Source organism: Anolis carolinensis, chromosome 2 (assembly GCF_035594765.1).
Source record: "Anolis carolinensis isolate JA03-04 chromosome 2, rAnoCar3.1.pri, whole genome shotgun sequence".
Lineage (NCBI taxonomy): Eukaryota > Metazoa > Chordata > Lepidosauria > Squamata > Dactyloidae > Anolis > Anolis carolinensis.
The window spans coordinates 51,173,806-51,750,521 of NC_085842.1; the positions used below are offsets into that span (position 1 = coordinate 51,173,806).

Consider the following 576,716-nt stretch of genomic DNA (forward strand, 5'->3'; position numbering starts at 1 on the left):
TTTAGGGAATTATTCTTGCTTAATCTGATTTTGTTGGGAGGGGATTGTTTTGCTTTACATGACTTTTGCAGCTTTTTAAAAAATGATGATTATATTTATTTATATTGTACTTTCTCCTAAAAGAAATTCATATTTTTGTTGCATGAATACTTGGGTACTTTCATGGTTTTAATGTACCATATATACTCAAGTATAAGCCTACTCTAATATAAGCCGAGACATCTAATTTTACCCTAAAAAACTGTGAAAACTTATTGACTCGAGTATAAACCGAGGGTGGAAAATGCAGCAGCTACTGGTAAATTTCAAAATGAAAATAGATACCAATAAAATTATATTAATTGAGGCACCAGCAAATTAAATATTTTTGAATATTTACCGTATTTCAAAGAAAAACAGTAAACTAGCTCTGTAAGTGGAAAAGTAGGGTAAAAAAAATATGGTATTAACAATAACATAATAATAATAATAATAATAATAATAATAATAATAATAATAATAATAACTTCAATTGTATCCCGCCTTATCTATCTCCCCATGGGGACTCAGGCTGTCTTCCAACATAGTAACAGAAAACATTCAATGCCTATATAAACAATGCAAAGCTAGATATAGATTTATAATTATATATACTAATTTCACATATGCATTTTCCTGTGAAATGTTTGCAAATCCTTTCTCTCTATATGTGCATTTCTCTCCTGCATCTATCTAGAAATCTCTATATGTGTGTGTGTGCATTTCCCCTGTAGTATTTCCAAGTCCTATATATCTATAGTCATATATATCTATTAGGCTTGATCGATCCATGAAAAATTTGATTCTAAACTCGTTTCAAAACTAGAGGGGGCATTTTTTCGTTTTTGTTGCTAATAATGAATTTGGCCCCCAAATTTTTTCGAAATTAACGAAAATTCGTTATTTTCGAAATTAATTCGTTAATGGCGGACGCGCATGCGCGGTGGCCCAAAAACAGCCTAAAGGGGGGGGACTTAGGGGGCTCTCCCGCCCTCATTTTTTGAGTGATCTTCTTCAAACTTGGTACAGTGGTAGAACACATTTAACACTGATAGCTCACCAAAATGTGGAATGTTTCCCTTATCCTCTGATTTTTGGCAAATTTTCATAGCTTTTATAATAAACCATTTTTTAATAATTGCAGAAATCTGTTCCTGGTTTGAAAGTCTTATTTCCTGTTAAATTGGGTTGTCTTTACTGTGAAAGTCATTGCTCTACTTCAGAAACTTTGTTTTTGTGGCTGAAACTTTGTTAAATTGGTGTAGTCCCTGCATATGTGTGTGTGTAAAGGTATCCCTTGACGTTAAGTTCAGTCATGTCTGACTCTGGGGGTTGTGCTCACCTCCATTTCTAAGCCCAAGAGCCAGTGTTGTCCATAGACACCTCCAAGGTCATGTGGCCGGCATGACTACATGGAGTGCCATTACCTTCCCGCCACAGCGGTACCTATTCATCTACTCACATTGGCATGTTTTCAAGCTGCTAGGTTGGCAGAAGCTGGAGCTAACAGCGGGTGCTCACTCTGCTCCCGGGATTTGAACCTGGGACTTTTCGGTCTGCAAGTTCAGCAGCTCAATGCTTTAACACACTTCGCCATTGGGGCTCATACACATACAATGTGGAGAATATGTGGAAAGGCCACAGACTTGCGGGCCAAGAACCTCCACAAAGGGTGACGGCGCATTCCACAAGAGCCGTAGCGGCATCCCAAGCCTTTCTCAAAGGTGTCCCCCTTGAGGATATTTGTAGTCCGGCGACGTGGTCATCATCATTCACCTTCGCCTCACACTACAAACTTGTCATCATGACGCGGCGTTTGGGAGAGCGGTTCTCTTCTCGTGCGTGGCATGACCCGCCACCTCCGGTGAGTAGCTTGCTAATCCCCCATATGTGCGATTTCCACAGAAGCACCATGAAGGAGAAAATGCGGTTGCTTAGTACGCTAGATAAAGGAGTAAAAATAATATACACAATAGATATATGAAACTCCCTTCCCAGTTGGGTCAAGCAAAAGCAAACTGCTGCAAACTGCAGCCTCTTCTAGAATATGTGTCCTTCTTCCTGGTTAACCTTTAATCGTTTTAATCAAGTTCAGGTGAATCTTGGCGACTTTTCGAATGTGAAACATGGTATGGAATGAACTTTTGCCTTGGCTGCCTTCCAGATCAGGCTTATAACCAGCCTATTATGGGCCACAAATTAAAGAAAATTCAATCCCATTTAAGCACAACATGAACAGTTTTGATGCAAAAACCATAAACTCTGTTTATTAAACTCTACGATCCAAACTTTAGAACAACTTGCAAACAATTGAAGGTTAGACCACAGTAATAATAACCAATTCTATTCCTTTCCAAAATATACACATAAAATAGTATCTTTCTTTCCAATAGCATATAAACTTTTCCTTTGTTTACAAAACAAAATTCTAGACAGTAGCCATTTAGAAGATATTTCTATATTTTCCCTGCAAAGGATAGGGCTGCATCCCTCTGGAGACACACATGATAACCCGGACATGATATAAGGCACTTATATACGTTAAATAAACATGATGTCATTGCATATATAAAAGAAGCATGATATTAGGCAATTATAGTTGCAAATAATATAATTAAATATGTAAAAATTATACATCCATACATAAAAGAAACATGTAAAGTAACTGCATATATAAAACACAATATAAAATATGATATAAGGCAATTACAGATGTAAAAGGAACGTGATATTACATATGTAAAAAACATGATTATATGTATAAAAAAGCATGATACAAGGTGTCAGGATCTAGGCTGCTGGGCACCAATAACCATACACTGAGGCCAGATTCTATCTAATATCTTTATTAAAGGAATATATAAAGTCAATAAAAACAAGTGTAGAATAAAGTTCAGAAGCAGACCTTTCAAATGAGGCCAAATATAGTTCAGTAGATTATTGTCCAATATGAAATATTAGAGTCCAAAGATTATAATCCAATAACCGCAACACACGCTTTGCCAAGCAAAGCATTGGGAAAACAGCAAAAGTCTTGAATCCAATGAAGCTTGACACAAGGCTGAAAGTAACTTGGAACGTGGCTGGAGCTGTGGCTAAAGGCAAAGCAACTTGAAGCATGGAACAAGATCCGTGGTAAATCCGTGAGACGAGGACAAGGCTTGGAACTAGATTCAGGAGGCAAGGAACAGGATTCGAAGTCCACACACACGACCTCTCTCCAGGAGCTGATGAATTGACTCCGCAAGGAATCCTTCGCGCAATTTCCCTATATTGGGTCTCGTTTCCCCAAACAACAATCACTTTCCCTAGAGAACAGGGAGCGAAGGAAACCAGCTTGCAGGTGCAAGACTCCCCGTATTTTCTCAGGGGAAATACTTCTAATCAGTGGCATATTTGGCAGCAAGGCGAGCACTCCTTCTAAATTTCTCTCTCGATCCTCTATCAGTCGTGTAGGCCTGTTTTCACCCATAAGGGGGAGAGTTCCCACCAAGGTCAGGTTTAATTGGTTCTTGGACTAGAACTTCAGGCAGCTGGCAAGGCTCTGACTCCGACCGGAAATCTGGGGAAAACTCCATATTTTCCTCCTCATCTGCCACAATACTGTCAGGAATAGGACTGCAGGGCCCATGAGTCATCACACTAGGCAACTGACACATCTAAAAGAAACACAATATATTAACCTAGGTACAACAAATGTGAAAGAAGGCAACAATATACATAAAAAAAACATTTCTGGACTCACAAATGTAGTCTAAGAGAATTGGACTTCCATTCTCCAAACCTGAAACAAAGTGGGAGGAAATCTAAAGAGTGTTAATGATGCTCAAAATCAAATGTTGTTCTTTTCCAAAGTCAAACTAAAACAAATAATAAATGCTTCGGTCTTCTCCTGATCTTCTTATCTCCTCACCTTGCGTCCAGCCGAGTTGCGTCCGCACTTGCGATACAGCGACCTCTTCCCTTGGCTCAGTGGGCAGTATTTTAAAGTATGGGCCTTTTCGCCCGTGGCACCGCAGAGCGGACAGGTGTATTTGCGCAAGATGGGGCACTCCACGGTGCCGTCCATCCCCTTCAGCCGGTGGGACGAATAGACCTGCTTGGATTCCCCGTTGTGTTTGCAGAAATTGCAAATCTCCTTGTTTTGGGAAGCCTGGCCATTGGCACTACCTTTGGAGCTCTTGCTGCTGGAACCGCTTCCATTAACCCATTGTGATGCTGTTTCAAAGTTGTCCTTGTTGAGGACTAGCTGCATGTCGTAGTCCATTGTGTCCCAACTCTGAGATGGAAACGGGACCTTCTTGCGTTCCGCGATGATTTCCGTAACCACTTTCGCAAGGCTCAGATAGTCCTTCCATCTGTCAAACTCCCTGAACATGGAAGGGGCATAATGTGGCACGTGCATGGCTGATCCGGAGAGCATGGTGCCAATTCTACCCTGGTGTGGACACACACTGAATGCCACATATTGGAGGCGGAGTCTTTGTTTTATATATAAGGGGAGGGGTTCAAAACCTTTCACATTGGACCCTCCCATCAATTTTTACCCTCCTTTGCCCTAGATTTAACCCACACATGTCTAGACATCACAGGTTTTCAAGGAAGAGTAGGGTTTTTCCTATTTTTTCACTTCGGAGGTAATGCCAGAGTTTGTCCCTTGAGGCAGTGGTTCTCGACTTGTGGGTCCCCAGATGTTTTGGCCTTCAACTCCCAGAAATCCTAACAGCTGGTAAACTGGCTGGGATTTCTGGGACTTGTAGGTCAAAACACCTGGAGATCCACAGGTTGAGAACCACTGCCTTAAGGGAACGTTAGCAGTTGTGGTTCTGTTTGTCCATCCAAGAATGAGTTGCATTTCTGCCTTGGATGAAATAGCAACATTGCACATCCAACGTTTGCCAAAGTCCTGAAGGACGGATCCAGTAATGATGAAGCCTGCAAGAGTGTTATATTGCTTTTGCATGGCAGAATAGCATTGGACTGGATGGTCTCTTCTAGCTTTATGATTCTATGATGTTTGGCGCCATGATTCTATGATTCTATCATTTTAGGATTCTAGGACTTTTGGGATGATTCTGTGACTTGGTTCTTTGAGTCTATGACTTTAGGGACCATGTTTCTATTACTCCATGACTTCTGTGACCATATTTCTATGACTTTTGAGACCATTCATGGGCCATCTGGCTAGTATTCCGGGACGGTAAATGATATATCGGTTACAGCATCAGATATTTCTGGATACAGTAGAGTCTCACTTATCCAACATAAACGGGCCAGCAGAACGTTGGATAAGCAAATATGTTGGATGATAAGGAGACATTAAGGAAAAGCCTATTGAACAGCAAATTAGGTTATTTTACAAATTAAGCACCAAAACATCATGTTTAACAGCAAATTTGACAGAAAAGGTAGTTCAATACGCAGTAATATTACGTAGTAATTACTGTATTTACAAATTAACCCCCAAATATCATGATGTATTGAAAACATTGACTACAAAAATGCGTTGGATAATCCACAACATTGGATAAGCGAGTGTTGGATAAGTGAGACTCTACTGTATATTGTTTTTGCATGGCAGAATGGCATTGGACTGGATGGTCTCTTCTAGCTTTATGATTCTATGATGTTTGGTGCCATGTTTCTATGATTCTATCATTTTGTTGTCGAGCAATTTAGAACAGTATTGGATACCTGTAACTGTTTCTTTGAGTGGTGTTCTGTGGAAACACAACCCGCCCATCCTCCCCGCTGATTTCATGAAAAGAAAAGAAAAGAAAAGAAAAGAAAGAAAAAGCCACATCCGGCAAGGCCCACACACTGAAATACTAGGCCGGCCACCGTTGGCCGGCACGCTTCCCTGACAGGAAGAAAGAGGGGCCACCGCCCCAAAGAAGGCTTCTGTGCAAGATTGCACAAAGGGGTAAAGAACGACAGCCGCGAGAGAAGAGAGAGGCGGTGCATCGTGGGAAACACGTCGACCACGTAGGCCGACAAGGCCCACACGTTGAAATACTAGGCCGGCCACCGTTGGCCGGCACGCTTCCCTGTGAGGAAGAAAGAGGGGCCGCCGCCCCAAAGGAGGCTTCTGTGCAAAATCGCATAAAGGGGTAAAGAACGACAGCCGTGAAAGAAGAGGAAAGGGAAGCGGTGCATAGTGGGAAACATGTCCACCACGTAGGCCAAAAAGGCCCACACTTTAAAATACTCCCACCGTTGGCCGTCACGCTTCCCTGTGAGGAAGAAAGAGGGGCTGCCGCCCCAAAGGAGGCTTCTGTGCAAAATCGCATAAAGGGGTAAAGAACGACAGCCGTGAAAGAAGAGAGAGGCGGTGCATAGTGGGAAACATGTCCACCACGTAGGCCGAGAGGCAGCAAAGACCAAAGAAAAGACAGAAGAAGCCACGGCCAAAAAGGCCCACACCCTGAAATACTAGGCCGGCCACCGTTGGCCGGCACGCTTCCCAGACAGGAAGAAAGAGGGGCCGCCGCCCCAAAGGAGGCTTCGGTGCAAACTCGCATAAAGGGCTAAAGAACGACAGCCGAGAGAGAAGAGAGAGGCGGTGCATCGGGGGAAACTCGGCCACGTAGGCCGAGAGGCAGCAAAGACCAAAGAAAAGACAGAAGAAGCCACGGCCAAAAAGGCCCACACCCTGAAATACTAGGCCGGCCACCGTTGGCCGGCATGCTTCCCAGACAGGAAGAAAGAGGGGCCGCCGCCCCAAAGGAGGCTTCGGTGCAAACTCGCATAAAGGGCTAAAGAACGACAGCTGAGAGAGAAGAGAGAGGCGGTGCATCGGGGGAAACTCGGCCACGTAGGCCGAGAGGCAGCAAAGACCAAAGAAAAGACAGAAGAAGCCACGGCCAAAAAGGCCCACACCCTGAAATACTAGGCCGGCCACAGTGGGCCGGCACGCTTCCCAGAGACAGAGAGAGAAGAAAAAAACCAGGAAATGTGCGCCCAAGCCCCTCAGACCCGGGGGGCCGGCCACCGTTGGCCGGCCCCACGCCCACACCGCTGAACCCACAGGGGGAAGGGCATGCTTTCTTAACGCCTGCTTTCAAAATGTGGGCCCAAGCCCCTCAGACCCGGGGGGCCGGCCACCGTTGGCCGGCCCCACGCCGACACACCACAACCCACGGGGAAGGGCATGCTTTCTTAACGTCTGCTTTCAAAATGTGGGCCCAAGCCCCTCAGACCCGGGGGGCCGGCCACCGTTGGCCGGCACCACGCCCACACCGCTGAACCCACAGGGGGAAGGGCATGCTTTCTTTACGTCTGCTTTCAAAATGTGGGCCCAAGCCCCTCAGACCCGGGGGGCCGGCCACCGTTGGCCGGCCCCACGCCCACACACCACAACCCACGGGGAAGGGCATGCTTTCTTAACGTCTGCTTTCAAAATGTGGGCCCAAGCCCCTCAGACCCGGGGGGCCGGCCACCGTTGGCCGGCACCACGCCCACACCGCTGAACCCACAGGGGGAAGGGCATGCTTTCTTTACGTCTGCTTTTGAAATGTGGGACCACTCCCCTTAGACCAGGGCGGCCGGCCACTGTTGGCCGGCCCCACGCCCACCCTCCACAACCCATGACACAAAGATACACTCCATAACAGCAAACCATCAAGCCTCTGGAAAAATCTAGCCATTTCTGTAGTCAATGATTCCATTACATTGTGATATTTTGCAGCCAAATTCATAAAGTACGCAATAGCAACATATCATTTCAGCATATAGAACGACTTCTTATGTCTCCTTGGTTGTATAACATGAATTTATGGTGATTTATTAGGAAAATCATAACCTCATATGATGTGTTATATGCTTTTCTTCCACAAGTCCAATCCAAGAAATTTACTTATTTCAGCTCAGGTAGGCCCGTTCAGCTTTGATCAGTGAGACTCTTCTGTGTTCATGTTGGGTCAATAAGACATAAGATAAAACTGAAGTCACAGTCAGCATACAGCATAACCAGCTTAAAAAACAGTGGTGTAAAAACACGGCTCTAGTCCGAGGACTGAAGAGGAGGTAGTTTGACAGTTAAAAAACTATACAGTGCGAAATACTATTGGCCTGGCAACCAATTCTTAAATAGGCTACAAACGACCACACAGACCTCTAAGGCTTTTTGGAAGAGGAAGGTTTTAAGGCTCTGATGTTAGGTTCATGTTTCCATGGAGTTGCACTTCAGGGAAGACTAGTGTGTTTTACAGGGGTTATTAAAGTTCTCCTGCAGATGAGCTGGATAGAGGGAAATGACTTCTGTTGGTATACAGTTAAAGTAAACTTGAGGAAGTACAATTATGAAAGATATTGTGTGTAATGGAGTAGAAATGAATTCAAAGTAGAAACAAAGCACAAATGTTGATTCCAAAGGAAACATGAAGACATAATTAAGTAATTGTTTTTAATAGCAAAAGAGTTTCAGAGTAGATTGATTCTCTACTTCTTACTCTGCGTAAGATTATCATCACATGCTGTCGACTACACCCGCACAAGGCAATGGTACAGTAAAAGAAGACAATTCGGAGAAGTGGTAAAGGCCAAGGTGTCCCACTTCTTTCAGTGATTCCGCGTGCGCGGCCAGAGGGCAAGGGGAACCAAAGGCGGCCGTTCTGCGGCCACAACGTTGAGTACACTGCCTTTCAAGGTGAATGGGACACTGTCCCACAGTCTGTGATCACTCCACCCTCGTTATTACCAACAGACCAGCAAGAAACAGTTCCCACGAGACGGAACTTGCACCCACACATTGAAAGCAGCCGCAAAGGCACACGCCCTGAAGGGCAAACGGCACCGTGCGCGTGCGCGGCCAGAGGGCAAGGGGAACCAAAGGCGGCCGTTCCGCAGCAACAGCGTCAATCACAGCCTTTCAGGGTGATGGGAGACTGTCCCACTGTCTTTGATCGTTCCACCCTCTTCTATCGTTTTACCAAAAGGCCAGCAAAAGGCAGTTCCCACTCGGCGTAACCTGCGCCCACACATTGAAAGCAGCCGCAAAGGCACACACCCAGAAGGGGGAGCGGCATATACCTCTGTAAAGTTAGAGTCTGGCGTCACGTAGTCCGCGAGGCAGCAAAAAAAAAAGAAAAGTAAGAAAAAAAAACAAAGGGCAGCAAAGACCCCACCCTGAGCCGGCCACAGTTGGCCAGCATGCATCCCTGAGAGTTCGGCCCGGCCCTGCCACAAAGTTTTTTTTTTTGCGACTTAAGCCTCTACCCACACCAACACCCCACCACCCAAGGGGAAGGGCGTGTACCTCTTCTATCGTTTTACCAACAAGCCAGCAAAAGGCAGTTCCCACTCGGCGTAACCTGCGCCCACACATTGAAAGCAGCCGCAAAGGCACACGCCCAGAAGGGGGAGCGGCATATACCTCTGTAAAGTTAGAGTCTGGCGTCACGTAGTCCGCGAGGCAGCAAAAAGAAAAGAAAAGTAAGAAGAAAAAACAAAGGGCAGCAAAGACCCCACCCTGAGCCGGCCACAGTTGGCCGGCATGCATCCCTGAGAGTTCGGCCCGGCCCTCCCACAAAGTTTTTTGTTTTTGCGACTTAAGCCTCTACCCACACCAACACCCCACCACCCAAGGGGAAGGGCGTGTACCTCTTCTATCGTTTTACCAACAAGCCAGCAAAAGGCAGTTCCCACTTGGCGTAACCTGCGCCCACACATTGAAAGCAGCCGCAAAGGCACACGCCCAGAAGGGGGAGCGGCATATACCTCTGTAAAGTTAGAGTCTGGCGTCACGTAGTCCGCGAGGCAGCAAAAAGAAAAGAAAAGTAAGAAGAAAAAACAAAGGGCAGCAAAGACCCCACCCTGAGCCGGCCACAGTTGGCCGGCATGCATCCCTGAGAGTTCGGCCCGGCCCTCCCACAAAGTTTTTTGTTTTTGCGACTTAAGCCTCTACCCACACCAACACCCCACCACCCAAGGGGAAGGGCGTGTACCTCTTCTATCGTTTTACCAACAAGCCAGCAAAAGGCAATTCCCACTCGGCGTAACCTGCGCCCACACATTGAAAGCAGCCGCAAGGCACACGTCCTGAAGGGGGAACGGCACCCTCTGCGTGCCAGGTCAAAGGGGGAGGGGACCCAAAAGCGGCCGTTTAACGACCACAGCGTAGACCACGGCATATAAAGGAGAAGGGACACTAGACAACCATTTGGAGAAATGCTGGCAAAGGCGGAGGTGTCCCACTGTCTTTGATGATTCCCCCCTCCGAGTTATAAAGGCACCCTCCGCGTAAGCGTGCAGAGGGCTAGGGGACCCAAAGGCGGCCGTCCCATGGCCACTGCGGCGACCACACCCGCTCAAGCCGATGGGACAGTGAAAGATGAAAATTTAGAGAATTTATGGCCAAGGTCGAGGTGTAGTAATCCCAGCGGATAAAGACATCCTCAAAGGTTCAGATGGACAGATACCTCTGTAAAGTGAGAGTCTGGCGTATTCCTACACCTAAAATGATTATCTGAAGTATCCACATCAAATATAACAGTGCTCTTTCTGTACAGGAACTGCGAGGATCTGGAGAAGACCTAACAGTCATGGCTCATGATGGAAATATTTTTTGCCCCCCCCCCCAAAAAAAAGGGAATTGAATGAAATCCAAACAGAACACAAAGAGGAAGCATTTCCTACCTTGGCTTTTATGGACTAATTTTCCACAGAATATCCTTCTACCTCTACAGAGTCAGTATTACAGGAGAGAAAACGTTTTGTAACTTCCGAATACAGAGATGGGCCAAAAGTATATTAAGTTCAACAGGGACAAATGAAAGATACTTCTCTCCGCGATGGCTGTTCGGCAGTGGAACTGTCTCCCCCGGACTGTGTTGGAGGCCCCTTCTTTTGAAGCTTTTAAGCATAGGCTCGATGGCCATCTGTCGAGGATGCTTTGAATGAAACTTCCTGCGTCTGTCTTGGGGGAGAACTCGATGGCCCATGAGTTCTATTCCAACTCTACTTTTCTATGATTCCATGATTCACTGATTCGGGAAACGGCCCCTTGAGATGGATGAACCCAAAAACGACAGTGGGCAACGTTGAGTGATGAAAAAGAGGAGAAAGGAAGGGAAAAGAGAGAGGAAAGCATTGTAGGATAGAGGAGAGAGTTGTTGGACAGAGTCCAAAGGGGCCACCCCCCCGCCCGGCCGCCCAAAAAATTGGCCAAACTTACTCTGAAGCAGAGTTGCTTAAAGGAGGAGAACTGTTGCTCTAGGAGCAGTCGGTCTCAAAATCCAAATCTGGGAAATTCAACACAGGAAGGTTGGCCTTCAGGAAAACAAGTTTCTCAACTTTTTGAGGGTCCAGCAAGCTGCGGTGGGGCGTGACTACATCTCCCGCTAGGCTGAAGACCCTTTCGCTCTGGACGCTGGTGGGAGGACAGCTGAGGAACTGGCGGGCTACGTGCGACAGATTCGGCCACATGTGTTCACGTGAAGCCCAATAGGACAATGGATCACAAGAAATTATCTCAGGAGGCTCCTCAAAGTATCTGTTGACCGAGCATTCGGCCGAGTCTACCTTTTGAGCAGAAGCCAGCAAAGAGGATTCTTCAGAGCAGGCAAGTATGGCCACCGTCTCTGCAAAGAAAACGTTTCCTGTTCGCGGCTGGAGATCCGTATCCCTACAGCAACCCCCTACCGGCTCCCCGGGACTTTCAGTCTCGCCACTAGCGCTAGTGCTGGGGGTGACAGGCATTTCTGGAAGACGGGCCGCTGTGCCCGTTTCCTCCACCCTGGCAGCAAAGACCTCCCTCACAAGGTCAACAAGTTGGGCCTTCCACACGGTAAAGTCTTTTGGGCAGACGTTGTACTTTAGCCGTGGATCACACAAGGCCGCCAGCATATGGACCTTGCTGGAAAGAAGTGGCTCTAGGCGTTTCCGTACAGCAAAGGACAACCTCCTCACCACCTCCTGGACCGGCGGTGTCAGCGGTCCAGCCAGGGAGTCCAGTGTTCGACCGGCCCCAAGCCTTTCTAGGTGCCTCCTTAGCCTCAAGACCATGGGCACTGCCTGGCTCAGAAGGGCTTTTGATTCCGAAAGGGTCTCAGTGGCATGTTTGAATGGCTTTAGTACGTCTACTAGCTGGGAGATGGTGTCCCACTCTTGCTTAGTTGGAACAAGCTTGCTAACAGGCGCAACCAAAGTGAGGGAGATGCCATGTACCGCCTTCTGCTGCTCGACCATGCGTTCGAGCATTTTTAAGGTTGAATTCCACCGAGTCGAGACGTCCTGGAGCAGCTTGTGCTGCGGGAGGCCTTCAAGGCTCTGCCTTTCTCTCAGCTGCCGGGCTGCCTTGATGCTCCGGTGGAAGTAGCCCGCGATCTTTCTACAGCGCTCGATCAGCAGGGAGATGTTTGTGTTGCTGGCCGACTGCTCTTCCTGGCTCTTTAAACCTTCCTTGACGGTATTGTGAAGCAAGTGGGCCATGCAGGACACATTCTGAAACCCGGCACTTTCAACCGCTTTGATCATATTTTTACCAGCGTCCGTCACCATAAAGCCCCTCCTCATTTCTTCCGGCCTACACTGCATCCATTCCCCCATCATGTTTTCCAGATAGTTGCAGATGGTCTCTGCCTTGTGATCACGATCAACTACCTCCAATGCGAGGAGTGCCCAACGATGGGATGTATCCATAGTGCCTTCCTTCTCCCACCAATGTGCCGTGAGAGAGAGGTAGGAGTGGCCTCCTCCCAAGCTTGACCAAATATCAGAGGTAAAATGGATGTGTCCTCCCATGGCGGTACGCAACATCTGGATAATGCGTTCCTTACAGCCCTCGTACAAGCCGGGGATTACTTTTCTGGAAAAGGTGTGACGGGAGGGGATTTTGTAGCGGGGGCACAGTCGTTTCATAAGGCGTACGAAGCCTTCTTGTTCTACCAGGCGGAAGGGATGGTGATCTAGGGCAATCATCTCTCCCACAGTTTGGGTTATCTGCTGGGGTGTGAGTAATGTTTCCCCCGTTTTCTTTCTGGGTAATGGAATGGCCCAATCCTCCAAGGTGGACTGTGTCCGCCTTCCACCATCTTCACCAGGAGAACTTTGCGTGCTAAGGCTGCCACTGGAAGGGCTTGCAGTTCCCCCTCCTAGCGAAATGGAGGGATGGTGTCGCTTCATGTGAGAGCTCAACCCCGAGGTCGCAAGATGTCTCGTGTCTCTGCCTCTGCTGATATTTGCCCCACAGTGTCTACAAACTGCCAAAGTAGCACTCTGAGAGTGGACATGGAAATGGTCCCAAATAAATGACCTTGGCCTCCCCACAGCCACTGTGGCGACGCCCTCAGAGATGGGAGTCGTGGGCACCCTTTCAGCAGCATGAGAAAGTCTACGTTTTGATGGTAGTACCTCCTCTACCTCCTCCTCACTGTCAGTAGCGGGTGGAGGGGTGGGGTTATCTATATCCTCATCCACCACCTGTAGTTCCATGACGGCAACACCTGTATGTTCCATTGATCGTCCAGTTGTCTCAGCTCCATACGACAACCGGCTCCGGGTGGATGCCTGTGAACTTTCTGCATTCGAACAGCCAGCTTCTTCATCAAGTCCACCCACTCCCATAGTTCGGCGTTCCAGACGGATGGGACCCACCTTAACTTTTTTGGCCCCCCACAGTGTCCTGGCTGTGGCTTGACCACTAGCAGGACTTGCTCCCCCAGACCCGCGTACAGCTGAGCGCTTCATGACAAGGGGAGTGTTTCCAGGTAACAGAAGGGATGATGGTAAGGTGTTGTGTTACTGGTGGGAAATATTTGTTGAATCTTGATTGGCAACGTGTTGTATTCTGGCCAATTAACTGTCGCAAAAGCGCAGTCTATAACATTTAGTTAGTTTTATTGGTTTTCAAGGGGATACCTGTACTTTCCAGTTCTACAGGGAAGTATGGGATATGCAACTCTTTCCCAAACTTGGCTTAGGATTATCAGAAAGCGTCCCTGGCTGAGACACAAGCAGCCCCGCTTGTGTTTGAGACTGGGGAAGGGACAAAGGCACCCCCTTCTTTCCCCAAAAGGAGTTGTATTTTGTACAGGGAAGTATGGGATATGCAACTCTTTCCCAAACTTGGTTTAGGATTATTATCAGAAAGCGTCCCTGGCTGAGACACAAGCAGCCCCGCTTGTGTTTGAGACTGGGGAAGGGACAAAGGCACCCCCCTTCTTTCCCCAAAAGGAGTTGTATTTTGTACAGGGAAGTATGGGATATGCAACTCTTTCCCAAACTTGGCTTAGGATTATTATCAGAAAGCGTCCCTGGCTGAGACACAAGCAGCCCCGCTTGTGTTTGAGACTGGGGAAGGGACAAAGGCACCCCCTTCTTTCCCCAAAAGGAGTTGTATTTTGTACAGGGAAGTATGGGATATGCAACTCTTTCCCAAACTTGGCTTAGGATTATCAGAAAGCGTCCCTGGCTGAGACACAAGCAGCCCCGCTTGTGTTTGAGACTGGGGAAGGGACAAAGGCACCCCCTTCTTTCCCCAAAAGGAGTTGTATTTTGTACAGGGAAGTATGGGATATGCAACTCTTTCCCAAACTTGGCTTAGGATTTTCAGAAAGCGTCCCTGGCTGAGACACAAGCAGCCCCGCTTGTGTTTGAGACTGGGGAAGGGACAAAGGCACCCCCTTCTTTCCCCAAAAGGAGTTGTATTTTGTACAGGGAAGTATGGGATATGCAACTCTTTCCCAAACTTGGCTTAGGATTATCAGAAAGCGTCCCTGGCTGAGACACAAGCAGCCCCGAAAAAAAGGCGCCATAACGGAAAACGGCCAATCGCGGTTCGAAACCGCGATATCCAGGCGTGTGGACAACCAAGGTTCAATATTGCTTCAAAACAAACGAAAATAACGAATCAATAACGGTAAACGGGGAAAACGAATTATTTGAGCAAGCCTAATATCTATCTAGACATTTCTCTCTATATAGATAATTATATCTGTATAGGATTTGCAACGACTTGTAAACATGTGAGGAAAAAATTTATACATAAAAATAATGTATACACATAGATACAGATATACAAGTACATGGACATATCTAGATATCTATATGTATATAGAATTTGCAAAGACTTGCAAACACATGAGGGGAAATTCATATATAAAATTAATATATATATAGAGATACAAATATTTAGGTACATAAGGATTGCAAAGGCTTGCAGGGGAAAATGCTTATATATCTGTAGCAGAGATTCACAAATATTTCAGGGGAAAATGCTTTTATAAGATTAACAGGTAAATATATATTCTTCTTCCTGACTTGCAAGGGTATCTTTCCCTTTCAAAACATTCCCTTGATTAAGAGCGAGGGAGGCTTTGGAAAAGTAAACACTGATAAGGAAGGGTAAGATGAGAGATAAATATGTCATCTATTGCAAGCAATGGCCTCCAGGCTCCCGCTGCCGGCTTGACCTTGACCCGATTATAAGTTGGGGGAGGCTTTTTCAGCTCATAAAAAGGGCTGAAAAACTTGGGTTATCTTCGAGTATATACGTAACTGTTTATTTTATTGTATGTTTATTTATGGCATCAAATTGCTGCCTATTTTGTAAGTCCACTCTGAGTTGAGAAGAGCGGTATATAAATGAAGTAAATAATAAATACATAAATGTATGCTCCCATAAACTACGTGATAAAGATAATTTAAGTAAATATTGATTGTATTATTTGAGACATTTTATAGCATTTTATAGCATTTTATTTATTTTTTAAAAAAGAAATCTCAAAGTAGTTTATAATATAGTTGCGCATCCCTGACCCAAAATGCTTAGGACCAGAAATATTTTGAATCTGAGGGTTTTCAGATTTTTGAATACCTGTATTTACATAGCTATACATAACAAAATATCTGGATGATGGGACCCAAATATAAACACAACATCATTATTATATTTATATGATATGAAATCCAGCATATCTATCTTGTTTTCTGTGTCATAAAATAATAATAATAATAATAATAATAATAATAATAATAATAATAATAATAACATTTTTTCTTAACTGCCTCTTCTTGTGGCTCAAGGTGGATTACAGCATAATTAAAACAAAAACGTTGTAAAAATTCTATAAATGTAAGTATTAAAATGTATTTATTTAAAAGATACATATTTAACATATTTCTATAAAGTAATATTAAAATACTTAGAAGAGATTAAACACATGGCACGAGTTTAAATTTCATGCTTAAAACTGGCTTATACACATAGCTTGAAGGTAATTTCACATAATAATAATAATAATAATAATAATAATAATAATAAGCATGTCTATCTTGTTTGCTGTGTCATAAAATAATAATAATAATAATAATAATAATAATAATAATAATAATAATAATAAGCATGTCTATCTTGTTTGCTGTGTCATAAAATAATAATAATAATAATAATAATAATAATAATAATAATAATAATAATAATAATAATAATATAATTTTATTTTTATACCCCGCCCCATCTCCCTGAGGGGACTTGGGATGGCTTACATGGGGCCAAGCCCAGGCAGCAAACATTATAAAACTCAACAGTAAAAACAAATCATAAACAGATAAAATCACATATACCAATACACAATAAACATACTTTGATAAAATCCTGGGATGGCTCCTAAAAGGGGAAGTGGGCCAGAAAAGTGCGAATAGTTTTGTACGATGCAATTAGGAGAGAGGTAGGTACCAGGGACTATTATCCCATTAAAGTGCTGGAGAAGGCATGCACCTAAAGACTATGTATGGCTAAGGAGTAAAAAATACTATAAAAGTAGAATAAACAACAGGGCGATCCCAAACTAAGGATATCAGTCGCCAAAAACCTGTTGGAAGAGCCAAGTTTTCAGGCTCTTCCGAAAAATAAGGAGGGTAGGGGCCTGCCTAATCTCCCTGGGGAGAGAGTTCCAGAGCTGGGGGGCCACTATGGAAAAGGCCCTCTCCCTCGTCCCCACCAACCACGATAATATTTGTCTACCTGATCTCAAAAAGGAAATCATTGTGTCTAGGTACCACAATGGAAAAGAGACTCCCCCTCAATGGATTGTCACCTTGACGTGGTGAGGGGCTTATGTGTTCCAATGAACCTGTGGGCAAAACCACTGGAGTCATGCACTCCCAGGAGTGGCCACAGGGGAAGATCCAGACCAAGAACAATCCGAAGACCCTAAGACCTCAACGACGGAGCAGGCGGAGGATAACATGGTACATGTTACAATTGCTGTGAAGGCGGAAGAAGGTTGCAACAGACTGAGAAGCCACTGTCGTTGTGTAATCACACCACTGCTGGGACCTCACTCTGTGTGTTGACTGGCCGTACACCGACCTCCACACATTAAAAAAAAAATCACGCACAGGCGTCTTCCTAGGAATGGAGGATCATCATCCTCGAACTACGAGGGATCGCCTAAGAAGAAGGAAAAGAGACTCTTTTATGCACAACCATGAGCAGAACCTCAATCTGCCATGGTGTGGTGGGGCCTCCTTCAAAGATAACCCAGTTCTTTAAGAAGTATGTTTAAGAACTCAGACCCTGCACTTATAACCCAGAAGTAGCTCTTACAAAGCTGCTCAATAGCTAATTGGAAGCATGGGCAATTATAAACTTTTTAAACAAAGAAATAAAGAGCTCTGTCATGCCTCATTGGCAAAACTGCACACAGAAGCCCAGGTGCTTTCTAGGCATGAAAAGCTGTAGGAAAAAAAGCAAAAGACAAGAAATTTGACAATGGAGTTGACAGTGGATGAGCTGGTTCTGTACAAGGAGAGAAAATGTGGTATAAAGGAGAGGTAGGGATACTTCAAATGACTGTTGTTTACATGCAAGGGTTGCCAAAAGCAAAAAGGAACAATACAGGGTTCTAAATATGCAAAGGGAGTGTTATAATTGTAGCAAATGGAGAGAAAGAAAGAAATTTCAGTTTGTTTGGCACATAGTCTCACTTTCAATTGTTTTTGTTGTTAGTGTGCACAGGAGGACTGAAGTTTGTGGACTACTGAAGGATGACATGCTCAGAAACTAAGTTGTATTTAGTGTCAGTGGTAAAAGACCAAAAAAGAAGGTACTCACTCAGTCAAATTGTACTGAGCAGTTTCCACAGCTCTCACCATTTGACTTCATTTTCAGCCACTTTAGCAAGAGAGTCTCAGGGAATTGGCCATAAAGCAATAGTAACACACACTGCAGATTGAGCTAATGTTTTCATAAAACGAGTAGAAGATCAGGGCCTAGTCTATATATGCTATAATTTCTTATAACAGCCGTGGCTCGGGAAGGAATGGTAATGATTCTCCACCTGAGCATCATGAGTTATGCAAGGCTGGTTTGTCCATAGAGTGATGATTTCCCCCCTGCAATTCCACCTGCTCATTGCACTTGCTACTTCTTGTGAAGTATATTGAGCTTTAAAACTTTAAAATCAATGTGGAAAAGCACAGTTGCAAAGCAAATAAATTCTCTTCCAGCACTTTGCCTCCTCCCCACCTCACTTCTAGCTTCAGCAACTTTGATTCTTAGTAACCTTGAAGATTAAAACCTACAAAAAAATTGTGCTAATGATATTCTCCTTTCTCCCAGCTGGTGTTGGCAACTATTTTACTACTCGGCAGGAAACACTAAAGACTAAATGCAAGTACGAGTTCCTTGGTGAGAATACAATGTCCCACATTCCAATCTAACCATTCAAACTGCAAGACATGTAATAAAAACATTTCTGTTCTGAATGAATAATTGAACTGTTTCTGTGGCGAGACCTCAAAAGATCCATGTGGTTGAATATTTTTAAGGCACTTATGAAAGCTATCCCAACTGGAGACCACCCCCAAACAGAGGTTGCATGGTTCTTCCTCACAGTTGCTTTAATTGCTTGTTTCACATCTTTACTTAGTACTAATTTTGGCTGTATATTTGGTGACGGAATAGTGGCAAGAAGCTGGTTGCCTTTATTAAAAGGGATTGATTCCTGTGTGGATTGCTTTTTCACATAGTGACTGAAAAGACACTAGTCAACTCAGTTTGCCTCTACATTGTTTGCAGCTTGTTGCTTGTTTTCTTGCTGATCCTATTATATTAATGGTGCTTAATTTCTTACCATTCAATCTCCAATTAGAGCAACCATGAAGTACTCCTGAACAAATAATTTGAAACATATACTGCAATCTCTCTTTGGAATGTTACTACACCAAGAAGGATATTTTGGGTATTGGTTAGTATTTTTGAAACTAAATATGTGCAATATAGTGTATGTTCACATATCAAATATTATTTTGGCTGATACCTTTACCATATTAAACTCAAAGCTACTGATCAGGAGCCATCAAATGCAGCTATTTTTGAGGCTGACACATTTGTAATAAACCCTGTACCCACAGTGCCAGGAATTGAGAACCTCCAACCTTAATATCAGCAGTAAAATGACATAATTCAGACAAGTATTCTAATACAGTAGAATCTCAGTTATCCAATTTAAATGGGCAGACCCCAACTCGGGTTACCCGGATTAATCGGATAACCCAGATTCTAGGCCCAGGCACCTAGTGGAGGGAGGAAACTAATCCCTCCATCAGGCACTTGGACCCAGGGAAGTGGGAGGCATGCCGCTGCTTAGTGACATGCCTCGCGCTTCCCTAAAGGCCCTAGCGCCGGGCAAAGGGAGAAGTTTTCTCCCTTCGGCCAGTGCTTGGACCCAGGGAGGGAAGCGCGAGGCATGCTGCTAAGCAGCGGCATGCCTCACGCTTCCCTCCCTGGGTCCAAGCACCTGACAGAGGGAGAAAACTTCTCCCTCCGTCAGGCGCTTGGACCCAGGGAAGCGCGAGGCATGCCGCTGCTTACCATCATGCCTCACACTTTTCTAAAGGCCCAAGTACTGAGTGGAGGGAGAAAACTCCCTTCGCTCAGCACTTAGGCCCAGGGAAGCAGGCCACGATCGCTGCTGCAGCAGCAGCGATCGCAGGCTGCTTCCTCCTGCCTCTACCTCTCCTCTCATGAGAAGGAGCTCCTTCTCGTGAGAGGGAGAGGGAAGTGCCCCACCTCTTCCTCCTCTCGCACGAAGGAGCTCCTTCTCGCGAGAGGAGGAGAGGCCGGAGGAAGCGGCCCACAGCAGCGCTCTTGGCTTCCTTCCAAGGGGTGAGGGCTCCTTTGATAGGGGAAGAGGGGGCCTAGCGGTCCCTCGGATAATCCAGAGCCTCGGTTCACCGGGGCTCAGATTACCAAGATTTTACTGTACATGCAGAATCCAGATGTATGCCTAAATGTATACCTAATGTTTGGCTTACTCAAGGCACGATCCTAACATGTAAACCAGATGTATCAAAAGCAAGGCCTATGGGCCAAATCTGTCACATTACATTATTTTATGTGGCCCATGAGGCTTTCAATGCCAGAGCAACATAGTTACATTTATACAGTCTTGCAATTACAAATGGCCCTTTGAAAGCAACCATAAGGCTGACGTGGCCCTTAATGAAAATGGGTTTGATGCCCCTGATAAGCCATGCATCTCAGGGACAAAAGGCAACATATGTCAGGGTTTCAGAAGGATGGAGTAGAACCAAAATACAGAATATTATTTATTGCAAAAGATAATATTCAGTAATTCAGACTGAGAAATTAAAAAGGCCCACTAATATGGATGAACTACATATTACTAAAAACCACAACATTTATGTCAGCAGAACAGGTCCACTAATTAGTTTATACTACAAAAAATCCCCCCCTCAAATATTAAGATTTAAGACTTGAGTCTTGCTTTGTAAGCATTTGACGCTTAATTAGAAATTTGCATTTGTTGAATACATCAGCAAGTGGGTAATGGACCACTTCCTATCAACTGATGTGCTGGGAAATAGGCATTAAGGAAGAATTCACGTTTCACCACTAATATAAGATAGTGAATTGTCATAATCTTTCTCAGGATTAAATAGGCCATAATATAGCATTTACATTCAGAGATCCATCTTTTTATCCAAGATCTCTCTCCAAATCTCTTATTAGCAAGTTCTCAGGTTGCAAAATTAGAGAAGAACTTCTGCCTCTAGCTTTAAGGAAATTGCTGCACGTCAGAGTGGAGTGTAGTGGCATAAATGGACTGTATGGCCTAATTTAATGTGAAGCACTTTCATAGGGTGTTGCACTGTCAATGAAATGTGTCACAAGCAAGGAAAGCTGTAGTATAGCACAAAATTGAGAAGAGAATCAGCAATGGGGACATGGCCCATCAATTCTCATGAAATTCTTCAGATTGGTGCAATAAATGTGGTCTTTTAAAGTTATCTCTCTTGGTATAATCGCATGTGAACATTCATTAAAGTTGTTGCTGGGTCCATGTGGCATTTGTTAAACTTGGCAATGGCACTGTAAAGTGAAAGGGGTCAAGATAAAAAGGGCACTTGGACATTAAATGAGACTCTCTTACATAGAGCCAGCATGGTGTAATGGTTTGTGTATTTCCTAGGACACTGGGAGTGTGCCTACCTTATAGAATTAATGCAGTTTGTCAACACTTCAACTGCCATAGCTCAATACTCAATCATGGAATTGGTAGTTTGGTGAGGCATCAGCAGTCTTTGTCAAAGAAGGCTAAAACCCTTTTACAACTTCCATAATTCCATAACATTGAACCATGGGAGTTTGAGTGGTGCCAAAATGCATTAATTCTACAATATAGAGGCACCCTAGGACCAGAGTACAAATATCTGTCCACCCAAGGAGTGAGCATACCTTCCTCTACTCTAGTTGGATGTAACTAAGAGGATTCAAGACATAACTTGTGAATGCCATCTCAGTGGAGTAGTCACATCATTCATAATAAGAAAGTACAAACTCCAAAGAAATGAAGAATTTGGTATTTCAGAAGTATTTCAAATTATTAGATTTTTCTCCTCTACAAAATTATGAATGTAACACATGGGGAAATGGTGTGAAATTAAAGATGACTATTTGATTATTCATTCGTTTGGAAAGGTAGGGGTCCAAAAGCAAATCCTCAATTTTCCAATTCCTAAAAGCAAATAAAATAGCAAATTTGATTTCTTTTTTCTTAAACAAAAAGGTAGGCCAGTGGCCTACAAAATACATTCTCTTCTTGTCCACTCTATTATTGCTTCAGTCCAGATAAAAGTGCATGAGAAAACTATCCTGGGCAGAGCATTTGGCATTACTTCAAATACACATGACAATCCTTCTTTGGCATTCAATGAGACAAAGCCACTGTCATTAAAAAGGTAAGTAAAAACTGTAGTTATATTGGAAATGGGTTGAAGTCATTCCTTTTTAAGTTATAAGTGTAATACAATTTAGGTGTTTATCAGTTCCTGGGGGGAAAGGAAATTGACAAAAAAAGATGATGTTCTGAAGAATGATTAAAGGGGATTTCCTGATATTATATTAGACATAAAATATTGATCCCCACAGCCTTGCTGTTCTCTTGCTCCGTCACTTCTTTGTGGCCACCTCCAGAAGCCCAAGATCTGTAAGGGATGTTACTTTGTGATAGTAAAAATGCTAATTATCTGGAATTATCCGTCACTTCTTTGTGGCCACCTCCAGAAGCCCAAGATCTGTAAGGGATGTTACTTTGTGATAGTAAAAATGCTAATTATCTGGAATTGTGGCATACCATCATACATCAGAAATATATCTACCATGAACCATGTCAAGTCACAAAGCTTGTTGGCTTGATCATTGTGTTATTGTAATGCCTGTGGTTATCTGATAATGTAATAGCAATCCATCACTAAAATAAGATAGCATTCCACCTTCCATTTTTCCTATGACAGTCAAATAAAAAGACTTTCCAAAAACAATGTAACAATTGTTATCTCTTCTAAAAAAAATTCACTTAGGTAAAGGATCTGAATGATGTACCTTTTCACTATTGTTGCTGCCTAGTAGCACTGTGGAAAGATATTGCCATTTTCCCTTGAAAACCTTATGGTGAAACAATCCAAACAATCCACTGCCACATCAGAAGTCATTCAGTAAGCTACTAAGATAAGATAAGATACTATCTCAGCAGATGGGCTGATTTACCCATTGTATGCTGCTTCCTCTCCACTTTCAGCACGGAGTCCATTAGACAATGCACAGGGACTTCTGGTCTGGCTCTATACTGAAAGAGGAGATGAAGCAGCGAATGCTGTTGTTGCAGCAAAATAGGAGCCTTCCTGTGATGCCCTGCCAGCAATTGGGGGGGGGGGGCTGGGTGGCGAGGCTTCCCCTACATGGGATGGGGGTAATGGTAAGGTGGGGGATGAGGGGTGTGAAGTGACAGGTTCTCCACCCACCCCACCGGGAGCCCATAGATTCACCACACATTGTGGTCTTTGTGATGAGGTCCTTTACTTTTCTCAAACCAAAAGCTGTTCAGCTGTTGAAATGCTTGGAGGTGAAAGGAAAGTCTGAAGTTACAAAACATATATTATAGAATAATAGACCATGAGAACCATAAATCAAATGAAGTCAGACAAACAAGAGATTGAAAATATAAACATAACAATACATTGAATGAGCAAGCTAAAGTGGACAGGAATGGGACATTTTCAGTTAGATAATTTCAGTGTTTTATGCATGAAAGGAAACTCTATGGAGAAAAAGGGTAGCATTAGTTGTGAGGAGAGATGTAGTAAAAGCAATCAATGATATCATGCAAAGTACTGCTTGGTTTCACATGTCCCGGTTTGTCTGCGAAATATTGGAATGTATGTACTTGAGCACATGTATCTACTATGTCTATCCTCAGTAACCTCCCCTCACTTCTAGTTTTGCATGTGCCAATATTGCACAAGTACAATACAATTGCTTTTGTGCTTAGCCAGAAAGTTGTGGTGCCTACCAACTGAGAAAAGGAGGAGATGGTGCCTAGTTTTTAAAACCATTTCACATATATGTCTCTTTTAGTCTCGTTTTGAGATTTTTCTCTCTGTAGATAAGCACTGAAATTCTGTAAAACTTTAGACAGCAGTTTAATACTCTAAAGCAGAGTTCATTTGTGCAGTAGAATTAGGTCTGGGCATGACTGAAATACATATTAAGGTTTGTAAGAGCAGTGTTCTCTTGTTTTCAAGCTCTCATATAGAGTATTCTAGCTAAGCAGAAGGAGATGCTTGAAAGTGTTACATCCTCCTTTGGTAGGATTTATAGGTCCACAATATTATTTTGATGCAAAATGTAATAGCATTTCTGCATTAGAGCATGATTTCAGAGCAAGCAATAATACACCTTTTACATTTCATGCAGATGTAAAATATATTAACATTGAGCTTTGGGGACTGGAATAAGCATCTAAATGTTTACATCACAAGTACTCAAGACATATTTCTGACAGCTGTTGCAATGATCTTGTCATATCATTGAATGAGGTTTACAAGGAAGTACAACTAATTTTTAGTACAATGGTTATAAACTTACAAATTTGTTCACATGACCAGGGCCTCTAATGGAAGCTGAAAATGTCTTGCAAAAAATTAGCACTTTGAGAAAACCCAGGCATTCTACAATGGGGAAACAATGGTTACGTCCTTTAAAACATCTTGGTGACTATATTTGAACTTGCTCGTTAAGTTGATGGGGTGGGAAACTAATACTAATTTGACAATGCTGTAGGCAAAAAGCATTACAGTTAATTAGCCCAGTTTTTATGTCATATCATTTCATTGTTGCTGTTGTGTTTCTTTAAATCAACTCTGACTTCTGGAGACCAAGGAGTTGTCTATACAGGAGGAGAAACAAACCATATGAATAATATTTCCAGTGTTGTGGGAATGTATTACATATGAACAGTTTCAGAGTGAACATGCTCCTTGTTAATATGATTTTTTTAATTTAAAAAAAATCACTTTTTACTCCACAGTTTTAGGAAAAATTGGACTTTTTACATGTGTGTCAGGATTAGGATGGAATCAGAAGGGTACTTGGGCTATTTGGATAGCAGTATCTATTAGGTAGTTACATAGTCAAGCAAGATTGGTGTTACCTTTTTGTATTGAATTGAGTAATGTATTAAGTCTTCCTTGTCCATCTGATCTTCTTTTCACCTGACTGAATGGCTGAGTAGCTGATCGGGGCAGGGAGAGGGCAGAGTGTCCACCACCTTTTTTACCCCCAACTATTTCCCTTCTATCAGTCACTCACTTATGTGGGAAGTGGATCAGGTAGGAGAAGGAAGAGGAAACATGAAAAACCCCATTTCCACAGTCCTTCATTCAAAGTAGATGCAGGGCAAGATTAATCAAGCAGCAGGGTTATGCATTTGTAGTAGACAGGTTTCTAGCAGTGGGAGTGAAAACATTAATAAGTTTGTAGGCTGCTCAACCATAGCTCATCCCCAAACCTGGTTCAAGAATTTGGACAAAGCTCAAGGTTTTGTGTCCTGAGCAAGCCCCTGACTCTTGTGGATCCTTTTTATTTCTTTTATTCCCTGTGTATATCCACGAGTAGCCTAATTCATACCAATCAGTAGTCTAATGTTTAAAATTTGTGAGATAAATTTAAAACAATTTAAATTAATTGTTTTTTAAAAGATAAAATAACTTTTGAGATGCAGATCTTTTAGTATGCATGTTGAACACCGGTTGTCAATGTTTCTTGGTCTTGGAGCTGCAAGAAAGACACACAGACGCACTTTATCATTAATAAAGACTGACAGGTCATTTTGATTGATTTTCTATTGAAACCAAGCTAAACTATTTAGCAATTATTTAATAAGAAACTAGTATTTCTATCTGCACTTTTGTATTTTGTTTTTTTTTTTAAGGCAATGAGTCACAGACTACACTGGGTGACAATCAATTAGAGCTTACACATAATACACATATCAGATCTTTTTCTATTGATGCTAAGAACTTTGTAATGCCCTTTCCAGTTCATCTAATTAATTTTCTTGTCACCCAAAATGATTCTGCTGGACCTTCAACAGCATGACAGAGCGTTACACCAAAACATATTGAATAGAGAAAATTATGATGCTTATTCATTAAACTAACGCTTCTCCTTCAGCAGTTTTCTAAAAGATATTACGTTCAAAATTCTCTATTGAGTTGCATGGCCCATTCAAAGTTGTAAGAAATACTTTATAAAACCAGGACAGAAGGACACTCCCAGCAATTCAAAATCCACGCATTATCATTGTTAAACATAAGTGGGTGGATCATTTAGAATTATTCCTTCTATTTGATATTTGCCATCCCTCCTGAAAGAATATCCACAAGCAGGTCATGCTTTATAATTTAATGAATTATTCTTTGTGAAGAATATTTGATCCATATCTACTTCGTGAAGAATTAGTGAGCATTAAAAAATGTCAACTACATGGTCATAGAAACCCAAATAGCTTAGCAACTTTATCTAGACAGCAGACAGAAATGTTGATTGCGTAAAGAGGATTCAATGTAGATAGGAATTCTGTGAAAGATAATTATTTGCATTATTTTATCCTGATCTGTTTATACTGGACATTTGACAGGACAGGCTTAAGTTTACTTGAATAAGCCTTATCATCAAAAGGTTAATAGAAAGATTTTTTTAAAAGAAATTTGAATCCTTTCCCCTTCTAATAGGCATTTTAATCTACAATCTTAAACATACTAGCAGGTGATGAGAATAAATGAGAAAATATAAGAGGATATAAGTATTCCTTGTGAGACAGAAATAAAAAGAAGTGTAGAACAAACATCCTCCTATTTATTTTCCATAGTGATAACTATATTTTAATGATTGATTGATTGGCTTATTTATTTGCACCACATTGGTTTGTCTGCTGGGAGAAGAGTGAGGTATCACTTAATCATAGAATCATAGAATAATAGAGTTGGAAGAGACCACATGGGCCATCTAATTGAACCCCCTTCCATGCAGGAAAAGCACAATTAAAACATCCTTGACAGATGGCCATCCAGCCTCTGTTTAAATACTCCCCAGCACTGAATGTTTACTATTGTGTTTTATTTTGTTGTGAGCCGCCCTGAGTCTCTTCAGGGAGATAGGGTGGTCGATAAATAAAGCATTATTATTATTATTATTATTATTATTATTATTATTATTATTATTATTATTCCAAGGAAGGAGCTTCCGCTACACTCTGAGGCAGAGAGTTCCACTGCTGAAAAACCTTTACAGCCAGGAAGTTTTTTCCTAATGTTCAGGTGGAATCTCCTTTCCAGTAAGTTGAACCCATTGCTCCGAGTCCTAGTTTCCAGGACAGCAGAAAACAAGTCTGTTCTCTCTTCCTTATGACATCCTTTCACAAATTTATACATGACTATCATGTCTTCTCTGAACCTTCTATTCTGCAGGCTAAATATACCCAGTTCTTTAAGATGCTCCTCATAAGGCATGGACTCCAGACCTTTGATCACTTTAGTTGCTCTCATCTGGAGACCTTCCAGTTTGTTAATTTCGCTTTTGAAGTGTGGTGCCCAGAACTCTACACAGTATTCCAGGTGAGGTCTAATCAAAGCAAAATAGAGAGGCACAATGGCTTCCCTTGATCTGCACACTATACTCCTTTTGAGGCAGCCCAAAATCCCATTGGCTTTTTTAGCTGCTGTATCACACTGTTGGCTCATGTTCAACTTGTTGTCCATGAAGTCTCCAACATCTTTTTCACATGTACTGTTGTCAAACCAGGCATCACCCATCCTGTATCTTTGCATTTTATTTTTTCTGCCTAAGTGTAGTATCTTACATTTGTCCTTGTTGAAATTTATTTTGTTAGTTTTGGCCCAGCTCTCTAATCTGTTAAGGTCATTTTGAATCCTGATCCTGTCCTCTGTAGTATTAGCTATCCCTCTTAATTTGGTGTCATATGCTAACTTTATAAACACAACCTCTAAACCTGCATCCAAGCCATTAATAAAGATATTGAACAGTACTGGGCCTAGGACCAAACCCTGCCCCAGTCAGCAACCTGGCTACAACAGTTTTGAACCTCTGAAATTTTCAAACAGTTTCCAAAGGCAGCCCCACATAGAATTACTATCTTATTCAAATAAGATTTGCACAAGGCATGTGTCCCCATAGTCAGATCTTACAACTCAAAGAATGAGTGCAGCTAGCACACCAGATCTTGCTTTCCAGCCCATTTTTTCTTGACCCAAAAGTTGGATATCATCAGTGAGTTGGCAACACCAACTTTGAATGCTAGATAATGTCTCCCAGGAGTTTCATGGGGGACAAGACTGAACCCTGAGAGATTCCATAGATCAATGGCCATGGGGCTGAACAGGAGTCCTCATGTAACACCCCCTTAATTTGTCTGTCTAAGAAAGACAAACCACTGCACAAGAGTCTACCCAAGTCCCATCCCAGAAGAATATCATGGTTTATGATATCAAAAGCTGTTGAAAGGTCCATCAGAACCAACAAAGACACACACATACCCTCTCCAGTTCACTGCATAGATTATTCACCCAAGACAACCAAAGCTGTCTATATAAAAATATTTTCATACAGCAATGTAAATATGTTTATCATGAAATATTTGATTCTTTGTTCTTTTTTCTTCATTTTTAAAAAATTGATGTTCATCAGACACCAACATAGATTCTAACTTTCAATATATGGGCACCATAAAATTCATGTAAACCAAATTTTACTCTCAAGAATTCTATGGAAGTTCTTGCTGAAAACACTATAGTAGCATTATTAGCCTTTGTCTTAATATTCTTGTTCAAAGGAGTTGTGTACCTAAATGTTAGGCATACGTTCAGCCTAACGATGCATAGATCTGTGATTATAGCAATTCTGAAAAGCAACTGGCATTTTTCTCCCCCCCCCCCACCACCGTGAAGCTAAGACTTTAATAAAAAAGATGCATAAACCTGAAAAACAAATAAATCTATACAGAGAAATAAAACGGGCATACATAAAGATTTTCAAATCAGCAACACTTCTGTGCTATATTGATCCTATTTTAGGGAAATTAGAGATGTTTACAAGAATGTGTTTACATCAGTTCAAGAAAAAGTAAGGTGGCACAGTGTGTTCAGTGCAGCTTCTCTTTATAAATTATTAGTTAAGCAGAACTATGCTACAGTGCTCACTCACGCCATTCTGAGGACTCACTATTTCACAGCAAAATGCTTCCCCTTAACTGCTATCTAATGATTGATAGTGCCATTACCTTCCCGCTGGAGCGGTACCTATTGATCTACTCACATTTGCATGTTTTCGAACTGCTAGGTTAGTAGAAGCTGGGGCTAATAGCGGGAGCTCACCCCACTCCCTGGATTTGAATCAGCGACCTTTTGGTCAACAAAATCTGCTGTGCCACCAGGGGCTCCAAAAACACAGAAAAGGGGTGGTAAATATCCATGCCACAAAGCCTCTGAGGATGCCTGCCATAGATGTGGGCGAAACGTCAGGAGAGAATACTTCTGGAACATGGCCACACAGCCCGAAAGACATACAACAACCCGGATGGTCAATACATGGTCAATGGCTAATGTCAGCCATCTGGCCATCTTTGTGGTCCGCCTGACTCAGAAAAGAGAGGCCAGGACTGTGTGGCTTCATTTGATGAAAAAGGTTATTTTAGGGCAAGTAAAACTGCTTGTGTGCTTAATTGCTATTGCTTTTTTTGCGGTTGGTAATATGCCACCAAATTATGATGATCAGTGGGAGCAGAAAGATGCCCATGGTAGAATCAAGACGAGAGGGTGAGGAAATGGCAGTGTTGTCCACTCAAGCAAATTGCATATGCTTGGTTTAGAATATTATGAGATACATTAAATATTGAACCTTATAGTAGCCTTGACTGGGGTTGTAACAGGGTCTAAATGGATTCAAACTGACTAAGACTGAAAATGAGCTACTTTAAGATTACTATCATGTTTGTTTTTCAAGCCTGAGGGAGCTAACACATCAGTAATTATTACTGGACCTATCTTTATAAATAGACTGGTGATGATAAACAGTTGAATCCATAAACATGCAGCCCGAACGCAGTAAGCAGCAGACAAAATAAAATGATGAATATCGAGGATGAAAGCCGAAGGGCTTGGAATATTAATACATCATTGGTGTTGAGCTTCATTGTAGGTGGTGCCATCAACAGGCTCTATTTACCTGTAAATAATGGGATACAAAGCTGATCTGACAACTCTTTATGTAAATAGAATATGGGGGGTGGATTGCTATTATTTCTCTAGTTCATAATGTGAGAGACGTTGCCTTAAGCCTTTTTTTCTCAAGATAATTGTTTGTTTTTTTCACTCCCTTCAAGGCAGAACTATTAACAAGATCTTTATTGTTTTTGTGTTGTGGCTTGAAGGGAAATAATTTGACATGTAAGATGTACACACTTAAGTGGGTAAAGCTCTGTTTTTCTTATGTTTGGAGGGCTATAAAAAGAAAACATCAATATAGGCTTTATAGAATTGCATTTCTTCTCCTTGAATTCCTTTGCATAGGCATCTGTGACTATCAAATGGATAACAATAGCCTTGAATTCGAGACATTCACGCCTCTCTGGAAGAATAAGGTAAAACAAAAAAGAGATTGAGTAACACTAATATACACTATTTAACAATGCATGAAGAGTGATACCAAGGCTTATAAAATTGAAGGAGTGAATAGCAGCAGAGCTCCAAAGCCCCATCAAATCTATTCAGTTCTAGCTCAGTACATTCATCATATAAAGATTCAGTCAATAACACAAGATCAGGAGTAAAACTGAAACAAAAAGGACCACTTGACTTGAAATTATTATATCAGTATATTATTGTTGTGAGCCTTGAAGGCAAACCTATCATGGGGTTTTCTGGGAATGCATAATTTGCCTAAGATCACCTAGTGAGCTTTTTTTCATGGCTGAGTAGGTAATTGAACCCTTGTCTACAAAGTCATAATCCAGTGTTTAAGCCACTACACCAAGATATTTTTGGCAAGTTGGATATGATACAACCATAAGGCAAAATATTATGTCTGATCTTGGAAGGCATCAGCATTAGTTAATGTTTGTGTGATCGAGGTGACCACCCTGATCAAGACTTTATGTTCTATATTCCATATATTTATAGTAGAAGGTGATTGAGACTTTTTACTGGAGTTTATTGTGGTTTACTAAAACTCTCTGCACAAAAGGTGTTTGACCTTTTAGCCTGAGGCAAGAGATAACAACTTCATGAATTGTAAAATCATGCTGCTAAAACTCCACTTTTATGAATTTCCATGCTGGGTTCTCCAGATGTTATGAACTTCGTTCTTATCAAATATTTTTAATTGTTTATATCATTCATGATTCCCCTTTATGAAATGTAACTCACTTTTATGAATTCTCCCTTATTTCCATGAAATCTATCTATCTGCCTATATGTATTTGTACTCTTTGGAATCCCCGGAAAATATGTATTTTTCCCAGCCTGGGTTATATTCCAACTTTATTTTATTTTTCATTTTATTTCATATAATTGTCAAATCATGAAATCAAATAGGAAATATTTTGAACTCAACATGAAGCCCAGAACCTATCCCATTTCCTATGACCCAGGCTTCCTTTCCCAAAAACAAAAGGATAATCTGCCACCGCTAAATCCAATCAAATTCAAATTGCATGGACAATATAGGGCTTGAGTCACCGAATTCGGAGTTGTTGACCTAAAGGAGATTCGCCCCAAGGCAAACATTGTCATAGCTCACCCAAAGAAATATCCAGGACACCTCAGGAAGGCGCCCTGCAGAGCCTGTCAATATGGCTCATCACCACCCATCTTTGCTTCCATCTCTGACACCCCAAGGCATATCTAAAATCTGTATACGTGACAGAAACCCGGACATCCTTGATTGCTGCCATTAATAAAATAGCACCCTTTAGAAATCAGTCTAGCAGGACTTAATCCTCTGGTTCCTGTACCCGTCACCTCATTGTTTCGCTAACTCCCGCCTTCTCTCTCCTGATTGGCCCGAGTGGAGACGTAAGGCAGCTTCCTATTGGGCCAACGGAGCGAGGCGGGAAACGAAAGCCCGCCTCGTTCAACCTTCTAGCCTATCAATGATCAGATGGGCGGGGAAGCAGGGCAGGAAATTCAAAGGGCTGTCAGACTGAAATTTTGTATAAATATGGCTTTATTTTGATTGTATGGGACTTCTAGTAAGTCGAATGATCGCTACTAGAGTCCTCTTCAGCTGAATTGCTCAATAAAGACTCCTTGGCGGATTTTCCTTCAACTTTGGCGGACCTTCTTCATTTCGGCTTCAGGTTGTATTGCGGCTCGTATTTTCCTTTTGGCTCCGCCAAGGTCCGTTCTCTCAGGACCGGATCGGGTCTCTCCTTAAGGGCCCCGATCCCCTAAAACGCGGTCGACAACAAGGCCACCACATGCTCAAAAACCTTGCTCAAAAGGAGGAGGTTGAACACTGGTTGATAGTTGTCAATTATGGAGGGGTTCAGGGATGGCTTTTTATATATGGATCTCACAACTGCCTCCTTTAGGCAAGTTGGAATTTTGTCTTTTTCCAAGGAGGAATTGACTGCCACCTTAACCCACTCTGCCAGTCCCCCTCTGACCTGTTTGATCATTCAGGAAGGGCAATGATCCAGCATACATGTGGTAGCTCTCACCTCTCCAAAGATCTTGTTCACATCCTCAGGCTACACAAATTCAAAACTGAACAAGCAGAAGCCAGTTATATTCATTGGGGCTGTATCAATAATAGCATTCAAGTCAGAACAGATCTGAATGATTTCATCTGCAAAGTGCCATGCAAATTCTTTACAGTGGGCTGCTAAATGGTCAGTGATTTCTCCTTAAGGACCAGTATCCAATAGCCCTCTGACCAATCGAAACAGCTCAGCTAGACAGCTCTTTGCAGATGCAATGGTAGCAATAAATGATTTCTCTGCTGCCTCTATTACTGCAAAGAAGGTTTTCAAATATGTTCTGGCCTGTGCTCAGTCAGATTCGTTTCAAGTTTTCCACCAACATCACTCTAGTCTCCATCTCACTTGCTTCATCACCACTAATTCTTTGGAAAACCAAGGGGCTGGTTTGGCTCTACTCCATGAGAGGGGACATTCAGGAGCAATTGTGTCCACCACCCTTGATTAAGAAAATCCTATACTAGCCATAGGATTGCCGCAACATGTCAGGGAACTTGAAGGCATGCAAAGAGAGAGGGAGAGAGAGAGAGAGAGAGAGAGAGAGAGAGAGAGAGAGCAGTATGGTGCAGTAAATTTTATCTATGTTATCAAAACTTTGTTCAAATCCCTGTTTTGCCATAACACACCAAGGCAAACCTCAACAATAAAGAATAAATATTTCCAAAATGAACATTATTGGCAAAAATAGACATGATATATCAAAGACAGATGCGTCTAGTTAGTGTTCACTTGAGAACAGTAGCAGCTGGTATCTTCCATGCTACTCAGACTGCTCAATACTATTGCCCAGGCATGGGCAAATTCCAGCCCTTGGGATGCTTTGGACTTCAACTCTGACAATTTCAAACAGCGGGTAAGCTCGCTGGGATTTCTGGTAATTGACGTCCAAAATACCTGGTGGGCTGAAGTTTACCTAAGCCTGCTATTGCCAAAAGGAAATCATCACTTAAGATAGCTGTCTTTACAATTTGGGCTGAAACTTAGAGCGGGATCATTGTCCAAATGTCATAGAAACAACCAGCTGCTACTAGTAGAGAATCATTGCCCTCCAGGACAGATTGGAAAAGGACCAGGAAGAAAGAACATAGTTCCTAGTTTTCAAAAACAGCCAAAGGGCCAGCGTAGTATAGTCAGAGTTTGGAACTAGTGCTTGAGATATACTAAACACAGTTCTTTCCAAGACATGAAGTCTCTAGGTGACCTTGGGGCAGTCAGCAACAGGGGTTTTGTGAGGATAAAAGAGGGATAAAGCGGGGAAAGGCATGTAATTTCTTTGAACTCACTGGAGGAAGAAATGATATAAATATAACTAATAAATAAATGATCCCCACAATGAAGTGTGAAATTATTTGGATTTGTATTCTGCTATTCACTGGTGGACATTCATTTTTGAGATAGTAAAGAGGTCCTATTTTGTTACCTTGTTTATATTAAGCCAGTCCAGATTTGTTCTTATTTATAGGCTTCAACTGACCTATGTTCAAGAATTGGGGGGGGGGGGGGGGGAGAGAGAGAGATGAATAATTTTTTTCTAATCAAATAATGAATACTTTAATCTAGCATTGCATTTTAGATTGAACATTCTTTAAACAAAACCTGTTCAACCAGCTTTTAGCCAGGCTTCCAGTATGCATGTATTACACTGAATAATCCCTTTATGTGGGGATTTTTTTTGTGGCACCTCTAGGCTATGCTGTGGGATCTATGATCAAATCAGATACCAGATCAATTTTTATAAAAGAAATTTAGAATGTACTCAGGTGTCCTGGGCAGATCAAAGGAAATGTAAAACTTACCTGACTGTTTAACAACATCTCATCAGTTCAAAACATCTGCAAAAGAATGGCAAAGATGTGGATGCATCAGATGTTAATATTGTTTCAACACATCACAAGAGTACCTTGATGAATGCAGGTATGTCCCTGTGTGTCTAGCACCTGGAATCTGTTTATGATATCAAAATTCTTCATATTACAGAATTCATATACACTAATAGTATAAGACTGTGGGTGTGCTGAAATGCCCTTGTATCTTATTTGCTATGTATCGGATGACAATATGGATTTAGCAAAAGAAAGAACTCTTGAGTGCATGCATTGTACACAACCAAACAGATGGCACACTTCACTGAGTCTGGAGACACATCCGTCTAGCCTAATAAGAGTGATGTTTTTTATTCTGCCAGCATTAATAAATAATGCCTTGCTTAGTATTAGATGGAATCAGAGGTGGCCTTAGATTTGCAATGCCAGAGGCTAAAGAGAAGGAGAGCTCTATTCAAGCACTCTGGATTGCCTCAGGCATAGTATTTGTGTGCTATGATTTCTTATTAGTCTTGGTATTTCTTCATTCTCTTCTCCATTGAGGTTCTAATTCTCATTTCCAAGTTTGCCTCAAATGGTGTTCCAGGGGTAGCTTTCTCAAACTAAGGCATAATCCCAACATCCACTATTTGTTGGATTACTTTGCGACATTAAGAGTTTTTCATGTTCATCCAAGTTTCAAAATGTTGGAAAATTGCAAATGCTAATACAGATGTCATTAAGCTAGTAGTTTTTAGCTGCCAAATCACAGGATGGCAGTGTGGTGAATCTAAATTCCAAATTTGGTTGTCTATTGTAATAGATAGTGAACATAATCAAATGAGGATTCCATGTCACAAGTATTGGCAGCCAATACTATCCAGGGAACCCACATAGGGAGTTAGAATAAAAATACTGCAGATGGTTTAGTCCAACTCCCAGATATCCACTCCACACAAGATAACCATGGGTAAAGTCTTTCTTATTACTCCTCCTGTAAATCTCCAAATCAGTGTTTTGGATATGTCTCAAATCCTGAAGCAAAAAAAAATCATGTAAATGATATTTTCCTAATATGCAACCTGTGCAACTTACTGTAAAACAGTTTTAAAATTAACCATTTTATGAAAAATCAGGGGAAACCTTGAAAGAAGAAAAATTGCTTTAATTGAATTTTTTTAGGACAACAGGGACTTTCATGGATAGCACTGTAAATGTATGCATGGTTATAGAAGTGATATAAAAACTATGCAACTCAGTTAATAAGTAGATTGCAAACAGGCTTCATCTTGGAACCCTTCTTTTCCAAAGAAAGGAGCAAGAAAAGGAAGTTTCATGAAACCCATCATAACACAGAGGCAGCCATACTTTTTAGTACAGTCACAATGTTCCCATTCTTCTTTATCTTTTTCTTTTCCTGGTCTACCTCTCTCTCTAACTTTCATTAAAGGCTTTCACTGGTTATTGGGGGGTCATTGAAGTTAAGAATTTTACCCTCACCACCAGACTTATTTATTTATTTATCTATTTATTTATTTTGCTTACACCATACTTAAGGGAAGTTTGAGTTAATTGGTATGAGTTGTCTAATCTAATCTAATCTAATGATCTAGATAGTGTGAGATAAATACTTTGTTCAGAACTCATTGGTAAACACCTGGAGGTGTTTCTCATGGTGAAGAATCATCTGCTGACCTACCTATTGTGGCATGGGACTTATGGGAGGTCAGAGCAAAGGGACTTTGGGACCATTTTGAAGTGAAAATTCTATTTTAAGTCTCGGGAATTGGGAATGGGGGTGCCTAATAATAGTGATACCGGCCACATGCAGCCATGTCTGTTCTAACTCTCAAGCAGATTTTTCAAATTAGTTAAGAAGTGCCCCTTGTCTGTTCTTTCAAGTAGTAGAATCATAGAATCATAGAATCATAGAATAGTAGAGTTGGAAGAGACCTCAAGGGCCATCTAGTCCAACCCCCCGCTAAGAAGCAGGAAATTGCATTCAAAGCACCCCCGACAGATGGCCATCCAGCCTCTGCTTAAAAGCCTCCAAAGAAGGAGCCTCCACCACGGCCCGGGGGAGAGAGTTCCACTGCCGAACAGCCCTCACAGTGAGGAAGTTCTTCCTGATGTTCAGGTGGAATCTCCTTTCCTGTAGTTTGAAGCCATTGTTCCGTGTCCTAGTCTGCAGGGCAGCAGAAAATAAGCTTGCTCCCTCCTCCCTATGACTTCCCCTCACATATTTGTACATGGCTATCATGTCTCCTCTCAGCCTTCTCTTCTGCAGGCTAAACATGCCCAGCTCTTTAAGCCTCTCCTCATAGGGCTTGTTCTCCAGACCCTTAATCATTTTAGTTGCCCTCCTCTGGACGCTTTCCAGCTTGTCAGCATCTCCCTTCATCTGCGGTGCCCAAAACTGGACACAGTATTCCAGGTGTGGTCTGACCAAGGCAGAATAGAGGGGGAGCATGACTTCCCTGGATCTAGACGTTATTCCCCTATTGATGCAGGCCAAAATCCCATTGGCTTTTTTAGCTGCCGCATCACATTGTAGGCTCATGTTTAACTTGTTGTCCACGAGGACTCCAAGATCTTTTTCGCACACACTGCTGTCAAGCCAGGCGTCCCCCATTCTGTATCTTTGATTTCCATTTTTTCTGCCGAAGTGAAGTATCTTGCATTTGTCCCTGTTGAACTTCATTTTGTTAGTTTCGGCCCATCTCTCTAGTCTGTCAAGATCGTTTTGAATTCTGCTCCTGTCTTCTGGAGTGTTAGCTATCCCTCCGAGTTTGGTGTCATCTGCAAACTTGATGATCGTGCCTTCTAACCCTTCGTCTAAGTCGTTAATAAAGATGTTGAACAGAACCGGGCCCAGGACGGAGCCCTGCGGCACTCCACTTGTCACTTCTTTCCATGATGAAGACGACGCATTGGTGAGCACCCTTTGGGTTCGTTCGCTTAGCCAATTACAGATCCACCTAACCGTAGTTTTGTCTAGCCCACATTTTACTAGTTTGTTTGCCAGAAGGTCGTGGGGGACTTTGTCGAAGGCCTTACTGAAATCTAGATATGCTACATCCACGGCATTCCCTGTATCGACCCAACTCGTAACTCTATCGAAAAAAGAGATCAGATTAGTCTGGCATGACTTGTTTTTGGTAAATCCGTGTTGACTATTAGCAATGGGGATGGGGAATGTCATATTTTTCATTACAGTGGTAGTTGTTCACTGTCTATATATGCACACACACACACACACACACAAATTAGAAATATTTTTGGTTCCAGTCAACCAGTCAATGACCAGAACACTAATTCTGTCAGGCTATCCCAATGGTCCTCAACCTGGGGGTCCCCAGATGTTTTTGGCCTCCAACTCCCAGAAATCCCAGCTAGTTTACCAGCTGTTAGGATTTCTGGGAGTTGGAGGCCAAAAACATCTGGGGAGCCCAGATTGAGAACTGCTGAGCTATCCCAACATGTCTTCGGTTAGCACCACCAAGGTTTAGTAGTTTGTGAGTTCCTCAAGAGGATGCTTCTTGGTTGTGTTGTAGTTACTTCCATGTGTATAGTACCAAAATGTGTTGCCTGCCATTTGTTTATCCTTGTGTTCTTCTCTATCTCAGTGTACACTTTTAATTAGAAGCAGCTGAGTTCTTTTGCTGTTTGCTAACACCTTAATTTGAGAAGCACAGTTTTCATTACCTCTGCAAATATCTGCTTTGCTTTGCAGTCAGGCTCATTACATGCAATAACCTTGTTTAGCCCTGTCTATTAGAGTTGCACCATTAATAACATGGCCTCCAATCCATCCACTTGTTAACTGCTGAAACCTAGCTAATTTAACTTTATTACACAGATGTATAGCATAACGATCTACTATTTTCTACCGGACATTTTTCTGCTTCTAAAGAAGTAACCTTTCCCACAGGCATGAATGTGTGGCTAAAAGCATTGTTGACATTTTAGAATAATACCTTATATTGTCACATCTCAACCTCACAGCAGCACTGACATATTCTTCACAGCCCAGTCCCTTCCATTTACAGCCATGCTAAGCATCTCCATCAATTTCTGTCCAAAACCTTTTTAAAAAGCATGGCCTGATACCTTGGACTTCTCAGTGTAAATTACAAAATGCAAATATTTTGGACTTGAACTTGAATGATTTTTGAGTTCTGTCTGTAGATTCAATTCCAGTATTTTTATTATTGAGATGATTGTACTGTTTTTCCTTCACCTCCCATCTACACTGCCATATGGTGCTGTTTGAAACTACATTATATGGCAATGTAGATGAGACCCTAGGGTTTTCTCAAAGGCTATCTAGTTGGATTGACATGTATCTTGCCTTGATATGATTATACAGTCTTTTAAGGGTGAAATGAAATATACATGTTTGGGTATGGGATACTCAGCTTATACATGTTGCTTGGGGCAAGGAATACTCGGCTACATATCCTCTATTTGAAATAGAAGTAGTTTTTGGATTTTAGAATAATTGCAAATACTAATGAAACATCTTGGACCTGGGACCCAAGCCTAAATATGAAATGAATTTATGTTACATATAGACCCTAGATACATAGTCAGCAGGTAATTCAGAATTTTTAAATATACTTGTGCTTGGAGTAAAGTTTTTATACCTTGAACCATAAGAAAAAGTGACACTATCTTAGCTATATGGATAATTTTGGAATATTTGAGATTTTAGTATTCCAGACAAAGGATATTCAAATTGTAGTACATTTTTAAAGGTAAGTAAGCATGAAAGAGGGCTACAAGAAATATAAAGGAAGAGTTCAACCAAGGTACTCCCAGATACCCTAGCCAATGGTAAGGAGTTGTACTAGTTGAAGATCAACCTCATCTTGAGAGCTACACAATCCCCTGCCCTGTTTTATTCCTCTGCAAAACATGGGCCTTCCCCAAACATTTTTCTCAACTTCTGGAATTATTCCTTCAAAAAATCCTGCAAATCTCTTGGGTAGACAGGCGGACAAATATCAGGATTCTGGAAGAAGCAAAGGTCATTAGCACTGAAGCCATCATTCTCTGCCATCAACTTCACTGGTCTGGCCATATTTTCTGACCGCCCAAAGCAGTTACTTTATTCTCAGCTCAAGAACAGAAAATGGAATGTCGGTAGACACCAAAAGAGATTTAAAGATGGGCTTAAGACTAAATTTTAAAAAGTGGCATAACCACCAACAGCCTTGGCACTTGAGCTTTCTAACTGGAGGTCAGCTGTTATCAACAGTGCTGTGGAATTTGAAGAGTCATGAATAGAGGGTAAAATAGAGAAATGTGTCAAGAGGAGGGCATGTCAAGCAAACCCTTTTTGAGGCTGCCTTCCACTTGGAAATCTATTGTGAAAGACCGTATGGACACAGAATAGGTCTCCAAGTCACTTAAGGACCCACAACCAAGATTCTACCCTTGGAAGACAATCATATGAGTGATAGCATATGATGATAATTTAATCCTCTCCTCCTGCTGTGATCTCAATATACATAACATCCTTTTGATAGTTAGAAAACAATTAATAGAACAACCACATTCAATCTGAGTAGCAATTTCATCCAAAGTCGTAGAGAAACTGTGGTGGAAATGTGTCAAAGCCAATGATTATTGGAAACTGATACAAAATTTGATACAAGAGATTTTCAAAGTCAGAATACAGCTATATCCAACATTTTTTCGACTGGGATTCCCAAATAAATAAATGAGGGCATGAACATTTTAGGCTCAAAAAGGGGGGAAAAAGAAAGAACTGTTCTCAAAAGGAAAAAAAACTGGTATAAATTATCTAGTTTGCTAAAGGAGAAGTCAACTGACAGGGTTTTTTTTTAAAGAAAAGAATGGGAACCATTTCTAGCATTCACAAACAAAAAAGAAAATGTGAAAATGGTTGTGTGTTTTAAAGATTGAGTAAATATTGGGAGATCAACATAGAACAGTGAAAATGTTCAAGATAAGAAGTTAGTGAGATTATAATATTTTCATCACACATATTTAAGATGAGAGATGAGTAGTCCTTTTTAATTATTTTTAATTTATGGTGGGGGAGTTATGCTTTAATGGAAGTATTGGTCTCAAGTGATGTACTGGAAAATTACTGACTATAAATTGTATTACGATACATTGCTGAAAGAAGCATGCATACACACAGAGAGAGTGTAGTGGAAAAACTTATGGTTAGAGGTAATCTGCAAAGTATCATAGGCAAGGTTAAAATTTTGAAAATATCTGATTTACCAATTACAAAAAGGTTTTGCAACAGTTGGGAAGACATCACAAGGAGAATTCCACAATGAAGAGAATCTTTGCAGTTGGGCAGTCTGGGTGCAGAAAACACATTTTAGATTTTTCATAGAAAATGCAATTTACACTAAATTTCTATACAGAAAGAAAAATGTAATATACAATTTCTTTTTGCTGAACCTAGGAATTCTGGAGCCCTCTGAGTGGAGATGAATGAATCTTATGCTCGCAAATCAAAGCTGATGCAACATTTCAGACAAACCCAGCAGCTGCATTCTTTTTCTTTCTGTTCTATTCTACAGAAAAGAAAAGAGGGTAGATCTGGCCTGGGATCCTGGCATGGAAGCTTTAGAAGGCCTGCTCATTAATTTCTGACTGCCCTGGCAATTTAGATTGCCAAATAAAAACCCATTAAGACCACCAAGACAACTAATTCCACTTTTGGAAGTTGAGAAAGCACAGACTGGATTCTGCTGGGAACTACTTTTCATTGCCTCACAAGTCAACATTTTACAAAATGCACCAAGGAAAATGCTATTTTGTACATGGTAAGGTCCTACCACCTTTCTTTATCTGGAGTGGAATGTTTGAGAAAACCTTGGATGAATATATTGCTTTCCCTAGCCCACTCCATCTAGCTCCAAGTAATGTTGCTCACACACTGCGAAAAAAGTGTCTCTACAGATGATGCAGCAGTTTGGGAGGTTAGCTTTACACAAACCTTTTTATATGCTTGTTTAGAGACTCTGGCTTTTGTACAATCTGGTTCTAATTCTCTATTAATATTACTTTGTAACCCAGTAGAATAGGGTTGTTGAAAAATAACCAAATCCCATTTTCAATAATCCTCTTAAGGAATTCAAGCTTCACTTCTCAAAGCATTATGCCAACACAAACCCATTTTCTGCAATGGATACTATAGCTGTAAATGCATAGCACTCCAGCTGTCCTCTTCACAGTTTGCTGAACAGGGAGCTGTTTAGTGCAGGCAGCTTCTTAATGCTGCTTAAAAAAAAAGATAACTGTTTTTCACAGATGACAAGCAATAATGATATCATTCATGTTGCCCATCTCTTATTTTGGATAAATTCATTTATGGTATCCATTTTTGGCTTGCTTTCAAATTAGCTGGACCAGGATAAGTCAATCCATGGGATACAACTGTAATGTTCAATCTCCACCTTTGCAATGAAGATTTGTAGGATATTAGGCTTGAGTCCGGATCCGTTTTTAGCCATTTCCTTCAGCCAATCTGGCTCCTTCTGTTTGTTTGGGTGCCAGTAACAGCAAGGGGCCAGCCATCAAAGGTTCCCATCCAAAACTGGACCACGTGGAAGCCAATCTCTGCTCGTCCTCTCCTATTCAGCACCACAGTTTAATCTTTTACATTTTCACTCTTTCTTTCCTAGGAAGTGAGAAGCCTCCTTAAATACCTTGGAAAGCTGTGTGCAGGGAGAGAGCACACACATGCCCGCAGCCTGTCTCCTCTAGAGTAGAAAGAAACAGCTTTAGTGAAACATTAAACTCGGTCTCCTCTATAGTCAGAAAGAAACGGATCACAGAAAAAGTGTTATCTTAACTCTGATTCTTTTTAATCCAGGTCTTAATGAAGGATATGGAAGGGGAGCCTGTGGGAAATCCCCCACATAATGGGCTGGATAGGGTGCTCCTTAATCCTGTTGCTGACACCCAGGCTCCTTTGAAGGAAAATGAAAAGGATTTTTTTTATTGTGTCAAAAGTGAATTGAGACTGCAAATCACTTCTGGTGTGAGAGAATTGGCCATCTACAGAGATGTTGTCCAGGAATCGAAAGGGGAGTCTCATAAGTTTCCCATTGCCGCCAATGGGCCAGATCTCGCTATGGACTGAAAATGACTATACAGCTACCCATCCGTTTTCAGGAGTCACGCAAAAAATGATATGGAGGTTAACCCAAAATGCTCAAGCCTGTAGGATGTTTTTTTCATTCTACAGTCATGTGAACAGAAAGTAAATGGATAATTAGGAATGGGTAATACTTTATAAAAATCATATTTAATAAGGGTTTACTACATTTTAATACTATGTTTATATTTGGGAATACATTTTTAAAAAGTTAAAATATAGGAAACAGAAAAGCCTTTTTAAATTTGACTTTTATAGTGTGTTTACCACTAAAAATACAGAAAAATAAGGCTAAAAAAGACTACATAGGATATGAATAGACACTGATATAAAGCTAATCATAGTTCCAAAAATATTTCTTGTATGTGATGTATGCATTCATGAGTAGCTAAAACTGTGCTAACTATTGATGGTGGTCTGACAGTGTTTATCAGTCCAACCATGATATAGACTTCATAGCTGGAAAACTAGCTATAATAACAGCATGCAAGAGCCATCAAGATAGACCATTATTTTAATTCCATTTTTCAGGGATGTAATTTAAAATTATTTGTAAAGGCCAAAGAAGTTTCCAAAAGTGCTATATGGCTGTTATTTTTATTTTTTGTTGTTATGTACTTATGCTGCAAAGTATCACGTACCAAATGTGCAAAGTAATTTACAGCAAAACAATCCAAAAAACCAAGTCCTGCCAAAGGTGTACAATCTAAAATATATTTGTATGCATCGTATACACATATAGACACAGAAAGATCAAGGAATAACAAAATGCAAAACTAAAATACAATAGAAATCCAGGTAAAAATTAAAAAATGGGCATAACTTTGCTACAGCCTCAATGTGAGGAACAAATGGCAAAATAAATTAAGCACACTAAGATTCCATGCTTCTTTCACAGGATAAATGAGAACGCTATTCACAGTGATTGATAATGTATGTTATAAAAGAGGTTTTGGAGGAATAATAAGTAGTTCGGTCTTTTCCATTTTATGTTTTAGGCAACAATGAAGTATGCATACTGTAATAGTTGGGAGACTTGTTGCTGTTTTTTGTTGTTTTTTTTTAAGTGAAGGTTTCTTAAGAACTGGAGGAATAGTAGCAAATGAACCAGTATAAAAGGGCAGATTCATAATTTTGAGAAGAAAAGTAAAATGGAGTGCCAACCATAATTAAGAAGGAAGTTGTGAAATTATCACAAAAATGGTGGAGGAGTAGACTTTAAATAACTACTTAAAGTAGGCAAGAAACAGCAGGTACCATGAGTTAGTATGAATCAATGAAGTGTAGTATTTCTGTTTTGCCAAAGAGCAGAAGAGACAGCTGAAATAACAAATTTATGATTAATGTAGTCTTTTCATTTCCTAGTCTTCCTTCACAAATGCCCAGCTGCATAATAGCAGGAATGAAGATAACAAATAAAATTAGTAAGCCAAGATTGACTTTTGGTGGCAGGGACTGTACATTTTTACAAAAGGGCAAAACAGTGAAGGGTTGAAGATGGTGGTGAAGATATTTATTTATACCTCATCTAAAAAAAGACCCAAAGCCATAATATAATGTTGGACCAATGGGAGAAAATATGGAACAAGGGGTTAACATTTATGTAATAATTTGAAAGAGAACTTTTATAAAATGATGTATCAATGATGTATCAACTCCTGAAAAGCTTTCTAAGATGTCTGAAGAGGTTTCAGATACTTGCTGGAAATGTAAACAGCAAGTGGGGTCTTTCTGCCATATGTGGTGAACATGTAAACATGCCAAGAAATACTGGATTCAAATACATAAGGTAATTCAGAAAATTATCCAGGTAAAGTTTTTGTTGTTTTCTTTTGGCCAGGTGAGGTCATCTGCTTCTTCTTTTTCTTATCTTCTCTTTTTTCTTTTTCTTCTCTTTTTAAAGGATTTTTGTTTTTCTATCCTGTATTTTTTTTTCCTGAATGGCTTTTTTGACTTTTAATGTAATTTTCAAAACTTTAAAATATAGTTGATAATAAAATAAAATAAAGAGACCCAAAGCATCTAACAATACAACATGCAATTTAAAACCTTTAAAAAAAACCCACACACACATAAAGGATTACACATCAGACTATTAAAACTAGTTAAAACCATTAAACCCATTGTAGATAAATAAAGAAACAGATGAGCCCAAGAAACTAATATAATTATAGGAAAAAAGAAGAGACAAGTGCTTGTGAAAAGGTCTCAGAATTATCAGAATAAAGTTCTTTAAAAAAAATAATTTTATTGAAAATTTCTACAGTTGGATAATAAAACAAAGCTAAAGGGTAGCGGGGGATGGGGTAGATAATTGGGTAAGAATCGGGGTGGGAGGTAAGTGTGGATATGGATAGTGATTTACAGGATTAGGGTGAGAGGGGAGGGGAGAAGAGGAAAGGGTCTGAGGGTAGAGGGGTGGGGAGGTTGGAGAGGGTCAATAAAGGGATAAGTAGGGAAGGGAAAGGTTGCCTAATAGGGGGGATGGGCTTCCGATCTTCTGTCTTCCATTTTCTTCTCTTTGCTACGTTATCATCTTAATTCTTCTCGTATGTATTCATCAAAGCTTGACCAATCCATTTTTTCATGGCTCTTCCTGTGTTTCTTTTAGTTAAATAAGTCAATTTGTCCATATTTCTAATATCTATAATTTTCCCTAACCACATATCTTTGGTAGGTATGGTTTCTCCTTTCCAATGTTTAGCTATTACTATTCTTGCTGCCATGATTAGGTATATGTAGATTTTTTTTCAATGTTATCTGTAAGCTTATTTTTATTTTCCCTGTCTCTATTTTGCATATCATATAACCCTAATAGATAATAATCTGGTTTACATTCCAAATCAATTTTTAGATTTTTTTTACATTCACTATGAATTTCTTTCCAATATTTTTTTATTACCTTACAGCCCCACCACATGTGGAAATTCGAGCCTATTTGCTCTTTGCATCTCCAACATTTGTTATCTATGTTTTTATACATTAGGCCAAGTTTTTTAGGTGTTAAATACTATCTATGTATTGTCTTCAACCAATTTTCTTTGAGATCTTAAAAGGAGCCAGTAACAGAATGTCAAGGAGTTGGATTATGAGCAAGCGCAAAAGAAAAGATGATGATCAGACATAGAAAATTCAGCAACTGAAAATCAGGAGACAGAACAATTCTTAATAAGACCAAGATCAATACAATGGTCAAGGGAATGTGCAGGTGAATCAGAACAAAGTTTGAGTCCAAAAGAAGACTGGGCGGGGGAGAGAGAGAGAGATAAGATAGCACATCCACATAAATATTTTAATCACCCATAATTGGTAGATATATTATCTGAGAAAAAGGAAGTCAACCTATAATCAAAATCAGAAATAAAAGTAGAAAACGGGCTAGGTGGATGGAAATGACTGCAATCTTCAGGTGCAAAGGTGAAAAGAGCATGGGTGTGAAAAGAAGAATAGGCCTCAAAAGAAGAGAAAAATTGGTTGGTGGAAAGGGAGGGGGAAAAAAAGCTAAAATTGGAATGAGCTAGTTAACAGAAGATCTGTCCATCCTATCATCTTGGCAATTTGTATGAGAGAAAGGGAATCCTCCAAAGCATAAGATATCTGAAGTAGCAATATCAAAGACAAGAAGGTGAACAATTTTGGAAAAAATACAACATGAACAGTAGCAACCTTAGGAGCAATTGAGTGATAGTTGAGAAGCAAGGAAAGGGAAAATGGAAAGAAGGAACACAGTGGATATAAATATCAAATTAGAAGAAATGAGAACCATAACAAAAAAAGAAAAATATTTTTAAAGTTACAGTTAAAAGGAAAAATATAACCAAAGACAGAAGTTCAATGAGTAAAGAACACTGACATTACCAATAATAAAACCAGAGACACATAATGCATGAAAAAATGCCTTTTCTGGCCCTTATTGTGGCCCCACAGGGTTGTCTTATTCAGCCTAATTGGAGGGACAAGGTCCAACAGCCCAAGCTGTGCTTAAACTGGTTCAACCCCATTGGGCACAAGCCTGATTCCCATCCTCCCTAGCTGAAGGGGTGCTCATTCCTACCAAGTTCCTTTGCCAGTCACATGGCCAGGGACCAGGAAGAAGGGCTGCAGTATAATTGGTATGTGCATTTTTCTCTGCTTTGAGGGCAAAACTGGCTTGGGAAAGGGGATGAATGGACAGCCTTCCCACTTCCCTGACCATCTAAAACTGGGGAGTATGAGGTAGTCGTGAGGCCACTCACCCCCAATTCCGCATAAGAATCTTGTAGGTGTTTGGACTGCCCAAATACATTAGAAAACCCAAACCCTAGTTCAGGATTTGAACTTGCCCCTGTATTTTCTAAAATCTGGGTTAAATTGGATCTGCCTGCATCTGTTTTGTAGTAGTCTACAGGTTGATAGGCATTTACAACAGTCTATGACTTCATCACACTTACCTAATTCAGCATCCTAGGACACTTCCACCCTATTTTCTGGATGGAGCCCCATGCCGGCCATCACATGAAATTGTGTGATTTATGGTGGAAGTGTCATTGGACGCTTCCCTCACAACACAGGAAGCTTCTCATGTTATGCTGGCTCCAATGGGGCCTGCATGGATCCACTACAGAAGGGCGATGCTTCCGACGTGTGATGTCAGAGAGAGAGCTGCATGCGGGGCAACAGATTCTTACAGACGCTTCGCCGGGACTTTGTGATGAGGCCCCTAATAGTAGTGAAAACACACCTTGTGTTGGGTGATAACTCCACTTCCTGAATTCACTTCACAGATTTATTTATTTATTTATTTACAACATTTATACCCCACCCTTCTCATCCGAGGGGACTCAGGGTGGCTTGCAGAAATTGGCAAAATTTAATGCCCAAAGAATACAATCATAAAATCAAAACAATACATAGAAATCTGTTAATAATATTATTAAAATACATTATAAAAAGCATATATATATATATATATATATATATATATATATATATATATATATAAAAAATCCATTCATCCAAGAACCTCATGCTCCATCCTTAAATTAGACCATGTCGACTTTGTTGTTTACTCATTAAAAGCTTAGGCACACAATCATGTTTTTGCGGCCTTTCTGAAACCAGAAGGGTTAGAGCCTGTCGGATATCTCCTGGGAGGGTGTTCCACAGCTGGGTGGTCACTACCGAGAAGGCCCTGTCCCTCCTTCCCACCAGCCGTGCCAGCGAGGCAGATGGGACTGATAGTAGGGCTTCCCCAGATGATGTTAGGGATCTTACTGGCTCATAGGAGGAGATACGTTAGGACAAGTAAATTGGGCCAGAACCGTTTAGGGCTTTATAGATTCCAGATGAAGCTGGAACAGTTCTGGTCTGTTTCATATATCCTCATTACTCTGAGATGACACAGCTGAAAAGCAGTATTTGGGCCTGAGTTTACCAAGAAGAGTTTGGGTGCTGGTCAGTGCACCACAGAAGAGATAAATCTCTACGGGGACAGCAGTACCAACAGTTGGGTGACACAACTTACCTTGCACATATTGGAGAGCCACTTCTTCTCTCGAAGAAAGGGGTAATGCTGTAATACATCAAACAAATAAAGCTTAACCATAGGACCTACCCACATGGCATTATAGAGAGGAATAGACAATTTCTTTAAAATAAGACAGATAGTATACCAGAAACATCCATTTTGCTGAACTGAATTTAGTTTTAAGTCTAAAGGCATTCTAGATAATGAAACTGCTGAAGTTTTCTATTGGTTAATTTGTATAAGACTATGTAGCTTTGCATTCTAATTTAATTATCATCAAATTTAGTGATTTCAACCAACATTTATAAATGAGTCTCAGATTCTCTGAGGTTATAATTACTGCAGAACAGCAGGAATGTCTAAAAAAACCCAGAGCAATTGGTTGATATGGACACCAAAAGGTATAGCAATTGTAAAGATTCCCATGGTGCACTAATCATAGTCAACCCATTTCCTCCATGAGAAGGGTTGTCTTGTAATTTCCAATTTAAGATTATCCCATAAAGTTTAGCATGACCATAGGTATCAAATTATATTTGACAAGAAATTTTGGCATCATATCACCTGGCAGCACAGATCACAGGAGGCACTGTGCAGTCATTCCTTAAATAAACAGAAACTGAGTAAGTTCATCCTAAAAGAGATTCCAGGTAAGTTGATTCCAAGATCCCACAAGGAGGATTATCTGAATACTTGTACATATAAGTAGAAATTGAAAATTAAATCCACCTTCCAAAATGACACTGCCTCTCTTTGAGTGGGCCGTTTTTCACTCATAATTCCTATATACATTCTCTTGATTTTATGAAAATAAATCTGAGAATGTGTATAGAACATAAAATATCCATGGGTAAAAATTCATTTTGAATATATAAACTTTAACTCAAATGCTTATTTTAAGGGAAGAAATGGTAGATATGCCCATGCAGGCTGAAGACTCTGCGTGCTTAACTCTTAAAAGTCTGGACTAAGGTCACAATCTATTCCATCATATGCTAAGTTAGGTATGGCACCTATTTTTATCCAGAAATTAGAATTCCTTGATGTGATGGGAAAAGGTTTCAATCTAAAATGAAGCCTTATCATTTTGGATTGAAACTTGGAGGTGGTAAAATGTGAGATGGTAAAATGATAGTTCACAGTGAGGTAATTTGAGTACTTTAACAAGGATTATAATGTATTAGTATAACTGATCTCTGTGAGAGAATTCAAAATAACAGAAATCTTGTCAGATTCATATCACCTGCTTTTCCTAAAACTAAGATTTGGAAAAACAGAAATAGTCCTATAAAGTGAGAGAAGTGGTTAACAAATAGAACTAAAAAAAATTGAAATGTTTCAGCATGCACCGTCTCCACTTGCTAAACATGAAGCAGAGCTTCTACAGGGAAAAAAAACCTCAAAGTTCCAAGTTATTTTCTTGAATAGTTTTAATTTTGGAGATCAATATGACCCATCCAAAAATATTCTCAGGGAACCCTCAACATCACCAATGACATTTCTTTCCCACCTCCCCAGGATAGTTTAAATTAATCTAGTATTTCCCAAAATGAAAAGTACTGTGTTTGGGTTATATCAGAACTAGCTAAGAGAGCTGATTATTTCCAGGAGCCAGATTCAATAGAGATCAAGTGAAGGAGAGAGGAATGCTGGCAATAAAAGAAATGATCCTTAGTGTAATATTGCTAATGCACTTCAATACTTTGACTATTACTTCTGAATAATAATTAAAAAGGGCTCTGTGAAACTGATGAAAACAAATTGCTGAAATGTTGCCTTAATCTAAATGTGACATATGAATAGTAGAAGGAGGATTGGATTGCCAAACCATCGATATGCAAGCCAAATCAAAATAAAAAGAACTAGAAAATCTCAATACTTCTAGACCCTTTGTTCCCCTTATGGATACATTTTGAGATGAATCCAGCTCTGTTTTCATCAATGGCAGATTCCAATGGCAGATGAAAACACACACGCACACTGATCTTTAAATTAGATTGCAAATGAACGTTTTGAACATGTTATATTATCTTTTGGTTATGTTTTGTAAATGGTTTTAAAATAGACTTGTCTATCTGATTGGCTTTTTCCTTTTGAAGCTAAGATTTAGGTAGACTTCAGTTTAAATTATTTGTATATTACTTTAATTCTCTTGCCAAGAGGAAGGCAGGATATATATGTACTCGTATGTATAAGCAGGTAAACAAATAAACACATTCCTCCCCAATTTTTTCATCATCTTCTTTTCGTTGCCTTTCCTGTGAAATTTAAAATCATAAGTTTTTGGACAGGGACTTAGTCTTTTCTTTTGTCTTACTCCAAAGTGTACACCATCTTCCCTAAAATGCATTCATATAGAATAATCTCTTTCTTTACAATACAGTAAATTTCATTTTATTCAGATGCTCAGTGTTAACATTTAGAGGATTCCACAGAAGAAGGAAGTACAAAATGTCATGCTACGGCAACTTTTTTTCATTCATAGCTAGAGCATCTCCAATGTGGGTTATAACCCTCATGCGATGTCATCCTCTGTTAAGGAAAGCTACATACACAACTGTTGCTCATAAATGTATCTTATACTTGCATATAAAAATACATCTTTGGAAAATGCATATAAATATGAATATTTTTGTGTGGATTTTAAAAAGCCAGAAGCAGACAGATCAATCATAGGATATTGTAAATGTGAAGCTGAAAGATACCATAATGGTTGGATTTGGGTAATGCTTACATAAAAATCCCTCAACAGAAGATATTGCATTGCAAGACTTCTATTTTATTATAGTTACTATTAGCTCTAATGTTGAAGGATTAATATTGTAAAATTAGCACCATGTAATTGCAGTATGAATGACAATGTTGCTTTTTTTTCGTGTCAGGAGCAACCGGAGTTGCTTCTGGAGTGAGAGAATTGGCCGTCTGCAAGGACGTTGCCCAGGGGACGCCCGGATGTTTTGATGTTTTTACCATCCTTGTGGGAGGCTTCTCTCATGTCCCCGCATGGAGCTGGAGCTGATAGAGGGAGCTCATCCACACTCTCCCCAGGTGGGATTCGAACCTGGCAGCTTTCAGGTCAGCAACCCAACCTTCAAGTCACTTAGTCCACTACGCCATCTGGGGGCTGAAAATGTCTGAACACAGGAAGGTATGGCAGATGGGCCTATAGGTATTAAATGTAGACATCAGATCCATACTGTAGATTTAGTACAAATTACTTTCACTTATTTATGATAATATTTGGAATAATAAAGTATAACTAAGTCTGAAGGATTCAAATGCATTTAAGTTACAATATTTTAAAAGCATTTGCATACTAACTTTTATAAATATTAGTCTTGGACCCAAATCAATTTGAATGAAAAAGATTTGTAGTATTTGATGGACCGTTTTATATAATCTCTGAAAATAGACCGGGGAGGAAAGAGCCAAAAAGCCTGGCAAAATGGTTTACGGGAGCCAGATTTTATTGGCTACTGGAGAGGAGAAAGTTAAGTTTGTAATATACCTGAGGTAGGAGCTGCCGCGGGGCTCATGGAGAAGATGAGATTATTGCAGCATCTTTATCTCCCTCCCCCCGGCGGCGGCAGCGTCCTCCATTTCTTTTTGGAAAGTTTCCTAGGCACCTCCTCCAGAAAGGGCCCTGCTGGGAACTTCCAGACATTGAAAAGTTCCTCTCAAAGCATGATGGGAGTTGAAGTCTCTCTCTCTGTGTATTTCTCAGCCAATAAAAAGCCTGGTTGTGCCCACGCTCTGATTGGCTGAGAATGAACACAACCAGCAACTACAGTTCCCAGAACCCTCTGGTTTGTCTTATTTTTTAAAAATGTTATGGTTAAAACTTATAATAATTATAAAACATTGGTAGATTGGAGAATTGTTTTGAAATTTGGCAGGCCTTTAGTTGTAAATGGGGTTTAAAACTGAGGTTTCATGCAGATAGGCCTTAAAATGACTGAGGATTGAGCCCTTTAAATTTCCTATTGTAGCCAATGGGTCAAATATTTATCAAATGAAAATGGCATCACCCCTCCCCTTTTGAGTAACTTCCTGGTAAATAGAATGAGGGATTAGCCAATAATGGGTCCTGAAATGGGATGCCTTTTGGCTGAATTGCACACGCCTAATAAATATCATAGAAGTGTTTAATTAATAATTACATGTCATCCCATGCATAAAATTTTCTAAACAGTATCCTTAATGGGTATTTCAATTATATTCAATATGGTGCATCATAAAATAATTAAAATTGGAGGCATTGTGCCTAGAACAGTCATTTGGATGTTTGTAAACTATGAAAAGAGATCAAACTAATCAAATAATGAAGTTATCTGTAGCCAATGGCAGCTGGTGATTTCTATGCCAGTAGGTAGTGAATCCTAAGCTTAAACAATTTTTTCCAAGGTGCTGGACACTATCTCTGAATAAGTGCAGTGCTCTGAGCTGCTCCTTTAAACATTGGTCTAAAACCAGAGCACTGAAAGTTTTGTTCTGGGACAGAGCTTCTGAACTTGAATATTTAAAGCTTATTGGGTAGGACAAGGTACCACATAGCTCTATCATTAGCACCAGAGGTACTTGTCCTCCCTCATCTTTCAAATCCCAACTTTCAGCACAGCTATGCCCTCTCAACATGGCTACTGCCTCATTGGTAGATGATTCTGGGATATTTATTTTTGTTTACAATATTTATAGTCTGCCCTGCTCAACCCAAAGGGGACTCAGGGAAAATCACAGAACACATATATGGCATACATTCAATGCTGATTATAACCATGAGAGGACAGATGACAGATAGAGACAGAAAAATAGACTTTCCCATCTTTTGGCTTATTTGGAAACTGTGCTCAGTTCTCCCTGTCAAAGAGCTTTCTTTGTTCGTAAGCTTCCTCCTTTTTCTGATTGAAACGCCCAGCCTAAATACATCCCCGCTTTAATGTGGTTCTTATTTATCTAGTCACATTTGTTTTTGAACTGCTAGGTAGGCAGAAGCTGGGCTAAAGGTCAAGAGCTCACCCTGACCCAGGCTTCGACTTCTCAACCTTCCGGTAGGCAAGACTTATTGCAGCTTGGTGATTAACCTACTGTGGTGAAGCCCGGGTACAGTTGGCATAGAGGAGCGCACAGCTACATTCTCCTTACCAAACTCCACTCCAGCTTCTCCATTCTTCTCTGAAAAGGCAATAAGCATTATGACAGAAGATGGCTGCTTCTAAATTTAGGAGATTGAAAGGTGAAAAAGAAACAAGTACCTTCATTCTATTTACCGGAACTTTACATGGCTTCCTGCTCCTTCTTATTGTTACTATTATATTTTTGTTTATACACCACATTTATCTCAGGAATTGAGACATAAAGTAGCTCACAACCTTTATTGATGTTACTGCTGTTATTATTACTATTATTATTTGTATCCTGCTTTATCTCTTTTAAAAAGACCCAAAGCATATAACAGTAAATGCAATGCAATTTACAGTTTAATATTAAAAAATATTAAAACAGAATTATAAATTATAATTATTTTAAAATTAGTTAAAGTCACATAAAAGAAATAATGATAGAAGTATTTTAAAAATTCAAACATCATTCAGTCCCTCATGGTCCATTCTTAAAAATCTTCTGCCTTAAAAGTCTGTCTGAATAAAAAGGGTTTAGCCTGCCAACCAAAGGACAACAGGGAGGGGACCATTCTGTTCTCCCCGGGAAAAGAGTACCAGTGTATAGGGCAGCCATCAAGAATGCCCTCTCTCATATTCCCATCAATCATGTTTATGATGACAGATGAACTGAGGAAGGCCTTTCTTGAGCATCGCAGACTGGCTAGGTTCATATAGGAAAATTCAATATCATACAGGAAAATACAGTCTGCCAGACAGCTTGGACCTGAACCATTTAGGGCTTTATGGCTCATAAACAGCACTTTGGATTGTGCTCAGAAACAAACTGGCAGCCAGAGGAGCTGTTCAAAGAAGGGAGTGGAGTGCTCCCTGTAGCTAGCCTCCAATGTTCATTTCATATGAAAATGTAAATGGATTTTCATGCAGGCTTCTAAAAAGCTGCAAACCATGCCGAAATGAATGGAATACACTTAAGCCTAGGGGAAAAAAATGACAGCATAAAACCCAAAATGGCCTGATATGCCCACTCCATTCCCCATGGTTGACCCATACAGCAAAATTGTGACATCAGACAAAACACGGCTTTTTGCCAATGAGCAAGAGTAAAGCAGCAGCAGAAAAGAAATAAAATTCAAAACTTTAATTTTGATCCCTCATACTATGTGGGAATATCTGCTTTCTGATTCAAGTCTCATGCTTATGATCAGTAATAATAATATTAATAGTAAACATTATTTATGTCCTGCCCTATCACCCCAAGGGGACTCAGGGTGGTTTACAACAAATATCAGCAAACATGAAATGCAGTACACTTTGAACTCTTCACATATCATCTTCAGCTTGATCATAAGATGTCAAAGAACCAACGCTGGAAGAGAGGGAAAGGGTGGAGGGGAGAGAGATGGGGGAGGAAAGAGAGATGGGGAGGAAAGGGGGGAAGAGAATTCTGGCCATACTGTCTATTATTTAAGTTTTTGTTCATGCTACTGTAGTTTAGCAGGCAATAAAAATTCCATTTCAAAGCTAGAGGCATTTTTCAGTCATGGGTACTATTGAGATCAATTCTTTATGCAATAAAAAACAATGTATAATTATCAATCCTATTTAAAGGGATCAATACTAGGTTTTCAAGGAGAATTATACCAATAGTATTCTCAATTTCTTTTATTAATACGATTTATGATATTATAAATATGTTATGTAATAGTGCTGGTATATATCATTTATATGGAAATTTCATTGGGCGAAAATGTTTTAGCCTCTTGCTTATATTGCTGCTCAGCAGAGTTCTATTTGGTGGCTCCCTTGATTTGCAGACAGAAAATATAAAGGAATGAACATTTAGAAGAAGATATATGGGACTATGTTTCCAGAATATTTTCTGGAAATTTGAAGTTGTACATCATGCCTATACCCAGATGTTAAGAAGTAGAAATGTATAATAGAGTAAAACTAAGGGCCATATTTGATTAAGCTGAGAGCCAATTTCTGCACTGAAAGCAAACTGGTGTAGAAATCAGTTGAGGCCAAACTGATTTCACACCTCCTCAACTGTACATTGGTGTGCATCCAAGTTATCATGCCCCTCCCTCCATAGTCCTCATGCCCTACATTGATTGGCCAGTCAATTTGACTGGGGTTCCATCTATACTGCCATATAATGCAGTTTGAAACTGTCTTATGTGGTCACTGTAGACTTATAAATGCAGTTTAACTACATTGAACTGCATTATATGAGTCTATATTGACCATATAATGCAGTTTCAAACTACATTATATGACACCCCTCCCCAGCATCATGATTTCATATCTTGGGTAGCCCTATGGGCCATTCTTTGATCCACCTGAGCTCCACTTAACCAGAAATTCATGTTAAAAAAAAACCTTTTACAACTTGTAATATCATTACTGACTCTGGGCAAGGAATCACATAATACTCTACGCTTCCATCTCTTCATGGCTAGAGATGAAGTGGGGAGGCAAGTTTAACTAAATTACAATGTTGGAATGAGGATGTGAGGAAGTGCCATCAGAGTGGATGATGAAGTAGCTGCTCCCCCCTGTGGCCAGAATCAAACATCCCCTCAGAAGAAGATTAAATTGCCTCTGCGTCTGTCTGTCTCGGTCTTTGTTTGATGTATTTAATGTTTGCCTTATGTGTGTATAATGTGATCCGCCCTGAATCCCCTTCGGGGTGAGAAGGGCGGAATATAAATACTGTAAATAAATAAATAATAAATGGCTGGAATCCTATACTCACTTTCCTGGGAATGTTATTTATTTATTTACAGTATTTATACTCCGCCCTTCTCACCCCTAAGGGGATTCAGGGCGGATCACATTATACACACATAAGGCATAGGGACATAGGGACGCAGAGGCAATTTAACATTCTCCAGCTTCCAGCTTCCTGAGGGTATGCTCGATTCCAGCCACAGGGGGAGCAGCTGCTTTGTCACCCACTGTGACATATTGATGGATACGTCCTCATTCCAAATGGCTGCTGGATGATTTTTATGGTGTCGTAAATTAAATTACCCTCTCCGCAAAGCGATACCTAAATTCCTACTTGATAGATGTAACTATTTTTTTTAATGGTCAGGTGCTCACTCTGACATGGGCTGGCCTCGAACTCATGACCTCATGGTCATAGTGATTTATTGCAGCTGGCTACTTAACTAGCTGCACCACAGCCCGGCACAGCTGGTTAAGATGCCTGTTGTAGATGTCATTTGTTTAGATTTCAGAGAAGTCCCCCATGACATTTTTTTTAGGAAACAGATTACACATGGAATAGATTGAAGCATGGTCAGAGGATTCATGATTAGTTATAAAATCATACTTAAATTGCTATTGTCAACAACTGTGCTTCAAACTGAAGGGAAGTCTTGAGTGGAGTTGTATGGTTCTGTCCTTGGACAAACACTCTTCAGTGCTTTTATCAGTGACTCAGCCTTAGCGAGCTTGATACAAAACTAGGAGGGATAGCTAACACATTTGAAGATAGGAACAGCATTCAAAAGGACCTTCATAAACTAGAACATTGAGCTAAATTGGATAGAAGGAAATTCAACAGACACAAATGAAAAATTCTACATATATGGCACAAGACTCAAATGCACATGTGTAGGATTGAGGATAGTTGACTCAGCAGTAATTGGGATTATTGTTTATGATTACTTGAACATGAGCTGAGCTGCATAATATCATCAGTGTACACACATATAATGCAATACAATGCACACAATGTGGAAGAACATGTGGGTCAAGAATAGGACTCCACAGCCACCTAGCTACACACTGCCAAGACACTACACTTGAAGGACCATCATATTTGGACAACGAGGGATCGCCTAAGTAAAGTAAGTACAATGCAGTTAAATTGCATTATATGGCAGTATAGATCCAACCTAAGAGTCCCACCATATTCTGCACTGGCCAGGCCTCAACTGGAGTAGTGCATTCGGTACTGGATTTCTCATTTTTCATTTCTGGATGGCCATCTGTCTGGGGTACTTTATGCTTTATTTGCATGGTGGGGGGTTGGGCTGGATGGCCCATGTGATCTCTTCTAACTCTATGATTCTATGAATCTAACATCTCAGATATCACACATTCCTCATCCATTCTAAATTCCTTGTCCATTTCTGATAAAGAAAGTGAGGTTCTTTTTCAAATGTTAGAGAATAAGCAATAGCTAGAAGAAAGAAAATGTCAGGTAAAGAAAATGCCATGCTTATAGACACACTTCTCTCTTCCTTCCATCACCAGTTGAACCTCAGTAGTGTTAGTTTCCCTTCCTTCTCCAACTCGCAGAAGAAACAAGACTTTGCCAGAGGAACCTGTCACTGAATAATGCTGCCATTTCAAATTGTTAGCAAGTATGTTGGAGTGTTGCTGTGGCACGAGGTGAATATCAGCCTTTATGAATTCTATGCCTACAGCGTCCTCGACAGTTAATAAAGCTGGAGTAATGGAAGCTACAGCTGCCGTAAGCCTGTGGCTTTTCAAACCCAGACACCTTTAGTTTATGAATTACTAAGCCTTTTTCATTTAAAAGTCTAGAGGGAATCACTGCTTTTTGTCCTGTTCCTTGTGGCTTTGCCAGGCTTTTTTCTATAACTTTTATTTTAACCTTCTCTTCCTTTTCATTGCCTTTCAAGAACGATTCCCCTTGGGGAGGGACGCCACTCAGGTGAAGTTCAAAAGAACCGCAACAAGCTTGTCTTGCTCATAGCCTTTCATAATAATTGAGTGCCATGAGTTTGGAAGGAGAGAGAGATATTTTTAACAGAACAAAACAAAACAAAAATAAGAATTATTTTGCAGCTAACACTCCACTTGCCTTTGTTATTGGAACTGTCCTAGTACAGTCTTAAGAATGCAGCACAGATGTGTGTGTACTTCTCAGACATTGCACTCCTAGAATTTTATTTTTTTACAAAAGAGTATGTAGTTTCCTTCTCTCCATGATATGCCCACTTACTTCCCCCTTTCTTTAATAGTAATGAAGAAATTACTTCTGCCCTTGAATGAAAAGGGTAACCTTATAAGTCTCTGAACTTGAACATAAGCAGCATGAAAATCTGACATTACAGATCAAAATAAAAAGAATAAAAAGGCTGACTTGCAAATGGGTGAGCTTGGTTTCATATGTGTGTGTGTGTGTGTGTTGTGTGTGTGTATATATATATGTGTGTGTGTGTGTGTGTGTGTATATATATATACACATACATATACATACACACACACACACACACACACACACACATACATACAGTAGAGTCTCACTTATCCAAGCCTCGCTTATCCAAGGTTCTGGATTATCCAAGCCATTTTTGTAGTCAATGTTTTCAATATATCGTGATATTTTGGTGCTAAATTCATAAATACAGTAATTACAACATAACATTACTGTGTATTGAACTACTTTTTCTGTCAAATTTGTTGTATAACATGATGTTTTGGTGCTTAATTTTTAAAATCATAATCTAATTTGATGTTTAATAGGCATTTCCTTAATCCGTCCTTATTATCCATGATATTTGCTTATCCAAGCTTCTGCCTGCCCGTTTAGCTTGGATAAGTGAGACTCTACTGTATGTATATGTATTTATATATAGTATGCTGCCTTTCTGCCAGAGTGAGACCCAACGTAGCTTACAAAACATGTTAAAAACATATATTACACAATGTTAAACAATTAGAATTAATATTTAGCTCAAATTTTTCTAGCATTGCTCAGTGTGGCACTGAACCTGCTTTTTCAGAAAGATTTTTGTATGACAAGGGAAATCATTCATAGTGGGGAACTGGCAAAACAGACAATTTGAAGTATCCTTTGCAATTAGGGGTAGAGTCTGCAAGTGGAATCCACTTTAACTGCCATGATTTCATTGTATGGAATCTTGGGAAATGTGCTTTGAAGCCAGATAACTCTTGTGTCTATTGAAACTACAAAGCCCAGAATTGTATAGGATGTTGCCATCATAGTTGGAGGCATCGCAGTCCCGTAATTTATAGTGTGTAAGGGCCCAGTATGGAATAATGCTGCAAAATCTGTCAATAGAACATGTTCAAAGCCTGTTTCATTTCAATTCTCCCACATTGTTCAAAATAAGCTACTTAGAAAGTAGGGTGATTTATGAAACTATGGTGCAACATTTACTTGGGACCTCTTCACACTGGGGTTTTTATGGCCCCTTTTCCCTCTTCTGGATGAGGCCTGCTGATCGCCATCAAATGTCCCTGGCTTGGCCCTGCCCCCATTCCTCCTAAAGGAGAGAGGAAGTGTAGCAAGATGAATCTTCTTCGACAATGGAGAGGAAAATGTATTTTGGGTAGCTCCATCAATTTCTTTTTGCCCTTTCCTCCATATGATATGGGAAAGGATAACATGGCTCCTACTTGTCCAGTGTTGATGGGGGAAGGAGGGAAAGCATGCTAGGTTCCACGAGGCACCCCACCCACATGCTGTTTCTCCGGCTACTGACAGTGAAACAGCATGGCCCCAAGGGCCATGTGAAGATGTCGTTGAAGTGTTTGTTCAGCTAAAAAAGGTATGTTAAGAGTGCATTCATATACAAAATGGGTCCATCAAGGTTCCCCTGTTTTGCATTAGTTCAAACTGTAACTCTTTGCTTGGAACAAACACATTTTTATTTTATTTTTGGGTATTGTACAGGAATGTGAAACCAAACACTTTGAAGAAGAGAAGAATCATAAAGTTCAATCCAATCTCATCATTTGGATTTGTCTCTACAAGTAAGTAGCTGGGTCATGTTTCAAATCATTCAAAATGAGAGACTGTACATTTTTCCAATGAGTCTAGCTGCATTTAACTTTTGTTTAGTTTTACATCTGCAACCACTTAAAGATGTGTACAGTGGCTTTATAGGGTACTTCTGGAACTCTTGGCTGGTACAAAGTTGTTGCTTCAGCTGCAATAGAAACACACCAAGGGACACTTGTAACAATAAGTGGTTTGGCTAATGACAAACAAAAGATTCTTATGAATGTTTTATTTATTCTAGGGGCTGATACATGTTTCTGTTGTTTGAAGAATAGTGTTCAAGGTTGTTTTCAATAATAGTCTAGTGGGAAATTATTGTACTTCACGATAGTGCATTATTACGGTGTTGTGAATATGTGGGTAACCTGGACACTTCAGTTTATGGGTATTGTTCTTTTGTAATTCATTGCAAAAGACATAACCTTCCTATTTTCACTTCAATGTTTGTTTGTGTCTAATGTGTGTATACACTGCATTTCATTTAATGAATTTTCCATGCTGAGTGTAGCTTGGAGGTTGTGTTTCTTGCTAGAAATACAGTTCTTATCTTTGACAATTATTTGTGGTGAAAACTGCCCTGGCTATAATGGCAGGAAGACAACTTGGTGCCTACAACATCACATCTACTTTTTGTTTTCTGCTTTGGGTTCATAACATGCTGGATAATTCTCTTTTTATGCTGCCATAGAGACACTCAAATTGCTACTTTGTTATTTCAAAGCAAACATTTTGAGCATAATAGGCAGTACAGAATCGAGGTTAAAAGTAACATTTTATGAGTAATGATGTTACCTGTATAGCATTCCTTGTTGGGATAAAATTTGTTTTTAACATAATGACTAAATAACATGATTACTTTTTAATGTAATAGATAGTAATGTGTTACTATCAAACTTCAATTTGAATGACACATACACTATTCTGGAGAAATGTACCAAGTAATTATCTATTTTATCAGACCTTGAGGCAATTTTTTAAAAATATGGTGAGCAAGAAACAAAGCCAAACACAAAGCTGATTCAAAGATTTAATTTTTTACTGTGTCACACAATTACTGCATATTAGTGACAGCTGGCTGTGAGGTAGCTGCAAAGGCAAATACATGGGGAACATTTTTATATAACCACTAGCTGTGCCCGGCCACACGTTGCTGTGTGGTGGTAAGGGAAATAAAGTATTGAGGAATTGGTGATAGTTACCGTAGTATATGTTATTTTCTAAAGCTTGTGAATATACAATATTTCTGGTTGTTCCTTTTTTTTTTGTCTGTTGGAGGCAAGTATGAATGCTGCAATTAGCCAGAATGATTTGCATGTAATGGCCTTTCAGCTTCAAAGCCTGGCTGCTTCCTCCCTGGGGGATTCTTTTGTTGGGAAGTGTTTTCTGGTCGTGATTGTTTCATGTCTGGAATTCCCCTGTTTTCAGGGTGTTGTTCAGAGTGAACCCTGCCTGTCCCCCGAACGCCATTGTGGCTGAGGAGGGTTGCTATGACACAAAGGGGGTGGGGCCTAAAGGGGGCATGGCCTAACCTTCTGACTGGCAGCCAAGGGGGAGAATGGTTCTTCCCCGTCCTCTGTAATTTGGACTTTATTTTTCTAGGTTTTTTGATTGAAAGACAGATTGTATGACTATGTTACTTGTGACTAAATTTGGTGTGATTTGGTTCAGTGGTTTTGTTGTTTACCCCATGGGAAAAATGCACATTACACACACACACACACACACACACACACACACACACACACACACACACACATATATATATATATATATATATATATATATATATATATATATATATATATATAAAATGTTGTATTGCAGAGACCACTTCACAAGCAGAACTGCTGACATCTGTACCCTGTTTTAATACCAGGGCTGACTAAACTACAACTGAAAATTTGCATTTACACATTCTGTTTTCTGCTACTGTCTCTTTGTGCAAAATATTAGGATAAGAATTCTCCTTTCTCGTCAGTTGCTGTGTAACTGAATCAAGCTCTTGAAGTTTACTAGGTATAGAGGACTGGGGGCTGGGAATAACTGCAGACCAAACTCACACTGACTGAGCAGTTAAAGTGGATAATTTTTGCAGAAAGTGAAAACCCAGGGCTGATCAAAAGGTAAGCAAATTATATTAATGCACAAGTTTGTAGTGCACATTTGAAGCTCCTTGCCACAAATGGAAGAGTTTGCCATCACACAACTTTGTTCTAAGCTCATCCAAACTGTGTTGAAGTGGTATTTCCAGCTCATGCTTGCCTATGCATTACTCAGTAAGATTTGCCAATCAAAGGTTCACTTCTCACTTACAAAATACACAAAATAGGAAATGGCTTGTACAATGAACCTTGACCTAAATGAGCATCCCAACTTAACAATATTTTGAGTTAAGAGCCATCACTAAGCCCAGGTTTCACATTGAAATACGAGCAGCATTTTGAGTTAAGAGCTGGTGTCAGAGGGAGCATGTGCACCAGAGGATCACTAGCTTGAGAGTACAGGGCTTTAGGGCTTCAAGGGAGCAGCCTCTGTGCCTCATGTCTTCATGCTTTTGTCTGGTTTGGGCGATTGCTGTCTGCTTTCTTTTTGTCTCCTTTGGGAGATTGCTGTCCTGCTCTTGAGGAATTTTGGGTTAGTTGATTTTCTGCATTTTGAATTCCTGGTATGTTTGGCTTTATGAAGACAGAGAGGGAGAGAGAGCAAGAGAGGGAGAGAGGCTGTAATGAGTACAGTATGAAGAAAATTATGATCCTGCTTCTTTACTTTGTGCTTTGTGCTTCCTTGCCACAACTTTGTGTTTCTACCATTTTAAAGTTGACCTTTCTTTTTATTGTTCCAGGTGAATGTGCATTTATACATTGTTTGTTATTTTAAAGTACATTTTGTTTATTTAAAAGCATATAACAAAAAATGGGGGGGGGGTGGATTTCAAATAAAGGAAAATATATCTGTAAAATATTAAAACTGAAAACAGATAGCTCAGTAATATAAGGGGGAGGAAAAATTGAGTGTACACTGCAACATGACAATGATATGTTATACAATTTATATATATTAAGTTTCATGTTGCTAAAGTAACAAAGTGACTTTCCATTTATAAGGAATACTAAGGGAACAATCATGTTTTTTGCCCAAATTCCTTTCTTTCCCTAGAAAAAAGTTTCAAAAAACTGTTCCCACCCTATGTTTTCATTATTTTTGGAGAATGTGAACATCTAGACCAGGGGTCCCCAAACTAAGGCCCGGGGGCCACATGCGGCCCATCGAAGCCATTTATCCGGCCCCTGCGGCAGCAGTTCCCTCCTCCTCCACTGAGAAAGGTGCATACGGCGTGGGGTAGGAGGGAAAGGCGCACACCTTTCCCATCTCCTCCCTCGCCTGGTGCATGCCTTCCAAAACTTTGCTTGTTTATAATGGTATTTTAATTATTATTTCATTAATAATTGATTATTAAGGGGTGCTTTTCTAGTGCTTTTGGTGCACAAAGGCAGAAGGAGATTGGACTAAATGGCCCAAGAGGTCTCTTCCAACCCTCTTTATTATTTTTATTATGATTATGATTAACATTGAGGCTGTATTTATTCCTCTTTTGTTTTTGTTTTTTTACTTCAAAATAAGATATGCAGTGTGCACTGCATAGGAATTTGCTCATAGTATTTTAAAAAACTATAGTCCGGCCCTCCAACAGTCAGAGGGACCATGAACTGGCCCCCTGTTTAAAAAGTTTGGGGACCCTTGATCTAGACAGATACCATCTTTGTAATAACCCAATGTGGCCTTCTTGACCACAGCATAGGTACAAAGAATATTTTCAAATGAGGTCCCATATCTTAAATGTTCTGCATGCAAAATGTTAAATCCCTGGCATCTACGATTACAAGGATCTATATACTGGGTGATGTGAAATTTCTATACCTGTATTCAGAGTAGACTATCCTGAGGTAGAGCAGAAGAAAATCTGACTTTCTATGCTCTGAGAAGAGATACCTCAATGAGACCCTTTGTAGCCATAAACAGTGACTAGAGTTTTGATATTTTTTTCTTTTTGTTTGTGATTACAGTTGTCAGAATCCCCCAGCCAATATGAGTAGTGAGATTCTGGGTGTTTTTTTTTCTGAAATGGTAACTTTCTCATTTTCTACATGAGTTTCTTTGGCTTAAATAATGTCTGTAGTTACCTTTCTTCTCAGGTTTTTCTGAGGAACCTGAATCCAAGCCTGGTCCAAAGCATTGTGGCTTTGGACAGTTCCTGGATTCTCCCAAGGCATTTTCACCTCTCTGTTCTCAAACCATAGTAGTGGTGAGAGTGGGGTTCTGATCACCTCATAGGGCCAAACCCACCTCGGGTCCTCTAGTTGGTCACCCTTACCTTGGTTGTTATTTATCACTGCAGAAGCAGCCATGAGGCTCCAGAGAAGTCCTCACCATTCCTGAGCAATGTCAGCAAATGTGCCTGCACAACTTTCCTCTCTCCAAGAGCCCTTCTACACAGCAGAAAATGCACAAGGAACTGAACTCTGAAACTTAATTTCCCTGTGCATATGATACCCACACAGGGGCCAAAACCTCACCTTTTTTGGCTGGGAGGTGGCCACATTCCATCGCATTCTGAAACAATGTCAGCACAGGGGGGCTGGCATGACCACTGGCTTCCTGCCTTCTCTCGCCCCTTTTCCTGGGTGTAAGGGTTAAAAAGATGGCTTACTGAGTATGAAGCTTTCCAAGAACTTTGTTTTCTTGCTAAAGGATGCAAATTAGCTTTTGGAGAAAGAGGAATCCCCCCTCCAAAGCTCTACGCATCCTTTAGAAGGAAAACAAAGCCCTTACAAGCTTCCATGCTCAGTAAGTAGTCATTCTGAATCCTCTACAGCCATAAAAGGGGATGAGGGAGAGGATGATGGCATTGCCTCTCTTGAACCCCTGGAGCTGGGATAGGTGTAGAGGCTGCTGCTGAGATCACAGATGGTGATCTCAGCAGCAGTCTCCACACCCTACATTTCCAAATATGTGGACCTCAATGAAAGATATGCATCTTTGGAAGTGTTTTTCTAACCCTGAATAAACCTGGATTTCCAGGTTTATTCCAGGTTAATCTGCATTATCATGAGGTGTCATTATTATGTGCCCCCTGCACTGCATTTTCGTGCAGTGTAGATGGGTCCCAAGTCATGCAGGTGCCTTTGATGACATCAGCATTCCAGATCTCCATGTCCATGGCTGCAGCAACAAACAGTGAATCCCCCTCAATGCAGAGTGTTGGGATAATAAGATGTTGGTACTGGCTGATGTAAATTTCTGGCCCAGTTCTGCACACCAGCTCCAAAATGTGGGGCTGTTGCTGAGGTTAAGAAGTTCCTAGCATCTGCTAATGTGGTCTAAAATTGAATTAACAAGGTTTAACCCACATTATGTGCAAGAAATCCCTGATCATCCCTGATCATCATCTGAATGTTCAGGAGTGATGCCCAGGAGTAATGTTTGATCTGGTTTGGAGTTGACAACATGGAATCTTCAGAAACAGGAACTTCTCAGCCTCTAACACATAACAACAATATGCTAGTGGAGATACTTGTATTTAATTCCCATTAAAATGTCCCCAAACAAACATAGCTTTAATCAGTGATGTATGTGACAAAAGAAGAGAAGAGTACTGAGGTGATGTTCACAGTTTGGAAGTGGTATATGTTAGTTAGAAATATTTTATTCATAAACGGTTCTCAGAATGTGCTGTTTCTTATCAATAAGAAATACTGGAAGTAAAATTATTTGTTTCTATGCCATGGGCTAGGTAAATGGAGATATATATATATATATATATATATATATATATATATATATATTTCTCTCTAATGTTTTAGTAAATTATTGGTTTCTCTTAGCAAAAAAAGGGAAGGTGGGGGGACACAGAATGCTGCTTTGATGTGAGCACTTTTAAAATAACTTAATTGCAAGGCAGATGGTAAGAAGCTGAAAAATCTCTGTGAAGGTGAAAAATCGCTTAAGGAATGTTCTAGCCCCATAGGGAGAATTTCTTCTATTTGTAGGTGGTTGCTGCAGTTTCCATAACTGCAATTGGTCCTTAATATAGAAGGAGTAGAGCAGCAGAGTTGACAAAAACATGTCATCACAGCATGAGGAGCAGAACAAAGTACCAGCATTTCTATCAAATCAGTCCCTCTTCTTCCAAAATGCTTCATAATAACCACTAGCAAATAACTTCAATCAGCAGGCTATGAGCATGAGATATTCATGTTTTGAGGAGCTCTTTCAAAAAATGTGTTTGCCAGAGAGGGGGTGGGGAGAATTATTTATATCTTCTAAATTGGGGCATGGTTTTAAAGCATTTAGCCCTGAATATTTTCTTGAGGCTGACTGTACTTGGATGAAAAAATATACTCATCTTGAAAGCAACATCTTTTTTTCTGTCACCAGACATCAAATGGTGCAAAATAAAGTGGTTACACTGGCTAGGATGTTAACCAGCATGCAGAGGCGGTTCACCCGTCAGGCAAAGGAGACATTTGCCTGTGGTGCCATCTTGTGGAGGGCGCCACAGGCAAATCCTGGCTCTGCTAGGAAGGCGTTCTGTGTTTTGAAGACCTGCCGAAAAGGAAGCCCTTTCTCGGAGCTTTGCAGCCCATAGGAGCGGATGCCTGCTTCTATGGGCTGGAAAGTTCCCAGAAACTGCTTCCCGACGAAAAGGAAGCCCTTTCTCTGAGTTTTGCAGCCCATAGGAGCGGATGCCTGCTTCATTGGGCTGGAAAACTCCCAGAAACTGCTTCCCGACGAAAAGGAAGCCCTTTCTCTGAGTTTTGCAGCCCATAGGAGTGGATGCCTGCTTCTATGGGCTGGAAAGCTCCCAGAAACTGCTTCCTCCCCTCCCTCAACCGCGCATGTGCTCCCGGGCCCTGCCTGCCTGCATTGAAAAGAGGACTGAGGGAAGAAGGGAAGAGAAGAAGGAAGGAGGGAGAGAGAGAGAAAGAGGAGGAGAAGGTAGGCAAGGGCATGCCTCTGAGCATGGGCAGAGGGGGAGGGAGGTACTATTTGGGGCCTGGCCACTCCACCTGGGACACTCCACCTTCACCCCCACTTCCTACCATAGAGCACACCCTGCCAATCATATATATGCATTTCAAAAGTATGGCATTTTCTCTGTTTTGACTCAGGCCCCTTCTATAATAATGATAATAATAATGATGATGATGATGATGATGATATAATAATAATAATATAATGTATAATTATAATATATAATAATATAATAATATAGTATATAATAATATTACCATAAAAATAAAATAATAATAATAATAATAATAATAATAATAATAATAATAATAAAAACTTTATTTTTATTCCACCCTATCTCCCCGCAGGGATTCTTAATTATATATTATAATATAATAACACCATATAATATTATATAATATATATCATAATATACTATAACAGTATAATAATGATAATATAATGGTAATATTATAATAATATAATGTATAATAACATATAATACTATAATATCATTATATCATTTATAATAATATAATAACAATATAATATAACAATGTGATAATATAATGGTAATATTATAATAATAAAATAATAAACCTTTATTTATATCCCGCTTTTCTCTCATAAAGGAACCCAAAGCAGCTTCCAGCTTGTTATGATGCAATTAAATGCAAAATAAAACCAACAACAATCAACAACAAATGCAATATAAAATCAACATCAATCAATAATAAGTAATTAGTAATAAGTAAAACATAAATAGAATCCTACAGTTGGAAGAGACCTCTTGGGCCATCCAGTCAATTCGGCCAAGCAGGAAAATCTCATTCAAAGCACCCCCGACAGATGGCCATCCAGGCTCTGCTTAAAAGCCTTCAAAGTAGAAGCCCCCATCACACTCCAGGGCAGAGAGTTCCACTAGTGAACATCTCTCGCAGTGAGAAAGTTTTTCCTGATGTTCAGGTGGAATCTCCCCTCCTGAAGTTTGAAGCCATTGTTCCGTGTCCTAGTCTCCAGGGCAGCAGAAAACAAGCTTGCTCCCTCCTCCCTATGACTTCCCCATACATCTTTATACATGGCTGTCATGTCTCCTCTCAGTTCTCTCTTCTGCAGGCTAAACATGCCCAGCTCTGAATTATATGGCAGTGTGGAATCCAGTTCAAAGCTGATATTGTGGATTATCTGCTTTGATATTCTGGGTTATACAGCTGGGTGGAAGAGTAGGCAAGGATTAAAATCACCGCATTGCAGCCAAGGCTAGCAGAGCATGGGTCACTTAAAACCAACAGACAGGTTTGTAGCAAAACTTATCATTAAACATACCTGATTATTAAACATGACTTCTCTCTTTGTACAGAGACACACAGCATCTTTCAAAAACCAGTTTATCCATCCCTTCTGCCTCTTCTTTCTTTCTCTCTCTCTTTGGGGACATCTACACTGTAGGATTAATGCAGTTTGACCCCATTTTAACTGCTGTGGCTCAATGCTATGGAATCAATGGAGCTGTGGTTTGATGAGATCCCAGTACTCTTTGGTAGAAAATAATAATAATAATAATAATAATAATAATAATAATAATAATAATAATGTGTTGTCAAAGGCTTTCATAGCCAGAATCACTGGGTTGCTTTGAGTTTTCCGAGCTGTATGGCCATGTTCCAGAAGCATTCTCTCCTGACGTTTCGCCCACATCTATGGCAGGCATCTTCAGAGGCTGAGGTCTGTTGGAGACTGGGGAAGAACCTACAGCCCGAAAAACCTACAGCAATCCAAAAAATACACTGCTTTCTCAAAATGTTAATTCCCCCCATTAGTGTTTTTTTGTATTGACTCTGGCTTTCTAAACTTTTAATTTGTATTTATTTTACTCTTGGTAACTGAGGGTGATATATACATTTTAGGACCTAAGTACCGTAAAAGTACCAACTCCCATCTGATTTTGGAAGCTAAGCAGAGTCAGCCATAGTTAGTACAGTAGAGTCTTGCTTATCCAACCTTCACTTATCCAACGTTCTGGATTATCCAACGCAGTCGGCCTCCCGCCCGGATCCACAGCTATTTCTTTAGGCAGCAAGGACTGACGTTTTTACGGATTTAACTTCTGACAATGTTGTTACTGCAAGTTTATTTTATGCAATTCTATCTTTATTTGCAGTCAATTTGTTAATAGCCAATTTGTAGTCAATGTTTTCAATACATTGCAATGTTTGGTGCAAAATTCGTAAATACAGTAATTACTATATAACATTACCATGTATTGAACTGCTTTTTCTGTCAATTTGTTGTAAAACATGATGTTTGGGTGCTTAATTTGTAAAAATCATAATGTTATTTGGCACTTAATAGGCTTTTTCTTAATCCTTCCTTATTATCCAACACTTTTGCTTATCCAACACTTTTATTTTTCAGTAATTAGTTTGGGGGGGGGGGCAGGACACTTATATTTTCTCTATATATACTCATATACACTCTGTCTATCTAGTATGTCCACAGATGTAGTCCCACATATTGCTATTGATACACATATAGACATTCTATATCTACACACATTATATATCCACACACACATGTAGACCCACATGCACACATGTGCATACTGTGTTAATAATAATAGTGTATTATTGTAAATAATAATATATTATTCATAATTGTCTCATGTACTGTTATTAGTATTATGAATATGAATATAGTACTACTATTAGTGATAATATATTATGAATGTGTTAATAATAATTGTATATTGTTGTTGTGATATATTATTAATATTTGTCTGTGCACATATTAGTTTTTTTTTTTGAGTGATTGGTTTGGGGGGAGGCACCAAAATTCGGGGGGGGGGGGCGCCAAAATTCTGTTCGCCTACTCTTGAAAATTACCTAGGGCCGGCTCTGCCAGCATGGTATCAAGACCATAATATCCTAACACTGAAAAGTCTGCCACAATTGCCAGTTGATTTATGGGTTGAATTCAGGATGTTGTTTTTCACTTTAAAACTCCAAAGACTTGTTTAGTAAGTGGACATCTGGTGGTTTATGAAACTATCTGGTTATTAAGAGCCAGGTAATTGAAAGTGACTTAAAGGCAATTAAAAATGTATAGCTTAGAGAAAAGAAGATCTACAGGTGATAGGATATCCATATTTACATACATGAAATTATATAATGTCGAAGATTCAGCAAGCTTGTTTCCTGCTGATCTGAAGACTAAACACAAACCAACTGAATCAATTTACATCCACACAAACCTTTTTGACTTCTGGTCAACATTTGAATGGACCATGTCATAAGGTGTGGACTCTCCTTCATGGTAGTTCACAGGCAAAAGTTAGATGGCCATCATTCACCAGAAACTGGAACCTGCCCTCCTGGAAATGGGAAAAAGCAACTGCTACCACATTACTGAGACCTGAAATATATTGTACTGAGAAAGTGATGTTAGCCTCCAGGCAAATTAGAATAAACTGCCTGACCAGTTTCATGACTCTGGCTGATTTGAGAGATTTTCTGTTGACCACCCCGATCACTGCTTGGTTGTCACATTAGAACCACACACTTTTGTCCTCAAAGATGTTGGTCCAAATGCACATTGCTACAAGGATGGGGAAAAACTCCAAGAATGTGAGGTCAAGTAGCAGGTTACCCTTTCTCCAGCTATCGGGCCACCTGGCAGCAGAAAGGTGGCCCATAAGGAAGACCCCAAAGCTGCATCCGAGTGAACTGCAGCTATCTCTCAGGCTCCCATTTTGCCTGCCACAAGGAAACCCCATTGAACTTATCAAGAAACTTAATCAATAACTTGAGATCCTCTCGCATACCCTGCATTACCCTGATCTTGATGATGTGGGGCACACACCCTAGCTGTGCCCTGAGCTAGGCAAGCACAGAAGGGCCTACCGGGGAACACTGCCTTGCAAGAAAAATTAAGGTGGCCCAAAAGGGCCTGAAGTTCCTTTAATGTTACCTTTGTTTTGCTGGCTGCATTGCCAGTCCATGATCTTAGTGAGGAGATCCTATCTGTTGAAAGGCAGGAGACCTCTTCCACCGAATCAAGCATGATTCCCAGGCAGGGGCCTTCTGTTTTCTCCTGTGCCAATGGGATTCTGAAAACCCTGACCATGTCCATAAAAGTACTGAGCAGGTGAGAACAGTCCCCGCTGTCCTTCCTGTCCACGAAAAGGTAGTGTGTGATGGACTTGGATCATGACAAGGTTCTGACTACCCATTCCAGGAATGTGCTAAAGGTCTCAAAGGCTGCACAGTTGACTGTGCAGTCCATGGGCATGGCCTTATCATAGTACCAATGGCTGTTAAAGTTGAATCCCAGGATGTTGAAATCTGCTGGGTGTACTGGGAGCAGCCTATAGGCTGATTGGATGTCACACTTGGCCATAATGGCATGTGTACTTTCGGCCTGCACCAATCTGACTGCATGGTCAAACAAGGCATATTTTACAGAGCAGAGCTCGGGTGGAATGGCATCATTGACCGAAGCCCCTCTTGGGTAAGACAGGTGGTGTATTAGGCGGTACTCTCCTGGTGCTTTTTTTGGGACTATCCCCAGGGGGGACACCCTAAAGTTTGCCATGGGTGGGGTTTGAAAAGGCCCCATGATTCTCCCTGCTGCTATTTCCTTGGTGATTTTGCTGCTGAGAACCTCAGGTAGCTGCACACCTGATTTTTAAATTGCCTGAGGTGAAGGCCATACGGGGGCCTGCCACAGGGATATGGAAACCTGAAGTGAAGCCTTCCTGCAGGAAGGTGGCTGCTGCCATGACAGGATAAGCCTTGGGCCAGGGCAACATGGGGGGCAGCTTGACTGGATTGAGAGCTAAGGAAAGATGGTCAACTAGAGGCTCACTTACCTGCTCCTGCAGCAGCTCCATTGGCGTAACCTGCTTCCTTCTTGGAGCTGGGCTGGTGACTGGCCCGGCTTGCGAGACACCTGGCTGCTTACCACAATTCATCTTTGTGTGGCCCCCTGCACAGTACTCATGCTTGTGATCATAACGGCAGTGGGCCTGTAGGAATTTTCCCATGTTGTACTCCAAGCACACAATGCACCTGGACTCCTTTCTGTCCTACCCTCATTCCAACCGCCCCGCTTCTGCTTTAACTTTGATGCTGAACCCAACCTCAATGAGCCAGATGCCATGGTTGGTGAGGTCCCACCTGGCCCTGGCACTTTGTGGTGCCCTTTTGAAAAGGCTGTATCGTAGGCAATGGCAGCAGCCTCACCCTGTAGCTTTTTGGCTTTCATGACATGTGTGAGGTAGTTGACAAGTTGCCAACCTCACTTCGGAGATGCTGCTGCCACAACCCCATGAAAACTGAGTAACCAGCCATCCAATTAACAAAGGTTTGCTCAGTGGGCTTGTTGCTGTCCCTTTTCTTGTGTCTGCCTTTGGGCAGGGGTTTCCAGCCCTCCTCCCCCTTTGGTTTCAAGAGGGTGACCATGTCCACATAATAGCCTTTCAGGAGATACTCCTGAGGCAAGGGGATAAATGGGTGCCTGGAGCATCCTCATCGTCAAAGAAGGGAGTTGGGAGGACAGGAGGGGAAGGCTTACCTTGCCCCCAAGCCTCACAGGGGGTGTCAGAGGTACTACTTGCCTAGTTGTCCTTGTCTACCAAGTTCACCTGGGCATACTCACCCTCAGAAGAGTTGCTATCCAATATATACTAGCAGCAATGCCTAAAAGACTTGTGACTTCTCTTGTGGATGACACTGCCATGGTGGCCATGCTGGACTTTGGATACTGCCCTGGACTCCTCATCACTGGACTTTAAGTTGCTATAGGTGCACCTGGGGCTCTCTCCTTCAGCCTCCCCTGCCACTGTTCCGACCCTTGAGGTGATGCAGCCCCCCTCTTAGTATAGACCTGTGACTCCAGCTTACCCATCCTATCCACCAGCAGGGCAAGGTTCTGAGAAATTCCTTCCAAAACACTGGTGTCCTGTTTGCCAGCACTCCTACCAGCCAACTTACTAGATGTTGTTTTCTTGGTAGGTGCTTTCTGGCTTTTGCCCTGCTCTGCTATCGTATGCCTCCTCATGGACTGTGCTGGCACTGTTGCCCCCTCCTTGGAACCTGTGCCTCTTTGGTGGAACCTTTACATGGTGGCATGTTTTCCTGATCCCTTTGCTGCCCCCCACTGTTCCATTGCTCCAAACATTCCCAGAAGGCTGCTCTGCTGCTTAAAAACTTTCCCAATGCCAAGGGGGTTTCTGGGAAGGAGAAGTCCCCTATCAGCATGATGGAGGACAGGAGGGCACGTGTCTCTGCAACGTCTCCGCTTGGTAAGTCGGGCAGAGCATTAGTTGTTTATTCTTACATGTCAAGGGTTGGACTAGAGAGTCCTTATTGTTCTTTCTGATGTTCTGATTTGCAAGAAAAGCCATTTAGGGAAGCCCTCCAAAACTGCTTTGTCTGATGTTATTCCCAAATTGAAGTATGCACTATCTTTAAAATTATGATCTGTTTCTAGTCTTTATGTAGAAAAAACCACACACATCTATTTAACGTCAATTTATAAATTGACCCTAATGGATTTTCCTATATTTGGTAATAGCTTTAATATTTGCATATTAACCACCAGCATCTTGCTGGCTCCTGGAGAAAGACAAAAGAATTTATAGATATTCTTAGAACTACTAACTTCTCATTACACGCCCTATCCCATCAAGATGCAATGTATCCAAAGCCAATCAAGTTTTTTTTGGGTTCTAAGGCTGACAGTCACACAAGAATCTCTTAGTGATCATTCCAGCAATAAAAATACATAATAATAACAAAAAACAGCTTGCCTCACTGCCTATTTCATCAAAGAGAAATGGTAATGTGTGCTATGTGTGTATAATGCCCCATCCCTTCAGAGATGTTTCATTTGACACAGAGCTACCTCTGGCTCTTTAGGGTTCTCATCCTGCCTCTCCCTCAACAGACCTATTGGACCTGCTCAGATCCTATTTACAAAATCCAATATTCTCAGGTATTGTGAACAGAAAGTAGTTGCATAGTGTTTTCCCCCTATTATACAAAACACTTCATTATATCAATTAATTTTACAACATTCCTAATAAAGATGCTCAGTTTTCATTATCTCAACCTTTGATAGACATCCTAAGAAATAATTGTTCATTGGGAGGCTCCTCAATAATTTCATGGCAAAATGCAATGCTAGAATATATTATATACATTTTAATAATGAATTTTACTAATTGACATGAATAAATCCCATTGAAATCAAGAAGCCCTACTTCTAGGTAAATATGCATAGGATTGTACTGTAAATTGAACATGAAGCCTCAGCAATTTCTATTTCCCTTTCAAAATATGAACCACACTAGTCATTCAGTTGATTTAAAACTTGAATCATAAAATTCTGCTGAACTTATTTAAAAAGCAAGAAGCACTTTTTATAGATCGAATTTTTTGAACTTTCATTTACAAATCTGCAGTCTTGTCTGAGACATAAAATGTTGCTATATTCTTAAAGAATGTTCTATCACTATTGGAATCCTTGCATTATGTATGAAAAAGGTGGAAAAATTTCTAACAGTGATATAAAAGATATCAAAAGTGTCATAGCAGTATATATCTTCTCACTTTGTGCAACACAAAGTGGCCAAAGCTCCAATTCTATAGGCACTACTTTGAAATTAAGTTGCATGGAATTTCAGAAGTTATGCACAGAAGTGCATTCTGAGATATACTATGGAATAAGGCAACATTTTGCGAAAGTAGATTTAGATCTGTAACAAAAGAATTGAAATGGATTGTTCTCCAAAGACATTTCTAAGAAGTTGTGTATACCCATTTACACTAACAATGGGATACTCAACTTGAATATTTCTGTTCTCCCTCCCACAACTCATTGCAATAGACATTTTGATGTATGCATACATTATTTAACATTATTGAAAGGGAACATTCTGAGTGGCTACAGAAACATGACTTATCTAAGTCCATTTCTCAGTGTCCATTGGAATATCTATTTGATGATAATCCATCATAGGTTTGCCTCCACATTTGGTTAAATATTCATCAGGCTTTGAAACAGCACTGAATCCTACTGTCAGACTATCCTACTATCAGTGTCTATATCAGACATGTACGTTATCCACTCTGATATCTTCATGTTATATATTTCACAAAAGTCTGAAAATTGTGGATAAGTGCATTTTTCTATGGAAGGGCCTATAGCTTTCACTAAGAGTTTGTAACTCAAAGAATTATTAAGAATCTCTGATAAAAAGTAACTTGTAGTTTGGCCTTTAGCCTCCATTGCCAATGTTCCACTTGGAAACAGGGTTGAATAGCATGCGATGCTACATCTAATTCTAGAATAGATAGTTGTCCATGTGGTCAAGTACTGGCTACTCGGTGAGGTATGAGTTTTCCAGGGCTCCAAAGAAGTTCATTTCCAACACATGCTATATGGTATAGTTTTGAGACAAATAAACAAACAAAAACACAGTTGCCCAGAATTAAAATGGAATCTTTGAGCTAGAAACTGAATGTTCTGCCAGTATAGGTAATATAGTGAATGGAGCAATGGATGCTTGAAGAAGCTAGTATTCAAAATTCTGACAAGAATGAGATTCACAGTTCCTAATATTTGGGTCTCAATCAAGGGAGAAAAGTGGGACGACGACGACGATGATGACAACAACAACAACAACAACAACAACAACAACAACCACAGACTGATGTGCTGTTCAAAATTAAACTATATCTGGCATTTTCATTTATTTGAATATTCCCACAATCATAACAGGCACATTCGGTGAGCCAAGCATGAGTCACTAATTCCCCTCTTGTATCCCTTCCAGACTTACCTTTTTCTCCATAATAACACATTGTGTGGTAGTATTCCTATCTTCCTCTGTGAACAGATGTCCTGATTTATGCATTTATAGAAGTCTTGCCTGCCAAAGTTCAGGAAACCTATTTGGGTAGCTTCTTACATCCTTGAAGTAGGATTTTTTCTGGCTTTTCCTAAGCCCTGCTTCCACTTTCTCCTGTCTGTCTCTTATTTCTGATGCTAAAACTGAACTGTTAAGCCATACCACTCATTGCACTAAGGGCTGCACCTTGACTTTACCTTTGGAGCCTGTGAAGTCTCCTATCATTTTTTGGGGGGAAATGAGACATTTTCTTTTTGCCTGAAAGCCACTCATAAAATTATCTTATAAAATCCTCTAAGCACATTAAAGTGGGGTTAAATAGTCATATCCAGTCCACAATTCCCCAGAACATCCCATTACAGCCATCCCCCGGCACCTCAAATATCATATTATTTTGTCTTTAAATTATAGGAACGGCCCAGATTATGCTTGTGGATTATGTAATTAATTGTAATTGCATGGTTTTTAAATGTCTCTAATTGTTTTAATTGTATTTTATTATTCTATTTTAAATGTATATTTTAATTTTGTATTGTTTTTAAGGCATCGGATAGCTGCCTATATGTAAAGCCTTGAGTCCTCTTCAGGGTTGAGAAAGGCAGGATAGAAATATTGCAAATAAATAAACACATTATTTTCAACTTATGGCAACACAGAGACCATCACAGGATTCTTTGCGTAAGATTAATCCAGAAGGATCCTTGGAGGTTGAGTGAGTGTTCCTGAGGTCAACCAGTGGATTTCCATGGTTGAATAGGGATTCAAACCTTGGCTTCCAGATCTGTAGCCAAATGCTCAAACCATTATACCCATGCTGATAGTCCTTTTCAATTTAGCAATATGTTGACTTTTTGGAAGTCAAGAGGAACTCAAGATGAAAACAAGGTTATTCAGGCTTACCCTGTGTTGGGGATAGCCCACTGGAAATCTGGAAGAAATGTGTTCTTGACTTCAGGCAACTTCATATTCCTGTACTAACCCATTAACTAACATATCACTTTGAACTAGCAACCTGTAGAATTAAACCTTTAGACTACTATTTATTATACTTTGAAATAAAACAAAAAAAGTTGGAAGAGCTCTCATGTCTTGATTGTCTTCAAGTTAAATTGATTCCCATGTATTTGGGGTTGCCAAGCTACTTGGGGTAAGCATCACTTCTCAGGTATCAACCTGCCTTTCATTATGACAGGACCAGGATCATACTAGAGAACCATTTATCCTATCTTATAATATGAGATAAATGCCTTCAGTTTCAAAAGGGCTTCCGTGGACTCAGGGATTCCATGCTTCAGAAAGTTTTCTTCCATGAACACAAGAACATATTTTCTGCAAAGGTCCTTTGTGAGAAATGTCTTCACTGATAGATTCTGATATGCAGATTCCTGTCTTCAGTTGTGTACGCCTGCAATATTTTAATCTGTAAAAAGGCACTTTAAGATTAGCAACCAGCATCCCATTTAATCAAGCAATTAATCAATCAGTATTTTTCCTCATGCCTGATCTTCATTAAGGTCACCCAGTTCACCCTTGATGCTGTCTGATAGTCCAATTTTGGTTCACATTTACAGACAGCTTGAGGGAGGAATATACGATCCAATGTATTTGTGGGATGCAGTTAGGCATTTGTTCAATACTCTGACCTTGAAAACCTCTTAATTCAGCAAGCATGTCAGTGGCATAAATGAGGTCAGGTCTTGAGTACTGGACAATTTTTGACAATCCTGTTTCTTTGCTGTGCTCAAAGAAAGGGTTTCAAGACTTAGACACACTTATCATTGCTTGAGGGTCATGCAGGACCAAAGGTCATTTTAAAGGCTGATAGAGTGATGTTAAGCCTTTGATAATGCAGCAATTCACAGGTAAGGTATACATACAAATACAAAGTTCTTTCATTGGTTTATGTGGCCAAAATGTAGATTTTTAAAATTTGTCTCTATTGAATATCATTTTTATAAATGTATGATCAATTTTCCAGTTTGTCCAGATCTTTCCAGTTTCTGTTCCTGTCTCAGCCACCCTTCCCAGTTCTATATTATTTACAAATTAACAATATGACTTATTTTTGTATAAATCCAGATTTTTGAATGGAAATAATATCTGTAGTTTGAAAGAGCGTTTGTCACAGTGTGAAATCTAAAATTGTCAGTCAGCATCTCTAGGACTCAATCCAATAGTAGAATCTGAAAAAAGCAGAAGAGGGCATTTTCATCTTCCTGTTTCATTGCACCCCAAACATTTGTACTGGAGGGCTAACAAAGCTTTGCAGTGCCTTCAAGGGTGGTAGGTTGGAGCAAAAGAGAAAACAGTTTTGCTGGGATGGCACTACACCACATAAGATTTAGAACCTAATCTCCAACCTCTCCACTTTGAAATCTAAGGAGATAAAGTGGAGATTATCCCAAATCTATGATCAGCAAGTCCTTGGAAATGTAGCCTTTAAGGATCCTTGTTGTATTAATATAGATGTCTTTGATGGTGAATTATTTTTTTAAAAAGATCCTGTAGGCTCTTTCCTGTACAATATATACATTTTAACCTGACATTGCTTATCAGGCATGTAGCTGGGGGGGGGGGGGGAGGGCTTGAAGGGTTTCAGCCCCCCCCCCCGAAATTCTCAGGGTAGTCCGCGAAAAAGCCTTATATTTATTATATAAACTGTTATGTTTATTCATATTATGATCTGATCACCATGCTCAATATATCCCATGTGAATGGGAGTATTGGGATAACGATACAAAAGGTTTGCTAGGGTAGATCCTCTCAGACTCAGCCCCCCCCTCCCCCGAACCAAAAATCCCAGCCCTTCCTGAATCTAAATCCTGGCTATGGGCCTGGTGCTTATTCTTACCAAAGCCAAAAGAATAAATCCTAAGAATGGGCACATAAAAATAGTTATAGTTATGACAAATGCAGGTAATAGCTTCTGGAATACTGGATTCAGATCATGCTAGTTTGGTTAACGTGTATGACTTTTGGGAAAAAATATTTTTATATAGGGGTGCTTTATCAAGCAAGTGGAACCAGTAAAAATTCATATACTACACCTGTGGGGTTTATAATTACTTCTTGTGAAATCTCGTGTACCCCCACCTCCTAATAAAAACAAGTCATCTATGAAATGATTTAATCCATAGAAAAGTTCACAGTTCTTTGAAACTAGCACTGTATGGATAGTAAGACTACGAGAGTACATTTACATAATTTATAGTTGTATCTTTAAAACAGAAAGGATGGATTCTTTTTCTGAGAGAGAGAAAAAGTTCATACCACCTATTTCAATAAACATGGGCTATAGAATTAAGCCAAATATATAGTGGGTTCTGAAAGTCAAAATTTCAAACTGCAAGCAAAGGTCCTTTCATAGAACAAAATAAAGGGCTAAGATTCCTCTTTAACAGTCATGAGGCACTATCACACTGCCCAACTGTAGCACTATAATCCCACTTCAACTGCCATGGTTGGATTATATGGATTCCTAGTTTAAGAAGCAGTGGAGCGCTCTGGCTGAGAATTCCAAATGCTGCTACAAACTTCAGTATTTCGCAGGACATAACCATATCAGCTAAAGCAGAACCACAGTGCTATAACTGGGTAGTGTGAAAGGGCCTCATATGATTCCAGCACATAAAATCTTGAATTTAGGGTAGATTAGAGAGGGGTTCTCAGTAGATATGTCTATTGTCTTCTGAAAATGTTTCAATTTCTCTTTTAAAGCAATTGAGTGTGCCAGACATAGCAACATTTTGTGGCAGTTGGATGCCAACCTACTTTCAACTGTCCTGGAAATAGTCCTTCTGAAACCATATCTTTTTGTTCACTTTTTCTCCTGTGATACCTTTTTGCCTCCTGATCACTACATTTTGTTCTAACCAAGTAGCACTAAAAAGACAAGTTGAACACTAACAGCTGATTAGTCATCCCCCAGACAGAAATCTAGGGAAGCCTTTCAGCTGGTGGTAGTCTCCTCTGTTTGTACTTACTGGCAGAAAACATGAACAAATATATACATAAATTAGTAATATGTCTTCTGTGCCTTTCCTGTACTGAGCTCAATGTGTCATGTTCAGATCTCCTCCTCTGTTCCCACAATGAAATTGAGAGGGAATGCCTGAACCAAACTCACCTAGTAAATTTCATGCCTTAATGGGGATTAGAACTTTATCTCTCAAATCCTAGATCAGCACAATAAACACTATAAACCACACCAGTTCTCACAAAATGAATAACAAAAAGTTGTGCATGTACAGTTGTTTTTTTCCAATGCAGATATCCAGTCTTATAGCACATTTTATGTATGTTTTGAATGTTGTTATTGGCCTACAAAGGAGCAGAGGGATACTCCAACTTGAGATTACTGAAATCCAACTATCCACGATGTTTTACTCCATTCATTTAAATCTGAATAAACATCATGGTTTCCTATCTACTATTTTTGTTAAATCTTGCTGCAAAACTAGGATGATTATGTTATAGCAAATTGCTTTTGCTGTAAGGAATACATTGCTTATTTATGCTTTCTATAGAATTGTTGCTGACTGTACTTTTTGCTTTTCAGTGTCATTTAGTTTCATCTTGTTGTCTAAATTTTCATGTATGTTTGTGTTAGTACAACATTATGGATCCTACACACTGCACAATTGCAGCACTTTGGTTCCACTTTAACTTCCATGGTTGCATCCTATGAGTTCCTAAGGCTTGTAGTTTGGTAAAGTACTCTAGCTCAAAATTTGAAATACTCCTCCTTAACCCGCTTGGATCTCACTCCAAATCATAGGAGAGCCAACCCAGGCAAAAAGCCTGCAGTCAAGCTGATGTGTCACAAATTGAGCAACATGGCTTACAACTAAGCTGAAGCTATTCTCTTGCAAAAAAGGACTTCATGAAATACATATTTGCTTTCATAAAATGTTAGAGTGATAAATTATCTTGATATTGTACAAAGTATCATTTATGTAATGTAGGCATTATATTTTCCAGCACAGATATGAAGATAACTTCATTGGTGTCCACCCTCCCCCAGCCTTCTGTGCAGCTCTACACAATAGAAATGAGAAGGATAAAGCCTATTCACTAAGGGTTCCTCAAGAACAATATGATTCCATATGTAAACGTTCTTTTTGTCTCAGCCGCAGCTGCAGATCTGTCAAGCACTGCATCCACAAAAGATGGCATTATGCTTGCTTAATGGAATTCTATACAGTCTTTCAGTTCTGCATAGTATTAATCATTAACCTGAACAGCTTGGATATTGAAGGCTTGTATCTCACTGCTTGTCTTATTATAATAGATCTAATTTCTTACATGGAAGAATGAAGATGGGACATGTCCAAATCATTTTCTAAGTAAGGCCTATTTAACTGTTTTCTTGTGTTGCTAACTTTCCCAAAATATCTTATGGTTGTATTTGTATTGCTATTTCAACCAGATATCTTAAACACAAAGACAGTGGGATCTTGGTACCTGCTGGGATTTGGTTCCGGGACACACACACATCTTGTATATCAAAATCCTTGGATGCTCAAGTCCCCTTATATACAATAGCATAACATGGCAAAATCATGGTTTCTGCTTGGGAAGGGGTTTGGGGGGAGGAATATTTTTAAGCTACGGAGGATTGTGTATAAGGAGGGCCAACTATATACACTTTTCTGACATTTATGCTGAATTTTTCTTAAACATTCACTTCTTCCACCCGCATCTTGAGACCCATTATTATAAGTCAAGATCATGAGTTTGCTTACCAGCTCAAAACCGATGAGAATTTGAGAAGTGTCAAACTAGTAATTTTTTGTGCTGTTGAAGGCTTTCAGGGCCGGGATCACAGGGTCGTATGTTTTCCGGGCTGTATGGCCATGTTCCAGAAGTATTCTCTCCTGATGTTTCACCCACATCTATGGCAGGCATCCTCAGAGATTGTGAGGTATGGAGAAACTAAGCAAGGAAGGTTTATATATCTGTGGAAAGTCCAGGGTGAAAGAACTCTTGTCAGTTGGAGGCCAGTGTGAATGTTGTAATTAATCACCTAAATTAGCATTGAATAGCTTCATCTCCTGGCTTCTTCCTGCCTGGGGGCATCCTTTGTTCAGAGTCATTAGCTGCCCCCTGATTGATTCATGTCTGGAACTCATCTGTTTCCAGAGTTCTGCTTCTTATTTACTGTTCTGATTTTTGAGTTTTTTAATACTGGTAGCCAAATTTTATTCATTTTCATGGTTTCCTCCTTTCTGTTGAAGCAGAGGCAGCCACGGAAGAGGAAACTCCGGTAGGCCTTTAGGGAAGCACAGAGCATGTCCTTAAGCAGCGGCACCCCCCGCGTTTCCCTAGGCCGAGTCACCTGCCGAAGGGAGAAGTTTCCTCCCTTCAGCAGGCACTTGGGCCTTTAGGGAAGTGTGGGACATGCCGCTGCTTAGCAACACACTCTGCGCTTCTCTAAAGGCCTTCTGGAGTTTCCTCTTCCATGGCTGCTGCTGTCACTGCCTCTGCTGCTCTGTCTGCTTCCCTCTCCGCCGCCACCTCCTCCTTCGCATCGTCTTCCTCCTCAAAGGTGAGCAAGCGAGGTGCGGGGAGAGCGCTGCCAACCCCTTGTTGTAGTTGCACCAAGGGGCGGTTCTGGTACTACTGGTAAAATTGCTAGTAGGAGGAAAAGGGATAATGTTGAGCAGGTGCTTGATGAGGAACATCAAGTAAAGCAGATTCGGGAAATACTTATGGTTCCTACTGATAAGGAGACTTTTGAAGGCTTTTCTAGTGAGGAGGACTCAATGGAGGAAGATGATGGGTTAACAGAAAGTAGAGGAACTTAGAGATCAACTCAGGAGCAAGAGTCAGATGAGGAAAGGGAAAGAAAGAAGTTTCGTGATATACTTATTGTCCCACGGAAGATTAAACGTTTGGAGGTTTTTCTGGGGATGATGGGTCTGAGAGTGGGATGGAAGAAGCTGCAGGTTGGACTCAAGTAAATGTGTGTGCAGCACCAGTTTCTGAGGGTGCATCGGGAGACTGGCATGCTACTGGTACACCAGAGACATGGGGAGATCTAAGTCTTGAACAAAGATGGAGTGATTGGAGGGCTGGTGGGCGAGGTTCACATATGAGATCAAGATCAGCTGTGGATAATGATGACAGGGTGGAGGTCTCATCATCATCAGACTCCGAGGTAAAGTTAAAAGTGGAATTGAAAGTGAAGGTCCCTTGCATAAGGCAAGGTGTCATTTTTGGGACATTGCTTTGTTGCTGCCTGTTCTCCTTGGGTCCTGGCTGTACAGCTTCGTGTTCTGAATCCGGATTGATTCCTGCTTTGGCATTCCTGACTTGGCGTTCCTGGCTCCTGAATCCAGTTTGGCTCCTGACGACAGCGTTCGTTCCTGCTTTGGCATTCCTGGTTTGGTGTTCCTGGCTCCTGAATCCAGTTTGGCTCCTGACGACAGCGTTTTGCTCCTGGCTTGGCGATTCCAACTTGGCGTTTCTGGTTTGGTGTTTCTGGCTTCCACTGGCTTTTGAATCCAGTCTGCTTCCTTACGACGACAGTGTATGCTCCCGGCTTGGCGTTTCTGGTTCCCCTTTGGCTTCTGAATCTGGTCTGCTTCCTGACAACGACAGTGTTTGCTCCTGGCTTGGCCTTTTTTGGCACCTTTTGGCTTTTGAACTTGGCTTGGCTTTTGACAACGGTATCGTTTGCACTCATTATTTAAGAGCGTTTGGCGCTTCCCTGACTCTCTGTGCCACAGCATAGCGTAGCGCTTGTTTCAGTGAATGTTTTGGTTACATTTGAACCGGATTATTAAGATAGATAATCCGGGTTATCTTTCTGTTCCTGTTTTGTGCCTTTTCTTGAAGCAAAGACATGTACTTTTGGTAGAAACACTGAAGTTAAGTGTTTCTGAGTTCTATTTATCATTTAATAAACATTTGCTAACTTTACTTATTGTGTGTGACTCTTTAAGAGGAGTTTGTATCGTGACACCCCTGGCAGCACCTCGGATAATCCAGGGTATTGGATTAGCGGAGCTCGGTTTAGCGGGGCTCTACTGTATGTGTATATATATATAGCTTGTGCAAAATTTTCAGAATATCTGTAGGTCATATTAAAATTTGTTAAATTTGTACTTCCAAAGTTATATCCAACACGTGGGCATGACCTGCACCTAAAACCTAAGAATCAAAACCTACTCAACCCTTTTTTGTTTTAATTTTGTAATGCTTGGAAACCTCCCAAAGTCAGTTTCATTTTCATGGCAAGCAGCCAAAAAGGCTTCAATTCCTCTTTAACTGCCTCTTGCCATCAGGAGAGGGAAAGCACAGAGAAGAGTTTGATGGGAAGAGACTGAGAAAGCAGAGAATTCTGGGAAATGTAGTTTAGGAAGGCGAGGAGCCATATGGTAAAGAATGGCACAGGAAAACAAACCAAATATTTGAATTGCTCTTCCAGTTAAATGATTTGCCCAAGGGTAGACTTTAGGGGTTGGTCTCACTGAAGACACTTGGCTACAGCTGGTCCTGCATCATATTTGCTTCTTTCAGTCCAAAGAAATAAATAGGACATAGGCTAAAATAAACTGGCTCTTATATCAACCCATTTTTTTTGTGTCTGATCCTGAAATTTTGGCTTTCAACATTCTATCTGATTTTAGCATCTCTTCATTGTAGCATGTCACTGATGCCAACATGCTTCTTGAACTCAGATTCTATTTACTATGCTATCTAGGTGGTATGTGAAATCCACAACCTTGACACTGAACAAGTTGTTGAACATGCAGAGCATTTATCTCTAATAATAAGCCCACCTACATTTAGGGAGTCCCTCACCTATCAAACGAACTAGTGTTCTCATACCGAGAACAGCATGCTGTCCCTGTAGACTATAAAGCTCTTCAGGAGAAGGAGACTTATAGTGGCAGGGGAGACAGAAATACAAATTCAGCACCACAAACTCATTTGAACCCAGGGAATTCCCAGCCAGAGTTTGTCAGACTAGCCACCTTATGCCTTATGCATGGAAGGCTAAATCTGTCAATTTTATTTTCTATATCTTTATTTCTCTAAAAAAATCTCAACCTTCTTTGAATTTATGAATAAATTTTCAGATTTCAGTAATACCTTTTTTAAAAAATCTCAAGGTTGATTGTATATTGTGGCTACTCTAGGTGGAAATGATTGTGATCTCTCATTCTTAAAAAAAAAAAAAGCTCAAGGATTATTTTTTATCATTTCCATGACAAAATGTGACAAGTGTCAAATAAGTTTTCATTTAGGAATAGACAATCTATGGACACCTTGAACATTTCTATTAATTTTTATTTTTATTAATTAATTAATTAATTAACATTTTTATTAATATACTCGTAGCTAGCATTTTCAGTACTTCTAGCAAGTCTGATTAGTTAACTATGTTATGCACAAAGTAGAAAAAGTGCAAAGAGAGTACAAAACATTATGATACAACACATAAATTGTGCTATGGTTTTCCCATGAGTTCAATTATTGGAGTCTGATGTACCCCTAATGAAGGATGTTTGGTACACAGAATGAATATATACTGTCTTTCATTTCCTCTTTCAGGCTTCTTCTGCTGCTCCTGTAGGAATAATAATAATAAATTAATTATTACAAGAATGTGTATAGCATCAAGGATTACATACTACTGTGTTTCCCCGAAAATAAGACAGTGTCTTATATTAATTTTTGCTCCCAAAGATGCTCTAGGTCTTATTTTCAGGGGATGTCTTATTTTTCCATGAAGAAGAATTCACATTTATTGTTGAACAAAAAAAATAACATTTATTACATACTGTACAGTAGTTATCATCACAAACCAGCATAACCAGATAAACTGTGAATCCTATCAAGAATTTCTTGTTACTACCATTATTTCCATGTACGTACATCTATGGTACCAAACCTGCATGCTCTAGTGTTCTGTTCGGCAGGCATGCTTCCAAACACAAACTTTGCTAGGTCTTACTTTTGGGGGAGGCCTTATATTTAGCAATTCAGCAAAACCTCTACTAGGTCTTATTTTCTGAGGATGTCTTATTTTAGGGGAAACAGGGTAGTTACTACCAGCAACATGCATTTAGGTAATGTATGTTGTTTACTAGGTAAGGTAGCAGTTAGCTGGATTCAGGTTTTCAAAACTTACATTGCACATAGATAAATTACAATTCTAGGTCAGAATTTTCACTTTTGACATTGAGCTTTCTGCAAAATCTTATTTAGCAGAACACAAAAATATATTTCATGAAACTCTTGGAAGTGGCACCATGGCTGTGAGAGAATTATAGTAGGCATTAAAAAACCTTCCATAACTCTCTGTACATTATGACCACCATGCCCTCAAGGCATATGTTCCAAAACCCCATGGATATATGAAAACATTGATTACATTATATTATTTTGATTTCAGTTGGGTCAGAAATTTCCAATAGAATGACACTGGAAGACTCAAAAATGTCTAAAAACACTTCAGGATGGAAAATTTTTAGAAAGTGGTTAAGTGAAATCATAGATATCAAATTAGATAAGAGGGGGTTATACTGTTGGAAACCACTTCAGGGTTTCCAACACCCCAGAAGGTTACTGTTTCACAGACTTATCAGGAGGCAAACAGTTGGGAAATATTTTATATTCAATCATGACAAAATGGGTAGAATGATATACAGTGAAGAATAGCTTATAACATTATATAATGAGGATCTGTGTAGCAGAGTGTCAGGATAAGAAAACTATGCATGCTACTAGACACAAGACTATAAATATCTGTTCGATTCCCAGACTTATTGGACTTCTTTACAAAAGCAACTTACAACATATCTTTCTCTCCACAGAATCTGACCAAACAAACATGCCATGGCAGCTGTTTGATGGAACATTATTCCTTGAAGGTCACTGATGAAGAATGAAAACTCTTCTGGAATTTTGAATCCCACTACCTTATATATGGTAGCCAATGATAAGATGAATTTGTAATATTTTTTTTAATTAGGGCATAATTATTTTTTTGGATTGATATTTCCTCTACTTCAAGGAAAAAGAGATTATGCAAACAAGACTAGCCTTTAATTAAAATGCCCACCCAATAATCTATTCAACAACAAGAAAGGAAGCATTGCAATATAAAATATAAAAGGTTAGCAACGTATCTTCATTAAAACTCTCCAATGAGGATTTAATTCAAGAGTTATTAGTTTTAATTAAATCTTCATCCAAAGGAGAGGTCAGCGCTGCTGTATAAAAATAAGTTATTTTATAATGAAGTTTGATATATTTAGAAAATGTAATTCCGTTCCTAGAATTGTGCTTTTGAATTATTTGAGTATTGATTAAACAATTTGTACACCTGTCAGAAAACAAGAAATAAGGATCCTATATTAGAATATTCCTGTATAAAGCATCTGTGAAATGATTCCTTCCTACATATACAATTAATTTCATTAATTTGACTATCTCTAGATGTAAAAATTGTTCTGCGTGTTTGTTATCTAAATGAACAGTCTTCCCCAAGAAGCGAGCAGAAAAGATTTTATGTTTTAATTTTACCTCAGCTTACTCAGCACTGTAAAAAAATCTATACACAAGTTTATTGCTGTTGAAATCCCCAAATAACTACATTTTTCTACAGTAAAAACAAAACAATAAAATTTCAGTTACTTGTATTGCATATGTGTCCATAATAAGTGGGTTTTATATGCAGGGAGAGGGACCAAATGTAAGAGTGAGCAAAATTCAGTGGACTACTTGCAGCTCATACAAACTCATATAAAGGACAGAGATGGTCTACTGGGCTCTTTTAAGAGATCTAGATAACTTCCTGGAGGGATATGAAAGCAACTGTGGGGAGCTAATGCAGGGAAAAATGAAGTCCAAAGCAGAAGCTTCACAAAGGCACTTGCAGTCTGAAACCAACCCCCTAGATTTACACATATTCATTGCCTCACTATACCTCTTGCCCTACTATTGATTCTGTCAACTTAATATTCCATTGTTTGGTGATATGAATCAGGTAGTCAGCATTTTTTAAAAACCACTGTTAACTACTGAGTTTCAAATCAAGGGTATATGTTTTTATTTTCTACAGTATAAACATACTGGGAGAGAGATTTTCTGCAATACCATGGTTGATGCTCTGAAATGTATATAAAAATTGGAATTCAGATACAACACAGTATGTGATATGAAATAAGGTCATTAAAATGTGAATCTGTGGCATAAGAGGGCTATTTGTTTAAGATGGCAGGTAATAACATCACTAGCATTGGCTATTCTAGCTAGGGTTCCTGGGACTTGTAGTGTGGCAATGTCCAAAGGGCTATGTGGTTCATGAGATCTTGTATAATCAATGTCTTACCATCTTTGTTTTAGTCTTATCAAGTGTTACTACAAATTTAGCGGTTCTGATTCTTTCCTTCAGGAGCCCCTTGCTACTAGACAATTGTAGCACTACTGAAATAGAACAATTTGAAGCAGCCATGGATTGTGGGATCCAGGCTGTGGATAGCGAAACCTGAGTCACAGATACTGAGTCCTGTTAAGTGGGTGGCTGGTACTGACAGTTAGATGCCTGTGGATCTGAGGACCTGGTGAGACAATGAAGCTAAACCCAGTGTTCCCAATCAAGAAATCTCACCAAGTTGAAGAAGAAGCCACCAAGTTAGTTTGTTCAATCAAGCTGAAAAGGATGCCAGCTCACAGTAAACCGCGAAAGAAAGCTGAGATCCATGACAATAGTAAAACAGATATTTTTATACAGTTTGTCCCTTTTAATTTCCTGGTCCCTCCCTGCTGGGGCCGGCTTCACTCTGATTAGCAGAGCCATTCTGATGTCATGAACAGCTGGGGGGGGGGGGTCCCTCAAGGAGGCAGAACGGTGGCCCTGCCAACAAATCAGAGAGCTTTCCTCACTCTCAATTCAGATTTCCACTCTCTAATGGCTAGCAATGTGTATAAGATACACATAAAGATAGTTTTATGAAAGCATTACAGTGCTTCGTCTACTGTTCATTATGTTTTACTGTTTATATGCTTGTTTTATATGCTTGTTTTATGTGTTCTTGTTTTAAATGTATTGATACTATATTTTAAGGTGTACCAGGCTTCGTCCCCATGGGAGCCGCCCCGAGTCCCTCTGAGGAGAATGTGGCGGGATGCAAAAATAAAGTTATTATTATTATTATTATTATTATTATTACTACTACTACTAGTACAGTGTCTCAACACCGGGATGAACAAAGAGGGGCCCTTAGGTCCCATGCATTCCATTGTCTTTGTCACACTCAAGGCAGCGGAGCAACAAGAACCATACACGGAGGCCAATAAACTATCTAATATCTTTATTAAGGAAATATATAAGAATAATAAAAGCAAGTAGAAAATATAGTCCAGAGGCAGACCTTTCAAATGAGGTCAAATATAGTCCAGAAATAGTTTGTCCAATAAATGATATTAGAGTTCAAAGTTAAATCCAAACCGAAACACACACTATTGCCAAGCAATAGTGTGGGGAAACGTCCAGGGACTTTCAGGGTCCAAGGTAAAAATCCACAACAAGGTACGAGGGCAAGACTTGATTCTTGAAGCAAGGTCCGTGGCTAGGAGCAAAGCAAGGCAATTCTTGAATATTTGGAAAGCAAGGCAAGGAAACTGGAATTGCGGACTTTGCGAAGTCCACACAAGGCTGGAACGCGATTTCACTCCTGAAGCTGCTCTGTTGACTCCGCACGGATCCAACCGTGCCAGGCACCTATATCTGGGTCTCGTTTTCCCGCCAAACAGGTGTCCAGCGTTCTCTTTCCCTAGAGAACGGAAAACGAAACCCAGTTTTCTCCAGATGTGAGACTCCCTAGATTTTCCCAAGGGAAGCATGGCTAATCAGTGTCTTGTTTAGCTGCGATTCTCAGACTCCTGCGAATCTGCTCCATTTCCCTCCTTTCCGCAGTGTAGGACTGTCTCCTGGCAAAAGGAGGCGAGGATTGCTCAAGGTCTTTTTTAATTGCTTCTTGGGCAAAAACATCAACATCAGGCATCTGAAAGGATTCCGGCTGTTGTTGATCTGGAGAAAACCCCATGTTTTCATCCTCATCTGCCACAGGGACACTAGGAGCGGGACTACAAGGCCCATGAGTCATCACAGTCTTGATGATTCTCTTGATGGGCCCCAACCGAGCGGGTCTGGTGGCTCTGCACCAGTGTTCATTGTTACAGAGTGATATATTGTCCAAAGTAATAGGATTATAGGATTCACTTCTGGGAAAAGGGGAAACGGTATGTGGAAATCATCTTCTTCTGGAACATAGCTCTCCAAACCTGGAATTCCATCCTGAATTTCTTGCAACTCCATTTCCTTTATAACAATTGGCCCCAATCTTTCATGCTGAGCAATAGATTTCTCATTAAGTGAGCAGCTCTTTTTCATGTAACCTGCCCAGAGTGCATTGGCAACAACACTGTCAGTGATTTTATCTCTTGTTGATGGGGCTGCCCACACCTCTGAGATAGCAGCTGTCATCATGGGGCAGATGAGAAGGGGTGTCTGTCTTCTTTACCACTCTGCTCCAGTATATTGCATAGCCACGCCTATCACTATGTCTTATTTTTGGGGTATGGCTTATATTGCACAAATGCTTAGAAATCCTGCAATGGCTTATTTTATGGATATGTCTTATTTTTGGAAAACAGGGTAGATGATGACCAGGCAGGGAAAAGCTGGAAGGAGTTCCCAGGTCACCAGGGTCTTTCTGGATGACTTCATGCTCCAATGTTTTATATGAAACATAAAATAATACACAATATACACAAGAGGAGTTTGTGGATAGTGAGGGAAACCCAACAGTCTGGATATCCACAGGGGAGATGGTTGACTAAGTGGTTATTTGGGGTGCAGGGATGTGGTATTAGGAGGGGAGGAAGGGGGTAAGGCCTGCTGTAAGGGCAGTTTGGGCCACGAGGCCATGTGGAAAGTTACAAAAGTCAAAGAGGATACATAGAGTCAAATACAGAGGGTATAGTGGTGCACATTTATTGAAGGGTTACTTTGTAATAGACTAATAATCAAAAAGGGGAAATATTGTATCAAGATGTATCACTGGTAGCTGCTGCTAGGCTCCTCCAGTTCTGTGAATATTTGTATAGCAGATCGACTAAACTTCAGGCTACCACTATCTGTAGGACTCTCCACTGTGGTATCGACTTTGTTATTTTATATTTTGATGGGGGGGGGGGTAGGTCTGTATTCGACATCACTATAACATCATTTTAATTTCCATGGTAGATTCCCTTGTCCTGCTATATCAACTGTGATGGCCATTTTCATAATGCCTGACTCTACAAACCTCAGGATGCCACATGATGAGCCATGCTAGTTAAAATGGCATCATAGTGCTATGAATGTGTATTTTGAAAGGGCCCCTGGAATAATGAATGAGCCATAGCTGTGAAAAGTGGGGAACCACATGTCAGGTCTAACTTTGTAAGGCATTGCCCTAATTTTTCTCATTTCCTCAAGATTTGAGGAGAGAAGCTCTAGTCTCTATCAGCTCTTTACCTTGGGTCCCAAACCAACAAGGGGGACTCTGCTGCCACCATATGGTCTGCTCAACTGAATTAAAGCCACAGGAAGCCCTCAAGAGCCAAAAAAGATAAAGTGGTGACTGATTTCAATGTTACCCAAGCCTTAAACAAACCACTCTCTCAGCAGCTGTGACCAAAGACCAATAAACAACAAAATTCAGATTAAAGCTTTAGGGCAGAGAATAATGTTGCCTTTCCCATTGTAATAGACTTCAGCTCCTGGTAGTCCTAGGACCTTATCACACATACTGGAGGAAATGCCTTTTATGTAGGCAACCCATTTTTTAAGAAGGCTAAATGAGGACTTGATACATACTGGATACATACCCACCCCCTCACATCAGCATCTCCCCTTTCCATATCTAATGAAATAATGTGTCTTTGACTTATCATCCAGCAGAAGGACGAGTCTTCCAATCCATCAGATGTCTCCACACATCATGGTCTCCCCCCTCCCTTTTGTTTTATTTATCTTGAGCAACCACAAAACTTCCTGTTCAAATGAAGACACGTAAAAAACATATTTTTGGTCCTGCAGAGCTGTACAGTTCTGAAACTTTTAAAAAAAGAAACAAAAGGGAAACATAGCAATTGTTGAGAAATGGAATGTGTATGATCTTTAAACTATTTCTTTCAAGAGAAAAACCACTTCTTTCATCCATAAATCCATGATCTGCAAACCCACTTCTTTCAATGGGAAACCCACAATTTGTTAAACCACTTTTTGCCAGCCAAACACCACAATCTTTTAATGAACTTCTTTCAATGGGAAAACTGACATCTGCTAACAGAGGACAAACTGCTAACAACCAGCAGACAAGTGTACCATCACACATCAAATTAGTCTCTAACACGCAGTGAGAAATAAAGAAAGAGCTAAGACAATTGGAATCTCATCTTACAAAACGTAATGCCTGTAGAACCTTTGCATACGGCTTCCTATGGGTTACCAACAAAACAACCGTGTGTCATGTGATGGGACCCATACAAACAGTCAGAATCAGAGTATTTTATTGTGTAATAAGGTCCCTAGCTGACAGAGTCCATGGTGAGAAATGTTGGGAGTATGTGCAGATCATCAGCATTTGGTCTGCAAGTTCCATGCCCAGTTTAAAGGGAAAACAGCAATCACAGTAATTTCAGTGAGGTAGGCTTATGACAGAACCACAGAACAGAGGACAGGTTGGAATCAGGCATATCTGATAAAAATATGTTAAAAGTACATCAGATAAAAGCATGTATAGCTAAATGGGTGTCTTAGAATAGATTTCAGATGTTTTTGGATGTTATCTGAGAGCAGACCTTTATGGAGTGTCTCAGAACAGATTACCAGACCAGAGTAAAACAAAGGGGATAATAACAGACAGAATTCATAATTTGAATTTTTATACCTAAGAATACTCAATAACCAAAGGAAGCTTTAATTAGCAATCACAGCTAAGCCGCCAGTGATCCTGCTCTCTGCTGCTGTGTGCGGCAACATATATCATGAAGGCAAGGAGTTTCTATTCCCCGGTGAATGCAGCTGAAGCTGGACACACTAATTAGCAAGGCTTCAACTGTGGCCTTGAGATTCTCAGCCAATAGATAGCATGGCTATGCTACCCACATAGAAAGGGTGGGCTCCCAGAGGTCTTTAAAAAGTCAGGATTTAGCATCATAAGCAAATCTGGTTTTATTTATATATTGGTCTGGATAAAATAGTTCAGTTAAATGGATGTGTTTGTCTTTATTATCATACTGCTCATGGAACCGTGTGCTTGTCATTCTATATTCCTTCAGTTTCTAAAGCCATTTTCCTATTGACAGAATTCTTTTAATATACACTTTATTTATTTATTATTATTCACAGCATTTATATTCCGCCCTTCTCAACCCGAAGGGGACTCAGGGCGGATCACATTACACATATAGGCAAACATTCAATGCCTGTTAACATAGAACAAAGACAAGACAAATATAGGCTCCGAGCGGCCTCGAACTCATGACCTCCTGGTCAGAGTGATTCATTGCAGTTAATTGCAGCTGGCTTGCTCTCCCGCCTGCGCCACAGCCCGGGCTGACTTTGTCTTTTATGATGTGTTCTCTCTCACTCTCGAGCACTCATCCTGTCTCCAATGAACATTCCCAGTCTTATTGTTGTTCTTACATAGATTCAGATTAATTCGAGCTTAATATCATGGATTTTTCTTTGTGTGATTTGTTCAAAAGAGGTTTGTCAGTAACTTATTCTAAGACTGATTTGCCCAAGCTCACCTGATGAGTTTCTGTGGCTGAGTGAACAATTGAATCCTAGATTCCTGGAAGCCTAGTGCAAATACTGGAGGCCTAAGAAACTTTGGGACTAGTTTAATGTTAATAGTTGGAGAAATAAAGACTTCCATCTCATGGCAAATCAAAAAGCAATATGACGTATAAGGATTATAATAATATATTTCTCCCTGCAGGATGAGGATATGAGAATATAGGAATACAGTTGACAACTTGCACTTTGGAACTTTTAAACAAACATTTCCTGAAGGCTTCTTGCAACAAAAATGCTTGGGAGGCAAAATGCAACATTTTGCATGGAAAGCCAATGTATCCTATACATTTTTCAATTAATGCTTCTAAGAAAAAATGTGCACGCATTTCCACCAGAGGTACAAAGTACAAACATATCCCAACTACTGACACATTTTTTCATGATAGGTTATGGTATGATATCTTGTCAAGACATAGAAAATCTATGAATATTATTTACATATCTTCAAGAAGTACAGATGTATTGTTTTGACTATTTCACCTTCTATTTAAAAGGTTTGGCATTGCTCACCTAGGATACTTCTCCAACATCTAATTGAACACCAAAAAATCTAGCTACATTGTGCTACAATGACTGGGAGGGAAGGGGAAAACTGCCCCACTCAGATCAGAAGTTGAAGCACACAATCTGCAATAATTAACAGTTTGAAGCCAAGAAGCCATTCAACAGAACAATATCCAAGTAGAGGTTCTACATGCCACAACCGTTCACTGTATTTGAGGGTCTCCATCAAACAATCCTTCTTCACTCACAAAAACTTACAGGTTTCTTCCAGTTCCCTTTCTTGTTGATCTGGGGTCCTTCCACACAGGCATATAACCCAGAATATCAAGGCAAATAATCCACAATATCTGCTTTGGACTGGGTTATCTGAGTCCATACTGTCATATAATCCAGTTCAATGTGGATTTTATACAACTGTGTGGAACGGAGCCCAGGAAGAGGGCTTGGTTGCTAGAGTATTCTTTGTCTTCTGAGAAACATGAACTCTGTGGCCAGAAGGTATGGCAGCAGCAAAATAAACACAAAGGTGTCCTGGGAAGTTTTTGCAGTTGCAGCAACTTATAAATTAGAATTTTCAAAATGTAACAAGCTGCTGTTTTAATAGGTGAGATGAATATTTGCATACACTTCTTTCTCTTTCTTCTTCTTTAGTGCAGAACTCACCACCAGAACTGGAAAAATTGCATCTTAGTCTCCTTTCCGGAGACGGCAAATGAAAAGGTTCTCTTCATTTCATGTTCCACTCTTTTCCTTTCTGTGGTCTTGCAGGTATTCTACAAGGGCAATCAATGTTTTGACTGCTGTGAGCATGTGCAGAAATATCTTTACTTAGGGAAAATTCCATGAGGGTAGTCCCTCTTTTTGTTGGCTACAATCCTAGTTACATTTCTTAATCTCTGTCCATTTTTTCCCTAATCAACAATTACCTGCTTCCCTGCTCTGATGATCCAGATGGGAAAGAAAGCAAACAGCTGCCTCACTGAGGGATTACTTCTGATAAGAGGCTGTCTTTATGCAGTTTATGCTTAGGTACAAAGAAAAAAAGGAACATTTTGCATAATTATCATAGAATCATAGAATAGTAGAGTTGGAAGAGACCTCACGGGCCATCCAGTCCAACCCCCTGCCAAGAAGCAGGAAATCGCATTCAAAGCACCCCCGACAGATGGCCATCCAGCCTCTGCTTAAAAGCCTCCAAGGAAGGAGCCTGCACCACAGTCCGGGGCAGAGAGTTCCACTGCCGAACAGCCCTCACAGTGAGGAAATTCTTCCTGATGTTCAGGCGGAATCTCCTTTCCTGTAGTTTGAAGCCATTGTTCCGCGTCCTAGTCTGCAGGGCAGCAGAAAACAAGCTTGCTCCCTCCTCCCTATGACTTCCCTTCACGTATTTGTACATGGCTATCATGTCTCCTCTCAGCCTTCTCTTCTGCAGGCTAAACATGCCCAGTTCTTTAAGCCACTCCTCATAGGGCTTGTTCTCCAGACCCTTGATCATTTTAGTTGCCCTCCTCTGGATGCTTTCCAGCTGGTTAACATCTCCCTTCAACTGCGGTGCCCAGAATTGGACACAGTATTCCAGGTGTGGCCTGACCAAGGCAGAATAGAGGGGTAGCATGACTTCCCTGGACCTAGACGCTATACTCCTATTGATGTAGGCCAGAATCCTGTTGGCTTTTTTAGCAGCCGCATCACATTGTAGGCTCATATTTAACTTGTTGTCCACGAGGACGCCAAGATCTTTTTCACACGTACTGCTCTCAAGCCAGGAGTCTCCCTTTCTGTATCTTTGGATTCCATTTTTTCTGCCAAAGTGAAGTATCTTGCATTTGTCCCTGTTGAACTTCATTTTGTTAGTTTCGGCCCATCTCTCTAGTCTATTAAGATCGTTTTGAATTCTGTTCCTGTCTTCTGGAGTGCTAGCTATCCTTCCCAGTTTGGTGTCATCTGCAAACTTGATGATTGTGCCTTCTAACCCTTCGTCTAAGTTGTTAATAAAGATGTTGAACAGAACCGGGCCCAGGACGAAACCCTACAGCACTTCACTCATGACTTCTTTCCAAGATGAAGACGACGCATTGGTGAGCACCCTTTGGGTTCGTTCGCTTAGCCAATTACAGATCCACCTAACCGTAGTTTTGTCTAGCCCACATTTTACTAGTTTGTTTGCCAGAAGGTCGTGGGGGACTTTGTCGAAGGCCTTACTGAAATCCAGGTAGGCTACATCCACAGCGTTCCCTGTATCGACCCAACTCGTAACTCTATCGAAAAAAGAGATCAGATTAGTCTGGCATGACTTGTTTTTGGTAAATCCGTGTTGGCTATTAGCAATGACTGCATTTGTTTCTAGATATTTGCAGACTACTTCCTTAATGATCTTTTCCAGGATCTTGCCTGGTATCGATGTGAGGCTGACTGGACAACAGCCTACTTAATCTCATCTGAAACCCAAATTTTCACATTTTCATTTCTAGCTAGATTTTTGTCTTTAACTGCATGTGTAGTACATTTCCCAATTTCTTCTTCCAAGTTAAATCTTTGGCTAATATTTTTATGAAGGATTTCACTCCACTTGGAAATAGGAAATTTTCCATCACTATGTTTGAACCTTTTTAAATTGGACATATTCTCTTAAAGGATTGTTATGCGATATTACAAAGTGGTCACCCAACTATAAATTATAGTTCTTTATTATTCACAATCTCTGCTTAATAGTTGTTGATTCTCAGTTACCTATTTTATTGCTCACGATCTACAGAATTTGATAAGCTCTGTTATTCCATGATTTTTTCATACTAAACAGCTATTACTATCTCTCAAAACACTGGCATTCCTGTCTCTAACCCTTTTTTCCCTCCCATTCCAGCTTCAACTTCAGCAAAGACTTCCTCCTGCCATATTTCTTTACAGAATTTACAAATACTCTATTGATGGCTTTGACTACAGATTTAGGTAAGAGAAGGCAATATGACCATTAATCAGTCAGATAAGGTTGATGCTTCACAAAGGCTGGGCCTGCTAATATTATTGTTATCTCATTTGAGTGATACTTCCTCCTCAAAAGGATGTATTTAAGAACAAAATTTACATGCTTATTTTACCTACGGTATGAAGTGTGCACACTTGTGCCATTAGACAGGTTTTCTTGAAAATGCACAGTTGTGGCAACCAAAAAAAGAATTGAGTGATCTTAAAGTATTTAATGCCAGAATATGCTCTTCACACATCTTAGAACAAGTGATGGCCAAATAAGTGGGAAATGCTATTCTGTTGACCCTAAAAGGCTTTTAAAATGTCAATTTCATTTATGAGGATACTTATTACACTTATGTTCATTCTAATTTGGAGGCAGACATCCTACATGAAAGTGATGTAAGGCATGTTCTATCAAGACAAGTATACCAGCTCTCTTGTCTCCCTCCCTGAAAACACATCTTGTTCATGTTGCTTCTCCATCCCACTGCAACATAGCCATGCAGTGGTCAGCAGAGGACAACTAAAAAGTGTTGGGTTGTATAACTATAGCTAGGCACATAATGAAAATGACATCTTCTAGCATTTCCAGAGGCTGCCAGGAGGTTCTGGGTGGTGGCTTCACTGTTGACTATAAATGCATAGCCAAATTGTTCTCAACCATTTCCCATCATTCCTCACTCTCTACTGGCCACTGCATGGCTGCAATGTCAGAACATCATGGTCAAAGGCAACATTAAAAAGGCATGTTCTAGTTGGGTTGGGTGAATCCCACAAACAATCCTACAAAGAGAAAAAAAAGCAAAGACATATGCAGGCCTATGTACAACATAAGTTGTACTTGCTGCTGTAGATGTCAATGACGGGATGCCAGTCGATGTTTAAATTTACATTACCTCACTTTACTAAATATCTTGCTAGAACACAGATGAAAAAAATGTCTTTACTACATCCCCATACATTTGCTCCCACCTCATTTTTTTAGGGGAGGCTAAGGTAAAGAAGGAACAGCTCTGTGAATTTTGAAAACCCCTATTTTCTATCTACTCAGACACTGAAAGAAATAAATGACATTAAAATGAAGACACAAAAGGAAGAAGGAAGGGCATGAATTGTTCATCTGTACATATAAACAGAAAAGCCAAACTGTTCTCAATCCTGTTAACAACACCCCCAAATAAAAATAAGAATGTTTCATATGTGATTGATGTTATTTTTAGGAAACAACAATCAATCACTTATCTATTAGAAATATTTTGGCGAAACAGATTGTTCAACAATCACACTGTTCAGTATCTACTTGCTTCTTAGTGGAGGCTAACCCCTTTTATTCATATGCAGTAGAATCTCACTTATCCAACCTTCACTTATCCAATGTTCTGTATTATCCCACAACGTCTGCCTCCCGCCCAGATCCACAGCTGTATATCAGCAATACAAGTGCAACCACACTCCCAAACAAGTGGCAGACTTGCTGTAAAACATGATATTTTAGTGCTTAATTTGTAAAATCATAATGTAATTTGACGTTTAATAGACTTTTCCTTAATCGCTCCTTATTATCCAACATTTTTGCTTATCCAACGTTCTGCTGGTCCATTTATGTTGGATAAGTGAGACTCTACTGTATCATTCCCTGAAAATGACACCCAGGTTTACACTGAATTTCATTTATCCATACTATTTTTCCATTATTTAAGACATAACAAATTATATTAATCTAATCAATATGAGCATATGGATTTTACTCTCTTCCTTGAAAGTCAGTATTAGATCCGAAGAGTGGTGGAGTCTCCTTCATTGAATGTCTTTAAACAGAGATTGGATGTACATTCCTGCATGATAGACTGGATGACTCCATGATGACTCCTATGATTTTTATCCATACAGCAGCAAAATAAAATAGCAAGGTCTCTTGCTCCCTCTATGTCTCTCTCTCCCTAGCATATTCCTTAAAACTGTAGTAACTTAAGAAAAGTTAAGAAAGTTCTTCATTCTTTTCTTTCAACTTTTTTGAACAAATCCATGTGCATGAGTGTTGATGAAATGAAGAAGCCAATAAATGGTGCCCTCCAGTAACAGATTGTGAATTGCCTCCTTTTCTTCTGCATGTGCATTTGCACTAAATGGGATGATCAGACCCCTATGGTTTGATAAAGCAAGACTGTCCTGGCTGCCAGGTGAAACAGAGATTGAGTCCTCAAGGCAAAGAGAATAAGTAGCTGAGCTTTTCAAACAACTCAGTGGGCGTTCAATAAAGCCGAGAACCTGAGCCAGCTCTTGTTCTGAAGCTTGAGTACTATTCCAGTATTTCCTAAATCAGAGTTTGGCTGTAATATGCATTTTGTAAACTTGTGCAGAAAGAGACCGGAATTAAATGCAAAACGTAAATGTTATTTTGGTTTTTCCATTACATTTACAGTTAGCTACTTTGGATTCATTAAGGTGGAAATCAAGACAAAAATATAAGCCTGTGTAAACTATCATTCCCATACTACTCATTGGTCAGTAACACAAGTTCATGGAGTAAGGAGAGATTGAAGTTCATAGTGGAAGGAGTTTATTAGGCTTAATTCTACATGAAACTAGGAACTTTGATCAAAATTGAACAGCACTTAGAATGTTTAGTTTAAACCAGTAATTTTAAAACCCGGTGGGTAGAGTTGTTCAGTAGACCTCAACTGCATCCTGTTTCAAGCTTTAGTGAGTTCTTTTCCCATAGATTCATTTTGAATTCTTGGGTCTCATACTGGGACAAAAATGGGACTCCTTTTAAAGACTAAGGAATGGTCAAATTATTTCTTTTACACAATTTTATGTAAAACCGGAATATGATATTTTTTCTGTTTTTAATGCATACAAAACCAACAATTTTTCTGCACATTTCCTGCAGACTACTAGCCTCGGTTCATTTCTCCATCCTACCATTCAGACAAAATAATCAGAAAATACCAGTTCTTCTGTTTTTTGGTAAATGAACTAATTTTGCCCCTTTGCTCTTGTATGTTCTCTTGTTGATTAACTACTTCCAGCTGATGTGCATTAAGTGCCATCCAGCACCCTGCATTTATAACCAAACTGATGTCTTTGTAGGGTTCTTTGCCACCTGGCACAGATGGAGGACATTGATCCGATGAGCATTTAGGCAGCTCAGAAAAGTGCATCATTCCAAGTTCATTGTAATTGCCATGCTCTATTCTTCTAGTTCTCTCTCCCATAAGGAAAATCAATCTGAGTAGTGACCCACTTATCTGATATCTTTACTTCTAGGAAGCCTTGGTCGTAAATGAAGGCAGAGAGAAAAAGGAAAAACCTCTGAGAAAACTAAAAAGACAACTACTGCTTTGTCACCTTGTTGATAGCTAATGAAAACACAACTTGTTAAGGTGCATGATATGAATGAGAAGTGGAGTTTGAAATAGCCACAATTCTATCCTGAGGCCACTAAAGAGGGAAAGGGAAAGAGATCACTAAGAATGTTATAATTGTCTTCCTGCCTAAAGCCTGCTTGCTAGCAAATTGCTACTGCTGCACAGGCACTTGAAACAGAAGCCACATTCGATACAACACCCAGAGCTGTTTTAAAAATAACTTGAATATAAAAGCTCCTCTGATTATTTACACGAAGTCTTTCAGAACTTCCTTGCCCAATTATCTCCAATCAGGCCTGAGAGTTCAGTTCTAGGGTTAAAGAGCTTGCAGTTCCATTATAGATAAGCTCAGGGATATTGATTTGAGAGGGCGTCTCTTTTTTCCTTTCTTTTTCTCTCTCTTCCTCACCCTCTTTTTCAGTGTGAACCAGCTATCTAGGGAGGGCAGAAAGTTTTCAAATACTGTGGCTCTGTGACAGGATTATAACAGCAAAAACCCCCAAATGCAGATCAAATGAAACCATCTCTGAACCAATTTTATTAGGCACTTTTGGCATTATTCATTCTCTGTATTAAAGAGTCCTTCCTTCCTTCCTTCCTTCCTTCCTTCCTTCCTTCCTTCCTTCCTTCCTTCCTTCCTTCCTTCCTCTCTCTTTCTCCCTCTCTCTTTCTCCCTCCCTCCCTTCCTTCCTTCCAGATTAAATCATGCTGGCACAATTTATGAACAAGTTGAATATTTCCTGGGGTAGCTTATGAGGGACCTGACAATTATTATATTTTTGCTGCCAGTTCTGGTTATAAGTAGGGAATAAATGTAATTGAACCTTCTTTAAATAAGTTGAATTTTAAATAAATAAAAAGGAGCATTGTCAACACTTGCTATGTCACCATACATAAAGCAGCTGGCCTAGATTCAGTCTGGTGAATCCAGTTGTCAGTGTCTGCCCAGGGACTAGAAAGGAGACAGTAAGCACACTTTGGCCAGTTTCCGCAGCCATTGAAGTCAGAGCCAGTAGGAAAACCACCCATGTCTTCCCAAGGACGCAGGGGTGGGAGATATTCCACGAGAAAACAAAATCAGCCTGGCTTATATTCATTGTCCAGAAAAACTGCAGATTCAGGAAACCCAGCTCTCCCATTCCTGTCTCAGTTCTGCCCAACATTATAATGGTATCTATGAACTGGAAGACCATCAGCATAATAAAAGTTGTTAAAGACAGCTAGATAGATTTTTCTCTATAAAAGCAAACCCAACATACACTTATGTTGTATGAGAAGCTTTTAGACTGTTTTCAACATCATTGGTGCAATTAAATATGAATCCAACTATTTTCCACTAATATTGGCAGTAATCTTTCCCTCTGTTGGGAAGTAAGATTTTTCAGGACATTTATGAGGCCACTTAAGGGACCAATTGTTTGCAATTGTCACTATCCACCATTACTGGTTTTCTACCAAAAGCCACAAGATGACTCCATCAGCTTTATTAACATCTTCATACCCCTGCAGCATACCTTATCCTTCTTATACCCTGGCAACTGTTTATTAACATAACAGAATTTTCCTGTTATATCCTTTATTTAAATTAGATGTCTGCCTGCTCAAAATATAGCTGGTGAGCTGGTATGTCTTACAAAGATATTTGGCTTTTTACAGACATACTTGTTTCCTTAATAGTCACTCTTAAATTGTACAAAACCTATACCAAATTAGAACCCAGTCTGGATATAACCTTAGTTTACATCAACAGCAGCAACATTCACTTCTTCCTGGCATTAAGAAATGACACCAGTAGCAGTAGAGTCACATGGATCATTAAAACCACAGTAATGCAGTAGCTTTTGTGTTTCAATTTGGTAGCATCTTAGTCCTTTCATCACATGTTTATGCTATGCATAGCAAAAGTAGCTGGAGCTAGGACAGTGGCAGGCACTAAAGGAGTAATCAATGATCCCTGGTTGCATCAACGCCCGTGGTAGCAGAGGAACAATTTCAGTCATGGCAGCTTAGGCTTGGCAAATGGATGGCCAGTGGTGGTTGAAATGCTTTTTATCCATTAGCTATCTCTCAGTTTTTCATTCTTAATTCCATTGGGAAGCTGCCTTTTGACCCATGTGTGCCTTTTCCAGTGTGCTTTCGAATAATCAATCTCCATGACAGACCCCTCCATAATGAAAATCACATTTTGCACTTTATTCTGCTACTTTATTGGAAATAACTTGACTTCCTACCCCACCCCAATATCCTAGAGAACACTTCAGCACTTTATCCATTCACTTTACTGAACAGTATTACAATTACCTATTTTTGCACTTTTGTCCAGACCGCCCTCCCATTTTATCTATTTTACCATTAAGTGGTGGTCTTTGCTTTTATATCATCTTACCATTTTATTATTGTATTATAGCATAGTATTGTGTTTTTAATTTGTTTATTTTATCTGTCTGATTGTGTTGCTTTTAATTTTTTTGTTTATTTATTTATTTATTTCCATCATTTCTATGCCACCCTTCTCACCCGAAGGGACTCAGGGCAATTCTTGTCTCTTCTTCAGGCTTAGTCCCATGTTAGCCACCCTGAGTCCCTTCAGGGATATGAAGGCTAGATAGAAAAATAATAATTATTATTATTTGAAACACAACAAGATGAATTCACAGCAGACACTCTGCTGGCTGTTGTACTGGATCACACGTCGGACACTTCCCAAGTGTCTAAGACTGTGTGCTGTATCTGCGAATAATGTGTGCAGATCCCAGTAAGGTGGCCTTCTGCAGCTGGCAGATGGTAATTTTGTCAGCGCCGATTGTGTTTAAGTGCAGGCCAAGGTCTTTAGGCATTGCACCCAGTGTGCTGATCACCACTGGGAGTCAAGAACCAACATTGAGGGAAGTCAACAGTAGTAAACTGCTTCAAGTGGAAAAGACAAAGAGTGAATACCGTAAAAATACAATCCACAATCCACACAATTATTATTATTATTATTATTATTATTATTATTATTATTATTATTATTATTTCGTGTCAGGAGCAACTTGAGTCGCTTCTGAAGTGAGAGAATTGGCCGTCTGCAAGGACGTTGCCCAAGGGATGCCCGGATGTTTTTGATGTTTTTACCATCCTTGTGGGAGGCTTCTCTCATGTCCCTGCATGGAGCTGGAGCTGATAGAGAGAGCTCATCCGCACTCTCCCCAGGTGGGATTCGAACCTGGCAGCTTTCAAGTCAGCAACCCAACCTTCAAGTCACGAGGCTTTAGTCCACTACGCCATCGGGGGCTCCATTATTATTATTATTATTATTATTATTATTATTATTATTATTATTATTATGTGTCCTTATTAGGTATTAAGGCTATAGCCAGTTTGGAGATATTCCATACTGATAGTATATAAGTTTAACTATGGTTTTCCATTTAGCCATTCTAAAGGGTGGGTTGCTTAGATTTTAAAAGTACGCATGCATTTTACTTACAACTCAGCCCTGGCATATCCTATGTTTTCATACATAAAGGTCATTGATAGGGTCAATGTAGAATATATAGCACTCACATGGCTTCAATGTGATGAGGCCTTTAGAGTGAGCTTGGCTACCCACTACTTCATTGTGTTTTAATGAACAAGAAGTAGTGAACAAGGGTAGTCTCAGATTATAGCAGGAAGACAGATTTAATAGAACATTTGGTCAAAAAATCCCATCTGTAACTCCCTACTCTCAGTTGTGGCAGGTGGTTCAACACATCTGCTTTGTTGGGAGTTTGTAGTGAATAACACTATAACACATAGCAATGTGGGAATAAGTTTGAATGCTCAGCATGTAGGAGGGCTGCATATCTTTACAACATGTAATGGAAGTAGAACAGAACATGGTCCAAACAGAGAAAACCTTAGAGGAAAGAAAGCAAGACCAGTTACAAGCAAGAAACCTAATGTTTTATGATAAAAGGCATTGAGAAACAGGTGTAACTGCAAGACAGTCCAGAGGTAAGAATTTGAAGTGTTCTGGTAGGATAAATCTTGGCAGACCACAAGAACTCCCAGTCTGCTCATGGTAGGCTCTCATCCATCAAGCACTGCATGATTTTCAAGTCATACAGAGTAGGTGGCCAGGGATGATTTTGGTTTGGCCTGCTGTCTTGCCACAGCATATTTGGTGTGGAGAGAATCCTGATGCCCTGAACTAGTCCAGAAAAAGGTAAACAAAGAGATACGTGAGGCTTTGAACAGGGGGCTGGTCTACTTTGTTCCTTATCCCACCATAGTCTTTTAATGCCCAGAGCTCTACCGAGCCAATAGCATACATGTATCCAAAGAGGGGGAATGTGTTTTTCTTGGGAGACCTGAAATAGTGCCTTATTGCCTAGCTAGAAAGGGAAAGCAGGCTAAGCAGTACTTGTCCCTTGTATATTGTAGGTAGTGGTGGAAGAGATTTTACGTTTTCAGGCTGCACCTTGGCACCTTAGGACCCAGGGATGAGAAAGGAGTGTACTCTCAATGTGTTCTTTGATTTTTTGCTTTTATTTGTAAAGTCCTAGGACTTTGATGGGGATGCCCTAGGTTTGCTTTCTAGTTTTTGGATTACCCCTCAGGGGTCTGGTATTCCACCCAATGGAAGGCTAAGGATACTCAAAGGCTAACATCTGGCCTCAGTTTAAGACATATTTTATTACTTCCCCCTCCTGCTCCTTCCAGAATAATCACTGTGTAAATATATTATAGTACTTATTTAACCCAACTCTCTGTGTCTGGTTTTGTTGTACCATGGTAAGTCATCAAACAGCATATTATTATTATTATTATTATTATTATTATTATTATTATTATTATTATTATTATTATTATTAAAAAATGAAGATAATTTTATTCTGGAATTATTCCCTAGAGGTTCTTTACTCTTCCTATATAAGTTATTTTTTTTTCTAGTGTCTAAAATGTAGTAAGGGCAAGACCTGTCTCATTACTATTTTTTAAAATTATGTGAGCCATTTTGGGAGAAAATAATTATCTGAAACAGTAGATAAAATACAATAAAATGAATGAAGAAGTTGAGGAGACACTGATTTGATTTTTTAAAAAATGGATCTTATTTATGTTAATTACTTTACATCAAATGTCTGAGGTACATACTTATTATGAAGAGTAAGATCAAACATACAAGTTTGTCAATTTATATATAATTCAAATGAGCTACAATAATTTGTAGTCTACTGTAGTTGTTCCAAAGGCTGAAATAATTCAGAATGCAATCGCTTTCTCTTATGTTTGAAAGATCTTCTTTGTCATACTTTTAAAGTCTTCCTAAACATGAAAACCTAGCCTCCCAAGACTCGTGGACCTTTACTAGGCTAGTGGGGTACTGAAACACAAAACCAGTTAACTGTAGGATGGAAGTGGTAAATCCTAAGTACAGTGTACTACATGGTTTTGCTAAATGTCTTGAACAGATTGGAAATGTTAGAGAAGCTCTTTAAACTAAAACTCAAAGTTTTCTTTGAATAAGAATAGGAAACAAAATTGCTGGCTTGTTGTGTTGTCCAACTGACCAACTACTTTTGTTTCTCTCCATAGCTCACTTGATTCTCCAAAGCACTTCCTGAAAATCAGTCCAGGCAATACAGCCATAGCTGGAGCAGCAGTGTTGACAGAACTGCAGCTGCTATTAGGGGAGACATAAAGAGAAATATTGGGTTGTTTATTCCTCTAGGGCAGGACATTCACATAGAAGTTTCAGCAGAATGAGATTGAAACAGGGCTGGCTTCATGCATTTAAAGTAAGTGAAGTATTGCCATCTAAAGAAAGACCATCTTATAAGACCATTACATTCAGTTCTCCAATTATTTAACTGCACTGTATAGGACCTCTCATTTCAAACACTCTTTTTTGTATGCTGCTGGCATGCCAAAAGTAAAAGCTATAGTGGATTTGAAGGGTTTTTTTTTCTAAAGCTAAATGCCATAGGAAATGTCTCCCTGAGTGCTATGTTAAATAAATTATATGAAGTCAAGAGTCACTTGACTTTGTTTTCAAGTAAGTATATGGAGTCCTGTTCTAGTGTGGGACCCCTTTACACATGTATGGATTGTCTACACTTGTCCATAGGCTAAAGGAAAGAAGAAGGGGGGCGGTGGTGGTGGGGAAGTCTTTGACATCCTGTTGTTGTTGTTGTTGTTGTTGTTGTTGTTGTTGTTGTTGTTGTTCGTTGCCTTTCTTTAGCACTCATTCGGTGATGTGAATTTAGAGGTAAAATAAGGGATGGAAGAGGTAGCTAGTAACCTGTCCCTACTACATGCAATTTTATATACTTTATACAGCTTTGCAAATTTTATACTTTTATAAATACAATCCTTTAAAATTAGCATTCATAATGACATTTTGCATTTGTAGAGTTATCTAGCAGCTTCTAATATAAAGTTGTCCCCATATGGTAGAATTCTCAATCTATATTGTCTCATTCCTAGCTCATCATCTTTAGATGACTACCTCTCATAAAGGTTTATCATTCATAGAAAGGTTAGGAAACAAAGAATAGTGGAGGAAGATGTTTGGTGGTCAGGGTTGGAGTTTTTTCTGACATGCACATTTTTCTGAACTTGTCCTATATGGCTATACTATCTCAAATCCCCTTACCCTAATTACCTTAAAAAGACTCATCTGGAGTGGCATTGAAGTGTTCATAATATGGAACAAAGGGTCCTGTGAAATCCATGAGCCAATAAAGATTTTGATGACAGGTTAATTTGAATGAACAAATAATGTTGCTGGTAATGTAACATACTATTCATTTTCAAAATATTATAATTAGTGCCATTATTATTCATGCATGCTCTACTTTGAGGTCCAGTTTGCAATCATCAGAGGATTATTACAAACTGATCCTCAAGGGGAAAATGCTGATCATTCAACAGGCTGGTGTGAAAAATATTGCACAGCATTTTGCAGACGATGTTGCTCAAGCTCGCTCCAACTTGGATGCTTCTGTATATACAGTTTAGTGGGTGAAACCATCATTCCTGCTTGTTGATGGCTACTTTTCAATTTGTGCAGCTTGTGTTAGTTGCTTGTCACCTGGAGTGACATTGTCCAGGGCACCAGAGCAATGGAGGAACATGGCAAGGAAAAGGAGAAATCACCCTCCTCTCCCACTCCATTCTTCAGTCACTTAGTTGCTCCAGCCAGTGTCATTCCAGGCATTAAGGCACTGACACTGTGACAACGGCAAGGACCATGCCATGTCCCCAGGGCACCCGAGCTCAGGGAATACATGGGTCTCAAGCTGTTGTTTGTTTGGTGAGAATTTAGAGCAACCAGCGACTTTGGTTAATGTGATTCAAGGCTGTGTTTAAGGTGGTTTTGGGCCATGTTAACTCAAATCAGTTCATGCATTATTTAGCTTTCATGGAGGTGATTTACTTCCCTTTGGTGTTCAGTATACTGTAGTATAATGTATATGTGACCCAGGTTCCAGCCTTGAAGCAGTAGCAGAAGAACTTGCCACAGATCTGCTTAGAGTTATAGATAGGGTCTATTTTCATTTAAAGTGACTTGAAGCTGTTCCCACATATCTTAGGGTGTGAAAGGAAAACCAGGACCTAACTTCACATTACTGTGTTGACAGACTTCCTGGATAACCTGTGGGCCAGAATTCACATCCATTGTTAAAGTTCTGGAGTCACTGCTTGGCTAAAAAGAACTAGTGATCAAGGGTGTAAATCACCTTTTGTCTTATTCTAAAGCACAAGAAGAAGAAATACAAAATTTCTCTGCTGGCTTGTACAAATTGTGTAATTGGGCGAAATCTGTAAAGTCCACACACAACCTTAACATAAAGGCCAGGCAGAGCTACCTACTTTGCCTGGCTTCCAGGGAGGAAAGTGGGAACTGTGGGTGAATCTGTCACCCCATGCATTGCTCCCTCTTGCAACACTTTCCCTATCATTATGGGGAAAGCTTTGCCCTCTCGGTGAGATCCTGTACTGGCTCCAATGGAGCCAGCAAAACACAGGATCCCTCTTGTGTTGCTGGGGAAAGTATCTAGCAACACTTTTACCCCAGTTGGGGGAGGTTGGGGGCAGAGCCAAAGTTGACATCATTTGATGGCTGCAGTGGGGCTCCATCCCTGTAGCTGGCTCTAAGCATCCTAGAATGCTTATTTGGAGCCATGTGATGAGATCAACAGTCTGCTGCTTTATTTCACTTTTAAAATGGTATTGTATTGGTTCTTTGCATCATCTTGAAGAATCAGCCAGTTGTTCTATGCATGCTGTGCCTGTATGTGTGCTTTATTTCTGACAGTGAAAAGAATTTATTTTATGCAGAGATATTTTACACAAATTGCAGAAACCTCAATGGGCAAAAAGTGCTCCTTGTCTCATTCTTGTTCAGGAGGCCAGAAATCTTACAAGGTTGCTGATTTCTTGACAGGCTGTCTTGCTGAGAACAAGTAATTTTGTTAGCATTCTCCACATTTATATGCCAGTGCCCAGTCTCCCAATCTTTTGAGAATGTTCTGTCTGATTTTTATGTTGGAAAGTGGCGGTAGTGAAAAGGTAGGGCTGACATAGTTGGATAACATTGTGTTGAGGTGTTTCTCCCAGCTGATCATGGGCTGTTACACACCACACTTTCAAAACTGATTTAAAAGAATAAGAATTATATTATATAGTAAATCTTTCTGTCCTGCATTCTGAAATTTCCACCCTTTCTCTCTTTGCCTGATGTTACAAGCTACCATTTTTATAGACCGTGGAGCAAAAAAAAACAGGATAAAAATCAGTTTTAATTACAGTTAACAATTATTTATATATTATACAGCAATAGTATAGTGTAATTTAAAAAGAGCAGGGAGGATGAAGGATTATCAGATGAAGCCACTATTCCATAGCAAGGATATTGAATACAGACAAACATAAGTACCCTTATTATCACAACTCTCTTCATTTGTGCAGTAGCACTAGTTTGCCAACCCATGCTTCTGCAGTCATAGTTCCTCATAATACCACCTTGTTACTTTATTGTTGTTGTGTTGCTGTTTTTTGAAATTCTGCAGTTCCTGCATTAGGGTTTGTTTTTTTTAAATAACCCTCAAATTATGTTTTTTTAAAAAAACTTTGGAAAATAGCAAGGAGGAGAGTGAGAGAAGAAAGGAATCCTGCCCTCAACATCACCTAACTGACAGCATGCCAGCACAGAAGCAGAACAGTCTGAGTTCAAGCTGATTACTTCAAAAGAGAGGTGAACAATAGCAGGATAACACAACAGAGAAGCTGAGTGTCAATTCCAGGGTCTAATGCCAAATACAAGGGAGCCCAGAGTCCAAGGTTGAATCAGAATCCATAAGCCACATTCCCAAGTTCAGAAATACAAGATAGCAAGAGTCAGAGGTCATGCTTCTAAACACTGACATTGCAGCTAGCAACAAGATGCCACACTTGAGTTCCTTAATTGCCAAGTAGTCAGGTGTTTGCTATTGCTGGCTCATTTCTCTGCTAATCTTGAGGACCTGCGAAGCTGAGCCTTCTCTCTTCACAAAAGGTTCACGAAAACTGGGGGACTTAACCCTTCATCTGCCTGCTCAGGGGAACTCACTTGCACATAATAATAATTAATAATTCCGAATCCAGGCTGACAAAGTTCTGGAACACAACACACCAGACATCACAGTTGTGGAAAAGAAAAAGGTTTGGATCATTGATGTTGCCATCCCAGGTGACAGTCGCATTGACGAAAAACAACAGGAAAAACTCAGCCGCTATCAGGACCTCAAGATTGAACTTCAAAGACTCTGGCAGAAACCAGTGCAGGTGGTCCCGGTGGTGATTGGCACACTGGGTGCTGTGCCAAAAGATCTCAGCCGACATTTGGAAACAATAGACATTGACAAAATTACGATCTGCCAACTGCAAAAGGCCACCCTGCTGGGATCTGCGCGCACCATCCGAAAATACATCACACAGTCCTAGACACTTGGGAAGTGTTCGACTTGTGATTTTGTGATATGAAATCCAGCATATCTATCTTGTTTCCTGTGTCATAATAAAATAATTAATAATTAATAATAATAGGAAGAAGAAGAGGAGGAAGAAGAGGAAGAAGAAGAGGAGGAAGAGGAGGAGGAGGAGGAGGAGGAGGAGGAGGAGGAGGAGGAGGAAGAAGAAGAAGAAGAAGAAGAAGAAGAAGAAGAAGAAGAAGAAATCTTTATTTGTAGCCTGCTACCATCTCCCCGAAGGGACTCGGGGCGGCTTACAGAAGTACTCCAATGCCGCATATAAACAACAATGCATATGTATAAACACAATGACATTAGTATAAAAACAACACACATAAAATTACAGCTAATTAAGTTGTAAGATTGTAAAAATTAGAAAATTTCCTAAAATGTAGTATAACCTTCCAGTAAAGCTTGTTATCTGCAATAACAATCAGTGTTAAGTGACATACACGGTGAATCAATGAGTTGACCATAGATTACACAGAGTCAAAGGTCTGTCCGAAGAGCCATGTTTTAAACTTGCCTGCGAAGCTAGAAGAGTGGGGGCAAATCTAATTTCTTTAGGGATGGCATTCCAGAGCCAGGGAGCCACCACTGAGAAGACTCTCTCTTTTGTCCCCACCAACTGTACTTGAAGCATATAGGGCTTTATAGATAATCTCTTGCACTTGTTCTGCAGGATTAGAAGAGGTAGCTACTCATGGGTTCGACTTCTGAGCTTGGCTAAGGGAGCTTCTAAGCACTTCTGGGCTCTATCACTGACACTGACCTTTCAAACATCTCTTCATCCTCACTATCTACTCCAGTGACAGACATTGAAGGATTGACACTATTGATGGGGTTTTTTTCATCAAGGATTGACTGGAAAAGAGTGATTCATTGGGAGTGGGCAGACTAGCATAAGATGTATATGGTGTTGTACTTTAATTCCATTTGCCTCCCTGATACAATGAAATCTGATGAAGAAATAGTTTTCTTTCATCATTCCCAAATTTAGGCCTTTCAAAGGCACTACAATACATTTCCCTGGGCCACCTGAGCTTGGGAAATTCAGGATGCCAGTCAAGACAGTTGCTACCAGTTCTGGCTAAGAACTGGGTTAGGCTAGATCATCCTCGTTTGGTGTTTAGCCATTGCAAGGTTGATTCACATACACACAAACTTAAGTGGATGTGTCTAAAATTATATATGAAAACAGTAACTGTGAGTCACTGGGATTGAACATATCTTACCTTAAAAATCCATATATTCAGTAGACTTGCAATGCAGTTTTAAAAAGAGAATTCACACACACAAACACGAAACAATGCATATATCTTGGAAATGAACACAACCAAGAGATGATAAAATATTTGCAAAAGTAATACAAATTCCTCAACTTTGTTTGTGGGCGTGCAAGTCTTATTCAATTCAATAAAATAAGTATACTGTTGGGAATTTGAAAAATTCACGGTGCATGAGACAGACAGATTTTCATATTCCTGCCTTGCAGTTGCAATACAAGAATAAATATTCATGCATGGTCGTGAATACTGATATTTATCTTTCTCACAAGGCTCCCTTCTTCCTTTGAAAAGCACTTCAGAATTCAGAAAGAGTGAAGATGAAATAGAAGTTAAAAGTACTGTGTTGGAAAACAGGTATGCTAGTAAATATAGACAACAGAAGTTCTCCTTGTAGCACAATAAAAGGGCTATACTTGTAGTGGGTCTTTATAGAAAATGCCATTTTTCTTGAGACAGACAGAAAACTGGAGCTCTTCTGGCTTTACAGCCACCCCACATCATTACACTTGCAGCTGAAGAATCTCAAGGGCACACCACAATCAAATCAGCATATCATCATCATCATCATCATCAATCATTTATATAATACTTAGTGCATGCAATGTTTTAATTTTTTGGTACCTTGCTGATTCTCACAAGTAACCCACAAAACAGGTCACAATTGTGTACTCTCAAAAGATGAAAATTTTAAAATAGGAAAATAGTTAGGATCAAGCCACATGACAAACTGGCAAATATATAACTGAAATGTGATGATCATTGAGACTTTTCTTCTCCATCAATGGCTATGCTTATACATGAAATTTGTACAGAAATGACCTGGGCTGAAAATATATGTGTGTGAATTTTCCAGCCCAGTTGGCATGAAAATGCTAATCTCATGGGTTTTTAGAGTAAAAGAATGATATGAAATTTTTGAAAAGATGAGAGTGCATGTGCAAGTGATGTTGGGGGCAGGAAAACACATGTAAGAATGAAATTCTGTGTCCTCAAATTCTGTATATGACAAGGAATGAGAAGAAGATGTCAGTGGTGGTAGCCAGAGGAGTCTGACTCATTCTGACACTTTCATCTCTCCATAGAATGTTCCCCTACTATCCATAGGTTGTATTTAAATCCTAATTTTAGCCCCAAATCCTCTCCTCAATTTACACTTGAAGTTAACCTATACATGAGAGTATGTGGTAAATCAACAAGAAGGAAAAAGTCAGAGAAGCAAAGTGAAACAAGCATAGCTCCCACAGGTATGGTTTCTTTTGAGTGAAGATTATTTAATTTATGTCAATCTATATCCAGCTTGGGTTATTTAGAATTTAAAAATTTGGGCACCTGAAATCTGAACTCCCAAGTTTATAAAGAACAGTGACTCTGGTATGCAGACCAAACTCAAAATTCTGCTCAACTTAAAAAAAAAAATCTTGTAAAGTTTGGATCAGGCTTTCAGAAGTAATTTCCCATTCTGAGGAAAAGATCTTTGACAAATTCCAAGCATATCAGTTCAGAGATTTTTGTTTAACCTTCAGAGTTGGAGGATTTTATTTTTTTAAGGGAAAAATGCAGTCATCTCCCTACATTTTAATTACTGAACTGGTTTCCCATCTTTCTCCTGTGAATTGGATGAAAGGCACCTTTAAATAAATCAGTACAAATACATAAAAAGAATGAAATCATAGCAATATAAGACACAATTTAGAAACTTGCTAAGACAAATGTATAGTTCCCATAGAGTTGAAAGCCTTTTCTGTTTCAATCAGAAGTACAAAGTGCTTTGCCTGATGAAGGAAAGACAAAAGTGGTGAGGGAGCTAAACCAGACTCCCTAGGTAAGGGATATTAAAACTTGGGAGCAATCACTGAGAAAGTCCTCTCTTGTGTCTTTGCTAGATGTGCCTCAAAAGGTGGCACATCTAGCACATTTAAAGAAAACTCTCCTCTAAAGAACTCAAAGCATACAATGGCTTTTCAAGGAGAATAAGTACTTTTGGAAATGTGGACCCAAGGTGTCATCAAATGGCATAGCAATGGAATTGTGTTCCTTTGTGGGCATTTATAATGAAAATTGCATACCATGTGAAGAATGCCCTAGTTAAGAAATATGTAAAGTAAGGGATGTCATAGAAGAAGATATGAGTTCAAGATTTTGATGTGAGGGACATCATTTTATTCTCATTGCCATCTTCCATAGCTTTTATTTGGGAGGGGGTGAGGGGTGTAGAAGTAAGGTATATGTCATCGAGATAAACTCACACACATTTAAGAAGAGTAGTTCTGGGACCTGGGTATTCTAATGGATAAAAATAGTTTTACAGTTTTTATTTTCTGTTCATTTGACACCAGCTCATAGAAAATGCAATTGGAAAACACCAATGAAATGATTCATTATGGTTAAACACCAGGGCTCTGAGTCAAACTACTGTATTTACTTAAATCTAATGCTTACCCCTTTTTTAGCCTTGTCAAGATTGGGGTATGCATTAGGTACGTGTCATACAGTAATCTTAGTGCTGAGCCAAACCAAAAGGGGAAGGTGCTTCAGAAGTTGCATCTGGAGCTCCTCCTTGAAAGTTGTCATCTCTAATTAAATGGCCAGGGCTCAATGTTATGCAATCCTGGGATTTGTAGTTTGGTGAGGCACCAGCATTCTTCTGACAAGAAGGCTCAAGACCTTGTAAAACTACAGCCCCCATAACTTCATGGCACTAAACCAAGGCAATTAAAGTGGATTCATTCTATAACATAGAGTCACTCCAAGGTTTTATTTTCCATCGCTGGAAACTTTAGTGTTCTAACACAATTATTTGTAATGAAGAAATTCTAAGCAGGTAGCAATAGCAATGTGGACCTTTGTTGGTGAAATTACAAAAAAAGAAGAGTGCATTTTGTCACTGTGTATTACATTCAGCAGAAAACACTTTTTTTTTGGTTTCAGGGTTTTAAAAATTGAAGTGTGCATTAGACCCCATGGCACATTAGACTTGAGTAAATACAGATATATTTGCCATCTTTTGACAATATTCTTCTTAGATCTGTTTTTGGGGACATTGTCTATATTTTTTCACTGCTCATTCAGTCGTTTTCGACTCTTTGTGACCTCATGGACCAGTCCACGCCAGAGCTCCCTGTCGGCTGTCACCGCCCCCAGTTCCTTCAAGGGTCTATATTTATAAATATAAATATAAATGTATAAATATTGTCTATATTTATGTCCCCCTAATTTGAAACTGTCATAAAATCTTCAAAATATTTAAGTTCAGATTTGATCTTCTTAAGAAAAGCTTTAAATCAATTTCACTCTACATGATTTTAGCAGTTTCAAACCACTTTAATAACTATGGCTCTAAACCATGGGTTACTGGGATTTATAGTCTAGGGAGGTGCTAAAACTCTCTGGCAAAGTTGGGGGCAAGTTAGTTGAAGTGGTATGTTGTAATATTGTACTGTGAAATATTGTAGTGTAAAACCTGAATACCACTCAAACCAACTTGATTCATTTAAAATCTACACCTATGGAAAAGTAAGGAAGGCATTATATTATACACTTTATCCTTTATGGCTGGAATTCTCTATTGAGAATATGCAACTTTATACATCCTAAGCTACTGAGCAGAAGCTCTGAGAAACCCTGTCAATGAATTGTAAAGTTAAATAATGCAGAACTAGGAAGAATGTCCTGATGTACAGGCTCTTCAGATGTACATCAGCACTCCACTTTAGTCAGTGTTTTACTGTTCATTGGTCCCCAATACACATTTGACCCTGCTGCAGGTTGGTTCTGTAGTAACATAATGGCATCCCTTGCTGAATATGAACATTGTGAAGCTGATCAATACTATTCCCCGCAGACAAATGTCCACTTACAAAAACCTAAGCCTCTTGTTCAATTCTGGCCATCATCAAGTATAAACGTTTAAGTATTTATTATAAAATGTGTGCATATCTTCTTTTACTTATGTGTATGTTAGTTCAGTATTTAAATGCCTTCCTTGGACTTTCTCTCCTTCAGTGGCAAAATTCCAATACACTGTCCTGTTAGTGTGGGTTAGGCTCAAAGAGGTACATAGACCTTTATGTACAGGGTTTGTTTGGTTTTTCTGATTGAGGATATTCCTCCACCCTCAAACCTTACTAGCTTCAACAGCTAATTATATGTTGTGGTTAATGACATTATGGCCTGTGATCAGAAATCACCTAATCAACAACATTTCAAGAGGATAAAGAAAACTTATAAAAGCTGAAATAAGCATAATTTAGTGCAGTGATGGGCAACCTTTTGAGCTTGGTGTGTCAAAATTCGCCAAAGAACCAAGCATAATTTGGGTAGTGTGTCACTTTGAGGGGAAAAAACCCATAATTTCACAATATTTATAGTTTAAATAAAAAAATGTATAATTGTAATATATAACTGCATTTAATAAACCAAAAACTAATTATTTAACTTACCTGCTTAGTGACTTCTTTGTTCATCCGTCAGTCAGTTTCTTTTGTTGGTCTTGATGTTATTTAACTTGTGTGGGGTTCCAGGAATTAAGATAAGTGAGGTGGAGGGGGAATTCTTTAACTAACCTGCCTATTAGTGGCTTTTTGATGCTGAATTTCATTGGCTAAATCTTCAATTGAAGGTTGGTATTTTGTACACTTCAAGCCCAAGCAAGTGCTCCTAACTTCATCTGTCAAGCTATTTCTTTGCTGGTTTTGATATTATTGAACATTGAGAATAAGGTATCACAAAAGTACATAGACGGAAAAATTGTGAGTAAAGCCATTGCTATATTTTTCAGGGTGCTTAAAGTGTCTGGTAATTGGTTCCAGGCACTCAAAATTTCCTGTTTGCAGTGGCACTCCTCTTGATTCTCCTAGCGGCACATTTCCAGATTCTCAAGCTTTGACCTCAAGTTGACAAGCACCTGAGCCCAGATGCTGTCTTGAAATTCTGCAAGTTGCATCTCCAAATCGTCAATTTGCATCCAATGGAAACCATTTAATTCCAAACTACTGTAGACTACTACATCATGATACTACTACTACCACTTCCTTACTTAACTTTGGTTTTTTATTCTTTGGGTTCTCCACCAGGGGGTCAGTGGCAGAAGATAGAGTTATAGATGGCATGTTAGCCCTGCAGGCAATTAGGGGTTAACTAGCCTAACTGACCACAAAATGGCACATGTAACTGTCAGGGTTAATAAGCAGAAATAGGGGTTAATAAGGATGCACAACAGTAATAATGATGAAATGGAGTCTGCACTTTGTTGCAAGATGGCATTCCTTATGTAAATTAAGATAGCTGCTGCTATTTATAATGGCAGGAAATGGCACCCATAGGAGAGGCCCTCACCTCTCCCAGCCTCCCCCTCACAACTCAGTAATGATGGTCAATTAGAAATCCATGACACCCCAGAACTGTGGATTAGATGATGGTTGCTGTGGTTATGTGGTTGCTGATAATGGTGATCACAAGGGCCCCAGAGATGCGTCCACCGCGCCATTCCACTGCTTCCTGTTCTGCCGGCCGGAAGTGAGGTCAAAGGCTTAACTGGAAGTCTCAGAACTAGATGCTCTGTGCACAGAGTGTCTACACTACACTACAGCAAATGTTTCATCCTCGGCTACTTCACCTGGCCATGTAGGAGCCTAGGATGAATGTCCTTCTCGGCATGCGGCCACATACTTCTCTGTATGTGGCCACATGTGGCCATGCATCATCAAAAGTTAGTCAGTACTAACGCATGTTAGTACTGACATGCATGTCATAGGTTTGCCATCACAGGTTTAGTGGTTTGAGCATTTGACTTTGGCCACTTCCACACAAATGGAGGTCAAATGGCTGGCCAAAACCCCATCTTTTTGGCAGAATGGGGTCCAGATACCCTCCCAGGTTGATTTGTGATTGACCGGGAGGGGCGCAGACGGGTGAGCAAACCAGCTGCAATTAACTGCAATCAATCACTCTGACCAGGAGGTCATGAGTTCGGGGCCCGCTCGGAGCTATGTTGTTTGTCTTTGTCCTATGTTGAAAAGGCATTGAATGTTTGCCTATATGTGTAATGTGATCAGCCCTGACTCCCCTTCGGGGTGAGAAGGGTGGAATATAAATGCTATAAATAAATAAATAAAATCACTACCATCCTCACCCCCTGTTAATGTATACCCCAAAAATGTACCTGAAAGCACTAGGTGTCAAGGACAGAACGCCACAAGATCAAAGATAACAGAGTTTATTGGATTACAGAACTCAAAATGCCCGTAAAATACAAGGGCCAGGCAGTATTAGCCTTTAAAAGCAAAAAGGGGCAAGGAAAAACGCTCAAAAGATAAACCGGATTAAACCGAAGTTTAATCCGGGTAAAAACAAACAGCTTGCTTCAGCCTGGAGATAAACAAAACAAAAGCCGGGGAACAAAGTGTTCAAAAGAATGCAGCTAATTGGCAGCAGATTCCTCTCTGCTGCCAGCACTGTGCTTTGAGTAACTTGAGTCACTCCTCCACACAGCAGGCAAGATTTCCAATACACACAGATCAGCCGAGGATTGAAGCAGTAGAGTAGACCCAGTTCAAGCCAGAAGCAGACGTTTTGTAGTTTCACCAAGTCCGAGTAGGGGGAAGTCAAGCCGTGGTCAGTTCAGTCCGAAATCCAAAGCAGGAGATGGCGTCCGTCAAGAAGACGACGGAAGGTCAAAGCTAATGAGATTAAGCACAAGTTTGCACAAACAAAAGCCCACACAATTCCTCCCGCCGTCTGACCCCAAATTCCAAAACAACTTACGTATCAGCACACGAAAACACACCAGTCTTCAGGAAAGCGTCCCACACAGATCCCAAGCGTTCGTCCAGATTACCTTGCCCAACGCAATTTGCAATTGCTCCCAAGCCTCATTTTATGCCAGTTACAAATCCTCATCACTATCAGCTGCCCTCCTTAACCCGGGCGTTTCCTCATCACTTTCCTCATCAGAGCTGGAACACCTCTGACTACGCCCCACAGTATCCCCAGCTGTGGATCCCGTCCCATCCCTCCAGCTTGTCCATGGGTCTAATCCTGAAGGTCCCCATTCATCTTCCATCCCATCATTGCCAGTGGCACCCAATTCCTCCCTCACCCGAGTCCAATCCATCTCATCCTCCTCCGAGCTAACCAGCCCCTCCTCCATTCTCTCCGTAAACCCCTCAAAAGACTCTTCGTCAGATGGTGCTGCAAAGATATCTCGCAGTCTCTTTCTTTCTCGCTCCTCGAGAGTATCTGACTCTCGAGGAGTCTTACGCCCACGTCTGCCAGTAACAGAGCCATGAGGCTCAATCATAACACTAGGCTTCTAAAGAACTCCAAGTGCTCCAAAATGATGCCAGGAGTTTTGAAAGAATCATAGAATCATAGAATAGTAGAGTTGGAAGAGACCTCATGGGCCATCCAGTCCAACCCCCTGCTAAGAAGCAGGAAATCACATTCAAAGCATCCCCGACATATGGCCATCCAGCCTCTGTTTAAAAGCCTCCAAAGAAGGAGCCTCCACCACAGTCCGGGAGAGAGAGTTCCACTGCCGAACAGCTCTCACAGTGAGGAAGTTCTTCCTGATGTTCAGGTGGAATCTCCCTTCCTGTAGTTTGAAGCCATTGTTCTGCGTCCTAGTCTGGAGGGCAGCAGAAAACAAGCTTGCTCCCTCCTCCCTATGACTTCCCCTCACATATTTGTACATGGCTATCATGTCTCCTCTTAGCCTTTTCTTCTGCAGGCTAAACATGCCCAGTTCTTTAAGCCGCTCCTCATAGGGTTTGTTCTCCAGACCCTTGATCATTTTAGTTGCCCTCCTCTGGACGCATTCCAGCTTATCAATATCTCCCTTCAACTGCGGTGCCCAGAATTGGACACAGTATTCCAGGTGTGGCCTGACCAAGGCAGAATAGAGGGGGAGCATGACTTCCCTGGATCTAGACGCTATACCCCTATTGATGCAGGCCAAAATCCCATTGGCTTTCTTAGCAGCCGCATCACATTGCTGGCTCATGTTTAACTTGTTGTCCACAAGGAAAGAATGCCCCCTCCCCTCTCCAAACATCCTGCTATGCCATGTTGAGGTGCCCAGAGCTCTTTAAAAAACCTTGTGCCTCTATTTGGAGTACATTTTGGGACAAAATGGGGGGAAGTGGTGCTGGCATTCACCCCTCCCCCTTTCTGGGCAACTAGAACTCGAGACGGTGAGATGGCTGTGAGTGTCACACTGGATCTACACTGCCTTATATCCCAGGAATTTGATCCCAAATCATCTGTTTATCCCAGATTATCTGACAGTGTAGACTCATGGCCCATCCAGACAGGCCCAAAAAGTGGGACCTGTTTTGGCTTTACTGGAGGCATCCAAACAATGCCTCCAGTAAATACGAATTAATTCACAACAAATCTGAGTTTCCCTGGTTTGTTCTGAATTAATTAGACACCCCATTAGATCCAGGCCTTCCTGAAAGGCTCAGGTCTAGTGGGGTATTGGGCCTGTGAGGCCTCACCTCTGGGTGGTTCTAGGACTAACCAGGGTGAGCCTCATTTGGTATCCCAAACCCAATCCATAGCATTGCAAGAAGAGAAAGAAAACTTATCCTAAAATCTGAAATAAGCCATCATAGTTTAGTGTTTTGAGCATTTGACTGGAGCCCAAAGGTCCACAATGGCATTCACCCCCTAACCCCAGCCCCTCCTTTCCCCCTAAAAAGTTAAAAAAAAAACAACCTTATCTGGCTGCCTTAATGTTCCTATGCATGCCCCCAAGTGTTAGGAAATGAAGCACTAGGAGATGGGGAGGAAGGATTTTCCTCCTATCCCCCCCCCCAACACACACACACACACACACTTCAGGCCCCACAGCCCCCATACCTGAGAAGATGCAAACATTCCTCAGAGGTTTGCATCTTTCCAGGTATTTTTTTAACCTGGAGGAAATCTGAATTTCCAGGTTTACTCTGGGTTTAACTGCATTATCATGAGGCCGTGTTTGGATGCCTCATGCGAATGCACCCCTACACTGATTTTTGTGCAGAGTAGATGAGGCCTATGACTTTGGAGACCAGAGTTCAGTTTCCCATTCAGTTGAGGAAACTTGCTGAGTAACCTTTCAGAGTCACATACACTTAGTACCACAAACCCTATGATAGGTTTGCTAAGGTTGCCAGAAATCATGAGTGACTTGAACACAACAATAACAAAGAACTGAAATATTGCATCTTTGGCTGTATATTTAGATGGGCACAATTTGGACTGGTGGAAGTTACAATCCAGCCATACACAGAAGGCCATATAATTCCTATGTCTATATTCTGCTACACAGTTGACTCTCAAATATTGTACAGATTTGTAGCTTGAACATGTATCCTTTTATGCATATATGCCTGGAAAAGCTGGAATAAATCTGCTCTGCTTACATAAAGTAAAACGTCTCCTATTTACCTCAGAAATGCAATTTAGAGTCTGAAAGAACCACATGCCTTTGTTATTGCAAGTGCTTTATTTATTCTCCATATCTTACTGTTCTGACAAGCGTACAATTAATCCTATTATAAACTAATGGAGTTACATTGGGATTACATTAAAATGCCTATTGAACTTAAGGATTTGAAACGGGGCCTTGCAATTTTTTTTGGTCACAAATTCTCTGTAAACTACCTTTTGTCACCACCACCCTTGAATGCAAATCATGTTCCTTAAAAATCAAGTCCATCATTCAGCTGGCCATCACATTCCATTTTTTAAGATGAATATGAAATTAATCAACAGCCTGTGAGTATCTATATACCTATTATCTTAATTAATAATTTTAGCTTTCTCACCTATCCAATCCAAAAATTCCCAAATCATTTGTAAGTCCAGTATTGGGATGAACAGCTATCTAAAGTTTTAAAATGCCTACCAGCATTAAAAGACGTCTTGCGTATCTTCCAGTAGAAATTCTAACATAAGATATCTTTTTATCACAGAACTAAAAAAGAGTTTCAAGGTAGAATGGTAGTGATTGACAGAATGGTGCCTCCCTATTAGCATTTGCTTTATGAACTTGACAATATTGGCTTCTCATTGCTTTTCTGGCCACTGTGTTTGTGGTACTTGGAATGTAAACTTCATCAGTAGTTCATTGGAATATAAAGGGCAAATTCCATCAAAAATAAGCTCTGTATGTGTGTGTGGTCTTTCCCAAAAGTGATGATAATCATTTCTTTATTTTTATTGAACATACATGCAGTTACAGTTTATCCCCTTCAAAATAGGCTCCTTGTGATTGAGTACAGTGATTCTGTTGTTGCTGCCACTTTTCATAGCAATGGAAGAAATCTTCACTTGAGACTTCCCCTTAGACCTCATCTCTCAGTGTTGGGGTCACAAAAAATGGCAACAGTGAAACCGTTTCTGAACTCCACCTATTTGCACAAATCTATTATCAAAAATGTGTAGTGTTTACAGTGGACTCTGCAGATAATGCTTCAGCTGTACTCTACAGAAAGTAAAATCAACTTGTGTTTAGCAAGTCTTCCAAATGCTGATTTATTTTAGTAAATGTTTAATTTATACCTATTTTATATACATATATACCTGGAGTCACATAAACATGTCTCAGGGGAAAGGGGTCATGAGTGTAAAAAGTTTAAGAAACCTGCTGGTCATGACCTATAACATCCTGTACAGTTTACATCCAGACTATCTGAAAGGTCCTATACCAACCTGTCAGAAACTTGAGATCTACTGTGGAAGATTTTCTTTCAGTTCCACCAGTATCACAGGATCATTTGGTTAGGAGATACCTTCTCAGTGGTGCTCCCACAATCTGTAACCATGGATTCAGACTTCTGCAGTTTGGAAATACTCCTTACAAATCCCAACAATATTTCAAAAAGCAATCCTTGGTTTTGCTATTTTATAAGGACCACCATTTTATTATGCCATTGGATATACTGGGACTTGAACATCTATAGATTTCGGTATCCATGTGGGTGATTCTGGAACTAAACCCCAGCAGATAATAAGGGCCCACTGTAACTATGATGCAATAGCTTTTAGAGAAGAACATTCACTTTGTAGTTTCCTAGATTTATGTGTGCTCATGTGTTTTCTATACATACACATACAAGACATGGTCAAGTCAGTTACATATTTAATGAGGAAAAATGTTGTCTCATTTTAGATGTGTACTAGTGGGATCAACCTAATCTGATATAGTGATCTGTTCAGTTTTAGGGATAGGGAACAAAGAAAATCCATGCAATTCCTGTTATAAAGTTAATGTGCTTGTTAGTGACCCAGATTTCAAGAGCTTTTAATACCTGGCAGGGGCTCACATCTGTAGAGGGGGAAAATGGTACGAACATTTGATCTATCACACTGAGGGTGTGACAGACAGCTTTGCACTCTCTTGCTCTCTGTTTCTCTCCCTCCCTCCCTTCCTCCTTGTCTCACTGTACTTGCCTTGCTTAAAGGAAGCCGAACAGAGAATTAATTTTAATATGAGCAGGATTTCTGGATACCCATATTTCGAGCTTTAGCTGTTCTTTTTTTTTCTTTCTTTTTGTCCATGTGCCCTAACTGTGTGGGTCCTTGTTGTGGATGTTGCGGGAAAGCTGTACATTTCACAGTTAATCCCAGTGAAGAGACAGGGAATGCTCAGCGGATAAAAGGCTTGTAGTCCCAGCTGGGGAAAGAGTTCCATTATCTCCCAGCTGCATAGACATTCTGCACAGCTTTGGTTTTGCCTGAATGAGCAATGTGGCTTTCGGAAAGCATGTAACAGTTTGGCAGAAAACTGTAAAGATCCTGAGACGGTTTGGCTGCTAAGATCTGTAAGTACAACACTGGATTGTTGCAATGTCAATCGTGCTGGAAGGAAAGCTGCATTTCTTTTGTCTCTCTCTCTCCCCCCCCTCCCTGTAGTGATTTGCATTGGCATAAAAGATACAGATTGTAAACGGAATTTGCTGTCCTTCTATTGATGCTTTATAACAATTGTTCATTCTGGGCTTTTAAATTATTATTTACCCAATATGATGTATTTAGTTTGCCATGTCTGTGCTGTATCTGGGTTCATGTAAGAGCAAAATCTCATGAGAAACAGTGCTGCTAATGTATGACAGGTATAGGCATATTTCTTAATAGGTTTTGACAGTTCTTAGGGAGGGGGTTTCTATATGTGTTTGTGTGTTGGGGTGCATTTGTGCTGCACTTAATGGGCAATATAGGGGATGACAGTGCTAATTTTGATATTTGCTCCTATTAAAAAGCCAAGGAAGAACATTGGTGATTCCTTTCATTCTCCAGAGTTTCAGCATCTGCAAAGAAATAAAATTAAAAAAATGAACATCTATGTCAGGAGATTTCATTGAATCACAAGAAAGAAGTTTTATGCAGGGAGGGGAACAGCCATTTATGCCCCTCCTCATTTTTTAAAAAATAGATTAGGAAAAGATTCAATAACCATGTATCAAAGTTCATGTGTGTGTTTTCACAAATCACAGTGGCATCTCAGCTATTTCATTTGTAAGGTTTACCAATGCAAAGATCTTGTGATGAAAAGTTGGAAAAGCCTAATAACTCAAAAAAACTAGCAAGAAATTAGGAATGTGTGCCTATGTATAGCTCATACCCAAAGTACATGACATGCTTGAGAAAGCAATTTTTCTGAATCTGTTAGAAAATATGTAGTTTCAGACATCAGTTGTGTGTTTGTATAGGCTTGCCTTTTGAATGTAACACAGTTCACAGTGTTACTATCTGGTATAACAGGCAATATTAGTGTTTTTGTGCAATGCTATTATTTTGTTGATTTCTGATATGCTGAAGAAGTCTAAGTAATTCTTTCTGTGTTCCTCAGTTTTTCCCCACTCTTGCACAAAACTACTTAACTTTCAGGTATGGTGGGTCCAAAGATGTGATGAGCATATTATGAATAGATGAGTGTTTAGAGTTTGGTTTTTTGTTATTTTTATAATTGTAGCCATTTTGGAAAAGGTATAGTTTCTTTAATTACCAACATTTTAAAAATGGTTAACACTAGGAAAATCATGTGTGATGGTACAAAGTTTTATGTTTAAGTGTTCAGGAAATATCCTATCAATTTGCTATATTTTTTCTCAGCGTTATTACTTTCCCATCATGGGGGATGATACTGGAGAGAAACTAATCCACTAAAGACAGACAGAGACAGACCGCCACTGAATTGTCGAATTGGAATGCTAAGCATGTTGGCAACACAGCCAATATATATCTTCATCAGCAGAGGCAGTTGGCTCTGCTTTAGTGTTCACTGGCATTATATGAGTGTTTCAGGACTGTCTTTCTACAAAAATTCTCACAGATGTCTATGAATGTGTGCAGACATGTAGATGCATTTCGAATCCTCATTAATAAAAAGTTCACAGCTACTATACAATATCATACGGTTGTGCCTATAAATTGTATGATCTAGCAAAATGGGCTGCTGTCTTCCACCCTCTCTCCTGTAACCTTATAAATCCTTCTCCAGGAGGTCTGAGGCCTTCCTCAAATCTTGGGCCAAATTGTATGGGGCTGCATTATAATGGCAGAATTACTGGGGGAGGATTCCTATGCTAGCTCTCTCCCTTCCTCTCTCCCTCCCCCCTCTCTTTAAAGCCAAACATTTTTTGTGAATGAAATGTACATAGAATGATAATGGAACAAAAACTACTCACTAGAAAAGATGATCAACACTTTCAAATACATAAAAACCAAAATTAAAAGAGATTTAAAATTTATTCCCTGGCACACAAAGAAATCCAAATTACCTTTAAAAAAAAGGGCAAAAAAACCCAACTAAGATTAACAAAATAAAGGGGAAAAGAAGACTTCCAACGTCTTTTCTGTGGTTGTATCTTAAACCCTGTGATTTCTCCTCTTCCTACTCTATTTAGGAATTACATTTAATGTTTTCATTTAACTCCTATTAGTTGACAGAACTGTCATCAATTTCCACTCAAAACCATGCAAAGATTGACAGAGACCTGGGCTAAACTGCCTGGTGTATGTGCCTCTGAGGTAGATCACATGAAAAGGGAGGGACCAGGAGTTTTATACTTCTTGATTGAGCTCCTCTGTCTCTCTTTCTGCTCTTCAGTAGAGTATGAGTTCTAATGACTTCACCCCCACCCCCACCCCCACCCCCTTTAGGGATAAAGGGGAGGTCACCTATTCCATATTGTCTATTGGGGAATAGGGAATTGACTCAGGATAGTGTTTTTACATAGCCTTTACTGGCAAGTTTTGAAGGAGAAAATCAACAATCGGTAAACCATGGCATCATTGAGTTGAATGGTTGGGCTCTGAAAAATAATCTCTGGGTTCTGAGGCCTGGGAGCTGTGGAGATGCTTCCCCTTGGGGTGGACATGGAATTTCTCTCTTTTTGAGTTGAGGAGGAGGCAGTTCCATAGATCCGCCTTCCAAAATACAACAATCTGGTGTATGCTAGCTAAGACCCCAACCAGGTTGCTCTCCTCCTCTAGCAAGTTTTCCAGGTTTTAATATTAAATAGTTAATAGTTCAAATAAAGTGAACCTGATTTCATCCAATTTGTTTGGTCTCGTTATTTCAGGGTTGGTCATCAAATCACTACCAATTGTCTCAGTCTTCTCCCAAATGGATATTGGGTTCAACCTGAGCAATATGGAGAGGACAAGGTAATAGCGGAAATGCAACCCAAAATAGTTTCTCAAGTTGCTCCTGAAACAAAAAAAATGAAGTAAAGAAGTAGTCCAGGAATACCTGGAAACTCTAATTGAATTCAAGTCTCTAGGGCCAGATGAACTAGATCAGAACTAGATTAGCTGCAGGAAAGCTGCTGACTGGAGAATTGGCAGTTCAAAGCCACGAGGCAGCGTGAGCTCCCCCATCAGCCCTAGCTTCTGCCAATCTATAAGTTCAAAAGCATGCAATGCAAATAAATTAATAGGTACCACCTTGGCAGGAAGGCAAAAGAGTGCCCCAAGCAGACATGCTGTCAATTGAAGATGCCTATGGACAATAGGCTCCTCAGCATGGAAAATTGGAACAAGAGCACCACCCTATAGCAGGAGTTGTGCATTACCTCCAGATACTGGAAATGAAAAAGGGTAAGGCCTTTACCTTTGTTCTGGGTATTGTATGTCATTGTGTTCACTGTGTAAAAGGCATTGAATGTTTGCCTTTAATGTGTACTGTACTCTGCTCTGAGTCCCTCTGGGGAGATGAAGCAGAATAATAATAATAATAATAATAATAATAATAATAATAATAATAATAATAATAATAATATCCAAGAGTATTGAAGAAAATAGCAGAAATCATTTCCGGACCATGAGCAATAATCTTTGAGAATTCTTGGGGAACAGAAGAAGTCCCAGCAGACTCTATATTCAAGAAGGGAAAAAAAGAGGACCCAAACAATTACCATCCAGTCAGCCTGACTTCAATACCAGGAAAGATTCTGAAACAGATCATTAAGAAGGCAGTCTGCAATCACTAAAAAAGAAATAAATGCTGTGATTATTCAAAAACAAGTCATGCCAGACTAATCTTATCTCTTTTTTCGACAGAGTTACAAGCTTGGTAGATGCAGGGAATGCTGTGGATGTAGCATATCTTGATTTCAGTCAGGCCTTCAAAAAAGGTCCCCCATGACCTTCTTACAAGTAAACTAGTCAAATGTGGGCTAGGCAATACTACTATTAGGTGCATCTGTAAGTGACTGAACCTGAATGGTGTACACCAATGGTTTCTCTTCATCCTGGAAAGAAGTGACTAGTGGAGTGCTACAGGGTTCGCTTCTGGGTACAGGTCTGGTTTAGAGGGTGTGCTTATCAAGTTTGCAGATGACACCAAATTAGGAAGGATAGCTAATACTCCAGAGGAAAGGATAAGAATTCAAAAGGATCATAACAAATTGGAGAGATGGGCCAAAACTAACAAAATGAAGTTCACCAAGGACAAATGCAAGATACTATACCTAGGCAGAAAAAAATAAAACGCAAAGATACAGGATGGGTAGAGTTTAGCTCAACAACAGTCTGTGTAAGAAAGATCTTGAAGTCTTCATGGACAACAAGTCAAACAAGTTAAACATGAGCCAACAGTGTGATGCAGCAGCTTGAAAAGCCAATAGGATTTTGGGCTGCATCAAAAGGAATATAGTGTCTAGATTGAGGGAAGGCAATGTGCCTTTGTAATCCACTTTGGTTAGATCTTACCTGGAACACTGTGTCCAACTCTAAGCACCACAGTTCAAAAGAAATATTGACAAGCTGGAAGATGTCCAAAGGTGGGCAACTAAAATGACCAAAGGTCTGGAGACCATGAATCCCTATGAGGAGCATCTTAAAGAACTGGATAATATGTTTAGCTTGCAGGAGAGAAGGTTGAGACGAGACGTCATAGCCATGTATAAATATGTGAAAGGGTGTCATAAGGAAGAGGGAGCAGGTTTGTTTTCTGCTGCCCTTGAAACTATGACCATATGTTCACCAGTGGAACTCTCTTCCTCAGAGTGTGGTGGAAGCTCCTTCCTTGGAAACTTTTAAACAGAGGTTAGATGGCCATCCGTCAGGAATACTTTGACCTTTCTGACAGTAAGTGTTGTTCGGCAATTGAATATGCTGCCTTAGAGTGTATTGGCATCTCCTTCTCTGAAAAGATTTTTTGCATAGGCTGGATGGCCATCAATCCAATTTGGCCTCTTTCTCATTATATCATTCTAAATATTCTCATATGCTTAATATATTGCTCATATTTTCTTTCAATTTTCTTTTGGGTAAAAATTCCACATTGATCTTCAGAAATATATTTTTGAATAATACTTTTTAATTTGTCCACTAAAATAATCGTAAACAGCTTATAATTATTGCTCAACAATGCTATTGGCCTGCATTTTTTTTTTGGTAAAGTCAGATTCTGAACTTCTTTAGATATAAGAGCTATATTGGCTGCTTTACAACTGTCATGGCTCTTTCCAGTTAGTAAAATTGAGTTCATCATCTGCTGCATTGGAATTAAAACTCCACTTTGATGTATGTATAATATAACACTGACAACCCATCTGGTCCTGGCATCTTCCCTATAGCAGTTGTATTTATAATGCCACAAATTTCTCTTTCCACAATAAAAGCAATTATAGATTGTTTCTTTTCTTCTGTAATCTTAGTTATATTCTGTTAGTTATATATTTCTTCCAGTTTGTCCACTGGAATTTCTTATCATTTATGTAGTGAGAAATAAATTTGTTTTCTGTATAGTCTCATTTTTAGAAATCATAGTATTACTCTCTTATATTTTTATTGCTCTCCCTCTTGGTAATTGTTAAACTAACTTTCCCTTTACCTTATTTGCAAAATAAAAAAATGTTTTGTATATTTCAACTTTTTCTCAATTTCAACCACCTTATGTTGTTAGTTGCTTTCAAATTGACTTTAACTTATGGTAATTTTATGAATAAGAGACTTTCAAGGCATATTATCCTCAACAGTCTTGCTCAAGCTAGCAGATTAAGGGCTGTGGTTCTTTGCTAGATTTTTTTGCATCTGGAATATAGTCTTCCTCTTTTCCTACTGCCCTCTGTTTCACCAAACACTATCATCTTTTCTCAAGACTACACATCAACCAGAGTCTTCAAATGAGACTTTAAACTCATTCTTTGTATCTCATCCCCAAACAATTGAATCTGTATTACCTCTGGGTTGTTGTGTGTTTTCCAGGTTGTATGGCCATGTTCCAGAAGCATTATCTCCTGACATTTTGCCCACATCTATGGCAGGCATCCTCCAGGCATGTATTATCTCTTTTTTTAGGTCATTACTATATTACATACAATCCTTCCATAAATGCTTTACACAAACCATTCTAGTGTCACTTCCTTTATCCAAATTGTCTTCAAAGAATTTTCATGTTTCCTTTTTACATTTCTCCATATCTCTTTTGTTTCGCAAAATTGACTCTTCATGGCCATCTAAAATTTTCCCTTGTTCTTGGAAAAACTAGTAACACAGGATTGTGGCCTGAAAAAGTATTTGGTAATTTCTCAACCCTTTTCCTCCTAATAAAAAATTATGATACCCAAATCATATCAATTGATATCAATATGCAATGCTGATCAGATGTGGGATACTCCAAATCAGTGTGACTGACATCTGCATGGTCACTAAGTCAGCTTGAGTTTTGGCAGGTGTCTATACTGTGTGATACTGAGCCAGCTTGGTGGCTGGATCGTGACTGGTTCATTGCTACCAGAACCAGTCTGACACCACCAGGCCACCATCTTTTCCTTCCCCTTATTGATCTGGCCTTGGTAGTGAACTCCAGGCACAAAACTGGCAGTGGTAATAACTTGTTTCCTGTAATGAAGCCTGCTGGAGCAACAAAGCAACACTAGAGAGAGGAGAGGGTAAAGGGAGAATCACTTTACCCTCTGATCTTCTCTGATCACCTGAGCCTGGAAAAAGCAAGATGGTGGAATGAATGGCTGTGGTCACTTCCAAATAGGAAGTGTCCAACTATTTACATTAGCCTAAAATAGAGGTGAACTTCAGAGTTTCAGGGAGTTTAGTTTAACCTTCTCTGCCAAAAAATGTTGGTGCCTCACCAAACTAAAAAATTCCAAGATTCTATAGCATTGTGTCTTGGTGATTTAAGTGATGTTGAACTGGATTAATGTATTACAGTATAAAGTAATTGCCGAATAATGAATGTATACTGTAACAACAACAATAACAACAACAACAACAACAACAACAACAACAACAACAACAACAGCTTTATTTTTGTATCCTGCTTCCATCTCCCTGAAGGGACTTGGGGCGGTTCACATGGGGACAAGCCCGAAGAACATAAAACAAAACATAGATCAGTAAAATTAAAACATTATAACCACATAAAACAACATATATACTGTAGAGTATAAATGCATCCAAAATCCACAGTTCTTTGTTCAGTCAAACTGCTTTGCAAGAAATAAGTTTCTCAGGACTTTATCCCACATTGCTTCCCCTGTCCCCTCAATTTCTAAACTATTTATTAATTATTTTATTTACTTCATTTCTATCTTGCCTTTCTCTACCCCAGAGGGGATTCAAGGCAGCTTTAACACTGAAATACATCTCAACAACATATCAACAATCTAAACGTGAATAATTAAAACACATATCAATCAATTAAACAGATTAAAACCAAATAAAATAAAATAAAAATGTTTAGAATCCATTGAGAGTACAATTTATGACAGGGCCCTTCACATGATGCAGGGAAACTTTCTGTCAGCTTATGCTTTGTTAGGGAAACATCTATAACAGTCCAAAAGAAAAAGAAAAAGAGGGATACTACAGTCAGGGATCATCTTCTGGACTCAGGAATTGGGATATAACTGCAGAAAACACCCAAAAACTCATGAGATAGGAGCTGTCAGATTAGCCAGGGTTGAATCACTTCAATGATAGGGAATCAGGAGCGTTCCAAGCATTAACATGTTCTCCCGAAATCCTGCTTCATGGTATTTTTAAAAACAATAATATAATCATCCACAATACTGACATTTCAAATTATCTTTTTTTTCCTGTCTGTACTGATAAGTTCTCAGAGTTCTGCAATGGACTGCTGTCTCTTTAAATCAGTGCCTCCATTCTACTGCAGAACCCTGGGATGGGAAGTGGGGGAAAGCTGATATCGCCAGGATTTTTTCCCCAAAAGTTTTTTTTTTAGAAGATTGAGGGAGGTATGGAACTGCACTCACTGGTGTGATAAATCTGAACATGGATTATTTCAGGAGAAAAAACAAGAAAGAACAACATGTGATAAGGAATGACAAACAGAACGATATGCTTTGCAACTCTACAGAACTAAACATCATGATAATGTGATCCCCTCAACACAGAGATGGAACAGAGTCCATATTCTGCTTAGTCTGTTCAGATCTTTCAGTCTGTTCAATGAATGAGTGAAGCAACAACTTTTATTTACCTGATCTTGAAGATTTAAAACTGTAGAGACTCCCTTGTACTACAGTGGCGGTACTGGCTGGGAAATTGTTGGGGTTGTAGGTCAAAATGATAACATTTCAAAACTGGGGATGAGTTCTTGCTTTGAGAAGATAAAATATTTTCTTACCTTAGTTCTTTAATCCATCTACTTAACTTAGGAGATCTCTCATTGTCTGAGTATGATGGTCTTCCAAGTTCTAGGAAAATGCCTGTGCATGGTTTTTTTTAATGTGTTGGTGCACAGCCGATCAACACACAGTCTTCACAAGTGGGGGTCCCAACCAGTGGCATGGTTAACATTATGACAGTGGCTTCTCAATCTGTTGCAGCCTTCTTCTGCCTCCACAGCCATTATAACATTTACAACGTTATCTTCCACCTGATCTGTCGTTGAGGCCTTTGGATTGTGCTTGGTCTGGAATCTCACCTGCACCCCCCCCCCCTTGGAGTGCATGACTCCGGTGGTTACGCCTGCAGGTTCATTGGAATATGCAAGCCTCCTCACTATGACAAGGCAACAATCCATCAAGGGGAAGTCCATCTAATAACCCTATGATATCTTGCACTGTATATGGAAATCTTGGCAGGTTATGTTTTTCCCTAGTTTTCAGACAGGATGCAGATTTCAGGATGTACATAGGTGTTGTGAAAATATTTTAGATGAGAGAAGCAGGATTCAAACTTGATGAAATCTTAAACTACACCTGTTGAGAAGCTCTATCTCCTACAACTGTTAAATAAATTGGAGTTCTTTTAGGAAGAAATAGAATGGAGTGTACATGGGGTGAACAAAACATCCTGGGTTTCAAATTGTGTGGCACACTTTACACACAAAATAGGTTAAAAAACAAACTTATTCTTCCCATTTAGCAATATTCTGAATGGTAAATTGCTGCTTGTATACATTGTGCTGGTTACCGTAGTTCCTTTTATGACCTAATCCATTTGCACAATGAAGAAAGTCAACTGAAGAGGAAGTATGAGATTAAACAGGAGGTTTTTTAATAAAGAGAAACATGGGACTAGTTTGAGTAAGTACCAAGCTGGATAAATAATATAGGTAAGTGTGAATGACAATTTTGAATCCATGTAAAGCTGAGGTTTTTTGTTACTAGTGCAAAGTATTTGCATAAGCTGCAATACTTTTCTAAAAATATGTCTGATTTTACTTAATTTTCTCCCAGGCTTAATTCAAAGTGCTGTTTTGAACACACAATGGCATATCATTGTTATGTGCATTCAGATCTTTTCTGATGTATGGCAGACCAGGAATTTAGTGTGTTGGGATGTTTATAAATCTCTCCCCCCCCCACCCCCCTACATGCACAGTGAATGAAATTAACAAAACAGAACAGCTGTTTGTCAAATTATTCTCTGTTTAACACTTTGCATGGCAGTTACCCAGTGCCCTTGGCTGTCTTTTCACCTTTGGCATATAAATGGGGAGGAAAATGCTTAGTATAATTAATTTAGGACACAAGGTGAATTGTACTGTTATAGTGAAGGAAATGCAATACAAAGCTAGTCCTTTGTAGTTTTGCTCATATGTCAACTTCAACTCATTAGTATTTTGTATCCTTAACAATTCACTTCACTACCATATTATATATGCTGGTTGGGTACTGTGATAGGTTATCTTTGCTGCGTACCTTCAAGTCATTTCAGACTTTTAGCAACCCTAAGGTGAACCTGTTATAGGGTTTTCTTGGCAATATTTGTTTGAGAGGGGATGCATTTTCCTGCCTCTCAGCCTGAGTGTGTGTGACAGAGAATCATAGAATCATAGAGTTGGAAGAGACCTCATGGGCTATCCAGTCCAACCCCCTGCTGAGAAGCAGGAAATCATATTCAAAGCTGGGCTGTGGCGCAGGCTGGTTAGCATCCAGCTGCAAGAAATCACTCTGACCAAGAGGTCATGAGTTCGAGGCCAGCCCGTGCCTACGTCTTGTCTCTGTCTTTGTTCTATGTTATGGCATTGAATGTTTGCCTTTATGTGTGCAATGTGATCCACCCTGGGTCCCCTTCAGGGTGAGAAAGGCAGAATATAAATGCTGTAAATAAAATAAATAAAATAAATAAGCACCCCCGACAGATGGCCATCAAACTTCTAGAATCATAGAATCATAGAATAGTAGAGTTGGAAGAGACCTCATGGGCCATCCAGTCCAACCCCCTGCCAAGAAGCAGGAAATCGCATTCAAAGCACCCCCGACAGATGGCCATCCAGCCTCTGCTTAAAAGCCTCCAAAGAAAAAGCCTCCACCACACTCTGAGGCAGAGTTCCAGTGCCGAACAGCTCTCACAGTGAGGAAGTTCTTCCTAATGTTCATGTGGAATCTCCTTTCCTGTAGTTTATATCCATTGTTCCACGTCCTAGTCTTCAGGGCAGCAGAAAACAAGCTTGCTCCCTCCTTCTTATGACTTCCCCTCACATATTTATACATGGCTATCATGTCATCTCTCAGTCTTCTCTTCTGCAGGCTAAATATACCCAGCTCTTTTAGCTGTTCCTGGTAAGGCTTGTTCTCCAGACCCTTGATCATTTTAGTCACCCTCCTTTGGACACCTTCCAGCTTGTCAACGTCTCATTTCAACATTTCCTGGGTGCCCAGTCAGTTTCCAGGACCAAGTAGGATTTTGAACCATGGTCTCCAGAGTTGTAGTGCAACTCTCAAGCCATTGCACCATGCTGGTTAGAAGCAAAGTTTACTTCTTGAAAATATGTTTGTTTGTTACTGTCATATGAGGGGCTGGATGGTCATCCGATTTTTATGAAATTGGGGCTTTGGGAAGTGGCTATTCTTGTTATGTATTTTCAAGTCAATTTCAACTTATGGAGATTTCTCAGCAAGAGATGTTTGTCATTGCTCTCCTCTGAGGCTGAGAATGTGTTACTTGTCCAAGGTCAACCAGTTGGTTCCAGTGGCCTCTACACATGTGCACCAGGGCATGGATTCCACTGTCCGGCGGAGTGCAGGTAAATAGTGTATACATTAGTCTAAAAGCTGTAGTATGTTCCATTACATTAAGAGAAAGGATCATGTGGCCCTCTAGGATCTATTGAACTGCAACTTTCTTATTCTTTTACCATCAACTGGGCTAGCTATAACTGATGGGATTTCCTGTTCAGAGCATGTAGATGACCCCTGGTTTACATCTTTAAAAGGGATGTAGCTTTAATGTAGTATATGTGTTAGCTAGGCAATAGTTAATAAAGTTTCTTGTCACCTTCTAGGGTGGCTGGTTCAATTGCACTAATCATAGATGAACTGAAGTTTTCAGTATAAGCTCAGCTTTTCAGGATTATACACTATAGCTGTTTCCAATCACATTTGGATAAACTAAGTGGGTATTAGAATTGTTAATAAAAGACCTCCTCCCCGGCCCATGCTTTCTAATTCCCTGACTAATAAATCAGTCAAATCCCATTCTCTCATGCTCTCTTTTAAATTATCTCTTTCTTACCCATATGCTACAATTTCCTGTGAATTCTCTAAGCACAAATAATTCCAGACTACTGAATAACTTATGCCATAAATAGCCATATATTCATAGACTCCCACTCTTTCAATTTTTTGAAGCCTGAACAGAGGCCTGAAATGATATTTTTAATTTTGTGGATATGAACATGAAACAAGAATGAGAGAAAGAAAAAGAAGAGCATGTGATTAGAAAAAAAAGAATATATAGCTTGAAGACATTTTCTCCATAAAATGTATAGGGTTTTTTCAAGTTAGAAGGTGACAGAAGATTTTTGTGATGCATAGGATAAACTCATGTGATGGCTGTATTCCATATAGTGTTCCCTGTAGTCTTAAAGCTATGATAATGAAAAAAAAAACAACCTAAAGTTATGAATGATTCAACACAAGTTCAAATAATTGGCTAACCCATGTTTTCATTGTCTATAAAAATCAAGATCCTCAATATGAGTTCACACTCCATTTTCCATCTGGTTGCCCTTGGGCTGGGGTCAAGTATAGGTTACATCATATGAAACATCTGTCATGCTAATACCTTATCATGAGATGGAAAGGAGTTGTTTATGCTGAAAATATTTACTACAGTTAGATTTGAAAATGTCAAGAACAAAAATTTACCTCTATAAAATATTATAAGTTGAACCCTAGAACAAATATCTATCAAGAAAAGTAGCATGACCAATACTAAAATTTTGGGAAGTTTTTCCACTGGGTTATATAGCATATGATGTGAATGGAGAGGTCTTGAAAAAATAGAAACTCCCAAACAACTTATCTCTATTGCAGCCCACTATGCTCTCCAAGTGTCTACTAGGGGTTAAGAAACCCTGAGGTAAGGTCTGGTATATGAAATGGACATTGAACTCATAGGAGTTGTAATGGAAGTAAGTTGGCCAAATTACCATATATGTATTATTCCTGTAAGTGTGCAGACACAAGTTGAGTGGCTCCCTCCTCAATTCTATTAGTATGGCAGACCTGTGTGAAATGGAGCAAATCTTGGCCAACAAATCTGAAATCTGGATTGGCCTGGCCAATAATAATTATTATTATTTGCGGTTTTCTGGCATTGTATATTTCTGCTGCTTCTGTGACTGTTCATTTATATTTTGATTCCGTAGCCCACTTGTCGATGGATGTCCAGAATCAGCAGCATCCACCATGGTCCTTTTTATCCTGGGCAACAACCGAGCCAGTATAGACTTCATTTTGGTTTGATTCTCCATAATAGTAATGGGTTAGGTGCTCTTAGTTGTACTCCTCAGCTGAGACCTCTCTGGCTTGGTTGGACCTGCCGGTAGTTACACTACCGTCAGCACAGCTCTCCGTCATCATTGGAGTAGTTAAGCACCCTCCCCCCCCCGCCCCACGGCAAGGTGTACATGGATGCCCTGAAGCTGTATGGGAAAACGGAAACTGAAATCCAGTCTCTGACTAACACTGTCCGAATTTTTAGCACTGATATCAGCATGGAGTTTGGTTTGGACAAATGTTTGACAGTGGCATTGAAGAAGTGAAAAATCATTGAAAGTGAGGGCATAAATATGCCTAATGGCCAAACAATAAAGTGTCACCAGCCAGAGGCCTATAAATATCTGGGCATATTACAGCTGGACAACATCAAGCATGAACATGTGAAAACTGTGGTCAGCAAAGAATACACACAAAGGGTCAGAAAAATTCTCAAAAGCAAGCTCAATGGAGGCAACACCATCAAGGCCATAAACACCTGGGCCATACCTGTCATAAGATATACTGCTGGCATTATAAACTGGACACAGGTGAACTGGACAATTTGGACAGAAAAACAAGAAAACTCATGACCATTCATCTCATTCACTGCACCCTCGCAGTGATGTTGACTGGCTATATCTGCCTAGAAGACCAGGGGGCAGAGGACTCCTACAAGTAAAACAAGCAGTCAAAGAAGAACATGCCCTGGCATAATATGTAAAGCAAAGTGAAGAACCTGCTTTGATTGAAGTCAAAAATCAGAAACTCCTCAAAGCACAGCAGACAAAAAAACCAGTACAAGAAAATAGCACTACAAACTAGAGCTGACAGCTGGCACAACAAAACATTGCATGGAAAGTTCCTTGACAAAATTGAAGGAAAAGCTGATAAAGCTGGAAATTGAAGGAAAAGCTGGCTATGGCTCACGAAAGGGACCCTGAAGGAGACAGAAGGCCTGATCCTTGCAGCCCAGGAGGCAACAAATGCAATGAAGGCCAAGATAGAAAAATCAGCTGATGACCCAAAATGCAGACTGTGCAAGGAAACGGGCGAAACCATTGATCATATCCTCAGCTACTGTAAGAAAATCGCACAGACTGACTACAAACAGAGGCACAACTGTTTCAAATGATTCATTGGTCCAAATGATTCATTGGAACTTATGCCTCAAGTACCACCTCCCAGCAGTAAAGAACTGGTGGGATCACAAACCTGCAAAAGTATTGGAAAATGAACATGCAAAGACACTGTGGGACTTCCGAATCCAGACTGATAAAGTTCTGGAACACAATACACCAGACCTCACAGTTGTGGAAAAGAAAAAGGGTTGGATCATTGATGTTGCCATCCCAGGTGACAGTCGCATTGACCATATGGCCATGTTCCAAATGTACAATTCTATTGTAAGTTCGGGCACTAAAATGAATTGCTAAGAGATATTGGGGTGAAGTTTCAAACTCAGAACCTTATGGACCTGCCATATCTACAGGTGGCACGACTCCTTGACTCCATCAGAACCATGCAATGTCTTCTGGTCATGTAGTCTCATATCCTGAGGCATGCTTACAATCATGTGGGTAAAGAGTTGGATCTGTCTCCATGCTACAGCTGGCTCAACTGTAATCAAATAAATAAGAATGTGTGCTTTTTTATCTAGGTCTACAGGAAAGATGCCATAATAATAATAATAATAATAATAATAATAATAATAATAATAATAATAATAATGAGTACACACATGATAGAAGCATTGGACAAAGAACTAAATAAGAAGTCATCACACAGGTCTTCACATATTTGATGGCAGTAGATGGAATAGACTGCTAACTGTAATGTTGACAGGAAAGTTGTTTACATATTTGATTTGACAGAGTAATCACTGTATTTGCTCCTTCCATGTTCACTAAAGGCATCAAATATTGGACATCAATTCCAGCAATCATGCTTGGTTTTGTTCTGCCCTATTCAATGCAAGAGTTTTCTTTAAGTGTGCATTTGATATCTGCTTGGGATTCTGTTTGAAGGATGTTAAGATGAATGAATAATAATAAATACATCTCATGTATTGCAACTTGAAAACAGGTTTTCTAAAGTAAGAAAAGAAACTACAGGTAGCATTTTCCTGGGACTGGGTGAAGTAACTTTATTTATTTATAGACAGGGAACCAAAATTAGTTTGAATGGAATTCTACTTATTGGATGATAGTATTGGAAGAAGGAAGGAATAAGATTTTTGCTAAATCTACAGCATACTCCTATACCTCTAAAAATCAACTTGGAAAGGTTATAAATGCATCAGAGCACTGGGGACACTGGAAATCCTAGCAAAAATGGTCTCTGTTTATACCAATAGGATCCTCCATTTGACCTCAGCCAATTTCACAAATGGAATGAAATATATTGGTCATTAGGTCATTAGGCTTGTGCACTTCAGCCAAAAGGCATGCAATTTCAGGGTCCATTTTTGACTGACCCCCTCATGGGAGGAGTGTTGCTGTTTTCATTTGGCAAAGATTTGGCCCATTGGCTACAATGGGAAACTTTAAAGGTTCAATCCTATGTTATTTTAAGGCCTATATGCAGCTGATATGCCAGTTGTGCCTCTTTCTAAATTTGAAGGACCTGAAGATGGTAGTGCACACACTGGTAACCTCAAGGTTGGAGTTCTGCAATGTGCTTTACATTGTGCTATCCTTGTACCAAGTTCAGAAACCCCAGCTTGTTCAAAATATGGCAACTAGATTGGTTATAGGAACATTTAGGAGTGAACATATTATACCTAACCTAAAGTCACTCCACTGATTGCCAATTTACACTCCACCCTTCTCCTCTAGGGACTTTAGAGGACTTAGAGCGGATTACAGCATTTACATATATAGACAATCAATATATAATGAAGACACACAGACACAAACAAAGAAAGGCTTCTCCTTTCATTTCCAGCTTCTGGAGGCGGTGCTCATCTCTGGCTCTGGAGATGTGCTTTTCTCCATTTTCAAGACAAGGAGCATGCATTGTCATTTGATGGATGTATGGCCAGTAAGATTGCTTGGATCCCTTTCCCTTTTCCCGCCGAAGTGGTACCTATTTATATACTCACATTTGCATGTTTTCAAAATGCTGGGTTGGCAGGAGCTGGAACTGACAGACGAGAGCTCACCCTGTCTGATGGATTTGAACTGCCAATATTTAGGTCAGGAGTTCAGCAGCACAAGATTTTAACCCACTGCTCCACTGCAGCAATGTACAAACCTTTAAAGCCCTACATGGTTTGAGTCCAGGTTACTCAAAGGATCACCTTCTTCCATACAGTCCACCCTACACACTGAGGTCCTCTAAAAGGCATCTGCTCCAGTTTTCCAGAACCCGACTGGCAACCACCACCCAGAAGATTTTTTCATTGGCCACCCCACAACTGTGGAATGACCTGCCGGAAAACCTCTGCCAGCTAAATGAGCTGTTGGAATTTCAAAACCATGTAAAGACCTATCTCTTCCAATAGGCCTATCCAGACCATCTTTAACTATGAATTTTAAATATGTATCCTTTGTTTAATCTCTATTTTGTGTATTTTATATGTATTTTATAGAAAAAACATTTTAATATGTAGCTTTTACAGGGATATGTTTTATTATGTTTTAATACGTGTATCTGCAGTGTTTTTGCAATGTTTATGATTTTAATTATTCTGTAACCCTCCTCGAGTCATAAAGAGAGGCGGGTAAGAAATATAATTATAATTATTATTACTATTATTATTAATATTATTAGTAATATCAATATTTTCAATAGAAAAGGCCCTACATAAAATACATAGCTCTTTCACTTTTACTATAATGTCATGGTTCTGATTCCCCTACTTCTTTCTAGGTATCTGCTATATGGGATCAGTCTGGATAGGAAATGATCTGCACTGACCCCAGTGGTGGCCACAAACCCTGTCCTGAACCCACAGTTGTGGCGGGTCAAAGCCCAGAAGAGAGCAACCCCTTGTGAATATTTTATTAAGCATTTAGAAGGCTTTCAAGTTATCTGCTTCACTTTAGCATCTTGTGTCTTGTGGAGCAAGCATATCAAATTCATTTTCTTTGAGGGACACATCAACCTTATGAAGGTCCAGCAGCGAGGGGGAGGGGGACAGATGGTGGAAATCCCCAGACCCATAGGCAGGCAACAAGAAGGGACGATGGACAGCCACATGTCCAATAGCAGGTCTGACCACGGGGGGGGGGGGGGATGGTGAGAAACCCCACACCCAATGGTATCGTCCAAAACATGGGGTGGTGGAAAACCCCACATCAACTGCATGGAAGTCCCACAACCAAAGACAGCGTCCAGTAACAAAAGTCTGTGCTGGCAGGCAAAATTCATTTTGTTAGTTCTGACCCAGCTCTCCAATTTGTTAAGGCAAATTTGTATTCTGATCCTCTCCTCTGGGGTTTTAGCTATCCCTCCCAATTTGGTGTCATCTGCAACAGATGATTAAGAAGTGGCTTTTTATATAAAGTTTTTGTTAGCTATTTTTGTTTTGCTTTATTTTAGCTTGCAAAAAGCAAAAGTGATTGCTCAGGTACTGTAAAATTAATTGCCCTACCACAGCCATCAAAGATAATGAAAGACTTAACACATCACTTCATTTTAATTGCCATACAAAACGGCTTGCCTCCTTCATGCTGCAGTAGTACATGGAGATTTACGAAGCACTGTATATCCCGTGATCTCACAGTCACCCATATGCTCATAGCACACAATGCATCCTTTCAGACAAAAATGCACAAGCCTCAGGACACTACACAAGTATGGCTTTCTAAGTTTCTAAGAAGGAGAGAATACTTCTGGAACATGGCCACACAGCCCGAAAGACATACAACAACCCTGCTTTCTAAGTTGTCTAAGAATATGAAGTGTGAAAGCAGGAGCAATGCATCTTTGAAGTCATGACAAAGTTGCCATGGTGTAATTTAAAATTAAACCTCGTCATGCCATTATATCATATTATATCACACTTTAACAAATCTCATCTGATTTTTGGAAACTAGTAAGTAGTTAGTACCTAGTTAGTACTAACTGCTTACTACTCCCTGGTGAGAGACTACCAGGGATTTCTGGAAAAAGTTGAAAAGAAAGTATCAAAGAGCCTGGAAAGAGTACTTTCACATCATTGCAATGCATACCATCTATTGGATCTATCTTGTTTCTTTTAAAATTATTCTCTTTTAAAACATGGTGATTCTTGCTTTAGGATAAAACTGAAATCAATGCATGCTTCATCTGCAGTTTTAATAATAAGTTATAGATTGTTCGGCATTATATAATTGTTTAGGTAATTGCTCCATGGTTTCTTGTTGCTTCTGAGACACTCAAAGCCTATTCCTGTAATATAGGACTAGGCTTTTGGTGTAAACTTTCAGAAAGTGAGTATAGAACCTATACATCCCGAGTTTCTAAAGTTATAGCTTATGTGACTAGGACATATCAAATAATAATTTTATTATGTTATAAATCAAATTATCCTTGGAGTATGTCATAAATTATGTTGCAACTGACTAATGAGAGCAAAACAAAGAGAAGAAACATAATTTGACAATAGCCCCCACAATTCAGCCTGATTCAAAAAGAGTCAGACTGCAAAAGGCTGGTTTGATTTCTGTCACTTTCATTGGACAGATATATGTGCTGTGGTCTTCAAATAGTTTTAAGACTAATTTTCACTATTATTAATGGCTGTGATTTTCACAGATAATGTTAGTCGTCAATTTTATTGTGACTGGATTTTACTTTTATTTCATGCTTCTGTTTTACTATATTAAATATGTTTTGATAACTACTGTGATTTGCATGCTGGAGGCTAACTTGTGAGGATGTTGCCTAATAGGCAGCCTGCAAATCATTTAAATAGAAACAATAGAAACAAAATAATAATACCATGAATCTCTAACTCGGCATCATCCTGAATATAATGTATGGGAAGGGAATTTCCAAGCCTGGGACAGACACTAAGAAGGGTCCCTTCTATAGTCCTACTGGATGTGCCTATGATGGGATAGAAAGAAGGGACTCCCCAGTCCTTAACAGATCTCAAAGAACAGGTTGGTTTATAAGGAAGATAACAGCCCATCAAATAATCTGTACCTGAGCCATGTAGCACTTTAAAGGTCATGAGCAGCATTTTCAATTGTGCTCAGAAACAAAACTGGCAGAGAGTGGCGTTATAATAAAGAAATTGTGCAATCCCTCTCACTGGTTCCAGTGAACAATCTGAATGCAGTTCTTTGGATTGGATAAAGTTTCCAAACACTCTTCAAATGCAGCTCCGTATAGAGCACAGGGATGTAACTAACTAAGGCATGTGTTTCTGTGGCCAGATCTGGCACCTCAAGGGACATGCACAGCTGATGCACGATCTTTAACTGAACAAATGCACTCCTAGCCCCTGTTGAATCCTGGATTTTGGAACATGGCAAAACTGCAAATCTGCAACTTCAGTGGAAGAGTAACACCATTGAGCATATACTGAAACTCTTCCCTGATCTGACTTTAAGTTAACCCAAGCCTCACCCCCACCCTCATCCAGACCATTAGTAATGATCTTTTGAGAACCAAAACAGCTTACTTGACTTGTGATGGAAATGAATAATAAAGTTGGACATTACACACATACAGACAAAACCGGACCTCAAATGTCTGAAAATCTCTCCCAGTGGTTCTGTGCAGATGTTAAATAGCACATGGATAGAACCAAACTCTGAGGGACTCCACAGCTCATTGGCCAAGGAGTGGATCGCCATCTGGGTTCATCCCTCCAGTAAGGAACAAAGGCACTGCGACACAATGCTCCCACTCCCATCCCTACAAGGCAACCAGAAGGATACTATTGTCTATGGTATGCAAAGCCAAAAGGGACACATTTCCCCTGTGTAGCTCCTGATATAGGCCATCCATTAAGGTGACCAGAGCTTTCGCTTTCCCATAACTATACTTGAAACTGGATTGAAACTGAAAAAAAATGGTAAAATTATTGTTTTGAGAACAAAATTAGAAAAGAATTACATCTTATCTAAATATAGGTAGGACCAGGATAACTTTGGCTTGGTTATTTCTGTCTAGGAAATGTGATTGCTGGTGTGTCAAAAATTCTGTATGACGGTTACATGAGACATGAATGAAACTGTTTACAGAAGGTAGCATTGTTTTGGCTCAGCTTTCTTCAAAAATATATGTTATTCACTATATGTAATACAATATTGTTTGAGGTCCCTTTCCTTTCTTTGTCTTGATGTCACTCAGCTCAACATGAAAAATTGTCATCCCTAAAGGTTATGTCAGAGTAATTGCCTATATTTTCAGACCATTTCCGATGCTAATGGTTCTCATAATGTACCACAGAACAATGTCTAGTGTGGATGGCATCAATATAAGTACAGGTTCAACAGAAACAACTGATTCTTCATTCTTGGAGTGCATTATCCATTTTCCTATTTTTTTTTTCTCCAGTCACTCATTTGCCATGAGCAGAATGTACTACCTTTCAAGGCAGAGAAAAAGCAGAGATTTTTCAAGGGAAAATGTCCCCTTTAAGTCTGCTTGGTGTCACTAGAACATTACAAAAGAAGTATGATGAACTCAGAGATCTAGCTTACAGACAGATACAATTGATTGAATCAATAATACACATTTTGTGTTCAATGTGAAATGTTGTTTTTGTTCTTTGCTCATATGTGTAACGGAAAGCCTTATTTTATTGGTGATTTTTGTCTATGTTATTTAATGTTGGTTTAATGGTAAAGGTAGGCAGGAGTTAGCTACTTCTGATTGGCTGTGTGTCACTATGGTAACATAACTGCTGTAGAAATGTAGCTATTCTGAGAGGCTAGGAGAAAGGGGTGGAGCTAGCTGGAAGGAAAAAAGGAGGGAATGTTTTAAAAAGAGTGAAGTTTCTAGCCGGGGAGCTAGATGGAAGATGTATGTGTTCATGGTTGTTTTACAATATGCTTTTTAAATATTGATTTGTTATACATATGATATGTATCCTCTAATGGATCATTTTATTTTCAAATCTGAAAATATCCCCAGCTGCTCTTTTTATGGTAAAACTGATCTTACATAAAAAAAAAGAGCTGTATAGCCAGGATTTGTCCAAAAATGCCTGAAAGAAAAAACTGAGTTTTTTCCATTATGAAATCAAATTGCTTATCCCTTCTCAGCATCAAAATAGAGTAAACCGTTGATTCACTTTTTAATGAATAGGCCAGTCAGTGAATGTAACGTATATTCTTTCTTAGCATTCTGAGAGGGCTGAAGGTTTTTAAAATCCCTATGCCATCTCAGGGTCTTCATGCTAGTATGATCCCTGATATGAAATTTTCCTTTTTCAGTCTTTTATTTGAAAGACTGAAATGTATACTTCAGAAGTTTATTTATTAGGATCAATCTGCTTTTGTTTTTGTTTTTTGTTTTTTGCTGAAAGACAACTACGAGACAATATAAGGAATGTATTGGATATTTTGGAGTATTTAAAAAACATAATGAAAAACAAGTGGTTTTGATCTATTTAGAGCAAAAAAAGCTTTTGATAAACTGAATTGGTCATTTATGTTTAAGGTATAGGAGCATATGGATTTTGGAGATAATTTCATAAAGTAGATACAATCAATTTATACTAGGAAGATAGCAAAGGTTATTGAAAATGGAAATTTAATCAAGCCATGTGAAATTCAGAAAGGGGCTTGACAAGAATTCCAACCCTCACCACTTCTATTTATACTAATTCTTGAGATACTTTTAAGGAACATACGATGTGAGGAAATAATTTCTAGAATAAAGATTAAAAAGGAAAATTATAAATTGTGAGCATTTGGTGATTATTTTAGAAAGATTTGGTGATTATTTTAGAAAGCCCATTGAATGGAATAGAAATCTTGATAAAAAAATTCAATAATTTTATTTATTATTAAATAAAGGGCTGGCTGCTGCAGCCCTCATTGGGGCTTTAAGCCTTTTTTGAAAAAAACTACAAGACATGTGTTGTGACTGCGCCTTCGGGGATTATGGTTGATGGGGATGGAATTCGAAGAGGAAGAAAAAACCCTCGTGATGAGGGTTCACTGGAGGAGTTGCGCAGGAAGCGACTTAGAGAGCTATATGGGGGATCTTCTGAGGAAGATTCAGATGGGGAGATGGATGCTGAGGAACAGGTGGTGGCTGGGGAAGCGAGCACTGAATGGGCACAGCCACCGGAGATGTCTGGGGATTTGGGGTCTATGGATACTTCTGAACCTGGGGTTTCTGCAGGAGCTGATCCCAATTGGGATGCTTGGAGAAGGGAGGATGGTTCTTTAAGTGTTCATGGGGCTAAGTGTGGGCAGGATGATTGGGACTCCGACGAATTGCTAGGTACTCCAGATCCACGAGCTCTAGCTGTGTGGAGCTCAGACTCTGAGTAGATTTGGGACACCTGGTGTTTGGGTGTGAGTGTTTGGTCACCCAGGAGGAAGGGGAATAAAATGGGAATGTTTGGCCACTGCACTTTGCATGTGGCAAGGTGTTGCTGAGGCGCCATTGGGATCTCTGTGTTTCCATGAAGACTGGTCTTGGACTATGATTTGAATCTGCTGTTATCACCTAGCTTGGTTCTCGCTGTGTCTTATCGTGGACCTGTTTTGGATGACTGCACCCTCTTCAGACCTTGGACCGGAATTTGACCTTGCTACTGCCTTCGCCCTGTGATTGATGACTACTATCGGCTTTTGACTCCTGGCTTGCTCTTTGGACACCGCTGTTATCTCCTGACCTGACCTTGGAATCCCGGACGACGTCTTTTCACCATCCTTTTGGAGCCTTCGGCTTTATCTACATTGTGGAAGCAGTCTACTGCATTTTTAGTTTGTTTGTTTGTTTCCTGACCAATTTGGTGTTTTCTTTTGGGAACTGTTCCTTTGGAAACTACAGAGCCGGCTGGCAGGGCTTGGACTCAGAAAGTGCAGTTTGCACTAAGTTTGTTTAGCTTTGTTTTTACCTGCTTGTGTTGCTGAATTATATTTTTGTTTGAACTGCTCTTGAAGCACTGATAGTGAAGTGTTTCAAGGTTTTTTCTGTGTTAACATTACTTTTTGGCTTATCTGCTGAATAAACTCTATTTTTGTTCACTAATTGGCGTCTGACTCTTGACAACATGTCCCCTTCAATTCTTGCACAATGAGACATGAGCAGGGCACCAATCCTACAAAGTATCAGAAAGATTAATCTACTGATTTTTAGGATTTTTTTTTTAAAAAAACATTATCTTTCCTACTAACTCCACAAAGAAACACAGGTGCTGAGGGGGAGGAGACCAGCTTTGCAGAAAGAATTTTGATTAGCTGCTATTGTCAACCATATCGGCCCCATCCCCCCTTCTCACGCCCAGAGCATGTTCCATTGAAAAAACATGGCTTGAAATGATCCCAAACAACCAATCTTTACTAATCTCTCTAAAACATTTCGGAGGCTTCTGTTTTGTTTCATAATGCTTTGGGGAGGGGGACCTTTTCCAACTAGTAATTCAGAGATTTGTATTAATAAATCATACAAATCTCTGAATTAAGAAATGGACCTCCAAAGCTTTGCACAGCCCTATTATCTGTCAGGATGTGCGGGGGTTTCTTCAAAAACCATCCATCAATCAACTCCGCATCAGCACCCTGATGAATTGGTCCTCACAAATTCTCCTCCAATGTCAGACTGCTTGCTCCCATTCTGAGAAGCAGTACAGACCAAAGACATCTGCAGTTCAAACATTTATTCAATATTTACAAAGCATATTTACAAACAGCAAAAGCCATCGCTGGAAGCAGGCATTCTTTCTTTGCCGCTCAGCTCGGCACACGCAGTCCAACTGATAAGAAGCACATTCCTTAGTCCGAAGGAAGTCCCGTCCTCCAAGGCCGTAAATCATGTTGTATAGGCCACAGCAGGCTGTCAGTCAAACTGGCCTGCTATTAACTGTTTCATTGCTGAAACACACACTTGCTAAACAGCAAAAACACTTGATTCACATTTCATACACACACAACCATAATCCAACAATTCCCCTCTGAAATGTCAATCAATTTTTTCACTTAACACTCTAAACATTTGATATGTTCTCTATCATAACTCTACAGCCCATAACTTCTAGAATTCTGCAGCTTAAACACATGTTACATACAGTCTCTTTCAAATACATGTAAAATACATTTGGTTACAATACAATTTCTTTCTTGACGCATTTTTATTCTCGCAACATGTCGCAATACATTTATTTCAATTTCATCAACTCTTTGTTTTCATAACCTCTGAAAACCTTATGCTTTATCATGTGTGATTCACTCCTTTTGAATCCCTGATTCATGCAAATTTCTCCTTTTTCACTTAATACTGCCAGGCTATCTGTCCATCTAACACTGGCTCTTTTAAAGTTTTCTGCTTCTGTGTGTTGTAAACACATCACAGACCATGCTTCGAGTGATCACACATCACTAATAAATTTTCTTTCTCGCAGCAAAACATCAAACATCCTGCTTCGCGGCTACTGGAATACACTCAATCACTTTTAAATTGATTAACTCTATCTGAACAAACAAACATTCTGCAGTTCCTGTTGAGACAAATAAATAGTCACACTATTTTTACCACTTCTGGCGTTTTGGCAACACTTGCGCCGATTGACATATTGAAGACCACCAATCATCCGATTCATTCTCAGGCTTGAGAAAAAATACGTCTTCACTGTCTTCACTCTTTTCTGTTATCCTTTCCTCACTCTTGTTTAGGTGATTTTCTACTTTTGCCCCCTCTCTTCTGACCCTTCTGGGGAGTCTGAGCTTCCCCGGGTTTCTCTGGAGTAACTATTTCCTCCTTAATGGCTTGTTGCACAACTCTCTCTGCAACACAATCCCCTTCACTTGAAACTTTCTGCACCTCCACTTCCTTAGTGGACTTATTATTATTGTACAAAACCTCACAATTCAAATGCATCCTGTCCCAGCCTTCATCCTTCTCAAAGTATGCCTTCTTTGAGAAAATAAGTCTCCCAAGCCCACTATGAAACTTCAATTTATCTTGGTAATAGCCTAAAAATTGCATTCGTCGCCACTTAGGCTCACCTTTCTTTCTTTCATTGGCTGGAACTAAGACATTTACGGTTTGACTGAAGATTTTCAAATATCTAAGATTAGGGGGTCTGTTGTACATCTTGCGAAATGGGATGTCATCCACACACTCATCCCATAACCGATTCAGAATGAAATTATTGGTGTGTAAACATTCGGGCCAATTTCTATAATTGCTTTTGGAATCTTTAATCAAGCAATTTTCATTTGGATCATTTGTCTCATTCGATTTTGAGCCACACCTTCTTCAAACAATTTAAATGATCTAATATCTTTAAATTCCACACCCTTTTCTTTCAACAACTTCTGCATTTCTTCATCACACACATCAAGACCTCTGTCAAAAATTATTTGACCTATATGTTTGTCATAAACTCTTTCAACCATTTCTATCCATTTGGACAATTTTGCAACCACTTCCTTCAAATCTTTCAGGAAATAAACATAGCGAAATCTTGTGTGTCTATCTACTATCAATAGGGCAAACTCAGAACCTCCTTCACTTTTTGTGAAAGGCCCTGCCAGATAGAGGTGAATTGTCTCAAACATTTCCTTTACTCAAATCCTAGATTTCTTAGAAAATTCAGTAGGTTCAATTTTTACCTTTGAGCATATGGCACAGTCTAGTAAATTATTACATTTCTCACATTGAAACTCTGTGCATATCTCTAGAGTTTTTCTGAGCACCTCTACATGTGCATGACCCATTGCTCTGTGAAGATGATGGATACATCTGTCATGCATGATTTTCTGTTTAACGCAATAAATGTGTGCCCCATCAGGAAAGTTATCCTTCTCAAACATCATATACATTTTGTTCCTTTTCACACCTTCTGCCACCACACGGCCATCTCTGTAAATATATGAATATATACCACGGAACAACACACTATACCCATTTTCAGTTAAGGTTGCCACACTTAACAAATTTGAACTTAATTCAGGGATGTACAGGACATTCTCCCAATCCACCCCCAAACACGGGGGGCACATTTATCAAACTTTCTTTCAGTCCCATCAGCCAAAGTCACTGCTGTACCTGTAACATCCCTAATATCCTTCAAAAGATTAATGTCAGTTACCACATGGTGTGTACAACCGGAATCCAAATACCATTTGTCTTTCTCAGGCACTCCGCCATTTGCAGACATGAACACCTGGGGCTTTGCTATCGTTGATGTTGTTGAAAATCTTCCTCTCCCACGGGCTCCTCTGCCTCTGGAAGACCTCAACTTGTTGACTGGGCAATTCCTGGCAAAATGCCCAGGCTGCTGGCAGTAAAAACATCACTTTGTTTTGACTCTAAAAGCCACAACCTCCTCACCATTCCCAGGCACACCATCTGGTCCACAGCTCACTGCTTGTGCCCCCTCTTGGTCGCACTGCATCTGAGGCTGCTTCTTCTTCAAGGAACTTTCCAAATCTCTCCGATCCAGTTCCTCCAAAATCCTTCCACAAACCAAATACAAAAACGGGTCTTGGATTCTCAGGTTTTGGAAAGAGTGTATTAGAAAGTCTCAATCCTCTGACAGGCTGGACAGCACAATATAACACTTCTGTGCCTCTGAATACTCCAAGCCTTTTTCTTCTGCTCCAACCAAAATCTCTTTAACATTGTCCAAATGCTTCCTTACATCCTGGCCTTTCACAAGCTTTGTTTTATACAGCCTCTTAGTCCAAATTATCTGAGACATGCAAGTCTCCCTCTGATGGACATCTTTTAAGGCTTGTCAGATTTCTTGTGGAGTGTCCTTATTTCTAACGTGGACAAGCTGGTTTGGTTGGAGACACAACACTAGATATGCCTTAGCTTTTCTGACATGCTCAGGATTCTGATCAGTATTATCCAGAGTTCTACTGAGATCCTCTGACTCTAACAAAGACCTCATCATTACTGACCAAGAAGAGTAATTCTCATCAGACAACTTCTCAAAACCCGAGATGAAGTTTTTAGCTGCCATCTCTGCTTAAATCCAACTCCCAGGCCGCTTCTCAGCCTGCTTGGAAAACTTCTGGATTGCACCATAAACTCCCAGTGAACCGGTTGCTTCTGTGACCCTCAGTCCCCGAGATTAAGCCTCTCTGCAAAACTCACAATAATAATAATAAAGCAAATCAGTCTTCTTTCCAGATGAACCAGTGTCCCCTTTTCTCTATGGGAGCAGCCACCATTTTTCTCTCCCCAGGAATGTTCTTTGAATAGCATCACATAATCAGATAGTATTATCTGCATGAGATATGTTTTCAAAACATTTGGTTATCAGGTTAACCTACTTTGTTGAACAGCAACTTGGATATGTTTTAAGCAAGACAGGAAGTTTTACCAGCTTGTCAAAGTAAAGTCTTACCTAAAATTATACCATCACCCCATCTATCATCTTCAGGGACATTTTTCATACTCATATTCACATCAAGATGTAGAACTTGTTGCACCTATAGTGACTAAACAAATTACTTCCCGAATACATGGATAGAAGTATTTTAACAATGCTGAAAGGCAAGGAAAATAGTTGATTTAGGATAAGTAAATCTTTCTTGTTTTATTACAAGATTAGCTATAAACACAAAAAGTTTCTCCAACAAACTGCAGAGCATTTAAATTGAACAAACAGTTTAGACAAGGTGAGCTATTCAAGGTAGAGAATGGGTACTTTCTGTAAAATAGTTGTCAAAAGCTGAAAATTGCTTCTTGATTTAGGGTATCTATAAAATTGTACAAAATAGAATGCATCTATAAAACCATTGTTTTGTTCATGGCAGATACTTAGAGATTTTGAACATCTTCCTGCTTTCTTGCTGTTGATGTTTCTGCATAAACTAGAAAAGCACTGGAGAAAACAACACAATATCCAGGCACTATTATTACAAAGCTACATGATGGCATTTGTTGCAGAGAGCTTTTCACTTTAAAAGGTACTGTTACCTTGTCCACTGAATAAATATGAAAGCATTTACAAGTATGTTACTGATGTTTTGAAACTTCCAATATTCAGAATCATGGGAAAATATCCTTGAAAGACTAGATGAAAATTCAATGCGTGTGCGCGCGCGCGCACACACACACACACACACACACACACATATCAATCAATCAATCACTCTTGCCTCCAACAGACAAGAGTTCTTTCTCCCACCCTGGACCTTACACAGACATATTAACCTTCCTTGACTAGTTTCCAAGATACCTCACACCTCTGAGGATGCCTGCCACAGTTATGGGTGAAATGTCAGGAGAGAAAGTTTCTGGAACATGGCTATACAGCCTGAAAGACTCACAGCAACTCAATCAATCAATTGATGACAATATATGATATGTAGGTATATTATTAAAAATCCTACATAAACATTACAATCTTAAAAGAAATTGTGGTATGTGCTACTGATTTGCACTTCCAGTTCTTAACTCTGCATACACAGTTTTAAGTTCCCAGTGTAATAGCTGTTTTGCTTACCTCCAAAATCAAGCATCAATTCAAAACAAGAAAAGTATTTGATTAAATTTCAGGACATGCAACCTTTGATTAGGATTGAACAAATATAGATTGTATAGCAACAATGTTATCATAAATAATCTATAGTATTTTGCCAAACCAAGAGCTTTGCGTAAAAAATTAAGGATGACTGAGCATGTTGTTTCAGCTTGAGACTATCCCATATTTTCTGTGTTTCTTCACATTATTGCTCTCTTCATGCTTGGAACAAATGGCCCTATTGGGCAGTGTAACTTGTTGAGAATTTCATTTTTTAATAAATTAGACTCTACTGAAATTCAAAGGTTCTCCTTAATCAGGATGAAAAGACCTGAAGAGAAATTTTGAGATTTTTGTACAGGATGACAAAAGTTTCCATCCTCACAGCCTTGATCCAAGCAGCTTTGCCTGACTCTTTGATAAACCGAAATCTTGACCAACTTATTCAGCTCTGCTTGAGATATTAAATGAGGATCACTGGACGTTGATGGCACAAAGTCAGAATCAACATCAGCTTCCATGTGCATCTGATCGCCATCATTGTCTGCCTTCTCATCCTCTAGTGTCCATGCCTCTGGAATGCCAGGCAAGGTTCTACATGATCAGAAATATATTCTTGTGCTATTTAAACATATTGAGTCTCTGTTACATGTTACATAATGTTGGTTATGGCTGTCAAAGTTATGAGCAATACAACAAATCATGCAAATTACTGTCGAGAAAGAAAATGTTTCATAATTTTGCAATAAATGTAAAACAAAATTGACTGTTTCTCAAAAACCTTATATGATGTGTCAGTTTTGAAGTTATTTATGTGATCAGCATAAAAAATCTATTTGGTACACAAAAAAATTGTAAAGGAGATAAAATATTAGTAATAAAATATTAATTGTTGTTGTTGTTGTTGTTAGCATCGGTGATGATCATCCAAAAGTATTGCGACCACACAAGGCATGATTGAATGGAGCACTACTGAATTTGGAGTATATAGCAGGACAGCACCAGACAATGAAATGTGTGGACATTTGTTTTGGTGTTCATTTATGTAAATGCATGTTTTGGATTTGTGTAAGAAAGAAAGAGTGTGTGTGAGAGAGAATGATCAGTGCAATACATGAATGGCGGTTTGTGTATACATTGGATGTGGCTGTATGAATGGATGAGCAGAGGTGAGCAAGAAAAAAAGGAAAGAAAGAATGGAGGAAAATTGGATAGACAAAGTTGGAAGGTTAATAACGAATGGGGTACAGCTGAGTCTGCTAAGTCAGAATGCATTTTTGTGCATGTGAGTGCACCAGTATTGAGAAAGAGAAGGCGAGGGTGAGAAAATGAGAGAGCAGAGTGGTGCTTCTACCAACTTTTGGATTTGATCTTTCCTGGTGATGGCTCTGGCATAGCCGATCATTCTATGTAAACTCTGATATTCTACATAGGCAACAAACTGAAAAGTATTTCCCACTCCTGTTCTATAAAATTGTTTCAATTCCATGGAGGTTTTTACATATTAGCTTTGAAGGACTACATTATCTCTTTACCTTTTATGGCACCAGCTGATGTCTCTAGTTACTCATCCTTATCCCATTATTCATTTTCCAACAGTGGGAATTCAAGATACTAAGCAATTATTTAAAACTGAGATCAAAACTATAGGTGCACCCCAATTGGCATTTTACATTTTATTGGATTGAAAGGAGGATAGCTTTACCTCTCAACAGCCTCTTAGGCTTTTTTATCCCCAGTGATCAATTGCTAACAGTCAATTTAATCGACACAGTGAAGAAGACCAGTGATGTGTGACCTGTACCTCCCAAAAAAATTGTTTTGTTCTACCTCCAACCAGCTGTTTTTTGAGTGAAACTTTGCAAAGGAGATGGGATTATTTATTTATCTAGCTTCCTTCCATGCTGTGTTCCTGATCTGTATCACCTCTCTGAAGCCACTATTATCGCTCTAGAGGTGTCAGAGGGAAGACTGGTTCAGACTGCAATATTAACAAGCAATATACCTCTGAACACACATGCTGGCAGAAAATAAGAAGAGACTTTCATCATGTCTTGCTTTTGAACTCTCCACTTTGGCTTAACTATAGTTGGTTACAATGTGCTCTTGAACTGTTAGTGATCTGATCCACTAATCATGCCTATGCACACCAATTTTTGTAAACCTATTTAGGAGTGAGAAATGCAGTTCTAGATCTCCACTAAAACATTTTTCAATTGACCACTATTAACTATTGTTAATATTAACACTAGCAATGCTAATGGTCTTTCTGCTTCAGTAAATATTAACTATAGTTAATATTAATATTATTATTCCATATGGCATTTTAATGAATGTTAATGCTTTAAAATTGATAACTCATTTAATTGACGTTTAAATCCCTATTTATACCTGTTTGAAATTTTTGTATTCTTTTAAATCTGTACTGTTCTTACTGAAAACAAGTATTTCAAAGGCTATTCCCTCAGAAATATTGAAGACAAATGTTCTCTCCTGCTGAATTCTGTGGAATTAGTTAAAAACGCAAGGCTTTATCTCACAATTGGAAAGGTTTGCAGCTAATATTATGTTTTTAGCAGACTAAATTTTTCATACTTGATTAACCTGTGACAAAAAATGACATCTATTATGAGAAACAGTTGTAAGAAAATAGTTCATTTTCTATTTCAGTATGAATTCTACATAATTCAGTTTGAATAGATGATTCCAAAGAATGGTTAGTCTTTGTTTTTCTCACTGCGATACTATTCTCCAATCAAAATATGGCAAATTAAATTATTGCTGCTGTTGCTATTTTGGTGTGTACCCCTGACAAAAAAATAAGGAAACGTGCACATGGGAATGCATAGATTGTTTATAATAGCATACTTAACCAAGTATAATATGCCATCAACTGTAATGCACACCTCAGTTTTCAAGGAGTGTATTTCAAAAAGAAAGAGAGAGTTATTGTCAAATGTAATGTGTGGCTTCCCCTTGTTTGTTAGTCATTCTGCTGTCCACTTTGGAATGGTTGACAGGCAAAGGGGAAGCCATGTCTTTCCATCAGGCTGAGATTGGCAAACACACCAGCCTCAGCCTGATAGACGTACAGGATATTATTTCTAATTCTGAGTTTTGAGATCATTACCTTTGACATACTTTTTTTCTAAAATAAAAAAATAAAAAAATCAAGATTTCATCTTATTGTTATTCATATATAATCAAAAAATAGAAGGGTTTTCACATCAACAGCAACCAAAGAGCCTTCTTATTAGCTATGTTGATCTGCTGCTATAAAACTAAGAGCACTACAGCACATTTATTATATAACATTCATGACTGTAATCTACCTCTCCAGAAGTATGAAGTGTTATTCAGGCTTTCCAGTATATAGTAGATATGGATTTGGAAGTGGGGAGGGCCAGTGAAAGGCCAGCGATAAATTGCAGCAAATACTGACACTAACAGTTACATTATTGTCATTACTACTATTACTGTCATTCACAAAGCTGTTGTGGAGACTACAAATATCCAAGCAATAACAAATTTGCTATGTGCATGTACAGAAATGGGTATGTCTGGATAACTACAATGCACCTTAATGGGGCACAGATAAATGTGGTTGTTACCACAGAATCTCATTGGGCAAACAGGATCTGTTTAGCAAACCAAAATGGGGCAGACCCACAAGAAAAATGAATATCTGGAGACACATGTAAGTAGGAAAATGGAAATATTTACTAAACACACACCAGGGGTACACACAGTGTCAACATAATGAATCCCAATGTACCAATTATAGACAGCCACCAGAATTACAATCCCATAGCATGTATTTATTTTAAAAATGAGCCTCATACAAACAAGGAGTGCCAATGCTCATGCCCAATTGATAATTATTTGCCCTCTCTTCAGGATTGTCTACCCGGCTTTAATAGCCCATACTCACTGTTCCGGAACTTCTCATGCTTATAACAAGGTAAATTGTGTTAACCTGGTTTAGCCTCATGGTAAGAAAAGTTGGGGGATGCTTCAGTTTGGTGGCAGTTTATGGATCACCACTTGAATAGTACTAACATGAACAGTATCTCCAAAAAAATCAGCTTGTGCTATCCTAAGAACTTACTGCTTAGAAAAAGATCACTGCTTTGAACTAACTCTGAATTAACAACCTTATATAGATGCACCACAGATAACTTGTAGAGCTAATGACCCAGGAATGTCACCTACTGCAACAAATACTTCAGGGCCATCTGGAATCAACAAAGTGCAGAAGAGAAGCAAGAGAGAGGGACACTCAGTGAGAAAAAGGAAGAAGTCTAGTGGATAGATGCTGATTACATGGACACTCTGATGGCGTAATCCACACATTTACCCAGTGTCCCCAGGCAGTGTACTTCCTTCTATGTGTTCATCTGGAACAGCACAGGAGACATACTGAAAATATATCTCTGCTGTGGCACCTGAGATGGTGTCTACCTACCTTCCATATTGAGGATAACAGGATGATCTGGGAAAACCATATAATGTATTGATTGTTGTTGTTACAGAATGGCCAATGTGCATGTCCGAGATGAGTATATGTTTGCAACATTCCATCTGGCTAGATAGTTTGTAATGCAACATCTATAGTAAATGTATAAGTCTTAAAGAAGATGTAGAATTTGTTGTTCTTTTAATTTGAGATATCAGAGTTTGAAATTTAGTCCCTTACCTTCATTATTTTCTTTTTTTAGCTCAGAAGCTCAGTGTAGGCCAGCAACCAATGGTTCACAGACTGGCATCAGTATATGGATCACAACTTTGAGCAGCACTAATATAAGCGATGTCTCCAAACGCCAGTTGGTGCTATCCCAAGATCTTACTGCTTAGCTAAAGCTCTGCTTGTCTTCTTAGTGTTTTGTCCCAAGGGCATTGCTGTAAACAGAAAGTCTATGCAGCTGCAGTTCTTCAGGTTAGACCAAGATCCAATGCACCCCAATCCCCAGAAGAGGTTTTGTGCTGGTACAAAGGGCACCTGGGAAAACAAGAAGTGAATAAATTCCTGATATAATTGAGCACTAGCATGGTATTGAATTTTGGACTTTTCTTGTAAATATGTAAATATTGAATTATTCGTATTGTGATTTTGAATTCAGATTTCTACCCTTGGTCCAGTGTGTTGGGCATTCTGCCACATGTCAAAACCTGCTAGCTAGCACTAGAAAATACACAAAAATGTATCTAATACTATTGGTCTAAAGTTCCACTCATAGCTATTGACATGCAATTAAAATGCTCCAGTGCTGTATAAGTGCTACTTTCTCCAGTGTATAAATAGACTTATTTTTAGCTTCTTCTTCTTTGCTTCTAGTAGTTACCAGCAGTTCTCTAGAGAAATCTGGGACTTAAAATTTATATTCATGTTGAAATTAAGGCTGCCAGACTGAAGTTCCAGTTGTTAATAAGCTGGCAGGTTTCCTATTTCATGTCTGAGAAGTAAACTTGACCTGCCCACCCTTTCATTTCATTGTTTAAAAATGATTGACAAAGAAAACTATCAGCCATGACCGTAGGCATTACAAGTAACAGGTGGCCTTTTTGTTTCCACTTCCAAAGAAATTGCTTTAAGGGATCAGTTTACATAAGCCACCTCATTGACAAGAAGGCAGAGGAAATGACTAAATCCCGAAGCACGTTTTGGTAACAGATTCAAATGTTTCAGTGACAGAAAGGAACCCCAGAGGCCATTTGCTCAAATGAACCCACAAACCACAATAGGCAGCTAAGGAAATGTGTCATTTAAAAAGAAGACAGAATAGGTGGTAGGACTGGGGCAAATCTTTGCTCTGTATGAGTTTATTTAGACATGATGGCTATCATGTAAGCATGAATGCAAATAGTGAGGAACTCTGTTTATAGATACTGATTGTTTAAAGCATGATTATGAAATAAAGGAGAAGAAAGAAAAAAAGAAGATAATAGTATATGAGTAAAAACTGGGCACATACATTAATCTAAATAAGCCATGTTTCCAATAATACATTTTGTTGAAACTCACACCCATAAAGACAGTGCTTAGCTACATGCTTAATCTGCTGTTCAGCAACTGCTGCTCAGAAATCACAAGGACCCTGATTTCCATTTTTATGGCATCCTTCCGTCCTTGTGCCCCTCCTTCCTCCCTCCCTCCCTCAGAGTAAGAGTTTCTGTTGGAGCCCAAACATGTATATGAAAATGGAAAAACCTGGAAAATGAATTTCATGAATTTACCATCATTCACCTTCCACAATGTCACAATTCAGCAACATTGTGCTGAAATTTAGATTTGTCCTACACAGGATTCCCTCAATAATTTCTTCCAGCTAATCTGAGGAAGTCAATGTGTTGTCAAAGGCTTTCATGGTCGGGATCACAGGGTTGTTGTATGTTTTCTGGGCTTTATACAGATAAGCCATTGAAATCCACAAGCATGTGGACAACTTCAACAGAAAGAAGGAAACCATGAAAATGAACAAAATCTGGCTATCAGTATTGAAAAAAACCCAAAATCAGAACAGTAAATAAGGAGCAGCACTCTGAAAACAGAAGAATTCCAGACAGGAATCAATCGGGCAGCTAACGACTCTGAACAAAGGATTCCCCCAGGCCAAATTGCAAGGCTGGGAAGGCCATTTAATATTAACAAAGGTGATTAATTACAACATTCACACTGGTCTCCAACAGACAAGAGTTCCTCCCCCCACCTAGGAACTTCTACAGATATATAAACCTTCCTTGCTTAGTTTCTCCATACCTCACAACCTCTGAGGATGCCTGCCATAGATGTGGGCGAAACGTCAGGAGAGAATACTTCTGGAACATGGCCATACAGCCCAGAAAACATACAACAGCTGAGAAAGTCAGTTTGCATTTCAGCTTCATGGATGTTTTTCGTCAAAGAGAAAGTTTGGTCATGTATGGCCTGCAGTAAAGAATAAACACTAGTCCTTTTCCAGTTTTGAGGAATTCTTTATGCAGGATTGTATCTGTTTAAAAGTGTGTATGAGAATCTCCAGCTTAGGAAATCCAGCTTTTCAAATTCATAGGGGAAATAGCAAGTTTTTGGATCAGCATTTATAAAGGACCACCCCAGACATATTAACTTATATCTGTTCTGTCCCTGTATGAAATATTGTGTGTTGATTATTCTTCAGAGAAATTCATCAACTTTCTTCCCTTCCAGTATTTTAAGTATTTTAAGGAAATGAATGTGCAATATGTTTTCAGAAACTATTTATTTTTTTCTGGTTGTATTTATTTGCTGCTTTCAGTTTCTGGAGTTGTTGCTCAGTTCCTACTGACATTATAACATTGATTTCCATTATTTTTCTAAAACACAATACTTTATTTTAATGAACCTTTTCAGTTCTCTTCTGGTTTTTGAAATGCACAGGTGGTGTGTATAAAGGTTGTCTGGCTGTTACATTCAGGTATTTATTGTCCCAGCTAGAATTCTTTGCTTGTTTTGTTAATGTTTTTGATTTGAGTCAATAAACACTTAATTTCACAGCATCTGGTTTGTAGATAGTGCTAAATATATTGTGTTTGCACTACTTTAGAGTTAAAATAGAGACAGGTGAAAGAGAGAAAGGGAGGGGAAATGAAAGAGAACTCTCAGGGAGGGCAAGAGGACTTATCCCACATGAAGAAAGACAACCAGAGTGTGTGATCCATAGGGCTGTGCACGGATCCTGTGGCTGGCGACCACAGCTACTTTCTGTTCATTCAGCTACATGTGGAGTGAAGAGAAGCAGCTGTGCATGTATGGGGTTTCCCTGTGAGCCCTACCTGTTGAACCAATCAGACCAAAAGAAAACCGTGATGTGTTTTAGCCAAGCTGGGTCTAGTGAGCACCACCATTTTTCTGTTGCAAGCAGGCCTCTGGGAGAGACAGATCATGCTACAGTCCACTGGTGATCTAAATTCTCAGTGCCGCCTGCAGTTCTGTATTGCTTGCCTTGCTTTTTGACTCAAATAGCAATCTATTTCTTTGGCAATTTGATAAAATTTATTTACTCTTACTTTATTATTATATTTTCCTTTATTCTTTATTTGTAGTGGGACTGGCCACTTCATAGCACACAATTAAATGAGTATTTCTACACACTTAAGAAACTGCCACCAATGATGCCATTCATACAATGCAAGCTTCAAATCTCAGGTACAGGTATTTTGTCATTTCTAAAGCTGCCATAAAATGAGGAGGCGATTTATATCTTTTCTTAACAATTTCTAATGCTCCTTCAAGCAGTGTGGCTTCCACTGGAATACGTTTTTTAAAAAAGGTGCCTTAACTCTGCTTCATTGAAAGGGTGTTGAGGGCAAACAACCCCAGAAAAGCTGGTTACTTAAGTCTAATGCCTTAATTCAGGTCTAGTTGAAGAATATGAGAGGAACCAATCCCAGAAAAAGTGATTTACTAAGTCTGATGCCTTAACTCAGGTCTAGCTGAAGGATATTAGGGGAAATAATACCAGAAAAGTCTGATGCCTTAACCCAGCTATTGTTGAAGAATATGAGGGGAAAAAACCCCAGAAAGGTGATTTCTTGAGTCTGATGCCTTAACCCAAGTCTAGTTGAAAAATATGAGTGGAAAAGATCCTAGAAAAAGTGGTTTCTTACATCTGATAGCCTAAAAATGATGGAAAGGGAGCTTCAAAAGTTCCCCCTTTGTCACCAATGGGCCGGATCTTCCCAGAGCAAAAAACAGAATCCCTCCCCCTGAATTCCGGAGGCTCCCAAAAAATGTATTGCGGCATGGGGAGGAGGGTCACCAAATTTGGACACCAAATTCCCAACCCTAGTGATCCAACCTAACATGTGCATAATTAAGACTAGTGGCTTTATAGCCATTAGGGCAGTGAATCTATTTTGGATTTTAATCTAATTTTTAAATAAGCTATCCAGTGCTGAAACCCTTTTTAGGATAAGATTCAGCACTTTGGACAGATTCTTTAAAGTTCAGACTAAGAACAGATACATCACTACATTGAAACAGGAACCACATGCTGCTGATGCATGAATTGTGTGTTTAGAATCACAGAGTTGGGAGAGAACACCTTTTTTATTTAAAATGCTTTTAAAGATGAAAGTGTTAAGATCAATTCAGGGGGTGCTGTGGTTTTTAATTTTTAATTTGTTTAAATTATTTTAACAGAATTTTTAAAATACCATTTATATTGAATCCTTTTTTAATGTTTGTATATTTGTATATTTTAAGTGGCTATGCTGATGCTTTTATGTTAAACCGTTTTGAGTCCCCTTTGTGGAAGATAAAGTGGGGTATAAATAAATAGAAGAAGAAGAAGAAGGAGGAGGAGGAGGAGGAGAAGGAGGAGGAGAAGAAGAAGAAGAAGAAGAAGAAGAAGAAGAAGAAAAGAAGAAGAAGAAGAAGAAGAAGAAGAAGAAGAAGAAGAAGAAGAAGAAGAAGAAGGGGCCAACACAAGGGCCACCCAGTCCACCCCCCTGCCATCCAGTTTCTACTTAAAAATCTCCAGAGAAGGAAACTTCGTCACGCTCCAAGACAGCATATAGGCAGTCCTCGTGTTACAAACATTCAACTTACAAATGACTCATAGTTAAGAATGGAGATGATACAACAGGAAGTGAGAAACATCTATCTCAGGAAAAGAAATTCACTCCTGAAAGAGTTATCATGGGAAAAAGGTGTCTCCACTGAAGCTTTACTGCCAATCCTTGTTTCCACAACAATCCAATTATCCAAAAATCCAATTATCACGGGGACAGAAAGTGAGGAGAAATCTTCTGAATGGGAGCACAGACAGAAAAAAAAAATCACAAAGGTGTTCAGCCTTCCGTATGCCATCCAAAGCTACTACACACACACACACACACACACACACAAACACAATGTACTTGTTTCAACTTACATATTTAAGGAAAAGGCTACAGAACCTACCTTGTTCATAATTTGGGGACTGCCTGTATTCCTTTGCCAAATAGCTCTTACTCTCAGTAAGTACTTTCTAACGTTTGGGTGGAATATTTTTCATGTGGTTGGATAAGCAAAAGGTTCAGAAGACCCTTCTACCCAATTTCCATTAACTGTATGCACTGCTGACACACTGGCTATTAGCTTTTATGTGTATCAGTGGATTAGTTGTGGCTAAACAAAAGCTTGAACCTAATGGATCAACCAGTTCTATCTGTTTTGTCATCTCTCTTATTGACCTCTCTCACTTTCTCATGGATATAAATTATTAAAGATGTATTTGTATATCTATTTACTTGAAACAATATCTGGTTGAACTTACACCAGTTCAGAATTGTACTGGAAAGCAACTGGTGCATATGTTCCAAGAAGCCTTTTTGGGTCCTAGGCCAAGCTCTTATAATGAAGTGTTGCCCTACTGTAGGACAGGCTGTATTGTTAGTTTCCTAATACAGTAGAGTCTCACTTATCCAACACTCGCTTATCCAACGTTCTGCCGGCCCGTTTATGCTGGATAAGTGAGACTCTACTGTACTAAATACTATTTCTGTTGCTATTCTGGTCATAAGCCTATATAACACATATAACATCAGAGTATTCAAGTGGCACTTTGAAGGAATCAAAATCAATAAGCAGCAAAAGCTGGAAAAATCATGAGCTATGTCAGATTCTGATAAGAAAAACATATTCCATGTTTAAAATGAAAACAATGATCTGCAATAGCAGAGATGTGCCTGTTAGACACTGCTTAAAACTGGCTACTTGCATGTTATTGCAAATTAATCCCCTTTAGCCATTAACTCAGTGCATGGCTAAAGGGTAGAAAGCAGGCACTAGTGTGTGTACTGCTGAATATATCGCAAATCAAAGAGAATGGAATTACTGCCATGTAAAAAAAAAACCAATCTGCTTAGTCCTTACCTAAATGATTATGTCTAAAAATAGCCATTGGAAGCTTGCTCTTATTCTTTTTCTAAACCACAATTCCTTTTCACTATAGACAGCAAAAATAGACATCATGACGGGATCATTACATTTCTCTCCAATATTATCACAATTTCTTCAATTGCAATTCTGAGAGGTTAATGTTCTGTATAAATAATTGCTTTTTGATCATTCCAAACAATAACAACAACACCAATAAATAGTATCTGAAGCAGCCAGGAGATCACAACTCAGTATATGTGCTGCTTATTATTTTGTAGTATTGCCATCATTTTGTTGGACATAGTTTATGACTTATATATTGTAAGATGTCAGCAGGCAGGGAAAACTACGTATGTTTCCTGGAGGGTATATTTCACTTTGGGAAATCTAACAGCGGAAACCAGACTAACCAGTGTCAAGGTGGAAGGTAGATGGAGTGATTGCAAGTGTTCATTTATATGAGGATGATTGAAATCATAAACCAAGAGACTCCATACGTATGCTATTCAAATGTATTCAGTCTTCTGGGAATTATGAACCCAACTGATTCCTGTGTTCAGGCACATATTCATCTTGGGTTCTGACTGAGTTTCGATCGTGGGAGAATTTTACCAAATGAACTTTATGAAGATACAAATTGCCCTATTAAATGACTCGGAAAAGCATTTTCCCGAGATAGATGGGATTGGACGGTGATTGTGGCCCTTCCAGACAGCCACTTAATTCAGAGTAAGGAAATGGGATTAAAAATCCTGGTATCTTAATAAGATTCCTCACACAGAGCATTAGTCATTGGAAATGTTCTCACAGCATCTAGAAAAGTTTGGTTAATGCAGATTGAAGGAAACTGCAAAAAATTTCCATCCACTGGAAGTTTTCTTTTAATATTGTTCTTAATGACTCTCCAATATGCTCTGCTTCTCATAAGCATTTTGCCAATACTTATGAGTGCTAATGCGCTGATGCAGATGTAACAAAGTTAACACAAGGAGATTTTCCATCATCGTGTCTCCTCACCATCATTCCTGGTGTATTTAGGTTTGCCCTCTTGAACCCTTTTCCCTTTGGTCTTACTTGTCTGCCATGCTGGTGCCCACTGTATAAATTCAAGCTCTATTTTATTTCAGAAATATGTGGAAAAGGAATGGTTGGAGAAAATTCTCGTGGGAATTGCTTTCTTCACATGCTTCAATTTAACCACCTGTGTGCTTGTGGTTCCATCTGTTTAAATCCCTCATCTGCAGTTTGAGAATTTTAAAATGACGATAACTGTTGGAACAGTCTACACGAAGTACTGTAATAAAGTATAGGGTTTTGGGGAGCGCTGGGATATACATAAGCCAATATTGGATTTTATGTGAAACCTTTGTAACATGATCAAGCATGCATTTTCAGTCTATGTTTTCTAGCCACCCCCCTTTTATCCCACTTTCTTCTGGATTTCAGGGCCTGTGTAGCCCCTCCCCCATGTGACATTTATGCATACAGGGAATATGTCCCAAAAGAGTGGGATTTTATATGAAAAACTGAGATAGAATATGAGTGAAAATATATCCCTAATTCTGAGATTTTACATGAATCTGGTTATCCTGACATAATGAAACTGCATTGAAGAAACCACCTGAGATGTGTTATACATGAGGCCTACATGCATAGTTTTGTAATTTGCACAAATTAGTATGTATGTAAAACTTCTGTTTCTGCATAAAAACTGATATTATTCTCATTGGTAGGCTAAGCACATAAGCACACAGCACACACAATAGGACTGGCTGCCTGATCAGAAAAACACAAACAAATTTTCCAATGCTGCAACATGTAGTACTTCACAAAACAAAGCACATTTTTTCCCTTCAAAACCAAGAACAACAATAATAACAAATTCCTGCCAATCTCATAGAAACTGGCATTGAGAAGATTGGGGTTTTTAAGCTTTGTATTCATTTCATGAAGGTAAATCAAGTTAAGATATATTTCTTGACAGGAGAGAAGTCAAAATTGCAAGAATTTTCTGTGATCAGAATTCTGGTTTGTACAAAGGCCACATCTCTACAGACATAAGTACTATATACATGGCTGTTCTGTATATTCCAAATTCCCACTCGGAGGAATCAGTTTTTCAAATCCCTGACTAGGGCTATGGTTTGTAATCCTACAGAAGTACTTTGCCTTTCCAAATCAAACATTATAGGTCCAGGTGATAGCATGCTGCCTGTAGAAGATGTGTGATCATTAATTATCTACAGATTCTAGAACATTTTCATCTGTACATTTTCAAAGGTAATTTTTTCCATATGTTTTTTAATCAAATACATTATCAGACTTTATAGTGAAGGATTTCAAATTACTAAGCACATTTGGGATGGGGAGATGTTTCCTGATTTGATTCTGAGCTGTGAGGAAAATTCAGCTCCATTCAACTTTGACCCATGAACTTAGTGTAAAGAAGATCTTAAAGCATCCCATAATAAGAGTATTTAATTTGAAACTGGGAATATTTTTCCTGAAGAAGAACCAGACATTCTCTTTAAAGCCACTTTTCCAATTAATGGAGCAGGGCTATACTTGTGGTATAATTACACTTCAAAAGGTACATTTTCAGACCCACTGTTAGCTATTGTTGGACAGTAAGGGATCTTTCATGGCTCTTTGTATGAAACTGTGATTTTTACATTACTTCCCATTGCTGATAGCAGTCTCAGACAACAAGAGATACAGAATTCCTACTATGTAATCTGTTGTTAAAGCCCTATAATACTGCCATCATTGACCTAAATTCATTTTGTCTTCCTATAGTTGAGAAAAATACAGCAGACATGGATAAACACCTGCTATCACTACTGTGAAATGGTCATTAAGGTTATTCACATTACCCTAGGGACACTTGTGTGTAACACTGTGTGCCTATACTTTTTCTTTGAAATAAGCAAGGTATATAATTACCTCATTTTACTTCACTTCAGTCCAGTCTAGAAGACAGTTGGAACCCATCAAACCCCTCCCTGGTTAGACCAGACATACTTAATCCTGTTTTGTACTTAAATGATCCCCAAAAGAAGAAAATAGTAGTGCAAGAAAAATAATAACAAAAAAGGTTGCAATGATGTCATAAAGAAGGCTAGATTATATATATGCTAAAATTGAATTGCTTGTCAGGCAAAAAAATGGAGTCCAGACTGCAATATTTTCAATTGTATGAATACGTGATCATAGGGGCATCTGATGGACATTTGAACGGTGTCTAATGAGGCAACTGTACTCAAAGCTGAAGGATATTCAGCTATTGGTTTCCTCAGAAGTGTCTCTCTTTGTGAGCATTCAAAATTTGTTCGCAGCATCACAGACTTTATTTTTGGAGTTGTCATCCATAAAAAGTCATTTCCCCAAGCTCTGGATGTACCTGACACATTGCTGGGATTAAGCAGTGGTGCTTCAAGAATTTCAGTTTCCATTGAAGTTAATCACCTAAATACAAAAGATGCTTCTGCTTTTTAAAGGAACCCCTCCCCACACACAATCCACCTCCTCCAAATAGTTTAAAATGTGAACCATTCTCCACATGAGTATTGGACATCGGAACTTTGTTTACATATCATGGACCATCCCCTCCTGCACTTGCTTTCTGAATGCACAGACCTGCCTTGTAACCAATCAGAGCACTGATCTGCCTTATTTTATGGTGCCTGCATTAAAAGTGAGTAACTGTGGTGCGAATAGAGCCCAGGTTTTTTTTGTCCCAAATTGTCAGGGGTCCATATTCATGCTGAAAAGGCATAAAATAAAAGATCCCACTTTTATTTACTACTTCATCTTCCACTTTATAACACTTCTATCCCTAGTAACATCCAATATTCTTGAAAAGAAGCGTATAAAATGTGGAATAGACAATGTTATTGTTAGGTAGATTGGGAATTGGTTAATCGAACTGAACTCAAAGGGTCCTTACCAATGGCTTCTATTCATTCTTAAAAGAAGTGATTAGTGGAGTGTCATAGGGCTCTGTCCTGGACCCAGTGCTAGTATTCAGCATCTTTATCAATGCCTTGGATGATGGAATAAAGAACATGCTTATCAGTTTTTCAGATGACACCAAATTAGTAGAGATCAGAATTAATAATGACCTTAACAGATTAGAGAACAGGGCCAAAACTAACAAGATGATTTTCAATAGCTAGAAATGCAGTTATAAAAAATGAAATACACAGATATAGTATGGGTGACACCTAGTTTGTAATCAATACTTGTGAAAGTACTGTTATTATTTAGCAGTCTTAGTAGACCACAAGCTGAACATGAGTCAACAGTGTGATGTGGCAACTAATCTAATTCTAGGCTGCCTCAATAGGAGTATAGTATCTATACTGAGAAAAGTCATAGACTCCACTCTATCTCATTTTGGTCACACTTCACCTGGAATACTGTGTGTAGTTCTGGGTACTCTAATTAAAGTAGGATATAGAACATGTCCAGAGAAGGGCAACCAGAATGATAAAGGGTTTGGAAACCAAGCACTAGGAGGAATGGTTTAGGGAGCTTGGCATTTTTAGTTTGGATTAAAGAAAGCTGAGAGGAGAAATGATGGTCACGTTTAACAGTTTGAAAGACTGTCACACTGAGGAGGGGGCAAGATTTTCTGCTGCACTGGAAATTAGGACACAGAAAACCAAGCTGAAGTGAGAGACGGAAAAGTATATGTAATGGTCAGGATGTTAAAATGACAAAGTGTCATGGTGGGAATGGGGAGGAGGCTGGCAACACTTGATGGAAGTGGGCAAGCAAACAACTAACCTGCTACTATTAGATAAATCTATATATATAAAAGACAAACGGTGTCCTCCCCTCCCACTAAACAACAAAAGTACAAGCCCCAGAACCTAGAAATTTGGCAGCACAATCCACCATCCTTGCCTCTAGGTTCCGGAAACAAAAAGAAAAGAAAAATAAAGTCCTAATTAGAGGGAGAAGAATAATTGTCTTTAGCCAATTGCTGCCAGTTAGAAGACTAAGCTCCACCCACTTGGTCTCCTAGCAACCTACTCAGGCCTCACTCTCTCTTCCACACTGCCTATAAAATACAGATTATTTTATTTGAACTGGATTATATGGCATTGTAGACTCAAGGTCCTTCCACACAGCTATATAACCCATTTATAATCTTATATTATCTGCTTTGAACTGGATTATCTTGAGTCCACACTGCCATATAATCCACTTCAGTGTGCATTTTATTCAGCTCTGTAGAAGGAGCCTCATATAATCCAGTTCTAAGCAGATAATATAAGATTATTCTATCTCACCAATGATATCCAGGATGGGACAGCTCTTATCTGCCTGAGGCGACTGTGAATGTTCCACTTGGCCACCTTGATTGTCATTGAATGCCCTTGCACCTTTAAGGCCTGGCTGCTTTCTGCTTCGGAGAGGAATCCTTTGTTGGGAGATGTTAGCTGGCCCTCAGTACATCATGTCTGGAATTCCCTGATTGCTCAGTGCTGTTCTTTAGTTAACTGTCCTGATTTCACAGATTTTTTTTAATACTGGGAGGCACATTTTGTTCATTCCAGGCAGGCAGGAACCATCCAGGCTTTGAAGCTACAAGGCTATTCAGTGCGAATTCCAACATTCTCACTTGCCTAAAGTAGATAACAGTTCTTTCTTCCACCCTGGTCATTCCACAGATATATCAACCCCACTTCCTTTTGTTACAACACATTTCACAACCTCTGAGGACATACATGCAGGCAAAACATCAGGAGAGAATACATTTGGAACATGACCAGGCAGACCAGAGAACTCAGAGTAACCCAATACAAAGAGAAACAAAAATAATAAAATAAATTTAAAAAAAACAATTAAAAAACATAAATAAAAACAATATAATCAAATAATAAAATATAATACATACAAATAATAAAATAAAATAATAAAAACACAAATAATAATGAAAGAATAAAAATAAAATAAATACAAATAATACAATAAAAATAATAAAAACACTAAAAAATAATTAAAAACACTAAAAATTAATACAATAAAATACTATAATAACAGAAAATAACTAAAAATAATACAAGAAAATAATAAAATATAATAAATAAAAAAGATAAGTTACAATAAAATTAATTCAAAAATACAAATAAAGTCAAATAAAAATTCCACAACAAATTTTAACCAATACCACCACCACTTTGCCACAGCAACGCGTGGCTGGGCACAGCTAGTCTATCATAAAAAGCATAGCTCCACATTTAAAAATGTATGTATAGTTCAGTGGTCTCACACTATTCATAATTAAGAACTATAACTGGAGACTGCTAGTGAGATTCTTTGGAAGGCAGAACTGTCAATGAGCAAAGTTCCACTCCTTTCTTCAAATTAGTTTTGATTGGGGATCTAATACTTCTCTCAGACCATTATCAAATGAGGCTCTAAAAATGGGTCTGGTGTTACAAGCCTGTCTCATGTTTCAGCTGGAGATAGCCATTATTTTTATCGCATCAAGCAGTTCCCCAAGTGTTTGAAGAAACTACCAAGCACATTTAGTTTACCACATCTGCTCTTTCTAATCTGTGCATTGCTAGGTCATCCATGCCCCCACCCATTTTTCCAGAGGAATTTCACAACCCCATAAGTCCAAGATCTCACAAGACTGCAGCTTTGCAATTAAATACTGCCATGCATTCACAAGCACTGTCCCTTTAAAGACTAAATAATAATAAAAAGGAGACATGAATTTTGCATTTACTATTCTTTTCCTAACTTGTGTATTCTGCAAGAGAAAACCACACAGTACCTTCTTGTTTTGCAAAATGATTGCAATTAATAAAAAACAGAAATATATGTTTTGTAATCAGAGGCCTTTCCTTGGTTTGTGTACTTAGCAAGGGAGAGGGCTGTATTTACCATTGTCAAAACATATCAGGCTGTGTTTTGCAGAAGACCAGTTCCAACATTTGCAAAAGAACAAAGGAAAGTTAGAATATAGTATGGAAATGCCTAATGAAGAGGATAAATTAATATAACGAACTTTGAAATTGCACAGTTTCAAAAATTAATAAAAAAAACAAATGAGGCACAGCGCTTCTGATGACCAGATGTAAAATGATTAGTGATATGGCCATGGGAAGTGAAGCAGTTCAAAATGATACCCCCCAACACAACCACAGTGAGCTCTCACAGTTCCCAAACTCACTACTGAAGTGCTTTTGGATTTAACACATAGATGGCAACATTTGCAACTTATATGTCACATATGACTGGCACTCTGAATTGTGCCTGAATACAAACTGGTATCCAGTGAAGCTGTTTTTACAGGGAAGTTCTGTGTTTCCAGTACATATAATTGTGTTCCTTCATTGATTCCAGACTTTGCAATTAGGTCAATTTGTATCAAAATTTGATTGGAACAAAAGTCTCCTTCTCTCTGCATCTCCTCTCTTGACTGATGCCTATTGTGCCTCAAGTTAATTAGCTTAAATCATCTAAAATAGAAATAAAGAGGGAATTTCCATATTACCTCCCAACAAGACGACTGCGTCCATTTTATGTCACCTGCATGTTGGTGTGGGACAATACTGGTCATAATAATTCCAAGTACACGAAGAAAATAGTTATTGTGCCCAAGAGACATTGTGTTCAGAATTATTATTATCTAGTATAAACTCTAAGAAAGAGAATGAGAGAGAAAAATGTCAAGCATAAAATCAGCTCCAGAGGTATTGGACGTTAGAAGATAACACTCAACTTTTATAGTGCCTTTTTGAGGAATTACTTATGCCAACAGAACATGGGGACTTGATGTGTTGTTGTTTTTACCTATGATAGCTGCATTCATTATGACTTATTGCTGTTTACTTAAATGTCTAAAAATTATTTCCCAACAGAGATAGCTCTATAAAACAACTTAACTTTATGTTAACAATTTAGCGTAGATTTTATATCAACTGCTCTAAATGTTTTACAGAGTACTAGGGAGATGAAATAGACTTCCATTTCTTCTTTTTCACAAACCATGGAGACCTCTTACTGATCATAATGCAAAGGGATCTTGTAGCACCTTTGAGACCATGGATTTTTTCACACAAGACTGGCGAAACTGAATTTCAGCAGGATAATTGCATCTGTCGCTGGTAGTTATCACAAGATATTGTGTGTGTCCTGTAGCTGCTTTGAATTCCCATTGTGAGTATAGCACTATTTTTTATTGATGGGTAAAAATCATCAATGCCTCCTGATACTGCTGTCTTTCCATTACAACCTTAAATGTGATAGATTCCTTCTGCTTCTGTCTCAATATATCTGCAGTCAAATGGGATCACTGAGCATCATTCTCCCACTCATCTACTTCTTTTTGGTTCTTTTAAATCTTTTTTCATATTTCCATAATTGCAAAATTGTGGTAATATATATATATATATATATATATATATATATATATATATATATTTAAAAAAAACATGTTGGGTAAGCCATAGGACAGATAGGTTATGGAGACTGTACAGAAGACAAATCACAGGACCATATGTCAAAGCACTGCCATTGTGCTAATCAGAGATATGTTTTCATTTCCTACACTAATGTGATTTTCAAACTTTGTCTATATTTATATAATTGTAAAATATTTTCTGGGATGATTTTAATAGTTTTTTTTTAGATTTTCTTGTAAGTGGTTTTAATTTAGTATGTTTGGAATTCTCTGCCTCTAAGTGTGGTGGAAGCTCCTTCTCTGAAAACGTTTAAACAGTTGGATGGCCATCTGTCAGGGATGCTTTGGTTGTGCTTTTCCTGCATGGCAGGAGATTGGACTAGATGGCCCATGTAGTCTCTTCCAACTATAATTCTATGATTCCAAGGCACCTTGGTTCCCACTCTGGGAGAAGGATAGCATATATATGATACCAACAAACAATAGATAAAGTGGGAGTCAGAGTATTTAGTTGGGAATGATTTTAGTTGCCCTCCCCCCCCTCCCAGATGAATTCCTGAGTACATTCTTGAAAATAAGGTTTGCAATAGGAATGATAAACAGTTCCAAATTCATATGAACAATATTCATATGACCTAATTTCCTATTTTAATTTTCATATAGAAAACCCATCATGAGAGAATTACTAAATAAAAGAGATGTGAAATCAAAAACTTTTTCAAATGCTAACAGTCATGAATTTATTATTCATTATCAGCCCCACGTCAGCATAAAAAGTAGTAATCAGGGTAAAGACTTGCATTCCAACAAAACTTTACTTAGACCATTGTTCAAGGCGTCACTTTTATTATTATTATATTTAAATCACCTGAGCCAAATTTTATGTTACTTTATCATTGTCTTTAAATAGCATTATCATCTTCATGTGATAGTTATTTCTTATGAATGCATCTCATGTGGTAACAGCTGGTGTTTATCACACTTACTAGTTAAAAGAATATTTTCCCCTGACATGTTAAGCACAAGCTGTAGGCACATGTTCGTAAGATTTTTCACATTGAAAAAACCCAAGCAAACAATGATGACATAACATTTAATTATTATTCTGGGTGCTTCTACACTGCCAAATAATGCAGCGTGGAGTCAGATTAGCCTGCATTCATGCACACAACACATGTAAACTGATACAAGTTAACCCAGGAGTAAGCTACTTAATGGGACTGCATGCCGAGTTAAAAAAACAAGGGACCTTCCAAATCCTGCTCCAGCATTCAGATCTTTCAGTGTGCTAGATGAATGTGTTTGTGTGCTTCCTGGGCTTACACAGCATGGAGAAGCAGAGTGGCTGCCCCCCTGTTCGCAACACCCTAATTCATCCCTCAAAAAACAAAAACAGCATTTACCTTGATATGCCACCTCTCCATTTCCTGGTTTCTCTTTACCTTACTGAGCCTGGAAGCTTGAAAGGGAAGTGGGGGCTCATGCCTCCTAAGCTGTTTTACACAGGACTTCATCAGATAGACTTCTGGCTCCACTTCCATGCTCTTTGGAAATGGATGCTAGTGGGAGTCCAAACTAGAGATTCGAAACCTGAGAAAGTGGTAGAAAGTGGATAAGAGACAGAGAGAGATCGAGGAAGGATGTGGGATGGCTGGCCATCTCAGAAGTAAAGGAAAGATGGTGAGGAATGAGGTAAGACAGTTTGCTCTGCTTTTCCCTGACCATCTGATGAAGTCTGTAGTAACACAAGAGTTAAAACAAGAATTGACCTGTGTAGGATTGGACTCAAAGTGAGCAGCTGAAGATCTGATTTCCTAACCTTTTGCTTTGGTAGCAGGAAATTCATGGTACGAAAGAAGATGAGTGGCAATTGGCATCAGATTTAGGACAAATGAGGCCCTGAAGGAGGTTGGTCCAGTATACTGCCTGTTTTGGGGCACACTCCTATAGACTATCACCTCTATCGTTTTGTCTGGAATCGCTCTGAAACAGAACACCTCCAAATTTAGAATTGTGCCACATAAGCAAAATCCACCAGTAAAAAAAATGGAAGGAAGATCCCCCTGGCTAACAGGGCCCTGTGCTTAAGCACACCTAAGGACCATGGTAAATCTGGCACTGGTGGCAATTCACCTAGATATCTTGTTGATAAATGTGATTAGTTAAGTTAGGTGAGTTGAGAAACATGATATCTATACATTCAAACAATGAACAGTATGCACATTTCACCTGCTTAAGGTGCACCTACACAGTAGAATTAATGCAGTTTGACACCACTTTAACCAAAATGGCTCAATGCTATGAAATTATCCCTGTCAGTGATCCTAGATTCATCATTGAGCCTGTAACCCCAGGTTTTGGTGGTGGCTAGGGAAGCTTTCACACAATTAAAACGTATGTGCCAGTTGCATTCATACCTTGGTAAATAGGACTTGGCCACACTCTTGTTACATCCTGAATAGATTACTGCAATGTGCTCTACGTGGGGTTGCCTTTGAAGACTGTTCAGAAGCTTCAAATAGTCCAATGGGTGGCAACCAGATTGCTCACCGGGGTGGCATACAGGGCGCACACAACCCCCCTGTTACACCAGCTCCAATGGCTGCCAGTCTACTATCAAACACAATTGCTGGTTTTAGCCTATAAAGCCCTAATGTTCTGGCCCAGCTTACGTGTCTGAACATATTTCCCTCTATGTTCCACCTCAGAGGTTAAGATTGCCGAAGGAGGCCCTGCTCTCAGTTCCACCACCTTTGCAAATGCAATTGTTGAGGATGAGAGGTAAGGCCTTCTCAGTGGTGGTCCCTTGTCTGTGGAACTTCTTCCCAATGAAATTATGTCAGCCCCCTTCCTACTGACCTTCAGGAATAAAATTAAGACATGGCTGCGGGACCAAGCATTCAAGCAGTAATTGAAGCTGTGCAATAATAAGAGTGAGTGAATGTGATTGACAAATGGATGGGCCTTGAACTATGATTTTAATTTGCATGATTTTAATTAATGTTTGAATAATTGATGTTTTAATTGTCTAGTTTTTAATTGTAACTATTTTTGGAATTGTATGTTGTTGCCATCAAATTGTTGCCTGTTGTAAGGCTGCCCTGAGTCCCCTTTGGGGTGAGAAGGGCGGGATAGAAATGTGGGAAATAAATAAATAAATTATGGGAGCTGTAATTTAACATGTCTTTAGCCTTCTCCACCAAAGATTGCTGGTACCTCAAAAAACTAGAAATCCATAGTCTTGAGCCATTGACAGCTAAAATGGTATTAGAATGCATTGATTCTACAGGGTAGATGCACCCATGGGTCACCCTGCGCACCTTACCTTTTGCCAACGAGACAGAATGGCTGAGCTGGGCCATGTGACAAAGTCCTTAGTCCTGAACTGTGCTGCATTTAGTAGAGTAGAATGCTTCATGTAGCTGAAGACTGCAACCTTACAGAATATATCAATGATGGGGCCAATTTGCGTAAGGTCATATCTCTACTCATTTATGCTCTTCATGTAATCAGGCAAATTCTTGAAAGGGATCTGGTTGAACAAGTCATATATTCCAATTTTTACCAAATGTGGCAAGTCCAGGTCTTTAGCAGAGACATGCATTTTCACAGTTACCATTCCTATTCACCAGTCAACAGATGATCCAAGCCCAGACCCTTCGATTTATTCAGTGCTCTGATCGATCCTTGTTTTTAGGAGTTTCTCGGGTTCTTTAGTGATGGCATCATTTTGAGGTGTTCCAAATCTGATGCACATAAACACAAAGGAAAGCATCGCACAAAATCTGAAACAAAAGTAGAAAGTGTTTTTCTTGTGTTTTTTATCATTCAATGTTGCACCAGAGAAGTGTACTATCAGCTAAGAATGCATAAAATACAAAAGACTTTCAGAAAATCATCATAAAACATAGAAAATGTTAAATAGTATAACCATTTATGGAAAATATGAATGACAAGTAAATAGGAAAATATGTAGAAAATGGGGTGTCGCAAATTACACCCCATCATCAAGGAAATTAAATATTATAAATATAAAGAAATCCAAGAAAAGTGGTTCATTTTCCCAAGACAGGTTATGTAATAATTTGAAAAACAGTATTATCTTCCTCCAAAGCTGGCAATAGATAATCCTCTCAGAGATTGTCAAGCTGCCCTCGGTCTTCACTCTATACTGTTAGGGCCATTTGCAATTCACCCTGTTACAGGTGGCTGGAAAGTTCAACTGCATGGAGACTGCCTCAAGGATAAAAAGTTCGAAAAGAAAAATGCTGGCCGAATACAATTGGCATTCATGAGGAAACTCACATTAGCCACCTGCAAATCAGATGTTCAGGAGAGAAAAAAAGAGATTGCAAAGGGTGGTGTGCTATATCCCTGGCTGGGATTTTTGCCAGTTACTGCAATGTCAGAGAGTGAAGAATAAGAGGGTTTTTCCAAAACAAACAAACAAACAAACAAAAACCCTGTAGTTATCAGAGGCTAAACTTAGTTGTTTGTGACAATGGGGAGACAAAGCAAGGTGAAAAATAGACTTGCCTTTTGCTGCCAGGCTTGAAGAAGGCCAAAATAAAGTGGGCATCTGTGACATCCCCTACTGACTTCTTTTGTATAATTTATGTCCACTTTCTTCAAGGGTTGAAGCATGTTTTCCCTTGTCTGCCATATTTTCTTTGTTGATTGCTGAGCCTGGGACCAAATTACACATTATTCACTTAAGAAGTGAAACTGTAAATCAACGAATCTACTTTTGGTTTTTTTAAAAAGAGCAGTTAACTTTCTTAACAATGCTGGATTCTGCTTGCCAAGGGAGTTCAAAAAACATGCAGGTGTGTGCCTTAAAAATCCCCAGTAAAACAAACATTCAAACCTAGTGCTAAAAGGCAAGTAAAAATCAGGTCATCCATCCAGATAATAAGTGTATTGGATCATCTCAGCTGAGCACCAGTTTCAAAAAATGTTTGATCCAAGCAATATTAAGAGGCTTTTTAATTTATCTCTATCTTCTTCATGAGGTGAAATTACTCTGGGAGCTACAAACCTCTTGCATGCACTGGAAAATGCATGGTAGGGGACAGTTTTGTTTTATCTTTTCATAAACCACTCACACATGTGATGTAACCCAAATAAAATGAGTTGGCATAAGAGAGGGCTACTGTTTCTTAATTTCATACTAGTTCTGGGTACAGAGAAGCTTCAACAAACATTATAAAAGCATCTGTCTTTCATTGCCTTCCAAAGAACAACTTAAGTTGCAGTTATTCCTTCCCAACAAAGATACTGTCTTTTTGGTGGAAAGTTCAAACGGGGGGGGGGGGGGGAATATGATAGAGCAGCAACTCTATTCTTGTTGTCAGCATCTCTGTGACTATTCAAACCTTCGACAGTAATTGCGTTGGGAGGTAACTGCTGCAAGGAAAAGTTAGTTTTGGCAGGTAAGGGAAGAAATCTCTCTCTCCCCCCCCCCCCCATGTAATGGAATTTTATAGCACTCTTTCCAGCTCTATGGGGAAAAAGTTACAAGAGCCCTATCCTGGAGCCAGTCTAGCAGCCCTACAAACACACTGCAGTCCTGCTGCATCTCAGGTCAAATGGCAAATTGAAATTATATCACATCTCTTCCAGTTCTCATCTTGGCCAGAATATAGTCAGAAAGCTAGTGCAGGATGTGGATCAAGATATTTTTGAGGGTTGGCCATGTTTTTAAAGTGGAAATCACCACAAATAATGTTTTTAAAAACAGGGGTGTGGTTGGATACAGTTAGGGTCAATCAAGGTGCTTTGTGGAGGGGCACAGATTTAATGGCGTGATTTCACAGATTCCTTCCTCTCTTCCTGGAACCCCCACACACTGCCAAAATGGCTCTGGAGGACCAGGAATGGCTCTGGAGGACCATGTTGGCAGCGGCCACCTCTCAGCCAAAAAAAAAAAAATATGATGGATTTTACTTAAGTGCAAACTTAAATATGAAGGTGTTCTGTTTCGGAGTGATCCCAATCATGATGAATCATATAATGATAGTCTATGGCAGTGTGCCACAAAGAAGGCAATGTAGGCCTACTGGATTTACCTCCTTCAAGGCCCAAGTAAGGAGGATCATAACTTAACTAGTACAGGGCCTCATTTGTCCTAAATCCAGTGCTGCCCTTTGGAGTGGATTTTTGGGTGGCCCAAAATGCTATAGGAGACAAGGAAGAGGACAATTTAGCATGGTCTGGAGTGATACATCATACTTGTATGGACAAATTTATTACAACAGGATCACAAATGGTGGGAGCGCTTTACTAACTACATTGAAGAGAAATTTTTCTGTACATTTTGTTCTATTAACAGTCATACAGGAAATAAAAGTCATACAGGAAATAGGTATCTCTTCCTCCCACTCAGTTTCACTCATTTTGTTTTCTCTCTGTCCAACTATTTAGGAGTATGGCATAACAATTACAGTAAACAATATATGCAGAAAATGAAAGATGTGACAGCACCATTTATCTTCATACTCCACCAGAATTAAAAACAGATGAGGGTGTCTAGTTTAAACCAGACTTTCTAATACAATGAATATTTTAGGTTGTTTTTGTGTTTAAAATATTTTTTCTTGATTTAGTTTGACAGTAAATTATCATATGAATTGCAGTACTAGCAGTGGTTACTGCATTTGTGTTTGCTATTAAGGTTTTTTTGTATATAATGAATGTGAATTTCTAAGAAAAAATACATTTTTTATTATATGTTTTCAATTTGTGTTTATTTTGGATGACTCAATTTCCCTGTTGGCAGCACAAAACTAAAAATTCAACACCATCCAAATTAATATATCATGTGGTATGAAGTTCTGAATGTACAGTGACAAAATGTAATTCATTTTTTATTCCAAAAAGTGTGCAGTTATAATTGAAATAGGCAATTAATAGAATTAGTTAATCTGTATTTTGAATTTTTACTTAGGTTGGTTTATGGTCTTGGAGCATCACATAAACAACAGAGATTTTTTAAAAATGTCATAAAGACAATGTGTTCACCTTTATAAAATACTGATTACATTGCCATAAAGTAAAGCAGTATTTGCTGAAATTTGTCCCCTTTGTGGATTCCCTAGTGGATATTTATTGGGTGTTTAGTTATCATTCAATAGTAGAATCTTGATATCACATATCAATCATGGTATTTGTCTTTTGTGAAGTCTTATTACTTCCATCAACACCACAATTAAGGGCCCAGTACGTATAGGAGATTTTCCTGGGAGGATCGAGGTGCCCACTGAGGAATGAGGCGGTCCCTAAGATATAATGGTCCTTGGCCATTTCGAGCTCTAAATGTGAGGATCAGTATCTATTAAGGGATCTCATAATCCCTCCCAGCACTCCTTAACCAACCGGGAGGAGCAAGGGTCGAGGGAGCAGGTAGTTGGTCTTGCTGCAGCTAGAGTCTTTTCCAGATCTTCCATTTCTAATGGCACAAAAAGTTCTAGAAGTTTGTCACTAGATGGCCAGAAAGCCTGTAGTTGGACACCATCCTATCGGAGATACCTAAGGAGGACAAAATCATCCTCCTGGGGGACTTTAATGCAAGAGTCGGAAGGGACTCCGACCTGTAGCCAGGGATCATAGGAAAAGACGGGGTTGGAAACAGCAACTCGAATGACATCTTGCTTCTCACCAAATGCAGAGAGCACAACCTTGTCATCACCAACACGCTCTTCCGCCAGAAAAACAAGCTCAAGACATCATGGAAGCACCCTCGGTCAAAGCATTGGCACCTCTTGGACTATGTTATTAGACGTGCCAGAGACCGCCGCGATGTGCTTCTCACAAGAGCCATGACAGGTGCTGATGACTGCTGGACAGACCACAGGTTCATCCAATCCACGATGGCTATCAAGATCGTCCCCAAACGCAGACTCCAAGGAAGAAAAACAAGGCGCAAAATGAACACCCAAGCCCTTCAGGAGCCCTCCAAACAAGCCCTTCTCCAAACAACACTCAAGGATCATCTACACACAGAACACCCCGAAATGTTGAGGAACATTGGAACAAACTGAACACCTCCATCATCACAGCCTGCGAAGAAACCATTGGATACCAAACTAAGAAACATCAAGACTAGTTTGATGATAACGACAAAGAGATCCAACAGCTAATTGATAACAAAAGGAAAGCCTTCCAAACATGGCAGAGAGACACCAACTGTGCTGCCAAGAAAAAGATCTATGCCAGTGCAAAAGCTGAGGTCCAAAGAAGGACCAGAGAACTCAAGAACATCTGGTGGACAAAGAAGGCTGAAGAAATCCAACACCTTGCAGATACCCATGATGCTCAGGGATTTTTCAAAGCCACAAAGATCATTTATGGACCAAGAAACCATGGCATACAGCCCCTACGCTCATCAGATGGAACCAAAATTTTGAAGGACAAAACATCAATTGCACTATGTTGGAAAGAACACTACCAGAACCTGCTGGATCGCAGCTCCAATGTGGCCGAAGAGACCCTCTCACAAATCCTGCAACATCAAACCAGGGATGAGCTTGCAGCACTGCCTAGTTTGGAAGAAGTCAACAATGCCATCAGCCAACAAAAAAAACAACAAAGACAGCGGACCTGATGGGATTCCTGCTGAAATCTTCAAAGAGGGTGGACCTGAGCTGATACAACACTCCACCAGCTCATTGAAAAGGTGTGGATGACCGAGAAAATCCCAGCAGACTTCAAGGATGCCAACATCATCACCCTTTTCAAGAAAGGGGACAGAACACACTGCAGCAACTATCGTGGTATCTCCCTTCTAACCTCCGCCGGGAAAATCCTCGCAAGAATCCTTGCAAACTGCCTTCTCCCTGTCTCAGAAGACACCAGGGCCGGCCCCACTCATGCGGCAGCTGACGCCGCCGCCTCGGGCGCAGGCCCGGGGGGGCGCCGTCAGGCTGGGCGGGAGGCGGGGCACCGCCCTGACGGTGCCCCGCCTCCCGCCCAGTGCGCCCTGGCCCGTCTGGCCTGCTAGAAAAGGCCAGACGGGCGAGCGGGAGTAGCGTGGGAGGCGGGGCCAGCTCTGACGCCGCTCCCCCCCCCCCCCGCCCAGCGTGCCTTGGCCCTGCCTCCCACGCAGCGTGGGAGGCGGGGCCAAGGCACGCTGGGCGGGGGGGGGAGCGGCGTCAGAGCTGGCCCCGCCTCCCACGCTACTCCCGCTCGCCCGTCTGGCCTTTTGTAGCAGGCCAGACTCAGCGGAGGTTTCTCCAGGCCGCGATTGCGGCCTGGAGGAACCTCCGCTAAGTCTGGCCTGCTACACAAGGCCAGACGGGCGAGCGGGGGTAACGTGGGAGGCGGGGCCAGCTCTGACGCCGCTCCCCCGCCCAGCGTGCCCTGGCCCCGCCTCCCACGTTGCGTGGGAGGCAGGGCCAAGGCACGCTGGGCGGGGGGGGGGGAGCGGCGTCAGAGCTGGCCCCGCCTCCCACGTTACCCCCGCTCGCCCGTCTGGCCTTGTGTAGCAGGCCAGACTGAGTCTGGCCTGCTACAAAAGGCCAGACGGGCGAGCGGGGGTAGCGTGGGAGGCGGGGCCAACTCTGGCCCCGCCCCCCCGCCCAGCGTGCCCTGGCCCCGCCTCCCACGCTGCGTGGGAGGCGGGGCCAGGGCACGGGGGGCGGGGCCAACTCTGGCCCCACCCCCTCACTATTCGCCCTGGCCCCGCCTCCCACGCAGCGTGGGAGGCGGGGCCAGGGCACGCTGGGCGGGGCCAGGGCGCCGGTGGCGGGGGCGCTTTTCAGCACCCCCGCTTTACATAAAAAAATATCTCCGGCCGGCCCTGGAAGACACCCTCCCAGAATCCCAGAATGGCTTCCGTCCCTCCAGAGGAACAATGAACATGATCTTCACTGCACGACAGCTCCAAGAAAAATGCAGGGAACAAAACCAACCTCTGTACATGGCATTCATTGACCTTGCAAAGGCATTTGACACAGTGAATCGCAGCGCTCTCTGGACCATCCTCCAAAACATCGGGTGCCCTGACAAATTTGTGAACATCCAAAGTGACCCATTTAAGGTGGAATCAGGTGTCAAGCAGGGATGTGTTATTGCCCCTACCTTATTTTCCATCTTCATCGCTATGATACTTCACCTTGTTGGTGGGAAGCTTCCCACCGGAGTGGAAATCATCTATCGGACAGATGGCAAGCTATTTAATCTCAGCAGACTGAAAGCCAAAACCAAGGTCACCACAACATCTGTTATAGAACTCCAATATGCTGATGACAACGTAGTCTGTGTCCATTCAGAAGAAGACCTACAAGCCACTCTAAACACCTTTGCAGAAGCATACGAGAAGCTCGGCCTCTCACTGAACATCGAGAAAACCAAAGTGCTCTTCCAACAGGCACCAGCTAATCCCTCTGCAAAGCCAGGAATACAGCTTAACGGTGTAACAATAGAAAATGTTGACCATTTCCACTACCTTGGCAGCCACCTCTCCACAAAAGTCAACATCGACACTGAAATACAACACCGCCTGAGCTCTGCGAGTGCAGCATTTTTCCGTATGAAGCAGAGAGTGTTTGATGACCGGGACATCCGTAGAGACACCAAGGTGCTTGTTTACAAAGCCATTGTCCTCCCAACCCTGCTCTATGCCTGCAAAACGTGGACTTTCTACAGACGTCACACTAAACTCCTGGAGCGTTTCCATCAGCGTTGCCTCAGGAAAATCTTGCAAATCTCTTGGGAAGACAGGAGGACAAATGTCAGCGTGCTGGAAGAAGCAAAGACCACCAGCATTGAAGCGATGCTCCTACGTCATCATCTCCGCTGGACTGGCCACGTTGTCCAAATGCCCGATCACCGTCTCCCAAAGCAGTTACTCTACTCCAAACTCAAGAATGGGAAACGGAATGTTGGTGGGCAGGAAAAGAGATTTAAAGATGGGCTCAAAGCCAACCTTAAAAACTGTGGCATAGACACTGAGAACTGGGAAGCCCTGGCCCTTGAGTGCTCTAATTGGAGGTCAGCTGTAACCAGCAGTGCTGCGGAGTTCGAAGAGGCACGAACGGAGGGCTTAAGGGAGAAACGTGCCAAGAGGAAGGAGCGTCAAGCTAACCCCGACCGGGGCCGCCTTCCACCTGGAAACCGATGCCCTCACTGCGGGAGAATATGCGGGTTAAGAATAGGTCTCTTCAGCACCTAAGAACCCACCCCAAGACACCAAGGATGGAAGACAATTGTCCTCAAGCTACGAGGGATCGCCTAAGTAAGTTCCCTCGATGTGTCCTCTGTTTTCATGATATAAAATTGGATTATCTATATGCACAATATACTTAATGTATAAATAGATGAAAATGGGTTTATAATTTGGTTGGTCTACTTGATGAAAGGTTGCAGCTTCTTATGAATGTATTTGCAATAGCAAATGAGCTGTTTGCCCTTTTGAAGTGAAGGCCACATCAATACTTTCTGTAATTTAGGTTGAAATTCTATACTTACCTGGGAGTAAGCTTTATTGAATTTCCTGAGGCTTATATGCAGTCATGGATAGTATTGTACTGTTAATTAATCATACAATGGCTGCAAAAGAAATTGGGACACATTGTTATGTAAATCCTTCAGAGCTGTTCTTCAGAAACTTCAATCAAGGACTGCAGAGAAATGGGAATGCAAATCGCATTCGTACCACCCACTCCTACTTCCCACAGCACATTGTATTCCAATCTTTTATACTGATAATGTTCTATTTTATCCCAATATGTAGTGGCTTGAGTATTGGACTCTAAGAGCCTATTGGCCACGAGAAATTACCTTCTCTGAGGCAATAGCAAACCTCCTCTAAATCAATCTTTCCTACAAAACTTCATGACAGAACTACCATAAACTGGAGTTGACATACAGGGCACAGCAGTAAGAAAAACAGGCCTTTGCTTGCCTACAAATAGACTCAGTCTGAAACTCTTACTTACGTACAAGAGGTCACATAATACAGATGGGGACACGGGCAAACTAAGGCCCAGGGGCCGGATGCAGCCCCCTGGGTGCTTACCTCAGGCCCTCCTTATTTTTCCTGTCCTCTCAGCATTAAGGACACAGTAACCCATCACATCCTTATGCAGAAAGAACAGGGGAGGAAGGCACACATCAGCTGAGATCTCTCTGGAGCACTCTTACCCACTGTAGGTCTCGCCCTCCTCCCGGTATAATGCCGAGAGGACAACCTGAAGATCGGGGGAAGAGGATCGGGGTAGTTGCCACATGTCTCATTTTCCTCCCAGAATAAGATGGGGTTAGGAGCCCCATCCTTATGCCAGGAGGACAACCTGAGGATGACCCGAGCCCTGCTTTGCCCTCTCCCTGCCCCACCCTTTCACAGGTCCTCTCCTTCCCAGGCACAAGCAATCGCCAAATGCTTGCAAAGTGCTCCATGATCAGCTAGGAGTGAAAATGGCATGACCATAATCCATGTTATTTCCTGCACTGATGAACCTAGAGAAAATGTGGTGGTACTGATGTCCAGTCTGTATGGTGGATCAGGTTTCATCAAACCTGATCCAGCTGTCAAGACTGCCCAGAAGCTATTGTCAAGACTGCTCAGAAGCTGAGTTGTTGTATGTTTTCCGGGCTGTATGGCCATGTTCTAGAAGTATTCTCTTCCTGCTCAGAAGCTTATTGGAAGTAGCTGTGTATTGTGAAGATAGATGGACTTCAATTTATGGTGAGCCTAGGGCTTTTTGCTCATGGAAAGAAACTCTAAATTTATGAAAACTTATACTACAATGTGTTTTTCTCATTTATTCTCAAAAGTGCTACAAGATCCCTTTCTATACTGTTATTTCAGATAGAAGTTCAATTTAATGTTACACACATTGTGGAGAACTGTTGCACGTCCCTAGAAATATTATTATAAAAATTCCATTGTCCTGATTGGCATTTGGCTTATGCTCCTGTGAATGGTCTTTGGTTTTATGAGTAGCTTTAGTCCTAAGTAGTTGAATGGACAGGGAAGTGCCAGGTGAATTGCAGTATAACTAAGTGTAACAACTTGAAATAAAATTAGTTTTGTCAGCACTGAATGGCAACAGTGGAGTTGATAGCTAGCTGAGCATACTGTATTACCTCCATGTCCTAAAGCAACAGAAAGACAAATTCAATAGTAAGAACTATTAACATGTAGAGATAAATAAAACAATCTATCATAATTTTCTGGTGCTTACATCATAAACCTATATTACTATTTTTACAGGCTATACAATAGTGGCAGGAAGATCTATGTAGCTTCTCTGATGATCGGATGGGAGGAATTTTTGACCTTGGAAAGTGGAGATGATGTTGCTATGGAAACTCGCATTTCTGCTACCTCTCATGAGCTGCTTTGCAGGTAAAGTGTTCAGTTATCACTGTTTTGAATATGGTATATATGCAGAAGCATGTTTTATTTCTTAAAGGAAATCCATACTGTATGTGAATGTAACATGCATGAATCATTTGGTCCAAATTCTTTCCTTGGAGATGTCAGTTATAATTAGAGCTTCTTTGAAGGGCCATTTGACCCAAAGGCATCTCCATCTTTTAGGATGGGATCATGTGCATAGTTATCTGGGAATAAATTTAATGTAGTTCAGTGGGGCCCATTTCTAAGGAGACATGTGCAAGCTGTGAACCATACTGTCAAGGGCTGAACCAGATGTCGCTATGTGTTGAGTTGATTAGGGAAGATCTTGTTATATGCCACCATAATGACAGGTATTCCAGTTGGTATGTAGGGGTATGTGTATATATATTTCAGATGAAGAAGGTTATGAAAATTTTCAGCACAATCTGTGATGTATGAGATGAAAAGCTGTATAACCTACTGAAGCTGTAATTGCTACTCATGAATAGTGACCGTGGTTGGAATCAGACCACATTGGTTTGCTGCAGAACCATGAAGGGCCCTTGCATCATATCTTCCCAACTCTGCCATGCTTCCACCCTTGATGTTCTTTGTGATTAATGGGTTTTTTTTCCAAAATTTCAAAAGTGTTGAGAAATTTTGCCACACTTTGGGAGGTCCTGTGGGTAGCTTTTGGTTGAGGATAAGCCTTTATTAAACTAGGAACCATTTTACAGGACAATATTATCTTTAATCTTCGGTGATTTCAGAACTACTGACATAGCCAGATTGAATGCCAACATTTCAATATACAGATGTCCTGATTCAGCCCAGTGCAGCTGAAAAGGAACATTTCACTTGTCATCTTACCCATCTTCCCTACATCAACCTACACCAGTGCTGGCCTTTTATTTTTATCCTTATAATTATTATCACCTTTTCCCAAGTAATTATTACCACTTTTTCCCAAAGTAATTTTGAAGCATAGATTAACTAAAATTTTATTTTTCAAAAGTTAAATAAGACAAACAATACTGTTTTAAAGCAAGTTAAAGCACACGAATGGGACAAAAATGACTGTGGATGTTTTTATTCTCTCAGAATCATGCAACACTCTTCACTCTTGCCCATCTCCATATCTCTCTAATAGTGGAATTCTGATGATTGATAGGCATGGATTTGCAATAAGAAGAATGTAAGATTCTAAGATGAAAACTCTCCCTTCAAGAATGGACTCTTTCTCAACCTTTGGTAGAAAGAAAGAAAATCAAATTTTCTCAGTGAGATCTGGGATACTATCTATTAGGGATGCACATTTGTATGAAGTCACTTACCGTTCCTGTTTTTCATTCATATGATACCATTTTCATTTCCGTCCACCACATATGGAAATGGCACCTATACGAATGGGCTTTTCCATCCAAGTCTGAACCCCACCCCCCCCCTCCCCCCAAAAAAAATCAGGCCTTGGGAGGCAAAGTGCCAAGCCCTACGAGCCAGGCCTATGAGTCATTGAGCACTCGATGGCTCATAGGCCTGGCTCACAGGGCCTATGGTCGAGCGCTCAACGGTAGGCCCAGCAGCCAGGGCCTACAACTGAGTGCTCAATGCTCATAAGCTCAGCATTCAGGGCCTACAATTGAGTGCCAACCACTCAATGCTTGTAGGCCCGGCTCACAGGGCCCAAAAGCTTTGAGCGCTCGATGGCTTGCAGGCCCTGGCTGATGGGCTTCCTGTTGAGTGCTCAACCATAGGCCCAGCAGCCAGGGCCTACGAGCATTGAGCGCTCAATGTCTCCTAGGCCCAGCTTGCAGGGCCTACAGGCAAACGCCGAGCACTTGATGCTGCAAGTCAGGCCTATGAGCATTAAACATTTGGTGCTCGATTGTAGGCCATGTGAGCCAGGCCTATGAGCCATCGAGCATTTGATGGCACATAGGCCTGGCTTGCAGGTCCTACAATTGAGCGTTCAGCACTCGACTGTAGGCCCTGCGAACAGGGTGTACGAGACATTGAGCGCTTGATGTTCAGCAGGTAGGGCCTACGAGCATTGAGCGCCCAGCGCTTGTCTGAAGGCCCTGTGAACCAGGGCCTTCAGCCAAGTGACAAAAATCAGCTGACCAAACAGCTATCGTTCCCCTCTGCTTTTTGTTTCATTGTTTTGTTTTGTTTTTTTGTTCTCGTGAGCCCAACCCTACTATCTATTCACTAGCTGATTAACATCTACTGTTTTCCATGTGCTCTTTAAAAATGTGCAAGGAAGGGGAATATGCTAAATCAATCCCCTCCACTCACATTTTCAGATGTCCTCATACATAAAGAGGGTGACTTTCTCAACTGAAAGGTCCCCACCATATATGGATATGTTCTGTACAATTTGGATACCCAGAAAATTATTTTTCCAAATTATATGGGGAGACTTCACTGAATCCTCTTAAGTTGGAAAAATAGGGCAATAGAAGTGGTGGTGGTGGTAGGTAGGTAGCTTCTTGCTTCTCATATTATTTAGGTATTTGCTTCATTATATATAATGCAGATATGAAACTGCATGGACAATTCAGGTGAAACATTTGGTTCTTTCATGCATTAATGTCACTTTGACTTTTATAGGGTCATTAGACAGTCCCTAGGTGCAGTTATTTGTTGACTTCAGCCTCTAACTAATGCACTGAACTTGTTATTGTTAAAAAAAACCCTCGTCTCATCTTAGTGGTAGAGTTGGATGCAATTATGCTAATTATAGCAGCTACCAGAGAAACCTTAAATTAATCATATGATTCATGACTCAGCAACTGTGTTTTCTGTGAATAATGAAACCAAAAATAATAAAAAGTATAGTCTGGAGGAAACTAAAACAAAATGAGGTTATATTTTTTAAAGCTGAATCTGGGAAAGACTGGAAATTCTCTTCTTACTGAGCTTGAACTAACTACATAAGAAACAATAGGTGGAATACATTATCATCTTGCTGCAATGGAACCTTATCCTCACTTGACCATGGAAGCCCACTGGATACCCTTGGGCAAGTCACTCAACCTCAGCCTCAGTGGAAAGCAATGGCAGACCTCTATTGAATGAAAATTGTCAGAGTCAAGTTGAAGATGCAAAAGCAGCAGCAGCAACAACAGCAACAACGTCGACAACAACAACAACAACAACAACAACAACAACTTAAAACAGTCATTCCATCAATATTCTTTAGTATGAGAGGGGGCAGTATGCAAACTAGTAGGGATCAACTACAGGTTTCATGCCTTGTGCTCTTCTTAGGGGTATGTGAACTATTATGGTGACCACATGAACTTTAGGATTTGCCACTAGAGGGATGAAATTGAAGCATGCTTCTTTTATTTCATCTGAAACAGTCAGCATCTGGCCACATACTATCCATCACTATTACCATCTCCATCAGTAGAAATTTTATCTGTGCATAACATCAAAAGATGCATTGAGAAATTGTTTTGGTTAGAAGGAGACCATAAGCCATCTCAAGTTCTTTACCACATGTGTATTGAATTTTTTATGAATTTCCTTTGGGTGTTCCATTGCTAGAGAAGGAACAGGAAGTCTGATGATGTCTGAAGGCCAGTTTGGTGGCTTTTAGCGGGTGGCTACTGACTTCTAGGGATGTGCAATCCATTAAAAATGGTTCAAAAGTCATTACAAAACTGGGGGGGGGGAGGTTAGCGTTTCATTTCTAAAGTGTTTCGAAAGTATATTTAGTGAAAAATTCCTTACTATAATGAAAGTAAAGAAATTTCATTACTATTTCATTATAGTGATTGCACATAATTACTATAATTGGAGAAAATTCAGGGGCTCCTCATAGGGCTTGTTCTCCAGACCCTTAATCATTTTAGTCGCCCTCCTCTTGGATGCTTTCCAGCTTGTCAACATCTCCCTTCAACTGTGGTGCCCAGAACTGGAACTTTGTTTTTGCACCAGAAACTTTATTAAATTGATGGATGATGATGTGAAGTTGATGGACCGGATAGGAAAATGTGCTATAACATGGTGTCCCTCGCAGAAAGACAAAGTCTTTGCAGTTTGATAAACTTTTGCCATGTTTTTAATGATAGAACCAATTTGGAAATGACATTTATAACTCAGGAACAAAAATAATAATTTATTGAAACTCTGGCTGGCTGATACTGAGCAGTGCACTGCATTCTAGGAAATGTAGTTTAGGACAGGGCCTTTTGAATTCTCTTGAATAGGGCTCCTCCCTTCCCAAACTACATTTCTTAGAGTTCTGTACTGTTCCCACAAATACTGCTCCCTCTTTTCCCCACTCCTAATGGTGAAACTCCATTAATTTACAGAGGAATGGGGGCTTTTTTTTTTTTTTTTTGCTTTGCTTGCTTGCTTGCTTGCCATGAAAATGAAGATCAAGATGACTTTGGGAGGGAGCCTTCTGAGATTTACAAAATACAAAATGTATTAGGTAAATTTCAATTCTAAAGTGGGTCATGGAAATGCTTCAGAACTTCCAAGTTTCCAGACTTCCACATTTCTTCTGACTTACAAACCTTTAGAATATTTTGCACAAGCCTACCGCCTTCCCTCTGGTACTGGGATCAAGATACAACATAATGGTTCCCTTATAAATATCTTGAACTGACCACATCAAAGATACTATGATCTGGCCAACAAATGGAGATTTGAACAAGGAATGAAGACTTTATATGAGTATTGGAGCCCTTCCAGACTGGTCCTATATTCTAGGATCTGATCCCAGGTTTTCTGCTTTAAACTGGATTAAATGAGACCATACTGCCAGATAATTTGGGATAAACAGAAAACCTGGGATCAGATCCTGGGATAAAGGGCCTGCCTGGAAGGATCCTGAATTATTTCAAGTAATTAGGGACTCTTCTACACTGCCATATAAGCCACATTACCAAAGCAGATAATTCACATTATCTGTTTTGAACTGGATTATCTGAATCTAAACTGCCTCATAGTTTTATTAATCAGTAAGTACCCCTGTGTTGCTGTGAGTTTTCTGGGCTGTATGGCCATGTTCCAGAAGCCTTCTCTTCCAGGAGAGAAGGCTTCTGGAACATGGCCATACAGCCCAGAAAACTCACAGCAACACAGTGATTCTGGCCATGAAAGCCTTTGACAACACATTAAATACCACTATGTTCAGTGAAACTCACAAGTACATACTTATAGGATTGAATGTTTAGGGTGAAATTTTATCCATCCATAAATACCACTGTGTCTAGTGATAATTACTCCCAGGTAAGGAGGAGATAGTATTCCATGCTTATGATAGAGAATACTGTGGTCGCTAGTGGTGCCCTAAGATACAGAACTGAGCTTCTCCTGACTGTTCTGAAATCTATATTGTGAGTGGCTGTGATAAAAACTCTATTGGAGAGGGGAAATGTGTTTGGTTTTTGCAAATGAATTTAATTATTACAGAAAAATGAAGGAAATAAAAAGTGTGATAAAGTCTCCTCAAGAATGTTTTAATTCAATTAACAAGACTGTATTTTTTCCTTTCAGAGAAATGCACATCTCATTAAACAAATGTCGCCCTTTCTTCTCATTTTCTTAAAAAATGATGATTTTTTATATCTCAGATTTTTTAAGATTTGTTTATGCCAAAAGGAATAAATACTGTTTACATGGATAGTGATATTGGAAGGCAATAAAATGGCCTACATTTTCCTCCCTCCTTTCTTTCTTTCCCCCTCATCTCCCTGCTTCCCTTCAAAAGACCTAATGTTATTTAAAGGAGATTATGCAAACATATATCCAGTGGCACTATATGGATATAGGCTGATGTCATTATTGGAAAAATCAGAATTTTTGTTAGCAGGATTTATCATCTTTGATTCTTTCTATCATTATTAAAATAAAAATGTTACTTATTTCTTGCTATCAATAGAAAACTTAACATTGAAATTGTGGAGAAAATACACTACTTTCTGTTTCGTTTTCCCCAAGCAACTGTGTAGTAAATGAAACACATTTTCTCTATCTTGTTGCCTCTGTCTTGTCACAAAAATCATCACATATGGCCTTATGAAACTCTTTTATATTGAGAATGACCTTTTGACCATCTTGGTGAATGGTGTATGCTTTGATTGGCAAGACCTTCTCAGGTTGAAATCCATTATACTCCTGCTAACTGGGATCCCATTAAGTAAACATGCCAGTGTGCCATGACAAGCCAAAGTCCGAGTATAAATGGGGTCTGTGTTAGAAGAAAAATGGGGCAAAGGAAATGAGTGAATTGTGAAAGAGACACCTGCTTAGGTGTGGATACAGTAGCTATTTCTTCCAAGACAAATGCAACAGGATGCTGATTCAAAAGTAAATGAATTTGGAAACAAGATCCCAGATCATAGAGTTGGAAAAGACCGCAAGAGTTATCAAGACCAACCCCAGAAGTTCTTCTGAACTCCCCCTCTCCCAAAAAAGATAAAAGAGAAAGAGAAAAGAAAGGAAGAAAGAAGGAAATATGTTTTAGTACAGATAGAAAAAATAGAAAAAGGAATAGGGGTTGACCAAGGGCAAGATAGATGGATGGTATCCTTGAAGTGACTGGCTTGACTTTGAAGGAGCTGGGGGTGGCGACGGCTGACAGGGAACTCTGGTGTGGGCTGGTCCATGAGGTCACCAAGAGTCAGAAGTGACTGAATGAACAAATAACAACAGAAATAATATTTGGAAATACTTGGGAAATGGTTGAAAAAAATGAGGATAAAACTAGACTCAACTGACTCTTTGCAGTTTAAAATGTACAGTATATTTCTTCCTGTGCAAAAAAAATCCAGCAAAACAAAACAAATAAAAAACAAACACCACATGCACGTTTTGGGTGGAAATTCTTAACTACAGCATTTTCTGTGCAAGAAACAGCATTCCCTGTGCAAAAATTATCAGGTTTTGCACCAAAAGCACATATAAAGATTGTACAGATCCAATCCAAACTGCAAAATAGTCTTTCCAAATAATTTTTTATCAAACATTTACTAGGAAAGTGGGGTATGGGGGGACAAGAGAAAGAAAAGGAAAAATTTAGGAATAATAGATTAATTATTGGTTAGTTGCATCTTTACAAATGTCTAGCATGTTGCAAGGAGAAAACAAAGAGGGTGTGGATTGTTGAGGTATGGGGAGTTCTTTTACAAAATTATCATTGATGCAACTAAGTCTTCATCTCTATTTTTAACACATATTTCATAAATATTGAGGATTCTAACAATTTCAATTTTAAGTTCATTGATTGTATCTTCTCACATTATCTCCTGGTCTTCATATATTCTTTTCCAGTTCTTCTTCAATGGAAATTAAACTTAATTTTCACAACAGATTATTTCGCATTAAATCTCTTCTTAAATTGTTTATTATTAATATCTACCAAGAAAGTTCTATAATTTTCATTTAAATTATTAGTATGTTAGTGTTTATATCAATCATGTTCTCTCGCTTTCTGTATTTACATGAAATATATTTTCCATCTATAACTCTTGGGTTCAAAAACTCTTCTCATTTAACCATAATTGCTCAATATGATAATATTCTTATAGTCCATTTTTAAGAACTTTCCCTGATAGCTCCTGAAGGCCAGATCTCTCAAATTTCCCTTTCTCAAAGTTTTGTTCCCACTAGCCCATCTAGCCTTCTTTTATATAATTGGTTCTCAACCTGGGGTCCCCAGATGTTTTTGGCCTACAACTCCCAGAAATTCCAGCCAGTTTATCAACTGTTAGGATTTCTGGGGGTTGAAGGCCAAAAAATCTGGGAACCCCAGGTTGAGAACCACTGTTTTATATCAGTCTCTCTCACACACACTCTCTCTGTATATACATGTACAAAGACATTCATATATATACCCCCTCTATATATGTATATATATTTGTGTGTATGTATTTTTTCTATTATGATATTATGTATTTTTTCTGTTATCGTTCCTTAACAATTGACTCATCAGATAGTATCCCTCTCTTAAGTTTTAATATACAAAATACAGAAGATAATCATATTTATCTTATTTTTAGTTATTAAATCCTGCCGTGGTCATCTTCTTTTGGTTTTTCACAAAATCTATAAAAAGTTTCCATTCTTTTTGTAGATTCTGCAGATTAGATTGTTGTGGGGGTTAAATTAATTTGTCCATCTTTGCCATTTCAAAGACTTTTGTAATCCAGTCCTCTGTCATTGGTGTAGATTGTTGTTTCCACAATTTTGCATATTCAGTTATTGCTGCTATTGTCATATAGAGAAAGATTCTTTCTTGGTGTTTTGGTATTTGCATATCTAATAATCCTAATAAAAAGTTTCTGATTTCAATGTTATTTTGTTTTTTAATATAGTTTCGATTTCATTATAAATTTTTATACAAAAAAACATTTAATCGTTGAGCAGGTCCACCACATGTGGTAAAACGTTCTTTTATTTTGTTTACATGTCCAACATGTCTGAAATTTTATATAGCTTTGTGAGATTTTCTGGGGTTATGTACCATCTATACATCATTTTGTTAAAGTTCTCTTTTAGGTTATAACTTTTTGTAACTTGTAGTCGTTTCTTCCAGAGTTGTTTCCATTCTTCTAGGTTTATGGCTTATCCCATATTTTTTGGCCATTGAATCATGGGCTCCTTTACTTGTTCATCAATTGTATACTCTTTCAAAATGAATTGATATATTTTCCCAATTTGTTTGTTTAATGTCTGCACAAATAAATTCCATTGACTCTTGTATTCCCCTTTTTTTGTCTAATCAACATCTCTGTTGCAGTTGACTGTAGTGGTACCAATTCATTGTTGAATCTTCTCTTTGTAACTCTTGTAATGCTTTTTGTTTCTTTACCGTTTCTTTTTCTAATAATTGTTGATAAGTCAAATGTTTTCTCCCAGCGGTTCTTAATTGTCAAAATGCCTCTTGTGATTTAGGCTATTCAGGTATTTCTCTGAAGAAGACTTTCTTAGTAGTGAATTTTTTATCTTATGTTTCTTAAAATTGGAATCTACTTTCATTTTATCAAATCTCAAGTATGCATGCCATCCATATTTTAAGTCTGATCCTTCTAAGTTAAGTAATCTTTCATTTAAAAAAAATCAATTTCTTTATCCAAATCCAGGCTACTGCATTGTAATATAGTCCCAAATTAGGTAATGCCATTCCGCCTCTGTGTGTGTGTGCATGTGTCTTGAAATTTTTCATTTTAATTCTAGGGTTTTTTTATTTTTCCAAATGAATTTTGTCAATCCTTTATTCCAAACTTTAAAAAATGATTTTTAAATACAATTGGTAATGTTTGGAATAAATATAACACTTTAAGTATTATGTTCATTTTTATTGTCAATATACTGCCCAACAGAGACAACCCTAGCTTGCTCCATTTTGTAAATCTTTTTATCTCTTTCCACTGTTTTCCTAATTGTTTTTGAATAAGTCCAAGTTATTGTTTGTCAAATAAATTCCCAAATATTTTCTCTTTTTTACTGTATCTATTTTTACCTCTTGTGACAGAGTTTCTTGATTCTTCTTGATGCTCATATTATATGTCATAATTTTTGTGTTGTCTCTGTTTATAGGTAAGCTCGTGACTTTCCCAAATTCTTTAATTATTTCTAGAAACTGTGATGGTTTTGAAGAATTTCATGCATTAAGGATAAAATGCTTAAATAACTCATGGTTTTCTTCAGGAATAAAATTACTGAAGGATTATATTCCTAGCTACCTGTGATTTTTTTTCTAAATCTTTTACTGATCTCTGGCAGCTTGTGTAAAAAGTGGCATATGTTGCAGAGGTGTGCCTTAGCAACAAGCCTGTGAAATTGCAGAAAGATAAGTATTGGAATTTCAAGCTCTTTTGTTTTTTTGTTCAGTTGACTCTAGAATAGGGATAACTGGTGAAATATGCCAATGAAGCTATTGGCACTAGTTTTTTTTTCTTGTGATGTCAGACTGCCTTGTCTCAACAAAATTTGTAGCCAGGTGGGAAAAACCTTCTGTCTATGAAATCTGTGGAAATATTTATATGTATGACTTTAGAAAATATTGTGTTACATTTAAAAGTAATAGATGATGGTAAAGACATGAAAATAAAAGAGAAAGGAAACACAGTATATTTGCATATGTTAATGTGTACTAGTGGTTTTGCACTAGTATGACTTACAGATATATATATATATATATATATATATATATATACACACACACACACACACACACACACACACACACACACAGTAGAGTCTCACAGGCCGGCAGAACGTTGGTTAAGCGAATATGTTGGATAATAAGGAAGGATTAACGAAAAGCCTATTAAACATCAAATTAGGTTATGATTTTACAAATTAAACACCAAAATATCATGTTATACAACAAATTTGACAGAAAAAGTAGTTCAATACACAGTAATGCTATGTAGTAATTACTGTATTTACGAATTTAGCACCAAAATATCACGATGTATTGAAAACATTGACTACAAAAATGCGTTGGATGAACCAGAACGTTGGATAAGTGAATGTTGGATAAGTGAGACTCTACTGTATATATATATTCAAAGAAATATCCAGGAACAGCGCTTTGCATCCCTTGGAATGGACAATAGTTGAAACACATGCAGGACAGATTATGCCTGCATTCCAGCATTCTCTGATCTTAGTGTGATATGTTAATGCCACCACTATGGAACTTCCAACCAGAATAGCAACATTGTGCAACTTTTCAATGGCTGGGTGCTGTTGTGTTGAAGATTGTGTTATTCCTTCACTGAGAGGTTTGTGCTGGATCTCAGTGTCTTCCATTCAAAAGTAGGCCTTCTATTCTTATAATAGCTAATCTGGCTTCAATCTATTATCTGCCCTATAAAAAGATATTTTGTGGATATCTAGGGGCTTTCACAGACATACAATATTATTTGAAGTGCCATGGCTCTAACATGTGAAATCCTGGGATTGGTAGTTTGATATTTTTAGTGATTTACAAGGTTCTCTAGAACTGAGCCATGGTAGTGAAAATGGTGTTAAAATGTCATGACTGTGTCAGTACATTCTTTAGTAAGAGATGTAAATAATTTTGTTAGCTATCTTGTGATTACAGGGACATTGCATTTTTGTCTAAAGATATAATTTTGCGCTTATCACAAAAAACTCCTGTGTAACAGAGTTTACCAGAATCGCATCTTTTCAATATTTCTCCCTCTTTCTCTCTAGCTCAGTTGTGCCCAATCTTTCTAATGCTGCAACCCCTTAATACAGTTCCTCATGTTGTGGTGACCCCCAACCATAACATTATTTTAGTTGCTACTTCATAACTGTAATTTTGCTACAGTTGTGAATCATAATGTCAATATCTGATATGCTGGATGTATGTTCATTCACTGGACCAATTTTGGCACAATTACCCAATACACCCACATTTGAATAGTAATGGGGTTGGGCAGGGATTTTGTCATTTGGGAGTTGTAGCTGCAGGGATTTATAATTAACCTACAATCAAAGAGCATTCTGAACTCCATTAACAATGGAATTGAACCAAACTTGGCACACAGAACTCCCATGACCAACAGAAAATACTGGAAGGGTTTGGTGGGCATTAACCTTGAGTTTTGGAGTTGTGGTTCACCTACACCCAGAGAACACTGTGGAGTCAAACAATGATGTATCTGGATCAAACTTGACATCAATACTCAATATGGCCAACTGTGAATACTGGTGGGATTTGGGGGGGGGGGGGAGGGGGTTGACCCACGATTTTGGAAGTTGTAGTTTATCTAAATCCTTATGTATTTTATAATGGGAGCATTGATAAAGGAAAGACTGGCTTTTTTCTAATAAATAGCTTTACAAATTACCAAAACTGCTTCTGTTGCTGCTTCTCCTCCTGATTCTGGTGGATCACTCTCAGTCCCACATTGCACAGGTGCTCCCCCCCCTTCCTTGAGGGGATTCACTGGCACGAGCCTCCCTCTACCATTGTGCGCTCTCCCTCACCTTTGCATGCACATCACACTGCCATGCGCCAAGCATGCATTCTTTCCCCTCCCCACTTGGAGTCTCAAAAACAGCCCTCTCTTTAGCTGAGAAGCCAGCCAATCACATCAGGAGCAGGGCTTTTGATGGGAGGATTTGCTGTCTGTTTCCAAAAAGGAAGAGAAGGACAGGGGGAAAGATCTTCAGCCTCTCTGCCAAAGGGGTTCCTAAGACCATCAGAAATATGTGTTTCTGATGGTCTTTGGTGACCCTCTGACACCCTCGTGACCCACTCAGGGGTCCCAACCCAGAGGTTGAGAAATGCTGTTCTAGCTAAAGATAAATAAATCACAGAGAAATCTTAACACCCATATGATGGAAATTCAAAAGGACTACTTAGTCCTATGGTAGAAAAAGGATTGAAATTGCTAACTGTTGGACTACATCCAAATGCCAGCTGTCAAGCTAGAGGTAACATTCTTATGGAGAAAATGTCACTGGCATTGATAGGGATGAAGGCTGAACTGGTGATGCAACCGATTTCCAAATAGCTTCTTGAAGTGCTTCTTCTGAAATATAGCTGCTCAAGATAGCTCTAAGCCCATAATTTTGTTCAAAGCATTTTGCTGCTCCAGCATTCATATGAAGAACTGTAAGGACAGTGGAGGGAATTACTGGTTAGGGTTGGTGAGAAACCTGCGCCTAGATACTAAACAGCCTCTTAGGTAAGTCAATGCTCCACAGGGCAAATAATGAAATAAGATTGTGTTAAATATTTCCTTATACAAACTTGTAGAAAGCATAGCTGGCAACTCAGCCAGAACTTGCACAGGTATAGTAAACCAAGAAGATGCTGGCCTAAATACAAGATCATCCTGTACCCTAATCTGAATTACTATGACCTAACCTCAAATACAGTTATAAAGATCAACACACTATAGGAACCTGGAATGTAAGATCTATGAGCCAGGGCAAACTGGACGTGGTTATTGTTGAGATGTCAAGATTAAAGATAGACATTCTGGGAGTCAGTGAACTGAAATGGACTGGAATGGGCCATTTCACAACAGATGACCACCAGATCTACTACTGCGGACAAGAGGAACACCGAAGAAATGGAGTAGCCTTCATAATTAATAATAAAATTGCTAAAGTAGTTCTTGGATACATCCCAAAAAATGATAGAATGATCTCAATTCGAGTTCAAGGCAAGCCATTTAGCATCACAGTGATACAAATATACGTCCCAACCACAGTTGCTGAAGAAGCAGAACTAGATCAGTTCTATGAGGATCTTCAGCACCTACTGCATAATACACCTAAAAGAGACATTGTTTTCATTACAGGAGATTGGAATGCTAAGATGGGCAGTCAAATGACAACCAGGATCACAGGCAAGAATGGTCTGGGACAACAAAATGAAGCAGGACGTAGGCTGATAGAATTTTTGCCAGGAAAACGCACTGTGCATAACAAACACTCTCTTCCAACAACCTAAATGATGGCTTTACACATGGACTTCACCAGATGGTCAACACCGAAATCAGATTGACTACATCCTTTGCAGGCAAAGATGGTGGACATCCATCCAGTCAGTGAAAACAAGACCTGGAGCTGACTGTAGTTCAGATCACAAACTGCTTATTGCAGAATTTAGAATCAAACTAAAGAGAATGGGGAAAATTCACAGACCAATTAAATATGATCTCACAAATATTCCTAGTGAATATGCAGTGGAGGTGAAGAATAGATTTCAGGGACTAGATTTAATAAATAGAGTCCCAGAAGAACTATGGGCAGAAGTTCATAACATAGTTCAGGAGGCGGCAACAAAGTACATCCCAAAGAAAACGAAAACCAAAAAGGGAAGATGGTTGTCTGCTGAGACACTGGAAGTAGCCCAAAAAAGAAGGAAGGCGAAAGGAAACAGTGATAGGGGGAGATATGCCCAATTAAACGCACAATTCCAGAGATTAGCCAGGAGAGACAAGGAACTATTTTTAAACAAGCAATGCATGCAAGTGGAAAAAGACAATAGAATGGGAAGGACAAGAGACCTCTTCCAGAGAATCAGAAATATCAGAAGTAAATTTCAGGTAAAAATGGGCATGATCAAAAACAAAGATGGCAGGGACCTAACAGAAGCTAGTAAAGGTGGCGAGAATGCACAGGAGATGTGTATAGGAAGGATAATAATATAGAGGATAGCTTTGACGGTGTGGTGAGTGAACTAGAACCAGATATCCTGAGGAGTGAGGTTGAATGGGCCATAAGAAGCATTGCTTATAACAAGGCAGCAGGAGACGACGGGATTCCAGCTGAGTTGTTTAAAATCTTGGAAGATGATGCTGTCAAGGTTATGCATGCCATATGCCAGCAAATATGGAAAACACAAGAATGGCCATCAGATTGGAAAAAATCAATTTATATCCCCATACCCAAAAAAGGGAAATGCTAAAGAATGCTCAAACTTTCGTACAGTGGCACTTATTTCACATGCCAGTAAGGTAATGCTCAAGATCCTGCAAGGCAGACTCCAGCAATACATGGAGCGAGAGTTGCCAGATGTACAAGCTGGGTTTAAAAAAGGCAGAGGAATGAGAGACCAAATTGCCAATATCCACTGGATAATGGAAGAAGCTAGGGAGGTTCAGAAAAAACAACTTTCAGTTTTATTGACTATTCGAAAGCGACTGTGGCAAGTTCTTGGTGGTATGGGGATACCAAGTCATCTGGTCTGTCTCCTGAGAAATCTGTGTAATGACCTAGTAGCAACAGTAAGAACAGACCATGGAACAACAGGCTGGTTCAAGATTGGAAAAGGAGTATGGCAGGGCTGTATACTTTCACCCTACCTATTCAATTTGTAAGCAGAACACAGAACATGTCATGCGACGTGTGGGGCTTGACGAATCCAAGGCTGGAGTTAAAATTGCTGGAAGAAACATTAACAACCATAGATATGCAGCTGATGGCTGAAAGTAAGGAGGAGCTGAGGAGCCTTATCACCAAGGTGAAAGAAGAAAGCACAAAAGCGGGTTGCAGTTAAACATCAAGAAAACCAAGATTATGGCAACCATTCTGATTGATAACTGGAAAATAGAGGAAGAAAACGTGGAGGCATTGACAGACTATATTTCTAGGTGCGAAGATCGCTGCAGATGCAGACCGCAGTGAGGAAATCAGAAGACATTTACTTCTTGGGAGGAGAGCAATGGCCAACCTCGATAAAATAGTGAAGAGCAGAGACATCACACTGGCAACGAAGGTCCGCATAGTCAAAGCAATGGTATTCCCCATAGTAAGCTATGGTTGCGAGAGCTGGACCATAAGGAAGGCTGAGCGAAGGAAGATAGATGCTTTTGAACTTTGGTGCTGGAGGAAAATCCTGAGAGTGCCTTGGACCGCAAGAAGATCCAACCAGTCTATCCTCCAGGAAATAATGCCCGGCTGCTCACTAGAGGGAAGGATACTAGAGGCAAAGTTGAAGTATTTTGGCCACATCATGAGAACACAGGAAAGCTTGGAAAAGATCATGATGCTGGGGAAAATGGAAGGAAAAAGGAAGAGAGGCCGACCAAGGGCATGGATGGTATCCTTGAAGTGACTGGCTTGACCTTGAAGGAACTAGGGGAGGCGACAGCTGACAGGAAGCTCTGGCGTGGACTGGTCCATAAGGTCACAAAGAGTCGGAAACAACTGTGTGAATGAAGAAGACCTACAAAATATGTATCAATGGATTTTGTATTCACAGATTCAATCATCTATGGCTTGAAAATATTCCACTCCTCCCCTCTGACCCTCCCTCCCCATTTTGCCATTTTGTATGAGGGACACAATTTTACTACACAATTATATATAATGGGACTTGACTATCTATGGATTTTGATATCCTGAAATCATCTTACAGTGGATACAGATTGTACTGTTTCAAGTTTTGGACAGCTCAATTTGTGTATGATATTGACAAGTTGGAAAATATCTGGAGAAAGTTGAGCAAGTTGGCAATGTTGCTGGAAACTAAGTGTTGTGAGAAATGGCTCAGGGAGTCAAGTACTTTTAGCCTGGAGAGAAGTGATAAGGTAGGCATATTACAATACTTGAAGGAATTATTTTCCATTGCGAGTGACTACGATGCTTACCAATTGACTAAATTCCATATACACATTAGGATGAACCTTTTGATAATAATTGACATTCAATAATGCAATAGACTTCCTTTGAGGGTGGTGGGACACTTTTCTTTGGAGGTCTTTAAACATAGGTTGGATGGCCCTCTTATGGGAGTGATTTAGCTGCATTACTATATAATAAATTCTCAGTTTTCCTCAACCCATTTATGAAGTGTTCAAGATTTTGATAGGTATACTCTTAACAAAAATCTGAATCAAACTGAAAATTTGGTAATTCATATCAAAAATTGAATCATGAGTATTCTCATCCATCCCTATCAGGAAGCACATCCCATTGAATTCAGTGGGGCTTATATTTGAGTAACCATTCATTTACATTGAATCATAGAATAGTAGAGTTGGAAGAGACCTCATGGGCCATCCAGTCCAACCCCCTGCCAAGAAGCAGGAAATCGCATTCATAGCACCCCCATTGAGCTTCTATAAAAGCAAGGTTCACTAGGATTTTTGAACTTTTATTCATCCTGATTGTCTGAGGAATTGTAAAATGTCTGCCCTTTTATCTAGAAATAATGTCAGCACTGAACTAAAGCCCAGTTTGACATGCACAATGAATAACTTTTAAACTCTAGGGATGGTCAATCCATTTAAATGCACATTGCTGCATTTGCACTGAAACCACAATCGAGCTTTCCTCACAGTTCATTTCAGAGGAAAATAGCTAATTTAATATAAAACTCCCTTTGAACATATACAAAAAGTGTATATGTGCAAAGGGAGGCTAGAGACCAGCTGGGTTTCTTGGGTCAATTCTCCTCTTAATTTTGGGTTGAATTGATTTATCTGTCAGAACAATTGTATATGTACTTTTAAAAGTCAAGTGAGGCATCTCAGATATCTCTTGACCTCATCCTTGAACAAATCTGTTCTAACTTCTTTTGTATAAACAAAGGTTTGTTACACAATGACTGTTGTATTCTTTAGCCTTCCTTCTTAAACCTTTCTAAAATCTTTAAAGAATTTTGTTTCATGACCTCTTTGATACATTCCTTTGTATAGGAGGAAACACACTCTTCTTCCTTCTAGTGAATTTTTATTGTTTTCTTCTCTTTTTAAATATAAAATAATTTCACATCTAGGAAAGGCTTGTTAACTTGAAAAAAATCACATTCTTCTGGCAGTTAAGAAATAATTTAGTGTTTTCATTTGGGTGCATAACTGATTCAAAGCAAAATTCAATTTCTGCTTTTATTATCTCTTTTGTGAAGCTGGAATGTGTGGGTGATCAAGTATTTAAAGGAGTTGGTGAAATTTCATTGCTTTTAAGGGGAAAATAAAATTTAAAATATATAAGTTCATCTTGAAATTTTAAGGCAATGTGTAATTCACTAAGAATACTTGCCTTTGTCTTCACAGCAAACTTCAACTTGTTTTTTCTTAGGTGGGAAAATAACAACCACGCATACAAGTTCTCCACCACATCACATCTAATATAATTTATTTAAACTAAATAAATAAATATTCTGATATGGCATACTAAAGATCCAGTTTTGACATCATTGCTTTAAACTAGAGGATGTGTAGGACATTTTGACATCAGGACACAAGAATTGTGTATCAAATAGTATAAGTGGGACTTGGGTGTTCATTTCATGGTTGTGATTCACTAATATAGTGAAGAGTCTACTTTGAAAACTAGGACCATAAACATGATTTCTCTCAAGTTTCATCTGCCAAATTGTGTAAGTTATTTATCCTGATCGGATTTGCTGTTCATGCAATGGCAACTTCTTGATTAGACTGCTGTTATTCACTATACTTGGGGCTGTTCTTGAAGATAATTCAAAAACCAGCTAGTGCAAAATGCAGCACCTGGACTGTTGACTGGAGCAATAGTCAGAAACCATGTGGCATTGCTTTTAAATCTATTGCATTGGCAGCCAATACATTGCCCATCTGAATTCAGGGTGCTGGTGATAACATTTAGTGTTCTAAATGTAATTGAAATCTCAATACTTCACTGATAACATTTCTCTATATACAAGTTGTCCTCCCATTACAAACATCTGACTTACATATGACTCCTAGTCAGTTGTAAATGGAGTTAAAAACGGAGGGTGAGACAATAGGAAGTGAGAGAATTCTGCCCTTAAGAAGGGAAATTCACTCCTGAAAGAGTTATCATGGGGAAAAGGTGTCTCCACTGAAGCTTTATTACCACTCCTTGTTGCAATGACAACCCAAGCTTTTCAAATTCCAATTGCCACAGGAACAGAATATGAGGTGAAATCTTCTGAACAGGGGCACAGACAACAAAACAAACATTACAGGAATGTAACCCTTCCCTATGCTATCCAAAACTATAGAGAGAGAGAGGGGGGAGAGAGGGGGGAGATAGAGAGAGACAGGGAGAGAGAAAGAGGCTAGAGTTACACTTAAAAAACCTATCTGTTCTGAAGAAACCTACAAAAACTATCTTGTTTGTAACCCAGAGACTGTCCTTCTGTTAATATATTGTATATTGACATGGGATAGGGCCCTCTATGTGGTGGCCACCGAGTTGTGAAATACCCATCTCTTAGATGCCCAATTGGCAGCAATACAGTGTTCCCTCACTTATTGCAGGGGTCATGTTCCAGGACCACCCGCGATAAGTGAAAATCCGTGAAGCAGGGACACTATTTTTATTTTAATATTTAAACAGTGGGAGCTCACTCCGCTCCCTGGATTTGAACCTGTGACCTTTCAGTCTGCAAGTTCAGCAGCTCAGCGCTTTAACACACTGAGCCAGTAGGCTGTGGTATTTCAGTTATTACAAAACAATTTGAAAATTAACCTGGAGGGATTTCAAAAACTCAGTTATCCTGGAGAGGATTTACAGTATGTATAGTTTCATCTATTCTTTCGTTCCTTTCTTTTTGGGTGATACCTCTCCCCCTCCCCTGGAATGAAAATAAGCTTGACACAAAAGGAAGCAGGAGCAGGTACTGTTTGCTTGCCTGCTTTTCGGGCCCTATGCACTCCTTACATAACCCATGGAGAATTGTTATTTCCCTTTGAGTGCTGCCTGTTGGGCCAATTGGAGAAGGAGAACGCCGTCCACCTCACCTGCTGCCTGCCTAGCCTCACCTGCCACCACTGGTCTCCTCTGCAGACCGAGGGGAAAGCATCATAGGTATCTTAAGCCCTGTCTCTAACCCAGTTCTCTTCTTCAGACGGAGGTGAAAACAAAGTATCACAGAAATAGTGATATCTTCAGCCCTGTCTTTAAACCCAATTCTCTTCTGCAGATGGAGGGGAAAGTCTTACAGAAATAGTGGCATCTTAAGCCATGTCTTTAAACTCAGTTCTCTTCTGCAGACAGAGGGGAAAGCATCACAGAAATAGTGGTATCTTAAGCTCTGTCTTTAAACTCAGTTGTCTTCTGCAGATGGAGGGGAAAGCACCAAAGGAATAATGGTATCTTCAGCCCTGTCTTTAAGCACAGGTCTCCTCTGCAGACTGAGAGGAAAGCATCACAGGTGGAATGGTATCTTAAGTCATTCTGATGTGTTTAACCCAGGTCGTAAGGACAAACCATGCCACTGTCAAAAATGAGGGGAGGGGAATTTCCCCCACCCATTGCAGCCAGTTAAAGAAGAAGTGAAATAGTGAGGCTGAGCACTGGGCAATGTATGTGATGTGTGGAGCATCTTTGACATTTGGCAGGAAGGAATGGTACCCTGCTTTGTCTCCCTCCTGCTGCTGCTCCTAGAGAAGTTAGAGGGTGAGGCCAGTGGAGGGAAAGAGGGGATTTTTTAAGAAGATTTTATTTAGAGAAATAAAAAAAATCCTTAAAAATAGGGGGATGACTCAAACATTATAAAACTTGGTGGGATTAAAGTGGTAGATGTGCCCTCCATGTGTGGTGATTTTCACCCCTCTAGCTTGCCCATAGTGGCCAATGGGTCAAAAAATTCTTTCTTTTGGATGCGGAATAACAATTCAGAAAGGTGCCAATTTTCAGAAGGCACCCAGAAACAAAAACGGGAGCCTTACAAATGAAACAAACAGAAACAGATAGCGATTATATACAAATGCACAAGACTAGTATAGAAGTCTGCTCCAATTTTCAAGTCTAGCAACTCTAGGTCTCATGTTCATGGTATCTTCAGAAGGGACAATTGGAGATACTACTGGAGTACCACTCTAAATGTGAAGCTGCCTCTAAATGGTGAAGAAACTTTAATTGACATGAAAAGCAGCTTCCACAATGACAATGGGACTATCAGGTGCTTTATGGATGCATTGTGAAGTTTTATTGATGCTAGAGACCAAAGTGCTTTGGAACTGAATTACCTTAAAGAATATCTACATCTTTATAACCTTGTTCACAATCTACAATCTGAGTCAATAATTCTATTGAAAAACAGATAAGGTTGGAGAGCACACAACTCAGAACTGTTTCCACAGTGGAATGGAAGAACATTTCCAGTTTGTATTTGCTTGCCTTTTTCTCTTCAGACACCCAAGAAGGCAATGAAATATAAAAATTTCCTACTGCAGCTTCTTAAGCGAATTGTGTGATCCAAAGATTTCTTTATTTTGCTGTTTCTATTCCCCCCCCTTTTTTTAAATATGCATGAATATAATTTTTTGAGGGCTTAGCTTCAGAAACTAGATTATAATTGGAATAAATAAATAGATCAAGATTTGGCAACCTGAAGCAAAAAAATAGTGAAATGGAAATGAAGGACACAAAATAACTATGGTGACGATTGTAAAGTTCAGTATTCTTGTCATAGGTTGTCAAGTCAGATGATTTCAAAAATGAAGGGCAAAAACCAAAATAAAGCTTTATAAAAATATTGCAATGACCAATTATTTTTGGAAATGGAAATGTATTTTGAATATTTATTCTTCTAAGATCTGCTTTATTTTGGTAATGAAATGAATCATTATGCCTTTTACTCCAGACTTTCTGGAATGCACTTTGCATTTCTTTTCATCTCCTGGATGAGCTCCTAATTGATCTCACTGTACTACAATTGTTTTCATGTAAAGGTGTTACTGTGAGGCCTTTGGTAAAAGGAATATCCTTGAAAAGTTGAAAGATAATTTGTCAACAAACTCATCCCCAAGTCAGGTTAAAGAGCTCCTTCAATGTTGTAGCTTTTAGTGAAAACAACATGCTTATTGTGATGGGAACAGTGGTGAAATGTCTTTTGTTCGTGATGAGTGATATATCTTCAGTTTAAATCAAGGCAGCATAGATACTGATAGCCCTTTGCTTCAGAAATTCTCACATTTGTCAGTAGGCAGGTCAAGGGAGAAAGGTTATTTTTTTAAAAAAATTGATGATTATAGCACCAGCAAACAAAGTCAAAAAGTCTATTAGCAATGTCCATCTACAATTACACACAGTAATGAGATAATTGTTATTCAGTGAACTAGGGATATTTCTTTAACATAATTGGATCAACAATAATTATAAGATTGTGTGGGATAATACTAGGAAGACATTGTCTGACAACTTTGAATCAACCAATTACGAATTGGAGAAAGGGAAGAGTCAGAAATTCATTTAATTCAATAAATGAATCTTACCAAATTCCCACTTTCTAAATTTAAATATAAACTAGCTGTGCCCAGCCATGCATTGCTGTGGCAAAGTGTAGTGGTATGGAAAATAAAGTATTTAGGAATTGGTGGCAGTTAGTATATGTTATTTCTTTAAGCTTGTGCATATACAATATTTCTCGTTCTTCCTCTTTTTTTTTGTCTGTTGGAGGCAAGTATGAATGCTGCAATTAGCCAGAATGATTAGCATGTAATGGCCTTTCAGCTTTAAAGCCTGGCTGATTCGTCCCTGGGGGAATCCTTTGTTGGGAGGTGTTAGCTGCCCCTGATTGTTTCCTGTCTGGAATTCCCCTCTTTTCAGAGTGTTGTTCTTTATTTACTGTTCTGATTTTAGAGGTTTTAATACTTGGAGCCAGATTGTGTTCATTTTCATGGTTCACAGCAACATAATAATAATAATAATAATAATAATAATAATAATAATAATAATGACAACTCTGATAATACACACTACTTCTCTCCCTCCTCAGCATCCTCCCTGGGGGAATCCTTTGTTGTAGTGTGTTAGCTGGCCCTGATTGTTTCCTGTCTGGAATTCCCCTGTTTTTAGAGTGTTGTTCTTTATTTATTGTTCTATTTTATTATACCACAGTAATTTTATATATTATATTTATAATCTTATATTATTTGCTTTGAACTAGATTATATGAGGCCCCTTCTACACAGCTGCATAAAACCCACCCTGAACTGGATTATATGGCTGTGTGGACTCAAGATAATCCAGTTCAAAGCAGATACTGTGGATTATCTGCCTTGGCATTCTGGGTTATATAGCTGTGTGGAAGGGCCTTGAGCCTATAGGTAGCATGGAAGAGGCTTAAGTGAACCCTGCCTATTCGCCAGGCACTATTGTGGCTGAGGGGGTTACTATGACATGGGGCCTAAAGGGGGTAGGGCCTACTGTTCTGACTGGCAGCCAGGGGAAGATGGCTCTTCCTCGTCCTCTGTAATTTGGACTTTATTTTGCTAGTTTTTTTATTGAAAGACATAGATTGGATGATTATGTCTTTTTGTGGCCAAATTTGGTGCAATTTGGTTCAGTGGTTTTGTTGTTTACTCTCTGGGAAAAACACACATTACATTTATATAGAGAGAGATTGGAATACAGCTACATATCAATATTCATGGCCACTATCATTGCAAGCAATGGCAGATTGACAGGGCCCATATCACGTCCAGAGACACTCACAACATGGAGAAGGGAGGTTATGATACAGGCCATGCCATGTCCCCAGACTGCCCAAACCTGGGAAACAAAGGGTGGCCATGCAAACAGCTGTTGCCCAACTTTACCAACCCCACTATTTACATGAACCCAAACACACGGGAAACTCCAAATTTGGGGCATTTAGAATAATGCAGGTCAAGGGCATGTTAAGGTGGCCTTGCCTCACTTTATCCCAGATCAATTTCAAGCTGTCACAAGGCTGATCTGGGTGTCTTCTATTATAGAACTATTGTTTTAGAATTCTACTCAGGATTCTTTGATGCATCTCATTGGCCATGATATGAAACCAGCTACTGATCTAGACAGCATTTTGTCTGATCTTGTAGGACCCTTATTCTTAATGTTGGATGGAAAGAATATTCCAAAAATAGTCATAAATTATGTTCTCAGGTGTCTGGAAAATTTTAAGGGAGAAACCTGGACTGATAAGAATTTTTGTATAAAACATATCCTGCATAAAATTTGCATGTGTTGTTCTAAACAGGTAACAGTATATTATGTGCAGAAAATGTTTCCTATATAGAAAATAGTGTTTTCTGAGCAGAAGAAGTGCCAAACTATGTCTAATAATGTGGTATCCCACAGTGAGAAGAAAATGGTTGGAATTACTTTTTGCTTCTAGAATAAAATTAGTGATGTATCATATCCCTATGTGCACAGAAATTATTGAGCAACTGGATAAATAATACATATGATCTATAAATGTTACTTTTGGGGATATGTGTTATCTTTGGATGAATCTCATTTTTTCCAAGTAGGCCACTTTGAAGAGATTTGGGATTGACTTTTGTTGCTTATTTTGGTCTCTGTGGAGCATAATTAATTTGAATTAAATCATATCCACTGAACATTCCATTTCTCACCCCCATTTTGACCTGTTTGCCAAGGTTTGAGTTGATTGTTGTTTGTACCTGCTAGAGAGTTGTATAACTGATATCACTCTGAATTATTTGGTATTATTCTGTGTTCTATGAGTAACATATTATTGTGTATACTGTGTGACTTATGCGCACAGTGTATTAAGTGTGAAAAAACAGTAGTGTGTAGTTGAATCAGCTGCTTTCTGAAGTAGAATTCAATCTGAGTCTTGTCTTCAGCAGACACCCTTACTAATTACTTGCCTGTTTATTGTGGTCCTGTAGGGCATACAACTCATATTACAAATTTTACCTCTACAATAGAGTCTAGTGAAGGTTAGTTATATCTTTAGGCTATTACTAGCATTGCAATTTTTCTGAAGATCTCAGGTAAATCACTTTGTTGTTTCTGAGTGCTTTTGAAAATGAATGTTCCTCTCCGTATCCGTTTAGGCACTGTGTGTTGGTTATACAGAGCAGTTTGCAGAACTGCTTAGAGCACTACAACAAAACAGAATAGCTATATGAAAGTGATTCAAGGCCATGTATGTGGGATATGAGTAGCTCTGCGGTTTGAAAAATTTCTCCATGTGCTGAAAATGAAGGCCCAGTTCAGCAATTTTCAAGGTGAAATCTGAAATTGTTTCAGGTCAAGGAGGAATTTTTTGTTATTGAGAGAGGGGAGGGAGAGGGGGAAGAAGGGGGTGGGAGAGAATAATATCCACATTGTCTGATCCATCCCATGCCCTTTCTTTGCCATTTGAAAAGTACTTCCTATGCCGCAGCACTGTGTCTCATCCAAAATATCATTAGAAACTCAGTGATAGAGAATCTAGCACATTTTTTTCAAAGACATAACATAAGTTGAGCTCCTTTATGTGCAAATGAAGTCAGATTCTCTGAACCATAACACAATATATGCAGTCTTCAGGACTGGGAGGAATAATAAAAAAATCAAAATGTGGACCTTCGAAGGATTCAAATATTTGCGAGCCTGAAAAGTGAAAAACTAAACAGTACAATAACACAAACATTTTTGGTATTTTAACAGATTTGAAGCTCATATTATGTTAACTGCTACATTTAAGTAGATGAGCCTCACCATACATATTTCACTGAAATCGAGACCATCTCAGATCAGCCTCAGGGGGCTTTCATTATGTCCAGTATGGCTTCCTTCCACCTTGATCAGCTTTCCAAGGTTAGTTCTTCATTTGCATTGAAGGGATTGATGTTGCAGAGAATTGAATTCCAGCAGTGTTACATTCCACTAGCATAGCTACATGGAGGTCTAGTAGGCTGACAGTTGCTGGAAGAATGGTTTAGCTCCTAGAAAATCAGTGCAGCTCCTAGAACATCAGCTTTGTTCCAAAGCATTGCATTGTCTAGGCAAAGTCATTGCACAAAAAGGTATCCGATCTGGATATCTCCTTACACAAATGCACGCTCATAACGCACAAGAGCATCATGAAATAGATAGAAAACTGGCCACGAGATGGGCATGGAAATATCAACAGCTGAAAATTTCACCACAATGTTTGGTTCTGGTGGGCTGAGAGTGATAACTGGCCACTAAAATTTCTCAAATTATTGTTCAAAAGATGTTGCTTGTTCATTTCTAATTCCAGTATAATCTGTTTTGGAGGTTCGATTAGAGCAGGTAGAAACACTAAGTAAGTGAAAATGGCCTCTCAACATTTTGCAGCATACTTACTTACTTAGGTGATCCCTTGTTGTCCGAGCATGATGGCCCTCCAAGTGTTTTGTTTCTTGGCAGTGGATACTTAGGTGGCTGTAGAGCCCTATTCTTGGATGGCATGATTTTAATTGACTGTATGTTTTTAGTTGTCAATCTGTATTAATTTTTAATTTGCAAATATTTTAAGCTTATGTTTTATATGTGTTTTTAAGGCATTGAATAATTGCCGTATGTAAGCCACCTTGAATCCCCTTTTGGGTAGAGAAAGGAAGACATAAATAGAGTAAATAAATAAATAATAAATCCACATGTTCTTCCACAGTGAGGGCATGGGTTTCCAGGTGGAAGGAAGTCCCGGTAAGGGTTGACTTGACGTGCTTTTTTCCTGGCACATTTCTCCCCTTTGCCTTCCATTCGAACCTCTTTGAATTCCACAGCACTGCTGGTCACAGCTGACCTCCAGTTAGGGTGCTCAAGGGCCAGGGCTTCCCAGTTCTCCGTGTCTATGCCACAGTTTTTGAGGTTAGCTTTAAGCCTATCTTCAAATCTCTTTTCCTGTCCACCAACATTCTGTTTTCCATTATTGAGTTGGGAGTATAGTAACTGCTTTGGAGATGGTTATTGGGCATTTGGACAATGTGGCAAGTCTAGCAAGGGTGATGGTGGAGGAGCATCACCTCAGTGCTGGTGGTCTTTCCTTCTTCCAGCCTGCTGACATTTGTCAGCCTCTCTTCCCAAGAGATTTGCAGTATTTTTCAGAGGCAACGCTGATCATTCCAGGAGTTCAGTGTGATGTCTATGTAGAAGGTCCATGTTTTGCAGGCATATAATAGGGTTGGGAGGACAATAGCTTTTATAAACAAACACCTTGGTATCCCTATGGATGTCCCGATCCTCAAACACTCTCTGCTTCATTCAGAAAAATGCTGCACTTGCAGAGCTCAGGAGGTGTTATATATCAGTGTCGATGTTGATTTTTGTGTAGAGGTGGCTGCCAAGGTAGAGGAAATTCACTAACATTACACTATTAAGCTGTATTTCTGGCTATGCAGAGGGATTGGCTGGTGACTGCTGAAAAAGCACTTTGGATTTCTCGATGTTCAGTGAGAGGCTGAGCTTCTCGTATGCTTCTGTAAAGGTGTTTAGAGTAGCTTGTAGATCTTCTTCTGAATCAGCACAGACTATGTTATCATCAGAATATTGGAGTTTAGATCATTCCACATATCCTACAATCTATAGTGGCACATCTACCCTTCCTATAACCCATGTCCGATCCAGCGTACCAAAGACTGGATATTGTCCTGAGAGGGATTTTCCTAATCAATACTGCCCTCAGTGTCGTGGTGATCTCAGGCCATGTCATGGGTTCTATTGTCTACCATTGTATGCCGTGACATCAACCAGCATGATGGGCACTGAAGGAGGGGAGGGAGGAGGGAGGAAACCCATTCCCAGCACACCTTGTCATCTTGGATGGCATCACAACATACAGTGTTGGGAAGGCAGGACCCATGTTGTGCTTGGAGACCTCGCAACCCTAAGGTGAGGGGACTGCCATTCCTTGTCCCCAGGCCCAACTATTCCCACAGACTCTGAGTCGGGAGCAAACTAGAATTCTGTGGCAGAATTTGGACATTCCCGCAAATTTGGCTACTGTGGGCAATGCAACATTAAGGTGGATTTGCTCTATATTTCCCCAGATCAGCAACATGTGGTGTTAAATGCCACAGGGCTGATCCACCTCTACACCAAAGTGGTCAGAGTGCATGAAGCCTAGGAGAAGATTTGGAAGCTGATAAAACAGGATCCAAAGAGAAAAGAATGAAGGGTAAAACTAATTGCATAAATATCAATGAATAAAATGTATACTGACATTTTAATGGAAATAAATAGGAATTAAATATTTATAGGATATTGTCTTTTTAATGGAAATATTTGTTAATTTTCTACATATTAAAATCTTTTTTCTGTATTGTCATTTTCCTTTTGGCCATACCATCTTGTAATTACACATATGGATCCACACACATATTCATGTTCTAAAATCATGTGTGTGTGTACCCTGTTTCCCCTAAAATAAGACATCCCCAGAAAATAAGACCTAGTATAGGTTTTGCTGAATTGCTAAATATAAGGCCTCCCCCAAAAGTAAGACCTAGCAAGGTTTTTGTTTGGAAGCATGCCGGCTGAACAGAACACCAGAGCATGCAGGATTGGTAAATGCATGTACCATAAAGTGTTGGACATGGAAATATTGGTAGTAACAAGAAATTCTTCATAGGATTCACAGTTTGTCTGGTTATGTTGGTTTATGATGACAACTACGGTACAGTATATAATAAATGTTCATTTTTTTTTGTTCAACAATAAATGTGAATTCTTCTTCATGGTAAAATAAGACATCCCCTGAAAATAAGACCTAGACCATCTTTGGGAGTAAAAATTAATATAAGACACTGTCTTATTTTCGGGGAAACACGGTATGTGGGGGGGAATACTTCATTTCAAAAAAAGATGAGTTTTCCCAGTGTCTCATCTTATGCTATGAGTATGTTTATAGTTCAGTTGTGATTGTTTATCCCTGAAGAATTCTGCTGTTGTTTGAAGCAGATTGGCCACTAAGAGTATTTTATCTTTTGCTGTCTTTGTGAATATGTTGTTTTTAATTAATTTATTTTTACCTATGGCACAGATGAGTTGGCTGATCCAATTTTATTTTTATTGTAATAATGCCTTTTAGATCTCGCCATTTGTATTGTTTTACAACTCTAGCTACAATTTCCCTTACATGAAATTACTAAAAATAATCTCAATTAGATCAGAAGACTTCTAGCCAGCCTTCCACCAATGGTAAGTATGGCCTTTCATATCCAAATGGCATGGGGCCCTCTTTCATTCTATAACCAAATCAAGATAAAAGCTATGTAGAATTTCAGATAAATGAGACAAAGAATTTCAATCTGATAGGCATTTTAAAAATCCACATCCAATATATTTTTCATTGTCTTCAGTGGGGAAATCCAGCAATACTTTCCCCATCTGGGTGGTTTCCATCTAACCAGCATGGCCTTGTAACTGCTTTATAACCCCTAATTTCTGCATCTGCCAACATTCAGACAGGATGCACAATTCCCATTTTATATAGCTCAGTTTATTTCTGTCAGTTTCATGCTCCCCCACCCCTCCTTCTCCCAGTAATCTTTCTTTTGACATATACAGGCTGTTCCAATCCATGTCCATTTTTAACCAAACAAAAATGACTGAAAAGAAATGAAACAGCTACAAAAATTATCTGGAAACTCATTCATAATTCCTCCTTTTCCTTCAGAGCAAAAATGAATAAAACTAATGGGGTTCACTTGTACTCTTTTAAAAAATATGTGGTAACTATTAGACTTACAATAGTAGTCTATTGAACCCCCATACATGTCAATGAAAATTGCCCCAATGTCAATTTGTGAATCCTTCCAGAGTTGCAAATATGCACTGTGCACCAAAGCACATCAGGGAGAGATGCCCATTGTGCATAAATACGCATTGAGGACTTTGCCACTTCTGCTATATAGTAACATAACATCAGCCATTTACTGGATACAGACATTATACAACTGTGCAATTCAAATTTTCACAGAATAAAGTCTACTTACAAAGACATAAGGCCCCAACAGGATTCCAGCAAATAAATAAATTTTACAAGTCTGCCACAAATTGTACTTTGACATACTTTAGAAAAAGAACAGGAAAGGAAGCTTCCAAATCTGATCATATCAGCCGGAATCATTATCGCTTTTAACCACTGAACATTTTCATTTTTGTTACTTCAGAGAGATAGGATCATATTTAATAACATTAATTAACCCATTTTGCTAAAGGCATTATTATATCATTTAGCAAAGAAAATGAAGTTTTCTCAGATGTTCATCTTGCATAGCTTTTGTAACGTATTAGGTGATTTTAGTCAATAATTTATTGCTGTTTGGTGGTGATAAATTTCAATTATTGCCTAATTGCAGTCATCTTATGGTATGTAAGCTTCGAATGCTCCACACTTACATATGACATTCACATAGCTTGTCTGGATATGTCATTTATTTACTAGCATGGTCAGTTCTGTTAGCTATCAATGAAAGGCAGAGCAGTATCTACATACTTAACTATATATATGAAGTTGGGATTTGCACCGTCTACAAGATTTTGTTTAGAGTATAATTCAGTGTTTTGCAAGATTCTGTTCAGAGTCTAATTTGGTGCTTTGCAAAATGAACTAAATGTGAAACCACTTTATTTCATATTTAATACCCAGGAAAAACCTGAATATTTGAGTTTGATTCACTGATTGATTGGTGATCTAAGAAACACATAAACATTGTTCATGAATATAATGATCCTTTCAGAAGATATTGTTTTTGTTAAGGTCTAGAGAGATATATTCAACTATGTACATTTAAATGTTGATTTAAAAAAACTTCCATTTTTAAAAAAATGTCTTGAAGAACAAAGTACATTGGTAGGCATACATGGCTTTTCAGAAGGAATTCAGGCTGCCAACCAATATACTGAATTATAGACCTCTCCTATGCTATTTTCAAAAGAAGAAGAAAAAAAATGGGGAAAGCTGGGCTGAATAGCTGTTGTCAAGATTTCTCTGCTCTTTCAATTGACTTTCAATTTTCAAACTATTTGAAAGTGTGTTACCTCAGGGTTGTTGATGTTGTTTTGGCAGAAATCTATGTCTGTGTGGGGAGGAGAGGTAAATGTTTACAATTCCTGGGCAATATAGGAGAAATAAAGGAACTATATTTATATTTCACTCTGATCTGGTCTGAGATGTTCACTGAAAAGAAGATAATCAACTATCAAAATATAGAATTTCCCATTTCAGCTATCTATTTACAGTGAGTCTGGTTGAATATGTATCTGATTAATTTGAGTTGTCTAGCAGCAAGAGTGATTGTTGCACAAAACTGGGAAAGCCAAAACATCATGTGTATTTTACAATGGAAGGGCATATTTTGGTCCATTGCAATTAAGGAATCAATTACTTCACTTGTGCACTCTTTAAACATGAAGTCAGACATAATGATAACCTTTATGCAATATGTTACCCATTTATTTCAATATGCAAGCCAAAAATCCAGTTCAGTTTCACATTCCAACTTGCCATGCTAATCTTTGGAAAAATTTGAAATAGTGACCAAAAGGGAGTTTGATATAAGGATCTACCTATTGTTTTTCCATACTTGGGAGAACCTATACATGTTATCTGATATTATTTTATTAAAATATAAGATTCTCAGTTTAATAGCATAGAAGTTGGGATTTTTGCTCCAGAACAGTCTTTCGATTTGAAATTGGATGTATTTGTATCCATTAGTTTTCTTGCGACTCACTGTTTATAAAATGACAGGGGGCAAAGAAGCAAGAAAGCTGCAAAGCTTCAGATGGATACAGGAATCTCAGGATTATGAAGATTGAACATGAGTTTAAAGCTCATTGGAAGGACAGCCATTTCACACTTCCATTTTTTTCTGTGTCAAGAGTGACTTGAGAAACTGCAAGTCACTTGTGGTGTGACAGGATTGGCCATCTGCAAGGACGTTGCCCAGATGTTTGATGCTTTACCATCCTGTGAGAGGCTTCTCTCATGTCCCTGCATAGGAAGCTGGAGCTGACAGACAGGAGCTCTTCCCGCTCCCCGGATTCAAACTCCCGACCTTTCAGTCAGCAGTCCTGCTGGCACAAGGGTTTAACCCATTGCGCCACTGGGGGCACAATTGATGCTGCATCTCATTTCATCTTTATTTTTTATCCCACCTATTTGCCATGATCTGACACAATTCCATATAGCTATGCCACTTGTGGAAGGGGAAAATTAATAACAAATGGTATTATGTGGTCAATTTCTTTCTCTCTTTTACCAATGATGATGAGAGGCCTGGTTGACTGTGTCCATTCCCCTCCCCTCTTTTGGCACACACTGATTGGGACTTCAATTCCCAGAACCCTGCCCCTTTGTGTTTTTTTTTTTAAAGTAATGCTATTTTTTTTAAAAAAAAATTGAAAATCAGTGGATTGGTTAAATATTCTAAAACTTGACAAGCTTGCAGTCGTAAATGTGGCCTATAAGTGGGGCAAGTTTCATCCTGATAGGCCTAGAAATGATGGAGAAACGAGCCTCTAAAAATTCCCCATTAGAACCAATGGGGCAAATCTTACTAGAACAAAAACTCCCTCCCCCCTCTCAATTTCAGGAATTTCCTAGAAAATGGAACAAGAGGAAACTGAAAACAAAACCAAAATGGTATCATTTTTGGGCATTATGCACACCCATAACGACAGTGACTATTACTACTTTGAATAACAACAACAACAACAACAACAACAACATTAATATCTCTTCACAAATAACTTGGTCCTCTGAAACAGCTCTATGATGTACTGAGACCAGAAGTGAGGTCATTTAATGGGCTTCAATGTATCTGTTTTTTAATGTAACTGTGGACCAAATGGGTGGATATATGGAGGACTTGTATTAGTTTTGTTTTCTTACAAATAGTAATATTAGAGGTGAGTGCTACACATTTGATTGACCAAGCAAAAACCTGTAACTTCCTGTAAACCTATAAATAATCCAGCCCATGTACTTATTCATGTATAAAAAGTTGTTCAGCAGTGGAACTCTACCCCTGAGTGTGGTTGAAGCTTCTTCCTTGGGAGCTTTTAAACAGAGGCTGGATGGCTATCTGTCAGGGGTACTTTGTGCTTTTCCTGCATGGCAAGGCCCATATGGTCTCTTCCAACTCTATTCTACTATTCTAAGTTCACTCATTTCAATTGAAATTTAGGATTAAAACAATTTGCCTGATATAATGGTATTCATCCTGAAGAGTTTATCTCACCCAGAATAATGAAACACTGTGAAAGTAATGGATTTTATCTGTTGTTTCTTTTGTAATGCTCTCTGTGAACAATTTTGTTCAGGGAAATTGGCCCTGTTCATTTGTGCTGTCTCTTTAATCCCCCCCCCCCAAAATGAAGTATTGTTGTTTACGGTGAATCATATAAAAGCAAACACACTATTAAGCAAAAGATTATTTAGATCTTCATTTTTAATGAATGATTGATAGCTATGTTTTGCTTTTTGCTGTTCAATTAGCAGTACTAAACCCCCCAACCCCCCACCCCCCACCCACCCCCAAAAAAACGCCATCTTCTAGTTCACAATTCTTTGGTAAATTGTCTGTAGTTTTTTAAAAGGAGAAATTTTGAAGATGCTGAATTTTAAGATGTTTTCAAGGAAAGGGTGGGATTGTGTAAAATTCTTGCACACTTGGAACTGGGACTGAAACAGAGAGAGGTTTGCTTTTCTTCTCTTTGTCATTTCAAAGAAAATGATACAAACAATAGTGATATAATTTCAATATAAACATTGCAATAAGGGAATATCAGAGAAATGCCCACAATTTGCACATCAATAGTGGAATGCTTTTCTAAGCACTAGGGTTGTCCATATCGTCGTAAAAATTGTCATACCGTTATAATTTCGTTATGTTCCTGTTTTTTGACACGAGTATTGAAACGTTTTCCCTGGGCGCAACTGGCAATGTAATACGATCCATCGTTGGCCCATTCTGTAATTGTGTCTAAAAAATTTCGTTAATTTTTTTCCCTCCAATTTTTTTTAATATTTCATATATATATATATATATATATATATATATATATATATATATATATATTGTTTCTGCAACCTAACATGAACGGGAGCCTAGCGCAGCCTAACATGGCTCCCGCTCCCTGCCAATCAGAGTCTTCCACGATGGCTAAAAAAGGTGGGGGCTAGCGTCCTCCCGTCGACGTGTAGAATCGCTATAAAAATCGCCTCCGCACGGAGCCAAGCCATTCTCTGGGTTGGGATACCGAGGAGAGAGGGTGGGTCGCGCGCGCGCCGTGAAGCTGAGAGGGCAAAGTGGCTGGTTGTTGCCGGTTAGATATTGTGTTGGGGGAAATTGGCTTGGGGCTTGGGGCAGAGTCCTTGCTGTGGATGTTGGGAATTTTTATTTTCCAAAGGAGTCTGCGTCCCTCCCTGTAACCGCTAGCTTTGGGGCTTTTGGGGTGCTTTTTCTTTTTGAGGTTCACTTTTTGCCTTTCCTTTGCAAAGTTTTCTGGAAGAAAGCAATAAAACCCATATAAGGCTTTCCAAACCTGCAAAGGAGTGTGTGTGCACTGTGCACTGCTTCTTTCCCTGTAACCCCAGAGATTTGGGGTGCTTCTCCTTTTTGAGGTTCACTTTTTGCCTTTCCTTTGCAAAGTTTTCTGGAAGAAAGCAATAAAACCCATATAAGGCTTTCCAAACCTGCAAAGGAGTGTGTGTGCACTGTGCACTGCTTCTTTCCCTGTAACCCCAGAGATTTGGGGTGCTTCTCCTTTTTGAGGTTCACTTTTTGCCTTTCCTTTGCAAAGTTTTCTGGAAGAAAGCAATAAAACCCATATAAGGCTTTCCAAACCTGCAAAGGAGTGTGTGTGCACTGTGCACTGCTTCTTTCCCTGTAACCCCAGAGATTTGGGGTGCTTCTACTTTTTGAGGTTGACTTTTTGCCTTTCCTTTGCAACGTTTTCTGGAAGAAAGCAATAAAACCCATATAAGGCTTTCCAAGCCTGCAAAGGAGTCTGTGCTGCACTGCTTCTTTCCCTGTAACCCCAGAGATTTGGGGTGCTTTTCCTTTTTGAGGTTGACTTTTTGCCTTTCCTTTGCAACGTTTTCTGGAAGAAAGCAATAAAACCCATATAAGGCTTTCCAAGCCTGCAAAGGAGTCTGTGCTGCACTGCTTCTTTCCCTGTAACCCCAGAGATTTGGGGTGCTTTTCCTTTTTGAGGTTGACTTTTTGCCTTTCCTTTGCAAAGTTTTCTGGAAGAAAGCAATAAAACCCATATAAGGCTTTCCAAGCCTGCAAAGGAGTCTGTGCTGCACTGCTTCTTTCCCTGTTACCCCAGAGATTTGGGGTGCTTTTCCTTTTTGAGGTAGACTTTTTGCCTTCCCTTTGCAAAGTTTTCTGGAAGAAAGCAATAAAACCCATATAAGGCTTTCCAAGCCTGCAAAGGAATGTGTGCACCCCTTTTCCTTGTTGCACAAAAAAAAAAAAAAATGGCCACCGCTTTTTATTAGATAGGGGCAGGGTGTGTGGTGTGGGGCTCAGGTCACAAGGGAGTGGGACATGAGCTCCCATGTCTTAGGAAGCTGAAATATCACCACCTTATTTTTAGATAGGAGCGGGGGGTTTCCAGTTTCTGCAAATGACCACCATTTTCGCTGATTTCCGGCCACATCAACAAATATACACAAATAGAAAAGAGGGACTTTCACAGTGAAGAACCCAATTGAACAGGAAGTAAGACTTTCAAAACAGGAACAGGTTTCTTAAAATATAAAAAAATAGTATATTATAAAAAGTTATAAAAATTTGCCAAAAATCATAGGAGACAGGAAAGATTCTGCAATTTGTTGAGCAAAGAGTGTGGAATGTGTTCTCCCACTGTACCAAATTTGATGAGAATAGCTCAAGAAATGAGGGCGGAAGACCCCCAGAAAAGTCCCCCCCTGGTTTCCTGTTTTTTGGCGATTGCGCATGCACGTCCGCCATTTTAGAAACATTTTAGAAACATTACGAATTTTCGTAAATATCCAAAAATTTTGGGTGAAACATTTAGAAATAATTTCTACAAGGAAGAGCCGGCACCCCCTACTTTAGAAACGAGAATTGAAACAATTTTTCCATCGATCGGACAACCCTACTAAGCACTCATGAGCTCGTAGTTAGAATTCTGGTGGACAATCTAGGGCTCTCCTAGTATAGTTAGACTGCAACTTTTAGGACCCATATCCAGCATAGATAATAATCAGAGATCACGGTAATTTCAGCCTTGCAATATCTAAATGACTACATATTGTCCATTTCTTATTTGTGGAATCCTCTAGCTCCTCCATCACAGCACTATGGTATTCTTGGGCCATAAGTCCTTCATTTTAATAGGGTTCACCATTACCGTTGTTTTCAAGTATCCATATGAAATCCATGGATATATCCCCTGCAGATATGTGGGTTGTACTGTATAACAATGTATAATTCAGCATTTATTTTATTATTATCCATGTGCCTCTATATATGAGGATGAGGTTGAGGTTGTTTGATCTTTACATGACACTAAAAGGTAAAGGGCCATGGATTATCATACAAAGATGACTGTGGACTGAGGTTCACTTCCTCCCATTGTGGCAGTGAAAGCCTTTTCTGGGGAAGGGGGAGGCAGAGCTAAAGGTGGTTGTTGAGATAAGCACCAAACCAAAAAAAAATTGCTTCTGAATCCATGTAACCTATATGTGATATATATATGCTGCCTCAAATCCCATGTTGAAAGAAAAGAATGATAATGAACAAACAAACAAATTGGAGGCTGTAATCTTTTTGTCCTTTGGCAAAAACATTGAAGTCAATGACATTATGAAAAAATGTAGGTTATACATTCTGTAAGTTAATTAGGCATTGTCTGAAGAAGTTCTCCATGAGGCTTTGTGTAAAGATGGATTTATCTGCCAACACATCCATTTTACAAAGGTAGTTTGCTCTCTGGGCCTCATTCTGTACATTTCTTCTTTTGGCTTATTAGGTTGGGATTGCTTTGATTTTTCAGTTATTTTTCAGTAACAAATTAACACAAACATGCTTACCTTGTATCAATAAGATCATAAGAATCATTTCATCACCCAAATAAATATTCATAGATCATTCTGGTTCTATTAATTTTAAAGGTCTTGGGGTATGTTTTAAATTAATATCACTTGCAATTCTTTTGAATTGTAGATAGAAAAAAGTACAATCTTGCCTTTAATCTTCTGTGGCTTTACATTGCCCTAATTGCTTGAAATGATTTATGTTTCAAGTTTTCCACATCCAGTTGTCAATTATCCACAAGCAATCAGTGACTTACTGTTTGAAAAATCTTTAATGTATCTTTGTGCATTCTAAATACTGCTCCCAATATTGCATATACTTAGTAAAAATTGATTAATTCAAAATTATTAATTTACTCCTGATTTCAATAAGTAGTCATACTAAGATAATCTGAAATATTACAGTCACTAAAAACCCAGGTAGTGCTGACTTTATTCAACTGGCAAAGTGGTAGGTCCAATAGAAGGCACTATGGCATAACCATTTCACTACCTTGAGCATGTTAATAAGCTATATGCTTATATGACCCTCTCTTACATCTTCTTTTTATTCAGGTCCATGAGGAAGAGAACAAAAACTTCTGCTTCCTATTCTAAACAAACCCTGTTCACTGTGTTATTTAAACTCATTGAATTATGGCCTGTTATGATTCATAAAAATCAGTGACAGTTTCAGATCATGGGTTGTATTCAAACTATAATTTAAACAAATAATTTAACTGGGTTGGTATTTTAGGAAGAACAATGCTTAGTTCTAAAGACATATGTTTCTGATCTAGAGTTACAAGCTTGGTAGATGCAGGGAATGCTGTGGATGGAGCATATCTTGATTTCAGTAAGACCTTTGACAAAGTCCCCCATAACCTCCTTGCAAGCAAAGTAGTCAAATGTGGGCTAGACAATACTACCATTAAGTGGATCTGTAATTGGTTAAGCAACCAAACCCAAAGGGTGTTCACAATTGGTTTCTCTTAATCCTGGAAAGAAGTGACTAGTGGAGTGCCGCAGGGTTTGGCCCCGGGCTCAGTACTGATCAACATCTTTATTAATGACTTGGATGAAGGTTTAGAGCAGTGATTCCCAAAGTGGGCGCTACAGCGATCCAGAGGGGCAATGATGGCCACAGGTGTATTTGAATGTTTTAACTTTTTTTTGGTTACCTTTCTATTCTGAGTTCAAAAAATAGTTTCATAATTTCAAACTTCAATGTTTCTAATTTACACCTTTCTTTACTATATTTTACGAAAAAGGTAGAAACATTAATACATATATCTTTCTGTTTAACTGCTATTAAAAAAATTTTAAAAATTAATTTCCAGGAGGTGCTGAGTAATATTTTTTTTCTGGAAAGAGGGCGGTAGGCCAAATAAGTTTGGGAACCACTGGTTTAGAAGGTGTGCTTATCAAGTTTGCAAATGACACCAAATTAGCAGAGATAGCTAATACCCCAGAGGACAGGGTCAGAATTCAAAATGACCCTAAGAGATTAGAGACCCGGGCCAAAATTAACAAAAAGAATTTCAATAAGGACAAATGAAAAATACTACACTTAGGCAGAGAAAATTCAATGCAAAAATGCAGGATGGGTGAACCTGGATTGACAACAGTACATGTGAGAAAGATATTGGAGTCTTCATGGACAACAAGTTGAACATGACCCAACAATGTGGTGCAGCAGCTTAAAAAGCCAATGGGATTGTGGGTTGCATCAAAAGGAATATAGTATCTAGATCAGTGGTTCTCAACCTGGAGTCTCCAGATGTTTTTGGCTTACAACTCCTAGAAATCCCAGATAGTTTGCCAGCTGTTAGGATTTCTGGTGTTGAATGCCAAAAACATCTGGGGACCACAGGTTGAGAACCACTGATCTAGATTGAGGGAAGTCATGGTGCCTCCCTATTCTGCTTTGGATAGGCCTCACCTGGAATACTGTGTCCAATTCTGGGCACCACAGTTCAAAAGAGATATTGACAAGCTGGAAGGTGTCCAGAGGAGGGTAACTAAAATGATCAAGGGTCTAAAAACCATCCCCTATGAGGAGTGTCGTAAAGAACTGGATATGTTTAGTCTGCAGAAGAGAAGGTTGAGAGGAGACATGATAGCCATGTATAAATATGTGAAAGGGTGTCATAAGGAAAAGGGAATAGAGTTGTTTTCTGTTGCCCTGGAAACTAGGACACGGAGCAATGGGTTCAAATTACAGGAGAGGAGATTCAACTTGAACATTAGGAAGAACTTCCTGACTAAGAGCTGTTCACCAGTGGAATTCTCTGTCTTGGAATGTGGTGGAAGCTACACCCTTGGAAACTTTTAAACAGATGCTAGATGGCCATCTGTCAGGAATACTTTGATTGTGCTTTTTCTCCTTGGCAGGGGGTTGGACTAGATGGCCTATGTGGTTTTTTCCAACTCTATGATTCTATGATTCTCTGGAAATAATAATGGGTTTTGTTTGTTTGTTTGTTTGTTTGTTTGTTATTATTGTACATCCACCCTTCTTCATTAGAGCTTGAGCTTGCAAACAATCTCTGTATAAAACACAGTTCATATCACAAGCTGCCAAATACTGTATACAATAATAAATCACATACACTAAAATTAATTGTGAGAGTAAAGGAGAGCCATTGAATCAAAGATATTTGTGTTGACTTACCATGTTCCCATCATTTTAATGAATTCACTCTGTTTCGTAAGCAAAAGAATCTTGTAGCATTTTAGAGATGGAGAGAATTGAATAGATTGCCCCAGCATTTGCAGATGGTGGTCCTTTGTACTCAGGCTCAAAAATCCAACTCAAGATCAGGGTGTCTACAAAATGTACATCCCCAATTAAATGGCAGTGTAGAGGCAGCCTGCTTACTTCTTTTGAAACATGAAAGTAAACTTCAGCTTTGTCTACAGCTATTGAACAAATCTGGGGTAAAGCAATCTGGAGCTGTTTTGATGCAAGAGAGTATTTGGAGCTCACACAGTTGGCTAGGCTGAGCACAGATTGGGGCCAACGTGTTGCCACCACCAAGCAGCTCCCTCCTAGAGCTTGCTGGCACCCTGATGTGACATCACCAGAAATGTGATGTCACCAGAGAACCTCTGGGAGAGAGCTGCTTGTTGGTGACGATACATTGATTGGTTCTAATCCACTATCCACACTTTCCAAACTGCAACATCACTCCAAAATTTCTTAGACCCACATGAACAGCTGGATGCAGAAGTTCTACTGTAATAAACTCCCCCCTCCCATGCAGCTGGGAAAGGGAAGCGGTTTTGCCCCTCCTACTGAAAGAGAGAGCTGGATGGCGCGGGGCTACTAGGAAGCTACCCACCCCCAAGATCACCCACTTTCTGGCATCGACCCAATCACCCACCGCTAACAGTATAGCAGAAGTGTGGTCGCTTAGTTGGGCCAGGTAGGATATTTTTCCCTTCTATGTTCTAGGAGGGTTTTTCGCCTACCCTATACTGTGTTTAGTGGCAAATTGGGAGGTGTGGTCATTTAAATAGGTTTGTCATCAGAATACATAGGAGAATCACATATTTTGGTGTGCACCACAAGGCACCTCTTTTTTGGTGTAGGCCAGAGGCGTGAATCCTTGCCTAGAATTATACAGCCCCAGCTAGGGTAAGCGATTGTGATCTAGGAATGGGACCTCAAACATTCCTGAGGCAGAACTCTCCACCACATTCCCCTTTAGGTCATCCAGGTTTAGTTATGCTGGGGACCTGGTGTTTCACCCTAAATTCAGTTTAAGGGATGGTCGGGCAGAACCACCTATACTGGAGCCTCCAGTGGCTCAGTGTGTTAAAGCGCTGAGCTGCTGAACTTGTAGACCGAAAGGTCCCAGGTTCAAACCCAGGGAGTGGAGTGAGTACCCACTGTTAGCTCCAGCTTCTGCCAAGCTAGCAGTTCGAAAACATGCAAATGTGAGTAGATTAATAGGTACCGCTCCAGCAGGAAGGTAACAGCGTTCCATGCAGTCATGCCGACCACATGACCTTGGAGGTGTCTACGGACAATTTCAGCTTAGAAATGGAGATGAGCACCAACCCCCAGAGTCGGTCATGACTGGACTTATCGTCAGGGGAAACCTTTACCTACCTTTATACCAACTAAAGTAGAGTCTGGCTTATCCAATCTTTGCTTATCCAACTTTCTATATTATCCAACGCAGTCTGCCTTTTAGTAGTCAGTGTTTTTGTAGTCAATGTTTTCAATATATTGCGATGTTTTGGTGCTAAATTTGTAAATACAGTAATTATTACATAACGTTACCATGTATTGAACTGCTTTTTCTGTCGATTTGTTGCAAAACATGATGTTTTGGTGCTTAATTTGTAAAATCATAATGTAATTTGACATTTAATAGGCTTTTCCTTCTTCCTTATTATCCAACATTTTCGCTTATCCAACATTCTGCTGGCCTGTTTATGTTGGATAAGTGAGACTCTACTGTAGTTATAATAGACAAGATCAACACATACATGATCTAATTTTCAGTACCAGTCCCATATTTCTTTCCTAAGATGTTTTGCTTTGAGACTCCAGCTACAAGACAAATGGAAATTTCTGGAACAGGCCTTCTCTTTGCTGCATAATGTATCTGGGATTTTTTTAGACAAACAGTGTTGTGCACTTCAGCTTTCCATTGTACTAACTCTTTTCTTCTTCATGGAATATGAGATATAAAATTAATAGATACATCTCAGGAACTTCATAGGACTACGCATTTTTGGGAGAGCTGGAACTCGACCTGGTAGAGAATCTGTCAGGCTTAATCAAAAATAGATGCGCCCTATTGCATGAAATTTTTGCTTAATTATCACCTTTCCAGTATTACAAAGACCAGTTGTAATTTATTCAGTAAAAGTAACAGCAGTACAATGTGTGAGATTTATTTAACTGACAGGATATTAAATGATATAGCTATTACCTCATCTTAGACTGTAAATTATTGAATTGAGCATTCAGTCAGTCTGGCAATAATGGCAGATGAATATTCCAGCCATACAATGCAGCAAACAATATCTGCCACCAAATCTAAGACCCACTTATAACTCAAATCACAATGAACAAAATGCTTGTGCAGTAGATTGGAAAAAAGGTTCATTATTATTTATTTGTCTTGCCTAGGAACACAAGACTAATGAAATTTCATTGAGAAGAATGCATGTCAGTATTACTATACATCATAAAGACACATCCCCTTAACTTTGTGGTGGATATTTGTCTCTGTAATTAGATGTCTGCTTCTGCAATAGTTTGGTGTCTGAAGGACATGGCCAAGTTCATGACACAAAACAAATCACCAGCAACAAAGAAAAGACTTTATCGTTCATGCATCTTGCACAATACTAAAGTATTGTGCAGTCAATGTAGTTAAGGTTTGTAATTTCCTTGCAGCTGGAAATGTCACCTCAGATTTCCTTATACATGGTCTTATGGGGTTTTTTCTTTTTTTAAAAAAAAATTAATAATATATATATAAGTGATTTCTTCTAACTTGTCTGTCTTTGTGGACAGTGAATATATATTAGTTCATAGAAGAGGGAGTAAATGAGTGCACAAGTTATATATACAACTCTTATTTTAATTTTACAGTATGTTTACCCTGTACTTTGTATTGGTGCCTTTGTATTCTGGTTTGGTTAGAGCTCACCTGGAATACTGTGTCCAATTCTGGGCACCGCAGTTCAAAAAAGATATTGACAAGCTGGAAGGTTTCCAAAGGAGGGTGACTAAAATTATCAAAGGTCTGGAGAAAATGTCCTATGAGAAGCATCTTAAAGAACTGGGGATTAGGCTTGATCGATCCATGAAAAATTTGATTCTAAACTCGTTTCAAAACTAGAGGGGGCAGTTTTTCGTTTTTGTTGCTAATAACGAATTTGGCCCCCAAAATTTTTCGAAATTAACGAAAATTCGTTATTTTCTAAATTAATTCGTTAATGGCGGACGCGCATGCGCGGTGGCCCAAAAACAGCCCGAAGGGGGGGGGGACTTAGGGGGCTCTCCCGCCCTCATTTTTTGAGTGATCTTCTTCAAACTTGGTACAGTGGTAGAACACATTTAACACTGATAGCTCACCAAAATGTGGAACGTTTCCCTTATCCTCTGATTTTTGGCAAATTTTCATAGCTTTTATAATAAACCATTTTTTAATAATTGCAGAAATCTGTTCCTGGTTTGAAAGTCTTATTTCCTGTTAAATTGGGTTGTCTTTACTGTGAAAGTCATTGCTCTACTTTAGAAACTTTGTTTTTGTGGCTGAAACTTTGTTAAATTGGTGTAGTCCCTGCATATGTGTGTGTGTAAAGGTATCCCTTGACGTTAAGTTCAGTCATGTCTGACTCTGGGGGTTGTGCTCACCTCCATTTCTAAGCCCAAGAGCCAGTGTTGTCCATAGACACCTCCAAGGTCATGTGGTCGGCATGACTACATGGAGTGCCATTACCTTCCCATCACAGCGGTACCTATTCATCTACTCACATTGGCATGTTTTCAAGCTGCTAGGTTGGCAGAAGCTGGAGCTAACAGCGGGCGCTCACTCTGCTCCCGGGATTTGAACCTGGGACCTTTCAGTCTGCAAGTTCAGCAGCTCAATGGTCTTTGCCTTGGCTGCCTTCCAGATCAGGCTTATAACCAGCCTATTATGGGCCACAAATTAAAGAAAATTCAATCCCATTTAAGCACAACATGAACAGTTTTGATGCCAAAACCATAAACTCTGTTTATTAAACTCTACGATCCAAACTTTAGAACAACTTGCAAACAATTGAAGGTTAGACCACAGTAATAATAACCAATTCTATTCCTTTCCAAAATTTAAACATAAAATAGTATCTTTCTTTCCAATAGCATATAAACTTTTCCTTTGTTTACAAAACAAAATTCTAGACAGTAGCCATTTAGAAGATATTTCTATATTTTCCCTGCAAAGGATAGGGCTGCATCCCTCTGGAGACACACATGATAACCCGGACATGATACAAGGCACTTTTATACGTTAAATAAACATGATGTCATTGCATATATAAAAGAAGCATGATATTAGGCAATTATAGTTGCAAATAATATAATTAAACATGTAAAAATTATACATCCATACATAAAAGAAACATGTAAAGTAACTGCATATATAAAACACAATATAAAATATGATATAAGGCAATTACAGATGTCAAAGGAACGTGATATTACATATGTAAAAAACATGATTATATGTATAAAAAAGCATGATACAAGGTGTCAGGATCTAGGCTGCTGGGCACCAATAACCATACACTGAAAGTCAATAAAAACAAGTGTAGAATAAAGTTCAGAAGCAGACCTTTCAAATGAGGCCAAATATAGTCCAGCAGATTATTGTCCAATATGAAATATTAGAGTCCAAAGATTATAATCCAATAACCGCAACACACGCTTTGCCAAGCAAAGCGTTGGGAAAACAGAAAAAGTCTTGAATCCAATGAAGCTTGACACAAGGCTGAAAGTTACTTGGAACGTGGCTGGAGCTGTGGCTAAAGGCAAAGCAACTTGAAGCATGGAACAAGATCTGTGGTAAATCCGTGAGACGAGGACAAGGCTTGGAACTAGATTCAGGAGGCAAGGAACAGGATTCGAAGTCCACACACACATGACCTCTCTCCAGGAGCTGACGAATTGACTCCGCAAGGAATCCTTCGCGCAATTTCCCTATATTGGGTCTCGTTTCCCCAAACAACAATCACTTTCCCTAGAGAACAGGGAGCGAAGGAAACCAGCTTGCAGGTGCAAGACTCCCCGTATTTTCTCAGGGGAAATACTTCTAATCAGTGGCATATTTGGCAGCAAGGCGAGCACTACTTCTAAATTTTTCTCTCGATCCTCTATCAGTCGTGTAAGCCTGTTTTCTCCCATAAGGGGGAGAGTTCCCACCAAGGTCAGGTTTAATTGGTTCTTGGACTAGAACTTCAGGCAGCTGCCAAGGCTCTGACTCCGACCGGAAATCTGGGGAAAACTCCATATTTTCCTCCTCATCTGCCACAATACTGTCAGGAATAGGACTGCAGGGCCCATGAGTCATCACACTAGGCAACTGACACATCTAAAAGAAACACAATATAATTAACCTAGGTACAACAAATGTGAAAGAAGGCAACAATATACATAAAAAAACATTTCTGGACTCACAAATGTAGTCTAAGAGAATTGGGCTTCCATTCTCCAAACCTGAAACAAAGTGGGAGGAAATGTAAAGAGTGTTAATGATGCTCGAAATCAAATGTTGTTCTTTTACAAAGTCAAACTAAAACTAAGAATAAATGCTTCGGTCTTCTCCTGATCTTCTTATCTCCTCACCTTGCGTCCAGCCGAGTTACGTCCGCACTTGCAATACAGCGACCTCTTCCCTTGGCTCAGTGGGCAGTATTTTAAAGTATGGGCCTTTTCGCCCGTGGCACCGCAGAGCGGACAGGTGTATTTGCGCAAGATGGGGCACTCCACGGTGCCGTCCATCCCCTTCAGCCGGTGGGACGAATAGACCTGCTTGGATTCCCCGTTGTGTTTGCAGAAATTGCAAATCTCCTTGTTTTGGGAAGCCTGGCCATTGGCACTACCTTTGGAGCTCTTGCTGCTGGAACTGCTTCCATTAACCCATTGTGATGCTGTTTCAAAGTTGTCCTCGTTGAGGACTAGCTGCATGTCGTACTCCATTGTGTCCCAACTCTGAGATGGAAATGAGACCTTCTTGCGTTCCGCGATGATCTCCGTAAACACTTTCGCAAGGCTCAGATAGCCCTTCCATCTGTCAAACTCCCTGAACATGGAAGGGGCATAATGTGGCACGTGCATGGCTGATCTGGAGAGCATGGTGCCAATTCTACCCTGGTGTGGACACACACTGAATGCCACATATTGGAGGCGGAGTCTTTGTTTTATATATAAGGGGAGGGGTTCCAAACCTTTCACATTGGACCCTCCCATCTATTTTTACCCTCCTTTGCCCTAGATTTAACCCCCACATGTCTAGACAATCACAGCTTTTCAAGGAAGAGTTTGGTTTTTCCAATTTTTTAACTTCGGAGGTAATGCCACAGTTTCTCCCTTGAGGCAGTGGTTCTCGACTTGTGGGTCCCCAGATGTTTTGGCCTTCAACTCCCAGAAATCCTAACAGCTGGTAAAATGGCTGGGATTTCTGGGACTTGTAGGTAAAAACACCTGGAGATCCACAGGTTGAGAAACACTGCCTTAAGGGAACGTTAGCAGTTGTGGTTCTGTTTGTCCATCCAAGAATGAGTTGAATTTCTGCCTTGGATGAAATAGCAACATTGCACATCCAACGTTTGCCAAAGTCCTGAAGGACGGATCCAGTAATGATGAAGCCTGCAAGAGTGTTATATTGCTTTTGCATGGCAGAATAGCATTGGACTGGATGGTCTCTTCTACCTTTATGATTCTATGATGTTTGGCGCCATGACTCTATGATTCTATCATTTTAGGATTCTAGGACTTTTGGGATGATTCTGTTACTTGGTTCTTTGAGTCTATGACTTTAGGGACCATGTTTCTATTATTCAATGACTTCTGTGACCATATTTCTATGACTTTTGTGACCATTCATGGGCCATCTGGCTAGTATTCCGGGACGGTAAATGATATATCGGTTACAGCATCAGATATTTCTGGATACAGTAGAGTCTCGCTTATCCAACATTAACGGGCCAGCAGAACGTTGGATAAGCAAATATGTTGGATGATAAGGAGACATTAAGGAAAAGCCTTTTGAACAGCAAATTAGGTTATTTTACAAATTAAGCCCCAAAAAATCTTGTTTAACAGCAAATTAGACAGAAAAGGTAGTTCAATACGCAGTAATATTACGTAGTAATTACGAATTTAGCAACAAAATATCACAATATATTGAAAACATTGACTACAAAAATAAGTTGGATAATCCAGAACATTGGATAAGCGAGTGTTGGATAAGTGAGACTCTACTGTATATTGTTTTTGCATGGCAGAATGGCGTTGGACTGGATGGTCTCTTCTAGCTTTATGATTATATGATGTTTGGTGCCATGTTTCTATGATTCTATCATTTTGTTGTCGAGCAATTTAGAACAGTATAGGATACCGCTAACTGTTTCTTTGAGTGGTGTTCTGTGGAAACACAACCCGCCCATCCTCCCCCGCTGATTTCATGAAAATAAAAGAAAAGAAAGAATAAGCCACATCCGGCAAGGCCCACACACTGAAATACTAGGCCGGCCATCGTTGGCCGGCAAGCTTCCCTGACTGGAAGAAATAGAGGCCGCCGCCCCAAAGAAGGGTTCTGTGCAAGATTGCACCAAGGGGTAAAGAACGACAGCCGCGAGAGAAGACAGAGGCGGTGCATCGTGGGAAACACGTCGACCACGTAGGCCGACAAGGCCCACACGTTGAAATACTAGGCGTGCCACCGTTGGCCGGCACGCTTCCCTGTGAGGAAGAAAGAGGGGCCGCCGCCCCAAAGGAGGCTTCCGTGCAAAATCGCATAAAGGGGTAAAGAACGACAGCCGGCGAGAGAAGAGAGAGGCGGTGCATCGTGGGAAACCCGACCACGTAGGCCGAGAGGCAGCAAAAAGAAAAGAAAAGAAAAGAAAAGAAAGAAAAAAGCCACAGGCAACAAGGCCCATACATTAAGCCGGGCCGGACACTGTTTGCCGGCACGCATCCCTGAGAGAGAGAGAGAGAAAAAAAACCAGAGGACACCGCCCCAAAGGAGGCTTCTGTGCAAAATAGCATAAAGGGCTAAAGAACGACAGCCGGCGAGAGAAGAGAGAGGCGGTACATCGGGGAAACTCGGCCACGTAGGCCGAGAGGCAGCAAAGACCAAAGAAAAGACAGAAAAAGCCACCGCCAAAAAGGCCCACACTATAAAATACTAGGCCGGCCACCGTTGGCCGGCACGATTCCCAGACAGGAAGAAAGAGGGGCCGCCGCCCCAAAGGAGGCTTCGGTGCAAACTCGCATAAAGGGGTAAAGAACGACAGCCGAGAGAGAAGAGAGAGGCGGTGCATCGGGGGAAACTCGGCCACGTAGGCCGAGAGGCAGCAAAAAGAAAAGGAAAGAAAAGAAAAGAAAGAAAAAAGCCACAGGCGACAAGGCCCATACATTAAGCCGGGCCGGCCACTGTTTGCCGGCACGCATCCCTGAGAGAGAGAGAGAGAAAAAAAACCAGAGGACACCGCCCCAAAGGAGGCTTCTGTGCAAAATAGCATAAAGGGCTAAAGAACGACAGCCGGCGAGAGAAGAGAGAGGCGGTACATCGGGGAAACTCGGCCACGTAGGCCGAGAGGCAGCAAAGACCAAAGAAAAGACAGAAAAAGCCACCGCCAAAAAGGCCCACACTATAAAATACTAGGCCGGCCACCGTTGGCCGGCACCCTTCCCAGAGAAAGAGAGAGAAGAACAAAAAAAAGGAAATGTGGGCCCAAGCCCCTCAGACCCGGGGGGCCGGCCACCGTTGGCCGGCCCCACGCCCACACGCCGCAACCCACGGGGAAGGGCAGGCTTTCTTCACGTCTGCTTGCAAAATGTGGGCCCAAGCCCCTCAGACCCGGGGGGCCGGCCACCGTTGGCCGGCCCCACGCCCACACGCCGCAACCCACGGGGAAGGGCAGGCTTTCTTCACGTCTGCTTGCAAAATGTGGGCCCAAGCCCCTCAGACCCGGGGGGCCGGCCACCGTTGGCCGGCCCCACGCCCACACCGCTGAACCCACAGGGGGAAGGGCATGCTTTCTTCACGGCTGCTTGCAAAATGTGGGCCCAAGCCCCTCAGACCCGGGGGGCCGGCCACCATTGGCCGGCCCCACGACCACACTGCTGAACCCAGAGGGGGAAGGGCATGCTTTCTTCACGTCTGCTTTCAAAATGTGGGCCCAAGCCCCTCAGACCCGGGGGGCCGGCCACCGTTGGCCGGCCCCACGCCCACACCGCTGAACCCAGAGGGGGAAGGGCATGCTTTCTTCACGTCTGCTTTCAAAATGTGGGCCCAAGCCCATCAGACCCGGGGGGCCGGCCACCGTTGGCCGGCCCCACGCCCACACACCACAACCCATGACACAAAGATACACTCCATAACAGCAAACCGTCTAGCCTCTGGAAAAATCTAGCCATTTCTGTAGTCAATGATTCCATTATATTGTGATATTTTGCAGCTAAATTCATAAAGTAAGCAATAGCAACATATCATTTCAGCATATAGAACGACTTCTTATGTCTCCTTGGTTGTATAACATGCATTTATGGTGCTTTATTTGGAAAATAATAACCTGATATGATGTGTTATATGCTTTTCTTCAACAAGTCCAATCCAAGAAATTTGCTTATTTCAGCACTGGTTGGCCCGTTCGGCTTTGATCAGTGAGACTCTTCTGTGTTCATGTTGGGTCAATAAGACATAAGATATAACTGAAGTCACAGTCAGCATACAGCATTACCAGCTTAAAAAACAGTGGTGTAAAAACACGGCTCTAGTCCGAGGACTGAAGAGGAGGTAGTTTGACAGTTAAAAAACTATACAGTGCGAAATACTATTGGGCTGTCAAGCTATTCTTAAATAGGCTACAAACGACCACACAGACCTATAATGCTTTTTGGAGGAGGAAGGTTTAAAGGCTCTGATGTTAGGCACATGTTTCCATGCATTTCCACTGCAGGTAAGACTAGTGTGTTCTTCAGGGGTTATTAAAGTTCTCCTGCAGATGACCTGGATAGAGGGAAATGACTTCAGTTGGTATACATAAAGTTTAAGTAAACTTGAGTAAGTACAATTATGAAAGATATAGTGTGTAATGTAGTAGAAAGTAATTCAAAGTAGAAACAAAGCAGAAATGTTGATTCCAAAGGAAACATGAAGCCATTATTAAGTAATTGTTTTTAATAGCAAAAGAGATTCTGAGTGGATTGATTCTCTACTTCTTACTCTGCGTAAGATTATCATCACATGCTCTCGACTACACCCGCACAAGGCAATGGTACAGTGAAAGAAGACAATTTTGAGAAGTGGTAAAGGCCAAGGTGTCCCACTTCTTTCAGTGATTCCGCGTGCGCGGCCAGAGGGCGAGGGGAACCAAAGGCGGCCGTTCTGCCGCCACATCGTTGAGTACACTTCCTTTTAAGGTGAATGGGACACTGTCCCACAGTCTGTGATCACTCCACCCTCGTTATTACCAACAGACCAGCAAGAAACATTTTCCACGAGACGGAACTTGCGCCCACTCCTTGAAAGCAGCCGCAAAGGCACACGCCCTGACGGGCAATCGGCAACGTCCGTGTGCGCGGACAGTGGGCAAGGGGAACCAAAGGCAGCCGTTCCGCAGCAACATCGTCAATCACAACCTCTCAGGGTGATGGGAGACTGTACCACTGTCTTTGATCGTTCCACCCTCTTCTATCGTTTTACCCAAAGGCCAGCAAAAGGCACTTCCCACTCTGGGTAACCTGCGCCCACACATTGCAAGCAGCCGCAAAGGAACACGCCCTGAAGGGGGAAGGGCATATACAAAGACCCCACCCTGAGCCAGCCGGCCACAGTTGGCCGGCATGCATCCCGGAGAATTCGGCACGGCCCTCCCACAAAGTTTTTTGTTTTTGCGACTTAAGCCTCTACCCACAGCAACACTCCACCACCCCAGGGGAAGGCCGTGTACCTCTTCTATCGTCCTGCCAACAAGCCAGCAAAAGGCAGTTCCCACTCTGGGTAACCTGCGCCCACACATTGCAAGCAGCCGCAAAGGAACACGCCCTGAAGGGGGAAGGGCATATACCTCTAGAGTCTGGCGTCACGTAGTCCGAGAGGCAGCAAAAAGAAAAGAAAAGTAAGGGAAAAAAACAAAGGGCAGCAAAGACCCCACCCTGAGCCAGCCGGCCACAGTTGGCCAGCATGCATCCCGGAGAATTCGGCATGGCCCTCCCACAAAGTTTTTTGTTTTTGCGACTTAAGCCTCAACCCACAGCAACACCCCACCACCCAAGGGGAAGGCCGTGTACCTCTTCTATCGTTTTCCCAACAAGCCAGCAAAAGGCAATTCCCACTCGGCGTAACCTGCGCCCAAACATCTAAAGCAGCCGCAAGGCACACGTCCTGAAGGGGGAACGGCACCCTCTGCGTGCCAGGTCAAAGGGGGAGGGGACCCAAAAGCGGCCGTTTAACGACCACAGCGTAGACCACGGCATATAAAGGAGAAGGGACACTAGACAACCATTTGGAGAAATGCTGGCAAAGGCGGAGGAGTACCACTGTCTTTGATGATTCCCCCCTCCGAGTTATAAAGGCACCCTCCGCGTAAGCGGGCAGAGGGCTAGGGGACCCAAAGGCGGCCGTCCCATGACCACTGCGGCAACCACACCCGCTCTAGACAATGGGACACTGAAAGATGACAAATTAGAGAAGTTCTGTCCCAAGTCGAGGTGTAGTAATTCCAGTGGATAAAGACATCCTCAAAGGTTCAGATGGACAGATAGTATACCTCTGTAAAGTGAGAGTCTGGCGTATTCCATTTCCTACACCTGAAATGATTATCTGAAGTATCCACATCAAATATAACAGTGCTCTTTCTGTACAGGAGCTGCGAGGATCTGTAGAAGACCAAACAGTCCTGGCTCGTGATGGTAATATTTCCCCCCCCCCCCCCCAAATAAAAAGGGAATTGAATGAAATCCGAACAGAACACAAAGAGGAAGCATTATCTACCTTGGCTTTTATGGTCTAATTTTCCACAGAATATCCTTCAACCTCTACAGAGCCAGTATTACATGAGAGAAAACGTTTTGTAACTTCCGAATACAGAGATGGGCCAAAAGTATATTAAGTTCAACAGGGACAAATGAAAGATAGTACTTCTCTCCGCGATGGTTGTTCGGGAGTGGAACTGTCTCCCCCGGACTGTGTTGGAGGCCCCTTCTTTTGAAGCTTTTAAGCATAGGCTCGATGGCCATCTGTCGGGGATGCTTTGAATGATACTTCCTGCGTCTTTCTTGGGGGAGAACTCGATGGCCCATGAGTTCTATTCCAACTCTACTTTTCTATGATTCCATGATTACATGATTCGTGAAACGGCCCCTTGAGATGGATGAACCCAAAAACGTCAGTGGGGCAACGTTGAGTGATGAAAAAGAGGAGAAAGGAAGGGAAAAGAGAGAGGAAAGCATTGTAGGATAGAGGAGAGAGTTGTTGGACAGAGTCCAAAGGGGCCACCCCCCCGCCCGGACGCCCAAAAAATTGGCCAAAGTTACTCTGAAGCAGAGTTGGTTAAAGGAGGAGAACTGTTGCTCTAGGAGCAGTCGGTCTCAAAATCCAAATCTGGGAAATTCAACACAGGAAGGTTGGCCTTCAGGAAAACAAGTTTCTCAACTGTTTGAGGGTCCAGCAAGCTGTGGTGGGGCGTGACTACATCTCCCGCTATGCTGAAGACCCTTTCGCTCTGGACGCTGGTGGGAGGACAGCTGAGGAACTGGCGGGCTACGTGCGACAGATCCGGCCACATGTGTTCGCGTGAAGCCCAATAGGACAATGGATCACAAGAAATTATCTCCGGAGGCTCCTCAAAGTACCTGTTGACCGAGCATTCGGCCGAGTCTACCTTTTGAGCAGAAGCCAGCAAAGAGGATTCTTCAGAGCAGGCAAGTATGGCCACCGTCTCTGCAAAGAAAACGTTTCCTGTTCGCGGCTGGAGATCCGTATCCCTACGGCAACCCCCTACCGGCTCCGCGGGACTTTCCGTCTCGCCACTAGCGCTAGTGCTTGGGGTGACAGGCAGTTCTGGAAGAGGGGCCGCTGTGCCCGTTTCCTCCACCCTGGCAGCAAAGACCTCCCTCACAAGGTCAACAAGTTGGGCCTTCCACATGGTAAAGTCTTTTGGGCAGACGTTGTACTTTAGCCGTGGATCACACAAGGCCGCCAGCATATGGACCTTGCTGGAAAGAAGTGGCTCTAGCCGTTTCCGTACAGCAAAGGACAACCTCCTCACCACCTCCTGGACCGGCGGTGTCAGCGGTCCAGCCAGGGAGTCCATTGTTCGACCGGCCCCAAGCCTTTCTAGGTGCCTCCTTAGCCTCAAGACCATGGGCACTGCCTGGCTCAGAAGAGCTTTTGATTCCGAAAGTGTCTCAGTGGCATGTTTGAATGGCTTTAGTACGTCTACTAGCTGGGAGATGGTGTCCCACTCTTGCTTAGTTGGAACAAGCTTGCTAACAGGCGCAACCAAAGTGAGGGAGATGCCGTGTACCGCCTTCTGCTGCTCGACCATGCGTTCGAGCATTTTTAAGGTTGAATTCCACCGAGTCGAGACGTCCTGGAGCAGCTTGTGCTGCGGGAGGCCTTCAAGGCTCTGCCTGTCTCTCAGCTGCCGGGCTGCCTTGATGCTCCGGTGGAAGTAGCCCGCGATCTTTCTACAGCGCTCGATCAGCAGGGAGATGTTTGTGTTGCTGCCCGACTGCTCTTCCTGGCTCTTTAAACCTTCCTTGACGGTATTGTGAAGCAAGTGGGCCATGCAGGACACATTCTGAAACCCGGCACTTTCAACCGCTTTGATCATATTTTTCCCTGCGTCCGTCACCATAAAGCCCCTCCTCATTTCTTCCGGCCTACACTGCATCCATTCCCCCATCATGTTTTCCAGATAGTTGCAGATGGTCTCTGCCTTGTGATCACGATCAACTACCTCCAATGCGAGGAGTGCCCAACGATGGGATGTATCCATAGTGCCTTCCTTCTCCCACCAATGTGCCGTGAGAGAGAGGTAGGAGTGGCCTCCTCCCAAGCTTGACCAAATATCAGAGGTAAAATGGATGTGTCCTCCCATGGCGGTACGCAACATCTGGATAATGCGTTCCTTACAGCCCTCGTACAAGCCGGGGATTACTTTTCTGGAAAAGGTGTGACGGGAGGGGATTTTGTAGCGGGGGCACAGTCGTTTCATAAGGCGTACAAAGCCTTCTTGTTCTACCAGGCGGAAGGGATGGTGATCTAGGGCAATCATCTCTCCCACAGTTTGGGTTATCTGCTGGGGTGTGAGCAATGTTTCCCCCGTTTTCTTTCTGTGTAATGGAATGGCCCAATCCTCCAAGGTGGACTGTGTCCGCCTTCCACTATCTTCACCTGGTGAACTTTGCGTGCTAAGGCTGCCACTGGAAGGGCTTGCAGTTCCCCCTCCCAGCGAAATGGAGGGATGGTGTCGCTTCATGTGAGAGCTCAACCCCGAGGTCGCAAGATGTCTCGTGTCTCTGCCTCTGCTGATATTTGCCCCACAGTGTCTACAAACTGCCAAAGTAGAACTCTGAGAGTGGACATGGAAATGGTCCCAAATAAATGACCTTGGCCTCCCCACAGCCACTGTGGCGACGCCCTCAGAGATGGGAGTCGTGGGCACCCTTTCAGCAGCATGAGAAAGTCTACGTTTTGATGGTAGTACCTCCTCTACCTCCTCCTCACTGTCAGTAGCTGGGGGAGGGGTGGGGTTATCTATATCCTCACTATCCACCACCTGTAGTTCCAGGACGGCAACACCTGTATGTTCCAATGATCGTCCAGTTGTCTCAGCTCCATGCGACAGCCGGCTCCGGGTGGATGCCTGTGAACTGTCTGCATTAGAACAGCCTGGTTCTTCATCAAGTCCACCCACTCCCATAGTTCGGCGTTCCAGACGTATGGGACCCACCTTAACTTTTTTGGCCCCCCACAGTGTCCTGGCCGTGGCTTGACCACTACCAGGACTTGCTCCCCCAGACCCGCGTACAGCTGAGCGCTTCATGTCAAGGGGAGTGTTTTCAGGTAACAGAAGGGATGATGGTAAGGTGTTGTGTTACTGGTGGGAAATATTTGTTGAATCTTGATTGGCAACGTGTTATATTCTGGCCAATTTACTGTTGCAAAAGCGTAGTCTATAACATTTAGTTAGTTTTATTTATTTACAAGGGGATACCTGTACTTTCCAGTTCTACAGGAAAGTATGGGATATGCAACTCTTTCCCAAAGTTGGCTTGGGAAAATCAGGAAGCGTCCCTGGCAGACACACACCCACGCAGCCCTGGAGGTGTTTGAGACTGGGAAAGGCAAGGCACAAAGGCAAGCTTTTATTTTCCCCAAAGGAGTTGTATTTTGAACAGGATGGGATATGCAACTCTTTCCCAAAGCGTTCCTGGCAGACACACACACCAGGCAAGGCACAAAGGCAAGCTTTTATTTTCCCGAAAGGAGTTGTATTTTGAACAGGATGGGATATGCAACTCTTTCCCAAAGCGTTCCTGGCAGACACACACACAAGGCAAGGCACAAAGGGAACCTTTTCTTTCCCCAAAAGGAGTTGTATTTTGAACAGGATGGGATATGCAACTCTTTCCCAAAGCGTTCCTTGCAGACACACACACAAGGCAAGGCACAAAGGGAACCTTTTCTTTCCCCAAAAGGAGTTGTATTTTGAACAGGATGGGATATGCAACTCTTTCCCAAAGCGTTCCTGGCAGACACACACACCAGGCAAGGCACAAAGGCAAGCTTTTATTTTCCCCGAAGGAGTTGTATTTTGAACAGGATGGGATATGCAACTCTTTCCCAAAGCGTTCCTGGCAGACACACACACAAGGCAAGGCACAAAGGGAACCTTTTCTTTCCCCAAAAGGAGTTGTATTTTGAACAGGATGGGATATGCAACTCTTTCCCAAAGCGTTCCTGGCAGACACACACACAAGGCAAGGCACAAAGGGAACCTTTTCTTTCCCCAAAAGGAGTTGTATTTTGAACAGGATGGGATATGCAACTCTTTCCCAAAGCGTTCCTGGCAGACACACACACACCCGTAGCCCAGGGGAAGGCAAGGCACAAAGGCAAGCTTTTATTTTCCCCAAAGGAGTTGTATTTTGAACAGGATGGGATATGCAACTCTTTCCCAAAGCGTTCCTGGCAGACACACACACAAGGCAAGGCACAAAGGCAAGCTTTTCTTTCCCCAAAAGGAGTTGTATTTTGAACAGGATGGGATATGCAACTCTTTCCCAAAGCGTTCCTGGCAGACACACACACCAGGCAAGGCACAAAGGCAAGCTTTTATTTTCCCGAAAGGAGTTGTATTTTGAACAGGATGGGATATGCAACTCTTTCCCAAAGCGTTCCTGGCAGACACACACACAAGGCAAGGCACAAAGGGAACCTTTTCTTTCCCCAAAAGGAGTTGTATTTTGAACAGGATGGGATATGCAACTCTTTCCCAAAGCGTTCCTTGCAGACACACACACAAGGCAAGGCACAAAGGGAACCTTTTCTTTCCCCAAAAGGAGTTGTATTTTGAACAGGATGGGATATGCAACTCTTTCCCAAAGCGTTCCTGGCAGACACACACACCAGGCAAGGCACAAAGGCAAGCTTTTATTTTCCCCGAAGGAGTTGTATTTTGAACAGGATGGGATATGCAACTCTTTCCCAAAGCGTTCCTGGCAGACACACACACAAGGCAAGGCACAAAGGGAACCTTTTCTTTCCCCGAAAGGAGTTGTATTTTGAACAGGATGGGATATGCAACTCTTTCCCAAAGCGTTCCTGGCAGACACACACACCAGGCAAGGCACAAAGGCAAGCTTTTATTTTCCCCGAAAGGAGTTGTATTTTGAACAGGATGGGATATGCAACTCTTTCCCAAAGCGTTCCTGGCAGACACACACACAAGGCAAGGCACAAAGGGAACCTTTTCTTTCCCCAAAAGGAGTTGTATTTTGAACAGGATGGGATATGCAACTCTTTCCCAAAGCGTTCCTGGCAGACACACACACCAGGCAAGGCACAAAGGCAAGCTTTTATTTTCCCCGAAGGAGTTGTATTTTGAACAGGATGGGATATGCAACTCTTTCCCAAAGCGTTCCTGGCAGACACACACACAAGGCAAGGCACAAAGGGAACCTTTTCTTTCCCCGAAAGGAGTTGTATTTTGAACAGGATGGGATATGCAACTCTTTCCCAAAGCGTTCCTGGCAGACACACACACAAGGCAAGGCACAAAGGGAACCTTTTCTTTCCCCAAAAGGAGTTGTATTTTGAACAGGATGGGATATGCAACTCTTTCCCAAAGCGTTCCTGGCAGACACACACACACCCGTAGCCCAGGGGAAGGCAAGGCACAAAGGCAAGCTTTTATTTTCCCCAAAGGAGTTGTATTTTGAACAGGATGGGATATGCAACTCTTTCCCAAAGCGTTCCTGGCAGACACACACACAAGGCAAGGCACAAAGGCAAGCTTTTCTTTCCCCAAAAGGAGTTGTATTTTGAACAGGATGGGATATGCAACTCTTTCCCAAAGCGTTCCTGGCAGACACACACACCAGGCAAGGCACAAAGGCAAGCTTTTATTTTCCCGAAAGGAGTTGTATTTTGAACAGGATGGGATATGCAACTCTTTCCCAAAGCGTTCCTGGCAGACACACACACAAGGCAAGGCACAAAGGGAACCTTTTCTTTACCCAAAAGGAGTTGTATTTTGAACAGGATGGGATATGCAACTCTTTCCCAAAGCGTTCCTTGCAGACACACACACAAGGCAAGGCACAAAGGGAACCTTTTCTTTCCCCAAAAGGAGTTGTATTTTGAACAGGATGGGATATGCAACTCTTTCCCAAAGCGTTCCTGGCAGACACACACACCAGGCAAGGCACAAAGGCAAGCTTTTATTTTCCCCGAAGGAGTTGTATTTTGAACAGGATGGGATATGCAACTCTTTCCCAAAGCGTTCCTGGCAGACACACACACAAGGCAAGGCACAAAGGGAACCTTTTCTTTCCCCGAAAGGAGTTGTATTTTGAACAGGATGGGATATGCAACTCTTTCCCAAAGCGTTCCTGGCAGACACACACACCAGGCAAGGCACAAAGGCAAGCTTTTATTTTCCCCGAAAGGAGTTGTATTTTGAACAGGATGGGATATGCAACTCTTTCCCAAAGCGTTCCTGGCAGACACACACACAAGGCAAGGCACAAAGGGAACCTTTTCTTTCCCCAAAAGGAGTTGTATTTTGAACAGGATGGGATATGCAACTCTTTCCCAAAGCGTTCCTGGCAGACACACACACCAGGCAAGGCACAAAGGCAAGCTTTTCTTTCCCCGAAAGGAGTTGTATTTTGAACAGGATGGGATATGCAACTCTTTCCCAAAGCGTTCCTGGCAGACACACACACAAGGCAAGGCACAAAGGGAACCTTTTCTTTCCCCAAAAGGAGTTGTATTTTGAACAGGATGGGATATGCAACTCTTTCCCAAAGCGTTCCTGGCAGACACACACACACCCGTAGCCCAGGGGAAGGCAAGGCACAAAGGCAAGCTTTTATTTTCCCCGAAGGAGTTGTATTTTGAACAGGAAAAACACCCACAGGACAGCCCTTTGCAAGTTTGCAACAACAAAAGAAATAGAAAGACCTAAGACCCACACCACCAAACTCAGCCACAGACCACCCCACCTTTTCTCCTCTCCTGGTCTTCACACAGCCATGCTGTGACGCAGCAATGTTTCCTGCCTGCCTGCACCAATCTACCCTTCCACCCTCTCCAAAAGTCCCAGTGCGACTGAGCCACGAGGCGTGTGCACGCTGTTTTCATTAAGCACGTCCTACCAGCCCCTCCCCCTGGTTAAACGTGCTCTCTGATTGGCTACAAGGTGCAAACAACACACTAGATTGCCCCAGTGGACTTAAAAAAGTTTGGATGATTTGCCAAAGCATTTTTTAAAAACGAAAAAAAAGGCGCCATTACGGAAAACGGCCAATCGCGGTTCGAAACCGCGATATCCAGGCGTGTGGACAGCCAAGATTCAATATTGCTTCAAAAAATCCGAAAATAACGAATCAATAACGGTAAACGGGGAAAACGAATTATTTGAGCAAGCCTACTGGGGATGTTTAGCCCGCAGAAGAGAAGGTTGAGAGGAGACATGATAGCCATGTATAAATATGAGAAGGGGTGTCATAAGGAAGAGGGAGTAGGGTTGTTTTCTGTTGTCCTGGAAACTAGGACTCGGAGCAATGGGTTCAAACTACAGGAGAGGAGATTCAACTTGAATATTAGGAAGAACTTCCTGATTGTAATTGCTATTCAGCAGTGGAACTCTCTGTCTTGGAGTATGATGGAAGCTACATTCTTGGAAACTTTTCATCAGAGGCTGGATGGCCATCTATTAGGGATACTTTAATTGTGTGTTTCCTGCATGGCAGGGGTTGGACTAGATCATCATCATCATCATCATTTAATTACTTATTAATCGCCCTCCATCCACGATGCTCTAGGCGATTTACAAGATAAAATTGTAAAGGATAAAAATACATACATACAAATATTGATAAAATTAACATAGATTAAAAGCTCTAGTAAAGAGCCAGGTCTTGAGTGCTAGGGTAAAAGGCCCTAACTCATGCATGGCTCTCATATAGGGCGGCAAGGCATTCCATAAGGCAGGGGCAGAAATAGAAAAAGCTCTGCATCTGGTCCTTTCCAAGTGCACTTCTCTAGGACCCGGTACATAGAGTAAGTCTCGTTGGGATGGTCGTTGTGACCTCCGATGATGGGAGAAGGAGAGACGGTCCCTAAGGTATGATGGGCCCTGGCCGTAAAGAGTTTTGAAGGTCAGAACTAGCATCTTATATAGACCACGGTAGTCAGTTGGAAGCCAATGGAGATGCTGCAGCACTGGTGTTATATGGCATTTCATGGGTGTTCTTGTGAGTAGCCTGGCTGACAAATTCTGAACAATACAGAGCTTTCGGGTCGTGGACATTGGAAGGCCAACATACAGGGCATTGTAATAGTCCAGCCTAGATGTGACCGTGGCATGGATGACTGTTGCCAGAGTCTCATCAGATAGATAGGGTGCCAGTTGCCTCGCTTGTCGTAGGTGGAAAAAGGCCTGTTTGGTGGCAGCAGCGGCTTGAGCTTCCATTGTCAGCTGCGAATCTAAAAGGACACCCAGGCTCTTAACGGTAGGCGAAGGAGATAGGGCAGCACCATCGAAGGTGGGTAGCAAGTGGGTCAGACCAGTCGAGCGGCCATGCCAGAGAATCTCAGTGTTCACCGGGTTCACCTTCAGTCTACTAGCACGTAGCCAGTTCGACAGAGCCTCCAGACACAAGGTGAAATTGTCTGGTATTGACGTTGCTCCAGGCTCCAAGCGCAGAAGGAGTTGGGTGTCATCCGCATATTGATAGCAGTCTAGGCCAAAACTCCGAGCCAAACTAGCAAGGGGTCTAACGTAGATGTTGAAGAGAAGCAGGGAGAGAATTGCACCTCGGCGTACCCCACATAGGAGGGGAGATCTGTCAGAGACTTGATCCATATACTCCACGCATTGGCTCCGGTTTCGCAGAAATGAGTTGAACCAATTGAGGTCCTGACCGCGAATTCCGGACATGGCAAGACGGTGAATCATTAGATCGTAGTCAACGGTGACAAACGCTGCGGCCCATGTGGTCTCTTCTAACTCTATTATTCTATGATTCTACTTTGTTGTGGGATCTCAGACCAACATACATATAAAAATAAACAGATAAAAACAATTTTAAACAATTCTAGATAAAAGCAATAAAATATATTGGGTAAAAGCATAATTATAAAGTCATTGGCACACAAGGCTTTTAAAAAGTTTTAATCACATATATGTACATTTGAAAGGAAATTGGGCCCCAAAACCTTTACGAAAAGCCATGTTTTGACTTTCTCCTGAAAAGAGACAAACATTGGAACCAGGCATGTAGCCGGGGGGGGGGGGGGCTTGAGGGGCTTCAGCACCCCCCCCCCCCCCCAAATTCTCAGGGTGGTCCACGAGAAGGCCTTACATTTATTATTTAAACTGTTATGTTTATTCATATCATGATCAGATCACCATGCATAATATATCCCATATGCATGGTGGTATTGAGGTAACAATACAAAAGGTTTGTTAGGGTAGACTCTCTCCTGCTCAGACTCAGCCCCCCCCCCCCCCCCGAACCAAAATCCTGGCTACAGGCCTGATTGGAACCAATCAGAGCTATAAAGGAAGAGCATTTCTCAAATGGGGAGCCATAAAAGAGAAGGCTCTCCCCAATGTCTTCCTGCAGCTCTCAGTGGTGGAACATAAAGGAGGACCACTTGAGTAAACTTGAATCTTCAGCCAAGCACAAGGAGAGGGCCTTCAGCTACAGAGATCCAAAGTCATTAAGGGCTTTAAAGTCATCACCAGCTACTTGAATTCAGACTGGAAACAAATTGGCAATTAATTCAGGTCTGTCAAAACTGATGCAATACGTTGTATGTATGGTACTTCAGTCAGCGGTCTTGCTGCTGGATCTTTCACTTGTGTATATCTTTCACTTCCAAATAATCTTCAATACATCCACATCAAAAGAGCATTATAATAGTCTTATCATAAAGTTACCAGTGTATGGTCTACTGGGACTATATTATCCCTGTCTGCTGGCAGTTGAAAGTGTTGCCAAGCATTATGAGTCATGGAGTCCACTTTGACCTTCTATAACAAAGAGGGATCTAGGATTATTCATAAGAGACATCTGTTACTTCAGAAGTGCAACCCCATCAACGGCAGATTATTTATTCAATTCTCAAACTTCACTTCTTCACTTCACTTCACTTTATTTCTTAATTAGTCGCTCTCCACCAGAGTGCTCCGAGCGACTTACAATTTAAAATATCATTCCACAATATAAAAAACATTCATCATAAAAACATTCAACATAAAAACATTCAACATAAAAACATTCAACATAAAAACATTCAACATAAAAACATTCAACAGTGACTATTTGGCAAATTAGATCTGATTTACTTAAATGCACAACCAAACAGCCAAGTCTTGAGCACTTTTTGAACTCAAGAACCACACAGTCACTATGTTATCAAGCAGTCAACTTCAATTCATTGAGCTTCACCCAAAGAACTGCTGCATTCAGGCATTTGTTTAGTACAGTGGTTCTCAACCTGTGGGTCCCCAGGTGTTTTGGACTACAGGTCCCAGAAATTCTTGCCAGTTTTACCAGCTGTTAGGATTTCTGGGAATTGAAGGCCAAAACATCTGGGGACCCACAAGTTGAGAACCACTGGTTTAGTACCTGCACATCCTCAGCCAACTCCCATGATGAGGAATCATAGAGCTGGGTGTCACAATAACTTCCTCAATTCCCAATAACATCATCTGATGGCCTAAATTGTAACCTGAGCAGGGCTACTAATCATAAGCTGTCCTTGAGAGCTTTCAAACATAGAAGGGGGATCCAGACATGCCCATATCCCAAGACCTGTCTCAGTTTTTATCAGAGGCATCCAAATGCTAACTCCAGTAAAATGCAGTAATTCAGAACAAGCCAAGGTTTCTCTGGATTGTTCTGAATTGATTAGATACTTCATTAGATCAGGGCCTTCCTGAAAGGCCCGAGTCTAATGGGATATTTGGACTGTGGAGACTCATTCCCAGGTAGTCCTGGGATTGCCTGGGGGTGAGGCTTCACAGCCATATTGCTTCTACTGGCTTCCAAAAGTCTGGAGGAATGAAATAGCACCCCCCTCCTCCCCCCCAGTACCCCATTTACTCCTAAAATTAAGCAAAGCATGTCTGGCTATCAAAGGAAATAACACTCCAGGAGACAGGAGAAGGAAGAGTTTTCCTTCTTGTCCTCCCCTCCCACGGCTCTTGGTGCATCAGTTCCTCATACCAGGTGGGCACGAAGAGGAAAGTTATGGCAGCCAGGTACTTTTTACTTAACTTATAGGGCAAAATTGGGGGGATGCAGAGTTGCTGCATGCCATAAGGCAACGTCAGCTTGATGACAATAAATAAACATTTTACACCTTGAAAAGAGCCTGGAAACAGATCATGTTCAGGTAACAGAGAACACCCCACATACTTGTGAGAAAGGCATAATTTTATTACATAAAAGACATACGAGGGTTGAATGAAAACTAATGCCTCCACCTTCATTACTTGGGTTTAGATGGGAATATTTTAATAAATCAAAAGTAGAAATAATCCTTAGAATGTGCTCTTTAACTACCACTATTCACTTTTCCACATAATCACCAGACAGTTGGATACATTTCTGCCAACAATGAACAAGTTTTCTGAAGCCGTCACAGAACACGTCGACACTCTGTTTCCGCAACCAGCATCTCACAGTACCCATTGTGCACAGATCTTCTGAAAGCCAAGCAAAGCAATAATGTGACCCAAACATTCTTGTGAAATGCCGATTATGCTTGAAATTTCTCTCTGAGTGATACAACAATCGTCCTGGATGTCCAACTCTTTGTCACGTAAGTCAGATGTTCCCACCTCAACATCTTTAAACTTACTTGCCCAATGATGCACAGTACTTACATCAACACAATCACCATAAACAGCTTGCATTCTCTGATGAATCTCCTTTGGGGTTCTGCTGTCAAGAATTCAATAACTACTATCCATTATCAAAGACATTGCTGCTCCTCAGAACAATTGTGAGTTGAGTAGGTGTTATATTTGCTGTAAATATCATGAAGTGTTAGCTTGCCATTGATTCACATTAGGATCGGGATGCCGTTATGCTTGTACACTGATGAGTTTGCATCAGAATGTGCAAAGTAGGACTTTTCCTCAGTCACCAGCTTAGGAAAAGACCACTGACAATGCTCCCCGGGGGAGCATTTTCTTGTATGAAGCTGTATCCAGGGCCGGCCCAAGGTAATTTTCAAGTGTAAGCGAACAGAATTTTGGCGCCCCCCCCAAAACAATCGGATATCGAATTGTTGGCAGTTGTGAGGCTACCCTGAGTCCTCTTCAGGGTGAGAAGGGCGGGACACAAGTATGGGAAATAAATAAATAAATAAATAAATAAAATCAGGACAGTAAAAAAGAACACTCAAAAACAGGGGAATTCCAGACATGAAACAATCAGGGCCAGCTAACACCACCCAACAAAGATTCCCTCAGGCAGGAAGCAGCCAGGTTTTGAATATGTGAGGGACATTCAATGCTAATCAAGGTGGCCAACTGCAACATTCACACTTGCCTCAAAGAGTTCTTTATCCCACCCTGGACATCATTCCACAGATATATAAACCCCACTTGCCTAATTTCCAACAGACCTCACAACCTCTGAGGATGCCTGCCATAGATGTGGGTGAAATGTCAGGAGAGAATGCTTCTGGAGCATGGCCAGACAGCCCAGAAAACGCACAGCAACTCAATAATGATAATGATAATGATAATTTTATTTCTTACCCGCTCAAGACGGTTGACAACATTGCTAGAACACATAATAATTTAAAAACACTCCGTAAAATATACATATGGAAACATATTTCCATAAAATACACAAAACAAAAAGGAGCCCCGGTAGCGAAGTGTGTTAAAGCACTGAGCTGCTGAACTTGCAGACCGAAAGGTCCCAGGTTCAAATTCCGGGAGCGAAATGAGCGCCCGCTGTTAGCTCCAGTTTTTGCCAACCTAGTAGTTCGAAAACATGCCAATGTGAGTAGATCAATAGGTACCACTTCCGGCGGGAAGGTAACGGTGCTCCATGCAGTCATGCTGGCCACATGACCTTGGAGGTGTCTACGGACAACACTGGCTCTTTGGCTTAGAAATGGAGATGAGCACCAACCCCCAGAGTCAGACATGACTGGACTTAACGTCAGGGGAAACCTTTACCTTTACCTTACACAAAACAAAAATTAGACATAGAGTGGAAGTTTAAACAATATCATGAAAAGGGCGAGAAATCTGCCCCTCTCCATATGGTATGAATCAGGGGTCCCCAAACTAAGGCCCGGGGGCCGGATGCGGCCCATCGAAGCCATTTATCCAGCCCCACGGCACAAGGGCAGAAGGGGGTTGGGCTAAGTAACCCTAGGGGTCTCTTCTTCTCTTACAACCATTATTATTATTATTATTATTATTATTATTATTATTATTATTATTATTATTATTATTATTATTAATATTGAGGCTGGGTGGCCATCTATCAGGGATGCTTTGCTTGTGCTTTTGGTGCACAGAGGCAGAAGGTAGTTGGACTAAATGGCCCAAGGGGTCTCTTCCAATCCTATTATTATTATTATTATTATTATTATTATTATTATTATTATTATTGAGGCTGGGTGGCCATCTATCAGGGATGCTTTGCTTGTGCTTTTGGTGCACACAGGCAGAAGGGGGTTGAACTAAATGGCCCAAGGGGTCTCTTCCAATCCTATTATTATTATTATTATTATTATTATTATTATTATTATTATTATTATTATTATTATTATTGAGGCTGGGTGGCCATCTATCAGGGATGCTTTGCTTGTGCTTTTGGTGCACACAGGCAGAAGGGGGTTGGACTAAATGGCCCAAGGGGTCTCTTCCAAACCTCTTTCTTCTTCTTCTTCTTCTTCTTCTTCTTCTTCTTCTTCTTCTTCTTCTTCTTCTTCTTCACATTGACGCTGGGTGATCATCTGTCAGGGGTGCTTTGCTTGTGCTTTCAATGCACAAAGCAGAAGGGGATTGGTGACTCTGGGGGTTGGTGCTCATCTCAATTTCTAAGCCAATGGCCCAAAGGGTGTCTTCCAACCCTCTTTTTTATTGTTATTATTATTTATTTATATATTTATTTATTATTGCTCAGTGGCCAACTATAGTCTGGCCCTCCAACGGTCCGAAGGATCGTGAACTGGCCCCCTGTTTAAAAAGTTTGGGGACCCCTGGTATGAATAAAGAAATCCACTGGACTTAACTGGCACTTGTATCTTTATTTCTCCATTGGAAGAAGTGAGGCACCGTGGAATTAACATAGTTTGACTCCACTTTCACTGCCACGGCTCAATGCTATGGAATCCTGGGAGTTATAGTTCGGTGAGGCATCTAAACTATTTGGCAGAGAAGGTTTAAAGACCTTATAAAACTACAATTCCCAGGGTTTCATAGCATTGAGCCATGGCAATGAAATTGGAGTCAAACTGCATTAATTCCAAAGTGCAGCTGCCCTTTGGTGAGATATATGCATCCCTCTGAAGTACACCACTACAATATACACTACAATATACTCTTAGGCCCTTTCTGTATTGCCATATAAAATGCAGGTTATCTGCTTTGAACTGGATTATATGGCAGTGTAGACTCAGATAACCCAGTTCAAGGCAGATAATGTGGATTATCTGCGTTGATAATCTGAATTATATGGTTATGTAGAAGAACCCATACCCTGCCATATAAGATCCAGACTATCTGCTTTGAACTGGATTATATGGCTGTGTAGATGCATATAATCCGGTTCAGTGCATATGACCTGGATTATCTGCCTTCATAATCTCAATTATATGGTTATGTAGAAGAACCCATACCCTGCCATATAAAATCCAGACTATCTGCTCTGAACTGGATTATATGGCTGTGTGGATGCATGTAATCCGGTTCAGTGCATATGACCTGGATTATCTGCCTTCATAATCTCAATTATATGGTTATGTAGAAGAACCCATACCCTGCCATATAAAATCCAGACTATCTGCTCTGAACTGGATTATATGGCTGTGTGGATGCATATAATCTGGTTCAAAGCAGAAAATGTGGATTATCTGCCTTGATAATCTGTCTTCTATGGCTGTGAAGAAGGGGCCTTAGGAAACTATAAATCCTAGGAGTAGGCCCACATGTCCCAGCTTCTGGAACATGGCCAGGCAGCTGAAAAACCTGCAGCAACCCAGCCTCAGGCCCCTCCATTTCCCCCTCAGTTGCCAAGTTGGCCCAGGCCTGCCCTGGAGACATGCCTGGCGAAATGCTAGGAACAGGGACGGGTTCCTACCTGCCCCGTCTTCATGGCTGAGAGGGTCCCCAAGGAGGTGCATGGCAGGGGCACAGGCCTGCTCGACCTGCCAGAGCTCCTTCCAGCCTCGGAGGGCTGCCGGGCGTTGCGGGAGGAATCCAGGAAGGGTGCAGGTGGAGCAGCAGGCCCAGAGGCCTGGCCTCAGGTCTTGTTCAGGGGCAAGAGGGCTGCAAGGGCGAGAGGGCCGAGTGCGAGAGAGGCGTGAGTGGGCCGAGTGCGAGAGGGGCGTGAGTGGGCCGAGTGCGAGAGAGGCGTGAGTGGGCCGAGTGCGAGAGGGGCGTGAGTGGGCCGAGTGCGAGAGAGGCGTGAGTGGGCCGAGTGCGAGAGGGGCGTGAGTGGGCCGAGTGCGAGAGAGGCGTGAGTGGGCCGAGTACGAGAGGGGCGCGAGTGGGCCGAGTGCGAGAGAGGCGTGAGTGGGCCGAGTGCGAGAGGGGCGTGAGTGGGCCGAGTGCGAGAGAGGCGTGAGTGGGCCGAGTGCGAGAGGGGCGTGAGTGGGCCGAGTGCGAGAGAGGCGTGAGTGGGCCGAGTGCGAGAGGGGCGCGAGTGGGCCGAGTGCGAGAGAGGCGTGAGTGGGCCGAGTGCGAGAGGGGCGCGAGTGGGCCGAGTGCGAGAGAGGCGTGAGTGGGCCGAGTGCGAGAGGGGCGTGAGTGGGCCGAGTGCGAGAGAGGCGTGAGTGGGCCGAGTGCGAGAGAGGCGTGAGTGGGCCGAGTGCGAGAGGGGCGTGAGTGGGCCGAGTGCGAGAGAGGTGTGAGTGGGCCGAGTGCGAGAGGGGCGCGAGTGGGCCGAGTGCGAGAGAGGCGTGAGTGGGCCGAGTGCGAGAGGGGCGCGAGTGGGCCGAGTGCGAGAGAGGCGTGAGTGGGCCGAGTGCGAGAGGGGCGTGAGTGGGCCGAGTGCGAGAGAGGCGTGAGTGGGCCGAGTGCGAGAGGGGCGTGAGTGGGCCGAGTGAGAGAGATGCGTGAGTGGGCCGAGTGCGAGAGGGGCGTGAGTGGGCCGAGTGAGAGAGAGGCGTGAGTGGGCCGAGTGCGAGAGGGGCATGAGTGGGCCGAGTGCAAGAGGGGTGTGAGTGGGCCGAGTGCGAGAGAGGCGCGAGTGGGCCGAGTGAGAGAGAGGTGCGAGTGGGCCGAGTGCGAGAGAGGCGTGAGTGGGCCGAGTGCGAGAGGGGCGTGAGTGGGCCGAGTGCGAGAGAGGCGTGAGTGGGCCGAGTGCGAGAGGGGCATGAGTGGGCCGAGTGCAAGAGGGGTGTGAGTGGGCCGAGTGCGAGAGAGGCGCGAGTGGGCCGAGTGAGAGAGAGGTGCGAGTGGGCCGAGTGCGAGAGAGGCGTGAGTGGGCCGAGTGCGAGAGGGGCGTGAGTGGGCCGAGTGAGAGAGATGCGTGAGTGGGCCGAGTGCGAGAGGGGCGCGAGTGGGCCGAGTGAGAGAGATGCGTGAGTGGGCCGAGTGCGAGAGAGGCGTGAGTGGGCCGAGTGCGAGAGGGGCGCGATTGAGCCGAGTGCGAGAGGGGCGTGAGTGGGCCGAGTGCGAGAGAGGCGTGAGTGGGCCGAGTGCGAGAGGGGCATGAGTGGGCCGAGTGCAAGAGGGGTGTGAGTGGGCCGAGTGCGAGAGAGGCGCGAGTGGGCCGAGTGAGAGAGAGGTGCGAGTGGGCCGAGTGCGAGAGAGGCGTGAGTGGGCCGAGTGCGAGAGGGGCGTGAGTGGGCCGAGTGAGAGAGATGCGTGAGTGGGCCGAGTGCGAGAGGGGCGCGAGTGGGCCGAGTGAGAGAGATGCGTGAGTGGGCCGAGTGCGAGAGAGGCGTGAGTGGGCCGAGTGCGAGAGGGGCGCGATTGAGCCGAGTGCGAGAGGGCCGCGAGTGGGCCGAGTGCGAGAGATGCGCGAGTGGGCCGAGGAGTGCGAGAGGGAGCCTCAACAGCGCCCCCCTTGACGTGCGCCCGAAGCGGCCGCTTAAACGGCCTCCATTGTTGGACCGGCCCTGGCTGTATCACAAGATACACAGCATCTTCTCATAGGTCCCAGATCCTCCATTGCCTTCCCTGAATCCCAGGAGCAGAAGTGGCCATGAACCAATGCTGAAATCCAGATCTTGAGATGAAACATTCCACAGGCAGCTTGGAATGCTACAGGCAGCTCCCATAGGCTTACTCAGGGGAGAAAGATGTGAACACATTTATCAGATGTTGCTTTTTTTTTTTGACAGAAAAAAGTATTTCTGTCACTTTTTTGAATGTGTAGATTTAGGAAAATTCTTATTTTTAAAAAATGAACCTAACCTAACAACATTTTCCCAGTAACTACTCTTTTGTAATCACTTGACCTATGGCGACTTATAAGTAGTATATATTGAGGAACCTCCTAACTAGGTTGCTTGGCTCGTAAGAAGGGACAAGATAATCACATCAAAGTGATCTCTCTTTAGTTGAGATGTTCAGATTTATCTATCTAGCTCTTTTTTTTGGTTCATGCAAATGCAAGCATGCATCGGAAACCCTCTAAAGGAAATACTGAAGACAAGCATAGGAAAGAAAAATTCTCCCGTCTCAATCATCTCCCACCTCAATTTATTCAAAATAGAAAAAGGTTTACAAGATTAAAGCATATTAGCCTGTTGAAATCACTTTGCTGTCCTCTGTTTTGCAAGTGAAAGGGCAAAAATCCCATGAAAAAGAATAGTTATATTTTCCCCCAAAACAGTAGTATTAAACTCCCTTCTGAACCTGCCATACAGTGATTCATATTATCATTTTTAGAATTGTCTATTCCAGCAGTAGACAACCTAATGGCCTACAGGCTTTAGATTACAGTACACAGTCCCTAAATTGTAGCCACCATGGTCATTGGTGAGGGATTGTGTACGCTGTAGTAAACATACCCTAAAAAGACACCAGATCATGTGTGATCATGGAAGCTAAGCAGGGTTAGTACTCTGGTTAGTGTTGAATGGGAGTCTAACAATGAATACTTGGTACAATAGGCTATATTTCAGAGGAAGGAAATGCCAAAATTGCCTATGAAGATTCATTTCATAAGAAAGCACTATGAAATTAACGAGGTTGCTACAAATGGATAGACGACACACTACAATATATCTGGTAGGTGTCAGTTTCATGCTGGGGGAGTAATATGCAGCTATTGGGGAAACCTATGCAGCCATTTTCCCTCCTGCCATCCACCCCATAATGTTTTTTCCCTGCCCTCCATTCCATCCACCACTATAATGTTTTTTTCCAGCAAAAAGAGACACTGTAAAGCACATAAATATTTCCAGAGGTGATCAAAACTTATTACCAGTTTTTGGGTGAAATACAGTATCTGTCACCACTAGTCCCTTGTGCGGAAAGGTAGAGGGTGCTGAAAATGGACCTTTGACCCTTAGTTTATGTTCCTGATATCTGCTGATTGTCAAGAGTTCTCCAAGTTTTCAGGCAGGTGATCCTTGGGACTAAACTTGGAACCCTTTTAAAGCTGGGCAGGGAATCTACAGCTCAGGTGAAATTCCTGAGCAACAGCTTCATCTCAGCTTTTGCTTTAGATTGAATTTGAACCACAGTTACACATTCAGATAGAAAATGGAATCATACCGAATATCCTGCTTCATAATCTCAGCATGATCAGATGAAGATGTAAGGAACCTACATACATAAGGTCAGACTTCCAACTGAATAGGCACAAATTGAAGGAAAGGGCTATAGGGTCCAATCTCCGCCCATGGAGATTATTTGAATAGCACATTGGTAAATACTGTTTTGGCAAATCTACACAAGCATGGTTTGTATTTAGCACTGCTGTTCCTTGCTTTGGCTCTATTGTGTTCTCTAACAATTTATAGAAAACTAACTGCAGTGGAAATTGTTCTCTTCATTGCTAACAAAAGGAAAATGTGCTGTCTGTGCAAAAATAAAAGAAAAACATAATTAAATCCTCTGTCAATTTATGATTATGAGACAACACTAGCTTCCCCCAGATGTTGGTAACACTCTGTTAGCTTCCGTATTTGCTGAAGACATTATCACATTTTTTACAGGAAAGTTATTTTGTTATTCTCACACTCTGGTTAGAATTATAGTTCTTTCAATGCTCAAAGTGTTCATCTGCAGTTTGAATTTCACATTTTAGGCCTAGTTGGCAGAATTTTGCCTACTCTCTGAGTGTCAGTATTTTGCCACCAGAATTCACAAGGAAAAAGCTGTCGATCTCCCTGCCTTCCTTTCATCACCCCTGCCCAGGCACGGTTGTACCTGTTTAAACCAAGTATGCTTCTTTCACAAGTGCAGCTCCTAGTTGTTGCATTACCCTGCTGCCTATCAAGGTAGTGCAGTATTTAGACGTTTTGGTTCTTATGCCCCATTATATGGGGCATTGTATGGGTGAGTGTAGACCCATATAATGCTGTTTAATGCACTGAGGGGAGGTTTGCCCACCAGAGCTGCTTGCCTCATACCTTCTAAGCCTGAAAATCTTTCCCTGGCTCTGATATCCTCACTGAATTCAAAGGATGAAGACAATGAGCACCTTTCAGATGTTTAAGAAGTAAATCTCCATTTCTAAGCCAAAGAGCCGGCGTTGTCCATAGACACTTCTAAGGTCATGTGGCTGGCAATGACTGCATGGCACACCGTTACCTTTTCGCCGGAGCGGTACCTATTGATCTATTCACATTTACATGTTTTCAAACTGCTAGGTTGGCAGAAGCTGGAGCTGATAGTAGGAGCTCACTCTGCTCACTGGATTCGAACCTCTGACCTTTTGGTCAACAAATTCAGTAGCTCAGTGGTTTAACCCACTGTGCCACCAGGGGCTCAAAATAGGAAGGGGTTTTCTGAAATTTAATTGCACTGCATTAAATTTTGTCTAATTAGGCTACTATCTTTCCCTTTGTTCCATTTGTTTCTACATAATTATTACTATCCCTTTATGAAGGACCAAATAAAATTCAGAGAAAAGCTGACTAAAGGCAGTTGTACTAGATCCCTACATTGTGATTTTGTTAGTCTGTTTAGGTTTATTAATGCAGTACAACTCCTTTATCCTCTAGGGATATGTTCTGAGACCCTCAGTGGATACGTGAAACCACAGATTATAACAGCAAAGCCTATACTTTGACTATACTGGGGCCATAAGGATATTGATGGAAACACAATAGAGGGCATAGAGAGGTCTACAAATACTACTGGAAGGGGATTTTATTTAGCATGGTTAAGTGAAATCATTGACATTGAATCCAAGGATACAGAGGTATCATATTAAGTTTGGTTTGACTCAGAGATAGCCTTTCTATTAGGAAAAACAAGGCAGCCACCTCAAACAGTATGCCAAATGCCACTGCCCATGTATCTCGAAAAAGACATCAGTTTTACTATGTCACTGCCAATCTTCTCTCCTTTTCCTCTTCTTCTTCACTGCTGTACCACACCCCAAGATTCTCTGGGGGGGGGGGGTTTAGATTGTTTCATCCCACACCGCTGTCTTATTGTTTCTTCTTTCCCTGTGCCATCTTGCTGCACCTTCACCCATACAGAATCTCATCTTACCTCTACCTCACCTTCTTATTCCATTCTTATTTCTTGCCCTCCCTCCCTGGCTTATTACCACCTGCCTCCCATCTATATAAGACAATGCAGGTTGCTTAGGCAGCTTGGAGGTGGTGATGCCATCATGGTGCAATGAGACAAAGAGAAAGGGAGGGAAAGAGAGAAATAGGAGAAGCAAGGCATAGGAAAGAGGACAGGTAGTAGAGGAATGGAAAGCAAGAAAAAAATAGCACTGATGTAGAAAGGTATTAGAAACATTCAAATGGTAAAACTTGACAGTATAATTGTAATTCTCTCCTAGACCCATGGGATCGTATGTGATACTACCAGAAAGAAAAGCCCTGTTTCTGACGGGGTTCTTAGTGTGTGGGGTCCTATACCATAAAATGGCAGTGGCTGTTGCAGACCGATGAAAGGGAAATTCTGAGTAAGAATGAGAAAACAAAAGGATAAAAAAAGATATGCTTCATGTTGTAACTTTTAAAGGCACAATGATTTTTAAATGGAATTAAGGATCCAACTTTAGTTGAGACACTTGTCTGTTTAGGAAAGATCAATATATAAAGAAAATCCTGAATTGTCTCATTCCGTATAACTATAGGCTGCTATGTTTAATGGTCCAAAAAAGACCTTATATAGATTGATGATTTACTACATTTTATTGTCTGTTATGCAGGGTAACACACCTCCATGTTCCGACATGTTTAATGCTTTACCTTCTAGCTTTCAACCTAGCCAGTTTTACTATCTTAACATATTATATTGCTACTGCTCTCTTTTGAACTGAATTGGGTGGAAGTGGGTGGATTTTTCTTCCTTGTAGGTGTAAGGAATGTGTATATAGAGCAACATTTCCTTGACAATACACAACAGGTTTTTTTTTAAAAGAGATGACTCTGCCTGAACTGTTATGCGTGTGTGAAATCAATCACGTTCAATGACTACTTACAATTTATTTTTGCTATTCCTTAAGGCTATTCAACAGAGTTCTACTTATAAAGGCACTTTCTCAAGCTGAGTTTCATGAATTGTTTCTTTTCCTAGAAAGAAATGCACTTAGAATTTCTCTACAGAATTTATTCATAGGTAGACTTTGTTGTTGTTGGTTTTTTTAAAAAAATCTTTAATCTTTTGAGGAACCTTTTCAAATCCTTTTTGAAATTATAAAAGTCTTTACATATGATTGGTATGGCTATGAAATCAAACAACAGTGTAAGATCACCAATAAAAATCACCAACAAAGATAGACATTTGTATCTTATTCATGAATGTGAGATTGAAAATGTCCGTATTCGCTCTTCACTGGGCAAGAATATAAGAATGCAATTGAAATATTTCCCAGTTGGGAGGGCATTTTTGGACTTTCAAATGTTTTACAAAACAGTTGCTGCTGTCCAAAAGAAAACACTTGTCTCACACAAGAGCCCCAAATCGTTCCGAGGATGACATTTTTTCCAATATAGGGCATCTTGACAGGTTTCTGACATATCCATTGACAGTGTCTTAGAGCAACCTTCATCTGCTTGAAATACATCTTTGCCTGCTGTCCTGTCCATATGTTCCCTACACGGAGACATGATATGCATGAATATATAGAAGTATGCATATGGCCTTTGCCATGCCCCACTGACTCTGATACATCTGTGTAGCTAAAGCTTTTCAGTGTTGCTGCATGTCTCCAAATCTACAATTGTCTACTCCTTTGTGTGGTTATAAGCCATTTTAAATCCTCATCTATGAAAAAGGTAGGAAAGAAATAATAATAGTAATAATAATAATTCAACCATCAAAATAATGTTTTTTCTTATATAATTCTTTTGAAAGAAGATAACATAGCAGATCTATGGATCACATACACTGATAAATACTCGTTATTGGAGGCTGCCAAATAAGTGAGTTTGAAAAGTACTGAAAGTCTGTAATAGTAGGGCATAAGTAATATGCATAGAGTGAGTTATCACAGAAGGTATGTTAACAAAAATAAGTAAAACACAGTAACTGAATGATATTTTTTGGTTGAACTATGTGGTACTTAAACCACAGCATTTATTTAATCTACATGCATTTCTTCTGAGTTTGGTATAAAAATAACAATTTTATATGTTCTGGATGCACGTCTTTGTGAACATTCTCTCAAATAGCAAAGGCAGAGGAACTATAACAACTGGGTTACAATCAGGCTAAATACACAAAAGAATGAATAATAACAGCAACATAAAATACACCTCAATTACTGAAGAGAAAAAATACTAAATATACACCCAGACAGATCACATCCACTGTTTGTGTAGCATGAAGAAACCTTGATCAATCCCTGAGAAATGAGTGAAATGTTTAGAGGAGAATAATATATCACAAATGGTTGCATTATGATCCAGAAATCATCTCAGACATCTTTGCCTGGCAGCAGCAGGTGACTTATGAAAATATTCAACAACTCCATAAAATGTAAATAATGCAACTGCAAAAATCTGCTTATCCCTAATAATGTTTTGACCATGCAGATCTCATTCTGTAACATTCTCACTTGTACAATATCTGTAAAAGTGCCAAGATGCATTAAACTGAGAGAGGAAGGGAGGGAAATGTAAATAGCCAATTGTAACAAAAGTGTAGTGGTTTGAGTATTGGACTAGAGACTCTTCTATATTGACCCAAAATGTAGGCTAGATGCTGGATCAGGCCTGTATGCAGCTGGGGAACAATGCAACATGGGGGGGGGGGCAGTCTGGATATTTATGTCTGGTTCCAGTTGGTTCCAGCCAGGCTATCCTGGCTGCCCCTAAATTGGTGGAAAGCCTCTGGTGCAGGATTGGGCATTCCCCCTGACTTAGGTTAAACCAGGGTAAAACCACATTAAAGTGGTCTTGCCACAGGTTAACCCAGAGCAGCTATCCCTGTATTGCTCACACACGCAAAAACCACGGCCAAACATTATCCAAAGATCTCAAGACCAGGCACTATAAATTCCAGGAAATGTGCTTTTAGAAACACTTGTGACTTCTAAACCAAAATAAATGCTTTGAAGAAGACTTGGAAACAAACAGTTATTCACCATCCAAGATAGTATTATTCTTGTTTTGCATAATCAAGCAACAGCATTTTGTATTAGCTGAAGAATCCAATCCATCTAAAAGTGCAGTTCCTTGTACTAATCCCATTAATACATAAGGCTACTACAAATGGAGCTATGGCATTAAAGATCACTCAAGGTGGACTGGTCCAGAAAGAATTGTAGCTCATGCATTGTAACTGGAAATAGGCAGCCCAAGGGCACATCTACACTGACCACTTTAGGTCAGTGTGTGATGCAATCAGCCTTGCGGATAGATAGATAGATACCCCAGATATAGATTGATAGATCAATTGATAAGGATGCTTGCATATGCACATACACATATGGGAATTCTTCCACCCACACAGTTCTAACATACATACAGTAGGGTCTCACTTATCCAACATAAACGGGCCGGCAGAACGTTGGATAAGCGAATATGTTGGATAATAAGGAGGGATTAAGGAAAAGCCTATTAAACATCAAATTAGGTTATGATTTTACAAATTAAGCACCAAAACATCATGTTTAACAACAAATTTGTCAGAAAAAGTAGTTCAATATGCAGTAATGCTATGTAGTAATTACTGTATTTACGAATTAAGCACCAAAATATCACGATGTATTGAAAACATTGACTACAAAAATGTGTTGGATAATCCAGAACGTTGGATAAGTGAGACTCTGTGTCATCCATAACTGTTAACCAAAAATTATCCCAACTTAGCCATACTGTCTTGGAACTGACTCCACTGAACAATTGAAGTTATTTCTGAATACATATAACAGAGCAGTAACAGCATACTTTCGTAATCCCTATCAGTAGGTTTTACTTCAAATTTAAAAAGCCTAACTACTCTACAGGAACCAGAATCCTTCTGGTCTTAGAAGCTAAGGACAGTCAAGCCTGATTAGTGCTTGAATGGGAAGCCACCCATGAATACTAGGTGCTGTAGACTCCATTTCAGAGGAAAGAACTGGCAAAATCAGTTCTGATTATTCCTTGCCTAAGAAAATCCAATGAAATTCATGAGGTCACCCCAAGTTGACAGGTAAGTTGAAAGCACACTCATAAAATATGCATAGGATTAAGCTACTGATTCCATATAATATAGCACAAATTTTGTAAAACATATTAAAGTTTGCAAACCCTGTAAAATAGGTGCATTTTGCACTGGAAATAATTGCAGTAATTCAAAATATATGCACAGGGAACAAAATGTGATATTTGACCACATGGAGCCTTAAGGTCATAGCAATCTATGCTGGTATAATTGCCTGATTTGCTGGTTCAGTCCATCTCATTTTGTTTTTGCAAGACCCTTACCATGTTTTCTTGAACTTGCCTTAAGGATCTTTCTGCACAAGGAAGATAGAGGCTAGGTGGAGTTAACAACCATCCATATAATTCTGAAGCAGGGATACAAACAAGTGCTTTCCCTCACCTTCATTATGTAAATAAGCCCCACAAATCTTCAAGAAATGAGGTGTTATTATCAATCAGACAAGAAATGTTTGCCGCTGTATGGGAAGAGGAAATTGCCTGCAGACTATCTGGGAAAGTCGGAAAGCAATTTCCCTATATAAGGTTTTAAAATGAAGGAAGGGCATGGAGTGCCTTATATTTTTATAGCCATGGCTGTAAAGGCAGTAAGGTGATTGGGTGAATATTAAGGGCATATGAATGTTGTATATTTGAATAGTGTTCAAATTTGCACTAGATGGCTGACTCTCCTTTCACTCACATGCAAAGGAACTCCTTAAGGAGCACATTCAGGATGGACTAGAATTTCATTCAATTTTTCCCCTCTATTTTTTCTGTAAGAATTTTTCAAAATTTGCCATTTTTAATTAAGTTGACTGCCATTCTACATAAATGGGAGAGAATGACAGAAATGTCACATCTCTTCATGCATTCACATTGTGTAATTGTCTTAATATCACAAAATTTGTCCAGAAAGGGTTTCAAATATTAAATTTTTCACACTCGCAAAATTCTGATATTCCTGTTGTACAGGTTTAGGCTTGATAGTGTTTTTGTGACAATACTGTCATCTTCTTCATCTTCAGTAGCTATATGGCAAGTAGGAATGGAAATAATATTTGATGTTACTCATTTTCTAACTGAAATATTGGCTTCATGACACTCGAGAAAGCCAATTGGGAAGAATGACATAGTAGCTAGAATTTTAGACAATGTTTACTTTGTATTTGCAGATACTACTGTGTATTGGGTAATGATTCTGGGCAGAAATACATGTGTGGATTTTCTTTGCAAAATGATTGGGGGGATGTGGGGGGGGGGGGGAAGGGGATGATAAAAAAGACCCAAATGACGACTTTTAATGCAAAATGTGTGTGTGTGTGTGTGTGTGTGTGTGTGTTGGAATTTGGGGGGGGGGGTTGTACATAAATAACCTGTTTACAGCCCCATAATAATATGGAAACAGTGCTCTTTTTGTATGAGAAGGGGCTTTTTTGAAAAACAATTGCAATGTTTATCCATCACTCCTCTCCATGTATTTCTACATAAAATAATTTCTCAAAATACTTCAGGATATGTGAATATTGGTTGTGAACTGTTAAGATGTACCTATTTTCTCCAACAGCAGGGATAAAACTGCTGAAATCATTTGTTCTCATAAGGAAGAATGAATTAGTTGAATATGTATATACATAATGGAAAGCAGGTACAATTTTACTGGGTTAATGTACCTGCTGAGTTATACCAATTGAATATGACCTATATTGTTGACTGAGAAATTTAGTCATTTTTTGTAATACCTTACAAAATCTGTCAGAAATTTACTTATAGGAACTTGAATGGCCTGGATTTTTTTGTTAATCTCAACTAGAGTGCTTCCAATGAATTGCATATATTAACCAACCAGTTGATTTATCTTTAAATAATTGACTCAATAGATCAATCCCTACATGACGCAGGACCGGGTAAAATTAAGATCACCTCCCATCCAATAAAACAGTGGCTCCCAACCTTTGGGCCTCCAGGTGTTTTGGACTTTAGCTCCTAATAGTTGATAAGATGACTGGGATTTCTGGGAGTTGAAGTCCAAAACATCTGGAGGCTCAAAGGTTGGGAACCACTGCACTAAAATAAGAAAGTATGCTAATCACTTGATGTCTCTTGCAAAATACTGAAAACATACAGTACAACTCAAAATGGTGTTCTTTGAACCAGCCATTAGTTCAAGTCCCTAGCCATTAGTAAATTCCCAGGAAAGAAAGAAACAATCGCACCAAATGGGTATAATTAGTGCTGGTCTCTGTTACATTGGAAAGAAATAATTGCCAATTGTCCTTGTCAAAGAGTCAGAAAAGCACTAATCTATTGGAGATTTGGATTAGAGAGCTCTAAATTCAGATCCTTGCCTAGTGTGTTGGTTCTGAGGATACTCATTCTCTCTTAAACTAAAATATTTCAAATGACTGTTGTGATGATAAAATAAAATAATTACTAACATTGTTTTAAATTGTTTTAGATTCTATCACCTATTTAATTACATTTCAATGTTTTGTATGTATTTATAGACTCAGCCGCTCTGAGTCCCCTTGGGGAGAAGGGCGGGGTATAAATGCATGTAATAAATAAATAAATATATACTTTTTACATGCATTTGTTTTAATTTGTGTAAGTCACCTTGAGTTCCAGTGCTGGGGAAATTTCCCCAAAAATGTACTTGAGATTCCATCATATTTTACAGATAAATTCTACATCTTGATCCAACAGCAGCACACGTAGGATGGATAGATAGATAGATAGATAGATAGATAGATAGATAGATAGATAGAGTAATCTCCTATATGCTGCTATTGGATTTAGCTATGAAGACAGAAGCAGAAAAAATGAAATCCAAAGATACAGAATGGGGGATGCCTGAATCGACAGCAGTATGTGTGAAAAAGATCTTGGAGTCCTCATGGACAGTAAGTTAAACACAGAACCGGCCCGAGGTCATTCCAAGTAGTAGGCGAACCTACTACTTGGCGCCCCCCCCCCCATTTTGGTGCCCAACCCTCCCACACACACACACACAAACCAGAGGTCACTGCAGCAGTGGCAGCGGCTGTGGCGGCGGCTGCAGTGGCGGCGGCTGCTGCGGCAACAGTGCCGCTGTGCGATCACCCATTTCGGCCCCGACTGCTCAACGCAGGCACAGATCGGCCAGCGATCTGTGCCTGTGTTGAGCAGCCTCGGCTGAAATGGGCGCATGCCCACAGCGCAGATCCCCCATTTCGGCCGAGCTGCGCCTGCATACAGCACCATCGGCCATTTGGGGTGATGGTGCTGTGCAGTTTGGCTCGGAGCTGAGGGCGCGAGCGATCGAAGCCCCTTGCCAACGGCGGCGGCACGGCAGCATCGGTGGTGCTACGGGGGCGCTGAAGCGGCCTCTACATTCAACCGGCCCTGGTTAAGCATGAGCCTACAATGTGATACAGCGGCAAAAAAGTCAATGGGATTTTGGCCTGCATAAATAGAGTATAGTGTCTCAGTCCAGGGAAGTCATGCTACCCCTCTATTCTGCCTTGGTCAGGCCACACCTGGAATATTGTGTCCAATTCTGGGCACCACAATTGAAGGGAGATGTTGACAAGCTGGAATGTGTCCAGAGGAGGTAAACTAAAATGATCAAGAGTCTGGAGAATGGCTACAAGGAACGGTTGAAAGACCTGGGCATGTTTAGCCTGCAGAAGAGAAAGCTGAGAGGGCACATGAATAGTCATGTATAGCAACGTGAGGGAAAGTCATAAGGAAGAGGGAGCAAGCTTGTTTTCTGCTGCCCTGGAGACTAGGATGTAGAACAATGACTTCAAACTACAGGAAAGGATATTCCACCTGAACATTAGGAAGAACTTCTTCACTCGGAAAGCTGTTCAGCAGTGGAACTCTCTGCCTTAGAGTGTGGTGGAGTCTCCTTCTCTGGAGGCTTTTAAGCAGAGGCTGCATGGCCATCTGTTGGGGTGCATTGAATATGATTTTCCTGCTTCTTGGCAGGGGTTGTACTGGATGGCCCATGAGATCTTTTCCAACTCTATGATTCTATGAAATGTGATGCAATGTAGAGTAAATTTCCTTGTGTGCAAAAAAATACTGCATATACTCAATTACTCATGTATAAATCAACCTCATAAATATGTTGAGACCAGGTTTTGGAGTCAAATTATGGATTTTGATATTGCCCATAGATAAATCAAAGGGCATTCCATGGGGAGAGGAAAGCACAAATGCTGAGTCTAGGTGAATCGTCCCAACTGTTGTCACCATTTCTTACCCAGGTATTTTAAAAGACCAGAATTGATGCCACAGCAGAGAACATAGTTAGGGTTGGTGTTTCTTTTAGGTTTTCCTGGTATGAACTAAACTCTTGTCTTTTACCACTCAGAGAAGGGAATGGTTCCTTTTTGATAAGGTATTCGAACCAGGTTTTTGGGTTGATTTTTGACTAACATTTCTAGATGTATACATGAGCATACAGGGATAGATGGGGTTTTCTGCTGAATGCTGAATTTGTAGAATGTGGCTGATGCAGCAGTGATGCTAAAAGGACATCATAGGGATTAAACATGGTTTTATGTAGAATAGCAAGTTTACATCCTTGTTGTATTCTACAGATGAAGAATCTCCTCATGGACCAATTTTTATCCAAGAACCATTTGATGTTACTTATTCAGTGAATTCTGAAGACCCAGAAGTAATTCTGAACTGTACAGGAAGAGGAAGGCCCTCACCATTTTACAGGTAATGTTTTCTGAATCAGTTTCACTACTTCTAACAATACTAAAATAGATTTTCTAAAAAAAAACCAAAAAAACCTCACTAGCTTCAACTGAAGAAATCAAAATGAAAAATGAAATGAAAGCTCATACCATGACAGAAACAAATACATTGTTTTACTTTAATAGAATGGGCATTTCAGATTTGACTAGGGTTACAGCTATACCAGACAATTTGGTTCATTGTAAATGTGCCCCAGAGCAGCCCTGGATTTGGCATATTCATGCTGAATCCTGGGCCATCTGAATAGTAAGTTGCACCCGGTTCACAGATGAGTCAGTGAGCAGCTTGGAGGAGCAACAGGAGCCAGGTTAAGTGGACGGACTGAGGTAGACATCCTTTCTTGCACCAAGTCAGATCAAATGATTTCAAAGGCCTTATTGAGTTCATGGGTCAGATGTTCGCCATGCCTGCATTATGCCCTGCTGAGAAATTCAGGCTAAAATCACCACAAGTGGAAACAGCCCAAATTATAGGATAAATTTGCCTGAGAGGCAAAGGAATTGTAATTAGAACCCTATTATCCACTGGGACAGGAAAGAAATGGGAGCAGGAAGGGAAAGGCCTAGGTTTTTAAAAAGCAACTTGCTTCCCATGTCATACAGTACTGCCAATCCAACAGTCCACCCTGTGCCGACCCTGCAACCACAACAAACCAAACAAAAAGGATCCACACAAATCACAGCCAGGGATCCTGTGGAGCAATGCAACATTCCTGCTCATTCAGCTTCAAAAAGAGCAAAAAGAGGGACAGAGGAGGGCAGCTAGGATTTATAAAATGTCAGCCCCCACTTTCCCATGTTACCTGCCTCGGTAGGCACACACACTAGACAGCTGAACCGTGGTTTCTATGCAGAGAGACCATCAAAGGTGATCCCTCACCCACAACAGCCATGGCTATTAGTCCTTGGGTGCAAATTATTTTGCTTTGATTGCTGTTCTAATTCTGCATCTTGGATTAGTACTTGGTTAGAATTTGGGTGGGAGACCAAAGGCCAGCCCAAATGATCTTGGAGGCTGCATACTAGCCCTAGATTGGATGTTTCCTACCCCTGGTTTAGGGTTTTACCACTAGTCAAGCTTTATGCCTTGTTCTTTTTTGCATTCCATATTCACAAAAAGTCACCTCATGTAGAGGAAAATATTACAGTATGAATGCTGGTATCTTGTAAAATAGATCAAATGACTCTCTGGAACCTTGGGCATTAGTTATTGCTGCTTTAGATGTAATGGGAACAGGATATTACACACAGGCCCAGAAAAAGATCTTTTTGCAATTACTCTCTCATGGTGTTCTGAAACCATTCTCAAAGGGCCCTTCCAAGCAGCCATATAACCCAAAATATCAAGGCAGATAATCACCATATCTGCTTTGAACTGGGTTATCTGAGTCCATATTGCCATATAGTCCAGTTCAATGTGGATTTTATACAGCTGTGTGGAAAGGGCCTTAGGTCCCTTCTACACTGTTCATATATCCCATGATCTGATCCCAGGTTATCTGCTTTGGATTATATGACTCCACTGCCTTATAATCTGGGATCAGATACTGGGATATAGGGCGGTGTAGAAGGGACCTAAGGCAGTAGAACAGGGCTGTGGTTTGCACAGAGAATTGCAAAAACATATGTGGGAAATGGGAGAGACATCATTAGAATTAACTAAGCATTGCAACACCATGTTAAAAGAGAACTGAAACAAACTTTTATTTTATTGCTCCCACAATGAGCCTCCTTGCCTAATTCCACCTAGCTGCCCTGGTGCATATACAACCAACTCAATGTTTTAATCTTCTTTAGATTTTGATGATATTACTTGAAGCATGACTTCATTGTCATTTACAAAATTCCAGATGTGGAAACTCCCAACTATTTTTCAGCTTTGGGGGAAATTGCTTTGTCAATTCAAATCAGGATTGAGCTAAAGGGAGCTGGCCCTAAGCAAAAAAGAACAGGCTTGCTCAAGTGTGCTGGATAAATGATGATTGATTTTTCATTGCCAACCAGCTGCTCAGTTCAACAAGCTGAGTACCTCTCATCAGAGCAATTTAAACTAGTTCAGCTTCATCCTATGAAACACTGCACTGAGAGAGAGACTCTGCTGTGAAGATCTTAGGATCTGAATATTGGCATTATAACTCAACCTGTCTTCCCACATTAGTTCTAGGACCTAGTCCTAGTTCGAGACTTATTGTAATTGCTTTATTAGTGTTCACCGCATTAGTGTGCAATTCAAGCAACTTCCACAGTTGAATTCACACTTACTCATTCCAAGTACATTGAATAGCAGCAGTTCTGTTTAAAATGCAAGAGGCAAACAGTTCTCTTTCTAGGCCACAGTGCTTTGTTGTCAAAGCTGTGCTGTTTATATTATTTAGTTAATTGAGTCAATTAGTAGACATTAATATTTTATTTTATAATAATATGGAAGCATCATTTCACATTCCATTAAAACAAGAGAATTCACCCCAGATTTTATTCTGAACCTTAAAGGGATTACTCATTGTGCTCAAACTATTTTGAAGACAGTGTGCAGAGTGGATTCACCACCATTTTGGCGTCCTTATGTGTAGACATTACATATTTCTTCAAAAGTTATTTTCTTCATTGTACCAAGACAGAGAGGCCGTACACTTGGCCACTGTTTCTGAAATTCTGCTTCTCCAGATGTTTTGGATTTCTGCTCCCACAATTCCCAACAGCTGGTAAAATATCTGGGATTTCTGAAAGCTGAAGTCCAAAACAGCTGGAGGAGCAGAGTTTGAGAAACACTACACTAGGCTATGGTTTAAATTGGGTGTCCACAAATTTAAGCAAACATATAATCCAGACTGTAGGTCTAAGAGAAACACATTTCATGTTTAGACTTCAGTCCCTTCTTCAAGATATCTCATTATGTACATATACAGGCAGTCCCCAAGTTATGAACAAGATAGGTTCTATAGGTTTATTCTTAGGTTGAGTTTGTGTGTAAGTTGGAACAGATATATTTTAAAAGTATAACTCCAGCCATATATATTAGTTTTGGATATCATAGAGGAGAGTTGACACCCTTTGGTGTTTGTTTTGCTATCTGTGTCACTGTACAGAAGATTTCACCTCACTTGATGTCCCTGTGATAATTGAATTTTGAAAAATTTGGCTTGTGGAAAAAAGGATTGGTGATAAAGCTTCAGCAGAGACATGTTTTCCCCACGATAACTCTTCCAGGAGTGAATGTCCCTTCCTAGGAATAGATTTCTCTCACTTCCTGTTGTCTCACTCTGGTTCTTAACTATGAGTTATTTCTAAGTCGGATGTCTGTAACTCAGAAACTGCTTATATACAAATAAAGGTATTCCAAAACCCCAAAAATCCAAAATACTTTTGATCTTAAGAATTTTGAATAAGATATACTATTTACCTATAATTCGTTATTATGAAACGGTTTGCATTCATGGTGTCTATAGTCCAATTTATTCTATTAAAAATGTAAACACATTTTCCCCCAACATTGACTGCACTATTCCTATGGTCTTTCTAAACTTTAGTTTCGATTATTTTTTTCTTTCATTCTTACCATTTAAAAAGCTATTGCATGTATACGCAGATAAATAATGTTTTATATGTGTGTGCAAACACAGAATTTAAATTCTTGAAATTATATGAAATCATTTCCAAGATACTGTTTTTCATCTTAAGTAATTCACTAGGGTATATGCAATATGATTAAATCCTCACCTGGCAATCACATGCATCCATTAATAATTTTCCTTCATTGATTTAAATGTATTAATTAAGAATGGACCCTAACTAGGAGATGATTCCCTGATCTATATGCACAGTTTAATAATAATCATACTGTGTGATTAGAATGATTATGGGGACACTGTAAAATATTCATTTGCTGAGAATAAGCCAACAAGTTTGCATCTGTGTTGAGAAACAATTATAGAGCTTAATTGGGAGACATGTAATGATGACAGCAGTTATTTCAGTGATTGATTCTGAAATTAAAGGGAGCTGGCAAATTAAACACTACTATATATCCAAAGCTAGAAAGCTGGGCAGGAGTTTGGGTATCAAGGGGAATACTGTACATAGATTTAAATGGAGGGATGGGTGGCGGGGAGGTAAATTAACTGAAATCTAGAGAAATAACATATGAAACTGGATGCTGAAAAAGACCCAACAGCTCCAATGGGCCTGGCAAAAATCTGAAATTGGACACGGGACATGATAATCAGAATTAGAATTAACAGCAACCAATATGCTATGGGTGCTTTAAGATTGCGTGATGTAATTTCATTCATGAAGGCAAAGTTTTTAAAAAGTCTTGGGGTAAATAATTTCAAATCTATTCATACACTTGTTTCTATTTATTTATTTATTGTATTTATATCCCATCCTTCTCATCCTGAAGGGGACTCAGAGCTTCTTAATTCTAGAATGCAATGAGTCTGGTATCCGATTAGTTTTCACTCATCTTTGAAAATATATATCACCCTCCAAAAATATGCTTTCCAATATATATCATTAAAACACACTCCTATATAAGAGTCATAAATACCCTAAATACATAGCATTTGATTTGATAAAGAGAACTCATAGTAACATTTTTTCAGACAGATTTTAGAGGACTCCATTTATCAGGACTCAATTCATTACTCATATTGCTTTGTCTTTTAGCAAACAGTTCATGATATTTCTTTCAGTGTCAAACCTTGAAACCAATTATGATATAGCCCAAGGTAACTAATTTCTCCCTTGTAGATATTGTAAGACTTGGGACTTCAAACATCATAGGATGCTTGTACCCCTTTTGATAAACAGAGCCCCATGATGATTGCTGACTTCTGGCGGGGGTCTGTCGATGAACTGAAGTGAAGCATCCTATGAGGCTGTGCCCAGAACACAGGAGGCTTCCCATGTTCCATAAGGAACAACGAGACCAGTGCGGGGGAAGCCGCACAGCAAAGTTTCCCCAGAAGTGATGGGGAATCATCACTGTGGGTGAAACAGGGCGCAGGGTTCCAAGATTGCTCTGCTGCCCAGCTGATTTGCCACAGAGGCTGGCCAATCGCCCCACATGATCAATGTAATGAGGTCATAGATTTCTCATCTATGCTATCAAGAATGGGAAATGGTGAAGGTTCATGAGAGCTGGAATTCAACAACCTCTGGAGCTCCATGTATTCTCTAAAACATTTCAGGTATGAAAGTTTTATTCTTCTTAGATTGCCACTGCCAGAAATCTGCCATGTTTATGGAGTCATGGGAGTTGTAGATTTACAATATATTACAATATATTTAGTCTTCTCTTCCAAAGAGTGCTGGTGCATTATCTAGCTACAACTCCCAAGATCCTATAGCTTTGGTCTATGGCAGTTAAAGTGGTTCCACACTGGATGAATTCTACAGAGTAGAGCCAATAGTTTCCATATTTCACCAAATCAACTTGTTTATCAATTCACTTCCTATACTGCCACATCAAAGGATGTCTACTGAACAGTACACAACTCTCTAGGAAATGGCATCATTAATTGACTTACTTTTCAGGTTACACAACTGGTCAATAGTTCTATATCTGCCTGGGGCTTTCTTTGGCACAATACCAAGGAGATACACCCTTAAATTGAGAACAGGAAGAGAAGAGAAAGAAATAACTAGCCTCCACTGAGAGGGCCCATTCTATCCTTAAAGCAGACTTGTTCCTGCATTCTAGATTCCAGATTGATTCAACTTGGTGGCTTAAAAGGGGCTCAGTTTCCCACCTTGGCTGTGTCAGGCAGTCCTTACTTTCCAGCCATGCTGAACACCGTTTGGTGCCACTGGGCAGGGACCTAGCTGCAACCCTCACTCCTCCTGTGTCATGGCTGGCTACAGCTGTGACACAGTTGTTTACCATACTCTTGAGGGTCCAGTAGCCTTGTGGCAGGTCCTGTGACTCACGAAGGAGCCTGAGAGGGGAGTAGAGAATTCCTCCCCTCCCCCAGCCTTTTTTGTGAGACATGAGACTTGCCACAAGGCTGCTGGATTCCCAAGAGTATGGGAGGTGTCCACAACATGGGAGGAGGGAAGGGGACAGCCATTCCATATCCCTGAGCCTCCTGATCCCAGAGAGTGTGGGATAACTGTCAAGAAAATTGCAACTATTTCTGTCTAGAAACTGCCCCAGATGTCTCAATTGTCCCCTAACTCAGGGACAATCTAAATCCTGCTTCAGGATTCAGGTTTTCCCTAAATTAGAATAATAGAATAATAGAGTTGGAAGAGACCTCAAGGGCCATCCAGTCCAACCCCCTGCCAAGAAGCAGGAAATCGCATTCAAAGCACCCCCGACAGATGATCATCCAGCCTCTGGTTAAAAGCCTCCAAAGAAGGAGCCTCCACCACAATCCGGGCAGAGAGTTCCACTGCTGAACAGCTCTTGCAGTGAGGAAGTTCTTCCTAATGTTCAGGTGGAATCTCCTTTGAATTCTGACTTAAATTCAGAAAAATTCTCAAAAGCAAGCTCAATGGAGGCAACACCATCAAGGCCATAAACACCTGGGCCATACCTGACATAAGACATACTGCTGGCATTATAAATTGGACACAGGTGGAACTGGACAATTTGGACAGAAACAAGAAAACTCATGACTATTCATCATTCACTGCACCCTAGAAGATCAGGGGGCAGATGACTCTTACAAGTAAAACAAGCAGTCAAAGAAGAAGAACATCCTGCAGTGAAGGGAGGGAAACAAGAAAGAGTTAGTGAAGGAGGGAGCAGTCTCCCTCCCATCCCCCCTCCCTCCCTCCCTCCCGCCTGATGCTTCCTCTGGGGCAGAAGAAGAAGAGGAGGAGGAGGAGAAGGAGAGGAAGGCTGGGGACCAGCCGAGAGGAAGAAGGCTGCTGTTGCTTCTCCCACAGTGCTGCTTCTGCCTGCTCCTTGCTGCGGTTGGGTGTGGAAGGGACTTTAGGAGCCCACCCGCCGTCCTTCTCCTCTTCATCTCCTTCTTCCTTTTTCTTGCTTCTGAAGTGGCAGCAGTGGCAGCAGCAGCAGCAGTGGCAGCAGCGAAGCTGCAGGCTGAGCGTCATGTTGTTGTTGTCATGGCTGCTGCTGCTTCAGAAGAGGAGGAAGAGGAAAAGGACGGCAGGCATGCACTTAAAGTCCCTCCCCCGCTCGCCTGCTGACAAGAGCCGGCAGAAGCAGCACGGTGAGAGAAGCAGCAGCAGCCTTCTTCCTCTCGGCTGCCCCCCGGCCTTCCTCTCCTCCTCTTCCTCACATAGAAGCTCTGGTGCCACCACTTGTCCTCCCTTATATTTGAGTATATACGGTATAGCTTCCCAATCAGACCAGGATACTTTTGAAGTACAATAAGTCATAAAATGTATTAATTTTTTTAAAAAACACAAGTCACTACACAAACTGAATTGGTATGCTGCTAATCTTTTTCTCTGTATCTTATATCATAGTGGTTCTTAACCTGTGTTAAGTTTTGGCCTTCAACTCCCATAAATCCTAACAGCTGGGAAATTGGCTGATTTCTGGGAGTTGTAGGCCAAAACACCTGGGGACTCACAGGTTGAGATCCACTGCATCAGGTACGCTTGAGATGAAAAGTGTAGTTTTTTTTAAAAAAAAAAGAAATAAATAAATTAAGACAAGATATGTGATCATATGAAAGGTGAATTTCCCAGCTTTTCTTTTCCCAGCAGATTCAGATGTCCTCCTCCAGTCAGGGTAGACTTTTTTTGAAAGAAAAAATGGAACTGATCAGTGGCTTGTATGAAAATACAAAACACTGCACTATATTTTTGTATGTTTCTCATGCTTACATATGGGAACGTAATATAACTTTTTTCATGACCTAATGTTTGACCTTCCCTTCTGCTCTCTTTGCCCCATAACTGTCTATTTAATGTATGGCTGCCCCTTAAAAAAGAATTTCACTTTGGAAATCCATGTAATTGTTCCATAAACATGATAACAACTTCAGCAGACCATGATATGAGCTTTTACATGAGTAAGGAGTACTCTCTTTTAATAAAAGACATTGTTAATCCACAAGATTTTTTATGCTTGTGCAAAATGTGATTATCTATGAAATACAATTTATTTTGACATTTGTAAATAGCTGTGATATGTTGCAGACACGATTCATTTTCTCCTTAACAGGCTAACAGAGACAAATCATGTTTTAAAATAACAGTGTTATCCTTATTACATTATCAATCTCAAACTAGTGGGATAAACATCCTTTCCCTGCTTTCTACTTGCCCTTTGAAGTATAATTTGTTCTGATTTATATCTCTGAAATCATTCCTATGAGCAAATTTATGACACCAAATGCAAGAACTGTAAAATATTTCCAGGTAACATTTATTGTATGTTTTCTTTTTTCTTTTTTTAAAGTGTCTGTAGTCACATCATTCACAGTATTGCTATTCAAATGTATGTGTTGCTTAGCACGAATAAGTTATAATTATTGTTTTTTAGACATTTGGATATTTGCTTAGGATGCACCAGTAAAAAGAAAGGATTTTTCAAACAGTAAAATTTACAGTTGAAACTCTAAGATGGATATAAAAACCAGCCTACTGTGAAATATAGGATAATATTCTAAAATTTTTACCATGGTTTTATTGTTGCAGATATGCTGCAGCCCACTATTTAAAAATGAAATCTGAACAGCATCTGTAAATTATAAGTATAATTTGATTTTTTTTTCTCCTCAAAGGTGGAAGCGAAATGGCACAGATATTGATCTTACCATGAGTTATCACTACAGGCTGGATGGAGGCAGCTTGGCAATCAATAACCCACATAAAAAACAGGATATTGGAACATACCAGTGTTTGGTCACAAATTCATTTGGAACAATTCTGAGCAGGAAAGCAAAACTTCAGTTTGCATGTAAGTTTTGTAAAAGAAAACATATTTTACTTTCATATCAACTTTGGCCATTATTTTGTGTACTGAAAATAATTTATTGGGCAATTAAGACAGCAATGAACTTTTCCATTAAATAGTTGAACTTGCACATCTTTTCACTTCTCATGTTCAATTCAATCTCATCTTTTTCCAGTCAATGGCAATAATGAAAGAGATATCCACATCCTTGCAACACATAATAATTATCTACAGAAGGCTGAAAGGTCAAGACAGATGAATACAATTACTTCTTGCTTAATAGAGTTGTTACTACCTGTGTGTGTGTGTGTGTGTTTGTGTGTGTTACTCCCTCCAAAAACCTTTTTTCATGGTCAAATTGTTGTTTGTAAGACATCTATTTCATACAACACTTTCGGTTGGAAAGGAAAGCAATCGGAAAATAATAATGATGTCAAGCAGAGTCACATAAATGTCACACACAGTAATTACCTTACTGACATTTAGGCATATTTACAGGCATACTACCTATATCTCCTCACATTTGATTTGTAATTGGCATAGCATTGTTGTTTGTACCTGAAATATGTATCTATACTTTAAGCACACAACTACATATGCATGTCTGCATCTAGCAATGTGTCCAGAGGAGGGCGACTAAAATGACCAAGGATCTAGAGAACAAGTCCTATTAGGAGTGGCTTAAAAAGCTCAGCTTGTTTAGCATGCAAAAGAGAAGGCTGAGAGGAGATATGATTGTCATGTATCAATATGTGAGGGGAAGTTATAGGGAGGATGGAGCAAGCTTGTTTTCTTCTGCCCTGGAGGCTAGAACACAGAACAATGGCTTCAAACTACAGGAAAGGAGATTCCACCTAAACATTAGGAAGAACTTCCTAATTAGGAGAGCTGTTCAGCAGTGGAACTCTCTGCCTTGGAGTGTGGTGGAGGCTTCTTCTTTGGAGGCTTTTAAGCAGAGGCTGGATGGCCATCTGTTGGGGGTGCTTTTTCTGCTTCTTGGCAAGGGGTTGGACAGGATGGTCCACAGGGTCTTTTCTGACTCAATGGTTTTATGAAATCAATAAGAAAAAAAATATTTGGGGGGATTTTTCTAACTGAGTCGAACAAAGTGAAAAGGAGGTTATGGAGTCAGTTTATTCCCTATGACAGAGTACAGGCATCACTAGCACACTGGCCAAATAGAACCCATGAATATGCAAAGAGGTCATGTAGTGTTTTCAAGACAGAGAATGAAGTTGTAGTAAAAATCTTTGCAGACTAAGGATGTTTCCACACATACCTAAAACCCACACTGAAATGGGTTAAATTAACCCGCTTTGGTATGGGTTCTAGTCCCCATCCTCTCCCACAAGTTTTAGGTGGTAAATCAGGGACGAGAGGTGGTGGGCATCCTCCTGCACCTTTGGGCTACTGAGTCCAAAGGTGCAAAATGGCTGTGGAGATTGACCTCAGGGAAACATGTGATATGTCCCCATAGTCAGGCCCCACAAACCCAGCACCTAATTAGACCTGCATCTTTCATTAAGATCTGGATCTAATGAGGTGTTTAATTAATGAGGAATAAACCCTGGAAAGACCTGTTTACTTTGCATTAATTTACTTTTACCAGAGGCATTGTTGGACATCTTCAGTAAAACTGAGACAGGTGCTGCATTTTGGGCTTGTCTGGATGGGTCCTAAGGCCCCTTCTACACTGCCAAAGCAGATAATGTGGATTATCTGTTTAATAATCTGGATTATATGGCAGTGTAGAAGGGGCCTAAGTGTCAGTGAAAGTTTTATCTCAAAGAGAGTAAAGTGAACCACAACTTCAAGCCCGTGTAAGCAGTTGAGCCACTTCTTATTCAGGAAGCAGCCAACAATGTTTACACTGCCATTCTTCTTCCACCAGCCTTGGGCAGTCCAGGGACAAAGATGGCAGCTACCCAACTCCATTGTTTTGGTATTTTTGTTTCTAATAATATTCAGAGTGACAAGACGATCAGTGAAGGGAAGGGCAAAAGGAGGAGGCTATTTTTCTTTTTCATTCTCCTATTTCTCATATTGCTTCATGACTTTGGGTATCATCATTACAGGCACCAAGGGTGACTCCATAAATATCAGAACAAAGGGAGCAAGTTAAGGGTCACAACCACAAAACAGGTTGTGATCTAGTCTGACCAAATATTCCTTCTTCAACTCTTCTTACTTTCAAAGTGGAAAGGTTGTACATATTTTATCCCTCTCCCATAAGCACATGATATTCAGTTTCACCTCTGGGTATTGCTCAGTTTAAGTGACTTGCTAATCTGTACCATTCTTGTTTCTCACAGCAAGCAGGCAGTATGGATAGCATGGGTAGTGAGGTGAAATTGCCCTAGTGAGTACCTTCATGTTCGAGAAAAACTTGTCCAACCAACCATTTCCACCTGACTTGAGAGAAGGGAACTGGGGAAAGCAGCTGCTCTTGGTTCCTGAAAGGTTCTTCATTATGTTAGCAAAGATCAAGCAGTGGGGTGCCCTTGCTTTGTATGACTGTAATGGTAAGACAAGCATGAGTTGGTTAACTACCTGTTCTGTTGACCAAACCTGACTTATTTTTCTGAGCAAATTTGTGCTTAATTAGACCAATCTCATAAATATAAATGTCTGTATTGAATCTGCATTTTAGACTATGGAAACAATGGCTTGGAAAATAAGCTTTGAGTTCATGTGAAATGAGTAAAATGATCAAGGGTCTGGAGAACAAGCCCTACGAGGAGCAGCTTAAAGAGCTGGGCATGTTTAGCCTGCAGAACAGAAGGCTGAGAGGAAACATGATAGTAATGTATAAATATGCGAGGGGAAGTCATAGGGAGGAGGAAGCAAGCTTGTTTTCTGCAACGGCTTCAAATTACAGCAAAGGAGGTTCCACCTGAACATTAGGAAGAACTCCCTAACTTTGAGTTCTGTTTGGTAGTCGAACTCTCTGCCCTGGAATTTGATGTAGGCTCCTCCTTTGGAGGCTTTTAAGCAGAGGCTGGATGGCCATCTGTCGGGGGTGCTTTGAATGCAATTTTTCTGCTTCTTGGCAGGGGGTTGGACTGGATAACCAACGAGGTGTGTTCCAACTCTATGATTCCATGTCCATGCTTGTATCCATTTAAAGGAAACTCTTGATTTGAGGACAGATTCTATTAACCATGTATGGAATTCTTCTTCCTTGGATAGAAGCTTCTTCTGTACATTGAGCAAAAATGTACAAATACAAGCCATCAACAGCTATATGGGGATATAAGGGCATCCACATAGTTGAGTGTTGAAGTTTAAGCTACAATTAGGCTTCACTGGATGCATTTGGACTTACTTATGAGGAAAAAAGTTCCATAGGATTATATAGTTATAGTTCTCATAGAGTTCCACTTCTAAAATTGAAAATATGGAGAGCAGTGGAACCTTTTAACATTTTATTCTTTCATTTTTAATAAATAGTTGAATGACACTTTTCTTCAAAAACTTGACAGCAGTTCCTTCTTTCCCTATCAGGACTCCCAGCTGCATTAAGAGAGCAATTGTTTTTAATGCTCATTAATAAAATATACTGCTAAAGTCGGGCTTGTGTCGCTGTTTTAGACATCAGTAAATGTATTAATTATTCATCCTTTTCTGTTCCTGTTACAAATCTCCCATCACAGAAGGTCATACAAAGGAGACAATAGAGGTTGTGCTAGTTCACAGCCTTTTTCTATATGTGTAAGAGTGATGACTCCTACCTATTTCTACTTGAACTGTAGTCATTTTTCAATGGAGCTTTCAAATACAAAAGCATGCAGGCTGCTAACTGAGGTCAGTGAGGATCACAGGATTTGGACACTGACGGGAACTTGTCCAAACTTGCTGTTCATTATAGAATAACCAGATCTATCATATCCTGATCTGAACAGATGGCTGCTTGGGTCTCTAAGATTCTTCATGATTAGGTGTTCAGAAAATATATATTAATTTTTATTGGCTTTGAGATCAAGATAAAATATTGATGATGCTAGCTCTGTGTGGGAGGGGCGAGGAAGTGACCCAGCAGGGTGCCCTGACTTGGAGTGACCCTTCTTTGCTAGCAAAGTGAATTGTGATTCCTGCCTCCAAGACTAATATCTTGCTTTTGCTTTATTTTTCTGTAAGACTTAATTATCAGAGGTATCAAGCTTCCCTGATACATATTTTGAATATTTTGCAGCTGATTCGGCCTCCCAAGTAATCTCCAGTGGAAGTGAGATATAGCTCATTATAGGAAAGAATCTATACTTTCCATAAGCAAGGTTCTGGGTTTGGTACTTGAAACTGAAATAATCATGTAGACAATACTCCTGCCAGAAAATCACCAACAGAGTAGATTATATTAAATAGTATCCTATATCATGTTCAGTTCTGCTTCCTCTACGGTCTCTCATATGAATCACAATGATGTGACAGAGTTTGACTAGTGGCCTGCCTCATCCTCTGGAGGACCATCAGAAACGTATTATATACATCGCTAACCCTTGTTTTGCTTACAGGTAAATTCATTCCCATAATTCACAGCATCAAGATTGACAAACATCTGTGGCATGGTCTGAAGACAACTATTAGTAGCAATGTCATTTTCTTTGATGATTATATTATGTACTATGTAGTACAACTCCAAGTGAAATTATTTGTAACAACCAATTCAACTTGAGTGTATAATTAATAGAACAGGTTTGGTTGTATGTCCTCAGTTCACAACCCCCAGTTATCTGGATAAAGATGTAGATTTTATTCAAATATGGACCATGAAAAAAGGGCAAACCTCAAGTTGGCATTACTTGTAAAGATTGTTACCATAAAATAAATTTGTAAGACATATAATGTAGGATCATAAGATTTTTGTCATCTTCTGATAGTTATACTGTCGGCAAGTATTGCAGTAGGCATCATAGGCATTCTGCTTGAGTTAGACTAAAAGATTCAGTCTATGTGGAAGGAATAAAAGAAATAGATCTGTTCTGCACCATTTAGGCCACAAAACCCAAATGCATAGATATACAATGGAGAATACATGGCTAAGCAGTACTACAAGTGAAAAGAGCTCTGGAATTCTTGTTGATGGTACATTGAACCAACAGTGTGATGCTACAAGAATGAAGAGGAAAGTAAAAGCCTACCTTTATAGAAGCATAGTTTTAAAGTTGAGTGAAATTATGTTGAGCTACATTTTGCAATTGTCAGGCCTCATTTAAGTACTGCACTTAATTCTGAGCATGCCATTTTATGAAGGACATAGACTAGTTGGGGGCATTTCAGAAAAAGACAATAGGAATAAGAGTAAGAGAACAAAGCATATGAGAAATGCTAAAGGAGCTGAGAAATTTAAATTTGGTATCTAGAAGGCTGAAGGGTAAACCACCTTAAGGGCTGTCACAGAGAGCAGGGAGCAGGCCTGTTCTCTGCTATCCCAGAGATCAACATCAGGTGTAATGGTCTTAAGTTACAAGTCAATAGATTTTGATTGAACATTAGAAGGAATTTCATGATAATAAGATTGGTTTGGCATTCTTTGGATGTCTTCAGAAAGATATTTTGTGGATCAAAACTAAAATCCTTACAAGGAAATGCATTCAACATTTACATCCCCCCAGTTATATACCCTAAATCCAATTGCTAGTCTTAACTAGAAGGGACCAGTTGAAAAATATGATGAATGACAGCTCTTACACAATGCTATTGACCCAATGGGTCTACTATCTTTAGGAGGAGCAATTTGATTTAATTCAGTGCATGTGATCTGTTGCCATGAAGGAGGTAATGATTAATTTGCCTGGAAAAAATGTAGAGAAAATCTGATTACAAATCTTTTGTAATCTAGTTTGGCACTTGATTCTTTTCAAATGAGTATATGCTTTGACAGGGATTGCTTAGTCAAGTTCTCTTCCCTTGTATTACCCTCTTTGTAAGAATCTGATTTATAACTTGACATTTATGAAGTTAGTTCACATGACCAAAACTTAGGAAGCTACTTTTAAGAAGAATAGATTAAGTGGCATGCTGAAGCCATTCTTCACTAAGTAATGCATCATCCTAGATCTGCTTGGTTGTAATAATCTCTAGCATGCTGATAAAACCTTATAATAAAAACATGAAAAACAATCAAACAAGCAATTCTGTTAAAATCACAAAGTTGAAATGGCATGAAATGGCATATAATTAAAAAGAAAAAATACAGTATACCATATTAAAAGAACAGTCTGACACATAAGTGAAAAGCTGTGTTAAATTATTTAGATTGTACTGGATACAATCTAAATTCCTTTCCACTGACTTGGTGCATATACTTGTGGTCATTCATCAAGTTCACTAAAACCATCTTTGTCCCAGAGATAGTTTTATGAGATTTAAATGGGTGTAAATAATTTGTTTCATTCAGAGACTCCTGGGGCTGGGAAACAACTCAGGGCCCTTCTACATTGCCCAAAAACCCAGGGGGAATTAGATTTCAGTCCCCACCACCAATTCAAACCCCAGGCTTCCTCTTGAGGAGTGACTAGATGCCATCCCAGGTAAACAAATGGTTGCTCTGGGATGGCATCCAGCCCTCCTCCAGCCCCCCATTTACCCCCCCCCCAAAAAAAAACCTTACTGGAGAGGCCTGCCAGATCCAGATCTTTTCAGGTGTTTAATTAATGTGGAGTAAACTGGGAAAATCCAGTTTTTCCTCATTAATTCATTTTTACCTGAGGCAAAAATGAATTTGCTTGAACACCTCAGGTAAATGTGAGGTGGGTCCTATGTTTTGGGTCTGTCTGGAAGGTCCCTTAATGATCTTCTAGAACCTTGTCCTTCTTCAAGAGATAATGGAAACTGGTTGGTAATTTTACAGTATGCCAAATTCAGGAGTGGTTTTTCAGTCCCAGGTTCTTTTAGGCAGGGTGGAAAGCTGTCTTTACAAAGTGAGACATTACCTGGTTTTGCCAGTTCACCCCTGGCTGCTTTTAAGAGAAAGAGCAAGAGTCCCTAAGAGATGGAATCACAATTGATTATCTCCAATATGGCACCAAAGACAAATCAGGAAGTCAAAGTTCAAGGACATTACTCCCTACTACCTCCACCAAGCCAGGTCTCTGAAATACAAACCAGGTTACACGCTCATCCAGAACCAAGTCTTGTATCATACCTGCTTTTTCTTGTACTGACTTGGCCTGAAGATACAGAATTTCCTACTCAAGGAGCTTGTTGGCAAACCAATCTAGACTGTTTTAAGTGGGGGACAACTTGACAACAACCCAAATCCTGTGGCTTTCCCCTCTTCCACAACATGGTCTCACCACTCTGTAACTCCCTTTGCTTGCTATCATTGTAATGGCAATTCTTTGTACTGCGGCCCATACCATATTCCAAGCAGGAGCAACTGCTTTTTAAAAGATCACAAATTACAGATAAAAACCAACCCCCCCCCCCTCACTGAGTACTATCCCTTGCCCCTATTCCACCCCTAAAGTAGTTCCCCAAAGTTCTACCCATGCCAGTAGCAGACCTGCTGCCTCAGACAATCAAATTATATCCCTTTTCAAAATGATTCAGGTCGTCTTTGGGCCAATATGCCAGAAACTGGGTCACACCTGAGGGCCCATCCAGACAGGCCTTAAAACTCGGTTTTATGCCTCTAGTAAACCCAAATTAACTCAGTACAAAGCAATTTAGGAGTAGCAATTTGATTTAATTCAGTGCCTGTGATCTGTTGCCATGTTCCAAATTAATTAAACACCTGGTAAAACCTGGTTCCTAGATAAGATTCGGGTCTTACCAAGTGTGTGCTCTGTACGGCCTGGGCCTGGGAACCATGTCATATTATTCCTGGGCCCTTTCCACACAGCCATCTCAGTTTTCCGTGTTTTGGGAGCCCAAAAAACCAAGAGGGCACCCACCCCTCCCCCCAAACTCCAAAAGAAGCCCTTAAAAGTTATAAAAACATACCTGACAGCCATTATCTTTCTCCTTGCGCCCTCACGGCACAAGGAAATGGTGTGTCAGGAGAATGGGGGGGGGGAAGGAGAGATTTTCCTACTTGGCCCCCCATCTCTTGGTGCATTATTTTCTTGTGCCAGGAGGGTTTGGAGGAGGAAGATGATGGCAGCCAGGTAAGTTTTTTAAACCTTAAAGGGCTTCTTTTAGGGGGCTTTGGGCTGGTCGCATGCCATCCTGATTGTCATTAGAATAGCATGTTGACACCCCTTCCACTGGTTAAGCCCAAGTTTTTGGGTGGGTGTGGACTTAAACCTGCACTGAAGCAGGTTTTTTAAACTCACTTTAGCATGCATTTAAGTTACATGTGGAAGTGTCCTGAGAGTCCTTTTACTGGTGGGAAGACAGGCAGAAGTCCTCAGGGAGAGAGGTAGGAAAACAGACAAAGAAGTAGGCTGCAGCCTTTCTCCCTGCTCAAATGATGGTATTGGCTTTGCTCTGCTCCTTCTTCCTTAGCATGCTGGCTCTCTATAAAGGGCTTTACAAGCTTTTCTGCATTTGATCCTTTGATATAGGAAGTACAAGACAATCATCCATGGTGCTTGCAACATAATTCCCTTATGTACTGTAATCTTTAAACCAACTAAAAACAATAGGGATTAGTTCAGATGAAAATTACATCAGAAAGAACATACTAATGCCTTTCAAGTCAAAATAAAGTTGGTACAAATTCAAGTTTACTTAGAAGCTAATTTCCAGTGCTAGTGCTTGACTTATTGGAGAAGAGAAGTTAGGCTCACAATAAAAGTTCCCTGGAGGACAATAATGTTCAAATGCCATATAAATATAAAGTCACATTGATCCTTTGCTCTGGATTAAATGATAATATCAATGGCAGAGTTTGAGCTTTCTTAATAATCTCTATGGTTATGAGATCAACAGAATTGATAAATGATGACTATATGTGTTCTGCAAATAAAGGAAAAGCTCTATATTCAGAGTAACATCTTCAGATCTAACAAATTCAGTGTGGGCTATTACATTTCCCAGGTATAATCTTTTGGTAGAGTATTCAAAATATAGATATGATATGAATTGTGTAATTGTTCATTTATTGTCACCATTATGCTTCAGTCCTATACAAATCTGTTCAAGTTCCAAAAGTAAATGTGGCATACTCCCAAGTAATTTGGTATGCAAGACAGTTCTAATTAATATTTATTTTGAATGCCTCTGTATTCTGAAAATAAAACAGAAACATCAAAGATAATATTTTAATTTTTTTAAAATTACATTCTCAAAACAGTTTTAAAAAATAATAGAAATCTTTATCCAGAATATGGACATATTAACATACTAAGGCCCTACTAGACAATCTGCCAAACACTGCCAAACACTGTATTTTCCATGTATTTCAACAATGTGTGGATTTTGTGCGGAATAAATCCTCAATTACAGCAAATTCTGTTATATTTTTCTGCAAATGAATGCTCTTTGTTCTGCAGACCATGTGGGGTGGGTAGTGTTTAAAAAAATAGAATCTATCCATATGTATTGTTGAAGGCTTTCATGGCCGGAATCACTGGGTTGCTGTGAAAAACTCACAGCAACCCAATCTATCCATACCTAATATTCACCCCCTCACTTCACAATATTTTAAGCCCTAGAAGCTCTACCATAATTTAATTGGCTTTGGAGAGAGAGTCCAAGGTACATAGTATCCATCCCAGGCCCTGTCTACACTATCATCTAATGAAGTTTGAAACTGCAGTTTTTTAGGGCTGAAAAAGCTCCCCTCGGCTTATACTCGAGTGAGGGTCCTGGCCGGCTTCTATTTAGGTCGGCGTATACTTGAGTATATAGGTATTCAGGGTTGAACAATCTTATCTTATTAAAGTCTTATTATTGTCTTAAATTACAGTTTTATATAAATATTAAAAACATTTAACCTACTGATGCCTCAAATAATGCAATTTTATTAATATCTATTTTTATTTTTGAAATTGACCTGTAGCTACTGCATTTCTCACCCTCATCTTATACTCGAGCCAATAAGTTTTCCCAGTTTTTGTGGTAAAAGTAGGTGCCTTGGCTTATATTCGGATTGGCTTATACTCGAGTATATATGGTACATTTATTTCATATATATTTATTTGGTGGTTTTATGAATTACTTTATAAATTTCTCTGTCATATGAAATCTAATTGATAATGTTTTCCAGCCATACATATAGGCAAGCCTGTGGATATTTCTGATAGCACTTTTCATTGGGTCTCTAGTTTTCTTGTAACAGTTTGGCTTAATGACTGCAAGCTTCCATGAAGTCTAATAGCTACAAGGTGAAGTATATGCTCATAGACAGAGAGATAGATCTGGACTTTCTCTTTAAACATGTGTTTAGCCCACACTGTGGTATAAAAAAACTATGAATATTTTCCAGATAAGAAGTAGTTAAGGTGAATAATGTTGAGAAATGGAAGTAGGTGGGGGTGGGGAGGAAAGGCATGTAACAAAAGTACGACTCATAACTATTCATGGAGAGTGGGAATAGCAAACCAAATATTATTTAAAATAACCAATTTGTCAGAGAGGCAAAATGAGGTTGCTTCTTAATACATGCAAATCACTCTGTCTCAGGCTCCATCACTAATCAGAGAAAGGGATGATGGTTCCTATTTAACTCAGTTCACTTCCATTGCCATGTGAAAGTCACTTGTCTGTCACCAACCATGATTTGAGCTTGTTAATTTCAAGACATATTGACGAGCGCTTTAATTCGCATACAAGATTAATGGGCTTCATAGGGAAGCAATACCCAAGAGTCAGACAACCCTTTCACACTTGTAAATTGTCCACATTGTAAAAAGCTTTTTCTCCTGTTGTTAACTGGGTTCGAGCTGCTAATAAAGGAGCTTTTGTTTGGCACCTCAGGGTGAGATTTCAATAGGTTGGCTTGCAGAGTAAGCACAAACATTCCTCCCCTCCCTGAGAGCAAGTATATCTAAGCTACTCTCTACTTGTTCCTCATGAAAACCAATGAAGTTTTATAATGCTGCCTCTTCTTTTTGTCCAGTATAGTGCTGACAAGTCTGGATCTATACCCAAACTTGGATACATTCCCAAGGATCAGAAGAGCTGCAAGGGAGCTTGGGACCTTGGACTGTCATCACATTGCATTGCAGCAGGAGCTTTGTGCAATAGGAAAATGAAGCACTTTCAAATGGAGAAATAAAATGAGTAATAAGAAAGGCCCATGGATTCACCCCCCCCCCCCAATCAGGGTGAATCCATGGGCTCCTCGTGGGAGGCATAGAGAAGCCGCCCCTCCATGCCCCACATTGCCCACCTTACCTTCCCCCTCATCCCATGCGGGAAAACATTGCTGCCCCGCTTCCCCCCATTGCAGGGAAGGCTCTTGTGTTCCTGCTGCAGTGGCGACGCGCACTGCCTTCTCTCCCTTTTTGGCACGGAACCTGGCTGGAAATGCCTGTACATCATGTGAAGGGCTCCACACTGAAAAGGAAGGGGAAGCAGCATACAATGGGCAAATTGGCAAATCTGATGAGACAGATGATGGAGCATAGAGAATAGTTACACCTTCTTACATACAGATGCTGATGTGTCCAGACACTGGATGTTCTCACATTTTACTTGGAAGCAGATACTTTAGAACAGTCATTCCAAACCTTTGGTCCTCCAGGTGTCTTGGACTTCAACTCCCAGAAATCCCAGTCAGTTTACCAGCTGTTAGGAGTTGTGGGAGACAGAGGATCAAAGGGTGGGAACTACTGCTTTCAGAAAAAGGCTGAGGACTAGACCACATGGTATTTCCAGTTTTCTCTTTCTCCTGTTTATCATCTACACAAGTGGTGTTGCATCTCTTTATAGCCCAGTTAAAAAAATCATGCTGAATCTCACTGGACAGCATTTTTTCTTATGGCTGCACAGTGTCAGGGGTTTCCACAGTCAGATTCACCAGCTTATATTTCTTCTTTTGTCCTTGAAGAAGAAAGAGAATAGTTTGGTTCCCTCTTTGCTTCTTCTTCTAGTGCGAAGCAAAGACTTTATTTGGACCGATTTATTGCCCAGATTGCTGCAGGGATTTTATGTACTCCCCCTTTTAATACTTTTAGCCTGTTTTTAATGTTGTGCTGTTTTTAATATGATAGTTTCATTAACCGTTTTGATATTATGATTAATTTTTAGCAGTATAGTATTTTAATTTACATTGTAAATTGGGATTAAAGTGTTCCATAAACAACATTTTTAAACAAAATGCAAATGAAAAAGCATCACAGGAGAGAAAATCTTAAGAAAGGAGTATTGTGGCATTAGCTATATACTTAGGTTCATGCACCATGGAGCCATCTCTTCCAAGGCCTTGTGTTATTCCTCTTATATGTAGTTTGGCTGTAACCTTTTTTAATATATATAATAATTTTAATAAGTAGTTTTGAACATTGAAAGAGTGAGAACAATAATGGGTATAGAACAGAGAGTGAAAAGGGAAGGGAAGGGAAGGAAGAAAGAAAAAAAGAAAAAAAAGAAGCAAAAACCCCAAAAAACAAAAAGCAAAAAACAAAAAAAAATGTGATGACTTCCTTTAAACCTTTGTGGTTAGGGTTTTGTTGTTTCTTTCATCTAAAGTTATTCATTATCCTTCTGACCCTAATTCTTCTCTGAATATTAATATTCTATTAATTCTTCAATCTTCTGAAATAGTCTTCTACTGGTTCCCAGTCTGTTTGTTTTATAGGGTTCCCCGAATTCTTTTTAAGTAAAAAAGCTAATTGGTCCATATCTTTTACCTCCCTTATTTTATTTCTCCAAGTATCTGGTGTTTCCTGTAGTTTCCATGTTTTTGCAAAGACTATCCTTGCCGCCGTCGATAGATATGTGAATAAAATATCTTTGTTAGTTTGGCTGTAACCTTTACTCCAATTTCTTTACTCTGAAAATGTTTTCTACATTTTTCTTATTTTTTTCTCTAGCAAAAGAATGTGGTACAATTCTAATCAGATCACAGAGAGAGTAGGATAAAACTACATTCTTAGTCAATTAGAAGGTCTTAGATAAGTGATTCTCAACCTGTGGGTCCCCAAATGTTTTTGGCTTTCAACTCCCAGAAATCCTAATAGCTGGCAAACTGACTGGGATTTCTGGGAGTTGTAGGCCAAAACACCCAGGGACCCACAGGTTGAGAACCACTGTCTTAGATTATGGGTGCCACCAGGAATCTGGAGCCTACCTCTCTGCTCCCCAGCTAAAGTGCTAGCCCAACCACAGTCCTACTTTTTATTCCAAAATCATATGTAAACCTTGTAGATGTCAATATAATAATAATTACTATTATTTTATTTATTTATACTCTGCTTTATCTCCCCCAAATGGGACTGAAAGCAGCTTAATATAAAAGCATCAGCATAACCATTTGAACTACAGTAGAGTCTCATTTATCCAACATTCGCTTATCTAATGTTCTGGATTATCCAACGTAGTCTGCCTCCTGCCCGGATCCACAGCTCTTTCTCTAGGCAGCAAGGACTGAATGTTTTATGGATTTAATTTTTGACAATGTTGTTACTGTAAGTTCATTTTATGCAATTCTATATTTGTAGTCAATTTGTAAGTAGCCAATGTTTTCAAGAAATTGCAATGTTTTGGTGCTAAGTTCGTAACATTACCATGTATTGACCTGCTTTTTCTGTCGATCTGTTGTAAAACATGGTGCTTAATTTGAAAAGTCTTAATGTATTTTGAGGTTTAATAGGCTTTTCCTTAACCCCTCCATATTATCCAACATTCTGCTGGCCCGTTTATGTTGGATAAGTGAGACTCTACTGTATACAAATATATGAACATTAAAGCAGGGTTAAATATAAACAATATTTTAAAAATCCCAGTTAAAAATCATTAAAACCAATTCAAAGTTTAAAACTTTTAAACAATAAGAGTTCTTGCAAAGCCATAAAACTTCAGTTCTTTGCGTATGGCTTCAGAACTTTATTATGTGTTGCCATAGCTTTGATTGTTGAATGATGAGCATTTTTTCAGGTAATTAGTCATAGGTCTAACACTGCTTCTCTGTCCCAGACTGCTACTACTTGTAGTGCAGAATCATATTTCATTTATTATATTATTTATCTCCATCTTATTACTGAGTCTAAGAACATTATCACATGAATCTTGTAACATGAGCTGCAGCCTCAACCATAAATGTAATCACTTACCAGTGCTGAGTGAGTGCCTTTGAATAGCAGTTTTGTGCAATAAAGTTCTGACTGTTATAGAAGAAAATAGGTTTCTTTCATGTGATATATTTGTTATCCTTTCCTTTTAAATTGAAATGATTTAATGCTATAGAATTTTTTTTCATTTTAACCACAATTTTTCTGTATGTTATCATCAGTATGTTTTTAATTTATTTCTATTTTGTTAGCTACGTTGAGGCCCCTTCCACACAACTGAATAAAATCCTACATTATCTGCTTTGAACTGGAATATGTGGCAGTGTGGACTCAGATAACCCAATTCAAAGCAAATGTGAGTTTTTCTGTCTTGATATTCTGGGTTATATGGTTGTGTGGAAGGGCCCTGAGTCCCAGTACAGGTACAAATGAATGGTTGGGAAGAGGGTGGGATACAAAGAACTGTTGGCACTTCATATGAACAGGTTCTGTATCCACAAATTCAACCAACCATGGGCACTAGTTTGAGTTGTTCTCCATTGTATATAAATAATGTCATTTCATTATGCTGTTGTATATGAGACTCAAGCATCCACAAAATTTTGGTATCAACTCTGGGTCCTGGAACCCAAGCCCAGTGGATACTAAGGGCCTACTTTAATGTAATAATAAAACGGAATACGATATAATATATCACTTTGTTCAGATGCATTGTTCAGATGAACCCCAGACTGAAACCCAGAGAAGACTCAATGTCCCACTGACCTAGGAGCCCCCCAGTCACTAATGGAAAAATTTCCCAATTGCAGACTACTGAATATAGTAAGACCCCAATTTTTGTGTGAGATAGTCTTCAGGATGGACCAAGGTTACATGAAACCATAAATACAACCAAACACTATTGAATTACTTCACTTCTAGTTTGAGCATATGATAAAGTTGCATTAAAGGGCCTAAAGGACTCTAGCAATTTGCTAGGTTTTCCAAACCAGCACAGGATGCAAGTAAGTGGAACCATGGATATGAATTCCTTGGTTACAGAGGTCTTACTGTACACCCAAGCAGAAGGTGAAAAAAACAGCTACAGATAGAAGCAGGGCTAGCATGTGCATCGCCATTTCCCTCCCTCATATAAAAAGAACACACATTTCTCATAGTCTAGAAGGGAGCTCTAGACATGGAAACAACAATAATATTCACAACTTGACAAATCATTATATAAGCTTCAGCATTTTTTGAAGATTCATTGGACAAGAGTATCAGACTGGCAGTGAAGAAAAGAAGCAGAATCAAGTGTGTATGTGTGTATGTGTAATAGAAAGAGAGTGAATCTGAAATACTCAACAAATATAAAAGCTCATTTTCTGTCTTATTATTTCATCGTGTTGTTTACTTTTGAGTGCACACAAATTTCATAGGCACCAGAAAGTAAAACACCATAGTTCACGATATCACTATCCTTTAAAAAATGCAGCAAACTTATAGCATATGTTTGGAAACAGAAAATGGGAAAATCAATGCACTTAAATCAGATCAGATATCCTGCAGTGTACAAAACTGTGCATGTGTGGATTTCTTTCCAGCTGGCTTCTGTAAGGCTTTTGGTCTGAGTGCCAGCCTGTTGGGCTGTGGACATACATTCTGGTTGAAATTTACTGTTCATACTATTGTTTGATCACAACTGAAAAACACCACAATCTCAAATTTCCTTTCTGGGAATAAATGTTGAGCTGATGATTACTGAGAATTCTGTGTATGCTGATCTCCTTACAGGGCCAGTCCAACATGGAGGCCAATTACGCCTCCACTTGGAGTGCATGGTCCCCAGGGGTGCCGTCGAGTCCCCCCCCCCCGGCGGGGACCATCGGCTTGCTTGCCGCTGAACAGGAAGGCCTCACTCAGCGGCGAGCGAGCTCTCCAGGAAGGCCTAGCTCTTCTCGGGAGACCTCACGAGACCTCGTGAGGTCTCCCTAAAAGAGCTAGGCCTTCCTGGAGCCTGGCCTTCCTCGTTTGGCCGTTTGGCAAGCGATGGTCCCCGGCGGCAGCGGCGGTGACCATTGCTCGCCAAACGGCAGAACGAGGAAGGCCAGGCTTCAGGAAGGCCAGGCTCTTCTCGGGAGACCTCGTGAGACTTCGTGAGACCTCATGAGGTCTCCCTAGAAGAGCTAGGCCTTCCTAGAACCTGACCTTCCTCGTTTGGCCGTTCTCCAGCGCCCAGGTATTGGTTTGTGTGTGGGGGGGGGGGCGCAAAATTCGGGAGGGGCGCAAAGATTTGGTTCACCTACCCCCCAAAATTATCTAGGGCCACTTCTGTCTCCTTACCTGGGAAATTCATATCTTAACAATGGGATATAGCCCTCATGATTTAGAAACTGAAGTGAGGACAATATTAATTTAGAAATCTCTTTTCATTTATAGTAACATGATTCTTGGACTTCTTCTGGAAATCTTAGTGTAAAGTTTGGTGGAATTCAGCAGATAAGCACTTGAGCATCATTCAGAGTGTCTGTTACATGCTGGCATTTTTAAGATTACCCACATGAGAGTTCTATCAACCACCAACAGCTACCCAAGGTTTCAGTGAATGTTTTCCCCCCCATTCTTACCTGGAGATACTGGAGATAATCGAGATAAAAGTGGGATCAGTGGTTCTCACCCTTGAGTCCCCAGATGTTTTTGGCCTACAACTCCCAGAAATCCCAGCCAGTTTACCAGCTGTTGTGATTTCTGGGAGTTGAAGGCCAAAAACATCTGGTGATCCCAGGTTGAGAACCACTGCTCTATATGGGGAGCATATAGTTTACTAACGAGGTTCCATGTGCTGTGCAAATATGAAAAGGACCCTATAAACTATAGATGACTTAGTCTTGCACAGGAAGGGCTTGAAAAATAACAGTAGTACAAGAAATGTTTTCTCACTATCATAAATTAGTACAGAAATATGATTCATTATTATTGCTCTTGTTTAATATATATATATATATATATATATATATATATATATATATATATAGAGAGAGAGAGAGAGAGAGAGAGAGAGAGAGAGAGAGAAATGCACAGATATAGGATGGGTCACACCTGGCTTGAAAACAGTCCATGTGAAAACTGAACATGAGTACACGTGAAAGCTCAACTGCATGATGCAACAACTAAAAAGTCCAATGCTATTCTAGACTGCATTAGCAATAGTCTCCAGATTGAAGGAAGTAATGGTCCCATTCTATTCTGCTTTGGTTAGACCTCACCTCAATTATTGTGTCCAGTTCTGGGGACCACAGTGCAAGAAAGATATTGACAAGCTTGAAGGTGTCCAGAGAAATGGTCAAAGGTTTGGAAACCAAGCCCTATGAGGAGCAGTTTAGGGAGCTTGGTATGTTGTTTAGGTCTGAGGAAAGAAAGATGAGATAGGACATAATAGTCATGTTTTTTCATTTGAATTCTGTAATGCTCAGGAGCCTATCAAAGTGAGGCAAGTGAGGCAAAGCCAAAAAGGCTGCCATTCCTCTTTAAATCAAGAGCTTCTCGCCATGAGAAGAGGAAAGCAGCAGGATGGGACAAAACTGAGAAAAGAGATTGGGAAAGCACAGAATTCTGGGAAATGTGGTTTGGGAAGGCAAGGAGCCCTGTGGTAGAAAATTCAAAAGGCCCTGCCCTAAACTACATTTCCCAGAATTCTGCTTAGCATCAGAAAGCTCCAATTAAGATGGCAGAGAGATTTTTCCCTCATAGCAGCCAGAGTTCCAATAAATAGTTAAATCTGTAAAGAGGAGGACTGACTGATATTTCAATACTGGTAAGTAAATCAGTGCTGGGCTGGGAAGAAATCCCTATATTGAAATTATATTGGTTACTTTGAGAAACATTCAATTAGATAGCTGTTTTGGCTTTTTAGAACAATTTTTTTTGCCAAACTTTAAAAATTTCCCCAAAATTGATAGATGTAGGAATATTTCTGAAACTTGGGGGGAATGATCCCCTGTTATATTGTGTCATTGTATAGATAATTCAATGAGATAGCTCTTGTAGTTTTTTTTAAAAAAATTGTTTGTAAAATTTTGAAAATTTCCCAAATATCTGTGATAGAACAAAATGTTCTGAAACTTGATGGACTAATAGTGGTAAATGTCTTCTATAACTGTAGCAAGTTTCATGCCAATATCTCTAACATTGAGTGAAAAAGTCACCCCCAAAGTTTCCCCATTAGCATAATTAATTACTTAAAGAAAAGTGATGAAAAAGTAGTTAACTTGTTATAGTTACGATACAGATCCCATCCAGTTTTGGAAACATTTTAGAAATGATTTCCCCCCCAATCCATGATTTTGTAATGAGTATTTAAACAATTTTTTCATTGATCATACAGATCTAGTAGCTATTACAAAGTGAAACTGGTTCATTTTAATCCACCTCCAAACCATATTATAGTGTCAGCGTAGAAGCGCTTTTGGCCATGGAGCAATGGATTCCAATTGCAAGGAGAGAGATTCCACTTATACACTAGGAAGGAGTTCCTGATGGTAAGAGTTGTTTGACAGTGGAATATGATACATTCTCCTTCTCTGAAAGTTTTTAAACAGAATCTATATGGCAATCTATTGGGAGTGCTTTGATTTGTTTTCCTATATAACAGGGGGTTGGACTCCATGGTGCTTGCGATCTCTTTCAACTCTATGGTTCTATTGTAGTTGTTCCTGAAGGAGACTGTTGTATGAAAAAGGAGCCAGAAATCTATTGCAATGAAAAGTTAGGTTATGTGTTTCATGCCTGAGGTGCTAGTTATTTTTTACCCATTTATGTTACTTAGATGGTACAAAGCCTGAGAAATTCAGGAGCAAACTTTGTCGTCTCAGGCTTCAATTGATATAAGCATCTGCACCAGAGAAGACATTCAAGGACAGTTGATAAGAGCTGAGAACTTTTAAACTTCATTATGCAGTTTGAAATGGTATTTTATAGCAGTGTAGATGGGGCCAAAGACAAGCATTATGGATGGCTAGCCATAGCCATGAAGTCTACTTGTCTTTGGACCATGATGATAATACTGTGTGCTTGTAGGTCAGTGAAGGGATCCCTCTGCTACTGAACCAGAGCTCCCAGCAGCGGAATGAAAAATGTGAAACTGTCCAACTTGCCATATATCCTTTTCTGTACATGTTTGCCACATAACTTTAAACCTTTCTCACAGGTATGGTTATTTCTCATGGTCCCAAAAATAACCGTTCATCTTTGGCAAAATAACTGTGTTTTGCCAAAATGGACAAATACTGGAAATTTGTATTTTCCTAGTCTTTGGGTTTCTACTACTGTTTTTAATACATTGTGCTTATATTATATTGAATCTCAAAAGTTTATTAACTTCCTTTTTTGTTCTTTGGCACTATGGTATATGAGATTTTTAAAGTGTTTATTTTGTCTTGTTTCTGGAAAAAACCCAACTGGAAACCCCAGAGAGCCATTGTCAGTCAGTGTCAACAAAGTGAGCCAAGTAGATTAATGGACTGAATATAAAGCAGCCTCAAGTATTTCTTTGTCAATTTCATGAGGATTTTTGGAGGGGAGAGGAAACTTAATTTACAAGTGAAATTTTACCTCACATTCATAAATAAGGCACACAGAATATTTCAATACACATTCTGTTGGTGAAAACATATATTTAAATGTTTAAAGAAGCATTGAAGGGGAGCATGATAATCTAAGGAGAATCATGAAGTCTTGGCCATGTCTAAACTTCAGCCTGTTTGTTTAGTACTGGAGTTTTGCTGTATATAACATTACCTGTGTATATAACATTCTGTCACAATACAGTCATAATGTAGGCTTCATAAAGTGCAGTTAGAAAAGCAATAGATGTTATTGAAGTATTGTTAGGAAGAAAACATATATAGGTCTCAAAGCAGTTAGGTTTTATCAATAAATTTAATATTTCTGAAGGTTAAAACCAGCCTCTTTATTTGCAGTGTGGTAAAGTTCCCTTTACTGTCCTAGATTCCAATAAATTGTTGAATGTAATATACACCACATCCACAAGAGATTTATATTTTATTTTTGGTACAACAAATACAAAAGACCAGAGGGCTGAAAATGTGTACTGGGAAGGGGAGAGGAATCAATCACTAGTAACAGCTGCTGTGTTTTTATTTTACTTTTTACTTTGAATGTTAGGTGGCCTGTAGTTTCCTAATCACTCATTAAAATGTTAGGAATATATTTGGTTGCAGAGAAGCCTTCTTCAACCTGGAACCTTACAGTTGTTTGAACTTTTGTTTCCATCATTCCAAGGCAGCATGCTGAAGAGACATCATGAAAGCTACCTCTGCAAGCTGCCTGGGTTAAGAGCAAATCTTGCTATGCTGGTTGAGGATTACCGAGTTGTAACTGAAAACGGCTAGAAGGCACCAAGTTCAGGAGGGCTGCAGAATATCTTTGTGGTAGGCCTTAATCTAACGAGGCAACCTGAAATACCTGCACAGCTTTTCCCTGCATCTTCTTGTGGGAAAATAGACATTTAGGATGGTTCAAACTGCATGAACGTGACCTATACTTCTAAGGTCACCCATTGGGTTTTCATGTCTACCTCTCAAACCACTACACCATTGTGTCTCTCAATGATATATAATATTAAAATTAATAAGGACATGGAACTCAATCCATACCCCTAACCCAGGGGCGGTTCACCCTTAAGGCAATCTAGGCACTTGCCTGGAGCACCATCATTTGTGAGGCGCACTGGAGGCACCTCTTGAGGCGCCTGCAAGTGCCCTAAAGCCAACTTTTTGTTGGCGCGTGTTGCTGCTTCCGGCGGGAGGTTGCAGAGGCCACCCCCGCCTCCTTCTCCTTTGGGCCGGCATAGGCCTTCCGCCCAGCACTGGGCCTTTCGGCCGGCACTGGGCCTTCCAGCTGGCTTTGGGCCTTCTGCCCAGTGCTCTGCCTTCCGCCCGGCGCTCCGCCTTCTGCCCCGCGCTCTGCCTTCCGCCCAGCGCTACACCCAGCGCTGAGCCTTCTAGCCGGCGTGACCCCACCTTCGGAACTTGGAAGCTATCGTGTTTTCCCCATAAAGATATACCCATAAAATAAGACCTAGTACAGGTTTGGGAGACTTGCCAAATATAAGACCTCCCCTGAAAATAAGACCTAGGAGGGAGCCGCTGCTGCTGCTGCGTCTCCCTTCTCCTTCCTCGGCTGGTGTTGCATGAATAAGAAAGTGCTGCTCCCACTTTCCCCTCTCCCTTCCATCGCTTCCCCCTTTGGTCGGCACTTGCTGAAGAGGAGGAAGGAAAAAGTGGGAGAAACAGCTTCTCCTTAGCCTTCCTGGTTGGTGCTGTGTGAATGCGAAGGACAAGGGGCTGCTTGCACTTGTCCCTTCCCCCTTTGGTCGGCACTTGCTGAAGAAGGGGAAAGAAAAAGCGAGAGAAGCGCTGTACGAATGAGATCCTTTTCTCCTGCCTTTCCCATTCCCTTCCGCAGCTGCCGCTAAGGAAGAAGGGAGAGGCATGCACTCTTCCTGCCTTCTCACTTTCCAGCCTCCTCACTTTCCACGTGGCTACCTTTCCTGCCTCCTTCCTCTCTGGGTGTGTGCCACATAGTCTATGAGAACCAGGTACATTTTTCAAGAAAGGTCTATTATTATTATTTCTACTTTTTGGAAGGGAGACAAATGAGGAAGGAGGCATCATGGCTTAGGAAGAAAGAAAAAGCATTCACTCCATATGTGGCTCATCTTGACCCAGAAGAAGCCATTCTTTGCATGCATTCTGCTGTAGACATTGCTGGCTTGCAACTCCCACCATTCCATAGCTAAGGCCTGATGGGACTTGTAGTGCAAAACCCACTTTCCATTGACCTTAAAAGAGTGCTCTGACCATCCACCTGAATGTTAAGTGTATGTGTGAGATGGGCAATGTGCAAACCCCACAAGCTGTTTCCTGTGGCCCTCCATCCTCTTTCTGTTCCATCCAACTGGGCCTTTGAGGCTGTTAGTGCAGATCCCAGATGCTCTTGGTTTTAAAACTAAACAAACCCCCCCCCCCCTGAAATTGTTCTTCACACCACTTAGATACTAGGCTTGTCCGATCGATGGAAAAAATGTTTCAATTCTCGTTTCTAAAGTAGGGGGTGCCGGCGCTTCGATATAGAAATTATTTCCGAATTTTTCACCCAAAATTTTCGGATATTTCCGAAAATTCGTAATGATTCTTAATGTTTCCAAAATGGCGGACGCGCATGCGCAATCACCAAAAAAAAAAGGAAACCCGGGGGGGACTTTTACAGGGCTCTCCCACCCTCATTTCATGAGCTATCCTCATCAAATTTGGTACAGTGGGAGAACACATTCAACACTCTTTGCTCAACAAATTGCAGAACGTTTCCTGTCTCCTATGATTTTTGGCGAATTTTCATAACTTTTTATAATACACTATTTTTCAATATTTGAAGAAACCTGTTCCTGGTTTGAAAGTCTTATTTCCTGTTCAATTGGGTTCTTATCACTGTAAAAGTCCCTCTTCTACTTGTGTAGACTTTGGATTAGAAACGCAGCACACGCCAAGCAATGCCTTGGCAGGAGTGCCACTGTCCTTTGGAAACTATAAATTGCCTTTGAACCTTTTGATCAATGGTGCCTGGTTGAACTTGTGATTGCAAAAATGAAACTCTGGCTGAGGACTTTGGATTAGAAATGCAGCACATGCCAAGCAATGCCTTGACAGGATTGGCAATATCCTTTGGAAACTATAAATTGCTGTGACCCTCTATTGAATCAAATCAATGTCTGACTTCGTGATTGCAGAAATAAAACTCAGCCCAAGGCTTGGGAATAGAAATGGAGCATGAGGGAAGCAATGCCTTGGCGGGTGCCCCACATCCTTTGGAAACTATTTCTTCCAATGTACCCTTTAGGTTTGAAAACAATGTGTGTCTTTGTGATTGCTGCAATAACACTCAGCCCGGGGGCTTGGGATTACAAACGGAGCAGGAGGGAAGCAATGCACTTGCAGGAACGCAGACGTCCTTTGGAAACTATTATTTTCAAGTTCCCCCCCCCCCCCCTTTCAGGATTGCAAAGAAGGGCTGATGTGGTGATTGCTAAATTCCAAAAAAGAAAACAGAAAGGCAAAGGGACTCCCTCTGGAGTAGAAAAGTAAAGCACCCCAAGCTCTGCACTTGCAGGAATGCAGATGTCCTTTGGAAAATAAAAATTCCCTAAAGCCATAGCAAGGACTCTGCCACAAGCCCCAAGCCAATTCCCCCCCCCCCCCCAAAAAAAACACAATATCGAACCAGCAACAACAGACAGACACTCTACCCCCTATAGCCAGAACAGTCACTTAGCCCTCTCTCCCCCAAGCAAGCAAGCAGCTTCCCAGCGCGCGCGAACCACCCTCTCTGCTCAGTATCCTAGCCCAGAATGACTTGGCTCTGTTGGGGAGGGGATTTTTATAGAGATCCTCCACGTGGACGCGGAGGATGCTAGCCCCCACCTTTTTCAGCCATCGTGGAAGTCTCTGATTGGCCAGGGAGCGGTAGCTATGTTAGGCTGCGCTAGGCTCCCATTCATGTTAGGTTGCAGAAACAAAAAAAATAATTTTTTTTAAAAAAAAATATTTTAAAAAAATTTGGAAGGAAAAAAATTAACGAAAATTTTAAGAAACATTTAGAGAATGGGCCAATGATGGTTCGAATTACATTGCCAGTTGCGCCCAGGGAAAACGTTTCAATACTCGTTTCAAAAAGCGAGAACAATCTGAAATAATTACGAAAGGAGAATTATAATGAAAATTTGGACAACCCTATTAGATGCCACAAGGAGCCTTGTGAGTTAAAAAAAAAACATTTTGGGGATAAAGGCAGACGACATGGGAAGGGAATGTAAGCTTCTAAGATCCAGTATGGGGATATCCATTCCTTGGACCTCTGGCAGTTACAGATCCCTCTTCTAAAATAAAACAATTAATTACATTTTTCTTCATGTGAATCGCTTTTTCTGGTTCTGAAATTTGGCAAGTACATCAATATTTTTGTACACTGGAAGATCACCTGTCACTTGTAATGCACATCACAATCTGAGCTGCCTTTTCCCTCTTTTATGGAAGGGTATTCTAATCTTGAAAATTAATCAGGAATGACAGGAATATCATATGTTATGGACTGGAGTAGAGTGCAATATATGTCTTGATATGATACCTCATGATCTGTAGTTGTTTTTCTTAATCTGTTTATCTTATTATGTTTATATTATTGATGCACTCTGATTGCTCTTTATGTGATTTTAATGGAAATAGTGGCAGTAACAAGAAATTCTTGATAGGATTCACAGTTTGTCTGGTTATGTTGGCTTGTAATGTTCATTTTTTTTTGTTCAACATTAAATGAGAATTCTTCTTCATGAAAAAATAAGACATACCCTGAAAATAAGACCTAGCACATCTTTGGGAGCAAAAATTAATATAAGACACTGTCTTATTTTCGGGGAAACAGGGTAGGTAAGTGGGGTTTATATATCTGTGGAAAGTCCAGGATGGGAGAAAGAGCTCTTGTCTGTTTGAGGCTAGTGTGAATGCTGCAATTGGCCAGCATGGTTAGCATTTAATGGCCTTGCAGATTCAAAGCCTGGCTGCTTCCTCCCTGGGGGCATCCTTGGTTGGGAGGTGTTAAATGGTCCTGATTGTTTACTGTCTGGATTTCCCCTGTTTTCAGAGTGTTGTTCTTTATTTATTGTCCTGATTTTAGAGTCTTTTTTAATACCGGGGGCCAGATTCCCTTTCAATGGCCTTTTAATTATCTGCCTTGATATTCTGGGTTATATGGCTGAGTGGAAGGACCCTCAGGGCTCTTCCACACAGAATATTATTATATAACCCGGACTATTAAGGCAGAATAACCCACAATATCTGCTTTGAACTGGGTTATCTAAGTCCACACTGCCCTATATCCCTGTTCAATGTTTGGTGCTAAATTCGCAAATATAGTAATTCCTACATAAATTACCATGTATTGAACTGCTTTTTCTGTTGATTTGTTGTAAAACATGATGTTTTGATGCTTAACTTGTAAAATCTTAATGCAATTTGATGTTTAATAGGCTTTTCCTTAATCCCTCCTTATTATCCAACATTTTCGCTTATCCAACACTTTTATTTTTCAGTGATTGGTTTTGGGCGGGGGCAAAATTCTGTTCGACTACACTTGAAAATTACCTAGGGCCGGCTCTGCCCCCCCCCCCCAATCATCTGATTCCACTTATTCTTTAGATTTTTATGGTTATATTTTCCCTATTTTTATATGAAGATATATATTTTTCAGATAGATGTATTACATGTCCTGGGGAAGTTCCAGTCCGTCTGTGGTAGCAAGAGCAGCAGTGGGCCTTTTTATATCACTCTTTGGTGTATATCAGTTCCATTGAAGTGTCTTATTACCTCCACTCTTCAAGCATTTAAGCAATTCAGTTGTAATTGCTTAAAGCCTTGCAAAAGAAAGTTTCGTGAAAGCATGAAACTATTTTGTTTTATCTTGATTGTTCCTAACAAATCTGTGTTGATTACTATTCATAATCCAGTTTCTCTTCCAGCACGTAAAGAACCAAATAGTTGTATGATTCAGTTTAATTCCGTCTCTGGAATTGAAGAACAGCTAATCAGCCTCTAATTCCTTGTTTTTTTCCTTTCATTTTTAAACCCTAGATAATATATTCACTCTTGTGCAGGCTTTTGGGGGTTTCGCCAGCTAACACTTTCTGAATCACCGAGTAGCTGCCATAAGGCCTCACTATGTGGATTCTTTTTACATATACTGCAATTTGCTTTGTTATCCTGTCATCCTACAAATCCATGGGGCAGCCAGGCTTTATTTGCACAGAGTCAGACACTGAAATCCCTTGGATTTCCTGCAAGCTGATGGAATAGGGAAGAGGATAGAGCAATTAGTTAGACTAGGGCCTAAATCAATGTACGGTAGCTATGCTAATAAATCAAAAAGTTTTGTATGGCCTATACACTATTAAATATTAAAGCAGGATTCAGTGAAAATACAGGAGAATACTCCCTGGGGTATCGTTAATGCACATGCCAAAAATCAGCCTTGAAGTAGAGAATTCATCTCTAACCCATACTCTAAATCCAAGAAGTTTAGTATGGAGAATATGAGAAAAGTGATACTTTGAATACTCTCATCTCACAAAGATTAACAGGATGAAGGGAGGGAGAGTGGAAAAGGAATGTAAGAACACCTTTATGTTTAATTGGTTTTTATTTTAGCATGAGCTTTTATGGATATACCACTTCAGGTATATCCACGGTTATGGATATACCGTGGCAGACCACCTGTCTAGCAGAAGGGATTCGTATCTTTCAGTTTCCAAGTGTCCCATTTCAAGTTCTGTCTTCCCATCACACGTGTTTCCCTCTTCAGTTTTCCCCCAGTTTTCCCCTGGTTCAAACCATCACAAGGAGAATCCTTGGGGAAAACTTCCATATCTAGAACCAAGATTACTATAGAAATCATCCCATTTGGGGAGGAAAGCAGGGAAATTTAAAACTCTTTTGGCTTTGCCATGCCTTCCATCCCTTTATGAGACCAGTGTAATTTTAAAACTTTTGCAACCATCCCACCTTGCAGGGCTCTGCTTGCCTTCATTAGACCAGTGTAATTTAAAATCCCTTTAGCTTGATAAGCCTTCCTTTTATTAGATCAGTGTAATTTTAAACCCAGAAGAGAAAAATCGCTGCTCTATAGAAGACCATCGAATGATTCCCATCCTATGTGCTTTTCAGCTGCAACTACAGTTGTAATGTGGTAGCATCTCTGAACAAAAAAGCTCTCCCATGTTCAGAGCTCCCTTCTTTCAGGATACTTTAGCTTCTTTTCAACCACCATGATGGACAGAAGTAGTGTAATGTAATGTGATGAGTTTCGTGCCTCTTCCTGCTTGAAAAGAAGCCGAAGTGTCCTAGGATGGGGAAATTTCTCAATGTGATGAGGTCCATAGGCCCACTTCTTCAGATGTACAACTAGGGACCTTTTCACATGGAGCTTTTATGCCCCATTTCTCCATTTGTTGATGGAGCCTGCTGAGCGTCATCAGACGATGCTGGCTTGGTCCTGCCCACATTCCTCCTGAAGTGGAGGTGAAGTGTTTTTGGGTAGCTCCAATGGAGCTACCTGCACTTTCATCTCCATTTCTCCATAAAATGGGGGAAAGGGTGGCAGGGCAATGTGTGTTTCTGGCCTTTCTCCCATATGATGGGGACAGGGTGCCCTGTCCCATCACCACCATATGATGAGGGAAGGAGGGAGGATGTGTGGGGCACCATGAGCTACCCCATGTGCCTTCCTCACTGCTAGCAAAACAGCATGGCCCCAGGGGCCCTGTGAAAAGGTTGCAAGTAATATCCAGGCCTCATGACAAAGCCATATTTACACAGTTGTGAGAATGAGATGCAATCTAACAGGATCCAGAAACCTTGCCCAACATTTTCAAAGGGCTACATAAAATTGTACAGATATTCCAGATCTTTATAATGGTCAATTAATGTTAAAACATAAAATCAATACTGATAAATCTCCTTACCAAAAAGCAGTTTTCTTTTATTCAAAAAAGAGATTCCATTGGTAATATCCATAGAACTCATATGGATATATATGTACTAGTGTGCCATGAATCCATTGTTTAATACTTCCACTAATTCATTGAAATTTCTGGCCATAGTTCAATTTAGCTCTTTCTCTCTCTAGTCTTTGTAATTTTCTTGTTTCAAGACAGCAATCTTATACCATATCGTATATCTAGAAAAAGCTTCCATACGGTTTCTAGGGATAAATTTGATTTATGCAGCTGTCCTATACAGACAAATGAAGAATGGATCTTAGAATAAATCAAGCTTAAACTCTCACTGGGAACTAAAATTACTAAAACAAGGTTGTTGTTCTTTAGACAAAGGATGACATGATATGAGTCAATGGAAAATATGATAATGCTTGATAAGGCAGAAAGCAATTAAAGAGAAACACTGCATTACAAGTAATAATAAATGAATAATAATAAAACTTTATTTTTATTCTGCCCTATCTTCCAAAGGGGACTCAGGGCAGATTACAACATACAAAAGCAAACATTCAATGCCTCTGTAAAACAAACAAATACTGTCAGGAAAACCCCACATAGGAAAACAGCAATTAAAACCTAACATCAAATTAAACCTAACATCAATAAATTAAACCAACATAGTCAGACAAAAATTATATAATGAAATAATATCTGAACAAATATCCATATTAATTTACAGCAGCCAACTGGCATTCACAATGTTGTGTGGGTTAGTTGTGGCCTATGGTGGTAAATTGGGCTGACATAGACTAGCAGAGCCCAGATGCAAAATCGTTCTCAACCAGGGCCTATAGTGGTCACTCATTGACTAATCCTCCTCTTCTCCATATGCTAGTGAACAGAAGTAGGTCTTCAGTTGTTGTTTTTTTGAAGGAGAGGAGGGAAGGGGGACAGCTTTATTTCTTTAGGAAGGGAGTTCCAGGAGTGGGGGTGACCATGAAGAAGGCCCTCACTCTCATTCCCACCAGCCATACTTTGAATGGGGGTGGGACCAAGAGCAGGGCCTCCTCCACTGGCCACAGTGCCTAGGATGGTTTGTAAGAGGAGATGTGATCGGTCAAGTAGCCTGGACCCAGGGTTTATCTGATTTGATAATCTGGATTATATGTCAATGTAGATACAGCCGTGGAGACACCCTTTGTTTTGAGTAGGCATGTATTGATTTGCCACAAATTATGCAGTCGAGTTTCCCGCATTTGGGGAAATCGCAGGGGTCAACACACCCCAGAAATAGTAGGAAACTCTTCTCTCACTGGGATTGTTGTGGATGAGTCTCTGAGTAGTAGTAACAACAGGGAGTTGGAAAGTAGGCAGGCAGAAAGGTCTACTCAGGAACAAGATCCTATAGAAGAGCAACAGCAGAAGAGGATACGGCAAATACTTACTGAACCCACTGATGAAGAGTCCTTTGAAGGGTTTGATGGGGATGATGGGTTTGACAATGAAGCAGTTTCTATGAGAAGTGCTGGGAGTGACACTGATGAGGTTGTGGATGAGATGGATTGGACAAAAGTAGAAGCAGCGGGTGAGGAGCCTACAAGTAGTGGCACATTCAGAAGATCTGTTGGGAATGAAACTTGGAGGGAAGATGATTTGTCTGCTGTTTGGGAGGATGTAAGTAGAAGCAAGATAAGGACCGCTTGGCAGGCAAGGCAAAAAGCAGCTCGGGCAGCACAACTGGCAGCTGAGCTTGGGGTGTTGTCTGATTCTAGTTTGGAGGAGAATGTAGGAGCAGCTGAGGGTGGTGCGTTGGCTGATTACAACTCTGAGGAAGGTTTGTAATAAAAGGAGGGTTGATTACAATAGGGACCTTGGGACTGGCAAAGTGTATGCTGGGTTGCATGTTATACTGGGTCGTGATTCCTGTGAGCCCTGTGATTCCTGAACTTTGTGGATTCTTTGGGATGTGCTACTGTTCTTGGTTTGGACCTCGGATCGCTTCTGGACATTATGTTGTGCCCTGACTTTGGATTGGACGTTTCACGCTGCTGCTGTTTCCTGTTTGCTGTGGATGACCCCTGGACCGGCCTGACTTGCTGCTGTATCCTGTTTGCTGTGGATGACCCCTGGACTGGCTTGACTACAATTTTACTTCATCTTGGAACGTGTTCGCTTAAACAATAGCAAGTGTTTCTCCTCTGCCGGGTATTTTGGCTAGTGGGTTGGGATTTTTGTTGCTGTTTAGCATTTTTGATTCTTTTGAGCTGTATCTTTATTAAACTTTATTAAACCTGCTGCTTGCTAGCACAGAAGAAGGGAGTCCTGTTGCCCTACCTCCAGCCCTACTACCTTCCTACTCTGGGGTAAGGAGGAAAAGAAGAAGGTGGAGGAAGGCCTTTAAAACACCTGCTTTTGGACACTTCTTGCTGCTACCACCTGCTGCTTGCCAGCATAGAAGAAGGGAGTCCTGTTGCCCTACCTCCAGCCCTGCTACCTTCCTACTCTGGGGTAAGGAGGAAAAGAAGAAGGTGGAGGAAGGCCTTTAAAACACCTGCTTTTGGACACTTCTTGCTGCTACCACCTGCTGCTTGCCAGCACAGAAGAAGGGAGTCCTGTTGCCCTACCTCCAGCCCTACTACCTTGCTACTGGAAGCCAGCCTAAGTCGGATGTTGGTTAGAAGGGAGGGTGTTCAGACTGATGGGGGGGAGTTGTCCAGCTGAGAGTGGGTGGCCGGGACAGGTTAGGGATTCTGTTAGTGTACCGTCCACCCCGCTGCACTACAGTCTCCCTGCCTGAGCTAGCGGGGGTGGTCTCGGGCCTGGCGTTGGAGTCCCAGCGCCTTTTGGTGCTGGGTGACTTCAATGTCCATGCGGAGGCCACCCTTTCAGGAGCGGCTCAGGACTTCATGGCCACCATGGCAGCCATGGGGCTGTCACAAGTGGTATCTGGCCCCACATACAGTGCAGGACATACCTTGGACTTGGTTTTCTGTCAGGGATGGGAAGATGGAGGTGTGGAGGAGCTGACCATCGCTCCCTTGCCATGGACCGACCATTACCTGCTCAGGTTTAGACTGGCTGCGCCCCCCAACCTCTGCAGGGGTGGAGGACCTATTAAAATGGTCCGCCCCAGGAGGCTTATGGATCCTGATGGATTCCTGACGGCTCTTGGGGAGTTTCCCGCCACTTCGGCTGGTGATTCTGCCGATGCCCTGGTTTCTCTCTGGAATAGGGAGTTAACCAGGGCAATTGACACGATCGCTCCAGAACGCCCCCTCTTGAGTAGCGGAGCTCAACCATCTCCTTGGTTCACTGAGGAGTTGGCAGCGATGAAGCGAAAGAAGAGGGGTCTAGAGCGCGAGTGGCGTTCAAAGTGGAAAGAATCAGACCGGACACGGCTGTGCCTCTTTCTGAAGGCGTATGCCACGGCAATAGATGCTGCAAAGAATGCCTTCTTTGCAACTAATATTGCGTCCGCGAAGAACCGTCCAGCGGAGCTGTTTCGAGTTGTCAGAGGTTTGTTAAATCCCACCACTCAAGATGGGATCCCTGACAGCTCGGCATCTCACTGTGAAGCATTTGCTCGGTTCTTCGCGGATAAAGTCGCTCTGATCCACTCTGGCTTCGACGCCATATTAACGGCAGTCTCCAGGGATGTAACACGAGCACCTTCTTGTCCTATTTTGATGGATTCTTTTCAATTAATTGAGCTCGAGGATGAGGACAAGGTGCTTGGAGAGGCGAGGGCCACTACCTGCATCCTAGACCCCTGCCCATCCTGGCTGGTGAGAGAAGCCAGAGGGGGATTGGCCGAGTGGGTGAAGGTGGTGGTGAATGCCTCCCTTAGGGATGGCATTTTTCCAGCGAGCTTCAAATTGGCTGTGATAAAACCGCTATTGAAAAAGCCATCACTGGACCCCACTCAATTGGATAACTATCAGCCAATTTCCAATCTCCCCTTTTTGGGCAAGGTCGTGGAACGGGTGGTGGCAGCGCAACTCCAGGCATTCTTGGTAGATGCTGATATTCTAGATCCGGCACAGTCTGGCTTCAGGCCGGGGCATGGTACCGAGACAGCCTTGGTCGCCTTAGTCGATGATCTTCGCCGGGAACTGGACAAGGGGAGTGTGTCCTTGCTGGTTCTGCTGGACCTCTCAGCGGCCTTCGATACCGTTGACCATGGTATCCTTCTGGGACGACTCGCCGGGTTGGGCATTGGAGGCACTGTTCTGCAGTGGCTCCGGTCCTTCCTGGAGGGACGATCCCAGATGGTGTCACTGGGGGACACCTGCTCGGCTCCACAGCCATTGTCCTGTGGGGTCCCGCAGGGGTTGATATTGTCCCCCATGTTGTTTAACATCTACATGAAGCCGCTGGGAGAGATCATCCGGAGTTTTGGGGTAAGATGTCATCTGTACGCAGATGATGTCCAGCTCTGTCACTCCTTTCCACCTGTCACTAAGGAGGCTGTCCAGGTCCTGAACCGGTGTCTGGCCGCTGTGTCGGACTGGATGAGGGCCAATAAATTGAAATTGAATCTAGACAAGACGGAGGTCCTCCTGGTTAGTCGCAAGGCTGAACAGGGAATAGGGTTACAGCCTGTGTTGGACAGGGTCGCACTCCCCCTAAAGATGCAGGTCCACAGTCTGGGGGTGATCCTGGACTCATCGCTGAGCCTGGAGCCTCAGGTTTCAGCGGTGGCCGGGAGAGCCTTTGCACAACTCCGCCTCGTGCGCCAGCTGCGCCCGTTCCTTGGGAGTTCTGACTTGGCCATGGTGGTCCACGCTCTGGTCACATCCCGGCTGGATTACTGCAACGCACTCTACGTGGGGCTGCCTTTGAAGACGGCCCGGAAGCTCCAGCTGGTGCAGCGGGCGGCAGCCAGGTCAATAACGGGAGCGGCTTACAGGGAGCGTACAACCCCCCTGCTAAGCCAGCTCCACTGGCTGCCGATATGCTACCGAACCCAATTCAAAGTGCTGGTTTTGACCTACAAAGCCCTAAACGGTTCTGGTCCTGCCTATCTATCCGAACGTATCTCCTCCTATGAGCCCGTTAGAACCTTAAGATCTTCCGGGGAGGCCCTGCTCTCGATCCCACCTGCCTCGTAGGCTCGGCTGGTGGGGACGAGGGACAGGGCCTTCTCGGTGGTGGCTCCTCGGCTGTGGAACTCCCTCCACAGCGATATCCGGCAAACCCCATCCCTCCTGGGATTTAGAAGAAAACTAAAAACTTGGCTCTGCGCCCAGGCATTCAGCGAATAAGCTCATTTGCTGTTGTAATCAGGTCGCAAATCTGTAATTGTAGCAGTAGTGAATGACTGAGGATGGTGCAATATCGCTGCTTTGCAGCGTTTTAATTTTTGTATACTTTTTATCATGTTTTAATTGCTTTGTTTTTATAGTATATTTGTTGCTGGCCCTCGTGGCAGAATGTAAGCCGCTCTGAGTCCCCTTGGGGAGAAGGGCGGGGTATAAATGCATGTAATAATAATAATAATACTAATAATAATACTTTGTACCTGGGACTGACTTCGTGGTATCTGTACCTTGACAGGGATTGTCAAAGGTCAGACGCCAACTGAGAGCCAAAATATGGTTTATTAAAGTAATAACCCAAAAATAGTTCAGTAAATTAACAGAGACTTGAAACACTTAATCTCCAGTGTTATTAGGCAGTCAAAGCAGGAAAAATGCCAAAAGCATTAATTGGCATATAATCCGGATAACCAGAGATATAATCCGGTTTTCACAAAGAGTACGTGAATTCAGACCAAAAGCTCAAAACGGGCTTAAAATGACAAAACAAACAAAGGCAAACAGTTATGAAGCCCAAAAAACTTCCCCAAAACCCAGAAGTACAACAGTGATTCCAAACTGAAACAGGAACCCAAACCAGGCTAAAAAGCTCTTTGCTGTGAGCGGAAAAAACAAGCGAAACTGGAAGACGCTGAAGAGTTAGCGGCAAACCGCTGCAGAAACAAACGCCGAGCCAGGAGTTAAAGGAGCAGAACGCTGTAACATAGTCAAGCCGGTCCGAAGTCAGGATAAGGAGAATGCGTCAGGGTTGGAAACAAAGCCAGTAGTCAGCAACAGTAGACAGCCACAAAGACAGGAACGATGCCAAGCCAAGTTTGGGAGCGAAGAGATAAGCCGAGTTGAGTTCCAGTCCAAGGTCCAAGAGGTGAAGTCGTCACAAGAAGGTCCACGTCATGGAATGGCACAAAGAGCCAAGACAACGGAGGCGAACAGCAGCTAATGCAAAATAGTAATAACAGTGCAGTCCAGGGAAACCCACACAATTCCAGCCCTCCGTTGCAGAATAACCCAGATTAAACTTACATCTGTTGCAAAGTCCCAAGCCAGTCTTCAGAATCACGTACAGGAAACCCAATGGTGCCCAGCAACACCTTGCCACACGCAAAGCATAGTGACCCAACATCCCCAATTTATTTAGGTTTCCTTGGGCATCCAAACCTCTAGCGCCCTTGGATCAGGTGTCCCAAACTCATCAGAATCAAGATCATCCTGCCCACACCCAACTCTATCCACACCTGTGGAACTACCCTCATTCCTCCAGGCAGACCATGTGGGATCTGCTTCTGAAGATATCCAAGCCTCTCCAGCATTTACAGCATCCATGGACCCAGATTCCTCCCCAAGATCTTCCGGAGCCCGTGCCCAATCTATGCCAACTTCCTCCGTCACCACTGGTTCCTCAGCATCCATTTCCAGATCAAGATCCCCTCCCAAGTCCCCACATGAATCTTCCTCAGAAGACTCCTCATCAATCTCTCTGATTCTCTTCCTGTATAAATCTTCCAACGAGCCCTCCTCGCGAGGGTTCTTCCTTCCTCTCCTGATCCCTCCATTATCACTCACAGCCTCAGAAGACTCATTCACAACAGGGATACTCCTTCAACATCATGGTCCATGGGAAGGAGATCTGCTGCTATGTCACCTCTGGAAGGACAAGGGAAATATTTCTAATTTGGTGCCTGATAACCTACAATTAGTCAAAGGCTTATTCATATACTATTTACTTGAGGACAAATCTGTCTGATATCTTTCATTACATCTGAGTAGATATGCATTGGAGAGCATTGCACAAGTTCTGTGCTGTAACGAAATACAAGGTGCTCCTTGCATGTTATTGCCCATTGACTTTTGGAGCCTCTGATTATGGGGACTTACGTTTAACTGCCCATAATTTCAATACAACAAGTTCTGTCTTGCCAAATGATAAAAGGAATAAATTGGAAATTAACCAGGGAACAGGCTTTCTTTAAGAACCATTTTATGTGTTATTTTAAGAAAATTTGAAAATTGGTTAATGCATCATAAATGAGTACAGGGAATTATTTTGCTTCAGGCTGAAGAAGGCTGGTTTCAAATCTACTTCTAGAACCTTACCTCCATGTGTCAGTGTATAAAAATACCTTGGAGGTGTTACTTTTGGGGGCTACAGCCTTCAAAATCCCAAACTAGCATGGACTGTGAAGGATTTGGGGAACTGTAATCAAAGGTAATTTTCCCAATCTTTCTACATTGGCCTTTCTACTTTTTGCTTTCAATGAAGCTAAAGTTTACTCTAATAAGTTATGTTGAAAGCAATGTGGTTTGTTGATTCTGATTGATTTATTCTACAGGTATCATGTTGTGTTTGTGTCAAAAGTCAGACGCCAATTAGAGAGCAAAATAGAGTTTATTAAAGCAACAGTCCAAAAAATAGCTCAACAAACTAAAAAGACTTAAAACACTTAACTTTCAGTGTTATTAAGTAGAACAAGCGGGTAAAACCCCAAAAAACAAGAACTGGCAAATAATCCGGATTAGCCAGAGATATAATCCGGGTTAAACTTAAAGTTCTAGAACTTGACCCAAAAGTTCACAATGGGCTGAAAAATGGAGGCATGAACTAAAGCAAGTAGTATTGAAGCCCACAAACCTTTCCCAAAACTCAAAAGTACAAATAGGAGTTCAAAACAAACAAACACCCAAACTGAGCTAGGGAACTCCCAGTTGAGAGCAGCAAAGCCAGAGAAACAGCGAGACGCTGGCGAGCTCGCAGCAACCGCTGCTGGAACATACACCAAACCAAAGTTAAAGGAGCAGAGCGGGAAAGCGCCGTCAAGCCGGTACGAAGTCGGGATAAGCAGACAGCGTCGGTATCAAGAGTGAAGGTAGTAGTCAGCAATAGCAGACAGCCCCGGAATAGAGAATAACGCCAAGCCACGGATTGAGAGCGAAGAGCAAAACCGAGTCAAGTTCCAGTCCAAGGTCCAAGAGGTTGAAGTCATCCAACAAAGTCACAACACTAAATGGCACAGAGAGCCAAAGCAACGAGGGCGAACAGCAGCTAATACAAAATAGTAATAACAGTGGTATAATGGCCAAACAACCCCAATATATCCAGTTCTCCCTGGGCTTCCAAACTATCCACGCCCAAAGAGCAGGTGTCTCAACTTCTTAATCTGAATCAGAACTCCACACAGTCAATGCCCTTGGGTCAGGTGTTCCGAATTCCTCATCAGAGTCCCAATCATCCTGCCCATGCCCAACTCTATCCACACTTGTGGACCCCCTCTCACTCCTCCAAGCAGACCAAGTGAGATCTGCTTCTGAAGACACCGAAGCTTCCCCAGCATCAGCAATATCCATGGGCCCCAATTCGTCCCCAAGTATCTCTGGTGCCCATGCCCAGTCCGTGCCCAATTCCTCCGTTAATACCTGTTCCCCAGCATCCATTTCCACCTCAGGATCCCCACATGAATCCTCCTCAGAAGACTCCCTGACCCTTTTCCTAAACAAATCCTCCAATGAGCCCTCCTCGCGAGGGTTTTTCCTTCCTTTCCTGATCCCACCACTATCATTCACAGTCTCCGAAGCCACATTCACAACAGTTTGCTTGTATTTTTAAAAGAATATGGAAAAATGGGCCATAAGAAAGAACTTTGAGATCTATGAAAATGAAAAGCATGTGACACAGAGAAAAATGTTTCTTTCTTGAATCAAGACCATTTGTGTCCAATTAATATCACAAGGTAATAGAGGTAACAAATTTCTAGTCCCCTGAACACATGTGGTGCAGTTGCTTATGCAAATTCTTAATAATAGACTTGCTCAGAAAATTGCTAAGTTCATCATTTTCTCTTATGTTTGCTTGGGTGAAGAATTGGATTGTGATCCATCATTTCCAGCTACATTAGTTGTGCTCCAATATATCACATTTTACATAGTGAAGTGAAAGGATGGATGGCATTAGTTATCATGAACCAAAACATTTTCAAAGAAATTTGGGAGGGGGGGGGAGGGTTGCAGCTCTTCCTTGAACCTCACTGGAAAATTTCTCTAGCTGATGAAGTGTTTCTCTTCTTAATGCTTTGGCATTTTTTTTTATTCAATCATAGTCTATAATTATAACAGTAATATTTAAGATTGTATAATGACAAAACATTTATGGAATAAAATAAAAAGTTCAAGAAAGCATGAAATTGCATTAATTCCAATGAACTGTTAGTAATTATGCAAGGTGATAAATTTGGCTTGCTCTAATTATCCATAGCATGTATTAGGATGTTATTATTTCTTTGTTTAGTGTTTAGGAAGACAAGGCTGTCTGACATTCCTTCTCAAATTAAGTTAGCATGATTTCTAACTAATTTCTTGCATTAATTACAAGATCTAGAGATTAAATATTCTCTCTACTTGAATTGCTTGCCTGAGATATCTTTGTCCTTATTGCTTTGCATCCAATTTTATTACCTTTATCCTGTTTTCATTAAAGCAGCACAAGGAGATTTTCCCATTCGTTGCTGCAACGTAGATAAGACTGAGAAAGAACAAGACCAGATGCAAATGTTATGGTTCAATGCCAGCTGTCTCTTATTACTCTTAAGCTCTTAACATTTCCAGCCAGAGTGGTTGGTCTTGAGAGTCAAATTTTATATCCTTTGGACACTGCATATATGGCAGGTTTTTCAAAAGTTAAATTGGTGCTGTTGTCAGAGATCTCTGGTCCTCTCAGTATGCTGCAGCTCTCAATCGGTCCATAAGACAGGCAGGAGTAGAAGGCAGGAACAGAAATTGATTTATTCAGCTCTGGCCAGAGTGGATGCTGAGGTATAGCAATTACCAAATCCAGTATAGTATGGACATGGGTATTATTTAGAGCAGGGGTTCTCAAATGTTTTCAGCTGTGGAGTCCTTTTTGAAACTTAAGTTTCTCATGAAGCCCCAAGAAATGTTTACATATTATATTATATATTATATTTTATATAATGTATATATATCAAGTATGGGCCAGGCCAGTGGCGGATGGATGGACAGAGTTTGTGTGAACTAATTCACAGAGTGCAAAAATTGCAATATTTCAAATAAGGAACAATTTTAACCAACATAAACCTAACAGTATTTCAGTGGAAAACCCCAGGGGCCATCCAATCCAACCCCCTTTTGCCATGCAAAAAACACACAATCAAAGCACCCCAACACCTGTCACCCAGTCTTTGTAGTAGTAGTAGTAGTAGTAGTAGTAGTAATAAGCAACCCCAAGAGGCCATTCAACCCAACCCCTTTCTACTAGGTAGAGAAAACAAAATCCAATCTCTCTTGGCATATGGCTCCCGTCCTCCGGGCAGGTCCTTCAGCCACAGTGGGGAAGAGGGGGATCAGAGAAGAGGGGGATCCCTCCAATCAACACCCCCCCCCCAATAGACTTGCCTTTGAGGATGTGAGCAGCAGTGAGGCTGAAGAGGGTTCCGTGGGGTGGAAGGCACTGCACCTGGAGACACTTCTCCCCCTTTTTATCCCTTGGGGTTCTCTGGGATGGATTAATCCACATGGCTTCTGAGGGAAGGGCGGGCACCCCTCGTAGTTTGGGGCGCAGTTGCAGCACTAACTCAGATTAGGGCTGCAGTTCCAAAAAACTTTTGCTGTGCACGCAGGCCCCAACCCAATGCAGTAGGTCATGCCCCCTTTACTCCAGGGCAGGATGGCACACTGGGGCCCCATGGCTCTTTGGTGTTGGCACAGACGTGTCCCAGTTCGGGCCCTCGCAGGTGGATGAGGGCAGCCAGGGCTGTGGTGGTCAGGCACAGATGCCAGAGGCCCCATTGAGGAGAAAGTGATGGTAGCAGCACCTGCCACAACACACAGGAGACATCCTTGCCGTCTGACTCCAGGAAGCACCCACCAGCCATGCATGACATGGGACATGAGGTGAAAAGCAGTGGGCAACCAGAGGGATGTAGCTAGGAGGGCAAAGGGAGGGGCCCCATGAGGAACTCCATGATGTTGAGGGAAGGCTTCCTGGAGGAGGTCTCAAGTAAATTCTTTTTGAAGTCTGGCTACAGGGGAGGTGCCTGGCATTGACCAATATGGTGCTGCAGGGGCAGGATTCTGAGGAGTAAAGAGGAGGAGGGAAGCATGGAGCCCCTCAATGTGCCTCACAGAGCTCCAAGGGCTCCGTGGAACACACCTTGAGAACTACTGATATAGAAAATCTATAAACTTTTGAGTACATGAAAAACAGGCATGATGGGTGCAGTTCCAGGACCAGTGGCTTCATTGTGTGAAGGGGCTTGATAGGCTGAAAGTTTAAAGGTTAATGGATCTCAACTGCTAATTGGCTGAGAGTCTGGTAGAAAATTAAATAAACTCATTGGTTGAATTTCAAGCTGTCTGTTGCTTGCTGTGTCAACATCTTTGGGAGTATAGAAACCATGCTTTGTAACTTAAGGCTGAATGATAAACTCTTGATGCTATCAGTGTTAATTTTAATTGTTGGCATGATACATAGAGGATGTTGGAAAAGAATGAGGGATAGAGAATGTATTTTCTATTCTGTGGCAGATTGTTATTCCCATTAGTGCTAATGGGAGCACCTGAAAGCACATAGAGGAGGGAAATGTTTGTTTATATTACATTAGTACAATTTCTCCAGATACTGTTGTTTATCACTTTAACTAAACACCTCAGCAATCACTGTGATTTGCCCATCTTTTGATAATTGCAGGGGGAGGCAATTAGAGCACTTCAGATGGTTGATTATTCTAAAACTTCTTTGTGTCTGCTATTTTCTATTATAGTCCCTTTTAAAATATCTAAGACAAAAATCTTTGAGACTTATTTCTGAATATGTACACCTAAGACTGCATGACAGGGGACATGTGACAGTGGAACCTTTTTACTATAAATTATTATTATGATTATGATTATGTTTATTTATATCCTGCTTTTTCTCTCCACTTGGATACTCTATGTGGCTACAAAGGGTACATTGTCAGTTTTAAATTAGTATGCCAGTCTGTCTTTCTGTCTACCTATCCACACACAAAGAGGGAGCAAGAGAGAGAGAGAGAGAGAGAGAGAGAGAGAGAGAGAGAGAGAGAGAGATTTCTCAGGTGTAATTTAATTCACATGATGAACATATGTTTGTTGAACTGTTCATTTGGATGGGTGTAGGCTGTGGCTACAAGGATGTTTTTATGGAACCCGGGTGTTGTGAATGAGCCTTCTGGGGTCAATGATACTACTGATAGTAGCAGGAAGAGAAGGAAGGCTCCTCGGGAGCAAGATTCATTTAAGGAGTTACAGAGAAAGAGGCTTAAAGAGATATTTGAGGAATCAACAGATGAGGATTCATTTGAGGGTTTTGAAGGGGATGAGGGGCTTGAAATGGATGTTGGGGATGTGGCACGGGCTGAAGAGGATGGCATGGAGTGGACACGCCCTCCAGAGGATTGTGATGGGGAGACTGGGCTCACTGGTGATGGGGACGCTGAGGAAACATGGGGTCCTTCAGGATCGGACTCAAGGTGGTCTAATTGGAGGAGTGGGGATAGTTCCACAGCTGAGGGTAGGTCTGGGCGTCGGCAGGGTGGTTTCAGCTCAGATGAGGAATGGGATCAACCTGTGGGAAGGGCGGTGCCCAGCTCAAGTTCTGAAGATGAATTGTAAATAAATTGTGGGCATTTGGCCATTGGGCCCTTGTGTGTGGCAAGGTGGTTGTTGGGCGCCATTGGGTTTCGTGTTTGTGTTCCTGAAGACTGGCTTGAGACTGTGCAACCGACATAAGTTTATTCTGGGTTACTTCTACGATGGGGGTTGGAACTTGTGGGTTTTTTTTAGACTGCATTGTGATTACTGTCTGCATTAGTTTGCCTCCGTCGTTTTGGCTACTTGTGTCAACCCATTGACGAGGACTTTGCTGTGACGACTTCTCATCTTGGACCTTGGACTGGACATCGTTTTGGCATTACTCTTCGCTCCCTATTCCAGCTTGGCTTCGTTCTCAAGTAACTACTGTAACTACCCTGTAACTACTCTCCGTTATCGACCGCTGGCTTTGTTCCTGACCCTGAAGTAACGCTCCGCTCCCAATTCCGGCTTGACTCCTGGTTCTGCAGTTACGCTCCGTTACCGACCGTTGGCTTCGTTCCTGACTCTGCAATTACTCTTCGCTCCCAATTCCGGTTTGACTCCTAGTTCTGCAATTACGTTCTGTTACTGACCACTGGCTTGGCTTCTGACTCTGCAGTAACTCTTTGCCCTTCGTTACTTTGTTTCCGGCACCGGTTTGTTTGAGCTGCCTCCGGTGGGAAAGTTTGGCCCGGTTTGGGACATTGTTTGTTTTGAGCCTTAAAACTCTATTTTGTAACCCAGTTGGGATTCTGTTTATTTTGGACCCTTGGGAATTCGGCCCGTAGTTTGTTTTGCCTTCTCCAAGTTATCCAGCAATTTTGAGCTGAATCTAAGCAGTTTTGTTTTAATCCGGATTATATCTCTAGATAATCTGGATTATACTCCGGTTTGGTTTTTTGGAGTTTTTTCAGTTCAAATGTCTTTTTCATACTGAAGTTTAAGTGTCGCAAGCTTCTGTGTTTGTTTTATGAGCTTTTTTGAGTTATTTATACAATAAACTGTATTTCCATCCATTGGCTGGCGTCTGACCTTGACACCGGGTCCCTTAGGCACTTTAGATTAGACTATGGACCTCATCACATTAAGAATGCGATTCACCACTCATCGTGGCAAATCCAGCAGGGCCCAGTGGTGGGCAGAGGGAACCTGTTGTCTCATGCCCTGCATCATCCAGCTTCCCTCTCACCCCATCCTCACACTCGACTTCCCCCCGTTGTTGCTTATGCAACATTAGAAGCCTCCTGTGTTGTCACCACAGCAGCTTACAACACTCCCTCTTCACTTGAACCATGGAGCCCTGTCAGAAGTATATCTACATTTTGGGATGGGAGTGCCACGAGTGAAAAAGGAGCATTGTACAATGGGCAATCTTTGTCCAAATAATTTTATTGATGCTTTCAACATATAAATAAAATCACACCACCCTATGAGAGGATGGGGGGGGGGGGGTGAGGGGAGGATCCGACATTGTGAGGGGAAATAAGGAAAGGAAGAGTACAAATATATACATAAATATAAAAGAGAAAGAAAGAAAGAAAAAAAGGGAGAAAATAGAGATATACAAAGGCATGTGTACAGAATTATACTTAAAAATTGACTTCCATCTTTGCACAGTGTCCTATACAAATTTTTGTTCCTTCAACCATTTCCATCTAGTGTCCTTTCTATATGTTTTCCCATTTATAATCATATACTACTCCTTTGTGAGACTTTTATTCCTATCTAACTAATTACCTTGTGTCCTATTTCTTTCAAGTATTTTATTACCATTTCCCAGTTTGTTTGTTTTTTTGGTCTCCCTTGATTGTTTTGTAGCAAATAGGTTAGTCTGTCCATATTCATCACATCCCAGATTTTTGTTAACCAACAGCTTACATCCGGTACCTCTTTATTTTTCCAGGCTTTGGCAAAGTTCATTCTCGCAGCAGTAGTGAGATAATTAAAAAGGATCTCCTTGTTCTTATCTTTTCCTATATTTAACATCCCCAAGAGGAAGTATTTCGGATTCAGATCAATTCTAATCTGCAACATCTTTTGAATTCTTTGGTGCACTTCTCTCCAGTAGAGCATTGCCTTTTTACATGTCCACCAACAATGAAAAAAGGTCCCTACTTCCTCCCCACACTTCCAGCATTTATTTGATGTTTTATTATAGAATTTTGCAATTTTTTGTGGTGTCCAGTACCATCTGTAGAACATCTTTATCCAATTTTCCTTCAGATCCGTGGCGTATGTAAATTTGAGTCTGATGTTCCAGCTTTTTTCCCATTCAGCCAATTGTATTGGTTCCCCAAGATTTTTTGCCCATTCTATCATACACGTCTTGATCGGTTCTGTTTCTGTTTCCCATTCCAGTAACTTTTTATAAATTTTCGATATTATCTTTTTTTCCGATTGCATTACCTTATCCCAGAAACTCTCTTTGTCCTCAAATCCTAATTTTTTATCTTTATTATAATAGTCTTTTATTTGAATGTATTGGAGCCAACCTATGTTTTTAAATTCTGTATGTAAGTCTTCCTGATTTTTCAATTTGTAAGAGTCATTTTCCCTGATTAATATATCTTTATATCTTGGCCAGTTTTCCACGCCCAGTTCCCTTCTCTGGCACGCCTCTAACGGGGATATCCATAACGGTGTTTTTAAATATAGACTCCTCTTGTATTTATCCCATATTTTCAACAGTGATGATCGAATAAAATGATTCCCAAAATTTTTCTCTATTGATTTCTTGTTATACCATAAGTAAGCGTGCCACCCTGATCTTAAATCTGCCCCTTCTAATGCTGTAATTTTTGTTTTTTGGAGGGTGGCCCAGTCTTTTACCCACATTAATCCGCAGGCATCATGATAAAGTTGGAGGTTTGGGAAGCCTAGCCCCCCCCCCTATTTTTTCCGTCCATCAGATATATTCTTTTAATTCTTGGTTTCTTCCCCCTCCATATGAATTTACTCAAATCTTTATTCCATTTTTTGAATCTTAGAGAATTTCTTATAATTGGGATGTTTTGGAAGAGAAAAATCATTTTTGGCAGTATGGTCATTTTTACTGCGGCCACCCTCCCTAATAATGATAAATTTAAGTGTTTCCATTTTTCTAAATCTTTTCCAATTTCCTTCCACTTGGCATCGTAATTATTTTCTAAAAGCTGGGAGTTTTTAGCAGTTAGAATAATTCCTAAATATTTGATTTTTTTCCTAACTTGGATACCTGTTAATTCTGTTAATTCTCTTTGTCTTGTATTAGTCATATTTTTTGTTAATATCATTATTTTATCTAGGTTTATTTTTAATCCTGATATCTTTTCGAATTCTTTAAATTTGTCTAGCCAGATATTCATTGTTTTAATTGGATCTTCAATTATACATATCAAATCGTCAGCGAATGCTCTGATTTTGTATTTATGTTTTCTGATACTTGCTCCTTTTAATTGGGGGTCCTTTCTAATGTTCTTTAGTAACAGTTCCAATGCAAAGATAAATAGAAGAGGAGACAGTGGGCAACCCTGTCTTGTTCCTTTCTGGATTTTAAAGTTTTTAGATTCCAAAGAGTTTATTTTTATTTTAGCTTCTTGTTGGTCGTAAATTTGGTTGATCGCGTTAGTAAATCTGTATCCCATGTCCAATTCCTTTATCATTAGTTTAATAAGGTCCCAATTTAGGTTATCAAAAGCTTTTTCCATGTCTACCGCCAGTAATGCCAATTCTTCCTTTTTTATACCCTCGTAATATTCAATTATATTTATGATTTCCCTCACATTATCTCTCATTTGTCTTCTGGGCAGGAAACCTGTTTGATCTTCCCCTATCCAATCAGACAAAAATTCCTTCAATCTTTCTGCTAGTATATTTGAGAAAATTTTGTAGTCCGAATTTAACAAGGATATGGGTCTATAATTCTTCACTAATCTTGGGTCTTGCCCGTCTTTTGGGATAACTGTTATCGTTGCGTAGTGCCATGAGTCTGGCACTTTTTTATTTTCTAAAATCTCATTCATGATTTTTTTTAAGAGTGGGGTCAGTTCTTCCACGAATGTCTCTTCTAAGTCTATAGAGGTCAATTGTTTCCTCAGGTTTTCCAAATCTTGTTTTATTTTACTATCGTTCGGGTCCTGTTTCAGTTTGTTTTCATTCCGTTTAATTTCTTCTTTTAAATTGGCTCTAATCTTATTCTTAATTTTGTTTTTCTGGGCATTTTGTTGAATAAAATGTCCACGCATAAATGCTTTGCTCGCATCCCAGATTACTTGTGGGGAGACCTCAGTCGTGTTGTTTATCTCAAAGTATTCCTGGAGAATTTTTTTATTTTTTGTAATATCTCCTTCTGACTTGATGAGATTCCCGTTTAATCTCCAATTATAGTTTCTTTGTTTCCTGTTGATTATGAATTCTATTGGGCAGTGGTCTGAGATATACCGGGGCAAGATATTTATTTTAGACACTTTAAGGATCATTGGGGAGGTCATCCAGACCATATCTATCCTCGCCCAGGTATGATGTCTGTTGGAGAAGTAAGTGAAGTCCCTTTGTTTGTCATGGTGAGTCCTCCACGCATCTTTTAATTCCCAATCTTGTAGGTCCTTCACAAATTTCATTGGTAATAGGCCTGATCTTGTTCTTACCTTTTTTTTTATTTGTACCACCTCCCTTTTTGTCTATCTCCGGGTCGATTATTCCATTAAAGTCTCCCAATATTATTAGTTCATCGAATTCTTGTTCATCTATTTTCTTTTTTAATTTTTCTAGGAATATTGTTTTTGGACCATTCGGAGCGTAGATATTGCAAATTAGAATTGTCTGATTATCTGTCCTAATCTTTGCACCCACCCATCTGCCATCTTCGTCCTTGAATGCTAATTCTGGGTTCAATTTCTCATTTATATATAACACTACCCCCCTTTTTTTCTCATTAGCTGTTGATGAAAATACCACCCCTAAACCCTTGTGGGATAGTAATGCGTCATGTCTATGGCAGATATGTGTTTCTTGAAGGGCTATTAAATCAAATCTCGACTTCTTTAGATGGTTGAATAATCTATTTCTTTTATTAGGGGAATTTAATCCGTTAATATTGTTTGAGTGACATTTTATTTCCATATTGTTGTTTTAATAATAATAATAATAATAATAATAATAATAATAATAATAATAATAAAACTTTATTTATACCCCGCCACCATCTCCCCTATGGGGACTCGGGGCGGCTTACATGGGGCCATGCCCAGACACCATACAATATAACAAAATAAACAGCAAATCATAACACAATATAACAGTGCAAAATCATCGAATATATATTACAACCCAAATCAGAGAAAACAATGAAAACCAGGGCAGAAAAAAAATCTTCTTTTGCTTCCTTTTCCTCTAAATCTATCAAATTTGGGAGTTGTGCGATGGGCTTGATAGCGTGGGTCTCTGGGGAAATGGCTCTGGCTCTTTTCTTATCTCTTTCCAGTTCTTCTTCTAGGGGGCTAATATTTGGATTTGGTTTAGTTTTTTCTTTCATTAGAAATTTGTAAAAGTCCTTCGCCTTGTCCTCTGTTGTGATCCAGTGCTGTTCTTGTTTGTAGGTGGCCATGATTCCTTCTCTTCTTTCCCATCTAAATCTAATGTTTCTTTTATTTAATTCTTCCGTGAGGAAGAGATATTTCTTCCTTCTCTGCATAGTGCTTGTCGGGTGTTCCCTAAGGATTGTTACTTTTAAACCTTTAAATCTGATAGTATTTTTTTACTTAATCTCAATACTTCCTCTCTGGTTTTCCTTCTCTCAAAATGGACCACCACATCTCTTGCTACTTTATTTTGCTTTGAGAAGTTTGTTGTCACTCTGAAGGCTTTTTCTATGTTCTCTTCCATTTCTTCATCTTGTACTTGTAGCAGATCCGCTAAGATTTGAGTTACTATCTGCTTCACATTTTCTCTTGGCTCTTCTACTATATTTCTTATTCTCACTTGGAACTCTAATTCTTTCCTTTCTAGTCTTTCTTGCCTTTCTTCTAATTTGGCGTTTCTCGATTCCAACTTTTCTAATTTTGTCTTGAAATTATCTTGTGTTTTTTCCAGTTTTTTATTGTCTTCCTTTATATCTTTGATGTCTTCCTGCAAGCCTTTCATTTCTTTTTTAATGTCTGCAAACTCTTCAGTTAGGTCCTTTTTCATTATTGTCAACTGGTCTTGAAACATTCTTTGGTTCTCTGCAATCCTCTGGAGTTCTCTCATTATATCTTTCAGATTCACCTCCTCCGAGATTGATCCTTTTCTTGCAGGGACTTTCTTATCTTCTATCTTCATTTTTGGGGTAGTCATCTTCAGTGGATTTGTTTTCCGTTTTACTTATTCTGGGATTCTCTAAATTAATGGGGTAAATTCAGATATATAAACATTAACAATATTTCATAACGTTGTCATTTGATTTTGACCTAATCTGGTGTGGGGGGGTTAATACACTTATGACCTTTCTCGTAATTTCTTTTTTAATCTATTGGCACTTTCTACAATTGATAAGAAGCTTCTTACTAGATCCCTCCCCTACTCCTTATCCTCCCCTCTCTTTTCTCTTCGAGCCCTTCTCCTTCCCTCCTTTTACCTCTTATTAAATGCTCTTTCTTTTAGGTGTAAATTTCGTTTATCCCCCTCTGTTCCTTAACTCCCTGCTTTTACAGTGGCTCTAACAACCACTTTCCCCCCTACCGTCGCTCAGTTTAACTTAAGTCCTCGTCTTCTTTCCTCTCTCTATCTTTCGTCTACTTCTCGTCCTCTTTTCTCTTTCCTCGCTCCACCGCCCGTCTGCTTCTCGTCCTCGTCCCTCTCTCTGCGGCTCGCCTGTTTCACGTCCTGATTCGCGGCTTCTTTGCCTCTCTCCGTCACCCGTCTGCTTCTCGTCCTTGTCAACGCCCTCTTTCTTCTCTCCTCCGCTCCTCCTGTGTCCCCTACTTCTCCGTCTGCTTCTCGTCCTCGTCACTCTCCGCGTTCGACCCCTCCGTCCTCCTTCCTCCGTCCTTCTCTCGTCCCACCACGGCTCCTCGTTTCACACTGTCCGGTTCCTAATCAATCCATCCGCTGCAGCTAACTCTCTTCTCCTCCTCCTTTCCACATGTTCTCCGTTCTCGCGCCTCCGCCTCCACACTTTCTTATTTATCTTTATTCTCCAAAACTCTAAGGTGCACTTTCTCAGAGGTCCTTCTTGCCTCCTCTCTACTGCTCCTTCCGCCACTCCTTCCGCTGAACCATTTCCGCCCTCACCTTCATCCGGGGATCTCGACCCCACCGCTGACGCAATCACCCGGCTAGACCAAACAATCTAGCCTCAAGGACGACCTTCTGCCTCCCGGTCTCCTCCTCACCCCTGGGGATTGGCACTTTTCCAACTTCTGAGTGAGTTTTCCCACAATCACAATTCTAATTAAGTACAGTATTTCCAATGTTTCCAACTTCCAATTTTGCTCACCTTTTCCCGGCAAGGGTCAACGTCACACTCTATCGGCCTTTCCCTCTCCTCTCCAACCTTCATTTAGATTATATTAGTCATCTTTGTCTCTCTTTAATGAGGGGGGGGGTACCTTATATCCTTGATCTTCTTTGTTCTTCTTTCGTTCTTTTTTATAATCGTCCGACACCAGATCTCTCAACACTGTACTCCGATCCTCTCTCTTGCGATCCTTCGATCAATCTTCGATCTTCCCTAAAGTTTCTTTATGTTTGGAAGTGCGGCCGGCGGCTGTACTGGGTCCCTTTTGGGTCCCTCTGCACTCTCCTGACCTGCTACCACCTCCCTTGCCGAACCTCCTGGACGTTCTCCTTGAGGGAGAGCACCTCTCGGGTCTCTTGGCTAAGGGTCTGGGATGGTTGGCTGTCTCCGGAGCTCAATCCGTCCTGGAGTAGGGGTGTACTCGACCCCAAATTGGCCCTTGAAGAGGCCAGCGCCCGAGAGCACTCAGGACGCTCGACCAGCCGCCATGCTGCCACACCCGGAAGTCTACAATGGGCAATCTTAATGAGCTCCTTCTTCCCGGGGAGCTTTTCTCAGGCTTTGCATGTTTGAAGCTCTGATTGGTTAGACTGGGCAGACCTGAGTGAAAACCTCTTCACTTTGGCAGGGCTCCTCTTCATGTTCTGTTGTCTTCTAGATCTTCCCATCATCCCACCCCTAGTTTGTTCAGTTATTGTTTCTGTGTTGTATCTCCATGCCACAACTTGGGGGCAGTTGGCATGGACTCTGGATCCAGTACTGACTTCTTCTCCATCCTGTTTGGGGCCATCCAAGTGACTAGCAAGGGGCGGTGTGGTGCTGGATGGGAACCTGCACTATGCCCCCACTCAATTGTTGCCAGTGGGTGGATCATATGGATCCACCCAGAGGCTCCTCTCTTGCTGCCATTGGGCCAGCAGCTGGGCTGTCTGAGCATGGGATCCAGAATCAATACATGACTGCCAATCCTGTTTTCAGCTGTAACTAATAGACAAGTTGTGGCTTTTGTTACCAGTATTTGTGTGTGGCTGGTTTTTATTGTGGGTGTAAGGGGGGAGGGTCACCCTGCACACGCAAGAACATCCTGTTTTCATCCAGAATGTTCTCCTTCTCTTTTGATTCTGACACTCTGCTCATTCTCTGATGAAAAAACATGTCACTTTAAGTGTTTATCATGAAAGTCATCAGTGAAATTGCAAGAGTTGGCAAGTCCACAAGCTGAACAACTCAATTGCTCTGTCAGCCTACTTCCCAGCATTCTCTAGAAATATCCCATATGGTTCAGTATATATCAGTAATGTTCTTGTGATAATCTAATTTGGTTAACAGAGAGAAACATATGTTTTCCCTGCCACAAGCATATCTCATGCTTGCTGTGGTCTATGACTGCTTCCTCTGAATGGTGATGACGTGCCACCATGCACAGCTGAACTGTGGCATTTCTGCACCAGCATCAGAAGAATCACAATCACACCTTAGCATTCTGCTGAGTTTACATGGTATCATTACAGTTTTGACTGATTAGCTGTACCATGCCAGTCTTCTCATGCCAGAATGCAATGATGAAAGGAAATTGCCAGGGGCAATTGGAAGGCAATTGGAAAGGAATTGCAGCCAGTAGCAAAATGCAATGTGAAAGAAGTCGATGCTTGTAAAGTAAGACAAATGCAGGCAGAGGGAGGAAATGGAGAATTATGGAGAATCAGGTGATAACTTATTCATAGATTTCTGCAGAAAACACAGACAGCGAGTAAGCCAACTGTGAAATAGGGCTGCTGTTCTTTAAATGTCTATTAGCTATTGCAATCCTTTCTGAGCACCTGATCTCTGCTCCACACTCCATGGTAACAGGGGGAGAAATCATTATGCATGATTAACTTATGACATATCATGTTATAATATTAGGTAATACAATGAGAATAAAATAGATGAGATTTGAAACAAATGTTATAGGTGACCATGTAAGTTGTTGTTGTTAGCACCAATTCCATCATCGACATCTTAGGCCAAGGGTGGGCTCTAACATTAGACAACTTCTCATAAAAAGATAGTCATGGCCAGGGCCGTAGCCAGAAAAATTTCAGTGGGTTTGAAACTTTTATTTAGAAAATCATGAAGGTTAGTTCCATATCACAAAATAATTTAAATAGTATGGTTCATTCTATCTATATATATAAATGAGTGATGGCATAACGGTGACTCACAAAACAACAAAACTACAGGCCCCCCAACCTCGAAATTTGACAACACAACCCATCATCCACGCCTCTAGGTTGATACAACAAAAAGAAAAGAAAAATAAAGTCCTAATTAGAGGGAGAGCAATAATTTTTTAACCAATTGCTGCCAGTTTAGAGGGCTAATCTCTGCCCACTTGGTCTCCTAGCACCAACTCAGCCAAGGGACAGCCAGGGTTCTGTCAAGGACAGAACGCCACAAGATTCAAAGTAACAGAGTTTATTAGATTACAGAACTCAAAAATGCCCGTAAAACACAAGGGCCAGGCAGTTTTTGCCTTTAGGAGCAAAAAGGGGCAAAAGTAAATGTTCAAAAGATAAACCGGATTAAACCGGAGTTTAATCCGGGTAAAAACAAACTGCTTGCGTCAGCCTGGGTATAAACGAAACGAAAGCCAAGGAACAAAAGATACAAAGAATGCAACTAATTGGCAGCAGATTCCTCTCTGCTGCCAACACTGTGCTTAGAGTAACTTGCGTCGCTCCCCCACACACACAGCAGACAGGATCTCCAACACGAGTAAATCAGCCAAGGATTGTAGCAGTTGAGTAGACCAGTTCCGTTCCGTAGATCAAAGCCAGAAGCAGACGTTTGTAGTTTTTCCAAGTCCAAGAAGGGGGGAAGACAAGCCGTGGTCAGTTCAGTCCGAGTTCTCAAAGCAGGAGATGGCGTCCGTCAAGAAGACGACGGAAGGTCAAGCTAATAAGAGTAAGCACAGGTTTGCACAAACAAATGCCCACACAATCCCTCCCGCCGTCTGACCCTGGATTCCAATCAACTTACGTCACAGCACAGGAAAGCACACAAGTCTTCAGGGAAGCGTCCCACACACACACGGATCCCAAGCGTTTGCCCAGATTACCTTGCCCAACGCAATTTGCAATTGCTCTCAAGCCCCATTTTATGCCAGTTACAAATCTTCATCACTGTCAGCTGTCCTCGTTAACCCGGGCGTTTCCTCATCACTTTCCTCGTCAGAGCTGGAACACCTCTGACTACGCCCAACAGCATCTCCAGCTGTGGATCCCGTCCCATCCCTCCAGCTAAACCATGGGTCTAATCCTGAAGGTCCCCATTCATCTTCTGTCCCATCATGGCCAGTGGCACCCACTTCCTCCCTTACCCGAGTCCAATCCATCTCATCCTCCTCTGAGCTAACCAGCCCCTCCTCCATTCTCTCCGTAAACCCTTCGAAAGACTCCTCGTCAGATGGTGCTGCAAATATGTCTCGCAGTCTTTTTCTCTCTCGCTCCTCGAGAGTATCTGACTCTCGAGGAGTCTTACGCCCACGTCTGTCAGTAACAGAGCCATGAGGCTCAATCATAACACTATCCCCTCTCACAAAGGCCTCCTCCCCCGATGGCGGAGAAGTGGCAGTGATACCCTCCGCTATAGCACCACGACGACTAGAGGTATCAAGTTTCAACAGCGAACGATGAAAGACTGGATGGACCTTTAAACTAGACGGTAAACGCAAACGAAACGCAACAGAAGAAATCTTTTTAACGATAGGAAAGGGACCCAAATACCGAGGCGCAAACTTTCCCCCAGCCTGTTTAATATGTTTGGAAGATAACCACACCAAATCCCCTTCTTCCAACTCCTCCCCTGCCTGCCTGTGGCGGTCAGCCTGAGTCTTCTGCGTTGCCTTAGCTTCCAACAGTAAGCGACGGGCAACATCATGCAATGCAGCCATTTCCGAAGAGCGGTACACAGGGTCCGAAGAGACCACATTGGTCGACGGCGCCACACCTCCCCGTGGGTGAAAACCATAAGTTAGCTCAAATGGCGTATGCTGACTAGACGTGTGCACCGCATTGTTGTAAGCAAATTCCGCCACCGGTAACCACTTTACCCAAGCCGTGGGTTGATCTAAACAAAAACAACGCAGATACTGCTCTAAGAGCCCATTAACCCGTTCCGACTGTCCATCCGTTTGCGGATGGAAAGCTGAAGACACGTTTAACTTAGTCCCCAAACACTCATGGAAGTGTTTCCAAAAGCGTGACACAAATTGCGGAGCCCTATCTGAAATAATCACCTCGGGTGCTCCGTGCAAACGATAGATGTGCTTTGTAAATAGTAAGGCCAACGTAGGGGCCGCCGGAATGGTTGAACAAGGAATAAAATGAGCCAGTTTACTAAATAAATCCACCACCACCCAAATACAAGTATAACCCCCAGACTTAGGCAAATCTGAAATAAAATCCATGGAAATGATTTGCCATGGCCTCTCCGGAACAGGTAAAGACGATAACAACCCTCTAGGGCGCCCAACAGGCGTCTTACTCTGCTGACAAACGGCGCAGCTGTCACAAAAGCGCAGAATGTCTTGCCGCATCTTTGGCCACCAGTAGCTCCTGGTGATAAGCTGTACGGTCTTGAACCTGCCAAAGTGCCCAGCCATGGGTTCGTCATGGTGGGCTCTAATCACCTCCAACCTGAGGGTCCCTACTGGTACGTAAACCTGCCCCCTACGCACCAATACCCCGTCTTGATCCTGGAGATGCGGCAGTATGGTACGGTTACCTGCAGAGAGCAGCATCAGTTGCTCCTGAGTCCACACATCATCCTTCTGAGCCTCAAGGATCTGGTCATGTAACCCAAGCTCATTATCTACAACACACAGAGAGGCAGTAGGCAAGATGGTCTGACATACTACCTGCTCATTGGTCTTAAATTCCGGCTTGCGGGATAAAGCATCGGCCCGCAAGTTTGCCTTCCCCTCCACGAACTGCACCTTGAAGTTAAACCTGGAGAAAAACAAAGCCCAGCGGATTTGACGCTGGTTTAACTTCTTTGCTGTTTGCAAGTGCTCTAAGTTCTTGTGATCAGATCTGACCACGATCTGGTGCCGTGCCCCTTCAAGCCAGTGCCGCCACACCTCAAACGCCACCTTAATCGCCAACAACTCCTTCTCCCATATGGTATAGTTCTGCTCGAAGGGTGTTAGTTGCCGCGAGTAAAATCCACAGGGACGCAAGGTCCCTGAGGAATCCTTCTGAGACAATACAGCCCCCAACGCGTAGCTAGAAGCGTCCGCTTCTACCACGAACGGTCTGTCAACATCAGGATGGGTTAGTATGTTGTCCGATTGAAAACTAGACTTTAGTTGTAGAAACGCCTCGTGAGCTTCCCGCCCCCACACAAATGGCTGTTTCTTGCGCAAAAGCTGCGTCAAAGGTACCGTGAGCTTTGCAAAATTCGGAATAAACTCCCGGTAGTAATTAGCGAAACCCAAGAACCTTTGTACATCCTTCTTAGTCTTCAGCTCCTGCCATGAGTTGACGGCGTCAACCTTATGTGGGTCCATTTTAAGTTCCCTACCTGACACTACATGACCTAGGAACTCCACTTCAGGCACATGAAAGACGCACTTGGAAGCCTTGGCGAAAAGCCCATTAGCCCGCAGTCGGTGCAGAACCTGCTTGACATGTTGACGATGTTCTTTCTCGTCCTTAGAAAAAATCAAGATATCATCCAAATAAATCACTAAAAATTGATCAATTAGGTCCCTGAACACATCGTTCATGAACCTCTGGAATACCGCAGGAGCATTACAAAGCCCAAAAGGCATGACTCGGAACTCGTGGCATCCGAAACACGTGTTAAATGCCGTCTTCCATTCATCCCCTTCCCGTATACGGATTAAGTTATAGGCCCCCCGCAGGTCAAGCTTGGTAAAGACCTTAGCCCCTTGCACCCTTGATAACAGTTCCGAGATTAAAGGGAGCGGGTACCTATCCCGAATGGTGTATTTGTTTAGGATCCGATAGTCACAGACCAGCCTAAGTTCCCCAGTCTTTTTGGCTACAAAGAATACTGGTGCCGCAGTTGGAGAACTAGATGGGCGAATAAACCCCTTGGCTAAATTTTCATCTAGAAACTCCCGCAAAGCTTGCCTTTCCGGTACAGTCAAGGCATACAGCCTCCCTGCTGGCAGTTTCGCACCTTCTGCCAACTTGATGGCGCAATCATATGGCCTGTGCGGTGGTAATTTGTCCGCTTCTCTTTTACAAAATACATCAGAGAACTCCCCATACTCAGCAGGCACTCCCTCCATATCAGAATGAGTAACATTTAGAGTGCAACAATCCTGCCTCTTTAAGATCACTTTACGTGTTGCCCAATCTACTTGTGGGTTTACTACAGCTAGCCAATCCATCCCCAGGATCACATCATATCTAGGCAAGCTCGTAATATCCCACACAAACGTTCCCGTTACTCCCTGCACCTCCCACGTTACTGCTGAGGTTTCATGGTTAACCACCCCAGTCTCCAGCAGTCTCCCATCTGCTCCTTCCACCCACACGTCGCATGCCTTGCGCACTCTAGGAATGCCATGCTTCTTAGCAAACTCAATATCTACATAGGAGACCGTAGCCCCTGAGTCCAGCAGTGCCAAAGTAGAAACAAGTTCCCTTCCCCCAACAGATAATGTAATGGGTACGAAAACATGCTTCCTCCCCTCAGTTGACTGCTTGAGGAGCCCTAGTGCGTTGGACTCACGTCGCACTAGGGCTGGCCTTTTCCCGAAAGCTGGGAAGGTTTCACATTACAATTTTTGGCAAAATGCCCAGCATTCCCACAGTACAAACACAAGCCCAGCTGCCTCCTACGGCTCTTTTCCTCTGTAGACAGCTTTTTAAAGACCCCAAGCTCCATGGGCTCTTCCCCCATCACCACAGGTGCCCTGGTTACATGCATGGGTGGCGCACACATTGCTTTTGAGTGTTTACGAGCCTCGAACCTTGCGTCTAAACGCAGCACCTTAGCTACTAAGGCGTCCCAGCTTTCAGCCGGCTCCAAGCGTGCTAATTCATCCTGGAGCATATCACTTAACCCGGCAGTAAATAAAAGCATGAATGCATTTTCCCCCCAATCCAGCTGGTGGCGATACAGGTTAAACTTATTTAAGTAATCCAAAACAGTCCCCTTTCCCTGTTTCAACCGATACAGAGCCCACCCAGCGTTCTCCGTACGGAGAGGATCCCCAAAAGTATCAGTTAACAACTTTTTGAAATTATTCAAATTGTCCTTGACTGGGTCATTTCCCAAAATTAAATTAGTGGCCCATTGTCCTGCGGGACCGGTCAACAAACTCAAAATAAAGGCCACCTTGCTAGTGTCTGTAGGAAAAGCATGAGCACTGAGCTGAGAAAAATAAAGCTCCACTTGTGCCAAAAAGGTTGGCAACTTGCACCTGGTTCCGTCAAAGCGTTCAGGAGTCAAAACATGTCCTTTCACAGCCTGAGCTGTTTGGCTAACGGTAAAAGCCGTTTGCAATTGGTCTACTTTGGCCCGTAACTCATCCATCGTCTTCCTGACGGGTTTATTGCTGCAATAAACTTTTTATGGGCGTTGGGCAATCTGTCAAGGACAGAACGCCACAAGATTCAAAGTAACAGAGTTTATTAGATTACAGAACTCAAAAATGCCCGTAAAACACAAGGGCCAGGCAGTTTTTGCCTTTAGGAGCAAAAAGGGGCAAAAGTAAATGTTCAAAAGATAAACCGGATTAAACCGGAGTTTAATCCGGGTAAAAACAAACTGCTTGCGTCAGCCTGGGTATAAACGAAACGAAAGCCAAGGAACAAAAGATACAAAGAATGCAACTAATTGGCAGCAGATTCCTCTCTGCTGCCAACACTGTGCTTAGAGTAACTTGCGTCGCTCCCCCACACACACAGCAGACAGGATCTCCAACACGAGTAAATCAGCCAAGGATTGTAGCAGTTGAGTAGACCAGTTCCGTTCCGTAGATCAAAGCCAGAAGCAGACGTTTGTAGTTTTTCCAAGTCCAAGAAGGGGGGAAGACAAGCCGTGGTCAGTTCAGTCCGAGTTCTCAAAGCAGGAGATGGCGTCCGTCAAGAAGACGACGGAAGGTCAAGCTAATAAGAGTAAGCACAGGTTTGCACAAACAAATGCCCACACAATCCCTCCCGCCGTCTGACCCTGGATTCCAATCAACTTACGTCACAGCACAGGAAAGCACACAAGTCTTCAGGGAAGCGTCCCACACACACACGGATCCCAAGCGTTTGCCCAGATTACCTTGCCCAACGCAATTTGCAATTGCTCTCAAGCCCCATTTTATGCCAGTTACAAATCTTCATCACTGTCAGCTGTCCTCGTTAACCCGGGCGTTTCCTCATCACTTTCCTCGTCAGAGCTGGAACACCTCTGACTACGCCCAACAGCATCTCCAGCTGTGGATCCCGTCCCATCCCTCCAGCTAAACCATGGGTCTAATCCTGAAGGTCCCCATTCATCTTCTGTCCCATCATGGCCAGTGGCACCCACTTCCTCCCTTACCCGAGTCCAATCCATCTCATCCTCCTCTGAGCTAACCAGCCCCTCCTCCATTCTCTCCGTAAACCCTTCGAAAGACTCCTCGTCAGATGGTGCTGCAAATATGTCTCGCAGTCTTTTTCTCTCTCGCTCCTCGAGAGTATCTGACTCTCGAGGAGTCTTACGCCCACGTCTGTCAGTAACAGAGCCATGAGGCTCAATCATAACAGGTTCAGTTAGGGGACAGGCAGACTTAGGCCCCACTTAGGCCTCTTCCACAGATTATCTAATTTGCACTGGATTATATGCCAGTGTAGACTCAAGGCCCTTCCACACAGCTATATAACCCATTTATAATCTTATATTATCTGCTTTGAACTGGTTTATTTTGACTCCACACTGCCATATAATCCACTTCAGTGTGCATTTTATACAGCTGTGAAGAAGGGGCCTCATATAATCCACTTCTAAGCAGATAATATAAGATTATAAATATACAGTAGAGTCTCACTTATCCAACATAAACAGTCCGGCAGAACGTTGGATAAGTGAATATGTTGGATAATAAGAAGGGATTCAGAAAAAGACAATTAAACATCAAATTAGGTAATCATTATACAAATTAAGCACCAAAACATCATGTTATACAACAAATTTGACAGAAAAAGTAGTTCCATGTGCACTAATTCTATGTAGTAATTACTGTATTTACCCTTTACCTTAACTACCACCAATTCCTCGATACTTTATTTCCCATACCACCATACTTCGCCACAGCAACGCGTGGCCGGGCACAGCTAGTATTTTTATATAGACTTAATTAAATCAATTTTCTATTTTAGTTACAATGTTTCAAGTCGTAAAATTACTGAAAATGACTGTTAATTGGTAATTTATAGTTACAAAAGAATATCAAAACATCTGGTGGAAACACTTGAAACTTGTCAGTACAGTTTGACAAATCAGGCTCCATCCATAAACTTCAGTGTACACTCAAGAGTGCAAGTCCAGTGAGTCTTGCTTGCCCCATTATGCTTCTTATGTATGTTTTCCAACATTTAAGTTACACACACACACACATACACACATACACATTTTAAATTGGCATATCTAAAAATCAAGATCAATGACCCATAGATATTATCAAATTACAATAGAGTCTAGCTTATCCAACCTTTGCTCATCCAACGATCTGTATTATCCATGCAGTATGCCCCCCACCCAGATCCACAGCTGTTTCTCTAGGCAGGAATACACAGTGGACTAATATGCCCAACAAAAGCACAAGTGCATCCATGCTCCCAAACAAGTTGCAGATTTGTTGTAAAACATGATGTTTTGGTGCTTAATTTGTAAAATCATAACAATTTGACGTTTAATTGGCTTTCCCTTAATCCCTCCTTATTATCCAATATTTTCACTTATCCAATGTTCCGCTGGCCCATGATGTTGGATAAGAGAGACCCTACTATATTAGAAACTACATAAAATACATCAAGTGTATTTAAACTTAAGTTTTTCTTGTGGAGTGTTTTTGGGATTACAGTTCCCCAAATGGACGTGGCTTGTCATAAGACAAAAGCACAGATCTAAAAGACACTACCAGGGTATTTAACCATAATGAATACAGTAGAGTCTCACTTATCCAACGTTCTGGATTATCCAATGCATTTTTGTAGTCAATGTTTTCTATACATCGTGATATTTTGGTGCTAAATTCATAAGTAATTACTACATAGCATTACTGTGTATTGAACTACTTTTTCTGTCAAATTTGTTGTATAACGTGATGTTTGGTGCTTAATTTGTAAAATCATAACTTAATTTGATGTTTAATAGGCTTTTCCTTAATCCCTCCTTATTATTCAGCATATTCGCTTATCCAACGTTCTGCTGGCCTCTTTAGCTTGGATAAGTGAGACTCTACTGTATAAGTAATATAAGGAAGATTTATATTTAATGGCTGAGAGTGTGTGGCTGCTTAACTTCTGTACTTTTCAGGGGGCTAGACTATGAGCCTGAGCAAGCAGTACCTGCCATGTCCTCTTGAATACTGTAGAAAATGGCACCCCCTGTGGCAGCAAAGCAAACAGGCTCTTCAAGAGATGGCCTAACATGCAGCCCAGCTTGAGGTGAAAATACAGGCCTGAAGTTTGGAGTGGGAAGCCAGGATTGCCACCCCAAACTAGGCAGTTGGCCCCATAATGAAGATTTATTCTTCCAGTAGTGTGTCTCTCTGTGTCTGTGCCTTGCTCTGGGGCCAAGAGACTACACAGCTTCCAGAACAGACCAGATCTGATGCCTTCTAGTCTGTTAGGCCATGAGCCTGACCATGTTGAACCCGGAGGGCTTCTCAGATACAAAGAGAAACCACATGGCCTCTTCCAGAATGGTCCCAGCCTGAGGCAACAACAGCCCAAAGGCATGAAGCCCAACATGAGGTCTGAACAAAATGGAGACCTCCAAATGAAGGCTTCCTAATATATTGGTAAAGTCTATATAGCTGAACATGAGGTCAAAAACAAGATAGACACCTTCCAATATAATGGCAAGATTTAAAGTTTAAAATGAGGCCTGAAATAAAAGAGACCGCCCCACCAAAAATTTTTTTGCAAGAGCTTAAAATCTAACATGAGGCCAAAGCTTAGTGCTGCCACCCAAAACTCCAGCTCAGCCCTTATGCTCCGCTCAAAAATCCTGCAAATAAATGCCAAGAGCAGAAACTGCCCAAATTGTAGAGTGACTCCCTGGAACAAAGGCATAGCAATGGGAAGCCTACTATCTGGAAGAAGGGAGGGAACAAGGAGGGAAAGGCCTAATTCCCCATTAGGAACTTGCCTCTTTCCTCATGCTGAAGCAAAGAACACAGCAGGGGGCAGAGCAGACTTAAATAGCCTGCAGCTCTGCCCCTATCAACCACCCCTCCAAGTTTAGTCTCCTTCATGAGGGCCTTCAGCGGTATTTATTGATCTACTCACATTGGCATGTTTTCGAACTGCTAGGTTGGCAGGAGCTGGAGTTAACAGCGGTCGCTCCCGGGGTTTGAACCTGGGACCTTTCGGTCTCCAGTTCAATGCTGTAACACACTTTGCCACTGGGGCTCCTTTAAATTCATGAGTAAACCAGTTTTTTTTAACCTGAAAAGTTTCAGGGTGGGGAAGGTTGAACCCCTAACCTCCCCCCCCCCCGGCTACAGCTCTCATGGTGTCTACTATCTTTCACATCCATCAAGTGGTCTCTCTTTATTTGCCTTATGTACCAAAATAATTTGCCTGATTTTAGATGCTAAGCAACTTGACTTGAAAAGGAGGGTGTAAATTAGGCTCCACCATAAGCTGCAAAATGTCTTAGACATGCCTTGCATAGACCATTAAAAAGTTTATTCAGTATTTCAAAACTGCTGAAAATCAACTTTTCTTGCACTGCAATATGATGGCAAACATTTTGGAAAATAAGAGTGCCTATCTTTCCAATTTTACTCCACTTTTGTAAAGATATATATAAATTTGTTGTCAACAGTAACTCCGCTCCAGTCTTGCAAACTTAGTGATTGAATTTCTATTGCACTGAAGTGCTTTCTTGGATGAATCAAACCATCTGTAAAGGGGGGGGGGGTCTTCTTTTACTAAATGCTGTTATTAGTCTCAGCGATAGCTTATGGATGTCATTTATACACTTGTCGGCAACAAGCAATGGTCCCTATCGCACAATGCCATGTGCATCCAGCTTTCAGTCTTCCTATCGACGATAGCATGACATGACTGTATTGGAATAGTGGGTTCATGTGATAAATTCCTAAGTTCTACTGAATGTATGATCTACTTAGATCATGCAAGTAATTGGATTCATGTCAACATGTTCAAGGCTTCTGATTTTTTGTTCTTATAATAAATATATGGATTTAGTATTAATGTTTTTGGTATATATATATTTGTCTTTTGCCACTACTCTTTACCTGAGCAGTTTCTTTGTCTTCAAAATAACAAGCTGTGTGCAATTATATGTAGAAAAGTTAAAAGCAGCAAAAGATCAATTTCTAAATTTAATGTCATAGTTATTAAAATGGATTGAAATTGCTCCGGCATGAAAAGTACAAGTGCCAATCTTCCAATTTAAAAATGAATAGCCACATTTAGCCAATGGGTAAGTAATACTGTAAATTCTGAAATGTCTGCCAATATGTCATCTCATCCAAGACATAGCTGTGTTTGTCTGTATCAGTATGTAGAGGGATCTTGTAGCAGCCTTGAGACTATCTGAGAGATTTTTTTTTTTTGCAGAATAAGCTTTCCTAAATTGGATCTGCTTCCCAGTACATCTATCTAAGCTTATGCTACAAATGTATTTCAGTCATTTAGTCTCAAAGGTGCAACAAGATCCCTCTGCGATGTAGTCTCATTAGCTTCACCTGAAGCTGATTTCTACCAGCTGCAGTAGTTGCAGGATATATATAGAGAGAGTGATGCAAATGAGTGTTTGTTGTTTTTGTAAAATGTATTTCATAATATAAATCATGTTAATTTTATTGTGCTCATGGCCTTCCTTTCAATTTCTAAACTCTCCCTAAAATATATGCTATTTTAGAAGAATGACAGGAGTTATATCACTAGCTTAATTGCCTTCTTGGATTTTGTGTGTGTATAATGGGGCTCTATGAAAGCATGGATTTGTCTGTGACATTGTTGATTAAACACATTTTCTGTCCTCCCCTAAAACTCCCTTTGAGTAACCTCCAGATCTCCTCCAGACAGATGCATAAAGTTTTCAGATTGCACCTCAGACTGCTACTGGGACTGCTTGGAAAATGAAACAAGAAGCAACTTGAAATTTGCATAGCATCTGGCATCTATTAGACCCTTATATAATTGTCTCTTGCCTCCATTTTAACTGTATTCCACTTTAAGAATATTACAGAATGCAGACTATGGTTTCAACGTCAGCAAATGGTTTCTTCTTCTCTCCTATTTTCTTTACTGAATAGTCTGGTGAAGAATTCTGTGGAGTGGATTACATACACATGATCATTGTTCTGAAAAAACTACTTTCAACAAATTAGCACCTTCAAAATATTGAATATGAAGTGGGGACAATGTCAAGTAATCCATTTTGGATCCATGTTGTAACACAACGAAGCGTGGAAAAATCAAAGTGTGTGTGTATGTTTGTGAATGAATACTTCTGCAAGAATACAGCAAGTGTAGAACTAAAGGAGACTGTAACCTTGTTTTCCTTTACAGTATATGAATGTAAAGCTATAATGTCTTACTCTATTTATGAAAGGCTGAAACTGACTGCAATTTAATTTGGTCCCTCTGAATCAGTGGTTCTCAACCTGAAGTCCCCAGATGTTTTTGGTCTTCACATCCCAGAAATCCTAACAGCTGGTAAACTGGCTGGGATTTCTAGGAGCTGTAGGCCAAAAACATCTGGGGACCCACAGGTTGAGAACCACTGCTCTGAATAGACAAAAATTTCACAGGAAATGGAAATGCAAGAAGTGAAAAAAGCAAAACATAATAAAATTCAGTATAAGCACATCATTGTCATAATGATCCCAGAGTCATCTCAGTATGAATGGCAAAATTGGATCTATTGTTTGACAAATGATACATCTAACAGAAGTTTTAATTTTTCCCTTCTTAAGATCTTGAAAACTTTGAAACCAAAGCAAGAAGTACCGTATCTGTCAGAGAAGGACAAGGAGTCGTTCTGCTCTGTGGTCCTCCACCACACCATGGAGGTACTAAGAACGTTTGTGTTGTGGTTTATACTAAGAGACAGCACAGATAATGGGTGGGCAGAATGTGCTATGCATGCTAAATGTATTTAAAATCTTGGAATGTAATCTCTTCAAGCTCGGGGAGAGCACCGAGTGCAGTGGTTCTCAACTTGTGGGTGCCCAGATGTTTTGGCATTCAACTCCCATAAATCCTAACAGCTGGTAAACTGGCTGGGATTTCTGGGAGTTGTGGGCCAACTCACCTGGGGACCCTCAAGTTGAGAACCACTGACCTAGTGGGTTTGCACTAGGGAGTTAACACTTTTGCTTCCTTCTGTTTCTTCCTACTTATTTCTATTCTGTTCATGATTACAATTGACCAATATAAGTTGTTATATGCTTGGGTCAAATTTAATAGGTGCAGCCATTCTAAAACAGTATGCAGAGGAATATGACATATGTGCTTGCTATTTAACAGTTTCAATAATGAAAGATCTACCACCAAGAAGGGGGTGGATAATGTAGCAATTCTACATTGTCATCACAAACATGGGAATAAGGGATAAAAATTTCTCATGCATACAGAGTTTTTTATAACACATCATTTTCCCCATCGTGTTAGGGGGGAAAATGCCCTTTGGTACATTCTGATATTACAAAGGCTAAAGAAAATAGTGTTCTAATCAATTTCTAGATTAAGATATGTTCTAAGGAAATTTTGTTTACATCTGAACCTCAGCAGGAGGGTGGACTCACAGTATACAGGCAAAGTGCACAACATATGAGTGTCATGTTGCTTGTGTTAGCAGAGGTTGTTGAGAAAAGAACTGGAGAATGGTGGCTCACAAAGCTGTGCTGAATTGCATTTCTGGGCTAAATGTGGCATCTTATAAAACCCTGTGTGAAACAGTGGAATTAAAATTTTTGATCCCAGAAATTAGAAATTTTCAATTGGATCAAATTGATATAAATCAGTGTCTTGTCACATGTTTGGGACCCTGGAAATTATAGGGTGATTGCTTTTTTACTATTAGCAGAACATTGTTCTGTACCTCACAAATTGTTACATGATAATAGGGGTGCCTCTAGCACTGAATTCTGTACGAAGGACTTTATTTGGATATTGCCCTTAATCCAAGGGCAGTAATCCATATAGAGAAATATGCATATCTTCCTGAGTTACCTACAGCAAAAATGTTATAAATGCTTTTCAAACTTTAAAAGGCATTAAAACAGTTCTTTTAATTAATTAACATTGATATAGAGTATTAGGCACTTCACAGAGAAAGAAGGTAGACACACAGACATTGAGTACACAAACAAATGGGATTGCATTTTATTTCAGCATTCACACATATATAAACATTCATTCATCATCATGTATACAATACAATCCCTTCTTCCTTTGTGTTGTTGAAGGCTTTCATGGCCAGGATCACAGGGTTGTTGTATGTCTTTCGGGCTGTGTGGCCATGTTCCAGAAGTATTCTCTCCTGACGTTTCGCTCACATCTATGGCAGGCATCCTCAGAGATTGTGAGGTATGGATAAACTAAGTAAGGAAAGGAAAGAATATATATCTGTGTGGAGTCCAAGGTGTGGCAAGAGTTCTTTGTCACTGGGAGCCAGCATTAATGTTTCAGTTAATCACCCTAATCAGCATTGGAAATGTTTTGTCCCTTGCCTGGGGGCATCCTTTGTTTAGTCAAGCCCTCATTGTGTTGATTCCCATCTACTGTTTTGATTTTGGAGTTTTGTAATACTGGTAGCCAGATTTTGTTCATTTTCATGGTTTCTTCCTTTCTGTTGAAGTTGTCCACATGCTTGTGGATTTCAATGGCTTCTCTGTGTAGTCTGACATGATAGTTGTTAGAATGGTCCAGCATTTTTGTGTTCTCAAATAGTATTCTGTGTCCAGGCTGGTTCATCAAATGCTCTGCTATGGCTGATTTCTCTGGTTGAATTAGTCTGCAGTGCCTTTCATGTTCTTTGACTCTTGTTTGGGCGCTGCGTTTGGTGGTCCCTATGTATACTTGTCCACAGCTGCATGGTATCCGGTAGACTCCTGCAGAAGAGAGAGGAAGAAACCATGAAAATGAACAAAATCTGGCTACCAGTATTACAAAACTCCAAAATCAAAACAGTAGATGGGAACCAACACAATGAGGGCTTGACTAAACAAAGGATGCCCCCAGGCAAGGGACAAAACATTTCCAATGCTAATTAGGGTGATTAACTGAAACATTAATGCTGGCTCCCAGTGACAAAGAACTCTTGCCACACCTTGGACTCCACACAGATATATATTCTTTCCTTTCCTTACTTAGTTTATCCATACCTCACAACCTCTGAGGATGCCTGCCATAGATGTGGGCGAAACGTCAGGAGAGAATACTTCTGGAACATGGCCACACAGCCCGAAAGACATACAACAACCCTTCTTCCTTTTCCTGGAAAAAAGTATGCCAGATTACATTCCCAGCAAATCTTCCATTCTATAAATACACCATCTTCCTCTGTCTCTTGGAGAAGATAGTGGGTGGACCAGACTCCTCTGTCTGCAACAATTTTGGAATACTAAAGTGTCCCTTATACAGCAGTATTTCTGCTTACGTTGCTCCAAAAGGTTGTAAATGAATGACAGGTGTTTTCCAGCAAAATCATCCTTTCTCCCATCAGTTTCTGACAGATGTTGGCTTCTCTTCTTTAATTGATAATTGGTTTCCTTCTTAAGGAACCTTGTTTGACTTCCTTAACTGATGTTGGTTTTCTTTCTTAAATAAAGAACCATTGTAAACACTTCCTTAACTTAAAAGGGTAATTATCTCTGGTATTGTAAACATGTTGTTTCCACCAAGAGTTAATCATTTGTCTCTGGTCATCAATATCAGCAGTTCAATAGTTTTTAATTACAGTTAATCAGTTCAATAGTTTCCCAGGCTTCAATCTTAGGATGGCATCTCCAGCTTCTACAGGTCCCAAACATACTGATTTCATACAATTTCATTCAAACCACAGATCATATTTTCATTGCACAAGCACATAAGCTCCTAAAGACACCTCAAGCTTAGCATCTGCGGTTATCAACTTTTGTCTCTAATATCCAAATGTCTGGTATAATTTTATTAAGAATGGCGTCCCTGTCTTCTCTCTCTTTATTGTGCTATCTGCATCGCACTAAATTAAAGGTTGGGAAAAGAAAAACAAACTGTCAGGTTAACAAGGTATTTTTCTTTATACCTAATTAAATTAGTGTTGTCAGGTATCTCACAACTTTTATCAGAAATGAGGTGAGGCAGATATTGGAAAGGTCTGGAGATATTCAGGAGTTGGCACACTGCTGTAAACGTTTCTGAATTATTATTGTCATTATTATTATGTTCATTATTATGTTTGTTTATACCCACTTTTTCTCTCCACAAGGAAACTCAAAGTGGCTTACATTAAAAGCATTTCAATACAATTTAAAATTTATAAATATACAAACATTAAAACAGAATTAAATATCATTGGTATTTTAAAAATGCAGTTAAAATCCATACAAACTTATACAAACTAAAAACCACAGCTGCCCCTTACTTGACCTTAAAACCTTCTTCTTTAAAAGCCTGCCTGAATAAAAAGGTTTTAGCCTGCTGCCAGAAAGACAACAAGGAGGGGGGACCATTCTGACTTCCCTGAGCAGGCAGTTCCAGAGCTGAGGGGCAGCTACCGAGAAGGCCCGTTTTTCTCATTCCCACAACTGGGCTTGAGATGGAAGTGAGACAGAGAGAAGGGCCTCTCCTGAAAATCTCAGGGCCCAGGCAAGTTCCTACAAGGGAATGTGGTCAGCCAAATAGCGTGGACCTGAACCATCTAGGGCAGTGGTTTTCAACCTGTGGGTCCCCAGATGTTTTGGCCTTCAAATCCCAGAAATCCTAACAGCTGGTAAACTGGCTGGGATTTCTGCGAGTTGTAAGCCAAAACACCTGGGGGTCCACAGGTTGAGAATCACTTATCTAGGGCTTTAAAGGTCATACTGGCAGCCAGTTGAGCTGCTGTAATGGGATTTGTCCGCTCCCTGTAGCCAGCCCCAGTCAGCAACCTGGCTTCAGCTCTTTGGAGCAGCTGAAGTTTCCGAGCACTCTTCAGAAGCAACCCCACGTAAAGCATGTTACAGTAATCAAGATAGGATGTAATTAAGGCATGTACCACTGTGGCCACTCTGGCGTCTTAAGGAAAGGCTTGCAACAGCCAAAACATGTTGAACAGCTGATTTTTTCTCATTATGATTTTGTATTCAACATGAATTCATACAGTCATATAAGTCACATACTCATTATTTTACTACAATGTAATGAAAAAATGTTTAGTATAATTGAATATTTCTAAGTATGGCTGTACAAACATCTCCATATTTGGTTCCAGAGTGATCAGATATTTTCTAAAAATGGTAGACATTTTCCTGTGCTTGAAAAATATGCTTGCCATCCTCTGGGTGCTGAATTGCAGTTTTTCAGATGATTTTAATAGGCAGGACTAAATCTACATGGCTAAATGTGATTGTATGTTCACACCTGAATAACCATTGCTCCTTATTATTGCTTTTGTTTTTGTCTCTAACCAGTTGCTTTGGTGTATGGGTTCTCTGCCTATTGAAATCAGTGGAGACTTCTAAGCTCTGTTGATTTCAATTTCAAATAGATGTGAACCAATGTAATGTAGTTATTCGGAATGTTGGACTAGACCTTGAAGAGACTAGGATCTCAACTTCTGCTCAGATATGGAAACCCTGGAGTGACTTTGCTCAAGCTATATAATCTGAAGGCAGTATAAGACCTCTGAATAATTATTGTCAAGAAAACTGTAGGTTAAAGTCACAATAAGTTGGATTTGACTTGAACATAATAACATAACAACAACAAACAGCATACAACTTAGCTGGGCGTGGGAACTTTCTTGACATTTTTTTACCTTTTATCAACCATTTTGGAGCATTCAGTAGCTTTATATTTGTCTATTGAAATCCATAGAACATGGAGGTCTGATTTTAACAAGCAGATTTAAAATTGCTTCATACTCCATAACAACCCAAGGTCATGGTGTCTGAGAGTAGTGTTGGAGCTCATTATTTCTGTCTGTAAAAGGCAGGTGGACTAGTGTAGTTTTGCCGTCAGAACTCAGAAGAAGTCTATGAGTAGAATTGGGGCAGGAGACAGGTTGGCTTTGCTTCTTCGCTTTCAATTTGGGATGTTCACGTATTTGAGAGTTGCTACTCTGAATGCTTGTTCAATCCATAGTCCTAGAAAATCTTTAGTAGCATTTCCCAAAGTTCCCCTTGCTGGATTTTTATTAACTTCATGACTATATATTGCATAGAAAGTGGTAAGAGAGAGAGAATGCTTTCAGAAAAGAAGCATCTTTGATGGATCCCGAGTGACATGCTGTTTCTAATTATAGTAACATAATATTATAGGAAGTCAGCGTAAAGTCCCACAGAAACCACTGGTGTTTACAGACTCATTATCATACCATGCTGATGTTGCAACTGAAACATAAATAATGTTTGCAAAATGGCATTGATGATGGCAAGGAGTCAGAATGGGGAGAAAGAAGCGACGGTTTTGAAATGAATCAGTTGGCAGAAAGTTCTGAGCTCATGAATTATACATTTAATTAAGGGATGCTAAACTGCTAGATTTCAGAACTTCTGATTTACTATGTTTTATTAAAAATACAATTTCCATGTGACTACTGCTGCTGCCAGAGCATGATAGAAAAGAGCTCCACACTGTCAGCTGTCAAACTCCTGACAGCAGGAAGGAACAATTGTGACAGAAGGTGAAAAGAAGCCACTGAACAGAAGGGCAATGAGTCAGACGAATCAGAGCAGCAGGGGAATCCGAAAGGAGGCGAGCTACCTCAAGTACCTAAAGGAGAAAGAATAGGGGAAAGAGGCAAAGAAAAGTTAGGATAGGAGATGTTTGGGCCTCAAAGCATAGCAATCTTTCAACAAAAAAAAAAAGAATAAAGAAAGGAAAAGTGTAATCCCAGAAATACCTGGGGCACTTTGACAGGGTTGTGTTTGAAATGGAGTGACTGTCTCTTCAATGTCCATCCTTGAGTCCACGTACTTCTTTGTACAGGTTGAATGTCTGTTCACACAGCAGGAAGGAGGGATCATACAATTCCCTGGCTGTGCACACGATGGGGTAGGACACATGATATCTGTGACAGAACTTTTTTCTTTTAATAAAGTATCTTACTTTAAATGCCCAGGCATTAGGCAACCTGGTGCTGCATCATGTTCAAATGGGGGGGGGGGGGGCAGAATTAATGTTGACAGAAAGCTCCACATTTTGTTTGAGAATTCTAAAGAGCTCATTCTTTTTTGTAGCTTAACCAAAGGCTTTTCTACCGCTATGGTAATGACCCATCACTGGCAAAATTGAGGTCTTTATGGAAAATGTTATACTTTGTGGGAAAGGCAGACATAGGGTATTTTTGGAATGGAGTTTAACAAATACAATAAGCTTTGACTGCCTAATTGAGGCAGAACACTAACTCTGTTCAATCTGTTTTGGTTTGCCTTTGTTTTCACATGCAAATAAGCATCTCAATTTGCATTAGATACTCTAGGCAACTATTTGTGTAAACAAAGGGTAGTTAAAAACATGTCCTTTCTAAATGGACTTTGTTGTGCCTGAATTCCAAGTACACATTTTACTGCCATTCTCCACCTCTGGTTTCACACATATATGTCAAAAGAGAGAGAGAGAGAGAGAGAGAGAGAGAGAATGGAACAGACTGACATTTCTAGACACACCCTTAACTCTTGAGTTATATTGATTCAATCAGCCCAGAGTGAAATAACACCATAGAAGGGTGAGCTTTGTCTGTTTTATGAAGTCATTCCAAAGAAAGCCATGTGAAAACAGGGGACATAGAATAGAAGAACTAAATTGGAAGCTTTTTAAAGGGTAATTTAATTTACTCACTATAGCTCTTCTTTGTACAGCACTTTAAACCAGAGCTTGGAAAAGCTACCTTTCTGGACAATATCTTAAGGAACCTCTAGGTAGCCTGGCCAGATTTTTAGGTTAATTCATCTATGTTCCATGTAAGCAAGTTGTTGCACAGAATTATCAAATGTGCTTTTAAATATAACCCATGTCCAGCTGCCTAATGATATTATATTGCCTGGTCTGGTTATTGTGCCTACAAGCAGCCTAAATATTTTCTACTGAAAAATAGTCAGCAGCTTAAAAGAAGAAAGGAAACCTAGAAATCCAATGTGTGGGCTCTTCTCTCTGCAGTGCCCTTTTCTTTATTCTTAATGTGGGTTTTTGTTGTTAATTCATCACTAGATCTTCATATATCTGATTATACTGCATTAAGAGTGTAAATAGTCTCCACTGGATAAAAATATTGCACTGGAACCATGATGGCTCAAATCATTACTCATTGCTCATACAATGAGCACAGAATGTGTTCATGCAAATTGCCATCTTTCCTCTTATACTAGAATTTTTGAACATACTACTATCCAAGATTTAGCACACAGACATCACACCACTACTTCTGCCTTTTCCACTAACCAAAATCATTGAAGGTTTGGAGGTGTATTTCTTAGTATACATGCAATCCCCGAGTTATAAACATCTGTCTTACAAACGACTCATAGTTAAGAATGGGAGTGAGACAACAAGAAGTAAGAGAAATCTACCACTAGGAAGGGAAATTCACTCTTGAAAGAGTTATCATGGGGAAAAGGTGCCTCCACTGAAGCTTTCTCACCAATCCTTGTTTCCACAACAAGCCATTTTTTTTCAAAATCCAATTCTCACAGGGACTGAAAATGAGATGAAATCTTCTGAACAGGGGTACAGACATCAAAACAAACACCACAGGGATGCTAAACCTTCCTTATGCAATCCAAAATGCCCCCCCCCCTCTCTCTCTATATAGGTACATTTTAAGCGCTACTCCAGCTCTCTCTCTCTCTCTCTCTCTCTCTCTCTCTCTATCTATCTATCTGTATGTGTGTGTGTGTGTATATATATATATATATATATATATATATATATATATATATATATCTGCAGTAGCACTTAAAATGTACCTGTTTTGAAGTACATACAAAATCAACTTAAGAACTAACCTACACAATCTATCATGTCCGTAACTTGGGGACTGCCTGTAAACAAGAGCTATCAAATTACAAAACTTTTTTTTTAATTTAAAGAAAATAAACAGTTTGCTATGGGAAAGGGAAAATCAAGGTGGTCAGGGTTGGGTTGTTGTAAAATACCATTTTAAAATCTAACATTAGGTTTGATAATTATTTTATGTCAACTATTTTAACAGAAAGCAAAACTATAAGATAATAAATTACAGAGACAAATTGCCTATTTACAAATGTATTTTCCAATAATACTTACTCTTAGAGCTTTCTTAGGAAAATAAGTGTAATGAGTGTTTGATGTTTTCCAGATTTATCCTATGCTTGGATTTTCAATGATAATCCCTTATATGTTCAGGAGGACAGTCGTCGATTTGTATCTCAAGAGACAGGAAATCTATACATTGCCAAAGTGGAACCTTCTGATGTGGGCAACTACACATGTGTTGTAATAAATACAGAAGCCAAACAAAGTGTACAGGGCCCACCCACACCACTTGTTCTTCGTAGCGATGGTGAGTTATCTTAAAGTACTGCATATGCATTTGATTTTTAAAGTTTCAGTTAATTACTGGACATGTGCATGAAATTCATTCTTACTGTTTTTTACGTGTCTTTCGTGTTTTCCGTTTATTCGGAAGCTCAAAACAGGAAGGCCCTTCCCTACACAAAACTCTGCTCGACACGAAAACCTGCTTTGGTGTGGAACCAAAATTTCATGCTTATGCACTTCTTCTCTTTCTCTTCCTCCCTCCCTCATGCCCACAATTCCCCACATTCACTCATGGAAGTCACCACTGGGCAGCTCCACATTCAGACCTCAGCATTGGGGTGGAAGGAACCACCTCCCCTCCCTCCTTTCCAGGAGTGTGTGTGTGGGTGTGTGACTCTGCTTGCACTCAGCTGTAGGCAGGCACTGAGAGGTGCGTGCACACTTTCCAGGTCTGCCTGCGTCCCACCACACACACACTGTCTTTCCAGGGAGAGAGTGTGTGTGGAGTTGGGCAGGCCTGGAAAGGTTGCATGTGACTCTTAGTGCCTGCCCACATACGAGCAGCTACACAGTCACACACCCCACCACACATATACATCCTGCCACCCACCACACTCTGAGTTGAAAGGAGGGAGGGGCAGTGGTTCCTTTCTGCTTGCTTGCTGAGATCAAGATGTGGGGCTGCTCGGCCATGACTCCCATGAGTAAATGCAGGGCATTGCGGGCATGAGGGAGGAAGGGAGGAGGATGAAGAGAAGAAGCACAGTGCCTGCCAGGCAGCTGAACACCTCAGGAAGGGGAGCCAGTGGGTGCGAAGCCCCCCTGCCTCCATAATGGGCCAATTTTTGGGCCCTGAAACAAAACAACCAAAAACAACCCTCCCAATTTCAGGAGGCTTTCCAAAAATGGATCAGGCCCCGCGACAAAAGCCAGAAACGAAATTGGACAAGCTTTTACCCAAATGCACACCACTATTAATTACTAGAAGTCAGGTTTGTGCTATCACATTTATGTTATGGCACCTTTTGAGTTTATACTTTGGTTCTAGTCTTATTACAGAACAGTGTGAATGAATAAAGTGGGTGGGAACTATGTAGTCTTCCAGATGTTGATGGATTGCAGCTCCCAACATTTCTTACTAATTACTATCCTACTTAGAATAGCAAGTTACTGCAATTCAATAACATCTGAGGACAGGTTTTCCCATTTCTGGTTGAAAGCCTGGTTGCATTTGTATAAGACTTCAATTTTAAATATGTTTTGTAATCATGTACAACATTGATTTTCTGAGAGAAATTTGAAAACTCTGAATGGTTAGTATCTAACAGTCCTCTGAAGGTTATTTGCTAGTTCCTTGCCTTATAGAATTAACATCCCCAAGACTTCCTGGGAGTAATGAACTATACTTCTCTGATTTGTTTGCAATGCGGATATAGCACAGTACACAAAACACATTGCAAGGAAATGCATCATGCTGAAATGAAGCCTAATTCCCATACTAATGTTTTTCTTCCAGGAATGTTCAAATTCAGATGTGACGGGTTCTGTTGTTCAGATCTAAAATGCAGAAATCTAGATTTTATCCAGTTTATTTATTTCCAGAATTTATACCCCGCCCTTCTCACCCGGGGGGACTCAGGTTTATTCACTGAAGTGAAAGGTTTTCTTTTAAAATATGATCTTTAATTAAACATTCACAGTTAAAAATACACAGTTGAGAAAACCCATTAGCAAAGGGGTTTAAAGATGGAGTTACTCCAAGCAATGGTTCCTTATTCAAACATGCTGCAATCAAACAGCAAAAATACTGCAGTGCATGTTTTTGAATGGAATGATTGATATGCATAATGAGAAATGTAAGAGATAGAGATTGTGGATTGGGATCAGGAACTGTGTTCTGAGACCAGACAGAAAGTCTAAACATGAATAGGGTCTTCTCTATTCACTGTGTGTAATAAGCCCACAGCATGAGAACAAGTAGGCTCCAATCATATGTCCACTGAGAGTCTCATTGATTGAATGGAACTTCATTCTGAGTGGACATGTGAAGACCCACACTTTCAGAGTTTTTCTACTAATATATCAGTTTCTCCTGTGCAGCCTGATTAATGTCAGATATCTTATGAACAATCTCTGATGACTTTATGTTGCTTTGTCTGGCAGCAGTAAGTGATAAACACAATTGTATGAATTCACATGACTGGTATGCCTAGTAACACCATAACACTTAGAAGTTGCTCTCATTGGATACAGATAAAACCTTAACTACTGGCTAGGATTTAGTTTGGAAGATGTCAATAAGAAATGAAGCCTTGTTCATTTTGCTGTTGTGTGTGACCCATTTGGCTTAAGGTTTGGATTGTTCTTAAGTTTATCTGGTCCATTTTAAGAATTTGAAGAAAATGTAATGGATTGTTTATAAATTGCTAAATGCTAGTTTCTTTTGAGAATCTGCATCTTGAGGTTAAGGAGAGCTCACTGACGTGATTCCATTTGTAGATTTTATCTTGAACACCACACAGTGGCCCACTCTTGCTCTCACTGTAAGATGCTTTGTCTCCATGGGAACAAGGAAAGCCACCATTTTCTAATTACACCAAGTGACAAAGTGGCATTTGTGTTGAAGTAGTTGGGTCTAAAGCCTGGTTGGAGTGCTTTCTGTTTTGATGTTCAACAGGTGTGATGGGGGAATACGAGCCAAAGATTGAAGTGCGTTTTCCAGAAGCAATACAGGTGGCAAAAGGCTCATCCATTAAACTGGAATGTTTTGCCCTTGGAAAGTAAGCCTTTTAATCTTACCTTTGGGGGAGAAAACGGAATACTTATTTGTTGTAATAAAATAAGAGCATTTCTCAAAACGGTCTACTGAACGAGATATTGATTTGGATGTGAGTGATATCAAATGGTCTCAAAAGAGTTTAAATATTATTTTGCCTATGGGTCCCATGGGCTTCTAGCTATACCATCTCATTAGACAACCCACACTTCCTTTGCTTTTTCCTATTCTAAAGATTTATGCAATGGCTAAATTTCCAGCAGTCAGTTTTCATTTCAACATTTAATACAGTATTAGAAGTCTCCCGATAACCAGATCTATATTTTGACTTTTCAAGTGGATAAATACTATATGCTAATTATAGCAAATCCTTAAGACTAAGAGAAACTTACATTTTCTGTTAACTATTGCAATCATTTCAATACCTCAGTTAATGTTTCATTTATGTAAAGCTAGTGGCTTTAAAAGTCAAGAGGGTTAGAAATAGCTGTAGACCTGTGTGTCTGCATGTGAGGATTAATTCTAAATGTTTCACTCCAGATAAATATGCCAGGAATTATTTTTCTGATGGTTATAGTGCTGATAATAAGAATAAGAATCATAGCTTGGTCAGTACAAACAGCAATTTACTTCGGAATTCTGTTCCCACAGTGGCCAATTAAATGCATATGGGAAGATCCCAAGCAGGACATGGAACTAGTCTTCAGAGGAATACTCCCTCTAATATTGGGGATAGAGTATAGGACTCATGACTGGAAATCATTGGTAACCTTATCCCCCATGACTATGAAGAATCCATCTTTTTAAAGCAATCTCTTGTACTAATGAGTTCCATATTTTTGCTTCTGCTAGAAGAAATATTTTATCTAGATCTTTTTTTGTCTTCAAGTATTATGAGATAGTACTGACTAATAATAGAGCTTAAAAAGTTATAAAAGTATTTTTGCACCATGTGTCCTTTATATATCTTTCACATATCCCATTATTTGCATTTGCATTTTTCTTATAGTGGATTCATCCCATTCCATCCAGCTATTCCAGTAAGCTTTCACTTTCCCCCACCATTATCAGCACTTCAGACACCTTTTTGAGTTGTGGTTCTCAAATTTGTACATTGATTTCCAACTCTATAGATAATATAAATACTATTAATTTTAATTCATTTCCTCATATTCTCTCCTTAATGGAATACTGCATTTTACCTATTCGAGGGCACATTTTTCCCTTTTTAAGGGCTACAAAAATGGGGTGTGTCTTATGATTAATGGTGCCTTAAATTCATGGGGGGTGGGTTGTTTAAAATATCTTTCCTGCAAGGGAGGAAGAACAAGGGCTCCAGGCCCAAATGGATCCAGTTTTAGGGATGTTTTTTTTAAATGCTTACCTGTGAGAGAGGAGGAGGAAGAAGGGCCCCAGCCCCAAAAGTAGAAGGATAAGGAGGTAGGTTCCCACCCCAAATGTCTGCCAGCCATTTTTATACAAAGAAACTCAGTGGACATGTGAACAATAAGCATTGGATTTACATCTGCTTAAAGTTTGAATCTTGCTAAGATCATAGCCCATGGCTTCTGCTGTTGAGATGACCCCTATCTGAAAATAATGAGTTCCTAATTTTTGACCTGGTATGCCCAGCACTTTGGACATGACTGAACAAAAAAATAAATTTTCTGAGTGGAACACCATCTTGGTGTCAAAAGAGAGGGCCAGCAGTATTATCCCTAATTAGAATATAATGTACCATTGCCTGGACCAGGCAAAATCCATATTGTTGCAGCTCATGAGGATCCTTTAGCTTTTTGATGGGTTTTAGACTTTCTAATGAACAAGTGCAACATTTTGGGTACTAACTGTAGATCTGCAAACATCAATGCCCACTGAGATTGGTCTGATTTTGACCCCAGTACTAACTCGCTGACTCTAAGTGCAGCAAAAAAACAAACAAACAAAAAAACTGTGAGTGTAGCTGCATGAAACAGTAGCTCTTTGTAATGGGAGTCACAAATCTGGGGACAAATTTGTCTAAGGCCCTTCATTTGGGCTCCTGCCAAATGTTGGCATTGGGTGCAAGTTGCACAAAGTGCAAATTTGCATGCAGGACAGAGCATCAGGTAAAGCGTTGTCTGTCCCTGCTATATGAAAAGCACAAAACCACATGTTGTGTCTCAGACAGTGGAGTGTACAAATGATCGACCATCCCTATAACTCTTGATGACTTGTAAGTCAATGAGTTAATAACCTGAACGGTGACCATGTTATTGCATCAAAAATGTACAGTGGAGTTTGTAAACTCCTGTAACCACAACCTGACCACTACCAGGATGGGGGAAAATTCTCAAAAGGTCATGTCTGATGTTATGCCTTTAGTATGCCAATGTGCGGGCCATTTCTTGGCACAATAGCCATTGAAATAAATGCCGAAATCCAGGGCACCTGAGGCATCGGGTGGAAACTGCAGGGCATTTCGTAACAGTAGTGCTTGCCTCCAGTATGAAACTCCATTAAAACCAGAAAAGAATTGCAACCAAACTGTGAGATCAGACTTAATTAATCTAGTGATCTGGATGTCATGGTGTTTTTTTAAAACCCAAGACAACCTGCATCTCTGCCTCCACTGCCAGCAATGTGGAGGCCACCTGGAGTGAATAGGCCAGGTGCCAGGGCCAACAATACGGCTGTCACAGTGACAAGCACAGACTGAGCTCCAAGTATGAGCTGTTCTATGCAGCCCTGCCCACTGGAAATAGTTCCACCAGTACTATTTCCAGTAATGGTCCCTGTTGGTGCAGGTGGAAAATCGCCCCACACCCTCAGTGGAACAGGGGGAAGAAAGCTAATTCTCTGACTCACTACTAATCTATTATGCCACACCATTTATGAATTAGTACCAATTTCAATACTGATTATTAGATAACCCATAATCATGATTTTTTCTACTACATGAGCTGGTCTCTGCTTTCTATCTTTAACTAGTCTGCAAGAGCTCTCTTATAGTATGACAATAAAGTGCACAAAAGCTTCTCATGAAGGACATGTTTAAAAGGCTTTTGAGACTCCAAATAAACAAGGACTATCAAATTCTACCTGCTCCACTGTTGATGCTCTCAAATGTTCATAAAATAGGACTTACAATTGTAGAAACCATTTTCATTGTCCTTCGGCACCTGTGCTTCTATACACTCAACAATCTTATGTTTAAACAAAGGTTGGACCATTATACAAAGGCTATTATGTGTTTGCCTTTTTTTTGTGGGTGCCTGGCATCTATTCTTATTTACTACTTCTGCAAACATCAAATAATATAACCCATCAATAACAGAGGAGTGCAATTTGGTCAAAGGCATGCCGTTTTGGGGTCCATTGTCAGCTGACCCCTCATTCTGTTTATCGGAAAGTTACTCAAATGGGGAAGGGTTTTGCCATTTTCATCCAGCAAAGTTTCAGCCCATTGGCTACAATGGGAAACTTTAAAGGCTCAATCCTCAGTCATTTTAAGGGCTATCTGCATGAAACCTTCCTCTGTTTTAGACCTCATTTACAACTGCAGGCTTGCCAAGATTCAAAACAATTCACCAATCAACTGAGTATTTAGAACTATTTTAATTTTAACCATAACATTTTTTAAAATAATACAAAACACAAGAGAGGATTCTAGGAATTGTAGTCACTGATTATGTCCTTTGTCAGCCAATCAGAACATGGACACAACCAGGCTTTTTATTGGCTGAGAAAAAAAAAAAAGAGAGAGAGAGAGAGAGAGAGAGAGATAAACTTCAACTCCCATCATGCTCTGAGAGGAACTTTACAATGCAAGTGCTGCTAGGAAAGTGAGTTCCCAGGGCCCTCTCTGGAGGAAGAGGGAACTTTCCTGGGGAGAGAGGAAAATGTGGTAGGTCTCTGCCTCAGGTATATTGCAGACTTAACGCCTTCCTCTCCAGAACTGAAAAAATCTGTCTCTCTTTATTTGTTATGCCAGGCTTTGTGATTCCCTCCTCCCTGTTCTGTTTTTGGATATTATATAAAACGGACCACCAAATATTACAAATCATTTTCGTCCAAACTGTTTGGGCTCAAGTCTAATCAATAAGGCATTATTTTGAACATTCCCTTAACAAAAAGGTTGAATCCCCATATCCAGATTAAGAATGCTTGCTATCACCTTTCAAACTGGTTAAAATAACTAAGCTTTCCTATTTTCTTTTAACCCAAAATATAAACAACATGTTTTCTGCAAGTCTAATAGTGATTTAGGAAACTACATGGAAGTGCTAATAGACTGGTAAAGAAGGCACATGGTTCATCCACATCTTGCTTTTGACAGACTTAAGCCATTCATTCCACTGGAAGCATGTGTCTTCCTAAATTACCTCACTTGTCTTTGGCGCCAACAGTAATTAGAAAATTTATTTGTTTGTGTTGCACTTGGCTTTATTAAGCACATTTATCATTTTATGTCATTTGGTCATTCAATGACACAAAATATGGAATGGAAAATAGAAGTTGCAATATACCCACACAAACAAAATTAAAAATTAGGGGCACTAGAGAGGGGGAAAAGTTTCCATATTCAATTTTTTCAAAGCCTGGGAGGCTTAAAAATAAAGAGTCATTTTTTTTAACTAGTCTCATCATTCCTTTCCAACTGTCATATAAAAACACCATATTATAAAAATGTAGGAGTTATTTTGTTTTGAATTCTTTTCTCCAACAATTTCAGTTTTATTGTGTTGCTGTTGTTGTTTTGCAGGACACATTCATTACATGCTAGGCTATGACCCCTCTTGCCCATTGCAAAGATGATGGGCATTATAGTTCAACACATTTGGACAGCCCCATGTTAGGGAAGGCTGTTCTAAAGCATTTGACAAAATAGTTCTTAAAATGCTTTGATTAGATTACTAGTCAGCAATGTAAACTTGGCTAAGAAAGTAATCTTACTCTGAAAGATTTCCTTGTATGTTTCAAAGGATCATTTCAGCGCTGGTCTCTGCTTATTCCTTATTATAAGTAAAAAGCACACATTGTGTGCATTATCTTTTAGTGGGATTAGTTTCAAAAAATGAAGGTCAAAGGATTATTTTTGCTTTTGCTGTCTTTTATATTATTTGGCAGCTGAAAACACAATTATAGTGAAGTACCTGACAGAACAAAGACCAATTAGGTAAAAGGGAAAAAAGAGACATACAAATTAAAACTACAGAAGAGTTTAGGTATTTTTTTAAAAGAAAAATAACAGAATTAGTTGGCTCAATAGGGCACAAAAGTTATATCTAGAACTCCATTTGCTAAGAAAATAATAAACCCACTTGTGGTTATTATCCAGTTAAAGGAATCTGACATGACTTATTGTATGAATTTTTTATACTCAGATATTCAAGTAAGTATAAATTTGCAAATCTGCATAGACACAAAAGAAATAGTTTTGAATAAATGAAACATGTTTTCTGTATTACATTGTTTGGAAAAAAAATCCCAAAAATTTACAGAAATAAAGTTTTTCATTAAAGTTCAGTCTACAGCTGACACTTTACCTTGGCGATAAGATGAACCAGTGATTCCTTTTTATTTGCAAAAGACAAACTAAAGAGTCATTTCAGAAAGAGAAAATAGGGCAATAAGCCCACTATCTGGCAAGGAAATACATGATACATGGGGCTTTCAAATATAAAAAAACAAGATTATGATAAATATCATTCAAAAGAAGTCTTCAGAAAATTTAGATTAAAAAACACAGAGTAATTCTGAAAGCCAAAAATTATTGAGATGATTTACAGCAGAGGAACCAGCATAAGATAGAAATTGGTTTGAATCTTGTTAGAAGTCTGGCAATAGTCCTTTTGTGATGGAGAAAGGGAAGCGAGATTCCCTATTTTGTTCATGCACCATCTTGCAATATGCAATGCTCCTTTGAAAAGGATCCTTAAGAACAGCATGAGAGATAGAAGAGGAAGAGGATTTTTGCTGAAAATTGCCTTTCTTTCCACTCTCATTGGTAGTCTCTACTGCATCTTAGGCCCCTTTCACACAGCTGAATAAAATCTCACATTGTCTGTTTTGAACTGGAATATATGGCAGTGTGGACTCAGATAACTCAGTTCAAAGCAGATATTGTGGGATTTTCTGCCTTGATATTCTGGGTTATATGGCTGTATGGAAGGGCTCTTAGTCCCATATCCAATGTTTATTATCTATAATAGTTTACTTAAGTGTGCTTGTATTCATGTGCTGTGCATGTCCACCATTTTTGTCATTAAAAACAAATTCAGGGAATATTATGTTAAATCTCTCCTAAAACATCAATCATCATGATTATCTTCTTCCTTACCACCTCCTCTTCACAATAACCATCACTGCCACCATCACAATTGCATTATTTTTTTCAATTTGCAAACTAGCAGGTCATGAGTGTTTTTGCTCCCACCATCTCACACATCCTAAACTGACAAACATAAGTATATTATCACTGATATGCTAAATATCAGATAGCTCCCCTGACCAATGGCTGTTGATAGCCCTGCCATCCATGCCAATCACCAAAGAAGAATTCAAATGAATAATCAAGTCCTGTAGGGAAAAGGTTTGTAAGGCTAAAAGGCAAAATGATCTCAGGCTTGCCAGGGACATTAAAAACAATAAAAGGGGCTTTTTTTTTGTTTTTTGCTTATGTTGGAAGAAAAAGGAAGTACACTGAGGCAATAGAGCCTCTACGAGGAGAAGATCGAGTAATGCTGACAGGGGATAGGGAAAAGGAAGAACTACTTAATGCCTTCTTTGCACCAGTCTCACAAAAGGAAAGCCACCCTCAACCTCAAATGGACGAATTATTAGGAAAATCCAAGCCCAAATAGGGAAACAAGTTGTTCAGGAATACCTGGCAACTATAAACGAATTCAAGTCTCCAAGGCCACATCAACTACATCCAAGAGTATTGGAAGTTATTTCAGAACCACTGGCAATCATCTTTGAGAGCTCTTGGAGAACAGGAGCAGTCCCAGCAGATTGGAGGAGGGTGAATGTGGTCCCTATCTTCAAGAAGGGAAAAAGGGATGACCCAAACAATTACCATCCAGTCAACCTCACATAGATACCAGGCAAAATTCTGGAAAAGTTCATTAAGGAGGAGGTCTGCAAACACTTAGAAACAAATGCAGTCATTGCTAATAGTCAAAATGGGTTTACCAAAACAAGTCATGTCAAACTAATCTGAACTCATTTTTCCATGGAATTACAAGCTGGGTAGATTGAGGGAACTCCATGGATGTAGCCTATCTGGATTTCAGTAAGGCCTTCGACAAGATCCCCCATGACCTTCTGGCAAACTAGTCAAGGTGAGCTAGGCAAAACTACTGTAGGTGGAGCTGTAATTGGTTAAGCGGACACACCCAAAAAGTGCTCACCAATGCGTCGTCTTCATCCTGGAAAGAAGTGACGAGTGGAGTGCCGCAGGGTTCCATCCTGTGTCCTGCATTGCAATTGTTCTGGGCACTGCAATTGAAGGGAGATGTTGATAAGCTGGAACGTGTCCAGAGGAGGGCGACTAAAATGATCAAGGGTCTGGAGAACAAGCTCTATGAGGAGCGGGTTAAAGTGCTGGGCATGTTTAGCCTGCAGAAGAGAAGGCAGAGAGTAGACATGATGAGGGCCATGGATCAAGATGTGATGGAGGGGAAGTCATAGGGAGAAGGGAGCAAGCTTGTTTTCTGCTGCCCTGGAGACTAGAAACGTGGATCAATGGCTTCGAACTACAGGAAAGGAAATTCCACCTGATCATTAGGAAGAACTTCCTAACTGTGAGAGCTGTTCAACAGTGGAACTCTCTGCAGAGATTGTGGTGAAGGCTCCTTCTTTGGAGGCATTTATTCAAAGGCTGGCCATCTGTCGGGGATGCTTTGAATGCAATTTTCCTGCTGCTTGGCAGGGGGTTGGACTGCATAGCCCACAAGGTCTCTTCCAACTCTATGATTCTATGAATTTATCCAATATTCTTTTAAACCAATCCAAGTTGGCAGCCATAACTATATCCTAAAGCAGTGTGTGCCACAGTTTTGTTCTTTGAATAAGTTATTTTGCCTGTCTTATGTTCCCTCTATTCAACTTCAAAGAAAATCTTGAGTTCTGGTGTTATACCCCCCCTCCCCCCCCCCCCCCCCGCCCTTTAAGCCTGTCTCTAGATGTGCTACAGACTCTTAGTGGCTGTTCCATTACTGATAGAAAGAGTGAGGAGACAGGATCATCTGAGAAACATCTGATTCGACAAAATGACAGCATAATCCACCCGACCTCCAGGGAACTCCAACAGATATCTAAAGGTTATGTAATTGTTTTGTATCTGACAATGGCAACAAAACTGGATGACTTTAGTCTCTTCCCCACTCCTCACTAGCCATGGGATGGCCATAGCAGCTAAAGCAGCTTGAGACTTAGTCCTGGGGTGACTGAAGGCACACAGCAACAATATAGTTAAAGAAAAATCAGACAAAGAAGAAATACTATGACTAGATCCCTGTCTAGAGCATAAAGTATTATTTCATTATATTATGAAGCCAATCTTGAAAGGTGTTATAATCCTGATCTCCCATTAAACTTAATTCAAACGCAACAAATAGTAATTGGTGGAGTTTTCTACATGATATAAATGTCTGATCATTTAGTTTATTGTTTAATGTTTATTGTATTTTAAAAAATTGTATTCATTTATTTGATTCTGCCTTTCCCTATGCACAATATTGAATTGTGTGTGTGTGTGTATGTAAGTATGAACATATTTTCAAGTGCTCACCCCAGCATCTACTACTGCTCTAAGCAACACCCAGAAGGCACTGTTCTTTAATCTTCCTCTGTGTTCCTCTATTTTCACATATATCTTTTATTTACCATCATTCTGTCATCCAACATTATCTCCATCTTTTACCCTACTCTTGCGCCGATATCATTAAATGTAGCTGCCACTCATTTTCTCTTGAGCAAGAGTTAGAGAGAATGGCCTTGTGTGTCTAGGTTGCCATTTGTCCCATTGTTTTTCTTTTGTTTTTGTTTGTTTTTTGCATCCTTTATTCTCTCCATCTCAGCAGGAATGCAGAAGGTATACCAGGCAACTTGTCCCATTTATCTTCCTCCCATGGATGCACGTTATGATCACGTTTCTTTGGAAGAAAGTTGAACTGATTTTATAGAACTTTACATGCATGTTTATTTTATCCAGCATCTTAATCTAAAGTATCAAGCAAAGATAACCAGAATGTTGAACTACTTAATGATTATGCCTTTTAGGAACTTAATTATTTTCTCCTGTCAGTGTTTGATGCCAATAGCAACCCTGGCTTTCTAATCTCTGCTTTGTCTTATTTGTTTCATCACGCATTGTCTTAATTGTCTGAACCATAAATTTAATTTTATTATGAAGTGCCTTCGATGAGTGACCTGACAGATGCCACCCAGATATTTCTATGATTGAGTATTCTTATGCTTTTATTGGAAAGAACAGGCAACGTTTGCTTATTGGTGATTCCTATGTTGTTTCAGTCAACATGAAATTGATGTCCAGTGTGACTAGACCTGTCACTTCAAGGAAAATATTTTTCTTCTTCTCATTTTAATTTGGTAACTTATAGATTCCTGAGCCTGCTGTCTGTTCTGCAGAATATTAATAAAGGCAATGACTGCATCCAGTGCTGCTTTGCACTTCCAGACAAACTAACTATAGATTGGGTTGTTGTATGTCTTTCGGGCTGTGTGGCCATGTTCCAGAAGCATTCTGGAACATGGCCACACAGCCCGAAAGACATACAACAACCCTGTGATTCTGGCCATGAAAGCCTTCGACAACACATTAACTATAGATTTATCCTTGTAACCAGAGACACACATTTATGTTCTTAGCTTCTTTATTTATGGAGGAGCATAAAGGAATGTTAGCTACAAGTACAGCATATCTGAGAATATGTCATTTCTTATAAAACAAAAACCATGTTTGCATTTGTGACTTTGATGGCATTGCCATACAGTGAGCAACCCAGGATATACATATTTTTAAAAGAAACATGGCGCAATCACATCAGCAAGGGGCTCCTGTATGCAACCAAAGCTCAGGATTGTGTACATATGTGTGACTATTGTTTGTTGTTTTTACTGCCTCCCTTCCATTGGCTTCTGAGAAATAATGGTGAAGGTGGGGGGAGAGAGTATGAGGGGGGGGGGAAGTGAATGGAACATATCCATCATTCTGATCATTTCCCTATTTCAGAGGTCAACAATGACATTAACGGGATCCCCTGCCAAAGGGATGTCCCCAGGAGTGATTAGGAATCCGTTTGGATCCACAGCCTTCCTGGAGCAGACTTTCTTATTTGTTTTCTGATCCCTTCAGAAATGCCAAAAATCCAATTTCTGTTCATGATCAAATATTTTAACAACAACCAGAAAACTAATTCTTAAGGCCATAGGGGACATAGTTGATAGAGTCTGGTTTGCAAAGGATGTGTTTAGACCAAGCCTATAACCACTTGTTCAAGGGTATTTGTAGAACTAAGGTCATAAAGTGTAGTCTTCCATTTATTCAAATTCTGTATTTTTTCACAGTGCTTAAATGATCATGTAAAATACTGACACTTATTAAAATGAACAAGAGCCAAGCCACTCTTGGAGTATTAATTTTTAATGTTTTCATTTCATAAGAGCTCATGTTTTCCTTCTTAAAATATTTTCATTGCTCAGCCCTAATGGATCACTACTAAGCAGTCTTTTTGCAATGAAGGGGAGTCATGTGTCACACAGGCATACCAAATTTCAAATATTTCTATTCAAAGTCATATCCTTTTGATTCTTTTTAGACAATTGTTTGTAAGAAAATTTAAGAGTGCTACTTGCCTTTCATAAACAGATGAATACTAACATTAACATAACTGTTGCATTGGTGCATCCTTCCACACCACAGACTCCACAAATTACTTACCCTGCTCACTCCTAGCTACAGTAGAGTCTCACTTATCCAACACTCGCTTATCCAATGTTCTGGATTATCCAACACATTTTTGTAGTCAATGTTTTCAATATATTGTGATATTTTGGTGCTAAATTCATAAATACAGTAATTACTACATAGCATTACTGTGGATTGAACTACTTTTTCTGCCAAATTTGTTGTCTAACATGATGTTTTGGTGCTTCATTTGTAAAATCATAACCTAATTTGATGTTTAATAGGCTTTTCCTTAATGCCTCCTTATTATCCAACATATTCGTTTATCCAACATTCTGCCGGCCCGTTTATGTTGGATAAGTGAGACTCTACTGTATTAATTAATAGTGAAATTATGGACTGGCAACAGTAAGGCTAGTTGCATGCATGTGTTTAGGAAACAGAAAGACTTGAATGTTTCATTCTACAAAGGAATATAACATTGCATCCTAATATTCAGATACAGTGATAATGCCAGTTCCTAAGACAATGAGTGACTCATGTTCAAGTGCAGACATTTTGTCCAGGTTCCTGTCGTGTCCATGTAAATTTAGCCCTGTATGTCATTGAGGAATTGTTTTACCAGTCTGCTTGAGTCCTTCTGATATTCTGCAATGAGATCTGAAGGCTGGGGCCATCAAAATGTGTTTCTTCACCTCCTGTTCTTGGCAACAATGACCCCTCCCTGACTGCCTCTTCCAATAATTATATTGGAATTGTGTCTGATCCTGTGGATGAAATCACATACAATACAGATAAGACTGTATAATACATCATGTCTCTTTTTATTACCTCAGCTTGGGAACAGTGGAGCAAATGTAGAAAGCCAGTTCCAGTTTCCAGAAGTGGTCCTCTTAGACTTTCTCTCTCTCTCTGTAATGCTGAAAGGAATTTTACTGTGTGCAATGTCCATTTCTATGCTATAGAGACTGAAATCATGCCTATGTGCTGCTTTCCTGGTTGATGTCATGGTTGTTAAAACATTGCTTGAGTTGTAGATAGGGGAAAAACTTCCAAGTCACTAATTAATTATATTGTGTGGGAGTTGGTGGAACAGAAAAATAGTCTCTGTGAAAAAAAAACTAACCTCTCTGTTTTGGTCAGCATAGGCCTAGATGATTTACAGTCTTATTGTGTGAGTTCATGATCTTTTTCTTCCCCATGGATTTCTATGCTAGATAAAACCGTTCCTCCCTCAGAGGACTAAACTGCAGCTCATTTATACTTTTATATTGCTTAGAGGATTTTTGTCCAATATTTAATTTTGTTGAGAGTTGTTTTTGTATGTCTAGTTCCAGAATTGTAACATTATCTTGATTTTTTCCAGTTTGTTGTACAGAATGTTGATATGGGAATTGGGTAGAGATTTTTTAATAGAGAGAAAAGCTTTCACTGTACGATTTCTCAGCTTTTTAAAACCAGTTCTTTGCACATATTGTGAAGTGCTTGCTGTTATATGCTTCAAGTAATTTCTGAATTATGGTAATCCTAAGGGGTTTTTTTGGATAACTTTTTTCAGAGGGTAGATGTCATTGTCTTTCTCAGCCTTAGAGAGTATGACTTGCCCAAAGCAACTCAATGGGTTTCCATGACCAAGCAAATATTCGAATCCTGGTCTTCCAGAATCTTAGCCTAACTCTCAAATCACTGCACCATTCTCTAGCAGTGAAAGACCACTGATGGATCCTGGCCATACTATCTATCTATCTATCTATCTATATCTAAATGTAATATGTGTAATTCCCATGGAGTAAAAAAAAAAACCACTGGACCAAATCACACCAAATTTGGCTACAAAAGACACTGTCATCTAATCTATGTCTTTCCATCAAAAAGCCCTATGAATTTAGGTTCCAAATTACAGAAAATGCCCCAAAACCAAAAATTACTAACCACGCATGCACAGAGGTCCCCCGGGAAACTTGGTGACATTAGCCAGATGGGCAGGGCTTCAACAGCCACTGCACACCGAGGACATGGCTCCCTCAGAAGAGAGCACCCACAGTGAGAGGAAGAGAACCAGAGGCCTCGGAAGGCCTCCCCAGCATGGGAAGGCAGCAAATGGCTAGTGAAAGAGGGAAATGGCTTTGAGATGTACCACACACAACTTGACACCTCAAAGAACCTCTTCCCACCCAGGAAGGCACTGGACAAGAGGCAGAGGGGAGAATGGAGCCTAACCAGCTTCCCCCAAACTTGGGAAGGGAGTGGGTAGGCGGGGGGGGGGGGGCGGCGGCGCATGGAGCCAAATGGCTTTGCAAACAACTCACACCCAACCTGGAGCCACACAGGCTCAAAGACCTCCCCTCACCCTGGAAAGCAGCGGACAGTATTAATACATGGCTCTCATGTCTCCTTTCAATCTTCTCTTCGGCAGGTAAACAGACTCAACATTTTAAGATGCTCCTCAGAGGAATTATTCATCCTCTAAGTTGCCCTCTTTCTCTGGACACCTTCCACCTCAGAATCATTACTACTACTACTTACTACTATGATTATTATTACTATTACTATTACTATTGGGTTGCTGTGAACCATGAAAATGAACAAAACCAGGCTCCCAGCATTACAAAACTCTACAACCAGGAAACTAAATAAAGGGCAACACTTTGAAAACAGGGGAATAGCAGACAGAAAACAACCAGAGCCAGCTAACACATCCCAACAAAGGATACCCCCAGGGAGGAAATAGCAAGGTTTTGAAACTACAAGGCTATTGCATGCTAATCAAGCTGGCCAGTTGTAACATTCACACTTGCCTCAGGCAGACATGACCCCCCCCCCCACTGGACATTATTCCACAGATACATAAACTGCACTTGCATGGCTCCTTCCTACCTATAGGAATCCTCTGTTTCCCACCTTGAATAGCACTGGACAGCCTTGCAGCTTCAAACACAGGTTGCTTTCCACTACATTATTTTCCATAACAACAGACTACATCACACCAATGCGTGGCCAAGCACAACTAGACATATTCCAGACAGGAAACAACCAGAGCCAGATAACACCTCCCTACGCAGGATTCCCCCTCAGAGTCATTATTATTATTATTATTATTATTATTATTATTATTATTATTACTATTATTAGGTTCCCGGTAACCATCAAAAGGAACAAAACCTGGCAGCCAGCATTAAAAAACTCTACAATCTGGACAGTAAAAAAAATTAAAATAAATAACACTCAGAGATCACAAAATATTAATTTGCACCAAAGACATTATTTGTGAAAAAATTAAAAGAACCAATCTTGAAAGAAGAATATGATGAACTCACAATATTAGGAGATTTCAATGGAGTAGTCAACTCCAAAAAAGATAAAAGATTAGACCAAAATAAATTAAAAGGGAATACTTCAAGCAATTTACCATCTACCTTTTTAACTTTTCTAAAGGACCATAATCTACAAGACACCTGGAGGACCCACCATGAAGGAGAGAAAGATTTTATGTTTTTCTCAAACAGACATCAAAGCTGGTCAAGAATTGATATGATTTGGACTACAAAGATTCAAAAGATAACTATTTTACCCAGAATTCACTCAGATCATTGCCCTATTGAAATGACAATTAACTAGGTTCAGAAGCAGAGGAGTTGGCGACTAAATGGAAACTTATTGAAGACAGAGCAAGATACAAACAAGAATAAGGAAATTATAAAAGACTATTTTCAGATCAATGAAACCCCGAATATTCCAATTCAGGTAGTATGGGATGCCAGCAAAGCAGTGATGAGAGGCCACCTAATACAACAAAGAGCATTAAGAAACAAAAAGTGCAATATGGAAATGTACAAAATAATGGAAGAAATAAGAAAAACAGAAAAAGAATTTAAAAGGAATACAAAGGATTTAAGGTGTAGATAAGGTTTAGAAGCAAAGAAATTTCCTAGAAATTGAACGATTGTACAAAAAAAAAATATTCAAGAAAATCATTTCCAAAATGCAAATAAGCCGGAGAAGTGGCTAGCTAAAAATATTGAGAAAAAAGACAATCCCAACATATCACCAAAATAAGCTCAGACAGGAGGAGCTATACAATAGATCAAGACATCATTATTCAATTTAACAAATTTTATAAGAAATTATATTCCCAAAATCATATTTAAAAAGAAGATATAATACAATATCTAAACAAGCAGAACTTACAAAAAATATCAGATCAACAGAGAGAAGTATTAAAGAAATATCGAAGAAGAAACAAATTGGGCTATTAAAAAAAGTAGACTCTAAGAAAGCACCAGGACTGGATGGCTTTACAGCAATATATTACAAAACATTTTAAAGAAGAACTTGTTCCCATTCTGAAGAAAATAATGAATCAAGCATTGACAAATAAAAAAATCCCAGACTCATGGAGGAGAGTAAACATAACGATGATACACAAGGAAAATTCGGATCCAATGGATGTAAGAAATTACAGGCCAATTTCATTATTAAATATAGATTATAAATTGTTCACAAATATTTTGGCTGAGAGACTTAAAATCTTTCTGAAAGATGGGATAAAGGAAGATCAGACTGGTTTCCTCCCCTAGAGAAATAAAAAAGATAATGGTAAAAACAATAATTGATATAATAGAATACTATGAAAAGAATAATTTAAAAGAATGTGCATTGATAACTTGGAAAAAGCGTTTGATAATGTGAACTGGGATTTCTTAATGATAGTCATAAAAGAATTGGATATGGGTTACCAATTTACAAATGCAATTAAAGTGATCTATGAATATCAGGAAGCCAAAATTACAATAAATGGTCAAGAAGCAAAGAGTTTTATGATTAATAAAGGAACAAGGCAAGGTTGCCCTCTATCACCATTACTATTTATATTATCTCTGGCGGTACTGATGAATACAATAAGAAAAGATAAATATTTAATGGGAGCAAAGATAAAAAAGGATACAAAATAAAAGTTTTTGCTGATGACCTGATCTGCATTGTGGAGGACCCGCAAAGCAATATACAAAATTGGACAGAGAGGATAGAAGAATATGGAAAGTTAGAGAGAATCAGAATAAACAAGAAGAAAATTATGATCCTGGGGAAAAATATATCTAAGAAAAGACAATGAAGACTAGCAGAGCTGACAGGACTACAAATTACAAATAAAATTAATTATCTGGGGATAAACATCACTGCAAAAATGCACAATTACTAAAAAAACCAACTACGAACTGAAATGGAAAGAAATAAAAAAGAACTTAGATAATTGGAAATATTTAAATCTTTCACTTTTTAGGCAGAATATCAGTTATAAAAATGAATATCCTACCAAAAATATTACTCTTATTTCAAACAATTCCTATTTAAAAAATGAACAAACTTTTAAAAAATTGGAACAAATGCCTTGCCAAATGTATTTGGCAAGGAAAGAAACCAAGAATAAAGTTCAGAAATTTAACAGATGAAAAGAAGAGAGGGGGGTCTCAGTTTACCAGACTTGAAGCTATATCATGAAGCCTGTGCATTAGTATGGATAAAGGAATGGACAACTTTGAAAAAAAAAATGAAAATATTAATACAAGAGGGATTCAACCTTAGAGGAGGCTGGCATTCATATTTATGGTATGACAGAAGAAAAATCAAAAAGAATTTTGGCAACCACTTCATAAGGTCATCAATAATCAAAGTCTGGGGAAAAAATAAAAACAGACTATATCCAAAAACTCCAATATGGATCTCCCCGCTTGAGGCCATTCAAAGAAGAGTACTGGCTTGGGAAAAATGGCCAGTATATAGGGAAATATAGCAAAAAGAAAATGGGGACTACGTATTAAAAGCACAAGAAGAGATCAAAGAGTTGAATAAGAATGTCTCTTGGTTTCAGTACAGACAACTAAAAGAATATTTTAATAAAGACAAAAAATTAGATTTCATGCAAAAAGAATCTGTTTCAGACAGAATTGTCCAAATAGAAAAGAAAGAAATCACTAAGATATATAAGATATTACTACAATGGTCAACAGAAACAGAGACAGTGAAAGAATGTATGATAAAATGTGCGGCAAATATAGGACATTCGATCCAAATGTAAGATTGGGAGAGATGCTTGAACACACACACACACACACACACACACACACACACACACATATATATATATATATATATATATATATATATATATATATATATATACGTACTCATTTGATCTGAAAGAGAATTGGTATAAGATGATGTAACAGTGGTATATCACACCCCAGAAATTAGCAAAATGTTACAAAAATGTACAGGAAAAGTGTTGGAAATGCAAATCACATGTGGGCACATTTTTCCACATGTGGTGGACTTGAAAGGTAGCAAACAATTACTGGAAAGAAATCCATCAAAAATAGAGACAATATTAAACATTAAGATCCAAAAGAAACCAGAATATTTTCTATTGGGTATGACAAATTTTGAAACAGACAGAAACAGAGATATTCTATTCACCTTTCTGGTGATGGTCACTAGAATAATCTATGCCAAAAGTTGGAAGACCAAAAAAATCCCACCAACAGAGGAATTGATACTGAAATATTAGATATAATGGACATGGGCAATTTAACTCAACAACTTAAAAATCACCAGGGAATCCCTGAAAAAATAATGGACTGGACACTAGTAAAAGAATATATGAAACAAGAAAAAATGAAATGTATAATTAAATAAAATGGAAGATGCATGAGAAGTGAATCCACGTGTGAAGAAGAAACAAAAGGATGTGCATAGAAAGAAAAGAGACTAAAAAAACCCCATATAACCCCCAAAGAAAGAGAATGGAAGTTAATTAAAATCCCCCTACCCCCCCCCCCCCATGGAATCCTTCCCTTCCCATATTCCCCATCATCTCACACACACCCACATTCCCTCTTCATCTACCCCTCACCACCCCTGCTTTTAATCATATTTTGTCGGGGGGGGGGGGGACAATAAATGTATTTTAAATACAACACTTTGAAAAGAAGGGTATTCCAGACAGGAAACAACCAGAGCCAGCTAACACCTCCTAACAAAAGATTCCCCCAGTGAGGAAACAACCACGTTTTGAACCTGCAAGCCCATTCAGTCCTAATCAAGGTGACTAATTACAACATTCACAGACAAAAACCCACTTAGGACAACGCCACAGCAATGCATGGCTGGACACAGCTAGTAACATATAAATTGTGTCTGAGAAGATTCAACTTCACAGTATTTTTCTATGGCACACATTTCTCCTACCAAGGAGTTAGGTGTTGTTCCTCTAAGCAAAACCACATGAGAAAAGTCTTATATATTCCTGGACTTGTGAGAAACAGGAGACAACAAACACTTCATTGTAAAGTAGCTCAACATCTCCAAAAGTCAGATGGCTTTTAGAAAAAATGAATAACTATAAACTTAACCACAATGAACTACCCACTCAAAAACAAAACTAATGCAGAAAATATAGTTTCCAAATTCCTACTTAATCAATTTGTTTTGTGTGTCATGACTACAGTGCACAAAAACAACTAGGTATAGAAATGTAGTTGAAGCAGGCATGATCAGATGACTCATTAGGTGTCAAATAATACAGTATGCAGAAACAGCTTTGATATTTATGGATTCAGCAATCATTTTTGCATATGTTCACTTCTAAATTCACTCTGCCTCATATTTGCATTTATAAATTATTTTCATTCTTATTCATATTTTATTCTTGAATGTGATTGTCATCTGTGCATATAGAGCAAATATAATACAAAACTTGCAGAAGCCTAACATCAAAATAAATTTAACTATCAATAATATTCTAAATACAGTAAGTCAAAACATATGTATAAATTATGAAAAGTGCAAAAATAATACAATAAAACATTAAGTTTTCAAAAGTGTTCCAGAAGTTGTTTTTCTAAAAAAAAATTGTAGCATTCTAGCATTCCTAGGAAAAGAATCCCAAAGCCTAGAGGCAGAGGCAGCCACCAAGCAGGTCTTATCTCATTTCCTCAACATCTGTTCTATGAATATAGTGAGAGATGGGCCTCTCCTGACAATCTTACAGCCCAAGTAGCCTGAATCTAAGCTTTGCAGGGTTTTATTGGTCATAACCAGCACTTTGAATTGTGCTCAGGGAGCAAGTAATCCAAATGAGATTAGGACATGTATCACCATGGCAAGATTTCTTTCTCTCTGTCTTGTACATATTTAGAAAATTCTCCTCCTCCTCCCTCCTCCCTCCTCCTCCTCCTCCTCCTCCTCCTCCTCCTCCTGCTATCTAAGAACTGGAACATTTAAGATGTGCAAAGTTTAGTACATAACTTTGTTCTAACCAGATACGAGTGGAAATCAGTGTATATAGCCTGACAAAATCCAATCAGCTCTGCTCAGTTTTAAAAGGCTGGAAAAGGAAAGGTAGGTGAGTTGGAATGGACAGGATTATGAAACTTTGCAATGTCCTTTCTTCAAAGCACACATTCACTTCTAGGTCACTATTTAATAACAATTTATTAACAGAATTTTCCACATATCTTAATCATGACTTCTCTACTCATCACTAACAAAAAGAAAGAAAATGGGCTGATTCAGGAACCCAAATATTTGAACAATAATAAGCTATCTAAAAGCAAAAATGGTAGAAGAAGAAGGGTGGATTTGCCCTAAAAAAACAAATTACCTCAGGTTCCTGGTTCCTCTCAGTCTCTTATAGTTTGTGTGTGTGTGTGTGTGTCAGGAGCAACTTGAATTGCTTCTGGAGTGAGAGAATTGGCCGTCTGCAAGGACGTTGCCCAGATGTTTTGATGTTTTTACCATCCTTGTGGGAGGCTTCTCTTATGTCCCCGCATGGAACTGGAACTGATAGAGGGAGCTCATCCGCGCTCTCCCTGGGTGGGATTTGAACCGGGAAGCCTTCAGGTCAGCAACCCAACCTTCAAGTCACGAGGCTTTAATCCACTACGCCATCGGGGCGCCATACTCTTATAGTGAGATGGAAAGAGAATGGGCAGCATTCTTTTCTGCCCCAGAGAGTAGGACCAGGTGTAATGTTCTTAGGTTACAGGAGGATAGATTTCAGCTTAACATAGAAGAAATTACTTGACAGTGAGAGTGGTTCAGCACTGAAACACATTGCTAAAAGGTGGTAGATCTTTTCTGGACATCTTGAAAAGGCAGATGGACAGCTTCCTGCTGAGGATGCTCTTGCTGGAGATTCTGCGTTGAGTGGGAGGGCTGGACTTGATGGCCTGTGGCACCCCTTCCAACTCTATGATTCTATGACCCTATGTTCTGAAAATATGCCAGTTGCCCCTTTGGCAATTAGCAGTTTCTTCCTTGACAAAATCCTTGCAGTGGAGAGGACAGCAGTAAGTTCCTGTCACAACTTAAAATAGCCAAGCTCTTCAGGATTCTTATTGACATTCGAAGATCCTAATGAGAAGAGACTTTTCATAGAATTGATGCAAATTGCCCTAACTAGCCAGCAATGGCTTTAGATGTTTTCCACTTGTTTTACAATTACATGATATACAATTCCTTTGCATTTTCTTCTGTTCCTCAGTAATACCAGAACAAAATGCACACTTCATATTGTCTTTGTCCAGAAGATGTACACTTTCTTTTAGTGTCTTGAGCCTGTGTATATGTAAAAATATAGGCTATATTTTAGATGTAATGCTTTTTCAAAAAAGCAGCCTAGAGAACTTGGACATTGGCATTCCTTATACATCTCTACAATAGAACTAAATCGCCTGAATGCACTAGATCAGTGGTTCTCAACCTTTGGGTCCCCAGGTGTTTTGGCCTACAACTTCCAGAAATCCCAGCCACTTTACCAGCTGTTAGGATTTCTGGGGACCCACAGGTTGAGAACTACTGCACTAGATCCCATGTGATCTTGGAAGCTAAGCAGGATCAGGCTTGAGAAGGGGAACTACCAAAGAATACCAATTGCTCCAGGCTATATTTCAAAGGAAGACAATGACAAACCACCTATGAGTATTTCTTGCTTAGGAAAACCTTATGAAATCCATGGGGTTGCCATAAGTTGTCAAGTGATTTGCAGGCACCAACACACATATCAATATATGCAGATTTTCTGTCTTTGCATTATGCACCACAAGTTCCCATTTGAAAGCCTTCACTTACCAAAATGGCTATGCAAATACATACAAACACTTGTATGTTTTTGTTTATTTCCTCTTGACCTAAATATTTTTTCTAGACAAAATATATTTTGCTTCTTAATGCTAAGTAGACTACTGTTTGCCTGCAATTTCTTTGAACTGGGATTTTGCATCTAGTGCCATAGAAGTAGTGACTATGCTGTGTTTTGCAATAGACATTTGGCTGCATTCAACATTATCCGTCTGCTCAATAAATAAACATTCTTGATGGAATATTTTCAATTTCTCATGGCATCCATGCGGACTCTCTTTTGTTCCACAGCAAATTTGGTGGGAACAAGGGAATTCAGGGTCCAGAAGAAGCCAAAGAAAGGGAGAAATTCACATTATATTAACATAAGCCATTCCATGAAAACTAGTGTTAGGATCTAGAAAGAACATCATATTTCAGTAACATGTTTTGGTGTATATGTGATGCTACATAGAGCTTATATTATTTGCCTACTTCCAAGCAGCTTATTCTAGAATAAAGGTTCTTTCCTTGTGAGAGGCCAAAGCATAACCATGTGTTTGGTACCAGGTCTGTAGCGAGGGGGGGGAGGGGTTAGGGTTTCAACCCCCCCCCCCCGAAATTTTTCAAGTTATAAAAAAAATCTCATTTACTCATGAATTTTAACTGGTTAACCAAATCCCCATGCTAAGTCTATGAAATGCAAAACATTAAGAGTCCCTCCAGGCAGTATCTCAAGCAGATATTGACAGGTTTGTAGCGGGGAGGGGTATGTGCTAGGGGTTCAACCCCCCCCCCCCCAAAATTTTCAAAACCCCTCCCGAAATTTTTTTCTGGCTATGGCCCTGTTTGGTACTTACTACTTAATTTATCAAAGCAAATGTATTACAACTGCTGTTAAACCAAGGTACTTTCTAGTCACTGGCTTTTATGTGTCAGACAGCTTTGGTATCATGAAGTAGAACAAATACAATCAATTACAAGTCAAACATTCCTTATCCAGAAATTCAAAATACTCAGAAATCGATCACGTGGATGGCTGAGATAGGGACACCTTTGCTCTTTGATGGTTCAATGTACACACATTTTGTTTCCCACGTAAAATTATTTTTAAAGTTGTGTATAAAATTATCTTCAGACTATGTATATAAGGTGTATATGAAACATAAATTTTGATTGTAGACTCAGGTCCCATCTCCAAGATATCTCATTGTGTACATATATATGCAAATATAGATATTCCAGAATATCCAAAACACTTCTTATAGCAGGCATTGTGAATAAAGGACACTTGACATTGTACAAATGAATGACAAGAAGAAAAATTAAAAGGAGAAGGATGCAGCTGGGGGGAGTCAAAAGAGGAGAAGGACAGGACTTAATTGAGTAATATCCCTGAGGAAGTAATTACGAGTATTTTGTATGGAAAAGAAAACAACAAGGCAAACTTCTCACAGAGCAAAATAAACCTGAGTTGACAGGTTGACAGAGAAGTCCTCTCCTTAAGGAGTGCTGCTTCTAGCTCTGATGATTCGATGCCAATTTTTTCTTCATATTCCAGAAATTATAGTATAGTAAACTTGTCAGCTAGGGATTATAAAATTTATAAATCGTGTATTTCTAGGTAAAGAAAGCACAAATGTGTTCATTCAAATCTCCCTTTCTCTTCTAAAATTAGTGCTGTTGATTTTTTGTGTGTTTTGTTTGTGTTGGTTTTTTGGGGGGGTGAGCGCTTTTAAAAAAATAAAATAAAATAAAATAAAAAGCAATGTCCTCACCAAATAATAATTATTTGAAATGAACATATTTAGAATGGAATAGAAATCATATGCCCATAGCTAAATACGTGGTATTACTTTAGAAACCTGTGATACCTCATAAATGCCACCCACGATCTATATCAATCCACTCCATGTCTATTCCAATTACATGTTTTCTTTGACCTGGTCACAAAATGTCTCACAGTAAACAGCAATGATGAACGTTGGAAAAAAGAATTCCAATTAGAGCAATGCTTCTTGATAGTGTGTATGGAGACTAGTGCCCATGTTGACATTACAAATGAAAAATATCAAGTGACAGTGAAGAACTAGTCCGCTTATAACTCAGTGGTAGAAGACCAACATTGCATTGATAGTTAAATCCTGGTATTTTCCATTTAAGAGGAAGAGGTAGACAAGTCCAATTCAAGACAGTCTATGGATTACAGAGACATTTTCATGGAGTGCTAGAATCAAGAGGTACTGATTTATCCTTGAAAACTCTGAAAGAGTCACTCGTTTAGAACAAGTAGGCACCAAAGTGTTGACAGTGGGTGAGGTCCACCAGTACTTTCCTGTGCATTCATTATCTGTGTTTATGAAGCAATGGAAAGGGCCTGTTATTTAGGAAATGCTTGATTAGAAAATTTCTTTTCCTATCCCTGATATAAGAAATCTGGGGATTAGCATGGCATAATCAGTACTATATATATGTAAGACATTTCTCCTCCTGATGCTGTCCTGTATTTTTTAATCTGGGAGGTTCATTGCTTCATATAGAATTTATTGATTCTTTTAAAACTACTCTCCAGTGACTATTTTTTGTTCTTGTCTTGTGCTACCAAGTCAGCTTTGACTTATTGTGATTGTACGGATGAGAGTTTTGTTCATCAACAACTCTTCTCAAGGCCCAGATTTCCTTGATCTGAGTTTTTCCCGGTGGTGAAGTGTGTTAAAACACTGAGCTGCTGAACTTGCAGACCTAAAGGTCCCAGGTTCAAATCCCGGGAGCGGAGTGAGTGCCCACTGTTGCTCCAGCTTCTGCCAACCTAGCAGTTCGAAAACATGCCAATGTGAGTAGATCAATAGGTACCGCTCTGGCGGGAAGGTAACGGTGCTCCATGCAGTCATGCCGGCCACATGACCTTGGCGGTATCTACGGACAATGCCAGCTCTTCGGCTTAAAAATGGAGATGAGCACCAACCCCCAGAGTCAGACATGACTGGACTTAATGTTAGGGAAACCTTTACCTTTACCTTTAATGCACTCTCCTTCTTGTTCTTAACACTACTTTTAAAAGAGCTCTTCTTCTAAATTTTACATTAAAAAAATCAACCTACCCTATATATTCATGTATACATCTAGAAATTTTAATTAAAAAATCAACCCTCAAATCCTGGGTCAATTCAGTGTGAGTACTGTATCTTAACTGTTATTGTTCCAATTTTAATATATGTTCAGCCACAGCTTTTAACAGAGCCAGATTCGAGCAACTTAAATTCTATGGTAAAAATAGGAAGATTTTTTAAAAAATTACCATGAAAGAACTTGTGTGTGTGGTGAACCAGCCATAGCCATCTTTGAAATTATGGTTTTCTCAATCCAAATTTCCTCTACCATTATGAATTATTAATCCTCAAACCAATAACACCTGTTTCTTAAGTGGATTAAGTTTTCTAAGCTCTCATCTGCCCATTATTTTGGTGTAGTACTTATATCTCACTAGTGTAAGAATCTGGAAGGTCTTTGAAGTAAAACACACAATATAGTCACTGGAAACAAGCCTTTATTTTTCTTCTTGCCAGAATTCAAAAAACTAGTTCTACCAATCTGTTCCACACCACCTACTCTTGGTTCTACTCTTGGAAAACTCTCACCCTCTTCCAACCAGGTTACATTCCAACATCCCCAGTTTCCAGGTTCCCATAACAGCCAAGCCAAATGGGCCTTATCTCTGTTCCAGCTCCTCTCCTTACCCCTCCCTCCCATCCTTGCTTTTCATGTCAGGATGATCAGTTAGTCAATTCTTCTCATGCCTGAGTTGGTATTCCTGACAAGTAGCATATTTTGTAGCTTTTAAACATTATAAAAGTATTCACCAGTCAAATCTTTCTCAAGGTATAATTTGGGTACTTTCATTCCAGAAAAATTGATCAAAGTAAATTGTTTTCCCTCCTGTCACAGGATATTGGGTCAGTTATCACTTGGAAATTCTTTTATTTCCCCCCACAAGCCAAAAATATATTAGCATGTACTAGGATTATCCAAATAATTACTTTCTTACAAAAATAATTCATGTATTCTTGCAGACAAAGGAGTAGGAATCCAAAGAATACCCAAAATATTTGAAAAATACTTTTTAAAAAGTTGCTTAAATGTCAGAAAACTCTGATGAAGAATCCTAGATCTCAGTCATAATTTGTACAACATTTCTCATTTGAAATAATCATTCTCTTCACAGAAAATATTGCTTTCTGTACAGAAAATTCTATGTAATATGATGAGAATTTTGGTACACAGGATGCTGGTTTGTGAAGTGATTTATAATTTCCAAATAATGACCTCCCCAAACTGCTGTAAGCTGGACAGCAAGTGTCCCAGAAGCAAGCAAAAATATACAGCAGAGTCCTTTCACAGCAAAAACATGCTTCAACCTGTCTATCAGCAGAGTCAAACACTATGTAGTAAACTCGTGGATTCAGGGTTTTGTCCAAAATATCTAAAAGCTTTAATCTTCACTGTTGAAATATATAGAAAATGTACAGAATACACAGATCCACTTTTTGTCTTATACTTCTAAACACAGCTTAATCAAATAGTTACATACAGACAAATACTCACACCAAGTCACACATGACAAAGGTGGATTCTTTCATCCTCCTTGTATAGCCACCTGCTGGTAGGTCATCAGTAAGGGACACTGGCTGATGCAACTCCTTTGTGATAAACTTCACATGGTTATGACTCAGCCTTTACCACACCCCTTAGGTATTGAATCATGACATTCACAGTCATACCCAGGTGTTATCAATCAAACACATGTTCATCAAACAGTATTTTTTTCTTTTACTGGAAATGCTGTGCCATTTTTATCTAACACTTTTGCAAACAAAAAACATGAATTTTCCACAGAATATGTAATACAATGTGAACACTATTCACAAAATGTTCATTTTTTCAATACTTTTCTATAGCAGAAGAAAAAAGGGCTAAAATTTCTTCAAGGATGAAATTAGTAAATAATTAAATCCCATAATGGAAAATGGTACTACTTTCACTTCCTCAATCCTACATCTACTTCCAGGCCCTACTTGTGGCATGCTGTTGAAAGAACAGGTTACTAGCCAATACCTATTAGCTGATCTCTCTGTATTACAGGAATGGGAAATGGATGGCCCTGTCACATCCCTTACATTATCTAGAGATTATGGTAGTTGTAGTCCAATAGCCTGTTCTTACCCCTGCAATATTACTTAAAGTTCAAAAATGGAATTCAATCAAATACATGCATTATGCTGAAAGCCCCTGTTAAAAGATGCTGTCAAATGTTCCCAACCTTTTGGGTGAAGCAACCTTCTTTTCTTCGCAAGAAGCATAAAAGGCAACCATGAAATGAAAAAGCTATTAATATTTCAAACTGTTCTGGTGACATAATATATCATGAAAGTGAGCCTTGTGTGTTTTCTGATGTTACCACAACTATTTATAGCCATGTTCACACTTGAATATTTTATCACATAAAGTACATTAATCTAAATATAAACACAAATGATAAAAGCCATATAAATGTAAACCAATGGAACACTCTTCCAAGTCTATCAAGTTTTTTTTATTGCAGCCACTCTCTCTTTATCTCTCCTTCTTTCTGATCATCATATCTCACCCTTTTGCTTGTAATTTATAATTCTTAGCTTCTTCTTTTCATTTCTCAAGGTGTGTTTATTGTTTTGATTAGTAATAGCAACTCAAATAAAATGATGTTTTTACTTATACTAAAATGTCATTGGTTTGAGGGAATGGATGAGACTCAAATTATTTTAGGCACCTTGAGGTGTAGGATTCCTTACTTTACTCCCAGGTCTTGTCTTAAAGTAGGTGACATATTGTTTATGTGTGAGGAGGTCCATCTTTTGGAGATTGCATTATTATCATTTATTTATGTAGTGTCATCACTCTTCATGGCACTTTACAAATAAAAGAATATTAAAACAGTTCCCTGCCTTCAGGCTCACTATCTAATTAAGACATGAGACAAAAGGAAAAGGGGATGGCAGTGGGGACAGGGATTATGTCTGGTAGATACTGCCTTTTCTTATCTCCCTCTAATATGTTAGAGGGGACAGCTGTATGCTATACACATCTTTCCATGCTCCACAACATATGATTTTAGGCATAGTAGCTCTCCTATGTTGAAAAAAGATTCAACTGCAAGTCTTTTATATATAAAATGAAAGAGGTGCTGTCTTGTTCTTCACCTGCAGCAGAAAAAAAAATGCATCCAAGCCTCATGGATTCATTTTCCAACACAATAATTCTTTAAGTGATGCCCCAGTCCTTTAGATTCTAACCCTTATGGTATTTTGCATTTGGTGAGGAGGTCATTGAAAACAGTGAGCATGAGCAAAAAATCATTTATGGCATTTAAGCCATAATAATAATAATAATAATAATAATAATAATAATAATAATAATAATAATAATAAGCTCAATGGAGGCAACACCATCAAGACCATAAACACCTGGGCCATACCTGTCATAAGATATACTGCTGGCATCATAAACTGGACACAGGTGGAACTGGACAATTTGGACAGAAAAACAAGAAAACTCATGACCATTCATCATTCACTGCCCCCCCCCCCTCCCAGTGATGTTGACCGGCTATATCTGCCTAGAAGATCAGGGGGCAGAGGACTCTTACAAGTAAAACAGGCAGTCAAAGAAGAACATGCCTTGGCAGAATATGTAAAGGAAAGTGAAGAACCTGTTTTGATTGAAGTCAAAAATCAGAAACTCCTCAAAGCACAGCAGACAAAAAACCAGTACAAGAAAACTGCACTACAGACTAGAGCTGACAGCTGGCACAACAAAACATTGCATGGAAAGTTCCTTGACAAAATTGAAGGAAAAGCTGATAAGGAGAAGACCTGGCTCTGGCTCACGAATGGGACCCTGAAGAAGGAGACAGAAGGCCTGATCCTTGCAGCCCAGGAGCAAGCCATCAGAACAAAGGCAATTAAGGCCAAGATTGAAAAATCAGATGATGACCCAAAATGCAGACTGTGCAAGGAAACCAACGAAACCATTGATCATCTCCTCAGCTGCTGTAAGAAAATTTCACAGACAGACCACAAACAGAGGCACAATTACGTGGCCCAAATGATTCATTGGAATTTATGCCTCAAGTACCACCTTCCAGCAGCAAAGAACTGTATTAAGCAGTATTGGAAAATGAGCATGCAAAGATACTGTGGGACTTCCGAATCGAGACTGACAAAGTTCTGGAACACAACACATGAGACATCACAGTTGTGGAAAAGAAAAAGGTTTGGATCATTGATGTTGCCATCCCAGGTGACAGTCGCATTGATGAAAAACAACAGGAAAAACTCAGCCGCTATCAGGACTCTGGCAGAAACCAGTGCAGGTGATCGGTACACTGGGTGCCGTGCCAAAAGATCTCAGCCAGCATTTGGAAACAATAGACATTGACAAAATTACAATCTGCCAACTGCAAAAGGCCACCCTGCTGGGATCTGCACGCATCATCCGAAAATACATCACACAGTCCTAGACACTTGGGAAGTGTTCGACTTGTGATTTTGTGATATGAAATCCAGCATATCTATCTTGTTTGCTGTGTCATAATAAAATAACAATAATAATAATAATAATAATAATAATAATAATAATAATAATAATAATTATTATTATTATTATTATCAACACAATGACGTTGTATGGCACAGCAAACAAGATAGATATGCTGGATTTCGTTTCGCAAAACCACAAGTCGAACACTTCCCAAGTGTCTAGGACTGTGTGATGTATTTTCTGATGATGTGTGCAGATCCCAGTAGGGTGGCCTTTTGCAGTTGGCAGATGGTGATTTTGTCAATGTCTATTGTTTCCAAATGCCGGCTGAGATCTTTTGGCACAGCACCCAGTGTGCCCATCACCACCGGGACCACCTGTACTGGTTTCTGCCAGAGTCTTTGAAGTTCAATCTTGAGGTCCTGATAGCGGCAGAGTTTTTCCTGTTGTTTTTCATCTATGCGACTGTCACCTGGGATGGCAACATCAATGATCCAAACCTTGTTCTTTTCCACAACTGTGATGTCTGGTGTGTTGTGTTCCAGAACTTTGTCAGTCTGGATTCGGAAGTCCCACAGTATCTTTGCGTGCTCATTTTCCAATACTTTTGCAGGTTTGTGATCCCACCAGTTCTTTGCTGCTGGGAGGTGGTACTTGAGGCATAAGTTCCAATGAATCATTTGGGCCACATAGTTGTGCCTCTGTTTGTAGTCTGTCTGTGCGATTTTCTTACAGCAGCTGAGGATAGGATCAATGGTTTCGTCGGTTTCCTTGCACAGTCTGCATTTTGGGTCATCAGCTGATTTTTCAATCTTGGCCTTAATTGCATTTGTTCTGATGGCTTGCTCCTGGGCTGCAAGGATCAGGCCTTCTGTCTCCTTCTTCAGGGTCCCATTTGTGAGCCAGAGCCAGGTCTTCTCCTTATCAGCTTTTCCTTCAATTTTGTCAAGGAACTTTCCATGCAATGTTTTGTTGTGCCAGTTGTCAGCTCTAGTTTGTAGTGTGGTTTTCTTGTACTGGTTTTTTGTCTGCTGTGCTTTGAGGAGTTTCTGATTTTTGACTTCAATCAAAGCAGGTTCTTCACTTTGCTTTACATATTCTGCCAGGGCATGTTCTTCTTCTTTGACTGCTTGTTTTACTTGTAAGAGTCCTCTGCCCCCTGATCTTCTAGGCAGATAGAGCCGGTCAACATCACTGCGAGGGTGCAGGGAATGATTAATGGTCATGAGTTTTCTTGTTTTTCTGTCCAAATTGTCCAGTTCCACCTGTGTCCAATTTATAATTCCAGCAGTATATCTTATGACAGGTATGGCCCAGGTGTTTATGGCCTTGATGGTGTTGCCTCCATTGAGCTTGCTTTTGAGAATTTTTCTGACCCTTTGTGTGTATTCTTTGCTGACCACAGTTTTCACATGTTCATGCTTGATGTTGTCCAGCTGTAGTATGCCCAGATATTTATAGGCCTCTGGCTGGTGACACTTTATTGTTTGGCCATTGGGCATGTTGATGCCCTCACTTTCAATGATTTTTCCCTTCTTCAATGCCACTGTCGAACATTTGTCCAAACCAAACTCCATGTTGATATCAGTGCTAAAAATTCGGACAGTGTTGGTCAGAGACTGGATTTCAGTTTCCGTTTTCCCATATAGCTTCAGGTCATCCATGTACATCAAATGTGAAATTTTGTGAGAATTCTTAGATATTTGATAGCCGAGATTTGTTTTTTGTAAGATTGTTGACAGAGGGATCATGGCAATAATGAAAAGCAGAGGGGACAATGAATCTCCCTGGAAAATTCCTCTCCTGATGTTGACAAGTCCATAGCTTTCATTTCCAACAAACAGTTCAGTTTTCCAGTGCTCCATCATGTTTTCAATGAAGGTGCCAACTGTTTTACAAATCCCGATGGCGTCCAGGCACTTGATGATCCAGCCGTGTGGGAGTGAGTCAAAGGCCTTTTTGTAGTCAATCCACGTCATGTGGAGATTAGCTTTTCGGCTCTTACAGTTCTCCAGAATCATTTTGTCAATCAATAACTGGTCTTTTGTGCCCCTGCTTTTCCGTTTGTTGCCTTTCTGTTCATCTGGCAAGATGTTTTTTTCTTCAAGATAGTCTTGAATTCTGTCAGCTATGATGCCAGTCAGTAGTTTAAACATAGTGGGCAGACACGTTATTGGCCTGTAGTTTCCTGGTGCTGCGCCTTTTGCTGGATCCTTTTGTATCAGGTATGTTCTTCCAGTTGTTAGCCATTCACTGATACTTCCTTTCTGCAGCATCTCATTGAATTGTTGGGCCATTTTTCCATGTAAACTAATCAGATGTTTGAGCCAAAATCCATGAAGTTGATCACTACCAGGCGATGTCCAGTTCTTGACTTTTTGCACTCGTTTGCTGATCATTTCAGTTGTTATTTCCATCAGTTCCATTTTGTTCTGTGAGAATTTTCCTTCAAACTCCTTTATCCACCCAGCGTTTTTGTTGTAGTTTTTATTATTTTCCCAAAGTTCTTTCCAGAACTTTGTTGTTGCAGTTTTCTCTGGCTTTATGGTTACTGTGTCTGTTGTTTGGTTCAGACTCTGGTAGAACCGTCTTTGGTCTGATTGAAACAGTTGATTTTGTCTGTACTGGATGATTCTGGCTTCATACCTTTCAATTTTTCTGGCTGTTGCTGTAATTTGTTCTTTCACGATTTCCAAAGCTTCTTCAATTTTTCTGGTGTTCAGCCAGTACTTTCGGATCAGGTATTGCTTGATTTTGTCATTCTTCAGTTTCCTCTCTTTCATATTTTTCAGGTTACTTGCATCTGATCTAAGTTTCTTGATTTTCAACTGTAGCCTGACCTTCCACTTTGGTTTTCCAGTCGATTTTCTTTGGGGCTGCCTTGGTTGTAGGAGCCCAAGTTCTTCTGTTACTATCACTGCTGCACTGTAGGCAAACTGGTTTGTTTGTTCAATTGATGTTATTTGGACAATGGAGAGTGCTGCATTCACATCTTTCATGAGAGGCGCCAGGTGTCTCTTGGGCACTGTTTTTAGAGTTGGGAGCCGCTGTCTTATTGCATTTGCTGGAGCATGAGCCATGATCTTATCCTTGAGCTCTTGTTGTCTTGCTGTCAAGGTTCCTGGTGGTTCAGCAGATGTTTCAAGTGCTGGTTCATGAAATTCTTGCAAAAGCTCCACACCTTCTTCTGGTTCAATCTGTTCCACCATTCCAAGTGTTGCTGGAGTCTCTGCTGCTGTCTGTGCTGTGGTCTGATGGTAATCTACTTTGCAAATTTTCTGGATTTCTTCGAGTTCAATTTCACGGAACACTTTGTTTCTGATTATGAATCTTCGTTGGTCAGCCAGTCGGGGTTCTGTTATCTGTGAGTCAGGGTACTCTTGTTTCCATAGCTGATGCATCCTTTTTTGGTAGCCACGCCTTTGAGGTTCAGATTTGTAGTAGCATTTCATAATTGTGCGGTTTTCTGGCATTGTATATTTTTGCCGCTTCTGTGACTGTTCATTTGGGTTTTGATGATTCCGTAGCCCACTTGTCGATGGATGTCCAGAATCAGCAGCATCCACCGCGGTCCTTTTTATCCTGGGCGACGACCGAGCCAGTATAGACTTCGTTTGGGTTTGATTCTCCATAATGCTAATGGGTTAGGTGCTCTTGGTTGTGCTCCTCAGCTGAGGCCTCTCTGGCTTGGTTGGACCTGCTGGTAGTTACACTACTGCCAGCACAGCCATCAGTCATCATTGGAGCAGCTAAGCCCCCCCCCACCACGTCAAGGTGGCACCTGCGGGGGGGATTATTATTATTATTATTATTATTATTATTATTATTATTATTATTATTATTATATTTTTATACCCCGCCCCATCTCCCCGAGGGGACTCAGGGCGGTTTACATGGGGCCATGTTAGGAAAATGTGCAGTAGTATATTAAGCTACTGTCCTTTACCCACTTACTTGTGTGGGACTCTTTGGTAATTATTTCTGTGAAGGCCTGTGTAGAAAGTGTATGTGCATACTGGTTCACTTATGACTCATTTTCCACATATGTAGTAGCTTTTTGGATGGGGAAAGTAAATCACACTGTGCTTAAAACAGTGAATCAGGCACCTCTCACTAAGTATTATAGGCATCAAGAGAAATTTCAATCAAAATTGTTACATTTAAGCCCACAACTGCAGAACTGTTCAAGCAGTGCTATTTAGTATTTATGGCTAATTAGTCCTATTTCGAAGTTTTAAGGAAAGATAAATTTACAACTGAGAATATTATTGTAGTTGAGGATTATGGACTTCAAGTATTTTGCTCGCTTACATGTAAATCAAGAATGAACAACGAAATTAGCAGGGATTTGAATAGCATAGAAATGAGGAGAAAAATGAAGTACAGAAATATTAAAACACAACAAACTAAACAGAGATTAAGGAGAGCGTTTCATCAAAATGTTATATCCATATTGAGAGGAAAGTATATTTTCTTAATAGCTTTGTGGAGTCAATCACACTAGCTCAGTCTGCTAATTTTCCACTGGATTAAAATGGTCAACGTGAAATAAAAAGTAGACTATGAAAACACCATACCATCAATTTTATGTTTGGGTTCAATTTTATACTAACCCTGACCAGAAAATGATTTGCCCATGACAACTTGGAGGTATGGTTATCTCTACTCACAGTTCCATATGTTTGAATACGTCAGTCCAGAAACCAGTTGGGATAGGCCCATGTTTGTCATGGATACCATGAACCCCCGAGCCGCACCTGATAAACTGGCCCTCCAGTGAAGTCACCCAGAAGAAAATGTCAACACCTCCAAGACCAGGTCTATGAGCTTGGCCAAGAAGTCTGTTAGGCAACAGGGTAGATAGTACACTAACAGAATCCCCAGGCTATCCCTGGTTTTCAGACTTAGGTACACACACTCAATGTGATTCATCTCCCTAGTAAGTAGTCTGGTCTGGTTAAGATTGTCTTTATAGATCCCAGCTATCCCATTCACCCCCATCCACTTTCCCTCACCTGCTCACTGACGCAGTACCTGACTAAGAGGGCCTGGCCCCACATTGGACCACTATAATATCCCAGCCAAATTTCAGCCAAGTCTGCTCCCTCATCTTTGAGGAGATTATAGATGATATCAGTCTTATTTTTACTGACCTGGCATTACGTAAGAGCAAGTTGAGGTCTTGTGGGTGATCTGGCTCATTTTCAAAGTTCCCCAGATTGGCAAGGTGACTGAAAAGTGAGATTGGTATTAAACACTTTTCTGTGCTTCTTCTATAAGGACATGTGATCTTGTCATTGCCATATCCCCCTCTTCCCTGTGTGACTTGTATTGCTGCCCCAGTTTCCATACAAACTGAATAAAAAACAACAATACAAGGACAAGCCCTTGTCTTAAATCCAGAATTCTTTGACAAACCGAAGGGAAGAGATTCCAGAGAGTGTGTCATCTTAAGCTCTTGACATAAATCTAAGTTTCATTGAAAAAAATGAAGGGAAAGGGTCCCAGAGAGGGTGCTATCTTTAGCCTTTGCCACAAATACAGGTTTCTTTGAAAAACCAAAGGGAAGGGGTCCCAGAGAAGATGTTATCTTAAGCCCTTGCCATAAATCTACGTGTCCTTGAGAAACTGAAGGGAAAGGATCCCAGAGAGGCTTCTATCTGAAACCCTTGCTATAAATTCAGGTTTCTTTGACAAACCAAAGGGAATGTATCCCAGAGAGGGTGCTATCTTAAGCCCTTGCCATAAATCTAGGTTTCTTTGACAAACTGAAGGGTCCCAGAGAGGGTGCTATCTTAAGCCCTTGCCATAAATCCAGGTTTCTTTGAAAAACCAAAGAAAAAAGGTCCCAGAAAAGGTGCTATCTTAAGCCCTTGCTATAAATCCAGTTTTTCTTGACAAACTGAAGGTCCTTGCTATAAATTCAGGTTTCTTTGAAAAACCGAAGGGAAATCTTAACTTTGGTGCTTTTAATCCAGTTCTTAATGAAGGATATAAGGACAAATGATGCCTAAAATGACAGGGAGTCTGGGAAATTCACCCCTTTGCCACCAATGGGCTGGATTGATAACAAATCTTTCAATTCTTTTCAATTATTTCAAAAACACCCAACAGCTGAAAATAAGACAAGATGGACAAAGAAAAAACAGGAATTTGAAGATCTAGAAAAAAAAATGCCCAAAAATACCTATGGGTAAAAATGATTACCAAATTAACTCTATAAATATTTCAAAAAGTTTGGCTAGATTCCTAAAAACGAACTAGAAACAGAATATTAAAATTAAAAGACAACAGGGGACAATTAAGAACATCAGAGGATGAAATAAGTGAAATCATGGCAAGTTTTTATGAGAAACTTTATGAAGATAAAGATACAGTTGAACAAGATGGACTTTTAAAAGAAAGCATAGATCCACAGTCACAAATAAAATTAAACAGCATAATAACAAATTCAGAAATTGGAAATTCAATAGACAGTCTAAAAACGAACTCAGCCCCCAGAGCAGATGGCCTCACCATAAATTTTTTCAAAATATTTAAAGTAGAAATTATTCCGAACTTAGTCATACTCTTTAACAAAATTATGGAAAGAGGCAAGGTCCCAGACACTTGGAAATATTTTGAGATACTTGTAATCTTAAAACCTAACAAGGATGTGACTGATCCTAATGCATATAGACCAATTTCCCTCTGCAACGTGGACTATAAAATTTTCACTAAAATCTTAACTAACAGAGTGAGGGAAGTAATGCCCAAAGTCATACACGAAGATCAATATGCATTTATAAAAAATAGGAAAATAGCAGATCCAATTAGATGAAGATCCTACCCAAATTTCTATAGTTATTTCAAACCCTGCCAGTAAATATCCCTGTCAATCTATTTAGGAAGTGGGACAGCTCCATCAAAAATGGGTAAAACTAGAGAAAGAACTAAATTATTGGAAAAGGAGGTCATTTATGGGAGAAAAAATGATAAAAAGGAGCTTAAGAAGGTAAGGGCTGGCCCACTCCTTTCAACATTGTACATTTGGAAGAAATGGCAAAATAAATTACAAATAAACAAAATAGATCCCTTTCCATTAGAAACCCTGGAAAACAAAGACCAAACATTTAGGAACTTAATTAAGACTCTGAAAGGAAACAGAGTAAATAAGGTAAGAGACCTCGTAGAACCCACTGGAGAATTTTTTTTTAAAGGATAAAATAAAAGACAAAGGCGGGTTTAAAAACTGGATAGCATGATTAGGCTTGTCACAAAGAATACAGGAAATGAAAAAGAAAGAAGCAATAGATGCCCCATTAAATAGAATCATGAACTGGAAAATAGAAAAAGAGAAAGTAATTATTGGGGAAATATATAAGGAATTAACAACCTTATCCTACAAGACAAAATATACCCTAATAAAGGCTTGGAGACAAGATACAAACTTTAACGAGAATCTAGATAGATCCTAGATTGACAAAATCCAAAAAATTAAACACCTAAAAATAAAAAAACGGAAAATAATTTCAAAATGGTATAGGACTCCCTTACAATCAGCACACATTATGAAAAACTTCTCTAATAAATGCTGGCATACGTGTGGGGAGATTGGTACATTTTCTCATATGTGGTGGGATTGCATTGAGATCCAAAACTATTATAATACAGCCAGGGAAGTAATAGAGGAAATAACAGGACAAAATTATATTGGAATAAAGCTCCCATTTTTTGTCCCTCACTATTGAGGTAATGGAGGGGAATAACGAATGGATAGAAATACGAAAATTTATGATATCTGCTGTATGTGCCACAATCGCCCGAGGTTGGAAAGATAAAACAAGGTGGGGTCTGGAAACTTGGTGGTCTTACCTCTCTGAATATTTAATTAATGACTTTATTAATCAAAGGAAAAATAAATATCTAAATAGTGATTCCAAACAAGACTGGAAGAGGAAATTGTATTGTTTAATCAACAACATGGAAGAAAATGTTAGGTACAGAATTTTGAATCAGGCCATCTAAACAATTAAATCAATGTATTAAAACAAGCTCACCCAGATAGGAGGGAGGAGGGTGGGAAGAGGTGAGGTGAGGGAGAGGGGATTTAAGGGGAAACTAATTGGTCTATATTGAAGTACAAACTGAATATGTAACTTAGTCACAAAAACTGTAAATAGTCATCTATATTGATAGAATATCAAGGTTTGTACTGCAATGCATTGCCATCTGTATTATTTTCAGAAATAACAAAAGATAACAAATCCTTCAGTTTCCCAGGTCAAAAATGGATTTTTGTCCTCCTGTATTTGGGAGGCTCCAGAAAAATGGATCGTGGCACCCACTGAAATCCAGGACACCAAAACAGTTCACAGTTTACCCGAATCACACAATTCTACTACCTAGTCTTCCAGCTGGCTCTCAGCACCAGCTGGTGTAACAGTCCCAAAGCTACTAGTACCTACACAACATCTAACACATAGGACTGAGTCCCAGGACTTGTGGACTCAGCCATATATTTGCTCCCTCCTTGTAGATTGCTGAATCACATCAAGCTGGAATGGGCATGAGGCTGCAGTCTATTTATGAGAAGTACAGAAGCAAGGAACAGAGAGCTGGATGGTGATGCTCTTGCTTATGGCCTTTTGCTGAGCCACACCTAGATGGAATATATCACTACTTCACCTCAGAATCCCATGTCTTGTTTATACGTACTAAAGGACTGAACTATAATGTGATCCTAACAAGTTTTATTCATTTAGTCCAGTTCCTAGTATCAGTTGGAGGAGAATTGATGGGAACCCATTGTCTCGAAAAATAAGCACATTCAAAGGAATCCTTGAAATCCCAAATTTTCAACAGGAAGATGAAGCTACTTATGAATGTATTGCAGGAAATGTTAGAGGAAGAAATGCTGCAAGAGGCCAACTGTTTATATATGGTGAGAAAATTGAATCTATTTTTTATTTCAGCCCTTGACAATATGTGGCTCTCTTGTTTTTACAACTCTCATCAGCTATGGCTAGTACAACCAATAGAGAGAAAGTCTGGGATTTGCATTTCAACAACATTTAAATGGCCACAAGTTGCCTGCTGAGTCTTCATGTTATTATACCCGTAAAGTTGCTAGGTTGAAAATGGGACAGGCTCCTGTATGTTTACTAGTTGATAGTTAATAGGCTTTCTCTATTAGGTTGATCTGTAAATTAATAAACAGTTGAAATTATGGTCTTTGCCCATACCAGTTCTATTTGAGTGAGCATCAGAAAAGCAGATTGCTTATTATAAGGACACTTCTTTTTCTTTCTGTGGCAATTACCTGTTGCTGTAGTTAAGCCAGTTGCAACAACTGTCACTAGACAGCTCAAGGAGAGAACACATTATCCCTCACCAAATTATAAATCCAAGGATGCTTCTGCTAGAGAGTGGTAATCCATTCCTCTGAACTATAGCTATCAGGTGTATGTCACATCCCTCACCAAACTAGAAATACAAGGATTTAAGTCCCAGGAGTCATTAGATAAAGTCATATTAGTAAAATTATTATAAAACTTATATATTTCTGTAGTGTTGGTGCTCCAGATCATCAACTATTATTTTAAAAAAGGATACTGTTTCATGTAATGTTAACCAGTGGTTTCAGTAGGGGAATTAGGTCAGGCTGTGGTGCAGGCTGGATAGCAGCCAGCTGCAACAAATCACTCTGACCAAGAGGTCACGAGTTCAAGGCCAGCCCGTGCCTGCGTCTGTCTCTGTCTCTATGTTATGGCATTGAATGTTTGCCTTATATGTGTGCAATGTGATCCGCCCTGAGTCCCCTTCAGGGTGAGAAGGGTAGAATATAAATACTGTAAATAAATAAATAAATTAGGGCTATTACAGAATTTTAAATTGATGCTGTCTTAATAACACATGCAGGAAGCTATTTTAAAAAACTTTATTTGTACAAACTTTACATTTTTAGGCATTACATGTGTAAAAATGCTAGGAGGGAGGGCAAATTATTAGAATACAAATAGCTACAACAGTTTTCTCTTTGTCTGTTGAATAGCACTCCCTGAATGGAATAAAGGCCTTGAGAATGCCCATGTCTCTCTTTATGACACTTTCATGTGGGAATGTAAAGCAACTGGAAAACCAATGCCTTCATACTATTGGCTTAAAAATGGCCAGCCACTATCACCAGAGGTAAAATCTATATTTGATTTTAACTTTTGTTCGAAATGTGCATCTGATTCTTTCTTTTCTGAAGCTTTATTGCTCTTTCAAAATCTCTCATAGATATACTGAAAGCTAATCCATACTTGATAGACTGGAGATTGTTTTTCCTTGGTTTATAATAGTAGAATAACATAATTATTTCAATCAGTTGTGGGGTCTGGGAACATTCTGGGTTATCCCAGCTCACCTGCCCTTGGTAGTTTTTCCTTTTTAACAAAAATTCCTCCAGGAATATGGAGCCAATTTCACAAGTTTTTGTCTTCCTTGAGAGGAATTCATTTTGGTGCTGCTTTTGAATATTAGGCACTTCATTTAACTATCTTATAATTGCTATTGTCAACTCTATCCTGCATGATTCTATGTTTTTTTTAACTATACCCTTTTAAAGCTATTTCAGCTTGTGCCTGTCACCATGTCTTATAGTAGAAAAATTCTATAAAATAATTATGTGTTGTGTAAAGAATTACTGTCTTTGGAATCTATCATCAATTTTGTAGGGTACTTCTAAATTCTGGCATTACATGAGAGGGTGAACAATTTTGTTCTGTCTGTTCTTTCCACACCACATTAAAAATGCTGAGTAGTACTGAACTAAAATTAAATTCAAGCCAGTTGGATGATGTGTGATTTCCTCCTGTCAATTCTTTGCACAACAGAGTAACATTGCTTGTTTTGCACAATCTCTTGTGCAATTGCCTTGCAAAATGTGGTGCAAAGGTATAATAAAGTGAAATTCCATTAGCAAGGATTTTCATTCCCCTCATCATACATTTGATTTAGCCCCCTTGTGAATATTTTTTTACTAGATTGCTTATGTAACCTTTAAAAATCATCTGAGAAGCACTAGAGAGATGAGCATATGAAACAAAATGCCTGTGTTATTATGCTTCAGTTCACAGGGTTTTGTATGTATGTGAGGGGAAAAGAGAAACAGAGTGTCTGTAGAATTGACTCTGAGGACAGAAAACAGTCTGCAGGTACAACTAAGTATGCAGAAGATATTTGTAGCCAGCTCCGTTGAAGTCAAAAGTGGATAAGTAATGGAATGTTGTTAATTAGATTGCTGTGTACCAACCAGGCAACCCGAGGCTGTGTTCTCATCAAACTTTAAAGCTAAGCAAGGTTGGAATGGGTCAGAACCAGGAGGAAAATCCTCCAAGGGACACCCAGAGTGCTGAGGAAATGGTTTTGTTTTATTTTGAATTCGAGAAGAGTTACTCCTTTGACTTCTGGGATGTTAAAAATCCAGATAATCACATCTCCCATTGGATCATGTTGGGAAATCACAGTTAACTTTTTTTTCACCTCAAATACCAGTTTAAAATTTGGAGACACACTAAATGTTAAAATGAGGATTGACCCAGTTAAGTTTCAGATGGATAGCTTTAGTGTGATTTTTTTTGCACCTGTACATTTTGCTATTTTTCATCTGTAAGTTTTGCTATTTTTCAAAGAAGAAAACAATTTTTAAAAGTTGCTGATAACTGAGCACACAAAATTTGGTTTTTTAAAAATGAATACACCTAAAAATAACCAGAGCCACCTGGGGACAGTTAATTTCACCAATCAAAACACAGATTCGTGCACAATAAATAGATGACAAAAACATCAATGAGGACTAATTTGGGCTTGTCTATCCAATGGAAAAATTGGCAAAACAGTTCCAGACTTGGCTAGTTCAAATAACAACATAAACCTGAACCCTTAATATAAACATTTCAGTGAAGTGATATTAGCAACTAAAACTAGTTAATTACAGAAAAAATCAAGGAAAAATTGATGGTGTGACTCTAGATTTCTTCCACATAAGCACTGTGATTATACATCATTGATTAGATTCCTGCTTTTACCAGTTGTTAGTTGTACGGAAAGTACATCATGTTGATATTTCTCCCCTTATTTTCCCTACAGTTTTGGTGAATCAGTCAAAATTGCCATGCTAATCAGTCTGATCTGATCCATTTAGAAGCGGGTATAAATATGCACAAATCATCCCCAATTTGATCCAGAATTTGAGATACATCTGATTCCGTTTAACAGTTCTCAGAGGATTTTATGGGGATAAAGTGGATCTGACAACCATTTATTCTACCTTGGGCTGGAGTAAAAAAAGTAATGTTACCAATAAGTAAATAAAATAACTGTTACCAATAAGTAAATAAAGTAGCTAACAAAAAACAACATTGTCTTTCTTGCTTTTAAGGAAAGAATTCATATTGAGAATGGAACCCTCACTATAACTATGCTGAACATTTCAGATTCTGGCCTATATCAGTGTGTTGCAGAAAACAAATATGGCTCAATATATTCCAATGCTGAATTAAGAGTAATTGGTAAGTTAATGGTGCCTAAACATGACTGGCTAAATGGGAAGACTGAAATCTGAAATAAACGTATATGATTTATCAAAATAAAAAAGTCTATATATGTACCTACCCAGGTGTAGACCCACTTGAGTATAGAATTGTGGTCAAATTCAGTTTTCTTAGATATCTTGAGTTAATACTGGACTTTGCAAATGGAAAAATATGTGATTTTATACTGTCCTATTACAACCCAGGTCCCTTCCACACAGGGCCAAAACCCAAAAGACATCACAGGAAAACCAGACTAATCTGTACTAAACTGACATTTCCCAGTTTACTCCAGATTAAACAAGAGATCTAGACCTTACTGAAAGGTCTAGATCTGTTGAGGTGCTGGACCTGTTTCACAATCCCCTCCCAGACCATCATTTTCCCCAAAGCTTTCCTGGGGACCTGGCTGCATGCTCAGACCTCTCAGCAAAAGTGCAATCCCTCCTTCTCCAAACCTCCTGAAACATCATTTTGATGTGTCAGGAGCTTTTGCTTTTGCCAAGTGGCCTGAGCGTGTAGCAAGGCCCCTCAGCTAACTTTTGTTAAAAAAACAGGGGGCTGTGGGCTGGCTAGATTCCCTCCTGGGTCAACTTCTGGTTGACCAGGGAGAGCAACTAGCCAACCCCGGTCCAGAGAAAGCATGGGGTTGGGCCAGGTGTGGGCCACGTTCCTGGGAGGAACTGGATTTAACAGTCCCTGTTCCTCTTGGGATTTGGCCCTTTGTAGAGCCCTTCTTCTTTTTTATTAGTACCTAAACTTACTTGGACAAATGCTTTCATTTAGGCCAAGAACCTATATGATTGAGTATAACATGCAAGGTCCATCTGGTATATTTTCCCTTGTCACCAGTTCTAAGGCTCTCCCACAATGATCATTCATTTGCTAATAGAGGCTGAAAATGGTTAGATAACTTTCTGCCAGAGTCAGATATAGGACTTTTGCCAAGATTAGCTGATGCCCTCCAGAGGTCTATGTGGATGTTATCATCAGTCTTCATATATCTATGGAAATATAGCCACATGCTTTTCCACTCCCCTTTGATCTCCACCAGGCACAGAATGGCCTGCCAAAAGGCTATTATAGAGCAACAGTGAATCCTGAATGTTGCAAAGAGCAACAATGATGCTGAACTTTGCAGAGATAGGAACAAAGAAAACAAAACATATAAGCATAGGATGGAGTTTGCATATGCCATTCACTGGATTCCAGTGTATGCATGTGTAATTGATAATATTGCCTGATTATATTATAAACAAAATAATGTTGTTGTTTTTTAAAAAAAGAAAGAAATGCTGCTTTTTCTATTCTTTCTAGCTTCTGCTCCTGATTTTTCCAAAAACCCTATGAAAAAAATATCTGTTGTCCACATGGGTGGTGAAATCACAATTGAATGTAAACCAGATGCTTCTCCTAAGGCAGCTATTACCTGGAAAAAAGGCACAGAGTCTCTAAAGCAAAGCAAAAGGTAAACCTAAATAACTTTCTTTCTTCTAATTCTGGAAAAAGGCTTATCAAATCTGGGTACAAGACCAAAGCTCTGCTCATGAAGATAGAGGCAGTTGACTTATTCATTTTTATGTTATGTCTCTATTTCATTGAATTCCTGGTCACTGCCATATCATAAGTTGCATTTTTCTTCAGAATGGGTCGCTATTCACTCTCCAGTTCACAGAACCAATTTTCCAGTGAAACAGGTTATAGCCATGTGTTTATATGTAAAACTGATTCAGATTTTTAACAGATATTACTTAAGTGAATGGCTGAGCAGTCAGGTCCACTAAATTTAGATCATGTTAAATTTTTCCCATTGTAATTCTGTAGTTCTTTATAGATGGAGAGGTGTTCAGGCACAATTTCTTACCATTTTGAATGTAATTACCACTTTGGCTTACCATTTTGAAATCTTATTTTTTAGACATTTGTAGTTATAAGGAACCATTCTAACATACTATTAACATGATATCATGATATGCCTGTGATGTCAGAGATACATAGCAGGTTGTTTGTGGTGGGTCCTATTTTTTCTGTTGATTTTTTTCTGAGCTTTATTCTATTGAGTTTCTAAGTGTTTTGATTTGTTATCGATATATTGTATTTCAATATTATCTTTATAAACTGTATTGTAGTTCCAGTATATAAAGGTCATAATAATGTCTTCAGAACTAGTTATAAATGTTTCTTTATTTATGATTCATTGGCCCATTCCAGCCTGTTCCACCTGGCATTATGCTTATTCTTAGATCTTTTTATGGAGGTTGTACAAGGGCAATCGCCATCAGGTGGCTATATGAACATTGGCATTGTTGCATTGTTGCTACTTCATTGCTTTATATCTGAGGTCCACAAACCAAGTACAATCATACCGGACGGATGACACCTGGCTCGACAACAGTCCATGTGAAAAAGATATTGCAGTCTATATGGACAACAAGTTGAACATGAGCCAAGCATTGTGATACAACAGCTAAAAAGCCAATGGGAATTTAGGCTGCATCAAAAAGAATATAGTGTCTAGATCAAGGGAATTCATGATGCCCCTCTATTCTGTTTTGGTCAGACCTCACCTGGAATATTGTGTTCAATTCTGGGCACCACAATTTAAGAACAATATTGACAAGCTAGAATATTGTCCAGGGAAGTGTGCCTAAAATGATCAAAGGTCTGGAAACCATGAACTATGAGGAACACCTTAAAAAACTGGGTATGTTTTATCTGCAGAAAAGAAGTTTGAGAGGAGACATGATATAAATATATGTATAAATATTTGAAAGGAAGAGGGAGCATGCTAGTTTTTTGCTGCCCTGGAGACTAGGACTCGGAGCAATGGGTTCAAATTACAAGAAAGGAGATTCCACCTGAACATTAGGAAGAACTTGTTGACCATAAGAACTGTTTAGCAGTGGAACTCTCTGCCTCGGAGTGTGGTGGAAGCTCCTTTCTTGGAGGCTTTTAAACAGAGGCTGGAAGACCATCGCTCAGGGGTACTTTGTGTTTTTCCTGCATGTAAGGGTGTTGGACTGAATGGCCCTTGTGGTCCTTTTCCACCTCTATGATTTTATGATAACAAACTCTACTACTGGCAGGATCTTTTCTGTCCTCATTGCATGAGTAAAATGTTTAAATTCACATTTTAAAACCTTTTAAACTTCAAATTACAATTTTAAATTTACTACTTTAGAATTTCAATTTAGATTTAAAGGTAAAGGTAAAGGTTTCCCCTGATGTTAAGTCCAGTCATGTCTGACTCTGGGGGTTGGTGCTCATCTCCATTTCTAAGCCAAAGAGCCGGCGTTGTCCGTAGACACCTCCAAGGTCATGTGGCCGGCATGACTGCATGGAGCACCGTTACCTTCCCACCGGAACTGTACCTATTGATCTACTGACATTGGCATGTTTTCGAACTGCTAGGTTGGCAGAAGCTGGCGCAAGAGCAGGCGCTCACTCCGCTCCCGGGATTTGAACCTGGGACCTTTCGGTCTGCAAGTTCAGCAGCTCAGTGCTTTAACACACTTCGCCACCGGGGCTCCTAAATTTAGATTTAGACTTTGCTATTGTTGCTGGTGTTACTCTGTCCCCCCTCCCCCAGTTCATAGTGTTACTTCAAGATACTAATATATTATTTTTAGATTTGTGCGTGATTACTTTAGGTTTGTAACCCAGTTTTCTGCTCAGTAAAAAGTAATCTTATTTACTTATTTACTTATTTACTCCACTCTGAGTAAATTACTTCCTTCCTCAGCTCTGCTGCTCTTTTAAAATTATTTTCTTCTCTCTCTCTCTTTTCATTTTGTTTCTTCTTTTCACATACATCTTATGCCATTCTGAGTATCTTGTTATATTCCCATCAAACTCATGTTCTACTTTTAGGTCTCATTTAACAGAAAATTCTGAGGGTTTTGACAGTAGAATTAGAACAATGTGAGGTATCTAAGACACATTCTGCATAAAAGCAAAATGAATACAAATTGATCTCTTCTTTTGATGGCACAGTAGTATTACTTAGTGGACCAACAGGATTGATTCTCAACTGCTAACTTCAATTAATCACTTTAGCTCTATTTCTGACTAATGGGCGAAGTGACAGAAATCAAAGACATAGATTTCCTTTCATGTATCTAGTCATCACATCTTGCATCAACCAGTGAGATATGAAAATACATGAAAAATTTCGGACCACTCAGCAGAATAACTTGGATCACTTTCTCTTTTGGCTAGATAAAACTATATTAACACTACAGCAATATCCATATGACTTTGCAAAGTCTGTTTTCATCCCCAGCATGTTAGTGTGGGATCTTGCAGACATAAGGGAGCTTACAACACCTTAGACACTGAGGGAATAAAATTGGTAGCACAACCTTTTGTAGACTGTCCACTTCTTCAGATGCCTCTGAGGAAGTAGACTTATTTAATGAACATTTATGCTACCAACTTCATTCACTATTAATTTTAAGGTACTACAAGTCTTAGTTCAGCCTCCCAAGGCTAAGCCAACAAAGGTTCTTTGGATAGTTCTGAATTTGATTGTATATTTCCCATCTGGAAGAAGACACAACACATTTGCACAGAAATTCAAATTAACTTGAAAATGAGAAGGTTACAGCTGGCATGTGGTACAAAACAGACATAAGCAATTAGATCACATGCCAGCTGCAACCTTCTCATTTTCAAGTTAATTTGGAATTCAAAGTGTTGCTTTGAATGTGGCCAGTTCATGTATGTCCCAGTCGCAAATGTTTCTGAGTCAAAACGTGATACCTAGGAACATCACCTGATGATGTCATTGATAACTTAGTAGTACCAACAGTACCAACTAAACTTATCATTCAAAGATACCAAAAAAAGAACATATTTTCCTTTTTTGACATTAAGACAAAAATATTAGCAAAAGGAACTGTTTCCAGATTAAGGTGAAAGGAAAGGATTTCTTCTCACTTACTGCAAAAGATAGAAGGTGGGTGTAGAATAGACTGATGAGTGAACCCTGGCAAAACTACAACAACTGGGAGTAAAGGAATAAAATAAACAAATTAGCAGATGTTCTAGAAAGTCTTTGGAACTTGCAGGAACAAATCAATGAAGCCTATAACCAGCTTCTGCTATAAAAGCTAAATTGGGATTAGGACACATTCTTATCTGGAGCTGAGCCACAACCACAAAAAAAAAAAAAAACAAACAAAACACACACACACAACTGGGAAATTTTCACCCTACTTGGAGATTATCCACAAAAACTGGAGAATTAGGGTCAGGACCTGAGATCTGAAAACCTAAATGTAGCTAGAATAGTTACTAAAGGCTAGAGTAAGAACTGTGGTTTGTTTTAAGAATGATAGTTTTTTTCCTTCTTGTTATGTAGCGGCCACTTGTGGAGGCACAACACCAGAGATGGTGACGTTTTACTCCTCCCCGAAGAGAAAGGGTTCTTGATGCTCCAAGGAGCTTCATTTTCCAGCCCTTACCCAGTTCCCCACCCCAAGATGTCTGACTCTTAGAGCTCCTCATTAACCCATACTCTGCAGGTGATACTTCTCTCCACACAATTTGCCCTTTTCCCTCTTCATACAGAGCAACAGATAGGGAGCAACCCTGGGAAAGACCACTGTGTCAACAGAAGACCACTGTGTGAATGGAATATTAACCAGTTCACAAATGTGGATAATACCTTAGATAAGTCTTTGATCTGATCCAACATGGCTTTCCAATTTTCTTATCTTCATACTTCAGCTTGAAGGACAACATGAATTCCTTATAGTTAAAAGGATTAGAAATATCCTAGGTTGGTTGATGGCTTTGTCTGTTTTTGAAAAAGAGATCTTAGCTGATTCTACACTTTTACTAAACAGAATATTTTGATGCCTTTCTAATCTCCTCTCTTGCTGATCATTCTTTTTTCTTATAGAAACGAGAAAAGGGGGAATACTAAATAATCTGTAATCACAGAGGTAGAGGGGAAGAGAGTGTTAAAAATTCTTCTTTAAGGTAATACTTAGAAAGATGAAAGCACTTATTCCAAGCCTATGATTCTTAGTTCCTATTTCTTTTTTTGTTTCCACTTCTCTGCTGCAAAATGGCCATTGGGTGACCTAGTTAATTAAAATTTCTTCATATTTCTTTTGTTGGATTTCATCTTGTTACTTTGAAACTGTGAAACTATTGAAAGTTGGAGGAACACTTTATCACGCCTGTGACTTCTGCGGGGAGTCCATTGGCATTTCAGGAAAGTTCAGCATAGGTCTTACTCACGCCTGTGACTTCTGCGGGGAGTCCATTGGCATTTCAGGAAAGTTCAGCATAGGTCTTACTCAGGCAGACAACGAAGGGCATTAAGCTAAATTCAAAAAAGTAAAGAGCATCTTTTCTTCTACATATTTTTTTAAAGATCTATCTGGAACAACAAAAGACTAGCAGTGTAATCCTTCCTTATGTGGGAAAGAGATACTTGCTGGGCTTAACAATGCCCAGTAAGTAAGTAAGTAAGTATGTAAGTAAGTAAAAGTTTATTTGTATACCGCCCTCTCTCCCAAAAGGGACTCAGGGCAGTTTTCAATATAAAATCAGCATAAAACATTGTACAATAAAACACTGAAAACACTATAAAACGCTATAAGAATTAAAAACAAAAACAAAACATAATGATTGACTAAAACAATCACAGAAGCAGAAGGAATATAATCACTCAAATAACATATGAATCTGCAAAGAAAAAGGACCACTGGGATGGAGGAAAGGATGGCCTGGAGGGACCATTAGAACTAAAATACCATGTTATATTCTAAAATGCTTTGGGGCAGAGGAATAAAGTGCAGTGATTCAAGTCAAAGAGAAGGCCTGTGCTACTACTATAGCTATGGGCTCGGTTATACCTTTGAACACCACTGAATGATTATTATAAAATAGAGATTTGTGTATTTTTCCTATATTTCTATCACAAGACAATTGAGAAGCGGTGTTGTACTTCTTCTTATCCATTACCAATCAGCATATTTGCAGTCATAAGTAATAAGTGAAACTCAGATTTATTCAAGTAACCCCAGATTTATTCAAGTAACCTCAGATATACTCATCAGCTGCCTGTACTTATGTATTTTATTAAATTTGTATGCCAGATTTCCGTCAAAAATTGCTGTCAATGTGTCTAACAATGGTAAACAATTAAGATGAAGAAATACATTTTAAAAGAATTGAACAATAAATAGATAGACATAACAGCAGACAGTTAAGATAAGTTTTGGCCACAACACATCCGAAATGCCTAAAGCCTTTTAGGTGGGCGCTTTGAAAATGCTTGAAAAAGAAAGCAGAGATGGAAATAGCTGATAGGGGTGTGCAAAATTCCATTGATGGGTTCGGATTTTGGATAATTTCAGTGATTTGGAATACAAGCTGCCAAAAACAGATCAAGCAGAACCCCTTCAAAATGAAAAGCAAGCCGCTTAATTTAGGAAAGATCTGTTGATTTGGACTAATCTTTTTCGCTCTGCCACCCCAGGGGCAGGGCCTGGTGGTTGCTGGCTAATAATGATTGACAAGAGCAGCTGCAGGCAGTTTTTCCTCATTGGCCTGGCCATAGCCAGTCAGAAGAAAAAAGTGGATCACATGTCTTTTTGCAAAGCTAAGTCTATATATAGCCGCACAAGGTCCTCCATTTTCTGTGGGTGGCATGGCATTAGAGAGTGAGAATGTGTGTGCTTAGCTGCCTGCCTTTCTTTAGAAGCACTAGTGTTACTAGAATTTGAGAATTCTTTTTCTTTTGACATTTTACTATCTTTATAATCTTCCTTATTCCATCTTTTAATTTTTCAAATTCCACTGGAGAGGTGTGGGTGGGCATGCATTTTGGGGGGGGGGGGGCTATGAGTTTGAAAGATCATTTTGTATGTGTATTTCTCAATCTCTACTAGGATCATTTTGGATTGGATTTGTGTATGGATAAAGGTAATGATATTTGGCAAATGTAAATCCAAAGCTTTCTTGGGCATGTATAAGTTTATGTATTTACTCAAATCTAGTGCACCATCGAATCTAATGTGCACCTCAATTTTCAAAACTCTGACACAAAAAAAGTATTTGCTGGTGAATGTAAAGCACAAAGGCAAAAAATGCACTCTTTGTAATTTGTTCCAAAAAGGTGTGCATTATAGTTACTGTGAGCTTAGAATTCCTATTTTTAAAGTAAAAAGCGTTAGATCCGCAAATCTTCCAGCAATGGAAAGTAACTCCAGAGAATCAGAAAACCTTTGATGGGAAAATGGGAAGGAAAAGAAGGCAGTGAGAAATTTGAAGGAAGATGGAAGATGTTAAAGCTGAGGTGCTTTAACATTCATACAGCAGCACTTCAAGAAACTCAGAGAGCAGGAGAGGAATAGCAAGATTAATTTTGAGGGTTGGGAGTTGTTCATTAATGCCAATGGGTGCTTCAGACACATGCTTCATCAGGTCATTTCTGATAGCAAAGCCAATTCTGTGTATTCTTTATCCTTGTTCAGGCAGTCCCGTCCAGATGACGGTATGGCTTCCTGTTTCTTCCTTCAGCTGTTCCTCTTCTGCTCTCTGGGTCTCTTGAAGTACTGCTATATCCATGTTAAACCGCGATAACTCCCTTGCAATAATAGCAGTACTGAGGTCAGGGCATTCACTGTCTGTGTTATCCGACAGTGTCCGTATGTTTCATGTTCCAAAGTTCATTTTTCCTTTTTGACCACAAGGTGGTGACCCCTTGGATGTGGCAGTCCAGTCAGTGATAAGAAAAACAGAATATGTTTAGGGCACCTTTTTCAGCACCCTCCCCATATAGGGTGAACAGAGTGGATCTTAAATAGGGCTGCTCAGTTGTGGATACAGCTGCTGAACTACTCAACTGCCTCGGACCTTGAGGTAAAATGATTGAATCAATATCCACTACCCATGTGTCATTCTGTGGCTAGAGGCTTCCAGATTTCACAGCCCTGCTCCCATTGCCACTCACTGATTGCTTTGAGACTTTTGTTGGTTTTGTTTTATGTGTGGAGGTCAGTGCACACCTGATCAACACAGTCTTCAAAGAATTAAGTTCACATTGCATGGGTAACCTGACGACCAGTGGCTTCTCACCTGTTGCAGCCTTCTTTTTCCTCCACAGCCATTGTAACATGTTATCATCTGCCTACTCTGCCATTGAGGTGTTCACATTTTGCTTGGTCTGGTTCCTCCCCTATGGCCTTGCCACCCAGGTAGACCCCCCTTGGAGCACATGAAACCAATGAATTTATCTGCAGGTTCTCTGGAGCACACACACCCTCTCACCATGACAAGGAGACAATCCATCAATGTGAAGGTGGGTAATAAATAAATTACACACAGCCATGTGTAACAAAATGCCTAGTTATAATGTAGAGTTTGAAATATGTTTGTTGATGTTGAGACTTGATCTACCTTATAGGGCTGGCGTGCGAGTAGCCATTTTGTGGTTCTCAGGGAGCAGCAGCACCAGGAGAGGAACTATTTTGCATAAGAGCAACCTGATTGGTCGAATGCAAATGAGCAGGTGCCAAGATTTGAAAGATGAGAGTCAAGGATGGCAGTTGAAGAAGAAAAAACCCAACTGAATATTCTATGGGAGTTGAAGTCAGTAAGTGAGGGAGTTAGCTGGAGAGTCATGATGTTTGTTAGTCAGTAAGTAAGAGTCAGGGAGGACGTTAATGCCAGGTGGTTAGAGAAGTAGTCAGAAGAGTAAGTTAAAAATAATCAAAATCTGTATTTACATAGTAATATCGCATTCCTTTTTATGAAGAAAAAGATTGGAGGAGAGTTGTAATGAAACATTGTTTCTTAACTACTAAGCATTTATACCTTTGTGACCATTACGCTTTTACCACAAGAACGTTATAAGTAAACTAAGTTACTGTTACTCTTTTTTTTTTAAAATAATTTTTATTGAGAGGTTTCCAAGCAACTCCATACATTTCTTATTACAACAAAGATTCTCATTTCTTGATAGAATAAAACACATATAAGACAACAAGGGTAACTGAGGGAGAGGGATGAGGGGGAAAGTGAGGTGTCAATACACAAGTTGAAAAAAGAAAGTTACTGTTACTCTTTAAATAATGACTCTTTCTCAGTATCCTGAATATAATTCAAGAAGTCACAAAAGGTGGAAGAAAAATTAGACAGTCATTTACTTCTTTGGTGGTATGTTCGCGTAAGAGGATAACCTGACCTCTTCCTGACTGTTTTACATTTTTGATGAGATAATTTCCAGATGGGCTCAAGGCCTACCTGTCTCCATAGGCTGTAGTCCATAACTACAGCTCTAAGACTCTTTAGCACAGAATTCTAGGAAATACAGATCCTAACATTCTGACATCATAGGATTTAAAGTATTATCCTTACCCCACACTGCCACTGCCAAAATCATACCTGCAATTCCCTGAGTTGCTTTATAATATGACAAAATATTGTAGGCTCCTAGTCTACAAATATTTGTGTTCTTCTGTTATACACCTCAGGGTATGTTAAGAAAATAACAAAACTAATAAAATTCCACTTTTAATTAACAGAAAGCTATATTTTCTCTCACTTCTTATTATTGCTAATATTATTTATTTGAACATCTTTCATATTCCTGTTCAACTAGAATTTGGAAATTTGATCTGATCCAAATTAACCTCTGTTTTAACGGTACATGATATGTTTGCAGTGAAATTGTGCCGAGTTGATTTCAAAACTCATTAATATATACTTGCAGACCATGAAAGGCTTTTAAAAATTAGTTGTATTAATTACTGACATTTATATCATGCAAAAGGGTAGATTACGTCATGCAAATAGGTAGGAGGTTCATTAACATATACTACAAATCATAGCCTATAAGGCACATTCCGGGGCTATTATCAAATTAAAACCAAAGTTATCATTAGCTGTAGAGCATACATTTGACTTATTTCTGCTGTCACTCATAACTATACAGAAAATTGACAAGTGGTGCCACTTTACAGATGTCGTCTTAGAAGAAACCTAGCTGAATTCAGAGAGACTTATACATAGTTAAGAATGTACTGTATAAAGATTTGACAATTGTGATACTTGGCCTTTCATAAGGATGATTCTGTAGAGGTCCTCAGTTATGACAAATGATGTCATGTGTAGGTTCAGGCTGGTCCTGCAGTTTGTTAACAAATACTATTTGAAAGATAAAAAGAATTTTCTTTGAAACAAATGGTTAGATGGCAGGAAAACCTGACAATGAGATGATGTGGTAAACAAATTGCACAATCTGAGTGCTGTTAGAGGAACTGTGTGATAGGAATAAATACTATGCTGGCATGTTTCAGTTTTCTGCAAGAATGGGTTTGTCATGCTTAGACATGCTGTTAGACGATGATGTGATCATCTCCTTTCCTGTGGCTGAAAATATCTAATCCATAGTGTTTCCATTAATAATTGATAGAAATTGGTGTTATGGATCAATGATTACTTTTAATTGTATAGTTAGCCCCCACCTTCACTGGGGTTTGGGTCACCGGACCCCAATAAAAGTGAAAACTATTAATAAAAACATTACTTAAAAAAAAATCAGAGGGAACACCTCTCTAGGAATTTCTAGATTATTCAGCATGACTCAATATCAACTTTTGCTGGAAGATGACCATAAAATGAACATTAAAAGACCTGAAAATTCATAGACAAAAGTTTCATCTATAAATCTCTAGATTCTCCACACTGGAGGACCTGGAGGTTCCTAGAGAGATGTGTAGTCAAATCCGTGAATTATACAATCTGCAAGAGTCAAAATCACAAATGTGGAGGGATGACTGTGAAATCCTTTGAAGTCTTTATTGTGCATCCTCTCATAATAAATATGTTTGATATATTATAACCCCACTTATAAAATACAGTTTTACAATTAGGGAAATTTAATGGATAAAATCATAGCAGAAGGAGGATGTGAAGCTAGGTATTGCAAAAATATCTTGGGTTAATAGAAACAACATTCCATAAAGTAAACCAGTGCTGGGTCATGTATGCCAAACTGCCTCCTTACATTACCAGATATTTTTGAAAGATTGCATTAACTCATAACTGAAAAAAAATTGGGAGAAATTGACTTTTAATTCATGTAATTATTTTCCAGTGTTTCCAGGGTAGGAAAGAGGAACAGTCGAAACTAAAAGAAGAGCAAAGATACAAAATAAGAGATGAATTGATTTCACTTGAGTTGACTCTTGACTCCAATGTATCAGATTAGTAACAAGACAAGCCCTGAAAATTCTCTGTGTAGTTTTTATTACTTCTTAAACATAGAAAAGAAAAGAAATATTTGTTGTGTTTCCTTGTTTGCCACATTTATTTTGTCCTTACTCCAAAGAGCTCAGTATCATACTTCCTCTGTTATTTTTCTATTCTCTCATCTACCCAGTGAGGTAGATTACATGTTTACTTGTATTTGGTAAAGTAGTACCAAACATGTATGTTTACATCAGCATGTTTGGGGGCATTGTGGAATTTTATACAATTTTCTTTGTACAATTTTCATATATGTACATGCTGTTAGATATGTTTTTGTCCTTTGAGGAAATACATTTTATTGGTTTCTGTTGTTGGTTGCCATTTAGTTCTTGATTCTGCATTCATATCCAGCAGGTGTGGATTGTACAAACTGGCATAATAAATAGATAAATATTACTCTTGATCTGGTTTTGGTCAGAATGCAAGCAAGGATTGGTAGATAAAGAAGAGGCAGATTTGAATAAGGCAGTGATATTTCATTATGTTTTGCATAATTAGGAATCAAATTTTCTTCTAATGTATAAGCCAGTGTTATGGCAAATATTAAAAATAGTATCTTGTATGCACTATGCAGCTGCTATTTATCAAAATCAACCCATTCACTGATATACAAAAGGGAACAGAAAGCCCTTGCAGTGCTAAGACTATAGAGTAATGATCCAAGAGCCCTACATTATACACCTGGAGAAGACTCTTAACTCTCAGCAGGCCTAGAGTATATGGTGACTAATGATGGCTGCAGAAAATATATTATTTCTATTCTTTACTGTATTGTTGAGTGACATGTTTAAAGAAAAGATGTTTCCTAATTGTGCCCCCTGCCCAATGAAGGAAGATAAGAGTTGGATAGCAAGACCTTGTCTTTATTAATTCACCTTAGAAAGATTTGTATATAGTTTTAAAGACCTTTAAATCTTTTTTTTACTTACTAGTGTTGTTTGATGTGTTTTATCTTATTAAATTGTTTTATTTTGAAAGCCACTTTAATAACAAGGGGAATACAGAATCACATGATAATAGGGTTTGAAGAGACCATCAGAGCCTTTGGTCCAACCCCTTTCTGCCATAAAGAAGCACACAATCAAAGCATCAATCCTCTATTTAAAAACCTCTAAAGAAAAAGACTCCAGGATGCACCAAGGCAGCATATTCCTAATCATAATCAAGAAAGCACAGATTTCCGAGAAAGGACTGGTTGGAGTAATATACAAAGAGATGATCAAAAATGAGGAATATATCATAAGAACATTACAAGATAAATGGCAAAATGAGGGAGTATTTACAAGACAAATAATAGAGGACTTAAAAAGAGAGGCTAGGAAAATCAAAATAGAGAAATACAAAGAAATGGAAAGGAAATGTATATGGAAATGGTACTGTACACCAGCACAACTATCAAATGTGATTAGCGGTAAAAGTTCGACATGTTGGCATTGTGAATTAAGCAAAGGATGGTACGCTCACATGTGGTGGGAATGCCCAAAGGCAAAAACATTTTGGAAACAAATAATGGAGAAAATATTTAAAATACCACTTCAAGTAAACATGGAGTTGATGTTTATGGGAATATTAGGAAACAATAAGATCAATGTGTTGTTGAAGGCTTTCATGGCCGGGATCACAGGGTGGTTGTATGTTTTCCAGGCAGTATGGCCATGTTCCAGAAGTATTCTCTCCTGATATTTCACCCACATCTATGGCAGGCATCCTCAGAGATTGTGAGGTATACTTTATTTAAAGTGATGATTCTTGCAGAGAAGGCTATAATAGCTTGGGGTTGGAAAGATGAAAAAAATGGAATACAGTAAATTGGAACAATTATTTGTTTGATCAGGTCCAATCAGAAATTATTGCAAATGTAACCTGTGAGGATAAGAAGGAAGATAAAATAAGGAAAATTAATGAGAAATGGTCGATATATTCGGAATGGATATAAAGAAGCAAAGCTAATGTAAATATTGTACAGAGATGGGAAAAGCTGAGCTCATGAATGGAGTTAAAGTTCTAATGGAAATTGTGGTATGGGTTTGGGGTGGGGGAAAAAGAGTGAACAGAACTATGATATATTAGATAAGTGAGTAGATAATAGAGAATGGAAGAGGGTGGAGAAATGTGGTAATAGATAAACGATGTGTATGTATTAAATGTGCTAATTTACCCACAATATGAAATATAATATCAATAAAAATATATTTTTAAAAAGGAAATTCTTCCTAATATTCAGATAGGATTTCTTTCCCTGTCGTTTGAATTCATTGCTCCAGTTTCTGGGGCAGCAGAAAACATGCTTCTCTCCAATATGACATCATTTCAAATATTTAAACATAGGTATCATATCCTTTCTCAACCCTCGTCTCCAATATTTATTATTTATTTATTACAGCATTTCTATCCTGCCCTTCTCATCCCCGAAAGGTGAGCTAAACATACTCAACTACCTAAGCCACTACTCATAGGGCATGGTTTCCAGGCCCTTTATGACTTCCCCTGTACACATTCTATCTTGTCAAAATCTTGCTTGAATTGTGTTACACAGAACTGGACACCATATTCCAGGTGAGGACTTACCACAGAGAAATTGAGTGTTATTAATCCCGTTAAATGGGATCAGTTTCAAATTTTCTGATTTGCTGACAGATGTCAAGAACAATGATATAGATTTTTCCCCTGTAGATTCAGAACATTCAGGGTTTTTTCCACACATAATGGCAGAAAACTATGAAGGGTTTCTTGTAGCATAGTTGTGAAACCCACCCAGAAAACTCTAATTTTCCTGAAATTGCACAACTTTCAACACAGAAACTGAAAGCTACACAGCCCCCCCCCCCTTCAAAAGGAAATTAGGCACCTGTAAAGGCTGCAGGTTTCAACTCATGTTTCTTTTCCTGTCGTATAACATTTGAGTTGCACAGATTTTAAACTGGGAAAAGCTGGCGCTCTAGTTAGCCCAAGTTTATTTTATTTTTTTCTTGTAGTGTAACAATTGATTTGTTTAACATTTGGACTGGCAGAGGCGGTCACCTCAATGTCAAACCTGCCATTTTCCCAAGTATGTTGTGAAAAACAATGTACGTACATAAAGTTCTTTTTACCTAGAAAGGAATAGAGTGCAGTGAAAAGACTGTAATCATAGTTGTTGTTTTTTTTACAGCCAAGCTACATAATTTCCCAAACTCCTCTGCAGTTTTCAAAATTCCTGCTCACTTTTATGTTGTGCTGGAAAAGCAATATATTATTTTTCTTCCTGTGAAATTTTCTCAAAGGTTCAGGAATGTCACATTTAGCCTCGATCAGGAAACTGATATATTCCAATTTCATCCCCAAATGTATTTCACATCTCTTTGGTGAACCTGCAATGGTCTATAATTAAGGTATTCCTAGCTTAATCTGATGACATATTTAGGCAATTGTTTCATATTCATGATCAATACTTTGGATTTAATTCCATGAAGCCTCTATTATATGACATTAACACAAACATGATACCAAGATGAGTACCTTGGTTATTGTATTTCAATTCGTTCACGCGATTGTGCTGAATTTCCAATCTAGTCTCTCGATCTTACTTCCACATATCCTTTTAACCCCACTTTCTCGCACTTCCACTACTCCATAATATTTAATTATTTTTCTTAAAGCAATTCCACAGTTTCTGCAAAGGTTTACAAAATGAAGTCATATTGCATTAAAATACTGAACGAACATTCCAGGAATGGCAAATGGGGAGAGATAAAGGAGGAAAATATTCAGACATGATTTTAGAAGTGTTGCCATAGTAACTCACCCACCCAGCTTACTTTTAACAGACATCAGTTGTATGGGGAGGAGGACAATTCTTCTAGTCATGGGAGCATGGGTGAATGATGTTTCCATCAGGTTTTGAAGGTCATGTTGGAAAAATTACATACATTACGTACTTCATGAATTATTAGCTGATATAAGCTATCATATGCAGGGCACAACCCTCTGTCAAAAAATTAACAATACCTGCAAGCTTTTTCATTTCCTAAATTAAGCTTCAAGTTGAAAGGTAGCATTAAACTCCACAAATCAAAATGACTTTTATTTAAACCAAGGCAATGCTCATTGCAATTTATACAAGCATGTGTATTTGTCTCCATGGTGTGTACAAGCAACTTCTTTGCAAAAAGTAGTTTCCTTCCTTTTAAGAAAAGTACAAAAAAAAAAAAAGACCAAACGCAGAAAATCAGAAATTGTGCTCAAAAAGAGGCAACAATTCAGTGATTTTTAAAGGTTTGTGCAACAAGGCAGTAGCTGTAGTTTGCATAATATGGCTCTGAAAATGCAAATGCTGTGTTTTTAAAAACCATAAAGCTGTTGCTGTTTCACCTGGCAAGGAATAGTTTTTAAAGTTTTTTTGTGTGTGTTGCATGTGAAAATGAGATAAGTAAGAATTTACATCCCTATTCTGAGACATTTTTTAATTCCTTTACTCCATGGCCATAATGTTCTACAACTATTTCAAAAGTTTCTCTATAGCTTTGATTCAGGAAGCTACACTGAAGGACAGTATCTCCCTGTATGAGCCTGCCAAAGTTTTAAGATCTTCAGGGAAGGGCTTTCTTCCAATATCGTCACCATCAAGCTGGCTGAAGACATGAGAGAGAGCCTTTCCCTGGTCAGCAGGTGTTGTTGTTGTTATTTCTTTTCTAGCTCAGTTTTGGACACAAAGCAGCTTACAACCATTTTTTCAAATCATATAGTTAAAAACACACAGCGTGTAAAAGTTAACATTAGATTAAATGATCAAAAATTTTAAACTAGATATTGTTAAAATGCACACACACATCAACACAACAATAAGAAAATTCTAATATACTATATGGTAGCATGGATCTTATATAATCAATCACCGGACAAAACAGAAAAGTCTTTACTTGCCTGCAAAATAGAGATTGTACCAGTCTAGCTTCTCTGGGAAGGAAGTTCCAGAATCTGGGACAGCTACTATCAAGTGTTTCCAATAGATGTCCCTATGCAAGTGATAGGAAAGGAAGAAGGGCCTACCTAGCAGATCTCAACACATGGGCTGGTTCATAAGGGAAAATACATTTCCTTAATAACAACAACAACAACTTTATTTTTGTATCCCGCTTCCATCTTCCCGAAGGGACTCAAGACGACTTACATGGGGCCAAGCCCGGATAGTTACAATAAACATAGAATAAAAACACATCAGTACCTTGAATCTGATCTGGATAACATTTTATAGGTCATAACTAGCATTTTGACTTATGTCTGGAAATAGACTGGCAGCTGATGAAGTTGTTGGAACTAGGGAGTTTTGTCTTCCCTGTAGCCTGCCATGTTAGTAATTGATTGCAGCTATCTGGACCAGTTGAGGTTTCTGAACACTTTTCATAGTCAGCCCCACATAGAGCATATGGCCGTAAGACAACTAAGATGTGTGTCACTGTGGCCAGAGCTGAAGCCTCGTGGAATAGCTGTAGCAGGCGTACAAGCTTTAACTGGCAAGAGCTCTTCTAGCCACTTCTGAAACCTGAGATTCCAGGCTTAGAGTTGAATCCAGGAACATGTCCAATCTGTGAAATCACATCTTCTGGGGCAGCATAGCCCCATTCAGCACAGGAAGAATCCCTTTTTCCTGATTAGCCTTCTGAGTAACAAGGAACGCTTCAATCATGTCTGCATTAAATTTCAGTTTGTTCACTCTCATCTGGTCCATTACTGATAACAGGCATTGGTTCAGTACCAAAATAGTTTCTTTATCTTCTGGTGGAAAAAAGTAATAAGAGTTTGGGTGGTAGCCACATATTGATGACACCAAACCTCAAAACTCAGGACAACCATGCTATAGAATTCCTTCCCTACAGGAGGTTTAGTGGATCCCTTTCTACTCCCTTCTTGGCAATATGCAAATAGCAGAATATTGTGTTTTAATATGGTATCCTGTGAATTTATCCTTTTATTGTTTTAAATGGATTTTGACTTTGCTATTTTAATATAACTTCTTACTTAATTACTTTCTAAATTGTGTGTAATAAGATTATAGCTGTACTTATTAAAAATTGTAAGCCATCTTGGGTCCCATGCATAGAGAAAATGGGAAGGAAGGACTTAAAAAAAATCTCTAACATAAAGTTGATCAAATTTTGATGACATACAATGTATTCTAAAAAGTGTCCATATATAAATACATGTTCCATATAAATCAGCAAAAGAGCTTCCTTGAAGTGAGTACAGTTGAAAACAAATCTAAACCAACATTCAAGGAACATGCCAGTATCAGTAACCCTTTTCTAAGTGGGATTGACTTCCTAAATTAAGAAAAATTTCCATTAGGGTGACTTTTCAACTCTATTAAATTTGACAGAATGGGCTGTAGAACAACTTGATAATGAAATCTTGCACCTTTGGCTTTAACATAAAACTTCCCTGCATAATGTTCCAAAGTGAATTTATGTTAGAAGATCCATGGAAGATAGAAGTTCTGTTCTGACCTCTTTTTCCTGCAAGTAATAGACATTTTCCCCTGTGAATTCATCTACTTTAAAATCAATGTTATTGAATTTTGTGTGCCAAAGAAATAGTCCCAGCCAAAAGGATACTAGAAATATACTGAGGTTAAAGTACAAGAGACCTAGCTATATAACATAACTTTCATTATAGCCTTTTCTGAAATAATTTTGCCATATGGGTGAGTCATCATATTATTCTCCCTCATCCCATGGATAAATCATTACAAGTATACCCCAGTTAACAAAGTAGATGTGTTCATGAGCCTTATTTATTTTACAGCAAAACAGTAAAACAGGCACAAATAGCATGGAAAGAGTAACTTCCTACACAACAAAATGGAAAATCAACTGGACATGTTTCAGCAACGTTTTATTCCAAACGAACAATATATAAAATTAAAGAGTCAGGTCAGATAAGCTTTGCATTAATAAAATATATAAGCTTTCTCGAGATCAAGTTTCTATTGAAAAGCATCTGATTTTTCTTTCTTTTAACGGCATCTTATGATTTCAATTTTGGTGGTTAAACTTACAGATCTATGTTTTGTTAACATGCTAGGAAGGCAGTCTTAATCTGTTTTCGCATATTGTCACTGTTACAAATGCCTAGTAAGGAATTCTAGAGGCAGTTGCTATTTAGCTAAAGGTAAACCTACAATGTGAAATTGAAGCAGATTGACAACACTTTAAGAACATTATCTGATGTGCTTTGAATGCGATTTTCCTGCTTCTTGGCATGGAGTTGGACTGGATGGCCCATGAGGTCTCTTTCAACTCTATGATTCTATGATGCTGCCCCCGCCATTTCTAGTCACTTGAAAACAGAGATATAATGATGTATGACAGAGCCCTTCCCATGATGAAAGGGAACCTCCTGTCTACACCCGTCATAAATCATTAGGAAAGTGACTCATAAGTCCTTCAAAGGATGGGGGAGAGAAGATGATTATAGATTGTCTTCTGAGCTCAGGAATCAGAATATAACTGGAGAAAACAACAAAAAAATCATGAGATGGGAGCTGTGTTTAATTGCTTCAGTGATGTGGAGTAAGGGCAATCCCTACCAAGTATTGAAATTTCTCCCCCAAAATCCTGCCTCATGACTTTTAAAAATTAATTTCATTATTCAAAATACTGAAATTTCAAAGTATCTTTGTTCTCCCTATATATACAACTAGCTTTTTAAGTTTCAGACTTCTGCAATGGAGAGTACTGAGATTGGGAGGAAAGCTCAGTATCCCCAAAGTGGTGTCACTTTAAGATTAATGTCTCAGGTCTACTCCAGAGCAGCAAGATTGGAGGGGAAAGCCCAGTGTCTCCAGTAATATCCATTTAAGATCAGTGCTAAGGGCCTACTCCAGACCAGCAGGATTAGAGGGAAAAGTCCAATATCCCCAAAGGCTTTTCCCCCTAAGGTTGTTTTTTAAAGCAAAAAACATGGAGTGGGTGGGAACTTCATTCACTCATGTGATAAATCTGAAAAAGGATGATTTTGGAAGAAAAGACAAGAAAGAACAATGTGATAAGAAATGACAAACAGAACTATGTTCTTTGTAACACTACAGGACTAAACACCATGGCAATATAATACACACACACACACACACACACCCCTTTCATGGGATCTTGTCCTAAGTGCCTTGTGTCAATGTTATAGAATCACATGAGATATAGTTTTGAAAAATCTTTAGCCTTCCTGGCCAAAGAGCCTGGGACCTCACCAAACTATAACTCCCATGATTCTATAGCTTTCAGGCATGGCAGTTAAAGTGCTGTCAAAACACATTTATAAGATTTGGATTAAATTAAATGGTGAATAGGGAGTTCTTTTTCAAACACCCTGTATAGACACACCCTTATGCATTTTGGGAAGACACATAGGGCCCTTCCAAAGAGCTGCTTAATCCAAAGTAAGAAAATGGAATTAAAATTCCCTGTACTTTAAGGACAGTTCTCACACAGAGGTATCAATCCCAGGAAATGGTCCCATGGCATCTAGAAAGGTTTGGTTAATGAGTATTGAAGGGAACTGCAAAAGGTATGGGACATCCGATGGAAGTTTTCTTTTCTTTTCTAATGATGATCTGAGATGTGCTGCACTTTATAAGCATTTTGCCAATGCTTAAGAGTACTAATGCATTGATGCAAATATAACAAAGTGCACACATGCAGATTTTCTCTCATCGTCTCTCCTCACCCTCACTCCTGGTGCCTTTATGTCTGTCCTCTTGAACCCCATTTCGCTTTGGGGTTACTTGCCTGCCATGCTGGTGCCCACTGTGTAAATTCAAGCCCCGTTCCTTTCAACAATACACAGGAAATGAGAATAGTTGGAGGGGAATAGTTGAGACAGTTCTCATGGTTGTTGCTTTCCTCTCGTGTTTCCATTTAATAATAGTAGTAGTAATGATAATGTTGATGGTGATGATAAATAAATAAATAAATACATTTCTTATCCACCTCTTCTCATGGCTTGATATGGGTTATAACACAGTTAAAACGCATAATCATGATAAACATGATATAAAATACACATATTAAAACATATTTCTACAAATGTATATATTAAAATACCCAGAACAAAGATTTAAATATAGTGAACACAAGACACAAGTTTAAAACTGTGTTATCTGTGGCTCCTTCAGTTTACATACTTCATCAGCTGTTTCAGGATTTTCAAATGAGAATAAACACCGGAGCAGTCTACATCATTGTATCAGAAGGAACTCTCATTTTTGAGTGGATATACAGTGCTCCATAGCAATGCATTTTTCACCTTATATTGGATTTTATACAAACCTTCTTTTCACATGTTTTTCAAGCAGTGTCATGATCAAGCATGCATTTTTAATGTGCATTCTCTAGCCACCTCCTCCTTTTATCTCACCTTCTTCTGGGTTTTTGGGGCTGTGTAGATGAACCCATAGTTGTAGTATGATTAACTAGTGTAGAATCCCCTTCTTTCCCACATCAAACTTGATTTACTACAGACTTTTGCTACAAGTTAACACCACATTGTGCACTTTTTCAGCCCTCTTTTACTTCCAATGCTAATGCTACCTAAAAAAACAAACAAGCAAACAGAAACCTTGGAGTTAAACAGAAGAGGAGAAGGAAAAGGAGGCCTGTTGGGTATAAAATACTTTGCAAAAAGGAGCTTTTTTGTCAGAGGTTTTGCTAATTGAGATATGCTTGTATGAGATCTTAATCCTATGCAAAATGGCAAAAAGTGTTTGCCAGGCATGGGATTTTGCCTAAGTACCTTAACAGTGCAGTTCCAGGCATGTCTACACAATAGGAAATGCCACTTAAATCAATGGGACTTACTCCAAGGCATTGCCTAAAGTTTTCACCTGTAGTGTGATTGTGTTTGCGATTAAGAGCATGCTGCCTACTTAAAGCATTTTTCAAAATCTGTTGTCTTCAGCAACCTGGAAATTCAAAAAGGGTCCCTGGAAATTCAAATCAGTTTGTACAATCAAACAAGATTAGTGGGCAAACAAGTATATTCAGCATAGTCCTGCAGTGCATACATTTTTGTTTCAAGTAATCAGGACATATGTTTTAACCAACATTTCCAATTATGCCTGAAAATTAATCAGAAGTCAGTGAAGCTGTTGTAATATTACATCCTATAATTAGACCCAGCTAATAATTATCTGCAGGTTGGATATCTATTCCCTGATATGTAGCTCAACTGACTAGTAATACCTCTGAGTCATGTAGATTCAACTTCTTCATTCTCATTTAGCACACTACCAACTGCAGGTACTGAGATTTTCTACAGATAGTTAGGAAGGAGAAGAACCGGAGCCATTGTAAAGCAATGCCCCCCTCCAAGCCCCATCCCAGAGGGGAAAATACAATGCCATGGTTGAATATAAAATGCCATCAGAAGTCCAGTCGATACACAAGTTTTTTAAATCAATCTCTTCCATTAAAGCTTACTCTAAAACCTGTTCCATTGTGTTTTTCAAGGTACATCTACTGTTGAATTAATTCACTTTGACCTCACTTTGCCATGTCTCAAGGCTATCAAATCATGGGAGTTTTAGTTTGGTAAGGTACTAGCACTGTTTGGCAGGGAAAACTAAAGACTTTTTAAAACTACAACTCCCATGACTTCATAGCATTGAGCCATGACAGTTAAAGTGTTGTCAAAATGCATTCATTTTATACAAGTCTACAAGAGCAGTTTTATAAGGATCATTAGAGGCTGCAGGGAGAATTACTGATTCTAATGGAAGTAGTGAGATCCCGTAAAACTATGCCTTTATTTTGTGTCACTCCTCTGAATTAATATTACTATATATGTTTGTACATTTATCCTTTGTTCTCTTTGAAAAGTATATTCAGAACAATTTGTGGAATTTTGAATATGATAATCTTGCTTCCTCCTTCTCTTCTTCATCATCAACTGGAAGGAAGAGGAGGAGGAGAAGGAAGGAAGAAAATATTCCATAACATCTTTATAAAACATTTTTTTGTGAACACCTATAGATAAGATATTTATCATCTATTACTTCACATATTTAAATGGTAGATAGGTCAACAAGAAAAACAACACCAGATTTTCAAACAATATAAAGTACTTTAAATCCCTCTTTATCTGTTCTTGTCACTGGATAATGCTTAAAAGGGAAGAGATCTGTATCTAGATGGCTTGATGCAGTGCTCAGTGCTACCAATTAAAAGGCATATTTTTCCTCAAAGAGCATGGCCATTTTTGTCTGGAAATGCGAGGTGGCTGATAGCATCATGAGACCTTCATGCCCTGCTTCTCATGCAATGTGTCACTTAGCTTCTCATGACTGTGAAAATCGCGTTTCTTTTCTTCTTCTATTACATTGAATATCAGTATATGGGATGAACATTTTACAGTGAAACCCATATTACATGCATGATGATTATACCAAGATCTTCGAAGAAATGAGTGAGATGTGTCATTTCATTTCCACAGAAATCAAACAAAATTCATAATTTGTTTCAGAAATAAAATAGAAATATAAGATCAAAAAAGAATAAGAGAGAGAGAGAGAGAAACAATTTAATTATCCCTGCCTGCCATTCATAGCAAGTAGCTTTATAGCAGTGGTTCTCAACCTGTGGGTCCCCAGATGTTTTGGCCTTCAACTCCCAGAATTCCTAACAGCTGGTAAACTGGTTGGGATTTCTGGGAGTTGTGGGCTAAAACACCTGGGGACCCACAGGTTGAGAACCTCTGCTTTATAGGTTTCATGATGTGCAGAGAGTCATTAGCTGTTTACATTTGTTGAACAACCAGGGTATGTCTCACCCATCTCTAAAATAAGAGTATTATTCTGAAATCCTGTCCCATATGTAGTCACGTGAACTTTTGGACCCAGAGTTATCAGAAGGATAGAGGCATTTTCCCCTACAGCACTGTGAAATAAATACAGCTCACCACTCATATATTCCACTTGGGATTTAACAACCCTATTGTTTTTCTTTCCTCCGTCTACAAAGGAAACAAAAAATCCCAAAATCTCAAACAATGTTAAGTATCCTGTATGATTCACTAGGTTATTCAGACCTGTTCAAAGAAATGTTAATTTTTATTACAATGATATAAGAACTATTCACAATCAGTTTCAGCCATTCAAAATAATTTGATGGGCTGAATCCAATTGCTAATATACACTAGAAGAGAGAGACCCATTATGACAAATGCTGAAGCTTATATCTATTATGTAAATCCCACTGTTGTCATGGGGCTACTCTAGTTGAAAATAGCACTTGAATGTAGGTCATAACATTATTCATGCAAAATAATTCATGCTTTTCATTTAAAACACTTCTAAATTGCCCCGGTGTAGTGATTTAGCTAGGACCGCAGATAATAGGATATGTGCCCAGCAAGCATATGTCAAAACCAGAAGGCCCAGGACAGAGAAACAATTCACCAGGTTCATGAGAAGCCACAGAGGTTATTGTGATTTGGCCAAAAAGGATGCAAGTACAAGCAATTTGCTACAAAATGTTCAAACATAAGAATACAGAGAAATGCAAGATATCTTATGCAGTTCTGACAGCCATTCAGATCTCCCGCTCCTTCCTCTGATTGACCAGAAAAGAGGTTAATATCACGGCTTCCAGGTGAAGATTCCCTTGCTGAGGAAAATGACAGCTGGGGATTGGTCAGGCAAAGGACCAATCAGCTATTGGGATTCCCCCTGGGAGGGCACAAACCGGAAGAAGACAATGCTAGTGATATGTTGATGAAATTTTGCTTAGCTCAACTGTCTTGCTCCATGCCAAACAATGATACAGGTCTGAGGAAACAATGGTGCCAACAAGATAAGAAGGAACATACAATGGGGAGAAATTCCATGCTTTCACAATTGATTTCCATGGAAATAGAATTGCACATAAACGGAATTCTACATTTATGGGACTCAATACATTTTAGGGGTGCGCAAAATGGCAAAAATCTGTTCTGTTTTCATTTCAAGTTCCAGGTGCCCACACCCCTTTCAGTTTTCAGGAAATTTCCAGGAGATTGGGGGGGGGGGGTGTCAGATTCGTAATTCGGGACTTTGAGTCTTTTTTTCCCTGTTTACAAAGGATTAGCCTTGAGTCCCCTTCGGGGTAGAGAAAGGTGGGATATAAACAGGGTAAATAAATAATAAATGGGGAAACTGGCTTGTCTTTCCACTATATTTTTTGAGGGGGGGATAGGCTGCTGGTGCTACAGAGTACACTCTCACAAACTGTAAGGAAGTTAAATAGGTAAATACGGGTAGGTAGGTAGGGTTGGCACTTCAAGTTTCAAAAGCAAAAAAAAAAAACCTTAGTTTTATTAGCAGAGTAAAATAAAATAAAAACACTCAAAATGCCCTTTCAACTCACAGCCCCCCCCCCCAACACACTCCCACCCACACCTCCCTAGCAGATTTTGGGAAATAATAGTTGGAATAAGAAGACAAGAATGATATCGAAAGAAATAAAATAATTTTCAAAAATCTATCATCAGTACTCTGAATCCCACGCAGCATCACTGCATAATAACAGTGGAAGAGAAGCAAAAGAAGCTACAAATCTCTCCCCAACACACCACCATGCCATAAAAGGGAGGCACTCCATATGGGTTATGCATAGACTAGTTTGGCCAAAAGCCCTATAATCTGCTTTCTTTTTCTGATTGGCTATGGCTAGGCTAACAAGGGAAAAAACTGCATGCAGCTGCTCTTATCAATCATCATTAGGCCAGTCTCCACCCTGCGGTGGTGGAGTACTATTATCATAAAATAATAATACTCGGGTAGTTTAGATTGTTTGTTATTCTGAAAGGCTTCCATCTCTTACATTTGGCAATCAACAAATCTTTTCCAAATTTAGCTGAAGGATTCAGCGGCTCATGTTTTATTCCATTAAGGCTTTGGAGGGGTCCTTCCCAGTTTGTATTTCTGTGGTTTGGCTGCCAAATCACCAACATTTTCAGAAATCCAAATCAACCTCTGGAATTCTTCACACCTCTAATACATTTTATACCATGCCCAAAGTTGAAGTAGTATATCTGTGATGAATTGTTGTTGTTGTTGTTGTTGTTGTTGTTCACCTTCAAGTCATTTCAGACATATGGTGATTCTATCATGTGATTTTCTTGGTGAAATTTGTTGAGAAGTAGCTTGTCCTCACCTTCCCTGGAGGCAGAGAGCGTGCCATTTGTCAAGGGCCACCCAGTGGGTTTCATGGATCAGAGAGTTGAAGCAATGAACAGTGGTAAAAACCCTACTCTTCGGAATCATAATCTGACTCTCAATCCACTACACCACACTGGATCTAATATATGTGTTGTGCAAATCATTTATATAGATTCACTGGAGAAATGAATACTTTGTGTCAGTCTTTCTCCCTTTTCAACAATTCTCTTGTATACAAATTTATTAAAGCTCAAGCGGTGATGGTATAGATTTTTCAACTTGAGTCAAGGAAGACACACAAAGCAGATGTACTGAAGCAGCCGACTGACTCAGCAGAGGGAACAAACAAGCAGGGGGAAAATGCCATCAGGCTAAACAACTCCCTTGGAGTTAGGGATTTTTTTATTTTTAAAAAAGTTCTGACATCTGATCACCTTCAATACTAAACACAGGTGCGAGAATCCTCTTGTGTTTGACGGTTGGTTGAACACAGCCTGTGATAATTAACTCTGTGTCTCCACTCAAATCATCATTTGCTCTTCTACATACAATGGATAATTATTCATTGTTCTCTTCAGGAAAATGTGTTCTGGATTCTTTCCTTTTTTAGCCCGTGGATCTACTATCTCCCACTTGCAGCCATGTAAACGGACGGCACTGTAATAAGTGCCTGAGTGCATGTGAATAAAGCAGTAAATATTTGTATTTGATTTGAATACTGCATTGTGGCGGTTGTTACAGGATTAACATTGCAGGGAATGAAAAGAAATGTTTTGAATGTCAACAAGATAGCATTTCTGAGTAAAGTGAGAGTGTGGTGTGCACAAGATTACTGTCAAAAGAACTATGGTGCTGTCGGTCTGCTCCACAAACAGCACACAGAGACAAATTGTTATCAGGAAGCCCTTTCACACTACACAACTGATGATGATAGTGATGATGATGGTAATGCTGAAGATGATGATTTGTATGCTTCTTTTCCCCAAAAATTGGGATTAAAGGTATTTTACCATTTTCAAAGAATAACAATATATATGATTCTATATTAACTGCCATGGCAACCTACTCTGGAATCATGGGATTTTCATTTGAGAGGAGTGTTCAGAATTCTCAGCAATAGAATTCTAATGCCCCAACATAGCATAAAACACAGCAATTGTAATTAAAAGTTGATTATAGCTCTATACGGGTTGAGTATCTCTTACCTAATGTTCTTGGAATCAGAAATGGTTTAGATTTTAGGTTTTTTTCAGATTTTGGAATACCTGTGTTTGCATATGCCAACATAATGAGATATCTTGGAGGTGAGATCCAAGCTGCAACATGAAATTTGTTTATTTTAATATATACCTTACACATATAGCATGAAGGTAACTTCATACCAAAGAAATGTCATAGTTTTGTGCATAAAGCAAAGTTTGTGTTACTGAACCATCAGAAGGAAAAGGAGATGCTACCTCAGCTACTCCCTGTGGACATTTTTTTTGGATTTTGGAGTATTTTGGATTTCAGAATTCCAGATAAGGGATGCTCAATCTGTGTTATAATGGTGTTGTGTGAAGATCCGAGGATATTTTGCATTTTGCTTCCTACTTTATATTATTAGTAGTTTTGATTGGTCAGAAAACATGAAGCACTGAGACATGAATTGTTACTACAGATTTCATAGAGGAGAGCAAGACTTTGATATCTCAGCCCCATCTACACTGCCATCCACACTACCTTATAACCCAGTTACTGAAAACAGATTAACATGGAAAAAATTAGACATTAGGATTCTTTTTAGCTTTTCACACTGGGAAAAAGAAATTTCTAGATAGAAGCTTCCTTTCAAAAAAGCAGTCTGCTTTATGACTTCTGAAATTATACCATCCTGTGGAAGGACTATCATATGTGAGTGCTCACATATTTTTTTTTATCAAACCCAAGAATTACAAGGTTATTTCAGATTATGGCAACATATCTAAGACCTTGAAATCACTTTGTCCTGCTTTCATTGATCGTAGGTAGCTACCTAGATGACTAATAACTTTTAGTAACACTGTTGAAAATTGCATAGGTCTCATACTTCATACTGCAAACAGCTTACCATCTGGGATCAAGAACATATTTCACCCTGTGAAGAAAAACAGCGCAATTAGATTTCATATTATGGATTCATTCTTCCCCTCCAGTATCTGATGTTGACCAAAGAATGATGCAGACTAGCAGTGTAAATGGTTTATTATTCAATTCTGGTGTGTCTAATTTACATCTAATGTAATGATCCCTGAGAGACTGAGATGAAAATTTAGCTGGAATGTGCTCAGCTTGCAATAATCAATGGCAACTATGATGAATGGCCAAATACTGCAAGTAACATCACATCATTGCTACTGCCCTTACTGTTCACAGTAATGTTCTATTAATAACTGACTTTAATGTGTTTTTTCCCCTCATCCTACTTCAGAATCTGTATTTTGGATGATGGCAGTCTGAAAATATATAATGTTACCAAATCAGATGCGGGTATATACACTTGCATAGCAATGAATCAATTTGGAGTTGCAAGGAACTCTGGGAACCTGATTGTGAAAGGTACTTTATTGTCTTCATTTGTGCTTTATGCATATTGGAAATGCACATGCATATTTGATTACCCATGCTGAGATGTCAGAAAGTATAATAGTTCTGTCTGAGATATGGTTTGAACCAAATCTTCTTAGTGAAACAGAGCTGCTGAGACGCCTTTGGCAAACCAGAGGGTGCCTGGCCGAGCTGCAGGTGGTGTCTGTGCTTTGATATTATTCTTAGATGGTGAGACCAACAACAAATACAAACTGAGCTCCTAATCTGCATATCAGTACATTTCAAGTAGGTTGCCGCTCATCCAAAAGAGTAATAAAGGATACAGCAGCAAAGGGAACATGCATTACCACATTCACTTTTGCTTTTTTTCCACTGGTAATAAATTTTTATTACATTTCTATTCATTCAGTTACAAGAAAAAGAAAAATCTTTACAATTCATGTAATTAATTCTTTTCCTTCCCCCAGTGTGCTACCCGTAGTGCTCCCCATCACCTGAGTCCATTTCTTTATATTCCCACCAGAACCTCATTTCTTCTGGTGGGAGTTGGTTCCCATCTTCTCTCCTTAATGTTTCTTCGATAAATTTCTTCCATATACTTTCAAAATCATTTTTCTTCCTTAGGCCTTTTTTAACATTTAAATTACATGTTAATTTGTCATTTATTGCTAATTTCCAATTTTCCTTGTATCATTCTTCTATTTTAATTTCCACCTCTCCTTTCCAATTTCTTGCTATTAATAACCTTGCAGCCGTTAACAACATTGTTACCAAATTCTTTTCATTTTCTTTCCATTAATCTGTATTATAAATAGATAATAGTATCGTTGCTGGGTTTGTACTGATTTTTTTTCTTCATAATACTTTCTATCTCAACTATAAGCTTTTCCCAAAAACCTCTGCACATATTTGGATTCCCACCACATACGAATTTACATCCCCCTTTCTTGACAACCCCTCCAACATTTTTCTGAGCAGCTCTTATCCATATTATATATCTTTGTCGGGATCAAATACCATTTCCATACTATCTTGTGGTAGTTTTCTTTTATTCTAATTGATAAGTTTTTGAGATGTCTTGCTTTCCATAAATTTTCCCAATTTCTTTCTCCTACTTTTATTCCTAGTTCTTCCTCCCATATTTCCCTTATTAATATCCCTTTCCCCCCTCCTTTAATCTCTATTAATATTTTATATATCACACTGGGTTATCCCTTTTGGATACTCATTTTCTTCTTTAGTTTGTTCTTTTAATATTATATTTTCAAATTTTGTTGGTTCTCCTTCCCCTGAGCCCTTTCTTTGCCAATTTTGGAACCATTGGTCTAGTTAAGTCACCTAGGATTCCCTTTATGTTGTTTTTCGCCTTTATTTGTTCCATCCAACTTCCATTTTTTTTCTAATTTCTTCCTTTTTAATTCCTTATCCATCACATTTTTTAGGTTTTTAGGAAATTTCTCCTCCATTTTTACTGGCCTTATTTTAGAATTCTCTTTGATTAGATCGTTTTTATATTTATTCCATATTATTAAAATATTTTTAATAATACATTTCTCATTTGGTTGATTTCCTTTTTTAAATGTTCCTTAAAATACATTTTCTAATCTCATTTCTATATCTTTAATAATTGTTTCCATCCAGTCTGTGTCCATTTTATTTAGCATCCCTTCTACCACATGTCTCAACTGGTTTGCTTCATAATAACTTTTGATTTTGGGTAATCCTAATCCTCCTTCATTTTGTGGCAATAGCATTTATTTATTCTGTTTTTTCCCATTATTACAAAAAAAAGCTAATTCTTGCCATTTATTTAATTCAATTTCTGATACTTTGAGGAATATCATTCTGAATTTAAAATTTACTTCAGGTAATATTTTCATTTTAAATAAAGTAATTCTGCTGAACCAGGGCAAATATATATTATTATATTCATTTAATCTTTTTCTGTCTCTTTCCTTAATGCCTCTAAGTTTTTCCTTTCCATTTCACTTAGGCCTTTAGTTACTACTATTCCTAAATATTTTATATTTTCTTTTAGAGTTATTTTTATCTCCCTCCTATTTTTGAAATCTTCCTCTTCTTGTTTTGTGTAGTGAAATAGTATCATTTCTGATTTTTTCCAGTTTATTCTCAGCCCTGTTATTTCTCCAAACTTCCTTATATGCTCCCCTATTATTTCCATTTTATCTGCTATTCCTTTTAGAGTCAAAATTGTGTCAACAAGCCAATTTTCTTTGATTCTTTTCATATCCCTATTAATTTATCATCATTTCTAATTAAGTTTGCTAATATTTCTTTGGTGATTCCAAATAATATTGGCAACATAGGGCATCCCTGCCTAGTCCCTCTCGTTACTTTTATTCTATCAGTTATTCCATCGTTTACTAATACCTGAATGTAGCTATCTGAATATAGTTGGTTCACTAATCCCATTGTTCTGCTTCCCATTCCAAATTTATTCAAAATGCATTTTAATGTTGGTCAGTCCATGTAATCAAATGCTTTAAATATGTCTAGAGCTATGATTCCTGTTTTTATCTGTTGATTTTTTATTATCTGAATTTTATTTATTAATTTCCCTACTAAATTTGACATTTGCCTTCCTTTTATGAAGCCACATTGGTCCTTATTAATATATTTATGTATCCATTTATGTATTCTATTTGCTGACAGTATTTTGGCATCCTGATTTATTAATGAAATTGGTCTGTAAGACCCTGGGTCTGTTTCACCTCTATTAATTTTTGGGATAAGTATCACTAATGCCTGTTTCCAAGATTCTGGAATTTTTTTCTCCATTTAATATTGCATTATATAATTCTGCAACAGTTCCCCACACCCCCTGGGTGGGCGCCAGAATCACTGTGATCTGTGGTGTGTGTGACAACGTCCTTGGATTCCAAATGGAGACAGAATCATGCAGGAAATGCAGTCCTCTTCCTTTCCCCAAAACTCTGGTTTGGAAACAGAGAGCAAGCTGCTGCTCCTGCCAGATTCTAGTAGAGTGGAACTTATCTTTGAAAAGGGTCTGGCGATGGATGGTCCAAGGGGCCCAAAGCCATATTTTGCCAATCTCTCCTGTAATGCAACCACTAATATGTTGTTATGCTACACTACAAAGATACAGAATATTGGAGTTGAAATCTTAAGGAAAGCACTGAGAATTCATTTTCAAACTTCTTTCAGCTCATTGTGAAACCAAGCCCAACTTGCCTCTTAACTTTGCATGAATGTTGGACTTTTGGTGTGATTTAGAGAAATAAAAATATACAAAAACGTGCATACATTTAAAAAAGAAACTATGTATGCCAAAGCACTTTATTTTACAAATTGGAAAAATGTCTATATTAGGGGGAAAACTAATATACATTTTCATGCAGGAAGAAAGCACAAAGTTTCTTAACCTGAACAAATGATGAGAAAAAAATGTAGGTGAGATTCAAAGAAATGCAGTGACAGAGACAGAGTTTTCACTTTGCTACAGGAGGTTATGCAGTGAAATTCACAGCTGACTGGTGGTTTCAAATTTTCCCCAGTCCTAGCATGAAATTTTGACATTGGTTCATACTTTAATTCCACAATTTTTCAAAAAGTAATTGATTCATTACATTTATATCCTAACCTGTTTCCTAAAAGTTCCACTTGCCATATGAACCAATTAGCACCCTCATTTCGTATGTGATGTGTTAAATGAAGAAACAGAAACTGCCCAAAAGACACTCCATATATTCCCTTGCTATGTGAAGACTTGCTTTAGCTCGAGATTCCCTATACTACCCATCACTACATTATATCTGCTGTAAAGTAATATACATTTTTAAAAAGAATTTCTATGTTTAGAGCCCTTGTCTACACAAAGAATCCCTGCTTAAGCTCTCTTAAATGCATTCCAGTGTATGTTCTCAGCTGCCCATACCACTAAATTGAGTAATTAAAGACCATTAAAATGCAAGGGCATCAACCTATCTTGGATCACTCCCTGGACTTTGATTCCAATATAGAAATCCATGTGTTCCTCTAGATTTGTTCGGTCTGAAACTTCCAGGAGACCTCATCATTGTAGCCAAAGATGAGGAATACTGGAAGTTGGATCCAACCACTTCTGAAGACTGTATGATTCTATCTATGCTTTAGATCAATCTCCCCCACCAGCTGCTTTCCATTACAGATACCGGGCCTTGTATTTAAGCCTTGTGTCATACTGGGCACCACAATAGTCAGCTGGTGACATATTTCCAGCACAGCAGGGTGTGTGGATAATATTTTGTGCAGCAGCTTGTACCACATATGTAGAACTCTGCACTAGAGAGCTGTGGATGAAATCTGTCTCCAGACAGCCTTAACTGTATCCTGTCATCCTTTCATGGCTGCTTGGCCTGAAATGGTGGGAGGGAAACTTCTATAGCTGCCAGTTAATAGAGATTTTCCTATAGCTCAAGAGATAGAAGCATGTGTTTTGGTTCTTAAGGGCTTGGGTTAAATCCCCTGTGATAAACCTATGAAGTGGTTATTCAAGTGCCAACAAACCCAGATGTGTGCAGGGGAGCAGCTAAACCTCCCCCCTGCTTTTCCATCCATCAGATCCTTTTTGGCATTTTAAAATAATTGCTTTTCTATATGGAAATCACTGCATTCTGATATTGAATTGCAACAATAACTGATGAGGGATAGATTTTAAAGACACATTACTTTAAAGGTACTCATCAGCCTTCTATAAAGTGTTTGATGCTAAATCACATTAACAACAGTGACATTTTTGAGGAAAACTGACAGCCTGATATAGTTTGTGATTTTCCCTTCTGCTGATTAGTCTTATATTTATAATGTCAGAATAATTTTATCTTGCCAGCAGTCATGTTCCTGTAATCTCAGTAATAAAGTGAATTACATTTCAGGAGGTGATTATGAAAATGGCAATAGAAAGAAATACAATGTAAGTTGTAGATACCTTGCTTGGCAATTAGTAAAAATTATCTATATTTGTGTTGAAGATGTGATCCATAGAAGGTTGTGGCTAGAACCAGGGGCTTTAATGTCCTGTATCTTTTACAATCCCCCAACCTCCCTATCCTGTCCCATAACTGCAACCTTTGAGAATGTTATTCAGGAAATACTGGTTATTGCCTAAGACAGAAATATTATTTCAAAGTTTTGCAACTTTCTCCCATCTTTAAGAATGTCATTGTCTTTCTTCTTTACTTTTTTCCCTATGTAAAGTCTTATGATGCATGTGACTATTCATATATTTGATGTTATTTGTGTCAGGACTTCTGGGGATGTGGAATTTGTTCACCTTATAATCCATTGATTATATGCAGGAATTTTAATTTTTGATCTCATTGCAAAAAAGCAACATTTTTAAGGGAACAGAAATTTTTGCAGAAAAGACACTTTCTTGGAGGTGAAGGGTCTTACTTTTGCCCTTTTTTTGCAGAAGGAAGAGTGTGCAAAGCACTACATGGTTTAGATCCAGGTTACCTACAGGATCGTCTTCTCCTGTACAATCCTCCCCACATACTTAGGTCCTCTGCAGGGTGGCTACTCCAGCTTGCTAGAACCCAACTGGTAACCTTCACCCAGAGGACCTTTTTATTGGCTGCCCCAAGACAATGGAATGTCCCACCAGAAGAGCTCTGACAGCTAAATGAGGTGTCGGAATTTAAACCCCATCTAAAGACCTACCTATCTCTTTCAGGATTGCCCAGCCAGTTTTAATCATGGATTTTAAACTTGTGTCCTGTGTTTTAATCTTTGTTCTGTGTATTTTAATAGATATTTTATAGAAATACATTTTAAATGTGTATTTATATAATCTTTATCATGAATATGTGTTTTAACTATGTTGTAATCACCTCGAGCCACAGGGAGAGGCAGGTAAAAATAACAATAACAATAACAATAATAATATCTCGCAAATTATATCTGTAAGAAGCAGTCATAAAATGCAAATAGTCATAAAAATGGCACTGTGCTGTCGCACGCTGGGCCTGTAATAATGTCTGTTTACAGGACGTGCCTTCTGTTTGTCCAACGGGACACCGGAGTGCCTCAGCTGAAGGGTCCCATAGATTTCCCAACACAACGTTCTAATGAGGCTCCAAATAAGTTCAACAAAATTCTTTATTTGGGCTTAAATCTTCAAACAAATGCTTAAATCTTCAAACAAATGAAATAAATGCTTTGTAACCTTGGAAAACCGGTAGCTTCCTCAATCTGCTATCAAGGACAGGCAGCTGTTGGTAAACTGTTTCCTTTTTCCTTAGGGAAATCTTCCGACCCTTCCCTGGGCAATCTTTCTTTACCTTGCTGGCGTGAGGCCCCTGCTCCCGGCTCCACAATGAGTTATGGATAGCCCAAGTGGTCCCTTACCAGACAAGGTTGCTGTAGATTCTGGCAAGCTGGAAGGTGTCCTTTAGATCTACTCCATGAAGACTGTAGGAACTGTGCTGATCCCTCAGCAAAGCTGTGAGAAGTGAAGCTTTTGTGCAGGTGGGAAAGAGAATCCCACACATCCTGCCATAAGGCTTCAAACAGTGAAACTGAATAAAATCCCCTTTTCCCTCCAAAACCCTGGGAAAAGGGGCGGGTTTAAAGATTCTAACAAAGATTGCCAAGTTGTTGGCCCTATGAATGCAACCTGAGGGAAGCTACCTTATTGAAATAAGTACAAACTAGCAGTGCAAGAAAAGGAATTCAAATCTCCTGGCACTGCCGTGCCAACACAGGCACATACCATCATATTCTCACACATTGAGGAGAAAACTGTTGAATTTACTTGTTCTTACATTCTTATCAGAATGAAAGACATGGAGAATTACACAGCTAGCTTCTTTGTAGTTATCAGTTTATTCATTTAGTCAGGTACAGTGAACATGTACACTAAAAGTCACTTGTTGGATCCTAACCAATGTTTCAAGGCCACTAGGCATTAAAATTTGCATATAGTGGCCATGCATCCTAATTGTGAATGCTGTGACAATTTTATTTTTAACATGTAAAGGAAAGCTTTAATTTGACAATTGCAAAATTTATTAAAAATCAAAATAACATGCTATCACAATAGCAGTCTTTGCAAAGAACATTTGTTTTGGTTCCCCTCTGGAGAAGTTTTGGCTGTTCAATTATAGGCCTCATTGCTTCAGTATTATATTCAACTGAAATGTCAGAATTCCGAAAAGCATAGCTAATGTGCAAATTAAGTTTATTGCTGCTCATTCAGTTGTTTATTCCTTGTGATAGAAGTCTTTATTATACCTCAAGAGCACTGAGTGCCTTGTCACTTTTTCTCTTTGGAAACAGGGCATGCTTCATAATACATGCCTGCAGTTAGTAAGCAAGACAGATAGATAATAGGAAAGTGGGAGCTTTTAGGAGGCATTAAAAAGATTTGAGATGGAATTCTTAAAGGTAACCTGATGAAGACAACAGCTTGTATCAACTGAAGCGAGCATGTCAGAGTCATTCATAGCAGTTGATGTGATCTGGCCAGACTTATAGATCCAGAGAGACCTAGCATGAGCCTTCTATAAAACATGCTTTTTTGTTTTGTTAAGACTGCAAGAATGCACACTTAGACTGTTTGTAATGCATGGCTGAACTGCTTAACAAAACAGAACAACAGAACCAAATGGAACACTATCATTTTTGCTCATGCCTGTAAGTAAGGGTGCAGCTGAAATGGCAGTCTGAAGTTGAAATCTCCTGGCTGCAACCACCAAAAATATTTATGTGTTGCAAATCAGATGTCATACAGCAACGATATGACAACTAGTCATGAAATTTGAGGTAATCTTATATAAGCCTGATCTTCTCAGAAGACATGTTTACATGGGCAAAATGTAACAAACTCACCACTGTTTTTCTGGTCAGAAACTGTTCCTTGGCAGAACCTTGCTGATTATGCCACTTCTGTTGATCATATAGGAGGGCAACCTGTTTTGTCCTTACCAGAAGTGATATGACCAACAAGGTTCTGCCAGGGAGCTGCTTCTGGCCAATGAAATCGCAGTGGTGCCCACCAGTGTTGTAATTACCTATGTGCTGACTTCCTGGCTGACCATCTGAGGGCAAAACAACTTTGGGATGCAACAGACTACTACGGAATACTTTCCCTGGTACAGATGCAGGCTCAGTCCCTTGTTTTGCTATACAAAGTACTGAGCATGCATCTACACCAGGGAAAATATGTTTTAAAAGAATGAGCTTGAGATGTGCTTGCAGTTGATACTTTTGGGGGTTGGGGGGATTTTTCTGTATATTAATTTTCTGTAGTTTGTTGTGAGTTTAGCTCTTTACCTAATTAAGTGCAAGCTGCATTTTATTACAGGCCACCCTAGAGTATTTGGTACATGACCATATGTCCTCAGACTAAGATTTGTTCCTTTTGAGTGGAGATGGCTTCTACTGTACCTGCTCTTGGATCTACAAGCAACAGACAGTGCAATTACATGGGACACTTACCACAGAGCAAGGCCATAGTGACAGTACTACAGACCACCTCCAGGGGTGGCTCCACTGCTTTCCTCTGTCCCACTGCAGTGGCGGGACAGAGTCCAGATTGTCCAGTGACACAAAACCTGGTTCAACTCCACTGGATGGCCACCCTTACCTCTGTTATTTCTCTGAGTCACATGGACGCCAACAAAATGACATGGGGAAAGCAGGAGAGTGGCATTAACTTATTTGAACAGTGGGCCCAGTTCTTAATCAGAATGAGCCCAACTGTTCACACTATGGTGCAGGACTGTAGAGAAGTTACAGAGCATTCCCTGACCTTCCCTAACATATCTGCCATGACTTTCCCTAATGTGGGCATAAACACTACAGACCTGACTCTTGCCCACCACAGAGCTGATTCTTGCCCACTTGGGTTCTTCTCTCTCAGATGTGGCTTGAAAGAGAAAAACCTGAAGAACAAATGGGGATTGGCCAGATAGCAGAAAGATCAGTGTTATGCCAGCCACAATGCCAGAATATGGTTCACCAGCATTTTTCTACATACTTCATTTACAACAAATAAGGAACACGGAATTTAGAGCATCCTATATCTCCCTAATACAGGGGTTGTCATTAAGCTACCATATATGGGACATTTCATGCAGGCATTTTGGCATACCTACTAGGAAATAATATCTATGTAGAAAAGTGCACATGATATGGAATATTGCATGCCATTATTTATGTGTTTTTTGTTTGATAGAAAGGTAAACAAGATGTGAAGACACTTTGGATCACTCAAACTATCTAACCCTATTACTACTGTTAATTGTGACATTTTCTTCAATGCTGAGCAACAGTTTGTGGTCATACTAAGAAGCTTAAGGTGGTAAAAAACATTTCCCTCTTTAAAAATCAAATAACCATAACCTGTTAAGTATATACAGTATAGGTCACATTCAAATGGCTGGACCTTACTTGAGTATCTCATAGAGAGATAGTCTAAAGGTAATGGGGTAGAATTTTATGAACTGACTGAGTAAGTTCACACCCTTCTTTATTAAGTCATGGTCTGGTATCTGCTCCCTTTCTCTCTCACACACACATAGAAGCTAGTATTTATATTTCAAATGAACATGTTTGCTTCCCTGCAATTAACACCATAAATCCGCAGGAATCCCTGCAAAATCACTATGAATATACAGAAACACAAAGGAAAAGACCACTTCAAACCTGCTAATTGTTAAATCAGTCAGTGCAGGGGTACAAAATGTTTTCTTATATTTGCAATGGATTTTATGTCTGTTTGAAACATTATTTTACTTTCAAACACATTATACATTATACAATCAGCTTGTAAAAATGGTAAAAATTGTGAAGGAGAGCATAAAATATGTTCCTCAGGATATTTTGGCTCAGTATTTTTAACCTGAATTTTCAGAGCTTCATTGTTTATTTGATTAATTACTAATAACTTTGGTATTTTTTAAAATACTGCTCACATCCTTCCCCTCGTTTCTCCTACCAAATAGTATATACTCTATGTTGTATTTATCCCCATGACTAAAACTGTTGTTGACATTTATTTTCAAACACATGGATCCTTATCACTGCACAGTGCTTTCATCAACTTAAGCATTATTTGCCTAAACTTCTTACAACAGTGGAGCTATCTCTAATATGTCTGGCAAACATCCCAACAATACTAAATTCTGTTTGAAGTAATTCTGATTTTCTGTACATTTTTTAACTAACAAAGAACTACCTTTTTCTTACAGAAAGAACTATCATTAACACTCCTCCTTCTAATATGGATGTTACGGTTGGAGAAAGCATAGTTCTGCCTTGTCAGGTTTCCAAAGACCCATCTGTTGAGGTTGCATTCATATGGTCATTCAATGGAGATGTGATTGATTTTAAAAGAAAAATTACTCATTTTGAAAGAGCTGGAGGAGTAAGTTTGTAGACTTCTTTGTTCTTCAGTCAGTTTTGTGTGTGTTCAAATTCTATATCTAAAATCACATGAGTATTTGTCAAAAGTCATCAAGATCATCATTGTCGTCGTCAGCAGTAGCATGTATTTGTTCATTCATTTACCCCAATCTATATATATAAATGAGTGATGGAATCCTGGCACCGAGCAAAACAACAAAACCCAACCTCTAAATTTGACAACAACCCATCATCCACGCCTCTAGGTTGATACAACAAAAAGAAAAGAAAAATAAAGTCCTAATTAGAGGGAAAGGAATAATTGTTTTTATACAATTGTTGCCAGTTACAGGGCTAATCTCTGCCCACTTGGTCTCCTAGCAATCGACTCAGCTGAGGGGACAGGCAGACTTAGGCCTCACTTAGGCCTCTTCCACAAATTATCTAATTTGCACTGGATTATATGGCAGTGTAGACTCAAGGCCCTTCCACACAGCTATATAGCCCATTTATAATCCTATATTATCTGCTTTCACTGGATTATCTTGACTCCACACACCATATAATCCACTTCTGTCGGCTCACTACAGCCGCTCCTGAATGAATACACGAGACTCGCTGTGTTGTCACCAGAAAGTTTACTGCAGGAAACATCGACATGGAAAAAGCCAAGAATGGGAGGCGTCTGCCAGCATTCCTTTATATACCCTCCCCCCTCATTTGAAGAAGCATTTCCCGCCCAACAAAACCCTGCGAAGTTTCCCCGCCAAGTCCAGCAGCCGTTTCTTTTCAGGATCCCAAGATGCAGGTGTCTTATCAGTCCACATTGTCAGTGACCCTGAAACTCAGAGCCATACCCAGGCTCTAGTAGCAGGGTTCTGACACACTTCAGTGTGCATTTTATACAGCTGTCAAGAAGGGGCCTCATATAATCCAGTTCTAAGAAGATAATATAAGATTATCAATATACAGTAGAGTCTCACTTATCCAACATAAACAGGCCGGCAGATAAGTGAATATGTTGGATATTACCAAAGTCATTATTATTACAGTAGTAAAGTCTCACTTATCCAAGACTCGCTTATCCAATGTTCTGGATTATCCAATGCATTTTTGTAGTCAATGTTTTCAATATATCGTGATATTTTGGTGCTAAATTCGTAAATACAGTAATTACTACATAGCATTACTGTGTATTGAACTACTTTTTCTGTCAAATTTGTTGTATAACATAATGTTTTGGTGCTTAATTTGTAAAATCATAAGCTAATTTGATGTTTAATATGCTTTTTCTTAATCCCTCTTTATTATCCAACATATTCACTCATCCAACGTTCTGCTGGCCCATTTATGTTGGATAAGTGAGACTCTACTGTACTATCATTATCATTATCATTATTATTATTATTATTATTATTATTATTATTGTGTTGCGGTCAACCATGAAAATGAATACAATCTGGCTCCAAGTATTCAAAAACACTAAAATCAGAATATATAAAAATTAATGTGGTATAATAAAACAGAACAATACAATCTCTAAAATCAGAACACTAAATAAAGAACAACACTCTGAAAACAGGGGAATTCCACACAGGAAACAATCAGGGCCAGCTAACACCTCCCAACAAAGTATTCCCATCATCAAAGTCTGGCAAATCCTCTGTTTTCTCAAGGCCACAGACAGTAGAAGCGCATAAAATATCGCAAAGAACACCACTCTGAAAACAAGGGAATTCCAGACAGGAAACAATCAGGGCCAGCTAACACTTCCCAACAAAAAATTCACTCAGGGAGGAAACAGCCAGGCTTTAAAGCTGCAAGGCCATTACATCCTAATCATTTTCCCTAATTGCAGCATTCATACTTGCCTCCAACAGACAAAAAAAACCCAATCAGAAATATTGTATATTCACAACCTTTAGGAAATAATATCCCCTGATGGCGCAGCATGTTAAAGCACTGACCTGCTGAACTTCTGGACCAAAAGGTTTGAATTGGAGGAGCAGAGAGAGCCCCCACTGTTAGCCCCAGCTTCTGCCAACCCAGAAGTTCAAAAACATACAAATGTGAGTGCATCTATAGGTACTGCTCCGGTGGGAAGGTAACGCCGCTCCATGCAGTCATCCCACATGACCTTTGGAGGAGTCTACGGACAACACTGGCTCTTCGGTTTAGAAATGGAGATGAGCACCAACCCTCAGTGTCAGACATGACTGACTTAATGTCAGGGAAAATGTTTACCCTTTACCTTAACGACCAACAGTTCCTCAATACTTTATTTCCCATATCACCATACTTCGCCACAGCAATGCGTGGCCGGGCACAGCTAGTAGTTTTAATATTTACATTTTCTCAGGAAATTTCTTTTTATCCAAATCCCATCATATTATGCAATGGAACATATGCTCTAGGCTTATGCATTTTGGAGGAACTTTGAGCTATTTCTGCTTTTTGGATTCGGGGGGACTGCAGACCTGGTTTCACACCTGTCCTAAAAATGGGTGGTGCCTGAATTGGCGTTTTTGATCTGCAACTGGAAAATGCGGCATGATCTGGCACATTGGCAGCAATGGGGCACTTCATGGCCCCCCTTCCTGTTATTTTTAGGGCTATTAGGATGCAAATGGCCACACTTGGAGGATACATCTACCACAACAGGCCAAACAAGTTCCATAACAATTGGGTCATCCTGTGATTTTTAGGAATTTCTTTTTTTATAGAAATAAAATATTCTTAAAAAATTACCAAAAAGGTATCCCCTGTTGGCCCCACCCTGAAACTTGTCCAGGAGCAGCAGAAGGGCACTATTCCTTTTCTGTCAAATGCCAAGGCATAAGTCACTGTAGATAGTTTGAACATCTCAAAAAACGCTGGTAGTGACCTGTATTTGTGCAGATGCAATCCTGGATAATATATAAATCTCAAAATCAAAGCTCAGGACTGGATCAAGAGCTACACTAAGCTTCAAATAGAGTATAACTCTATCCAGTGTAGGATGCACCCCTGTTCCTTGATTAGCTCTTTCCTTACACAGACAACACTGCTATCTTGCTTGAATTCAGTTTGGAATGTCTACTACTAAAGCTGTAGGACTCCATCTACCACTTCTATGAAGTCCTCAAAATATAAAGGCCTATAGGTTTGAAATGTGCATTGTGTCTGAACTCTGGAAGCCAAAGATTCAGTCTCCAGAGTAATTATTCCCCATTGGAAACTTTATTGCATTATATAAACATATTCATTTATTTTTATTTTCAGTGCTTTCATTATTTGTGAAACACTATTAAAATGTTTGCATGAAAGAGTAATAACAGTAATACATAACTTAATTTTAAAACTGTATTTTTATTGATACTTAAGTCACAAAATATCTATTATAGAAAATGCATTATGTGTAAACAGTGCAATGTTTCCCTTTTTTTCCTCAAGGAATCTGTTGGGGACCTTATGATAAGAAACATTCAGTTAAATCATTCTGGCAAATATACTTGCACAGTGCAAACAGCTATGGACATCCTATCTGAAACAGCAGAAATAATTGTAAGGGGTAAGTGTATTAACTGTAAAATGCCAACTAACTATAGCATGGAGAAGAGCATGATACACTCCAACATCAGACAAGCTGGTTGAAAGAAATGGGGAAAAAACATCATGATCTACGGTTAAGATAGGTTTCCTGCTCTTATATATCCCTCCTGGGCTTAAATTTACCTGACGGAAAACTAACCAAATCAGACAAAAATGCCAACAGATATTATTTCTTCCCTCACACTGCTTTCACTCTCATATTTCTAGGATATATTTACAACATTGTAAGGAAAGATTAGATAGAGAGAGAGAGAGAGAGAGAGAGAGAGAGAGAGAGAGAGAGAGAGAGAGATGTCTGCTTTTGGATGGCTTTGCACTGAAAGAAAACATCTAAATGTTGTAATAAATCATTTTTAAGGAAAAAGGATATCCACATTTTGATCCAGTTAATGAAGTTATTTGTTGGCAGGTGCCTTCAATTCATTTCCGAGTTATGGTGAATGTAAAGCGAGCCTATTATAGAGTTGACTTGACAGGATTTGCTCAGAGGAGGTTTCCCATTATCTGACTCTGAAACTGAAAAAATATTACTTGGAAAAGATCACCAGTGACTTTCCAGAGCTGTGCAGAGATTTGAACTCTGTAAGACTAGTATTCAAATCCCCAGAAGAGTCCTAGTCCAAAACTCAGATCACTGCACCGTGTTGGCTCTCACAGTTATTGAAGACTAAAAATGGCTGGGGATTATAAAGCTTTAGGATGACAGTAAAAAGAGGAAGGTGATACAGGAATGAAATAATTGAGCCCGCTCGATGGAGAAAACACTGCAATCACTATACCATCCTTGAATGCACTAACAGAGGAGGTAGAGCCAGGAAATCTATGTTGGAATGCATGTTGTGGACTGACATTCCAGCTGTGTGTGTATGTGAGTCCACCAAACTTGATTAGAGCTTAGAAAAATGTTGTTGGATGACAACTGCTAGGATTCCCTTGCCAGCATGTCCAGTGGCCTTTGTTACTTTTGCTTGATACTTTTTGTTTTCTGGCCAGAGTCTGAAGACAGAATCTTGGGTTAGTGCCTGGAAAGAAAACTTCCTTGTTTAGTTTACATTGTAATATTTTGCAAAATTCCTCAAAAGGTGTGGGATACTTTATCTGTAAGGTGTTCTGTCTTTGAGCAGCAGATTAATCTAGACAATCCAGTAGGAAACATCAACTTCTTATTTTTACAGTCATCCCGAATACTTCTAATAATGCATTGCATACTAGGTTCTAAACTGGACTCTAAAGAGCAACCCAAGTACAAACCTACCTGTTAAAATAATATGACTTTCTTTTTAATAAGGTACTCCAGGTCCACCCAAAGATGTTAGCATCGAACATGTTTCAAGTACAACTGCAGTACTAAACTGGAGATCTGGAACAGATAATAACAGTCCCATCCAGATCTACACTATTCAGACAAGGACTCCATTTTCAGTTGGATGGCAAGCAGTTTCAACTGGTACATAATCATACTTATGACTTACATTTGATGTAATATCTTTAAAATGTTCTGTTGCTAAATCGTTTTGTCTTATATCTAGTTCCTGAAGTTATTAATGGAAGGACCCACACAGCAACAGTGGTTGATCTAAACCCTTGGGTTGAATATGAATTCCGGGTTGTGGCTGGCAACAGTGTAGGAATTGGAGAGCCAAGTGCACCATCAGAGCTGCTAAGAACTAAAGCATCTAGTAAGTTATGTGACTTATGTTGATGAGGTTAACTCATTTCATGGCAAAGCTCAATAATAACAGCACACACAGAGATACATCCCATCCAGTGATGCTTATGATGCAAAACTGTGATTTATAAATGGTTGTTTACATACCATTATTCTACAATTATATTTTCATCCTTTTTCCTGTTAAAAATTGGCCATGGAGGTAGTTTACATGTTAATCTTATACAAGTAGCAACAAAGATGCAACCAAAATCTTGCTCGTAGAAAGGAATTCTGAGGCTTAAAATGTATACACAAAGGAACAGTGTCTGACAAGAGCATCCCCTCCACTTCATTGTTAGCTTTCATCCCTTTAGTCTTCTCTTCTTTAGAGTTCTGATGCCTCTCCACTAGAAATCCTGTGATTTCATAGCATTGACGACCTCATCAGATGGGCAAAATTGCCCATCCTATGACACTTTGACTTCACTTGAGTCACAGAGCTCGTCAGCTCCCATCACATGACATGGCAAATTAAATTCCAATTAAACAAATTCAGGTCTTTCAATAAATCTTAAGAGTGTTTTGAGTTGAGTGCCAATGCTTTTTGCTTTGACATACGAGCAGAATTTTTAATTAAGAGCTAGCACCAGATGGAGCACTGGCACCTGAGCAAGCATTAGCGTGAGAGTACAGGGTTTAGGACTTCAAGGTAACAGCCACCTTGTCTCGTGCTCGTGCACTTTGGGTGACTGCAGTCCGCTTTGCTCTTGTCCTCTTTGCAGAACTTTGGGTTAGTTAATTTTGTATGATTTTTATTCCTCATATGTTTGGCTTCATGAAGAGAGAGAGGGAGAGAGAGGGAGAGAGGCTAAAATGGGTACAGTATGAAGAAAATGATGCTTCTGCCTCTTCACTTAGTGCTTCCTTGCCACAACTTTGGACTTCTACCATTTTAAAGTTTCTCTCTCTTTTTTATTGTTACGTGTGAATGTGCATGTATACATCATTTGTAATTTATAAAATACATTTTCTTATTTTAAAACACGTAACAAAAATGGGTTCAGGGGGTAGAATTAATCAATAACATTTCAATGGGAAATTTGCTTTGATATAAGAGGAATTTGAGTTAAGAGCTCAATCATGGATTGAATTAAACTCTTAACTCAAAGTATCACTTATATGATTGTGTGTGAAAGAGTGTATGGTGTGCACCTTACACCTTGTATGCATGTGTCCACATTAAGCTGGTAGTGCTACAAATCATAGACTCATTTATTTTATTTATTTCCAATATTTCTATCCCACCCTTCTCCCTGAGGGGACTCAGGGCGGCTTACACAGCTGGCAGGATCACTATCAGTACATCATAATACAATAAATAAGAATTAAAACAGTTAAAATAGTTAAATAACATAGTAATATACAATATATAAAAGATTTAATACAGTGCAGCACAGAGTATTTGTGCCGATCATCCATCAGACCTTGTGCAAGAGCCTTAATCCGATCCATATCGACGCTAACTGAGTTCATTCATTAAACACTTGCGCGCCAGGTCTTCAGTTTTCCTCCCCCAGAAGGGATGGAGCCTGCCGGATATCACTGGGGAGGGAATTCCACAACCGAGGAGCCACCACCGAGAAGGCCCTGTCTCTCATCCCCATCAGCCGCGCTTGTGAGGCAGGTGGGATCGAGAGCAGGGCCTCCCCGGATGATCTTAATGTTCTCATATGATTCTAGTCATCAATTGTGTGCCGTACGACTGAAGAAAGGTTCTCCAGGCATGGCCTTGGAATGGTTTGAAAAGGTTTTGATCTATTAGGATCTGGTTCAGTAAAGTTCTCTGTATATTCATAAACAAGACTAAATGCTTGGGATTGCTTAATATATATTATAATTTCTCTTTTACTGTTCTGAATTCATAAGTAAAGAATCTTTCAAAAATACAAAGGTGAATTCTAGAGAATCAAAATTCATAGCATCAATGGGTTAATGATAATGATAAGTAAGTAAAGGTAAATATCCAGAAAACATGAAGTTATATAGAAAAAATGTTATTAAATATTTGGTGAATGCCTAAAACACATCCGCTACATAAGAATTATGTCTGTTCCTTTATCATGCTTATTTTATATAGTGCAGTCAATAGATAATTAGCAAGATACAAAACACTTGTTTTAAAACCAAAGTTTCATTTTAACTTTGATCTCTAGTGAACAACTGTGCATAGATTAAATATCTCCTTGTCAGGTTCATTGAACTGAAATCTAGGATATAAGAGTTACAGTAATATCAAGATAACACCCAAGCATGAGCAGGTTAAATATTGATCCTGAAAGTCCTGGAGATCTCAGTGAACTTGGCCTATTGGCTGCTTAAATGTTCCACAGACAATAAGGAAACAAATCTGTAGTGCGGCCAGCTGCTAAGGTTCTTCATTGCCAATTAAAATCCACCTCAGAGCAACAGGTGTGACGAATAAGTAATGATGAAAGGGTGAGTACAAAAAAGCCTATCTTATAAGGGCTACATTGCCAGCTAAAGCCCAGCTGAGTGTTTATACATTACTGGAGGCAAATGAGCCACTGCTCATTTCATTAAAATGGAGCTGAGAATTAATTGAGCTTCTGCTGATAGTGTTAACTGCGAATTTTCATCTGTTTCTCCACTATGACCCAGTTGAGGCCTTGTTGAGCAGTAGTATAAATATCTTTCCTATGCAAATACAGTAAATACTGAACACTTTCAATACAGGCATTAATTGAGCATTAACTGGTTCATGGAAGAGTAGAATGTTAGTTGAGCTTGGCTTAAAAGTCTTTTTTTATTCCTCATTTAGTTAACTATCCCTGTCCTTAAACTTTTGCAAATCTAACACATGCTATCCAAAGTGAAGGATAACAATTGGCAAATTTCTTCTAATGAATATACAATATCTGCAAAACAAAAAATGGAGAAAGCATGTTAGCTGTATTGCCTATATATTATGATCATTGCTTCAGAGACTTCACACCACAGCTTTAAAATGTGAAGTGGTTCATCATGCAAGAATACATTGAAGTTTTTTCCATTGCAATTCTAGCCATTTGTACTTAATTTTGATGAGTACAGTAAATCTTATACCCAAGTAAATGGTATAATTTCAGCCAAAGCTACTGCCAGTAGTTACCTCATAATACTTGGTGCTCCAGATTAATTATAATTGTTATTGTTACTATTATTATTACCTCGCTTTTTTAATTGAGACCCGAAGTGGATCACAACTTTAATAACAACACAATTAAAATATTCAAAAGATAATTCAAGTGCAGTTAAACATGTTATGATTATTGAAAACAATCTAGTTAAAATATCATTGCAATACATTAAAAAAATTCATTAACACCATGCACCCTGGCCTGTTCTTTAAAACATTATGTGTTATAAGTCTACATGAATAAAAAGGTTTTTATAGAACAATGTGAATAATTCTCATACCACAGTAGGAACTTGTCAAGAGTCAGACGCCAATTAGCGAACAAAAATAGAGTTTATTCAGCAGATAAGCCAAAAAGTAATGTTAACACAGAAAAAACCTTGAAACACTTCACTATCAGTGCTTCAAGAGCAGTTCAAACAAAAATATAATTCAGCAACACAAGCAGGTAAAAACAAAGCTAAACAAACTTAGTGAAAACTGCACTTTCTGAGTCCAAGCCCTGCCAGCCGGCTCTGTAGTTTTCAAAGGAACAGTTCCCAAAAGGAAACACCAAATTGGTCAGGAAACAAACAAACAAACTAAGAATGCAGTAGACTGCTTCCACAATGTGGATAAAGCCGAAGGCTCCAAAAGGATGGTGAAAAGACGTCGTCCGGGATTCCAAGGTCAGGTCAGGAGATAACAGCGGTGTCCAAAGAGCAAGCCAGGAGTCAAAAGCCGATAGTAGTCATCAATCACAGGGCGAAGGCAGTAGCAAGGTCAAATTCCGATCCAAGGTCTGAAGAGGGTGCAGTCATCCAAAACAGGTCCACGATAAGACACAGCGAGAGCCAAGCTAGGTGATAACAGCAGATTCAAATCATAGTCCAAGTCCAGTCTTCATGGAAACACAGAGATCCCAATGGCGCCTCAGCAATACCTTGCCACACGCAAAGTGCAGTGGCCAAACATTCCCATTTTATTCCCCTTCCTCCTGGGTGACCAAACACTCACACCCAAACACCAGGTGTCCCAAATCTACTCAGAGTCTGAGCTCCACACAGCTAGAGCTCGTGGATCTGGAGTACCTAGCAATTTGTCGGAGTCCCAATCATCCTGCCCACACTTAGCCCCATGAACACTTAAAGAACCATCCTCCCTTCTCCAAGCATCCCAATTGGGATCAGCTCCTGCAGAAACCCCAGGTTCAGAAGTATCCATAGACCCCAAATCCCCAGTATCCATAGACCCCAAATCCCCAGACATGGGCTGTGCCCATTCAGTGCCCGCTTCCCCAGCCACCACCTGTTCCTCAGCATCCATCTCCCCATCTGAATCTTCCTCAGAAGATCCCCCATATAGCTCTCTAAGTCGCTTCCTGCACAACTCCTCCAGTGAACCCTCATTACGAGGGTTTTTTCTTCCTCTTCGAATTCCATCCCCATCAACCATAATCCCCGAAGGCGCAGTCACAACAGAACTAGTCCCCAAATGCCAATAAAACCAATTTTAAACGTCATTCTTCCCCCTACAAATTAATGAGCCAACATATGAACACAATACTCTGCATGAAAACATTGGTTAGGAATGTCTCATGGTTCATCTATACTACAGAATTAATGCAGCTTAATGCCACTTTGGAAAAGAAGGCTAAAAACTTTGGCCTCATCTTCACTGTCAAATGATGTAGTTTTAAACTGTATTATATGATCAATGTAGATTCATATACTAGTAATATGGGTTCAATTCAGTAAAACTGCATTATATGAAAGTGTAGTTGGATCCTATGTAAAAATACTCCTCGCAGGATTCCATAGCATTGAGCCATGGCAGTTAAGGTGATGTGAAACAGCATTAATTCTACAGATCTTGTGTTGTTTTAACAGTCTGTTTGGATGTACTGATAAGTTATGATTTTTCTGATTTTTACTGATTTTAATGTATGGTGTATATTGGATTTGTTTGTTTATGTTTGCTGTGGCATTGAATTATTGCCCATCTGGAACCCGCTCTGAGTTCCCTTCGGGGTGAGATAGAGCAGGGTAAAAATACAGCAAATAAGTAAATAACATAAGTATAGATGCAACCTCAGACATGATTCCCCAATTGCAGAATACTCTCCCCTTAGAGATCTGAATGATGCCATCCTTGGTTTGATTGAAGTGCCAAGGGAGACCAATTTTTTTAAAAAAGGTTCTGGGCCTTACCAATATACTTTTAATCTGTTTTAATTTATTAATCAAATATTTTTAGTCTATTTATATTATTTGTTTCATTTTAAGGCGTTTTAAATTTTCAGGATTGATCTTTATCGACACACCGCCCTGAGTTCTTTTGAGATGGGGTAGAATATAAATGTTTTGTAAAATACAAATAGATAGTCATCACTATCCATTGTAGGCAATAGGATAATGCAATTTATTCTGTATTATATGAATTGGGAAGCACATCTAAAAGTTCAGATGGACTGGGGTCAGATGTATACCATTTTACCATTATAACCAGAAATTGAGGGTATGGGAGTAAATTTTACAGATTATTCTTAGAAAATGGCTCAGAAAGATTGATCTGCACCTTGCTAGTGCAAGCAGAGTTGTGTTTCATAATGGTGACATTAAGGTAGAAAATAGGATTGCAAGACTGAAATACGGAGTGGTTCCTATACCTTTAATAACTGTATAGAATAATGAATTTCAGGACATGTTGCTTCCTATGCAACCAGGAAACAAGTAACATCTGGTTAAATTCCTTCTTCTATATAATTACTAATCAGTTCTCTTTCTGACAGGTTTACTTAAAAGGTCTGCAATTGCTTATTTATCTGATTTTAGTTTAATGAATGAAGTCCAGTAGTTTGACATTGTCTTTGTTTTTTTAAAGAAAATTACTAGTAAATTTTATTGGTGATGTTCTCTGTTTCAGTTATCTTTAACCTCTGGTTGCAAATTGTCTATATGTAGCACAGACAGGTAGCTAGGAGTTGCATACACCTGATGTGTTTATTCTAGTAAGAAGAAAATAATTAGACCACCAACAGCCATGTGACTCCAAAGTAATGATAAAATGGAATTAACTAGTAAGGATATTGGCAAAATCCACAGCTGAATCCACTAGTGTCAGATTTTCTGTTCCAACAAGAGACAGGTTGCTTATAATGATGAATGACCTTGTCTGAAAGGAATTTCCTGCCTTGAAATTTATAGAGATATTTACACATATGACTGTGGAAAATAGTGCATTACCAATACAAGTGATGGATGATGATGATAGAAATGCAAATAAAAGAGAAAGGAGAACAAGTACATTTTGCATACTAAATATAGATAAGTGGCTTTGTATCAGCATACCTTGTAGAAAAATGTGTAGTATTTTCCAACCAATCCCCACTTGTATGATTCATCAGTTTCACAATAACTCTTCGACAAAAACAAAAGCCAGAGAAAGGAGGGGGGGGGGGGGAGGGATACATTTTTTTGCTTTGGTATATGTCAGATGGCCAAAATAATCTAAAGTCAACGAAACCTGTCAGATCTTAACAGGTAAACAGGATCAGCTCTGGTGGGCACTAGAATAAGAGACTGCTAATGGAAACCTGTAGGCTAATTTTCAGAGGAAGGAACTGGAAAACCCACCTCTGAGTATTCCTTGCTCAGCACTGTGTTAACAAGTACAGTAAAGAAGCATAAAGAAGGTCATTGCAAATCTTCTCAAATAATAATGCAATCATCCAAGAATTCAATCATCTATGGCTTGAATATTTTTTTAAAAAATCCAGAAAGGAAACTCATTTTGCCATTTTATATAAGGGATGTCATTGTATATCATGGGACTTGAGCATCCACATATTTTGATATCCAAGGGTGGTCCTGAATTTTTTTTTTCCGTGTCAGGAGCAACTTGAGTCGCTTCTGGAGTGAGAGAATTGGCCGTCTGCAAGGACGTTGCCCAAGGGACGCCCGGATGTTTTTGATGTTTTTACCATCCTTGTGGGAGGCTTCTCTCATGTCCCCGCATGGAGCTGGAGCTGATAGAGGGAGCTCATCTGCGCTCTCCCCAGGTGGGATTCGAACCTGGCAGCCTTCAGGTCAGCAACCCAACCTTCAAGTCACAAGGCTTTAATCCACTACACCACCAAGGGTTCCCAGTCCTGAAATGAAACCCAAGTAGATACCAAGGGTCCACTGTACACAATAAAATATGAAATTAAATGCATTTTCTATCAGGCAAGCGAATGCCATTGCTCCTTCTTCTCCCCTTCCCCATTCCTTATTTCAATCCAGGCAGACTCACTGCTTTTCTTCACTCCATTCTTTCCCCTTTTCCACTCTTCCACTAACTACTTCACAGCTCTTCCCCATCTTTCACTACAGGGATTTTATTACAACTTCTCTGTCTCTGTCTCTCTTTCTCTGTCCTTCTAAAATAAGTCATGAGGCAGAAGACAGATTATCCTATGCTAAATCACCACCACCATCATCCATTCAGCACAGAATCCTCCAATCTTAATCCTCCTCCTCTTTGTTTTGCCCATAAATTCTAATAGCCCCAAAAAACCCAACTTTATTTTGTATCAAATAAAGTAGGTATTTTTTACTTGGGGCCCCGGTGGCGCAGCAGGCTGAACTTGCTGACTGAAAGATCAAGAGTTTGAATCCAGGAAATGGGGTGAGCTCCCACTGTTAGCCCCAGCTTCTGCCAACCTAGCAGTTTGAAAACATGCAAATGTGAATAGATTCATAGGTACCTGCTTCTGTGGGAAGGTAACGGCACTCCATGCAGTCATGTTGGTCACATGACCTCCTAGGTGGTTTTTATGGACAATGCCAACTTTTCAGCTTAGAAATGGAGATGAGCACCAACCCCCAGAGTCAGATACAACTAGACTTAATGTTAGGGGAAAACCTTTACCTTTAAAGTAGTTTTTATATGAAATAAAGTTTCATTCTTTATTGTAAACTCATTCTAAAGTTTCATTCACACCACAGTTGTAGAAGTTTGATTCTACTTTAGCTGCCATGGCTGCATCCTATGACATCCTGGGGTTCTTGGCAATGCACACAAGCTCTCTGAAAGAGACTTCTCCTACTTCACAAAATCATAGCTCTCAAGATTCTGTTGTCAGAGACAGAACGCCACCAAATAGAGTACAACACAATTTATTGAAGTTACAGAACTAAAAAATGCCCGTAGGAAGCAAAGGACTAGGCAAACACTTGTCTTCAGTGTGAAAAGTAACAGAAACAGCTCCGTTTGAATTAAAACGGTTCGAAAGGATAAACCGGATTAAACAGGAGTTTAATCCGGATTAAATCAAAAGTGCTTACTTCAGCCTGGCAATTTAAACAAACAAAAGTTGGTAAACAGAGGTCAAAATGAACACAAAAAACTGGCAGCAGATTCCTCTCTGCTACTCAAAAGCTACAGATGAGTAACTCAGGCTGTTTACTCCTCTGTGCAACGAGCGAAATCCGGGTCCAGGCACATCAATCAGGGTAACGGCGGTCAGCAGGGTCCCAATCCGGTCCAAGGTCGAAAGCCAAGTGCAGATGTCTAAAGTTCCACAAGTTCCACCGATAGCCACAGAAGGGATAGTCCGAGGTCGTAGTCAGTCAGTCAGTCCAGCGTCAATCCAGAGTAGGCAATTAATGTCCGTCAAAAAGACGACGGAGGTCCAAGCTATCAAGATTAAACACAAGTTGCACAGAAAAACCCCACACAGTTCCTCCCGCCGTCTATGCCCAGTGTCCTTGGTAACTTACGTATCCAGCAAGGAATCACACCCGTCTTCAGGAAGTTCCCCAACAAGAGCCCAAGCGTTCATCCAGATTACCTTGCCCAACGCAATTAGCCATTGATCCTAAACCCCATTTTATCCCAGTTCATAACTCCTCATTGCTGTCAGCTGCTATCCTAATTCCAGGTGCCTCATCATCATCATCCTCATCAGAGCTAAAACACCTTTGACTACGCCCCACAGCATCCCCAGCTGTGGATCCCGCTCCATCCCTCCAGCCCGTCCATGGGTCTGATCCTGCAACCCGCCAATCGCCTCCCATGCTATCATTGCCGGGGACACCCAAATCCTCCCTCACACGAGTCCACTCCATGTTATCCTCCTCTGAGCTAACCATCTCTTCCTCCATTCCCTCGGTAAAACCCTCAAATGAGTCTTCATCTGTTGGTTCTGCAAATAAGTCCCGGAGCCGTTTCCTTTCACGCTCCTCAAAAGAGTCTGACTCTCGAGGAGTCTTACGACCGCGTCTCCTAGTACCGGAGCCAGAAGGCTCAACCATAACATCTGTAGTCAGCAGCCATGACAGTTAAGGTGATATCAAAGTGCTAGAACTGTGTAATATGAAGGAGACCAATAATATATATTCATGTACAAGTCAAACTCATGTATAAGTTGAGGGCAGGTTTTGGAATTAAAAGTTATGGATTTTGATATGGCCCATGGGTGTGTTGAGGGTCCTTCTGCAGAGGGGGGAAAGCATTAATGCTATCTCCAGACTAGCTGCCCCTGGTTGCTTCCATCGTTTTCCCACCCACACATTCAAATAAGCCAGAAGCAGTGTCACAGCAGAGAGAGTAGGGAGTGTGGTGATTCTTTAGGATCTTCCAGGATAGGCTACATTCCTGTCTTTCACCACTCTACTGAGAGATGGAGAATGTTAATTGTTTGACCAGAGTAATGTATAATACTCACATTGATCCAAGTCAACCCAGGCATTTTGGACTGATCTTTAAATTAAAATTTCCAGACTTATACATGACTGTATATGATAAGTTGTAGTAAGAAGTACAGCATTAATAGAATCATAGACTAATAGAGTTGGAAGAGACCATACGGGCCATCTTGTCCAACCCCCTGCCATGCAGGAGATGTCCCCATTATATTGTTCAATACATGGAACTTTTCCAAGCTCTTGATTTCTCCATTGCCGTACCATGTCCATATTGGATAAATGCATTACAACTGTTGGGCATGTGATCCTTAGCAGTCATAATTTTGTGGCTTTTTGGATCTTGAATGAGCATGGAAAACCCCTTTTTAATATAACTAGTTAAACCATGGAGATTTCGGTTAATTGAATTAACGCTTGTTCATTGCCAGCTGTGGTGCTATAAATCTCCCTGCAGACTTCAAATCTCATGTACTGTGTCCTTCCTTCACATTGTCATGCAGCTATAGGAGGGATTGAGAATTATAAATCCTTTGTTAATTACACAGAATTGTCTGTGGGTTTTTTCCCCCTTCCCAGTTCCCACAGTGGCACCAGCAAATGTGAGTGGAGGTGGTGGAAGCCGGTCTGAACTCGTCATCACATGGGAGGTAATTTGTAAATCAATCTCAACTCTTCAATGTAATGAAGGAAATTACGTGACAGGTGTATCTAAAGCAAGTTTCCAGTGCAATTGTTAGCAAATTTAGAGAAGAAAACTGAGAGAGGCATGCTGTAAAGGTACTCAGACACCATCTATATAGCCTTCTTATCATCATTATGCAGAAGGTAGCTTAACACACTAATCTTTTGAAGTTTTTTCTGCATTAAATATTCTACACGGTTTGATTTGTTTGTTTATGTCCCCCACCCTGCATTTTGAATATTATGCTGTGAATCCATATCTTGTCATGCATGAAAGAAAACATGGCCTTTGAGAATCAACTACCACTCAGCATATATTTTGAAGACAAATAATGTGCCCAGAGGATTATTCATGCCTAAAGCTTCAACCCTAAACACATTTACGTAGGAATAAGTTCCACTGAAATCACATACATTATTTCTTAACAACAATGGCTCAGGTGGTAATTTGGGTGTTTCCTACCCAAATTCATAATCCCTTTTGCAATCAGGTGTTCTATTTAACATTTCAATGGCAACTTGCATAGGCTATATTTGAGTGTGTTTATTTCACCTATTCAAATGTGACTGAAGATATGAGGAATAGGTTACGTGTTGCTCTCTATGTGTAATTGAACTGCAATGGCAGCCAGAGTTCCAAAGAGAAATGTGAGCTAACAACACCCCTGACACCGGGGGGGGGGGGGGGGGCAACATGGGTCGTCTGCCATCTCATATCCCCAGGCAGGTCAGGAATGAAAGATGGCAGTCAGACAGCTGGCTCTGGTTAGGGTCCTAAAGTTGGGTGAAAATCTGAATCCTGGGTCAGGGTTTGGCACTCCTCTAACTTTGTTTAACCCAGGGCAAGGGCATGTTAAGGCAGCCTCACCCTAGGTTAAGCTGTATCAGCCCTATGAAGCATTTAGCCATCACGAGGCTGATTCAAGTGTATACCAATCTAAGCGGTCAGTGTATACAAGCCCTATAGTTGGAGAAAGTGCCTTCATTTAGCCCTTATTTCAGCCCCTAGGCCCCCAGAAAATCTATTAAGCTCTTGATCTTTTTTACAAAACAAGTAAAATATATCATTCCCAAATTGCAAACACAACACAAAACTGCACACATCTAATTGTGATTTGCTTAGTCCCTCAGGCAAGAACAATGTTCCCTTCTAACATATGAAAAACAGACAAAGAACCAACCTATTATCAGTTCTGTTAAAAAAGAGCAATATGAGATAAATGAAATGTACTGTTACTGAAAAGAAGGATAAGCTATCTAGATATTATTCAACTATGGATAATCTGGTAATTACTGGAAATGCTAGATGAAGTCTTCATGTCAGGGATGGGGTTTGGGTTTGCAAAAAAAAAAAACTCATACAGCTTGCTTCAATGACATAGCATACATGATAGCCAGTGTAATTCAGACCTCAACCTGAGTGTTGAGTTTGGATCTGTCTGCACAAGGTCAATTTTATTAGACCTAGCTTGCAGAAAGATTGTATCCCACTCAAAACTAAGAGATAGAAAATTTGTGTTCATTACCCATAATTAATTATGCCATCCAGATTTAAAATACAGGCAAGGGAAATAAAACTTAGAGATTTAAAGCAAGATGGCATGATTTTTTGTGAAGTACTTACAAAGTCATATTCATCTTAGAAAAATTTCCTGATTTTTCTTTGTGAAATATTTAAACTTTTTTTTTAAAATACACAATGATTTTGATGGAACACATATTCCATTTCAAAAGGTATAGAAGATAATAGTGTTTGTTGAAAGAAGTTTGATCAAGGCTAAATATTAATAAAAGCATTTATAAGAGAAAAATCTTCCCCCACAAAAAAAAAGCTTTATAAAAAACAGAATTTTTGTCAGATTTTTTTTAGTCCTCTCACTTCATCCAATCCTCAAAGCATTGTGGTAAGATTAAAATGTTTAATTTGCTTTGAAGGAATGAAATGCTTTATATTAAATCAAACCATTGGTTCTTGAAACACAGTATAGTCTACATAGACCCTAAAGATGTGCAAAATATTGTTTTGGTGTCCTATATTTGGGGGATTTGGTTGCTGAATACACAAAAACGAACCTGGCCGAGGGGGGGGGGCAGCCAAAGCTGATACAGATCACAGCAGCCAGATCTTTTTGGCTAATGGGCACTCATGGGGTTGAATGGCACTCTACCTGAGGTAGAGGAAGCATTGAACAGCTTTGCAAATCAGACAAGCTATGACTCCTCCTCTTCTTTCTTCCCTGGCAGCCTCCTCCACCCCTTCCCGAAGGCTCCCCCCAGCACCCACTTGAGGCAAATGGGAACTCATTTTCCCAGCAGCACTCTGTGTAGCAGAGGCATTGAAGGAGCCTCTGTGCTCCCTCCCAGGGCATGATGGGAGCTGAGGTTTATCTCTGTGTCTGTTTCTCATTTTCATTCTCAGTCAATCAGAGGCCTGATTGACTGTGTCCATTCTCTTCCTGTCTTGTGGCATGCGCTTGAGACTTCAACTCCCAGAATCTCCTCTTGTGGGTTTTAGAAAAAATATCATGGTGGAAACTGGAATAAATTTCCAATAAATCAGTGGATTGGTGAACCTTTCTGAAACTTGGTGGACTTGCAGTCAAACATGTAGCCTACAAGTGAGGCAAGTTTCATTCTTATAGTCCTAAAAATGCAGAGTAATGAGCCTCTAAAGTTCCCCTATTGGCACCAATGGATCAAATCTTACTGGCACGAAAAAGGAAACCTGATATCGGGAAGTTCCCAAAAAATGGAATGGGAGGAAGCCTAAAATTGGGCACCAACATGAATTGCACACTTTAATAGACCCACCGCAGAGTTTCAGGGTGCATCTATGCTGTAGAATGAATGCTCAATGAGATGGAATCATGACCATTGCAGTTTGATGAGACACCAGCACTTTCTCACTGAGAAGGCTAAAGACCTTGTTAAACTGTGAATCCCATGATTCCATAGCATTTCGCTTTAGCAGTTAAAGTGGTGCCACACTGTATTCACTCTACAATGAAGATGCACCCATTTGGAGGAGAAGCCATATTTTGAGTCTGGAACTTTCCCCATGCATGCTGGCTCCTCTGTGATGAAGTTATGTCACCCTTTCCCACAGATATGTCAAAAGAATATTAACAGGCCACTTATGGGATGAGCAGGTGACAAGGAAAAAAGAAAAATAGCTCAAAGCATTAAATAACTAATATGGGAAGAAAACATCTTACACAATGAATTATTTACAAACAAGTAGTAGGTATTTTTCTTTAGATTGATAAACTGCCAAGCAGGTGGTACTGTAGATAAGATATATTTGACCTTTTAACCTTCTCTAGAAGTACTTTTCTTTCTTTGCAAAAATGTGCCAATCGGCACAAATGTAGTGATTACCTCTTGTTTCCCCTTTTCTATTCATAGGTTTGACTGAAGTTGGACTCACTCTTAGTGTTTATTTTTATACAATACACATTTTATACAGTTACAGTACATATATAGCTATGGCACAAGTCCAACACATCACTTTAGCTGTGTTCTTTTAACAAACAGCTGCATTGCACCCATGTTTCTGGGAGAAAATGTTCTGACAACATGTGACAAGAAACATGTAAAATGTGAGAGTCCTTTATTCTTATGGACTTAACAGGTGACAGTTGCTCTCAGTGCATCAGTCTAGTGAAAGAAACAAAGGGATTTATTTTTTAATCATTAGCCACAAGATGGATAACACTTTAGCCAAAAAGAAGTATCAGGGTTTCACAATAATATAACAATATAACAGGTTTTTTTTTTTAAAAAAAAGAAAAACAACAACTTTACTACCCACTTTTAAAACCCTTTCATTTAGAGAAATAGGAAATAGGGCAGCAGAGTGTTTTACTTTAAATACTGCTTTGAAAATGCATTGTCCACAATCAGGCATGTAGACGGGGGGGGGGGGGCTTCAGGGGCTTCAGCCCCCCCTCAAAATTCTCAGGGTGGTTTGCGGGAAGGCCTTGCATTTATTATTTAAACTGTTATGTTTATTCATATCATGATCTGATCACCATGCTCAATATATCTCATATTCATGGGGGTATTGGGATAATGATACAAAAGGTTTGCTAGGGTGGTTCCTCTCTCATCAAGACTCAGCCCCCGCCCCCCCCCCCCCCCGAACCAAAATCACAGCCCCTCCCGAAACAAAATCCTGGCTACGGGCCTGTCCACAATACACTCTTCTTCCCCTCCCTCTGTTTTCTACTAATACAAAAATGTGACCCTGAGCCCATCCAAGTCCCTAATATACTGCAGATTAATTTGAGTTTGACATGAAGCTTTTACTTTGCAGAACCATCTGAGGAAAAGCAGAACACCATAACTCTGTTTCACTGTGAAATTGAATAGCTATCTAGATTAAATCTGAGATTATAAGAACATTGCAAACAAATTAGAAGGTACAGCAAATAATATATAAAATAACACACACATGCATATATTTTCTGTATTTTTCAAATATCTGCCTCAACAAACATAGCAAGTCTGAGTGTATATATAAAAAAAAGAGATTTCCAGAGTAGCATAAAATAAATGTTACATCTGTTTACCTTTTTCCTGTCATTCTTCTTCCAGGAGTATAAATGGAAGAAGCTTAAAGCAAACCTTCAATCTCCCCTTTTTGCCACATTCATCTAATTTCAATTTAAAATGACATAGTTGTAAGAAGTTTTGAGTTGAAATGAGAATGTAAAAGTGCTGTGCTGGAGAAGAGTATACCTAGTCCTGCATTTTCTTTGCACAGTAGGCAACCTCAAATCCATGAGGAAACTACAAGAAATCCAGGCAACCAGTTAAAATGACAACTCATAGGCAAAAGTTAAATAATTTTTCAGGGTCTGGGCAGGTAGTAAAATGCTCCCAAAATGCCACTTGAATACTGAAATACTGAATACTTGCATCTCATATGATCATACCTACAAGGGGAGCTTCCTTGCACTGCCTTGATGCTGTGGAGGTTTATGTAAAGCTTGCTACTCATTCTCAAAAAGTATAAGACTGTACAAAAAATAAGACTCATGGGTTGCAACACTGGCAGTAGCAGAACACTCCATGTCCTTTCCCAATTGCACCCAATGCCATCTTGATCTCATTCTTTCCTTATCTCTCCTGGCTTTTTAGTTCATTGATATTGCAAAAGGGCAACGTAAAATAAAGAAAAAACTTCTTGTATCAAGCCAAAGAGCCATGGTGGTAGCTGGATTAGAGATAGGTGTCCAGACTTAAAGTATGGTTGAACACAATGCAGGGTATGGGTCACATGTGACCACTGAATTTTCTCACTGGTTCTGCAAAATCCACCAACCACCTTATAGAAAGCCCACATTTCTTGTGAAAGTACATGAAAATGTTCCCTTGGTGCCTATTGCCCTATTCCATTCATCCTTAGCTTGCTTCAGTTGCTGCAAATTGAGTTCACAATGCAAAAGTCATTTTTATCCAATTTATTCAGCAGCTAAGATGGTGTATGAGAATCTCTTCCTAGTAGGCAAGAGAAAGGGACTCCAAGTCACTCCTAATGCTCAGTAATAACTTTTGCCATAATGATCACACTGTGATATTGCTTTGCCAAATATGCCCTGGTTTTCATCTCTGAAATGTTGGAGGGTATGAAATTATTTATGAACAAGTTTAAAAACATTGACCCAAATGCAGATCCTTTGGGAACCCCACTGTTTATATCTCTTCCTTATGGGAATGGACGGTGCACACACAAACAAACACATATTTATGGCATCCTTCACCAAATGTCTCTGGGTTTGTACTGTCTTGACTGTTGTCCGTTGAGCTCTTTGCCTAGTGATCTTATACTACGTTCAGAACCTACTCCCACTTAGGCTATCAGACAGGTTTTCACATTGAATGAGACCATATTTTTTCTCAGATCTTCAACAGTCATGTGGTGTGTTTTAGCTTGAAGGGAATGAGAAAAAGGGAGGGATCACTATATTCACACATCTGAAAGACTTTTACACACACCACACACAGAGAGAGATACTGTATTTCATTGCATAATTGTCACATTTTCACCTTCTTTCTTGGGAAAAAGGGGGTATTACACGAGGCAATTTTTATTGCAGCTACAGGGCTACTTTCAGATGCCAGATGAGGGGAAACCTCTAGCTGCAAAGCTGCCAATGCACCTGCCAGGCAGAAGTGCAAGCCCCCCCCCCACCCCCAATTGCTGCCAGCCAAGGGAGGCTCCGCTGCTCTCATTTAATAAGATGACCTGTAAGATACCTCATAGATTTCATTTGAACTGGAAATGACTGAGACAGAGGGGCAAACTTTAGTTATTCCTAACCAATTTACACATACTACACCCTATGTATCCATTACATAAAATGGAAATGTCAGGCAATTCATTCATTAATCTTGTGCGTTTCATATAGTCTTGCCTGAAGATGAAGCAATAAAATTAGTTAGCAACAACAGGTTCCCTTCCAGTTCAATTCCTCAAAATGTAGCAGTTCAACATATTAAAGTGTTTGGTTTGTGTTATGATGCAATGCAAAGGGGAAATCAACCTTAGACTGAGCTGATAATGAAAAGCTTCTAATTTTGAAATTGTTGTGCATTCTCTTAATGCTGCTGATTAGGCCTTTTGGTTTTAAGTTGATTGTCTTGATAGATTTATTTTTATTGTTATTTTCAATATTGAATTGATTAATGGGGCAAACATTATTATCTCCTTGGAAGCACAGTCAACCAAATCAATACAACTAAAATATACTGATAGAGTGAAAAATTCAATTAAAACAGTGTATATACAGTGCTTGCAAGTGGTTATTGATTGATTACTATGCCTCCTGCAGCCAATTCCTGAGGAACTACAAAATGGGGATGGGTTTGGATACATTATTATGTTCCGGCCCCTTGGCTCAACAAGCTGGACCAAAGCTGTGGCTGCCTCAGTCGAAGCATCAAAATATATCTACAGAAATGACAGCATCACACCATTATTTCCTTTTGAAGTGAAAGTGGGAGTCTTCAATCATGAAGGAGTCGGTACTTTGAGCCCAATATATATTGTCTACTCTGGAGAAGATGGTAAACACAACTCTCTATTGCTTAACATTTATGATACTATTGTGGTATCTTATGTTGATAATTGCTGTAAGATACAAGATTGGCATCTCGTCCAAAAACACTCTTGCAGAACTGTTTGGGCACAATGACAACCTGATAGTGTAATGTTTCAGTAGGTAATAAGCAACATCATCTGCATTTTGTTGGTGCCCTAGGAAGTCTTTGAATAGAGATATAAAATCTTATCATGATCTATATGCTGCTATCATCTATTTTATTGATATAAATGTTAGATTCATGCTTTGTTTGCTGAAATAAGTGTTTACAAGAACTTCAATCAATTTCTCCTTCTCCTAGAGCCACAGATTGCACCAACTGGAGCATCTGTACAAAGTATCTCAGCATCTGAAATGGAAGTTTCTTGGAACCCTGTTGCATGGAACAGACACACTGGGAGGGTCCTAGGCTATGAGGTAGTATAATTCACATTCTATGATATTTTCTACCAAGTTTGGCTAGTTCGTGCAATACATGCAATACATCCCACCACCACTTAGTCTTGTGCATGACTAAGTAAGGGTCCATATTTGGAGAATTAGTTCATGTTCTTCCCAAAGCACATTTTATTAGTTCTCAAAGGAAGACCTGAGTCTACAATTATTGAATTGGAGTGCAATTGATAAAAAAAAGTTTCAAAACTCATTACAAAATTAGGGAAAGCCAGCATTTCATTTCTAATGTATTTCTAAAGTATAGTTAGTGAAAATTTCATTACTGTAATGAGAGTAACAAAATTTCATTACTTTTTCATTATAGTAATTGTGCAAGTGGGGAATCTTCAATTGCTCCTTTCTCCCTCATATTTATAGCTATTGGGGTGAAACATGTTTCTTCGTTGTGCTCTCTGTGAAATCGTACATATGGGTCTTGTGCACAGGTGCAAGACAGCTTTGAATTCTTTATAACTTTAAGAAACTCTTGGTGCAGACAGGGCCTTCTGACTTGCCAGAGCTGGTGGGTTTGTCACCCTGACATCCTGACCCTCCACCTCATGGCAGGGAGACTCTGGCCACTCAGGGCCCCTCACTGTCCATATCGTTTATCATCGCTTCCGCTCACAGGGACTCCACAAAATGATCTTACACCTACAAATGGAGACATTTTCTTTCTTCTTGCAGAAAGCTAGTGTAGATCCTCTCACAGCACCTACTCCCATAGTCCTTGATTTTTTTTCTCTCACAATCAGAACAAGGACTCTCCTTTCCATCCTTGAAATGTTACCTGACTGCCATTTCTTGGAACTGGCAGAGAGCTCTGCATTTGTTCTGTTTTAGGTACACCCTCATTCAACACTTCCTGAAGGGCTTAAGACCATTTACCCATTGGTGCATCCTCCAACCCCAGCATGGAGTTCGGAGCTCATCTTGTCCTAACTATCAAAACGCCTTTTCAAGCCCACGACATCTGCAGGGCCTTCCCACCTTTCCTGGAAAATGGCATTCCTTGTCACTGTCACATCAGCATGCTGAGCCAGTGAACTTTGTGTTCTCTGTGCAGATCACCCTTACATTTGTTTCCATAGGATAAGGTGGTTCTCTGAACTGACATTGCTCTTCTAGCCAAGGTAATTTCCTGGTTTCATGTGTGTCATGGCATTGTTTTACCATTTTTTTTCCAGAATCCTACTCCTCTTGAGCACTCCCTTCATACTTTGGATGTGTGGCAGGTTCTAGCTCTTACATTGACTACATACCTGCCTACAGGAAATCTCCTAGGGTTTTTTCTCTGAGATATCACCATGGTGATTCAGTCTCTTCATAAGGTTTTTTTTTCTCTTTGGTCATTTCAATGCTTGCCAACTTGCAGATAGACCCCTTCCATCCCAAATCAGGGGACATTCAACAACAGCCATTACTACCTTTCAGGCCTTCCTGCATGGAGTGCTGCTGAGGGTGTTTTTCCTGGCATCAACGTGGCCAACCCTACTTACTTTTTTGTCCCACTGTAAGCTGGATGATTTCTCTGGGAAGGACGCTGCCTTTGGCAGAGCTGTGATTGTTTCCTATGCAGCATGGCTCCCTCCTCCAAGGTAGGAAGCTCGATTAGTCATCCATATGTGCAATTTCACAGAGATCACAAAGAAGAAGGTTGAGTTGCTTACCTGTAACCATGTTTCTTCAAGTTGTCATCTATGAATTTCACACATCCCTGCCCATCCTCTCCGCTGTTCTTCATGCCTCGGTTTCTGTAAGCTGCTGTCATAGCGGCTGAGGAACTGGGGTGCTTGCCCCACCTGATGTCTATATCCTCCAGGGCAGGGTGGGTGGGGCTGCCACCAAGAGTTTCTTAAAGCTATAGAGAATTCCAAGCTGTCTTGTACCTGATCACAAGACCCGTATGTGCGAAGTTCACTGATAACCACTCAAAGAAACAAAGTTACAGGTAAGCAACCCAACCTTACCACTGTTTCAGAATGTTTCACCTATCCACGGATTTTTTTTGGGAATTTTCAGTTTTTATAAACAACTTTTTTTAAAAAAACAAACTACAAGAAACATTTCCTTGAATTTCCTATACAATGACACAAGATAACAAGGAATAATTCCTCCAAATGTTCAGAAATATTAATACATCTACTGATTTTAAGGAAACATTTAAAAATTTGACAAAAACCATTTTAAAAAAAAGCCACAACAGCTATCTCATTGAAAGTCTCTCATATTAACCAAGAGAACTTCCATTTAGGGATTTCTTCCCAGCCCAGCACAGAGATTTACTTACTAGAAGTATCAGTCAGTCCTCTTCTTTGAAGATCCAATTATTTATTGGAACTCTGGCTGGCTGCTACTATGGAGGGACTAATCTCTTCCATATCCTGATTGGGACTTTCTGATGCTGAGCAGAATTCTTGGAAATGTAGTTTAGAGCAGGGCATTTTGAATTTGCTGGCATAGAGCTCCTTGCCTTCCAAAATTACATTTCCCAGAATGCTGTGTTTTCTCAGTCTTTCCCAGTGAACTCTGCTTTCTCACTGCTGCTTCTTTCTCCTAATGGGAAGAGGCAATTAATTTAAAGAGGAATGGCGATCTTTTTGGCTTTGCTTTTCTTTGCTTGCACTGAAAAAAAAACTTACTTTGGGAAACTTCCAAGGTTTACAAAATTCAAACAAAAAAGTATCGGATATGTTTTGAGTATTAATTTTTTTGGCGCCTACATGTCAGCTATTGCATCATAAGTTATGAATTTAATGAATTTTATCCAACTTACAAGGGCTAACGATAATTTTCCACAGCTCTAGTAGTTACTCCTATTGGCATTCAGGATGCAGTAAATGCTATAAATATTTATGTCCACATTTATATCCTGATGACTTCAATTATAAAGTCGGCTGTCCTCCTTAAAGTACTATTTGTCAACCTGTCTTCTTTACTATCAAGGTTGTATCTGGAGAAAAGCAATGCATTGTCTTTGTTCTAAAATGTTAGGTTTTATACTGGACGGATGATTCAAGGGATTCTACAACCAGTAAAGTCAAAGTCAGTGGTAACATCACAGTAAGAAATATCACCAACCTCAAGCCCAATACACTGTATTTTGCCTCAGTGAGGGCTTTCAACACAGCTGGGACTGGTCCATCCAGTGTTCCAGTTAATGTTACGACAAGAAAATCACGTGAGTATGTAGAACAGACAGTGCCTAAAAACAGTACCTGACTCACATCCTGTTTGCATGTGATATTTATATGCTGCCTTGTCAATTGTAGATCTGTTTGGTCAATATCATTAAAGAAAAGCTCCCCACAATCAGCAGAGGCAAACATGGAGCACCCAGCTTCATCAACAAGTTCACACTGACAGTCTAAGAGTAGGAAGAAATCAACAATGTAAATTTGAGGAAATTGGGGTGCATTTCTGTGACTGCTAAGCACACAATCCACAGCTTTTTGTGCCATCACAGTACAATTCTGGGAAATCAACCAAAAAAATGCTGGGTGCACTTTTGGTTGGGAGACAGCTCTTACTGTGACTGTCTAGAGTCTCTCCTGGCCATGGAACAAGGTGAGAAAGGAGCAAAGTTCTTATTACAAAGGCTTCCCATACCTGCAACAGCTACATGGGTTATGATCCAGTTGCCAAATCTAAAGGGACAAAAGACAGTCATGAAGCATCCCACATTGTACTGTGATACAGAAGAGAGCCTGGCATAATTAAATCCTTAAATGACCATGGTATAAGTGGATTGCAGAAATTTAATAAAAGGAACCTATGAAAAGAGGGCCTTGATTTATGGAAAATTACTAGAAGGGGAAGGACACAGGTTTTGTTTATAAAAGACCAATTTCAGTCTCTAGCATCTTCAGATAGGATTAGGTCAGATTTGTGTGTGAAATCCTGGATCACTGTGCCTCTTACATTCCTTGTATTAATAAGTATTTTCTAGCCAGTAATTTAAGAAAACACAGGGCACATCACACCCCAAGTCAGCATAGATTGAAAGCTATGTCACATTGCTAAATTCCCATCCAGAAAACATGTTCCTGTAGCATGAATTAGTTTTCAAATGGTGGATAATGTGCAAGGTGCAACCTATGTTTTATAAGGACAGAGGAAAACCAGGGCGAAGAAGAAATGAACTTTAATCTACCTCCACCCCATGGTATTCACATTGTGAAAAGGATTTAAAATTGATCTGAATTTAATGTAATTGGAAAAAATAAGCAACTTTGGGACATACACCTTTTGCCATTTTGAAGGCTTGATCACATTTACAGCTGGAATTTCTACTAATTCTTAAACAAACTGTTGGCAATGTTAGAAATTTCAGCCAGAAAGAAGAGAAGTGGACATATAGCCCTCCTTTTGTTTGCTCAGCCTCTTTGGATACATTCTTCTCTTTTTTTTTCAACTGAAGGTTGCTGTTTCATTATAGTATTACTACAGAAAACCCACAATACATCAAAATGTTAGGTGTGCTTATACTTGCTCATTTCAATAGGCTTTTGTGCAGCTGTATTCTGGGGTTTTAGTATGTGTTTTAATGAGGGTATATTTCTTTTCACTTGTTTCCTACTGAAGCACTAGGTAAAAATATAGTAAAATCTGTAGCTTCAAAATAGCCTAGAGGCAGAATATATTCAATAAGAATCACATAACATTCCAATTGTGATAAATAAATTAGCAAGGAGTGTAAACTGAGATAATAAAGGTTCCATCTACACTGACCATTACATGCAGTTTCATTAAATGGTCAGTGCTGATGTGGTCTAACAATTCCAATAAGATACATAGCAACTTCTATCTGGAAGATATTAAGTAGACATTCCCATCTTCAGATCCTGGAATATCATGAAAACTAGAATTGTGTTTACCATCATCCATGAATATCTTAATCTTCTTCTCCTATTTTCCATGAATCTGATGAACCTGCTATTCAGTTTGCCCAATTAGAATCCTTCGGGATTATGGAAATAGTGTTCCCCAAGAAATATATTTTTAACTAATCGGAACATCACCTTGCCCTTTTTCGTTGAACTCTTTCTCCTTTTTAGGTTACGTATGGAGAGGTGGCTACTAATGCACAGGTAAAGGGTGTTTTGTGGTTATTTATTTTTAATGCATGCATAGTCCTTATAAACACTCTTCTACGTAATGCACATCATGGATGGCATAAGGACAATGGATTGTGCATCAAGTCATTCTCCTATATCAACTATCCCAACAAAAATTTATTTCAAAGCTGTTATCCACAAATCTTCCCTGTGTCTGTAAGATCCTACATGGCAAGGCAAGGAACTAAATGCCATTAAGGAAACTTTGATCTGAGGATGCCTATGCTTAAATTTTAATTTTCTATACTCAAGATAGTATAGGAAAAAATCTGAGTTTAGATTTCTTTTCTTGTGAACATGACTTCTATCTCTTCCCCTTCCATCACTTCTAACCTGTGGAAGATAAATTCAGATAAACATAAGCACTCTGAAACCTAAAGATGCCCTTTTATGTCAACATAAAATTCTGGAAATTATTGTTTAATGCAGACTCTCATTATGCATATATCTAATATATTAAACCTGTTTTCAGGTATGGGAGCATTGTGGAGGAGGAATCAGAATAGGGATGAAATTCTCAATGATTTAATCTTTACATGTAATTTTCACCCCACTGTGGGACATTCACATAACAGAGAATGCACAAAAGTCTTGTTATTCTATTATGCTTCATAATGGACTTTCAGATCTTTTGGGATCTCATTTTTTTTCAACAGAAAAGAAATAACAGGCAATAATGCTTCTATCCTTAGATTAAGATTCCCAAACACATGGAAGCACTTGTGTATGATCAGCTCAATGTACCAAGGTTTTCTATTCAAATCTGGGTTGCTGTGAGTTTTCCAGGCATTTTTTCCTGCATCTATGACAGACATACTTGGAATTTGTGAGATCTGTTGGAAAGTAAGCAGTTGGGGTTTCTCTATCTGTGGAATGTTCAGGGCAGGAGAAAGAACTCTTGTCTGTTTGAGGCAGGTGTGAATGTTGCAATTGGCTACCTTGATTAGCAATGAATAGCCTTTCAGCTTCAAGGTCTGGCTGCTTACTGCCTGGGGGAGTCCTTTGTTGGGATGTGTTAGCTGGCCCTGATTGATTAATGTCTGGAATTCCTCTGGGTTTTTTTTAGTGGTGTTCTTTATTTACTGTCCTGATTTTAGAGTGTTTTAATACTGGTATCCAGATTCTGTTCATTTTCATGGTTTCCTCCTTTCTGTTGAAATTGTCCACATGCTTGTGGATTTCTCCTTGTAGTCTGACATAGTGGTTGTTAGAGTGGTTCAGCATTTCTGTGTTCCCAAATAATATATTGTGTCCAGGCTGGTTTATCAAGTGCTCTGCTATGGATGACTTCTCTGGTTGAGTTAGTCTGCAGTGCCTTTCATGTTCCTTGATTTGTGTTTAGGCACAGGGTTTGGTGGTTCTTATGTAGACTTGTTCACAGCTGCATGGTATACGGTAGACTCCTGCAGATGTGAGAGGATCCTTCTTGTCCTTTGCTGAATGTAGCATTTGTTGGATTTTCTTAGTGGGTCTGTAGATAGTTTGTAGGTTGTGTTTCTTCATCAGCTTCCCTATGCGGTCAGTGGTTTCCCTTGATGTATGGTAAGAACACTTTTCCTCTGGGTGGATCTTTGTCTTTACTCTCATGGCTTGTTCTTGGCCTTATAGCTCTTCTGATGTCTGTGGTGGAGTATCATTGGCCTGTAGAGCCCAGTTTAGGTGATGTCTTTTTGCAAGGTCTGCCAGGGCTTTAATTGTGCTTCCTTTTTGACCTGGGTGATGGTTGGTTTTTTTATGTAGAAATTTATCCATGTGTGTAGGTTTTCTGTAAACTGTGTGGCCCACTTGTTTATTGGGTTTGTCGATAACTAGGACATCTAGAAATTGCAGTTTTCCTTCACTTTTTTCCACGTTGAATTGGATGTTTGGGTGGATGCTGTTGAAGTGGTCCAGGAACTTGTTTAGTTCTTCTTCATGGCTCAAAATGAACCATATAATGGACTTTTCTGAACCATATAGTGGACTTTTAGTTGCTGTTTCCATATAGTGGACTTTTATTTGCTGTTTCCAGGACTTGTTCCATGTAAAAAAAAATTCTATAACAGGAGCTCCCTATGACTATTCCATCTTTCTGTTCATAGAATTCATTGTCCCACTGGAAGTAGCTTGTGATGAGGCAATAGTGATACAGGGCTGTGATGTCTTCTGGGAAATTCTGGTTGATTAGTGCAATGGTGTCTGCTACCGGGACCTTAGTAAATAGAGAACCACGTCGAAGTTGATCAGTTTGTCATTGGTGTTGAGCTTGAGGTTACTGATTTTTCTATTCAGATCATTTGCTGAATACATAAACTTGCGTGGGAAGTAAAACTGGTCATGAGGAAAGTAACTGCAACTAAGTCCCCTTTTGCACTGCCATATAAAATCCAGATTATCTGCTTTGAACTGGAGTATATGGCAGTGCAGACTCATATAATCCAGTTCAAAGCAGATAATGTGGCCATGTTGAAGGAGCCTAAGATGTCTCCTTGATAATAATTTTTGAAGTAGACTTTACTGAATAAAATGAGTAATTTGAATATGAATTATAGAGGTGTTTTGACACTGATATCTGTCATGTCATGATATGGTGTCATGTGTTACTTTACGAATAACACTGTAGTCTTTTTTTTAGTCAAATCAAGATGGGCTAACTTGACAGGATGTGGACTTTTCCATTGATATGATTATTGCTTTTGCATGATATTCTTCTTCATAATATATTTTTCAGTAATTCTATTCAGTTATGACCATTTTTTGCACCTTAGCTGAACAGAGCTTCTTTCCCTATCATAGTACATTTTTGATAATTTTGAATTCCAAATCTATATGTACACCTAATTCTGGGGTTCAACCGACTAGTGTCTAAAGGCATATGTTTTAGATGTCAACCTTCCTTATATCTTAAGGGGGGAAGTCTCTCAAGCACTCCATTGCTCTTGCTATAAGCTGCTATAGTGGCATCACTGTGGTTTTCCTCAGAAGACATGCACTTATGAGTGAAATAAGGATTAATAGAGACTGATCACTAAGAAATGTGGAGTGTGTTTGGATGGATGGTAGTTGTATGCCAAGAAAATAAGTTACTGAGTGCAGAGATCTAGAACGGGCTTTAATATTAGCACTAAAGTAATTGAGATTAAAAATAATTTTAAATAAAATAATATTGTAAAGAAAGGAAAATATAAACATTTCAACATCTTTGAAAAGAAAATGTGGAAGAATCATAGAATCATAAAGTTGGAAGAGACCTTGTGGGCCATCCAGTCCAACCCCCTGCCAAGAAGCAGGAAAGTCACATTCAAATGCAAGGAGAAATAGATATGTCTCATCTATCATCACAACCTATATCACAAGCAAAACACTCACAAATAAGCTTATGTTTATTTACTTGAAGGGAGATTACCATTATCTTTGAATAAATAAAGTTCTGATTAGTCCTTTTCAAGTACTAATCAGGCCTTGCTGATCACAACTTCCAAGATCATACAAGATCTGGTGACTTCAAATCGTAGAAAGTCAGTAGAGGGTCTTGACATTGATCAACAGCACCTAGGCAGCAAATAAAGAAGATACGCAGCACAGCTTTTCCACTATGGTGAGATGAATTTGAAATGTTTTTCCTCGTTTGCATCTAGATATGCAAATTACATATGCAAATTTTATGTTTCTCCTTTTGTACTTTTTTCCCCCAATGATGCATTTCTTCCCAACTCTCCATCCATCCCTCCCACCCTTCCCAGTGTGGTCCTCTTTGAAAATTAGAATTCCGAAATAAGATCCTGTTAATTGCTTTGTGTGTAGAATTATATGCCATGTAATGTCAGAGAGAGCAAAAACAAAACCTGATTATATTGTTTTCATTTTTGGTTCCAGCTGTGAACGTGTGGTCAGTCTTTATATGGACAAAAAGGATTTTTAATGGCATTTGATTTTTTGCTTAATTGTGGTATTTTCCAAATTCTTTTGGGTGCTCTTTGCATAAATGCAAGCTTAATATGTGTAGAATTTTCCAGGCAAATTGCTAATACTTACATTTTTAAAATAAAAAAGACGCAATATGGCTTTTTTCTGATATAGCCTTATGTTTTAAATGACAGATTTCTACAGGTGGCTATGACAATCAAGTGAGTGTCTAGAGTAATGTTTCTTGGATCAGAATCACAAAGAAGCAGCATGCATGTGAAAGAGGAAACTAAATCAATGCAATCAGAGTTTGGAGGAAAGTAAAAGACAGTTTACATTAGAGATGCTGGCAGATTTTGCCAATCACAAACTTGAACTGGGACTGCTGGAGCTTGGTTTAAAAAAAGAATTTTAGAAGATTTTTCCACTTTATATAAAATCCAATCTGAAGGAGGTTTCCTGATTTCCGCTATCCTTTTCCCAGAAGCCACCACACCATCATGGCTAACAAACCCACAGCTACACAAAGTACATGCTCTTTAAGGTGGTGGTGTTAGAATATGAAGACAGTCTGAACATGAGGTTTTAGAAATAGTTCCCCTGTTCTTTCTACTTTTCATAGATGTAAGAGACCAGCTATGAGGTCAGAAAGGAAAGCCCAATGGCTGGTGAGAGAGCTCTCCCTAGGTCTTCTACAATTTCACATTACTGTCAGCCCTATTATAAACTCATGTGGTGTTTATTATGTAATTATATGCCACATAAGTCATGATACTCAATCCGGTTCACTTTTTTGGTGTGCTACCCCATGAGCTATAGAGTCAGGCTAAAGATTGATTTCATACAATAGACCAGAAATTTTGGAGTAGTTTTCTTAAAGAAGTGGATTCTGACTAAAAAGCTTTACTCATCATTTTGTCAATAGAAACTACCAAATGAATGTTCAGTTGGGTGATTCTGAGGTGCCTTCATGACCTGTGCCACCATTTATGGATCTGTGCTTTTCTATCTTGTGAACAGTGTTCTGCAAGTGTAGTATAGAGGTGATATAACGGGGATGGGCATGTCGAAAGGTTGCTGAATTCACAACAGATAAGGAAAATTTTGAGCAGAAAGGAAAATTACAATGTTTTTCGTACCCCCCCCCCCCCCAACTATAACTGGTCAAAACAAATCATAGTCCCTAGCGTATTTGGAATAGAAGACCATAAGGTGTAAAAAGGAGTGCAGCATTTTTCATGAGTTACACCTATAGTATCTGTATGATGAAGCTTTTAGCTATCTATATAGTGTTTACACACACACACACACACACACTCACACACACACACACACACACAATACTTAACAATGAATTTTATGTTCCTTCATCCAGTTTTCAGGTCAACTGATTTTCCCCACAGTTGTTGAACAAAATTCATAGGAAAACCAATTGCAATAAAGAGCATTTAAACAGTGATTCATTTGATTCAGATATGTTTCACTACCATGACAACCATTTATGCAATTACAATCTAAAATGTAATATTCTGTTTAACATGTTTGGTTTTTTTAAAGCGCCAAGTCAACGGCCAGCAAACATTGCCTGGAAACTGACAAATTCAAAGATATGCTTAAACTGGGAGCATGTAAAAACAATGGAAAATGAATCTCAGGTGCTTGGCTATAAAGTAAGTCAGAGAGTCAACCCAGCTGATGGGAAAATCACACGAGTCATTTTGCTTTATGAAAAGTTTTTCAAGTTTTATTCTAAAAAATTAAGAATTAATTGGTATCCAATCATATGTTCAATAGGTCTAGTAGCTGTAAGAGTGGGATACATAAAGCCATACACATGTGCACTATGTGGACTTTATCATTGGCCATTTTGTAGCCTACAAGCATCTGTGGTCATAAATAGAAACTGTTTTGCCACTAAATAATAACAAGCACTCAGGGGACTTAATCTAGAACTTTAACTAGTTCTCTGATATAAAGCCAGTTACTCAATTTTTAGGGATTGAAGTCAGAACCTGATGTTATTTAGGATTCAAATTTTGTAATGCTGTAATTTGTAATTACATGTTGTAATGTTGTAATTTATTCACACTTAACTTCAAATGTTGTAACTTATTCAGCCGAAGGTTTATTGACTGTAATAAAGGCTACGGACTGACTAACTGACTACTTTCAATCATTTTAAGCCCAGGAGAGGCCTTTTTAAAAACCTAAAATGAATTTGCATATACTTCTTTTTGTAAAATAAGTATATGTTTTTAAGTCTCTCCTGGACTTAAAACAGATTGTTGTTAAGAGTATTGTATATGAAGTGTTTTAGAGTCAATTATCTAATAAAAAGAGCTATACCTAAAAATATAAATGAGTAACTTTTTGCCCATGAACAAATATGTTTCTGTGTGCACCATTAGTTTTAAAGTCAGCTTGTGTGAATAATTATATTGTATTTCTTCTGGCTTTAATGGGGGTTATCATGAATGAATATTGCAGGCACCGTCAAAATTAAGTCTCTCTCTCTCTATATAAATATAAATAGATCAATATTGCAACAATCAGATTAAATTTAATAAATAGTCACAGTCTCAATCTAAGCCTTTATTGTCGAAATTTTTGTATATGCTGTTCAGTATTATAGTGGGCAACCCTGGAGGTAAATCTTAACACCACTAACAAAAGATAAAATACATCAAAGTGCATAATATAAATTCCACTATATAAGGTAGTTTTCTTGTTTCTCCTTCTTAGTATATCATTGGAAATCTCATTCTCTTTATTCAAGGGATATTCTATATCCCTGATAGCTGCAACTCCTCTGTATGTCTTCCTCTTTTCTGAACTCAGCTGTCTTTTAAGGCTTCCTCATCTTCTTCTTTCTAAGCTATTTTCCCAATGAAGGGGTTAGCATTGTGACTGACATTTCCATAAGGCTTTGTTTTGGGCATAATCCGGTCTTAAATTGGCAGTACGCATGTCTTCATTGATGGTGTCCATCCATCTTTTCTTTGGCAATCCACATGGTTATTGTCCTGCAATCTCCAAATGTAGTATTAGTTGTGTTGCTGATGTTGGTTCTCTTCTCATGACATGGCCGTACCACTGTAGTCTTGCTTCCTGTATTTTCTTTCTGATCGCTTTTATTCCTAGTCTTTGATGGATGTCATCATTTGGCACATGGTCAAGAAGTGTCAAGCCAAGTGTCCATCTCAGCATTTTCATTTTCATTGTGTTAAGGGCTTGTTCATGTTTCTTTGTTGCTGGCCAGCACTCTACCTTGTAGAGGGCTACTAGGCAAATAACTGTAGTGCAGATCTTAGTCTTGAGTTGTTTTTGAGTCACACAGAATGCCAGCAGTTTGCCGCCATTTCAACCAGGCTGCATTTATTCATGAACATACGTCTGGCATTGTGTTGCCACCTATGGAGGCCAATGACCCTAGCTATTTAAATTGGGTGGCTTTCTTTAGTGCCTGTCATTGAGTCAAATAAATCATTGACAGGGATTACAATAACACAAAGCTATAAAGTGATGAGTGACCACGGATAGCAGATATTAGACTATCACCCCACATATAAAGAAAGTGCCTAATCCTTTTCCTCACTTCTTCAGGTTAATCCTATCCTTAATGCTTGAATAAAGAGCCAGTTCTCATTATAGTGAACATATGACTAGACATTTTTACTTCCCCACCCTAAATATGGAACTTGACATTTCATCCATATAATGAAAAGATAAACAGGGAAATGCAATGATGTACATAGAATGCTATCTTGTAAAGAATACAGGTTGATTCCTTCCCATGATAGTTTTGTGAGAAATGGTTACAGATAAAACAGAATTCATTGGATTGAGAGTTTCCTATGAAAATATTATGTCACCCCCAAAACTGGTAATGGGAAAATTCTCACATAATGTACATGTAAGTAAATATGTATTCAAAATTATACACATTGTGAAATAGACATACAAAATACACATTAATTTATATGACGAAAGTGAGGGGCAGCTTTGTAGCCCAATGTGGAACCAGTGCACTTAAATAGACAATTTTCTGACATATCTAATTTACCATAAGACTTGGGATACATGAGGAATACATTTTAGTTCATTTGTGATAAGAATTTACCAACACTAGTAATATTCAAGTGGTGTGAAATAAAACTGCTAGCTTTTCCTATCACTACACTTGCCTACAGTGCCGAATTTTGAATTCTGTGGGACAAATTTCCCATGATATTTCTATAATACAACAACCTGTATAGGTTGATGTCTGTAATGTAAGACAATTCCATTAAATTGCAACATTTAAAGCTCACTAGATATAAAACTGGCCATGTTCTCTTGCTTTGTTGTAGATCCGTAAAACCAGCTTAACTACATGATTTTAATTCAATGGTCTAAAAACTAAATACAAAATACTGCTGCATTACTGTATCATAGATGGATTAATGCTTGAAGTAAGAAGGATGCGTGTGCCAATGTGGAAATGTCAGTGAAGCATCATGAATGTATCCTTAGACCTACTCAGATTTCCCAGTGCGAATCTCCATAGAGAAGTGCGTAAGCAGCAGGAGGAGATCATGTTTTTCCTGAATGGACCCAAAGGGTGCTTGGAAATATCCTGCAGAACTGCTTCTGAGAATACAACTAATCATGAGGAGAATCAAAAGCAAACAAGCAACAAAACTGCAGCAAGCTATCCTCTTTTCTCTTTGTTTTATTTAGATTTTGTACAGGCAAAATAGACAAAGTACCACGCATATATTGGAGACAAATAATACATCTGCTGAACTGTTGGTGCCATTTGAAGAAGATTATCTCATTGAAATAAGAACCATGAGTGATGGAGGGGAAGGTAGCAGCAGCGAGGAAATTAGGATTCCAACAATGTCAAGTGAGTTACCTCCCTTCTTGCCCATAATGTTGTTGCTGTGCTTCTGAAAGGAGCTGAAACTGGAAAGACCTTTCAAACTAATTTGATGCTATAGTACCCATTAAACCTGGTAGCAGTCTTTTCTGTGCCTGGATCAGAAAGGGAAAGGTAATTAACATGAAAACCATGCTGTAGAAGTTTTAGGGACCTGAAAATATCTACAACTTGCTGATATAAGTGAAACTTGCAGCTGTACCAGCTGTGTGGAAATTCATTACTGGTTTGTACTGAAATCAAAGTCCTCAGCATAATAATCCTCATTATTTACTATTTTAAAATAGTAAAAGTGCTTAAAATATACTGAGCACTATGCATGTGATAACACAGATAAAAACCCCTGCACGTCGGCTTTAAATCAAGCTGAAAATACATGCCAAAAAGGAAAGGAAGATGGAAATGAAAATTAACTGCTTTGTCTATTGCTGTGCAAGAGTGGTTTTTTAAAGACCCCAAAGCAGCTCACTAAAGTTATGATACCAAAATAAAATTTGAATAAAATAAACATATTCAAAACACAAACCACCAGTTTAAAGCAGTGATACATCAGGAATAGCTTGTTTTTTTAAAAAAAAAAAGTCAAAAGAAAAGTACAAAATATCAGGACTAGAAGGTTTGTCTCATAAGATTAGTGGAAGGAAATATAAAAGGTCACTCCTGATAGGGGATGTGCATTTTTGTTAATTTTCTCTCATATTGGGGAGAAATCTAACATTTCTGTACAGTTTTTCCAGTATCTGCACAGAAAGGTATTCTGAGCAGAAATACATTTTTTTTGTTAAAAGTATGGGTTTTGTACAAAAATTAATAGCATCTTGTTGATCAGTAACAGCTAGACCAGGTTCATTGAATTATCAGTTGAATGGTAAACTAACTCACTGTCCAATTGATTCAATAGGTTTAACATTAGCTGGGACTGTCAATTGGATTTCAGCCATTCTTTCCAGACAAACATGTTTTTGTTGTAAAGAAATATTATAGTAGTGTGGCTGTTGTTGTTTTGTATCCTTCCTTTTCTTGTCTTCAAGAACACAGTGTGTATTTTCTAGAAACATTGACAAAGATTCTGCATCATCACTACATTTGAGTGCCATCATAATAGCTAAATTTAGCAATGCATACCCCCCCAAAAAAACAGCCTCTACCATTTCAGTCAGCCAGAATTCCAACTGAAGGATTTCTTGGTGCTGGAAGCACTGGGAATTGACATTCCACAGTACTCTTCTGGTCATTGGACAGGTTGAGAGCAGGCGGTTTGGCGAGATACCAGAGAGGATTTTTGGCTGAAAATTCTACATCTGCCTCCCTAAACTGCTAATCCCAGGATCCTATAGGACAAAACTATGGCAGTTAAAGTGGAATGATAGTGCTACAGCTGTGTAGGGTGAGAGGTCCCTTAATCTCAGACTGTAGTAGAGCATAGGCAGACCTTTCTCCAAAGGTCTCAATGAATGAACAATATCATATGGATTGTATTAGGATGATGTTCTTCCATAAACTGGAATTCAAGTGCTATATTTTACTGGTTTGTATGGATTGAACATCTCAAGTGCTATATAAATACAATTGCACAACTGTAAGTCTCCACAAAGGTGCAATGCAGAGCGTGAAACTCCTTAAACACTGTCATAGTAAACTGATAGTGTAAAGCTGCTTGATAGATATAGATTTTCCAGTCTCCTAAAGAGAATAGCTACTCGAATGAAATTCAAGCCATGGAAACACAATATATAACAATCAAATTAAAACTTGTTTTTGTCATTAATGCTTCTAGCATGTGAATTTACAAAGTCTCTCCCCCCCCCCTTTTTTTTCTTTACAGGTTTAAGCTCCAGAGGAACACAAGTTTGCTACTCTGAAGTTTACACAATCATAACTAAGATTATAAGTCTGATTTATATTGTTGAGTCCTCTGTATTTTTGTTGAATGGATCCAACAGACCATGGTTAGACTTTTGAAAATAAAGTTGTTGGGTTATCCAAGCACCTTTGATAAGTCTTTTGCATCTGTCATACTTGAAATTGGTACTTATTGAGAAAGATGAGCTGCTCTTTAAAATGTAAATATGATACAGGCTGCAATCTTATACCCAGTTTTTTGGGAGTTAACGCTGTTGAATTCAGCTGGAATTCTTTTTTTGAAAGGACATGTATAGAAATGCGCTGTAATGGAATAACAAAAAATATCTGTGGGTTCATGGTAAATCCACATTAAACAGAATGGAGCAAAAATGTAGCCATGTGATTATAAAAAATACTAGTTTGCATTTCAGTGATCTGTTGTGGAAGCCCAGATTTTAATAACAACAGAACATGACCAGTATGAAAAGGGCTTGCAGTCGTGTGTGATGTACAACATTACATGATTCATTTTTCTCATTTTGATCTGTAATGAAACAATATTTATTACATTTTCAAATTTAATAAAAAACATTTCTTTACAATTTTACCTTTTTGTATTGATTCCTAATATTAGTTGAGAAGGATGTACACACAGGACTCTATGTTAATGCTATTATTGAATATGAATTTTTCCTCTAATATGACCACCACACCATTTCTAATTGTGTGGGGATGGGAGACACAGCTCCCACTTCAAAGACCACAAATGACATAAACACAGGGTTGGAGAAAAACTGGCCACAACTTGTTAATTGATTACAGGAACAGAAGGGGTTGGCTGCCATGCTATCCAGTTTTGTCCTTTAAGAACAGCCTTAAAACACTGTGGTAAGTAAATGAAAACTGCTTTACTTCAGCAAACATAAAGTATAGCACATTCAATGCAATGATGCAAAAAGAAACAAGGAAGTCATAGGGCAAGCACAGTCTCTTGGTACACTCCCAAATCAAACAGTAGTCTTACTTCAGACAAAAACAGCAATAAAACCAGATGCAGACTTGAATCAAGCACAAGGGGAGTGAAGTGAAGGCATAAGAGTCCGTTTGTTACTAGCAGGAGCTGACTGCATCTGCTTCTGCTTTATAGCTCTGAGTCCCTGCACAGCTGCTAGGGCAGTTTCTAATTAGCTGCATTTCTGGCAGCCAATCTAGCTGAATGACATCTCTGCTCTGTTTCCTTTTGCCTCTCCTGCAATGAGGGTACTTGCAAAGTTTCCTTCTCCGATTCCAACTCACCCTCAGATTCATGAACACTTTCCTGCTCCCCTTCCTCTTCTGAAAAAGAGGAATCCCTAACACATGCATGGGTCCTGGATCCAAAATCAGTCAGCCCAATGCTGACCAATACCGAAACCTTGCCAGGGTCCCGCATCCCTGGCAACCACTGCACACTCCACTATCACAAACCAAAACATGCAGGGAGGGAGGGATGGGACAAAGAAGGCCCAGTACCTTCTGCGGCCCAGGAGCAGCCTTAAGAAGGCTGCCCCGGCCAATCAGTGGCAGGCCCAGGCCTACAGGCTGTGAGCAGGCCCCTGCTGCCGATAGGCCAGCAAACATCTGTGGCGGGAAACTTTCCCGCCAAGCAGTGGGGCTCTACTACTCCTGAATCCATATCTGAAAAATGATCAATAGCAAAGAGAAAGTTGATTAATTCAGTGGACTCTCCCCATTTGACTTTTATGGATTTGATTAAAATGTTCTTCCCAAGAATCTCTAGCTCATCCAGTGTAATTCTGTGACCAAATTCTGCCAGAAGGATCTCTAGGAGGATCTAGAGATTCCAAGTGAAATGTTCCCTCAGTTAAAAAATAGCATTTTTATTTTCAGTTTTTAATATTGTGAGGGACCAGTGTCCCCTAACTCCAACAAATGGAGAGGGCTGTATATCTTACATTTTTCATCACATATTTTTGACTGATTTTCTTTTTCATGTTTTCATGGATATTTGCCTAACACTGTGCAATGTCCAGTGGTGTATTTCTACTGCTGAAACAGCAGTATTTAACAAAATAGGAGAGTGCATCTACATCCCAGAGGAGTTACTCACGAGTCCCCTAAACAAGCTTTGGAGAACTGGGAAACTGATAATGGGTGTGGCCGCAGTGCTAAAAATATAGGTTTGAGGAGGAAGCATCAGGAGTCTCAGTGCAAGATCTCAGCTAAACCTTTTGCTGGAGAACAATTGATAAAATTCCTTCAATTTGCCAACTAATGAATTAGTCCATCCCACCCTCCATCAGACCATATCCTAACACTTATACATAGGAACCTGCCTTATATTGAGTCAGAGAGTATAAAGTAATCAGATATTTTAGTATTGACACTGATTTGCAATTGGTCTACATCAATGGTGAAAGTCCTACCAGCTCTAGTTGTCAAAGCCAATAGTGGTAAATACTGGGAGTTGCAGTCCACTGTATTTTGTAGGGTTGTGTGATGTCTAATCCTGCTCTACCAAATTTTAGCTGGGGGATTCTCTATCTAAACTTGAAATATTGGGTAGAATAAGACTCATTTTTCCTTATTCCCACATTTTTGCCTGGTGGGAGGGGAACAAAAAACTTGCCATCTCTTGGAGATTAAGGTGAATGCCAATATTTTTCAGTTGGCGGGATATTACCAGTAAGACTAAGCAGCAAAGAGGTACTTTGTTCTGTCAACTATCCCTCTCTCACAAAGCTTTGCCAGAACTTCAAGCACTGGTGAAACTTCAAGAAGAAGCCTTTCAAATATGTTCCATAAAAATTCACAATGGAAATGAAGTCATGGGATGATGTAATGTTATTCCCAAGTGAATTATAGGGGGGAATGGAGTAGCTTCAAGCTCTTCTGTTTTGTGTAAATAGTAGGTTATCTGAATGGTAAACATAGAATATGTGGAATCTAGTTAAAAATAACCCAGCCTTCTTTCAAGTTTCAAATTGTTTCACAGGACACAGAAATTTTCAGATTTTCTGGATATTGCAAAGCATATGATGTATCACTGTGGTACACTGCTTCTCCCTAGGAACTATTTCATATCAGTGTTACAGCAAGCTGTTAAAGATAAAAAAAATCTTGCCTTCTACTCAACCCCACAGGTCTCTAGTAATATTCCTGCTCTGTTCTAAGCCCCACTCTTCATCGGATACCATTTTTCTTTGCAGAGGAATGAAAAGGAATGAACTATTCATTTCCATCCTCATCTCGGCATATAGAAATCTGATTAAACCTCTTGACCTATTGAGCTAGCAATTCACACCTTGAATAAGTGGATATATAAAATTCTTTAGAAATAAGTCTAGATTTACAAAAGGCTCATTTTTCTGTCACTCACTGGAATATGTCATCTCAAGCACATCACCTCAAGCATTGACTATAAGCTGTCAAACGAATTAGCAGAATGTGCAAATAGTAAAGGGCATGATTAAAAGCAATCCCAGGTGAACTCAAGGCTGGGAAGAAGTGTAAAGTGTTGGACCATTGCATCACAGCTCACTTGCTAGCTAGGGGCTTAAGCAGTAGAGAATAATCCAATTCCTTAAAATTCAGATTTAGTTAAATTCTTCCAACACAGTTAAGAAAGAACGAGACAAATTAAATCTTGCATTCTGGAGAAGAGGAATAAATATAATTTCATATAATGATCAGAATCTGAAGGAAAATCCTTCCCAGCTGTATGCATACTTGGCAATTGAAATATCAGATCACAAAAATTTGATTTGTTTTAATTTGATGGAATGTGAATTTATGCAGAGTTCCATATCTTCTCCATCACATGCTATGTTAACTTCATTAAGACCTATTTATGGGGGAGAACTGCTTAAGAACTGTTTTGGCAGCAGTATAATTGCATCATAACTTTTTGATAGGGAAGATGTTTCGAGTGAAACAACCAAAACTCTATTTTCCCATGAATTTGTGTAGGGATAAAAAGAGGTATGGGGCCCTAAGTGTGCATGTCAACAACACCCAAAATGTCTATGAGCATCCACATATAAGTTAGACCTTAATAAATTGATAGTGATAGCTTCAATGGATCTCCATAGTCATGGTTGGACAAACACTATGAAGTGGGACTGACTGGGAGTTGGGGACCCAAAAGACAGTGGGTGGGTGCATGCGTGCATTTGAGAGTTTTAGCTTCTTTTTCTCCTTCCCTTCCTTCAGAAAATACTTCTAAAGGATTATTATTAGTAATAGTAATCCCAGAAAACAAAAAGAGAAGTCTACCTCTCCTCTAAAGTAGAAAGTAGAAATAGCTTTAAGGAAGCAAAACTCCAAGCAGAAAAGGTATGGCAGCCTTGCAGGTAAGTGAGTGGAATTTTAAGGGTGTCCAGGGAGGATAGCTTGACTGAGCTCCAGGATCATCACACTTCCTTCCCTGGGCCTCCTTAAAATGCCTAAGTTAGAAAGCTGTGTGGTGTGTTACTGGTGCTGGCCCTGGGAGAAAAAGGTGTGCAACTACCTCTCCTCTAGAGTAGAACAGCTTTCAGAAACTTTAAACCCCATCTCCTCATCTACAAACAGAAGGGAAAGGATCCAAAAACTTAAGAGTGGTAACTCTGATCCAGATATTAATGAAAGTTATGGAAGGGAACATCTTCTTTGCCTCAGTTTTCTCCTAAAAGGAGATTAGTGTTCAACCTGAGCAATAGGGAGTGGACAAGAAAATAGGGGAAATGCAACCCAAAATAGGTAAAGAAGTAGTCCAGGAATACCTGGCTACTCTAAACGAATTCAGCTCTTCAGGGCCAGATGAGCTACATCCAAGAGTATTGAAAAAACTAGCAGAAATAATTTCAGAACCACTGGCAACAATCTTTGAGAATTCTTGGAGAACAGGAGAAGTTCCAGCAGACGGGAGGAGAGCAAATATTATCCCTATCTTCAAAAAGGGAAAAGAGGACCCAAACAATTATCGTCCAGTCAGCCTGACATTAATACCAAGAAAGATAATTAAGGAGGCAGTCTGCGATCACTTAGAAAGGAATGCTGTGATTATGAAAAGTCAACATGGATTTCTCAAAAACAAGTCATGCCAGACTTTTTTCGATAGAGTTACAAGCTTGGTAAATGCAGGGAATGCTGTGGATGTAGCATATCTTGATATCAGTAAGGCCTTTGACATAGTTCCCCATGACCTTCTTGCAAGCAAACTAGTCAAGTGTAGGCTAGGCAATGCTACTATTTGGTGGATCTGTAATTGGCTAAGAGATAAAACCCAAAGGGTGCTTACCAATGGTTCCACTTCATCCTGGAAAGAAGTGACTAGTGAAGTGCCGCAAAGTTCGGTCCTGGGCACAGTACTGTTCAACATCTTTATGAATGACTTCGATGAAAGTTTAGAGGGCATGCTTATCAAGTTGGCAGATGACACCAAATTAGGAGGAAGAGCTAATGCTCCAGAGGACAGGATCAGAATTCAAAATGATCATAACAAATTAGACAAAGGAGCCAAAACTAATAACATTAATTTCAACAAGGTCAAATTATTAGGCAAGGAATACTTAGGTAAGTTAATGTAACTTCTCACACAGATTCTGAAGATATCTACACTGTAGAATTATTTATTTATTTATGTACTACTTACTTACATTATTTATATCCTGCCTTTCTCTACCTCGAGGGGGCCTCAAGGCGGCATAGAAATGACACCTGTGCAGTGCCTTGGGCATAAAACACAGACATGAGCAAAATTATTAAAATTATTAAAACAGACATAAGAACATAATTAAAATACATTCCAATATTAGACATGTCATCCAAAGACAAGATCTAAAGCCATTCCATAATCCATTGCACAATTTCCAAATAAAAGTTTTGGAATTTTGCGCTATTTATCAAAGGCCTTCTCCCACAGCCACATTTTTACTCTCTTTCTAAAGGAGGGAGGGGGCTGAGCTGATATCACTAGAGAGGGAGTTCCACAGCCACCATCGAGAAGGCCCTGTCTCTTGTCCCCACCAGTCGCACTTGTGAAGGAGGTGGGATTGAGAGCAGGGCCTCCCCCGATTATCTTAAACTCCGAGGTGGTTCATAAAGGGAGGTAGACTGGGCTGGAACCATTTCTGGCTTTATAGGCTAAAGCCAGCACTTTGAATTAATGCAGTTTGATACCATCTTAAGTGCCATGATTCAATGCATTGGGGCCATAGAAGTTCTAGACTTGCAAGACATTTTGCTTTCAATGCCAATGAGTATTGGTGTCTTACCAAACTACCAATCCTAAGATTTTATAGCATTAAGTCGTAGAAGTTAATGTAGTGCCAAACTGCATTAATTGTACAGTGTAGATGCAATCTGAGATTACTATCACATCCTTATAGAGAGAGTTCCTAACCAATGTTTTAAGCTCAGAAATGGTTCTGAGAGGTAAAAAGGTTTTTGTGGTTTTCACTGAATTGAAAAGAAGACTGAAAGTGCTATGATTGTATGGTCTCTTTGCAGTAACTATGCCAAGCACTTCCAGAAATATTACATCCAGTTAGAAGTAGGATCTGCAAAGATGAGTGTAATGGGCACGGGCACTAGTATCTGTTTTTCATCATAGAGAGGAAGTAAATGGCAGTGGAGGACAGAGTCAGAATTCACTACTTGATTCTTTCAGATGTCCTGGATTGTTGGGAAAAAACAAGTATAATTGAAAAATATATATGGTTCGAAGGTCAAAATCTGTACACCAAGTTGTTCGATTTTCTAAATAAAAATGACACAATTTTAATATTCTGAAGTCTTTAGACATTTTAGGGAAAAAACCTCAAAATAATTATAATCTAGGCTCACATAGCAATGAAGGCATGTGGCCATGAAGACAAAGTGGGGAAAGTCTTTCTATTAAGCCACCATTTTTATTTCGGAATTTCTAGTACTTACAAAAACAGAAATCACACAAACTTTTCAAACATATTTGAATACTAAAATGTGAGAGAGATTAGGAGGGGAAGAATCAGAATCATAGAATAATAGAGTTGGAAGAGACCGTATGTCCAACTTCCTGCCATACAGGAAAAACACAATCAAAGCACCCCTGACAGATGACCATCCAGCCTCTGTTTAAAAGAGGAGTGACTTTCTTAGGGACTTTACTCCTTAGACTTCCCAACAGTTGTCTTTTCAAGCATAGTGTTAACTGCTTTTCTTCTGCAGATGGCAACAAAAGTGCCATTGTCTTAAATAATTATTTTTTGCATTTTCAGTGGTAGGAAATAGCTAGTTGAAAAGTCTGTAACATGAGATTAAACTTCTAAGACTTTTTACCTGATGTAAAACTGAACAAGTAAACCAAGCAGCAATAACTTAATTGTTAATTGTATAACGTTAATTGTATAACAGCATTGAATGTTTGCCATAAATGTACCTTTAATTTGTCTGAGTCCCTTCAGGGATATAGAGCGGAATATAAATAAAGTATATTATTATTATCCTTCTTTCTAAATGCTTGGATATTTTGATGTTGACAGGAGCACAAATTTATACGAATAAGTATGCTTTAATAAAAGCAGTTCTGCACATCTCAGTTTCATATAATGAAATTAATACATCTTGATGCATATATTTCTCTGAAAGTTTCCTGAATTGTGTTTAGCATTAATTAATATTTTATGGCAGCTGACATTTGAAAAATAGAGATATGCTAAATAAGTTCTATCAAATTTGAATAGCTGGTGCCAACAGTGTGCATGGCAATTTATACACACAGCAGGCAAGTTACAATTCACAACATAGTTTTCCATGCTAATAGCAATTTCAAGTTTCTCTAATTGGAATATGTCATAGACAAGCATATATGGTGTGAAGGTGAAAATCTGTACAAGTTGTTTGAGTTTTTTTTTTTAAAAAAAATCAATGACACATTTTTAATATTCTAACGTCTGTTAGGCATAAGATCAAAAATGCTGTTTGCTGAGTGCTATATTATTAGCTTCTAATTTATATAATTCCACATCTGAAAGGTTATTGCTTGTCTTTCTTTATCTACTGCAGAGTAAAGCTAGATATGATATGGGATCAGAATGCAGAAAGAAAACCTTGACTATACAAATAACAGGACATGTGGTCAAACTTTTCATAGACATTGTAAGCAGCAAGAAGGTTGAGTTTGATATGTTTTTCCATAGCTTCGGGCACAATTTCCCCATGCATGCTTTTAAAAACCTAGCATGCCAGCTGTAAAGACGATGGCCCAATGTTAGATCCAACCAGAATTGACCCTTTGACTTCTTGGAACTTGATTCTTGTTGATATAGCAGTTTTCCTTTGACTCAAAAGGTTGACTGACTTAATAGCTCCACAGGATATTGAATGAACTGGCAGATATATTCTCAGAACTACTGGCAATAATCTTTGAAAATTGCTGGAGAACAGCAGAAGATCTAGCAGATGGGAGGAGGGCAATTATTGTCCCCATCTACAATTGGAGGGGGGGGGGAGAGGAGAAAACCCAATTTCCACCCAGTCAGCATGAGAGCAATATCAAATCTAGATGATTAAACAAACAGTCCATAAACAAGCTAGTAAAATGTGTGTGAAACAAAGCTGCTGTTTGGTGAATTGGTTATTGGTTGACCAAGCAAATCCAAAGAATACCAAGTACTTCTCTTCATCCTGGAGACTGGTGGGGGGGCACAGGGTTCTTTTCTGAACCCAGTGCAATTCAATATCTTTATCCATTACTTGGATTATGTAATAGGGGGCATGATTCTCAAATCTGATGCTGAATTAGGAAGGATCACTAATATTGTATTTATTTATTTATTTATTTATTTATTTATTTATTTTCAGTATTTATATTTCGTCCTTCTCACCCTGAAGGGGACTCAGGGTGGATCGCATTGCACATATACATGGCAAACATTAAATGCCATAAGACATATGACATACAGACACTTTCACAGAGGCAATTTAACATTCCAGCTTCCGGCTTCATGAGGGTATGCTCGATTCCGGCCACAGGGGGAGCTGCCACTTCATTGTCCACTTGTGACACCAAGTCCTTGATGGAGTACTTCCTCATTCTTCAGCACACTGCTGGACGTTTTTATGGTGTTGTAAATTAGTTAAATTAGCCTCCCCAAATAAAGCAGTACCTAAATTTTCTACTAGACAGATGCAACTGTCTTTTAAGCTGCTTAGGTTAACAGTAAGCTAGGCTATAAATGGTCGGGGGGCTCAATACAACCCAGGCTGCCTTCAAACTCATGACCTCTCAGTCAGTAGTGATTTATTGCAGCTGGCTACTAACCAGCTGTGCCACAGCCCAGCCCTTGTAATCTATTCCAATCAATAGTAGGTGTACCACTCTATTCTGCTTTGGTCAAACCTCATTTGAAATCTCAATTTCTGGGCACTATGATTCAAGAAGGATTTCAAAAAGATAAAATATATCTACAGGCTGGCAACCAAAATGGTAAAGGGCCTAGAAATCATGTGCTATATGAAACATCTTAGGGAGTGGCTGTGTTTAGTCTGAAGAAGAGATGGCTAAGTGGGGACATAATAGCTATGTTGAAATATTTGCAAGGATAGCATATAAATAAAGATAAAGCAGCTAACTTGTTTTTCTGCTGCTCCAGAGACTAGGACAGCAGTGGATTCAACCTATAGGAAAAGGGATTCTACATAAACATTAGAAATAACCTCTTGATCATAAGAGTTGTACAAGAGTGGACTATGCTTCCTTGGAGTTTGGAGGATCCTTCTTCAGAGGTTTTTAAACAAAGACTAGCTTGCTGTTGATTGATTGATATCTATGACACTCATATATTTAGATGTATACTTGGCCAGCCCTCCAAAGTTTATCAGATTGTGCATCAGGAAATTCTAAAGAAGTAAGGGTTTTGCCCAAAAGCTGATTACCTATCAAGCAGTGCTTCATCATGTTACATGAGTTCTGACATAATTGATAGTGTTGCATTTCCATCAAGAAATGTATGAATGCCTGTATTTAGCAACTTCACCTGCTTCTTTCCATATTAAATATTTTTAATTTATGATTTAGTGTGTATGTAAGACTCTTATTCTTGATTTAAACATGATAATTTTTAATCAGGAATTTGCCTTGATTAATTGTCATCACTAGGAGAAAAAAGATCCCTCTTCTCACATTGATGATACCAGCCCTTGAAAACAATTTACTCTCTAATCAAACTAATGTTGTTTTTCTTAAGAGTGATCATTTCAGCCCAGCCACAGAATAAAGGAAGCCTGGCAGATCAGCAAACAAGTAGACAACTGTGTAAAGGAGGGAAAGAATGAAATACAACCCAAATAATGCCTTTATGTTCAAATGGGAGGCAAGGCATGAGTCCAATTGGACATTAGACTCATGCAATTACTTAGTTAGTTATATAAGACCAGAGGTGGAAGTAATGTAATCCATTAGATATCATTGGTCTGCAGCTTCTCCTGTTCTGGAGGGCCATGTTATTCCTATCCCTGGTTTGGCCTTTGCACAAGTGAAGGTGTACCAGTGCCCCCCCCCTCTTTTTTCGTGTCAGGAGCGACTTGAGAAATTGCAAGTCGCTTCTGGTGTGAGAGAATTGGCTGTCTGCAAGGACGATGCCCAGGGGACGCCCAGATGTTTTGACATTTTATCATCCTTGTGGGAGGCTTCTCTCATGTCCTCGCATGGAGCTGGAGCTGATAGAGGGAGCTCATCTGTGCTCTTCCCGGGTGGGATTCGAACCTGACAGCTTTCAGATCAGCAACCCAACCTTCAAGTCACAAGGCTTTAATCCACTACGCTACCGGTGTCCCAATAGCCAAGACACAGCCTCAAACAACAAGCTGCCTTCACCTTCCTCCCAACACCCATCCCACAAAATGCTTGGGTTGCAGTCTCTAATTTCCCAGGCCATAGTTTTCCAAGGCTATCTCAATAGGAACATGGGTGATTCAACCATAGCCATACCAAGAAGCCTTGCAACAGGTAACTGGCTGTCATTGGCGGTAGATAGAAGAACCGTTGAAGTAGGCCAGTTGGGCATTATTACATGAGACCAAGAGGAAGCTTTCATCCTAATCACTACTGCTGTTTCCAATACTACTGTCAGGACCCAGGCTGCAGAGCACCAATAACCATGCGCAGAGGCAAGAATCTATCTAATATCTTTATTAAAGAAATATATAAAGTCAATAAAAACAAGTGTAGGATATAGTTCAGAAGTAGACCTTTCAGGAAAGGTCAAATATAGTCCAGGAAAACAATGTCCAATATATGATATTAAAGTCCAAAGTTATAATCCACTTTACCGAAACACACACTATTTGGCAAGCAATAGTGTGGGGATCTGTCCATAGTCTTTGAGGCTTAAGGTAAATCCGAAGGAATAGAAAACAAGGCTTGAATCCGAGAAGCAAGGTCTGTGGTTAAAACGCAAGGCAAGGCAAGACTTGAGACTTAACAAGGTCCAACTTGAAACAAGGCAATCGTGGAACAAGAACTGAGTCCATAGAAATCCGTGGAACAAGGCAGGGCTGGGAACTTGATTCAGGAGCTGGGAACTGGAGTAGAAGTCTACACACGATCTCACTCCACGAGCTGGCGAATTGACTCCGCAAGGAATCCTTTGTGGCCAACATCTATATAGGATCTTGTTTTCCCGCCAAAGCACACTTTCTCTGGGGAACAAGAACTGAAACCTATACTGTCCAGATGCAGGACTCCTTAAACTTTCCCAAGGGAAACAGACTTAATCAACTAATTTTCTGGCAGCTATCCTGGCGCTTCTGCGAGTCGCCTCCCGAGCGTGTCTATCTTGATTATAATAAAGGCGGCGAGAAAATGGGGGAGATTTCGGCTCAAGGCTTGTTTGTCTGTCTTCTAGTGGGCAAACATCCTGCAGCTGCAAGGGCTCCAAATCTGGCAGAAACGGTGGGAAACCCAAGTTTTCCTCTTCATCTGTCACAACAGTACTAGGAACAGGACTACATGGCCCATGAGACATCACACTATCCCCGCCCTCAAGGCCCCTCTCAAAAATGGGCCCTCCTCCCGAGGTGCGGGGCCGCGGCTTGGCAGGGTAGGCCTGATGGAAGCGGCGGACTAAATCGGGGGCATGGACTGTGGAAGCGTCTTCCCAAGAGCGTTCTTCGGGCCCAAAACCCACCCAGTCAATGAGATACTGAAGGCGGCGGCGATGAAAGCGAGAATCCAAAATGTCCTGAACCTCGAATTCCTCCTCCCCATCCACCAAAACAGGAGTGGGGGGCGGCCGGTCTGCATCAGGGCGCACACCATCCGCCGGAAGGAGCAGGGAGCAGCGAAACACTGGATGAATGCGCATAGAGCGCGGAAGTTGGAGTTTGAAAGTCACGTGGTTAAGTTGCGCCACCACTGGATAGGGACCAATGAAACGGGCATCTAGCTTCCGGCAAGGACGGTGGGAGGGCAAAAAGCAAGTGGACAGCAGAACCCGATCTCCTACCTTGATTTCGGGGCCCGGCTGGCGATGACTGTCAGCGTGGCGTTTATAGTCCTCCTTGGCTTGATCCAGGTGCTGGTGCAAGAGTTGTTGCAACGCTGTGAGTTCTTGCAGCCAGTCCTCTGCTGCGGGGACTTCTGAGGTTTCAATGACAGAAGGAAAGAAACGGGGATGGAAGCCGTAGTTTGCAAAGAACGGGGTTTCTTTAGTTGAAGCCTGGACACCATTGTTGTAGGCAAACTCTGACAGAGGTAACAGGGAAGCCCAATTGTCCTGCTGGTAGTTTACATAACAACGAAGGTATTGTTCCAAAGTGGCATTGGTGCGCTCAGTTTGCCCATCCGTTTGGGGATGGTGAGCCGAAGATAAACGAGAGTCCATGCCCAATAGTTTTTGTAGTGCTTTCCAGAAACGAGAGGTGAATTGAGATCCTCGGTCTGTGACTAGACTCTTGGGCAATCCATGTAATCTGAAAACATGCTGAAGGAATAAATCTGCAGTCTCCTTGGCCTTGGGAAGGCCCTCGCAGGGAATGAAATGGGCCAACTTGGTAAAAAGGTCCACCACCACTAGGATCGTGGTGAATCCAAGGGAAGGTGGTAGGTCAGTGATAAAATCTGCAGAAATTATTTCCCATGGACGGGATGGGGTAGGAAGGGGATGTAGTAGCCCTGAGGGCTTCTCCCTTCTTGTCTTGGAACGCTGGCATACCGGGCAGGTATTGACATATTTTTCCACATCCTTGCGGATCTTGGGCCACCAGAAATCTCTTAGGATCAAATGCATGGTTTTAAATAGTCCAAAATGTCCTGCTGGCTTGCAGTCATGACACAGGCGAAGAGCCTTTTCTCTGCCTGGTCCTGGAGGAATGTAGACATGATTTCTGTAGCATAGTAATCCATCCTTAAGTGAAAAAGGGAAACGTAGTCCTAGGCGAAGTTGATCTTGAGCCCAGGCATCCGCCTGTTGACTGGCTCTAATTTCTTGAGCACAAAGGGGCCCTGGAGTAGAGGAAGTTGATTCAATTGGAGTGGATTTGGTGTTTCCCACTGTGAGCGTGGCAAAGTTCTCGGGCTGCAGCAATTGAGATTCAAAGGTCTCTCTGCGCCCTGCAGCATACTCTGGTTTCCGTGATAGAGCATCTGCTTGCTTGGTCTGGGCTGGGGTTACATAATGAATCTGGAAGTCAAAACACTCAAAGAATAAAGCCCAGCGCTGCTGCCTCTGATTTAACTTGCGGGCCGTTCTTAGATGCTCTAAATTACGATGGTCAGTATGGACCTCAATGGGAAATTTGGCCCCTTCTAACCAATGCCTCCAATTTTCAAAGGCTGCCTTTATGGCCAAAAGTTCTTTCTCCCAAATAGTGTAATTTCTCTCTGGGGCTGTTAGTTGACGGGAGTAAAAAGCACAAGGGTGAAGATGTTCTCCCACTGGTTGCAAGAGTACAGCTCCAATTGCCACATCAGAGGCGTCAGCCTGCACAACAAAAGGGGTTTTAGGATCAGGGTGCTGTAGAATTGGCTGGGACGTGAATAATTTCTTTAGTTGCTGGAACCCCTTCTCTGCTTGCTCCGTCCAGCGGAAAGGCTGTTTTCCACGGATGCAGCTGGTGATTGGGTCAGACCAGCGGGCAAAGTCTGGAATGAACTTGCGGTAGTAGTTCGCGAACCCCAAGAATCGTTGCACCTCTTTCTTGTTGGTTGGCGCCCTCCATTCCAATACTGCTGAGACCTTTGCCGGGTCCATGGAGAGCCCTCGTGGCGAGACGCGGTACCCCAGGAAATCAACCTCTTCGAGATCAAAGGCACACTTTTCCAACTGGGCATATAGTCCATGATCCCGCAAACGTTGTAACACCATTCTGACGTGTTTCTCGTGTTCTGATTGTGATCTTGAGAACACCAAAAAATCGTCCAGGTATATGATCAAGAACCGATCTAGATAGTCCTGAAAAATATCATTGACAAAGTGCTGGAACGTTGCGGGAGCTCCACATAAACCATAATTCATGACTAGGGACTCGAATAATCCGAATTTAGTCTGGAAGGCGGTTTTCCACTCGTCACCCTCTCTGATGCGAACTAGATTGTAAGCCCCCCGAAGATCCAGCTTGGTGTAAACCTTGGCCCCCCGAAGCCGGTCTAATAGGTCCAAGATCAAAGGCAGGGGGTAGCGGTTCCGTTTAGTGATATTGTTCAGTGCTCTATAGTCCACAACTAGCCGTAGATCCCCTGACTTTTTTTTCACAAACATCACTGGGGAAGCGGCTGGGGATTGAGAAGGTCTGATGAACCCCTTGCGGAGGTTTGACTCTATGAACTCCCTGAGAGCTTCTTGCTCTGGTTCAGTCAGGGAGTAGAGGTGTCCTCGCGGGATCGGGGCCCCCTCCACCAAGTCAATGGCACAATCATAAGGCCTATGTGGGGGTAGTTTCTCGGCTTCCTTTTCATTGAAAACATCCCAAAAGTCTGAGTATTTCTTGGGCAAGGTGATGATGGCTTCAGCGTCTGTGGCATGACAGACCTTGGCTACAAGACAATGGTTTTGGCAATATTTAGAAGCAAACTGCAGTTCTCTGTTGGTCCATGAGATGCTGGGGTCGTGGAGTGTCAGCCATGGGATTCCCAAAATCACAGGGAAGTGGGGAACCTCACTAACAAAAAAGGAAATCTCTTCCATGTGTTCCCTTATCCACATTCTGGTGGGTTCAGACCATTGGCTTACTGGACCTGTCTTTAGGGGGCGGCCATCTATGGCTTGCACCACCCGGGCGTTCTTGAAATCATGATATTGTAATCCCAGAGAGTCGGCATACTCTCTATCGATGAAATTGTTTGTTGCTCCTGAGTCTATCATGGCATGGATCATGACAGGTCCTTTTTTCGCTGACCACAAGGTGACCACTAGAGGAAATAGGACCCCGGTTGGCGGCTCTTGAGTGGGGTTTCTGACCGGGTTGGCGAGCCTCTCTACGCCCGGTCGCTGGCTTCCCCCGCCGGCTTTGCGCCAGCCGCCTCGGCCGTCTCCGTCTCCACGGAGGACGCCGCCGCCAAACGAGCGGCGGGCTTTCCTTTGGCTGGACACTCTCTGGCAAAGTGGCCCCCGTTTCCGCAGTACCAACAGAGGTTTAAACGTTGGCGGCGGGCCTTCTCGGCAACATCTAATCTGGGACGCACATTGCCCAACTGCATCGGGACCTCCTCGCTTCCTCTGGGGTATGGGGCTGGTGGCAGGGGTCTCCACACTGGACGCGGCTGGATGCCGGCGGGAGCGGGAGGTTTTGCTCCAGCTCTTCCACTCTGGCCTCGGAGCCACTGTTTTCTGTTGGCAAGCATGACTTCGGCTCGTAAACATTGGTCAATAAGTCTTTCAAGAGAGTTTGGAGGGTCCACCTTGGAGATTTCTTCCAACATCTCGATGTTGAGACCCTCCCGAAACTGTCCTCTGAGGGCTATGTCATTCCAACCGGTGTTTTGGGCCAGCACTCGGAACTCGGCTATGTACTGGGACAAGGGTCTGTCCCCTTGGGATAGGCGCCGGAGTTTGTGGCCGGCCGCCTCTAAATTGTCCTCGATCCCCCAAGTCGCCTTAAGGTGATTCAGGAAGTTTTGCACGGAGCTTAGGTGTGGGGAGGCTTCATCGAACAGCGCCGTCGCCCAATTGGCCGCTGGCCCGTCTAGGAGACTGTAAATCCATGCCACCTTGATGTCTTCTTGGGGAAACTCGGCATTACGGGCTTCTAGGTATGCCTGGCATTGGCGACGGAAAACATGAACCTTGGAAGCTTCTCCAGAAAACTTGGTTGGCAACGCCAGGGCAGGGAGACGGGTTCCGCGTTCCTTCAAGCCCCGTATTTCTCCCTCCTGCGTATGGAGCATATCTCGAATTCTGTCCACTTCATCCTTGGAGATGGTGTAGCTGAGTGGTTGGGCTTCCGCCCCGGTTCCAGTAGACATTCTGGCCTAGGTTAATTGGTGCTTAAGTTGGCGGAGTCAAACTGTCAGGACCCAGGCTGCAGAGCACCAATAACCATGCGCAGAGGCCAGAATCTATCTAATATCTTTATTAAAGAAATATATAAAGTCAATAAAAACAAGTGTAGGATATAGTTCAGAAGTAGACCTTTCAGGAAAGGTCAAATATAGTCCAGGAAAACAATGTCCAATATATGATATTAAAGTCCAAAGTTATAATCCACTTTACCGAAACACACACTATTTGGCAAGCAATAGTGTGGGGATCTGTCCATAGTCTTTGAGGCTTAAGGTAAATCCGAAGGAATAGAAAACAAGGCTTGAATCCGAGAAGCAAGGTCCGTGGTTAAAACGCAAGGCAAGGCAAGACTTGAGACTTAACAAGGTCCAACTTGAAACAAGGCAATCGTGGAACAAGAACTGAGTCCATAGAAATCCGTGGAACAAGGCAGGGCTGGGAACTTGATTCAGGAGCTGGGAACTGGAGTAGAAGTCTACACACGATCTCACTCCACGAGCTGACGAATTGACTCCGCAAGGAATCCTTTGTGGCCAACATCTATATAGGATCTTGTTTTCCCGCCAAAGCACACTTTCTCTGGGGAACAAGAACCGAAACCTATACTGTCCAGATGCAGGACTCCTTAAACTTTCCCAAGGGAAACAGACTTAATCATCTAATTTTCTGGCAGCTATCCTGGCGCTTCTGCGAGTCGCCTCCCGAGCGTGTCTATCTTGATTATAATAAAGGCGGCGAGAAAATGGGGGAGATTTCGGCTCAAGGCTTGTTTGTCTGTCTTCTAGTGGGCAAACATCCTGCAGCTGCAAGGGCTCCAAATCTGGCAGAAACGGTGGGAAACCCAAGTTTTCCTCTTCATCTGTCACAACAGTACTAGGAACAGGACTACATGGCCCATGAGACATCACAACTACCAACATTGTTCTATGATATGGGAAACCAATGAAGCATATCAGCTGGTTCCTGCTGTTCGTTCAACCTAGAAACACACCACAGAAAAAAGAAAAAAGGATACAAACTAGTATTCACATCCTATTAGTGGCTTATGCAAACATAAATTAACATTATGTCTATGTAAGACTATTTTTTGTTACTGGAAAAGTCAATATTCTCTCCCTCCCTCCATAGCATCCACTTTGGATCTACTGAAAAGTCACTGAACTTGTCCCCACTCCATGATCATGCCTGATACAGAGTGGGGTGGGTCACAGAAGCATCTGATTGCTTCTCCATAACTACATACAACATGATTACATCAGCACTAGTACTTCTGGAGAAAGTTCTCCAGACCCTTAATCATTTTAGTCGCCCTCCTCTGGACACTTTCCAGCTTGTCAACATCTCCCTTCAGCTGCGGTGCCCAGAATTGGACACAGTATTCCAGGTGTGGTCTGACCAAGGCAGAATAGAGGGGGAGCATGACTTCCCTGGATCTAGATGCTATACCCCTATTTATGCAGGCCAGAATCCCGTTGGCTTTTTTAGCTGCCGCATCACATTGTTGGCTCATGTTTAACTTGTTGTCCACGAGGACACCAAGGTCTTTTTTGCACACACTGCTGTCAAGCCAGGCGTCCCCCATTCTGTATCTTTGCATTCCATTTTTTCTGCCAAAGTGAAGTATCATTTTGTTAGTTTCAGCCCATCTCTCTAGTCTGTCAAGATCGTTTTGAATTCTGCTCCTGTCTTCTGGAGTATTAACTATCCCTCCCAGTTTGGTGTTGTCTGCAAATTTGATGATCGTGCCTTCTAACCCTTCGTCTAAGTCGTTAATAAAGATGTTGAACAGAACCGGGCCCAGGACGGAGCCCTGTGGCACTCCACTTGTCACTTCTTTCCAAGATGAAGACGACACATTGGTGAGAACCTTTTGGGTTCGTTCGCTTAGCCAATTACAGATCCACCTAACCGTAGTTTTGTCTAGCCCACATTTTACTAGTTTGTTTACCAGAAGGTTGTGGGGGACTCTGTCGAAGGCCTTACTGAAATCCAGGTAGGCTACATCCACAGCATTCCCTGTATCGACCCAACTCGTAACTCTGGCAGACTTCAGCAGAGATTCTAATGGCTTCATGCGTGGCTTTGCTAACATTGCATAAACTTCTGCATTCCCCTCTGCTCTTGACCAGGCATGGAATGGGGTGGGGCAGCTCAGCAGCTCTATGATAGGTCCAAGGAGTGATAAATGGCTTGGCATAGCATTATTCCACTTGGAGAACTCCTAAACAATGCAGGATTGCTGTCTATTGAGGTAAATGCTCAATTATTTCATCCTTGTATGTAAAGGTGATTAATTACTGTAGCTTTCTGTGGGAAAAAACAAATATTTTAAGAGGCAGGAGTATTGTCTTCACATATAAACTTCTTGTACTATTAAAAAATCCATAAGAATCTTCTAAAGAGGATTCTTTAAGAGATTTGCATCCTGGGATAAAATTAGGAGAATGTTTTGATATTCCCTGAACATGGGCCATTTTTGGAGGTATCAATGGGTTTTTAGCAGTTTTGCCATGGAGCTTGCTGGCTCCCATCACACCCCAGAGAAATACTTCCTTGGAAGCTCCATGGTGAAACTGCCAAAAAAAAAATGCTGCTGAAAAATAGCAGGCAGAGAAAGATGGGAGGCATCCCATCTTTCCATAGAAATGTATTGATTGACCTAGCTGCCTGACACTTTTTCCCCATACAATGAGGTAAGGGGAAGTTGGGATGGTGTGAAGAATGGGGTGACAGGTTCCCATGCCCCCTGGGTGGGTGCCGCCACATTTAACACAATCCACTACAGTCCTTGCGGTTCTGGCTGCACATGTGAGGAGACCATAACCACAACTGTTATCACACAACCACTCATCCAGCTCCATACTTCTTTTCTTTCTTCTCTGAATTCTTGAGGGTTCAAGGAGGTATTTGTTCTCAGTACCAGCCAGCATTCCATCAATAGATAAAGTGGACTGGAGCCAATGACAATATGCTTTCATCTACCAGGATTCTATTGAATTCAAAGTTTACTTGTGGGACTCTAATAAATTCTAGATATTTTTAGCTCCAGCAATAAACACAATCTAGAGAATCTCCAGGAAACTAAAATGCATATCAGAATCAAATCTAAATGAATGTGATGCAGAGGATAAAACATCTGTTACAGAGCAAGCCCCGCTGTGCATAATAGTACTTACTTAAGTAAACATGCAGAAAAGTACACTACATCTCATGGTTTTGGCCTTGTGGGACTTCAACTCAATTCTGCTCGGGCATGAAATTTATTGAATTCATTTAAAATAGTACATATACTAGGGAAAAAAACAGAACTTATCCTACCAATTGCATTCAGTTACAATTTTAAACACATATATGCACAGATATTATTGCAGGAATGAATAATTTCAGTGAGACATTTTTTTCCTTTCGCCTGTACCATGCCAACAAAGGTGTCCCCTTTGCTACTACTGCACATGTACAAATTCCAGTGGTATAGCAGATTTTTTAAAGCCATACACATCTTTAGAACAAAAAGAGCAGAAGAATCCATGGTTGTTTCACATGACCTTTCTTGTTGTAAAGAAGAATAACATTTATGGAAAGTTTTTTGAAGTGTGAATTTCAATAATGTTTTCTGCATGTACCTTATTTCAGAGGGGAAAATGGATTTTTTTTACCACATCACCATTTTTTTTTACTTCACCACCAAATTTACCAGGATTGGGAAAGTTGAGACTACAGAAAAGGGTGGAGTCATCTGCATTCTATTACTCACCCCTCTCATATTTATGAGCTAAATCAGATTAGACAGTCGCCATGTTCAAGATTTACTAAACTCCCTTATTTCAATGTAGAAGAAACAGGAGAGCTCTGGTCTCTGCCTCTCTCTTGTTTTCCTCATGGAAAGTGACATGTGTAAAAAGTTGTTGTTCATATGGAGATTCTTCACAAGCAAGAACCTTGGAAATTCATTCATGTAGACAACATCATTGCAAACAGAACCATCTCCTTGATCATCCATTTGCACACAAAAAGGTTTGATTTACTCACCTGATAAAGTGTTGAAAACAGTGACATGAGTAATGCTTGAAAACAGTGAGCAGCAGCCAAATGTATTCTACATTGGATTGTCTGGTCCTATCTTGAAGAAACTCAACAAAAAAAGCAGATATCTATCTGTATGAATGACTTTCTTCCCACCCAGAAATAATACTTTGCATGTTACAATTAGTTCTGGTCTTTAGCTGTGGTCCTCAGTGTTGCTACAGTTACTGTGGACCCTGGTAGTATTCATAAGGGCTCTATTTGCTATTAGGCTTGTGCATTTTGGATGAATCTTGGTCTGTTTCTGCTTGCTAGACCCCCATAACCATTTCTGTGCATCTCCTGAAAATGGGTGTGCAACCAAATGGCTGTTTTCATACCGCAGCTGAAAAATACAGCTAGATCTGGCCCATTGGTGGCAATGGGCAGGCTCCCCAGGCTCCCCTTCTCATCATTTTTAGGACTATTGGGATGAAAAGGACCACACTTGGAGGGCACATCTACCACTGTTAGTCCATCAAGTTTCATCACTTTTGGGTCATCCCCGGATTTTTAGTAATTTCTTTTCTTTCTAGAAATAAATTCTCCTTAAAAACATTCCCCAAAAGGTATCCCGCCACTGGCGCCGCCCTGTAAGTTCTCCAGGAGCAGCAGCAAGGCACCATTCCTTCCTGCCAAATGTCAAATATGCACTTCCACATCACACAGCCCAGTGTCCTACTATTACACTTTTTTCTTTGTATTTGTTGGGATTATTATTATTATTATTATTATTATTATTATTATTATTATTATTATCTTTTAGACCTATTTTCTGAAGGAGAAGAGGGGAAATGATGGATTCTGGCTAAGTTTCTCCACAGATTGAAGCCCAAATAGGTGTTGTAGCTGTTCTTTGAACTACTGGCAAGTGGCAACAGTCAGCCAATACTTATTATTATATTTTTACTCGAAAATTCAGAAGGCAAAGACGAAAAGCACAAAGACAAAATATAAAGAGAGAACTAGTTTTCAAAAACAGGTGGTAGGTAACTAATTGGTAGTTGTTTTCTGGGAATGAGGGTTTTCTTTATTATTATTATTATTATTATTGACACAACAACGTTGTATGACACAGCAAACAAGATAGATATGCTGGGTTTCGTTTCACAAAATCACAAGTCGAACACTTCCCAAGTGTCTAGGACTGTGTGATGTATTTTCGGATGATGCGTGCAGATCCCAGCAGGGTGGCTTTTTGCAGTTGGCAGATCGTAATTTTGTCAATGCCTATTGTTTCCAAATGCCGGCTGAGATCTTTCGGCACGGCACCCAGTGTGCCCATCACCACCGGGACCACCTGCACTGGTTTCTGCCAGAGTCTTTGCAGTTCAATCTTGAGGTCCTGATAGCGGCTGAGTTTTTCCTGTTGTTTTTCGTCAATGCGACTGTCACCTGGGATGGCAACATCAATGATCCAAACCTTGTTCTTTTCCACAACTGTGATGTCTGGTGTGTTGTGTTCCAGAACTTTGTCAGTCTGGATTCGGAAGTCCCACAGTATCTTTGCGTGCTCATTTTCCAATACTTTTGCAGGTTTGTGATCCCACCAGTTCTTTGCTGCTGGCAGGTGGTACTTGAGGCATAAGTTGAGGAGCAGAACTAAGAGCACCTAACCCATTAGCATTATGGAGAATCAAACGAAGTCTATACTGGCTCGGTCGTCGCCCAGGATAAAAAGGACCGCGGTGGATGCTGCTGATTCTGGACATCCATCGACAAGTGGGCTACGGAATCATCAAAACCCAAATGAACAGTCACAGAAGCGGCAGAAATACACAATGCCAGAAAACCGCACAATTATTATTATTATTATTATTATTATTATTATTATTATTATTATTATTATTATCTTTTGAAAATATTTTCTGTAGGAGAGGAGGAAAAAAAAGCTGAGGGGTGACTCAAGGCTCTCAGAGCCATCCAAATATTTCTATAGAAAAGCACACCATAAGAGCAAAGAGAAGGAGATGCTCTTTCTTTCTCCCAAGTCCCCAAATGCACACGCACCCCACCCACCCGTCCCACATGTTCCCAGCTCTCAGTCCGTCCCAATAAATAAAAATAATCAAGAAATAAAGGAAAATCAAAAAGATTCAATGAGAAGCCAGACCAAGCCAAGCAAAAAGGTAAAGCAGAGTTGCAAGAAAACAGCAAGGCGAGGCCAAATAGGAAAGGCAATCGGACGGAAGCAGCACCTCTCATGGTCAGGACAAATCTAAGAGCAATGGAGGCAGTTGACCCATTATATAGATGCAGCATGGCGTTCTTCTATTCCAATTGGCCCAACAGGCAGGGCTCTTAGGGAAACCCCATGCGAGCAGCATGCAGCAGCCTCTTTGCACGCCCTGTGCTCCCAAAAAGGGGAGGAGGAGCCATGATCAGCTGCCACATGCTCCCATTACAAATGGGAAACTGTGACACCTGGGCTCTTGCCATTATGACCATCTGACCAAGCTGAAGAAACCAGATTGGTTGAAAAAAACAAAAAACAGCTACAATGGATTTGCACACAAACCATTTTGGCACCTCCATGACGGAAGTGAATTCAAAATACTGTTTTCTCTACAAAATTAAACTGAATTAATCTGCAGCCACTCTCCTGTCAGGTTATCTTGGTTTCATCCAAGATTTAGGCCAGATTGTGATCTGCATAGCTCCAGAATTCAAGTACAGTCTGGGATAATATGCAATTGGAGATGTAACCTCCTTCCTCATTCCTTTGCCATTGTTTTTTCTCTCTCCCTCCTTCCATGGTCTTTGCTCATTCAGCCATTGTGCCTCCTCAGTTGTTTCCTCTCACACTTCAGATAGCTAACATCTTCATTTTCTCCTTTGGTGCACATATACTTAGGCAAGCTTCATTGGGCCGCTAGCTTATAGAGGCATATGGCCTGTGATGCTCCAGCACCAAAAAAGGCCAGAAAGTTAAATGACATGGTCCTCTGGTGGAACATCTAAGATCAGCTGAAAGTGTTTGGACTAAACATCAAGTCTTTGACTCATGAGAAGCAGATGTATGTGTGACCCAATGACTCAATATCTCTCAGTGATTCAATATGGTATTGCAGGCAACAGCCATATCAACTCATTAAAATAATCCATTTGAAAAACAAGCCACAAGAAGCATACCCTTAAGGTCCCCTGAATATGTTTCAGTTATCTGAGATCCATGGTTTTGGACCTTTCCCTCCCTCATACATGCATATGCTATTATTATTATGTTTTAAATGAAAGCTATGCAAACTACAAAAATGTACAAAGTACTGTTATATGGCTGTGAATTGAAAAAATCTTCAAAACTAATTTTGTAAATTAAATACATTCTGTATGATCTTTGTTGTGCTGCTCAAAAATATGCTGCTTACTGGATAGACATTTTCTCCCTTACTTTGATGTGAGAAAAGTACATGTCAACATTTTTTCCATATGACATTGATGTTCAGAGAATGTTCCAGTCCCAGCCTTTAAAAACTGATATGAAATGGAAGCTGAGTTCTGTCCTAGAAAAAAAGCTTTCTTTGACCCTCTTAAAAAGCAAAGTATTGGGCAAAAGCATTTTTATTTGGGATAAGTCTGTTTCTATGTTTTTTCCAGATGCAATGTGTTTAGAACTGTGTTTGGAAATATATGAACCTTTAGATTTTATTGGACGGAAGTTCCCATCAGCCACATAGATCATAGACTCCTACAGTTGGAAGAGATCACAAGAGCCATCCTGTCCAACCCCATTCTGCCAAACAGGAGCACACACTCAATGCATTCCCGATAGATGGCCATTAAACTACTGCTTAAAGACCTCCAGAGAATAAGATTGCACTGAGGAATAGTTCTTACCATGACGAAGTTCTTCCAAATGTTTAGGTGGAATCTTTTTCCTCTTATTTGAATCTATTGTGCTGTGTCCTTGTCTCCAAAGCAACAGAAAACAAGCTCCTCAATGTTATATCCTTCCAAATATTTAGTCATATGTCCTCTCCATTTTCTTTTCTCCAAGCTAAACATACACAGCTTCCTAAGCCACTCCTCATAGGGCTTGGTCAATAGTCAAGAATTATGGAAGCTGGAAGAAGAAATGTTGGATATTTTATCCATTTAAGAATAATGGAATGTTGGGAGGCCATTTATTTATAACTGTCTTAAGTTAGACCAAGACATGTCCCAAGGAAACTTGCTTTCACTAAAAATAGAATAATAAGGTTTTAGTAGGTGGCATCACAATCATCTAAAGAATTTTGAATATGAAAAATTGTTATTTCATATGGTCCCCCTCACAGAACAAATGCCATACTGTGAAATGACAGCAGCAAAATCCCTCTTAGTGCTCCTGAAAGCAACATCTTGTCCACCATGAATAATAAAGGAAACCTTATTAAACATTAGACAACATGTTGGAGATTTGATTTAAGACCGACAGTAAGAACTGGTTTGAGATACTTAATGTTATTAAATGCCAGGCTATGTACCAGCATAGTTCAGAAGCCTGTGAATCAATAAATGCTGGCATTTTTATTTGGTTTAAAAGAATGAACTGCCACAAAGTGACCAAATCATGGTTAATGTTTTTAATTTAAAATAAAACCAAAGAGTCAAAATCTTTGGCTGGTATAATAGTAAGCAATAGAAGATGATTTAATCTCAATGCTTCTCTTAGAAATTTTATTAAAATGTTTTCCAAACAGTTATTAAAGTACAGAGAACATTGTCATTTTTATATATAAAATATCCTTACAGTGATCTGAAAAGTCACTGCTGTATTTATAGAAAGAATCTTCTAGAATTTGAAGATGTGCAGAGTGAAGGGAAGAGACATAATTCCTGGAAATGATTGGGAACCCATACTTATGAATGTCATGCCAGAGATAAATTATTATGCTGGGTGTTAGATACAAATGTCTGATGCTGTGCATTGTCTAATAATTCAGCTCCATTTCTTTGATTTTCCTTCTCAGGAATAGGGAGACAGAGGTAATGAATTATCGACTATATGCATTAATATTCTCAGCATTCAAAATACATATTTTTAGTTACTATCCCTTTCAAACCCTACTATGCAGGTATACATGCACTGCCTCCCCCCCCCCCACCCGCCACACATACACACTACAATCCAATTTGAATGGTGTAACTATAAGATTACAATAAAAAGACAATAAGATTACAATGGAAAGAAACATAAATCCTTGGTGGAAGTGATGTAAAACTTTCAGTTTCTCACAAGACGGATATCTGTAAGATGGCTTATGTATGACCATGAAGAGTTGCTGCTAATTAGGATAGACAATGCTATAATAAGTAGATCTACTTTGAGTTATTATGAGTTTTTTGGGCTGTCTACTTTTCTTCTTCTCATATTTATAATGAGTTTCTTCATGAAGAGGCTCAGAGTAGCCACAATAATCCATTGCACTCCTGCCTCACAGCAATGCTGATTTAGGTCAGCATGATTGTTCTCGTTTTGGGTCTCTGTTAATCTAGAGCCAGTAAGGAGCAGAAATGCTCTGGACTGACCTCAGAGCTGTCCACACACACTATCCTGAATCTATTGGCACCATTCTGAACGTGTGATCATTTTTTCAGCCATTCAAAAGGAAATTTTGGCTGGAAGAAAACACATTAAAAGTACAAAAAAATAGCAAACTGCTACATGCTTCTTGAAGAGACTGTCTTATCAAAAAACAGGCTGAGAGGGAATGAGAAGTGATGGAATAAGGAGGTAATGAGCTGTATGAGGAAAAACAAATTGAAACTGAATCCAGTCAAGACATGGGTACTTGTCACCAAGGGTCCTAACCTAGGGATGGAGGTGTATTAACCAGTTATTGATGGGGGACATTCCCCCTGAAAAACTGTGTTCACAGCTTGGGAGTACTCCTGGATCCATCCTCCAAATGTCAGCCCAGGTACATGCAACAGTCATGAGTGCTTAACTACCACCTTTAGCTAATATGCCAGCTGTGTCTCTTCCAAGAATTGAAAGACTTAAAGATGGTAATGCATGTGCTGGTAACCTCAAGGTTGGACTTCTGCAATGTGCTTACATTGGGCTACCTCTGTATCAAGTTTGGAAAATTCCATTAGTTCAAAACATGGCAGCCAGACTAGTTACAGGAGCATCCAGGAGTGAGCAAATTACACCTATACTACAGTCCCTCTATTGGTTACAAATTAGTTTATGGGCAAAGTACAAAGTGTTTTGACCTTTAAACCCCTACACTGTTTGGGTCCAGGTTACTTACAGAATTGGCTTCTCCTGTACAATCTGCCCTTCAGGACACTAAGGTCCTCTGGGCTACTGTAGCCTGCCAGAACTCAACTGGTGCCCATCACCCAAAGGACATTTTCATTAGCCACTCCAAGATTGAGGCAGGGTATAAAAATAAAGTTGTTGTTGTTGTTGTTATTATTATTATTATTATTATTATTATTATTATTATTATTATTATTATTGTGGAATGACCTGCTGGAAGAGCTCCAACAGATAAATCAGTTGTCAGAATTAAAGAGACAAATTAAGACTTTTATCTTCTGGTGGGCCCACCCAGTCAATTTTTAACTATGAATTTTAAATTCATATCTTGTATTAACTGCACGCACACACACACACACACACACACACACACACACAAACATGTTATAATGATGTGGTTTTTAACTCTGTTCTGAGCCTCAGGGAGAGGCAGGTAAGAAATCATGCAGTGCTCTGGAGTTCTGAAGAAGAAGAAAAAGACATATTGTGTGGCCCTCCAGGTTCAAAAGTCTGTCCACCCTTTTTAAAGTAGCATGCAAGGGCTGCTTTTAGCTGAGACACTGGTGGTGAGTATCTACTGGACCTGTACGAAGACTTTATTATGGTCCATGACCAGCACAGAGAGGGGCACCAATGCCCTGGGATGGGGAAATACAGTTCCATAGAAAGGCAAGTCATAAAAAAGATTAGAAGACAGTAAAAAAACACTACAGTTTAAAGACACAGTTAACATAGCAGGTATGGAGCCAAGGAGGGAGGGAGTCTAATAGGAGAGGTAAAATACTAGGGGAGCATTGGAGGGAGAGGGAGGGGCACAATACATGTCCAGCAACATCTCAGCTGCAACAGGTTTCTCCAGCCGCACTCCTGTCAGGGTGCTGCCCTGTGGGGTGGATCATAAACCATCTAATTTTAAGTGCTGCAGCATAGAACCTAGCAACACTGTAAGTTATTGTAGAGTCTGAGAACAGCAGGGTGGTATAAAATTTTCCAGTGCATCCTGTATATTTAAGAAGCCGTGGAGTAATGAAATTAGTTTTAATGTCTCTGTAGAACATGCATTGAAGGAGCACATGTTTCATTGTTTCTGTGTGTCCGGACTCACATGGGCATAATCTCTTCTTGAAGGGAGTCTTCCGATACTTCCCCTCCAATACAGTTGATGGGAGGGCATGGCATCTTGCTAGAGTAAAAGCCCTTCGGTGTTTGGGTATGCCATGGTTTGTTAGGTATGCCATGGGGACAATGAGGTATCTGTTAGCTTCACTAACAATAAAAGCTGGTGCACAGGCTAAGTCTGATTGGTCTTCTATGTCCAAGATCCATTGCTTAATGAGATCCTTGACTTGGTTCCATCCCATGCTTAGCAATTGTCCTTGGGAGAAACCTAGAGTTGTGATCTTTACTGCCACTGTTTTAGTCCATGTGGACTGGAGGTTGTCCCTCATGGTTAGAGGGGCAAGACCATGTGGGGAGAAAGATAGGCATAGCCAGTCGGTGAGAATGGCTGCCCATACTCTGGCCTCCACTTTCACAAATCCTGTCTCCAAACACAGGATGGCATTAGAGACACATCTAGGAGTCTGTAGAGCTGATCTTTGATATTTTGGTTGAACATGCTCTAGTGGAGCATAATTTGAAAAGGGGCCAAGCTGGACTCCATTCAGCATTTGTGCAGTTGGACCTGTATCAAATCTGGTGTCCAAGTCAAAGCAAATCAAAGTGATATTATTTGTCAAATAGGAGACAAATTCATCACAGTGGAACAGATCAAAATAAAAGGGCTGGATGGGAGAAAGAAGGTAACTGAGTTGAGGGTTGGTCTAATGACTTTTCAATAAGGTTGAAGTGGGGCATGCTTTCCATTTTAAAATAATTATTCACTTCCCTGTTTCATGAAGGTAAGTAGATTTTTTAAAACTTTTATTTACTTTTTATTTTCTTTGGGTGCATCTGCACTACCAATGAATGCAGTTGGATATGACTCAATGCTAAGGAATCCTAAGATTTGCAGTTTGGTGAGGCACCAGCAGTCGTTGGCAGTAAAAGCTTGAAAAACTACCTTGTAAAACTACAACTCCCAATTCTTCAGTGTAGTTGCACCCTTAAAAATTGGAAGGCCACAGGCTGGCTTGTAACAGTACAAAATACTACATCCATCCTGAATCCCCTTGGGAAGATTGGGTGGAATACAAATAAATTGTTGTTGTTGTTGTTGTTGTTGTTGTTACAAAATTATGTAGTCCTCTTGACTCCACAATGGAGTGCCAGGCCAGCAGCACAGGGAACACATTATATTCTTCTTCCACCATTTATTGAGATTACATCGCTATACTAGAAGAGCAATGAAATGTTGCAGTAATACATCAAAGGAGCACAATTATCCCTGATTAAATTACAACAGGAACCCCTGGTGGTGCAGTGGATTAAACTACTGAGATGTTGAACTTGCTGATCGAAAGGTTGGTGGTTCCAATCCGGGGAGCGGAGTAAGCTCCCACTGTTAGCCCCAGCTCCTGCCAACCTAGCAGTTCGAAAACATGCAAATGTGAGTAGATCAATAGGTACCGCTCTGGCAGGAAGGTAAAGGTGCTCCATGCAGTCATGCCGGCCACATGAACTTGGAAGTGTCTACAGACAATGCCGGATCTTCGGCCTAGAAATGGAGATGAGCACCAACCCCCAGAGTTGAACATGACTAGATTTAATGTCAGGGGAAAAGCTTTACCTTTACCTAAATTGCAACAATTTATCCTTGGAAAACAGCTAATTATAGTGAAGAAATAATTTATAAGTTGTAACTTCTTAGCTCTGACTAAATCATAGAATAATATTGCCTTGTTTCCATTTGGCTCCCACATATACTGAAATATCACCCAAAATCAGATTTTATACAGGTCTCTGCTCAGTTTAAGTCCTGTGGGATGAAGAGAAATGAATATTTATCCCTGGAAAGGTAAAGTACTTATCTTGACACCAGACATTATATGAACTATTTGAAACAAGGGTATCTGAACAGTGAACTTGTTGTAATGCATGGAGATTCATGCACTAGTGGGACAAAGGAATATGACCGGATGACCTTCAAATTCCTTCTGGCCCTGTAACCTTATAAATTTACTGGCTTAGGTTACCTTAGACTCTTGCAGGTCCCAAATATAAAGTCCTTTTTTATTCCTCAGTTTCAAAGAGCCCCACTCACTTTTTAGTAGTTTCTGACTCTGCTAGTGTATATGAAAATAGTATTCATTAAGACAGACACTTCTCTGGAAGGGATTTCTTGTTAACCATAGAAAAGTACCTGTTTTTTCCCTCACACCTCTCATGACCTTCAGCTATTTTTATGAAATCCCTATGTGTTTCTTTCGGTACTGAAAAAAATAGATGGGTGAAACTGACATATCTAGTTCTCAAGATTTAGAAATGTTTTCTCATTTTACTTCCCACAAACTGCAGAAAGACTAGAGAACTTAGACACCAAAGTGCATTATTTTCCTTATCCAAACACTTGAATGGTGATGACTACTACCATCATATTTCACCAACATTTATTGCTTATTTACTTTAAGTTGTTAATTCACTAATAGTTCACTGACTCCTTGTTGCGGCATAAAATATATTAGATATAAAATGGGTCAGAAACATACAAAAACATAGCACTGGAAAACCTAGAAAGGCCCAGAATACCTTTGGGAACATGGAATATTTTTGGGAGTACAAGTAAGTGAAACTGTGGTGCATGGATAAGGAGGCCATATTGTTTTTAGCTATTTAGGATTTAGGTTCTAAAACCAGCACTATAATTGGACCTCGGATCAATCAGAGTAGCAAGTCCAGAAAAGTTGTTATCTGATCAATTCATCTGGTCACTGTCATCAATGTGGTAACTACATACTGAATTAGCTGCATTTCCTATACTGTCTTCAAAGGCAGTCTGACAAACTTTGCATTGCCACACTCTAAGCAGGAGATAGACAAGGGCATCATTCAGGGAAAAGGAAGAACAAGGAGGCGATAGGGCCTCTACGAGGAGAAGATGAGGTAATGCTGATATGGGATAGGGAAAAGGCAGAACTACTTAATGCCTTCTTTGCCTCAGTCTTCTTACAAAAAGAAAGCCGTCCTCAACCTCAGCAACAAGGAATGAACAAAGGATATGGGGAAATCCAGCCCCAAATAAGGAAACAAGTTATCTAGGATCACCTGGCCGCTCTAAACAAATTCAAGTCCCCAGGGACAGATCAACTACATCCAAGGGTATTGAAGGAACTAGCGGAAGTTATTTCGGAACCACTGGCAATAATCTTTGAATGTTCTTGGAGAATGGGAGAAGTCCCAGCAGATTGGAGGAGGGCAAATGTGGTCCCTATGTTCAAGAAGGGAAAAAAGGACGACCCAAACAATTACCGTCTGGTTAGCCTCACGTCGATACTAGGCAAGATTCTGGAAAAGATAATTAAGGAAGTGGTCTGCAAACACTTAGAAACAAATGCAGTCATCACTAATAGACAACACAGATTTAGCAAAAACATGTCATGCCAAACTAATCTGATCTTTTTTTATGTAGTGTTACAGGAAATGCTGTGGATGTAGTGAGCCTGGATTTCAGTAAGGCCTTTGACAAGGACACCCATTACCTTCTGGCAAACAAACTAGTTAAATGTGGGCTAAGCAAAACTATAGTTAGGTGGATCTGTAATTGGTTAAGTGAATGAACCCAAAGGGTGCTCATCAATATGTCTTCTTCATCCTGGAAAGAAGTCACCAGTGGAGTGCCGCAGGGTTCTGTCCTGGGCCCGGTTCTGTTCAATATCTTTATTAATGATTTAGATAAAGGGTTAGAAGGCATGATCATCAAGTTTGCAGATGACACCAAATTGGGAGAGATAGCCAATGCTCCAGAAGATGGGTGCAGAATTCAAAACGATCTTAACAGATTGGAGAGATTAGCCGAAACTAACAAAATGAAGTTCAACAGGGACAAATGCAAGATACTTCACTTCGGCATAAAATGAAATGTAAAAATACATAATGGGGGATGCCTGGCTTGACAGCAGTAAGTGTGAAAAGGATTTTGGAGTCCTTGTGGACAACAAGTTAAACATGAGACAACAATTTGATGTGACATCTAAGAAAGCCAATGGGATTTTGGCCTGCATAAATAGGAGCATAGTGACTAGATCCAGTAAAGTCATGCTACCTCTCTATTCCACCTTAGTCAGACCTCACCTGGAATACTGTGTCCAATTCTGGGCACCGCAACTGAAAAGAGATGTTGACAAGCTGGAATGTGTCCAGAGGAGGGCAACTAAAATGATCAAGGGTCTGGAGAACAAGCCCTATGAGGAGTGGCTGAAAGAGCTGGGCATGTTTAGCCTGCAGAAGAGAAAGTTGAAAGTAGACATGATAGCCATGTATAAATATGTGAGGGGAAGTCATAGAGAGGGGAGAGCAAGCTTGTTTTCTGCTGCTCTGGAGACTAGGATGCTGAACAATGGCTGTAAACTACAAGAAATAAGATTCCACCTGAACATTAGGAAGAACTTCCTCACTGTGAGAGCTGTTTAGCAGTGGAACTCTCTGGCCCAGATTGTGGTGGAGGCTCCTTCTTTGGAGTCTTTTAAGCAGAGGCTGGATGGACATCTGTCGGGAGTGCTTTGAATGCGATTTCCTGCTTCTTGGCAGGAGGTTGGACTGGATGGCTCATGAGGTCTCTTCCAACTCTACAATTCTATGATTCTATGATTCTAACTATATTAATCCCTTTCAGATAGGAGTAGAAAGGTAGCCAATTGTCATTGGAAGAAACCCTCAGTGGGAAAAAGATATACAAATAAATCAAACAAACAAACAAACAAACAAATGAGCAAGGACACATCCAGCTACTTTCCTTCAGCAAGGACATCATCATCTGCATGTTTCTCTTAAGGACATCCAGGGCTCAATAACCTTGGGAGTTCCTTTGCAACTATCCAGTTTGGTCACAAAGTTCTATATCTGTTAGATACATTTCAATACATAAAGAAGATTCCAGCCGAAGCCTCTGAAACAGATTTTTTTAAAAATTAAGGGAGAGAAAACTGAAGTTTCAAATCATAGCCCCATTTTAGGAAACAACACAAACACTATAGCATGAAACAATTTTTTTTAAAAAAAAATTGGAAGATCCTTAGTGCTACAAGAAATGACTACAAACACCTTCCAAAAGGAATGGACCAAGCAGATGTGGAAGTGACAACCCCTAAGGAGATATACTCACTGAACTCACAGTAGTCTGGAAGACCTGTCAGAGGAAAGCTCATATCTCTAATAAATTTACCTGAAACAAAGATATAAAAATCAAGGGCATGAGGCACTTCTCAATTTTTATGTCATCTCTTCAAGAAAAAATAGTGAAACTGAACATTCTCTCATTTCAAAAAACTAAGGCCGCAGCTACACTGCCATATAATAATCCAGATTATCATAGAAAATAATCCAGATTATTTGCTTTGAAATGGATTATATGAATCTACACTGCTATATAATCCAGTTCAAAGGAGATAATCTGGATTTTATATGGCAGTGTAGATGGGGTCTAAGATGCATAATTTAGCATTAATGTGGTGTTTTGTTTTGTAAAAAGCAAAGTTATAAAATGTTTAGACTTTCTTGTTTTTCCTTCTGAGTCTCTCTTCCTGCTGTACTTTTTGGAGGAAGATAAAATGTTGGAATACAAAACAATAACATTGCTCATTCGGAAGTCTAGTCTGTGTCAGCTCATTTTTGTCAATAAAGAAAGAAGTCAATCATTCTTGGAATGCATGCCCTTTCCTACACACTTGTATGTAGCTGACCAACATAATCATGGAGCAGTTCAATAACCTTACTAATCAATAGGCTGTAAAATGCTGATTTCAGTGGATAAAATGTGAAGGATAAAAGTCACACTCAGATAATCCAGTAATCATTGGCACCATATTTACCTTGGGAAGAGAAATGACAATGAAATCCTTGTCTGAAATGCCAAGAAGTTCAGTTTTTCAATCCTGAATATGGTTTCACCAGCACACAATGAAATTAAATACTCGTTTTTGTAGATATATAGGCCAACTTCTGAACTTGGAACCCACTATTCTATGTACAAGGGAAGAGTTATGGTTGCCCAGTAGCTGTGCGGTTTCAGAAACATGCCTAATTCTGGCCAACACTGTGCTTTGCTTTTAAGGAATAGCATGGTCTTGAAAGACCTTGGGATATCTGACCCACCTTAAAAACTTCATTTTAAAATGGCAATGTTTTTGCTGCAGCAGCTAAGCCACTTGATGGCCACATGCCCTGTTTTTATAAGGAAACACACTTCTTTGATCTCCATCACACTAATTTTTGGCACTTTTTTGCCAAAACCAAAGGAGGCAGAGCAATTATATCAAAACAACTACGTATTCTGAATTTGAAGATCAATAAGCATTTTAAAACACAGAAGAATTTTGAGAAACCAAAATCCCTATGTCTTTCTATTAATAAAATTTTAAGAATTGTAATTTTCAAGCAAGGGGAGAACAAGAAGAGGAAAGCCTTGTTTGCTTACATGCTGATAAGCCCAAGGTCATTGCCTGTATTATGGAAAAAGAAAGTGAGTTGACACTTGAGTATGAGCTATTGGAGCAACCCACATAGTCACATATCCAGATTGGAAGCATACTGGCAGCCAATGTAATTCTAACATTGGCATTATATGATGTCTATAGTATATAGTATGATATGAGGAAATAAGCTGCTGCATTTTTATCAGTTGAAACATCAAACTAGTTTTCAATCACAGCCACACATATAGTGAATCACTGTAGCCTAACTACTAAATTATCCATAAATAAACTGGGTTTGGCTAGGTTTTCTCTGTCCAAGAAAGGCTGAAGCTTGCAAACTAGTCCGAATTAACCCCAAGTGTTCCAAACCATGGAGTCCACTTGCACCTACTTCCTCACAAGTGCAACCCATACATGTTAAGTTGTTCACCCAATTCCCTGGATTAAGAACCATCAGTTCACAAATCCTTTATTTTATTGGCATTAACTTCAGTATTTTTGGACCTCATCCAGTCTCCAGGCACTAATCCAGCCTAGAACCTGCACTGCCCCAGTTAAATCGAGTGACAAGAAGCAGAGCAGAATCATTTGCACCGCAAAACTCACAATGACTTCAGCCCATGGCTTTATAAAGATTTTGAAGAGCACTGAATCATGAGACAGAACTCTGCAGCATAATTTAATAGTCAAAAATAATCTGTTTGTTAAATATTGTTAAATGTTCTGCATTTTTCTAGTCATACATCACAAATGGAAAAACAGCTTCCCTCTCTTTACAGGTTCTTTCCGTGGGATCCTCCATCCCACTAGCATTCATGAAAGTTCAACTGTTTAAACCTATTTAAAAAGCTGAGGGAAACTCATTTTAGAATAATTAGATGCATATCAATTTCTCTCCAAAGATGAGTATCCAGAAGCAATGAGAAGTCAACCTGCCAAATGCTGTTCTCAAGGGGGATGTGACATGTCATTAACTGGCATATAACTATTCTGAAGTGACAATGACATGGATTTGAAAATATAATGGAACCACTGCATTAAAAAAAAAGCCCAGATAAAGTTCTGGAAGTCATAAAACTTTTTTTAAAAAAAAAAAATGGTAATGGAAGTTTGGAAGCAGAGGTCAGTCAGATACCATGAAAACACACGCTCATGTCTAGATACTGAATTTTGGCAAAATTGTGAAACAGGAAGGTATAAATTGCAGAGGCTAAAAGTATAGCTGTGATTTTTATTGCATATATAAACATCTATGTTGGACAGCCACTGGATACTGATAAAATGTTTAAGAATGTGTTCATATGATAATCAAGTAGTGCTAATAATATTCCCTGTTCCAAATGGGAAGATGTTAGGTGGCTAAATTAAGATCTTAGGTAGTTTAGAAATCTCTGCATGAACTACCTTTTCTCTTTGTGAAGTTAGTGTACATAGATAATAAGCCTCAAAGGATAGACTTATTGATCACAAAAGGACTACACTCCAGTGCTGCTACTTTTACCAGTCCACTCAATAAAGCAATATTCACTCTGTTTGTTTACATAAATTCATATAAATTTGTTATGACAATTTGCAAACTCTCCAAAAGTGGGGGGGGGGATCATTTTAGACATTATCACACAACGTTTCCAGCCTCTCCAAGCACAAACAGAAACACCACCTAGTCATATAGTCATTCCAAACCAGTATTCAACTCATATGTAACCAGTGCTTTTCCAAAAATAGGGAACTCCTCATTTTAGTTAGATGAAGGCAATTTGAATCGTGTTCAAGGTGCTTTCAGATGTACGAAAATGCAAAAGCATTTCAGCAATGTGTTTAGGGACTGTGATGTGGGCATGTTGGAGGCATCACTTTGAACTTCTTCCCTTCCCCATGGCCATAGTACTAGACATTTTACTCCTAGCAGTGAGACAGAGACACGATCTGGTTGCAAAGCCATGACTGTCATCTTTTGCCCCATTTATTTTCCTGTTTTTTAAAAACAAAACTTAATGAAACTGCACAAATTTGCTGCTAATTCCAGGCACTTATAAGATTTGCCCCCTCTTAATAGACATATATGTAATTTGTTAATTTTTCTTGTTCTTTTGTGAACATTCAAGCGATATCTTGGAACCAAATTGCTGCAAACCACAGCTTGAGCCAGTTTGGCAATGAAGCGGAGCCCTCTCCTTTGCAGAATATGCAAAACAGGGAAAAGCTAGTAAATGCAAAATGCATATTTCCTTTCTATTAATATTTAACAGTGTTTAAGGGACAGTTCTTGTGGATGTGTTAAAGTATTTAATTGCAGCACCCCAGTCTTGTGAGACCTTAGAGTTGCACAGTTTTCCCAGGAATAAAAGTATAATGCATGGATTAGGAGGAGACAAGTCCCAGCAGTTGTGGTAAGCTAAAAGTGCTTGAAAGTTTCTTCATGCACTTGGGGAACAGATTGCAATAAGGAAAGTGGCTATTCTGGGGTGCTCCAGCTCAAACTGGTTTGCAATGTCTGACCCATTTTTAGAGACTTAATAATGCCCTTTGTCTTGAGCCAAGAATTCTTGTCCCTTTTATTGAATAACAAGAAATCAATCTAAGAAGGTGAGTAAGGCCCCATCTACACATGCTGTAAAGTCCAGAATGATGTGAATCATAAGGCAGAGTTGGCTAGAAAACACACACCCCTAATGTGCGCTGCAACATGCATCTACATGGAAAACACATGTTAAAAAAGTAAGGAAAAAGTCCAAAATTGGAAATAAAATTTGCTGCAGCTGATGAGTGCATGGACACTGTAGAGCAGAAATTTGTGAGGAACATGTACAGCACTTGTATAAACAGCACCACCTTGGAAAAGTTCAGATAAAGGAACAGGATATGGTGCTCTCAGGAAGATAAACAAAACACCTCCCCAAGAAGAAATTTCTTCCCCCTTTCTGTTTTTGAGTTGGAAGATGAGCTCCATTACTGATTCTCATCCAATGTGCTGCTGCACATTGGAGCATTACTCCAAATAGGCTAAGAAAAAATGATGTTCTGTCAAATCGATTTGGCATGAGGGGAACTTTGTGGGCACTGCAGGAGCTTTTTAAAAGTTCCTGGGGGGGGGGTGATGGAAACTCTTTCAGTTGAACTCTGAAACTAATTCCGAACTCTAAAACTAATTTTTATTTAACGTTCATGATTTAAACCACAGGACACCAGCAATACAATGTAATTGAGTTAGTCAGCTGAATAGTTCATACCAGCCTTTTGCTGGTATGAGACGCCTACTTCAGCAGCACATTATGGCTGAAAAGGCAATGAGGTAGCTTGAGGCTTGGCAGCTTGGTGAGACAGCCTTAAGCAACCCAGACCCTTAGGAAAGCTGAGTATGTAGCACATGCTCATATATAACAGCAAGAACTGCCAGAAGACACCCTGTGGCAGATAGGCAGATAGCCATTGAGAGAGAGGACATATGTTGGGGAAACCAGCCAAATTGCATGGTACTTTTGTTCACATCGTTTTTGCAGCTGAATCCCTGACATACTGTCAACAGCAGAGAACATCTCAGGACAAGTACGCAGAGCAGAATGTGAAAACCTTTTTTACAGGCCTACCTATACTCTTGCTGCTTGAAGAAAAAATATTTCCACAAATTTCTTCTTGCATAGGCTCTCTCATTGAGCTCAAAAGAGATGCGTGCTTGACTAATGTTTCTGAAGAAAGTTATTGAACTGTGAAGGGAACTGAACTGGTCCTCTACCCTCTTTGCAAAACTCTGCTTCATTACTGCATGTGCCCCTCTTTTGACCAGTTCAAGTCTGAGAATAAGACACTCAGTTATTTCCATGTTTTAATAGTTTGGTTATAAAAATAAGTTTCCAGTTCTACATTCTGCTTTACGTGTAAGAGTCCCCTGGTTGGGGTTTTCATTCATTTGAAAACAGCAATAACATAACCTTCAGTGCTCAGTTCAGGTGACACAGACAGACTACAAACAGAGGCACAACTATGTGGCCCAAATGATTCATTAGAACTTATGCCTCAAGTACCACTTCCCAGCAGCAAAGAACTGGTGGGATCACAAACCAGCAAAAGTACTGGAAAATGAGCACGCAAAGATACTGTGGGACTTCCGAATCCAGACTGACAAAGTTCTGGAACACAAAACACCAGACATCACAGTTGTGAAAAAGAAAAAGGTTTGGATCATTGATGTTGCCATCCCAGGTGACAGTCGCATTGACAAAAAACAACAGGAAAAACCCAGCCACTATCAGGACCTCAAGATTGAACTTCAAAGACTCTGGCAGAAACCAGTGCAGGTGGTCCCGGTGGTGATGGGCACACTGGGTGCCGTGCCAAAAGTTCTCATCTGGCATTTGGAAACAATAGACATTAACAAAATTACTATCTGCCAACTGCAAAAGGCCACCTTACTGGAATCTGTGCACATCATCCGAAAATACATCACACAGACTTAAATGCTTGGGAAGTGTTCAACTTGTGATTTTGATACGAAATCCAGCATATACATCTTGTTTGCTGTGTCATAGTCTTTGTGTCAATAATAATAATAATAATAATAATAATAATAATAACAACAACAACAACAACTCCTAACCTCATGATCATGTTAAAAAACAAAGTATGGATTGTCGATGTCGCAATCCCAGGTGACAGCAGGATTGAAGAGAAGCAACTGGAAAAGCTGACACAATATGAGGATTTAAAGATCGAATGGTAAAGACTCTGGCACAAGCCAGTCAAGATGGTCCCTGTGGTGATCGGCACACTGGGTGTAATGCCTCAAGACCTTGGCCAACACTTAAACACAATCAGCGCTGACAAAATCCCCACCTGCCAGCTGCAGAAGGCCACCTTACTGGGATCTGCATGCATTATTCACCGATATATCACACAGTCCTAGACACTTGGGACATGTGAGCCAATGCAACAGCCAGCAGAGGGTCTGCTGTGGACTCATCTTGTTGTGTTTCAAATTATTATTATTATTATTATTATTATTATTATTATTATTATTATTATTATTATTATACATCACATAGTCCTAGACACTTGGGAAGTGTTCGACTTGTGATTTTGTGATACGAAATCCAGCATATCTATTTTGTTTGCTGTGTCTTATAATAATAATAATAATAATAATAATAATAATAATAATAATAATAATAATAATAATTTGAAACACAACAAGATGAGTCCACAGCAGACCCTCTGCTGGCTGTTGCATTGGCTCACATGTCCCAAGTGTCTAGGACTGTGTGATATATCGGCGAATAATGCATGCAGATCCCAGTAATTATTATTATTATTATTATTATTATTATTATTATTATTATTATTATTATTACAACAACTTTATTTATATCCCGTCATCATCTCCCATAGTGACTCATGGCGGCTTACAAAATAGCACACAAAGATGCCATTTATAAAATACAACATGCAAACAATAATAACATTAGATGAACAAGATATATAAATTGGATAAAACAACCCCTATTAAAATAGAATCAGTTAAAAGATTCATGTAATCAATATTACTGCCCACCTGAATGCACAGAATGTAGATAGAAAGTGCTAAATGATTAGCAGTCAGTTCTGGTTACTGTCTAAGTGTTATAATATGCTTGCTGGAAAACCCAAGTTTTTATCTCTTTCCTAAAGTGTTGTAGTGTAGGGACTTGTCCTCTCCCTCGTCCTCACCAACTGCACTAAAGACAGAGGAGGGACTGAGAGGAGGGCCTCCCCAGGAGATCTTAGAGCCCACACCAGTTCATAGGGAGAGATGCTGCCACGAAGATAGGCTGGATCCAAATATAGAAGGGAACTTCTCAGCATCATCCCCCTATTCTTGGCTGTGAGTTGAAACTATGTGTTGAAAGTTAGTATTTGAAAGGTGTATCAAGCTAACTAAGAGAACTCATGTATCCAATCCTGCTTCAAGATCTGTTAAGGAATGAAATTACTAGAGCCCTATCCTGTTCAAGTTTGGCAACGTTATGCACATGTAGCTTTACTATAGGGCATTTTTAGAGGGGAATGATGGTTGCCAGTAGAAGAACAATGTAGATGATTATTTATCTACCACTCAATTGATATTCAGTAATCACTAAAATGTGCTTTATCTTAAATAGTTATTGGTTCAAAGAATGTTTTAAAACCAGGCATTATTCAACTGAAATTTATATCTGACAGAAATAGCCAACCTTACCAAACAACTACTGAATTCTACTAGCACCAACATAGGAAACTATATTGCAAATTATAGTCATTCGAAGGGCTGCTGAAATCCCTTGGTTCTGTGAAGGCAGAACCCTCCTATACATCTCAATAGGAAAAACTGCTTTTCTTCAGTATAATATTCCTTTAGCACAGCTAATAACTTTTGACTATTATTAATGTTATATGCATTTTACATTAGAACCAATTTTGTATTTGCTATATCAGCACCGTTAATTCACATTTTCATATAAAGTAGAATGGAACAGATTGCTTTAGAAAATAAATGTCTCTATTACATTTTGAAAGGCTGAAGTTAATTTACAGCTCCTTACTGAGAGAACTAGACAAGAGAAGCAAAATTGTGTTTGCTATGTATGATTTTCCAAAGATTAGCACTCATGCATGTTGTTAAAATATTAAGTGACTTAAATAATGCTTGCAATTTTTTGTTTGCAAAGAGGCATTTTCTCTTAACTCACTTTATCTTTTTAGCATCTTTGTCTCCAAGCAGCCAGGGTAATGCAAGCTAAGCAATTAGACAGTGAGGCTTCTGAACAAAGTGAATAAGCATTTACTGTTCCGTCCCCCAGGACGATGGTTTGCCTTACCTATTGGTCGTTTGTTTGTTTTCCCTCCTTTGCATCTTGTTTCAGCCTCTGGCTGCAAAGCCCAGGAAAAGTGGCTTGGAATCTGCAAAAGCTGGCTGCAGTTTTCTTTGCAGTGATTGGTCAAAGAGTGCAACATCTTAGGACCGCCCTTTTTACCAGGGTCTAGTCTCCATTTTGGAGCTTCATTCTGGCTATAGTTTTCCAACGTGCTGGAGCTGTGCAAGGCTAACTGGGACAAATCATCCTCAAAACCAGGCCAATCTAAGCCTATCCAAATTAGATAAGTATTGAATTATATTGATCTGGAATAAGAAATCTAGTTAGAGGAGCAGGGTTATTCTGTCGCTTCTAGAACTAATCTTTGCTGTAAAGATAGGGAAGGAAAGAGTTTCTCCTTCTAATATAGGCAGCGTGATTAGGGTATAGTGGTTTTATAATCACCTTTGCCTTCTGGAACCAGGGATAATTCTGCAACTAAAACCTATGGAAATTTGTTTCATTTTCTGCAACTTTAAGATCTGTGCCAGGTTTACAACCTTGTATGAATAAACATCCTTTTTTGAAGTTATCCAGACTCAGTCGTTCAATATCTATAGGACAGCTTATAGGGATTTGCAGTTCGCCCGGATAAAGGACAGCACGTTTCAGTTTTATAGCTTTTTATTGTCCGGCGGACGGCACAGTTTTGAGGTAGATCAGCGGTTTTTCCGCTTGAGCTAGCTTGCACGGCTTATAGTTTTTTATAGTTTAGGAAGTTTAGTATAGGCCGCGGCTTTTCCGCCTGAGCTCAGTCTGCATACCTAAAGACTCTACCAGCGTCTGAGGCAGTGGAGCCCGCTCTCAGACCTGAAGGAGTCAAATAGTGAGGCTCTATTTCCTTGCTATTTGGCTCGCGTGTGCGCATGTGGCCCAGTGGCTTTCTGGGTTTGCACAGGCTGTGCAGTTCCCAGCAACGTCCAGGGCTCCCTCGGCGGTAGACCTCGAGCCGCGGAGCACCAGCGACAGTTCTTTGGCTGGCTCTGAGGCGTGAAGCCCACCAGAACCAGGCTAGAACCTGGACAGGCCTGGCAACGCTGCTGCGAGTTCGGCCGGAGCACTCGGCCGGCTTCGACCTGCCTCATCGTCCTGCGGTGGTGACCTGCCTCATCGCCTGGCGGTGGTGACCTGCCTCATCGTCCTGCGGTGGTGACCTGCCTCATCGTCCTGCGGTGGTGACCTGCCTCATCGTCCTGCGGTGGTGACCTGCCTCATCGTCCTGCGGTGGTGACCTGCCTCATTGACCTGCGGTGGTGACCTCCCTTCACAGCGGGGAGGAGGCATCTCTTCTCTCCTCCTTTCCAAAGCCAGCCTCGGTGCTCCTTCGGCGGCAGGCCTCGAGCCGCGGAGCACAAGGTGCTTGAAAATTTGGCGAAGTCGCCATTTTGGCAGTTTACGTCACTCGGGCAAGGGAGGTATCAAGTGGCAAGTTGCTGTCAGTTGGCATTTTGCAGCTTGCCTACCAAAGTTTGGCGCCAAAGGTCACAATCTTTGTAAAGTATAGTTACTTAGTGATATATACTGCTATGGTTAAGTGTTGTGCATTGTGTTATATGTTGTATTTGCTTTTGTTGTAAATTTACTTGCTATTAAGAATACATAATGTCTATGCAATTTCAAGACGATACAGATGGTATACCTCCTTCTGAGGCTGAAAGTAGGAATGAAAGGCCCCAAAGGATAAAGCACCCTTCAGCCAAGATGCTAGCCCATCTAATAGATGAAAAGGAGCTCCTCCATGTGAGGTTAGGTTCGGCATGGGAGCGAATTGTAACATTGATGGACAGAATTGAGAGCTTGGGTATTACAAGGGTGCCATCCATATTACAGACAGACCTTGAAGAGACCTTCGGTCTCTGGAGGGGTTTGGTGTCTAAGATAGTCCAGGTCCTCGAGCGCATTAACGCCAAGGATTCAGAGTTAGAAATAGTGAGTGTCTTAGCTGACACTAATGAGAAAGAAAATAAGGTGAGGGCAATTCTAGATGCCTTGGAATTTAGTTCTCCACCTGTTAATCTAAGGTCTGAGCCAAAAGGAAATCAGTCTTCCTTATGCAGCCATGAGACCAATCTTTTGAAATCACCTGCTGTGGCACTTAGTCTTAAGTCCAACCGCTCTAGCCAGGTATCTAAACTAAGGGAGCGTGCATCGTCTAAACACAGCCACTCTAGCAAGTCTTCTGCTGCTGGGAGTGCCATCTCTTCCCTAGCTGCCTTGCACATTAAGGAGGCTGCACGTCTGGAGCTAAAGAGCAAAGTAGCGGGGGCGGAGGCTGATGCTAAGGCAGCTGATCTCACCCTTCCCTTTAAAGAAGAAGAGCAACGACTGCAAATAGAACAGGCCCGTAGACAAAGCGAAATGCAAATGGAACAGGCCCGTAGACAAAGCGAAATGCAAATGGAACAGGCCCAAAGACAAAGCGAAATGCAAATAGAACAGGCCCGTAGACAAAGCGAAATGCAAATAGAACAGGCTCGTATAGAGATGCTTAGAATAAAGATGGATGCCGCAGCCAAAAGGGTAAGGGCTGAGACTTTGGCCAAGGCCCTAATTGAGCCACTCACAGAAGAAAATGTAAGCCAGTTACCAATACAGGACCCTTCTGCCAAAGTGTTTGCGCACCTTGGCAGCATGTACAGCCAGTTTTCGGATGAGGAACAGGGAGACTTCTCTCCTTACCCAGAGCAGGGCCCCAAAGTCACTTTTGAGTTTCCTGCAGAGCAGAGCGTCATAGCGGGGAGCTCACCCTTGCTCGAGCTACCTGTGCCTCCTGCTAAAACCCTAGGTCAGTCAATCAGGGCCTCAAGGCCGAGCGCTAGTTGGCCCCTACAGACAGCTGCACAGGGAACCATCGATTCGTCAGTGGTCGATGTCATCCCTCCAAGAGGCCAAAGGTTGACGCAAGGTACACGGTGGGAGTCCACTCCACAACAGCAAACTCCTCAATTGTTCCCTTCGACGCCGGAGTCCCAGCTTGTCTCCATCATCAGAAGTCCCAGAAGAGATCTTAAGGACAAGGGTGTCGAAAAGTTTTCGGACAAGCCTGAGGAATTTCTTCTCTGGAAGGCCACCTTCCAGAGAGCAATCAGAGACTTAAAGTTATTGCCTGAGGAAGAACTGACTCTTCTGGCTGCATGGTTGGGCCCAGCCTCATCCTCACAAGTTAAGAAGATCTACGCAGCCCACGTAGCCGATCCCGACAAAGCCCTGGAAAAGGCCTGGGCCAGGTTGCAGCAGAGGTATGGGGCCAGCACAGAGATTGAAGCATCTCTTATGGACAAGCTCCAAAGGTTCCCAGCTTTAAAACTCAAAGACTTCAAACTCTTGTGGGACCTCAGCGATCTCCTTGCGGAATTAGAGTCGGCCAAGGAGAATCCAGAACTGCCCGGTTTGAAGTGCCTCGATCAGCACCTGTCCCAGAGGCAGATCTTGACCAAGCTGCCCTTCACTTTGCAAGAACGCTGGGGACAGGAGGTCTTCAACTACAAGGAGGCCCACTCCCAGGCATACCCTCCATTTTCTCATTTGGTCCAGTTCATCACCAGGGCAGCCAGAGAAAGGAATGATCCACAGACGGGCCTCCCCACCTTATACCAAGGGACCCAGCCAGAGAAGGCACCTGAAGTGGACAAGAAACCACCTAGAGAGGCCAATAGACCTGTCAGCGTAAAGGCAGTCGAAACTCAACACAAGACTGACGAACCCAGGTTGGAGGTAAAAGAGTTGCTTTGCCCTATTCACCAAAAGCCTCACAGCTTGGCCAACTGCAGGGAGTTTAGTAGAAAGACATACAAAGAAAGGCAACAGCTAGTTCAAAAGCAGGGAATTTGCTTTAGATGCTGTGGAGCAACTCCACACTTTGCATCCAACTGCAAAGAAAACATCAAGTGTGAGAAATGCAACAGCCTCAAGCATTGCACCGCAATGCACAACTCCAATATCATCTCCCACCCCAAAGAGAACGCTTCACCAAAAGAAAAGTCAGCAGTCGAAGACACCGACAAGCCAGCCGCACCAGAGATGCAGGTGGAGGTCTCAGCAGTCGCCTGTACAGAGCTGTGTTCTGACTCGCAACAGTTAAGAGTTTGTCATCCTATCTGCCTAGCGGATGTATATCCAGCCAAGAGCCCTTGGCTTAGAAAGAGACTCTATGTGGCCCTGGATTCACAGAGCGACGCCTCCCTAGCTACTCCAGAGTTCTTCCGCATGTTTGACCTTAAAACCAAGATGGTCAATTACACCATGACTACATGTGCAGGAAAAAAGAAGTTGCAGGGTCGCATAGCATCTGGCTTTGTTGTCTCCTCTTGCGACCAGAAGAGACAGTTCAAGTTGCCAGACCTGATTGAGTGTTCCTCCATCCCTCGGAACAAAAAACAAATTGTAACTAGAGAAGTTGTGGAGGCTCATCCACATTTGCGACGGTTAAAGAATGCTATACCAGCCTTTCGGCCAGATGTGGACATTGCCCTTTTGCTTGGCTCGGACTGCCCGAGCTTGTTCTGTGTGAACGACCAAGTTAAAGGACCTCCAGGTGCACCTATCGCACAACAATTGCCATTAGGCTGGACAGTCATAGGCCCAGTGTGCATAAACAAGATGCACCCACCATCGTCGTTGGACTCCAATCAAGCACAGGTGCTTAAAGGTGGACGTCCTACACTTGTGCGCAGTTGCCTAAGTCATATCTCAGTCTACTGCCAAGCAATAACTCCAGAGTATTCCTCCATCTTCAAAGTCTCTGAGAGAGACGAAGCCACAGCGCTCTCGAAAGATGAGCAAAGGTTTTCGGATATTATGAATGCTCAAGTCTCACGAAGTGCAGAGGTGAAAGTTTGCAAGACAACCACAGAAATCAAGATGGGCCAAAGATCTTGTCTGGAACGACACCATTTTGAACGTTTTCCGGAATGGCACAGTCTTCTTAGAGCAGTTGCTAGGCTTATACATCGCTTAGTCTGCAAAGATAGTCAGCCTTTGCAAGTTCAGGACATGTTGAAGGCTAAGGGAGTAATATTCAGGTCAGTTCAGAGGCATGAGTTTAGTCTAGAAATAGCCAGGTTAGAACAAGGGCTTGACACCCCCAGCCGGAGTTTCTTGCGTGAGTTAAACCCATTTCTAGACAAGGAGGGCATTTTAAGAGTGGGAGGGAGGTTAGCTAAGGCTAAACTCAAAGTGTGTACAAAGAACCCCATCATTGTACCCCCCAATAGCCATATTGCTTTGTTGTTGGTTCGTCACTACCATGAGAAAATCCATCATCAGGGTAGAACTCTAACTGAGGCAGCCCTTAGAAATGAAGGTCTGTGGGTGGTAAATGCTAAAAGTTTGGTCAACAGTTGTATTTTTAAGTGTGTCAAATGTCGGCGACTCAGACGCAACTGTCAGAGTCAGCTGATGGCTGAGTTACCTCAGGACAGGACTTTGACAGACCCCCCCCTTTTCCCATGTGGGAATCGATGTGTTTGGTCCATGGGAGGTTGTCACTAGGAAAACCAGGGGTGGTGTTGTAAATAACAAAAGATGTGCGGTTTTGTTTACTTGTTTGTCAGTACGAGCTGTCCATATAGAGGTTGCAGAGGGAATGGACACTTCATCATTCATAATCCCTTGAAAAGGTTTGTAGCCCTCAGAGGGCCAATTAAGTTAATTTGGTCGGACCGTGGCACCAATTTTGCATGTGCAGACCTTAGCCAACCACTTCTGGAAGAGGTGGAAGGCCGAATACTTAAGCCAGCTTCCAACCAGAAGACTCTGGCAAACCCAAAGGACAATGCCAAGGTGGGAAACCTTGTGTTGCCAAAGGACAAAGACTTGCCCCGCTATGCCTGGCCTATGGGCATTATACTAAAGACCTTTCCTTGCCCTGACGGTAAGGTTAGAAAAGTTCAAGTAAAGACTCATAGTAAGGACAAAATGTCTGTCCTGGACAGACCAATTAGTGACCTCGTGTTGCTTATTGGAGATGTTTAAAGTTTTATACTGTTGTATTGTTGTGTATACAAAGGTGTTTGTATGTTTTTGATTGGTAAATTCCCACATCCTGGGAATTTAGCGGGGAGTGTTCCGTCCCCCAGGACGATGGTTTGCCTTACCTATTGGTCGTTTGTTTGTTTTCCCTCCTTTGCATCTTGTTTCAGCCTCTGGCTGCAAAGCCCAGGAAAAGTGGCTTGGAATCTGCAAAAGCTGGCTGCAGTTTTCTTTGCAGTGATTGGTCAAAGAGTGCAACATCTTAGGACCGCCCTTTTTACCAGGGTCTAGTCTCCATTTTGGAGCTTCATTCTGGCTATAGTTTTCCAACGTGCTGGAGCTGTGCAAGGCTAACTGGGACAAATCATCCTCAAAACCAGGCCAATCTAAGCCTATCCAAATTAGATAAGTATTGAATTATATTGATCTGGAATAAGAAATCTAGTTAGAGGAGCAGGGTTATTCTGTCGCTTCTAGAACTAATCTTTGCTGTAAAGATAGGGAAGGAAAGAGTTTCTCCTTCTAATATAGGCAGCGTGATTAGGGTATAGTGGTTTTATAATCACCTTTGCCTTCTGGAACCAGGGATAATTCTGCAACTAAAACCTATGGAAATTTGTTTCATTTTCTGCAACTTTAAGATCTGTGCCAGGTTTACAACCTTGTATGAATAAACATCCTTTTTTGAAGTTATCCAGACTCAGTCGTTCAATATCTATAGGACAGCTTATAGGGATTTGCAGTTCGCCCGGATAAAGGACAGCACGTTTCAGTTTTATAGCTTTTTATTGTCCGGCGGACGGCACATTTACAACAGAATTTTGTAGATTTGTTTTTCTTCAGAAAGCAATAGAAATAAAGCTTCAGGGGATTGTGTTGTTTCGGTTTATGCTGTGGCAACATTAGGGAAATAGTATGAAACACTCCTTTCAAACTAAGACTGCCATTATTAGCACCAGGACTTTTACTCAACTTTGAATTATGTGTCTCTGAATTTAGTAGGAATAAAAAATACATGCTGTTACCAAAAATTGTGTTGGAAGATTGACAAAGTGCAACATCCAGTGAGCAACTAAATTCTAATCCAACGATTATAGTTCATACTGGGATTCAAAACTACTGAATTTCTCTGTTAAGTTACATTTAATTTTTAAAACAAACCAAAACCTCACGGCTGTGTTGTGGCGCAGGCTGGTTAGCAGCCAGCTGCAACAAATCACTCTGACCAAGAGGTCATGAGTTCGAGGCCAGCCTGCGTCTGTCTCTGTCTCTGTTCTATGTTATGGCATTGAATGTTTGCCTTATATGTGTAATGTGATCCGCCCTGAGTCCCCTTCGGGGTGAGAAGGGTGGAATATAAATACTGTAAATAAATAAATAAATATTCTCATTCGGTTTATGAAAAATTAAAAAAAGTGATTAAAAAACATACACAACTGAATGGAATTCCCAGCAATCTATTCTTTATTATTCCAGTTACTACATCTGTTACCTACACATAAAATTGAGTCATTGCAATTGCCTTTAATCCATTCTGTGCATGTTGGAACTGACTATGGACTCTTGTTCATTCTGTCACATGCAGGGGGCATAACAAAAAGTGTTGTGGTGGAGAGTACCAGATTCTGTAGGGATAGGAAGAAATGGACAAAAGATGAGAAGACAACTCAGAGGTAAAGTAATGTGGGAAAATTTCACTTCAGTTGGCTGGTCCAATAATCATAAATTTGGAAATCATAGAATTGGAAAAGGTACTATAGTTTTTAAACTGGTTCTCTTCCAGGTAAATGCTGCAGTTGGGGAGGACAGAATAAAGTCACAGAATCATAGAGTTGGAAGCTGCCCTATGGGCCATCTGGTTAACCCCCTGTTTAAAGCATCCCCAGCAGGAAGCTGCCTGGCCTCTTTTTGAGAATGTCTAATGAAGAAGACTTTACCACATTTCTAGGCATTGTATATCATTCCATTGTATATTTTATGCTCTTCGTTACCTTTCTCTTACCGGTAGCTCTCTCCTGCTTGTCTATATCTTTTTTTAAATGAAGCACTCAAAACTAAGCACAATACTGCAGGTGATACCTGACAAGTACAGAATACTTAGACGTGGAAGCTATACTTTTATTAATGCAAATCAAAAAAGCATTTGCCTTCTTTCGTAAAAAATTACACTGTTGTTTCATGTTCAACATATTAAGAACAATCCCTCTGTATAATTCACATAGAATCAGAAAGTCGGAGGAGGTCTGCCATGTAACAATACACAATTGAAGCACTCCAGAAAGAGATATTCACATTGCCTTCAGATGTATTTCTGCTTTGGACTGGCCTCAGATTGACCTGCCAATGTAGGATCAGAGTTGGAAGAGACCATATGGGCCATCTAATACAACCCCTTGCCATGCAGGAACAAAGAATCAAAGTTCTCCTGACAGATGGCCATCGAACTTCTGTTTAAAAGCCCCCAAAGAAGGAACATTCACCAAAATCCCTACATTTTTAGAGTTATAATTCTCTCACATCCAAAGAGCAATGTTAATCAAACTGACGGTAGATCTGGGCCAAACTTAGCATGCATTGCATACCTAATGTGGCCAACTTTAAAAACTGATGGGATTTGGGGAGGTTAAATTTTGGGAGTTATAGTTAATCCACATCCAGATAACTCTGTGAACCCAACCGATAATGGATTTGGACCAAACTTGGCACACAGACCCAACATGATCAACTTTGAATACTGGTGTGGTTTGGGGCAATTGACCCGGGATTATAGGATTTGTAGTTCACCTACATCCTTATACAGTTTCTAATAGGACCATTCATAAAACTCAAAACAAACAACTACTTCTAATATTTATCATTACAAAATACCTAACCCGGGCATTACCAGGATGTGTGTGTGTGTATGTGCGTGCATGTTTGTTTGTTAAATCCATAAAGGCTCCCACATGGCTTGATGGATCTGGACCAAACATGTTACACATATCCATCATGATCCAACTTAAAATACTTGCAGGGTTTAGGGGGACTAGTAGAATATTATGGTAGCTATAGTCCAAATACATCCAGAGAGCCATGTTAATCCCACCAGTAATGGATCTGGACCAAACATGGTATACATACCCTTCATGATACAACTTAAAATACTGATCAGTTTTTTTAGGAGGGCTGATAAAGAGATGAAATGGAAACCTGTCACATCCAGAAAGATACATGATTATCATCCAAAAATGAAGGTGCAGCTCTCCTCCCAACCACTCTGAGGGCTCATCTACTTGCCAGGTTACATCTCCCAACATCTTTATCTCTTTTCTAGGCAGGATGGGTCTGATGGGAGTTATACTGCAACAACAAAGCTGATCCATCTGACTAGTTAGGAGGACAGCTGCGAGTTCTAGCTCAGCCAGATTGAAGCCTAGCCAGATCTGCAGCTGATGAATGTTCCAGCTGCTAAGATCTGGATCTGATGGGATGGGCAGCCAGCCAGATCTGGAGCTGCTGGGATTTCAGGGCTGATAGAGGGCTGGGATTTGAGAGCTGATAGAGGATTGAGGGCTGATAGATGGAAACTGTAGTTCAACCACATCTCCCAACATCCTTTCCTCTTCACTAGGTAAAGTGTGGATGATGGGAGTTGGAGCCCAACAACAATTTTGAACTGTTTGATAGGTTAGCAGGACAGCCATAACTTGCAGCCCAGTCAGATTACAGACTGATGACCAACAGATCTATGTTTTGCAGCCACCCACACTGAACTAGAGCTGATGGGAGTTCCAGATGGCCAGATCTGGAGCGGTGGCCTGTCTAGTCTTGGGCTAATTTTTTAAAATAAAACACCAATAAATATTTCTAATAAATACCATTACAAAATGCGTAACCTGGATAATGCTGGATATATATGCTCATACATAATACGTAAGACTGTGTTATCATCGAAACAGAAGTTTGTGCATCAGAAGTTTTCAAATGAGAATGTGGAAAATATTAATGTTATAGAGAAGCACATGGCTAAGCTAATTTGATGTGGTATTTAAACAGAACACACCTTGTTAATATCTACTTCCCAATTATAAACCCCATCAGTCATGAGTTTCATCTGTCCTTTATTGCTGTTTTGACAAACTAACTGTAACGGATTAGCCTACCTTGCAGGGTTGGTGTATAAGACAGTTCAAGGCCTTCCTTGGAAAAGCTAAGAGAAGAAGAGGAAGGTGCCATCAGGCAGCTTCATGTGAGGAAGTGCAGCCTGATTGGTTGGTAAAATTGGAGGGAGTTGCTTAGCAACTGGAGGTGGACAGAGCCAGAGAGACAGTTGGAGCTATTCTGCCAGAGAGTTAGATAGGGTTTGGCATTTGTAGAATTAGGAAGTGAATTTTAAGGAGGAAAGAAGGAAGGTTTTGGAAACTGTTTGAGAGAAACCTCTTTGAGGGAAATGCAATTAGCCTTCAGGGAGAAGTGCTAAGAACTGTAGTGAGCCTCTAAGGGTTTAGAGCAGTGGTTCCCAAACATATTTGGCCTACCACCCCCTTTCCAGAAAAAATGATTTTGCGTCCCCTGGAAAGGGGGCGTGGCTTAGAGGGGTGGCTGTGGCTCCTGCTCAAGAGGGCGGGGCTGAGCCTCTCCCCTAGTCCAACATGCAGGGCAGGGAGGGGGAGGTGGGCGGGGCCACAAATGGGCAGCCAGGACTGGGATGGGTGGAGTTACAAGCTCTGAGGCAGGGTTGAGCTTCTATCCCTGTCCTGCAGCACCTGCCAGGACACAGGAGGTGTGGCTAGAGGAGGGGGAGGGACATCTTCTCAAGTGCCTGATGGGGTTGAACCATACCCTTCCCCCATGTTCTAACAAGTGCCTCAAGGGAGGTATACAGAGACTCAGCTCTGTCTCGTGCTCTTGGGAAGAGGCCCTGCCCCTGCCACTAGCCCTGCCCTTTAGTCCTAAAAGGCCTCTCAAGAGAAGTATAGAGGCTCAGTCCTGTCTTGGGCTCTTGGGAATAAGCCACACCCACTCCTCTAGCTCCACCCCCTGTGTCCTAACAGGTGCCTCAGGTGCTCGGCCCTGTCTCCGGCACTTGAGAAGAGGCCTCACCCCTCCCCTAGCCCTGCCCCCGTATCCTAATAGGTGCCATCACTGGTAGCGCCCACTTTGGGAATCACTGGTTTAGAGTTCTTGAGTTTGGAGCCTCTAGGAAGAGGTCTCCAAGTTTGGAAAAGCCTGTTAATATTCCTTTGTGAGGGAACAATATTTTTCAAGAAACTCCAGTTTAAGAAACATTCATTGTTAAAGGAAAACCTGTTATTTTTATTGAAACCAATACACGAAGGGTTAGAAGGCACGATCATCAAGTTTGCAGACGACACCAAACTGGGAGGGATAGCTAACACTCCAGAAGACAGGAGCAGAATTCAAAATGATCTTAACAGATTAGAGAGATGCGCCAAAACTAACAAAACGAAATTCAACAGGGACAAATGCAAGATACTACACTTAGGCAGAAAATGAAATGCAAAGATACAGAATGGGGGATGTGCCTGGCTCGACAGCAGTACGTGTGAAAAAGATCTTGGAGTCGTCGTGGACAACAAGTTAAACATGAGCCTACAATGTGATGTGGTGGTAAAAAAGCCAATGGGATTCTGGCCTGCATAAATAGGGGTATAGCATCTAGATCCAGGGAAGTCATACAACCCCTCTATTCTGCCTTGGTCAGGCCACACCTGGAATACTGTGTCCAATTCTGGGCACCACAGCTGAAGGGAGATGTTGACAAGCTGGAAAGCATCCAGAGGAGGGCGACTAAAATGATCAAGGGTCTGGAGAACAAACCCTATGAGGAGCGGCTTAAATTGCTGGGTATGTTTAGCCTGCAGAAGAGAAGGCTGAGAGGAGACATGATAGCCATATACAAATATGTGAGGGGAAGTCATAGGGAGGAGGGAGCAAGCTTGTCTTCTGCTGCCCTGCAGACAAGGATGCAGAACAATGGCTTCAAACTACAGGAAAGGATATTCCACCTGAACATCAGGAAGAACTTCCTCACAGTGAGAGCTGTTCGGCAGTGGAACTCTCTGCCCCGGACTGTGGTGGAGGCTCCTTCTTTGGAAGTTTTTAAGCAGAGGCTGGATGGCCATCTGTCGGGAGTGCTTTGAATGAGATTTTCCTTCTTGCAGGGGGTTGGACTGGATGGCCCGTGAGGTCTCTTCCAACTCTACAATTCTATGATACACTTCAAATGTTTGTGTGTCCTCCTAAGAAACATTATAAAGAGGTGGCCAGTCTGCTTATTTAACCATTGCTCTATAAGACAGAGTTTCTCTCCATCTTTGGGTCTCTTTGCATGCTGGCAGTGGAGAGCGGTGGCACAAATATGTTATAAATGGTGGCAGCAAAAGTAAATAAATATTAAGTGGTGGCAGCAAAGAAACAAATACTATTAATTGGTGGCACCAAACGGCCGTGTCCCTTGCACTAGCAACCTAATGAGGTGTGAAGTGAAGCTAAGAACAATGCGGGTTTTCTCTTTGTCTTCTTGGTTCTTAAGCACTGAAGTCGATTTGCTATGGCTGCAGAATACATTGTGACAGAATGTTCGAATGCAGGGCCATAGAATTTGAAGCCTCTTCAATCTCATCAAACATATTATGATATGATACACAATATTATGTATTACTTTAAGCAATGTTTCTTTGTTTCTGCTAAAGACGCAGGTATGTGTGTTTATTTTCTGATCAACAAAATCACACTGTGTGACCAGAGGAAGAGTTAGGGAAAGTATTTAAAAAAAGAATATTGATTCAGGATTATTAAAAATGCTAGGAAATGGTGGCATTTAAATATGTGTCATTTTACTCAACTGCTCTTCTCTTCTATAAGGGCACAAAATATCACAGTTTCAACACAAGGCAGATACCTATATAATCATGACTTAAACTGAGGACATTAATTTTCTTCTCAGTTTTCAGAAGCACTGTGAGAAACAGGTCACATTTCTCACTTTGTGCTACAAGGGTGAGATCAAGAGGAAAAAAGATTAGAATAAGTGCTTCAGAAAATAGGTGACATGTCCTGCTGTGGCAGATATGTATGATTTCATGCTGGAAATAGTTTCTTTTTTCCCCATCAACAGCTTATCTCCTACAGTAGAAGCACTCTATGTAATTGTCCTAAGTATTTTCTCCTTAAATTCATAGTTCTGTGCTGCTTGCCATATTTTCATCTGAACTGGGTAATAAAAAATCTTTGCTTTTGTTTCTATACACTTACCTGAATAGGCAAAAAGATAATACAGGGATATTTTGATACTCTAAATGAATTCATATCTCAAGGACCAGATAAACTACACCCAAGAGTATTAAAAGAACTAACAGAAATAATCTCAGAACCATTAATAATAGTTTTTGAGAATTCCTGGACAACAGGAAAAGTTGCAACAAACTGGAGGAGGGCAAATATTGTCCCCTCTTTGAAAAGAAGGGGAAAGTGGGTCCAAGCAATTATCACCCAGTCAGTCTGACATTAATACCAGGAAAGACTGTAAAAAAGATCACTAAAGACCCTGTAAACACTTAGGACCTAATGATGGAAATTCAGCATCCTAGGACACTTCTGCCCCAATTGATCCATGGAGCTCCATGCTACCCATCACATGATGTAGCCTCACTTCTGGCAGGGCTCCATGGGTCAAAGAAGGCAGTAGTGTCATGCAATGCTGCATCATCAACACGGGAGCTTTCCCACGTTTCATTTGGAACAACAGGGCTAGCGTGAGGGGAAGCCATGTCATAATGCTTCCCCATGTGTGATGGGAAAGTGTCAACTGGCAGAGAGATGGGGGGGGGGGACGGAATTGTTCCTCTGTCCCCCGATTCACCATGGAAGCTGATGAATTGGAATACTGGACCTCATCAGTTCCTTAGTAAGGAATGCCATGATACTTAAAAGTCAACATTCTTTGTGGACAAAGTAGCTCTGATCCGCTCCGGCTTTGACACCATATTAACGGCAGTCTCCGAGGATGTAACACGAGCACCTGCTTGTCCAATTTTGAAGGATTCTTTTCAATTGGTTCAACCTGAGGATGTGGACAAGGTGCTTGGAGAGGTGAGGGCTACCACATGCATCCTAGACCCCTGCCCATCCTGGCTGATAAAGGAAGCCAGAGGGGGTTTGGCTGAGTGGGTGAAGGTGGTGGTGAATGCCTCCCCTCGGGAAGGCATTTTTCCGGCGAGCCTCAAACCGCTGTTGATCAAACCGCTGTTGAAGAAGCCAGCACTGGACCCCACTCAATTGGATAACTTTTGGCTCACTTCCAATGTCCCCTTTTTGGGCAAGGTTGTGGAACGTGTGGTGGCCGCACAACTCCAGGCATTCTTGGTAGACACTGATTTTCTAGATCCAGCAGAGTCTGGCTTTAGGCCGGGGCATGGTACCAAGACAGCCTTGGTCGCCTTAGTCGATGATCTACGCTGGGAACTGGACAGGTGGAGTGTATCCCTGCTAGTTCTTCTGGACCTCTCAGTGACCTTTGATACCGTCGATCATGGTATCCTTCTGGGGCGCCTTGCCAGGATGGGTCTCAGGGGTACTGTTTTGCAGTGGCTCCAGTCCTTCCTGGCGGGTTGATCCCAGATGGTGTCATTGGGGGACACCTGCTCAACCCCACAACCATTGACTTGTGGGGTCCCGCAGCGGTCAGTAGTGTCCCCCATGTTGTTCAACATATACATGAAGCCTTTGGGAGAGATCATCCGGAGTTTCGGGGTGAGGTGTCATCTGTATGCAGATGATGTCCAGCTCTGTCACTCCTTCCCACCTGTCACTAAGGAGGCTGTCCAGGTCCTGAACTGGTGTCTGGCTGCTGTGTCGGACTGGATGAGGGTGAACAAATTGAAATTGAATCCAGACAAGACAGAGGTCCTCCTGGTCAGTCGCAGGGCCGAACAGGGTAAAGGGTTACAGCCTGTGTTGGATGGGGTTGCACTCCCCCTGAAGACATGGGTTTGCAGTCTGGGTGTTCTCCTGAACTCATCGCTGAGCCTGGAACCCCAGGTCTTGGCAGTGGCTAGGAGAGCATTCGCACAACTAAGACTTGTACGCCAGCTGCGCCCGTTCCTTGGGAAGTCTGACTTGACCACGGTGGTCCATGCCCTGGTTACATCCTGTTTGGATTACTGCAACGTGCTCTATGTGGGGCTGCCTTTGAAGACAGCCTGGAAGCTCCAACTAGTACAATAGGTGGCAGCCAGATTAATAACTGGGGCGGGATACAGGGAGCGCACTACTCCCTTGTTGAGCCAGCTCCACTGGCTGCCAATATGCTACCGGGCCCAATTCAAAGTGCTGGTCTTGGTCTACAAAGCCCTAAACGGTTCTGGTCTAACTTACCTGTCTGAACGTATCTCCTCCTATGAGCCTACGAGAACTTTAAGATCATCTGGGGAGACCCTGCTCTCGGTCCCACCTGTCTCACAAGTGTAGCTGGTGGGGACGAGAGACAGGGCCTTCTCACTGGTGGCTCCTCGGCTGTGGAACTCCCTCCCCAGTGATATCCAGCAGGCTCCATCCCTTCTGAGATTTAGGGAAAAAAGTGAAGATTTGGCTTTGTGAGCAAGCATTTGATGAGTGAATTCTGTTGGCTTCGACTCGGTCTGGATTATGGTTCATGTACAAGGTTTTGTGGACAAATGGTGCAAGTATTTTATATTCTATTGTTTTAAATGTATTTCTTGTATTTCGTTAAATTATCCAATTGTTTTAATTGCTTATGTTTTATCTTTTTGTATTGTATATTGGCATTGAATTTTTGCCAGACTGTGAGCTGCCCTGAGTCCCTTCGGGTGAGAAGGGCGGGATAGCAATGAGGGAAATAAATAAATAAATAAATAAACATGTAGTTTTCAAAAAAATTTGTGCCAGACTAAACTTATTATTTTTTTAAATAACAGCTGCAAGCTTGGTAGATGGGGGACCACTGTGGATGTGGCATACCTTTCAATAAGCTATTTGAAAGGATTCCCATATTTTTGGAAAATGTCAGTAAAATACTACTAATGCTACTATTAGGTGGATTAGTATTTGACTGACCAACTGAATCCAAAGAATACTCACCAATGGCACCTCTTCAGCCTGTAGAGAAATGATTAGTGAGGTGCCCCAGGGTTATGTCCTGGTCCAGTGTTATTCAACATCTTTATCAATATGATTGATGACTGAATATACTAACTTGGAATGTGGTGTAATCACCTTCTTTGAAAGTTTCTAAACAGTGGGAAGATGGCTACCTGTTGGGAGTACTTTAATTATTAGGCTTGGGCCCAGATCAGTTTGACCAAAAGTGATTTGTAATATTCGGTGGCCATGTAATCCCCCAAAAACAGAATAGGGAGGAGGGATCCAAAAAGCTGGGCAAAATGGATCAAGAGTAATTTCCCAATAAACAGAATGAGGGGTTAGCTGAAAATGGACCCTGGAGCAGCATGCCTTTTGGCCAAATTGCACAAGCCTATTAAATATGTGTTCCTGCATGGGAAACCATTGAGTATTATGCCTACTTAGACCTGCATCTTTTTCCACTGTATTTTATGCAAGAATACACTACTGAAAATATAATTCAATTACGATTGGGGAAGAAAAGGTATGAGACTAAGAAGAAAGCAAAATGGGTGGAGAATAAACAATTTGTTTCTGATTTATTGCCTGCCCTGACTCAGATAACATTTCAAATAACATTTGACAGAATTATATGGAATATAATTATATGGAATATGTTGCTTTTCCTTCTTAATATATATTTTCAAATTTTAAAATAAATCTCCAAACAATTTGTATCCTAACAATTATTGAGCCTTTCACAAGAGTTGACCTCTGTCTTCTTTATATCCCCATCCCTTCTCTTATTGCCAGTTTCCTGCAGTAGGCACTGAAGAGACTGTCCTCTTTTGTGCCCAGGCCTCCCTTGGAACTCTAGAGTCCTTCATTCTCTGACAAGTTAAGGGAATAATTTTATTGCCTAACAGGAAGGAAGGCTGCCTTAATTTTGTTGTCACTGGGAGTCTAAATGTGTAAGGACAGCTGCTGTGCTCAAGTAACAATGCAATCAGTTAATGCTTTCAGCAGGGAGACATTAGCCTTCTCTGCCTGCTAGGCAGGGGAAAAGAACTTATTTTGGAAACTTTTTAAAGAGGATTTATCTTTGTGTGTTTGTGTGTTTCCTTAAGCTGGTGAAAGATATGAAGACACCAAGTAAGGCTTTACTATTATAATCTCTATGTTACAGAAATTCCTACCAAGCCTATGACAAGATAGGGAATTATTTTATAAAGGTCATAGAAACAAATCCTTCTAGTTTTAGCATCCCCAAGTACTATTGGTCAGGCTGAACATTTCATTTTCCCTTTGTCTTATGATGTATAGCAAACAAATAAAGCTATTATTTCCTTTTCCGTGTGTCCACAGCAAATAAGGGTAGGACACATTGCTGCCACTGAAATCATAGGCTTCCTGCTCATGCATGCAACTTGATTATTTGTTGTCTAGTGGAAAGTTGTCACTTTGGGCAAGGGTTGCAAGAAGGGAATTGCTGAACAAGGCAATCAATCACATCTTATGGAATGCTATGAAGTAGAGTTGCTGGTGAAAAGAATCTAATAAAACACAGAGGCTGTCTGAGAGAGTAATAGGGTCTGGAGTTGACAGAGATAGGGTTTGGATTCGAGAGAGAAGGGGTTTTTTGGATTTTTCTTTAGAGAAATGGAAAGCTGGAATAGAGATTGGAGTCAGTGAGAGGAAAGAAGTGAATATAGTTTGGGGAGTTATGATTCATTGTGAGCTCAATGATTTATATATTTATTTCATGTGTCTTAATCAATTTCCATTGGATTAGCCTCTTTCTGTGGTTATTGAGCTTGGTGGTGGATTGGTCATGCTATAGTAGACACACCACAAGAACATAGCCAAGGGTTCACACATAAGGGGCTCTCCTTAGGACCAAATATCACAGATAAGGAGTTACCCTGAGGTCCAAATATTCAATCCTAAAGGTATCAAGTGGGCAATAAAGTCACGATTTCAAGAACTGGCCAGCATGGGAAAGGGTCACAGATCTGTTTAGTATCATGTGTGATTTCCAGATCTTAAGGTCTTGCTCTTCTACCTCAGTCCTCAGGGACAGAGGAGTCTCACAGCAAAAACTCTAACTTAAAAACAAAAGGAGTTATTGCTGCTGCTGCTGTTGTTATTATTTTTAAAAAAACAACCTCCTGGCCACCACTGCAGATGCAGACTGAGGCTGAATAATTTCTGAAGACTTTTCAAGGGATTTTTCAGGTCATGTCTTCCTCCTCTTTTTAATGTTATCAGCAGTTAATATTATGCTTTTATAAATTTCAGCAATAGTCCATGTTTTAATTTGTAATCTACTTTGAATCCTTCATGGGGGATAAATAAAAATTACAAAGCTAATATACAACAGATTGAGTATCTCTTATCAGAAATGCTTAAGACCAGAGGTATTTGGGATTCCAGATTTTTAAAAAAATATATTAGAATATCTCATTTCCTGAAATTTGAACCCTAACTAATCTATTGCCTCTTCCTTATGACATCCTTTCACATATTTATACATAGCTATCATTTTTCCTCTCAAATTTCTCTTTTGTAGGTTAAACATGCCCAGCTCTTTAAACCATTCATTTTAGGGCATGCTTTTCAGACTTTTGATCATTTTAGTTGCCCTCCTCTGAATATCTTCCAGTTTGTCAATATCTCTTTTAAATTGTGGTGCCCAGCTAAAATGTATATGGGAAAAAGAAAAAAAAGGACTCCAGAGATGAGGAGCACAAGGGGGAAAATGAGATGAAATAAATATATGAATTATAGAGATAAATAGAATGGATATATAATAAAATTAATAATAATACATGTATATAGATTTGTTTTTACTTTTTTATGAACATGGAAATTGAAAAAAAACATGTTAAAATCAATTTTGGTGCCTATAACTGGACACAGTATTCCAGGTGAGGTCTAACCAAAACTAAATAGAGAGGCACCATGACTTTGCTTGATCTAGACAGTATACTCCCTTTGATGCAGCCCAAAATCCCATTGGCTTTTTAGCTGCTGCAGCACACAGTTGGCTCATGTTCAACTTGTCCTTGAAGACTCTAAAATCTATTTCACATAATAATAATAATAATAATAATAATAATAATAATAATAATAATAATAATAAGTTTATTTATATCCCGCCTCCATCTCCCCCGAAGGGGACTCGGGGCGGCTTACAACAAAATCGGATACAAAACAATACAAAATAAAATATGAAACATCAGAGAACAAAACCAATAATAATATATACACAGCAACCAAAAAAAACCCCCAAAAAAACCACAACATGGTATTAAAACATCGAATTAAAAACAATGAGGTTGCAATAGTGGATAAGCAAGGTGCACATTATAAATTACAGATTTTTTAAATAAAGTGCAATAGATTCATTCAAGGTCACATTGGGTAGGGAGGAGCCCTGAATTAATATTAAGTAATCAGGAAAAGAGCGACCAGTATAAAAGGTCGAGGAGTATAGTTGTAATTATGATGGGAATAGGCGATCTTAACCAAAGGCCTGGGTGAAAAGCCAGGTTTTCAGGCTCTTCCGAAACTCCATCAAGGTGGGGGCTTGACTGATCTCCCTAGGCAATGAGTTCCAGAGCCGGGGGGCCACTACAGAGAAGGCCCTCTCTCTCGTCCCCACCAACCGCGCTTTTGACGCTGGTGGAAGCGAGAGGAGGGCCTCCCCCGACGAACAAAGAGACCGTGCAGGTTCATAGGGGGAGAGACGATCTCGAAGGTAGATGGGTCCCAAACTATTCAGAGCTTTATAGGTAATCACCAGCACTTTGAATTGGGTCCGGAAAATGAATGGCAGCCAGTGGAGCTCCTTAAACAGGAGGGTTGACCGCTCTCTGTATTGGGCTCCCGTCAGAACCAAGGCTGCCGAGCGTTGAACTAATTGAAGTTTCCGGGCCGTCTTCAAAGGCAGCCCCACATAGAGCGCATTGCAATAATCCAATCTAGAGGTAACTAAGGCGTGGACCACCATGGCCAAGTCAGACTTCACGAGGTATGGTCGCAGCTGGCGCACAAGTTTTAGTTGTGCAAAGGCTCTCCCGGCCACTGCATCAAGTGTCAGCGATGAGTCCAGGAGGACCCCCAAGCTACGGACATGCGCCTTCAGGGGGAGTGCGACCCCGTCAAGCACAGGTTGCCACCCAATACCCCGATCAGACATACGACTGACCTGGAGGACCTCTGTCTTGTCAGGATTAAGCTTCAGCTTATTCACCTTCATCCACCCCATCACAGCTGCCAAGCACTGGTCCAGTATCTGGGGGGTTTCCTTGGAGTTTGGTGGAAAAGAGTAGTAGAGTTGGGTGTCATCACATGGACTGTTAAGCCAGGTATCACCCATTCTGTATCTTTGCATTTCATTCTTTCTGCTTAAGTGAAGTATCCTACACTTCTTGTTGAAATTTATTTTGTTAGTTGTGGCCCAATTCTTTAATTGGTTGAGGTCATTTTTAATTCTGATCCTGTCTTTTGGAATAATAGCTGTCCCTCCCAAATTGGTGTCATCTGCAAATTTGATAAACATGCCTTCTAAACCTTCATCTAAGTCATTAATTGAGATGTTGAGCATCACTGGGCCCAGGACAGAACCCTGAAGCATCCCATTAGTCACTTTTTTCAGGATGAAGAGGAACCATTGGTGAGCACCCTTTGGATTCGGTCGCTTAACCAATTACAAATCCACCTAAAAGCATTGCCTAGCCCACATTTTACTAGTTTATTTGCAAGAAGATCATGAGGGACTGTTGAAACCCTTACTGAAATCTAGGTGTGCTACATCCACAGCATTCATTGCATCTATCAAGCTTATTTATTTATGTATTTATTTATTGCTTTTCTCACCTCTGAGGGGACTTAAGCTTGAAACCCTATCAAAAATGAGATAACATTTAGTCTGGCATGACTTATTATTGAAAAATCCATGTTGACTTTTAGTAATCATAACATTATTTTCTAAGTGATTACAGATTGCCTTCTTAATGTTCTGCACCAGAATCTTCCCTGGTATTGATGTCAAGCTTACTCAATGGTAATTTTTTGGTCCTCTTTTTTCCCTTCTTGAAGATAGGGTAACATTTGCACTCCTCCAGTCTACTGGGACTTCTGTTCTCCAAGAACTCTCAATGATTATTGACAGTGGTTCTGAAATGACTTCTGCTAGTTCCTTCATTACTCTTGGATGTAATTCATCTGGCTCTGGAGACTTAAATTCATTTAGAGTAGTCAGGTATTCCTGAACTACTTCTTTACCAATTTTGGGTTGAATATCCCTAGTGTTACCATATTCATTCCATATTGCTCCGGTTGAACACCAATCCCCTTTTGGGAGAAAACTGAGGCAAAGAAGATGTTGAGCAGCTTTGCCTTTTCCCTATTTCCTGTTAGCATTTCACCACCTTCTCCACGCAGAGGCCCTACCATTTCCTTTTTCCTCCTTCTTCTACTGACATAACCAAGGACCCCTCGTATTGTTTTAAATCTCTCCGGCAAGCCTGAGCTCATTTTGTGCTTTAGCCTTACAAACTTTTTCCTTACATATTTTGGTTATTTGTTTTAATTCATTTCTTGTGCATGTCTCTTTTAAATCTTGGCTCAGTTAAAAATTCTTTGGACATCCATTCTGATTGGTTTACACTTTTCTTGTTTTTTCTCTTTGTGGCATCGATTGCAATTGTGCCCTTAGTATCTCACTTTTAAGAAACTTCAATCCATCGTTAACTCCTTTCTCTTTAATTTTTCTGTTCATGGAATCACACTCAGTAATTCTTTAAATTTAAGTTAGCTTTCCTAAAGTCAAGAATGCATCTTTGACTTCTCTTAGTTTCCCCTTCATTTATATCACAAACTTCAGGAGCACTCCTACCTAAGGATCCCACTGTTTCAACTCCATTAACCAGGTCCTCAGTGTTGGTTAGGATCAGATCCAGAATAGGTGATCCCCTTGTTGACTCTTCTACCTTCCAGACAATAAAATTGTCTGCAGAGGAATTTGTTGGACTTTGTAGTCTTGGCAAAGTTTGTTTTCAGAGTAGTTGAATTCCCCCATTATTACTATATCTCTTCTTTCTGCATGTTTGATCATCTGGTCAATGAAGACTTCATCCAGTTCTTCCATCTGACTTGGAGATCTGTAATAGAGCCCCACAGTTAGGGGTGTGCATGATTTTGTTTTTGTGTACTGGGTTTGGATGATTCAGCAGATTTGGTTGTTAGATCCATGAAAATGAGCCTGGGTGGAGCAACTGACACCTTAACCAGTACAGATCACAGCAGTCAGACCTTTTTGGCTATTGGTGGCTAATACCTGAGCTGGAGGAAGAAGTGACATGTGGGCAAGGCAGCCTCGTAAATCAGGAAAGCTGTTGCTCAGCTTTTGCTTTCTTCCCTAGCAGGATACTCCATTCCTTCCTGAAGCCCTCCCCCCTCTCCGTACCCACTTGAGGCAAATGGGAACTTGCTTTCCCAACAGCACTTTATGTGACACAAGCATTGAAGGAGCCTTGTGCTCCATCCCAGAGCATGATGGGAATTGAGGTTTCTTTCTGTGTGTGTTTTTCACTTTCTTTCTCAGCCAATCAGAGGCCTGGTTGACTATGTCCATTCTTCTTCCTTCTTGTGGCATGCACTTGGGACTTCAATTACCTTCTAGTGGTTTTTTAATATAAAATGTTATGGTAATAACTTTAAAAATTTCCAAAAAAAAATCAGTGAATTGGTGAAATGTTCTGAAACTTGGCAGGCTTACAGCAGAAAATGTGGCCTATACGTGAGGTGAGTTTCATGATGGTAGGCCTAAAATGACAGAAAAAATAGCCTCAGAACTTTCCCCATTGGCACAAATGGATTGAATCTTTCCAGCATGAAAACAGAAACACCCCTGAATTTGGGAAGTTCCCTAAAAACAGAGCAAGGGGGTGGGGCAGCCAAAAACTGGACACTTAAAACAGCACAGGTTTTTGCCAAATTGCACACCCCTACCCACAACTACTTCTTTTTCAATCCTTGTTCCCTTAATTCTTATCCAGATGCTCTCAAACTGGTTTCCAGAATTCAGGTCTTGTATCTCTTCATAGATATAAATATTTTTGACATATAATGCTACTCCACCCCCTCTCCTATTTGGTGTATTTCTCTGAAATAGGTTATACTCTTCCATTACTATATTGAAATTATAGGACTCATCCCACCAGGTTTCAGTTATGCCTATTGTAATGCCTCTAGGCTGCGCAAACACTGGAAATTAACTCATAGGCCAATAAACTATCTAATATCTTTATTAAAGAAATAAAAGAAATGAACAAAAATAAGCAGAGTATATAGCCCAGCAATTGTCCTTTGAGGAAAGGTGAAATATATTCCAGTAAAATGAAATTCAATGTCCAGTATTAGAGTTCAAAGTTTTAAATCCATTAACCGAAACACACTCAAACTCTCAGGCAGTTTGAGTGGGGAAATGAACAAAGTCTTCCAGGGAAGTTCTTGGAATAAATGTCCAGAGCAAGGTTTCAAGGCAAGACAAGGTTGTTCGTGGTGGATCTAAATGCAGTCCACCCTTGGCAAGGAAAGGGATGCAATTCCCGGTCTTCTCAAGAGTAAGCGCGCCGACAGGCTGCTGGGAAGCTCAGGAACAAGAGTCAAAGTTTGCTATCCAACAGTCATGTTGACTCTGCGACGGGTAACCTGTGCACAGAACTTTTATGGAAGTTCAAGAGCTCCCCGAAACAGGTGCTTGACTCCCCATTTTCCCAAGAGAACAAACTGGTAACAACAACCTGCCAGATGTCAGCCTCCTTTAATCTTCCCAAGGGAATTGGCTCAGTTTGTGGATTCAAACACAATCACTCCAGCCTCCCTTAATCTTCCCAAGAGAATAGGCTCAGTTTGTGGATTCAAACACAATCACTCCGTTCTGCTAATCTAGCACTCCTGCGGAGATTCTGCCTCTGAGATCTATCTGTTTGAAAAGAAAGTCTACTATCAAACACTGAGTTCTCCAGAGAATCTGGGAGAGTTGCCTCTGGCTCAAGGCCGGTCTTAATTAGATTTGGCACAACATCAACAGACGGCATCTGGAAAGGGAGAAAGACTTGCTGGGCTGGGAAAAACTCCTCAGCCGCTTGATCAGTAATGGCTGCGGGGTCAGGGGCCAAAGGTACCTGAGACATCACACCTATTACATTGTAACTGTTTTGTTGTGCTAGGAGTTCAAGTTCATCTTGCTCATTTCCCATGCTTTGGGATTTAGTGTAAAGAAATCTAAGCCCGTAGGGCATACCCCTTAGCTGTTTATTTGAGATTATTGTCATCTTGCTGCTTGGTACTTATGTTTGTCCATCCCACTCTTTAGCTTTTTGGCTATTCAGTCCAGGCCTTGATAAGCTGCTGGATATTGTCATTCTCCCCCACACAACCTACTTTAAAGTCCACCTGATCAGGATTGCCAGTCTCTGAGCAAAAACATTCCTCCCTACTTCTGTAAGATGAAGCCCATCCTGTGTCAGTAGCCCAACAAGATACTCTACCTGTGTTGCTAAGTCTTTCCCAACACAAACACACACCACATTATTGAAAATTTCAAAAACAGATCATAGGATTCCACTGAACAAAGTAAACTTATATCTCTAATCAAAATCTTTTAATTGAACAAAGTAAACTTATACCTCTAATCTTCTGTGAGATTTCGCATATTGCTAGCTGGGGTCATGAATTCACACAAAATGCAAATGCATTTAATCAAAGAAAGAGATGCTTTTCAGAAATCTAATGAATTAATATGTGTTTCTAAAAGGCTAGGCATCTGGTGGTAATTGAGTGTGCCATCTCCAAGGTGTATGGGGGATACTAGAAAGCATATGTCAGTTAGAAAACTTGTAATCTAGAGATGATAACACATGTGGGAGAGTCCAAATATGTACAAATCTTAAGAAATATAAAAGAGCAATTGCACATTACATTATGGTTCCCCAAGGAACCCATCCTAATTTAAGCTGGTGGTATAGTAGCTGCTGCAATACATTTCTTTTCCATACTGCCAGAGTACAAGGGAAACTCCAGGATGCTCCAAATGAGACTATGCTGTAGCTTTGCCCTAGGCCAGGGATATAAACCCAATTCAGCTGGCTGAAGAACAGAAGTCTACACCAGTATTGGAAAGATGTACAGTTCTTTCTACTCTGCTATAATAACTGAAGAAACAGGAATAAGGCTGTGAAATAGGCATTTAGGAATGAGTTTTCAATTGTATTTTAATGCATTTTTTGTACAACTGCACTCCAACCACAAGTAACATGTCACTGTTACATTGCAATTAAATGCAAGTAACTGGTTATGATAATCACTGTTATTTTTTAATTTTTTTTACATTTTAGGTGTCTTTTATTCATTAAAACAACTTAAACATTTTGGGGAAGGAAATCCCCTCAGAATGCCACAAGACAGCATTTTAGTCTCACAAATAATGAAGAAAAAGGTATAAATACATAGTTTATATGAAAAGGAATATCACTAGCTTTTGCACTACAGGCAATTCTCACGTTATGAACAAGATAGGTTTTGCAGGTTTATTCTTAAGAACAAGAATTATTTTAAATGTAACTACAGCTTATATATGCCCCTGTTCAGAAGATTTCATCTCACTTTCGGTCCCTGTGATAATTGGACTGTGAAAAAAAAAATTGGCTTGTTGTGGAAACAAGGATTGGTGATAAAACTTCAGTGGAGATATCTTTTCCCCATGATAACTCTTCCAGGAGTGAATTTCCCTTCTGGGGAGTAGATTTCTCTCAGCCCTATTCTTAAATATGGGTCATTCAGGGTTGTTGTATGTTTTTCGGGCTGTATGGCCATGTTCCAGAAGTATTCTCTCCTGATGTTTCACCCACATCTATGGCAGGCATCCTCAGAGGTTGTGAGGTATGGAGAAAACTAAGCGAAGAGGTAAATATATATCTGTGGAAAGTCTAGGGTGAGAGAGGTCAGTGTGAATGTTGTAGTTAATCACCGTAATTAGCATTGAAAAGCTTATCTGCTGTCTTCTTCCTGTCTCTGGGGCATCCTTTGTTAAGAGTAGTTAACTGCCCTTGGTTGATTCATGTCTGGAAATGTTTTCAGAGTGTTGCTTTTTATTTACTGTTCTGATTTTTGAGTTTTTTAATACTGATAGCCAGATTTTGTTCATTTTCATAGTTTCCTCCTTTCTGTTGAAGTTGTCCATCATGCTTGTGAATTTGAATGGCTTCTCTATGTAGTCTGACATGATAGTTGTTGGAGTGGTCAAGCATTTCTGTGTTCTCGGATAATATACTGTGTCCAGGTTGGTTCATTAAGTGCTCTGCCATGGCTGATTTCTCTGGCTGAGTTAGTCTGCAGTGCCTTTCATGTTCTTTGACTCGTGTTTGGGTGCTGCGTTTGGTGGTCCCTATGTAGACTTGTCCACAGCTGCATGGTATACGGTAGACTCCTGCAGAGGTGAGAGATGCCTACCATAGATGTGGGTGAAATGTTAGGAGAGAATACTTCTGGAACATGGCCATACAGCCCGAAAAACATACAACAACCCTGTTATCCCGGCCATGAAAGCCTTCAACAACATATGGGTCATTCGTAAGTTAGATGTTTGTTACTCGGGGACTGTATTTGCATAAGTAAAGTAATGATGTCTGTATTAACACCTACAATAATGCCTAAGAGTAACATTTTATTTTAGTATGCTACTTCCAAGCCCTGTGTGTTTTTTATTCCAGATAGACAAGATTAGGGAATTAAAACACAACTCTGCATAAAAGAAAGAGGAATGTGCTTGTCCTTCTCTTTCTGTTTCCAGTTCCCTTACCCTCCTATGTCTAGAGGACAACACTGAGGCTGAGACCCTCCATTAACCTAAAATGATTTCCATGTGTGTTTTAACTCACATTTTAATGGGATTCAATTCATGTGGAGATCCTCCATGGATAGTCAGTGCTTCCTTCAGAAACATAACCCCCACTTTATTGTCTTGTAAATATGAATTGAATAATAACTTAGTCAACAGTGCTCACTTTGAAGGTGTCTCAGGGCTTTGGTCCCTAATAAATTTCTCTCTTTAAATAGGTTGTCCACTAATATGGTAAGAAAAGGCTGCATAATTTTTCAAAATTTTGGATATCCTGAGCACTTTTTTCTACCTTAAATGCAAAGCACATAGAGCTTGGCATGTCTACCTGCTACTATTTTTGAGGAAAGCTCCCTAATGTATTCCTATTTTGCCTCGAGGAAGAATTTAGTGTAGTCTTCCTATTCGTATGTGACACACCAATGATGATGATGATGATGATGATGAATTTATTACCCACCTCTCTCTGCAGATCAAGGTATAACATGATTAAAACAAAAGATAAAACACTATTAAAGGACATACAACAAGATACACAGAGTTAAAATACAAGTTAAAATCCACTAATGAAATGCAGATTAAAATTCAAAACTTAAAATTAACTGAGCAGGTCGAGGGCAATCTAAGCATAACCTCACATAATGGCAAAAAAAAACATTTTATGAAATTTAATCCTGAATAGACAGACTTCCACCAACATGATAAACACATATGTATACAATTCCCAACAAAGGATTCCCTCAGGCACGAAGCAGCCAGGCTTTGAATCTGCAAGGCCATTAAATGCTAGTTAAGCTGGCCATTCACAAAATTCACATTTGCCTCAATCTGACAAGAGTTCTTTCTCCCAACCAGGACTATCCACAGATATATAAACTCCACTTGCCTAGTTTCCAACAGACCTCACAACCTGTGAAGATGCCTGCCATAGATGTGAGCAAAACATCAGGAGAGAATACTTCTGGAACATGGTCATACAGCCCAGAAAACTCACAGCAACCCACATACACAATGTCAATCAGCCCCCTCTATGCCCAGCAAAGAGCAAATAATGCATACCCCCAAAGGGCTCTGCACATGTTTATTGGTATTAAAAATTGAATTACACATAAGTGTAAGGGGTACCAAGCTATTTGGGTGCCCTTACCAGACTTTCAGGAGATGTAGTAAAATGCTCTTTGAAAACTGATGATAAACAAAAGGGCAGTGAGCGATTAACATTTCTCACTGAGTCTTCAGGCAGTTTTCAGAGCAATCACTGGAATGTGCTCAAATTTTCTTCCTCTTTCATCCATTAGAAGAGGCAACAGCAGAGGCTATAGGAAAAGAAGAAAGAAAAAGAAATAGGGAAAGAAAAAAAGAAAAAGAAAGTATGAAACAAGATGGAAATATATTTGTTCTCTTTTTGACTGTAGTTTGATGCAGCGATAGAAAGGAGAAATGCATTGTGTACGTATTCATGGAGGCAGACAGGACAGAGACTATGGGATTGTCTAAACAAGCCCCCTCCCCCCCCATCCCCCCTCCCTCAACGATGCTCAATGAATAATGTAAGGCTAACTGAGAAAAGAAGACAGGAACGCTTGGAAAAGATCATGATGCTTGGGAAAATGGAAGGAAAAAGGAAGAGAGGCCAACCAAGGGCAAGATGGATGCATGGTATCCTTGAAGTGACTGGCTTGACCTTGAAGGAACTGGGGGCTGCGACAGCTGACAGAAAGCTCTGGCATGGACTGGTCCATAAGATCACAAAGAGTTGGAAGCGACTGAACAAATAAACAACAACAAAGTGCTTGTAGACTCCAGTCCACGTCATAAAATATCTTCCATCCAGAATGTACATTTTAGAAAGAGCTGTCAGGTGAATAAGATTTTATCTTATTTATTTCAATTTTATATAATGCCTTGTATCACAAAAATCTCAAATGGGCTTCCTCATCATACTCCTGTATTTATCTAGGCTACAGCAAAGCTTTGGGTCATTGTTACAAGAACATAAACATGAGGAAATAATGTGGAAGCTATCACCTTGCCAAAGATGTATGATACTCTTTTAAGTTTCTATTCAGGAAGGGGTCTAAAAGAAAATGTGTCACATCTGGCCCGAGGGGGAGACAGAAGCAGCACATTCAGGACTCCCACTGATATACAGGTCAAGAGAAGCACACAGAAAATGGTTTAACAACAGAGGTTGTGATAAATGTTTAATTAGCTGAGATGTACAACCTCCAGAGTATCTTATGGATGTGCAGTCATCCACAGTGGAGCAGGGAATTGGGCCAGAACACAACCCATACCTTTTTAACATTTATATTAAATGGAAATTGTGCAGCTTCCTGAAATTATTGCACTGCAACTCCCAGCATCTATCAATAATGGCAATGCTAGTTAGGGTTGTGGGAGGCTGCAATTCAACATTATCTGTGAGACATGATTCCCATTCTAACATAATAATAATAATAATAATAATAATAATAATAATAATAATAATAAGGTAAAGGTAAAGGTTTCCCCTGACGTTAAGTCCAGTCATGTCTGACTCTGGGGGTTGGTGCTCATCTCCATTTCTAAGCTGAAGAGCTGGCGTTGTCCATATACACCTCCAAGGTCATGGGGCCGGCATGACTGCATGGAGCACTGTTACCTTCCCACCGAAGCGGTACCTATTGATCTACTCACATTGGCATGTTTTCGAACTGCTAGGTTGGCAGGAGCTGGAGCTAACAGCAGCCGCCTCTGCCGCTCCCGGGTTTGAACCTGGGACCTTTCGGTCTCCAGCTCAGTGCTTTAACACACTTCGCTCCTAATAATCCCAATAGCTTTGGGATGATTGAAAGTGGAAGCTGGAAACTGATTGGGGGGGGGGGTGTTTCATCTTTTTCATTCTGAAAATGCCAATTTTACCTTGCTACTCCTAAATTATTTATTTTTGTTACACTGACCAAATTTCAAACTCCCTTCCCGGTATGAAGGAAAACAGGATGGGCAGAGCAATTTGAGCTGACAGGAAAGAAAGGTTTAAGAAGACCACAGTCACCCATCATTTTTCTATTCTCACTACCAGAAGCAATTGCTTCCCATTTTAAAAAAGGGGTTGTCATGAATACTTTTTAAACAAAGGTTCTTTTTATTGCAATTTCCAGTGTGAGAGGGTATATCAGAACAACTTTTACAAAACAACATTGGATATACATTAGACATAAAGACATACAGATTCTATGTAACTAACTACATTGGATTCACAACCTACTACAGTTACATTGGCTAACAAACAGACAAAGGGGGTTACATTTTTACAGAGCATTCACATATACGTGCATGTATTCATCCTCATGTATACATCACCATTTCCTTTTCTCCCTCCTTGGAGAAGCACCTGCTTAGGCCATGCCTTGCTTCCCTTAAGCCTGCCATCACACAGTTCCAAAACGTCAAAATGCATCCTCTTTTCCTAAGAACATTGCCAAGGATCATATCTTTGTTTTCCATACAGCAAAACCTGACTCCCTGCAATGTAAAATGATTCCAAAAAACACTCCTTCTTCTTCCCTTGAGAAAAAGAGGCCCAAAGAGACCAGACTCTGTGTTTCATTGTAGATCTGCCACTCCCTATACACAATCTCTGTCCTTCCCAATGAAGGCGGGTGAACAGCTTGCTGTCTGTCACGCTTTTTGGATTGTAATAAGGTCACTTATATACAATCTTTTTGCTGATGTTGTCCTAAAGTTGCAAATTAGTGATAGACGTCTTCCATCCTGGCATAGATGTTTGTCTTCAGGTGTCAGACCCCTGGCAGCAGGGCACCAAGAACCATACACGGAGGCCAATCTCTATCTAATATCTTTATTAAGGAAATGTATAAAAGCAATAAAAACAAGTGAAGAATATAGTTCAGAAGCAGACCTTTCAAATGAGGTCAAATATAGTCCAAAAATGTATTGTCCAATAAATGATATTAGAGTTCAAAGTTTTTATCCAATACCGAAACACACACTATTGCCAAGCAATAGTGTGGGGAAATGTCTGAGTCTTAGGAGTCCAAGGTAGCTTGACAACAAGGCTGGAAACAAGGCTGGATACAAGGCTGGATACAAGGCAAACAGTGATTCTTGGAACAAGGTCCGTGGTTAAAAGCAAGGCGAGGCAAGTCTTGAATACTTAATCCGGGAAGCAAGGAACTGGGGTTACGAAGTCCACACACGATCTTACTCCTGAAGCTGCTCTGTTGACTCCGCAAAGATTCTCCCGCGTCAGGCACCTATATTGGGTCTCGTTTTCCCGCCAACAACCTCTTTCCCTAGAGAACAGGAAGCGAAACCCAACTTTGTCCAGATGCAAGACTCCTTAGAATTTCCCAAGGGAAGCAGGTCTAATCAGCCTGTTGTTTGTCTGCAATCCGTAAACTCCTGTGATTCTGTTCCCTGACTCCTCTGTCTCTAGAATAGGATTCTCTCCTAGGGAACGGAGGCGAGGAATGTCCAAGGTCTGTTTTACTGAATTCTTGGGTACAAACATCAACATCCGGCAGGTGAAAAGACTCCGGCTCTTGTTGAACCGGCGAAAACCCCATGTTTTCGTCTTCATCAGCCTCGATGGCATTAGGAACAGGACTACAAGGCCCATGAGGCATCACATCAGGTAATGAAGCATTGTGTTCTGGGTTAGACTTGAAAGAGCATTGTCTTTGACTTATGTAAACAGAGATAATTTCATTTAGAGTTAATCCGGTTTCTGGTCAACAAATGTTGACAGATGTAAACAGATGTAAACATTTCTCTTATCATTGTCACAGTTTTTATCACAGTTCAGCAACTTTTAATTACAATTGTTCAGCAAGCAGGCAGTTAATGGTCTTATCATTGAGGCCTCAATCTTTTAGAATGGTGTCTTCAAATTATTAGCTCCCATTCATACACCTTTCATACTGTTCATTTAAACCATTCATCATATTTCATCATTGATCAAATCTGCACATCATATTTTTATGACAGGGGGCTCAGGAATAATCACTGCTATGTCCTGTTTGCCTCCAAGAGAGCATTTGACATGTGATGAATAATCAGCTCCTAGAATTCTGACTATTTGGACTTAGCAGAAAATTCCACTGAAAATTAATGGCACTTTCTTTGAAGAAAGTATCCTTGAGATCATGGCAGTCAACCATACCAGCTTTTGAAATAGAAACTTAAGATGCTAGTGGCATCAGGAGAAAATTAAAAACCACTGCTATGTTAAAATTGTATGTAAAAGATACAAAGTTCAGCACATGAGGTATGAAATGATACACTACGTCTGAACTGGCTCCATCAAATGCTAATATAGCAATGAATTTAACTATCCTGTTTCTTGGAAGATTACCATTAATTTAAAAGGAATGGGAAGAAATTTTACCATTCCAGAATTCCAGAATTAAGAAAGCAAATTTAACCTATATGCCAGAAATTGCAGGCACGGGGAAGGATTTAACAAAGAGAATGATAGAAATGTGGAAAATGCTCACCCTTGAATTGTTAAATTTCTTAATCCCAACTGAATTTCATTCATCCTTGTTTCAAATTCAGATGTGAGTCTTTGCGATTAAAACACACAAAACAATTAAAAAATGTAAATGCATGAATTTTAAAGAATATAAATATTTCTTTTTTTAAAGAATATTTTTAAACTATGCATTTGAAGCAGAACTTTATAGCCAAGTCAAAACAAAGTTCTCAGACCCCAAAGGTTTTGGGAAAGAGACAGATTTTAGCCAGCCATCTACATTCAATCAAAATTGGTACCAATTCATCCAAATATCCAGTAACTAGGGATGCTGCAGCAAAAAAATCCCTGCACTGTGTCTTCACTGGTGGGACTTGATAATTTAATGCATCTTCTGCTAATAGGATAAGTTAATTAGATAGAATTGGCTATTTTAATATTTCTCTATATTAATAAAATATTTGAAGATTGCTGTCATGTAACTTCTGTCTACAGAAAGTCAACCATGGGCTGAAATGCTCCTGAGATTCCACAAAAATGATTCCAAGTATCGGGACATAATATTTCCATGTATGAGTGCACTGCATATAAAACTCAAACTTCTTTTTACATACCAAACATTTTGCAGTTATTTTGACTAATTCCTCATGCATACAGCTATCTAATTTTAGGAATGATGGAAATTCCCTCAGGGTTGGAGTTTAGCTCCATCTCTAAGCAAGATATCCTTTGTGGTGACTGCTGCTGGAGAAAGAAGGATGACACCATATTGGCACCATATTAGGCAAATCAGTCTAGGGAAGTCACTAGGAGAAAGTAGCAAGTACTTCAATTTTCATTCAGGGTGCATCTATATTGTAGAATTAATGTAGTTCGATTTTAACCACCATGGTTCAATGGTGTGAAATCCATTTCATTTTTTTATTTTCTTGCTGGCTCATGTTTATCACTGATGACTGAGCTTAGCAAAATATACTATTTAATAATATTATGTATATTATGTTTATTTAAGTTCAATTTATTATTTTATTTAGTTTTATAAGTCTATTTTGAGATTTTTTTATCCACTGTTTCAATTTGATTGATCATTGTCTGTTTCCGGCATTGAATGTTTGCCATTTTGTTACTTTTGTTGGAAACCGCCTTGAGTCCCCTTGGGGAGATAGGGTGAGGTACAAATAAAGTATCATCATTATCATCATTATCATCATCATCATCATCCTTAGAGTTGCCATTTTAAAATATTTTTAGAGTTCTCTGTTTCATGATGTCACATACAATTCCCATGATTCCATAGCATTGAGTGATGGAAGTTAATGTGGTGTCAAATTGCATTAATTCTACAGTGTAGATGAACCCCTGGAGTGGAATCAAAGATTTAAGCTTTCTGTCCCCTTAAAATTATCACAGACACATTGTGGTAACAAATTTCAAAATATAACTATAGAGGAATGAAGAAATTATTCCTTTGAGCAGTCCAGATTATTCCACCATTTGGTTTCTTTGGATGATGCTATATTTGAAACACTTGAAGGCAATAACCTCTTATACTCTTTGTCGATATTATACACAATGTTATCAATGTCTATTAGGCCTGTGCAATCAATTTTAAAAAATGATTCTATGCTCATTATTAAATTAGGGGGCGGGTGGTGAATTGTTTCTAAAATGTTTCTAAAATATGTAAGGGGTCTGTATTATAACTATAATGATATAATTAATTTTTGTTGCTTTTAATATTGTTATATAATTGTGAAAATGGGGAAGCTTCTGGGGCTACCTTCTCCCCCATTTTTAGAGTTATTGGGATGAAACTTGATATAATGGTAGAACACACTTATCAGCTACCCCTGCCCCCCAAGTTTCAGAATGCTTCACACATTCACAGATTTTTGGGGATTTTAATTTTTTATGAACAACATTTTTTTTAAAAGCTACAAGAGCTACCTCCTTGAATTTTTATTTTCAATGATACAACATAACCAGGCATCATTTTCCCCAAGTTTCAGAAGGATTTTCACATTAACTGATTTTAGGGAATTTTAACCAACATAAATTTATCAGTACTATTTCACTGGAAGATCCCAGTGGCCATCCAATCCAACCCCCTTCTGCCAAGCAAAAAAAGCACATTCAAAGCACCCCCAACAGATGCCCATCTCTTTGAAATAAATAATAATAATAATAATAATAATAATAATAATAATAATAATAATAATAATATGCCTCTCAACTTTGCCTACCTCACAGGGTTTATTCAGCTCCCAACAATCCCCTTTTATCTCAAAATCTCTTTAGAGAATGCACACAGATATTCCCCCCACCAAAATTTTCAGGAAAGAGGAGGAGAAGACACAAGGTGAAAAGCAAAATACTGGGAAATGTCATTTGGGAAGGCAAGGATCCCTGTGGCAGAGAATTCAAAAGGCCTCACCCTAAGCTACATTTCCCAGAATTCTGTTTGCTTCAGAATACTGGAGCTGCCCGCGTTAAAGCCTGAATGTGATGTTATGTGCCTGCCTCTCTGTGTGCCAGAATGGCTTCGTCCTCCCCTGGCCAACAATCTTCCCTCCCTCCCACTTCACTGCCCCTTTGGGTAAAGAGCAGGGCTTCTCCCTTGACTTCAGGCCTCACCATCCTCCTTGAGACACTTTGGAAAAACCAAACCCAGCCCTTTTGGGGGAGAAGCAGTACCCGCGACAGACACCTGGGACCACTTATGAGACTTACAAAAAGTCATAGGTCAGTGTTTTGAATCTTACTTTTTTGCATGGGCACTGCCTGTGTTTCTTAATATTAGTCATATGTACTAATTTTATGAAATAGATCCGGCATACATGATACAAATGACTTTTTGCACTTTTTGCACAGCCCTAATGTCTATCTGTGGGTAGACTAGGCACTAGGCTTGTCCGATCGATGGAAAAAATGTTTCAATTCTCATTTCTAAAGTAGGGGGTGCCGGCTCTTCGATGTAGAAATTATTTCTTAATGTTTCACCCAAAATTTTTGGATATTTCCGAAAATTCGTAATGTTTCTAAAATGTTTCTAAAATGGCGGAGCTCATGCGCAATCGCCAAAAAACAGGAAACCGGGGGGGGGGGATTTTCTGGGGGTCTCCCGCCCTCATTTCTTGAGCTATTCTCATCAAATTTGGTACAGTGGGAGAACACATACCACACTCTTTGCTCAACAAATTGCAGAATGTTTCCTGTCTCCTATGATTTTTGGTGAATTTTCATAACTTTTTATAATACACTATTTTTCAATATTTGAAGAAACCTGTTCCTGGTTTGAAAGTCTTATTTCTGTTCAATTGGGTTCTTATCACTGTAAAAGTCCCTCTTCTACTTGTGTAGACTTTGGATTAGAAGTGCAGCACACGCCAAGCAATGCCTTGACAGGATTGGCAACGTCCTTTGGAAACTATACATTGCTGCGAACCCTCTATTGAATCAAATCAATGTCTGACTTTGTGATTGCAAAAATGAAACTCTGGCTGAGGACTTTGGATTAGAAATGCAGCACACGCCAAGCAATGCCTTGGCAGGAGTGCCACTGTCCTTTGGAAACTATAAATTGCCTTTGAACCTTTTGATCAATGGTGCCACTGGCTGACCTTGTGATTACAAAAATGAAACTCTGGCTGAGGACTTTGGATTAGAAATGCAGCACACGCCAAGCAATGCCTTGGCAGGAGTGCCACTGTCCTTTGGAAACCATAAATTGCCTTTGAACCTTTTGATCAATGGTGCCACTGGCTGACCTTGTGATTGGGTTCAATTGGGTTCTTATCACTGTAAAAGTCCCTCTTCTACTTGTGTAGACTTTGGATTAGAAATGCAGCACACGCCAAGCAATGCCTTGACAGGATTGGCAACGTCCTTTGGAAACTATAAATTGCTGTGGACCCTCTATTGAATCAAATCAATGTCTGACTTTGTGATTGCAGAAATAAAACTCAGCCCAAGGCTTGGGAATAGAAATGGAGCGTGAGGGAAGCAATGCCTTGGCGGGTGCCCCACGTCCTTTGGAAACTATTTCTTCCAATGTACCCTTTAGGTTTGAAAGCAATGTGTGTCTTTGTGATTGCTGCAATAACACTCAGCCCGGGGGCTTGGGATTACAAACGGAGCGGGAGGGAAGCAATGCACTTGCAGGAATGCAGACGTCCTTTGGAAAAAAAAAGTTCCCTAAAGCCAGCCACAGCAAGGACTCTGCCCCAAGCCCCCAGCCAATTTCCCCCCAAAAAAACACAATATCGAACCAGCAACAACAGAAACACTCTACCCCCAGTTAGCCCTCTCTCCCCCAAACAAGCAAGCAGCAGCTTCCCAGCGCGCACCAAACACCTTCTCTCCTCGGTATCCCAACCCAGAATGGCTTGGGTCGGCTGCGGTTGGGGATTTTCATAGAGATCCTCCACGTAGACATGGAGGACGCTAGCCCCCACCTTTGGCAGCCATTGTGGAAGACTCTGATTGGCCAGGGAGCGGCCATGTTAGGCTGCACTAGGCTCCCATTCATGTTAGGTTGCAGAAACAAAAACAAAAAATAAAAAATAATTTTTAAAAAATATTTAAAAAAAATTGGAAGGAAAAAAATTAACGAAAATTTTAAGAAACAATTAGAGAATGGGCCAATGATGGTTCAAATTACATTGCCAGTTGCACCCAGAGAAAACGTTTCAATACTCGTTTCAAAAAACGAGAACAATCCGAAATAATTACGAAACAAGAAACATAACGAATATTTGGACAATCCTACTAGGCACCCTTTCTTTCTAATGTAAAAAGCCCCAGATATTTCAACACAGCACTTTTTTTCATCATAGGGGAAGATTCCTCCAGCTTCACTGTAAATTTGGTTGCACTTCTCTGCATCTTTTCCAGCTTTAAAGTATCCTTTCTGAGGTGCAGTGACCAGAAGTAGATAAAGTATTCCCAATGCAGTCACACCAGAGATTTGATAAAAGCATTATGATGTTAGCGACTTTATTTTCACTTCCTATCTGAATGATCCCCACCATGGGATTTGCCTTTTTCAAGCATCCATATACTCAGCTGACATTTTCACGGAGCAGTCCACCATAACTTAAGATTCCTTTCCTAGCCATTCAGTGCTTTGCTTGAACCCCATCAGCAAACCTTTGAAATGGCATTATTTTTAAACCACAGTGTGGATCTCTTTAGTCTTTCTTACTCTGAATCATGTTTGCCATTTTACTCTATACGCATTCTAATTTTGAGAAATCATTTTGGAGCTCTTCACTATACCCTGTTATTGTAACCACCTCTGAATAATTTGGCGCCATCAGCACCAGAACTATTTCCCAAGGATCTGTATTTTTAACCAGGAAAATTTTATTTAAAAACAGTCATAATATTATTGTTTGGAAGACTTCGTTGTTTGTGCCTCTCCATTTCAAGAAGTAAACATTTATTATTTTTCTCTTCTTCCTATTCTGCATTGGAAAGAAAACAGGCTAACTCTTGAACCAGTTACCTGAAATAGAGGCCTTCGATGTCTCCCCACCCTCTATGGATAACGTAATCTGTGGATGCTTAAGTTCCATTATATACATACAATGGTGTAGTAAAATGATGTTCCTTATATAAAATGGCAAAATCAAGGTTTGTTTGCCTTTTGGATTTTTCTTTTATTATTTTCAGGCCATGGTTGCTACTTATTAGCAGAATTTATGACATACTAGAATTGTTTATACCTTTCCTGTTTCATAGTCTACTTTCTAGATGAGCTTCTGTTATTGTGGTTTTGTGTAACCAAGGGATGAACACAACCCATGGTTAGTTGGTTGGTTTGTTGTTTTTTCTACAAGGGTTTGGTCATCATTAATGTGGATGCTGGCACTCAGTAGCACAGCAGTAATACCAGTAGTGTTTTTTTTCTTCTTTAGGTGCATGCTTCCTGCAATTTCATTTTCCAGAATCTTCCGAAACAAGGCATTCTAGGAGCAAATTCTCTGTTCAAAGGTAAAATTAAATTTTAAATTGGAAGCAGCACTTTCAGATTGTTGTCCTGCTGCATTTCAATCAATATGTTGGCACTACTATGTGGCCAGTTGTGGATTTGAATGGGGGAATCATTCCTGGGCATGATAAACATGCCCACCTGTGCTATAATCCTACATCTGAAAATATGTGACTTTCTAAGACCAACTAGTGGACATCAGATCAATAGACCTTTGGTGATATATGAGTCAATACAATGCAGTAACTCAAAAGCATAATTTGCATCCAATGTGTTGAGATTTTTTGTTGTGAGCTGAACCAACATATTCTGCGTATTTCAGGTTCTGGAATTGGCTGTTGCTAGAAAAAGTGTTACAAGTACCTCTGATAACTGTGTTTTATTGCTATCTGGAAATAATATCTAAATTAAATGTAATAATAGAAGTCCAGTGTTTTGTGAAAAAAAGTAAAAGGACAGCCAGATGTAATGCAGGATCATAATTAATTAAATGGAAAATAGTCAGTTTACAAGATTAGTGATGTCTACTTCATGGGCTTTAAAAAAAATCATTTGTTTGATGAAAAGGTGCACTATACTGAGTGGTTGAAAATCAGATATTAGAGACCTCAGCACAGTATAAAACTGGCCTCAAGCAGGCACAAATCAAGGAGTACATAATTATTGATTTTCATGTATAGTTATATATTTCTTGTTTAAATTTTATGATTTGGTTTTACATGTATGTTGGGCATTGCATTTTGCCAATATTATGTTGAAAAACACATTGAGTCCCCTAAGGGGTGAGAAAAGAGGTATATAAATACAGTAAATAAACAAATAAATAATTATTCCTAATGCCTCCACCAAGTTGTGAACGACATATTATAATGCTAATAACACAGAGAGAGAGAAACAATGTACCTTGGTATCCACCCCACCCCATGGATACCAAACTCTGTGGATGATTATTTCATCATATACAATTGCATAGTATAATGGTGTCCCTTATATAAACTCACAAAAATAAAGGTCTGATTTTTATTTATTTTTTCAGGGAGGGGGAATATTCTTAAGCTCTGTATGTTGAATCTGTGGGCACAGAATACGTGGATACGTGGATATACGTGGATATACAGGAACAACTGTGTTTATTTGCCCCTACCTTATTTTCCATCTTCATCACTATGATATTTCACCTTGTTGATGGGAAGCTTCACACCGGTGTGGAAATCATCTATCAGACAGATGGCAAGCTATTTAACCTCAGCAGACTGAGAGCCAAAACAATGGTCACCACAACATCTGTTATAGAACTCCAATATGCCAATGACAACGTAGTCTGTGCGCACTCAGAAGAAGACCTACAAGCCACTCTAAGCACATTTGCAGAAGCATACGAGAAGCTTGGCTTCTCATTGAACAACGAGAAAACCAAAGTTCTCTTCCAACAAGCACCAGCTAATCCCTCTGCAATGCCAGGAATACAGCTTAATGGTGTAACATTAGAAAACGTTGACCATTTCTGCTACCTTGGCAGCCACCTCTCCACAAAAGTCAACATCGACACTGAAATACAACACCGCCTGAGCTCTGCGAGTGCAGCATTTTTCAGAATGAAGCAGAGGGTGTTTGATGACCAGGACATCCGTAGAGATACCAAGGTGCTTGTTTATAAAGCCATTGTCCTCCCAACCCTGCTCTATGCCTGCAAAACGTGGACAGTCTACAGACGTCACACTCAACTCCTAGAGCGTTTCCATCAGCGTTGCCTCAGAAAAATCCTGCAAATCTCTTGGGAAGACAGGTGGACAAATGTCAGTGTGCTTGAGGAAGCAAAGACCACCGGCATTGAAGCGATCCTCCTACGCCATCAACTCCGCTGAACTAGCCACACTGTCCAAATCCCCAATCACCGTCTCCCAAAGCAGTTACTCTACTCCGAACTCAAGAATGGGAAACGTAATGTTGGTGGGCAGGAAAAGAGATTTAAAGATGGGCTTAAAGCCAACCTTAAAAACTCTGGCATAGACACTGAGAACTAGGAAGCCCTGGCCCTTGAGTGCTCTAATTGGAGGTCAGCTGTGACCAGCAGTGCTGCGGAGTTCAAAGTGGCACGAATGGAGGGCTTAAAGGAGAAACATGCCAAGAGGAAGGCCCTGACTGGGACTGCCTTCCACCTGGAAACCGGTGTCCTCACTGCGGGGAACATGCAAATCAAGAATAGGTCTCTTCAGCCACCTAAGAACCCACCCCCAAGACACCAGAGATGGAAGACAATCCTCCTTGAACCACGAGGGATCGTCTAAGTAAGTAAAGCAAGCAGAGGCAATAGGGTCTCTGCTAGGAGAAGATGGGGTAATGCTTACCGGGGGGGGGGGGGGGTGTTGGGAAAATGTCGAACTACTTTGCCTTGGTCTTCTCACAAAAAGCCAGCCATCCTCAACCCCAGCAACATGGAATGGACAAAGGATTAGAGGAAATCCAACTCAAAATAGGGAAACAAGTTGTACAAGAACACCTGGCCACTCTAAATGAATTCAGGTCCCCAGGACAAGATCAACTACATCCAAGAGTACTGCAGGAACTAGCGGAAGTTATTTCAGAACCACTGACAACATCTTTGAGAGTTCTTGGAGAACAGGAGAAGTCTCAGCAGATTGGAGGAGGGCAAATATGGTCCCTGTCTTCAAGAAGGGAAAAAAAGGACAACCCAAACAATTACCGTATGGTCAGCATCATGTCAATACTAGGCAAGATTTTGGAAAAGATAATTAAGGAAGTGGTGTGCAACACTTAGAAATGAATGCAGTCATCACTAATAGTCAACACGGATTTATCAAAAACAAGACATGCCAGACTAATCTGATTTCCTTTTTGATAAAGTTACAAGCTGGGTAGATGCAGGGAATGCTGTGGATGTAAAGTACCTGGATTTTTGTAAGGCCTTCGACAAGGTACCCCTTCTGGCAAACAAACTAGTCAAATGTGGGCTAGGCAAAACTACAGTTAGATGGATCTATAATTGGTTAAGTGAGCAAACCCAAAGGGTGCTCACTAATGCTTCCTCTTCATCCTGGAAAGAAGTGATGAGTGGAGTGCCACAGGGTTCCATCCTGGACCTGGTTCTATTCAACATCTTTATTAATGACTTAGATGAAGGGTTAGAAGGCATGATCATTGCATTTGCAGAGAAGACCAAATGATATGTATAAATGTGTTAGGGGAAGTCATAGGGAGGAGGGAGCAAGCTTGTTTTCTGCTGCCCTGGAGACTAAGATGCAATGGAGCAATGGCTTCAAACTATAGGAAAGGAGATTCCACCTGAACATTAGGAAGAACTTCTTCACTGTGAGAGCTGTTCAACAGTGGAACTCTCTGCCCCAGAGTGTAGTGGAGGCTCCTTCTTTGAAGGCTTTTAAGCAGAAGCTGGATGGCCATCTGTAGGGAGTGCTTTGAGTGCCATTTTCCTGCTTCTTGGCAACGGGTTGTACTGGATATCCCACAAGGTGTCTTCCAACTCTCTGATTCTATTATTGTGTGTGTGTGTCTGTGTCTGTGTGTGTGTGTATTTGTGTATGACAAAAATGCTATCCATTACTGAAGTCACATCGGGTGTTAAACCATATTTAATCTACATTTTAATGTGAGAAAGAAGGATTGACAACTGTGCTCAACAGAAAGATTATCCAATATTCGGTATGCAATAGTGTTTCAAGCACATACCAATTTCTAGGGTGGATCTGCACAACCATGACTGACACTGACTTTTCCCCGTATCCTTTTCTTTCTTTCCATTAATCCACACATACTTCCTCTTTCTCTTTCCATGCAAAGAGAACTTGGAGAAATTTGGAGACTAACAGAGAGAGAGAGAGAGAGAGAGAGAGAGACAGAGAGACAGAGACAGAGAGACAGAGAGAGAGACAGAGAGAGAGACACGTTTTTGTAGACTTCAGTCTACTTCCTCTGATGCATGGAATGAAGTGCCTGGGAACAGAACTTTATAGCTTTGAATGACTACAAGACATATGTGAATAGCAATAGAAATGTGTGGGTACAGTGATGGGCTGAGAAGTTCAGTTTTAACAAATGCATTGCACAACTTACTGGGAAGAGATGTTGCGGCGACTGGCACTCCCCACCTGCCATCTCTCCTTGGGGTTCCTCCTTCCCAGGAGCCACCCCATCCCATGTATGTTGACACACTCAGCCAGGCAGCCAGTTAGGGGCTCCCTCTGCCCTGCACCCTGATTAGCTGCACACTTGCCCCACAGATAAAAGCAGGGGTGGGCCGGCACTGGGGCCAGTTGTCTCTCAACTGTCCTCTTTTTCTCACCCTGTAATTGTATCTTTCTACATGGTTATTGTTCTACTTCTTAGCCTACTCTTGTATCACAACCTGTGGGCATGTGGCCTGGGCCCTGACACTGGTTTGTCTATCTCCCCTCTGTATCAGTAGGGGAGAAAGCATCATAGTGGTGTAGGAGTGGGACAGTACTAGTGTCCCAGGCTGGAACTGTTTGGCTCACTGCCTGTGACCCCTTGCTGTTGTGAAGTTGTGTTGGTCAGCAGCAGGCCATCCGATTCCTGATTCAGGACCCGTGTGTGGCTGCCAATGCTGTTTTCATTGTAACCAATAAACAAGTTGGGGCCTTTGGTTATCCCAACTTCTTTTATTTGTCTTTTCTTGCGGGTTTCTGGAGGCTGGAGGTTGGTCGCAACTACTCTCACAATGGTTTTTTGTGGATAAAAACAGGAGAAAATATGTTGCCTAAAGCCAAGGTGGGTAGATAACCATAGGAATAAGGGTAAGAGTTATTGGAATGTAGTGTGAACCAGATAGCAAATATGATCAACAGGCAAAGAGGGCCTTAATGAGGATGGGATGTTGGATAGTGGTATATGTGTAGTGTGCCAGTAAACCATTGACTTTATTCAATACCCTTTCGATAGACTGGAGTTTCTCTTTCTTTGCAGCTTCTTTATCTATGTCATTTATTCTGCCCCCTCCTATTCATACCTTTCCACCCAATCTTTTTTTTAAAAAAAAATTATCTACTTTATCCCATTTAATCTCCATCATCCCATCTCAGCTGGCTGTACTAAAATTACTCTCGGTCGTCTCTTCTGTTTTACTTCCTTCTATCTATTTCTGACTTACTCCATCCATTCATTTTTTTTTAATTTATCCACTTGACTGTTGTTACTCCTTTATTTCTATGCCTCATGGGAGATTTTCCTTACTACTTAACACCACCTCTGCCATCTTTCCGCCCCTATTTCCATGGTGAAGTTTTCTGGATGTTGCTTTATGCCTTGAATGAATGTGAGGAATCCTACCTTCTCCACCCTTCTAAGAGACTGTCGACATGTTGCAAACTACAGAAAATGTCCATATCTACTCTTGTGTACCAGCTGCTCCTGTATCTTGAGAAGTCAGGTTTGGCCAGGGTGGTCCATGCTCTTGTTACATCCCATATACATTACTACAGCATTCTGTACATGGGGTTGCCTTAGAAGACTGTTTGGAATTTTCAATTGGTCCAAGGGCAGCAGCCAGGTTGCTCACCAGAGCACCGTACAGGGAACACACAACCCCCCTTTTGTGTCAGCTCCACTGGCTGCCAGTCTGCTACTGAGCACAATTCAAAGTGCTGGCTTTAGACTATAAAGCCCTAAATGGTTCCAGCCCAGCTTACCTGTCTGCACCTATCTCTCCCTATGAACCATCTTGGAGATTAATATTATCTTGAGAGGCCTGCCTCGCAAGCATCACTGGTGAGGGTGAGAGACAGGACCTTCTCAGTGGTGGCCCCTCGGGTGTGGAACTTTCTCCCTAGAGTCATTAGATAATCCCCCTCCCTCCTAACCTTCAGAAGGAAAGTAAATTCAAGCTTTCAGAAAATAGGGGGGGGGAAGCTTTCAGAAAATAGCACAGTGCAATAATAGATTTGGAACATGTGCAATGACTACGGAATGGCCTTAAACTATGATTTCTAGATGACATGATTTTAATATTGAATGAGTCCCCTTCAGGGTAAGAAAAGGTGCAATACAAATAGGGTAAATAAATAAATAAATCATTTTCAATTTTTTAAAACTTGAAACATTGTAGCTCTAAAATCAAAATTTAATTAAGTCTATCTAAAATATAGAATGAGTCATAGAATTTAAATTATTTTTTGTTATGGAGCTACTCTTCATGATTCGCTTAAACAATAAAAAAGTTTTACACCCCCTTCCCCTTATTTTTTTCTGGCTATGGGCCTGCCCTACTCAATTTTTCCCTGCCTTTGACAAATCATTCTCATCACTGTCCTTGCTTCTGTCTTCACCATTCCTCCCTGTTTTTAGGCCTCCAAATTTTGTTCTCACTCGCATTCTCACTCATCTTGTGCTTTCCCAGGCACGTCTTATACTGCCATATAATCTAAATTATCAAAGCAAATAATCCACATTACTTACTTTGAACTGGATTATATGAGTCTACCCTGCCATGCAATCCAGTTCAAAGCAGATAATTTGGATTTTATATAGCAGTGTAGAAGGGGCCCCAGATTCTACTGTTCTCTTTCTTCTGGTATATTCTAAATCCCCCTCCCCTGGCAGCCCAGTAATTTTGTGCTTTACCCAACTATTCTGCAGATAATTCTTATATTCCTTCACTTAACTTCTCTTTTTCCCATTATCTTTTTCTTTCACCAATTTCTTCCTTTCAAAGAAAGAGTCCATTCTTTTCTAGACTTCCTCAGCTTGCACGTCTTCTATTTTCTCATTGCTGAGCCTATTATCTTCCCTGTTCCTTGCCTAGTCTGTCTCCTTTTATTTCACAGTGATGGGGTAATCCATAGTGGCCATCTTGGTGATAAGTTTCAGATGGAAGCAGCTTTGACAGTGAGAGATATGGTGAGGGTGTGCAAGGTATAATCTGTGGCAAAATCTTGGGGCAGGAATTATCCAGAGCATGGGAAGGTTTCTTTGTCTTTTGGAATATAGCTCCCAGAATCCCTAACCAAGAACTCTGGGCTATACCACAATGTGTCATATATACTAACTGATTCTTCTTGCCATTTTAAAAACTTAACAACCCTAAAATATAGGTTAACTAATGAAAGACAATCTTCAATTCTTTCCTAAATAGAGAGAAGTGGGGGAACTACGCCTGTATCAATTATCTTCTGCATTAGGTAGGTATCCTTTGGAAAAATGCTGTCATTTCTGTGCATAGAAGTTTTAAAAGACCAAGCAGTAGAAACATATCTAGCTCAGAAGTGGGGAATTACAGAGGGTATGGTTTGTTATCACCTTCCAGAACACTAGAAGTTAAATCTTGCGTGTCAACCCTCCCCCTCTCTTTTGATGAAATTGAGGCCTTTCCGCACCTCAGGCACATTTCTCCATTTTTCAAGGATGGAGATCTGAAGGCTACCCCATGGGAGACATGAATACTGGATCCCACAAAGGTGATTAAATCCTCTACAGAAAGACTGGAGATGTTGGACATGCTTAAGCTGGAGAAACATGATAGCCATCTTCAATTATCTAAGAGATACAACACAATCCACAAAACAGTGGCACTTTTATTGGCTAACCAAAGTGCAGAAATATATCATGTGAACTTTGGAAGTTTCACTCACTTCTTCATGAGGCAAAGATATCAGAAGCAAAGTGACAATGTTAGAATCACAGGCTTATATTTTGTCTCAGAAGTTATTTCTGTAGTCAGTTAAGATGGTCTAGATGTGTATCAATGTGGATGGAGGTCATTCCCTTTCTTGGCCATGTGGGGACAAAGGGCAATGAGTAATAAAACACAGGTAATAAAACTGCAAATCCATTAGCAACAGAAAGGTAACTCCCTTGAAATCCAAGCTGCCCATGTCCTCTATGAAGTCAACTGCTCCTTTCTTAAGCACATAAGTAACAAATAGTAGGAACATTCTAAAAATAAAGGAATTAAAGTCTTATGATTGGGAATTATGGCTTAAATGTCCTTTAGAACTATTAGCCCATCAGTGGCTACAATAAAAACACATTGCCTCACACACTTTAAACTGCAGTATTAATCTTCTTCATCATTATTAAATGTTGGAAGTTTAAATTTTTAATGGAGATGAGATGAGATGAAAAGATTTAAAAGACAACGGAAGCTTTTGCAAGAGTAACTCGGTAATCTTCAAACACTAAGGGAATCAGCAAAAGACCATACCAGCAAGAAAGGGGTGGGTGGGGGTGGCTTAAGACTAAAAGAAATTGTTGGCTTAATTCTTTATTTGTAGCGTTTGTCTTAATTCCAGAGATCTGTTGAAAGAAGATTTAAAGAAGATGAATCAGTACTAGAACTTCTTAGGAAATGACAAAATAAGACTTTACATGAGCTCTCCATGGAAACCAGTGATTTTGTGAAGGTGCATGGAAAAATACAAGGGAATAAAAGCATCAATATTGTTAGCCAGCTCACTAGACATATTGTATAATGTAATTTATATGCACATTAATCTTGACAAAGATCTTCAGGGTGTGGTTTGGAAAAGTACTGGTTGGACATTCATCACTGAACTAGTTCATCAACACAAGGCAGTTTCACTCAACCTAAATATATCTTGGAGCAGTCCTAGGTCTAGTACATTCATGTCAAATCCAGGGCTGTTGTTCAGGCAATCTGGGAGCCCTTCTCTCTGCTGGGGTGACATGCATTTTACATCTCTTTGTGTCTGCCACTACTCCTTACCAACCACCTTTATGGATGCATCTGGTGACATCGGAATGGGGTGCATGTGTGACCAGCACAAAAGAGAAAATTAATCTCCTCTCATTTTTGCTGATTGTGTGGGTTCTGATGTCAAGAAAGGCACAACTGATGGCCAGGAGTTTGGACGGAGCTCTGTAGCCAGCCAGCTATGGTGTTGACAATCTATGATCCATCCTCTTTCCCATATTGATGAGCTCAGGTGGATGCATCTGTGTCCAATGTAGACTGTGGATCAGACCTAATCAAACCTGATCCCACTGTCCAGAGTGTCCCAATGCTTCAGAATATTCTGTAGTTTCCAGCAAAGTCTGGAGTATCCCCAAGTTGGTTAAGGGGGGGGGGACCTCTGCAATAGTTACAAAAAGTCACTGTACATCATAGGGATGTATTTGGGTGAGTCTGGAGATTTTTTTTTTTTTGCAAGTGTAGACATGCTTCTTGCAGATGAATATTCAGTTTTATGTAATTTTATGCCCTGTTTTTTTCCTGTGTCAGGAATATATGCAAAGATGAAGAAAGGGATAGAAAAGGTGTAGCGTGACTTCATCACCCTATCTACTCTGCAACTTTTCAACACCAAGAAAAACATTGCAAAAATCAGGCCTATATGCATGCAAGTGGGAAGGGAAAGTTTTGTCTTATTTCAGTTCACAATTGCTCTGGGCCTTGTTGTTGGTTTTGCTACAGGACTGGAACAGGAGCATAGCATGAGAGCTATGCTATTTCTTAGAGTGTAAGTTTCAAATGTTAATGAAAGCTTACTTTTGCTCACTGAAATAGCCTTTGAGTGACAGTATCCTGAGGTTTCAGATTGCATTATTTAACATCATCAGCACGAATGTCTTGGAGAAGATCTTTCAGAGATATAGAATTAAGTTCCATCAAAATGTTGGTAGAATTTCTCCTTTCTATTGGATTATAGGAAGAAAGTAGAAAATTTGATAAGTACTCTGAGAATAATGAATCACCATACTGAAGCTTAATTCACTCTAGGTTTGGCAGAAAGTTGGATCAGGAAATTTGATTCTAGGCTGTTTTGGACAGGGTTGCACAGTTTTCAAATGTCCTTTTGAACCAGCTTGGTACCAGATGTTCAGATGGTGGTTGTGTGTAGGAAAACTTTCACCTAGATTAAAATGCAGTTACTCATTAAGAAAGTAGTCTGGCATCTTCACAAATAACAACACATTTTTTTTATCAAAACACATACTATATGAGGTTATGTTTAAAAAGCATTAAGAAAGTCACATGAGTGAAATGTATTGCTGCAAAAGTTCTGAGCAGACCAAACCTTTGTGACACCTGTATTCTAATTCATATTCTTGAATATCAAAATGACTGAAGAATCTTTAAACCATTATTCTATGTAATCCCTATGAGACAGTGAATTCTAATATTGTATTTTTGATATTTCTGGTGGGGTTCAGCTCAGGTATACATAAGTAGATCCACTTATTAGCATTTAAGCTTAAGTGGATATCTTAAATTTTATTAGTTTCAATGGGCATGTTCTAAGTGCAACTAAAATCTGAACCCAAATGAGGATTTTCTAAGTGTACTGAAATCTCAATAAAAGTTATTGTGAAAGATAATACTTTGAAATAAACTTTCTATTTAATTTAATCTTGAACAAATTATTTTAAATAGTTGTAGAATAGTAAAGGAAGCTGATAAGTTGTTTTCAAAACAAAAGCAAAGAGTTTGTACGTATATGTATGTGCAAACACACATATACAGGGTGATGAACTCAGGTTTTTTCCAGTCACCTAAACACTAACAAATGTAACTACATCATTCAAATTAGATCTCTGTCTCTGGGGTTCAATGATTTTGGGGTTAGGGAGTATGATGCCACTACTTGCCAGATAGGAACCCCCCCCCCCCAAATTTCTAACATTACAAAGAACAAGACATTGAAAATGGTTTAAACCTAGAATTCTTCAATTTGCTCTGCTTGACTAGCCTATTTCACAGGGAACAAATGACAAAACATAACTGAATATTCCTTAGATAAGTCAAATCAAATCAATCTATATTACAGTCCTAGATCAGCATAAGGATAGTGGGGCACAGTCAGAGCCGGCCCTAGGTATTTTTCAAGTGTAGGCAAACAGAATTTTGGCACCACCCTCCCCCCCCCAACCAATCACTGAAAAATAAAAGTGTTGGATAAGCGAAAATGTTTGATAATAAGGAGGGATTAAGAAAAAGCCTATTAAACATCAAATTACATTAAGATTTTACAAATTAAGTACTAAAACATCATGTTTTACAACAAATCAACAGAAAAAGCAGTTCAATACCTTGCGGAGGCAGGCCATAGGAGACAGGAGTTGCCTCGATGGCACCCCCAACAAGATGGCTCCACAGGCAACTGCCTAGTTGGCCTGGTGGTTGAACCACCTCTGGGCACAGTCTCATGAAAGCATAATCCATTAAAATCATTAGAATATAGGCTAAAAACTAAGATACAGAGTTGGGTATATTAAAAAGCTAAAACACAAAATACTAAATAGAGATGGATAATTTTAAAAAACCTAGAAGGAAATGAAAAAGAAAGAGACAATATATCTATAGTTACAATTTACTAATAAGTTAGAATGCTAACTTGTGGTTCCAGTCATCAAGCAGCTAATTTTAAATGCTGCCACATGGAACTTGCCAACATTATAGGTTGTAACAGAATTGCTATCTGAAAGCAACAGGGTGATGTAAAATTGTCTTGAATGCACCAGATGTTTATATAAAAATGGTGAGAAGAGTCTAGTTCGAATGTCTCTGTAAAACAGGCACTGGAAGAGCACATGTTCAGTTGTTTCTCTGTGCCCAGAGTCACAGGGGCAGAGTTTCTCTGAGTAGGGGTCTACTGATATCGACCCTTGAGTACAGCTGATTAGAGGGCATGACATTATGCCACGGTAAAGGCATTGGGGGAGAGGACAAAATGGTGACCAACTAGCAGCTCCTGAATTGTTACTTGGCTAAGAAAACCATATAAAATCCATGAGATCACCATAAGTGACAGAGGTTGTGGGTGGATATAGGGTGGCAACCTGTGATAATGGGGTTTCACTCCCCCTGAGGACACAGGTCTGCAGTCTGGGGGGGGGGGGGGGGTCATCTTGGATTCAGAGCTGATGCTTGATGCTCAGGTGTTGAAAGTGACTGCAACTGGTGCAAAGGTTGCTTACTGGAGCTACTGGCATGTGCGATCCAGAAAGAAAAAAATGGTTCTAAACCCTGTGGTGGCACTTCATTTCTAAAGTCGTTTCCAAATTTTGAAAGCAAAAAGTTTGATATTTTACGAAACTTCCAAAACTTCTAATTAATTCATTAATGGTGGATGTGCATGCACAATAGCGAAAAACAGCACAGGAGGAAACTTTAGGGGAATCTCCCACCCTCATTTTTGAGCTATCCTGATGAAACTTGCTACAGTGGTAGCACACACTTACTACTGTTAGCTCACCAAATTTCCCTTATCCTCTGATATTTGGTGAATGTTCATAGTTTATATAAAAAACCATTTTTAATAATTACAGAAATCTGTTCCTGGTTTGAAAGTGTTATTTCCTGTTTCATTACGTTGCCCTTACTTTGAAAGTCATTGTTCTACTTCAGAAACTTTGTTTTAGTGGCTGAAACTCTGTTAAATTGGTGGACACTCAGCAAACCATAATGTGCTATTATAGCACAATGTCACTTGTGCAAAGACAAAGTTCTGGCAGACTAAGGGAGTACAGCAGAGAGGGTTTTTGGAAATGATGGGACACACAGTGCTTTAAGGAGGCTCAACCAAAACAAACAAATAAACCCAACAGGCAGAGAGAGCTTGACCCAGAGAAAGATTCAGCTATGTAAAGTTGCTGGGCTACACAGACTAAGGGAGTACAGCAAAGAGGGTTTTGGAAATAATGGGACATGCAGTGCTTTGAGCATGGCAAAGGCATCAGATTTTTAAAACAAAACAACCCCTTTCCCTTCCCCAAACTTCCAACCCCCACTTTTGTTTCAAAACATAAATGCTTCTTTTTTACTACAGTAGAGTCTCACTTATCCAACATAAACAGGCCGGCAGAATGTTGGATAAGTGAATATGTTGGATAATAAGGAGAGATTAAGAAAAAGCCTATTAAACATCAAAATAAGTTATGATTTTACAAATTAAACACCAAAACATCATGTTATACAACAAATTTGACAGAAAAAGTAGTTCATTACACATTAATGCTATGTAGTAATTACTGTATTTACGAATTGAGCACCAAAATATCATGATATATTGAAAACATTGACTACAAAAATGCGTTGGATAATCCAGAATGTTGGATAAGTGAGACTCTACAGTACTTTATTTTAGATTTTTAAAACAAAAAACAACAACCCCTTTCTCACCCCACCCCCCAAAAATGCATTCTTTCTAAAGAGTTGACTCCTTTTTTTCAATGGCTGCCAGTGCCTCTAGGTCCCCCTGCAACAACAACAGATGGCGACTACTGGATGTGTTCTATATCAGAAAATAGAGCTGATGTAGTCTATCCAATGCAGTTTTCTGAAACAGCACCCCAAATAACCAAACCAAATCTAAAATTGACTAAAAATGGATTATAACCTTTTTGGAACCAATGTTGGAGAGTGGTCCCTGATCAAAGTGATCCCTGGTCAAGTGGGCACTGGTCAAGTGGAACTTGGTAAAAAAAAAAGTTGGGAAACACTGCTGTAAAGGAAATGTGATACTGATGAAAAATAAGGTGGGGGGGGGGAGACAAAACAACTAAAATATGAGAACTTCAGTTGTTTCCTTGGAAGCTGATGCAGGGAAACAAGGTCTCTCCTGGCCTTCCTATCTCATCTGTATGACTAGTTTATTCCACTCATAAACCAGACACAAAGGTGAAATGAAAATGCTTTTTACTCCTGCATCAGCTCCAAGGGATACAGCTGCAGTTCTGCTGCTGTTGTATGCCTAATTTATTTTAGTCATGGTTATCCTTAAAAAAAACTTACAAGGGTTTAAAGTCAGCACAGAAAAAAAGCCCAGCAGTGACTTCCCATTTAAAATCTCATTTTCTTCACAGTCACTGGCAATGAAAAAACAGCACAAGTGCAAAGCCCAGCCTACTTAGAAATTGCTGCCATGTTTGCAGGCAGCTTTCCCAAAGTGATAGAAAAAGAAACAATGCCATGTGTCCAGAGTCTAGTGCAGCATGTGTATCTGAATTTGTTTACTCCTGCATCTATTACCATATTAAGTCAGCTGGTTCTCCGCTGCAGTAATATAGCAATACAAAGAGCAGTTTCTCTAGTTTGGTTTCACTGATTTGCATTTTGTATTATAAACTAAATTAAAATTATGGTAATAGTATTACATATATTCTTTCTTAAAAGATACCATTAAAATGGAAGTAGCAGTGTAATATCTTGCCTAATTGCAGCTGCCTTTCCAAATTAGCCAAATTATTTTGCTGATTCTAGATTCTAGAATTCCTACAGAATTTTGAGTTGGCCCTGGAAAACCTGAGTTCACAAAGTATGGAACAGTGACAGATACAGGATTCCATATCAGAATGGTGGTCAAACAACTCTGACTTTTGGGTCTCCTCTACACAGCCATATAATCCAGATAATCAAATCAGATAATCCACATTATCTGCTTTGAACTGGATTATATGAGTCTACGCTGCCATAAAATCCAATTCAATCTGGATTTTATATAGCAGTGTGAAAAGGGTCTAAGGCCACTTTCAAAGGGGCCCTATATCCCAGGATATGATAGCAGATTATCTTCTTATTCCAGATTATCTGGCAGTGGAAACTCATATAATCCAGTTTAAAGCAGATAATCTGGGATCAGATCCTGGGATATAGGGCAGTGTAGAAGGGGTCAAATGGCGCTACCACACAGGGCTGAAACCTGCTTTGAAGTGGGATAAAGTCCCCACACCTCTACTCAAACCCTGGGCTTTCCCATGTAGTTGTTCCCAGCCCATCCCGAAAACCTTTGGGATGGTGTCAGGTCACCCAATCCCCCTACCAAAAATAATTACCCCCGCCCCACCATAAAAATAAATAATAACTTACTGGGCCACCATTAGGTCTCTATGGATGATGATGATGATGATGACAATAATCCCCCCCATCGGGTGCCACCTTGTCGTTGGCGGGGGGCTTAACTGCTTCTATGATGTTGAGAGCTGTGCTGGCAGTAGTGTAAACTACCAGCAGGTTCAACCAAGCCAGAGTGGTCTCAACTGAGAAGTAGAACTAAGTGCACCCAACCCATTTAAATATGGTGAAACAAACTCTAAAGAAGTCTATACTGGCTTGGTCATCACCCAGGATAATAAGGACTGCGGCGAGTGCTACTCCTGGGCACCCGTCGACAAGTGGGCTACAGGAACCAGGACCCATTGCTGAGCAACCAGGGCATGGGCCTATAGGGCAAATGGAAGAAAAACATCTACAGAAGTGGCAGAAATTCTCAATGCCACAGAACCGAACTGTCATGAACTGCTATTACAGATCAGAACCACAAAAACATGGATACCAAAAATGGATGTACCAGCTATGGAAGCTTGAATATCCAGATTCAGCTGTAACTGAACAGAGACTTGCTGACCAGAGGAGAAAAAGGTGCTCAGTGAAGCTGAACTTGAAGAAATAAAAAGCAACTATAAAACAGAAGAACAAACAACTGTGGAGACAACTGCAGAAGATCTAATGACTTCTGAGCCTACTGAACATGCTGCTGCTGCTCAGTCGCATAGTCGTTTCGGACTTCGTGATCTCATGGACCAGTCCATGCCAGAGCTCCCTGTCGGCCGTCGCCGCCCCAGTTCCTTCTACGACAAGTGAGGCAACTGGCACCCTATCTATCTGATGAGGCTCTGGCAACGGTCATCCATGCCGCAGTCACGTCTAGGCTAGACTATTGCAACGCCCTGTATGTTGGCCTTCCGATGTCCACGACCCGAAAGTTCCGTATTGTTCAGAATGCGGCAGCCAGGCTACTCACAAGAACACTCATGAAATGCCATATAACACCAGTGCTGCAGCATCTGCGTTGGCTTCCAACTGATTACCGTGGTTTATATAAGATGCTAGTTCTGACCTTTAAATTCTTTATGGCCAGGGCCCATCGTACCTTAGGGACTGTCTCTCCTTCTCCCATCATCGGAGGTCGCAACGACCATCCCAACGCGACTTACTTCATATACCGGGTCCTAGAGAAGTGCACTTGGAAAGGACCAGACGCAGAGCTTTTTCTATTTCTGCCCCTGCCTTATGGAATGCCTTGCAGCCCTATATGAGAGCCATGCATGAGTTAGGGCCTTTTACCCTAGCACTCAAGACCTGGCTCTTTACTAGAGCTTTTAATCTATGTTAATTTTATCAATATTTGTATTATGTATTTTTATCCTTTACAATTTTATCTTGTAAATCGCCTAGAGCATCTTGGATGGAGGGCGATTCATAAGTAATTAGATGACGATGATGATGATGATGATGATGATGATGATGATGATGATGAAATGAATTTGTGCATGGTAGAACAATTAGTCAAAGTTTGATGTGATTTAGTGCATGTCCCATAAACATTGCTGTCTGAACATTTCTGCATGTCTCTTCATCAAATCAGAACACAATATTTTGTTCTGTGACATTTATCATCATTCCACTGCAGTAAAGGTTGTTGCTTTTCTTCCCTGTGACTTCGTGACCTGTATTTAAAGTCAACACTCCAATCAGCTTTCACTGACATACAGCAAAAAGTGGCATGTTGACTTTTCCAAGAAGACACACAATATAAATAGATGAAAACTCAGTTCAGAAGATTCCAAATGAGTGGAGCTTTCAACCAAAAAAGGGGGAACGGAAATATATTATTTTTAAAGTAATATTCATATTTACCTATAATTCTATATTTAGGATTTCCCATAGTTTATGATTTTGTAACTCTGATTATGAATCTTCAACCTATGAATACAACTGGATTTGATGAATAAAATGAAGCAGTAGATAAATGTAATGTAAAACAACACATTGTTATGCTTTTAATATTATAGATGCAAAGTCACAATAAAACTGTGTTAATACAAGTTCCACCAAATAAATTACGCTGAGAAGGATGAAAATATTGCAACAAGTAAAACCACCAAAAAGTTAGCAATCTCTGAAGGTATTCTTATGGTCCAGCTGCATGAATATGATATTTTTAAAAACAAAATTCCCTTCTAACTCATTTAGAAGTCAAAGAAATTAGTTCAGTTTGAACAGATATTTTTTCATGAACATGGAAGTGATTTCTACTCCATTTTTAAAATGGTTTTTAATCAAAATGTAAAAAGCTTGGTTAACAAATGAATATTAAAAATTATGTTGGTAAAATGGAACTGCATTTCAATCACATTCTCCAAAGAAACTCATTCATATTTATAAATGAATATTTTGACAGATGAAGGAACATATAAATACATCTGGACTCTTCAGGTACTTTTACAGAGGGGGAATGGCAACAAGTCGATACCATGAACACCCGGGGGGGGGATGTTTTTCATGCATTTTACACAATGCAGTAAATTAAGAATCTACATATCCCAATGTTAAAACTTTTAATAAAAATAGTATTATTATTTTAAAGTTTAAAATAAAAGATAACATTGACATATTTTAATGCAGTATGAAAATAAAAGAATAAGAGGAAAAAAATTGAATGGTGCTCACTATTTACTTATCTGGGAGAGGCAAGTTTGCATATGATGTGTTTAGTTTACAAGTTTTTTAAAAAATTGTGTCAGGAGTGAATTCAGACAAGTCACTTCTTGTGTGAGAGAATCAGCCGTCTACAGAGACGTTGCCCAGGGGACTCCCGCATGTGTTACCATCCTGTTGGGCAGCTTTTCTCATATCACCACATAGGAAGCTAGTGCTCACAAATAGGAGTTCACGTCGTCTCATGGATTCAAACCTTCAACCTTCAGGTCAACAGTTCAGCCTACAAATTGAACAGATAGGATAATAAAATGCAGTCTAACTTAACTCTCTTGACAAATGGAAATCATTCAGTTTCTCCATATTCTGTGCTGGCCATAGCCTCTTGCACTGAGTAGTACAGTTTACACATCAAGAAAATCACATATTTTTAAGAGCAGTTCATAGTTATTCATGGTCAATCAACTAATTAAAGAATTTGCTATCATCTAAAAAAAATGGAAACAAAGGAAGCACATATTCATGCCTACCCAGTTCATTCAGGCCTGAATTCTGTAATGTAGGCCCCTTCTACACTGCCATATAAAATCCAGATTATTGGTTTTGAAGTGGATTATATGGCAGGGCCCTTCTATACAGTCTTATATTACAGATTATCAAGGAAGATAATCCACAATATCTGCTTTGAACTAGGTTATCTGAGACCACACTGCCATATAATTCAGTTCAATATACAAATTATATTATACACATTCATAGGATGCCATAGTTGCATCCTATGAATTTGTAATTTACTGAGACACTAGATGAGATTTTTGGCTAAGAATTCTACATGCTCATCCCTGACCTACAAATCTTACAATTCTAGATAATGAAGCTATGGTAGTTAAAAAAACAATTATAGTGCTATAATTGTGTGAAAGGACACTTGTTGACCTCTTTTGTATTATTTTTGGAAATGAGGAGATAATTCTGCTATTTTTCAACTCTTGTCCAAGGGAATTTGCAACTAGGTATTCCAGGAAGATTGATTAATTTACTGTTCTTGTTATACTTCAGCTTCACTTCAAAGGCTATCCATAAGGAAAATAAAGCAAGGTTGCAAGTCCATGGGTTCACATGTGTTCAAAGTGGTATGGAATAAGGGATATAATTTTAGTTTTGTACTTTTACTCCATTGTTTAAATTTCACTTTACTTGGAGTAGATACTTAAAGCCCATGATTGAATTATGGGAAGATTAATTGAAAGGTCTCCATAAAAACCACACGTCATTCCTATATCAGGTAAAATTGGTCTCTTATGCCCTCCGAAGTCACTTTAGAAACCTTTGATGGAGGAAGCCCAAAACATGTGAGCCGGGCCCCTCTTCTTCTCCTATAGCCCAAGCAGTGCTAGAGAAAGCTCAGTCCTAGTGACCTAGCATCACCATAATGACACAATTTATTTTAAACCTGAATGCAAGGCAAATCCTGTTTCTATTTGAAATTAGAACTTTTGACAAATGAAACAATTCTCCTTCTAAAGCCCTGAAGTTATGGGGTCATTAAAATGCAGCTGTCAAACTGAATAACACATTACATACTGATGATGAAGCTTGAGGACCTGTTTTTATTAATTTATTTATTAGTCTTTTGAGTTCTCTTTTTATTAGTCATTTGAGTTCTCTTTGTCTGCTTTAAACATAATTAATACATGTGATAGACATAGGTGCAAGAGGATAGTAGCACAGTTTATAATATATAAGATATTCCCATAGTAGAGCACATATTAAAGCTCATGTATTTTATCTCATTCCTATCAGTTTCTACCCTTTCATTAGGCAAGATTCCCTTCTATAAAGTACAAGGATTCTCATATTCGAATGTAAGATAACAAGGACATTGACTTATTCCAAACTCTTCCTTAAGTTTCCTGTCCAACCCCTTTGCAGGGATGGATATGATGGAGCCGTTCAGCTCTCTCAATTCCTCACAATTTGCTACGCTAGATAATGCAGAAAGCACAACAAATGAAAAGGCTAAAGGATTCCCACACATAGCCAGAGAGATTTCATATTTTCTGGCAATAATTCTAGTATTCTTACAATTGCTTTGCTTCTTTAGGCTTCAGGGTCCCATTTTCTCTTCTCAACTCCCTTATTCCCCAATTGCTAACATAAGATTAGAGCTACTTGACCGTGGGAATTACCTCACACCAGAAATGATCCTAGTCAGTGTGTCAACATACTGAGAGGCTCTTGACTGTTGGCCAGCATCTTGACAGAGAGTGAAGAATAGTTTCCTATGTCTTTTCCTCTCAATCTAGTGATTTAAAATTCTTTTCACAAATCTCATGTACTAAGCTGCAGCTCTGACTGAAAAGAGGGAGGGTAGAATTGCATTTAGCCTCAAGAAAGCATCATTAAAAACACATTTTGTCATTTATCTACTTTCTAGTGTTTTAATGAATCACATTTGTTAAAAGTAGCTTTTTTAAAAATGTGGCTGTCCATTTTTCTTTTGAGCAATCTGGCCATTTAGGTTCATTGGCATAGATTTTTCCCCTTTGTAATAGATCAATAAATAGCAAAGACATAGCAGTGGAAGTTAAGCATTCTTTGCTAGGCTCAGAGCTCATTTTCCACAAGTATTTATAATTAGAATTCTCTGCCTATGTGTGCACATGTATATGGATAATGAGATTGCCTTGAGCCCCTCGCTCTGCTTCATAGTTATGGCCAGTGGCTGCTCTACAGTTTCTAAAAAAACAAGTTTGAATAATCAAACACAGAGAATGTTTACTGCTTAATATTTAAACATGCATTTCATATATTTAGCAGCTGATTTGTTTTCCTTACAGGCATACATTTAGGATGCTCCAGTCCTCACTTTGCTGGAGTGAAAGAGAAACCTGGACTTAGAGAGTGCCAAAATGGTACCTTCAGCATTGCTGAGTTACAAAAACAAATGACTCATATATCAAGTCACAGACTTGATATATTCCTCATGATTACTCTTCTTCCTTTGAATTCATATTCCAAAACAAAACTAGGAAATAGCACCCCTGAAAACTTCAAGTTTCACAATTGGATATTTTGGGTGATTCTTTCTACTCATGCCTTTTTAAAAACCTTGACTACATCTTTTTCAAAATGTTCATTTCTTATATTGAAAAAATCTCCCATAGATATAAAAGATCCCTATAACTATGACATCTCTTTAACATTTCAGAGGTTCTATAGGTCAAAACAATTTCTTCGTTAAGATTTGTTTCATTAGCTTCAATGGGGATTTTGAGGCTTGTTTCTCTGTCATTTTAATGGCTATCAGGATGAAACCTGGCACACTTGTAGGCAATATTTACAACTTTAAGCCTGCCAAGTTCAGAATGTTTCAGTCATCCATTGATTTTTAGAAACGTTAAAAAGTCTTTATTTTTTTAAAAAAACTCCAAGAGGTATCTCCTCAAATTGTGGCACAGTAAGACAACATGAGCAGTACAACAAGCCTGCCAAGTTTCAAAACAATCAGCCTATCCACTGATTTTTAAGATTTTTTCCAATTTAACCAGATGTGATCAACCTACACTGGGACTTTAACACAGGAAACCTTGTTCCTCTGGTGTGAGCAGAATTCTGGGAAATGTAGTTTAGGGTTGGGCCTTTTAAATACTCTGCTATAGAGGTCCTTGCCTTCCCAAACTACGTTTCCCAGAATTCTGTTCGTGCCAGAAGAATGGGGCTGCAGTTTGGGGTTAGATACAATTTCAACAGAGGAAGGTTGAAATTATAGAGTGGATGACGGGATAGAAAGAAACAGAATTCTCAAAAAACTACTGTAAGTTTAAGTTTTAAGAAACACACAAAAATATAATAAACCTCCAAATAACATATCTTTTTTTCTCCTGCAAATGTCAAAAAACACTTAGAGAAGATGCTGAGGGAAGTATATCATCTTTGCGGAAAGCCGCATGATTTGGCTTTCTTCTGATTGGCTGACAAGGAAGAAAACAGTATGCAGTTACCTACTCAGAAGTTGTGTATACCCCTATTATACACTAACCACAAAGTCTACTTTAGTTGTTGTTTTTTTAAGTCTGGCTTTTCTTAAATTGACTTAAGAGTTATCCAATTCAATTCTGGCCAAATCATAATTTTGAATGACAAATCCACTATGAATACAAGTGGAAATAAAAAATGGCTATACATTTGCTTCTTTTGTCCACAAGTGAACTTTCCAGGCATAATATCCCTTTGGAAAATAGTTTATGACTGCTTAATTTCAGATAATTCAGGGCCTGTATGGCCATTTACTTCCATTGACGTAGCTGGATTTCATGATACATTTGAGGTTCTGCAGAATGTGGTGTAATAGTTCCCAAGCCAACATTGACTCAATTTTCTTAGAAGGAAGTACAGCATGAGTTCCTTATTATGGTGAGAAAGGGAATAGATTTTCCATCTTTGGGTATAAAAATAGGACCTAGTGTAGGTACAATGATGTCATGAATCATTCTTTGAGGCAGTCCATTTCATGAATAGTGTAGCCTTTTTTTACTGTGCTGCAGGAGGTGAATTATTATAGATATGAAGTACTGTATTAACTGCAGATCTGAAACTTAAACTGTAGAGACCATGTCCACATCTAATTTCATAGCATAAACTCATCTATCTATCTATCTATCTATCTATCTATCTATCTATCTATCTATCTATCTATCTATCATCTATCTATCTGAAAAATTGAGAATCATGTACAGGAAGGAAGAGCAGATTTCTTTTTCTTTTTTTAAAAGCAGCACTAACATCAAATACCATAATTTTGCTTCTTTGGGGCACCTGAAATTGTTTTTAGCCATTTTTTACTCTGTTAGACCTGCTTTCATTTCACTTCAAGTGATCCCATGCAACCATGGATCATGCATTTGACATGATGAAACAATGATGCTTTACAACCAATCTGATTTATCCCATGCTCCTTTAGAGTCTTTTAGACTCTAAAGCTGAATGAAGTACATTTAGACAAATGCCAATACTGGTCACATAAAATGCTATAGTCAACTTGGGGTTTCTTAGCCTTCGACAACACATTGAACTTGAGGTTTCTTTATCAAATACTTTTGCATCACATTCTGAGAAAACTGAGAAGGGACAATGAAATGTTGATCAATATTTTCTTTTGACTACATAACGGATAGACAGTTATCAGTTTCAAAAGGTAAATTGCTATTAATACACAAACAGGAAAAAATGAGTATAACTGATGGTTCTACAATAAACTGAAATATTTTATGGCCTTTTTATCAATTGTCATAACCCCAAAAGATAGTAAGAAAATGAATGATTGTCCTCACATACTTTTTATCATCTGTTAGGCACAGCATGATAGCTACAGTTTAAAGATGTTTTTTATAAGTGTGTATTTTTAAATTGCTGCAGTGGAAGCATCCCAAACCAAATCACAGCTTTCCCAACCTGATTCTCCTCCAAATGTGTTGGATTACAAGTCCCATTATCTTTAGCCATCTGGAAGGCAAAATGCTGGGATAAATGCTTCATAACATTGTCTCAGAATTATGCAAAATAAGTTGGTCTCTTTTAAAATAATACTCAGAAATGTTTTTAAGTTCTCTTGATATTTTCTACAAAAACAAATCAAAAACACATGATTGAGTAGGGAAACCTTCCTATTGTGAGGGGTTAACCACAGTTTTTAATCTTACATTGAGATGAAAATGTACTGTCAACTGGATTGTAGAATTTATTTTTAAAATTCTTTTGGAGGAAGCTGCCTGCGGTGAAACATACAACTCTAATTGGTTTATGGGCAGTGGAAAGGAAGTTTTAATCACCATTTGTGGGATTTCTTGAATTTTGGTCCATCCATATGGCTCCTATTACATCTGCAGCAAGAAAACAACTATATGATTAAGCATTATGATGAGTCATTGGAATCACTATCTGTATGCATCATTTGGGGAATAGTGCATTAGAAAATAAGGACTGTTTGTTCTCAAGCATTCTTGATTCTTTACTCCATAGATATGTATATGCACAGATATAGGTATTCACAAGAACAAATATTTTCATCACGATGAAACTTGAAGTTCAGATTCATGAGAACAAATATTTTCACTGCTATAAAATGTGAAATTCAGATAATTCAAAACCTTATTATAGTAGCATATTTCTGGATTTGAACCAATAAGCACTGAGAACCATGTCTGCTGAAGTGGAAGGAGTTCACAAAAGTTTATTCTTTCAATTAATCTCAAAGATGTTGCTGATATCTCATATCTCTTTTTAAAGACTATCATTAATCCTCTATAGCCAAACTTTAAAATTAACACAGATATCTACATAATGTCTTCATTACACTCAGTGTTTTGTAACATTTAAAAATGCATGTTGGTATGGGGAAGAGATGGAATCATCACTCATCATTGGAATCCTTCTGCCCATCCCCGGCATCACAACAGTCCTCCAAGTCCAAGAAATTCCACTCCCAACCCATTAGCATATATTAGTACGTGTGTTTAGATTAGTATATGTATATTATCATAGTTAGTTACACATATTATAATAGAATTCTCCCCACTAGAGAGGAACCCAAAATTCTCCCATCACAAAAGGTCTAAGGAATCACCGGCTAAAGAATTCCACACTATCAGGCTACATAGCTCTTTAAAGGGTCACAATTTGTATCTCTCCATTTCCGTCCCTACAACTACCCTGTTTCCCCAAAAATAAGACAGGGTCTTATATTAATTTTTGCTCCCAAAGATGCACTAGGTCTTATTTTCAGGGGATGTCTTATTTTTCCATGAAGAAGAGCTCACATTTATTGTTGAACAACAAAATGAACATTTATTATATACTGTAAAGTAGTTGTCATCACAAACCAGCATAACCAGACAAACTATGAATCCTATCAAGAATTTCTTGTTACTACCATTATTTACATGTACAACAATCTATGGTACCTCTTGCAGTTTAGGTTTCACAAGGTTTCCATGCTGATTTCTCTCTATTCTAGTTTCAATGTAGTCATGAATGATGAATAATATAATATACTATAATAATAATATGATAATATAATAATAAAATAATGATATACAATATATTAATGAGATAATATAATAATAGGAGATAATAATAACAGAATATGATAATAATATGGTATTAATAGGATAATATAATAATGGGATATAATAACAGAATAGCATAATAATATAATAATAATAATAATAGGATAATATAATAGAATAATAGAATGGAATAGAATGATATAAAATATATTAATAGGATAATATAAAATGGAATATAATAATAATAACAGAATATGCTAATAATAATAAAATAATATGATAATATAATAGAATAATAGTATCGAATATAATGATATAAAATATATTAATAGGATAATATAAAATGGAATATAATAATAACAGAATAATAATATAATAATATGAAAATATAATAGAATAATAATAGAATAATAATATAATGATATAATAATAGAAAAATATAATATAATGATATAAAATATATTAATAGGATAATATAATAATGGGATATAATAATACTAACAGAATATGATGATAATAATATGGTAATAGAATAATAGTATAAAATAATAAGTTTCATGGCATAGGATAGGAATAAGGATGAGAGGAGAATCCCAATACGTCCTGTACCTTTAAGAAGCAGAAAGAGCAGGACGAGTGGAAAGGGTGTTCAAGCCCTCTTCCTTCCCTCCCACCCTCCCTTGCCCTGGTTCCAGAAGCCAATCAGAAGCCTTGGGGGCGAAGGGAGCATGGCCAGGACGGAGCCTTGTCTCGGAAGGAAGAAATGGCAGCGCAGCAGCAGCCACGGAAGCTGGGGGACAGGCAAGGCAAGGCCAGCAAGCACTTTCTCTCCCTCCCTCCGGTGTGTATGAGTGCTGCTTCTGCCCTGCAGCCATGCTTCCCAATGGAACTCTGCTGCAGCCTTAGTTGCTAGGTCTTACTTTCAGGGGAGGCCTTATATTTGGCAATCCCCCCAAACCCCTACTAGGTCTTATTTTTTGGGGAGATCTTATTTTAGGGAAAACACATTATGTGATCATGGATTCAGACATTGTACTCGATCAGCACACTTGAAGATATACATAGAAATCCATGAATGTTCATGCCAAAATAAATTAGTCTCAAAGATGGTTCTTAACCCTGCTCCTTCCCAACCTCCCCCTTTTATTTTTGTTCCACTCTTACATGATATATATAAGAGATAATAGAAGACAAAACAAAAACACAAAATTACAGAACACCCCTAGTTATAGCCTTCAGTCCTCAGCTGAGACACTCAGGCATGTCATCAAGGAGATACATTTACTTTAAAATAGCACATACTTCTTGAAAGCTCAAGAAAGCAGGTATTTACCAGTCTATTGACAGCCTCAGCTGTGATTTAGCCAACAGTACTTGTCAAGATAAATAAAACAAGAAGAAAATAAGTAACACAACACAGATGCTTTTGTTTATTATTCCAAGTAGATAAAGAGAAAATAATGAGAAAGAGATTTATTGTAAAATACACATAGCAGCACTATTTCTACTTCTGGTTTTATTTCCATTGTTCCTTATTTCATCTCAGTAGCATGGAGTGCACCTCAGCTGCAAAGTACAGTTATGTTCAGTTAACCATTGGGATTTGTAGATTCTGGTTGTTTGAGAGTTGCTATTAAAAATAAGCCTAACTAATAGCATACCCCATACTATAACATATCATAAACTCTATATAAACATTATATTAATATTGAAATGCAGTAATTAAAAGCAAATAAAGACAAATAAAAACAAACTTACTGTAACACAGTTTTAAAGGTAAAGGTAAAAGTTTCCCCTGACGTTAAGTCCAGTCGTGACCAACTCTGGGGGTTGGTGCTCATCTCCATTTCCAAGCCGAAGAGCCGGCGTTGTCCATAGATACCTCCAAGGTCATGTGGCCAACATGACTGCATGGAGCGCCGTTACCTTCCCGTCGGAGCGGTACCTATTGATTTACTCACATTTGCATGTTTTCGAACTGCTAGGTTGGCAGGAGCTGGGGCTAACAGCGGGCACTCATTCCGCTCCCAGGATTTGAACCTGGCACCTTTTGGTCTGCAAGTTCAGCAGCGCAGCGCTTTAACACACTGTGCTACCAGGGTGTGTGTTTTTTTATAACACAGTTTTACTGTATTATAAAAAAGCTTTGAGAATGCAGTAGTTAATTTAGTGATTTTTTCCAGTTGCTTGAGTTCCAGTTAACTGAAAGTCTACTGTATTTGGTTGTACAGAGCATTGCTCAACACAGAAGTGATTTATGCAAGCTTTGCCTCACATATGTTACCCAAAGTTGCTAGAACAGAGTTAAAATTATTTCTGCTGTTTTGACAGCTTGAGGTAAAAAAATGTAGAAGATTTTTTTAAAAAGGAGAGAAGAGTCTTTAGACAGATGGGTAAAGCAGGTAAAGGGGGGAAATCAACACATTAAAATGCTCTGCTTCAGTTGCCTCCTGACTGCAGAACACTGTAAACAAGGCTCTTTCCCAGTGACATCTAGAGCACAGATGAAGCAAACAAGGCAGAAATGACAGCACACCTTGGGACCAACCTTCAATTAAACTTCATAGCAAAATAACAATTGCCATGCCCATTTCCCTAGTAACATGCCAGCTAATCCTATTGCACAATTAATTGTGTAATTGTTCAACAATCATAAAATGTTCTGCTCAGTTTGGGACCATCAAGGCAAGAATAACAATCTATCCTAGCAGCCGCCTACAATGCTAAATATAATTAAATAGAGATATTAAAGGCACAACATGACCTAAATGGTACACGGAAGAAAACATTGGGATATGACATTTATTGCCTCTTCACTCTGGAGTGCTAAGATCTCTCCCATTAGCCTTTCAGTTAGCAATATAACAGTATTGTTATTCTACTTACAGTCTCTTGTCAAAGAAATGCCTGACCTTATCTAATAAAGTTTTAACATGTTTACAGTCAGGATATATCTTTTGTCAAAATATTTGCTCTTGGGGGAGGTGAAAAGGAGTTTATACAGAAAGCTGAAATTAGAAATCCTGATAATCCCTTGTGTATCCTCTTCTTCATTCTTATCATTTGCTCCATTTGCAGAAATAGAATTACAGTATCCATCTTATTTAATGCATAGGTTTAGTCAAGATGGCGATGAAGCAGCAGCAGCTCTGACAGGCTCTGCGGATGGTAAGATCGAATCCGTATTTATCTGACTGTCTCGCGCACCCCCCCCCCCCCCGTCGATCCCATACATCGATCTTCTGGGGTCTTGGAAGAGCCCCAGAAACGATCCTACAAGGGTCAGACGAATAGATCTAGGGGGAGAAGAAGGGAAAACTGGGGGTAGGTTGAGTGCGGCTGCCATTTCCTTCATGGCAGCCAAAATCACTCCCTCCTTTTAACTGCATCATCTAACTGACAATTTAGATCTGACCGCTGCCTCGCCAGAGCGGGAGGCAGCATGCCCCACAGATCGTGGCTGTTATTGTACCGCCAGCCCGGGGGGCAATGAGCCTCGGTAGAAGATGAAGAAGGGAGGTTGAGCGTGGCCCCCATTGGCATCTTTGCAGCTGAAATTGCTCCTGTTGCACCCCAAGACAGCGTGAGCACCAGAAAACCAGGCAGGAGCCAATATAACACACAAACTGTTTATTGAAGCAGAATATATATATATATATATATATATATATATATATATATATATATATATACATACACACACACACACACACACACACACACACACATACACATACATTTAAGGTGGAACAGTCAGAGTAAGAAATAGTCCATAATATTTAGTCTATTGCAATACAGAAAGAGTTTATCAATGTCCAATTTGTAATCCACAAATGAAGCTCGATAGCTTCCTTTAGAAGTTTGTCCATGAAGCAATAGCAGAAACAAAGCACTGCAAATCCACTTGAAAAGTCCCGTAGCAAAGTCAAGGAAGCAATTTAAACAAAAGAGTCAATCTCGATTCAGGAACAAGGAAGTCGCAGTAACAAGGCAAGGTCTACTCGGGAGTCGCGGCTCGACGCAGGTCGCCTGGAACTGGGAACTCGGCACGGATTCAGGAGACAAGGCAGGAGCTGGAAACTGGAACCTCTTCCGAGGAAAGGCAAAGTTGACACCGCAATCAGAACAGAATGAGGAGTACTTTTAACAGAATCCCAAGTCTGCAATAATTAAGGAGTACAGGACCCACAAAGTTCTCATGGGAAATTTAATCATTATCCAATTTGGGAGCGAGTCTTTGACTTCTTCTCACCCTTTGTTTCCTGCTTCTATCTTTGTAACAAAATTTCTCTGATTAAAAGTTCCATTATCCCCCAACTATGTACCATCTGGTATGGGTAACACTGGACAGACTTTGGAATGTTTGTTAATTAGCGGATCCTGTGATTCCAAAATATCCGGCACCTGCAAGGCCATGGGGCTTGCTTAACTTCTTCAACTTTTCAACTTTTAACCAACTTGACTCTGCTTGCTACTGCCTGTGATCATGCCTGTCGCTACCCCACCGGTCCGGGGGGCAGCGAGACTCCCGATCGTGCCTGTGAGCCTCTTAAAGGAATAGATCAAAAGGAAAGGTCTGAGCACGGCCACCATTATCACCACCACCATCATGGCTGAAATCACTCCCTCTTCTCAACTTGCTTTCTGCCGCCCCGCCGAATCGGGGGGGTGGCTGATCAGCAATCACCTCATCAGTCCAGGAGTACAGCTTGTCTTCTCTGGGAGCCATTGCCATGCTTTTGCCACCCCGTCGAACCAGGGGGTAGCTAGTCTTGGCGCTGCCATACCAGGACGACCTTCCACCATTCTCTACCTTAGGCAGCCAGTGTGACCATTTCCTGGGGAGCCCCTTGGAACTGTCCTGCCATCTTTTATATATTGTATTTTATTATGTTATTTAACTATTTTAACTGTTTTATTATTTTATTGTATTATGAAATACTGGTAGTGATCCTGCCAGTTGTGTAAGCCGCCCTGAGTCCCCTCGGGGAGAAGGGTGGGGTAGAACTATTGTAAATAAATAAATAAATAAAATCTTGAGGCCCACAGTCACCTTACTGTGTCGGGAGCCAGGCAGGGAGATTAAAGATCTGGTACTCCTCTGCAGCTGGCACCACTCCCC

General features: G+C 40.0%; 1 protein-coding gene and 2 long non-coding RNA genes across 10 annotated transcripts; all 3 read left to right on the plus strand.

Annotated features, from left to right (window-relative positions):
- Positions 1 to 123,241: 123,241 nt before the first annotated feature.
- cntn6 (contactin 6) lies at positions 123,242 to 468,049 on the plus strand. Of its 8 annotated transcripts, XM_016991662.2 has the most exons (24): positions 123,252 to 123,676; positions 160,218 to 160,320; positions 184,677 to 184,811; positions 265,040 to 265,166; positions 273,907 to 274,082; positions 336,307 to 336,402; positions 344,853 to 345,056; positions 347,712 to 347,814; positions 385,161 to 385,339; positions 386,450 to 386,586; positions 388,823 to 388,952; positions 390,291 to 390,441; positions 417,860 to 417,987; positions 428,193 to 428,368; positions 431,779 to 431,896; positions 433,226 to 433,384; positions 433,467 to 433,616; positions 444,029 to 444,099; positions 450,970 to 451,204; positions 451,541 to 451,656; positions 454,669 to 454,855; positions 462,234 to 462,346; positions 465,396 to 465,564; positions 467,423 to 468,049. In XM_016991662.2, the coding sequence occupies exons 3-24, from the start codon at positions 184,757 to 184,759 to the stop codon at positions 467,557 to 467,559; spliced, it is 3,117 nt and encodes a 1,038-aa protein (XP_016847151.2). In that variant the 5' UTR covers positions 123,252 to 123,676; positions 160,218 to 160,320; positions 184,677 to 184,756; the 3' UTR covers positions 467,560 to 468,049. The 8 variants fall into 8 exon arrangements, 7 of the variants coding, with proteins under 7 accessions (XP_062825794.1, XP_062825795.1, XP_016847151.2 ...); XR_010002549.1 differs by lacking the exons at positions 160,218 to 160,320; positions 467,423 to 468,049 and adding an exon at positions 456,732 to 456,764 and having other exon boundaries at positions 123,242 to 123,676; positions 465,396 to 465,420; XM_008105353.3 differs by lacking the exon at positions 160,218 to 160,320.
- Positions 323,718 to 332,379, plus strand: LOC134296000 (uncharacterized). The gene is made up of 2 exons (XR_010002550.1): positions 323,718 to 324,546; positions 330,893 to 332,379. It is a non-coding gene; the product is annotated as an uncharacterized LOC134296000 (long non-coding RNA).
- A 78,068-nt stretch (positions 468,050 to 546,117) lies between the features above and the next one.
- LOC134296001 (uncharacterized) lies at positions 546,118 to 557,383 on the plus strand. The gene is made up of 3 exons (XR_010002551.1): positions 546,118 to 547,083; positions 554,205 to 554,250; positions 556,311 to 557,383. It is a non-coding gene; the product is annotated as an uncharacterized LOC134296001 (long non-coding RNA).
- Positions 557,384 to 576,716: the final 19,333 nt, after the last annotated feature.

Coding starts and splice junctions, on each gene's coding strand:
- cntn6 (XM_016991662.2), top strand. CDS start 184,757: ATGATGTTGCTATGGAAACTCGCATTTCTGCTACCTCTCATGAGCTGC. Junction 345,057..347,711: donor ACTTGTTCTTCGTAGCGATG/GTGAGTTATCTT, acceptor GATGTTCAACAG/GTGTGATGGGGGAATACGAG. Junction 431,897..433,225: donor AGCAGAAATAATTGTAAGGG/GTAAGTGTATTA, acceptor CTTTTTAATAAG/GTACTCCAGGTCCACCCAAA.